Source organism: Saccopteryx bilineata, chromosome 10 (genome assembly GCF_036850765.1).
Source record: "Saccopteryx bilineata isolate mSacBil1 chromosome 10, mSacBil1_pri_phased_curated, whole genome shotgun sequence".
NCBI classification, from domain to species: domain Eukaryota; kingdom Metazoa; phylum Chordata; class Mammalia; order Chiroptera; family Emballonuridae; genus Saccopteryx; species Saccopteryx bilineata.
This window is the reverse complement of record NC_089499.1, coordinates 67,936,308-68,465,097: the sequence shown is the minus strand read 5'-3', so window position 1 is coordinate 68,465,097 and position 528,790 is coordinate 67,936,308. Positions and strand designations below refer to the sequence as shown.

The window sequence follows — 528,790 nt, the reverse complement described above, 5'->3', positions numbered from 1 at the left end:
TTTTAAGTAAAAAGCATGATATGGTAGACCCATAGGAATTCCAGGATATGACTACCCCCTTTAAATTTTTTTTTTAAATTGACCTTTTTTTTTTTTTTTTTTTTTTAATAAATTTTTATTAATGGTAATGGGATGACATTAATAAATCAGGGTACATATATTCAAAGAAAACATGTCTAGGTTATTTTGTCATCAAATTATGTTGCAAACCCCTCGCCCAAAGTCAGATTGTCCTCCGTCACCCTCTATCTAGTTCTCTGTGCCCCTCCCCCTCCCCCTAACTCTCTCCCTCCCTCCCTCCCATGTCCTCCCTCCCCCCCCACCCTTGGTAACCACCACACTCTTGTCCATGTCTCTTAGTCTCATTTTTATGTTCCACCAATGTATGGAATCATGTAGTTCTTGTTTTTTTCTGATTTGCTTATTTCACTCCTTATAATGTTATCAAGATCCCACCATTTTGCTGTAAATGATCTGATGTCATCATTTCTTATGGCTGAGTAGTATTCCATAGTGTATATGTGCCACATCTTCTTTATCCAGTCTTCTATTGAAGGGCTTTTTGGTTGTTTCCATGTCTTGGCCACTGTGAACAGTGCTGCAATGAACATGGGGCTACATGTGTCTTCACGTATCAATGCTTCTGAGGTTTTGGGGTATATACCCAGTAGAGGGATTGCTGGGTCATAAGGTAGTTCTATTTGCAGTTTTTTGAGGAACCACCATACTTTCCTCCATAATGGTTGTACTACTTTACAGTCCCACCAACAGTGAATGAGGGTTCCTTTTTCTCCACAGCCTCTCCAACATTTGCTATTACCCGTCTTGTTGATAATAGCTAATCTAACAGGAGTGAGGTGGTATCTCATTGTAGTTTTGATTTGCATTTCTCTAATAACTAATGAAGCTGAGCATCTTTTCATATATCTGTTGGCCATTTGTATCTCTTCCTGGGAGAAGTGTCTGTTCATGTCCTCTTCCCATTTTTTTATTGGATTGCTTGTTTGTTTGTTGTTGAGTTTTATGAGTTCTTTGTAAATTTTGGATATTAGGCCCTTATCTGAGCTGTCGTTTGAAAATATCAGTTCCCATATAGTTGGCTGTCTGTTTATTTTGATATCAGTTTCTCTTGCTGAGCAAAAACTTTTAATTCTGATGTAGTCCCATTCATTTATCTTTGCCTTCACTTCTCTTGCCATTGGAGTCAAGTTCATAAAATGTTCTTTAAAACCCAGGTCCATGATTTTAGTACCTATGTCTTCTTCTATGTACTTTATTGTTTCAGGTCTTATATTTAGGTCTTTGATCCATTTTGAATTAATTTTAGTACACGGGGACAGGCTGTAGTCGAGTTTCATTCTTTTGCATGTGGCTTTCCAGTTTTCCCAACACCATTTGTTGAAGAGGCTTTCTTTTCTCCATTGTGTGTTGTTGGCCCCTTTATCAAAGATTATTTGACCATATATATGTGGTTTTATTTCTGGGCTTTCTATTCTGTTCCATTGGTCTGAGTGTCTATTTTTTTGCCAATACCATGCTGTTTTCATTATCGTGGCCCTATAATATAGTTTAAAGTCAGGTATTGTAATGCCCCCAGCTTCATTCTTTTTCCTTAGGATTGTTTTGGCTATTCGGGGTTTTTTATAGTTCCATATAAATCTGATGATTTTTTGTTCCATTTCTTTAAAAAATCTCATAGGGATTTTGATGGGAATTGCATTAAATTTGTATATTGCTTTGGGTAATATGGCCATTTTGATTATATTTATTCTTCCTATCCAAGAACAAGGAATATTTTTCCATCTCATTGTATCTTTTTCGATTTCCCTTAACAATGCTTTGTAATTTTCATTATATAGGTCCTTTACGTTCTTTGTTATGTTTATTCCTAGGTATTTTTTTTTTTGTTGTTGCAATCGTGAAGGGGATTATTTTTTTGAGTTCGTTTTCTAATATTTCATTGTTGGCATATAGAAAGGCTATGGACTTTTGTATGTTAATTTTGTATCCTGCGATCTTACTGTATTGGTTTATTGTTTCTAATAATCTTTTTGTGGAGTCCTTCGGGTTTTCGATGTATAGGATCATATCATCAGCAAAAAGTGATAGCTTTACTTCTTCTTTTCCGATATGGATGCCTTTTATTTCTTTGTCTTGTCTGATTGCTCTGGCCAGAACTTCTAGCACCATGTTGAATAAGAGTGGAGAGAGTGGACAACCCTGTCTTGTTCCTGATTTAAGGTAGAAAGTCCTCAGTTTTATGCCGTTTAATATGATGTTGGCTGATGGTTTATCATATATGGCCTTTATCATGTTGAGATATTTTCCTTCTATACCCATTTTGTTGAGAGTCTTAAACATAAAATTGTGTTGTATTTTATCAAAAGCCTTTTCTGCATCTATTGATAAGATCATGTGGTTTTTGTTCTTTGTTTTGTTGATATGGTGTATTACGTTAACCGTTTTGCGTATGTTGAACCATCCTTGAGATTCTGGGATGAATCCCACTTGATCATGATGTATTATTTTTTTAATATGTTGTTGTATTCGGTTTGCCAGTATTTTGTTTAGTATTTTCGCATCTGTATTCATTAGAGATATTGGTCTGTAGTTTTCTTTCTTTGTGCCATCCTTGCCAGGTTTTGGTATGAGGGTTATGTTGGCCTCATAAAATGTGTTTGGAAGTATTGCTTCTTCTTCAATTTTTTGGAATACTTTGAGTAGAATAGGAACCAAGTCTTCTTTGAATGTTTGATAGAATTCACTAGTATAACCGTCTGGGCCTGGACTTTTATTTTTGGGGAGATTTTTAATAGTTTTTTCTATTTCCTCCCTGCTGATTGGTCTGTTTAGGCTTTCTGCTTCTTCATGACTCAGTCTAGGAAGGTTGTATTGTTCTAGGAATTTATCCATTTCTTCTAGATTGTTGTATTTGGTGGCATATAATTTTTCATAGTATTCTACAATAATTCTTTGTATTTCTATGATGTCTGTGGTGATCTCTCCTCTTTCATTTTGGATTTTATTTATTTGAGTCCTGTGTCTTTTTTCCTTGGTGAGTCTTGCCAAGGGTTTGTCAATTTTGTTGATCTTTTCAAAGAACCAGCTCCTTGTTTTATTGATTTTTTCTATAGTTTTTCTGTTCTCTATTTCATTTATTTCTGCTCTGATTTTTATTATCTCCTTTCTTCGGCTGGTTTTGGGTTGTCTTTGTTCTTCTTTTTCTAGTTCCTTAAGGTGTGAAGTTAAGTGGTTTACTTCGGCTCTCTCTTGTTTGTTCATATAGGCCTGAAGTGATATGAACTTTCCTCTTATTACTGCTTTTGCTGCATCCCAGAGATTCTGATATGTCGTATTTTCATTTTCATTTGTCTGTATATATCTTTTGATTTCTGCACTTATTTCTTCTTTGACCCATTCATTTTTTAGAAGTATGTTGTTTAGTTTCCACATTTTTGTGGGTTTTTCCCCCTCTTTTTTGCAGTTGAATTCTAGTTTCAAGGCTTTATGATCAGAAAATATGCTTGGTACAATTTCAATTTTTCTAAATTTGCTGATATTGTCTTTGTGGCCCAACATATGGTCAATTCTTGAGAATGTTCCATGTACACTAGAGAAAAATGTATACTCTGTCGCTTTGGGACGAAGTGTCCTGTAGATGTCTATCATATCCAGGTGTTCTAGTATTTCGTTTAAGGCCACTATATCTTTATTGATTCTCTGTTTGGATGACCGATCTAGAGCCGTCAGCGGTGTATTGAGGTCTCCAAGTATGATTGTATTTTTGTTAGTTTTTGTTTTAAGGTCAATAAGTAGCTGTCTTATATATTTTGGTGCTCCTTGGTTTGGTGCATATATATTAAGGATTGTTATGTCTTCTTGATTCAACTTCCCCTTAATCATTATGAAATGACCATTTTTGTCTCTGAGTACTTTTTCTGTCTTGTAGTCAGCATTATTAGATATGAGTATTGCTACCCCTGCTTTTTTTGGGGTGTTGTTTGCTTGGAGTATTGTTTTCCAGCCTTTCACTTTGAATTTGTTTTTATCCTTGTTGCTTAGATGTGTTTCTTGTAGGCAGCATATAGTTGGATTTTCTTTTTTAATCCATTCTGCTACTCTGTGTCTTTTTATTGGTAAGTTTAATCCATTTACATTTAGTGTAATTATTGACACTTGTGGGTTCCCTACTGCCATTTTATAAATTGCTTTCTGTTAGTTTTGTATCTAGTTTGATTCTTCTCTTTTGTTTTTCTATCATTTGTTTTTGTTTGTTTGTGTTCCATACTTCTTTCCTCTGTTGCTACCTTTTTTAAGTCAAGTGTTTTTGTGGTGGTTTTTTTAAGGGTGGTTACCATTAAGTAATGAAAAGGGTACCTACCATATTCATTGTAGAACCCTATCTTATAAGTATTTCTGCACTTCATCATCCTCTGCTACTGTTAATCTCCATCCTCTCCCCCCTTTTTTTCCTTTGTTGTCACAGTTTAAGTTTGGTTTTATTGTGTTCTTGGTGGAGCTGTTACTTGTGGTGTTGTTTTCTTTTGTTCTTTGAATCTGGTTGGAAAACCCCCCTTAGTATTTCCTGGAGTGGGGGCTTTCTGTTGATAAATTCTCTCATCTTTTCTGTATTTGTGAATGTTTTTATGTCTCCTTCATACTTGAAGGATAGCTTTGATGGGTATAGTATTCTTGGCTGAAAGTTCCTCTCTTTCAGGGCTTTAAATATTGGGGTCCACTCTCTTCTAGCTTGTAGAGTTTCTGCTGAGAAATCTGATGATAATCTAATAGGCCTTCCTTTATATGTTGTACTCTTCTTTTCCCTGGCTGCCTTGAGAATTTTTTCTTTGTCATTGGTTTGTGTCATCTTTATTATGATGTGCCTTGGAGTGGGTTTGTTGGGGTTAAGAAAACTTGGTGTTCTGTTTGCTTCTTGAATTTGAGGCTTTATTTCCTTCCACAGGCTTGGGAAGTTCTCGTCTATTATTTGTTTGAGTATATTCTCCATTCCATTTTCTTTCTCTTCTCCCTCTGATATACCTATTATTCTTATGTTATTCTTTCTGATGGAGTCAGACAATTCCTGTAGGGCTTTCTCATTTTTTATTATTTTTGAGTCTCTTTCTTCTTCTCTCTGTTGTGCCTCAAGTTGTTTGTCTTCTATTTCACTAATCCTATCTTCAATCTGGGCTGTTCTGTTAGCTAAGCTTGTTACCTCGTTTTTCATCTCGTGAATTGAGTTTTTCATTTCTGTTTGATTTGTTTTTATAGTTTCAATTTCCTTGGTAATATATTCTTTGTGTTCATTGAGTTGTTTTCTGATCTCCCTATATTGCCTTTCTGTGTTTTCTTGTATATCTCTGAGTATTTTTAAGATTTCTAGTTTAAATTCTCTGTCATTTAGCTCCAAGGCTTCCAATATGTTAAGTCTTTTCTCCATAGATTTTTCCACATCTATTTGTGTTACCTCTCTTTCTTTTGTATCCATAATATTCGATTTCCTCTTTCTTATCGGCATCTGAGGGTGGTCTTATTGATAGCACTAATTAGAATTAATAAAGAGTAAAAAGAAGAAAAAAAAAAAAAAGGGTAAAACACCCCACAAAAAAAAACAGTAATAATTTATTATTTCCCCCTTTTTTCTCTCTTCTCTTTCCCTCCTCTCCCCTCCTCATGGAAATATCGTGCCTATAATGGAGGGCCTGATTTGGGGTGAAGAGTTCAAGGGGCAAAAAAAGGGAGTAGGGACCTACTAAATGTAAAAAAAAAAAAAAAAAAAGGAAGAAAATCTTAGACAAGCATAAGATGATTTGCTTGTAAGTGATGGTCAACTAAGAGATATAATGAGAGGGATAAGAGGGAATCAGAAAAAAGGACCAAAAAAGAATAATAAAGAAGAAAAAATAAAAATAATAAGTAAAAATCTGTTGTATTAAGTGGAGCGAAGACTAAATACAATGGAGACCTTGGGTTGGGAGGACCCAAAATGCCACAAAAATAAACAAACAAGAGAAAAAAAAAAACAAAAGCATAAAAGAGAAATAAAACCAAAAAAAAGCCTTGAGTCCCAAATTAACTAATTTGTTCGTGATTGAGGATTATATGGGAGGAAAGTAAAATGAGAAAAGAAAAAACGAATAGAAAGGAAAAAATAAGAAAAAGAGAAAAACGAGGGAAGAAATAAAATAGGAGGAGAAAAAAACAAAATAAAGCAAGACAAAAAAAAAACAAAAGAGGAGAGAGTGAGAGTTAAGTGTTTTGGAGTATAACCTTAAAGGAGGGTGAGGATGAAGAAGAAAAATAAAATGCAACACTCATGGGTAGTGTAGTTCAAGAAAGGGGAAGCATAAGATGGGCAGAGAATAGAAGGACCGAGGTGGAGGAAATAAAGGCAAAAAGATAGAAGAAACAAACAACAACAACAACAACAACAACAAAATTAGTGGATCAAGTTGTAAAGTCTGTGGGTTTTTCTTGATTTTGAGAGGTTAACTTCTTCCTTTTTCTTTTCTCTCCCTCTTCCTAGTCGGTGACTCTGTACCCCAGGCTCTGCCCCTGTGTCACTCTTAGGTAGGGATTTGCAGTTGATGGGATTCTATGGCAATGTCATATAATTGGCTTTAGTCTTGCTGGAAGTCAAGGCTTGTTGGCGTTTGCAGGGTCCAACGATGAGAGAGTTTGCTTTCCTGGATTCTCTCTCCTAGTCCCCCCTTTCTGAATTAGCAGCTTGGTGATCCAGCTATAAGGCTGCAACTGCTTCTGCCTGGGGAGTAAGAGGCTCAAAGAGCTGGGAAATCCCCACTCTATCCCCACTCAGTGCAAGGCTTTGGGAAAGGCTCTGAGAGTCAGGGCCTCCAGTGTAATCAGGCGGGGGTGGGAGTCAATTGTTGTCAAGGTGACTGTTCAGCGCCTATCATTTAGTTGGACCTCTCAACCCAGGCTTTCCACACTTTGTAGCCTGTTTTTGCAGGGAAGAAGAGGCACTAGTCTCTGCTTACGACTAGTGTAGTATAGACCTTATTATCTGCCAAGTCCTTCTTGTTAGCGTTTATCCCTGAATATGGAGGCTCTATCAATCAGAAGTTGCCCCCGCCCCTTTAGCGAGAGGCACTAAAAAATATCACGCCTCTTGTCTTAGATCGCTGAACTGAGAGAGATCTTATCAATTAGAACCGAGGGTGCGCAGATTTTATGGGTTAAGCTAATTTCAGTGATTGGGTCGCAGCTGTGTTTCCGAAGGTATTTTAGGCTGCCTGCACGCGCCCCTCCCCCAACGCTTGATTGCTAGCTTGAATGGCTGGGTGAGGTGCCCCGCCCACGGAGAGAATCTCCCAAGCCTCTCCCGCTCGCCCTGCCGCTGGCGGCTGGACCGCACCAGGCGCAGGATAATGGAGACCCCTGGGTGTGCGAGCCAGTAGGGCGCCCTGGGTGCGTGGAATGCCCAAGGCACGCGCGCGAATGGGGCGCTCCGGGCACCGGTGGCCGGCGACCCCCACTCGCAGTGTGCGGGCCGCTGGGAACGTCAGCGGTGCTCAACCGGACCGGGCGCGCGCGCGGCGGCTCGTGGCGGCCGCTCGCGGTGGCGGTTCGCGGGGGCTCGCGGCGGCTCGCGGTCAGCTCGCGGCGGCTTGCGGTTCCCAAGTATATGGGCTGACTCACTGCAGGCGCACTCCCTGGCGGCTTGAATGAGCGTCGCTGCGGTAGCTTCCTCCACACCCTCGTCTCTCAGATTCAAGTGATAACAGTCCTTTTGCTTTCAGTTTGTGTGGAACTCCGGAATGCTCCGAGGATAAATTTTTCTGTTTCTAGTTGATAAATTTGTTGTGATTTAGGGGAGAGCTGTCGGACACGCTTCTCACGGCGCCATTTCCGTGACGTCACCCCTAAATTGACCTTAAAATGTTTGCTGAGTACACTTTAATAATACCTTAACTTTAAAGATTGTAAGCATGACAAAATTCAGTAAATGCTTTTGCTCCATATGCAGGAGCATTTTCAGTTTAGCCAGTTTAGGAAATCCAATAATAGAACAATGCATACAGACAATGAGCTATAACATGCTTAGCAGCCTCTCCTGTTCTGACAGAGGTTACTATAGATCTGGAATATGTATCCACTGTAATGTGGACATACGACTGTTTGCCAAATGAAGGTATATGAGTAACATCCATCTGCCAAAGTTGTCCTGGTAGGGGTCCTTGAGGGTTAACTCCAAATAAGGGGCAGTATAGGACCCCTTGGACAGGATTTCCCAATCTGCCGTGCTGCTTCCTGAGAAAGTTGAAACTATTTACACCGGGCTGCAGGGTTTTGGTGATGAATAGTATGAACCTGACTTGCTCGGTCTGTCATGGTTGCTCCATATAGTTTTCTTTGGGGTAGCTTGCTCAACAAGGGCATTCCTAGGCCCTGGCCGGTTGGCTCAGTGGTAGAGCCTTGGCCTGGTGTGCAGGGTTCCCGGGTTCAATTCCCAGTCAGAGCACACAGAAGAAGCACCCATCTACTTCTCCACCCCTCCCCCTCTCCTTTCTCTCTGTCTCTCTCTTCCCCTCCCACAGCCAAGGCTCCACCAGAGCAAAGCCACCCCAGGCACTAAGGATGGCCCCATGGCCTCTGCCTCAGTCACTAGAATGGCTCTGGTTGCAACAGAGCAACACACCAGATGGGCAGAGCATTCCTCCCTGGTAGGCATGCCAGGTGGATCCCGGTCAGGATCATGCGGGAGTCTGTCTGACTGCCTCCCCATTTCCATCTTCAGAAAAATGCAAAAAATAAATAATTAAAAGAAAAAATACAACAACAACAAAAAAAAGAGAGAAAAGAAAGAAGAAAAAAAAAAGGGCATTCCCTTGTGCTAAAGCTCCAGGGAGCATGGAGTGAGCTTGAGTATGTCCTATGAAACATGGAGCTCTATGTTGACATATAAGTCTTTGAAGAAGGAGGAACTGCTGAAATAGTTCATCAGCATTTGTCCCTAAGACAGCAGTCTTTATAGTGGAAAAACTATAAGTAAATATTTTCTGTCTGTCTATACATTAAAGGGGGAATATAGCAAATGCTGAAAAGCCATGATCTTTGTGCCCCTCCCATCCCCCAAACCCCTCCCTCTCCTCCCCCCACCCTGTAACCCCAGCACTGTTGTCCATGTCTCTGAGTCTCATCTTTATGTCCCACCTATGTATGGAATCATATGGTTCTTAGTTTTTTCTGATTTACTTCTTTCTTTTGCTCAGTATAATGTTATCAAGGCCCATCCATGTTGTTGTAAAAGATCCTATGTAATCATTTCTTATGGCTGAGTAGTATTCCATAGTATATACAATATATACCAAAGCTTTTTAATCCACTCGTCCTCTGATGGACACTTGGGCTGTTTCCAGATCTTTGCTATTGTGAACAATGCTGCCATAAACATGGCGTTGCATTTCTTCTTTTCAAACAGTGCTATGGTGTTCTTGGGGTATATTCCTAACAGTGGTATAGCTGGGTCAAAAGGCAGTTCGATTTTTATTTTCTTGAGGAATCTCCATACTGTTTTCCACAGTGGCTGCACCAGTCCGCATTCCCACCAGCAGTGCAGGAGGGTTCCCTTTTCTCCACATCCTCGCCAGCACTTATTATGTGTTGTTTTATTGATGAGCGCCATTCTGACTGGTGTGAGGTGATATCTCATTGTGGTTTTAATTTGAATTTCTCTAATCATTAGTGATGTTGAACATTTTTCCATATGCCTATTGATCATCTGTGTGTCCTCTTTGGAGAAGTGTCTATTCATTTCTTTTGCCCATTTTTGGATTGGATTGTTTGTTTTCCTGGTATTAATTTTACCAAGTTCTTTATAAATTTTGGTTATTAACCCCTTATCAGACGCAATGTCAAATATATTCTCCCATTGTGTAGTTTGTTTTTTTATTCTGTTCTTATTGTCTTTAGCTGTGCAGAAGCTTTTTAGCTTGATAAAATCCCATTTGTTTATCCTGTCTTTTATTTCACTTGCCTGTGGAGACAAATCAAATATATTGCTGCGAGAGATGTCAGAGAGCTTACTGCCTATGTTTTCTTCTAAGATGCTTATGGTTTCACGGCTTACATTTAAGTCTTTTATCCATTTTGAGTTTATTTTTGTGAGTGGTGTAAGTTGGTGGTCTAGTTTCATTTTTTTGCAGGTAGCTGTCCAATTTTTCCAACACCATTTGTTGAAGAGGCTGTCTTTACTCCATTGTATTTCCTTACCTCCTTTGTCAAGTATCAGTTGTCCATAGAGCTGTGGGTTTATTTCTGGGTTCTCTGTTCTGTTCCATTGATCTATGTGCCTGTTCTTATGCCAGTACCATGCTGTTTTGAGTACAATGGCCTTACAATATGACTTGATATCAGGAAGTGTGATACCTCCTGCTTTATTCTTCCTTTTCAAGATTGCGGAGGCTATTCGTGTTCTCTTTTGGTTCCATATAAATTTTTGGAATATGTGATCTATATCTTTGAAGTAAGTCATTGGTATTTTAATTGGTATTGCATTAAATTTATAAATTGCTTTGGGTAATATAGACATTTTAATGATGTTTATTCTTCCTAACCATGAGCACGGTATATGCCTCCACTTATTCGTATCTTCCCTGATTTCTTTTATCAATGTTTTATAATTTTCTGAGTACAAGTCTTTAATCTCCTTGGTTAGATTTATCCTTAGGTAATTTATTTTTTTGGTTGCAATGGTAAAGGGGTTTGATTCCTTGATTTCTCTTTCTGACAGTTCATTATTAGTGTATAAAAATGTCTCTGATTTCTGACTATTGATTTTATATCCTGCCACCTTGCCGAATTCATTTATCAGGTCTAGTAGTTTTTTTACTGATACTTTAGGGTTTTTATTATACAATATCATATCATCTGCAAATAATGATAGTTTTACTTCTTCTTTTCCAATTTGGATGCCTTTTATTTCTTTTTCTTGTCTGATTGCTGTGGCTAGGACTTCCAGGACTATGTTGAATAAGAGTGGTGAAAGGGGGCACCCCTGCTTTGTTCCTGATCTTAAGGGGATTGCTTTTAATTTTGCCCATTGAGTATGATGTTGGCTGTGAGTTTGTCATAGATGGCCTTTATCATGTTGAGGTATGTTCCCTGTATTTCCACTTTTCTGAGAGTTTTGATCATGAATGGGTGCTGGATTTTATCAAATGCTTTTTCTGCATCTATTGAAATTATCATGTGGTTTTTCTCCTTTCTTTTGTTTATGTGATGAGTCACATTGATTGATTTGCAAATATTGTACCAGCCTTGCCTCCCAAGAATAAATCCCACTTGATCATGGTGTATGATTTTTTTCATATATTGCTGGATCAGGTTTGCTAATATTTTGTTGAGGATTTTTGCATCTAAGTTCATCAGGGATATTGGCCTATAATTTTCTTTTTTTGTGTTGTCTTTGCCTGGTTTTGGAATCAGAATTATGCTCGCCTCATAAAAGGAGTTTGGAAGTCTTCCTTCCTCTTGAATTTTTTGAAATAGCTTGAGAAGGATAGGAGTTAGTTCTTCTTTGAATATTTGGTAGAATTCACTTGTGAAGCCATCAGGCCCAGATCTTTTCTTTTTTGGGAGTTTTTTGATAACTGTTTCAATCTCATTTGTTGTAATTGGTCCGTTTAGGTTTTCTGATTCTTCCAGATTGATTTTTGGAAGATTATATGATTTAAGAAATTTGTCCATTTCATCTAGGTTATCTAGTTTTTTGGCGTACAGTTCTTCATAGTATTTTCTTACAATATTTTGTATTTCTGTTGTGTCAGTTGTTATTTCTCCACTCTCGTTTTTAATTTTATTTATTTGAGTCCTCTCTCTTTTTTTCTTGGTGAGTCTCATTAAAGGTTCATTGATCTTGTTTACCTTTTCAAAGAACCAGCTCCTGGTTTCATTGATCCTCTGTATTGTTTCTTTAGCCTCTATGTTATTTATTTCTGCTCTGATCTTTATTATTTCCTTCCTTCTACTAGCTCTGGACTTTACTTGCTGTTCTTTTTCTAGTTCTTTTAGATGCAGGATTAAGTTGTTTATTTGAGCTTTTTCTAGCTTCTTGAGGTATGCCTGTAATGCTATGAACTTCCCTCTCAGGACTGCTTTTGCTGTGTCCCATAAATTTTGGGTTGATGTATGCTCATTATCGTTTGTTTCTTGGAATTTTTAAATTTCTTCTTTGATCTCAATGTTAACCCATTTTTTATTTAATAACATGCTATTTAGTTTCCAAGTGTTTGAATGTTTTTCAATTTTTCTATTGTGGTTGATTTCTAATTTAATGCCATTGTGATCAGAGAAAGTGCTTGATATGATTTCAATCTTCTTAAATTTGTTAAGACCGCTTTTGTGCCCTAACATGTGGTCTATTCTAGAGAATGTACCATGAGCGCTTGAAAAGAATGTATATTCTGCTGTTTTAGGGTGAAAGGTTCTGAAGATATCTATTAAATCGAGTTGATCTAATATGTCCTTTAAGCCTGCTGTTTCTTTTTAATTTTCTTTCTTGAGGATCTATCTAATGATGTTAATGGGGTATTGAAATCCCCTACTATTATAGTATTGCTGTTTATCTCGCCCTTTAAGTCCATCAAAGTCTGCTTTATATATTTAGGTGCTCCTATATTAGGTGCGTAGATATTTATAATGGTTATATCTTCCTTTGGATTGCTCCCTTTATCATTATGTAGTGACCTTCTTTATCTCTCACTATGGTCTTTGTTTTAAAGTCCATTTTGTCTGATATAAGTATTGCTACCCCAGTTTTTTTTTTCATTTCCATTTGCGTGAAATATTTTTTTCCATACTTTTGTCTTCAGTCTGTGTGCATCTTTTGATTTAAGGTGTGTCTTTTGTAGACAGCATATGTGTGGGTCCTGTTTTCTTATCCACGCAGCTACCCTATGTCTCTTGATCAGATCATTTAATCCATTAACATTTTAGGCTATTACTGATATGTAATTGTTTATTGCCATTTTTTTCTTTAAAACTGTATTCCTCTTTTGCTATATTCTTTTTTTCCTTTGATCTGTTTACAACAGGTCCCTTAGCATTTCTTGCAGCCTTGGTTTGGTTGCAGTGAGTTTCTTGAGGTGTTTTTTTTTTTTTTTTTTTTTTTTTGTCTGTAAAGCTTTTTATTTCTCCTTCAATTTTAAATGATAGCCTTGCTGGATAAAGTAGTCTTGGTTGTAGGTTCTTGGTCTGCATTACTTTGAATATTTCTTGCCATTCCCTTCTGGCCTCAAGTGTTTCTGTTGAGAAGTCAGAAGTTATCCTTATGGGGGCTCCTTTGTAGGTGATAGTCTTTTTTTCTCTAGCAGCTTTTAATATTTTCTCTTTATCATTTAGCTTTGGTATTTTAATTATGATGTGTCTTGGTGTTGGTTTCTTTGGGTTTCTCCTTAATGGAGTTCTCTGTGCTTCCTGAACATGTGAAATGTTTTCCTGCCTTAATTGAGGGAAGTTTTCTGCTATGATATGTTTGAACAAAGTCTCTATCCCTTGTTCTTTCTCTTCTTCTTCAGGAACCCCTATGATGTGGATGTTATTTCTTTTCATGTCACAGAGCTCTCTTAGAGTTTCCTCAGACTTTTTGAGTCTCTCTTTTTTTTTTTTCTGCTCTGCTTCCGTGCCTTTATTTATTGAGTCCTCTAACTCGCTGATTCGATTCTCTGCTTCATCCATCCTGCTTTTAATTCCTTCCATTGTATTCTTTATTTCAGATATTGTATTTGTCATTTCTGACTGATTGTTTTTTATTATTTCAATGTCTTTTTTTATATTTGTTGTCTCTTTATTTAGGTTTTCATAATGGCCATCTATGGTTGTTCTAATATCTTTGAGCATCCTAACAATCGTTATTTTAAACTCTGCATCTGGTAATTTGGTTATATGTGATTCACTTAAGTCCTTTTCTGGGGATTTCTCTTGGTTTATTTGTGTTGTATTTTTGCCTCCGCATTTTCTCTTCACGGAGTGGCTGTGATCACACTGTCGGCTGCACAAGCATTGGTGGTCTTGGCCTTTGCCCCGCCCCCGTGTGTGACATTATGCTCGGTCCTGAGGGCACTGGCGAGCACCTTTGCTCAGCTGCGGGTCTCTGCCTGTTTTCGGGCTTTCGCCCTGCCCTTGCAGGAGGAGCCCACTCAAGGAATGGCTGCTGGCCTTGGCTCTACCACGGGCAGAACTGCGTGCCCAAGTTCAGCTCAGTAGCGTAACTCCGCCTTTTCTGGGATTTTGGCTCCTCCCCCCTGGGAGGAGCCGGCTACCAAGTCAGACCGCAAGCCTGGGTTGCACGGGCGGGGCAAGGCTGTGCTACTGCGCCCTTGCTCAGGGGCTGGTCTCCACCCTATCTGGGGTTCCCGCCCTTCTCCCGCAGGCTGGATTACAGGCTGCCAGCAGCTGAGCTTTACCACTTTTGCACGCCCCCTTCTCCCCCGCCGGGCAAGATTGAGCTCACACCTGAACCCAGTGGTGGCCAGCTGGCTTCTGCCCCTGCCAGCAGAACTGTGCTTTTGTCTCCCGCTGCCGCCCGCCCTGTGGCAAGCCTTCAGCCAAGTGGGTGGGGGCGTTGCAGCTCGGACCCTAAGACTCACTACTGTAGACCCAAAAGCTCCCTCTTTCTATACGACTCTGCTCTGAGTGCTGCTGGGGAGATTGTTTGGCTGCTCTCCTGCTTCCCTTTGCTGGTATTGCTGTTTCCAGGGGAAATATTCACTTCAGCTTTGGGGAGTGACTTGTCCCAGGGGTTAGGGTGGCTATCTCCCAAAATGTTTCTCCCTGTGCCTCCTAGATTACACTCTCTTCCTGTTACTCTGGTCCTCTCCTCTCTCCCCATCCCCAGGAGCCCCAAGTGAGTGGTTGTGAGAGAGATGTTCTGCGTGGACCCTTTAAGAAGGATCCTGGGTCTGAGAAATCAGACTCTTTCTCACAAACAGTATCCTGACTTGTTTCCAGCTAAATACTATCCTTATGCCTCTTCTGGGCTCTGGGGCTCCAGGCTGGGGCTTTGTTCCTGGGGCTCAGGACCCTTCCCCTCTCTGCTAAACTCACTTCCTACCACGCGAGTCTCTCCCAGCTGCCGTTCGCTCCGGGGAGCTAGGCAGCCCTCTCCACGTTTCTGCTTTTCCTACCAGTCTCGGTGTGGCTTCTTCAGTGTTCCTTGGTTGAAGAGTCCTCTTAGTTTAGTCCAAAGTTGGTTTTTCCAGCTGATAGTTCTTAAAATTAGTTTGTAATCCACTTTGGTTCTGGGAGGTAGATGTTGGTACATCCGCCTACTCCAGCGCCATCTTGCTTCTGGATGGGCGTTTTGACAGTGATGAGGAGTTGTATGAATTTTATGATGAATAAAACTTGAGTTCAATAACTTTATGTAATACTTTTTTTTTTCCAAATTTTGGGTACCCAAATTAAGGTGTGTCTTATATATGGGAGCGTCTTATACATGGGGAAATATGCTAAATGTCACCTCTTCCAAGAACTCTTATCTATTCTTTCCTTGTCTGTGGAGGATGCTTCCTCTTTGGCCCTTCAACCACCTGTGTACATTTTTTTTTTTGAGTCAGAGAGGGATAAATAGGGACAGACAGGCAGGAACAGAGAGATAAGAAGCATCAATTATCAGTTTTTTGTTGTGACACCTTAGTTGTTCATTGATTGCTTTCTCATATGTGCTTTGAGCGTGGGCCTTCAGCAGACCGAGGAACCCTTGCTTGAGACAGTGACCTTGGGTCCAAGCCGGTGAGCTTTGCTCAAACCAGATGAGCTTGCGCTCAAGCTGGTGACCTCGGGGTCTCGAACCTGGGTCCTCCACATCCCAGTCCGATGCTCTAGCCACTGTGTCACTGTCCGGTCAGGCCAACTGTGTACTTTTAATCACACTATTATTTTGAGGATGTAAGGCTATCCCTCATTAACGCTATTTCCTTGTGTATTAGTTCTTCCATTTCATGATCTTTTTCTCATCCTCTCATGATGTCTTTTTCTTCATTTGTTCAATGAGAGTGTGTGTGGTGTGTGTGCTCCCCTTTGCCTTTGAGATGAATTGTTAGCCTGTCATAACTGCTGATATTTGCTACCTGCAGCCAGACTATAGTGATTATGAGTAAGGGCTGGGTACGCTGCTGTACAGAACATGCCAATAGCTCGTTCTCCACATTGAAATGATTTCAACAAACATATTTACCCCTTTCTTCACTGTATAAAAAGGAAAAGAGATGACATTCTAACGTATAAAAGTTAACTATTATCTCCTGACCAGGCAGTGGTGCAGTGGATAAAGTGTCAACCTGAGATGCTGAGGACGCAGATTCAAAACCCTGAGGTTGCTAGCTTAAGCATAAGGTCACCGGCTTGAGTGTGGGATCATAGACATGACCCCATGATTGCTGGCTTGAGTCCAAAGGTCACTGGCTTGAGGCCCAAAGTTACTGGTTGAGCCCAAGATCACTTGATCTAGTAGGGGTCACTGGCATGGCTGAAGCCCCCCATTCAAGGCATGTATGAGAAAACAATCAATGAGTAACTAAGGCACCACAACTATGAGTTGATGCTTCTCATATCTCTCCCTTCCTGTCTTTCTGTTTCTCTCCCTTGCAAAAACTAAAAAGAAAAAAAGAAAAAAGGAAAAGGAAAAGTAAAACAAAAGATAACTATTACCTAAACAGTCTAAAGTTTGTTTTTTTGCATTTTTTATAACAGAAGATTTACCAATGTCTCAAGCATTAGAAAGCTTTATAAAGGCAAGGGGTATAACTGTTATTTATGTATTCATGTGGTATAGTGCACGCAAAAAGTTATCTATAAATAGTATTTTGGTTGAATGAATGAATGAGCCTCTCAGGTGGTTGTGGAGAAGAGGAAGATATATATGGTGCTACTCAAATGTATCAAAAGAATAATTTGCGGGGGGAAGAAATGGTGATGAAGTAGGCGAACATTACAACTCCCACCTCCCAGAACCAAAGTGAATTACAACTTAACTTAGCAACAATTATCTTGAAAAACCAACTTTGGACTAAACTAAGAGGAATCTATAACCAAGCATCACCGAAGGAACCACACTGAGCTGGTAGAAAAGGTGGAGACGTGAAAAGGGCTGCCCCACTCCCAGGAGTGAGTGGCGGCCTGGAGAGTCTCTCATGGTGGGGTAGGTTTCTGGGAAAGTTGTGGACCCTAAGTCTTAGGACCAGAGCCCCAGCCTGGAGCCCCAGAGATTAGAAGAGGCGTACAGACAGTAGTCAGCTGAAAGAAGAGTCGGGTTTCTATTTGAGAGAGGGAGACAGAACTCTCAGACCCAGGCTCCATCTTAAAGGACCACACAGAAAACCTTGTTCACAACCACCTATCTGGGGCTCCGGGAGCAGGGAGTGCTGAGATGACTGGAGTTATGAGAGGAGAGTATAGTCTCAAAGGCACAGGGAGAGACTGTGGCAGATAGCCACCCTGACCCTTGTACTGGGTCACTCCCCAAACCTAAAGTGTCCATTCTTCCTGGGAGAACCAAGCCAGCAAAGGGAAGCAATTACTCCACCCACCAGAGGCTCCCATGCTCCAGTCAGTGCAGAGAGACACTTAGAAGCAGGGGGCACATCAGGGACAAGGAATTTGAGTGCTGAGGTCTGGGCTATATGGCCCCCCAACTTGCTGAGTACCCTCTGAATGGCAGTGGTTATGGCTGTGATGCTTGGCCCATGCAGCAGCAGTGGGCAGAGCCCAGAGGTCTCCCGTGTGCCCACAAGGGCAGAACTCTTCAGGGTGAGGCGTCCCCTGTGCTGGTGTAGGGTGGACCCCAGCAGCGTGAGGCATCCCATGCACCTGTGGAAAGTGGAGCCTGGCAAGAGGTTCTGTGTGCCCTTGGGGGGAGGAACCAGGCAGCCAGTGCAAAGAGGATGAGGAGCAGGGCCTGGAGAGGCAGCCCAAGCACCTGAGAAGTGCAAAGTCCAGTGAGGCAAGGAGTCCCCTGTGCCCACAAAGTGGCCCAAGCTGTGGCCCACGAGCCAGCGCTGGTGCCTGAGTGCCTGAGGAGGCAGAGGGGGGCCAGCGGAAAGACCTCACATCAGGAATGGAGAGGCCATGAACATTGGCCAAGAGTTAATAAAAGTCAGCCTGAAGTGCATCTGATAGTTACAACAGCATCAGGGCCCAGCAGAGGCAGACACAAATCCTGGATCACATGTAGCTCTAAGAAGGTTGCTAAGGGCAAGTGAAAAGCAATGACCCCCACTGGTCTGTGCCAGGTTTCAGCTAGGGAGGTCCAGGGCTGGTACATCCAGCGGCCAGATATGAAGAGCATTAGCTCAGGACCTAACAACCACAGCCAGAGTGGCATCTAGTCTATACAGAGACAAAATGGGAAGACAGAGAAGTGCAATTCAAATGAATCAACAAGAGAAATCCCCAGAAAAAGAACTGAATGAAATGAAAATAAACAAGATACAAGATACAAAGTTTAGAATAATGATTGTTACAATGCTCAAGGATCTTAGAGCAACAATAGATGGACAGAATGAGCACCTAAATAAAGAGATAGCTGGCATCAAAAAAGACATTAAAATAAAAAAATAATCAAACAGAAATGACAAACACAATATCAGAAATGAAGACTACACTAGAAGAAATTAAAAGCAGGCTAGATGAAGCAGAGGATTGAATCAGTGATTTAGAGGACAAGATAAGCAAAAGCACGGAAGCAGACCAGCAAAAAGAAAAGAGGATCAAAAGTCTGAGGAAACTCTAAGAGAGCTCTGTGACAACATGAAGAGAAACAACATCCACATAGGGGTTCCTGAGGGAGAAGAGAAAGAACAAGGGATAGAGAACCTGATTAAAGAAATCATAGCTGAAAACTTCCCTAAATTGATGCAGGAAAAAGTCACACAAGTTCAAGAAGCACAGAGAATCCCCTTAAAATGGAACCCAAAGAGACCTACACCAAGACACATCATAATTAAAATTCCAAAGCTAAGAGATAAAGAAAGAATACTAAAAGCTGCAAGAGAAAAGCAGTCAATCACCTAAAAAGGAACCCCCATAAGGATGACATCCGACTTCTCAACAGAAACACTTGAGGCCAAAAGGGAATGGCAAGAATTACTCAAAGTAATACAGAAGAAGAACCTACAACCAAGACTTCTTTATCCAGCAAGGCTATTGTTTAAAATAGTAGGAGAAATAAAAAGCTTCTCTCAGACAAAAAAACCCCACAAGGAATTCATTACAACCAAACCAATGCTGCTAGAAATGTTAAGGGGTCTGTTGTAAACAAAACAAAGAGGGGGCAATCTAGTAAAAGAGGAATGTAGAAATAAAGAATAAAATGGAAATAAACAACTACATATCATTAATAACCTTAAATGTAAATTGATTAAATGCTCCAATCAAAAGATATAGGGTAGCTGCATGGATAAGAAAACAGAACCCATACATATGTTGTCTACAAGAGACTCACCTCAAAACAAAAGATACATATAGACTGAAAGTAAAGGGATGGAATAAAATATTTCATGCAAATGGAAATGAAAAAAAATCTGAGGTAGCAATACTTATATCTGACAAAATAAACTTTAAAATAAAGGCTATTGTAAGGGATAAAGAAAATCACTACATAATGATAAAGGAAGCAATCTAACAGGAAGATATAACCATTATAAATATCTATGCACCTAATATAGGAGAACCTAAATATATAAAGCAGATTTTGATGGACATAAAGGGCGAGATCAACAGCAATACTATATAATGGTAGGGGATTTCAATACCCGCTAACAGCACAGGATAGATCCTCAAGAAAGAAAATTAACAAAAAATCAGCAGACTTAAAGGGCACACTAGATCAACTGGATTTAATAAATATCTTCAGAACATTTCACCCTAAAGCAGCAGACTATACATTCTTTTCAAGTGCTCATGGTATATTCTCTAGGATAGACCACATGTTAGGGCACAAAAGCAGTCTCAATAAATTTAAAAAGATTGAAATCATATCAAGCATCTTATCTGAGCACAATAGCATGAAACTAGAAATTAACTACAATAGAAAAACTAAAAAACACTCAAACACTTGGAAACTAAATAGCATGTTATTAAATAACAAATGGGCTAACGATGAGATCAAGGAAGAAATAAAAAATTTTCTTGAAACAAATGAAAATGAATATACAACAACGCAAAATTTATGAGACACAGCAAAAGCAGTCCTGAGAGGGAAGTTTATAGCACTACAGGCATACCTTAAGAAGCTAGAAAAAGCTCAAATAAACCATTTAACCCTGCATCTAAAAGAACTAGAAAAAGAACAGCAAGTAAAGCCCAGAGGAAGAAGAAAAAAGGGAATAATAAAGATCAGAGTGGAAATAAATGACATAGAGGTTAAAACAACAATACAAAGGATCAATGAAACCAAGAGCTGGTTCTTAGAAAAGGTAAATGAGATTGATAAACCTTTAACCAGACTCACCAAGAAAAAAAGACAGGACTCAAATAAGTAAAACTAGAAATGAGAGTGGAGAAGTAACAACTGACACAGCAGAAATATTAATACAAAGGATTGTAAGAAAATACTATGAAGAACTATACATCAAAAAATTATGAAATGGACAAATTCCTTGAAACATATAATCTTTCAAAAGTCAATCTGGAAGAATCAGAAAACCTAAAAAGACCTATTACAACAAATGAGATAGAAACATTTATCAAAAATCTTCCAACAAACAAAAGCCCTGGGCCAGATGGCTTCACTGGTGAATTCTACCAAATATTCAAAGAAGTAACTCCTATCCTTCTCAAGCTATTTCAAAAAGTTCAAGCAGAAGGAAGACTTTCAAGCTTCTTTCATGAGGCAAGCATAATTCTGATTCCAAAACCAGGCAAAGACAATACAAAGAAAGAAAACTATAGGCCAATTTCCCTGATGAATTTAGATGCTAAAATCCTCAACAAAATATTAGCCAACTAGATCCAGCAATACATGAAAAAATCATACATCATGATCAAGTGGGATTTATTCTGGGGAGACAAGGCTGGTACAATATTTGCAAATCAATCAATGTGATTCATCACATAAACAAAGGAAGGACAAAAACCACATGATAATATCAATAGATGCAGAAAAAGCATTTGATAAAACCCAGCACCCATTCATGATTAAAACTCTCAGCAAATTAGGAATACAGGGAACATACCTCAACCGGATAAAGGCCATCTATGACAAACTCAAAGCCAACATCATACTCAATGTGTGAAAATTAAAGCAATCCCCTTAAGATCTGGAAAAAGGCAGGGGTGCCCCCTTTCACCACTCTTATTCAACATAGTTTGGGAAGTCGTAGCCACAGCAATCTGACAACAAGAAAAAATGCAAGGCATCTAAAATGGAAAAGAAGTAAAACTATCATTATTTACTGATGATATGATACTGTATATAGAAAACCCTAAAGTCTCAGTCAAAAAACTACTGGACCTGATAAATGAATTCAGCAGAGTGGCAGGATATAAAATTAATATTCAGAAATCAGAAGCGTTTTTATAAATTAACAATGAACTGTCTGAAAGAGAAATAAAGGAAACAATCCCCTTCACTATTGCAACAAAAAAAATAAAGTAGGAATAAATTTAACCAAGGAGGTTAAAGACTTGTACTCGGAAAATTAAAAAACATTGATAAAAGAAATCAAGTAAGATACAAACAAGTGAAAGCATATACCATGTTCATGGATAGGAAGAATAAACATCATTAAAATGTCTATATTACCCAAAGCAATTTATAAATTCAATGCAATTTCTATTAATATACCAATGACATACTTCAAAGATATGGAACAAATATTTTAAAAATTAATATGGATCCAAAAAAGAAGAAATAGCCTCAGCAATCTTGAAAAAGAAGAATAAAATGGGTGGTATCACACTTCCTGATATCAAGTTATACTACAAGGCCATTGTACTCAAAACTGCCTGGTACTGGCATGAGAACAGGCATATAGATCAATGGAACAGAACAGAGAACCCAGAAATAAACCCTCACCTTTATGGACAATTGATACTTGACAAAGGAAGTAAGTGCATACAATGGAGTAAAGAAAATTTCTTTTCAAATGGTTTTGGGAAAATTGGACAGCTACCTGCAAAAAATGAAAAATAATACTAGACCACCAACTTACACCATTCACAAAAATAAACTCAAAATGATAAAGACTTAAATGTAAGTTGTGAAACCATAACCATCTTAGAAGAAAACATAAGCAGTAAGCTCTCTGACATCTCTCGCAGCAATATATTTGCTGATTTATCTCCATGGACAAGTGAAATAAAGGACAGGATGAACAAATAGGACTATGTCAAACTATAAAGCTTTTGCACTGCTAAAGACAATATGAACAAAATAAAAAGACAAACCACACAGTGGGAGAACATATTCGACAATACATCTGATAAGGGGTTAATAACCAAAATTTATAAAGAACTTGTAAAACTCAACACCAGGAAGACAAACAACCCAATCAAAAATGGGCAAAAGAAATGAATAGACGCTTCTCCAAAGAGGACATACAGATGGCCAATAGGCATATGAAAAAATGCTCAACATCACTAGTCATTATAGAAATGCAAAATAAAACCACAATGAGATACCACTTCACACCTGTCAGAAAGTGTTCATTAACAAAACAACACATAGTAAGTGCTGGCGAGGGTGTGGAGAAAAGGGAACCCTCCTGCACTGCTGGTGGGAATGCAGACTGGTGCAGCCACTGTGGAAAACAGTATGGAGAGTCCTCAAAAAATCAAAAATGGAACTGCCTTTTGACCCAGCTATCCCACTTTTAGGAATATATCCCAAGAACACCACATCACTGATTCAAAAGGAGAAACGCACCCCCATGTTTATGGCAGCATTGTTTACAATAGCCAAGATGTGGAAACAGCCCAAGTGTCCGTCAGAGGACAAGTGAATTAAAAAGCAATGGTACATATACACAATGGAATACTATGGGGTCATGAAAAAGAAGGAAATCTTACTTTTTGCGACAGCGTGGATGTACCTAGAAACTATTGTGTTAAGTGAAGTAAGCCAGACAGAGAAAGAAAAATATCATATGACCTCACTCACTTGAGGAATCCAATGAACAATGTGAACTGAGGAACGGAATAGAGGCAGAGGTGGGATCAAAAGGACCAGAGGGAATGCGAACAGAGGGAAAGGGGATGATAGGATGGGTTCAGAGAAGGGAAAGAGATTGGTGAAATTATATACACATCCTGGAGGGAAGGGGTGAGGGCGTTGGGGCGAGGGGGGCAAAGGGGATGTTGAGGAGAACACAGAGGAGGGGGATGCATTTGGGGGACATAGAATCTATGTAAACACAATAAATGAAAATAAAAAAGGAATAATTTGATAAATTTTTTGAGATCAATTGAAACATAAAGAAAGCCATAACTCATGTGTCCCCTTCTTGCCCTGATGTTTAGAACCACATCTTCCCATCAGAGTGTCTACTGTGCAGCAGAGCTCCCAGGGTCTGCCTCTTTCTCCATCAGAGCACAGATATCACCACCTTGCAATTGCATGCAGCCTGGAGAGCAACCAGAGTGTCAGTTTACACAGCGAGGTGTTGGAGGTTGTCGGACAACTTTTAAAACAACCTGAACCAAAAATAACCAAGAGTAGTTCAAAACAGCCAACCACACTGAAGTTGATCTTCAAGTTGCAGTTGAAATTCACAATCAATTCACCGTGTGAACTCTTGTTTTAGATAAAACTGTGGTAGTAGAGGCGAGAAAATGCCACAGATGACGAGAAGTGAGACTGAGTCATTGTTCCTCCAGTTTTTAGACACACCAATGTGCAAGATTATTTCAGGCCTTTTAGGTGTCACTGGTTCGAGTTACATTTCTCAGTAAACCATTTCATTGGGCCATGGATAATTTATAGCAATATGGTCTTCCAAATTTCATATTTGAAAGCACATGTTTTCTTCGTGGAGTTCAGAAATTTAACCCATACAGAAAGGAGAAACAACCACAAAACTATCAGGAGAATTAGAACTAGTGACTGATTTGTAGTCACTTTACCACGACCATTTTTTTATTCACAGTGAGGTTGTCTCCCTAATCCTGTAACCAGTATCATTCTTTACATACTTAATGTGTTTCCTCAGTTCTATTTTGAAATTAATGAAAGTATCATATGCTAAATGCTTCAAGTCAATGTTTGCATTGTTGGCTTACATTTTTCACCCTGATCAATCCTACCAGTGCTCACTGTCTTTGTCAAACATTCCTTGACTTAGCTCAGCCAATGTTTGGATGTAATGTGAATGACCATCACTTAAAAAAATACATGTAAGGCCTGACCTGTGGTGGCGCAGTGGATAGAGCATCGACCTGGAAATGCTGAGGTCACCGGTTCGAAACCCTGGGCTTGCCTGGTCAAGGCACATATGGTAGTTGATGCTTCCAGCTCCTCCTCCCTTCTCTCTCTCTCTGTTTCTCTCTCTCCCTCTCTCTCTCCTCTCTAAAAATGAATAAAAAAAAAAGTTAAAAAAAATACATGTAAGTATGATAGAAGCTTATAAAATCAAAAATCGAAAACAAAATATTTTTCTGCCTATCTCCAACTGAAATCCACTGAAATGCAATCTGGGGATTACACAGGGTCAGATGGTGCCTTTAAAATGACAGCCACGCAGGAACTGGAGGAATAAAATCACACATCTCTGAGAAAGACACAAGATATGGGCACATGGGATTTGCACATTTAACAGTGAGTGTAGGCACTAATTTTGGAGGATAAATTATCCTGCTGTAATTTTTACTAAAAAAAATTTAAGGCTCTTTAAAATATCATGGCATATAAAAATTCTATTAACATGATTTTCCTTTTCCCAAAATGTATGTTTCTAGGATGAAGAAAAATAATATCCCAAAATTTCAGAAAAAATAAAAATGAGGTAATCAATAACATATTTTGATTTAAAGTAAATGTATTTTTATATTCACCCTAATAGATTTTTCATCTTTCTTGGCATCAGAACATATTTTGAAAGCTTAAACACTTCTTGAGAGCTTAAATATGTATATATAATATGTTTCTTAATAATTTATTTAAATTAAAATACAGTTTTAATTAGTGCAAAATTAATTCTTGTACATTAGGCAAGATAAGTAAACTGCAATGCTACCCAACTGTTAAGGCATCTGAATAGCTTGCCAAGGCCATGTTAGGCATGACCCAGCAGAAAATTACAATGGCTACCAGTGGCTTAGGCTTCAATTACAGATCAAGGATGATAAGTACATGGTACTTATATTGCTGCTCCCCTAGTCATGTCCATGGCAGAAACTGCTGATTGAAAATGGCATTCTCTCTAAGGCTAGGAGTAACCTCAGAATTTTTCACAGGGCCTCAAAACAGTCAGCTATTATCAATTAGGTCAGGGTCTGTGATGAAGACTATATTTAATCCTTAATTTTTAAAGCAATTTATTGAGCAAGATGTAATCCCCCTTCAATAACAATAATTTGACATTCATCCATGGATAAAAGTCTCTTTGTTAGAGCTTTAGGAATGAAGTAGGAGGTTGTGAACCCCTGTGCAGTCCAAGACTAAGGAGAGCTGTTTGAAAGGTGGCTGACTTGCAGACCATGGTCTCAGCTATAGACTCAGAAATACCTTAATAGTCCTGAGAACTTAGCTATAACTCTCATTTAGTTTCTCTTCTGTCACCAGCCCCATATGCCAAGGGACCCATCTGTCAGATAATAGGCATACGGACATTGATCCCAGCTATGCACCTGAGATAGACCATGAACTGGTTCCATCTTCTCTTGGTTGCAGTCTGGGAGCCTCTGAAGGTAACTACAACAAACTCTGTCAAGCTATAGATTACTGAAGGGCCCTGAAACTGGACTCCATTCCATCCCAGCCACAGATCATGAGCTGGCACAGGGACCCAGTAGGAGACACTTAGATGTATATGTGCCACCAGAGGTTCTAAAATATCCCTATACTTAGCCTTAGAACCCCTATAGCTACAGTCTGCCAGCAGTCAAAATTGGCTCCAAAAGACAAAGAAGGTCACTATATAGTGATAAAGGTATGAATTCATCATAAGGATATAGCAATTATTAATATATTATATATGCAGCCAACATTGGAGCACATAAATATTTAAAGCAAGTATTAAGAGAACTGAAGGAATATTGAACAGCAATACAATAACAGCAGAGGACATCAATGCCCCACTGTCAATATTGGATAGATCATCCAGACAGTAAATTAATAAGGAAATAGCAAACCTGAGTAACAATACAGACCAACCAGACCTAACAAAGACAGAACATTTCATCCAACAGTATCAGAATACACATTCTGATTCCTGGCCAGGGCATGCAGGAGAAGTGCCCATCTGCTTCTCCACCTTTCCCCCTTTCCTCTCTCCTTCTTCTCCTCTCTATCTCTCTCTTCCCCTCCCACAGCCAAGGCTCCATTGGAGCAAAGTTGGCCCAGGCACTGAGGATGGCTCCATGACCTCTGCCTCAGGCACTAGAATGGCTCCAGTTGCAATGGAGCAATGCCCCAAATAGGCAGAGCATCACCCCCTAGTGGGCTTTCCAGGTGGATCCCGGTGGCACCTGCAGGAGTCTGTCTCTCTGCCTCCCTGCTTCTTACTTCAGAAAAATACAAAAAAAAAATACACATTTTTTTCAAACACACATGGAACATTCTCCAGGACAGAATATATATGGTTTCCCAGAGTAAGTCCTAACAAATTCAGTCAGATTGAAATCATATCAAAGATCTCTTCTAACCACAATTGTATAAAATTAGAAATCACTAACAAAGAGAAAACTGAAAAAAATTACCCTACACAAATACATGTAAATTAAAAAACACAATGCTTGAACAACATATGGACAGCTGTCAGAGGGGATAGGGGTTAAGAGACTCAGTGAAAAAAGTGAAGGGATTAAGCAAAGAAAAAACTCATAGACACAGACAACAGTGTGGTGATTACAAGGGGGAAAGGGGGATGAGGGAGTTAGAAAAGGGTAAAAGTGGGGATAAAAGGTGATGGAAGGAGACTTGACTTTGGGTGGTGAACACAGAATAAAATAGACGTATGATGCCTGACCAGGCGGTGGCACAGTGGACAGAGCGTTGGACTGGGAAGCAGGGGACCCAGGTTCAAAACCCCAAGGTTGATGGCTTGAGCAAGATGTCACTCACTCTGCTATAGTCCCCTGGTCAAGGCACATATGAGAAAGCCATCAATGAACAACTAAGGAGCCGCAACAAAGAATTGATGCTTCTTATCTCCCTTCCTGTCTGTCTGTCCCTATCTGTCCCTCTGTCTGACTCTCTCTCTGTCTCTGTCAGAAAAAAAAATTACAGATGATGTACTCTAAAATTGTACACCTGAAACCTATGTAATTTTATTAATCAATGTCACTCCAATAAACTAATAAAATAAAACACCAGGAGTAGCTGAAAAAAAGAAAATATCTTGAGACAAATGACAATGAAAACCAAAGGACATCAAAACTTATGGGATACAGTAAAAGCAATTTTAAGAGGGGAGTTGATAGTGAAAAAGGTCTACATTAAGAAAAAAGGAAGATCTCAAATAAACAAACCAGTTTTATACATCAAGGAATTAGAAAAATAAGAACAAACAAAGCCCAGAGTTAGCAGAAGGAAGAAAATAATAAAGATTAGAGCAGAAAAAAATGAAATAAAGACTAGAAAGACAGCCTGACCACTCGGTAGTGCAGTGGATAGAGTGTCAGCCTGAAACAATGAAGACCCAGGTTTGAAACCCTGAGGTCACTGGCTTGATTGCGGGGTCACCAGCTTGAGGGTGGGATCATAGACATGACACCATGGTCACTAGCTTGAGCCCAAGTGTTGCTGGCTTGATGCCCAAGGTCATTGGTTTAAGCCCAAGGTCACTGGCTTGAGTAAGGGGTCACTGGCTCTGCTGGAGCTCCCCAGTCAAGGCACGTATGAAAAAACAATCAATGAACAACTAAGGTGCTGCAACAAAGAATTTATGCTTCTCATCTCTCTCCCTTCCTGCCTGTCTGTCTCTATCTGTCCCTCTCTCTCACTCATGTGCTTAAAAAAAAAAGATTAGAAAATTAAGAGTTTGGTTTTTTCAAAAGGCAAATAAAATTGACAAATTTTATCCACAAACATTAAAAAAGAGAGAGAATTCAAATAAATAAAATTATAAATATGAATTCAAACCACATTATAAAGTACAGAGGATGAATACATTATAACTGATACCACAGAAATACAACAACTCAAAAGAGACTACTATAAATACTTATTTGCCAACAAATTGGATAACCTAGAAGAAATGAATATGTTCTTAGAAATATACAACCTATTAAGATTGAATCATAAAGAATTAGAAAATCTGAACAAATCAATAACCAGTAAAGAAATTGAGTCAGTAATCAAAAACCTCACAACAAAGAAAAGCCTAGGACCAGATGGTTTCACTGGTGAATTCCATCAAACAGTTAAAGAGAATTAATATAAATCCTTCTCAAACTCTTCTGAAAACCTGAAAAGAAGGAGCTGCTCTCAAATTTATTTCACGAGGCCTGCATATCCCTGAGAGCCAAGCCAGAAAAAGACACAAGAAAACTCCAGACCAATATCCTTAAAGAATAAAAAGGCAAAACTCCTCAAAAATATTAGAACACCCAATTTAGGAGTATGTTAAAAGGGTCATATATCATGATCAAATGGGATTTACCCCTGGGATACCAGGATGGTCCAACATATGCAAATCTTTTTTCTAGTTAAAATTTTTTTTTATTATTATTCATTTTAGAGAGGAGAGAGAGAGAGAGAGAGAGAGAGAGAGAGAGAGAGAGAGAAAAGGGGTAGGACCAGGCAAGCTCAGGGTTTCAAACTGACGACCTCAGTGTTCCAGGTTGACATTTTATCCACTGTGCCACCACAGGTCAGGCAATATGCAAATCAATAGACACATTATAACCACATGAATAGAATGAAAGACAAAAACTATATGATCCTCTCATTAAGTGCAAAAAAAAAAGTATTTGACAAAATCCAACACACTTTTATGATAAAAGCACTAAACAAATTGGGTACATGCCTCAATATAATAAAATCCACATATGAGAAAGTCCATTTAACATACTCAGTGATGAAGAGCTCAAAGTTTTTCCTCCCAAATCAGGAACAAGACAAGGATGCCTACTCTCACCACCCTATTTAACGTAGTGCTGGAAGTTCTAGCCAGAGCAATTAGGCAAGAAAAAGACATAAAAGGCATTTGAATTGGAAAGTAAGAAGTAAAATTGTCTCTGCAGGTGATATAACCTTATACAGTACATAGAAAATTGTTAAGATTCCACACAAAAACTGCTGCAGGATACAAAATCAACATATAGGAATCAGTTGTGTTTCTATATACTAACACTGGAATATCTTTAAAAATATTTAAAAATCCTAATGATAATAGCATCAAAAACAATACAGTTTTTAGAAATAAATTTAACCAAGGAGATGCAAGGTCTGCACACTGAAAACTATAAGACATTGACAAAAAAATTTAAGAAGACACAAATACATGGAAAGAATTTCATGTTGGTAGATAAAAATAATTAATATTGTTAAAATGTCTGTAGTATCCAAAGCCATCTATAGACTTTGTAATCCCTATCAAAATTCCAATGGCATTTTTTTTTTACACCAATAGAAAAAAAAATCCTAAAATTTATATGGAACTGCAAAAGACCTTGAATGGACAAAAAATCATGAGAAAAAGAACAAAACTTTAGACATTATACATCCTGATTTCAAACAATATTACAAATCTATAATAATTAAAACAGTATTATAATAGCATAAAAATAGACACATAGAGTCATGGAACAGAATTGAGGGCCCCCAAATAAACCCAAAGATATACAGTCAACTAATATTTGACAAGGGAGGCAAGAATACTCAATGGCGAAAAGATAGTCTCTTCAATAAATGGTTTTGGCAAACCTGATTATCCATATAACCAAGAATGAAATTGGAGCACTATCTTACACATTCACAAAAATTAACTTGAAATGGATTAGAGACTTCAATGTAAGATCTGAAACTGTAAAACTCCAAGAAGAAAACATAGAGAAGCCTGACCAGACTGAGACGCAGAGGACCCACGTTCGAAACACCGAGGTCGCCAGCTTGAGCGTGGGCTCATTCAGCTAGAGCATGGGCTCACCAGCTTGAGCATACGGTCATGGGCTTGAGTGTGGGATCATAGACATGCCCCCATGGTTGCTGGTTTGAGCCTGTAAGAGGTCACTTGCTCTGCTGTAGCCCCCGGTCAAGGCACATATGAGAAAGCAATCAATGAACAACTAAGGTGCTACAATGAAGAATTGATGCTTCTCATCTCTCTCCCTTCCTGTCTGTCTATCCTTCTGTCTGTCTTTGTCACAAAAAAACAAAACTAAACTAAAAAAACAGAGGAAAAGCTCCTTGACATTGGCCTTGGTAACAATTTTTTTGGATATGACACCAAAAGCACAAGTAACAAACATAAAAAATAAGTAAATGGAATTACATCAAACTAAAAATGTTATGCATAGCAAGAGAAACAACCAACAAAATAAAGAAGCAACCTAAAAAATGCGAGAAAATATTTCCAAGTCTTATATCATATGATAAGTTAATATTTGACTTCCAGACAAGAGGGCAGTATTGGGTAAATGCTGTGCTTGCCTCCTCCCATGATCATATGAAAACTACAACTAAACTACAGAACAACCATTATCGAGAACCACATGAGGTCTAGTCCTACAACTAAGGACAAAAAGAAGAAGCTGCATCCAGATTGGTAGAAAGAGCAGAGACATAGAAGTGCTGGGCTTACACCCATTTTTGGAGGATAAAAATTAGGAGGGATATCTTGGCTGCAGAGGTTCCCCCCCCAAAGAGTGAGGGTTCCAGTGCCAGGAAGAAAAGTTTCCTTAACTTCTGGCTGTATAAATCAGCGCGGATTGTGGTTGAATGAGATGGAGGCTGCTGGAGTCGCAGACATTCCTCTCTAAGGGTCATGCATGGATTTACTCACGGATGAGCCCACTTGCTCTGAGCCCCAATGCTGGTGCATTGTTCCACTTGTTAAAAATATATTGTTGATCAGAATCTAGGGACTCTGAATTTGGAACTATCTTCTTTCTCTTCCAGGGTTTATCTGATTACCTTGCTAGTATTATGGCATAGTAACTTTTGAAACTGCTCCAACATAGACGCTTGGCTAAAGATATCTGCATCCCTTGAGATTCTTGGTAGATCTCCAGCCCAAACCTTGCTCTGTTGAGATTGTGCCAGGTCTCCAGTATATTGCAAGCAAGCTTTTGAAAGATAGATTAAACCATCATTTATGCATCAAATCTATACATAATCATTTGATTATTGAGGAGCTGTGTTAGCTGAAACCAGGATTTTTAACTTATTAAGACATGGATTCCATGAGTCTTTTCCAAATAGGCTTGTAGCCAAAAAGTATTGATTACTTAAGTAACCAAAGAGGATCGTTACAGAGAGACCTAAAATATCTAAAGTGGTCAAATCCCAGGGAGAGGGACCAGTGTGTGTAAGTCATCTCTTCTGTTAGGTATGGTACATGTATATTTCTTATCCACCTCTCAGCAAGAAATCAGCTTCCTCATTCTCATTTGAGTGATGAGAAAAATGAGTTTGTACATATAACCTAAAAAAGCATCAGTTTGTTTATCTATAAAATGGGAGTGATGATACTACCTACTTCGTGGGTATGTTGTAAGGGTTAAATGGGATAACATGTGGAACTTAATTACATTACAAGAGCTTAACTACTGTTTGGTCTTATTATCATTATTTCTACTCATATGACCACAGTGAAAGAAAGTAACCCCAAAGTCTCTTCTTTCTACTCTACCGCATAACCTCCATCTTAATAAACTCATCCTAAAAAAAATCCATTGACATGTTTTAATGACTTACTCTTATATAATTAAAAAACAAATTCCCCAAGCAGTATGTAAAGTCAGGTTAGCCTCGCAATATCTTCTTCTTCTCCATCTGTATGCAGAAACATTATTAGAAGAAATAATTGCTGACAATATAATTAATTTACCTAGCTCCAAGGAGTTGAACTTTGCTAGTTCTAGGCAGGCCACATGATACCGGTATTTTTAAAGAATGAATCTCATATGCTCTCAATCGTTTTCACTGCACTGGGAATAAAAACAAGTATTTGGGATTCAGAATTTTGTCCTGCCAAGGAAATGTTTATGTTGCCCAGGGCTGCAGATCTTCAAAATAACATTTGCAGGACGTGCAACACAGGACACCTAAAGTATTTTCTTCATTTTATTCCAACTCAGGCTTGTAATTTCTTATCCCAAAGCATCTCAGAAAAGGCCAAAAGGAGCTTTTTTTTTTTTTTTGTATTTTTCCGAAGTTAGAAGTGGGGAGGCAGTCAGACTCCCACATGCACCCAACTGGGATCCACCCAGTGTGCCCACCAAGGGGAGATGCTCTGCCCATCTGTGGCATTGCTCCGCTGCAACTGGAGCCATTCTAGCACCTGAGGCAGAGGCCATGGAGCCATCCTCAGTGCCCGGGCCAACTTTGCTCTGATGGAGCCTTGGCTGCGAGAGGGTAAGAGAGAGACAGAGAGGAAGGAGAGGGGGAAGGGTGGAGAAGCAAATAGGTGCTTCTCCTGTGTGCCCTGTCCAGGAATCGAACCCGGGACTTACACATGACAGGCTGAAACTATACCGCTGAGCCAACTGCCAGGGCCCAAAAAGGAGCTTTGGTAAAGCCACATGAAGCTCAGATTGTCCTTTGTCTGTAAGCCTAAAATACTAAACCAGTTTTCTATGTATTTTTGGCCCTTGTTACTCTGTTAAAGCCATTTACTATTCCTAATCTGTGCTCAATACAGAAACAGTAGGCTTAATCCAGCAGATCTATTCCATTTTGAAATTGTGAGCTCTCTTTATTAAATTGTCTGGTCACCTATATGATGGGGCGGGCAGGAGGACTGTCCAATAAAACAAAGAATGTGCATGGGACATGCACATACTAAAAATTATTTATTGTTTTCTCAAGTTCATATTTAATTGAGTATTCTTTACTTTTATTTGGTACATCTGCCAACTCTAAACACAGCAGTGTTTAAATTACATCCTGGGGTAGAAAAATTTTATTTTACACCACTTTGTGAATGGGAAGTATGAACAGAGAGAAAGGACAAGACATAAATTTTAGCCTGACTAGTGTTGGCACAGTGGATAAAGCATAGACCTGGAATGTTGAGGTTGCCAATTCCAAGCCCAAGGTTGCTGGCTTGACCAACGGGACACTGGCTCGGCCCCAGTCAGGGCATGTACAAGAAGGGCATGTACAATCATTGTACAACTAAAGGGAAAGCAACTATAAGTTGATGCTTCTCCTCTCTCTTCTCCCTTAGAAACAATCAATTGCACACAACTAAGTTGATTTTTCTCCATCTCTCCCTCCCTTTCTTCCTCTCTCTCTCTCAAAAAACAAAACAAACAAACACTCCCCCCCAAAAAAAAACCCCCACATATGCTTTGGAAGCATTCCAAAACGGGGAAGATCTCTGAGTCTGTACTTGCGGATGTGGCCCTGGACAGTGTTTCTCAGCAGTTCCTCTCAGCATCCTCTGTCATATCTGTAAAATGAGTGTGTGCAACACCTGCTTCCTCTGGTTGTGAGGACTAGTGTTAGCACAGTGCAGTGCAGTGCCAAGCCCTACTGAGCCTGAGGCAAAAGGAAATATCCGTAATACTCATCCAGTATTTATTTAAGTTTTTGATATTTTGCTCATTGTGGATTTTTTTGCATAAGTATTAATTTTAATTTTTAAAAATAAAAAAACTGCACTAAAATATTATTTGTCAACTGGGTTACCTGGTACCTCCTTGCCTTTTGTAACTGAGTAAATAACTCACTCATTTCACCCTAATTCCAGCCCTGTCATTCAGAATGTTAAATATTATTATTATTTTAATTGGTTAATATTTAATAATAATGTTAAATGTTATTAATAGAAATGATCTTATAGCCCACATTTTTGCAGTGTCACACTAGAAATGACAACAAACATTTATAAGGACTTACTGTGTCCCAGGCATTGTACTAACCTCCTTAAGTGCACAGTTTTATTGAATTTTATAATTCTGTGAGTTTGTTACAATTATTTTTATTTTATAGAAAAGTAACATTTTGGCCCTGGCCGGTTGTCTCAGTGGTAGAGTGTTAGCTCAGCACGTGGAAGGCCTGGGTTCGATTCCCAGTCAGGGCACATAGGAGAAGTGACCATCTGCTTCTCCACCCCTTGCATTCCCCCTTCTCACTCTCCCTTTCTTTCTCTTCCCCTCACACAACCATAGCTCAATTGGTTAGAGTGCATTGTCCCTGGGTGCTGAGGATGGTTCCCTGGAGCCTCTGCCTCAAGCGCTAAAAATAGCTCAGTTGCAAGCATGACCCTAGATGGGCAGAGCATCAGCCCCAGATGGGGTTGCCCTGTGAAACCTGGTTGGGGTACATGCAAGAGTCTGTCTTTCTATCTCCCTTCCTCTCACTTGGAAAAAAATAAAAAAATAAAAGAAAGGAAAGTAATATATATATATTTTTTTTCTTTTTCTGAAGCTGGAAACGGGGAGAGACAGTCAGACAGACTCCCGCATGCGCCCGACTGGGATTCACCTGGCACGCCCACCAGGGGCGACGCTCTGCCCACCAGGGGGCGATGCTCTGCCCATCCTGGGCGTCGCCATGTTGCGACCAGAGCCACTCTAGTGCCTGAGGCAGAGGCCACAGAGCCATCCCCAGCGCCCGGGCCATCTTTGCTCCAATGGAGCCTTGGCTGCGGGAGGGGAAGAGAGAGACAGAGAGGAAAGCGCGGCGGAGGGGTGGAGAAGCAAATGGGCGCTTCTCCTGTGTGCCCTGGCCGGGAATCGAACCCGGGTCCTCCGCACGCTAGGCCGACGCTCTACCGCTGAGCCAACCGGCCAGGGCCAGGAAAGTAATATTTTTAAAAAATTAAACAACTTCCACAAAAAGACACAGACAATAAACCAATATGTTGGGCATTTGAAATTAGTTTTTTTTCCTACAAGGTTTTTGAAACTATACATATAGCACTTGAATTCACTTTCTGCTTGCAATAACCCAAGTCAGCCTCTAGGTGACCTCATTGACCAATTTTGTAAACACTGGACTTCCAGGCCACAGAAAACCACATTTTAGGAAAGAAAGCCTTTGTTATGCATACTCTCCAGAAGACCTCCCACACATTCTGTGCATGCTTACAGACCAAACTGGGCCTGACCTAGAAGGTTCTGGTTTGATGAAAGTCTCCGGATTGAGCAGGGCCAGACACCTGCCTCCCCAATGCCACTACTAGGACAGGCTCAAGCCTGTATTATTGTCCCACGTGCCCCTGGACAGAGGTAAGTAGGGTTGCCAGGTACCCTGTATCTATAGCAGTGGTCCCCAACCCCCGGGCCACGGACCAGTACCGGTTCATGGGCCATTTGGTACCAGTCCGCAGAGAAAGAATAAATAACTTACATTATTTCTGTTTTACTTATATTTAAGTCTGAACGATGTTTTATTTTTTAAAAAATGACCAGATTCCCTCTGTTACATCCATCTAAGACTCACTCTTGATGCTTGTCTCGGTCACATGATACATTTATCTGTCCCACCCTAAAGGCTGGTCCATGGAAATATTTTCTGACATTAAACTGGTCTGTGGCCCAAAAAAGGTTGGGGACCACTGTATAGAACAGGTTCTGTATTACTGTTTTTGTTCAGTGTCCCTTATGGAGTCTTTTCAGGATGTCCTAAATGTCTTGTATTCAGCTTTAAAAGAACATATTTTGAATTTAACATTCAAGCTATTTTACAGATTCAACTGGATGTCCTATATGTTCATTTGTTAAGTCTGGCCACACTACTGGCTGGCCTGCTTACATTCTTAGGCACACAACAAGGCAGAGAGCAGTGTGAGTCAGCAGAGGGCCAGGCCCAGGATGAGGCAGGCTAGGCAGGTAGGGTGTGTGCTCCTTCTACCAAGGCGCTCGCTCTCAGGCCCTGCAAAGGCACCTCCCCCTCAGGGTGCCCATCTTGGAGGAGAGCTCTGGTTGAAAGGTCAAGAATAGGCTTTGACTTGTTGGATGAAACGTTGGTGCAGCCTCTCTCCACAGTGGACCCCAGAGTGGCCAGGTTCATACTTCACAAAGCTTCTGTGTTTGTAATTGTGAATTGCAATCCCAACCTGGGTCCTTTCTAGGTATGTAACTTGGGCAAACTACTTCCCTTCCCTGAGATTTCTTTTAGAATCAATGGTTACAAAGTTCCTGCCAAGGATTATATACTGCTCACAAAAATTAGGGGATATTTCAAAACGAATCTGAAGCTATAAAATATCCCCTATTTTTGGTGAGCAGTATATAATAAAAATATATTTCAAGTGCCCAAGACAATGCCTGAGATACAACCAGGCCTTGGTGAGTTATTACCATAGTGTTGTCATTTCAAAGGCTGAACTAAGGCAGTGCAAAGCTTTAGAACCTCAACTTTCTTACAATTTTTTAAAAAAATTGTATTGATTTTAGAGAGGAAGGAAAACAGAGTGAGAGGAACTTATTTATGTATTTATTGGTTGAGTCTTGTATGGGCCTTGGCCAAGGATCAAACCCAGAGTATCAGGTCGACACTCTAACCAAATGAGCTAACTGGTTAGACAGAACCCCAACGTTCCCGATCTCATTTACTACTGCACATCACTTAGTAATATATTATGAAGTATGTGTTGGGGACTAGAGGTTGTCATGAGCTGTTTATGTACATTATCTTGTTTAACTCACAAACTACTTTTTTGCAATATGTACTGGAGAGGAAACTGAGGCCCAAGGAAGCTGGAAAACTTACCCTAGTTCATATAACCAGCAAAAGATGAGGAGGTTGGGATTGATTCTAAGCCTGGAAGCCTGTCTCCAGGTTGATCTGACTTCCAAGCCCACACATTTAACCTCTGCTTTACAAGAATGGCAGTGTCTGCCCAGACTCCCACTATCAGCTCCCAGAACTGCTTCTTTCATGGTAATTGAAGGGTTCTGGGAATGCCCTTCCAAGTCTTGGCCTGTTGGTATCCCTAAGGAAATCTTCCTCACTCTGGGTTTCCATTCTTTGATAGCCTTTCCTTATGTAGCCATTTTCTTCTGAAACTGGGGAGAGGACATCATAAAGAATACTTTTCTGGGAAAAGTTGTGTTTGCGTTTGGAGGGAGCAGGGGTGGGAGGCCCCCACCTAGTCTAATCACTGATCAGGAGGAGCCTTTGGGAGTGCATTCCTCAAAAGCTTTTGCTCTTGTCCTCCAACCTTTTACAAAGGTAATTCCAGCCTGGTTGGCTGTTAAGTGGCCCCTCGTTAGGTTTATTTCTTTCTAAGCTACGCCCTGTTTGGAGGCATCTGAATTGCACAGACTGAAAATGCAGATGGGAGGCTGCCCTGGCCTGTCCTTGTCCCTGTTATTTTCACCATGCCTGTCTGATTTCCCACTGCCCCTTGGCCCTCCCTCTTCCTTCCTCCCCAGGCTGACCCTTTTGTTTGCTTCTTCCCTTTCCTTTTAATTTTCTTTGCTTTCCATTTAAGAGGTACTTGGAGAGCAATTGCTTTTTGGTTTTTTTACAGAGACAGAGAGAGAGTCAGAGAGAGGGATAGATAAGGACAGACAGATAGGAATGGAGAGAGATGAGAAGCATCAATCATCAGTTTTTCCTTGTGACACCTTAATTGTTCATTGATTGCTTTCTCATATGTGCCTTGACCATGGGGCTACAGCAGACCGAGTAACCCCTTGCTCAAGCCAGCAACCTTGGGTCCCAGCTGGTGAGCTTTGCTCAAACCAGATGAGCCCGTGCTCAAGCTGGTGACCTCGGGGTCTCAAATCTGGGTCCTCCGCGTCCCAGTCTGACGCTCTATCCACTGCGCCACTGCCTGGTCAGGCAGCAATTGCTTTTTATAAAGTCATAATTAATAAAAAGCATAAGATGTGCAGTCAGACATAGGTTTGGATATTAGCTTTACAAGTTACTGCACAGTCATGAAACTGAGGCTGTGGTAACCTTGTGGCCATCTCTCCTACCTCCTTTTCTGAATAAGGACAACTTCTGGTACGCAGCTGTAGGAGGGATGAAATGAGGTGAGGTGCGAGAGCATGTAGGCCCACTGTTGGGGCTACAGTAAGAGCTCCAACTGGCACCTGCCTTTCTTTCTGATTCCCTGTATTTCTTTACTCCTGGCATAATCTGTTCTATTCCCTGATTCCTAAAACTGGCTAAGCTTCTCCTAGCTTTAGGGCAATGGCGAATGCCATAATGTCATTCTCTTAGCTCTGAGAAAGCTTCTCTTCCTTATTATCTGACCAGATCTTCTTCTAATAATGGTCAAGTCCAAGTCCAGGCTGAAGCATTACCATCCCAAAGGACCCCATGTGTCCCACCAACCCAAGGTCTTATCCATGTCCCCTTTCTCCTCTCAACACTATTGGTTTTCATAGGACTAACAGTAATCTTAAATTATTCAAATTGTTCGCTTCTGTTTCTCTGTCGCAGGCTGTCAGCTCCAGGGAAGCATTCTGTCCTCATTGCCTAGAAAGGAGAGTGGTTCACTGACACATGGTGGGTGTCCAAATATCAAACAGACATGTCTTTTTAATCACCTATAATATCTCCCCCACCTTCAGAAAACAATTGTCTCCTTCACTTTCCCCCTCCCCCCTTCCAAACTGAGAAATCTCTGCTTCGAACACTGGGAGGCAGCACTCACAGTCTGCTCTAACAAATCTTTTCTTACATTAGTCACTCCGTGTTTCTCAATGCGGTCACTTTGGGCAGAACAACTATTTGCTGTGGGGTCATCCTATGCCTCGCAGTGCAGTTCTTAAATGCTGGCCGTATTCCAAGTCACTGGGAGATTATGAAACACAGCAACACGTCTCCACGTGTCCCAGAGGGGTTGGTACAGCCCTAGCGGAAATTACAAACCTCTTAAACCTTGGGTATTTCATGAGTGAGTGTCACAAGCACTCAAGAAGAGATAATGATCTAAACTCAGAAGTCAGGTCAGCTTTCACCTACCAGAACATCCTCCTTATCAAGGCTGCTGATATACAAAAGCAAAAAGGGGCCCTGGCCGGTTGGCTCAGCGGTAGAGTGTCGGCCTAGCGTGCGGAGGACCCGGGTTCGATTCCCGGCCAGGGCACACAGGAGAAGCGCCCATTTGCTTCTCCACCCCTCCGCCGCGCTTTCCTCTCAGTCTCTCTCTTCCCCTCCCGCAGCCAAGGCTCCATTGGAGCAAAGATGGCCCGGGCGCTGGGGATGGCTCTGTGGCCTCTGCCTCAGGCGCTAGAGTGGCTCTGGTCGCAATATGGCGACGCCCAGGATGGGCAGAGCATCGCCCCCTGGTGGGCAGAGCGTCGCCCCTGGTGGGCGTGCCGGGTGGATCCCGGTCGGGCACATGCGGGAGTCTGTCTGACTGTCTCTCCCTGTTTCCAGCTTCAGAAAAATGGAAAAAAAAAAAATATTTCCTATTTTCTTTTGCAGGGAAGATAGACTCTTTCAATGACTCATCAAAGGTAGAAGAGGATAAAAATGTTGTAAGGACTTTCTGGCAGTAGGCTCAAATTCTAAGGGGAGATTAATCTCAGATTCACTTTTCAAAGAGAATTGAAGCATGAGGCCCACAGAACGCATACATCCGATCGAGCTGAATTCTGAGAGGACTCCTCAGCGCATTGGAAAAAGAGCTCATAAACTTCATATGATCATACTGCCCTGCGCAATCAGAATGGGATGGATCAACAGATATTTTCAGTGCTACTGATCAATATTTAATTAATTATGGCTGTGACTGTAACAAGTATATTCCAATGTGTGAGACAATTGATTGGTGAGAAAACAATTTAAGAAATGTTCTTGAACCACTGATGAGCTCACATAAGAATAAATAATGTGGCCTCCTGGGCAGCCGTTCAAGACTAGGTAGTATCCTAGATAAGGGTTATCTTGACCTGTGTTTGGACTGAGGCCTTTCTGTCTCTGGTAAGTGGAAGCAAATTAGGTCCATTATCTTTAGTAAGTAATGAGCAAGGAAAGCCAAGCTTAGCATGTATTCACTTAATTTTTCATTAATATGTTTTTTAAAATACTGTTTGTTACCCTTACTGCAGAGAAATTGTTCATGAAGCAAGGTAAAATTTGGAGTTTGAAAAGTCAGAATCTATTTCCACTTTTTCTCCTACTAGCTGTATGACTCTTGGCAAATTACTTGACCTTTCTAGTACTCAGATTCTTTACATGGAAAATGGAGATAATAGCACCATATTCCTCACTGAGCCATTGTGGGGATTAAATGAGCAAATAATTTGTAAAGCACTTTAGCACAGTGGTCTGGCACACACTGAACTATAATTAAACACACGGCAACTCACTGCTCCTGAAGGACATTCTTCTCTTTTTCCAACTTTTGGTTGAAAATTTAAAAACCTGGTTTTTCACCACTGCTAGTTTGAGAAGCATGACACTAGAAAATAATCCAAACTTTCTTCTGTATTGAAGAAAGTCAGTATTCAATTCTGAAAGTTCATAAAGACTAACATTTGAGGAAATTCTTAGTTTGAAGCTTTGTTCCTAAGGCCAAACTAATTATTTAAACAATTCTGGAATCATTATTATGTATAATATAAACTTTTATATATATAAGGAAGAATTCAGAAGAATATTCTCAAATATAGAAAAAAAATTAAACATCAAAGAAGGTGAGGCAATTTTTAAATCCACCTTGTGAAACACAACACAAATCTTTATGAGGTAGGTTGCTATATACTGATACAGTGAGGCCCAAGTTGTATTATGTGAAAAAAGGTGTAAAATTGTACTTGTAATATGATGTTATATTTTAAGCAAAAAGATTATATGCATGGAAAAAACCTGAACTAATATACAACAGATTCATTGTTATATCTGATGTTTGGTTTATAGGGCACATTATGTTTTTATGTTACATATTTGCTTTGTGCACATTTAAAACTTTTACCATATTTTGTAATAAAAAAGGAAATTTACCTGTTGGAAAACTTACTTCTTGTCACTTTTTTTGTTATTATTAAACATGATAAAGTGAGAGGGAGATGTTTATCAAAAAAGATTGGTGTGGGGGGAGTCACACAGCAGGGCCTGCTCTGCTTCCGCTTCTACTGTCTTTCCCATTTGGGAGCCAAGTTCTATTTGTTCTTTAAAAGTACACTAGCAATTCTGAGCACACTATTTCTTGAACAGGGAAAGGTCAATTCCATTTAAGGTCCTTACTCAGAAATATTAAGAGCTCCCTACATTTCATTTCCCACTCTCTCCTCTCCATTGTGCAAGAGAAAAAGATGTTGGGTGAAATATTTTTTTTTTTAAATATTTTTTTGAATTTAAAAGATCCTGTTTGCTGGTCAGCAAAAGTAGGATGAATCATGTGTTACAAAAAAAAAATACAACATTCACAAGATTAGAAAGCCTAAAAATTCACATCAGTGAGTTAATAAACTACTGTATTCTATGAATTCTAAGACAACTTATTGTAAGACAGCATTATTTTAAGCATCACTAAGAAAGAAAAACAATTGCCCATTCTGCTAGAACATGCCATCATTCAAAAGATGCATCCTTATTTTATTTTATTTTTTCCTGAAGTTGGAAACGGGGAGGCAGTCAGACAGACTCCCGCATGTGCCCAACCAGGATCCACCGGCATGCCCACCAGGGGGCAATGCTCTGCCCATCTGGGGCGGTGCTCTGTTGCAACCAAAGCCACTCTAAGCGCCTGAGGCAGAGGCCATAGAGCCATCCTCAGCATCCCGGCCAACTTTGCTCCAATGGAGCCTTGGCTGTGAGAGGGGAAGAGAGAGACAGAGAGGAAGGAGAGGGGGAGGGGTGGAGAAGCAGATGGGCACTTCTCCTGTGTGCCCTGGCCGGGAATCAAACCCGGACTCCTGCACGCCAGGCTGACGCTCTACCACTGAGCCAACTGGCCAGGGCCCATTTTAGAGATGTAAATATAAAAATCTTGCACCCGAAATCAGTAAAATACTGTAATACTATATGTAACTAAGAATCTGTAATCCTGTCCCACATGATTACCACCTTAAACTGTTTTGTATGAGTCCTGAATCTAAATGAAAGAATACATAAACATTTTCAGTAGCACACCTTTTAGTTTATTGACCTGTGTAAAATAAAAATAGGTCTTAAAAAGTCAGAACAGTAAAAGAATATGCAAAAGGGTATTTTTGTTTCTAGAAGGCTATACAAATATGCAAAAAGGAATAAGTTATTTTTTATGTCTTTTTTTGTTCCAAGTTTTTTTCTCCAAACTCCATTTTTAATGATACAAATGACTAAGGACCAGTTTAACAAATCAACTTTATGTATATATTACATGCTTTGGAATATAGATAGAAAATGTTCCAAAAAAATTGTTCAGAAACTTCTCTATTCACAATATGAACAAGAAAACTGTAAAAAAGGGGGAGAGGGAGGGAACACCTTTTACGAGATTTTGAAGCAGAGTAAAGATGACAAAAAAGATCTGGAATATGGAAGTATTTGTTTTAAAAAACTCAACCATAAACCATAGCTAATTAGTTCTTCCATGAAAGGTATGAGGTAGTTTTAGCCTCATAATTAAATCTACTGCAGCTTGGAGTTGTTATAGCTGTTTTTTTTTTTTCCTTAATGACTTATCTTGTTTTTGTCACTTTGGTGACTTAGAACTATCTGTTGGAATTCAGACAATATGCTTACTTTTCTAATGGTCACCAATTTAAGGCACACAATTCATCTAAAATGATGTGGCTTTTCTTTATTTTGCTTTGGGTTCTTTTTTTCAAATTTTTGATTAGAAAACTCTTCATTTCAAATGACAGCCAAATTGGGAATGAACAGCCTGAATAACAGCTCACCATGCCATGGGTATAGAAAAAGAAAGCCCAGTGATACTGTGCCTCAAAAATCCTCCAAGCAGAGTTTGTCAGTTATTCATAGACTGCTTCATTTCCCCAATCTGCTACCATAAAGTTCTATTACAGGATGCTACAGCAATAAGTATTTTTGGAACCCACTTTATGGTGCTTATGAAAACCATCATTCTTTATAAAATCCTAAAAACATTTACAGTCATTCAGAACTTCATGAAAATCCAGCTTCTCTTCAAGTAATTTTCCAATACTGTCTAAATTGTTCATGTCCATGCAGAAAGAGTGTCATTCTTCATCAGCTCGCAAACCCAAACTTTGTGATGGTAAGCAATGACTATGGAGCTCTGGCGTTCCTCCTCTAATCATTCTGAATTGTGCTCTGCAATTTCCTGTCCTTCTTTCTTCTTGGAGATCTTTAAAGCACTTTTCACAGTTTGGAGGTTTGCCTTCAACAACTTTTATTCCATTAAAAAGTGCCTGCTATTGATAAAGGCTGGGTCCTCCATTGGCGATGGCTCAACACGTAGTCTGACCTTTTGCTCTGTTAGGCTCGCTCCAGGACTTTGGAAGAAAGGTTGTTGTGCAGGCAGGTGCTTTGTGTGCTTGGGGCAGTGTGGGATTCACTTCCGGGGCACTGTGAGTCCTTTCTTCTACCTTTGAGGCCTTTAGGTTTCTAAAGCCAACGCCCTCTGGGAAGACAAACACATTTTACAAGGCACAATAGTGGGAGAATGCAGTGATTGGTCAGAGGTCCTACTGAAGTTCAGACTAATGTTCCAGGCTTTGAGTCTTCATGCCAAAAGAGCCTCTGCTCACTACTCTCCAGGCTGCCTTCCAGCCGGTTTCCACCTGGACTGTCCAGTTGACTGGTCTCCGTGTGCTGTCTACTAAAGGAAATCAGTAGAAATTACTACTTGTGGTCATTTTTGTTCCCAGATGACAAAATGATTACACTCAAAGAAGTTAGTAGAAAGCAGTATTAAGAAAATTATCCAAAACTTTGAGTACTGTCTACCAGGCCCATGCAGGAGCAGGAGTATTTAATTCTCTTGAAATATAAACATTTGTATAACTTATATTTACCACTGATTAGGACCCAGATTGTGTTAAATTATAGTTCAGTTGTTTGTTTGTTTTTTGTCTGAAAGAAATAAAAATAACTTCTGTATAGAAAGAGAGATTATGGTTATAGTTGTATTGCCCTGCAGAACATTAACTGATTTTGTATCTAATCTAGTAATCTTACCACAACATTTTCTCTTTCAGTGTATTGAACACAGTCTCTCGAATTTTCTTGGAACTGGTTTTACTGTTCTGTTAGTTCCCTCAATGAGTTAATTTTTTTCTTTTTTTTAGTTAAATCTTTGATATATTCCCATTTTCCATTTATGTTAAGAGTCCTATTTTTAACTTTTTAGAAAGCATTTTTGACAGCTACATTTTAAGTATTCTTTGAATTAAAGGAATATGCCCAATGCTTTCCTCAGGGACAAAGGAATATATAATATATTTAGAGAGAGGCAGAGGTACCTTGAGACATATTTTAGATCCCTAGGCTTTAGGGTCAATTTTAATTGGAAACAGCATCATATATAAAAATCAGGTATCATATTAAAAATCATATATAAAAATCAGCTGGATATTATATCCAAATAAAGCATCTTACTAGACAAACCATTCCAATAAGCAAAGCCTCATTCTTGTAGTAGTGGGTTAGAATAGGTTAGGTAGTTAGTAGATTTCCTTTTATCTTAAATTTCAATGCTTTTTAGCAAAGGTAATAAAAAGCCTTTGGAAGAAGAGCTTTAAAAAGAAATAATTATGAATCTAGGTATTTAGTGTTTTCATCTAATGTAAAAACAAAGCCAGACTTCCATTACGTCACACATCAGTCAGAGCAAGCAGAACTCCTGTTAAACAAGAAGCAACACACAGGTTTGAGGGGCTGTACTTACTACCGCTGGCTACACCTAACAAAAGAGAATTTAAAACTGATCTCATTTCTGGAGACACAACCGTTCTCTGGGACAGAAGCCCTTGGTTTTGCCTAGTGATAAATAAGGTGAGATAAGGAAGAGGGAGGGGAATGGAAAACAGGGAGTGAAAGAAAAAAGTTATTTGAAAACACAATTTGCAGCAGTAGAGCCCAGACTTTGATCATAATCTTTGACCATATAATAGGTAGCAGGAGAGACTTTAACATTTCTAATTTCAGAAAGTTTATGCCACTGACAATTACATCACATCATACTAAGAAAAAAAGTTTCAGTAAAAATTTGTAGCTTTCTGTGATAGTAAGACCTGGATACCCTGGGGGAAAAGATCTTTAATATGCGCTTCATTTATATTGATCTAAATACTGGTCTATTGCTAAGCATTTCAGATCTTTAACTTAAGACCTAAAGTTTTTTATCTTTATCTTGAAACCCAATTTCTCTTATTTTAAAAATCAGTCTTCATCAATGATGACAGGCAATTTTAGGACAAAATTTCTAAAGCTTTATGGATGATTGCTATTATACTTGCCTTGTTAGTAGTAGGTCAAGTTAAATTGATCAAACTATATTATAATTTTAAAAACTCCTAAATAGACATATGAATGAAAATAAGCACTTGCACAACTGTGGCTGGGAGGGTAAACTGACAGATTTTTCTGGAAAGCAAGAGGTTAAAAAAATATACTTTGCAACTTAATCATTTAATTCTACTAATTGGAAATCTTATGGAAATAATCTGGAATTCGAACAAATATTTTATATAAAGATGTTAATAATGGCATTACTTACAATAAACAAAGAAAGAAAATCCAAAAAATATTCAAATTCAAAATATGGGCGAATGTTACATAAAATGTGGTGTATTTATTAGTGGAATATTATATTGGTCACATAAAATAAGGTTTAAAGAGCTTTTAAAAATATGGGACCATGTTAATGGTATAATATTAAGTAAAACATTGGGATGTAGAATTTCATATACAATGAAGGATGTAAAATTATATGTACAATATCATTACGACCATGTTAAAAATGGGTACAAAAAAATTGGCAAAATGTGCCAAAATATTAATAGCTGTCATCTCTAGGAGGTGGAATTATCAAATTATCCCCTCTTATTTATCCCTTTATTATTTTCCACAATGAACTCATGTTACATGCATGTGTGTACACACACACAAAAGGAATTTTTAAGTAGATCTAATTTCCTATAGATTGAGCCCCTTGGACACCAAACACCCCTATCAAGTCACCTTAGGTTGGCTGAAAGAGATGGGCATATTCGCAAAACAAATGTTCTGTAAAAATATTTAGCACTCCTTAAATCCAGTAAGATTAGATTTTAAGGATACTATTAGAACTGTCTTTATTTATACACTGAATGTTTTACGCCATTTCTGAGTGAACAAAAAAGTACAGTAAAAGTTTATAAACATGAAAAACTATCTGCCCATGTATTATACAAAATGATTAGAATTGAAATAAAAAAAATTTAGCACAAATGTTGGACCAAAATCATTTTAGTTCTCTCTTAACTCATTCTCAAGCATTATTTATAGAAATCCAAGCTTTGTCACATCCTCTGAAGTATATTTTCATTAAAATTCTATTTTGAGCACACTCTTTGTTAAGTTGAGACAATTGGACTAGTATTTCAAGCCAAGAAAAACTTCTGCTGAATATATAGAAAAAAAATAAAGCTTTTGAAGGTATCTCCAATTTACTGTTACACTGAGTGTTTTAATGAGAAATTAACCTCTCAAATTCACAAGTATAAAGATCTTTATAATTACAGTCTGTGTAAGTCTCCTATGTCTGAAGCATCTGATTTAAAGGAAGCAAGATTAAATTTTCTAAAAAAACCCCAAAAATGTTCAAGTTCTTGGCACCATGGGTGTCGATTATATTCTGTGAGAGCAAGAAATGATCTAGCTTTCCCTGAGTATTACGAAGGTCAAAAAATATTTAATTCAGAGTTTGCAATCTTTTTAAAAACCACATTTCGACAAACTGTTTTCTTATATCTCTTCTCCAAGTGTTTACAAAGAATTACTTTTTACAACTAGGACAGCTGGCTGTTTCTGTTGGTTCTTGAACATAAGGTCAGACACAAAAAGGCAGCAAATGTTTGAAATCAAGCCCTCCAACTGTCTGTGAGGAATCCTGGGATGAACAGCTTTTTCTGGAGCAGAGATATTTTTCCTGCAAGGCTCCAGAAGTCTAAACAGAAAAAATCAACTATACAGTTTCAAGTACTTCAATTAAAAACAGACTTTCAGATACAGAATTTAATGTACAGAACTCCAAGAGTGGGGTTACATCTGAATGAGCCAGATTAAGGAGTAACAAACTTTCCCTTAAAGGGCCAGATATTTTGGGCTTTGTTGGCCATATGGTCTCTATCATAACTACTCTGCTCTGCCCTCATCGTGCAAGAACAGCCAGAGATAATACGAAACCAACGAGCATGGCTGTTCCCCAATAAATCTTCATTTACAAAAACAGACGGCAACTGATTTTAACCCACAGGCTATAGTTTGCCAGCTCTTGAACTAGATTATTTTACATTCATAAAATAAAATGGGATTCCTGGATTTTTTTTTTTAACCAGAAACAGACTACTAGAATTTCTGAGTACTGCTTCCTCACCTGCTTGGGGAAGGCAAAGGATTATAGATATTGCCATAGCAGCTGGTGTAAGACGGATGTGCCAGGGTCTCATATTCAGAGAGCCCTACTGTTATCTGGGTCCTCCAGTTCCCGGAAGCATTTGTAGAAGACACTAGAAATAGATATGGAAAAGTAGACAAAAATTAGTGGCAATATTTATAATGAAAATTGTTTAGGCCATTTACATGTACATTATAATCAGCTATGTGCAAACTAGAGATTAAGAGCCATGTCTGAAATTGGCCAAGTTGTTATTCCAGTTTGGTTGCTCACTGGCCATGTGACCTTGGGCAAATGGCTTATCCTCTTTAAGCTTCAAGTTCTTCATCTGAAAAGTGGGTATAATAATATAAATATATTCTGTATAGGGATAATATCAGGATTAAATAAGATAATATATGAAAATAGCCCTGTTCCTGGCACAGAGTAATCACTCAATAAATAATAACTATTAATAGTATTAATGGAGATAAGGTTAATTAAAGGACATATAAAAAATAACCCAGAAGACAAGCTAGAAGAAACCCTGATTGTTGAGAGGATCTTTCTCCTTGGGCTGCAGCAGCTGAGATAACTGAGCTTCCTGGAGGTCTCTGAGGAAGCAGTCTGTAAACTGACTTACCGAGGCCTGATTGTTCCTCAGCCAAAGGCAACGTCGGTCACTAGGAGGGCCAAGGAATATTTTTATCCCTTATAAAAAGGTCAAGAAGTAGTGAAAGTAGCCAGTATAGGAAGAATTTCTGTATGAATAGACTTAGTTCTACTGAGAGACTGGACTGGAACAAGACATGGGCATAATTTGGGAGCAAAGCCCAAGGGATGCCTCATCACTGGGCGTTTGTTGTCCTCTCTGTAAAAGCAGTCCTGCTCCATGCCTAGGAAGCACAGGTGACCACACTGCCATGCTGGTCATCCAAGACTCAAATGACCAGCCTTACAGGTCTTTTCAGCTGTCCTCCATGTCTGTTTCTGGCTGCCCACCTCCTGCTCTTCTCTCACACACCCAAGGCTCTTGTGACCCATGTGGGACAAACATTTCAAAACCCAGGATGCCACCATATTTTGACTCAAAGATCTAACACTCACTTTGAGCGTCAAGAACGTCTCACCTAAGTCGGTGGTTAAGATGCAGAGATGGGACTGACTTCCCACTCTACCACTTACTAGCTTTGGGGATCGGGCACTCTCTAAGCCAGACTTGTTCAGCTGCACAATTAGGATAATAACAATGAACATAAGAACGCTCAATGTATAGAACTGCTGCCTACATTAAATGGGATATATCATGCCTATGAAGTGCTGAGTGTGCTGCGTGGCACATGGTCAGATAGAGGCTGTCATTATTACTAATAGTGAGTCATTGAGAGAGTCTTCAAGTGGCTGGAAGGAACTACATAACCCCTGACTAATTTGGCAAATAATCATGAACTAATCACTGTATGAGAATAATGCACGCCTGTTGTAATACAGTTCTATAACTATAAAACATAGACAGAAATGAGGAAAATTCCAAAAGGAATTCTGAGAGTATTGATTTCAAATCTCGTATTTCTTAAAACCTGGTGCCCTTTGGTCTTGTGGGCCAAATCCAGACGATATCAGCAAGACTGACACAGAGTCCAAATCAGGACACATTAACTCCATTTACCCCAGAACTGAGCCAATTGCTAAGAATGTTGATGGCTCTGGGTTGCACCTGCTTCTCCCTGGCCTCACTGTTTAGGGAAGCATTACCCCTGCCCTGTGCCCTGATGACCACCCACATGCATCAGCCCTCCTTGCTTGGCTCTTTCTTTGTAATCCTCTGCTCAGGTTCAGTTTCTGAAAGTTTCTCAAGTGATACCCTGAACTTTAGGAGGTAGAAGGGCATTTTCTAGTTCAGAGCCATAAATAACAAAAAAGAATTACAGGTTCATATGTCAGATGTGGTAAGATGGGAGAGCACTAGTGAAAGTCCAAAGTCCTGCACAAACAGAAGGGAACTCAAACCCAAACAGAAATCTCCATGGAAATGCCTCGTATCAACAAACTTATGAAACTTTTGAAGGTACAGTTTTCACTGACTCTTACACCAGGGTTTGGGTATCTCTGCATGTGTCTCACTGAAGAGTCATGTTTGAAGGAAAGGGCAAGACTCATGCACTCATGTTTCCATGCTGCTCAAGAATTCATTCATTTCTTTAAAGCTTTAACATTGCTTAATTTTCAGATATCCCTCTGGCTGCTGACTAAAGTGTAACCAGGGGTCCCCAAACTTTTTACACAGGGGGCCAGTTCACTGTCCCTCAGACCGTTGGAGGGCTGCTACATACAGTGCTCCTCTCACTGACCACCAATGAAAGAGGTGCCCCTTCTGGAAGTGTGGCGGGGGCCGGATAAATGACCTCAGGGGGCCGCATGCGGCCCGCGGGCCGTAGTTTGGGGACGCCTGGATTGTAAGCACAAGGCCAGGAAGTGTCCCAGCACTGGCCCCCCAGTGTTCTAGATGTGCCTGCTTGTTGCTGATAAATTCAACTGGAGACAGACTCTCTTCTTATCCACCTATTTACCTACTTAAAGTACTTGGCACAGCTGTGGTATGCAGTAAGTCCACCACAAATGTCGGCAGCGTTAGGGGCCACGTCAATGCATGAAGAAAACACTAATCAAAACTATATTTGAGGCCCTGGTCCGTTAGCTCAGTGTCATCCCGAAACGCAGGTTTGATCCCAGTCAGGGCACATAGAGTTATGCCAATGAGTGCACAACTAAGTAGAACAACAAGTGAAACCTTCTCTCTCTCTCAAAACCAATCAATTAAAAAAAAGAAACTATCTTTGAAAATCCCTAAATTGACTGCAGTTGGTCTATATATGATTATTGAATTAAGACATGCAAAGTTCTTTGAACAGTGCCAGGAACAGCGCTTACTTAATAGATGCCAGCCTCTATCACAATTATTAGATGCCATATGCAGATACCAGAGCATTTGAAACAAACTGATCAAACTCCTGGTGGTGAACAAGGAAGGATACATAATTGTTTTCTTGGGAACTGAAGGGTTTAGTCTATCCTCCTAATATATCAAGCCTCAATGACCAGGATACATTTAAGAGCTGTGACTATCGGAGTAAGACCTAGAAAAAATAAGCTATATGGAGCCCTGACGTAAGGCAGCATTCAGAATAGATGCTCAGTAAATGTTTTTGGATTTTATTCTACAACTTGCTTCATCACACCCGTGTGGACCGTGTTCTTTGGAAAGCCGGAGGGAACTATTTTTAAGTAGGCAATTCTGACTGTGGGTCCACTCCATGGCAGCCACTCTCCTGACGCTGGGTCTCCTGATCCTTGAGGGGCTGCCGTTTTGGGGTGAGTGGGGAACAAGGGCTAAGTTAAATCTGGGTGTCAAGTGCCCCCACAGCATTCTTACCTGAAGAGTAGGAGGATGTGCGACTTCCTGGTGAACAGGGTCCCTGCAGCCCGGCAAAGCCCAGGCACCTCTGAGACCCCCTGTCCGAGTCAAAGCTGGTCTGGGGGCTGTGTCCCTGCTCCTTCTGCCCAGAGGCCCGCTGGTACCAGCCGCGCAGGTGCTCCGCCACCAAGGCCTTGTGGATGTTCTTGCTGATGTGCTCAGATGCCGTGACCTTTCTCGGCAGCCGGAGGGTTGCATAGGGGTTCTGAGGCACCCGGTCCACCTCGTCTTCATGGAAGGACCTACTGTAGTCCCTTGGGCGGTCGTATCCGTAGTGGGCCGAGGAGCGGTAGGAAGGATTGACGCTGTACTGTCCCTCCGTGTCATTCTCATAGATGTAGCTGCCATTGTAATAAAGGTCACACTCCGCATATGGCGTGTAGCCAGGGATATAGAGGCTGGAAGAAGGCTGTTCATGGTTCTTTGAGTAGATGCCATTCCTCAGACTATCCCTTTGGACAAGGTTGGGCATGCTTCCCGAATTCGAAGTGGAAACATTCTGTTTCTTGGACCTTCTCCGACCCCTGGCACGGGTGTCCAAGGTGTGAGCACTGTGACAGGCGCCAGCCACGGGAGTCACACAGTAGTACTCGGCACTTGACTGGCTGGTGCAGGAGGACCCGTCATCCAGGACTTCGGTGCTGCTGCTCCTTTGGGATTTGCAGAGGGAGAAGAACGGCCTGTCGTGGTCCATCTCTGACAGCAGGTGCGACTGGGACTCCAGGCTGCCACTGCGCTGGCGGCAGTGTGACGGGGGCCTGGGCCTGAAAGAGGAGAAAAGTAAACTTGTGAAAGAAAGGAGGAAAGGGGGCTGAAATTAGGAGAAAGAATGCCACACTGCAGGATTTAATAGCTACTGACTTGCAGGTGGACTTTGGAAGTTTCCAAAGCTGATCGCACAACAGAACCCACTGGTTCACGCACAGTTCACTGCCGCGGTCATAACGAGAAAAGAACTATGTTCAGTCAACTGTGTAATCCATGTCCTTTCTTGAGAGTCAGGAAGATAAACTGATGATACACAACTTACATCCAAGCCAGGAAAACAAACTAACAAACAAAACCCTAGTCTTTGATGGGTTCTGCCTTCCAACAGGAGCAGAAAATACATGCCCAGAGCCTAGGCTCTGTGGTGCGTCCCTGAGTCAGCCCTGCCGTGTCCTGTTGTGTGAGCTTGGCCAAGATAGTTAAATTCTCTGAACCCCCTTTCTGCCTCTAAAATGTGGACAATAAAACAGTACCTGTTATCTACAATTAGGCTTGTTGTGGGGACTAAATAATATGGTGTATATATAATACAATAGTTAGCACAGCCTCCAGTAAGTACCTCAAAAGGTCACTACTGTCATGATATTTATTGTCACCATTGCATAAGAAATGGTAATGTCTGTTTGGAAATATTAAGGTACTAAGAAATCTATTAATCTACTTGAACAGAAATCTATTCTTTGTTGACATACGTGAAATTGTGAGTAGAAAAAGGAGATCTGGAAACAGGGAGAGACTGCCACCAAAGTCCCTTAAAATGATTACAAAACCCAACAAATAAAACAAAACCTTAAAGCAAAGACAAACAGAGCCAAAGTGACCAGAATGAAGCACTCTTACTCCAAGTGGCTGCTGCTGTAGGCATTTCGGGTGAGAACAGGGGTAGTGGGCATGCTTCGCCCGCCCTGTGGCCGCCGCTCCAGGGTTTTGTAAGGACTGCTGTGTGTTGACAGCATTTCTCTGTGGCAATAAAAATAATTCAAGAAATGGTGAGTCTCCAACATATCTGGCAAATTTGTCATCAGCTGAAGGAAAGGGCGCATAGGGAGAAACTTGGGAAGGTGTCTTGGTAGTATCCAAGACATCCCAGAAAAGTTTCAGGGAAGTCCATGTGGCCTCTCTTGAGTCATAGATATGAAGGAATTTCAAAGTTTTTAAAAAGAGTATACTGAATAAAGTAGATTGAAAGCAACTAGAGAGGCAACAAATCTTTTCTCTGTAAAGAGTCTAATAATATATATTTTTGCTTTGTAGACCAGATGATCTGTCTAAACTACTCAGTTCTGCCCTTGAAGTGTGAAAGTACTATAGACAATAGGTAAGGGAATAGAACTTGACTATGAGGCCTTGGCCAGCTGGCTCAATGGTAGAGCATTGGCCTGGTGTGTGGATGTCCTGGGTTTGATTCCAGTCAGGGCACACAGGAAAAGTGCCCATCTGCTTCTCCACCTCTTCCCTTCTTGCTTCTCTCTCTCTCTCTCTTTCTTCTAATCCTGCAACCATGGCTCGATTGGAGAGAGTTGGCCCCGGGCACTGAGGATGGCTCCATGGCCTCGCCTCAGGCACTAAAAAGAGTTCAGTCGCCAAGCAATAGAGCAACACCCCAGATGGGCAGAGCATTGCCTCCTAGTGGGCTTGCTGGCTGGAGCCCATCAGGGCACATGCAGGAGTCTGTCTCTCAGCCTCCCCTTCTCTCACTGAATAAAAAAATAAATAAAACAATAAATCTCCCCCCCAAAACTTGACTATGAATATTAAATTTTAAATTTCATATAATATTCATATCACAAAATATTATTGCTTTTGATTTCTCCTCTAAATATCTAAAGATATAAAAACCTTTCTTAGCTCACAGGGCATATAAAAAATAAGTGTTAGAGTGAATCTGGCCAGTGGACCATCGTTTGCTTGCCTCTGATCTAGAGAGCAACATCCTTAAATCCTCCGCCCATTTCCCAGCACTGTAAGAATACAACTTGAATTTAACTTTTAAATTAAATGACTTCAACTTTTTACTTATCACAAAAGCATGTCAAGTTCATTGCAAAAAAATTCAAAGATACAGATAAAAAAGAAAATTTAAATGTCCATAACCTGATACCTTAGATATAGCCAGTCAGTACTAAATGTTTTCAGATATTTTTCTTAAGCATATATATTTATAAGCATTTATACTTTTTAAGAACAAAAAATGAGACCTCACTATATATTTTCTTTCAAAACCACTTAAAATTTAAAATTATATCTAATGTTTCATGTTGGTTAATATTTGTTTACAATGGTATTTTAATGACTGTAACATTCCACTCTAAGGATTTACCATAATTTATTTAAACAATACATTTGGGTTGCTTTCAATTTGTCGCTGATATAGACAATGCTGCAATAAGCATCCTGTATTTAATTAGTTCAACAGGAAAATTCCTGGAAGTGAAATTACTGGGTCAAAGAACAAACTCATTTTAAACTATTGGGGATGTGGGCATAATATTCAGAGATAAGAATTCTCAGTTATAATTCTTCCTTTTGCTGAAATATCTTTGTTTTCCTTATATAATAAATACATATGCTAGTTCAGTGCTATCTAACAGGATTTCCTTCAATGATGGAAATTTGCTGTATTTGTGCTACTCTGTGGTATACACACTAGCCACATGGGGGTAGTAAGCACTTGAAATGGCAAGTATAACTGAGGAACTGAATTTTTAATTTTATTTTCTTTTAATTATGTGGGACAGCAGAGCTCTAGATGCTTAGATCTCTACTGTTTAAGGTAACAGTTCTTAAATGCCAGTCCACAAACCGCAGCTGCTACGTGATAAAGGTTTTCAGTGGTCGTTGACAAAATAAAAATATAACTAAGTGTTGGTTTTACTTTCATAAGTAAAAAATTATTTAACCTAAATAATCTTCCTTTACTTTGAGGATAATTTCCATCTTCTCTTAGATGTGGTATAATATATTGGCTAAAATCACATTGTAGGTTTTGGAGTGGGCTAGCTAGGTTCAAATCCTAATTCTGACATTTATTAGTTAATAAACCTAACCAGTTATGCTTTCTGGTCCTGGGTGTACTTGTTTGTAAACGGTAATGACAGTAGTAGCAGTACTATCAAAATTGTTGTGAGGATTAAATTTATTAATATATATTAAAGCAGTTTGAACAGTGTCTGAACAGCGTATAGTGTTTGAACAGCATAGAATAAGTCCTCAATAAATGTTAGCTTCATCTCATTATTGTTATGATGATGGCAGATGTATTTTTGATAATTATGTCACTTTTTTCATGAAATCATGGTGCTTTCTGTTTGAACATTCTGATTAGGCAAAGTAAACAACTGGCAATCCTATTCTAGGTCTTAGTTTAAAAATATAGTATTAATGCAAATTTTGGGAATCACTGGGTGTTATCTTTTTGAAATCTGATGTTACTGCCCTGGCTGGTTGACTCAGTAGTATATCATAGGCCTGGTGTGTTGAATTCCAGAGTTCAATTCCTGGTCAGGGCAAACAGAAGCAGCTACCATCTGCTTCTCCCTGCTCCCCCCCTCCCTTCTCTCTCTTTCTCCCTCTGTCTCTCCCTCTCCTGCAGCCATGGCTTGAGGGTTTTGAGCAAGTTGGCTCTGGAGCGCTAAGGATGGCTCCATGGCCTTGCCTCAGGGGCTAAAAAAAATAGTTTAGTTGCCCAGCAATGGAACAGTGGCCCCAGATTGACAGAGCACTGGCCCAAGACTGAGGGTTGCCACGTGGATCCCAGTTGGGACACATGCAGGAGTTGTCTCTGCTTCCCTGCCTCTCACTTAATAAAAATAAATAAATCTGATGTTATTGCCCTGGTAATATTTACCTGAGAAAATATTTGTATTGTCTATTTTACAGATTATAATTCGTTAAAGTCCCATTTTTACATGAAAGATCAGAAGTCATTCCTGTCACTTGGTTTGGTAAAGTGGTATTTAATGACAATTTCCTGAGAGCATGGGTTATAAACTAAACTTTGGACACTGTGCCCAAATCCAGATTATAATTAACATCTCTGTAATTTAACATAAATCAAATACTTTAAATACAATCAAGTAGCCAAATGGTATTTTATTTTTGAGAGAGAGAGGGGGAGTGAGGAAGAAAGACAGAGATGGAGAGACCGAGATGGAGCATCAACTTGTTGCTCCACTTTAGTTGTGCACCCACTGATTGCTGCTCATACGTGTGTTGACCGGAATTGAGCAGGAAACCTCAAAATTGAGCCAGTGACCCCACAATCGAGTCTGCAACCTTAGCATTCTGCAATGATGCTCTATCTACTGAGTCACCACCAGTCAGGCCAAATATTTTTCAAAATAGCTCCTAACACTTCTACTTGTGTCTGTTTCAGCCTTACTAAACAACCCTTCTGAAAGGATAAACAGAATAACACAAAAATGGGTTGAATATTTGGAGAAAGCTGTGAGGTGTTTGTTCTACTGATGGTGTTAGTTCTCACCTGGACTGCCTGGTATCCACAAACTGTTCATTGATGGATGACTTTCTGAAATGGATTCGCTCAAGACCCAGAGACTTGGGGGGAAGAGTTCTTGGAGAATGAGGTACTGAACTTGGTCGCTGCCCACCAAGAGTGAAGGTGTCATTGGCTATAAGAAGTAAAATGAATGAGTGAATAAATAAGTAGGAAAATAAATAAGTAAATAAATACTATATCAACACCCCAAAAAAGAAATCAGAAGATCTGATGAATCACACGAAATGTATCTCTGGATGTAGGTCACTGTTCTCTACTAGTTCTCTGCAAATTGTTGGATTAGAGTGGGGGCTTTGCCATACTCAGCCAGAGTAACTTCCAAGGACTCCCAATAAAGTATGATTTCTATCTGCTTTGGCGTTGAGTTTGTGAATCCATGCGATGGGCAGAGTGTAAGTGTCACAGTGCTTGACTTGGGATTGGCGTCACAGCTCAGTCTAGGAAAAATTATGAGGTAAGCATGCTTGACTTACATGCTCTCCCAATCTCCTCATTTGGTATCACTTACCCGAAATGTGGGAAGGAAATAAAATAATGTGAGTTTTTGAGACTGGCAGACATGGGGTCTAGTCCCAAATCCCTGAGCTCGTTTAATAAATCTTTTCAGTATCAGTTTTCAAAAAAAAAAAAAAAATCTGGTGAACAAATTATTCTTCCAATGGTGATGTTTTTAGAAGCATATGTGCTGCCAAAGTGAGTATATCATAACTTTTAGGAGATTTATTTTTATATTTTATACACTATACAAAAGAAATACTGAATACTCTTATGGTGCCTGATCTAACTCTGCCATCAATATATGCCACACTGAGCAAAGAAATCACTCAGGTAGAATGAGTGATACTATTGTTTTTTTGCAAGTTATATTACAGAATATCCCCAATGTATAAAAGGCTGAGGAAGTTGAAAGTTCTTAGACCTCTTTGGCTGACCAAAGGACTCATTTTGTCATTGAAAATGACGAAACTGATTTATGCTGAGAGTTTGGACACTTGTTACATCTCCCACTAATATTTGTAATTTTGAAGAGGAATAGCAAGTATGACCAAACCTCAGCTCAAAGGAAGAATTCTGAAATGATGGAGTTTCAAGTACCATAAAACCTGGGAGCAGATGAAGCGGTGTGGGTCAGTGGCTTCCCAAATTGCTTAAATCCCATCAGTTAGAAAGCCACTTCTCTTCTTAAGCATAAAGGATTACAAGGAAATGCCATGTCATTTAATAAGAAATCTATTCCATTATGAAATGTGTTGAATAAACACAGGCCATCACAACACTATGTGTGACACAACACAGCACATCGACACAACGTTGTGTCTATGAAACCAACACAGTGAGTGACATGTAACCCAATTTTTAAAATGTGTATTTCTTCCTAAGAAAGTAATATAAACTCCCAGTTATCCAGAATGCAGTGATAATTATAATCCACACTATAATTTCCTAATTTTATATTGGACTCCAAATATATAAAATGTCATCACTGAGAAAATCAGGGTGAAGGACTCTATTGTTTATGCAGATACACAATTACTTTGATAAAAAGTTAAGAAAAAAAATCTTACAGAGTCTTACAGCTCCTTACTGAGAGACTCATTTATTCATGTTATGGTATTCTGAATCTCAAAGTTATGCAATTTATAAGGTACTGTATTTAATGCTAACCTGTGTAGAAGTTCATTGTAATACCCTTTCTCAAACTTTCTGCATAAACATGAGTTGATTCTACTGTTCCTTAGAGAATAATTTTAGTTAACTAAAAATATTATCTTGGCCCTGGCTGGTTGGCTCAATGGTAGAGCATTGGTCCAGGGTGTGGATGTCCCAGGTTTGATTCCCAGTCAGGGCACATGGGAGAAGTAACCATCTGCTTCTCCACCCCTCCCCCTTTACCCTCTCTCTCTCTTTCTCTCCTCCCTTCCGCAGCCTTGGCCCAATTAATTCCAGTGACTTGATCTCACCAACTGAGGATGGCTATGAAATCCCCCATAGACACTAAAAAATAGCTCAGTTGCCGAGCAGTGGAACAATGCCCCAGATGGGCAGAACATAACCCCATAGGGGCCTTGCCGGGTGGATCCCAGTCTGGGATATGCAAGACTATCTCTCTGCCTCACTTGCTCTCACTTATTTAAAAAAAAAAATCTTACTATTTTAGAATATCTAGTATTTTAACCAAGAAAGGGGAGCTACTTACAATCATCACAGGTAGTAGTGTCGGACAAGGAGCTGCTCTCTGAGGGGATTACATCTTCTGTGAATAACAATGAGTGCCTTTGGTATAATCATACATTTATAGACCTATCATGATTTAATAAAGCAACTAAATAAATCTTAGATAAATGTCATTACAGTACATTAAGAATAATGAATTACTATAAGAATAGATCCATTTACCATTGAAGATGTAAATATCACATATACTGTATAAAAATGACATAGGACTATTTCTTAAAATGGAAATGACTTCAAGGGTGTTTTGTTTTTCAACTAGTTTTCAATCTGGCTTCTACATGGGACAAAAACTTTACCCTACACATTGAGTGTTTACGACCTACAAACTGGAAAGAAAAATCATGCCATTTGTGTCATAAATATTAAGTGTTAAGTAGTATATACTTGAATGCTCATTTGAGAAACTAATGTTAGCATAACTTATTTTTAGATGCCGCCCCTTTTCTATTAGATCAGTGTGGCATTACTAACATTTTGGAATAATTCTTCTTGGGGGGAGCTGTCCTTTTTGCTTTGTAGGATCTCCAGCCTCGACCCAATGGATGCCCACAACACCCTCACCCTCAGTCTTGACAATAAAAAATGTCTCAGACATTGTGAAATGTTCCCAGGAGACCAAAATTGCCCCTGGTTGAGAACCACTGAATTAGACAGACCTGGAATAAAATAATGGTAAATTCCTTAATCTCTCTGATCATTATTTGGCTCAATTTTAAAATGAGATAAGAACAGTACCAAATGAATAATGCTGAGGTGAACATTAAGTGAAATAATAAATGTAAATCCTTGAGCCCAGTTCCTGGCACAGGGCAAATGCTCACTAAACTTTTGCTGTTCTTACTTCTTTTGTTACCTAGACACAATGCGTGGTCAAAAAAACACTGATGGTTGGAAATGTGCACAGTACTCTCACTATTAGTGGTGTCCATCAAGTGTTAAAAAATGTATTTAGAAAAAAAGACATGTCAGATATGTTGCCTGCTTTGGCAAACGATTCCTTACTCAGTGTCAAGATTATAGGCAAATACAACACCTCAGTGTAAGCTTCAAAGCCATTATGAAGGGGCTCTCCTACACTCAGTCTCAAACGTTAATCTTCATCAGAGCCAGGTGGACTACCTCCTAATTGACACACAATAAAGCCCTAAGACAAGGTGCCAGGACAGTCAGCTGTCAGACACCCTTAGAAGAAAATCTACCCCTTGTAAACGCTCAACCACTGGCACCATCTGCTGCCCAAATGTCAGTCATTGTTGAGAACACTTGAAGCCTGCACGATCTGGGGAGGAATGGGCCACAACAAATGGCTACAAAAGTTAAGTGCACAGCTAATCACCGTCTCTATAAGTACAGAATAGAACCACCACCAAGGCCAAATGGATTTTGAATTCAGTCAAAGCCATCTTAAATTCCCCAGCTGTAGCTGACCACACTTGTGTATTGATGTCTGTGCATTCACTTTCTAAAACCCTTATCTCTGCTTTTAAAATCATTTGCCCTAAATTGAAGTATGCTTTAAACCTAGTTACTGTATTTTGTCAAATCTAAGCTATATAATTATTTTATGTCTCAATAAAAAGAGAAAAATTTACTGACAATCCTAACTATAACAGTGTCTAGTATTAGAATCTAATCAATCTCACAGATGTTTAGAGGTGAAAAAAATATCTTGGAATCAAAAAAAATATAATTAGATTTCAACCAATGATCAAGGTGAAAAACCATGTTAATAGATATGTAAGGCCAAATGGACTTGAAATCTAACTAAATGAGATTTTCCAGTTTGCTTTTTTCTGAATATGAAAGTTTTAGACACATAATTGTTGAGAATTTTGAAAATACAGGAGTATTAAGAAAATTAAGTTATTTAAAATTCCACAATTATTAGTGTTTTAAAATATTTCCCAATAAGTCTTTTTGTGGACATATTAATAGAATATTGGGATCATATTGCAGTTATAATTTTGTATCCTATCGTTTTACATTTGCCCATATCTTTAAGTATCATGGCTTCCATAAAAGACAATAATTGCGAAAACTCTTTTCTAGCCACATAAGTTGGAAAGACCCTTAAAAAACTATAGTGTGGCCCTGGTGGGTGGTTCGGTGGACAGAGTATCGTCCCAGCACACCAACCTCGCGGGTGGATCACTCGTCGGCACACATGAGAAGCAATCAGTGCGTGCACAACTAAGTGGAACAACAAACTGGAATGGCAACTTGATGCTTCTCTCTTTCTCTCTCAAATCAACTCAAAAATAAAAATAAAACAGCTTTATGGTTTACTGCATTAAAAACCTTTAGGAAAGCAGTGGGTGGGACCAAGCTGTCTCAATACTCAGTGTAGTCAAATATATTTCTTGCAACAATACCAGTTAAAGGTGAGTTGTCTTATTATGAACCAATATTGTTGTGAAAGCTCTTTCATCCTGAAAACTAAAGCAGTGCAGTAGTATAGCATTATTACAATAGTGAGAATGTCACTGAAGACCAAGTTTACATGCTTGTAAGATTGAAATTCTAAACCATTTTTATCCTAAGAAAGTTACTGTTAATCCTGTTCTTTCCTTTATTTCTTATCAAATGAACTGGTTTGGAAATGTGACATACCATCAAGAATGTTGACTATGTGACTCAAAAAAACTTTACTTGCTACTAACCTGGTAAAATTATTGTCCTGTTCTGGCTGGGTTTCTTTCCCCCTCTAATTCTGTATTCATTTATCGCGTTTTCAATCTCCTGAAGCTTTTTCACTGCATCCGCGTAATCCTGCTTCCGTTTTTTCTTCACGGTTTTACAAAGGTCTGGCTCACTGGCAAGTTTCTTTGCAGCTTCAACCAGCTTTTGCTGTATTAGGAAGTTGCTCTCCAGGTCTCTCAAAGCAGGATCCTGCATTTACACAATGATATAGTCTTATTTCCATGGACACATACAGTCACTCTCACATTCAGAGGAATCAATCAAACTTCTAGTGCATTCTCAAATCATGTGCTCTTTGAGAATAGAATCGTTCTAAGTTTTACTGCATAGGTATTCACAAATACTTATCTAAGAGACAAGACCTCCCTCATCCATCCATTTACATAAACTTCTCTACATCTTTCCTTTTCAAGAAAGAGACTAGCCTTTCATCATTCAGTGGGTTGGGTAAAGATCATATTTTTCAAGAATAGATTCTTAACCCAAGAATCAGAGAGGCAGAAAGTTGTATTCACATGCATAGCTTTAGAGACATAAATTTGAGTTTGAGTCCTCTTTCTGGTGGTTCCTGGCTATATGACCCTGGACATGCTGCTTAATTTTTTAATGATTTTTTTTCATTTGTAAAATGAAGATAGCATCTACCTTACACAAGTGTATGTGCATTTCTTAGTTCAGAACTGGGTATACAGAAAGCACTCAATAAACAGCAAAGCTCATTCTATTATTGATAAAAACTGCTATCATTTTCTAAAGCCAAAATGGCTTTCTTAAGAAACAGGAGTAAGGTCACACTGTCTGATAACATGCAATGAGAAAGTATATTCTATACTGGCTAAACAGGGATCTCCAAACTACGGCCCACGGGCCGCATGCGGCCCCCTGAGGCCATTTATCCGGCTCCCCGTCGCACTTCCAGAAGGGGCACCTCTTTCATTGGTGGTCAGTGAGAGGAGCATAGTTCCCATTGAAATACTGGTCAGTTTGTTTATTTAAATTTACTTGTTCTTTATTTTATATATTGTATTTGTTCCCGTTTTGTTTTTTTATTTTAAAATAAGATATGTGCAGTGTGCATAGGGATTTGTTCGTAGCTTTTTTTATAGTCCGGACCTCCACTGGTCTGAGGGACAGTGAACTGGTCTCCTGTGTAAAAAGTTTGGGGACCCCTGGGCTAACACATCTTTTGACTTTCTTGTAACCGAGTGTTGTACATATGTCATCACTGAATGCTCCTTGCATTGCACTCCCATTTTATAGATGAGGAAACTGAGACCTGAGAATTAAGACTTCAAACAGGGAAAAGTATTTGCCAAAGGCTGCTACTTAGTTTTAGTGGAGAGCCTAATGTCAGAGTTCTTAATTCTTATGTCTTTCAGTTTACAAACATCTGGTGTTTGTCAAATGCTCTCTATGTTTGGAAGAGTAATATAGCGAGAAATAACAATTTTAATTGAACTGTGCATAATACAAAAAATTCAATTTGGTCTGCATTATCACTTTCAACTGGTGAGATAAAAAGCAGAGCAGTGACTCAAAAAACCAAAGGAACAAGTCAACCACACTCAATGGACAGCTTTTCTGTCTCACTGGTATAGAAACACTGAGAGCTGGTGCTCATACCTCTTCACTGGGCAGCAAGTTGTCATCTAACTTGAACGTGGTTCCTACACGCCTTCTGACCTGAGGGGGCTTCTCACCTATGCTCAGCGGGTATTCCTTTGGCATTTGGCCTGTGAGCTCCTGCCGAATGGAACAGAATCAAGAGGGGATGATAGACACTGGCCAGAGCTGTCAAACACAATTTGAAGAGCCCCCTACTGCCAACGCAGAAGACACTCACAGCCTCTCGCAAACAGATCTTCTTCAGCTCCTCGACTTTTTTCAGGAGCTTTTCTTGCAACAGTTTTTCCTTCTTCTTGAGTTCAAGGATTTTCTCTTTCTTTTGCTCCTCACTAACTTCTGAGTCTTGAGAACCTGAGGGAATAGGAAGAAGGGCAGGGAAGGTTTATACAAGGAATGTTTCCTTCCTGTTTAAAGAACAAAGGGTTTTAAGCCAAACCTGCTATTAAATAGTAGTTTCTTTCTTTTCTCCTTGTTTCTGAATATAATAAAAGGAAACTGGAGAACATTTTCTCATGCTTCTGGGCATCAAACATAGCCTGGTAATAAAATGTGCCTTTTGCATTTTGGCCCAGTCATTTTAGAAGCAATAATAAAATGCTTAATGTTTTAGACACACCCCTCCAAAAATTTAATTTTTTGAGCAAGTAAGGAGGTTAGATGATTCTGTTCTTCTAGAAAGCAAGCAAGCAAGGCAAAGGAATGTTCTGTGCCTTTGATTCACAAGCTGGCAACGGGATTTTAATGGGAAAATTCATTTTAGTGAAGTTATGTATATTTAGTGATAAAAGATTCCAGAATTTCTGTACAGACAGGGGTTGGGGCATCAATCACCAGAGAGGGGGAGACGTTCAAAGTTTTTAATTACATATGACTTTATATTAAATGGAGAATTAGACAACTGTCTATATCAAAAACCAAATATTGGGGGGAGGAAGAAGCTGATAGATTTTATGTGGAGAAAATGTCCTTTCTAGGCACTCACTATCTTTGCAGCTAGTGTTACTTCTGTAACCTGGCTATTTACAATTTAATTTTATATTTTTTAAAATAGTTTAAACATTTTATTCAAAACTATTGCATACTGTAATTTTGATATGCTTATTTATTCCTAAGATAATGGGTTGAAAGATGCATTTAAAAGTAGTTTACACCTGACCAGGCAGTGGCACAGTGGATTCAGCATCAGATTAGGATGCACAAGATCCAGGTTCGAAACCCCGAGGTTGCTGGTTTGAGCACAGGCTCATCCAGCTTGAGCAAGGAGTCGCTGGCTTGAGCCCAAGGTCGCTGGCTTGAGCAAGGGGTCACTCGCTCTGCTGTAGCTCCCCCGGTCAAGGCACATATGAGAAAGCAATCAATGAACAAGTAAAGCAATGCTACGAAGAATTGATGCTTCTCATCTCTCTTCCTTCCTGTCTGTCTGTCCCTATCTGCACCTCTCTCTGACTCTGTCAAAAAAAAAAAGTAGTTTACAACAACAAAAAACATGAAATAAACCAAAGACTGCCTCTCTAATCCCAAACTGTTACCTGAAGAGATTAAGCTGCCGTTGCTGGCCATGATGAGCTGACTCTTTGCCTCCAGAGAAACCAGCTTAGTGGTCCTTGGTGTTCCCATATCTGTTAAATCCACTGCGATATCGTTTAAACTTCTGGCTGAAGGAATTTTTGCCTAAAAGGTATACAATATTGTGATGGAATTCACTCAATTAAACCTATCTCAAATTAATAAAATGATTAAGTTACAATAGAATAAAAATGTCAAAAGGACCATTTAGGATTTTTATACCGATACTAAAATGACACCAGAAAAAAAAGCAAGACTTAAGCTTTGTAGTTAAACATATTAATAATGAGGCATGATTCTTTCTTACAGTGTAGTTCAATCATTAACTTTAAAATGTCACTAGTGTGCACATACCTGCGTGCCAAAAAGTTGGCCAAATCTCAGAACTTTTGAATCAGGTTATATAGTGTTCATTTTTTAAATGTATGAAATATTAAAACAGCTGGTAGTAAAGTTAAAAAAAAACTGAAAGAATAAAAACCCACGGGCTTGCCTTTTTTCTGAGAATGCTTATCTTTTGAAAAGAAAGAAAAAGAAATGGGAGTATATTCCTAGAACCTCTTCGAGTCACTTACTTTGCTTTGTTTCCGGTCCAAGTAAAACTGATGCTGACTAATTGCCATTACCCAGATGGACTTGATGAGAGAAGAGTTTGCATACCAGGTTTGCACAAAGAGGCCACTTTGCCCAAAGGTTCTTCTTGACACCGAAATCCTGAAAGATTAAGACAAGCATTCAAATTATTTGCCTCTGGCCCCAGCACAGCACAAAATGTATCCAGTGAGTAGTGTAACAAAGCATCCTTATTGTTTGTACATTGCCACACTCTTATGCTGACAGGGTTCTGATTTTCTCCTTTTATTACACATCCAATCACGCCTGGGTTGTATCTCTTTGTAAAACCAGTGTATTAAAAACCACATACACACTCTCAAAAGCAGATAAGAACTAGTCAAATTAGACACTGTACTAAAAACAGTTAAAGCCATCACAAACAAGAATAAATGTGACCATACTTTATAGACAAAGATGTGTGCGGTCAGCGCCTTTCTCAAGGTGAAAGAGCATCTCAAATCTCGATAGGCTTGTCAGACATTATCAGAGGATGAACATAATAATGTCTGAAAGTAGGTAAGTCCAAACCTGGTCCAGAGTGCTCCTTACGCATAAACCAGATGAAAAGGAGGACAGGGTGACAGCGAGAAGGATGGGGGAGCAGAGGGGGAGGGACCAAAATTCTTTGTAGGAGGAGCCCAAGTCATCTTTTTAAGGACTGTTTTCCCTATCCTTCCGACCTCCAAACACCCATAAATGTATCTGAAGAACCACTGAGGACTGACAGAGAATTCTTCTGAAGAGTTTGGAGAAACTATAGTCCTTATTTTAATTAATGTTGATAACTTGGCAGCTGGCTTATATAGTGATCATTGATTCCAAATTTTAAAATGAGCAAAGGATCTGATTCAGCATTTCTATGAATACATAGAAAAGGCCAGTGAGCACATGAGAGGGTGCACAGCCATCACCAGTCAGGAGGAAAATGTAAATCCAAACCAGAATAAGCCACCACTTCCCACCTCCAGGATGACTGTTAAAGAACAACTCAGCTACAAATAACAAGTGTTAGGGAGGGAGTGGAGAAAATGGACCCATATACATTCGTAGGTGTGAATGGAAAATGGCTGTAGCTGCTTTGGTAACCCTGGAGGCTCCTCCCAAGGTCAAGGAAAGGGTTAGCCATTCACCCAGCAGTCCCACTCCCAGGTATACATCCCGGAGAAATAAATACATGTCCATGTAAAAATTGCACATGAATGTTCATAGCATTATTCATAAAGTCACCAGGACCACACAGAGAACAAACTGTGAGCCTTACCTCCGTGGGTCGTGAACTTCAACAGCAAATTTTTTCTCACGAAAATATAAGTTCTCCAGCTGTTTCCACTGGAATAGCTAGTAAATTTAGAAAACACAAAACCCACACAGCTTTAATTAATGTTGTTTTTCTAAATCTAGAAATCAACTTAATAATCAAATAATCAAGAAGGTGCACTGAGATCAAGCATGAACATGTGATGCAGTCCTTAAACCAACTACAACCTGAAACCATTTTATTACTCCTTCTGACAGTAATCTTCAACAATTCCTTGAACCATAAAACTAGGCAACTGTGGAGAACATGCATACTATTTTTCCTGTGATTCAACTAAATAAAAGAATAAGGAAGAAAATCCTGATAGATTCCAGTAATCGCATACCCACTGATCAAAGATGTTGTCATATTTAAACGGAAAGATATTCACGGGGATGTTTCAGGAAGACCACAGATTAAATTGCAAAGAAAGCAAAGTGAAAGTAAGCCGGAACCCCAAGCAGGAGTGATTCTCTATGACAACAGTTTTCTTGCCTAAGTGTTCCCCTAAGTGGGCCAGAAACCAGGCATTGGAGGCGGGGAGGGGAGGGGCATGGGAGCTGCCCATTAGGTTTTTGAGCTGGCACCTCCAGTCCCTGTAAACAGAGTCTGCTTCTACAGTCCCACTGCTGAGTCTCATGCTGCACTGGGTGTTGCAGTCTGATGGGTGAGACAGACTTAACTAGCAATGTGCTTTTGAAAACCATGTAATTTGTAAAAAGCAGCTCGTTCCCAGAGATCAGTATGCCCAGCTGTATTTTCTGGCCCCTTATGTTATACCTGTGCTAGCCTGAACCTCATCTTGTCTTTTTTTTTTTTTTTACAGAGACAGAGAAAGAGTCAGAGAGAGGGACAGACAGACAGGAATGAGGAGAGATGAGAAGCATCAATCATTAGTTTTTTGTTGCGACACCTTAGTTGTTCATTGATTGCTTTCTCACAGGCGCCTTGACTGTGGGGCTACAAGTAGACCAAGAAACCCCTTACTCAGGCTAGCACCCTTGGGTCCAAGCTGGTGAGCTTTGCTTAAACCAGAGAAGCCCACAATCAAGCTGGTGACCTCGGAGTCTCGAACCTGGATCCTCCGCATCCCAGTCCAACGCTCTATCCACTGCGCCACCACCTGGTCACGCTCATCTTGTCTTTTAACTTGGACTTCATAAAATTCCTCTGCCCAGTCCCTAGTCTTGATTATTAGGGAAATAATAGCATAGTGATTTCATCCCATTATTCAGCTTTGGCTGGGTTTTTAAAATTATGTTCAGAGAATCTTTAAAGAGCGTTTTAATTACATAAATAACTTCTTCACAATGCACTATCAGTAAAATCATTTCCTAAAGTCCAACAACCAAGGTGTTTCACAAACATGTAAACCTCATGTAAAGGAACAGTATGAGTTTAAGGGTCCTGTGCACAGGTAGCCAGGAGACAAATATTTTCAAACTAGACCCACAATCCCTAACAGAGACAAACCAGCCCACACCGAGAACACACTGCAGTCACACCACACTCTCCCAGGATGGAGGAGTCATTCAAGCGTAAGCTACATACCGGTTTCCTAAAATGTCCGTAGACTTGAGGCTTTCATTCCTTTTCATCCAGAGGGTCCAAAAAATGGGGCAAAAATGTGAGGGAAAATCCTAAGGTTCTTTCTACATCCCCTGCCAGACAGCAGCCCTGGTGAGTTCTGAACTGAGTTTCATAAGACACTTAGGTGTAACTCAAGTTTCACAAAGTGAGCCTCCCACAGCCGACAGGACTGACTGACATCAGCAACTCTTATCGGGCGACACCTCCCAGTTCCACTCCTTCTTCCGACCTACTGGTGAGGAGAGCAAAGTTCTCACCAGCAGACTTTCTCAGAAGAGACTAACTTTTTAAAGAGGTGTATGGTGTGGATTCAGACGATATTCCTGGGAAGTCAGTTGCTCTGAACGCAGGTACAGATTTCAGGGAGGTGGCCCTGGGAGCCACTTCTCCCCGCCACTCACCCTGGGCACAACAGGTTCTACAGGAAGAGCCACGGTACAGCGCAGCCGCGTTTTCCTGGGCGCCCATTCCCACACACATAAAAGCCAGGGCTGGACTTGAAACACGATCTCTGAAAGCTACCCCGCCCCCAGCTCTTACAAAGTGAAAGCCCAGCGTTCTGCCTCACTTCAGCCTGTGCCTGCACGGAGAGCAAGCAGGCCTGCAAGCAAAACCCCACTCTGAAGGCAAGGCACTCCTGCGGATTTAAGAATTTGAAATAAGTGGATGGCAACTGGGTTTGCAAAAGAAGTCATGGGAACAAGATTTTACATCTGAAAGGCAAAGCCATTTCCCTTCCTGAAACCTTAAAAAGTTTATGCAAAATGTGATTTCATATATGTGTCTATAATAGTGAATTGAAATGACCCACTTAATTTGGGTCAGGGATGCCCCTAGGGTGGAGATGCACAAGGGGTAAGTGCTACAGAACACTTCATTACCAGCAATATTTTGTTTCTTTTACTAATAAAAAGATGAATATGACAAAATATCAGTAATTGTCAATTTAAGTAATTATGTACATGTCATTTTCTAGGTACTCCTGTATTTTTTAAAAATTTAAAAGAAATGAAAATTTCTCAAATTAAAATAATGTGCTTACATAAAATGAACACAGGTCTATTTTATACAGAGTGTGATGTCCACCTCATCACCTGCTGTGAGGCCTCTATTTGAGACACTTATTATCATTATGGTTCTTATCAATGTTTGGGGTTGCTAGGAGAAGGCTGCTAATTGTAGTGAGAGTAGATCCAGCTGGCAGTTGAAATCAGGCCAGGTTTTCCTTTGAATGTTCTGAAACCATTCTTATATTGTGCATTGTATCAGTTCTATGCTCTTGACTTCAGAAAGGCAGGGTGGAACTGAAAGTGGCCACGGAGCTGAGGTCAAGTGCTTCACTTCCGGAAAGATCACCAGGCAGCACCCCTAGGACAGAGCCCTGCACACAGCAGGCAACTGACTCATTTTCATTCCCTTCCTTTTTGCAGTGTTTTCCTTAAAGGATAAATAAAAACCTTCTCCACACCCCCGTCAAAATCATGCAGAGATTTCAGACCAACGGAAGAAGAGGAAATTGGTCAAAGACACATTGACCAGGATAACCTGATTTGTTGGGGTCTCTACATTAGAGAAACGGTCTATCATATAATAAGGAGTACTCTAAATTACCTAAAATATGAAGAGTTTTAAAGAAACCATTTTGCATTTGAGGAAAGAGTCAAGGTTCAAAGGTAGAAGGAAGCAAATTTTCTATTATTTAAACAACTGGTGTCCATATAGTGTAGAACTATTACCAGGTATGATGTCTTAAAGGTAGGACAAGACCCTTCTATGTATTATTTATGCATATGTGTGTATACACAAACACATTAGTAATTTTCATATTAAAATAAAAAACAGTATTTATCCAAGCCAAAACTACCACTCTTGTAGATTTAAAAGAAGAAATAAGTTCTATTTGCCTTGTCACTAGAGAGTATGAAACTAGACTGTATCCTAAAGTGATCACTACACAAGCATAATAGCAACCATTTATTAGTATTTATTGTTGTTTATGTGACACTCATTAGTAGTTATAAGATGGAAATTGTGCTGTTATTAGAATCTATGGTGGAAATGTTACATGATGAAAATAAAACTATAAAGTAGACCTGCCAGATTTCCTTCTACCCTTCCCTCATCTAGAATGATCAGTTGTGCCCTTCAGCATCAAAAGAAGGAAGTAGATAACAACAGATGAAATAATAGCCTTTTGAGACTGCAACATAAATAAATAGATAAAATAAGCCCTGGCCTGTTGGCTCAGTGGTAGAGCGTCAGCCTGGTGTACAGGAGTCCCGGGTTTGATTCCCAGCCAGGGCACACAGGAGAAGCGCCCACCTGCTTCTCCACCTCTCCCTCTCTCCTTCCTCTCTGTCTCTCTCTTCCCCTCCCGCAGCCAAGGCTCCACTGGAGCAAAGTTGGCCCGGGCGCTGAGGATGGCTCCTTGGCCTCTGCCTCAGGCGCTAGAATGGCTCTGGTTGCAACAGAACAGCGCCCCAGATGGGCAGAGCATTGCCCCCTGGTGGGCATGCCGGGTGGATCCTGGTCGGGCACATGCGGGAGTCTGTCTGACTGCCTCCCCGTTTCCAGCTTCAGAAAAATACAAAAAATAAAAAATAGATAAAATAAAAAAAGCAAAAAAGGAGCATTATGAACAATGACCTTAACAAAGAGATAATAAAAAATCTACAACAGGAAGAGAATATATCCTACAGTCAGTAATCCTTCTGATTAAAAAAGAAAATATCGCCCTGGCCGGTTGGCTCAGCGGTAGAGCATCGGCCTAGCGTGTGGAGGACCCAGGTTTGATTCCCGGCCAGGGCACACAGGAGAAGCGCCCATTTGCTTCTCCCCCCCTCCGCCGCGCTTTCCTCTCTGTCTCTCTCTTCCCCTCCCGCAGCCAAGGCTCCATTGGAGCAAAGATGGCCCGGGTGCTGGGATGGCTCTGTGGCCTCTGCCTCAGGCGCTAGAGTGGCTCTGGTCGCAACATGGCGACGCCCAGGATGGGCAGAGCATCGCCCCCTGGTGGGCAGAGTGTTGCCCCTGGTGGGCGTGCCGGGTGGATCCCGGTCGGGCGCATGCGGGAGTCTGTCTGACTGTCTCTCCCTGTTTCCAGCTTCAGAAAAATGAAAGAAAAAAAAAATTAAAAAATAAAAATAAAAAAAAATAAAAAAGAAAATATCAAAGTTTTAAAAAACTGATGCAAAAAACCAAAGCTGACGAGACCCTATTTTGAAAGTGAACTTATGCAAAATATTGTAATCAGAATAAATTCCCTTTATCCTTTGGTGTAAAGAAAGTTGATGGTTTTAGAATAATTTGCCACACAATATTACATTTTTAATGAAATTCATAGTTTGAATATTTAAGCCATTTTCTTGACAACTAAAATCACTTATTTTGTTAGATCTATTACTATAGAATTAAAGAACCAGAAGAAATCATCTTTCCCCAATTCCCATCCCAAAATTTCAATGGTTCCTAAATACCCGAAACTACTGTCAAACTTTGAGAAAAAAGACTACAAGGAAAAACACAGGGACTTTTAGGAGACAGGGTGACGCATCCTTTAGTAGCTCAGGGAGTCATTTACTCATTCTTCGTGAATCAACAAATATTTCTTGTACACCTTCTGTGTGTGAGGTCCTGTTCTTGTTGGCGAACAATGGCCAGGTCCCCTGCCTTGCAGGGTGTACCTGAACCAATTGGACTAAGTCAGACTGCCTTGGTTTGCATTCTTGTTCCACCACTTGTGCTTTATTTGGCAGGTTGCTTAACTTTCTTGAGTCTCAGGTGCCTCATCTGTAAAGTGGGACCAACAGTGCCTGCCTCAGAATGTTGTTGGAAGGTCTAGTCAGATTATGTTTTTGAGACACTTAGCCCAGTGTTTGGCTCAGAATAAATATTTGGTAAGTGATAAAGTTACTGGTATTTGTTACAAGGACTCTCAGTCCAATCCCTAATTTTATCAAGCTTTTGTGCAGAGGGAGGAGAACCACTTAACAGCTGAAACAGAGTAAGAACTAGCTGTCTGGATCCATATCTGTCTTTCTGCTGATGAGAAACAGCCAAATTAGTCTGTTAACACACCTTACCTCTCAGGCTTCCAATTCTGACAGTTTCAGCCTCTACAAAATCTGCTGTGTTTCTGTTGATTTCATCGGTGGTTTCTGAACACACCCTCTAGGTAGGAAATGCGCCCACTGATCCTGCAACCTGGAGGTCACAGAGGAGGAGGAAAGGGCGGGGCGACTTGCCTGCAGGGAGGTGCGCAGCAGCAAGCTCCCTCCTGTCTTGGGAACGAGCCCCAGCAGGTACAAAAATGCTGAGGAGTGTGCACCTGCCACCGGCTGGGGCCTCCTGTGTTAATGAAAGGCCAAGAAAAAGCCTCGGACAGAAAGGATCAAACTGTCTTTTTATTTTAACAAATTGAAAGTAGACACCACTTAAAGGTAGGGGCAGGAAAGATGTCATCAGAGGCTTTTTCTTTTTAATAACAGCACTTATAGTTTAACTATTTAACTGCAAATTCACCTCAAAATGACTAAATTGTGGCTAGTCACAGCGTAGTGTATGACTGTACATCAATGACTCACATATGGTCATTCCCTACTATAACCTGAAGAAAACAAAATCATGTTATTGATTTATTCTTTTTTTATTAAAAAAAGTTAACCTTGATAAATATACTGTTCACAAAGCAGCTATTTGGTCTGTTTGCCTTCTGTGATATCACAAAAATAGAATTTTGCCAGATTATGGGTTTTTAGAAAGCCAAAGTGACCTACCTCTGTCCACCCAGCCACCCTTCTATCCATCAATGTTTACGTGATTGAGACTGTGTCTTCTCAACAACCCAAAGGGTAGATACTACTTTTAGTCCCATTTTACAGAAGAGAAAACTGAGGCTCAGAGAGGTTTAAGTAAATTGGTCAAAGTCATATACCTAAACAGGGGCAGATCTGGGATTCACAGTGAGGCTCAGCCAAGCTCTGAAAACCCCAGTGCCTCTCCACAGCTCACCACCCTGCCTCTCTCACCTGCGGAAGAGTTCTCTGTGGACGTTTGTTATGTTAACAAAGAGACAGAACAAAGTAGTAACTCACAGTTAGTTGTACCTCCTGGAAAGGAAAAGCAGCAGTTCTGGCATTTACAGAGGAGGATTCTGAGTCCAGGCATTTTACTAGATGGATTTGCACCACTCCCAGCCCCCTCCACGCCCCCGGGACATCTGGAGAGGCCCAGAGACATTTTGGTTATCACACGGGAGGGGAGGGTGCTACCAGCATCTTGTGGGGGAGGCTAGCGCTCAAAACAGAATTAACTGGCTCCAAATGTCAAAAGTGCAGAATTCAGAACCCCTGACTCAGAGGATAATTTTTGGTGATGTAACTATGCTTTGGTCAGTGGAGTATAGTGCTGAGGAAGATAAAATATTTGCTCTAAAAAAATGAAGTTTGGAGTTTTATTTTTCTCAACTAGGCAATGTCTTTAGGAAGAAATGGTTGTTCAGATTGTTCTCTAAAGGCAGATGTTTCCTACCAGACGGACTTCAACAATGGATCAGACCAGAGAGACCCTGCTAACAGTATCAGTTATGCCGAACTCAAGTTTCTTAACATACCCAAATGGCACACAGGTCGTGAAAATTACTTTTTCAGATGTGATGTCATAACATTCCACACATAAAACATCACATCTTAAATGCACAGAGTAAAACATTCTGTGTATTTTTGAAAAAGTTAGATGAAGAAGCTCTGGGTACCAGGAAATGCATAACATAAACACCTGACCATCTGGGGGGTATCATTCCCCAGACCCTCTCTGTGGCTGAATCTCTAACTGTCCGGGGCTGGTCTCCTGACTCGCTGCTTGGCTGTGCAGCGGAGCACCCACTGAGTGCACGGGGTACGAGTCACCAGCCCCTGCATGGCTCTTCTGCACGCAGCAGCTGGCATCCCTTCTCATGATTTGGAACCTAGTCTGGGGTATTAAATATTCTCAACTAAGTCCCTCTTTTTGAATAAAAATCTGTCTTTCCAGATGGATTGTCAGGTACTTGATGACAGAGACTTGGCTTTTTCCTTAAATAAGATAAAGAATCTGAAGTACTAGCACAGGGCCGTTGCAAACAGAATGGGTTCAATAAATTTTTTTGGGGAAAAATAAAATTGGTACATTGCACTGTCTTGCTAGAAATTTCTTCCTGAAGGTTGAATGAATCAAAACAAAAGCAATCTTTAGTCACAAGCACACACTGAAGAAAATATCACCTTTATGCCCCTTCATGGAACAAGTTTTCACAATGCTTTAGGTACTATTTGGGTTTTCTCTGCATTTGGACTAGTCAACCCTATTAAAGAGCTATCTTTCATTTTCTGGATGTGCCAACAATTCAGCCATTTGGTAAGTGCCTAGAAATACAAATTAATGTTAAATAATAGCATTTCTCACCTTCACACATCATCTTCATTCTCTACGGGAAACATGATTACTCTAAGCTCTAGCCTCAGTGGTCTCCTCTCACGGTTACAGGGGCCTACACCCTCCCCTCAGCGTGCACTCTGCTCTCACTAGAACATGAACCCACTCCTCACAAGGCGGGCTCCTTCTCACCTCTCAGGTATCAGCTTAAACGTCACCTTTCTCACAGAGGCCGTCCCTGAACATACGAAATGCTCTCCACCTGATCTCATTATTGTCTTGCCATCTCATTTGTTTCCAAATTTAAAAGTCTTTTCTTGCTTGTGTCTCATTAAGCTCCCCAACACAGCGTGAAGTTGTTACTCTTCAAAGTAAACAACACAGCGTGACAAAAACTACTACCACCTTCAGAATCCACTTTTCTTTCTTCCTTTTAGTAACAGAACACCTTGCGTGAGGGTTTTGCTGTGGCCACCCAGAGATTGCACTCCCCCGCCTCCCTTTCGATTAGAACTGTGACTTTATAAATAATATGGCTGTTGGCCTTGGATTCCTTCCATTTGCCTGCTGGTTGTGAAATGGAAATGGGTACTCACCAATGGCCAACCAATACTCTGAGAGTTCCTTGTCTTAGAAGAGCTGCTTAAAATTCTAACTGTGATGAACTGTAGAAGGGGATGAGAAATACTGAGGCTGTCTGGTGAACTTTCTACAGAGTACAGTGTAAATGGAAAATATCTGCTCAGTGAAGAAACTCACTTGTTCATTGGGTCCTCAGAATGATCTTTCAAGTACATGGTTTAGACAGAATTATTTGAACTTGAGAGTTGAGAAAACAAAGGCCCAGAAAGGTTCAGTGGCAGCTCCAGGTCAGCCACCCAGTACGGCAGACTGTAAGACTGGTTCTTATTTCAAACCAAGCTATAGGATTTGTGTTTTCTTCCCACTGATCCTGCAGAACGTTTTAACAATCAGATTGATTATTGGTGTGGTTGAAGCTTAATTATACACTTTACCAACAGGATGGACCAGTCTCTAGCTGATATTTGGTGATTTACTTTTTTCCCTCCACACCACACTGTGTTTTGTATTGATGGGAAAAGTGCAAACAAATAGTGCACAGTTAACTTCATCTAGCATCTGAGCAGCAAGAGGGACAAATACAAATTCCACATAGATGGGATATAAAGCTGAGAATCAAGGACATAGATGAAAGTGGGGGAAGGATTGGTGGGAAAGGAGTAAAGAGGAACAGATATACAGTGACAGAAAATGATTTCACTTTGGGTGATGGGCACACAATATATTCAACAGTTCAAAAGCTATAGAGATGTTCACCTGAAACCTATGTTCTCTTATTAATCAATGTTACTCTATTAATTTTTCTTTTAGGTAAGAAGAGGGGAGATACTGAGGCAGACTCCTACATGCTCCCCTGCCAGGATCCACCTAGCAATCCCCATCTGGGGCTGATGCTAGAGAACTGAACTATTTTTAGCACCTGAGGCTTAGGCACTTGGACCAGCCGAGCTATCCTCAGAACCCGGAACCACACTTGGACCAATTGAGCCACTGGCTGTGGGAGGGGTAGGGGAGAAGAAGAGGGCAGGGAGGGGAAGAGAACCAGATGGTCACTTCTGTTTGCTCTGACTGGGAGTCAAACCCTGGTCATGCATATGATGGGCCAACACTCTATCCACTGAGCCACCAGCTGGGGCCTGATTAAATTTAATTTCAAAATAAAAAAACCAAAGAAACAAAAACGCAAATAAATTACAAAAAGTTAAAAAAAAAAGGTAGCATTCCAATCGAGATCCATGGTGATGTGGGCATTGTGGAAAACGCAAGGGGAGGTTAGAAATGATCCAGACAGCTCTGCTAAGAGAAACAAGCAAGTCGCTCTGAGTTTAAATCAAATGAACCCGGTACTTTTCTGATAAAAAAACAGAAAGACATTTGTGCTTGTTACTTAATTCATCTGGCTCTAGGCATCTAGGAATTCCAATAGTTTAAAAAAAATCAGTTAACTGAAGGCGGAGAAGCTTTCCTCTACCCTGAACAGCCCTGGGGTGACGACAAGACTTTCTCCGCCTGTTAGGATGCAGAGAGATACTGATCTTGAAAGGCAGTCATCCCACCAGCATCTGTGTATGGCACCTTGACTAGTATGTCATTTTCATTTCTCTCATCTCTGACTGGTTCTGGTCTCCCAGTGAAATAACTTGCCAGAGGGGTACAAATCAGTCATGACATATACTTTAATCAGCCACTGACCCAAGGTAACTTCTTTGTGAAGAACAGACATTTTCCTGGGGGTACTGAATGACAATAAAACCTAGAAAAAATACAAGTCTTCATGTTTTTGTTTTTGTTTTTTTAATTTTTTTTTTTTTTTAATTTTTTCATTTTTCTGAAGCTGGAAACGGGGAGAGACAGTCAGACAGACTCCCGCATGCGCCCGACCGGGATCCACCCGGCACGCCCACCAGGGGCTACGCTCTGCCCACCAGGGGGCGATGCTCTGCCCATCCTGGGCGTCGCCATGTTGCGACCAGAGCCACTCTAGCGCCTGAGGCAGAGGCCACAGAGCCATCCCCAGCGCCCGGGCCATCTCTGCTCCAGTGGAGCCTTGGCTGCGGGAGGGGAAGAGAGAGACAGAGAGGAAAGCGCGGCGGAGGGGTGGAGAAGCAAATGGGCGCTTCTCCTGTGTGCCCTGGCCGGGAATCGAACCCGGGTCCTCCGCACGCTAGGCCGACGCTCTACCGCTGAGCCAACCGGCCAGGGCCATGTTTTCTTTTTAAAGTAAAATTTCATTGTTCTCAACTTCAAATGTTCTATTTTTGAAATTCAGTTGAGTTCTGGTGTGTTTTCACATTGCATAAGAGTTTGCAATGTCATATTTTATGTACGAAGTAAGGATAAAAAAGAAAAATTGCTTACGACATAAAATTTTAATACCCTGAGTTTTTGTGTTTTCTATCTCAGAATTTTAAAATTTTCTCTTAATTTGCACAATGCATTAGGGCATTAAAATTGGGAGAGGCTGAGTAGTTACCAGTCTCTGAAAACAAAAAATCTGAGTTTGGACTAATAGCTGGAACATAAGCGTTATGGGTTTGTAGTGATGTTGGGTCTTTTTCTATCCAAACAGTGATCCAAGACGATTTATTCTACCCTTCTTTATTGTCTCTCTGCCTCACTAACAACTAGCAGTTATCAAGTGATAACTGTATATCAGGCACAGCACTAAATATAATCTCATTTAATTCTTATAGCCACCCTATGCACTTGGTGGCATTACCATTGTGTCTTTAGAGAGATGAAACAACATACCCAAGATGACATAGTAAACAGACATCAGAGACAGGCTTTGGGTTTCTTCCCAAAGTCTTTCCTTCATCATTCTCATACAGGATTAAAAGCAATGTGGTCCTATGACTAGCAAAAGCTTTACAGTCAAATACATAAAGGGCACCTGCTGAATGTTCTGGGAGGTAAGACAAAGCCAGGCCCCAACATTCATAAGCTATAATTGGTAGACATTGAGTCAAAAGGACAGAAGGACTTGGCCTGTGGATCTTCGACCAACCCCTTTGCAAAACAGCCTTTTGGCATCAGCCAGTCTTTCTTATTATTGGCAAATCTTCCTCCTTCTGGCCTGTTTCCAGGTCATATAATTATAACACAGCAGGCATGTGGTTCAAGAGGCTGAGCATGTTCAAGGCTGCCCATTCCAGCCTTTGTTTCATTTGAGTTTGCCAATTTGATCTTCATTGTGCCCAGCCATTGGTAACTTGCTGCATGCACAGGTCCATGGAAACAGAAGTGTGGCCCTCCTTTTATACGTCTGCTCTCACGGCCCTTTAAATGATGCATTTTCTCATTTGTGACAACTGGGCCAGGACAGGGACTTCCTCCAATAAATCCTTAAATTGTTTGGATGTGGAAAAATAAAGATATGGAAGCAAAACCCATTGTTGGATTTAACAGAAGAAGAAAGGAGGAGGCAAACAAGGGTACAGCACAGATATCGGCTTTAGTAACAAGAAGGGGAAGGCAGGGCCATGAGTAACACATGATGGCCCATTTACCGTTTCTTGAGCTGTATAGCATGTCTCGTAAATGAAACAGGAAAACTCTGCAAATCAAAAAAAGGAAGTGGCTTCTGACCTTTGTCTAGACTCTGGAATGAACAAGCACACCTGATTATGATCAGTGTCAAACAATATTTACCAATTTCTACGAAACTGTGAAAGGAAAGAAAGGCCTCTGAGTCATGAGCAATCCAGAGCGAGTGATCGCATTGTTTACTGCACACATTCTGTCACCGGGCTTGGGGAAAAGCCTACTTGTTTTCAGCGGAAGCAAGTACTTTGTGGGAATCTCAGTTTTATCAAGGCACATTAGCTAAGAAATTACTTGTGAGTCAACTTAAGTTATATTTTACAGGCAAAATTCATAAAATTAGCAGGATTCCTGAATGGTATTTCTTAAAGTAAAATTAAGGGGAGAAATAAATTACCAAAAAATGTTAACATAACTTAGGTTACCCTTAAGAAGACATGATAGGCCATACACAACTGGATCTTGTAAAATAGATGAACTAGGGGTTACTTATTTCCATGGTGGGAATTGAGCTCTGGCCCACACTCCTCCAATTGAAAAACACAATAATAGGCATCAAAAGAGAGTTAGTTAAACACCCTACATGTTTTCTCATAATGGAATACAAGGCAGCTTTACAAGGAGAGAAAAGAGACCTGTGTATAAGTGACCCAAAGAAACATGACAGGGTATGGAAGAGTGTACATTGTCAGATTTCTTTTTCTCTGTGAAAGCTTCATATATACACTGATGAGGTCTAACTGAACCATTTCATAGCATTCCTTTGACACTGGTCCTCATGGGGTGACACAAGGGCTGCAGAAGGACTTCCTGCCCTTACTGACATGTTTCTGTAGTGTTTATATTTTCTGGTTTCTATTACAGTGAATATTTATAACTTTTGGTAAAAAATGAAAATACATAACTATGAATAAAAATAATTTTGAAAAATATTTGAAAAAATTATATGGCCTTCATTTCTAATTTGGTCCTGGAAGCAAATTTTCAATTTTCAAATATTCCTTACTTCAATTGATCTTGGTCAAAGGGCTGACAGAGACGGCCTTGTATGATGACATACATGTTCTCGTACTGTTTCTCACTCAGCAGAGCCCATTGTTAAATAATGCTTTAATATTTTTAGTGATAATTTTGGGTAAGCCAACTAATCTGACCTAGGGAGCTGGCTAGACAGTAGAAGGGTACTGTGCTGGCCCCAGCCCACCTTTTGGTGTTTGCATCAATTTCACCACCACAAAATAGGGAGAAAAGGGAAACTTATTCTCTTAGCTCCAAGGAAGATTGTGAGTACTGACTGAAGCTGAAAGGACATTTAGATGAAGAGCCTGTGGTACAATCACAAGAGCTAACTTTGTGAAGAATAGGGCTGCTTTCCTAAAACACATTAATGCAAGGGTCAGACAGACATGATAGAAGTTATTGCATGCCAGGCTCTCGGGCTGTGATAATGCAGGAGCCAGGCCTCGTCTGTTATTATAGGCCATTGTTTCAGTGCTGTGGACTCCTACTGGTGGCCCCAGAGCACAGGGAGGGTGCAAACCTACCCGGCAGCAGGAGTAAACTTTTATGGCCCTATAATACCGACTAGGCTGGGACAGCCAGATGGTTATCTATATAGACCCATTGGTTCTTACGTACGCAAAAAATGTATTATTCGCTTGTATTTGGGTTGAGAGAAACAGCTTTATAATCAAACTCCAAATTGAAAATAATGTAACTTATTAGCTCTGGAAGATTCAAACCCAATAGAGTGTGACCCTTTACTAAACAGCACATAAAACCTTTTCTTTACAAAAAGCAGACATGTTTAGTGTGGAAAATTGTGGAAAAAAGATAAGCAAAAACAGCAAGGGTAATAAAAAGAGAGTACTCATAACCATATTACTATGAAGTAACAACACCAAAAATTTTGGTTATGTCTTTACAATTAATCTGTTTACCGATCCAATGTAAATATGTATCTGTATGTATATGTGTAGATATAAAATTTATAAAAGAGATGGCATTGTCCTGTTCATACTAACTTTGGATAGAAACCTTCTTGTGAACTGTGAACTGTGTTGTGATCAGTGTTAGTCTGTGTGCATACATTTCACTCTTAACCTGAGGCTCCTCTGAATCCATGGCTTGACTAACTAAAAGTGCTTTGCCCATGACTGTTCGCTGTACCTTACAGCAATCTTCCCACCTCTAGAACAGCTCAAGCTTCTCTTAAGTGTCTCAAATGGTTCACACTTACTTTCCGAGGTTTCACTTTATCTTGTAAATCATACTGGCCAATTCCTTTATAGCTGATTCCAAGCCACCAAGGAAGTCCTTGTTTATCCTGGAAGATGGAAAAGCATGAGAACTAAGACCTAATTGTTAAGTCTTCTGGAGGTGAAGTAATGCCAGCTTCATCTTTTAACAAGTATAAGCAAGCCAAAATAGAGCTGCCTTGGTAAACAAAACAGTACTTAGAAACCTAACTTGTTATTAAAATGCTTTCTTCAAATAAAATCTATAAGTCAAAAACAGACTAATACTATCAATATCATCAAAAGAATGAAGCATTAAACAATTTTCATTAAACAGTTGGAGAAGAAATAAAATGTAAGCAATTCAACTAAGAATTAAGCCAAAGTACAAAGCCAATTATCTATTTAAAAGAGAGAGTGAGAGAGAAAGAGAGAGAGAGAAAGAAGAAAAGCTCTTTGTTCTCTTGATTAGTAACCAGCTATAAAGGTCAGGGAAGCTCCCAAAGGATTACAAAGATGCAAAAAGTGGTTCCAAATTCTTATGTTTATAAAACATTCAACAGGAAACATGGGAATACTGAAAATTCTTGGAGAACTGTACATTCAATGACTGGAGTTTGAATAACACTTTTGAGGTACATATAGGGAGGGGAGAATTTATTTTTAGAAATCTTTTTTTTTTTTTTTTTTGTATTTTTCTGAAATTGGAAAAGGGAAGGCAGTCAGACAGACTCCCGCATGCGCCCGACCGGGATCCACCAGGCATGCCCACCAGGGGGCGATGCTCTACCCATCTGGGGCTTCACTCTGTTGCAACCAGAGCCATTCCAGCGCCTGAGGCAGAGGCCACAGAGCCATCCTCAGCGCCCGGGCAAACCTTGCTCCAATGGAGCCCTGGCTGTGGGAGGGGAAGAGAGAGACAGAGAGAAAGGAGAGGGGGAGGGTTGGAGAAGCAGACGGGTGCCTCTCCTGTGCGCCTGGCCGGGAATCAACCCGGGACTCCTGCACGCCAGGCCAACGCTCCACCACTGAGCCAACCGGCCAGGGCCTAGAAATCTATCTTTTAGGTCTTGAAAAGCAAAGGATGTATTGACATGGGGGGAAAAAACTTAGGCTGAAACATATAACCATATGCAAACAAAGAATCAGGAGAAATTAAAGTTGCATTAGTACCTGTTTTTAGTACAGGGTGTTCCCATTATGCAGGCGTTTATTATCCAATTTCCCACCATTTGAATTGCAAACATTTTCAGAATTTGAAGTCACTCAAGATTGAACAATCATAAAACTATTCCTCTTCTAAACAACACTCCTTTCTAAAACTGCTTTATTTCTTATCTCACAACACTTCTTAGTCTCTTCTTGCTTATAAACATCTGAAAAACACTACACAAATACAAAGCATACTGACTGAAAATTGGTGTTGCAAATCCTGTAAAAGTGTAGGGGTTTTATGAAGCTATTGAAATGACAGGAGACTGCATGGTTCTCATACAAGTCACTATCAAATGAATTTCTGATAGCATTAGAAAGATAAACAATTAGAAAAAAGAAAAGTAAGAAGAGCTAATGGAACAGGTGTGCCAAAAGAGAATGATCTGAATATCTTAGAACAGAGGCTCTGGGAAAACAATTGAACATAGCTAGTATTTGGCAAAAATGTGCTCTCTAATTTGCTAAAAATTAACGATATAATTAAGCTTTCATTTTTTAAGAAAAATCAACCCTATTCTCAATGCTCAAATGCCTAGGGATAATTTACACACACATGCATATTGACTTATTGATTTTAGAAAGTGGGTATTGTTCACTAACTCTCACTGAATAACATGGGCCTTATGAGAGTTTTGCTGTGTAAGTAATTACCTTGACTGCATAATAATGGACTCCGTAAGTTGGTAGAGCTTCTACTATTTTCATGTACCTGTGAAAATAAATATATATTATAACCTCTTATTAAAAGAGGGCCCTTCTGGGAAAAGTGATTAAAAAAAACACAACTTGTATTTATTTGCCTCATTATAATCATATCCTCGATTAAAGTAGAAATAAAATAAACCATCCTTGGGAGTAATATAGTTTACTTTATCTAAATGTTAGAAGGTTACTTACAAATTTTCAATTTCAAAAAACTAAAGGAAGTGTTATTTTCTGCATATTAAGATTTCTAAGGCTTAGAAACATATTGTACTATATTATACAAGTATTATGCACCTAATAATGCAAAGCACCAAGAATTAACTTTTAGGTCATTCTCATAACAAGTAAAAAATAAAGCTATTCCATGTATTGATTGTGGTAAACTTAGAAATATTTACTCAACTCCTAAGTCAAACCTCAAACCTCAAAATATACACTTAAGAAAGGTGAAGTTTATTGTATAAAAACCTGATGTTTTTAAAAAAAAATAAAAATATGCCCGTTCCCCTCAAAAATAAAAGTGAAAGCAATGGTACAACCATTTGCTATTTTTAATTCAGCAAGTATTGGCCGCGTACCTCTGAGACTTGATGGAGAGGACGAATTATATGAGACTAACTCTCTGTCTACAAAGGACTGAGGTTCCTGCTTCATACAAGTGGACTTATTCATGATATTTGAAAATTAATTGCTCTGGACTTGTATTCAATAATTTGCTAATTTCTAAAACCAAATAGCCTACCTCTAAATAAATATAAGAGATCAGGTAAATGTGCCAAGGTCATACAGCAATTACACTGCACAGCCAGGATTAGAACAAATTGAGTCGAATTTTCAGCCTGGAGCCTTAACTTCCAAGTAAGATGCTCTCTTATTTGGAGACACAATGGTAATGATCAGGAGGAAATAAAAAGATTGCTTTTAAGCAAGGATACTTCTCATTTTTTTTTTTTTTTGTATTTTTCTGAAGCTGGAAGCGGGGAGAGACAGACTCCCGCATGCGCCCGACCGGGATCCACCTGGCACGTCCACCAGGGGGCGATGCTCTGCCCCTCCGGTGCGTCGCTTTGTCGCTACCAGAGCCACTCCAGCGCCTGGGGCAGAGGCCAAGGAGCCATCCCCAGCGCCCTGGGCCATCTTTGCTCCAATGGAGCCTCGCTGAGGGAGGGGGAGAGAGAGACAGAGAGGAAGGAGAGGGGGAGGGGTGGAGAAGCAGATGGGCGATCTCCTGTGTGCCCTGGCCGGGAATCGAACCCGGGACTCCTGCATGTCAGGCCAACGCTCTACCACTGAGCAAACCGGCCAGGGCTAAGGATACTTCTTAATACACTCAGCCTAAACTGGAATCCTTCAGGGAACCTGTTATTTTTTTCAGAAAACAGGCACAACGAGTTAAACTGTCAAGGATTCAACTTTCAACTTCAGGACTGCTAACCTCCGATTTCTACCTTGAAGATCACAGAAGGTGTGTCACGATAAAAGGAGATTAGTGCAAGAGGTGAGGGTGTCGGGAAGAGCAGTGTCCAAGCTCACTGCAGTTCTCACATGCTTTGAGCTACATTCAGTAGCTAAACAACAACAAAATCTGTTTTAAAACCTGAAAATAAAACCACCAAAAAATCTTCTACAGCCATAAAAGTTATTCTATAACTACTTTAGCAATAATGCAATCTTAGTTTTTATCATTATAAAATTATAAATTTACTTTGCATAATTTTAAGATTTTAATGTAGCTTGTGAACTATTCTTAATAAATGGACAGTAACTCTAATAAGAGTGGAGAATGCACAACTCTATCAGTATAGCCTTTCTAGTAGCTTGAAGAAAAGATTCTATCCACCACCAATGCCTGTGTTCCACCCAGAGCAGGTCACAGACCTGTAAACCAGATACGGTCTCCACAATGGTTTTGTTTGGCTCACATTCTACTAAAATTACTTTGGAACGTTTAAACTGGGATTTAAAAATCAGAAATTCCAGTTTTTCTTAAAAAATATACAATCTGGTAACATTATGCCTAAATGTTGAAGCTGAGTAGCTTTGCACCTACTGGGGGCAAAAGCTCTCAGTTCACCACAGTCCTGCCATTCCCTCACTTGCCTACATTCCTCATTTTGTTACCTGCCTGGCGCTAACAGCATCTGAACTGATGACACCAACGTATGGAACAAGCCAAGACATTTTAAAACTCATGGTAATATATTTCTAATCAGAGAGGACTACATACACACAATCCACACAACAGAATACATTTCAGATGACTTCTGCCAACAGAAGACATTAAAATCATATCTAAGCAAAAAGGAAAGAAAGATACTTACTGAACCACAGCTTGACCCCGAGTTAGACCTTTGATTTTCAGATAATGTTCAATTACTCTGTCCTCACTGTAAAACAAGGATATGAAAAGTATGGCTGTAAGGTCAGTGGATAGAGGGATGTTCACGTGGAGAACTCAGACCCGCCCACTTTGGCTAGGACCGCCCACAATCAAGCCCGCCAAAGGAAGCTTCCCAGGAACCATTTGGAAAGAAGCGATCGTCTGCCAGCCAGTGAAGTTTCACCACGTCATAGTAGCTCCATTTCCCTAGAGGGACCCTTTAAATATCTCCCACGCGGTTTAATCCATGCAACTTCCCTAGCCTCCATCTTTCTTTCCTCGGGGCCAGAGAACCTTGCCGGGCGAGATGTGTGCTCTGTACTCAATAAAGCCGTTTATTATTCCACACTTTGCAGCTCTGGCCTGTTCCTTCCTTCTCGGCGGGGAAAAATACCTTACAATGGCAATACATGATTATATGAGATCCAGACTCATTACAAGATTACTGGATGGCTACTTGAGAAACACGAAGAAGGAAGGCCTTCACAGACCTGTTTGGGAGGACGAAGCTGGCTGACATTAGTTTCTGTAGGACATCGATTCCTGAAGGGTTCTAACCTCAGACATTTGCCTACCTTGTCATGATTTTTAACTTATATTTTATATAATATATCTACATTATATATATTAATATTTTAACAACTTTATTAGAAAAATAAACAATTTATAAGATGAAAAATTAATATTCTTTGTCATAACTGAATGAATTATAATAAATACAAAATAATGTTAGTAAAGAGAGATCAACAAGTGTTAGGTACTAAAGAACAGGTTCCTTAAATTATTCAGAAAGATTTAGAAAGAATTAAAGCTGCTCTGGCCTGACTGGTGGTGGCACAGTGAACTGAGTGTTCATCTGGGATACTTAGGTTCCAGGTTTGAGACCCTGAGGCTGCTGGCTTGAGGACGGGGTCATTTGGCTTAAGTGCAGGTCACCCAGCTTGAGTGCGGGGTTGCTGGCTCGTGCAATGGGTCAGTGTCTCGGCTGGAGCCCCCAGTCAAGGTAATTATGAGAAGCAATCAATGAACAACTAAAGTGATATAACTATGAGTTGATGCTTCTCATCTCCTCCCCACTCTCTCCCTTCCTGTCTCTATCTCCAACTCTCTTGCTCTCTCTGTCTCTCTAAACAAACAAACAACAACACACAAAGAAAAAACCAATAAACAAAAAAACTGCTTCTGGAGTCTGTGTTCAATCTAAAACACTCTATTATCATTACTCTGGGACACACTGCTTTGGGGGAAAACCCTTCGTTATTGTCCTAGGATAAAATGTTGACTTTTGAAAAGGGGATAAATAGGCTGAAATCCAGCCACCTTGGCAGTCAGCTATTATACTCTAATATCAGACAGGTACCTTTATTTTATTTTATTTTTTTATTTTTTATTTTTGTATTTTTTCTGAAGCTGGAAACGGGGAGAGACAGTCAGACAGACTCCCGCATGCGCCCGACCGGGATCCACCTGGCACGCCCACCAGGGGGCGATGCTCTGCCCACCAGGGGGCAATGCTCTGCCCCTCCGGGGCGTCGCTCTGCCGCGACCAGAGCCACTCTAGCGCCTGGGGCAGAGGCCAAGGAGCCATCCCCAGCGCCCGGGCCATCTTTGCTCCAGTGGAGCCTCGGCTGTGGGAGGGGAAGAGAGAGACAGAGAGGAAGGAGAGGGGGAGGGGTGGAGAAGCAGATGGGCGCTTCTCCTGTGTGCCCTGGCCAGGAATCGAACCCGGGACTTCTGCACGCCAGGCCGACGCTCTACCACTGAGCCAACTGGCCAGGGCCAGGTACCTTTTTTTAAAAATAAATTTTTATTAATTTTAATGGGGTGACATCAATAAATCAGGGTACATATGTTCAAAGAAAACATGTCCAGGTTATCTTGTCATTCAATTATGTTGCATACCCATCACCCAAAATCAGATTGTCCTCCATCACCTTCTATCTGGTTTTCTTTGTGCCCCTCCCCTTTCCCCTTCTCCTCTTCATGATTTTTAATTTATATTTTATATAAACATCTGAAAAACAAACCCCCCCATAACCACCACACTCTCATCCATAGACAGGTAACTTTTTAAGTCATATTTCAAGTATAAACTAGAATGGTAAATGTTTTTCTCTCTATCCAGTAATCAATAATAATCGGACTTTTTTTCCCCCTTAAGAAATTATTATTTAACAGTGATTTGTTGAGACACTTCCAGATTCAGGATGCAATGCAGCCTTAGCATTCACTTTTGCTGCTTATTTGGAAAATGTATTCCTGCTTTCATATTAAAAAGCTATTAATGTTGAATATTTATTTTGTAATTAGTTTTTTTGGTGGGAATAAAAATCATCTTCAGGATTCGGAGCCTTAAACCAAGGAAAATATATTTAAGGGAATGAATGTAAGTAACTTACGGGACAAAAAGTACTTTTGTAGAAAAAAATGTTATATGGTAAATGAGTACTATGTATTCATTAAAATACCAACAAATAAAGTAACTCAAAATATACAATGATTTCTGGCCATAGAGGAAACGCTGGTCACTCAGTCATTTCTGGTTCTAGGAGAACCTCTGTTCAAGGAAATCTGTACTTTATTCCACTTACACTGCACTCTGCCCGATAACACACTGATTTCACACACACTGAGCATGATGTTCACTTAAAAGCACACTCTGCAGGCTTTTTATTCACTTCACGAAGGCACACAGACAGCTGTTCTTTACAAATGACTACGATCACGTTGCAAAGATTTACAGAGAACTTGGATAAGATCCTTTCGCTGAAAGGACCACAGTCCTTACAGTTACTCGGACACATTTGATGGGCAATTCACTTACATATTTTTTAATTTCCTGAAACTCATGCAGTTCTCAATGGAGGCCCTGAAAACAGGGTCACCTGTTATGTTGCTCTGGCTTACCAGTAAGCAAGGGACGGATGCTCCTGAAGAGTTTTGGTTGGAAAGGCTGGTAGTGTCTTTAAATCTTTTCTGGCATTCTCATCACTAAAAATAAGAATACAGTAATGTCAGTCACTGTTACCAAAAATATTACCCAATCTAGTAATCAGATAAAATCTGAAAAATAGCTATAGCATATTAGGCTGTTTCAAAATGTTGTCACCACACATAAGACTTTGGTCTCTAATAGAGATAGATTCTAATTTGACAGCCCCCCCCCCCAGTCATTTGATATTTTGAAGTGTAAAAAGACAAAAAGAATTAAAATAATTTGTATTAAACTACCTTAACCCCATTTCTCTTATTTTTCTCATAACTTGGCAACTGTTTCCATTACATATTTCTTGTATGTATCTATATTATTACATAGTTATTATTATAATTTTGCACATTACATATTCTATTTTTATACAGCATTCTTTAATACTTTCTCCACCTTGTAACTTCATAATTATCTTTAGTAGCTACATAACATTCACCATGTTGGAATACTGGTTATCATAATACCACTCACAAGTATCACCAAGTTTTCATAATAGATATTATGGCAATAAAAAGGTTTATATAGACCTATTACTCATCTGTTATTTCTTTATACCTCTAAAATAAAATGGACCAAGTATAGTCCATCTGCAGAAATCACTGGAATAGAAAACTTGAAAACATGTTTCTACTGAAACCCAGGGTAACACTAAAACTGCATCAAGTGAACTAAAATGTACCCCATGTAAGTCAGATGTTATCTAATTATAAAATGGCAAAATTCTGGTTGCCAAAAAATAAGGGTGTGATCTTTATGAAATTTAACAGAAGGGAGAGCAGGTAAAACAACCCAGTCCTAGTTGGTCCTGCATGTATGGAAGATAATTCTCTCTCACTGCCCTGGATACTTAAGGAGGCAGTCCATGAGGAACAGAGATGACCCTCCAGGTCTCTTTGAGCCTAGGATAAGCCCCGCAAAGAGCTACTCAAAATCCTAACAGACTGGTGCTCACGGAGCAGCATATCAGTAACTCTTCCCCTACCCTTCACCTCCCTGTACCTTGAGCACAGCTACTCTTTTTTGAGAAGTTACTAAGAGCCAGGCATGTGCAATGTACTTTGGGGGTGTTACTTATCACAGCTCATGGAAGTCTTGTCACAGCTCTTCCCCTGTGGCAGGTACTATTATTACCCACGCTTTACAGGTACAAGTGTGAGATTTAGAGAGGGTAAGCCACTTGCTCAACATTGCACAGCTGCTATGTGGAGAAGACAGAAGGCAAATCCAGTCTGTTTGGTTTTAAAAGCTAAGGCCATAATTATTATAGTCTATTACCTGAGTCCCTGATAGACTCCAGGGCACGTTCTAGAGCCGACATAAATATTCTCACCTCTTGCAAGGCACAGTTCCTCTAAGCCTCCTCCCTAGTTACAAATGAAAATGCTGAACCCATTATGTAGTTTCAAAACCTGTCACACAGTTTTACATTAGCCTCCCTGGTGTTTGTCCCAATGTGAATCATGACACAGAAAGAGATGAACCCTTAACTGGAGGGCCAAACACTGAACCCAAGGTGAATCTCCTCCCAACGCATTCACTGAAGACTCCTAGTCAACTGGGTTAGGAAGAACAGGGAACCAAGTATGGCCCACAGATAGGTTTTGTCTGGCCCACATTGCGCTGTGCTGTATCAGAAAGTGCTCACTCCTGTCACTTTGCCAGATTTGGTGCAAGTGCTTCTCCATCCCTGTTACTGGGTTCTGGCTTTCAAGTTTCTTGATGATGCCATGAACAACAAAGTGAACCCACTGAGCAAACTGTAAACAGACCTGGTGTCTTTCAGTAAGAACAGACAGTAAGAGTATGTGTTACGTAGCTTGGGGACACTATCATTTGCACCTGTCAACATTTTATTTCAATATCAGGTTTGTGGCCCTTCCTAAAGGTGAACGACCCGACTTTATAAATTGCTACAGCAAATCAAGTCAGTTGGCTTCTGTTCTTACATAAGGAGAAATCTCTCTATTCATTTGAAATCTGAGCACTGTGGCTTAACCACATTGGCAATCTTGGGAAACTGGTTTGGCTTCCTGAAAACCAAAAGATACCACAATCCAATTTATTCATATTAAAGGTCACCTGTCAACTCCCAGTAATGATATTTATTTTTCTTAATAATTTCTTTTATGCTTTGTCCTTCAAATCTCACTTCCTTTGTTTTGAAAGTGAGACAGGGAGACAGAGAGCTGTCCTGCTTGTGCTCTGACCCCGGAGTGGCAACCTCTGCACTCAGGACAAAGCTCCAACCAGCTGAGCTATCCAGCCAGGGCTGATTTTTTTTTTAATTTATTGATTGATTTTTAGAGAGACAGAGAGGAAGGGAGAGGGAGGGGAGAGGAAAGGAAGCATTTGCTGTTCTACTCAGTCAACCACGCAGGTTGCTTCGCTGTGTGCCCTGGCTGGGCATTGAACCTGCAACCTTGTCATTTCAGGATGACACTCTTAAATGACAGGTCTAACCGTTCAGGACCTCATTTCTTTTTTAAAGAAGTTGGCTTGTCAGATTTTTATAAAGGGCAAATACATGTATATGTCATAAAAGGATAGACTAGGAAGGATAGACTAGGGACAACTCTTTTGTTATTAATCATTACCACAAACCACATGTGCGTTATCTTCTGAGTTTCATGTGAACTGCATCAGCCCAGTATTCACTTATTCCTTTCATTATAGTTAGTTTTGTGGCAATCAAGACCCCACTAGAGTACAGGCTATTTATCATAAGTTCATTTATTCATTTAGCAAGTATGTATTCAATGTATGTACTGCACACCTAGATGTGGAAGCAGGTGTCATATAATAGTAACCCACTTTCTCTAATTGCATTGGCCAGAATGACATGTCTATACCTAGTTGCAATTATGAAAGAAAGGGATATTGGATGCTGAGGAAAAGCAGGCTCCATTGCTGCTAGGGAGCCATCATTCCCATCCAGGAAATGTCTGCCATGTGGGAATGTGGACCCACTATTGATTGCATATTTTCAAAAATAAGGCAAAATGCCAGTTTTATGTGAGATATCTGAGTTTTAAAATACTGCCTCAACCAAAAAACAAACCAAAACCCAGTAACAACAGTGAACACTGAACCATTGCTCAGGCCACGTGGAAAGATACCAGCAAACCGCCACCGCCACTTTGCAGTTTCTGACAGGAACTGATGATAAATGGTCGGGAGATGCCTTCTCAACCTCTTAACTTGGTTTCTAGTTTTAGAAAATTTTTAACAGTCCAAAATTATTAGCAGTGCATGAATAAAAGACATATAAGTAATTTTTACAAATGTGGAATCTGGATCATCCAAATTATTACATTCTCAAGAAAGAACACAACTTATTACTATTATTATTTGCATTAGAAAAGGTTCCTATTTTTGCTCCAATCTGGTTATTTGTACTATTGGAAAATAGTCTTTTCTTGTGAATACAAAACAGTACTTTCCTATAAGAACTCATTCAATAACCCATCTCAAACAAGCCACTACTGATACCAAGGCGACTGAGCTGTGGACCTAGTTGTAACACTAAAAGAGGGAGCTCCAGCAGGACCCAAAGGTGTTTGAAACAACTGTCTGATAGCAAATGGGTTGAACCTTCTAAAAAACAGTGCACAAGAGTAGAAATCCAAATGGCCAAGAGACAGAAACGAGTGTTCAGCTTCATAAGTACAAGGAAATGCATATCAAGCCCTTGATTTACTACCATTTTCCACCTAATTACCAAACTTCTAAAAAAATATTTTATTGATTGATTTTAGAGAGAGAGAGAAAGGGGAAGAGGAGCAGGATGCATCAGCTCATAGCCATTGCTTCTCATATGTACCTTGACTTGGCAAGCCCAAGGTTTCAAACCAATAACCTTAGCATTCCAGATTAATGCCTTATCCACTGCGCCACCACAGGTCAGGCCCACCCTTTTATAACTCTGACAATATCTAGTTTTCATTAAAATGGTAGGCAAGAGGAACTCCCATCCATTGCTAGTGGGGAGAGCAACTGATGTGATCATTTTTGGAAATTTGCATACCCCAGGACTCAGGGGTCCTTTCCCAGGTATATCCCTAGAGAAACTTACAGAAAAGAGTAAGGTTTATAGCACATTGTTCAAATAAGACAAAAAATAGGAAATAACCCAAATTTCCCTAAGGGTAGAAACACTAAAATTGCAGTGTACTCACACAATGCATGACTGCAGAGCAGAAGATACACCAGGCGCTAGGGTGTCACACAGCGGGATGAATCGCACAAACATCATGCAAAGAAGGAAGAGCCAAAATATCATGTACATCACAATGACATGTACGTAAAGACCCAAGACAAGCAAAATGGAACTGTAGAGAATCCTATACAGGTGATAAAGTATAAAGCAAAACAAGAAAATATGTACCGTGGAGTCAGAATCTCTGAGGAAAGAGAACTTGACTGTGTGGGGGGCACTGTACACAATGAGGCGGCTGGGGTTTTGGCAACATTCCTCACTGGGTGTGCTTCAGTGGCTGTGTATTTTCTAATTTGTTTCTTAAACCCTCAACACAAGGTTTATGCATTCTTCTGGCTGACACACTTTGCATGGAGAACTGGCTGGCGGGGCAGCGCTGGTGCTGAGGGCAGCCCGTGCAAGAGGCCAGGACACACGAACCAAGAAATGCAATTACTGGGGTGTTAGAAACATGGGCACATTATTCTAATGTTAATCCTGGTCATTTTCAGAGTTTAGGACCAAGTAGGATTACCTGTATGAGTGGGTGGACAGTAGCTGAGTGTTTGCCCTTGGAAGAAAGAACCCTGCCTAAGCCCTAGGGAATTTGCCTGGAGCCTGAAGCCCCATAGATCAGAACTCCCGGGGCAGGAAGGGAGCTGGGCTTCTGAGACTCAGGACCCACCTCAGAGTCCCGAGGGAGGGTCTGAAAGGCTGGGAGGTGAGCAGGCCTGCATGGGGACTCTCTGCTGTTCCCCAGCAGCAAACACACTAAGCCTGTCTGGACATTCTTGACCCTCACTGCAATGGAAGTCTTATTTTAAAGAGGCACTTGACCAGAATTGCCAAGAGGGACTGATTTCTCCCGGTCCCAGCCAGAGGGAATGCCTGCGACCAGAGATTTGCTACATCTCAGTAATCAAACCAGAAATTGCTTTCTTCATCGTGTCAGCAAGAATTCAGATGTCACAATGAAGAATGTGCTTGTGTTTTATCTTATCTGATTAGGCTCACCCTCTCCTTTAGGTATTCCAGATTCTTGGCCTGACAGCCTTCTGGAAGGAAGCGGCCCATGACCCACTTTTGCCACTGCAACAATGTTTCAGGCGTTGATTCCTTTGGCATTCTCAAGCCCCCCTTTATGGCCTGTTGTTTTTCTCTACTGACCTCAAAACCCTGTAGGAATTTGCCAACCTCACTCATTTTTGAGAAAACCACGTGGTTGGCAACACCAAGGCAATCCCTTGTGTGTGCCTGAGCACTTTTTTTCCCCCCCCGAAGCTGGAAACGGGGAGAGACAGTCAGACAGACTCCCGCATGCGCCCGACCGGGATCCACCTGGCACGCCCACCAGGGGCGATGCTCTGCCCACCAGGGTGCGATGCTCTGCCCCTCCGGGGCGTCGCTCTGCCCCCGACCAGAGCCACTCTAGTGCCTGGGGCAGAGGTCAAGGAGCCATCCCCAGCGCCCGGGCCATCTTTGCTCCAATGGAGCCTTGGCTGCGGGAGGGGAAGAGAGAGACAGAGAGGAAGGAGGGGGTGGAGGTGGAGAAGCAAATGGGCGCTTCTCCTATGTGCCCTGGCCGGGAATCGAACCCGGGTCCCCCGCACGCCAGGCCGACGCTCTACCGCTGAGCCAACCGGCCAGGGCCCTGAGCACTTTTGAGGAAGCAACCACCCCAGCAAATGTGGGCACCTAACTGGGAATTTGCTCCCAGTGACAATCAGCCACCTGCCATACTGAGGCTGGAGGGCCAGGGGCTGGGAGCAATTAGGAAACTGTGGGTGCTAGCCTTCCTAGAGCAAGGATATCACTGAGTTCCCTACAAGATGATGTGGAGCGCCCCAGGTTTTTAATTAAGATGGTTTGAAAAAAGGGTCCAAGTTGCAAACTTCCCTTTTCAATGTTAAAGCTCTTTCTTACCTGCACCCCAAAGCAAAAGTGCCTAAAAAAGCATATGTTAAATATGATGACCTAATGCAAGTGTCTGTGGGTACTCTGTGTGGCTCACTGAGAAATGAACTGAGCCATTTAAAATCTAACTTGGACTGCAGTCTTCTCTCGTCCACACATAAGCATAATCCACCATCTATTATTTCATAAAAATACACATGCAAATATAAAAGCGTATATACTGCCTGTTTGAGCACTCAAGAAAAGTCTAACCTGGAGCCTCAATACCATTAGAAATTAAATGTTTGTGTGAAGGGCCGTGCAAGAACTTGAGCGAGCTCTCACACTAGGAGCCCTATTTGATGTGGTGTCCCGCATCAATGACAGACTTCCTCTTTGAGAGTTGCGCTAATTAGAGACATCTTCAGTCTCAGGATGCTGCTTATTCAGACCCTGGTGCTAAGCCACTTCTTGACATACGCATGTGAGAAACCTGTGGTGACCTTCAACGTACTGAGTGACCCTGAAGAGATGGGACAGGGTAATGATCATGACACCAGGGAAAGTGTACTTCATGTCTGTTACCTGGTGTGACAGGTGCCAGCTGACCCATGACAGCATGGAGCTGGCCCCAGTGTTGAGGATGACAGCTTGCTTAAACAATGCCATTCTGAGAAGGATCTTGGTTATCGTGTTTACACACTCATTTCCTCAACGACTCTGCAGCACTGTTCAACACTCAGTGATCAGCAGTTTAAAGTATGTTATCAGTTTACTTAAAGGAGCTTATTCACTGCCTTCAAGTCACTCCTTTTTAATAAAAAAAAATCATATTTCTCTCAATTGTCTGGGACCTTGGCTTTTAATAATGGTTCTTATTTATTATCTCCTTGACTTGATAACTATGGAATTCTCATGGGAAATTTCTCTCTACTAATTCCTGGATAAAGGGATATTAAAGGTAATAAGAATAAGAAAACAGTACAGTTGACTCTGAACAACATGGTTTGAACTGTAGTGTTCACAGATATGTGGATTTTTTCCAATAAACACCTGTGCGGTGTCCATTCTGCCCTTAGGAGTCTGTGGATGCGGAGGGCTGATCATATGCATTGCTCTGAGCCATTTTACACAGGGGACTTGAACAGCCACAGTTTGGGTATCTATGGTGGTGACGGGGTGTCTGGAACCAATCCCCCACAAACACTAAGGGTAGTTAAGTTTTGGGGGAGATGAAAGTTATACTAGAATTTTTGATTGCATGGAGGTGGGGTCAGTGCCCCAAATTCCCATGCTGTTCAAGGGCCAACTGTTCCCACAACCCCCTGGGCAGCAGCATCAGTATTATCTGAGAACTTGTTAGAAATGGAAACTCTGGGGCCTTACCTTTGACTTACAGAACCAGAAGGGCTAAAGGTGGGACCCAGCAATCTGTTTAACAAATGCCTTGAAAACCACCACAGTAGGATAACAGAATATACACATTATAACACACAGGGAGATTTGCAAGAAAGAGATAGTAATCAACCACATCATAGAGGAAAGAAAGTCAAGGAGGCTGAGGACAGCCCAGGAGACTCTTGGAGGCTGACCAGCAAAGATGCAAAGTGAGCACCGTTGCCAATCCCTGAAATAAACGCTTTGAACAACTCGCACTCACTGGGCATTACAAGGTGGCAGAGGATGGTGGGTAACCCTCTCTCTACACGCATATTATGTTTTTATCACCAGCATCCCCATTTCACAGATGTGAACACTGAGAGTTAAGAGTTAAGAACTCACAAAGCAAGAAAGTAGATGTAACTCCAAACCTGTGCTTTATGTAACCACTTTGTCTAACTGCTCCAGGATCCCTAACAGAGGACAGACAATGCGGAAGGAAAGCAAGGCTGTTCTCAGCTGAATTTGGGGCTTCAGCACTTATAACTACAACGGCCCCTGATCAGCTCCACTGAAATGTTTATTTCTGGGTGAGCAACAGGCTATTTTTAAACACTAGATTTATCTGAATTAGCTAAAACTGGATCAAACCACACAAGAGATCAGAACACAGATAACAGAACCACATATGTATTATCATTGTGTTCTTTTTTTGTTTGTTTTTTGTGACAGAGACAGAGAGAGAGACAAAGAAAGGGACAGATAGGAGGAGACTGACAGGAAGGGAAAAAGAGAGGAGAAGCATCAACTCTTCATTGCAGCTCCTTAGTCTTCTTAGTTGTCCATTGACTGCTTTCTCATATGTGCCTTGACCGGGGGGCTGCAGCAGAGCCAGTGACCCCTTGCTCAAGCCAGTTTCCTTGAGCTTCAAGCCAGCGACTCTTGGGCTCAAGCTGGTGAGACTGCACTCAAGCCGATGAGCCCAAGCTCAAGCTGGAGATCTCAGGGTTTTGAACCTGGGTCCTCTGCATCCCAGTCTGATGCTCTAGTCACTATGCCACCGCCTTGTCAGGCATCACAGTGTTTCTTGAACCAAACCAAAATGGCTACACTCTATAGTTGTTCCCTAATAGCAAAGATACCAAATTTAGTTAAATTTTTTTTCTAAAAGAGCCACAAAATCAGACCCCAATCATTTTCAGCACATTTGTAAAACAAGGCATCCAAACTCACCGGTGTGTCACTTCAGGTGAGAAGCCCAACACCCCAAGAAGTATCTTAAACCACGCAGGTATTCCTGATGTACAATTTTTTATACTGACTCAAAAAATTCATAGTAAGATCTCTTTTCTTGATGGGGTGCCTGTTACAAAATTCCAAGGCCTGGAACCAGAGGGGGGACAGGAAACAAGCTGTCACTTTCACTCACAGTGAGCCACCTGTGATGGCAGAAAGCTGGGGCTCAAATCCAGTCCCCATCTGATGCCACCACTGATCATTGCAAGCACCCCAATAGAGAACCTGCTCACAGACTGAGGCAATTCCGTGACAGCCAGGAAAAGTGCCCTCCACACCCTCTGCTCTTCCAAACCAGACACAAACCAGCCTGTTAAGCACGAGTTTGCAACTGGCGGAACCAGACCTGAGGCCATGATGTGTGAGGACTTACCAGAGGCCCTAAAGCTTGAGGGGCAGTGGCTGGTGGCTGGTTCTGGGGACTCCGGGTGTGGGCAGCAGTGGGGAAGAGGAGAAGGTGTGGAGGGAACTGGAAAGCCAGGGTGGGGAAGAGAAAGAGGAGAGGCGAAGAAGGGGAGAGGCCAGAAAGCAGCCAGACCTCGCCCCTCCCCACCCTTTTTAAACTTTCTTGGTCAAACCTCCAGCCAAGTCAGGTGGTAATCACTTACAGTGTGGACAGTGAGACCTGGAATATTACCTATGCCATTCTCTTGCCTTTGCTGAAGCTCAGGGTACCCCACTGCTTCTGAGACAGGGGCACCTCCTTCATCTTCACGAAATGAAGCACCTGCAACTGGGGTTCAGGTGTGAATACACATTGATAGGCTGCTCTGGTCCCAGCTCTCTCAGACCTCTCAGCTGCTTCACAGGACAATTAAAGAAACTCTGGTGGCTTTAAATGGGACTGCCCTTGGCAGATGTGGTGTGGCACACACGTGCTCACCATTTTATTTATAGAGATTCATTTAATCCTATAGCACACCCTGATGTAGGTGCTGTTTCTAATTTAGAGTTAAGAACACTGAGCTTTAGAGAGGTCACCTGGTTGCCCACTGTCCCACTGCAGCTGTGGGCAATCAGGACTTAGATGCAGGCTACTGCAAAGCTTCCAGACTTAAAACAAATCAACAGGCCTACTAACCAGTTGGCCCTAGACCTGTGATTTGCAGTATAAGCAAATGGACATTGAATTGGATTCAGTCCCACATCTCCATGTTAGAAGGAGTTTTGTGGACTTAAGATAAACTAACCTTTTTGAGTCTTGGTTTCCTCTTCATAAAAATAGGGATAGTGACCTGTCTTAGGAAGATGATAATAGACTGCTAAGAAGGCACCTGACTAGCCAGGCCTGTGGTGGTGCAGTGGATAAAGTGTTGACCTGGAATGCTGATGTTGCTCGTTCAAAACCCTGGGTTTGCTCAGTCAGGGCACATACAACAAGCAATCAGTGAACAATTGAAGTGAAGCAGCTATGAGTTGATACTTCTTGCTATCCCCCACTCCTCTCTCTGTAAAATCAATAAATAAAATCTTAAAAAAGAAAGGCACCTGCTTATGTTAAGTAAATGTGTTCTTTCTTTTCTGATTGTACATAAAACCAAAGAGTTTTCCAAACAGTGTGTTCCTACCATGCTCAGACCACACTGGGGGTGGTTTATTACCATAAGAATGCCCAATCTCTAACTAGGTTAGAGATGCCAGTTTAAATATGTATTTAGGACATACTTATACTAAAAAATTATTCAACACTATTTATTCAAGAGACTGTCTTTACTCCGTTGTATGCTCTTACTTCCTTTGTCAAATATCAATTGACTATAAAGGTGTGGGTTTATTTCTGGGTTCTCTATTCTGTTCCATTGATCTGTATGCCTGTTCTTATGCCAGTACCAAGATGTTTTGATTATAATGGCCTTGTAGTATAACCTGGTATCAGGAAGTGTGATACTTCCCACTTTATTCTTCATTTTCAAGATTGCTGAGGCTATTCATGTTCTTTTTTGTTCCATACAAATTTTTGGAATATTTGTTCTATATCTTTGAAGTATGCCATTGCTATTTTAATAGGAATAGCATTGAATTTGTAGATTGCTTTGGGTAATATAGACATTTTAACGCTGTTTATTCTTCCTATCCATGAACATGGTATATGCTTCCACTTGTTTGTATCTTCCTTGACTTCTTTTTTCAATGTTTTATAATTTTCCGAGTACAAGTCTTTTACCTCCTTGGCTAAATTGGCTGTGGAAAAGAAGGAAATCTTACCTTTTGAGACAGCATGGATGGACCTGGAGATTATTATGCAAGTGAAATAAGCCAGGCAGAGAAAGACAAATATCATATGATCTCACTTATATGTGGAATCTAATGAACAAAGTGAACTGAGGAATGGAATAGAGGCAGAAGCGTGGTCACAGGGACCAGAGGGACAGCTATCAGAGGGAAGGGGATAAGGGGATGAGTTCAGAGAAGGTAAAGGGATTAGTGAAACTATATATACATAACACAGAGATACAGATAACAGGACCACAAATCCAAGAGGGGAGGGGGGAGGGCTTAGGGGGAGAGGGGCAAAGGGGCACTTGAATCCATGTAAACACAATGAATTAAAATTAATAAAAAATTATTCAGTGTTGAAATTCAAATTTAAATGGTCACCTTATATTTTTATTTTCTAAATCTGGCAACCCTAAAGGTTGGTAATAAACCACAAAGGAAAAGAACTTTGAAAGCCACTTGCTAAGTCCCAGGTTGTAAGCATTTCGGGATTTGTCCTACACAGTAACTGGAAGTCCAGCCTTGAAATGTGCTCTCCCGACATCATGACCGAGTCGTGGGATCTGCTGGACCCTCCTCATCTCAGCACTCTCCCAGAGATGCAAGAAAGCTGCTTGTGTTCCAGAAACACCGAACACTCTCAGCTAGAATTCTTTTGCCATCACATTTTTGTGTGGGGCCTACCTGGTAACAGAGGACTATTTGATAGGGATCACCTGTCAAACTATTTTTTTTAAGTCTAAAGAATGTTAATAACAATGAAAATGCGATGAGAGATTTTTCTAAACACTAGCCAGCTCCCTGAGATTTTCTACTGAGTCTACTTTGAACTTCCAACTCTTTTAGAAGAAACACAACCCATAAGAATGACTTATGCTGAGAAGCAGGTCAACATAAAATCTGCAAATATTTAAAATACAAATATTTTATAAATTTATGGAGACAAAGTAGAACGGTGGTTTCCAGGAGCTAAAGAGAGCAGGGAATGAGGGAAATGTTCTCTGGGCACGGAGTTCGGTTTTGTGAGACGCAGAGCTCTGCAGACTGGCTGTGAATACATTGTGCACTGCTAAACTGTACACTTGAAAATGGTTCAGGTGGTAAATTTTATGTTATGTATATTTTGCCACAGTTTAAATTTTTCTTCTCATACAAATCTAGAGTTAGAAAAAAAGGGCAATGGAAGAAAAACAATCAAAGTCAAAGAACCCAGTCCTCTCCTGGACATTTCCTGCTAGACAAGTGAGAATTATTTATGGTCAACCTACAGCCCAAAGCTTTATACCTTCTTCCTGCATGTGTGACTCCATGTGTCCTTCCTGAACACACAAAAAGTGAATTAACCACATCAGCCATTTGAACACAGATAAAAAAGGGTGAATACATGTTATGTTGTTCCTCAGCGTTTCTTGAACCATACCAAAGTCATTGAAATGTGTATCAGTGAGGGGATATAGAAGTCATCCCCAATGCCACCCCTTAGCTCAGGTAGACTCTAGATGGTTTGCATGTCATGCTACTTTCTCTTCGTACCAAATGCCAAACATGCAAATGTCTTAGCCAGCCAGTATCTGAAAAGCCCAACCAGACTGAGTTTCATTTTGCTACCAAGTAGCAGTGATAGGCATGATGGCCCAGTTCACTATTGGAGAGGAAAACTGAGACCCGAAATAGGTCAAGAAAGTCACTTCTTGCACAGGATTGATCCTCACTGTGCTGTGAGTAGCTATTTAAAGATTGGAATACTTACAACATACTGGGCACTGAACTAAGCATGCAACATGGGTTACTTTAAATAATCCCCACTACAATTCTTTCCATGAGTAAGATTACCATTTCCATTTTACAGATGGAAAAAATGAGGTGATGAGACTTGTGAAAGTCTACACAACTGCTCAGGGTTGAGTTGGAATTAGAACCCAGTGAGATTCCAGAGTCTGAGCAAGTGTGGAGGATGTTTTATTACTTCCAGAAACAAGCTTAGCAGAATTGCCTGGTATGAGGGTCCAGTAATTCCCCACGTCTAACTGCATCTACATTATCAACCCACTCCAGTAGATACCATTAAACATATTTTGGATTCACTTTTGAGGAATTATCAAGTGGAAAGGCAGAGAGTGGAAATTCACAGGATGTGGGTTCAAAGTTCCACTATGTTGACCATAAACAAAATAACTGACCAGCTTTTCCACCAGCAAAAGGGTTAATTCAGGAAAAAGAAAATATTGCAGTCTGGTATGTGGAGCCATAGTGAGCCACATACACATTGGGAAGTCCCCATACAGAGTGCCATAAAGGCTACTGGAAATCAACTGTAATTGACATCAGTGAAAACTATATCGTAGAGTTACTCGACTCCCGTGGCAAAGAGCTTACCAATGAAGACCTTACAGAACTAGAGCAGCAGATTATAGCATTTAGGAAAGAAAACAGGGACCTAGAAACTCCAGAATTGAAAAGGCTTTCTACAATACCTCATGCTTTTCTTCTCACTGAAGCAGGAATGGCAAAGTTGGAGGAACAAGATCCTGATACAGAGAAGTTCACCAAAGTTTACTGTATAGTTACTGAAGGCCTGAGATGCTACAGGGTCATTTATGATGAAAAAAAGAAAAGCTCCGTACAAACCTTCCTAGATGCCTCCTTCAAGGGACTGACTCCAGCAGCAGAGTCAAACCCTGACTCTAACACCAGTTCCATCCTCTCCAACAAGTCCATCATCTTCTGCATCATCCAAGATTGTTTAAGGTTGTATTTGAAAAGGCTGAACTAATAATATGGTTTCCTATTAGTTATATTCACAGAAAGGTAAACATAAATACTATGTTAAGACAAACATCTAAGTTGCATTTAATAGGTAAGTGTACCTATTCCCACTTACATACAAATTTAACTTATGAAGAAACAAACCTATAGAACCTGTCTCGTGTGAACCCAGGGACTGCCTGTATGTTGGTATACAGGTTTTTTTCTTTTGTTAAAGAATGAACATGTATACTTTTGTTTTTTCTTCACTTCACATATGGTAATCATCTTTCCATGTCAATAAACATTCACCTCCAACACTAGTTTTCCTTAAGTGTTCATTCTGATAGGTAACACCCGATGTGTTAGAGTAACAATCTGGTATCCATCCTACATTCTACGCCCTCATTCCACCCCTTTACAATGAAGAGTGAAATATAATTAAGTATCTGAAAGCCAGGGTCTTTTCTTAAAAATTCATCTCTCTTTCCCCAAGAATTGAAATCAGGGTCTCGAAGAGATATTTGCATACCTTTGCTCGTAGGAGCATTATTCTTTTTTTTTTTTTTTGGTATTTTTCTGAAGCTGGAAACGGAGAGAGACAGTCAGACAGACTCCCGCATGCGCCCGACCAGGATCCACCCGGCACGCCCACCAGGGGCGACGCTCTGCCCCTCCCGGGGCGTCACTCTGCAGCGACCAGAGCCACTCTAGCGCCTGGGGCAGAGGCCAATGTGCCATCCCCAGCGGCCGGGCTATCTTTGCTCCAATGGAGCCTTGGCTGCAGGAGGGGAAGAGAGAGACAGAGAGGAAGGAGGGGGGCGGTGGAGAAGCAAATGGGCGCTTCTCCTATGTGCCCTGGCCGGGAATCGAACCCGGGTCCCCTGCACGCCAGGCTGACGCTCTACCGCTGAGCCAACCGGCCAGGGCTGGAGCATTATTCTTAAAAGCCAAAAAGTGGAAGTAACCAAAGTGTCCATCCATGGATGGATGGATGGATGAATGGATAAACAACATGTGGTATAAGCATACACTGGAATATTATTCAGCTTTAAAATATAGGAAATTCTGATAGTTGGTACAACATGAATTGACCTTGAGGACATTATGCTAAATGAAATTAGCAAACCACAAAAAGACAAGCATTGTATGACTTCACTTTATATTAGGTGCCCAGACTAGGCTAATTCATACAGACAGAAAGTATGATAATGGTTGACAGAAGCACTGAACTATATTTTTTTAAATGACTAAGATGGTAAAAATAAAACACATTTAATTGTAATACTTGGGACTCAGTGGACAGTGGAAGCAAACTCCCACATACTGATATTATTGTCTATCCTGCAAGTTGCTTTATCTCATTCAATCCTCACAACAAACCACTTAAAGAAAAGGGACCTTAGGTTCAGATGGCTTGAAACTGGCTCAAGGTCACCCTCCAGCAGATGAGAGCTGGTCTCAAACTCACTTCTGAGTCCAGAGCCCAGGCCTTTCCCAACGGCTCCCATAGAGGATGTGGGGTAACTGTGGCTCAATAATCAAAGGAAGACCGGACAATGTCTGTCTCCATCACAGCCCAGGCTCGGTCCATTGCCTCGTACACCGTAGGTATTTAATCTTTAAGAATGAACGGGGTTGAGCAGGGAGCCAACGGAGGGTACTCCAAAGGCACTGATGAGTGAGAGCTCATTCCTTGCCTTCTCACTCTTCAGCTATCTCCTCAAGTAACTAATATTAGACTTGGGGCCACTCCACTGATAACACCACTTAGCATGATGGAGTCCACTGCTTGCTGTCCCTTACTGCCTCCTATCAGGGACAGCAAAGACCCATGTAGGCCTCTCTACACAGGTGTAAGTTAAACGGTGACTGAGATAGTGGAGGAGACCCGGGGACTATAAGTCTGGTCTTGTCGACCTGAATTGTCGTGGATATGTCACACCCTAGCTCATCAGCTATAAAATGAGGGTTCGAATATATGACTCAGGACAGCCCTAACATTCTATGTTTAGACAGATGAAAAGGAGCCCAATGTAGGATTCCAAACTTAGGGCTATTCAGAAGAAGCAGGGTCAGAAGGTTTGCCCTGCCTAAGAGTTGATGAAATTAAAATCAAGGGAGTAATGAAGCTGCCAGGGAATCCGAATGGCTTCTTAGATGGCCTATATTTTAAAGGCATCTCAGTATTGAGGAGCTTTCAGCAAATAAGTAAACCACACTTTACAAAGTGAAGTCCCCCAAAAACAGTTTGGCAAGATGCTCACATATAAGGGACAGTTAAACGTGGGAAACACTGTTCCCGGATCTTTGGGGAGTCACAGAGCACATAAGGAGATTAAAAACTAATTGAAAAAACTTGAACTTTTAAATTTTTAATAAGGTACTTCCCATACTTATTTGTTTATGGTTCCCTATTAGTTATTATATTGTTTGCTCTTTCAGCATAACAACTCTGAATATTTGGCCCATCCATGGATAAATATTAAACCATAATGTGGCAGTATAAGTACACTGCTCACAAAACTTAGGGGGTCAGGGAACGTGCACACTCCAGTACTTCTAGCTTTTAATATACTGCATTTTCACCAATGAAATAAAAGTTCATTTTGCATCTCATTTGCATAATTAAACAACTTTCTTTGACTTGTTTGCTTTTCTGATGTTCTTGTTTAATAAAAAAAATCCGGCCCTGGCTGGTTGGCTCAGTGGTAGAGCGTCGGCCTGGAGTGTGGGAGTCCCGGGTTCGATTCCCAGCCAGGGCACACAGGAGAAGCACCCATTTGCTTCTCCACCCCTCCCCCTCTCCTTCCTCTCTGTCTATCTCTTCCCCTCCCGCAGCCAAGGCTCCATTGGAGCAAAGATGGCCCGGGCGCTGGGGATGGCTCTGTGGCCTCTGCCTCAGGCGCTAGAGTGGCTCTGGTTGCAACATGGCGACGCCCAGGATGGGCAGAGCATCGCCCCCTGGTGGGCAGAGCGTCGTCCCATGGTGGGCGTGCCGGGTGGATCCCGGTCGGGCGCATGCGGGAGTCTGTCTGACTGTCTCTCCCTGTTTCCAGCTTCAGAAAAATGCAAAAAAAAAAAAAATCCAATGCTTCTTTTTTAATCATTTCATATTCATTTTGAAATATCCCCTAATTTTTGTGAGCAGTATGTAATGCCACATAAAATTTCTTAGTCTCACTTATAATAGGATACTACTACTGCAACTTCATAAGGTGAAGATGACAGTTAATGAGTTAATGTTTGTAAAACATGTAAAACAGCCTAACACTTAGAAAGTATATACAAATCATTAAAAATAAAATACAAATGCAAAGAATTGATTTACAAAAGAACTTGTCTATATCTTTAAGAGAAAAGTCACTTCTCAACAATTTCCTTTCTTTCTTTTCCTCCTCCCTCCCTTCCTCCCTCCTTTCTTTCCTTTCCTTTGCTTTTTTCCCCCTCCCTCCCTCCCTTCCTTCCTTCCTTTAAAGCAGGGGTCCCCAAACTATGGCCCCCTGAGGCCATTTATCCAGCCCTCACCACATTTCCGGAAGGGGCACCCCTTTCATTGGTGGTCAGTGAGAGGAGCATAGTTCCCATTGAAATACTGGTCAGTTTGTTTATTTAAATTTACTTGTTCTTTATTTTAAATATTGTATTTGTTCCTGTTTTGTTTTTTTACTTTAAAATAAGATATGTGCAGTGTGCATAGGGATTTGTTCATAGTTTTTTTTATAGTCCGGCCTCCAATGGTCTGAGGGACAGTGAACTGGCCCCCTGTGTAAAAAGTTTGGGGACCCCTGCTTTAAAGTGAGAGGATGGGGGGTAGAAAGACAGACTCTCATATGCACCCTGGTTGGGATCCACCGGGCAACCCCCATGTAGGGTAGATGCTTGAACCAACTGAGCTATTTTTTAGCATCTGAGGCAGATGCTGGAATCAATGAGCTGTCCTCAGTGCCTGGGGCTGCTGCTCAAACCAGTGGAGGCACTGGCTTGGGAGGAGAAGGGAGTGAGAAAAGGAGAGGGAGGGGAAGAGAAGCAGATGGTCACTTCTCCTGTGTGCCCTGACCAGAGATTGAACCCTGGACGTCCATATGCCAGGACAATGTTCTATCCACTGAGCAGACTGGCCAGGACTAAGAATTTTTTCACAAAAGCATTTTGCTGATTCATTAACACCTTAGCCTGAAATAAGTCAGAAATGTTCAATTTCTGTCAAGATGGGTTTCTTTTTTCTTCCAGCAAGGAAGGGAATGATTCTTACAAGTTTGTGTTGAAATACAATAATGAAGACTCCTATGCACCAGGAGCATGTGGTTTAGAGCTCTAACCCTGCCACTTTAGCCGTGTGACCTGGACAGCAGGCACCTTATCCACTCACTGCAAAGCTCCAGCTCCCTATCTGTAACATGTAGACACTAACAATGCCTATCATCACAGGTTAGTGTGGAGGTTAAACATATTAATCAGAACAACAACAACAGCACATAATATTTATTGAGCAAAAAGTGAGTTCCAGAGAGGTTAGTTACCCACAGTCATACCGCAAAGGCTGGGCCTGCATTTGAACCCACACAGTCAAATAGTGCTCCTGCCTTCACTACTGCCTCCTCATCTACCCAGCACAGCACTGGCCCCTGCGAGCTGCTACCGTTATTACTGTCACTGATTTTAAAGGCCCTAGAAACGGAACCACATTTTAGAGCTTTAAGTGCTCTAGAGGTGTAAGGACTAGGGAACAAGTTCTTTAACTCCTTGATTTCCCTGCCTTCATTAACTGCCCCCAGGGCGGCCAGAGGAGCTCCTTCCCATGGGCAATAACTGCATTGGCAGCACAGCTGTACCTCCTGAATCAGCCTATCACGCTGAAGCTGGGGGACACATACTGTCAGTTTGACCAGCAATGAACTGTAAATTGCAGTCACTCACTTTTTCTTATAAGCAGAAGTGCCCTGACCTAACCACATAATTACTTGGAATCTTCCACTTTTCAGGATGGTAGGAAAGAAAGAAAGAAAAAAGGAAGGAAGGAAGGAAGGAAGGAAGGAAGGAAGGAAGGAAGGAAGGAAGGAAGGAAGGAAAAAAAAAAGAGAAAAGAAAAGAAAGGAAAAAAAAAAGAAAAGAAGAAAATGCTGGACTTTTACAAGCTCCCCCATGGCTGTGCAGCGATAAAGCCCCCCCGCCCCCCCTCCGGCCCAGTCAGCTTTCGGGAGTGCTCAGTGTCTGTCTGTGTTGTTACCCGAGTAGCTTGTTATCTATGCAGCTTAAGGGCTGACTTGGAAATTCAGGCTGTCAATTATTTAAAGAAAATGCAAGTCCCCACTCCACTATTTTAATTAACTTTCAGAGAGCAGGATTTCCTACTGGTTATGATAATGTTAACTTAAAATACTCTTCAGGAAACATGGCAGGAAACAGAATAAGAACTGGAAGAGTGTCTTTTTAAAGGCATTCTAAGAAGAGGAGATGAGTGGGGCCATGAAGGCAAAATAGTACAGGGTGTGCAGAACAGAGAAGAAAGGCATAAGCAGATCTCAAGGAGTAGAGTATGGAAGGGAAAATGTAGGATGCGGATTAGGCAGAGCCTTGAGTGCCAGGTGAGGGAGTTGGAGGGGGTTGTCTGTGTAATGAGAAACTCAAAGAGATTGCTGGCATCAACAGCAAAGATCAAGTTTATGTCTTAGGGAGCTAACTGGGGTGATGTAGGGAGTGGTGTGCAATAGGACCAGAACTGATCTGGGGACTCACTGGCCATGTGACAAAGTCTCTTCAGGTCTGAAATTGTCACCTATTAATTTGTTAAATGGAGATAATAGCAGTCATAATGAGGACTGAGTGAAATCAGGGATGGACGTTTTAAATAATGTCAGAGAACGAACAATATGCACACTTTCACGGCCAGGTTGTGGGAAGGAAAACCTGAGCAAGCTGGGGTTCCAATAAAAAGGAGAAAAGAAGGGAGCCCACAGATGGAGAAGACCTGGAAGGACCGAAGGACAGTCCCTTGGAGATGACCGAGGGAGAATGGTGCGGCTGTTCCAGGGTAGACAGTGGAAGAAGAGGCGCGCTGGGGGCCGGCCTGCTCGTGGTTCACCTTCGGAAATACTGAACTCCACGTGAGAAGGAGGGAGGTGCTCACAAGGGGAGGATAGACCAGAGCAGCCTTAAAAGCTTAGGTGTTCAATTTGCTTTCATTGAGAAAGCCACACTGCCCCGATACAGCAAAGAATTTGGGGAGATTTTTTTGGTCTATGTTTAAAGTTCAAGATAAACTCAGTGAAGTTCTAAAAGCAGAAAGTTGCAGTCACGGACGTGTGAAAAACAAGTAGGTGGAATTTAGAATTACCCCTGTAGTCCTTGCAAGAAAGCCAAGTTCCCTGAACGGAAGACCCCTCCCCGGGTATCTTGGCACCCTCAGAGCCTAGACTGGTGCTGACACATTTCGGGCATTCAGTAGATACTACTGGATAGAGCTATGAATTTTATATAATTTTAATTTAGCAGTATCAAAGATGAATACACTTCATTTCAGCACTTTGCCTCCTTTAAGGAATTTCCCTTTGCTTGTTCCCACCTGAGAAATATTACTTGAGAAAACAATCACAGATAATCACAATTCCAATTACACTAAGTTGTTTACCACAGAATTATTCACATTAGCAAAAATAAGAGAGACAGAGAGAGAGAGAGAGACTTCATATTTGAAACAACAGGAGAGTGGTAAATCACGTCCATCAACCTGATGGAATATTAAAATGGCAATTTTTGCAACTGTTCTGAGTGCTCTGTAAATTTTAATTCATTTAATCCTTATAGCAATCCTATCGGGAATATACTATTAATATAATTCCTATTTTACAGATGAGGGAACTGAGGCTTGGAGAGTTTAAATAACCTGTTCTAGCATCTTTAACTACCATGCAACATTATATCAGGGTATTTTGCCCGATTTTCTTAAATTAGTTTCATAACAAAACCTTTTTTTTTTTTTTTTTTTTTTTTACAGAGACAGAGAGGGATAGATAGGGACAGACAGTCAGGAACGGAGAGAGATGAGAAGCATCAATCATCAGTTTTTCGTTGCGACACCTTAGTAGTTCATTGATTGCTTTCTCATATGTGCCTTGACCGCGGGCCTTCAGCAGACCAAGTAACCCCTTGCTCGAGCCAGTGACCTTGGGTCCAAGCTGGTGAGCTTTTTGCTCAAACCAGATGAGCCCGCGCTCTAGCTGGCGACCTCGGGGTCTCGAACCTGGGTCCTCTGCATCCTAGTCCGATGCTCTATCCACTGCGCCACCACCTGGTCAGGCTATAACAAAACTTTGAAGATAAAATATATTCTTTTCATTCAGAGGAGGAGACTAGATAGGGTGGGGGTGGTAGCAACCAAAACTTTGCTTCATTATAAAATCAATGACAAAAGGTTACATTTCCTATTCTTTCTCTAATCAGCAATAACTAATGCTTGTAAAACAACTTATAATTTACAAAGTTCTTTCACATCATTCATCTCCTCAAAACCACCCTGCAAAGTTGCTATTTCCTTTAAAAATTTTTTATTACTAATTTTTAGAGAGAGGAAGGGTGAGAGAGACAGAGAGACATTGATTTGTTGTTCCACTTATTCATGCATTCATTGGTTGACTCCTGTATATACCCTGACCGGAGACTGAACCTGCAACTTTGACATGTCAGGGTGGTGCTGTCTAACCAACTGAGCTACCGGGCCAGGGCTGCTATTTTCATTAATCTCAATTTACAGATGAGGAAATCAAGGCCCATAAAGAACAGATGGCTCACTTCAGGTATAATGTTGCTAGTTTCTTGATTCCCAGTCTCATGCCCCTGCTGTTCAGCATGACTTAGACAATTTCAAAACTGCATTCCCCATTTCTTCAGCCTGTGCTCACTCAGGAACCTTCCAGGAAGAAGTGAAGGTAAGGAAAAGGATTGGTGTGGGCTTGGCCAGCCTGACTTGCCAGCCTTGAACACTCAGGGCTAAAATGTCTGGACCAGCATCAGACTGTCCCTTCTAAGCTTTCTTCTGCACAGGCACAGCATCTTCTCTGAGGAAAGTTTGTGGATCAACCTTTCTCTCCTGTTCTTCCCCTGACAAGTTCTTATGGCTTCTGCAGACCCAAATTAGTGCCAAACGTCTCTTAAAAATTTGCCAAGAGACAGGACAGGACGATAATGATGAGGGCAATGATACTATAATAATTAATAGTAACAGCCAAAGTGAATAGCAAGCTTGCTGCCTGCCAGATATTGCACTGGGCAATGTTTACATACATTTAATCCCACAACTGTCCTCTGGGGCAGGTGCCATTTTCCTGGTGAGGAAATGAGGCTCAGAGTATGTCCATCACACGCCGGACTGGGAGGCAATGGGGGAGGAAGGGTTAGCCACCGCAGACTGCAGAGTGAGCTTTGGCCCTGGAGCTGTCATTTGTAAATCAGCTCAGACTCAGTCACCCTCCATGATGGCATTCCTTATACAGCTGATCTTCCAGGGACTAGGGCTCTCCGGGAGACAACAGGGAGGACATTGGGGTTCCTCCAGGGACTAGGGCTCTCCAGGAGAGACAACAGGGAGGACACTGGGGTTCCTCCAGGGACTAGGGCTCTCCGGGAGAGACAACAGGGAGGACACCGGGGTTCCTCCAGGGACTAGGGCTCTCCGGGAGAGACAACAGGGAGGACACCGGGGTTCCTCCAGGGACTAGGGCTCTCCGGGAGAGACAACAGGGAGGACACCGGGGTTCCTCCAGGGACTAGGGCTCTCCGGGAGAGACAACAGGGAGGACACCGGGGTTCCTCCAGGGACTAGGGCTCTCCGGGAGAGACAACAGGGAGGACACCGGGGTTCCTCCAGGGACTAGGGCTCTCCGGGAGAGACAACAGGGAGGACACCGGGGTTCCTCCAGGGACTAGGGCTCTCCGGGAGAGACAACAGGGAGGACACTGGGGTTCCTCCAGGGACTAGGGCTCTCCGGGAGAGACAACAGGGAGGATACTGGAGTTCTTGATCTGAACGACCCGGAGACTAATTTATCCTCATTTTATCTCCTGACATTTTCTTGTCATTAAGAAAATGGTATTTATTGATTTTTGTGATTCCTTCAAACATATTTCCTAACCTGAAACAGTTAAGAAAAATAATATGGCACAAACTGAGCTAACAGGAGGTGTGGTGAGTGGATCGTGGCATGTTAAGTGGACTCCTCATTCTACGAAACCGAATGGGCAGAGAGGGGAGTGCTTGAAGTGAAGTGTTACTCTGGACTGGGAGTTCTCACACTGGGAAAGTATGGTGAAGGAGCACACTATTCAAAGACTTGGCTGGGAATGAGTATTAGCTGCTCTGAAAATAATCTACAGGTATAGTTTACAGGCATTGAACATTCACGTGGCAGAGTCAAGTTTTCCACAGGTCGCTGGCCTGTGAACTGTTCCTAACAAGAGGCTTTGCCACCTTCAACTGTTTCTGCCTCTCCAACAACTATCCCATTAAAAGGACAGAATGGAGCAGGGTGAGGCTACATTCAAATATAAACACTCCTTGATGATGTGACCAGTTACACAGTTAGAGCCAGTAGAGTCTCAGAGGCAACAACACAACTGTTAGGTCAAGTGTATGAAGGGTGAGGCCGCATTAGGGCAGCTGAAGAAAGAGAGTTCCTACTAATCCCTTGATTAAGCAGCTGATAGATTACATCTTTCTTTTTGTGTGTGTGTTTATGGCATAACTCTTCAAAAACAGGATTGTTGTAAGTTTTAAAAAAAATCAGCACAGGCTATCAATGCTTTTTATAGATTTCTTCATTGTGTTAACAAATGACAGAAAATAAAACTTTGAGGGCTTCTGATTACAATTCACTGTCACTCTGCATTCAAAAATTGTAAGAAAGCTTCATTGCTGGATTTATTCACAGAAAGAATAGGTAACTGTTGGAAGAGGGCAGCAATCTCAGTTTCATGCCTTGGGGTCCACTTTCTTTTTCTTTCGATTTTGCATCCATTGTTGTTTAAACTAGCATAAAAAGACTCAGCTCACACTATTATTTTGCATAGTAATATCAGAAAAGAAACCATTTACCTGGTGTAATCTCCTTTGGCTTCCTGGAATAATAAAAAAGAAAAAGACAGATGATCAATCTGTAAATTAAATGAATTTTACTCTTGATCCTTTGCCCCTCTTCAAGTCCCTGAGTTTTGTTTTGTTGTTTTGTTTTGAAGAAGGTACAGGGGGAACACTTTCCCTAAGACCCCGGGGAAGAATGTGGCATGGATAGAAAAGGTTAGTAGCTAAATACATCTTTAAAAGCAGAGATGATCATTTCTCCTTTTATGTTTCTAAAACCACATGATAAATGCTAGTCTGTTGACACAGCACATTTTTTAATCTGGGTGCAGACCTTTTAAACCACAACACAGGTAAATCAACACATGCTATTTGTTTACTCTTTTTAAACCATCATGAAGCATACATGGCTTTTTAGCTACCAGTGCCTTTAACAATTAAAGGTCTCTTTAACTCAACTGCAAGAAAATGTATACAAAATTACTAGATTTAAATGAAAATTAGAGCCATTGTAACAATTGCTGCTTCCTGAATTCAAGTAATTCAGTTCTTCAGAGTCTTTCATTTGCCTTTTAGATAATACAGTCTCACACTGCAGTTCATGCAAACTATATTAAACAGAAAACAGTGGCTCACAATTTTCATCAGCAAACAACCACCTAGATTAAAAATCCATCATCACTGGCCCCCGCAGAAATTTCAGAGTTTCAGGCAGTTCACAAAAACTAGCAAATAAAAAGGAGCAGTTGGTCAGCTCTTACCTGTAAAACCAGCGCTGCTAACTTGAAGACGGTTTCACTGTCTACTTCGATTTGTCCCTGTTGGTGGGAAAGGAAAGCATCCGTGAACTCAGGCGGCTGTAGGTTCTGGCAAATGGCTGTGGAGTTGGGGAAGCTGTCACAGCTTGGCACCTCAGTTTGCAATCAAATGCAGATCATACCATTGCTGAGAAAAGGGAAGGGGTGTGCAGAGATGCCTCCAGGGTTGAGAGGAAGCCACAGTGTGTGTGTTAGTTAATTAGCTGTAGGAATTTGTTTAGAGAGCACTTCTAGAAAGAACATGAATGACTGTAAGGCTGAAAATGCAGACAAATTTCTGAATGAATAATTTTTGCCTCTACAAGTTCATTTTTAAACTAAAGATTTTCTTAGATTAGTTCAGTGTTTTGCTGAGAATTTTTTCCTCTGTCATACCATGCTTTAGTATAAAACAAATATTATTAAAAATATAAATTCACTTCTGTGACAATACATTACTGAATAACTATTTGTACCATTATAGATAAAATGTAAAGCCTTAAAAAGCAGTTATAGCAAAAGCTTCAAAGACTAAAATCCTGTTGCCTTATGTTGAAGTTTGATGAGCTCTAATTTATCATTTTTCCATTATTTTATTTTTTCACCTTTCAACATCTGAAATTAAAATAGGAATCTGGGCCTTGGTTAACAGAAATGCTATTTCAATAGGCTGGTTGGATGCATAAGCGTGTGTGTGTGTATGTGGGGAGGGGGAGTGCTGCTTTCATCAATGATACTCAAATGTACCTCATTTATTTTGTTAAATATGGTGATATATGCAAATACTATCACTGCATTATGTGATATATTGTAACAATTTGTGGTTTAGAAGAATCTACATTAAAAAAAATTCGTGATATTCTAGTTTGTAAGCATAAACACACATAAAAACAGCTCCATGTCAGCCCTGGCCAGGTGGTTCAGTGGATAAAGCATTAATTAACCTGGCATGCTAGAGGTCACAGGTTCGATCCCTGGTCACACAGTCAGGGTACAGTGCACAACTAAGTGGAACAGCGAGTTGATGCTGATCTCTCTGTCTGTCTCTTAAATCAATGAAAACAACACCAAAAATCCACTGCACCCACCCCTTACTCCACTTGCTCAGCTCATTTATAAATTAGTACTTGCACTCTTCTCCTCTCTGTGGATCCATGAAGCCAGGCTGGGGGTGTTCCAGTCACAGGGAGGGCATTGATGGGGAGTGAATAAGTAGTTCAGAGTAACTGCACACTCAGTGGGTTTGCAAGAACAGTTAGCTCAGTGAGGATTAGGTTTCTGAGTATTTTTATGGGGTTCTCAAAAACTAAAGCCATAAATTGAAATAAACATATACCCAGGATGTTATAATGTCAGCAAAGATAACTATCCATGTTTCTCTTACATTACAAAATGAACACAAGTTATCTCTGTTCACTGACATCTAAGTGTCTGTCTGAAACCCAAGGCAGCGGGTCTACTTCAAAGAGCTTGCTTCACAAACTGAGAGGCCCAGAGCCTGGGAATTCCAGGCTCGCCTCAGTCTCTAGAAACAGATGATACAATCAAAGAGAGCCAGGCTGATGGCAGGAATCAATGCCCTTTGGCTTTCAGGCAAGAGACAGTAGTTTCCTAATCTGGTGAAAGATGATGGAACAGTTAACCCAACAGGTGAGGTGGGTGTTGATCAAGGTGAAATTCCTTGCTTTCAAAGTAAAAAAAAAAGTCATGTAGAGCAAGGAGGAGAATTCTAAAACATCTTTGAATTTGAAATTAGTCTTGAAACTCAAAGTTGAAATCAAATTTGTCTTAAAATATTAGACAAGAGAAAAAGTAGATTATTTTGGGTATTAAAAAATTTAAGCTGAATAAATTGTATTGAAAATATTTCCTAACTTCTCTGAAATCCCATGACCCCCTTTGCCTCATTAGAAACTTAGGTGAGCTGTCTGAACAATATTTTAGACACCAACTTTTCAATTTAGTAAATGGAAGCTCAGCAGATAAAAAGACCTCAAACAGATACTTTTCAGGATGCTGCCAAATAATTCTCTACCCTAGAAGACTCATTAAATATTAAAAATGCTGAAATGTGGGGCTGGAGCATGACAGTACCAGGCTCAAACAGCTCCAGAGTGGAAGGCAATCATGCAGCTCACCTGTGCACTTTCTCACCTACGCAAGTGGCCCCAACACAACCTGGTGGAGGAGGCTGGTGCTGGGGCAGCTCGTGGCCCTATCCACATGCAGGGAGAGGGCAGCATAACTGGGCAGAGCCCCACAGTCTTTCATACGCCTCCGCCTCCGCCCCGCCTTCCAGTCAAGCACTGTTTAGAAATCCAAGGCAACATTTTTTGAGTTCTAATACTGAACTAATGTGGAGGTTAATTGACTTTTGTGTGGAAGTCACCAAACCATGGGTCAGCTAGGAACGATACTGTTTGCCTGGTTCTCAGCAATTTCACATAGTGAAATTTAATTAAGACTTATACTGAACTCTAGAATTTCATGTCTGAAGTGTAAAAGTTCTTTATAAACTGCAGTCTGCCCTAGGACAGAACATTTCTTTTACCTACAACCATGGAAACAGAAGTAACCTTATAGGCACTAGGCAAGCTAACACTTGAGAAACGAACCTCCCCAAAGAGAGAGGTAACAGGATCCTTCAGTAGGTTTGCGTGGCTGTCAAGGATAAACAGAGAGGCGGAGAAGTCAGTCAGATGACGTATCTGGCTGCACAGGGGTAATATGAAACAGTATCAGGTCCTGGTGCTGCACCCTCGTGGCTAATTTAACTAGATTATGGATTCAATCATTGGGTCACTGGGTTCAGGCTCCAAACTGAATACCTTAGTTTTTCCTTGGCTTGTTGGATCAGTTGATCAAAACATCATGATAATGAGGTGAACTCTAGGTTTTTGCTTCTCAAGTAGAAAAACAGAATAAAAGAAAGTTTAGATTTTAAGAATGAATTTAGTGAAATTTTGATTGCTGTTATTTTACAGATTATGGCATTCCACAGGGACATGATCCTCAGCACACTACCGAATCCCACAGCAGATGTTTACTGTGGGCTCCCTGCCCAGTGCTTTCCTGACTCTGCCATGCACCAGTTGACTTCAGTGCAAATGTCTCACAGGAATCTTTCAAAGATACGCTTTGGTAACAACTGGAGTCAGGTAAATTTGAACAACGACTCCAAATGCCATCTTCACTCTTGGTGGGACAGTGTGTCATCATCAAACACACATTCATAGTAGAATGGGAAAACTATTTCTTTTTTTCTTTTTTTTTCTGTATTTTTCTGAAGCCGGAAACGGGGAGAGACAGTCAGACAGACTCCCGCATGCGCCCGACCAGGATCCACCCGGCATGCCCACCAGGGGGCGATGCTCTGCCCCTCCGGGGCGTCGCTCTGTTGCGACCAGAGCCACTCTAGTGCCCGGGGCAGAGGCCGAGGAGCCATCCCCAGTGCCCGGGCCATCTCTGCTCCAGTGGAGCCTCGGCTGCGGGAGGGGAAGAGAGAGACAGAGAGGAAGGAGAGGGGGAGGGGTGGAGAAGCAGATGGGCGCTTCTCCTGTGTGCACTGGCTGGGAATCGAACCCGGGACTCCTGCACGCCAGGCCGACGCTCTACCACTGAGCCAACTGGCCAGGGCTGGGAAAACTATTTCTGAACACTCATTCTGTTTTTTCTGTATCAATGTTCTTCATGGAAACTTACTCTGTACTACAGCAATGGGCATTAATAACTTGGTTACAAATATATAGGATTTAGAACTACTTGACAAACTGTTGTGAGACCTTAGTTTGCATCCAAGTCTATTGTTAACTACCGATTTTAAGGTTAAGGCTACAAAAAAGAATTAACTTATAGAACACCAACAAATAAAGGTAGACGAAATGAAAGAGATAAGACAGTTACCACTTGCAACAATCATAGTGCTAACTGATTCAGACAAGAACTTCAATAGATACAAACTACTGGTTCAAAGTTAGATGAGAAAGAGTTATCCACTGTTCTGGAAATTACATAATCTCAAAGGCTCTTGGTTCAGGGAAAATTAATTACAAAGAGGAAAATGGTAACTTCATGGTGAATTTGAAACCTGACAGATACTGTCTTAACCAGGGAATGAAGTATCACCAATAATTGGGTAGACCAGCATCCCGTGCCTTCTGATGGTATGCACGGAGGACACAAGCTCTCTTACATACAGTGCTGCACTGTAGATGTAAATGTGTCACAAACAGAAATGTGGGGGTGGGAGAAGGCCTGGGAGGAGAGCCCTAGTTTGAAGCATTTGCGGATTTCCATGGTGTAAATACCCCTACCTTGATGATTTCAAGCTACCAGTATGACATCACAGAACATGGTGTTGGGAAGAGATGTGAGAATCAGCTCTCAAGCTGGTACTAGCTGGCTCCAGCATAACACTGGGTAGTATCTGGGCCCAAAATATATCACTAAGATCTAATCATGAGGAGCCATGAGATGAACCAAAACTGAGGGGTACTCTATAAAACATCTCTCCCTAATCTTTAAAAATATCCATGAGAGGAATGCCAAAAAAGGCTGAAAACTGTTCCAAAGCAAAGGAAACTAAAGAGCCATAACAAGTAAATGCAGTGTGTGATCTCAGATCAAGAGGAAAAGTTGTTATAAAGGACATTATTGTACAGCTGGATTATATATTAAGCAATAGTATAGATTCCATGTTAACTGTTCTGAATATGATCATTGTTATTTGGTATTTATGTAAGGGATGTTCATGATCCTGACATATTTAGTGAAATATTTAGGGATTAAACAGTGCAACATTCTCAAGTGGTTCATGGAAAGAAATTCTCATTTATTGGGAGGAGAAAGAGAAAAAGAGCAAATGTAGCAAAATGCTAACAAACTGGTAGATTTATTTGACAGACATATTAGCATTGTTGTACTATTCTTGCAAATCTTCTGTGAGTTTGAAATTATTTAAAAATAAAACAGTTTGTTTACAAAAGTAATATTTTTCTAGATTGCGGGATATCTTTATTTCTTGACTACCTAGTACCCCTCCTTTGTTCTGAGCAAAATATCCCATTCTTTTGGAGAACTAATCCTTTATCTACTGTCTCTAGTGAAAGAAAGCTTAATCATTCTTCTGTGGGCAAGTAATGGAAGCTGGTCCAGAGACCTTCCCAAACTAGAACTAGGGAAGAGCCTCACTGGTGATATAGCTCAGTGTATTGAGTGTGGGCCTGGGATGCTGAGGTCCCCAGTTTGAAACCCAGAGGTTGCCAGCTACAGTGTGAGCTTGTCAGCTTGGGTATGGGCACATCAGATTGAGCGCAGGGTCACTGAATTGAGCATGGGATCATCAGTGTGGTCCCAAGGCAACTGGCTTGAAGCCCAAAGGTTGCTGGCTTGAGCAAGGGCTCACTGGCTCAGCTGACACCCCCAGTCAAGGCACGTATGAGAAGCAATCAGTAAACAACTAAAGTGAAGCAAGTACAAATTGATGCTTCTCATCTCTCCTCTCTCTCTCTCTCACTCAAAAATAAATAAATTAATTAAAAAGTAAACAAGCAAACAAATAAATAAAATAAAAAAATGAACTAGGAAAGAAAACTCTCTCTCTCTCTTTCTGGGAACAAAGGTGGGGAAGATGTTAAGCAAAGAGAATCAATGGCCACAGATGGAGAGAAAGGGGCTTTTTGACATTGGTAGTCAATTGTATTCACTGCTAAGCTGGACCAGTCTTCAGAATGTGGTTAAAATTCAAAAGTTGGCAAGAATGATGCCTTAGATCAGTGTTTTTCACTGTCACAAAATTTCTGGTGGACCAGAACCGGTCTGCACGGACCGGTGGTTAAAAGCCAAAGCTTTGGAAGTCACTTAGGTGCTCTCACTTTGATCTAACACCACACTGACAATGCAAAGGGTAGATGTGGAAGGACACAATGAGTCAGTGGATGCAGCTCCCTGGAGCCTGATTCCTTCTGTGGACACATCTGCATGGAGGAGGAATCTGCCGTGCCAGAGAAACCCAGATGTATGAGCTGACTAGCTTTCAGACAGTGGTGCTGGTAGAGGGCACAAGTCAACACTTAATATCTACCTACTGTCTAACAAAGAAGTTCTCACTAAGCCAAGGAAACAGACTTCCCTGTGCTAGTTCCTATTTTCTAGGGTTTATTATGCTCCTTGAAGCCCAGGCCATAACTACCACATCTGTAATTCCCTCCTCCCCGTGTGCAAATTAACCAGTACTTTCTTCTTTTTGTCCAAGTTAGTTGTAAGAGGTAATGTTTATGGAGGATGGGTTCAATAATATATTGCTCATTCATTTTTCTAAATCTATGTTTTGCAACCTTAACACAACTGACATTCTGAGTTAGATTATTCTTTATCGTGGGCCCTCCTGTGCATGGCAGTGGGGTAAGCAGTGTCCCAGGTCTCTACTCACTAGATTCCAGTGACACTTCCCCGAGTGGTGATGGCCAAAAATGGCTCCAGGCATTTCCAAATAGCCCCTGGAGGTCAAAACGCATGCAGTCGATCCCCTAAGTTTTACTCTTAGATAAGCTAGAATCATCAGAAAACTACAAAATTGAACTGCAAGATTTGTTCCAGGCAAAATCACATTTTTGGAACCATGTTTTGGCATTACTCTACTGATTTTGTTGAGAATCATATAAGAAACAACTCTCAGAAACTCATTACTTTAATAACTCTAGGTGTGTTGACCACATAATTTATTCCATCATCTAATGCAGGGCTAGTCAACCTTTTTATACCTACCGCCCACTGTTGTATCTCTGTTAGTAGTAAAATTTTCTAACCGCCCACTGGTTCCACAGTAATGGTGATTTATAAAGTAGGGAAGTAACTTTACTTTATAAAATTTATAAAGCAGAGTTATAGCAAGTTAAAGCATATAATAATAATTACTTACCAAGTACTTTATGTCAGATTTTCGCTAAGTTTGGCAGAATAAATCTTTATAAAACAACTTACTATAGTTAAATCTACCTTTTTATTTATACTTTGATTGCTCCGCTACCGCCCACCATGAAAGCTGGAATCCCCACTAGGGGGCGGTAGGGACCAGGTTGACTACTACGGAATTCAAACGTCTCTCTATGTGGACCCTGGGCGACATTTCTGTTCTTTGGACCAGTGGTGACTGTGTTCTTCCAAGAAGCTGCTTTCTTGGGACCTTCATTAGCACTGTGAGTATGTCAGTTATCATAATTCTTTGCTTTGGCTCTCATCGTAACTTGAATTTCACATTTATGGGCTCAGTGCTTTATATTAACCATGCTGGATGTTTAATACTAACCTTAACCTTGATGATATCTAATCACTTCTACCTTTATTTTCTTACTTACAGATAACTCTGATTTCAGTACTTACTATGTTTTAGTGTATTTTTTCTTCTTTAATGAGGTACATACAATAAAATGCACAAATCTTAGTGTATATAGCTTGATAAATTTTGATATGTGCATACATTCATGTAACCATCATCAGGTAAAGATATCAAACATTCTCTAATTTTTCACCTGAGGGAAATGTATTTTTATAAACCAATCAAATCAATAAAATTATTTTTGCTAATCAGAAAAGTATAGAACAATACTGCAAAATTGTTTGAATCTGCAATTCTTTAATTCCTAACCAAGCTGAGTATTTTCCTTACAATTGCATGTTATTTGCTATTTCACATGTATGAAAAAACCTTTGTTCACTTCCTGTTTGAGGACTTAGACTTAATGTTTGCTACAAATATTAACACTTTTTTTTGTCTAGTGGGAACGAATTGTGTCCTTCAGACTGTTCTTTTCCTGGCCTCCTGCTGGCCTGTGAAGTCTGACTGGCCTAGGGCTATTTCTGCCCTTGGGAGAATTTGTGGGGTCCCCAGCAAATTCTCTTTTCTGAAACTCAGTTCCTCGTGTGCAAAATGGAGAATGGTAATGTTGAATTTACTGAGTTGTTTGGGCATTAAAGGAAGTGCAAATATAAAGAATTTATCACAGAGTCTAGCACTCAGAGGTGCTCGATGCTATTCTTTCCACGCTAACGTTCACCATGCTGCTTCTTACCTCCTTACATGTCTTTAGATCTATGGTTATCGACTTGGCTCTGGAACACCATGAATTTCTGTGTTGTTCTGTAACATTTAATCACTGTTCCATTAGGATATATCTCAATACTTGACAGGATAAATACTTTAATTGTATATAACCTCTGATAGCCTCTTTCACTTATTTTTAAAAGGAATTTTAAAATAATCTTGTAAAGTTTCTAAAAAGCTATAATAATTTGTCTTCCTCTGGGATCATAGTATATTTCTATTGCAATTGCTTTATAGTGATTAAAAAGTTTTATGATATACCACAAAGATCATCATCCAGTGTTAAGGTATCTGGTTATCATATGTAGGATTATTACTTCTAGTATATTTAACTTACATTCAATTTCTTCACCAAAGTCAATAATGCCAATAAGTTTTAGATAATTTATTTCCACTGTGTAGTCATATAGTGGAATTGTCTATCCCCCAATAATATTTTGGTGCAGTTCTCTGCAATGTAAGGTGGTGTAGCTAATTGCGTTGTACAAAGCAGACATTTTACTTAGCACATCAAAACTGGTTTCTCTCACACCCAGGTAGTGGATTGTAAGTTAGTTCTAGTAGATCCTTTTGGCAGGATCTACTAAAGCTTAACACACATATACACTGCAGCCCAGCCAGTCTGCTCTTAGGTATATACCTAACACAATGTTTACAGAAGTCCACTAAACAATGGGCACTGTGGCAGTGCTAGCTGTCACAACCAAATACAACAAGCTACCCAAACATCCATCGATGGGTAAATGAGCAGCAGTGCATTCATACTATGAACCATGTTACTCAGCAATGAAAATAAACAAGCTGGCCACAACTACATGAATCTCAGAAACATAATTTGAACAAAAGAAACCAGATATTAAATAGCATATACTATATGACTGCAGTCATATAAAATACAAATTCAGCTGAAACTAATAAATGCTGTTAAAAGGCATGGTGCTGGGGCTGGGGGGTGATAAAGACTGGAAGAGAATGCGTGAGGGGCTTCTCAGGTGCTGGTAATGTTCTGCTTTATTGATATTGATGCTAGTTACATAATGTGCTCAGTTTTCAATGCTCACGGAGCTGCACTCTTCCACTCCTTGCACTTTTCTGTATGTATGTCCCACTTGGGTAGACAGTTAAGAAACAGACAGAGCTCCTGATCTTCCCTGTAGCCCTATCATCTTGCTTAACGGCAATTCCATCCCTAGTGGCGTAGGTCCAAGACCTCCACCGTACGGAGCTGGGCAGTGAGCAACCTGGGTAATTGTATTTGGTGACTTTATTTGTACCTTTCAGTACATTATACACATTAGTAATTTTCTTTATTGTCTTTTTCCTCACCTACAATTGCCCCTGCCTGGTGGGTAAGATCTTTGAGAGCATGAATTTTTAGCTAGTTTGGCCCTACCTGTCTCTCCAGGACCTAGAACACCACCTGGCACACAGCTAGTGTTCACTCTTTTGAATAACAATTAAGAGAGTAATAAAGTAAAAAGTTGATGGGAGTCTCTTTTTTTTCTTTTAAAGGGAATGCTACTTGTGTTTCTTGATTCACTATGCTGTTGATTTGCCTTGGTTTTCAACTCAGACCAAAGAATCTGGCTTTCTGAACCACGAGGACATAGTCTGGGCTTGCCCAGCCCAGTGATGGGGCCTAAGCGTAGAACCTGGGTCACAAGGAATAGATATACAAACCTAAAATGCTAAACATAGTGAGGTGCTCGATGTCAAAAAGTCTTTTACTTTTATGGCTTCTCTTTCTAACAATGTAAAAGGAAAATACTATCTGTCTCACAACTTCATGAAGTTTGGAGGACAAAAAGAAAAACCAAATAAGAGATGTTTTGACAAAAAGTAAAAAAGCATCACAAGAAAAGCAAACAAGTCCAAGTGTTTTGGTGGGTGTGTACCACAGTTTCACAGGTACGGACAGTGTGACCACAGTATCTGGGCAGACCGCTTCTCAGAAACTTGATCATAATGAAGATAGGAGCAAAGAGAAAGAGAAAGTTTGCAGCATGTGAATTAGTGTTTGGTTGTGGGAGGATAATACAAATAAACATCCAGATATGTAAATGAGAAGAGAAGGAGACTAGGCAGGCCGCACTGCCCGAGGGGAGCGAGGTGCAGTGTGTGCAGTGCATCTTACCTTCAGGTGGGCGGCTGGCATATATTTTTGCTTTGGGATGAAGTTCAAACTAGTTTAAATAGATCCCACTTTCCACTAAAATGGAAGTGGCTGATCCCAAGGCCATCTGGAGCATCTAAATGAATGACAAGATAGAGTACAATACGTACTTTGGATACAAGGGAACCCATGAGTCCATGCTGATATTTGAAAAAGTATAAGGTCTACCGGAAAGTTCTGTCTGTTTTTGGAATAAAACAAAATATAAATTTTTCTTACTGTCAATGAACTTTACTAAACAATATAATTGCCATTATTATTAATGATTTCTTGCCAGTGTGAGGGCAATTTGTATATCCCATTTTTGAAAAATGTTTTATCTTTTGATGCGAAAAATTGAACCAGTGCTTGTTTGATATCTTCTTCATTTTTGAATTTTTTGCCCTTCAAAAAATTTTGTAAGGACAAAAACAAGTGATAGTCGGAGGGTGCTAAGTCTGGGGAATATGGTGGATGCGACAGACATGCTTCTGTAGCATTTCTTCTTTGTTGAAATTCATAAAAATTACAGTGGCGTAAATGAACTTTATCAGTAGCCATGGGTACACTATCGCTTCACACATAAGACTAACGTGAATCAACTTTGTTTTAGTTAATTTGCTACATCAGTATGTATACATTAAGTGATAAAAATAGAGAGGCACACGTGTGCCAAATAAACATGTGCTTATGTGTCGAAACTTGTGATAGAAACGGACAGAACTTTCCAGTAGACCTTATATTTTTTAAAGGTCTAGATGGAAAAGAAGGGAAAATTATTCTTTAAAAATATTCCCTCCCCCATTGATTTGCAAGAGAAAAAGGGAGGAAGATAAGGTAGAGAGAGAAAGAGGGAGAGAGAAGTATCAACTCATTGTTTCACTTAGTTGTTCCATTTCATTGTGCACTCATTGATTTTTTTTTTCAGTGAGGCAGGAACAGAGAGACAGGAACAAGATGCTCCAGTATGTGCCCTGGCTGGGTTATCAAACTGCCAACCTTCACACCAGGATGATGTGCCAACAAACTGAGCTACCCGACCAGGGTTAGTTGTGCACTTGTTGATTGCTTCTCGTATGTGCCCTGACCAGGGATTGAGCCCATGACCTTTGGTGCACCGGGACAATCTGCTGAGTCATACGGTCAGGCCTGGGAAAAGTTTTCTTTACAGATGAATGCTAAGAAATGTTGAAGGTAGTAGAATTAGAGACTCACCATTTATAATCACCACAGTGCTAACTGACTTGACAAGATCCCCACTGGAGGCTAAGACCATTGGGTCAAAGATTTGGGAAGTAGTGTACAGCCTCCAAGGGTCATTTCCAGATGAGTGATAAATCATATTAGGAAAAAGAGAGAAAACTGGCAGATACCACCTTAACCAAAATTTAAAAAAAGGAAAAACCAAAGAAAGACTAGACACCAGTTTCCAATTCTTGAGACTAAAGTGTCATGAAAACTAAATGCAACGTGTGATTCAGGACTGGACCCTGGATCAGAAAAGGAAAAAAAAGCTATAAAGAACATTATTTAGACAATTAGAAAAATTTAACAATAACTATATGTTGAACAATAAATACACATCAGGTACACACAATTTGTGAAATTTGGGAATAATCTCATAAAACTCTAAACTCCATAACAGGCAAAGATCTGTTTAGCTTACCACTGCACACTCAGCAGCTGTTCATTGCTTGCTTCTCATATGTGCACTGATCCAGCAGTGCTCAAGCTGGGCCAGTCACCCCTTGCTCAAGTCAGCTACCTCTGGGTTCATGGCAGTGCCCTTGAACTTCTATCAGAGACCTTCAGGCTCATGCCAGAGACCTTTAGGTTCAAGCCAGTGACCTTGGGATCATGTGACTTTTCTCCTATTTTGATGTCTTAAGGTTACATTTTATTCCTTTTAAGCCCAAGAAGAATGAGATTGTCACATGGTCAATATCAGAAGACTGGCTCCATTAATCCTTTCTATAAACCCCTTCCACCAACATATTCTTAAAGCAAGGCAGTGAATGAATGTTTATGAGACTGCCCTGAAAATTAGAGGTGTGGTGATCTAAAGCCAAATTGGTATGTGATGCAAGAAAGGCAGGGATCCTAACGAGGTCAGGATCTGCTAATGAAGATGGAAGTTCAAGGCACCCACATCTGATAAGTATGCAGGGAGACAATGGGAGAACAGGTTAATAATCATCACTGAACAAATGCTTAGAACCCAGCTCTCAACTTCTGTACTTACCCTTGTGCATTATAAGATTACATACACAGCAAAAAAAAAAATTTTATATACACAGCAGACTTTAATTACAGCACTCTAATTGCCTAAATGCAGGCTGGCACCAACTTACACTTTGAATTTATAGTAGTGGAGTGTTCTGATGGAAAATCAGTCATATATATATTTTTAAAAAGTACAAGGTGCATACAAGACAATCAAGGATGATCAGAGGGAGAACAGGTGAATCAGGAGCCTGAACATTAGGGCCATGATGGTAAAACCGAGCCTTTGAGTAAAGAAGCCCTGCGTGACTAGATATGCAGCAACCCTTTCGTTTTCAGGACGACTGTGCATTCATCTGATCGGGTCTCTCATTTATAATTGCTTTTTCTGATAAGGAATATCACTTTGAAAATTTCACCAACATTCTCATTTTATGCCATAACTGTGGTTATTTATGCTCAAGTCATTTTTACAAATGAGAACATTTTATAACAGGTTTTTAGGAAATTTTAGAATAATACTGTCAACAACAACAACAAAACAAACACTTAAATGCTAATCACCTGTTTCAAGAGGTAAACATATATGAATTCATTGGATTCCCAGGACAAACAGGTGAGCAGGTAATGATATTACTGCGCTCCACCAGGGAGGAGACCCCGCGAGCAGGTAGTGGTACTGCTGCGCTCCACCAGGGAGGAGACCCCGCGAGCAGGTAGTGGTACTGCTGCGCTCCATCAGGGAGAAGACCCTGAGAGCAGGTAATAGTATTGCTGCGCTCCACCAGGGAGGAGACCCCGCGAGCAGGTAGTGGTACTGCTGCGCTCCACCAGGGAGGAGACCCCGCGAGCAGGTAGTGGTACTGCTGCGCTCCACCAGGGAGGAGACCCCGCGAGCAGGTAGTGGTACTGCTGCGCTCCACCAGGGAGGGGACCCCGCGAGCAGGTAGTGGTACTGCTGCGCTCCACCAGGGAGGAGACCCCGCGAGCAGGTAACGGTACTGCTGCGCTCCACCAGGGAGGAGACCCCGCGAGCAGGTAGTGGTACTGCTGCGCTCCACCAGGGAGGAGACCCCGCGAGCAGGTAGTGGTACTGCTGCGCTCCACCAGGGAGGGGACCCCGCGAGCAGGTAGTGGTACTGCTGCGCTCCACCAGGGAGGGGACCCCGCGAGCAGGTAGTGGTACTGCTGCGCTCCACCAGGGAGGGGACCCCGCGAGCAGGTAGTGGTACTGCTGCGCTCCACCAGGGAGGAGACCCCGCGAGCAGGTAACGGTACTGCTGCGCTCCACCAGGGAGGAGACCCCGCGAGCAGGTAGTGGTACTGCTGCGCTCCACCAGGGAGGAGACCCCGCGAGCAGGTAGTGGTACTGCTGCGCTCCACCAGGGAGGAGACCCCGCGAGCAGGTAGTGGTACTGCTGCGCTCCACCAGGGAGGAGACCCTGAGAGCAGGTAACGGTACTGCTGCGCTCCACCAGGGAGGAGACCCCGAGAGCAGGTAACGGTACTGCTGCGCTCCACCAGGGAGGAGACCCCGCGAGCAGGTAACGGTATTGCTGCGCTCCACCAGGGAGGAGACCCCGCGAGCAGGTAGTGGTACTGCTGCGCTCCACCAGGGAGGAGACTTAAGCTTAGGAAAGGAAAGAAGCCCCAGCCTGTAAGTGGTGGAGCCAGGTGGGATCTCCTCTCTGCAGATCCTGCCCCTTCAGGTCACCCATTTAACTGTACTTCGGTCTCACTCTAATAAAATTTAAAATGGTAATTATCTGTGGCCAATTCAACAGGTTTACCTGAAATGAACATCTTAGTCTACTACCTAACGAATTCATATTGTAAAGCATTAAATTAGGCCTACTTAATTATGAAATGGAAGTCTTTTATTCAATTTCTTCTTTCTAAAAAATATAGATATCTCTTTAAACCTCTTCCATACTCTTAAACATGTGTAACAGTGCAGAAGGGCAAATTATATCTGCTTCTAGAATGGGTTAAAAAATTGGTGATAGATGATAAAGTAACAGGTAAACAGATGGATGAACGGATAGGGGAAATAATTGGTATAGGCAAATTTGTTTCGGAAGTTTCTTTGCCATATTCCTTTTAATATACATGATTTGTGTCTTCAAAGACATCAACTAAGGCATTTTTAAAAGCTAGAAATGTACAAAGTGTAATTTCTAAAATAAATTGAGAACATATCTTACAGTACCTTTTCACTAACCCTTAGATTTTAAATTTTGTATGAAATTATCTCCATTTCCATCCAAGCATTTGTCATATTATTTTTATGACATTTTTGAGTCACAGTTCAGCTGTAATGTTATTCTTATAGTCCATTTCTGTGATGATGGTTTACCAAAAGTATCAGAACTGGGTTTAAATGTCTTAAGAGAATTTATATTAAGTGGCACCATTACAAAATACAGGTTTTCTAATTGGATTTTTAGTCACTCATCTGAATGAATTCAACAAATATTTGAGAGACTACTTGTGTTAGGGATACATCAGTAAACAAAGCATTCATTCTGTGTAAATTGACCCTGGCTGGTGCCAACAGCAGGGACTTTTTCTCGTTTTTCCACTCCATGATCATGTCCTTTTACCACCATGAACCTCTGATTTTCAATATGAGGACCTAACTTCTTCCCCTTTTCCATCTCAGGGAAGTAGTAAAGGCATATGCCACTGCATATGGGAAGTCCTTGAGGACTGAAATTGGCATGTGTTATAAGCTATTATTATGAAAACTTTGATTCCCACAAATGCATAAGACAGCATATATTTGAAAGCTCATGGCTTAAGACACATAATTTAGATGTTAGGAAAGCACAGAAGGAAAGCCACATGAACCAGGAAAAGGTGAAGTATTTATTATAAAACTTTCAGTAGCCTTTTAAAGTATGGTATTAGATTTCTTTGTTCCTTCTTGACTAGATTGTCTTCAAACCAACTCTGATGTTTAGTTTAGTGACTTCACTTGGTAAATAGCAATGGCCAGTTATTAGAAGAAGGCATGCTCACTTCACCAAGGACAGAATTTATAGCCTTCACAATTTAATTCCTCATCCTTTGGATTATGTCAGTGTATTGAAATGAACTAGAAAACCGCTGAACTAGAAGATTAAAATACACACATATGCTCACACACATGCGTGTACATACACTGACATATGCAAACACCCTCAAATTCCAAATGCTAAAATTCTGTTAGGTTAGCAGATGTACCAAATATACATAGTTCTTCATAACTTCTCAAATTGTTGGTTATTGAACTAGTTGGAATAATTCTAGGACAAAACACATGAGTGTGATGCTAACAGTAATGGAATGGTTACAGAGGAATATGTTTCAAGTTCTGCTAGGTTAAACTGAGCTGAGACTAATTTCTTTTGCTTAAGGCATTATAAATAAGGATAGTAACAGGAACAGGTCTTCTCATGAATGCACACTTTAAAAAAATCTCTGACAAAAACAGGCAGCTAGAACAGTACTAAATTATGAAAATATCTTTCTAGGTCTTAGAAGAATGTTTCTCACAAGAACAGTCACTCTTTGATTATTCAGGAGCTCATTTACTGACTGTTGGAACAATCCATTTCTCCAAATTTTCTTCCATCCCAGCTTTCCCCATAGGGTAACTCCGGCTCTACCAAGAAGGAAACAGGGATGTCCATGGCATTCCAGGTGGTCAGGCTGAATGTCTGGGCTTGGAGACTATACTGGAAAACTTGGCTAAAATGATGTTTTAAGATTAAGTAGACTCTATATGTACTCACTCTGTCCTTGGGGCAATCAAATTTGATGACATATTTCCCTTATTTTCTTGGAATTCCAAGAAAAGATGTTTCAATCTAAGAGCCAAGAAGTGCGTCTACCTATATATTTGTTGTTGATTTTACAGTGATTCTCCTAAATGTCTCCAAAAGGCATTTACATGAACAAAGCAGCCAAGATGCTGAGTGAGACTCATGTGCTTTAAAATTTAATAATGCGATGCCAAAGTGTATTCCAGTAGGTTCAGCATTCAGCACATTAAATTTCAAGGATACAAGCACCATACAACCTCTGGAAAATGGACTTTAGAAGCAGTATAGTTCTATTGTAGCTCATGACAATAGAATAAGACTGAAATAGTCTAATTTTATGATTGTTATTCAGAACTGATTTTTCATTTGGCTTGATCTTTTCATAAGCCTATTTTGCAAAGTCGATGAATTTGGTTACTAGTGTAAACTACATTTATTTTGATCATTTGACAAATATTTATTTAGGACCTCTAGTGTATTCCAGGCTCTGTGCCAGTGGTAGGGACATAAAGGTGAGTAATAGCTGACCCTGGTCCCAAGGAGTCAGTCCAGTTGTGGAGTGGTAGATACTCAAACAAATAATTCAACACAATGAGAAAAGAGTTAGAGGTGTTTAAAGGCTATTCTGGCGGTTGAAGAACTTGCCTCCCTGTAGGAGATGGTCATGGTGGTTCACACAGGGAGAGAGAGAACTGCTTCAGGACAGGGCATCTGGAGCTGAGCTCTGAAGATGAGTAGAAATTTTCCAGAGGGAAATGAAGGGAGACAGAAAGGCATTCAGCAGAGAACAAGAACATAAAAGTAGGAAGAGCTTCGGCAGAGGTATAACTATGTTAAAAAAAAAAAGGCACACAAGCTGGAGAAAGACTGGTATTAATCAGGGAATGAGAAGTTATGCCAGTATAACCACAGGGTGAGTGTGGGAAGAGGCTGGAGCAGTAAGCCAGGGCTTGTGTGTCCTCTTGAGGGGCTTGATATGTAATGGTAGTAGTAATAACAGCAAAAATATTAACAGTAAAACAGTCTTTGTGGCAGACACTATTCTATATGCCACGCATATATTAACTCATCCACTGAAGTAGGGACTATTATTATCCTCATTTCATAGTCGATAAAACTGAGGCTTAAAAATGTCAGTAACATGCCCAAATTGCCACATGCATGGCCATGCACTTGAACCCAAGATGACTGGCTTCAGGCTAAACTCAATGCATTAAACAGCCTCTTTAGGGAGCCGGGGCAGGCTAAGATGTCAAATGTGGGAGGTACTTAATTTTATTGATTTTATATTCTAGAATTCCTCAGTCTTGCCATCCATTTTAATCATTCACTTGTTCACTTATTTATCCATTCAACAACCTTTTACCTAATATCTAGGTAAACAGCTGGAGATTACAACATAAAGAAAACCTGGTCCCTACACTCAATGTACAAGTTTATATTTAATGAACATGTGAATTTAAAAAAAAATTATTTTAATGAGAGGAGGGGAGGAAGGCAAACTTCCGCATGTGCCCCGACCGGGATCTACCAAGCAAGCCCACTAGGGGGCAATGCTCTGCCCATCTGGGGCCCTTGCTCCATTGCCACCGGAGCCACATTTTAGCGTCTGAGGTGGAGGCCATGGAGCCATCTGCAGTGGCTCGGGCCAACTCACTCTAATTGAGCCATGGCTGCAGGAGGGGAGGAGGAGAGAGAGAGAGAAAGAGAAAGAGAGAGAAGCAAGGGGAGGGGTGGAGCAGATGGCCACTTCTCCTATGTCCCCTGACCTGATCAGGAATCAAACCCTGGACATCCATACGCCAGGCCAATGCTCTACCATTGAGCCAACCGGGCAGAGCAACAGGTGAATTTTTAAAGTATCTCTACACACCTTCCCTATATTGCATGCTGATCTATAATACAAGACCATAGAGAAAGTAGGAAGAAGAGTGGACAAGATTAGGTCATAGTAGCCAAAGTGCATAAAAAGTAAAAACTCTAACAAAGTGCATAAAATGTAAAATGTAGGCAGCAATTGATCACAACCAAGAAAAATATATGCTCAAAAGAAAGGAACAGGTCAAAAGAATATAATTAATGCTCTAGTATTGGGATTACATGTTAATTGTTTTCTTTTCCATTGATTGTAATTTTCTAATTCTCTAAATTCTCTACAATTAACAGTTATTATTTTTACAAACATCAAAAACAATTCTGTCAGCTGTCTTGAACAGTAGACCTTTTGCTTTTCTAGATAAAGCAGTTAGAAACTTTCAGCTTCTATTTAGCTTTGTCCAGTGAAAAAGATGAGAGGTTTTCTAGTAGAGAGAAAGTAATCAACTGTATTTTTATTCTCTTCCCATAGCTTTAAAGAAGTAAAGTTTAATGAATATACTGATTATTTTTGTCTTTATTTTTCTGATTTAAAACTAAATCAAGCTTCTTGTAAAAAAAATATTTAAAAAGTGCCCTGGCCAGTGGCTCAGTGGATATAGTGTCAGTCTGGCATATAGACATCCTGGGTTCGATTCCTGGTCAGGGCACATAGGAGAAGCAACCATCTGCTTCTCTCCCCTTCCAACTCTCCCTTTTCTCCTTTTTCCCCTCCTACAGCCAATGACTTGATTGGTTTGAGCATGGCCCTGGGCACTGAGGATAGCTCACTTGGTTTAAGTGTGGCCCTGGGCACTGAGGATAGCTTGGTTGGTCCTAGTGCATCAGCATCAGACACTAAAAATAGCTCGGTACTTGGGCATTGGGCCCAGATGGGGTTGCCAGGTGGATCCCAATCAGGGTGCATGTGAGAGTCTATCTCACTATCTCCCCTCCTCTCACTTAAAAAAATATTAATATATATATGTATATATATATTAGAAAAACATTTCTTAAAACAAAACAAAACATTTCTTAGAAAAGAATAGCTCCTCCATAAACTTGCTCCCAGAAATAATAAATATTGACATTAAGCTATACATTTTTCTAGTTTTTCCTGAGTACATTTTATATACATAAAAGTAAATTAAGTTAAAAATAATCACCCAATATTTACTGTTCTGTAACTTGATTTTTTTTAGACTTAACAATGTATTGTAGTTTGGATCTGTTTGCATGTCAGTGGAAGAGGGCTATTTTACTATACTGCTCACAAAAATTAGAGGACATTTCAAAACGAATATGAAGCAATAAAATATCCCCTAATTTTTTGAGCAGTATATTTTAAATGGCTGCACAGTGTCCCATTATATGAATTACTTGTAATCTAGTTAGTGCCTGCTGCATTGGGCTTAGGTAGGTTCCGTTTCCCACTCTGAGAATGAGTCAGTATGTGAGCACACCGTGCCTGCTGCTCGGCGAGCCCTCAGTGAGGCCCCTCTGCACGATCTCGACCATCCAGTGCCCTGGAACCCCACTTGCTTCTCCAGTTTCTGCCATCTCATTATTGTAATAATTTTATACACACCTAAAAAGACAATCATCTAAGACATCTTTATATTTCTTTTTTCATATTTCACTAGAATCTTGCAGGGGGTTATTCCTACAGTTGGTGGAGTGTTGAATGAAAAGATACAGTTTTAATTTTAATGGACATTGCCGAATTGCCCTTCAAAGCCATGTGGGCTTTTAGGAGAGCTTTAGAGCAAATGGCATTAAGATTCTAAGTACATTAGGCAATATGCAGTATCAGTCACTCTGAGTGTGGTAGAGTGTGTTCTGAGATGATAGTGACACTCTCACCAAGTCTACTAATGAAAGGGCATGCCTAACAAGGTCTTCTTGGTCAAGAAATGGGGCAAGAGAGAGGATAAAAATATGATTGATAGTCTTGCAGTAAATCTAGTTTTTAATAGAATTGTTAATATTTGGTTCATTTGTACTTCTACATTTGTACATTCAAAGTACCAAGAGATGAGTGCTTATAAGAAAAGAAAAGGGAGTGTAATGAAGCCAGTTAAGGCACTACAAACCCATTTTTTCCTCCGTCTTGATATGGTGTCTCCTGCTCAGCCTGGAGCAGATGAAGTCCCAACTGACTCAGAACCCAGGCAGACATCTCGACTATCTCCTAAAGGGTTTTGTTTACAGAATCAGAATAGACCCAGATTTTATCTTATGGCTAGCACTTACCTAGGGTGACACCCAGGAGACTTACAGTTATAAACCTTTACCATATATACCATAGTATATATTTAGAACACCATTTTCAAAACTGTGGTCAGCAGTCCACTAGTAAGTATTGTTTGAAAAAGAATTTCATATGCAAGGAAATCTGGGAAATAACTGGGTTAAAGAAGATCATGTTTATATGCCTACAACTTTCTGAAGCCTTTACTATGCCAAAGCATGTGGCGGATATCCAAGAAACTGGTCTAAAATTCGAAGTTTCTTAAACTCTTTATGATATGAAACTAGCTTATGATCATGATATAGATTCTTGAGCTGTAGACTTAAAGCAAAGTGTGTATGTGAGTACAAAACCCTAATTCTGCTTGTGAGGTTTCTTACACTTGCAGAGCTAAGAAAATATCCCAAACTGCTCTTTATATTATTATAGAAAGGAGTAACAAGTAACATGAGGAATTCTGAGTGTGCTCAGTGTCTACAAGGTCCTGGCATCTTTCATACATATTGTATATCTTAGAACATCAGACATATTGCCTTTAAATAAACACAATACATACCTATACACATACACACACACAAATGAAAGAACCTTTAGACAGGCCACAAGAAAGTACTGATACTAAACATTATACTACTGATAATGCAGCACTCATCAGAAATCCTGGCTCTTAGGAGAAACACAAAGATTTTTTATTCAATGAATAAATGAAGACAAATACTATTATTTCCAGTGCCAGATTGTCTAGTGATTGCTCCACTACTAATGAACCATTTAACTGGGGCCAAATTATTTTTACCTTATTTATGCTTCCATTTCCTCATTTGTTAAAGTAATAACACATAGAAGCACTGGTTGTTGTGAAGACTCAATAAGTTAGTACGTAAGAACACCAACCCTGCTGCTTGGCAAGCTCTCAGCGAGGTCCAGTGGCCTCCCCTCTCTCCTCTGCACGATCTCTACCATGGGCGCCCCGGAGCCCTATTCGCTTCTCTGTAGTTTCTGCCTTCTCATTATTGTAATCATTTTATACACACCTAAAGAGACAAGGTGGCCAATAATATTTTAATTTCCCAAGCATGTCTTCAGATCACTGATTTAAAAATAAAGAGTGGTAGTGATGAATCTGGACTGACCACTGAAATCACAGAAATGGTCAAGGAAGCCTCCAGAAATAACCGGGACAAAAGTACCGTCTGTTTCATGCATTTAGACTTTTCCAAGCCAGAAAAGGGCTGACCTAGGTGGACCTCAACCCACACGATGAGTGCTTCCACGTTCCTGACTCGGTTTCGTGTTTCCACACCTTCACCACTAGCACAGGTGCTTGTCTTGCGAAGCAAGGTGTGCCCTTTGCATTCTCATCAAGAAAGCCAAACAGGTACAAGAGCCCTCACCTAAACAACAGCTCTGTCCTGGGCAGCACTTGACCCATATGGGCAGTTCCTGACTTTCTGGCAGGTTCTGTTCTAAATGAGTACAAATGCACTTCTGAAATACCCTTTCAGATTTGCTTTGTTCCCAGTCCCAGCCTGTGAAAGTCAATTGGCCCATAACACACAGAGGCACCTTATTAACAACTGCATGCTAAAGGTCAGCATGTACAGTGATGTCTGGAATAAGAGAAAGACTGAGCCATGGATATGCCCCCTTCCTCCACAGGCAGTGGGTAGACGGCCCTCACCCACTGAGAGGTAGTAAGTACAGTGGTTAAACTCATGGACTCTGGCTGATATCACACTGCCTGGGATGAATCTCGCTCCTTCACTTATTAGCTATGTGACCTTGTGTGTGTTATGTTACTCTGTACCTCAGCATTTCCATCTATAAAATGAGGGATAATGATAGAACTGACCTAGTATGTAAGTTACCTAACTTACCTAGTAGGGTTGGAGTGAGAACTAAATGAATGAATATATACAGTAGTAAGCGCCTAGCAAATTATATGCACTCAATACTTATTAGTTGCTATAATCAGCCTGCTCTGTAACAATAGACCCTGAATTCTAAGTACTGAGGACACTGTTGTTTCCCCAGAGCAATGACTAAAAAGAAGCTGAGACAAATGGGAGGTGCTTTTAAGGACCAGGGTCTCCTGATGGTATAACTTGCCAAGGATACTTTCCCCAACTACAAACTCTGTGACATTAAGCAAACTGCTTAACCTTTCTGTGCTTCTGTTCTTTAATTTGTAAAAGGGGTCATAAGTTTCCTTCTTCATGGGCTGTGGTGAGAAATGCATGGAATATATGTGTGTACCTAGCTCAGTGATGGCACCAGGAATGCAGGGAGACACTTTTTTCTTTCCCATTGTCTCAGAGCTGAAAATGAATTTCATACTGTAGGGAAAACAGCTGTGTTAGGCTTGCTCGCTTACACTTTGCATGATTAGCCTGAGAGCATGTGGCTGAGCCACATGTGTATAGCCTATGTAAGGCCAAAGTGTTTCTCTTCGGGCAGACTGCCTCCCGCCACTGTGAGGGGCCGTTTTGCTGTTCGTGCACCTGCTGCCTTGAGAAGTACTTTTCCCTGCCTGTTTGCTCGTCTGCTGTTGCAAGAATCTAATAAACAGGGATGGCCCAACACTTTCTGCCTCTGCAGTTCTACTGTCTGCCCGAATCCAATGTGAACCTGCCTGGCCTCGGTCACCAGCATTATACACACCTTCCCTTTGCTCTCCTGTTCTGAAGGTGAAATGTTTTTTTCTTTTCCAATTGCTAATAAAAGAGGAGGAGAAATAAAAAGGTATTGTCTCTGGACTTTGATTCATATTTCTCAAAGTGAAACTTAATATGCACTAAAACCATCTACACTACTTATCATGCAGATAGAAAAGCCCGTGTTTTCTTAACTGACTTGTGCAGGAGAATTGTGTGAGAACCCTGCTGAAATGACTGACTTTCAGTTCCCTACTCAGTTCTGACTCTGGTGTGGACTGAGGCAAAGAGGCAAGGGTTGGCTCATTAAAAAATGAGCATCTGTAAATCTGATACAAGTAGTCAAAGGTTACACAGCAAGAAACACTGCCCTCACTTCACTTAGAAATGAAGAAAATAGCTCAGGGAAGCAAAGTACCTTTCCTAAGATCACACAGCTGTTATGGCGAAGAGGCAGCCTGACTTCTGAGATCTTTCTTTAGTATAACATTTCCTTTTCAAGATCAAAGCACAGCATGATTTTTAATGTATTTTCTTATATTGCAGGTCATGGTAGACAGAAAACAGACACACCTAATAATTTGAATTACTTTATAAGGACAGGCAAACATTAAACCAAGTTTTTTTTTTGTTTGTTTGTTTTTTCATTTTTCTGAAGCTGGAAATGGGGACAGTCAGACAGACTCCCGCATGCGCCCTACCGGGATCCACCCGGCACGCCCACCAGGGGCTACGCTCTGCCCACCAGGGGGCGATGCTCTGCCCATCCTGGGCGTCGCCATGTTGCGACCAGAGCCACTCTAGCGCCTGAGGAAGTGGCCACAGAGCCATCCCCAGCGCCCGGGCCATCTCTGCTCCAATGGAGCCTTGGCTGCGGGAGGGGAAGAGAGAGACAGAGAGGAAAGCGCGGCAGAGGGGTGGAGAAGCAAATGGGCGCTTCTCCTTTGTGCCCTGGCCGGGAATCGAACCCGGGTCCTCCGCACGCTAGGCCGACGCTCTACCGCTGAGCCAACTGGCCAGGGCTAAACCAAGTTTTGTCATAACTACTGCTGATCACTTCATAAGGTATATAGATGTCCAGCCACTATCTTTTACAACTGAAATTAATATGATGTGGTCTATCAACTATCTTAATAAAAAACATTGTGGTTTCTAATATTTATCCATATTGTATTTTTAATACTGTCTAATATTCCATAGAGTAAATAAACCACAGTTATTTCTTTAAAAAAAAAGAACAGTTAAAAAATCCTCAAAGCATTGCCCATTTCAAACAGCCTCAGCAGTACTGACAGGTAGCAGTCATCCAATAAATAATGCCTGAATGAATCTTCTTATATGTACTTAGCTGCAGCCATGGTAGAATCAAAGATTCATAAAATTGACCACAACTGCTATAGTTTCCAATAGATTACTATTGATCTTTAATTCATATCTGAAAGGATTAGAGAAAAAAACCCAATGGACTTTTGACTTTTTAAAATAATAGATGGGATGTAAAATGTTCTTTTTTCTGGAATCATTGTCAGTCATTCTTTGATAAAAACTGTAATTAAAGTTACTATAGCATTACTAAATGTTATTCAGTAATATCTAAAAAAGAATTATTTAGAATTTTAGATGTTCAGTTTCTCAGTAAATTTAGATGCATTTCATACTCACATCTAGTCAGATTATATCAGGTGAGTTATTTCTGCTTATTGCTTGACTTCTTGGAAAACAAGGGCTGGTCATCAACAACATCCATTCATTAACTGAGCTAGTCAACAAAAATTCATTGAATGACCAATTTGTACCAGAGTGTGTATATGAGTTCATTTTGGAGTAAACAAAAGTGAAAAACTTTTATCCCTTTTTCAGAATATCTGGAATACTCAGATTCAGAAACAAGGCATAATATTTCTTTCAACATTTTTAAGTGTCATCAATGGTTTATTCACTATGGAGTATGGACAACGATATTTACAAAACCACTGAGAACCCAGTGTTTCAAATACTGTACTCATGCGACTGAATTCTGTGAATATTAATCTGTATTTACAGAGCTACTCAGAGCTTCAGAAACTGTACTAAGCCTCATCACAAATCATGTTTTTACTAACCAGGCATCTGAGAAGATACTGTGGCTTTACTGCAAACACCAGCTCTCTCCTCCTGACCGTGCTTCTCCGTTCCAGTGGAAACAGGCACTGGCAGTGGGGAAGCACCTGGCAGGGAGGAAGGCCTGCGTGGAGGTGGTGACTGGAGGGGCTGCATATGCTGCTGGTGGGGACAGTGTCCTTCGCCCGCTGTGGGAGGGAGCACCCTCGCACCCAGATTTAGCAGTGAGCCCAAAAGAGCAGCTACCACCACCAGGGACTGACTTTCACCAGTCAATAATCATCTACACATATTCTACAGGTGAGGTTATGTTCTCAGAATTTATTCCGGGGGCTGTGATTCAGATGACATTCCTTATGAGGAATGTTCTTAAATGATCATGCATCTTAAGAAACTACTTGAAAGCTGCTTCACCAAATAGCTGCCAGATTTTGTTAACTTATCATCTTTTGGGTCCTGTAATGTTTCCTGAAGTGTTTGTTGCTAGCTACTTGCATATTACTTAGATGGAAAATATTCAACTCTAAATTCCCACAACTGAATTAAAAAACTTATCCTAACAATAGTCATAGGCCGGCCCTAGGCAGTTGGCTCAGTGGTAGAGCATTGGCCTTGCATGTGGATGTCCCAGGTTCGATTCCTGGGTCAGGGCACACAGAAGAAGCACCCATCTGCTTCTCCACCACTCCCCCTCTCACCTCTCTCTCTCTCTCTCTTTCTCTCTCTCTCTCTCTCCCCCCCTCCTGCAGCCATGGCTCAATTGGAGCAAGTTGGCCCCAGACACTGAGGATGGCTCCATGGTCTCTGCCTCAGGTGCTAAGAAGAGCTCAGTTGCTGAGCAATGGAGCAATGCCCCAGATGGACAGAGCATCACATCCTAGTGGGTTTGCTGGGTGGATCCCAGTCAGGGCTCATGTGGCAGTATGTCTCTGCCTTTTCTCCTCTCACTGAATAAAAAATATATATATATATATATAAATTAAAAAAAAAAGGACTTCAACCCAAACTTTGTGCCATAGATAAAAATTAACTCAAAATGGACCACAGACCTAAATGTAAAACCAAAAACTCTAAAACTTCTAGAAGAAAACAAAACAAAAAAATCATTGTGACCTTCTTTTAGGCAAGGTTTACTGAGATAAAATATCAAAAGTACAATCCATAAAAAAGAACACTGATAAAATGGGCTTCATCAAAATAAAAGCCTTCTGGTCTTTGAAAGACATGAAGAAAATGAAAAAGAAGTCACAGGCTGAAAGAAAATCTCTGCAATCCACAGAAGCAATGAAGTACTTGTATCCAGAATACACAGACTGTGAGACCTCAATATAAGGAAACAAACAACCCAAAGATATTGAATAAATGATCAAACACAAAGAGGATATACTTGTGGTAAGTTAGCACATGAGAGGTGTCAACATCATATGTCATTAGGGAAATGCAAATGAAAACCACAGTGAGACCCATGAGCACTTACTAGCATGGCTAAATGAGGAAGACTAACCACGCAAAGTGGGTAAAAGGCTGGGAAGGAGCTAGGACTCTCATACACTGCTGGTGGGAATTTAAAACAGCATGACCACTTTAGAGAACAGTTTGAAATTACTCTAAAAAGTTAAACATACATCTACCATATGATCTTGTCATTCTACTCCTAGGTATCTACCCACGAGAAAGGAAAGCATATATATGCTTACAAAGATTTTTGTGTTAATGTTCATAATAGTTTTATTTGTTATAGTCCCCAAACTAGCATAATCTAAATGTCCATCAATAGGTGAATGGATCACTTCACAATATATATGAGTATTAAATCATCACATCATATACCTTAAACTTACACAATGTTATATGTTAGTTATATATCAGTAAAATATATATCTGAAAAATAATGGGAAAATGTACAGGCAAATGGATAAGCAATTTAAGGTATAGCCATGCAATGGAATATTATTCAGCAATGAAAAGGAATGGACCACTGATACTTGTAAAAACATGGGTGAATCTTAAAATAATTATGCTCACTGGAAAAAGACAAAAAGATTACTATATGGGTGCATTTATATAAAACTCTAGAAAATGTACACTCATCTATTGTAAGAAAACAGATCTGTAGTGACTGAATACATTTACTACCTTGATTGTGGTAATCATTGCCTAGGTGTGATTATATAATAAAAAGATTGTATAATTAAATACGTAAAGTCAATTATATCTCAGTAAAGCTGTTTAAAAACACACACACACAAACAAAACTCTGTTCTTGCTGAATCTCACACCAATTAAAGCTGTATGCGTTCAGCGGGTCACCTTTAACATTTTGGGAGCCTAGGGGGCGAGTACAAATGTAGGTACCCTAACCTACAGCCTTTCCCCGTTGGCTCTCCAGGCTAGGCCCCATCCAGCTGCCTGGCCACCCTCAGACTTAGGGCGATGTGTATGGGCAGAAGGGTCCCCCCAGCCTGGAAGCAGGCATGGCGGCTGAAGTCCTGAGCACCAAGACCACAGCCTGAAAGGCAGCGCTCCAGTTGGGGGCCTCTGAAGCAACGACGGTCTGCAAGGATATAAGAACTGAGCGTGTGTAAAACTTACAGCAGTGAGACGCGGCCGCCACATCTCACACACGGGCCGTTCTTCTAGCCATTCGTGTTCACTGAATTTTACAAGAGCAACCTGTCTTTGATGGACTGGATATGCACTGAAACAATTTTTAAAAGGATCCTTCACTGCAGGTCACTGAAACACTCCTTAGAGCCCCTGGCTCTGAGCAGAGGCCTCTAAACAAATTTGGATTTGAATGATGCTCAATTGGACACACACTTTTAAAAACATTTCTGGTCTGACTTTTGGGACGATGTACTCACAATCTAATGGGTGCATCTTTGTGTCTTTCTGTGAGGTGCACTGACTGCGGTTAGGTAGTGGTGACTGTGTGGGCAGGACTCCTCCTTGGCAGGCAACAGGTGACTACCCCACACCTCCACCCCTACCTGGCTCAGAACTTGAGAAGAGCTGCCCCTTGGGGGCTTGAGTGGGGTGGAAAATCAATAGAAAAGATTCTGTCCTTTTTCCACTTGAATATGAACCCACAGGCAACCCCACTTCTCTCTACACCTCCAGTCTGTCTGGAGTCATTCTTGGCAGGTACAAGCGGGCGGTTTACCTTGTGCACACAGGACTTCGCGTTCAGGAAAAACAGCTCCACGGTGGTTTTATCCTTGAGAAATGATATGCTCTCAATGTAAAATCTGAAAAAGTGACAGACGTTTGTTTCTTCAGATTTCTGTACTTCTCTCAGTATAATTTCATTTTCTCTTTTAATTTCCCCCCAACCAGAGAGAGAATTTTGAGAAACCAGGGGATGTTGTGCTTTTTTTCTCTTTTTCAAAGAACTCTGCAGCATGTACATACACAGGAGAATGTGTGCACACACACAGTTGGTTGGTGTGTTGGAAGGTGAGTTAAGATGACTCCACAATGGCATCTAACTACAAACCCTACTTTACCTGTGATGCCCATTTTGACACTAATCTGGGAGCTCATAATACCTCAGACAGCTTCAACACAAGGCCCAGGTGAGCTCTGAGGGTTGATGAGCATTACAGAATGGGGTCTGAGGCCTGCTGGCAGCCCAGAGAGTTTCAGACCGGGTGGTGTGAGGGCCCTGCGCCCACTGCCTCCTCACACACATCAAAGCGGGGAGTTTCAGTGGCATCCCCCCTTCCCTGTCACCCTCCAGCTCTGGGCTTCCCCTGGGCTGGGGGCCAAACTCTCTGTAGTACTTGACGTTGGTCCTTTCTCATGCAAATCGGAGCACTGGGCCCCCCCATTTGTACCCGTTTCCTGGGCTTTTGCTTGGTCAGTCTGTGCAGCCCGAGCTCACAGGGTCTCCTCTTAGAAGAGCTGACAGCCCCTGTGGGAGGGGAGGGGAGTTCTTCACAATCTGTTTTCATAATCCTAACAAGATGAAGCTGCAGGCCTCTGGCTCAAGGGAGGGGGCCGGGTCAAGCTCAGTTTTCTCAGTGTTGGACCCCCGACTGAATAAGCAGGAGGAACATGATGCCCCATACAGCTCAAAGTGTGGGCCCTGAAAGAGAGCGTGCTATCAGGTGGGGGCGAGCCCAGATAAAGGCTGGTGTGGGGCGCTGAGCTTGTCCTCAGCTCTGCAGAGGTCGTGGGCATGCACTCGCCCCCACACTCTTCAAGAGTGACAAAACGTTTAAGAAATAAATAAAACTGAAGAGGCCATGGAAGATTTTTATCACGGAGATGGCAATATCATTTGAAAATTCCACCTCTCATGCTGAACCATCAAGGGAAGTTCCAGAAAAAGAAGAAAGCCTTCATGTTTTCACTCACAAGGGTTTATCTCAGGCTTGATGAACATTGGGTTCCTGAGAAAGGCAAGTTCAGGAGTAAGGCAGAGAGGGAAAGCAGGGTTGGGGAGGAAGAGGCTTTGGAATCGGAAAGATCTGGAATACATAGTCCCACCTTCACTTGTGGCTTTGAGCAAGATACTTAGTTTCTTTGTGTCTTTCCTAAAATGGGTGTCATGGCTGCACGTACTTCACAGGGTTTCAGGAAAAATTAAATAAGATAATAGATGTTAAAAATTTTGTTTAAGCAATAAAATTTAACAATTACTCAATAAAATATTTAACATTTTTTGACAAAAGATCCATTTTCTAGAATTTAATGCTTCAGCTGAGTCTAAGATCTTTAGTTAACAGAGGGGGATAATGATGCCTACCTAGGTGAGTAATTTAAATTAGATAGATATACATAGAATGCCTAGTATAGTACATGGAATATACTCAAAAAATTCTAACTACTTTGCAAAATTTGTGTTATGTTAAAACAATTTAAAGAACGTGACGGGATTTGAACACCATCTGAAGGCTAGGAGTAAACAGGATTCCTGCGACAGAAAGAAATACCTGGTGGACAGAATACCATAGGTAAGGAGCATCTCTTTTGGGTGATAAACATTCACAATTTGGCTTTCACCAAAACAGAAATCTTTATAACCTGGGTACTTGCCCATCAGTTTGGCTCCTGCTGCCCTGGCCGCTGCTGGACAGACTGAGGCTAGTCACCCAACTCAAGAGCGGCTGGCAGTGGCACAGGACGGCCAGCACCTGGCGTGCAGAATCTCGCAGGGGGAGGGGAAGCGGGACAGAGGAGGCAGAGAGAAGCTCTAGCAGCCTTCGTGAGGCTGGGAGGAAGGACGAAAGTCAATGGCAGGAGCTGATGAAGCAGAATTGAGAGCAGGGTCACCATGAGGGTGGACACAAAGCCAGAGGACTGGGATGAGCTGTGTCACTTGGTCCTATGCAGCCTGAAGGACCTTCCAGTTCAGCTAGGTGGTGGCGGTGGTTTCCTGCTCTCTTTGCTTTGGCTTGTATACTTTATCCCTTTCCACTCAGAAACGGAGCAGGTTCGGCAATGAGGTTCACTAGCCAGGACCCAGCTAGTTTTTCCTGAGCTCTCTGATGTGCTGGGCCACACTCAAGTGCCCTTAATGTGCTGCTTTGTTTAATCCTCACAACAACCCCAGGGGGCGATAGCTATCCATACCTCCAATTCACAAGTGCAAAAACTGAGTTTAAGGTGACAGATTTGGAATTTACTTATGAAAAACCTTTCATGCCTGACCAGGCGGTGGCGCAGTGGATAGAGCGTCGGACTGGGATGCAGAGGACCCAGGTTCGAGACCCCGAGGTCGCCAGCTTGAGCGCAGGCTCATCTGGTTTGAGCAAAGCTCACAAGCTTGGACCCAAGGGGTTAAAGCTCAAGCAAGGGGTTACTTGGTCTGCTGAAGGCCCGCGGTCAAGGCACATATGAGAAGGCAATTAATGAACAACTAAGGTGTCACAACGCGCAACGAAAAACTAATAATTGATGCTTCTCATCTCTCCGTTCCTGTCTGTCTGTCCCTGTCTATCCCTCTCTCTGACTCTCTGTCTCTGTAAAAAAAAAAAAATAAAAAAAATAAATAAATAAAAAGAAAGAAAAACCTTTCATATCTCTGGCAGAGAAGGACTGTATTAAAAGCATAATCTCAATCAATTTTCACATAATGAAGTTTACAATAATTCCTTAACATTTAAAATCCAGCCATTCAAATTTTTTTCTTGTCTTCATAACTTTTTAAAAATAATTTATGTTATTAAATAAATAAAGCTGCAGTGGCCTACAGCAGAAGTCACCTATGAAAAGAGCCAGGAGGTTCGCTGGCTGATGAGGAAGAGCAGGACACATTCCTACTCAGCCCTGCCCCCTGACCGAAGTGTGAGCATGTGACCACAACCAGTCAGATCCTCTCACAGGGAACAGCAATAGCATGAAAACGCCCTAAAGATCGAAGAGGTGCGGAGCCTATGGTGTGACCAGCAATATCTTGATGAAACTGTTACTTGGTTTCTGCTTCACAGATTACTGAATTCCAGTCTTTTCTGTTTTCCTTCAATTTTATTAGTTAGCCATACTGGGTTCCTGATTGACAACTAAAGAACCTACTAGAGGCCTTCCTATGTTGTCAGGGACAACACAGAGGACTCTACATGCATCACTTCTTTTAATGTTCGGTACAACCAGGTAGCCAATAATAAACCCATTTTACAAAAGTGAAAACTGAAATATAGAGCATTTCCCCAAAGCCTTGTAGGTGGAAAAGGTAGAGCAATGATTACAACTAAGGCCTATCAAACTTCAAAGTTCATATTCCAAACCAGTAGGATAGAAGGCTTTCCCACAGTAACAAGTTTAATGAAATATTATCTGTAGAAAATGAAGCGGGGCCCAAGGGAGGGATGCAATGAACTCAGCCTACGATTCAAGAGGGAAAAGGCTGCCAAACTGAACTCCACAGGACTAAGTGTCACAGGACACTAAGTATCTATCCCCTGGGACAATTGAGCTGAATCTTAAAGAATGCATGAGTTCACCAGGTAACGCAGGGAGGAAGTGCCTTTCAGGGAAAGGGCATATTAGCCAGACCAATCCTCTTGCTAGCCTTGGAGAAATTAAGAAACCTTATGCAGGTAGCTGGGTGGCTGAGCACCAAATCAACTTGTGCCTTGTCCAACTGTGAACAGATACCTTTGTACTAGAAACTGGGTTTACCTCGTCCTGCAGCCCAGGCCCCTGACTATACCTTAGTTCTAGTAAACAGGTCCCTATCCTGTTTCCCACCACTTTCTGGCATCTTGCCCTGCTGCTTTCTACCTTTCTGCCTCGGCATCTGATTACCTGCTCCCTGAATCCACGTTCCCATCTCTGCCTCAAGGGGACCATTGTAATGACTTCATATTTACAGAGCGTATGAAAAGTATGGGCAGTCTTCTGGGAGAATGGCTCCCAGACACGCCTATTGACACGTACCCTAAACTGAAAACTAAATCTAGGACTTCTTCATCAAATGAGATGGACTATCCCAGACTCATAAAATGAAGCCTTTTGTGTCAGCCCTTTCTTGGCAGCAGGATACTGTTTCCTTTCTGCACGCTGACTATAAATGATTTCACTAAGATTTTGAGACGATGGTGTCCATGGTTAGAATTTAGGCCTCAAAATGAACTCAGGCTTTTTGACTAGGAATAGGATTTGAAGATAAATCTCACTCAGCGTAACAAATATAATTTCTTGAGAAGAGAATTTGCTTGGGGTGGTTTTGTCTCTAGTTTTCATGCTCCTCTCATTAGCATGTTTTTCCTTTTTTGATGGAACAGAAGTGTTCACCTAATCACTCGTCAGTGATAATAGAACGTCACCTCTCAATGACCGGACGGGGACGGCTTGGAGGGGAGGCAGCCCAGCTCTGCAGACGACAACACGTGTGTCACAGAGCAGAACACAGGTTGTTTGGCATAGTCTGTCCGTTAGCAGTCTTTTACATGTAGGTGGCCAATATTTTCACACTTATTTATTTATGGAAGCAGAGAGAGAGAGAGGGAGAAAGAGAGAGAGAGAGAGAGGGAGAGAGAGAGAGAGGGAGAGGGAGAGAGAGACAGGAACACTGAGCTGCTTGCTCCTGTATGTGCCCTGACTGGGGAACTGAACTGGCAACCCTGGTTTCTGGGACGACACTCCAGAGTTATCTGGCCACAGCTTAATTTTTTGATTTTTGAGAGCCACAGAGAGGAAGGAAGGGAGAGAGGAGAGAAGAGAAGCGTTTGTTGTTCCACTCAGTCATGCATTTTTTTTCTTTTTGGTTGCTTCCCGTGTGTGCCTTAACCTGTACCTGGGATCGAACCTGCAACTTTGTTGTTTCAGGATGATGCTATTAACCGACTGAACTAACTGGCCACGGCCTGATATTTTCATCTTGTGGCATTTACTCATCATGGTCAAAATCAACACCATGGATTTGGGGAGATACTAACTGAATCCCTGCTCAACCCCAATGGCCCTGGGGCTGTGGGGCCAGCTGCTCGGCTTCTCAGCGGCTCACCCCTCGCTTGTTCCACGCTTCTCAGCGGCTCACCCCTCGCTTGTTCCACGCTTCTCAGCGGCTCACCCCTCACTGTTCCACGCTTCTCAGCGGCTCAGCCCTCACTGTTCCACGCTTCTCAGCGGCTCAGCCCTCACTGTTCCACGCTTCTCAGCGGCTCAGCCCTCGCTTGTTCCACGCTTCTCAGCGGCTCAGCCCTCGCTTGTTCCACGCTTCTCAGCGGCTCAGCCCTCGCTTGTTCCACGCTTCTCAGCGGCTCACCCCTCACTGTTCCACGCTTCTCAGCGGCTCACCCCTCGCTTGTTCCACGCTTCTCAGCGGCTCACCCCTCCCTTGTTCCACGCTTCTCAGCGGCTCACCCCTCCCTTGTTCCACGCTTCTCAGTGGCTCACCCCTCGCTTGTTCCACGCTTCTCAGCGGCTCACCCCTCACTGTTCCACGCTTCTCAGCGGCTCACCCCTCACTGTTCCACGCTTCTCAGCGGCTCAGCCTTCACTGTTCCACGCTTCTCAGCGGCTCAGCCCTCACTGTTCCACGCTTCTCAGCAGCTCAGCCCTCGCTTGTTCCACGCTTCTCAGCGGCTCACCCCTCACTTGTTCCACACTTTAGAAAGAGGAGGGATATTTTAAATGTGTTTAACACAGTGAGTGCATGTCGCCCAACAACCAATGAGTGGTGGTGATTATTACTCTATTATTATTATTATTCCTCTACTGAGGGATTGTAACAAGGACGTTGACTTAGTTGAGAATTTCTTGGAAATTTTATAAACACAGAATGGAAATTCCAGGTATCTCTCCTAAGCTCTTTCTTTCAAGGAAGAAAATTGCTACAAAAGTACCCATTTTGACACAGAATGGAAAAATACTGTACTATGAGACAAAAGCTCTTCTGACCAGTAATGACTTTTCCTTCCCAATTGAGCATATTTCCTTTGTGTTCCAGGGCCTTTGCCATATCTGAGTGATATCTCAGGCAAGCCGGTGACTTGGCGAGAGTTGCTCAGTTACTGCGCATACTGAACAATGCTGAGTTTGCGACCTGCACCAAGCGAAGGCTAAAGTAAGATGCTTATTCCAGGTTTCATTAAGTCATTGTGGGTAATTTTAGTCACACACTGCAGCGACATGCGAAAATAGATTATGATCAGATCCTAATCAACGCTCTGAGTGGGGAGATCTCTGTTCATTGCTTGTAATGACCCTGCAACGTCATAGCCTTACTTTATAATGCTGCTGAAGACAGCAGTATCGTTTAAGTGTATTTCACTCTCTCCAAGCTATTATGCCGTGCTTGTGGGAGCCCCATAGGCTCCCTTTCACCTCTGGGAGGGGCAGTCCTAGTGATTTCCTGCCAGGAAAACCCTTCCCCACTTCCAAATTTCCCAGCAGAGCCCTGAGGACCAGAGCTGCCCTCTGGAAGCCTGCAGAAACCTGCTCTGCTTCCTTCCCAGCGGCTCTCTCTCTCTGAGTGCTCCAGGGAAGTGCTGGAGGGAAGGGTCTCGCTGTGATTGTCCCAAAGGGAGGGGAGGGAGTCTTCTGCCCCGGGCAACTGTGAAGTCCCAGGGTCACAGGTGAATTCCAAGAGCATGCTGCTTCTCTTCAAAACAGCCTGCTCCCTCCCCTGAGAGGAAAGTAGTGGATGTGCTCTGAGAAGAAGGCAGATAGGGGAAAGAAAGATAAGTAAATTTGGATGGGGAGGAAAGGGCTCGGCTGGTGAATGATGAAGACAAACAATGAGACCCCACTCCCAGCAAATGGGTTAACCCCAAGCCAGACAGTTCCAACACTTCCATATTCAACACCAAATCTCACATCATGCTTGTTTAAGCCACCGGACATGTGGTTGAAGCAGTCTGTGTTATTAACACCCTAAAAATAGTTTGTGTCTATTGAGAGTCTACATTACATGCTGCCACGTATAACCCCCTGACACCCCCTGTACTACCACCAGCCTCAGCTCCCATATACGGTGAGATACAGGCCCATGGGGGGCTGAGAGCTGCACAGCTAGTAAATGGAAGAGCTGGGACTGGCACTCAAGAAGGAGGCTAATGTACTGGTTCTTCTTGGGTGGGTAGGTGCACTTGGCAATGCTGTTAGACATGTTTGTCCTGATTTAGAGGGTGTCGGTGGCATCTTGTGGGTGAGGGCAAGGGGTGCTGCAGACACCCTGCAGCACAGAGTGGCCCCTACAACAAAGTTGTGTGGCCCGAAATGTCAACAGTACTACTGAGAAACCCAGGACTAAAGGCCATGCTGTACGTCAGCAAGAGCGTGGTCTTTCTTCATCCTCCATAATGCTAATTCTTTCCTTCTGCCCTGTTGGCGTTGCCCTGAGAATAGAGTGCTGAGGAGAGGAGCAGACTAAACGGTACCGGAGGCTGGATCAGGGAGCACACTGAGAAACACAGTCCTGTAAGATGCTGGACGCAGGACTGCTCACGAGCTTGGAAGGATTCTCTGTCTCTCTACAACTCTCATATGATTTAGGAATGTTGGATCCTCAAAGATGGAGACGGCTAACCAACTGCCTGGAAGTTCAAGAATGAGTTAGGCCACTTAGGTCCCGGAACACGTGAAGGCACCTGGAGCCGCATCGCCTGAGTGCTGGGACATCACGCATTCGTGGGGGGGTGTTCTGGGAGGGCAAAGCGCTCTGGCTGACCCACACACAACCTGAGGCAGCCTTCGCTGCACCACAGGAGGAGGAAGCAATAGTTTCTTTGGGTCTTTAGTCACATTCCTTCTTAAAGAGATAAGTTTTCCTATCCTCTTCCTCTTGTAAATGACCTACTTTCTGATAGCTTTTAATTAACTCATCACTATCCAGTCACAAATATTTTAACTTTCCTTCCTTTTATCACTTCTCACACTTGCATAAAAAAAACTGCTCCAGTAAAGTGTTTATTGTAGGAAAAACATATATATAGACAAGCAAAAAAAGAAAATAATTTCCACAATCATGCTACCCAGAGCTTGGCCACGGTTAACATGTTTAGCTTTTTTCTATCTGTCTCCATAGGGCAGTGATGCAGCACAGCTTGTTGTGTGGTCTGCTTCGTTTCCCTGGAACACACTGGAAGCATCTTTCCAAATGAATCAGTCTCCTCATTCACCAGAGTCTTTACCTGCTGGGTTGTATTCATATATTTGACTGTCTTTAAAGATTCGGGCCAAATGACAGGTCCGCCAGGGTTTCGTCATGATGCTTCCTCGAGTTAAAACTCTTTCTAAAGGCTGGGCGGTCCAGAACCAGGGCAGGGGGCACTGAAAAACACTCAGGCATCTTCCAAAGATGCTGCGTTTGCAGCTACTTTGACAGAAAGGTAGCAGTTTGCCCTACATTTCCTACTAGAACTTTCACTAATGTGGTGACTTCTGAGGCCCGAGTGTCATAGACAATGCTTAGGGTACCTCTGATGGCCCCTTCAGTCCTATGGCATAGCAAAGGTGGCTTGGAAAGAGTAGAAAGGAAAGAGGGGAGGGGAGGAGAAGACAGATTAGAAAGAAGAAAAAAAGCAAGAAGTATTCAGAAGGATGGCGGGGGGAGGGCGTGAAAGATGCTGAGATCTTGGCTTTGCGTGCAGCTGGGTAGTACCAGCCCGAGCTACCTCCGCTTGTCCTCCCCTGAGGAAACGGGAGCTTTTCCAGCGAGGTCATGCCAAGTCCTCGTTCTACTATTTAGATGCTTACTCACTCACTATCAAGCTTTTCAAATGCTCACATCTGGGCTGCATTACCGAAGAGGCCCATGTGTTTGGGGAAGATAATTTACAGCAGCAGATACCAAGCCCCGCCTGGAGAAGTTCACCAGCAACCTGGGGGAGTTGGACTCCCATAGAAATAGCCTTGGTTAAGTGAATGATGGTGCATAAATAAATTACGCGGTGTCTGTACACACATGTGTCATGTACATATTTTGCAGATATAACTGAGATTTTATAACTGAAGACAACACTTTAATAAAGGGAGAACTAGCTACCCTCACCTTGAATGTTTTCTTTCCTCCATGCAGAAGCAATACGAGTTTCTGAGCTGTTCCCTGCATCCTGGCGATAACAGCCAAGACCGTGTTCTGCCTCTCAAACTATAGGACCCCTGAGCTTAGCTCAGGAATCAATGAGACAATATTTAGCCAGTGCCTGCCCTGGATTAATGCTATATTTCACTAGAGAGGAAACTTCCAGAGAGCAAAACTGTATGGTATTTTCCTTTTCCAGAAATGCTACGATAAAAAAAAAAAGGAAGCGAGGTTTTATTATGTTTGCATTATCATTCTGAGTCTCATGATATCTACTCACTGTTGCCTAAGACCACAGTCACCATCTGCAGCGCAGTGCACCGTGTCCGGGCCGGAAACGTGGCTGGGTCGGGGGACTTGTCATTTGAAAAATTTCCCAGGATGATTCTGATGCACCCCCTCCCTTGGAGAAGCTCTGAAATACAATGTATTTTGCCATCTAATATCTTTTACTATAGTGATCAGTTATTTATTATAAAAGTGGCATAACTTGTTGAACCTATCTTCGCTGTGGGCATTTGGATACTTCCTTCTTCCCTGAGCATCAGCGACTGAGCAGCTGCACAGCGCATGCCCATGTATGAGGCTGGGCCCAGGTCCGAGAATGCACGGGGCTGCTGATGGGAGAGGCAGTGACCCTGCTTTCAAGAGGTCCTCCATATTTCCAGAGGCTCCTACAGTGACCAAATATTCAACCAAATCAAGTATTGTAACCGGTTCTATTCTTCAGGGACTGTCTGCAAGCTAGAGGGTGCTGGTGTCTACTGGGATTAAGTATCCCCAACAGTTCTGTTTTCTTTAAAGAGGAGGCCAGAGGTCCCCTGAAGGCAGTGACTTACTGGGTACGCGGTAACCACATTGGTAGGACTTCCAAGAACTAACTACATTCCACTCGATGACCTGGGTCAGTGCCCTATTGAGCAGCTGCACAGCGCATGCTTGATCATTTTTTAACTAAGTTGGTGTAGCAACAAGTAGTTAATTGGAATAATAGCAGAGACTTTTATGACCTCACTGCACTGTTGGGAAGAATTAAGGGAATAATTAAAAACTTCATAAGAGTGTCAGACACGAAGGAGTTAAGGGAAAGTCACTGCGGAGATGTGGAGCGCCTGGAGCTGACAGGACACTAAGTGCTGAGGGACAGGCAGCAGGCGCCCCGCGTCTCAGGAACCTGCTCTGACCAGACAGAGCGGCTCTCTGGACGATCGCACAGAGGGAAGACAGAGGTTCCTCCTCTGGTATTCTGAGGCCAAAACCAGACCAGATAGTAGCTGTCAGAGAACTAGTACACACGTCTGATTACCAAATACGTGGCACTTGTTAAGTTCTCTAAAGACAGGCCGCTTTTGCTGAGCAGTCCACTCCATGAGGGTCGCATGTGTGGCCGAGAGGCAGCAGGATGGCCGGCAGCCCGACACCCTAGGAGCCTGGACAGAGCAACCACGGAGGCTCGGAAGTAGACCTTTACACACGCAATAACACACTGCCTAGGGAAAATAAAGCGAGTCACCCAACAGCTTCTCAGCCTTCTTTTTCTCTAACAAAGGGGACGAATTGGGGGTAGAGGTAAAGGAAGAAGCTGAGAGGAGAGCAATTTTTACTGTTCACACTATACTTTCATATAGCTTGACATGTTTGCAGTGATAATATAATTCTTTGTTAAAAAACTGATCTATAGAGCTATTTCCCCTACAAGATTAATACAAGATTAGAATTTCTTTTTTCTCTGAAGGCTGCTTAATTGCTAACACACATTTTTTCCTGTCCTTGCTGGCTGGTGTTTGTCCTTCTCCACTTCTATGGACACAGGCGCTCCTGTTACACCCCTTCAGGGCACTGGGCTTTTCCGTGGGGCCCCTGTGCACTTCTCCCTACCAGCTTGCTCCAGGACAATTCTCCATTATGCTACTCCCTCCTGGGGTTTAACAGTGTAATGGCTGCTAGTAAGAAAGACATCCTAAACCAGCTTTCAGAATAGAAAGCAAAAAGAAATTACAGGTTGTCAATACTTTGTAGCTGAGTCACAAGTAGCTACTATCTACAATAAGCATTAACTCATATATAAAAAATCCTTAAAAAAGAGGATGTCTTATTACCATAGTTTTGGATTTCATGGAACACAATGAAGTTAAAGAAAAAAAGTGTAGAAATCAACATGATTTTTTCCAGGTAAGCATAGTATAAAAACCCACAAAAAGAGCCTTGGCCACATGGCTTGATTGTTCGGAGCGTCATCCCCAAGCTCAGAGGTCGCTGGTTTGATCCCCAGCCAGGGCACATACAGGAATAGCTCAATGTTCTTGTCTTTCTCTCCCTTCCTCTCTCGCTAAAAATTAATCAATAATTTTTTTTTAAGCCTACAGAAGGAAAAATAAGAAGCTTCCACTATCATGCCATAAAGCAACACCCAACAAATAAAACAAGCTCAGACTAAAAGAGCATTTTTCAGGTTGGTATAGATTTAGATTTAAGGTAAATCTACTATCTTAGCTTTTTAAAAAATCATATTTAGCTTCAGACCAAGAAAACAAAATTTATCATCAAATTCAGGATAGTGGGGAAAGGAGCTTTCAGCAAAATTGGTAATGTTTTATTTCTTAAGCTAGGTACAGGAACAGGGGTATTCCTATTCGTAACATTGTTTTATCTTAGAGTGTGAGTAACTAATGTGAAAAACTATTTCCATCATGGCTGGTTTTAAGAAATCATTGATTAAATGAATGCATCCATTTCGGGAGGAAACACTGAAGCCCCACATGTGATTATGTGACCTGCCCAAGCAGAGTGCAGGTAGCAGTCAGGGACTCTGCGTCTTTCTCAGCAGTCAGTCCCTCTGTCTGCAAGCAGAACTCAGATTTCTGTACTGTTAAGATCATTCTTCCAGCAAGTATTTATCTACTATTCAAATTAAAGGTGTGAAATCATATAAATGCAATCATTTCCAGTCTCTAAAAAACATTCCTACAGAAAATGTATGTTTGCCATATTTCAAGTATAAAAATCCTAATGTATGTTGAGTCAGGTATTAAGATACCTTACCTATGTTTTTCAGCTTTAAATTGATTACAGGTGCTTTGAGTCATAAAGGAAGGTGATTCTATCCTTCATCCTCAAAGAAAACTGTTCTAACCAGGATCTATCGTGACTGCTCCCCAGACTAAGAAAATTGAGACTGTCTTTCACATAATATTTTAATAGGTTGCTTCTTTCTTAATTCTTGATCTCTGGTCAGCAGAATTGTTTTTTAAAGGGAGGTGGGGATGCTGGGTGTCTGTGAATACATACCTCACAGCAAAGTACAGAATGGTTGGGCCTGGCTTCTTGGGCAAATCATGGTCAAGAACTCGGTGATCTAACTGCAGCCAGTTCTGCTGACCCCTGCACGAGCAAAGCGAAGAACAAGAATTAAATAGAAAATCAGAGAAAGGTTCAGTAATTCACCCTGTTGACAAAGCGGTGGAGAAAGTTACCCTATAGACTGATGGCAGGTATTTAAGTTCTTAAAACTAGTAATGAGAACAATTGAGTAATATCTAACAAAATTATAGAAGTACCTGCCCTGAATTAGCATTTCCACTTCCAGGAATTTATGAAGGTCAACTTGCATTGTGAAAAATGGCCTACATATACTCATTCACTGAAGCATCGTTCATAGAGTGAAAAAAACTCAAAACAATCTCAATATCTAACAGGATGCTGTTTTAAAAAAAGAAATTGAACCTGAGTGATAAAATACAATGCAGCCATATGAAGATCAATGCTATCTTTACAAACTTATTTTGAACAATATCCAAGATACAATGTTAAATGAAAAGGCAAGATGCATAACAGTGCATATAATGTTATCACCATTTTTAAAATTCAAAAATAGATACACTTAGCCTGACCAGGCCGTGGTGCAGAGGATAGAGTGTCAAACTGGGATGCAGAGGACCCAAGTTTGAAACCTTGAGGTTGCCAGCTTGAGTGCGGGCTCATCTGGTTTGAGCAAGGCTCACCAGCTAGAGCCCAAGGGGTCACTCGCTCTACTATAGCCCCCCGGTCAAGGCATATATGAGAAAGCAATCACTGAACAACTAAGGAGCTGCAACGAAATATTGATGCTTCTCATCTCTCTCTCTTCCTGTCTGTCCTTATCTGTCCCTCTTTCTGTCTCTCTCTGTCACGGTAACACACACACAAAAATATATATACACCTATATAGGTCTGCAGGTATGTGTATAAATATATATCAGGTCTACCGGAAAGTTCTGTCCGTTTCTATCACAACAAGTTTCGACACGTAAGCACATGTTTATTTGGCGCATGTGTGCCTCTCTTTTTTATCACTTAATGTATACATACTGGTGTAGCAAATTAACTAAAACAAAGTTGATTCACGTTAGTCTTATGTGTGAAGCCATAGTGTACCCATGGCTACTGATAAAGTTCATTTATGCCACTGTAATTTTTACGAATTTCAACAAGGAAGAAATGCTACAAAAGCATGCAGAAATTTATTGAAAGTGTTTGCTGAAGGTACAGTTTCTGATAGGACATGCAGAAGATGGTTTGAAAAATTCGAAACAGGTGATTTTGACCTTTCTGATAAGCCACATTCTGGGCGACCATCTTTGATCAATGACGATGTTGTTAAGACCATGTTGGAGCAAGATCCTTTTCTGACAACATCGAAGATCTCAGAAAGGCTTAATTCAGCTCAGCAAACCATTTCAGACCATATTCGGAAGATAGGATTGGTGTGTGTAAAGCCAGTAGCCACGACCACCATCACAGCAGCCTGGCCCATGTAGGTTCGCATTGGATTCGGACAGTCGGTAAAGAAACAATGGAGCCAAAAACTTTAATCAATGGGCCATCATCTTTAATCCTACCTTGCACCCTATGGGCAAGTAAAAACACACACTGGGCTCCAAAACCCACTCACATTCAGTGCTCACAAAGCTACTGTCTTATCTGAGTTTCCTAGAATCAAAGGTTTCTAGCTCACCAGACTTTTATTCACCTCTGTTCCCCATCTCCTTCCTTCTCCCTGCACAAACTCTGCACTAACTGGCTTCTCACTCAACACTCCGCCATCTTGGCTGCCTCTCCTGGCTTCCTCCATGTGGCCTTTCTCTGCTGTCCTCTCTGCTCTGCTCTCTAATGATAATCTCAGAAACCAAGAGCGCAAGCTCCCTTCTGCCCCCTCTTTATAGTGTAGATTCATAACCTTTAATCCAATATACAAAATAGGGGAAGTCTCTAATACAAAGTCACTTATCTGGGGCATGATGGGATTGTACCAACCCACATCAAAAAGGGTGGGAAAGGCTTAATTCTAAAACCAAGCCTCAGGCTACAAGGATCCTGCCTGCCCACAGCCCACCTCCAACACACACTAATATCACCTGGGCGACGGCTTCCACGTGGGCAGCGCCATCTTTAACAAAGTGAGCATAATATATTTTATCTGCCCAACAGTGTGGAAATATTCAAGATGGATGTCACATGAATTAAGTCAGAAGAATTTGGATGATCGAGTCGTCATATGCACATCTCTGCTTGCTCGAAACAAAATCGAGCCCTTCTTGAACCGGATGATAACTGGGGATGAAAAGTGGATTACCTACGAAAACATCGTAAGGAAAAGGGCATATTGTGAACCCGGAAAACCTAGCCTTTCCATCTCTAAACCAAATTTGACTCTGAATAAGAGAATGTTGTGTATATGGTGGGACATTCGAGGACCAATACATTATGAGCTTTTAAAACCAAACGAAAGCTCAATTTGGAGAAGTATTGTCAGCAACTGGATAATTTAAAGACAGCAGTCCAAGAGAAGAGGCCGGCGATGTTCAATAGGAAGAACATCATACTGCATCATGATAATGCCAGGCCACGTGCTGCTTTGGGGACTTGTCAAAAAATTGCAGAACTAGGCTGGTGTTGGGCAGATAAAATGTATTATGCTCACTTTGTTAAAGATGGTGCTGCCCACGTGGAGGCCGTTGCCCAGGTGATAATAATGTGTGTCTCTGTGGGCTGTGGGCAGGCAGAATCCTTGTAACCTGGGGGGCTTGGTTTTGGGATTAAGCTTTTCCCACCCTTTTTGATGTGGGGTGGTACAATCCCATCATGTCTCAGATAAGTGACTTTGTATTAGAGACTTCCCTATTTTGTATATTGGATTAAAGTTTATGAATCTACACTATAAAGTGGGGGCAGAACGGGAGCTTGCTCTGTTGGTTCCTGAGATTATCATTAGAGGAGAGAGCAGAGAGGAGAGCAGAGAAAGGCCACGTGGAGGAAGCCAGGAGAGGCAGCCAAGATGGCGGAGTGTTGAGTGAGAAGCCAGTTAGTGCAGAGTTTGTGCAGGGAGAAGGAAGGAGATGGGGAACAGAGGTGAATAAGTCTGGTGAGCTAGAAACCTTTGATTCTAGGAAACTCGGATAAGTCAGTAGCTTTGTGAGCGTTGAATGTGAGTGGGTTTTGAAGCCCAGTGTGTGTTTTTTACTTGCCCGCCAGGTGCAAGCTAGGATTAAAGATAATGACCCACCAGTTCTTGGCTCCGTTGTTTCTTTACCGACTGTCCAAATCCAATGCGAACCTGCATGGGCCAGGCTGCTGTGATGGTAGCCCTGGCTATTGGCTTTACAGCTGGGAAATTCTGTCGCATCCACCATATTCCCCGGACTTAGCACCCTCCGACTATCACTTGTTTTTGTCCTTACAAACTTTTTTGAAGGGCAAAAAATTCAAAAATGAAGAAGATATCAAACAAGCACTGGTTCAATTTTTCGCATCAAAAGATAAAACTTTTTTTTTTTTTCATTTTTCTGAAGCTGGAAACAGGGAGAGACAGACAGACTCCCGCATGCGCCCAACCGAGATCCACCCGGCATGCCCACCATGGGGCGACGCTCTGCCCACCAGGGGGCGATGCTCTGCCCATCCTGGGCGTCGCCATGTTGCGACCAGAGCCACTCTAGCGCCTGGGGCAGAGGCCACAGAGCCATCCCCAGCGCCCGGGCCATCTTTGCTCCAATGGAGCCTTGGCTGCGGGAGGGGAAGAGAGAGACAGAGAGGAAAGCGCGGCAGAGGGGTGGAGAAGCAAATGGGTGCTTCTCCTGTATGCCCTGGCCGGGAATTGAACCTGGGTCCTCCGGACGCTAGGGATAAAACATTTTTCAAAAATGGGATATACAAATTGCCCTCACAAATTTAATACAGTTTATTGACGGTAAGAAAAATTTGTATTTTGTTTTATTCCAAAAATGGACAGAACTTTCCAGTAGACCGTCTATAAATAAAATACCTCTGAGAGGATAAACAAGAAATAACATTACATGCCTTTGAGATAAAAAACCAGGTGACATTAAGTATATTAATCTTTAAATTCTTATTAAATATAAAATCTGAAATGTTTTAGATAGCAGGGGAAAACTTTTGGTTATTTAATGAAATCAGACAGACATATCATAATGTTATACTTTTTTAAAAAAAGTACAAAGTTGAATGCTCTCTGGGTACTGCTTCTGGGTATGTGTGTATTATATATTTATTTATTTATACATACTTACATATATAATTAACTTTTTAATATTTAAGCATACGCAAGGTGAGGTACAAGTAGGTTTACAGTTGTCGTTTGGAAAATATTATAATAATTAAATAATAATACAAAAAGAAACTCTGCTTTTGCATACTCACAACTGCCCACCTGCTCTGCCCTCCTTGCATAGTTGTTTATTTATTCCAGGGCCTCCCACTTTCTGGGTGTAAACCATTCTTCCCGACCTCTGCTCCCCAGGAGGTGGGGGACCAATAACACCCTGGCTCAGGACTGCTTGCAAAACATTTTCAAGGCTATTCTACTAGTTGCTCAGTTTTGGGCTGTAAATGCCCAGAGGGCATAGACTGGTTTTGCTTGTTTACATAAAACAAGAGCACGCTGATAGTGTGGGGTGTTATAGTATAACAAAATCTATAATGGGTCAGAAGATATTTTCCAACCTAGTTTGGTCTTTAAGTAGACAGTTTTTAAAAATCAGAAAATGCTAAGCTGTATTTGTTATAAATAGAAAGGAAAAGTGGACATAACCAATGCTAATATTAATAGTAGTAGCTAATCTTTATTGAGGAACTGCGCTATGCCACCAAGCTGGAACTTTTTATACAGGAATGCTCTATTTAACAGGAACCTTGCAAGGAAAGTGGCAGAGCTGGGATTTGAACCTGGGACTTCATTTATTTATTTTTAAACATTTTCCCATTGATTTGAGGGAGGAAGAGAGAGAGAGAGAGAGAGAGAGAGAGAGAGAGAGAGAAAAGCATCAACTTGCTGTTCCACTTAATTGTATACTCATTGATTGCTTCTTGTACATGCCCTGATGGGGGAGACAACCCATGATCTTGAAATGCCAAGACAACACTACCCACTGAGCCATCTAGCCAGGATGAACCCAGGATTTTCAATACAGGAGAAAATGAGACTATGGGTTGAATTAGCTCTTATAACTTTTGGCTTGGTCTCTGTCACTTACTAGTGGCAACACTGGAAAAAACACTTTTGTTTCTGTACTGAGATTTCTGATAACTGTTTTTAGCTTTCCTTGGAGGAATATTATGAAGATAAATAAGCTGATATAAGTGACAGAAGGGGAGGTTCTTAGAAGTACTGGTGTTGTGTGTTAAAATAACAGAGGACTGAAAGTTCAGAGTTTCCTACACTATATTTTATCAAGTTTAGTATTGCACCGAGTTAGACATATCCCATTTTCAGAGGTGTTTAAACCTGTCTTAAAATACATAAAATATTGTATAGTATCAGATCTCAAAAGTTTTCTTGTAGAAAATGAGACTCATCTTGAATTGCCCTTTTTGCTTTTATATTTTTGTAGTATCATTTAAAAAAGTGTAATGAATATATATGAATTTGCATGGAATGATGTCCAAGAATGAATAAATCAATTCTTGTAACCACAGAGGCATACTCAAAACACTATTCTACATAGATGAAACTTCTGGGCTATATACAGTTCTGGGTAGATATAGAACAAGTTGCTACAGTCAAAAGGCACTGGCTCCAACTGTTATTTTAAATGTTTTTATAAGAAGATACACATGTAAATGTAATATAAAGTAATTTTTAAAGGATAGAAAATAGATTTTTAAAAATCCACCCATAATCTCACCAACAGGATAAAGTTAGTACAAAAAGTGAAAATTACACATGACTCTATCACTGAGACACAAAAGTTTATAATCTGCATTTCTCAAGTTTTTGTATCAGTGAGCGTAACAGAGCTAATCAATAAACTGAAGGCAACTGAATCTACACATTCACTTCTATCAAGCTGTGCACACCAACCTTAAAGAAAGTTTCCTTTTTGGCTAGAATTGTATCAGTTAAAGGCCTATTGGATGGGATGGTGATCAAAAGTCACAATTGTGCTGCAAAACCTATTTGTTGTGTCTTCATAAACAAAGTTTATTCCGAAAATCCTTTCTAAACAGAGGAAGAAAAAACATGAAATGGGTTGAAGGAAATGGGAGCCGCTGCGTCAGGAGGGCGATGACTGCCCTCTAGCGGTAACACACTCATTCTGCACACAGAACACCAGAAGGTACTAACCCGGGTCAATCTCTGGAACTCTACACCTTCCTTCTAATGTGACCATGAATTTGTTTCTGTTGGTCACAGCTTTTATTATGTAATTGAAAAATTCTGGTTTTCCCCCACTTCTCTTGGCCTGTGGAGTAGGGTATAGACATTATCTAGTTTTATTGACGAAATGTCCCCCTCCACTTTGCCTTACTTTATTTAGAGCTGGTCACCAAAGGCCTACGGCTAATGTGGCACCTGGGCTGGAAAATGCAATTGGAATATTCAGCATCCTGGGGGGGACTCTACTCAGTGGGTTCAGAGTCAGGGCAGGAAAGGGGAGCAATGAAAGAAAATACTTTCCAAAAATATTTACCAGACCAAAAACTTAGGCATGTGACCAAGGCATTCCACGGAGACACCGTTAGAGGCAATATTCCAGACATGTTCCCCAAAAAAGTGCAAATGGCCAGTCCCCACTCACTCCCCCAACAGAAAGCCCAGCTCATACTTCTTCTGAAAATAAACACAGCCAGAGCCAGAAGACATCGTCCGAACTGGTCATAATTCAAAAATAGACTCTGCTGTCACTGGCAGGGGAGTGCATGGAAGATGTTTGGAGCCAGGCTTCTTGGAAGAACTAACACTGGCCACTGCCGACAAAGAGATGCTGGGCGGAGAAGCCTGAGTGAGGCAGTCTGCTCTCCAGAGGAGACTTAGACAGACATCGAGGGTGGGAAAGTCATTACAGAGAGTCACTCATAGCATTCGTTTTATTTCTGAAGGAAAGGCCTTCCAGTGTGAACATTTGACATGTGCTGTCTGCTTGTGCTCGCCTGAGCAGAGGACTGTCGCAGGGGTTGCCATGCGGACTGAACCCCCTTTTCTAGTCCACTACGGACTTTGTAGCCTAGGGAACTTGAGACCCCACGGTCCAAACCATGCCATTCTTCTATATAACATCCTTCCATGGTTGGGGGGTGCCTCTCCCATCCACAGGACTCATGATTCGTGGACTCCCCTATGTTCTTGTCTCTCGTATCGGACTTTATGATCATCTCAGTCTCCTTACCATGGGGAAATGTACCATGTTTGTTATCACATCCATGTACTGGCCTACAAAATTCTTCCCTGGAATGCCACCTCCTGTTGTCTCTGAAGCCTACCTGCCCCGCGAGGACCAGTTCCAGTCATCCTGCTATGCGAACCCCACACCAATCCTCCTCCAGCCTCCTTCTGACCTATTGCCACAACTGCTCTATGTATTGTATGCCTGTGCTGTGGGCTGTGCATGCTTACCTGATTTAATAGTACATTATACTAGTGCTCTATCATACGTGCCTTATGTAGTACTGATTATATGGGTAGTATTATTATGCCTATTGTACAGTGAAAACACTTGAGTGTCAGAAATGTTAGTAATTGATCCAAGATCACACAGCTGCCAAGATTCTATAATATCCACCCTGTCTCCCTCCCAATATAATATCTTGTCTGACTTTGCCTCTTACTCTCAATATTCTAGCCACAATGACTTTTTCCCCTTTCTCAAATAAATAAAAAAAATTAAAAAATGATATAATAAAGGAAGAGAAGGAAAGGAAGAAAAGAAAGAAGTCAAGCTCAGTCCCACCTTTTGTCTGGAATGCTTCCCTAGAATTTACAGAACTGGCCCTTGCTTTGTCTTATATATCTCTTCCTAAAACCTTCCTACCTCACCCTGTCTCAGACTGTACCCCAGCCTTTTCTGATTATGGTCTCTTATGTTCTTCCAAGCACTACCATTTCTGGTATTTCCCAATTTATCCATGTGAGCTGCTAAGTTATACCATTGCAACAGAAGCTCCCGGAAAGCTAGACCTAGTCTGTGTTATTCACAGATGACTTCCCAGGACTTGGAACATGTCTGGCATTTAGTGGACCCTCAAGAAATAATTCTTCAATAAAAAGTTACTCTAATATTTATGCTTTTAGCCTCTACTCTAATATCGCTTCTTTAAATGACAGCGTTTATGGCACATATTGTTGTACCATGTAACTTAGCCAGTAAGTATTTATGGTTTTGTCTTCCACTGTCAGCTATTGTGTGTGTGTTAAATATCTGATTCACTACTACTCAGCCATAAGAAATGATGACATGGGATCATTTACAGCAAAATGGTGGGATCTTGATAACATTATACGAAGTGAAATAAGTAAATCAGAAAAAACCAGGAACTGCATTATTCCATACGTAGGTGGGACTTAAAAGTGAAACTAAGAGACATTGATAAGAGTGTGGTGGTTAGGGGGGGCGAGAGGGGAGAGGGAGAGGGAAAGGGGAGGGGGAGGGGCACAAAGAAAACTAGATAGAAGGTGACAGAGGACAATCTGACTTTGGGTGATGGGTATGCAACATAAGTGAACGACAAGATAACCTGGACTTGTTATCTTTGAATATATGTATCCTGATTTATTGATGTCGCCCCACTAAAAATAAAATTATTAAAAAAAAAATAAAATAAAATGCTGAAACTACAAAAAAAAAATCTGATTCACATCAACTAGTCCTAGTTTCCAGCCAGAGCTTGTGGTCAGTGGACATCTACACTTCTTATTTCATCCAGCAGAGGACTGATCATACAGGATCCCAAAGAGTTACTGATGAACAAAATTTTGTGATTCAGAGTGAGGTAGGTGGTTTTGAGTGCACTGTTTCTGCTTTGTGGAACCCTTCTCAGAAAACATTTTGAGTCCAAAATCAAAGTCTCCAGGTTTTCCATGTCTCCTGACAACCAGATGCCTGGTTTCCCCAGGCCAAGTCCGGAGTCTGAGGGCACTTCCTGGCCATGCTAGGCCTGTAGCCCGCCAGGCTGGAAAGATTAAGAAGTCACAGGTGTGAAAAACAAATTAACCCCTTTTGAAGATTATCCTATGCCTGATTAAGCTGAAGAAATGAAGGAACACTTAAATTGGGAGAGTTATGGAAAGAAGGCTGGGTAGTTGGCCAATGTAGTTTGTCTGGAACATTTTCTTGGATTTTATTTTGTGTGTGGCAGAGACAGAGAGAGTCAGAGAGAGGGACAGATAGGGACAGACAGACAGGAAAAGGGAGAGACGAAAAACATCAATTCTTGGTTGTGGATCCTTAGTTGTTCATTGACTGATTTTCCATATGTGCCTTGATTGGGGGGCTACAGCAGAGTAAGTGACCCCTTGCTTGAGCCAGCGACCTTGGGCTCAAGCTGGTGAGCTTTGCTCAAACCAGATGAGACCGCACTCAAGCTGGCGACCTCGGGGTCTTGAACCTGGGTCCTCGGCATCCCAGTCTGACACTCTATCCACTGTACCACCGCCTGATCAGGCTTTTCTTGGATTTTAATATCTGAAGAGATCTTTGGAAATTTTCCCCAGAAAGGGGAAGAATTCTTCTGATAATGTATCAGGCTGCATATAGTATGGGTGAATTGTAATATAGGCAACTTGAACTGTCATAACACACACACACACACACACAGAGAAAAAACTGTTGATAAGTCCAAACACATGGAGTTTTAAATTATCATGAATTTATTGTTATATACCGGCCTCATTTTAGAGATCTGACTTCTGACAAATATATACAATATCCAAGTTAGCATAAAAAATGAAAGTAAAAGAAAATATATGGTAAAGAGGTAACATAAAATGGATGTAAGTGGAAGTTAAAAAGTCTACTCCATATTAAATTATATACATATTTTATTGGTGGGCCATAAATATTCTTTTAAACTTTCTTGCCAACAACACTGAAACATTGTTCAGTTTCAAGATCTGAATGAATGACTAGTGTTTCTCTGACTGATACAGGAGCTCAGTAAGCAAGCACAGAGCATTCCGAGAATAACAAACTCGTTACAACAAAGTTCTAAAACAGGACAATATTTTGAGTTCTTAAAATGGTCAATATTCCCTTTCTTCTTCTTTTGCCAATAGTGCTAGGAGAAAAGTCTTGCATTAAACAGTCTTGAACTGGCCCTGATGGTCGGCTCAGTAGTAGAGCTTGGCCTGGCATGTGGATGCCCCGGGCTTCAATGCTCGGTCAGGGCACACAGGAGAAGTGACCATCTCCTTCTCCACCCCTCCCCCGTCTCTCTTCTCTCGCAGCCATGGCTCAATTGGTTTGAGCTATCCCTAGATGCTGAGGATGGCTCTGTGGAGCCTCTGCCTCAGGTGCTAAAATTAACTCAGTTGCGAGCATGGCCCCAGATGGGCAGACAGGGGTTGCCAGGTGGATCTGGTTGGGGTGCATGTGGGAGTCTGTCTCTCTATCTCCCCTCCTTTCATTTGGAAAAGAAGAAAACAAAACTTTAAGCAGGATATAATCTAACTATTGAAGCATTTCCTCCTTTTTGCTAATTGTGAATGACAGTGAGTAGGTAGTCTAGACAAAAGATAAAGAATTAAAAACTGGACAAACACTTACGTGTTATCTGTAAAAGTGATTCCAAAGTACTCCTTTTCTTTCAGGTTGAAATGTGAAGCCACGAGGTCCAGCAACTCTCTTGATAAAAGTTTTGGCTGTCATATAAAAATCTGATTAGAAACAGTTTGGTTGTTTCTCTCTCTATTGTTATCACCTTCCTCTGCCCCAATAGTTTTCAACAGCTTTTGTTTTTGAGTATCTGCTGCCCCCGTGCTGCCTAGATCAAGCTGTACAGACCATTCTCTAAGAGACTGGGAAGGCGGGAGATGAGAACAGAAGCATCAATGAGACCATCATTTTAATATATTTGCAATTCAGTCCAGCGCCTACTTCTTTCCTCTAAAATAAAACTGGGCTTACTATTGTGTTCGCATTTTGGAAAAACACTAGTTCGTATGTGGTATGGTGCTACTGACCAAGGCAAAGAATATTAAACACCTCTCTGTCTGCATTGTAGGAATAATTTTGCTTGGTGGGGACTAGTTGAAAGGACCAAGATCCAAGGCTTTGAGGATGTCACAGGTAGAGCTAACAACAATAGTGACCACTCATTGTGCTTAATTACATCTCCCATCTCATTTCATCTTTACAATAAGCCTATGAGGTACTGGCTTTTATTTCCATTTTATGGATGAATCAGGTAAGGCCAAGAAATGTTCAACACCTTGCTTGATGTTAGAAAGGGCGGGGATTAAACCCAGTTCTGTTTGATTACAAAGCCTAAATTTTTTACTTCTCTCTAGGTAGTAATTGTACCCTTTGCACAGATGGTCATTACTAGTATTTCTTGAGCACCTAGTTAGAGGAAGGATCTAATCTGTGAGCTTTTCGAAAGCACTGGACTCGGTGGCAAGGAGCACGGTTTAGAATCAGCCAGATGTCTGGAGTGACTGTGGATGCTGGATTTGCAGGGGCTGGGAGAAAAGGAGAGTACTCTGGGGGGGTTGTCTGGACTTTGAGCCAAATAGTTTAGGGTCATTATGATGGTTTGAGGGTTGCACGTTTCTATTTGAGAAGAAAAATAGTCAAAATTAGTGAGAGAGAGAGAGAGAAGAAAAGAAGAGAAAAACAGGCAGAAATCTAGACTAAAATGTCTACTCTGGTGAAACTATTGTTGACTGTGCTATTTTCATTTTAATTGAAGCCTATACATAGTGGGCAAGGGACAAGCCTCAAAAGGGAGAAAAATTTAGGTTCGGTCAAAAGAAAGAATTCTAGTCACAGCATAGGTGTGGCTGTCAACAGGATTTTCTACAGTTTTTAAGACTCTTGGTCCAAAGTGTTGGGTAAATAGAGAAGCCTCAACAATTAATATTATCATCACTCATATAATCCCATATATTTTATAAGGTGATTTCATTCTCATATATAATCTAGCTTGATTTTAACCATAATTTAAGCAAGGAAGATGAGGCAATTGTAATCTCAGTTCACAGTTTTGAGACTAATTATTTAACTTGGACAGTATCATGTAGGACAGCGGTTCCCAACCTGTGGGTCGCGACCCTGGCGCATATTTATTATACAATACATTTTTAAATAAAATATGTATTTCCGATGGCTTTAGGCGACCCCTGTGTTTTGGTCGGTCGACCCCCGCCGGGATCGCGACCCACAGGTTGAGAACCGCTGATGTAGGAGGAAAGTGGCAGAATGCGAATTTCAGCCCAGTCACTCCTTCAGGGAGAGTCATGTCCCCCAACTTACCAACAAGAGGGTCCGGGAAGTAAAATATCTTTCCTGGAGCCACCCAGCTACTGTGTGTCATAGCCAGGACTGAAATTCAAGTGTCTCTGACTATGTCACCAAACTCCCGTTCTATACAGTCCAGGTTTTCTGACCTCAAAGGTACCTCTGCCTCCTCAATCCATCCTGAGTCCCCGACTTTGAGGCACAGATGAGCAGCAGCCTGGGTACAGGCTCTGGAGCTCAGAGGGGTGGGGACTGTCCCTGTGGGCAACTCCTACCTGAACCAGCAGCTCCAGCCTCCGATCGTCCAGCAGGTGCACCTGGCAGTGCCTGCCTTCTGTCATCTGTGGAATAAGACAGCAAGAGTGGCGTCAGGGCTGGGCTGGCAGGAAAACCCCTGACCTCCACTTATCATTTATATCATATGTGATGCGCACAGCCTAAAAATGGCTTCACTTGAGTTCATCAAGAGGCTTGGATATAAACGGATTTATTATATAGCATTAGCTCTTGGATTTTTAAAATTTTAATTTGTGCTCTTTGATTTAAAAGAAGAAAAGAATGACTTCAATTAAAAAAAAGAATAAAAAACAAAGATGACTCAATATATTAAAAAATAATAGCTATACGTGAACACAAGATTTTACTATAAAAAGTAGGTCTCTTTCCCAGAGGAAACTACTATATATCTTTTTGAATCAGCATTTTATTTTTCAAATGAAAATACTTTTATTCATTGGTGTGCTTTACTAAATACAATGCATGCATAATTATAAAAAGAAAAACATAATTCTAAAGTTCAAGTTGAAAGTTTACATTTTTGAAACTTCTGCTCCCTTTCACTACTATAATTAAGGACATTTAATATACATAGTTGAGAACAGTTTGATGTATACATTTCCAATGACATATAACTTTTAACACTTATAATTGCAATACTGAGAAACAGTCTTTGTTAAATATTTAAGCAAAGATCCCCCTTGATTAACTTACGCTTCAAATCATTTGACCTGCTGAAACCAGCACCCTGTCAATTTGAGGAAAACCCTCTCAGATTTTCTTTATATGGCCTTTCAGATATATGCAGGTACATAGCTTTTAAATTTCATATTAAATGTTTTACTTTAATATTATTATATTGGACATATTGTTCTGAAAATGAAGCATATACTTTTAATACTTGTATATGTGTAACCATCCAGGAATTTTATACATATATGACTGTGTGTGTGTGAGTCCGTGTAAGTGGTGTGTATGGTATGTGTGTGTTTCCTCATTTTCAATTCAAGTGGAACTATGCAATTTCTTAGAGAGCTTTCCAATGTCAACACATATAGACCAACCTCATTCTTTCTAAAGGTTCTATGGTATCAAATCACACAGTAATTTAATGAAACTCCTGCTGAGAAACACTCACAGGAGGTTGTTTCCAGTCTTTGTTATTACAAGCAATGTCACAATGAACTTCTGCACATCTAGCTTTGCCCATAGATGTGTGATTGCTGGGTCATTTTTGAAAAACAGGGGCAGTAGTACAACCATTATGGAAGGAAGTATGGTGGTTCCTCAAAAAACTGAAAATAAAACTACCTTATGACCCAGCAATCCCTCTACTGGGTATATACCCCAAAAACTCAGAAACATTGATACGTAAAGACACATGCAGCCCCATGTTTATTGCAGCATTGTTCACAGTGGCCAGGACATGGAAACAACCAAAAAGCCCGTCAATAGATGACTAGATAAAGAAGATGTGGCACATATACTATGGAATACTACTCAGCCATAAGAAATGATGACATTGGATCATTTACAGCAAAATGGTGGGATCTTGATAACATGATACGAAGCTAAATAAGTAAATCAGAAAAAACCAGAAACTGCATTATTCCATACGTAGGTGGGACATAAAAGTGAAAATAAGAGACATTGGTAAGAGTGTGGTGGTTACGGGGGGGAGGGGGGAAAGGGAGAGGGAAAGGGGGAGGGGGAGGGGCACAAAGAAAACTAGATAGAAGGTGACAGAGGACAATCTGACTTTGGGTGATTGGTATGCAACATAATTGAACGACAAGATAACCTGGACTTGTTATCTTTGAATATATGTATCCTGATTTATTGATGTCGCCCCATTAAAAAAATAAAATTATTAAAAAAAAAAAGAAACAGGGGCAATGTTTCGTCTCTTAGCTGTTGTACAAAACTATAAGGTCTGGAAACTCAGACACATATACACCTACTTTGAAAAGAAGCCAGCTCCCATTACTGAGTACCATCCTGTGTCCTTAGTATTGCTCAGGTGCTCATATGTGTCATCACTGAGCACACAGCATAGTTACCCTCTGGGGCTGGTGTTATTGTCTCCAATTTCATACATACATGAGGAAATTGAGGTTCAGAGTGGAATAAGCAACCTATTTTCAATGTGAAAAATACTAATTATTGCACTTACATTTTATTTTAATTAAATGAGAGACAGGGAGGCAGAGAGACAGACTCCCTCATTCACCCCGACAGGGATCCACCCAGAAAGCCCACTACCGGATGATGCACTGCCCATCTGGGGTCACTGCTTTGTTGCTCAGCAACCTAGTTATTTTAGTGCCTAAGGCAAAGCCATGGAGCCATCCTCAGTGCCCCAGCCAACTTGCTCGAATCATTAAAACCATGGCTGCAGGAGGAGAAGAGAGAGAGAGAGACACACACACACACACACACACACACACAGAGAGAGAGAGAGAGAGAGAGAGAGAGAGAGAGAAGGGGATGAGAAGGAGGGGAGAACAGATAGTCACTTCTCCTGTGTGCCCTGACTGGGAATTGAACATGGGACCTCCACATGCCAGGCCGATGCTCTACTGTTGAGCCAACCAGCCAGGACACACTTACATTTTCTTCTTTTTTTTAAACTTTAATTTATTGTATAAACACGGATTTAAGCATCCCACTGAATACATTCTCTCCCCCTCCCCATGTCCTACCTATATACCCTTGGCCCTCCTCCTCTTAACTCCTACCCCGCTTTGCTATGGGACCTGCTATCTGTATTTCTGTGTTATGTATATAAAATTTCATTAATCCTTTCACCTTCTCTGATTCCATCCCCTCATCCCCCTTCCCTCTGACAGGTGTCCCTCTGCTCCCTGTGACCCCGCCTTTGCCTCTATTTCATTCCTCACTTCATTTTGTTCCTTAGATTCCACATATAAGTGAGATCATATGATACTTGTCTTTCTCTGCCTGGCTTATTTCACTTAGCATAATATTCTCCAGGTCCATCCATGCTGTCCAAAAGGTAAGATTTCCTTCTTTTTCATGATTGCGTAGTATTCCACTGTGTATATGTACCACAGCTTTTTAATCCACTCGTCCACTGATGGACACTTGGGCTGTTTCCAGATCTTGGCCACAGTAATCAATGCAGCAATAAACATGGGAGTGCATATCTTCTTTCAAATCAGTGATTTGATGTTCTTAGAATATATTCCTAAAAGTGGGACAGCTGGGTCAAAAGGCAGTTCCATTTTTAATTTTTTGAGGAATCCCCACACTGTTTTTCCACAGTGGTTGCACCAGTCTGCATTCCCACCAGCAGTGCAGGAGGGTTCCCTTTTCTCCATACCCTTGCCAGCACTTATTGTGTGTTGATTTTTTAATGATCGCCATTCTGACAGGTGTGAGGTGGTATCTCAGTGGTTTTAATTTGCGTTTCTCTAGTGATTAGTGCTGTTGAGCATTTTTCATATGCTTATTGGCCATCTGTATGTCCTCTTTGGAGAACTGTCTGTACAGTTCTTTTGCCCGTTTTTTAATTGGATTGTTTACTTTCCTGGTGTTGAGTTTTAGAAGTTCTTTATTAATTTTGGTTATTAACTCGTTATCAGACGTATTGGCGAATATATTCTTCCACTGTGTGGGTTGACTTTTTATTTTGTTAATGGTATCTTTTGCTGTGCAAAAGTTTTTAGTTTCATATAATCCCATTTGTTCATCTTGTCCTTTATTTCACTTGCCCGTGGAGATAAATCAGCAAAACTATTGCTATGAGAGATGTCAGAGAGTTTACAGCCTATGTTCTCTTCCAAGATGTTTATGGTTTCACGACTTACATTTAAGTCTTTTATCCCTTTTGAGTTTACTTTTGTGAATGGTGTAAGTTGGTGGTCTAGTTTCATTTTTTTGCATGTACTTGCCCAATTTTCCCAACATTTATTAAAGAGACTGTCTTTACTAACTTGTATGCTTTTGCCTCCTATATCAAATATCAATTGACCATAAAGGTGTGGGTTTCTTTCTGGGTTCTCTGTTCTGTTCCATTGATCTATATGCCTGTTCTTATGCCAATACCAAGCTGTTCTAAGTACAATGGCCTTGTAATATAACTTGATATTAGGAAGTGTGATACCTCCCACTTTATCCTTCATTTTCAAGATTGCTGAGGCTATTCATGTTCTTTTTTGGTTCCATATAAATTTTTGGAATATTTGCTCTATATCTTTGAAGTATGCCATTGGAATTTTAATAGGAATATATTAAAGCTATAGATTGCTTTGGGTAATATAGACATTTTAATGATGTTTATTCTTCCTATCCATAAACACGATATATGCTTCCACTTGTTTGTATCTTCCTTGATTTCTTTTATCAATGTTTTATAATTTTCCAAGTACAAGTCTTTTAGCTACTTGGTTAAATTTACTCTAGGTACTTTATTGTTTTTGTTGCAGTAGTGAAGGGGATTGTTTTCCTAATTTCTCTTTCAGAGTTTATTGTTGGTGTATAAAAATGCCACTGATTTCTGAATATTAATTTTATATTCTGCCACCTTGTTGAATTCATTTATCAGGTCCAGTAGTTTTTTGACTGAGACTTTAGGGTTTTTCTATATACAGTATTATGTCATCAGGAAATAATGATAGTTTTACTTCTTCTCTTCCATTTTGGATGCCTTTTAATTCTTCTTCTTGTCTGATTGCTGTGGCTAGGACTTCCAGAACTATGTTGAATAAGACTGGTGAAAGGGGGCACCCCTGACTTGTTCCTGATCTTAAAGGGACTGCTTTTAATTTTTGCCCTTTGAGTATGATGTTGGCTGTGGGTTTGTCATAGATGGTCTTTATCATATTGAGGTATGGTCCCTGTATTTCCACTTTCCTGAGAGTTTTGATCATAAATGGGTGCTGGATTTTATCAAATGCTTTTTCTGCATTATTGATATAATTATGTGATTGTTATCCTTCCTTTTGTTTATGTGATGAATCACATTGATTGACTTGCGAATGTTGTACCAGCCTTGCCTCCTCAGAATAAATCCCGCTTGATCATGATGTATGATTTTTTTCATGTATTGCTGGATCCAGTTTGCTAATATTTTGTTGAGAATTTTAGCATCTAAGTTCATCAGGGATATTGACCTATAATTTTTTTTCTTTGTAGTGTCTTTACCTAGTTTTGGAATGAGGATTATGCTCGCCTCATAAAAGGAGCTTGGAAGTCTACCCTCCTCTTCAATTTTTTTAAATAGCTTCAGAAAGACAGGTGTTATTGCTTCTTTGAATATTTGGTAAAGTTCACCTGTGAAGCCATCCAGTACAGGATGTTTGCTGGAAGTTTTTGGATAACTGTTTCAATTTCATTTATTGTAATTGGTCTGTTTATATTTTCTGATTCTCCCAGATTGAGTTTTGGAAGATTATATGTTTCTAGGAATTTATCCATTTCACCTAGATTGTCCAATATTTTGGCATACAGATCTTCATAGTATTTTTTTCTTAAGATATTATTTATTCATCTTAGAGATGAGAGAGAAGTGAGGAGGAGCAGGAAGCATCAATTCCCATATGTGTCTTGACTAGGCAAGCCCAGGTTTTCAAACTGGTGACCTCAGTGTTCCAGGTTGATGCTTTATCCACTGCACCACCACAGGTCAGGCTTCATAGTATTTTCTTACAATCCTTTGTATTTCTGCTGTGTCAGTTGTTATTTCTCCAGTTTCATTTCTAATTTTATTTATTTGAGTCCTCTCCTATTCTTGATGAGTCTCGTTAAAGGTTTGTCAATCTTGTTTACCTTTTCAAAGAACCAGCTCTTGGATTTATTGATCTTCTGTATTGTTTTGTTTCTTTAGCCTCTATGTCATTTATTTCTGCTCTGATCTTTATTATTTCCTTTCTTCTACTACCTCTAGGCTTTACTTGCTGTTCTTTTTCTAGTTCTTTTAGATGCAGTGTTAAGTTGTTTATTTGAGCTGTTTCTTGCTTCTTAAGGTATGCCTGTAATGCTATGAACTTCCCTCTCAGGATTGCTTCTGTTCTGTCCCATAAATTTTGAGTTGTTGTATGTTCAGTTTCATTTGTTTCAAGAAAAGTTTTTATTTTTTTCCTTGATCTTGTTGTTCACTCATTTGTTATTTAATAACATGCTATTTATCCAAATGTTTTAATGTTTTTCAGTTTTTCTATTGTAGTTGATTTCTAGTTTCATGCCATTGTAATCAGAGAAGATGCTTGATATGATTTCAATCTTCTTAAATACTGAGACTTGTTTTGTGTCCTAACATGTGGTTTATCCTAGAGAATGTTCCATGAGCACTTGAAAAGAATGTATATTCTCACAGCTTTAAGGTGAAAGGTCCTGAAGATATCTATTAAATCCAGTTGATCTAGTGTGTCATTTAAGACTGCTCTTTCTTTGTTATCCATTGGTGTTAGTGGGGTATTAACTTCTCCTACTATTATAGTATTGCTGTTGATCTCGCCCTTTATGTCCATCAAAATCTACTTTATATATTTAGGTGCTCCTATATTAGGTGAATAGATATTTAGAATGGTTATATCCCCCTGTTGGATTGCTCCCTTTATTATTATGTAGTGACCTTCTTTATCCCTTACTATAGCCTTTGTTTTAAAGTCTATTTTGTCAGATATAAGTATTCCTATCCCAGCTTTTTTTTTTCATTTTCATTTGCATGAAATACTTTTTTCCATCTCATTACTTTTAGTCTATGTGTCTCTGTTGTTCTGAATTGGGTCTCTTGTAGACAGCATATGTGTGGGTCCTGTTTTCTTATCCACGCAGCTACCCTATGTCTTTTGATTGAAGCATTTAATCCATTTACATTTAAGGTTATTATTGATATGTAGTTGTTTGTTGCCATTTATTCTTTAAATCTACAATCCTTTTTCTAGATTTTCTTTCTGTCCTCTTTTTATGGCAGGCCACTTAACATTTCTTGCAGCATTGGTTTGGATGTAATGAATTCCTTGAGTTTATTTTTGTCTGGAAGCTTTTTATTTTTGCTTCAATTTTAAACAATAGCCTTGCTGGATAAAGAAGTCTTGGTTATAGGTTCTTGCTTTGAATTACTTTGAATATTTCTTGCCATTCCTTTTGGCCTCCTTGGATTTCTCTTTAATAGGACTCTGTATTTCTTGAACTTGTGTGACTTTTTCCTTCATCAATTTAGGGAAGTTTTCAGCTATGATTACTTCAAACAGGTTCTCTATCCTTTATCCATTCTCTTCTCCTTCAGGAATCCCTATGATGCAGATGTTGTTTCTCTTTCTGTTGTCACAGAGCTCTCTTAGAGTTTCCTCAGACTTTTTGATCTTCTTTTCTTTTTGCTGCTCTGCTTCCATGCTTTCATTTATTTTGTCCTCTAAATCACTGATTCGATCCTTTGCTTCATCCAGCCTGCTGTTAATTCCTTCTAGTGCAGTCTTCATTTCTGATATTGTATTTGTCATTTCTGACTGGTTCTTTTTTATGATTTCAATGTCCTTTTTGATGTTTGCTATCTCTTTATTTAGGTGCTCATTGTGTCCTTCCATTTTTGTTCTAAGATCCTTGAGCATTGTAGCAATCATTGTTTTAAACTCTGCATCTGGTATTTTGGTTACTTTCATCTCATTCAGTTCTTTTTCTGGGAATTTTTCTTGTTGATTCATTTGGGTCGCATTTCTTTGTCTACTCATTTTGTCTGTGTATAGGCTCCTTCTTTGGGCATGCTGCTTATGTAGCTAGCTGATTCTAGTTTTGGTGATATCTGCCACCAGCTAGCAGCTGTGTTTTTTCTAGATCTTCTTAGGTTGGCATCAGCTGTTGTTTGTAACCTGCTGTGGGCTACTTGTGTGTAGCTATTACTCTTTTTGCTGTTTGTGTCTTCATTTTCTGTGCCTGGGTAGTGGGGGAAGGGGCAACCTGTGTATAAGGATCAGCTTCCTCCTGCTTAGACCTGACAGCAGCTCCATAAAAGATCCAATCTCCGTAAGATTTGCCTTCATTTTTTACCTGCTCCACCTCTTCTTGCAGCTCTTCCCAGAGTCTTCTGTAGAAACACTGTAGTGTGGGCCCAGACTGATGTCACCCAACCAATCCCTCTACAGGTTGCAAGCTTGTTGGGTTAGGGTAGCTGAGGTTCAGAATACAACATTAGTTATACCCCCTACTTCAGGGGTCTCTTGGGCCATAGCTCAGTACAGGGATTGTGGCTCCTACTCCAGAGCTTAATCCCTCAGCCACAGCTGGATACTCAAATTTTATTTCTCCCTAAGGTGAACTGCAGGTTCAGATCGAGTGGAGCCAACAGTCCCCTGCAGAAATTCTTATACCTGATGAGACCCTGGTCTCAGGGAGGAAGATTGAGACAGTCCTTTCCTGGGTCTGCCTGTGCCCTCAGAAAGTGGCTGTGCCCTCGACCAGATCCAACAATGGCTCACAGGAACCCACACTTTGAATGTCCATGCTCAAAGCCTCTCTCCTTTCCCCCTTTGGAGTCTATCCCAGTAGGGAGGATATCCAGCACCCAGGCCAGCTGACTGTATAGCTCCACCCTATCCAATGCACATAAACTGCTGTGCAGATGTTGGTTGATCACAGAGAGCAGAACTCACCTCGGCTGGGCCAGGTGTGAGGAGCCCTTCATTAGGATACCACTCTAGCAAGGGTTGTTAGGTCCTGAACTAATACTCTCTGAAGCTGGCCACTGGATGTGCCAGTCCTATGCCTCCCTGGAAGAACACTGGCACAGACAGTGGGAGACACTACCTGTGAATGGCCCTCAGCAATCTTCTTGGAGCTACAAGCAATACAGTGTTTGTGGCTGCCTCTGCTGGGCCCAGGTGCACATGGAAATACCAGGCACACTCCTGGGCTGGCTTTTACCCACATGGGGCCTGGGGGAAAGTCCGCTTAAAAGTCCAAGGTTCCCCGAGTTTTGCAGCCTCTGTCTGCTGGGTGCTTGTTGGTCTCTAGAGTCTAGAGCCTGCAGCAATTCAGGCATAAGGAATGGTGGTGGGTGTGGCTCCACCCCTTGGCTCCAGGTGTCAGTCTGTCCAGGGTTTATTCACAGACTTCAGTAGGGTGTGGCCCCAGGAGTTTTGTGGGTGTGGCCTCTGAGATCCAGAGGTGCAGTCTGCCCGCCCACAATTTCAACTGAGTCTCCTGTGATGTAGAAGCACCAGTCATAGACTTGGGAGAGTGTGGGGGTGTAGCTCTGGCCTCAGCACCAGATAACTGAGTCACTGACATGCCCCTTTCTTCCTGGCCTCTCAGAACGAGCCTTTGCCCTGATTGGAGCAGGAGAGCTCCCGAGGGCGGAGAAGTTGCTTTTCCCCAGGCTGATGCCACTTTCAGAGGATGCTCTGCCCAAGAGAGATGGCAACTGCTGTACTAGAGAATGACTCAGCACAGGGGTTAGGGTGTCTGTCCCCCACCCTGTCTCTCCCTGGGCTTCCAACTTTACACTCTCCTCATGCAACTCTAGTCCTCTCAGCCCTCCCCTACAAGAGCCCCGAGTAAGTGGCTGTGAATGAGGTTTTCTGCGTGGGCCCTTTAAGACAGAGTATGAGTCTCAGAAAGCTGTCTCTTTCTTGCAGACAGAAACCCAGCTCTTTTCACCACCAAATTCTGTCTGGGTGCCTTTTCTAGGTTCTGGGGCTCTAGACTGGGGTATCAGGCTTAGAGCTGAGGACCCACATCTCTCAGGGCAACCCACTGCGCCATGAGAGTCCATCTGGGCCACTGCTCGCTCCTGGGAGCGGGGCAGCCCTTTCCGCATCTCCACCCTTCCTACCAGTCTCAGTGTGGCTTCTTCTGGAGCCTTGGTTATAGACTCCTCTTCATTTATTTAATCCAAAGGTGGTTTTTCAAGATGATTGTTCTTAAATAAATTTGTAATCCAATTTGGTCCTGGGAGGTGGCAGTTGGAGTGTCTGCCTACTCAGTCGCCATCTTGGAATCCTACTCTACATTTTGGATTGAGCTCTGCTCTAAAGGTCTAAAGACTAGTTTAGTTGGTCGGACTATGGAGTTGTGGAGAAGTGGCCCACAGGGATGACGAAAGCAGTGCTCAAAGGTTACTGCACTGGCCCCAATCATGTCCTGAACTCCGCAAAGCCAAGGCCAAACATATTCCTTTGGTGGCAAAGGGAAATGGGACAAGTCATGTCTGCTCCGGGCACTAAGCTGTGCACCTCAGTCTATTATCTCAGTAAAGCTCCACAAAATCTTGGCAATATCCTCAGTTTACAGACAAGGAAACTGAGTTTAAGGTAATTTATTCAGTTACTCAGACAAGAAAAAGCCAAATCAAGATTTAAATTAAAGTCATTTTTTTTCTTACTTTACTATGGGAGGAAATAAATAATTGTGTCAGTTCAAATAATTTTATTTTTTTGTAAACTCACAACAGCAAACTTCAAATACATGGCTTATGGAAAGATATAAAAAATAATACAAAAAGATCAACTTATACAGTACAAATCCATTAAAGAATATGTCAAAACTCATAAAATATTTCAAGCTACTCTGTTGCTGCATAATCCAGATAAACTTATTCGCTGATTTTAAAAAGCTGTACGGTTTCTTTTCCACTTTGCTTCGGACCTCCCTCAAACTTTTTAATATTTCTTTTGCCAACACATAATTTTACCTTAGAGAATTAAATTGCAAATTTTTCTGTTGTGTCTGCCCATCTGAGGACAAATACAAACTGTGATGGCCATATTTGTATCACTTGGTCCTGCCACTTTAACCTCAGTTGATCAGACCAGGAATGTACAAGCTGGGCCAATTGGAACCTCAGTCTATGAAATCTGGAATCAAGCCTGAGTAGACAACAGTGTCGCTGCCGTGAAGTGGCCATATCTCCTGTGTATGGAGGAAGAGAAAAGCCATGTGCAGAGAGAATAAGAAGAAAAGTAGCTAATCAGAGGCAAGAGCACTCGTTCAACCTCAGGGTGGGGGGGGGGGGAGCTGGAAGGACTGCTTTTTGTGTTCCTAATGGCTTCCTGTCACTTCTAGTTTCTTCCATTGGTCTGAGTGAATTTTTGTCCTTGGGTTCCATGAAACACCCCTGTATTCCTTCAATGAATCCACTTTTTTTCCTCTCTTAGGTTAACTTGAGTTGAATTCTGCTTCTTGCAACTAAAAGCATCTTCATAAGATACCACCTACCTAAACCAAGGCACTTAGCTACATACATGGTGCTCAGTGCACTGCAAAGTGTCAGGCGGGGGGACAGCCCCACACAGCCCTTCCTGATGGGTTAGGTGAGTAGGTAGAAAAGGGAAAACAAAGAGCTATAAACAGGCATAAAAATCACTTCAGTTCCAGAAAAAAAATGCATTGATTAGAAGTAGTTGGAAATGTAGAATTTATAAATAGAATCTATTTTTTTTAATTGACTGACTAGAGACAGAGAAGAGAGAGGGAGAGAGAGACAGAATCTCACTTGTTCTATAGACCCGTACAATGACTGCTTGCTTTCCATAGGTGTCCTGACTGGAGACAGAACCTGCAACCTTGGCATTTTAGGACAACACTCCAACGGACTAAGCTAACCGACCAGGGCCACCAGAAAGACTCTTGACCACATCTGTGATCTGGGACAGTAGGGGATGGACCTGCCCAAAGCTACCCAGGGAGACCTGGAACTCAAGACTCTGATCTCGAGGCCAGAGCAGGGCTGCTGGGCACAGGTTACTCAGTAATAAATAGTACCATCTTATTCAAATGCACTTTTCAAATTAAAGTAAACAGGTTGACTTTAATTTAAAAAAATACTAAAGCCTGTAACTACAAAAACAAAACAAAACCCCCCCACCTAACTTGCATTTCTTCTTTATTTAAAAATGAGTCCCACTGATGTTTTATCTTCTAGTTTCAACAACAGAAGTTACATTTGTAGTAAGCTATTTATGAATCACAATTATATCCATAAATACACATACACTTTAAAAAATAACAAAAACAGCAACTAATTTTATTGAGCATATCCAATATATTTAATATGTAATAACTCATTTAATGCTATGATGTAAATACCTCTATCCTTTTTATTTTACAGTTAAAGAAACTAAGGCACAGAGAGGCCAAGTAACTTGCTCAAGGTCACACAGCTGTTCAGAGGCAGAGCTGGGATTCCAGCTTTGGCAGACTAGGTCCTGAGCCTGTGTTCACCATTACCTCATTTTTCAATGTAATTATTACCCATGGAAGAAATGAAATATATTGTCTTTCCATTTCACAGTCTACTTGATAATCCTAAAAATTTGCTTTCTTTACAAAAACAAGAATTTTATAAGTCCATTTAGGAGAAGAAAAAGTCAACAAGCATTTCCCATTATGCACTGCTTTCCTCAAGACAGGCGAGTCTGTGGCGCTGGCAGCTCAGGCTGCTCCTCCCGGACAAAACCCACAGCACTGCGTGTACAGAGCTCCTGCCAAAGAAGTGACATTTCTCTCCATAAGAAATTTCTCCTCTGTCTGCATGTGAAAATGGATTCCAAAGAATCACTTTGGAACCCCCCAGAAACCATCAGAACAATTGACCCCAACCCACTTAGTGGCAGCCAAAGCAGCAATGCTTCGTGTCTAAATAACAAACAAACAAAAATGATCTCTTTGCAAAGTTTCACATAACACCCACCCAGCCTTCCCCTCCCTTTGATCCAGGAATGTGGAGGTGGGCTGTGCATGTTGGGTTAATATCCCACCTTGGTCAGTGGCCGCCTGCGTGTGCTACCCAGCTGACAGAACGTGTCCCCAGAGTAAATGATGTGTGTTGGTGAAGAGACTTGTCCATCTGGTCAGTGGTCAAATGAGGAAGGTCAGGAGGGAAGTGGGACTTGGCCCCAGGCCAGACCTCTGGCTTCTTGGAGCGCCCTGATGTGGAGCCCACAGTAAGGTTCAGGTGTGAATTACCCCTGCTCTCAATCCCCACCTCACTACCTGTTCCAGGAGAGGAGAGAGGAGATAACAAGAAGCCTGAAGACAAGTTGACACAGGGCAGTGAGGGACCACGCAGAATGACTGGCTCAGCTTGGAAAGCACCAGGAAATAATAGCGATTAAAAAAAAGACCAGAACCGCAGCCTGCTTTGGTTTTGCTTTAGAAGTTCTCTGGGCACAGAAATATGAAAGTCGCTAAGGAAGCAGCAAGCTTAGCCTCTCACCCCAACCTCATTCCCTTTTGACCTTTTCTGAAAACAGCATGAGAGGGCCTGCCTCCCAGTAATGCCTCCTTAGGACCTCTGCTGGGGCTACTCCTCCACACGCTAATCCACACCACCATCCTCAGCCTGTAGAGTAAAACCAGCTCTCTACCCAGGCTCACGCTTGTATATATTGTAGTTGAGTCCCGTGATGGTCCAGTCTCTGCATGGCCATGTGAGTGATCTCTCTAAAACACAGATCAATCCCTTCCGTCTTTCTCCTTAAAATTGCCAACAGCTTCTCATGTAGCAAACACAGTGGAGAATCTTCATCTGACCGACAAGTCCACCTTACCTGTTCTTCTACCCTCTCTAACATTATTTCCAACCCATCTGCCTTGCCCTGACACACCAGTCACACTGGCCTGCTTTCCCTCTTCAAAACAAAAGCTTGTCCCTACTTCAAGACTTTAATGGCCTGTGCCCTTTCCCCAGTTCAATGCACGATCGGGCGTTTCTGCCTCTTTCAGACCTGAACTCAAATGTCTTCACTTCCAAGAGGCCTTCCCTGTCTTCAAATAAAGTGGAGCCTGAGCACACCATCACTGCTGCTTTTGTTTCTTTTTTTTTTTTTTTTGGATTTTTCTGAAGTTGGAAACGAGGAGGCAGACAGACTCCTGCATGTGCCCGACCAGGATCCATCCGGCATGCCCACCAGGGGGCGATGCTCTGCCCATCTGGGGCGTTGCTCTGTTGCAACCAGAGCCATTCTAGCGCCTGAGGCAGAGGCCATGGAGCCATCCTCAACTCCCAGGCTAACTTTGCTCCAGTGGAGCCTCGGCTGTGGGAGGGGAAGAGAGAGACAGAGAGGAAGGAGAGGGGAAGGGGTGGAGAAGCAAATGGGCACTTCTCCTATGTGCCCTGGCCGGGAATCGAACCCGGGACTACTGCACGCCAGGCTGATGCTCTACCGCTGAGCCAACCAGCCAGGGCTGCTTTTGTTTATTTATGGCTAGTATTTCTCTTCTATCTTTTGGTTTATCCTTCTCTGTCTTTCACCATCAAGATGTAAATTCATGGGGGAGACCTTGGTTAATTTGTTCACACTGTATCCCCAGGGCCTAGAGCAGTGTCTGGCGCCTGGTGAGCATGTGGTAAGTAAATCTCTCCTGAGTGAAGGAAACTTCACTCCTCAGAACCTAGACACAGTGAACAACGAAGTAAACGATGTAAATTCACAGAGCATAATGTTAAATGAGGATGTCCTACAACACCTCCCAAGCCCTGGTTGACAGACTTCCACATGCACACGAGCTCTCCACCTGAGAACGGGTGTGTGCTGTTTGGCCCTCCTCTGAGCTGCACTGGGGGCACCGGGGGGGCAGAGGGCATGGATCTAGGGCACTCTTACTGTGGGATCTATTGAGTGGACAGAGTGTTAGATGTCACCCAAATGATGTCAGCCCCAGCTGAACAGGGCCCTTTTATATCATTGCTGGGTGTTGACTGAATATGAGCTATTGACACTCACACTGAGAGAAAGGCCTGGACTGGCACAAATGTCTCCAAGCGAGTCAGCTGTAATTTTCCCTCAGGTGTCAGGGCCACCTCCCTCCCAGTGCTCACCAGGAGTGCTTTCTCCGTATCGGTCAGTGATTCCCGAGCTTCTGTTAAGCCCCTGCTGTATGCCGCAGAAGTGCCAAGCACTTCACATGCCCAGTGTCTTCCTTCATGCTGCTAACTACCCTGTGAGATGTGACATTTTCCTATTTAGATTTTTTTTTTTGTATTTTTCTGAAGCTGTAAACGGGGAGAGACAGTCAGACAGACTCCCGCATGCGCCCGACCGGGATCCACTCGGCACGCCCACTAGGGGCGATGCTCTGCCCACCAGGGGGCGATGCTCTGCCCCTCTGGGGCGTCGCTCTGCTGCGACCAGAGCCACTCTAGCGCCTGGGGCAGAGGCCAAGGAGCCATCCCCAGCGCCCGGGCCATCTTTGCTCCAATGGAGCCTTGGCTGCGGGAGGGGAAGAGAGAGACAGAGAGGAAGGAGGGGGGGTGGAGAAGCAAATGGGCGCTTCTCCTATGTGCCCTGGCCGGAAATCGAACCCAGGTCCCCCGCACACCAGGCCGACACTCTACCGCTGAGCCAACCGGCCAGGGCCTCCTATTTAGATTTTATACACGGCTAAACTGAACTGCAGAGAGGGCCGCGTGATGACCTGGGGTGGAATCTCATGTCCATTAGTTGTATAAAAGCAGGACTTTGGTATGTCTCTTGCAGGTTCATTGGAAGCAGAAGACGAAAAGGAGAGAGGAAGGAAGGGAGGCAGCAAAAAGAAACAAAGGAAAATGGGCAGGAGTCGGAAGTCATGAAGAAGGGAGAATTCAGTTTACCAAAGAGAAAATTAACTAGCTACCTTAGGAAAAATACTAATGGTAACAAGTCATGGCAGCTGACCGTGTGCCTACCTTTGTCCAGATTCTTAAATCACACAGGCCTTTCAAATTCATTTCTAGCAGCCCCGTGAGGTAGGTGCCAATACTAGTCTCAGGTGTAGATGAGGAAATTGAGGCTGAGTAGTCACACTGACCCACCCCACGAGGTCACAGTCAGGAAGTGGTGGGTTACAACATAAGCGCAGCACCCTGATTGGTGTCCACGCTCTTCAATGCTATGTTGTGTTACTTCTGCTGTAGCTCTCATCTAGACGGGCATTATAAGGAATCACACAGAGTTCAGGATTTCACGTTTGATTGCCAAGTACACAGTAAAGCTGGGTCTGGATTCTACAAACTGCAGCTGCCTGGCTCAGTGGAAGCAAGACTAGAGAGAAGCTAGGCTTCTGCAATGACCATGCTTGGCCATCTCCTGGCCCTGTGCTGAAGAAATGTGAGCACCTCCTAAAAATGGTGTCTATGTGTTTGCTACTGATTTTCTTGCAGCATCAAGATGGAATTCATCCCCACCTGTTGGGGTACTGGCCTTGTCATGCTGATGTGAGCACTTGGGTTACAGAATGATGTTGACCAGGGATGTGGCCACCTGGGCCCGACTCCACAGGACTCTGGGCTTCAGAAGCACTCTAGTTCACAATGCAAGTGACTCGGTGTGGGAGAGCACTGGCTCGTGTGCAGTCCATGGACTCAACCAGCATTGACTGAGCACTTCTAAGTATACGCATGTTCTGAGTACTAATATATTCGCAAATGAGAGCAACAAGGCCACCGTCTCTGGAGCTTGTCCTGGCTTGGGGGTTTCAACTTTGGCACTACTGACATCTGTGGCTGGATAATTCTTCGTTGGGGGAGTCCTGCACAGTGTAGTATGTTTAGCCGCATCCATGGCCTCCATCCGATAGATGCCAGGAACACCCCACCCCACCTGCTGCCTCTTGTGACAACCAGTTATGTCTCCAGACACTACCAAATGTTTCTGGGGGAACAAAACTACTCCTGGTTGAGAACAACTGCTCGAGAGGTAAAAAGAAGAAAATAAACTATTAACAGTTAAATGAGATATTTCAGATAACAGGAATGGCTCTGAAATAGCACAGCAGGCAAGGTAATTAATTTCTTAGCATGACTTACTTCAAAGCTCACTTCCTACCCAACAAACGTGACAGGTGAAGAAACTGATGGAGAACTTATACTGAAACACTGCTCTTGACAAGGGACTCCCAGCAATGGGAGGCATGACTCAGTTTTCCGGACCACAGCACTCAGCTGCAAGCTCTGTCTTACTGGCAAAGATGGAGGACAGCACACAGAAAGGCTGGCAGGGGGCAGCCACAGCCACAGCGCCAGCGTCCACCTGGCAGCAAGTTCGGTGAGCTTTGGCAGACACTCGCCGAAGAGGGCATGCCCATGAAAGACAACCTCTTATCAGATGATAGCCTGATCCCCTAAGCCTGGCAAAAAAACCAGGATTCAAAGGAAGAATGAGAAGAATGGTCAACTTATTAAGCCTGGTGCTGAAAGTCATCAGGAGACACGAGCCTGGTGTCTATGAGGTGTGCACAAGATTTAGAATCAGGAGGCTTGGGTTTATGTCCCAACTCTGCTGGTGAACTCAGTTTCTACCTCTGGGCAATGGGAATTATAAGAATCAATTTCATTCAGCTTTGTTTGTCTTTTATATGAATGAGGATTGAACCTAAAACCTACCCCACAAGTGCAGATGATAATGATCACCAATAATCCACTCTATTTATACTAAGTCTGTGCTCAGCGTCTGACACGCACGATCACCTTTATCCTAGTGCAATGAATACTATTATTAAATAATTTGTAAGCTGTTAACTGCTATTATCATATGTTCATTTTAAGCTGGGTAAATTGTTATTTTTCTCAGGAAAAAAGTTCCTCTGGATTAATAAGAGGTCAAACTGTCATACTCAAACCAAAAATCAATCCACCAGTTAAACCCGAGCAATCCAATAGCTAGGGATTAATTCCGTTTTAACTTCTCAGTGATAAATCAACTGGTTAACTAAAAAAACCTGTTTTCAGCTGCCCATGTGCCCAAACCTGGGGACTCTTGCAAACTCTTACTCCTTATCTGACTGCGACCAGATCTCGGCTTGTGCAAGTCACTGGTTCTCACCAACAGGATGAGGATATGAATGTGTGCCTCCTGCTTCATCTGCGTGCTCTGAGATAGACTCCATCCACTGCAGTTCTCACAGCCCACCTGAAGTTTGCCCTTCATTTCACACTGAAGAGGTGAGACCCCAAGAGGTTGAGAATAACTTGTCTGAGGTTCCTAGCTACTAAGGGCAGAGCCAAGTCCAACAAGGAGTTCACCAAATGACCAGGGGGAAAAGCAGCCCACAGGTCTTCATGGCAGCAGCTGCAGTGAGAAGCAGGGCCCTCTATAAATACTCTGCACTTTTCCAGTTAGAACCTTAGACTAGGCACTGACGAGACACTGTCATACGCTTATTTTCAGAAACACAGGCAGGATATTTCTGCTATTCTTTCCCAGAAACATCATCTTTACTTAAAACCCGCTGTTAGGCTGTATTTTTAGATGTCATGGTACAGTATCAATGAGTCAAAAAAAGGGGCGGGGAGTACAGATACTGTAAACAGGAAAAGTCACAAAGTGTAACCGAGAGAAGCCCTGAGCGCCCTTGGGCTGCGGGGGATGTCCTTCTTGTGTGCCGTTCAGGTTGACCGAAACCAAAGTGCTCCAGGTGCCTTGTACAAAATGGAAGTTTTGGCTTTGGTGATTATGCAAGCAGCAGACACCCTGTGGTCGGGAAACTTTCTGTTTTGCCAACTGTCAGTTTTCTCTTTTTCCGTGAAAAACAGCCTGTAAAAAGGAGCAAAAGTACTGCGATTTTCAAAAACTTAGATGTAAAGACAAGCACAGCTAGAGAGAGGGCTTTTAAAAATACAATGCAGTACTTGTAAGTTACAGATATTCTAGGTACTATTTATTCACTTGGAATTCTGGGCTGAATATAAGCCATCCACAGAGCAAACAAATCAAATATCTTGCCCTGGAAACCTAAAAATGAACACAATTTAATTAAAAAACCTAAACCAACTTCATACTACTATTCTAGCACACACATTGTCAGAGTCTTTGTATTTCGATTTTCATCAACCCTGTTCGGATGTCTCTGACTTACGCTTGTCAAAGTCTCTTTGTTCTTTGTGGTCCACACACAAAGTGGAGGCTGAAATGAGTCCTTCAGGACTTTATAATTAATACAAACAGATTGTATCAGGTCCAGAGCCCTAGCTTGGTTAGTGGCACTATCATACTTGGGGAGGTGATTTAGAAAAAACATTACCAAACTGTGAAAACAGAAAAATAAATCTCACTTTGGACAATATAAAAAAAATTCTTGATCATAATGTCCAGGACTCACTTTCCCATCACAGAAAAAAACATTCCCTCTCAGCCTACACACTTCTAATATTTAATGAAAAAAAATTTTGTCACCCAAAGCACGCTTTATTTTCTAATGAGAATGTCTTTTTTTTTTTTTTTAGGCTAACACATTATTCAAGGATTAAAACATAACTGAAGGGTCAGAGGTCAGGGAGACCAAAGAAATATTAAAAAGGAGAGCCAGAAAAGACTCCTGGGAGAGCACTAGAGAACACAACGAGGGACAAAGAACTCTTCGAGAGAGAATGGCGGCGTGGGGCTGCCCGTGGCAGCCACAACAGCCACTGCCCCATTTTCAAGCTGGTTGTTAAGCACAACCAATTTTAAATATTAAAGTATGTGAACTTACAATGAAACAAGTTGCATAACAAGCAAAGGTGATAAATGCTCCAAACTCATCACTTTCCAGTAATTTTATGACATCTCACCGTTAGCTTTGCTCTTGAAGTGATTTATGTTTATTGAATCTGTATAGTAGCCATAGTGTACTCACCTCCTCCCAGCTCAGTGATGTTAACTAGTAACATGAAATCAGCCACTGTGAGAATATTTATACCACAGAAATCGGCAAATGCTACAAATTGGTGCCCTTTTCCCTGAGAACTGATTGTTCAACACTGAGCAGCACCCCCGCTGGAGAAGTTCAATAGGAGAAGAAGGTCTTGGGGAAAGTGCATGCTTAGAAAGTGCAATGTCAAGATGTTGAGGTCATTGAGAAACCACGTGGCAAAGACAAAAGAAGAGAGGCTGTGAATTCAGACAGACTGTGTTCGAAGTCCAGCACTTAACTTTCCTAGGGTTTATTTTGTACATCTCTAAGATGGGACTAATAATATCTCCCAACAGAATGGCCGTTCTCATCATGCGTGGCATAGAGCTGGGCAAACAGAAGCTGGCATATAAAAGGTGACTGTTACACAGTTTGCCCTTGAACAGTGCCAGGGGTTGGGGCGCCAACTTTCTGTGTAGTCAAAGATTCATGTATAACTACATAATTTATTACTATACTTTAAAGAAGAAGCCCTTAGTGGGCAAGCTCCTCACGGAGGCTCTCCTGACTTGGGGCTGCCCCTCACGCTCAGTCTCGCGTGCCTCTCCTGTTCTTCTGCCACCAGAATGCAAGTTTCATTGACTGCTGCTTTCCTGCCTCCTAAGAAAGTGCCTAGCCCATCATGGGGCTGAAATATGTGTGGAATGAATGACTCTACTCCTCCACTTACAAGTTTTCTACCCATTTTTACTGTTAGAATCTCACTGGAAACTGAGTCACTTCTTGGCCTCTTAATTATCAAATTCCAACCAGCTGTGTGGCTACTGTCTTTCTGGAATCTATCAAACCATTGGAATGCTTTTCACTGCTCAGGGAGTCCACTGCGACCTTGAAGCATCTGGGAAAGCTGTTTCCAGCTTTTTGATTGACAAGCAGAATTGAGCACTGAGTAGCTAAGCCCTGTAGGCAAGTTTCTCCCCACTTCCGTTCCTGTTCTGTTCTCATCTCAGTTCCATCCCGTCTCCATCAGGAGGGATGAGTCTTGTGAGAGAAAACCTCACCCTACACTTGCAGCTGTATCCAGGGAACCAAATATTTACCCCGTGGCCTGCCTCAGAGCTGTTCCTTGGACTTGCTATTCTGCAGTGGCATTCTAAAGAGCTGTGATGGGCTGGGTCACTCAAACAAGCACAGGCACTTCTGGTGACAGTGGCTTGGACGATACATCTTTTAGTCAGGGGGATGATGTGGGGGGGGGGGCTGCCCACTCAACCACTTGGTCAGGGCAGGGCTGGGAGCAGCCCCTCGGAAGTCAGATGGGTAGAATATCTGATGCCAACTCTGCCTCTAACTGGCTGGAGACTTCAGGCAAGCTGCTTACCCTCTCTGGGAATAATTTTGCCCAATGCATTGTAAGCTTTCCATAGGGAGCAGCTATTATTTAAGAAGTGTGAGGGTCAAAAGCATAAGCTCTGGAGTCAGACAGACTTGGGTTTCAACCACAGTTCTTCTCTTTAGTACCTATGTGGCCTTGTGCAGTGTACCTCACTTTTCTTGAGCCTTGCTTCCCTCATCTGAAAATGGGGATAGTAATAGAGCCCCCTCCCAGGGCTGGGAGGGTCACATCAGAGTGCAATTTTAAGTAACATTATTATACTTTCCAATAATAAAAACCAAGCAATTGCTAGAGGCTCCTATAGGGTGGATGTTCTCAAAGGTCACATTCAGGTACTGAGTGGTGGTAAGCAGGTTCCACTCTGCCCCTGAACTCTGTAGAAGAGAATAGCAAATAGCTCTGATCATGAACAAACACACTTAGTGTGAATGTTCTAATTAGCAATAATATCACCTAGCTTGTCTGCAGTGCTTTAAACTTTCCAAGCGCCTTCACCTCTATTTCTTCTTTCAAATTTTATAAGTTTTAATGTACCAGAAGTGTCATATTCCCATTTTAGAGATGAGGCCACTGAGACCCAAAGAAACAATGTGACTTCTCTGTGGTCACACAGCTGGATAGATCCAAGACTCCAGATGTGGAGTTCCTGCTTCCTACTGCCCCAAAGCTCTGGATCCTAACAAAAGTATTCACCAAAAAGGAAAGTTAAAAAAAGCCACCTGTAAAATATAAGCCAGCTCTGCACACAACGCTTCACCTTGTGCTCTTCCTGGTGGGAAGGCCCCATGACTCCGGAATTGTGAAGAGAGACGGCTCTCCTCGCCCAGGGTGCTTGGGCAGTCTGCAGTCTCTATCAGAACAGCCGAACTGCCTCGGAGGCCCCTCCGCCAGGCCCCCAGAGCCTCATATTGCACTGAGGTCAATGAAAAAAAAGAACACTTTAAAGAAATTGGAGAATTTTATAACAGCCCTGGAAATAAAAGTCCTTGTTTTCTTGCCTTGGGAGCAATTATTTTTAACTACTGTCACCTTTTTAGAGTCCTCAGGGATTTAATGCACTGAAATAGGGAAGAGTTTTATCAAAGAGAAGTGAGTTATTTAAACAAGAAATGTGGCTCCCGTGGTGCCAGCAAGGACTAAGGGGGGGGGGAGCTGTGGACCCACAAGAGTCACACAAACCCTGTCACCCCAGATTCCCACAAATCTTGTGCCTAAAATTTGAAACACTTGTAGAATTCTTCCCTTCCTTCCATTAGAATGCCTGTTTGTGTTACAGCCAATGGCAGCTCTGCTTAGTTCTCACCGAAATTCACCCGCGTCTCCATCCTCTGCAAACACGGTAGTAACATTAATGAACATTGCATTGAAAACAAGCAGGACTATTTTTTTTCTATAACTGGATATTATTCTATTTTATAATTTCTTCTTTCTGATTATATAATACCCCATTTCTAGAAAATTATGAACATTGTCTATTTTACTGGCTTCATTTATTGTTTTGTTTTATTTGCTTTCCAATAAATAAATATTTTTTGAGCACCTACACTGTGTCAGGCTCTTGGAGATAAAATAGTGACTGCATGTTTTTGTTTGGTGATAGGGAAATTAGATAACTGAATCTTATGCTACAATAGAAGTGACCAGAAAAATTATTATTATTATTATTTTTGTACATAGATCATGCGATATGTCACTTTAAGTGACCTTCCCACTTTCCCAATCAGGATGGGGCAGAAGCAAGGCTAAGGGATCAGTCTTTTACATTGATTTCCATCAGAACTCTCTGTGATGACAAAAATGTTCTAGAGTGTGTTGGCTGATGAGTATGGCTGACACTCAAGATAATGGAGCTATGACCATGTATGTCAGCTTCAAGGACAGTTTCAAAGGAAGAGAGAAAAACTAGGCTGGCCATCATTTACAGTGGCCAAAACAAGGAAACAGCCAAAGTGTCCCTCGATAGATGATTGGATAAAGAAAATATGGTACATATATACAATGGAATACTACTCAGCCATTAAGAAATGATGACATAGGGATACTTATGACAACATGAATGGACTTTGAGAACATTATACTGAGTGAAATAAGTAAATCAAAAAAAGCTAAAAACTGTGTGATTTCACACATGGGGGATACAAAGCTGAGACTCATGGATACAGGTAAGAGTGCAGTGGTGACCAGCGGGAGGGAGATGTAGCGGAGGAGGGGTTGGGGAAGGGTGGAAAGAGGGACAAATATAAGGTGATGGAAAATAATTTGGCATTAGGTGATGGATATACAGGATAATTGACTAATCAAATGATGGAGTGATGTTTGCCTGAAATCCATGTATACATATTGATCAATGTCACCCTGTTAAAATTAATTTTTTAAAAAAGAAAAAGAAGCTAGGCTGGCTTCACAGCCTCTTTGGTTAGTGGATCTGTGGTCTTGGGCATTTGATTAAGCTTTTCAAGCCTCAGTCTTCTTTGTAAAATGTGGGGGGGATAATATTATCCATATTCCTTCTCACAGATCTCCTTACTTGAAGCCACGGAGGCTTTCTTCCCTCCTTCTTTCCTAGTTGTGACAATCATGGGGGAAAATAAAGTGGTGGGAATGGGATTAACAATTTGAAAAATATTTTAGAAAAATTTCGCTTCTTCCTCCTGCCTGTTAGATGACTCGGGTTGACAAAGTGATCAGTAGGGCGCGGTAAATTGTGACAGCACCATTCCTACTAGGTACCCTCGCTAAATGACCCTAGTTTCATTAGTGGTTAAGCAGGTGGTTGGAAATCTCAACTTGACCACTTTATCAAACGTGTGATTACCCTCAATTCCGGTATTCACAATCATTGCCAAGCTCTACTGTATGTCAGACTTTATAATAGGCTCTGGCCAATATAATAGACTATAGCCAAAGTGCTCCTCTCTTACACAATTGCTAGTAAAGGTAACAGTCACAGACAAGCAAACCAACAAATACACAAGATGACTTTAGATCATGCTAAGCACAAGCAGTCCTAGAACTACAATGGTTTGAATACAATAGTAAATTGACCCAAAATAATCAAGCCAGATCACTCAGTGTTTTCATATCACAGGGACGGGAGGTCCCTGAGAGCATCTTCTTGACCAGTTAGTGTTAGAGATGACTGAATTCAATAGGAAGAATGCTCCCATCTCTTAGACAGCCCAAGCCCTGAACCTCCTGCTTCCCGTCCACTTCAACCTATCTTGCCCGCCCCCTCCCACTGGGGCTCCAGCTACACTGGGCCTATTCTGGTTCCTTCTCTGTACGCTCTACTTCCCACCTCAAAGCAACTTATCAAAACTGATGAATAGTCACTTTCTCTTGGAAGCCATGTGTAGCAGTTGTGAATCAAGACTCTGGAGTCAGATTGCCCAGCTTTCAAATCCTGGTTTTGATATTTTGTTAGCAGGACTGTGGGCAAATGACTGCATTTCTTTGCTTCTCAGTCTTCCCACCTGCATAATGTAAATGATACTGGAGCATTGCTATGAGGTTTAAATGAGTTGATGCACTGCTGAGTGCCTACAATAGCTCTGGGCTCCATAACTGTTATTCTGAGTGTTATATGTTATTTTAGCTCTCTATACGTCTCTTTTGTAGTAAATTTCAAAATTGTAATTAAATAATGATGTACTTTTTATGTAACATCTGCCTCCAGGGACCATATCTGTCCTTGTAACCACTGTACCCCACTGTACCTGAGCTTATAGCATGCACCTTGCAAAAACACCTGCTCAATAAACATCTATTGGCTCTAGTTGGTGGCTTAGTGGATAAAGTGTTGGCCCGGCATATGGGTGTTCTGGGTTCAATTCCCAGTCAGGGCACAAAAAGGAAATGACCACTTGCTTCTTTTCCCTTCCCTCTCCCTCTTTTCTTCCTCCTCCCCCACCCCCCTGCAGCCAGTGGCTCGATTGATTCAAGTGTTGGCCCAGGCATTGAAGATAGCTTGGTTAGTCTGAGCATGCCAGACTCAGGTGCTAAAAATAGCTCAGTTGATTTGAGCATTGGCCATAGACAGGGGTTGCTGGGTAGATCCCAATTGGGGCGCATGCAAGAGTCTGTCTCACTATCTCCCCTCCTCTCACTTAAAAATAAATAAATAAAATAAACATATATTAAATGAAAAAAGGAGTGCATATTCATTTTATAAAAATTGAGAAGGGAACATAGTTTTTCATACAAAATATTTCAAAGTAGTGCTAGTTGATAAGTAGTGTCTTTTCAAGAGAAGGCAAAAAGGATAACGCAAAGATTTGTGGTGCATTTGACCTCAGGACTTACAAAGGGGGATGCTTGCCCCCTTATGTGGGCACTTGGGGCTGTGCATGGTTGCCAGGAACAACCTCCCACTGTTTCAACTCAATATATAATGGTTACTGTAAAATCTCTGCAGAGTTTTGGATGAATCCCTACAGTCAGATGGCTGTTCTAATGGTGAACAGAGTAATTACTTTTAGGTCCTGCTGTAGTGACATTATTCTCAACTCAACACAAGGCCAAGTACCAAGAGAAAACCTGCCTCCTCCATACCCTGGTTGCTACTAAAAGTATGATTCCTGTTTCCAGAGGAGCAGTATAAATGGTTACAGAGGACTTGCTCTTAGAGCCTCAATATCTTCTATGGAGCTCATGTCACAGTTTAGAAATAAGGTTAGGCGCTAAAGTTTCATAAAAACTCATTTCTTGCATATCACACACGCAGGCCAACTAGTTTCTCACCAGTTCTCTGAAAGACAAGCAGTTTATTCTAGTTCTGCAGCTGGAATACACAAACCTCACACAGGTCTATTAATGAGGTGAACAGGGTTTGCAAACCCTCCCTCCCCCTCAGGTACAGGTAAAACATGTTAGTGAGAATCTTTATAGGAAGACTTCCCATAACTTCCATAACTTTGTGTGTGTGTGTGTGTGTGTGTGTGTGTGCGTGAGAGAGAGAGAGAGAGAGAGAGAGACAGAGACAGAGAGAGACAGAGAGGGACAGACAAGAAGGGAGAGAGATGAGAAGAATCAATCCTTTGTTGCAGCACCTTAGTTGTTCATTGATTACTTTCTCATATGTGCCTTGACAGGGGGGCTACAGCAGAACCAATGACCCCTTGCTCAAGCCAGCGACCTTGGGTTCAAACCTACAACCTTGGGCTTCAAGCCAGTGACCATGGGGTCATATTTATGATCCCATTATCAATCCAGTGACCTTGCACTCAAGCTGGTGAGCCCATGCTCAAGCTGGCAACTTTGGGATTTCAAACCTCGGTCCTCTGCGTCCCAGGCCAATGCTTTATCGACTGCACTACTGCCTGGTCAGGCTTCCCATCACTTTTATCAGATATGTCCTTAAAATGGTTTAGAACTAGTTCCTTAAAAAAAGATGAACACTTGACCTCAAGCCCATGATAATATACCACAATCACTTATTTGCGAACTTGTGCCCAGTGAAATCCAGACAAATGTCTGTAGAATCAAGTAGTCTTGTGTGTCCAAAATGACAGAAGGATGATGGATTTTCTGACAATGGCAAGGTGTAGTGATTACCCCAAGTGGGGTATGAATACATGGTTCATATTTATGTTATCACAATCATGAAGAGCCCGGAAAAAATTACTCAGTCATTACTTTGTACACTCAATCCTTGGGTGGTGTCTACATAGTTTCATGACACCATTCATTGTCTTTATTTGCTGAACTGGAGGTAAATGTATAAGAATATTATAGAATAATATTAACATGTCTTCAGTGCCAGAGACTAGCTCTAATCCCCCCAATAATCTCATAAGGTAATTTCAATTATCCACATTAGAGGGCCATGGGAGGTCAGTCAGTTCATAAAGGCAAAGCGGTGTTTACATGCTAAACCTCAAACACCGATTCTCACCATTCCTTCTCTGTTTCCTTCAGACGGAGCCTTTCAAAAAAGACTCCTGAATGCTTTCGGGTGGCTCTCTTTTTTGCAGTTGACACTGTTCGATGTCTACCTAAATATATCTCTGTAGGTCTAACCCTTTGACTTCAAAATCATATTCACTAAATTCCACTACTTAACAGCATTTCATGTCAACAGCATTCACACTCCTCAAGCCTAAGTGGCAAATGAACTGAAAGTTAAACTCGCAAGAGCTCCAGTCACTGGAGAGTTCCGATATGCATTCCGCTACTGGCAGGGTTCCTAAGGGCAGTGGCTGTGTCTCATTTACCCTCGCAAGCCCAAGACTGGCACATTCAAAAGCACCTAGCAAATTCATGTTGACTTTCAAAAAGTGGAATCTAGAGAGCATTGTCAGATTTCAGTACAAGAGTGTATCCATTCCCCACAAGGTCCTGACTTCTTCCGGACAGCATGTCAGGGTCTGGTTCCAGTTAGCGGTTTCAGCCATTTCTCCACCTCTAGCTCTGCCACACTCAGTTCTTACCCACCACATCCTGCATGGCATTATCAGCACCTGGTCATGTAGTCCCAGCCCTGAATTCCTTTCTGTGAAAAAGAAAATATCCGTAGAAAGAAAGAAGAGAGAGATGGAAGGAGGGAGAGAATAAAGGAACAAAGAGAGGAAAAGACGGAGGTGACCAGAGACACAGCTGCAGTTTATCTGGGTGACAGGCCATAGCGACAAGTAATTAGAGTCAGAGCATGTTAAAGCTGAACAAGAGCCTCGGTCTTAGTCTAACCTATTCACCCACAAATGTGGATCCTGAGGCCTGGAAAGGAAAAATGAGCTTCCCAAGGCCATGGAGGGAGGCCTGGGGCCAGTTCTCTCTGCCGCGTGCACTTCCCAGCTAAGCATGGTGCTCCCAGGTAGAGGACAGTTTCTGGCTTAATCCCACTCATGACTTAAAACCTGAATATAAACACATCCATAGAGAGGGCGGTAGAAAGTAAAATCTTGAAAGAATAAGTACAAACTCTGCTGAATTGTTCATTTTAACTTATAAGGACAGAAAAAAAACCAAAAGAGAAAACAAATCAATAAAAAGTAAGAGAGGTGAACCTACTCTTATAGCCCTACCTACAAAGCTTTTGGCTTTCTTTTTAAAGCATCTGAAATAAACAGAGAATGTATCCAATATTTTTCTTTTCTTAGATTGTTTTTATTGGAATAATACAGTTTGCTTAACCTTGCCAGATTACATTAATCTGGCACTCAGTTATCTTTCTAGTTTATAAAAAGTCTTTCATTTGAATGTTTCTGTAGTTTTCCAACTTTAAGCAAGAAGAAGTCTTAGTTGGGGCTTCGATGCAGCTCCTTTCAGGGATTAGCGAAAGTCTCATTCTTGAATTAGGATCTGAGACAGGCCTCTGCTAAGAGCTCACTAATATCTTCAGGTTACTACCACATTTACAAAACAAGAAGAAAGCGTTTCAGTTCATCTTCCCTAGGACTACAGCTTGTTGACTAGCAGCAAAACTGTTGGCTCTTTCATGCACCTACCCTCTGATCACTGCTGTGGCTGGAAGCAGTGCGGAACCTCATTGGGAATGCAGCTCCCACGTTTCTAGTCCAAAACAGAAACACATGCATAGGCCCTAGCCGGTTGGCTCAGTGGTAGAGTGTCGGCCTGGCGTGCAGGAGTCCCGGGTTCGATTCCTGGCCAGTGCACACAGGAGAAGCGCCCATCTGCTTCTCCACCCCTCCCCCTCTCCTTCCTCTCTGTCTCTCTCTTCCCCTCCTGCAGCCAAGGCTCCATTGGAGCAAAGATGGCCCAGGTGCTGGGGATGGCTCTATGGCCTCTGCCCCAGGTGCTAGAATGGTTCTGGGTTGCAACAGAGCAACGCCCCAGGTGGGCAGAGCATCGCCCCCTGGTGGGCATGCTGGGTGGATCCCGGTCGGGCGCATGCAGGAGTCTGTCTGACTACCTCCCCATTTCCAGCTTCGGAAAAATACAAAATAAAAATAAAAATACAAAAAAACCCCAAAAAACACATGCATAAGAAATAACAGGTTGCACAAAACACAGTGAAGCCAGCCACCAGGCAAAGCAATCAGCGGGCTCTAGAAACAGCACAGTGGTGGAGAGCACCGGGTCAGGACTCAAGAGACACGAAGGTTGGATTGTTCCCTGCCCACAATGAGATAGAGATTTTAAGAAAATTCCTTCATTTCTTTGGATTTTAATCTCATCAGCAATAGAATCACGGGATTGGACAAGTTTCTTTTAGCTCAAATGTTCCACAGCATATGGTCAATATGTTTAACAGTTCAACTCAACCAGTGGTATTTCTCTACCACCTCCCCTCCCATACCACATTACCGAGCACTCTCTCCATCACCAGGCACAGGAACTTCTACTCACCTGCACAGTGGTACCCCCTTATCTGCAGTTTCTGGAACATCTGTCACCCATGGTCCAAAATACTCTATGAAGAGTTCTAGGTTTAAACAATTCATTGTTTTAAATTGCACACTGTTCTGCATAGTGTGATGAAATCTCGTGCTGTCTCCCTCCATCTGCCTGGGACATGAATCACCCTTCTCCAGCATCTCAATCCCAGATGTACTCCCGCCTGTTAGTCATTTAGTAGCTGTCTCAGTTATCAGATGGATTTGAGGTATCTCAGTGCTAGTGTTTAAGCCAGCCTTATTTACTGAATAATGCCACGTTTACATGTTTTATTAGAGTATAATTGTGATCATTGTTTTATCTTATTATTAGTTATTGTTGTTAATCTCTACTATATCTGACTTGTAAATTAAACTTTATCAAAGGAACACATGTATAGGAAAACGTATCCATATAGGGATACGTTCTACCTGCAGTTCTAGGTACCCACTGGTGTCTGGGAGCCTATCCGCTGCGGGTGAGAGGCAGTTCCTGCGTCCTCCAGTGAAGAACCAAATAAGTGGTGCACTGAACACACAACTCACTTGGGAGTGGGATTTGGCATGCCTGAGAATACCTTATTTTATCTATTTTCTGCTTCAAGGTATTTATTAAAGGTGGCAGCAGCAAATAGTCAGACATCTTTGCCCTCTACTCAGTAACCAGATTCCTTTACTGAGAAATTCAGAGGATAAAATGCCTAAGGATAACTGTTATCACCTTTCCTGACATTTCCCCTTCCCTTAGCACTAAACGTTTTAAGTTGCATGTGTTACTCCTTTGGCAGATGTTAATTTGAGACGCTATACCGAGGTCTAGTTATCTCCAAGGCAGAGGAGTCTAAGTGGTTACACTCAAAGCAGCATTAACCTGATATAAATAAGTCACTAGGTGTCAATCAGACCTATCAACACAGAAGATTATGATCATAGGGAAGGGGTGATGTGATAGAGCCTGGAACTATTTTAAATCCCCTGCTAAGAGGTATAGCTTCTGATTCCTGAAAGGGTTTCTGTACAAATGGTCTTACTCCTAGGAGCTTCTACGGCCCGAGTCTTAAGAATAGGACCATCTAATAATGCTGTGCTGAGAATCCAGGTCCTGGTGCAGCATTTTGGATCATTTATATTCCTTTCCGTGTCTTCAAATCAGCCAGTACCTTTAGACAGGCCTGATTTAGAGACAACTGATTCAACTCCAAGGCCACACTGCTGTGTTGTGGGTTTTTTTTTACGGCGAGGGGCACTCTCCCAGTCACTATTGTAATATTTCCATGACGTTTCTCTTCTCTCCCAACCCTACCCACTTCCTCCACAGATTTCCTTTTGTACCCAAGAGCTTTGCAGTCTCCTTGTTGAGATAATTTCCTCTGTATTTTACCCAGATTTTCCTCCCCTCCTCCATCTCCAGCCTCTATGTACCAGGGAACCAGAAATGGACAGAGAGCTGGACCTGATGAGTTTACCATAACCACATTACAAGGGAGGAAAAGGAAAAGAGCTTCCCTTTAATTAGGATGTAGGACTTCCTCCGACAAATCATAAAAGTGTTATTAATTAATTGACAGCCATCCCCCCAAATGGTGTTTCTGAGATTTCTACCTTGAGCTGCTGAATAAGATCGCAACCTTCACCGTGAACTAGAATGGGGGATAGAACTCAATTTTCCTGCTTCTTTCTTGAGGCAAAATAGGGATGGACATTAAGAGGTCTTTACAGAAAAGTTACTAATGAAGTCTAGGTCCCCACAGGATCTCTGCTGCTCAGAGCTTGGGACAGCGAAGGCCCTGAGCACCCTGTGAGCTCATTAACAACGCGGGTCTCAACACATTTCGCAGGGTTTACTACAGCATTCCGGCCCTCTCACTCCCCTTTCCACACAGATAAACAGTGCTAGTCTTTAACATTTTTTAAAGCTAAGAAGAACAAAAGGAAAGATAAAGGATAGCAGTGAGGTGAAGGGTGCAGTGAGGGAGAATTATAAACTTCAACAATGATTACCAAAGTGAAACAAGAAATCAGCCTTCAGGACGTTAAGGGAGCAGAGACAAGCCTGAAAAACAATGGCAGGAGAACTTTCCGAGCAGGGGAGCTGAGGACTATCTCCATCTCCGTCTTACCAACTGAAGTGTAGTCAGTTCTTGTTTGCAAAGAGTGCGTCTTTGAAAAAGCGAAAATACACATATTTTTTGGTAGTATCCTTCTCTGAAAGTCGGGATCTGGACTATTAGTTCTTAGTTCACTTCAGTAGAATATTGAAGTCTGCCCAAGATTTTGTTAAAAAATGCCAAGGAGAGCAGCATTATACTGTCTGCACTCAGAAGATAGTAAGAGAAATTGTTCTTACCTCCAAACCATGACCGCGGCTCATGTACAGGACTGGAGAGAGCGTGCAGGACAAAGGACACATGTATTGAGCACTTTGTGTGTGTGTGTTCTCCAAATACAAGCTGGTGGAAATAGGGACCTAAAAACCACCGCCGCCTTCCGCTACCATATAATCACAAGGAAATGACCTTACCATTTGTTGCTTTGATTAGAAACAAAAGCCTTTCAACATGAGTCAGGAGAGCAATGGGGGGAAAACCCAACAACAACCAAACACTCTGCCAGTGCTCTGGCCACCTAAAGGCTCTTTCATTGTATGTTTGAAACACATGATGAAAGGTTTTCTTTTTTCTAAACTCCATTGATAATACTTGATCTGGGTTATATCATTAATCAGCGGTAGGCTATGCCATCTAAGAATCCAAACTGCAGTTTTGGCTCTTTAGTCTCCATATATGCTGAATGAGGTAGGGGAGTTGATAGCATTCCTTAAGCTCCACTCTGCTACGCACAGCCATTACAGGTCAACAGAATTCCGTGGGACAACCTTTGTGACGTGTGGATTTCAGCGAGGCTGCCACAAACAAACATCTTGGCAGCATGACCGTGGTCTCATAAAAGGATTCATTTTGTCATTTGCATTTAACAGAATCATTACTCTTGAAATTACTCAATGAATAGGGGATAAATAAAAATGCATTATACTTTAAGGTGGAGCAGAAATAAAAGTACATGCAATCCTAGAAAAACAGTAAATCCACTTGTTTTTAGAATGCTTCAGTAAGAGCTTGTGACAAGGTACCACATTTCTCTCATTGTAAAAAAAACCCCAAAAAGCTGTCTAGGATTTTGCAAGTGTGTGTTATGGCTGGAAACAGTTCTAGTCAGACAAACATGGCATTTGCATTTTGTAGCTATCTGTCCTTGGGAAAGTTACTTGATTGCTCAGAATTCATTTCCTCCCTAGAAAAATGGGGGTAAAAATCCGTATCTCATGAGAAGTACTGCAGGAATTAAATGAGATAATACATGCAAAATAGTTTGCTTGGCATACAGACATATACCACATGTATTTAAACAAAAGGTAGGGTGCCCTCCCTCAGATGCAACCCCCAAAAACATTATCTCTCAGAAACAGCTTTATCTTTGAGGAAGTAGCTTTATCTTCAAGTCCTTTTAAAACTCTGACTTCCTTGAACTAGGGAGTACTGTCTGGAGAAGACACAGCAGCCTGCTCCAACCTGAATGAGGGCCAAGTGTGGGTGCTTATACAGGTCATGTGATAAATCCAGTAGAAAGGAGGCAAAAAACCCCATTAATACAGATTTAATAACTATTGTGGGAGCTGGATGTGAGAATAAACAAGGTACTTAAACACTATTTTATTTTATTTGTATTTTTCTGAGAAGCAGGGAGGCAGACAGACTCCCACATGCGCCCGGCCGGGATCCACCCGGCATGCCCAAAAGGGGGCGATGCTCTGCCCATCTGGGGCGTTGCTCTGTTGCAACCAGAGCCATTCTAGCACCTGAGGCAGAGGCCACAGGGCCATCCTCAGCGCCCGGGCCAACTCTGCTCCAATGGAGCCTTGGCTGCAGGAGGGGAAGAGACAGACAGAGAGAAAGGAGAAGGGGAAGGGTGGAGAAGCAGATGGGCGCTTCTGCTGTGTGCCCTGGCCAGGAATTGACCCCGGGACTTCCACACACTGGGCTGACGCTATACCACTGAGTCAACCGGCCAGAGCTAAACATTATATTAAAAGGCCATGCAGTAGATGGTTACTCTGGAAGATGGTGTATATACACCTCCAGGATCAATGGAAAAGAAAGAAAAAGTCATGCAATGTGATTCCCAGTGAAATATCCTACATGGAGATTCTTAGGCAGAGACAGATGCTGTGCTTGGGAATGCTCTGAGAATGGCTCTGAGATCAGCTCATCTCCTCCTAAATTTAGTGAGATTTGCCCTAAAGAAAGAAATACCTCTTTCACAAGCCCCCATCCTTCTGTAGTTCTGTCTCTAGAACCAATTCAGTTCAGTTCAAAGGTCCATTGAGCACCACATACCGCATTTCCCATGTATAAGACACACCGTTTTTGAAAAAATTTGGAGTCTAACAACTGGATGTGTCTTATACAGTCTTATTCAGTGGATGTAGAAGTGTGGCATTTCAAATGCTGTAGAAGAAACTGAGGACGAGGCAATATATGAAGACAGTGATTCGTCATCAGACACAGATAAGGACAAGCTAATAGATGGGAGTTTTGACAGTGATGAAAAGTTGTATGAATTTTATGATGAATAAAACTTGAGTTCAATAACTTTATGTAATACATATGTTTTTCTTTAATTTCAGGCCCCAAAATGAAAGCATCTTGTACTTGGGGAAATACTGTATGTGCCAGGCCTTGCAAGAGAAGTCAGAGAGAAATACTATGGTCCTGACCCTCAGAAATGACAGGTTAGACTTGGTGTTTCCCAAGGACAGCAGATGATCATCTATATTTCACCTCACCGTCTACCTGTGGTTGGACTTTTGCATCTTTTCACAAACATGCTGGTTTCTGTTCTTAATCTTTTACCATTCTGTATGTCAGAGCTCCTCTGGTACCTGGTATTTTTTCTTAGGTTTACATTCCTTTCAATAATGATTTGGGGGGTGTTTATTAGGTTCTTGGCCTAATAATAAGTGTACAACCAGTAAGTGTGGTCCCACAGCACCTTATGCTTAGAAATTTCCTCTGCTTGAGGAATGCTCTTTACTGTCTTACAATATTTAATGCTTTTTGAACAAGGAGCCCCACATTCTCACTGTGCCCTGGGCCCTGTAAATTATGTAGTTGACTCTGCTGGGTACTGGGTTAGGTGGTGGGACACAGTGGTAAAACGGAGAGACATCTAGAGAGCAGTGAGCAATAAAAATAAGTTAATTAGGCCCTGGCCGGATGGCTCAGTGGTAGAGCATCAGGTCCCGGGTTCAATTCCCGGCCAGGGCACACAGGAGAAGCGCCCATCTGCTTCTCCACCCCTCCCCCTCTCCTTCCTCTTTGTCTCTCTCTTCCCCTCCTGCAGCGAGGCTCCATTGGAGCAAAGATGGCCTGGGCGCTGGGGATGGCTCCTTGGCCTCTGCCCCGGGTGCTGGAGTGGCTCTGGTCGCAACAGAGCGACGCCCTGGAGGGGCAGAGCATCGCCCCCCTGGTGGGCAGAGCGTCGCCCCGGAGGGGCAGAGCATCGCCCCCTGGTGGGCGTGCCGGGTGGATCCCGGTCGGGCGCATGCGGGAGTCTGTCTGACTGTCTCTCCCAGTTTCCAGCTTCGGAAAAAAAAAAATACAAAAAAAAAAACAAACCAAAAAAAAAAAAGGTAATTAATAAATAAGGTAATTTCAGATGGAGGTAAGACCTATGAAGAAAATAAAACAGTAGGATGTGACAAGGAAGGACAGGAGGCACTGGGTGCGGAGAGTGAGCTTCCAGGCTAGGGCTGGAGGTTCGGAAGGAGCCGGCCCTCTGGATGGCTAGAAGCTGAGTTCAGAATCACATCTGCTTTGTTCTGCTACAAAACATGGCATGTGACAATCTCTCAACTAGTATTTTGAATGAATAGAACTTCTGTTTTAAAAAAAAGAGCACCAAATACAGAAAAGTAATTCATAATCTATTAGAAACTGGGACAGCATCTCTGACTGATAAGGGCTATTTGAAGTTTACTTAAGGTCTCTGAGGATCACGTGTTTTAGCAGTTGGAAGGGGTATACCATATCCAGGAAAAACAGCTGCAATGGAAAAGTACATTACTTACGGTCCCCTCCAGGCAAAGAAAGAGGGAAGTTTCTTGTTCTAGATGCTTTTTTAATCATAAATGGAAAAAAAAGAGGTAAAAAAGAGTCAGAAAAAAAGGCAGGCATTGTTAAGGGGGCTAACTTTCTGTCTGTTTTAACAGGATGAGTGCCATGACTTTTCATTTGGTTTTACCATAAGGCACATGTAGTTTTTCAGGCAATGGACATAAACTTTGTAAAATCTAATCCCTGCTGTATTAAAAAAAAAAATGAACAGAAAAATACGTTTGTAATTCAGAAGCCATCAAGATGGCGTAACATTTATTGAAAAGTGCATAGATTCACGTTTATTTTGTTTTCTGATTTTAAAGCTGCATGCAATAAAATACTAATCAACAGCCCACATTTCTTGAGTGTTGACTTGTACCAGGTACCATGTAATATGCTTTCCACAGATTATCTTCTTTTATTCTGGCAGGTACTAGGTCATTTCATTTTACAAATGAGAAATTGAGACTCAGAGGATCTGGTAACAGAAGTTCCCCCAGTTGGGTGCAGAAGAACAGAATTTGAACCAGGGGCCCACAGTCTTAAACACAGCCTTTCCACTTGCCTGCTGTGTCAACGGAAACGCACCCAGGGGCTAACACTCGGGCATGCTGTCAGACTTCCTTCCTGTATTTCTGCAGACTCTGGGGTTTTGTTTTGTTTTTCCCTTTCTCTCTTCCTTTGCATTCCTTTAAAAACAAAACAAAACTTTTTATGGTGGAAAATTTTAAGCACTCACAAAAAGTGACAAGCTAGTGTAATGAACCCTCTGTCACAAGTTTCAATAGTTATCACTTCCTTGTTAATTTGGTTTCACCAATATGTTCACCCACTCTCTGTCTTTCTGTAAGCACATCCAAGACTTCACATAATTTCATCTGTAAATATTTCAATGTAAAAGGTAAGAACTCTATAAAAACATAATCCCATTTCCAAAAACAGTAATAATGATTTATTACTATTATTAGATATTCAGTAACTATTCAAATTTCCAGTTGTCTTATGAATGTAATTTTTTTTCAAGTTTGAATTGAGATTTTTAAAAAGTCCACATTTTGCAATTTGTTGACATTTCTCTTAGGTTTCTATTAATCTCTATTTATCCACCTCTCTCTCTTTCTCTCCTCTCTCTCATATTGCAATTTATTTCTTGAAGAAACTGCACTGTAAATTCTCTTACCATCTGAGTTTTGCTGATTTTATCTTAATGGTGTCATTCACCGTATTCCGCTGTCTTTTGTATTTCCTGAACGCTGGTAGAGTCTGACAGCTTGACCAAGTTCTGGTTGGATCTTTTGTGGCAAGACTGTTTCATAAGTCACAGCCTGACATCTTTCATTGGGGAAGAGACATCTCTTTTCATGATGTTAGCAGGTGTTGATGCTCAAGAGCTAGATCAGGGGTAGTCAACCTTTTTATACCTACCGCTCACTTTTGTATCTCTGTTAGTAGTAAAAATTTCTAACCACCCACCGGTTACACAGTAATGGTGATTTATAAAGTAGGGAAGTAACTTTACTTTATAAAATTTATAAAGCAGAGTTACAGCAAGTTAAAGCATATAATAATAATTACTTACCAAGTACTTTATGTCGGATTTTTGCTAAGTTTGGCAGAATAAATCTTTATAAAACAACTTACTATAGTTAAATCTATCTTTTTATTTATACTTTGGTTGCTCTGCTACCACTCACCATAAAAGCTGGAACACCCACTAGTGGGCAGGCAGTAGGAACCAGGTTGACTATCACTGAGCTAGATTACTTAATCGATTAAGTGTTTCAATATGACTTTTCAATTCTATCACCCTTTACTTAACAGCTAGATTTTTTTTTTCCATATTTTTCCAAAGTGAGAAAAGTGAGGAGGCAGACAGACTCCCGCATGCGCCTGACCGAGATCCACCCAACATGCCCACCAGGGGGTGATGCTCTGCCCATCTGGGGTGTTGCTCCGCTGCAACCAGAGCCATTTTAGCACCTGAAGTGGAGGCCATAGAGTCATCCTCAGCACCCAGGTCAAATTTGCTCCAATGGAGCCTTGGCTGTGGGATGGGAAGAGAGAGATAGAGAGAAAAGAGAGGGGGAAGGGTGGAGAAGCAGATGGGCACTTCTTTTGTGTGCACTGGCTGGGAATTGAACCCTTGACTTCCACACATCGGGCTGACGCTCTACCACTGAGCTAACTGGCTAAAGCCTAGAATATTTCTATAATGAGAAATTTTCCCTCATTTACTAATGGGTTACCCAGTAATAAAATTCACAGGAAAGGCAGAGAAAATGCTATTCTTTACCTCTATTCGCCAGTTTTCAAAATAATGAGTAGACACCTCTAATGATGGCCAATTTCTTTTTAAGTGTTTATAAACTCAGCCTGACCAGGCGGTGGTGCAGTGAATAGAAAGTCAGGCCTGGGATGCAGAAGACCCAGGTTTGAAACCCTGAAGTCGCTGGCTTGAGTGTGGGCTCATCCGGCTTGAGCCTGGGCTCATCAGCTTGAGTGTGGAGTTGCTGGTTTGAGCGTGGGATCATAGACATGATCTCATGGTTGCTGGCTGAAGCCCAAGGTCACTAGCTTGAGCCCAACATCACTGGCTTGAGCAAGAGGTTACTGGTTCAGCTGGAGCCCCCTGGTTAAGGCACATATAAGAAAGCAACCAATGAACAACAAAGGTGTTGCAACAAGAAATTGATGCTTTTCATCTCTCTTTCTGTCTGTCTCTCGTTAAAAAAAAATTATAAACATTTACATTTAAATATATTACATATTTCAATCCATTAAAGTTATTTTCCTTACTGATGTTCAGATTGTCCCATATTGGCCAATGGCAGCTTCTTCAAGTCAGTATCTGCATCTGTTGACATGACCCTGGAAGTCTCTGATTTTTCCCTATTACCCCAGATGAAAAGATGCTCATCTTATACACTTACTAAACAAGACCTGTGCAGCGTGTTATTGCTTTTTGTTTCATTTTTTAAATATTCAGTTATGATTTATACAGTAAAATATTTTCAGTATTACAATTTGATCAGTTTTGGCAAATATATACCCCTATGTTAACCACATCTCTACCAAGATATAAAATTATTTCCAGAAAGTTACTCTGCCAATCTTCCCCATCCCCCATAAGCCACCGCTGCTCAGATTTCTGTTTCCATTGATTAGTTTTCCCTATTTTAGACCTTCATATAAACTAAATATTCGAGTATGTCTTTTGTGTCTGGCTTCTTTCATTGAGCAAATGTTGGGATTCATTTATGGTGCTGCATATATGTGCAGTTCATTCTTTATATATATTGTTGAGTAGTATTCTATTACATGAATATCCTACAGTTCACTTATTCACATTCTTGTTAATGGAAACCAGGCTATTTCCAGTTTGGGGTATTATACACATATGCTACGAACATTCTTTTACAAGGTCTGTATGTGTGTATGTGTGTATATACATTTTCATTTCTCTTGAAGAAATAAGTAGGAATAGAGCTAATAGATCATAAAGTGGATGTATGTTTAATTTTTTAAGGAACTGCTGACCAGTTTTCCAAAAGGCTACTCCCATAATGTAGGAGAGGTCTTTGCCAACAATTGGTGTTATAGATTTTCTATTATAAGTTAGCTACTTTAGTGACTGTGTAGTATTAGAAGCATCTGAGTTTAAGTGACTTGTTTTTGCATGATTATAATTGTAAATTAATAGTAACAAACAGATACCAGATCCTGTTTCCATACTTTATAAGTATATACTCAGTAATACCTTTGTGATTTGTGATAACTATTATTATTACCTTCATTTTACAGATGAGAAAACTGAAGCACAGAGAGGTTAAGTAACTTACATGAAATCACACAGGGAGGAAGTAACAGATGTAGGATCTGAACAGACTATTTGGCTCCAGAGTCCAGGCTCCTGACTTGTATGCTCTTCTGCCTCTTGCAATGGTTAGAATCCCTTCCCTTAGTCACAGGGATGTAAAGTACAGCGCAGGCAAAGTAGTCAATAATATTGTAATAACTATGTGTGGGGTCAAGGGTGTGCTGGAAATGCGAGGGCGGGAGGGGCTTTGTAAAGTATGTGATTGTCTAACCCATTTGCTGTCTATCTAAAACATACAAAATAATATTGAATGTAAGCTGTAACTGAAAAATAAAAAATTTAAAAGGAGTATCTTCCCTTTCTCTAATGTTTTTCTGAGATGCTGGCAAATATTTCCAGTCAAAACTACTATTGTATTAATAAAAAATAACTGTATTCTTTAATGTAAGGACTTTTTATTTTTAGAATTTCCTTTTACTTCTATCCGGCTCATACTCAACTTAAACATTTTCAGCATATCTCTAGCTCTTTTTCCATTCTTTCCTCTTTTTTAAATATAAGGTTTTAAAATATTTTTCCATTGATTTGAGGGAGAGAGAGAGAGAGAGAAGCACATCAACCCGTTGTTCCACTTAGCTGTGCATTCATGGTTTGTTTCTCGTCTGTGCTCTGACCAGAGATCAAACCTATAACCTCGGTGTGCCAGGGTGACGCTTTACCCTCTGAGTCACTACAACAGGGGAAAGGTTTCTTTAAAAAATTTTTAAAATTCATTTTAGAGAGGAGAAAGGGGGGGGGGAGGAGCAGGAAGCATCAACTCCCCATATGTGCCTTGACCAGGCAAGCCCAGGGTTTCAGACGAGATCGGGCGCGTTCAGGGTGGTATGGCCATAGACAGGATCAGGGTTTCAAACTGGCGACCTCAGCATTGCAGGTCAACGCTTTATCCACTGCGCCACTACAGGTCAGGATACAAAAGTTTCTTATTTTGAGTGTATTTTGGTTACACAAACCTTCTATAAGTTCTGACCTTCAGGTACTGAGCAGATAATATACCAGAATGTTTTTTTGCAGTAACAAACAAAAAGTGAAAATAACTTTGATAATATGGATCTATTATTTCAGTATCTAAAGAGAGGGTAGTTTAAAGGTTGGTGTGGTCCACAGATCAGCAATGCCATCCAAGTTCCGGGTTTTGTTTTTTTTATATATATTTTGCACACAGAATGTTTTTCTCAAGCTAATATTCCCTCGTGGTGACAATATAGTTGTTATTCTTCCAAAAAAGACCCCCTCTCTCTTTTATGTCTCTTTAGAGAGCTTTTGAAGAACTGTATTAGCAAAGCCATACCACACTGGCCAGAGCTGGGTCATATGTTTACTCTAAACCAATGCCTTGCAAGAGGAATAATGGCATCGTGGTTAGCTTTGAGCACAGCCTCACAAACAGCTTTTATGAAGAAAATGGGCAATAGTTACACTGAAATAATAGTCTTTTCAGTGCTCAGGGAACCCTGAGACCCTCCAGGGTCCCCTCCAGCCCTGAGCGGCCGCAGTACCTCTGCCCTGAGGGCACACAGACACTCCCGTTCTGCAGGTCCTCTGGGACATAAATGCTGGGAAGCACTGGCTTAGAGAGAACAATCAGGATATCCCCAAGTCACACGGGGGTGATATCAATCTCTGAACCTCTCAGGATAAAAGAAGGAAAAAAAAATGGCTCTTGGAAGCAGCTTAGAAAATGAACAGGAACAAGAGAACCTATAAGGGAACAAATAGCCAATATCATGTTGTACAACTGCCTTGCCTGCATCCCACCCCCCGCTGCTGCCTTGATAGCTTGACTTCCAAGTGTTTCTTCCTCTAGTTCAGCACTCCGAGGGTAGGAGCATGCAGGGATCAGCTAGCCAGGGTGAGGTTCTGGCTCTGCCTCCAAGTTGAACGGGGGTAGAGAGGAAAGTCTGGGCCCCCAGAGCCATGGCAGAGAGCCTGTACTGGGACCTGCCTTTCGGATATTTGCCTGGTGGGAACTTTTAGAAGGGAGACAGAATGCTAACAGGATGCTGATGGTGAGTGCTGGCTAGCCAAAAGTGACCAAAGTCCTCTTTGAGGGGCTTCCTGTAGCTACTCCAATTGACCTCTGAATCAGGCTGGCCCTGGGAAAGCCTGCATCCAATACAGCAAACCTGCACATCAACTCATCCTCTCACAAATAACGACATTAGTGGGACCAGCAGTTTTGATCATCTTCAAACTAATCAGTTCTGGTGCCTTCCAAAATGAGACAACTGACAGCTCATGATCATTGCGGCTATGAAATTTCATTGAGACAATTTAACTCTGGTTAAATTATATTTAAATGAATACATATGGATTTAGAGAGCCAAATGAGCTTAAAGACTTAAGGTATCACAGATGAGAAAGAAAAAATAAATGGTGCATCATTCTGTTCTTATCCCTATATAAATACATAGAAAATAAACAGATGCCTTGCTGATGACTTTCCTGCTTTAGGGGGTAAATTTAGAGCATTCACAGAAGATGAAATTGTTGAAATTGACTAAATAGTAAATAGACATTCCCCCCCTTATCCATGGAAAATATGGTTCAAGACCCTAGTGGATGCCTGAAACCACAGATAGTACCAAAGCATGCATATATATATATATATATATATATATATATATATATATATATATACATATATATATATATATATAACTAATAAAAACAGAATAAGAAGAACACTATTCTGTAATGAAAGCCATGTGAATGTGGCATTATTAAGTAAAAATGGGTGACTTGAACTCAAGCACTGCTAACCGAGACGTTGCTGAGCACCTGGCCTGGAGACGCTGCACAAAGAAATAATTCATCTCCTAGCTGCAACCAAGACGGATAACGTGGGATTTCATCACATTACTCAGAACCACATGCAATTTAAAACTTAGCAATTGCTTATTTCTGGAATTTTCTATTTAATATTTTTGGACTGCAGTTGATCATGGGTAATGGAAACTGCAGAAGGTGAATGATGGATAAGGGAACCTACTGTAAGAAACCAAACAGCATAATGAATAGAAAAAGAAAGAACTATTCAGGTTGTTTCTGAGTCTTAAGACTTGGGTGAATTGCAGAGGGGCTATCTTTGTGATACTTGGGTTTTAATCAGCAACATTCTGCATAAACTTTTTTTTTAATTTATTTTTTACAGGGACAGAGAGAGTCAGAGAGAGGGATAGATAGGAACAAAGAGAGATAAGCATCAATCATCAGTTTTTCTTTGCGACATCTTAGTTGTTCATTGATTGCTTTCTCATATGTGCCTTGACCGCGGGCCTTCAGTAGATCTAGTAACCCCTTGCTGAAGCCAATGACCTTGGGTCCAAGCTGGTGAGCTTTGCTCAAACTAGATGAGCCCGCACTCAAACTGGCGACCTCGGGGTCTCGAACCTGGGTCCTCCGCATCCCAGTCTGACGCTCTATCCACTGTGCCACCGCCTGGTCAGGCCTGCATAAACTTATTTTAACTATACATGGAAGTTCTATATCACTTTGAGATGACACACATTTTCTAGGAGATTAAAACTTCCTCTCAAGTCTGGCTCTGAAAATTTAGTATGCACAACAATTTACAGTGTGATGAATGCTTCCTTTCACATTCTCAGGTGAAAACAATTCTGGAGCTCCAAGCATTATAGCCTGTAAGAAGTTATGAAAACTGGACAGCTCCACTAACAAGTGAAATAAAATAAAAATAGACATAAAGTGTAACTTTTAGGCTAGTAGAATGCTAGAAATTAAAAGTTGGCTAGAGTACAGAAAGCAGGATTCTTGCTCGTTCTTGGCAGTGTATAGAGTACAACCTCTTTGGAGATCCAAATTCTTTCCAAACGGTATTTATCTTATAGAAATTCTCCCACAAATGTTTTACATATGAGTGTTCAGTGTAACACTGACTTAGTAAAAACTGGAAAAAACTTAAATGTCCATTCATAAGGGCCTAATGAAATTAATTATGGTACATTCATACTGTTGCATATACTAATTATAAAAAATAGAGATACGTCCATATCTAAGACATGTTAGTAAGTAAATGTACTTCAAAATAAAATGTGTAGGATGATTGTCATCTCTGTAATTTTTATATTGATGTAATATGTATATCACTCTATGTTTTGAAAGTATCTGATGAGTATGTACCACTGATAAAGTACTCTCACTTTTAAGCCATGCATAACAATACAACTTATGGACTTGTTATTTTAATGATAAAAATACTTATAGTTCTCAAAAAAGCACAAGTATTATTTTTATTTAACAGTAATCACATCAGTAATAAGCAATGTTCATTATTAATGGACACATTAGATAAACACTTGCAGGAACACTATTACAGGCTGGGTGCTGTGATTCAAGGTGAACTTGGACAGCCTCTGCCTTCCAGAAACACTCAACACAATAGCCTGGATCAAATGTTTTGAATAGGACGTTTTACAAAGTTACAAAACTTACATGTATTCTTGCTATAAAAATTTAATTCAGAATTAGGAAAGTAAAATAAGTAGAAACATCTACCTTCATCAACTTAGATTTCCCCAGAGTAAAAATGATTAATGGTTTGGTATATATATTTCCAACCCTATTCTCCCTTGTACAGGAACACAGTCACACTTTTTACATATCTCTTATCAACTTATCTCTCTATATACATACACACTTATATATTGTTATGTCGTTTGGTTTCGTTTTTACTCACAAACATACCACTGACAATGTTCCCGGACTGTGGCCCGGAGCTGTGCTCACGCTCATTCTTCCTGCCCACTGCAGAACTCCATGGTTGGGAGGTACAGTTCTCCCTTGAAAAATGGGGGGGGGGGTTGGGGCGCTGACTTAACCTCCTCACTCCCACAATGTTAACAGTTCACATATAACTTCTGACTCCCCCAAAACTTAACTACTAATATCTTACTGTTGACCAGTAGGCCTTACTAATAACATAAACAATCGATTAATACATATTTTGCATGTTACATGTATTATATACTGTATTCTTATTTTTGATAAAGTAAGCTAGACAAAAGAAAATCATAAGGAAAAGAAAATATATTTACTGTGTTTATTGAAAAAAATCCATATATAAGTAGACCTGTGCAGTTCAAACCTGTATTATTCAAGGGTCAACTGGTACTAACCTTTAATTAATCATCGTCTAATTCATGTGTCCACTGGTTTGCTATTTCAAATAATGGTGCAACAAACATTCTTGCACAAATACCAATATGTGAGAATGTCCTTTTAAGATGATTTTCTGAGCCTGGCCAGGTGGTGGCACAGTGGGTAGAGCATCGTCAGCCTGGGATGCTGAGGACCCAAGGTTCAAAACCCGGGGGTCATTGGCTTGAGCATAATATCATAGACTTGACCCCATGGTTGCTGGCTTGAGCCCAAAGGTTGCTGGCTTGAGCAAGGGGTCACTGGTTTGGCTGGAGCCCCCCCCCACCTGGTCAAGGCATGTATGAGAAAGCAATTCATGAACAACTAAGGTGCTGCCACTAGGAGTTAATGCTTTTCTTCCTTTTCTCTTCCCGTCTGTCTGTCCCTGTATGTCTCTCTCTCACTGTAAAAAAAAAAAAAAGATTTCCTGAAATGGAAATGTTTAGTCAAATAGATACATTTGACTAATGTTTAGTCAAATATCATACATTTTGACTAGATACAACAAACTGTCTTACAGAAAGGTTGTAACAGTTTACCAAATCAATTATAGTTTTTCTGCTTCAAAATTAATTTCTTCTCTATGGGAGAAAAAGAGAGCATCCCATTTCTAGGATACTTTTTTTTTTTTTGCCTCTTTTAGTAGTAAGAGCTTTTTTTCTTAAACTACAATTTATTAATTTATTGAGTTCTTGTCATGTCTTAGACACTGGTCTAATCACATGTCACTTTCTCATTTAAACCTGACAACAATATTATGAGATACTATGCTGCCATTATATAGATGAGCAAGTTGAGGCTCAAAGAGGTTAAGCACCTAGCCAGTGAGGCACAGGATTATAACTCCCATCCATCTGAACCCAACATTCTCATACATGCATGTGACATTACCTGCATGTTACATTAATATAAACTTTACAGAGATAAAATCATCCTATACATCTGTTTTGAAATATATTTACTTACTAACATGCCTTAGATACTGACTTATTGCATTCTTTTTCATAACTTACATATTCAAAAGATATGTACAAATCACTCAAAGGAAATAAATAAAACTGTTCATCTCTTTATAATATCTAGCAAAACAGAATAATGTCATTAAATAACAGTAAAGACTGAATAAAGCTGTTTTGGGTAAGAAACACACTGTTGTTTCCTGGGCTGTTCCCTCTGTCTTTGTCCTCCAGGTCTCTCCCCCTGTAGCCGGCCACCTGTCCTCCTCCTGGAGCAGGGAGTTGCTGGGGAAGGAGGGTGGCCGAGTGCTGGATTCCGGTGCCTTGCCCTGGGCTCTCCACCCTTCCTGAGGACTCAGCAGCCTGCAGTGTCAGCCCCGAGCTTGTTCCCGGCTCATGGATGCAGGAGCTCGGCTAAGCCAGGAGGTAACCTGGGAGCTTTAGCATGCAACCAGTTCTCTGGTTTTCTATTTTCTTCTTTTTAAATCAAAGGGAACAGATAATGTTATTCACCCAATTTTCATTTGCTGAACTTCATCAAAATTGAGAGCAACTTCCTAAAGGACACAATCTATTATGGAACCTTACCATATTATTGGCATTGACTACTTATTTCAGGGTCATAATATAAATTTAGATGTGATGTTGTTATGGGGAAATAAGCTATGTCTGGTGAATATGTTGTTTGTTCATAAATTTTACTTTCTGGAAAAGTTTCAGATAAAGTCACATATATACACATATATATGTACATATATTTACATATTTTTGGTATATAGGTACATACATAAAATTTATTTATTTATATACTTAAACATTACCTATTTAGCTCAGATAAAAGACACCAAAAGAAAAAAAAAATAATGGGAAAAAAAGAATAGAACATAAATAAATTAGATACTTAAAAATACAACATACAGTATAAAGGTATGGCAAATTTTGCTATATTTGCAACTTAATGTGGTGTATGAACCTGAAAAAAATTAAACTGCTGCAACTCAGTAGTGAATAAAGAGCACTGTTCAAACTCTGGCACTAACATCTCAAAATAACTGTTTTTGAAACTCCAGGTCGAGTTGGCTTCTTTAATAAACTTAGAAATTTATTAGAAGAAAAACACATTTTCAAAAAATAATGTTATTTCCAAAAAAATTTGAGAGCAGAATCTTATGATCTCGGCTGAAACTCTATCTGGCATCAATACCTACAAAGATTAATATATAAAAATTTGAAGGAAGAAAGAATCTCATAAATTTAAATGTAAGTTCAGAGATAGGATTCTTTATACCCAGACAAAACTGTTTCAAACTTAAACATTAGTTTTGTTTAAAAATTGGCATGAGCCTGACCAGGCAGTGGCACAGTAGATAGAGAGTTGGACTGGGACAGGGAGAGCCCACGTTCAAACCTGAGGTCGCCGGCTTGAGCGCAGGGTCACTGGCTTGAGCGTGGGGTCGCAGACATGACCCCATGGTCGCTGGCTTGAGCCCAAGGTCGCTGGCTTGAGCAAGGAGTCGCTTGCTCTGCTGTAGCGCCCCCCCCCCCTCAAGGCACATATGAGAAAGCAATCAATGAACAACTAAGGAGACTAAGGAGCCGCAATTAGGAATTGATACTTCTCTCTCCCTTTCTGTCTGTCTGTCCCTCTGTTTCTGACACACACACACACACATACACACACACACACAAATTGGCATTAGACTACTCATTAAAAGTATGAGCCCTTTTTTTTCAGGAGCTATTTGGGCAATACTTACTGTTACTTTTTATTCTAGAAGTTATGATTCTGTCATTATTTAAGGTTGATAATTAAACACAATAACCAGCTCTTCTAACTCAAAGGGTCAAACTCCCTATAATATTGTCCATGCTTGCAGAATTTTAAAAAGCTTAGATGCAGCCAAAGACTTGGGGAAAGAAAGTTTCTAATTAAACACTAATGAGGTCTAGAAAAATGCTGTGATTTTTTTTTTCTCCCAAGAATCCAGGCGAATCCAAAAGATCCTTCCATCCTTAACTCCAGTGTGTGGGGAAGACCCCTGACAGGGTCTGAAAGAACAGCGACACCCACAGAGTGAATGCCAAAAGAAAAAGCAGAAGGTCTGAAACATCTGCCAGCACTGGTCAGGCAAAACAGGGCATTTTCCAGAGCCTAACCACAGGGCTGGGCACAGGAAACAGCCATCACTTCACAGTTGGAGCTGACAAGAACTGCAGAAATTGCCAACTTCCCCACCCTGGCTGGGCAAATCTGGGACTTGCAGTTGGCTGGCACAAAAGCCAGGGTCCTTGGTAAGCCTGTTTTCATAGGAACTGGAGGAAATAACCTGTTCTGCTCCCTAAAAGGCTGCTTCCCAAACAAAATGGCTATCAGAGAACTCAAATGATGTACTCTCAATCAGCTTACAATGGTTTGGGGATTATTTTCCATTTACAAGAGAGAATAAACACACATACAGATCCATTTCAACATGCATGGCTTCCTTCCTAGGTGAGGTTTCCAAAACTTTCTAGAATTCAAACCTCTCTTTAGAAAGAGCTCCTCTACTGCCGCTTCCTCCTCCTCCAAATTCTCAGCATGCCGCTGCCACTGGAGCCCAGGTCCCCATCGCTCTCAGCTGGACAGGAGAAAAGGCCTTCTTACCACTCTTCCCATTCCCCAACCATTCCCCCGAGTGGCGAGTGAGCTTATCAAAATGTAGAGCTGATTTCTTTGTTCATATACTCAGTAAATACTTATGAAGGGCAAAGTAGGTTCTAAGCACTGAGGATTCTCCGGTGAACAAAGTTCCTACAGAACTTCAGCTAACATTCTGGTCAGGAGACACAATAAACATGTAAACCAGGGGTAGTCAACCTTTTTATGCCTACAACCCACTTTTGTATTTCTGTTAGTAGTAAAATTTTCTAACTGCCCACGGGTTCCACAGTAATGATGATTTATAAAGTAGGGAAGTGACTTTACTTTATAAAATTTATAAAGCAGAGTTACAGCAAGTTAAAGCATATAATAATAATTACTTACCAGTACTTTATGTCAGATTTTCACTAAGTTTGGCAGAATAAATCTTTATAAAACAACTTACTATAGTTAAATCTATATTTTTATTTATACTTTGGTTGCTCTGCTACCGCCCACCATGAAAGCTAGAACGCCCACTAGTGGGGACTAGGGACCAGGTTGACTACCACTGAAAATGAATCCAACATTGGATGGTGACAGGGTTACAGAGAAAAGTGAAGCCCTTTGGGTTGGGTGGACTTTTGGATGGTGAGGCAGAGAAAGTCCAAGGGCAAAAGCCCTGAGGCTGGGATGTGCTTGGACGGTCTGAGGTATGCAAGGAGGCCGGTGTTGCCGGAGAAGAGTTAGAAGCGGGAGAGCAGGAAGAGTGCTGGGAGCTCAGACTGGAGCCTGTTTGCTGGGGGGAAGGGGTGGAGGAAACCTGAACGGGGCATCACTCGGGGACTTGTCCTGTGGAGTAAAGCTAGCTTTTTCTCAGAGCGGGGAAGTCATTGGAAGGTTTTGAACAGGAGAATGACATCATTGGACTTACTTTTAACAAAATCTGGAGGCTGGTATGAGAATAGACTGTAGGGAAAAAACAGCATTAGCCATTTAGTCTCAATGAGTTTATTACGTAATTCCTGCCGTGTTAGGTTTTGGTAGAGATTAGAGACTGGGGGTGTCTCAGGAAGGACTGTTTGAAGGGAAGTATAGGAAAAAAGAGCCTGAATTTTGTAAACTAAGTCCATTCTATATAGTGGCTGAGTGAGTGGTATTTGGATTTAGACAGAACTTTGCTCTTGGACAAGTTAATAGCTCTAAACAATTTCTACCTCTGCCAAACAGGTTTAATAATACTTATTTCATGTCATTGTTAGGAGAATTAAATGAAATGGTAAATATAGAGTGCTTAGCACTATGTCTAACAATAGAAATGTTCATGAAGTAGAAATAACCATAGCTAACACTTTCTAAATGCTTATCATGAGCCAGGACCCTTAGTGAGATCATTTATGCAATCTAATGTCCCCTCAACAACCCTAGGAGGAAGGATTACTGTCGACCCCCTTTCGGACACAAGGAAATGAGACACCAAGCTCGCCACATGTGGGTGTGTGGCTTAACCCCCGGTCAGAGTTGGCACTCATGTCTGCTAGCATGGTAACTTTTGGCTGAGGATGATCAAGTTTGTACAAGGAGTCTACATTTTTACATTTAAAAAACTACTTCTTGATTAATGCTTTTTTAGCCTTTATATGAAACTTAAACTGTAGATCTTATTTAATCTTTTTAGAGGTAAAGAAACAGGCTCAGAGTAATTACATGGCTTGGCTCCAGGTCACACAGTTGGTAAATGATGAAGCTTTGGTTTTAACTCAAGTCCAGCTGACAATAGTCCATTCTATTTCCCTATTTTATCAAGGTCCCTTTCTCTCTTAGATAATAAACACCTAATCACACTTTAATGAGACAAACTAATTCCTGTAAAAATATTTGCTGATGACATTACCCAAGGTAGCATAATACTCGTAATTACTGTGTCTCCTGAGCAGTTGCCAATCTAAGGGTCACGTGGGAGGTGAGTGTGCATGAGGAAGCAATTGGTGGGGCCCCACAGCCTTCATGCATGAGAATCTGGGGCGCTTAGTCCTATGGAATAGGGTTCAGTGTTGAGTGGAAGAAGTTTTAATAGCTTTCTGTTGGAAAGAAAGAATTAAATAACTAAACAATGTTGAGCATCTTTGTTTTCATAAAATAAACCATTAAGTTGTCAGAATCTCCTGATTGATAAAAAACTGTCTCATAAAAACATGTGGGCACAGTGTCTCTAAGTGGTCAGTGGGCCCTTTCCTGGTTGCCACCCTAGACTGTAATTCCTAATCTGGAGTGAAGGAGGAGAAATCCAGGTTTTTGCAGATTTTAGAAACTCGGTTGTTCCTGTGCCTAAGAAATTGGGAACAGTGCATATGAAGATCATTTGCCAGACATTCATTCATACACCCATCCATCCATCCACATATACATCTAACATGTTTTCAGTGTTTTTTTAATGCATTTAATTTTTACAACAATACCAGGAGAATAACTCTTTAAGGTAGATACTCTAAACAAACTGAGTTTCAGAGAACTCACATGGCAACAAAAGCTGAAAGATTTGAACTCAGGCAGTCTGACTTGATACACTTAATTTTTAAGTGCTAAGCTATGTTTGCTGAGTGAATGAATTAGTGAATAAATTACACAGTTCCATCTTTATGTGCTATTTATTTATTTATATATTTTTAAGAGAGAGGAAGGGAGATAGAGAGACAGAACTCCGCATGTGCACTTACTGGGATCCACCCAGCAACCCCATCTATAGCTGATGCTGAAATCAACAGAGCTATCATCAGCACCTGAGGGGATGCCCAAATCAATGAAGCCACTGGTTAAGGGAGGGGAAGACGAAGAAAAGGGAGGGGAGGGAGAGAAGCAGATGGTGGTTACTCCGGTGTGCTCTGAGCTGGAAGTGAACTTAGGACGTCCATATGCTGAGCTGACAATCTATCTACTGAGCCAACCAGCCAGAACCTATTTATCTTTTAATAAATAAACAATCCAGTGGCAAGAGGCTAAGCACTTGAGTGAGCTAGAGCTCTGTTAAGTTCTAGCACCAGGACTCATTAGCTAGTAAGTATATAAAACTACTAACGTGGGATTCGTGGGCTTATCTTGAAGAGTTGTTGAAAGGACAAAGATAAGGCACAACTTCAAATAATTCAAAGATCTAGCATCTGTGCTTGTGAGTACATACCCCAGCGAAGCTCTTGCTCATATGCACAAGGAGACAAATACAAACATTATCACTGGACCATTTCGGGACATTGAATCCATCAACAAGAGATTGATACAGTCATGCAACTGAACACAGGGGTTAAAATTAACTTAAAGGTGAATTCCAAAAGCTAGCTGAGAAGAAAATAATGTAGCAGAATGACACATTCACATAAAATTTTTACAAACACAAAAATATATATTGCTTATACAAAACAGAAACAGAAGATGGATACAGAACAAGCTGATGGTTGCCAAAGGGGCAGGGGTTGGGAGATAAAAATGTATATTATTTATAATAAAAACATACATGGAAAAATTATAAAAAACATATGAGGGGATAAAAAACATCAATTTTATGGTCGATTATCGATAGGGAGAGAGGAGAGGTACAAAGTGGTTTCAACTTATTCTATAAAATTGTGCTAATATATAAAAGTATCTGACGCAAACATAGCACAATATTAAAATGTCTTAAAACTGAGTGTCTTAAAGCTTTAGTTTTACCTACATTATCTTTTATATTTTTTCATATGGAAATAGTACCAAAAAAGGGTTCTGGTTTTTTTTTAAAGGTAATACATGCAAAGTGCCAAGCACAAGGCCCACCACACATTAGCTGCTTAGTAATTAGTAGCATTTAGTTGAATCAAGACAGTGAGACTATAAAAGCACTAGTTAAGGAGAAAATAGTAATTTAATCAACAAGCATTGCCCAAACATAAAATTCAAGAGACTTAAAAATGCTTAGGACATTAGGGGAAGATGGTACTATTTAATTTACTATATTTGCCAGCCTCTTTCATGGTGAAGGTTAATTTCAAGGATGTTAGAATGTGTCTGTTATATACACACATGTATATAATTACATATGGAAGCTTAATTTCTACCTGTTTCCCATGCTGTAAGTCACATAGTTTTGTATATGAAATTTAGAACTACATATCTATTCCCCATTTGAATTACTCACACTTTTCCACAACAACCAAATTGGACATCACAAATATAATGTTCAGAATAAACATAAGCAGGGGATGAGCAAGAGGTTGTTTTATGCCGTAGCTCCAACAAGAAATGATGGAACGAGAAAATAAACACCCATTTGAAAAGGCAGGAGAGGTTATTCTTGACACGGTGTTTTCTAAGCTGTGCAACAAAGGTTCAAAAACACTGTTCAAAGATCCTGACATGAATCTTGTTGATGTTAAATGACATGACCTTTTTGAAATGTATTTTTACCAAGTGGTGGGCTAAACATTAGGATAGTTTTCCTTCCCAGTTTCTGGGCACCTTAGCACAGTGTTTGGGTAAACCTAGAAAAGGTAGAAGACACATTTTCTCAGTAATAAGTGACACACACACACACACACACACACACACACACACACTTTAATTTATTGATTTGAGAGAGAGAAGGAGGGAGAGAAAGACAGGAACATTGGTCTGTTCCTATATGTGTCCTGACCAGGGATTGCACCAGCAACCTCTGTGGCTTTGGAGTGACGCTCTAACCAAACAAGCTATCCTGTCAAGGCTGGTGGACTCATATTTAATTTATCAGCCAAGTTTTTTTTTTGCCCCCCTTTCTGTATGAGTTACTACTGATAGCCGACTCCTTGGCTACCGTCCCTTCAATAGAGTGTAGGCTCCAGTCAGGAGACCGTCCTGATAGCCAGGCCATCTTTTAAAGCTAGATTCTTCTACAAAACATCCTTCCCATCAATGCAACCCTCATTCCCTTGTTCCTTCCCGCTGGCCCTGCCATGCCCAGCTTTGCTCCCAGCACCTGTTGGGCGGGATCTGTAGAGGATGCTGTGATGTGTTATGTCATTGGCCTCACGACTGTTGTGAGCTGACAGCTCTCAGCTCCCTCTGGGATCACCCTCCTGGAGAGAGGCTGCCTCATCTAAGGTCACCCCGCCCTCTCACGGGAAGCCTCTAATCTACCAATGATGGGCCGGATGCAGATGTGGCCCTAACGTTCCAGCTAAGGATAGCACTCAGCTTCAGAAATGCCCAGGAGGTCACTGAAGGCCTTTACTGAGCTGACCAGTGGCCCAGCCCCTCCCTCTGCTCCACTCCCTCTCCCTGTTCCCTCTGTAGACCTTGACCCTCACAGTAAACTCCCTCTTGCTACTCTGCAGTTCAGTCAGCTTCCCAAGGGACCAGACCTGCATCAACATTTGTGCTGTCCCACGGGAAGACTACTTTTCCTGGCCTCTGTGCTTGAGTGCATTACGTGACCCACTCTGACCAATGACTTGTAAAAAGTGACACGGGCCACTTAGAGCACTTAATGGTCAATGCAAAGGCCCAAAGAGCTCTTCACTTTCTATCATGGCAGCTGGCAATGCTCAGGAACATTCTGTGAGCCTGAGTGACAGTGATGAGCAGAACTTCCAGCCAACCTGTCATTGGATAGGTAGTGTCAATCAAAAATACACCTTTATGGTTTTAAGCCACTAGGGTTCCGGGGGCCGTTTGCTGCCATAAAAAAAAACCTCTCCAATCCTGCTTAATAGACCTTCCTCCCTGTAGCAGCCTCCCAACTTCCCTCCCCTTCCCACTCCACTGTGCCACCTTCTCCCAAATCTATCAGCAACAGGTCACTGCCTCAGTGCTGTTCTCAACCAACCTCTCCCCTCCTCCCAAAGCTCTGAAGAGAAACATCAAAATGCTAATCTTAAAATAAAAGATCAATCAAGCCCAGATGTTATTCTCAAACAAAATCTCTCTTCCTGACTCTGTCTCTTTCTCCCCATCAGCCTTAAAAAACTCTTTACAATCCCTCATAGCCATGTCTTCCCACAATTGAAATGCCTTCTGCCTTTCTTCACCAAACTCCACCTTCTCTTTCAAACCTCTGCCAGAGCTTAACTCCTCCAGGAAGCTTCTTTGGTCCTCCCACATTTTGTTTTACCCTTGTCTGATTTAGACCCCTCCACTGTGTACCTAGAGATCCTGGAAAAACACTTCCATAGTTTGAGTTTCTTACCTGTCTCCCCTACTTGGGGAGGGCAAGAAAATGTTTATTTTGACAGTAACGAGGATGTGTTGAACGCTTGATTTTTAGGTATATTTTTAGGTATAGTTTTAGTGGACAAATGAATGAACCAATCTATAACTCCAATCACTATGTTCCGCAAGGAAAGTCCTAGCAATAGTAAATAGAACACTCATCATTTGTTAATTTCCAAGCGACCAAGTTTTTCATGAGAAAATTCTTCCATATTCCTTCAAGTTCGGTTTTTCTATGATTGAATTCTACACCTTTCTTCCTCTAGCATTCTCTAACTAATATGTTGCTTTATTTCTTTCTAGTCCAGGGATTGGCAAGATCTTTCTGTAAAGGAATTGATAATAAAAATTTTCTATTTTGTGGCCAATACAGTCTTTGTCACAACTGCTCAGTTAAGTAGTTGAGTTACAACTACTCAATTCTGCCCATGGCGGAGCCATCTGCCAATGAAACTTTATTTACAAACACAGTAGGAGGTCAGTTTTTTCCCCTGTGGGTCATAGTTTTTCAGCCCCCATCTAGTTTACAGAATTCAGAAGATGGTGGAGAGTGAAGGGAGGGCAAGTAAAGCATACACGGTTTGCAATGTGCACAGGCCACTGGCTGCGCAGTGGGAGACTGCCCCACCCAGGGCTTGGTGTCTCCATTCAGTGTGACGGGATGCAAAGCGCAGGTGTTACCAGTTCATGGATCATCAGAGTCTTACATTTAAGCACATTTTCTCCTTAGTGTAAGTTGTCTGTGTCCTCCCAAATTTTATACATGGGATTAAGGAAAATGTGGGTCTATTATGTGGAACACAAGTCCAAATACCCCAAATCCTCCCTATATGGATTTGAACGCTGCTATGGAAATTCCAGTCTCTTTTATTGAACATCATCACTTGTAAAGATAGGAATCCAGTGTTCAAAAACTAGTCTCACTTATGAAAACAATGTAACACAGTTACCCTTTATCAAGTACCTTCTTTTTTTTTAAGTGAAAGGAGGCAAGATAGCCTCCTGCATGCACCCCAACATGGATCCACCCAGGAACCCCCATCTGGTCTCCGATGCTCAAATCAACCAAGCTATCCTCAGTGCCCTAGGCTGATGCTCAAACCAATGAAGCCACTGGCTGTGAGAAGGGAAGAGAGAGAGAAGGAGGAGGCAGGAGAAGAAGGAGGAGGCAGGAGAAGAAGCAGATGGTCACTTCCCCTGTGTGCCCTGACCAGGTATTGAACCTGGGACATCCACACACTGGGCTGACACTCTATCCACTGAGCCAACCAGCCAAGGCCTAAAGTATGTTCTGTAGGTCTGGTGTCAAGTCCTTTATGTAACCAAGAGTTAACATTTACTGAGCATTTGCTTGTAGCAGACAGGATACTCAGTGTTATATATATTATCTCATGCATTTGTACCCTACCCCACAACACAGGCACTGCAGTTCTCCTCTCTAACCCAAGAGGAAATGGGGCTCAGAGAGGGAAAGCAATTTGTTCAAGGTGAATTTGTTCAAAGTTTTAGTTCATAGCTTCTGGCACGTTCTGCACTGCATGCTACCTCCTCAGGGTCAGCTGTCTGCCTCAGGGGAGCTGACCCAGCCTCTTGTGGTCACTTAAAAATATCTCAGAATCTGTCCAAGTTGCCTCCTACTGGAGGCAATGACTCCATTCAGGCTTTGTATGAAATTCTACCTTTGAGACATTGGGGAAAAATAGAAAACTTAATTCCAAGTTACAAACTGAGGGCTTTGTTAGCACATGTCATCCTTAATAAAAAGCAAAGAGTGTTGTACATATATATTTTTATAAACAACACTCTCCCATACTTTTCCACTTTAATTGCAGGTTAAACCTAATTAATAGCTATAATGCAACTCATCCAGGCAAGATATAAGCAGGATAGATATATGGCTGGCAAACCAACTTTTAGAGATTAGCCCACAGTGAAAGGTGAATATCCCATGTCCGCAACTTCAACCTAGTTCAAAGCTCCACTCACAAAGTAAGCCTTTGTTCAAAGGCATCTCAGTGCAACTTCAGGCTGCTTTTCATTTAGCTGCATTACTACAGAAATGCCTTATAGCTAGTATCTTAATTATTCATGGTAATTGGCAAATTAAGGCACTTGCCTCTCCAGTATGTGGAAAAGGAGGAAGCGTTCAATTCCAAAGAAATTATGCCTTCTCAGTGCTGCCAGCCAGGCAATAATGCTGGTGCCAAATTCCTCATGAATAGGTGGGAGATCTTCTTTCACTTATAGTATAAGAATCAACAAAACATCCCAGGGGATGGCCCCGTATTGCATGTAATAGATATCTCCCACCCCACCTTTGTTTCTCTCTAGAGTGATTGAGGTCTAGATTTCCTTAAAACAAGACTATTCAGATGAGAAGTAAGAAAAATGACACCTTTTTATTATCAAGATGATAAAAAACTGGATTCAGTAAAATATGTAACTCTTTGGTTTCCAGGTCATGTGTCAGAAAGCTGGGAGGTACACTAGAGAACTCTCCCCTCTATAGCTTAGAATTTGTAATTACAGGATAGCATATGGTTTTCCTACTGGTGGGTCCACATCTCCTTAACTCAAATTACTATGGTAAAATACTTACAAATGTATTTGTGTATGAATCTTCGTACTTATCTTGAAAAATAACTAGTTATTTTTTAAAGAGCTCTAGATTTGGGTGAAATAATGCAGGTGCACTGCACCTCAACCCATCATCGACCTTCCTGCACTGTTTGGTGAGACGTGGCCTGGGGGCCAACCTCATTCTCAGCTTCAGAAATGGGTCTGCTCCTCCACAGGCCTAAACTAATCAATGCAGTCAGTGATTCCCAACATTTTTATTCATTACTACCGCCTTAAGGAGGCTGTTTGGATTTTTTTTGCTAGCTAGTCCCTCCACCCCATATTCTAATGCCACAGATATACTATATATGTTTATGTATTGTATGCCTGCACTGTATTTATAAAAACAGCAAGGTTTCTTGCCCTCTCCTACTCCTAGGAAATTATTCTTGTCTTTGGGGACCATATCACTCTCATTGAGAATGTGTTTATCATCATCCTAGTCCCTGAGCCAATCAGTGCATGGTACTGGGGTTGCACAGACCCTTGGTTAACCCATCAGAATGTAAACTACAATTTTTTTGATAGTTCATGAATATGTGGAATTCTCTTTCTATCTGCATGGGCTGATGTGTGTATCTAAGCCCTGACACTGCTTTGGCTATCTGCTATCCTGAGGGAATATATCTGCATGGGCTGATGTGTGTATCTAAGCCCTGACACTGCTGTGGCTATCTGCTATCCTGAGGGAATATATCTGCATGGGCTGATGTGTGTATCTAAGCCCTGACATTGCTGTGGCTATCTGCTATCCTGAGGGAATAAATCAGCTGAGGATAAAGCCAACACACAAATAAGACAGGGCTGAAAGAATCATGGGGAACAAGCATGATGTCCTGATCAAACTATGCCTGAAGTTCATTCTACCACTAGACTTTTTACTTGTGTCAAAAGTTCCTTCTTTTTATTCTGTAGGTGGGTATCCTATTACAATAAGTGAATCTTAACTGATAGAACAGATAATATTTATTAAATGCTTCCTAAACTCTAGGCACTGTACTAAATATATTACATGTTATTTATCTTAGAAATATCTGTGATTAGTACTATTACATTTCCCATTTTCATGCACCTGAAGCACAGTAAGATGAGGTAACTTCCCCATAGTCATACATAGGCAAACAGGGCTCACTCCTATGTCTGTATAACTTGGAGCTGACGGTAATAATCACTTTATTTTACTTACTTTCAGTTCTATAAAATTAAAGTCATGACTTTCTTGCTAGAAATTTCAAAGACATTAGAGAAAATGGTGTTTCATTGCTAACAATGAACTATGTTGCACAATGCAGAAATCTATGGTTCTTCTAAAGTTTTAAAATATTTTGAAAATCTTATTTCTCCCATGACACAGACAACTTTAAACTTAGAGAGATCATTTTCTACTTATGACTCATAAAATGGGCTTCATTATTTTAGATGTTCTTTCTTATCATTATAAGAGGATATTGACCCAGTCACCAGTCACCATCCATTTTATAAAAGCAGAAACCTATAATTTAATGTTAGTCCTTTAAGTTGCTGTTCTGCTTTTAAAAAATGACTGATTAACCTTATAAAGAGACTATGGGATCTCAGGTGTCTGGAACCTTCATTGCTGAACTGGTCACTAACGTAGAAGAGATAATCCCCAGTCCCCTGAATCCTTGGGGACAGAGGCATGGAGGCTGCTTGGTTAGCTACAACACTTGTGTTCTTCTTTTGAAAGTTTTCCAAACATTAAAAAGCAAAATCAATTCAGGGTTACTTGTCTCACAGACTAAACTGAACAATAATTTCCCAAACATAAAAAGCTTGAGAAGCAGACATATCTCTGACTCCCAAAAGCCAGGTAATCTGTGTAATATGGACAGATAGAATATTCCTACAGCTCCGTAATCCTCTCAAAACACCACATGTTGCCCCAGTTCTCAGCCTGGCTTTGGGATTCTTTCAAAATGTAAGACATTGCAGACATGTTATCCAAAGCAGGAGTCATGAAAGCGCAAAGTGAAATGTTCTCCTGTTTTTAACATGGGTGGTACAGATGTCAAGGATGACCCGGGGAAGCTGGCTCTTTAGATGCCCCAGTTTAACTGCAGGTGCTGGTCATTTCATTTTGCTCGACTGATGGAAGACTATGGCTTGTCAGAACCAGGAGCCGGGTCACATATGTGACTCAGCAGGGCAACGTACAAATTATAGTCACACTAGGAATGGGGTCAGGGTAGGAGTAATTTAGGAACTGCAGCAAAGGTATTCCACATCATAAGAAAGAAAACATGATGCTATACTCCTATAGTAAATACCAGGTATAATCTTCTTAAATGCAATGTAGATTTTTTTTAAGCCTCAAAAATATTAACCAAATCCACAAATGACTGTTAAAAAAAAGCACCAGGGAAGCTGTGGGCCCAGAGAGGATGTACGGTCTCCTAGTTGAATAAAGTTGCTGCATTTCTGCCTGCAGGATGGGACCTGGTAGAGCAATCAAGAGGCTGTGTTGTATGACAGGGTGTAAATCCATACGTAGCATTTCCACGGTCAGCCAGGACACCCCTCCCTTCCCCAGCCCAAGATCCTCCTGCAAAGAGTGTGCAATTTTTTGTCCTTCCTTCCCAAAGTCAGTAGACACAGAATCAGCTTTTCCTGGCTCTGCTTTGCACCTTGAGGCTGCCTGACCGAAAAATGAAATAAAATCAAAGGGAGGAATGCAAATCCATTCGTGTCCCTCTGACTAACCTAATGTAAAATCACTGCTCTTGAAATAAAAAAAGGATTCATCTGAATGTCAAGGCTGCTTCCCGGAGACCCTGCACTACAAAGCTGCAGCTTTCTTAGCTGAGTGCCAGCCAGCACACCCTCCCTCTACAACAGAGGTCTGCAAATGCTGGGACTAACTCACTAACTCACAAGTGCCCCCCACCCCATGCCCGATGGGAACAATTAACAGGCTTTATCAGGCAACAGTTACCCATAGCTTCTGAGCATTTGGCCCGCTAGGAGTTTGAAAAGAGAGAGGTGGAGGGAAAGAGAAGAGAATACAATCATACAGGTGGAACCAGCTCACCAGGAGCGCCTGGCATCCTGCATGGGGCCTGGGGCGCCGGGTGCCCTGCCATACCTGGTACACATCCCGCAGCCCGCACCACGTCCGCAGCACCTGGTGGCAAGCCCGCAGCCTCTCCGTGTACCATCTCCGCAGCGTGGACACAGTCAAGTTCCACACGAAGCGGCTCCCGCTGAACAGCAAGTCCTCCACTCCACACATGAACACCGAGGCCATGCCTTCTCCTTCCTCGGAACCCCGTGTGCCCGGCTCCCGCAGCTGCAGCCCAGCAAGCGGACTACGGCGGCCCCAGCACCTGGGCTCCACCGGCTTCTGCTAGCAGCCGGGTCAACCTCCCACTGCACTGGCCTTTCACCGTGCGAGCTGGCCAGGCGCCCGCGGCATGCCCCGGGATTGAGTACCCGCCAATCAACGGCTGCGGCTGGCACACCGAAGCCGAGTGTCCACCCCGCCCGCTGGCTGGCAGCGCCGAGCAAGCAGCGCTAAGCTCCGCCAGGCGAGCCCGCCGCGCTCCTGGGGCGGGGGACGCCCTGGCGGGTGAGGACTCCCCCTGGCGCTCCCCGAGTGCGCTGGTCAGGGCGGGGGTGGGGGGTGAGTGGAGCAACTCTTTGCAGGCAATGGGGACAGCAGCATTTCAACGGACTTGGCTTGCATGTCCTGCACACACACACACACACACACACACGCGCGCGCGCGCGCGCACACACCAGCCTCAATCCTCCAGTATGTTTTGGAGAGAACCTTACTTTTCCCCACAGGGCCTTTGCTTGCCATCTGGCTCTGTTCACGCTGATAAATATCCCTGGGCAACCATATATGCAGGAGAAAAAAAATTAAAAAAAAAAAATCTTTCGTAGCATCCCTTTGGACCCTACTCCTGGGGAACTGCCCTGGGCTGGAGCCAGGAGATGAAGATGCCAGTCGGAGAGCAGCAGTGTGTCCGGGACTACAGAACCTGCCTTTGCTCTTCATTTGAGGGTCTGGGAAGAAACGACGACGAGCCGCCGGTTGCTGCCAGCCAGGTCTGGTGCCTGCACCCAGGCACCATGCTAATTCCAACGCAGTAGTCAGTATGAGAACAAAGAGGGCTCTTGGTCTCTGACAGATAGCATCCAGTTACTATTTACTGGGAAATACAAGCTCACAAGAGGACCCTTGGTTTGATACTGGACAATTCAGACTCTGGGCACGTTTACCAGCAGCTGCCAGCACAAATCTGCACAGGTAGTTTATCCTCGACTTAGAACCAGAGGAAACTTCCACTGCTCACATAGTCACCAAATAATGTGTTTTTGAAGTTCTCCCCCACCTCCCACCCCTAGGAACTGATACTTCCCAAGGCATTTGGGAAGGGGAGCACGATAATTCTGTCCCACACACCACCAATCTCTATTTTCCTGTAATGGATGTGTGGAGATTTCAGTCCCGTAGCCTCCTATGACATTTTTCATAGCAAAGGCAGTGTAGCCAGTTCAGGCTTTTTTTCCCCTGCACCCATCTGTAAGACAAACGTCTGTGTTTCACTGCCAATATCACACCTGGGTTGTTATCGTTGTTATTAAGTGGCAGAAAGGTAAGGCACCACTGCCTTTCTCCTGAAGTAGCTCGGAAGGTTTCAGAACAGATTATCGACAAGTAAATCAGCTTTATTTCAGGTTTCAAATGCACTGTTGTAATCTTAATTCAGGTGAAGCTCAGTCCAAAGGACACAAAAATCTGTTCTCAAAGTGCCTGTTGTTTCCAAAGTGACTGCAATCAAGAAGCTTTTAAATGAGATTTCTTCTTTTACTACTTTTTAATTCTTTTTATTACTAATAAAATTGCCTAGTAGTTTTTTGTAGAACTTGTTAAAAGGACACAAGCTCAGATCCAAGATCTGCGAATCTTTTCACACAATAAATCTGCTCTATTTGCTTATTAGTATTTGCTTCAGAAGATATTCTCCAAGATAATATTAGGTCACAATGTTTATACAGAATCAGAAAATGCTAGGTCTTACTAAATCAAAAGAAAATAAACTAAGGCTAATTTGAAAAAGAATTGTCATAAATCTAATGGAAAACTACTGAACTTCAAAAATGGCCTACTTGTACAAGTGAATGGTGGTGGTATGTTTTTCTTTTCTTCTTCTTTTTTTAATGATGCAGTGCGACTGTGTTCTCAGAAATGTTGAGCAGCCAAGGGAATACCAGGAGAGAACTACAACAAGACAATTACCCCTGCCTCATGACACCATCTTCTCTTTCAGAAGCGATGCTCTGGAAACCCCATGGCTATTATCTCTTCTGTCATAGGTCTAAGGCCAGTGGTCAGTTCCAACTTCAGTCATTTTCATTTGAAGTTTCCAAAGTCAGTGCTATTTTCCAGAAAATAGGATGTGCTATAATATAGATTTTAAGTGTGTTCTTGAACTCGCAGCATCAGCAACATCACCTAGGAACTTGTTAAGAAATGCACATTCTTAGGCTGCTCCCAAATCAGAAACTAGGGCATGAGATCAGGGATCTGACTTCTCACACAGCCTCTGTGGGATTCCTACTTATGCTAGAGTTTGAATACCACTGTTGTAGGGCATGGCATTTAGGAGCTAAGTCTCCTAACAGACACATCTGACTTAAACCTCTGCTCCGTAAGACCCGTGGGACTTTGCATAAGCTCTTTAAAACCACAAAGCCTCAATGTCCTCATCTATAAACTAAGGATGATATCAGAAATCAGTACATGGGATTTTGAAGATAATTAAATAAAATATTTTGTATAAAGTGTTTAGCATAGTGAGTGGCAAAGGGTAAACACCCAAAAGAACAAACTACCACCACCAATGAAATCAGGTATTGTTTCATTATTTTTTATAGTCAGAAAATTGGTATAAGTAAAAGATCTTTAATTTTTTTTCAACTAATCCACATCTGCTTTCCTATCCCTTTCTGTGTGTTGGGTGTTTTTCAGATTTTTTAAACTGAATTTATTAGGGTGACGTTGGTTAATAAATTACATAGGTTTCAGGTGCACAGTTCTACAACACATCATCTGTCTATTGCATTGTGCTCACCACCCAAGTCATCTCCTTACATCATTGTCTACCCCCCACCTCTACCTCTTCCACTCCCCCAATTCTCCTTTCCCTCCTGCAATCCCCATGACTATAAAGTTTTGTTTTGCTTTTTTAGGTGAGAGGAGGCAAGATAGAGAGGCCGACTCCCGCATGCGTCCCAACAGGGATCCTCTCAGCGACCCCATCTGGGGCAAATGCTCAAGTACCAAACTATTTCTAGCACCTGAGGTTGTTGCACTATAAAGGAGCTATCCTCAGTGCCTGGGGGCCATGCTCCAATCAGTCGAGCCACTGGCTATGGAAGGAGTAAAGAAGAGGGGGGGAGAGAGAAGCAGACGGTCGCCTCTCCTGTGTGCCCTCACTGGGACTGAACCAGGACGTCCATATGCCAAGCCAATGCTCTATTCACTGAGCCCCCAGCCAGGGCCAACTATAAGTGTTTTTTTCTTTGCTTAGTTCCTTCATGGTTTTTTCCCAGCTCCCAACCCCATCCCTTCTGACACCTGTCAGTTTGTTCTTATGTTTTTAGGTGTTAAGAGTTGGTGGTGGCCCGACCTGTGGTGGCACAGTGGATAAAGCATCAACCTGGAAATGCTGAAGTCACCGGTTCGAAATCCTGGGCTTGCCTGGTCAAGCACATATGTGAGTTGATGCTTCCAGTTCCTCCCCTCTGTTCCTCTCTCTCTCCTCTCTCTCTCTCTCTCTCTCTCTCTCTCTCTCTCTCTCTCTCTGTCTTCTCTCTCCCTCTCTCTCTCCTCTCTAAAATGAATGAATAAATAAAAAAGTGTTGGTGGTGACTTGTTTGGGGGAGTTCTGCCAGTCTTGTTCAAGTTACCAAAAAACACTGAAGCTCAATCTTCCTCACCACAACCAACCTTTCCTGGGGACTCCAAATAGTATATGCTCAAAGCCAGGTGCAAGTTCTGAAAAGACATCGTCTCCCCACCACTATAAATACACTGATGCTTCTTTTTATCCAAGTGCTTTCTTCTGCAGAAGTAGTCTGAAGCTCTAGGACAAGTGGTATTTTAGAAGGAAGGAAGTTCAAGGTCTTCCACGCAGGGGACTGAGTGGGTGGCAACGGAACTCAGATACGTAGCAGTGGGGAAAAGGGCGACCCAAGTGTGGCATCATTCTTAAAATGGACTAGCTATGTGGGACATACCAGATCCCAGACACACGCCCTTGCAACTGGTCCAAAATTCCTGTGGAAAGGGACTAAATCAAGTTAACTTCAAAACTACTTTATTCTATCTCTTCCTTCTTCTTCTTCTCCTTCTCCTGCTCCTCCTCCTTCTTCTTCCTCCTTCTCCCCCTCCTCTTTCTTCTTCCTCCTCCTCTTCTTCCTCCTCTCCTCCTCCTCCTCTTTCTCCTTCTTCTTCTCCTCCTCCTCCTCTTTCTCCTTCTTCTTCTCCTCCTCTTTCTCCTTCTCCTTCTCCTCCTCTTCCTCCTCCTCCTTCTTCTTCTTTTCTCTCTCTCTCTCTCTTTCTTTTTCTTCCCCTCTCTGTTTCTCTTCTTCTCTCCCTTCAAATTTAAGAAGAGGATTTTCTTCTCTCCAGCATCACTGTTCCTTACAACACACTGTAATTTACTGCAGCTCTCTGGAGGCTCACAGAGCTGCTTCAGGTGACAGACAGCATTACTCATACACCTGGGAGTTCTGCAAAAGAGAAGTTGTCATCATCCAGGAGGCTCTTGTAGGTGCTCCTTTGCGCAATCAGCACGAATGCCAACTCCCATCTCTACAAAGAGATACTCAGCTGGTAATAGTGCAGCTAGCTTCCAGAGGTCCCATCTGTCCATCAGAAAGAAAGAGAGCCCAACTAATGCCTGTGGACATTTTAAAACTATACTTTACACACCTTGGAAACCAGTGTGGCTAAATTTTCATAGACCATGAACGTCTGACATAGAGCTTGAGGGAGATGAAAACAAGTTCTATTCAATGGCTTTCAATCACGGACAAGTTTGCACCCCTTCCAAAGATATTTGCCAATGTCTGGAGATATTTTAGTTGCCACAACTTCAGGGTGCTACCAGCCCCCAGTGGGTAAAGGCTCGAAATCCTACAATGCTCAGGACAGTCTCCATGACAAATAATTATTCTTTCCTAAGTGTCAATAGTGCAAAGATCGAGGAAACCTGGTCTAGTTAAACGCTCCACTCCACTCTTCCTCTCATATCACTTCTGTGGTGAAATGTTCTTCTCTCTTGATATTTTTCTTCCCAAAGGGGAAGACTGGGAAAGAAATGCAACAATCACTCTATAATTGTTTTCATACATTAAATAAAGAGGCACAATAAACTCAAAGCCCTCTGAGAAAGAACTGAAATGCCATTTCCATTACAGTGGTACCTTGAGATACGAACAGACCAACATATGAATAGTTTAAGATATAATTCAGTCCATATTTTTGTTCGAGGTCCGAGCGAAATTTCGAGATATGAGCCGTGATTAGGGAAGCTGCCGCTAGTTGGTGCGTTGGGGCATGGGTCCAGTATTGGCAGTTTGATAGACGAGTTGACTGACTTACAAGCTTGGTTACAGAACGAATTAAATTCGTATCTCAAGGTACCACTGCATTTTCACTTACCTTTTTGAATATTTATCATAAAAATGAGGATAGTAATTTTCATCATCAGCTATTTATATTTTGTTACTTCAACTTCTGGTTTTACTATTTTATTTAAATTAAAGGCTCCTTAGTGGGGGTGAAGCTTTTCTTGGCACACTGAAGAAAGATTCTTCTGTATCGACCAAAGGTGCACTGCAGACACATCCTTGGCCGGTACCGCTATGGATGTCTCTGGTTGCATACTTGATAAAATGCTGCCTTTTTCGGTCTCCTTGTCTCTGTTCGACTACAAGCTCAGGGAGTACTCCCTTCAGGTGAGATGCAGGCAGGGGAAGTTGGCATCAGGGCGACCTGTCCAACAAGACTCTACACACTGGGAAATGTTTAGTGATCTTAGGACCTGCCCACTATAGGCCAGTTGTGCCCCTAATCATTGTGACAGCCACCCCCATTCAGAAACTGGTGGTAGTAGGAACAGAGTCTTATTCATATCTGTTTCTTCAGTGACTGGCACACAGCAGGCAATCGAGAAATGTTTACTGAACTGACAAATAAATGACTCTTTGTCTCAACAATGAATACAGAAAGAAGTTCATCCATTCCCAAAATATACTCGCCCTCATTAAAAAGTTATGCATGGAGTTTTCATACCATGTCAGGCAGGAGCTCAGTGCTTGGGATGCACTGTGAGAAAACAGAGATGAATGGGTCTTAGGGGAGAGCGAGGAAGGCAGACGTTTGGCAAGTGATACAAAGGGGCAGGCACTGCACAAGGCTTCTAATAGAGACCCAAAAGGCAGGAGGTGGGGCACACAATGCCTCCCCATGGGTGTGACAGAGCAGCAGACACACAAATGTCTAGTAAGCAGATGGAAAGATGTTCAACATCATTACAATTATACACCACTTCACACACACAGAATGGCTCTGATAAAAAAACACAGACATAAGTATTGGCAAGGATGTGGAAAAACTGCAACCTGCATATTTAGCTGGTGAAAATGTGAAAATGTGCAGTCACTGTGGAAAAGATTGGTGATTTCTTAAAAGGTTAATCATTGTATCATCATATGACCCAGGAATTCCATTCCTAGGTATATAGCCAAAAGAAGTGTTTTAAAATAACTTGTCCACAAATGTTCATAACATCACTTTTTGTAATAATCAAAAAGTGGGGGAGGTGGCAAGATGGTGATGGAGTAGGCGGACGTACCAACTTTCACCTCCCAGAACCAAAGTGGATTACAACTTAATTTTAAGAACAATTATCTTGAAAAACCAACTTCGGACTAAACTAATGAGGACTCTTTAACCAAGGATCACTGAAGAAGCTACACTGAGACTGGTAGGAAAAGCAGAAATGTGAAGAGGGCTGCCCAGCTCCCGAGAGCGAATGGTAGCCCAGAGGAACTCGCACAGCAGGAAGTGAGTTTAGTGGAGAGGGGAAGGTCCTGGGCCCCAAAAATGAAGCCCCATCCTGCAGCCTCAGAGCACAGAAGAGGTGTATGGACAGTATTTAGCTGCAAAAAAAAGCCAGGATACCATTTGCAAGAAAGAGACAGATTTCTCAGACCCAAGATTCGTCTTAAAGAGACTGCACAAAAAACCTCTTTCACAACCACTCACCCGGGGCTCTGGGGGACAGGGAGAGAGGAGAGGACTGGAGTAGCAGGAAGAGAGTGTAATCTAGGAGGCACAGGGAGAAACACTTTGAGGAACAGCCACCCTAACCCCTGGGCTGAGTCACTCCCCAAGTCAAAAGTGAATATTTTTCCTGGAACCAGCAATACCAGCAAAGGGAAGCAGTACACCAGCCAAACAAGCTCTCCCAAAGCACTCAGAGCAGACTCGCTTAGAAGCAGGGAGACATCAGAAATACAGTATTGAGTGCTAAGGTCTAAGCTGCATCACCCCCACCTATACTGCTGAGTGCTTGCTGGAGGGTGGGCGGCGGCAGGATATGGAAATGCGGTCCTGTTGGCAGAGGCAGAGGCTGAGGGTGGCCATGGCGGCAGAAGTGGCACACGAAAGCAGTCAGACCCATGGCTGCGAGCCGGGCGAGTGAGAGCGGTTCTGCCTGCAGTCCCATCCGCAGGAACAAGGTGAAAGCTGGAGAATCAGCTGAGACCTATGGCTGGCACAGGAGCACACCCCTGCCTGCGGGGTGAGGCGAAGCCTGGGGCTGGCCAAGGCTTGCAGCCTGGGCACGCTAACACAGTTCTGCCTGCGGAGGCAAGACTGAAACAGCAGTGACCACCACAGTGGGACGGCACTGCTGGTGCCCAAATGCTCAAGGTGGAGGCAGAAGCAGAGGGGGTGGCAAGCCTGCAGGCAGACAACACCTAAGGAACACAGAGGCCACACCCATAGGACTCCAGTGGCCACACCCTTCTTATACACAGACAAAATGGGAAGGCAGAGAAATACAGCCTAAATGAATCAAGAGAAATCCCCAGAAAAAGACTTGAATGAGTTGGAAATAACCAAATTACAGGATGCAGAGTTTAAAATAATAATTGTTCAGATGCTCAAAGATCTTAGAGCAACAATGGATGGACATAATGAGCACCTAAATAAAGAGATAGCAAGTATAAAAAAGGACAATGAAATAATAAAAAGGAATCAGTGAGAAATGACAAACACAATATCAGAAATGAAGACTACAATGGAAGGAATTAAAAGCAGGATGGATGAGGCTGAGGGTCAAATCAGCGAGTTAGAGGACAAGATAAATGAAAGCATGGAAGCAGAGCAGCAAAAAGCAAAGAGGTTCAAAAAATCTGATGAAACTCTAAGAGAGCTCTGTGACAACATGAAGAGAAATAATATCCACATCATAGGGATTCCCGAAGGAGAAGAGAAAGAACAAAGGATAGAGAATCTGATTAAAGAAATCATAGCTGAAAACTTCCCTAAATTGATAAAGGAAAAAGTCACACAAGTTCAAGAAGCACAGAGAGTTCCATAATGATGAACTCCAAAAGGCCAACAACAACATATGATAATTAAAATACAAAAATTAAGAGATAAAGAATACTAAAAGCTGTAAGAGAAAAGCAGTCTATTAAATACAGAGGATCCCCCATAAGTATGACATCTGACTTCTCAACATAAATATTAGAGGCCAGAAGGGAATGGCAAGAAATATACAAAGTAATGCAAAACAAGAACCTACAACTAAGACTTCTCTATCCAGTAAGGCTATTATTTAAAATTGAAAGAGAAATAAAAAGCTTCTCAGATAAAAAAAAAAAAAAACTCAAGAAATTTATTACAACCAAACCAATGCTACAGGAAATGTTAAGGGGCCTGCTGTAAACAGAACAAAGGGGGAAATAATCTAATAAAAGAGGAATGTAGATTAAAAAAATAAAATGGCAATAAACAACTACATATCAATAATAACCTTAAATTTAAATGGATTAAATTATCCAACCAAAAGATATAGGGTAGCTGCATGGATAAGAAGACAGGACTGGTACATATGCTGTCTACAAGAGACCCGCCTCAAAACAAAAAATCCACATATACTGAAAGTAAAGGGATGGAAAAAATATTTCATGCAAATGGAAATGAAAAAAAAGCTGGGATAGCAATACTTATACCAGACAAAATAGACTTTAAAACAAAGGCTATAATAAGGGATAAAGAAGGTCACTACATAATGATAAAAGGAGCAATCAAACAGGAAGATATAACCATTCTAAATATCTATGCACCTAATATAGGAGCACCTAAATATCATATATAAAGCAGATTTTGATGGGCATAAAGGGTGAGATCAACAGCAGTACTATAATAGTAAGGGATTTTAATATCCCACTAACATCATGGGACAGATAATCAAGAAAGAAAATTATCAAAGAAACATCAGACATAAAGGACACACCAGATCAACTGGATTTAATAAATATCTTCAGAACCTTTCACTCTAAAGCAGTAGAATATACATCCTTTCAAATGCTCATGGTACATTCTCTAGAATAGACCACATTCTAGGACAAAAAATGAATCTCAACAAATTTAAGAAGACAAATCATATCAAGCATCTTCTTGGATCACAATGGCATGAAACTAGAAATCAAGTACAATAGGAAAACTGAAAAACACTCAAACACTTGGAAACTAAATGGCATGTTATTAAATAACAAATGGGTTAACAAAGAGATCAAGGAAGAAATAAAAAATTTCCTTGAAACAAATAAAAATGAACATACAGCATCTCAAAATTTATGGGACAAAGCAAAAGCAGTCCTGAGAGGAAAGTTCATAGCACTACAGGCATTCCTTAAGAAGCTTGAAAGAGCTCAAATAAACAATTTAACCCTGCATCTAAAAGAACTAGAAAAAGAACAGCAAGTAAAACCCAGAGGAAGTAGAAGGAAGAAACTAATAAAGATCAGAGTGGAAATAAATGACATAGAGGCTAAAGTAACAATACAGAAGATCAATGAAACCAAGAGTTGGTTCTTTGAAAAGGTAAACAAGATTGATGAACCTTTAACCAGACTCGCCAAGAAAAAAAAGAGGACTCAAATAAATAAAATTAGAAATGAAAGTGGAGAAGTAACAACTGACACAGCAGAAATATGTATACAAAGGATTGAAAGAAAATACTATGAAGAAATGTGTGCCATAAAATTAGACAACCTAGGCAAAATGGATAAATTCCTCAAAACATATAATCTTTCAAAAATCAATATAGAAGAATCAGAAAACCTAAACAGACTGATTTCATCAAATGAAATTGAAACAGTTATCAAAAAACTCACAACAAACAAAAGTCCTGGGCCTGATGGCTTCACAGATGAATTTTACCAAATATTCAAAGAAGAACTAACTCTTATCCTTCTCAAGCTATTTCAAAAAATTCAAGAGAAGGGAAGACTTCCAAAAACCTTTCATGAAGCAAGCACAATACTGATTCAAAAACCAGGCAAAAACACTACAAAGAAAAAAAACTATAAACCAATATCCCTGATTAACTTAGATGCTAAAATTCTCAACAAAATATTAGCAAACTGAATCCAGCAATACATGAAAAAAAAATCATATGTCATGATCAGTTGGGATTTATTCTAGGGAGTCAAGGCTGGTACAATAACTGCAAATCAATCAATGTGATTCAACACATAAAAAAAAGAAAGGATAAAAAATCCATAGATGCAGAAAAAGCATTTGATAAAATCCAGCACCCATTCATGATCAAAACTCTCAGCAAAGTGGAGATACAGGGATCATACCTCAACATGATAAAGGCCATCTATGACAAACCCACAGCCAACATCATACTCAATGGGCAAAAACTAAAAGAAATCCCCTTAAGATCAGGAACAAGGCAGGGGTGCCCCCTTTCACCACTCTTATTCAACATAGTTCTGGAAGTCCTAGCCACAGCAATCAGACAACAAGAAGAAATAAAAGGCATCCAAATTAGAAAAGAAGAAGTAAAACTATCATTATTTCCTGATGATATGATACTGTACATAGAAAACCCTAAAGTCTCAGTCAAAAAACTACTGGACCTGATGAATGAATTCAGCAAAGTGGCAGAAATCAGTGGCATTTTTATACACTAATAATGAACTCTCTGAAAGAGAAATTAAGAAAACAGTCTCCTTCACTATGCAACAGAAACAATAATGTACCTAAGAATAAATTTAACCAAAGAAGTTAAAGATTTGTACTCGGAAAATTATAAAACATTGTGAAAGAAAATCAAGGAAGATACAAACAAGTGGAAGCATATACCGTGTTCATGGATAGGAAGAATAAACATCATTAAAATGTCTATATTACCCAAAGCAATCTATAAATTCAATGCAATTCTTATTAAAATACCAATGACATACTTCAAGGATATTGAACAAATTTCCAAAAATTTATATGAAACCAAAAAAGAACATGAATAGCCTCAGCAATCCTGAAAAAGAAAAATAAAGTGGGAGGTATCACACTTCCTAATATCAAGTTATACTACAAGGCCATCCTACTCAAAACAGCCTGGTACTGGCATAAGGACAGGCATACAGATCAACAGAACAGAACAGAGAACCCAGAAAGAAACCCACACCTATATGGACAATTGGTATTTGACAAAGGAGGCAAGAGCATACAATGGAGTAAAGACAGTCTCTTTAACCAATGGTGTTGGGAAAATTGGACAGCTACCTGCAAAAAAATGAAATTTGATCATCAACTTAAACCATTCACAAAAGTAAACTCAAAATGGATAAATGACTTAAAATGTAAGTCATGAAACCATAAACATCTTGGAAGAAAACATAGGCAGTAAACTCTCCGATATCTCTCATAGCAATATTTTTGCTGATTTATCTCTACAGGCAAGTGAAATAAAGAACAGGATGAACAATTGGGACTATATTACACTAAAAAGCTTTTGCACAGCAAAAGACACCATTAACAAAGATGACACAAACCAATGACAAAGAAAAAATTCTCAAGGCAGCCAGGGAAAAGAAGAGTACAACATATAAAGGAAGGCCTATTAGATTATCATCAGATTTCTCAGCAGAAACTCTACAAGCTAGAAGAGAGTGGACCCCAATATTTAAAGCCCTGAAAGAGAGGAACTTTCAGCCAAGAATACTATACCCATCAAAGCTATCCTTCAAGTATGAAGGAGATATAAAAACATTCACAAATACAGAAAAGATGAGAGAATTTATCAACAGAAAGCCCCCACTCCAGGAAATACTAAGGGGGGTTTTCCAACCAGATTCAAAGAACAAAAGAAAACAACACCACAAGTAACAGCTCCACCAAGAACACAATAAAACCAAACTTAAACTGTGACAACAAAGGAAAAAAAGGGGGGAGAGGATGGAGATTAACAGTAGCAAAGGATGATGAAGTGCAGAAATACTTATAAGATAGGGTACTACAATGAATATGGTAGGTACCCTTTTCATTACTTAATGGTAACCACCCTTAAAAAAACCACCACAAAAACACTTGACTTAAAAAAGGTAGCAACAGAGGAAAGAAGTATGGAACACAAACAAACAAAAACAAATGATAGAAAAACAAAAGAGAAGAATCAAACTAGATACAAAACTAACAGAAAGCAATTTATAAAATGGCAGTAGGGAACCCACAAGTGTCAATAATTACACTAAATGTAAATGGATTAAACTTACCAATAAAAAGACACAGAGTAGCAGAATGGATTAAAAAAGAAAATCCAACTATATGCTGCCTACAAGAAACACATCTAAGCAACAAGGATAAAAACAAATTCAAAGTGAAAGGCTGGAAAACAATACTCCAAGCAAACAACACCCAAAAAAAAGCAGGCGTAGCAATACTCATATCTAATAATGCTGACTACAAGACAGAAAAAGTACTCAGAGACAAAAATGGTCATTTCATAATGATTAAGGGGAAGTTGAATCAAGAAGACATAACAATCCTTAATATATATGCACCAAACCAAGGAGCACCAAAATATATAAGACAGCTACTTATTGACCTTAAAACAAAAACTAACAAAAATACAATCATACTTGGAGACCTCAATACACCGCTGACGGCTCTAGATCGGTCATCCAAACAGAGAATCAATAAAGATATAGTGGCCTTAAACGAAATACTAGAACACCTGGATATGATAGACATCTACAGGACACTTCATCCCAAAGCGACAGAGTATACATTTTTCTCTAGTGTACATGGAACATTCTCAAGAATTGACCATATGTTGGGCCACAAAGACAATATCAGCAAATTTAGAAAAATTGAAATTGTACCAAGCATATTTTCTGATCATAAAGCCTTGAAACTAGAATTCAACTGCAAAAAAGAGGGGGAAAAACCCACAAAAATGTGGAAACTAAACAACATACTACTAAAAAATGAATGGGTCAAAGAAGAAATAAGTGCAGAAATCAAAAGATATATACAGACAAATGAAAATGAAAATACGACATATCAGAATCTCTGGGATGCAGCAAAAGCAGTAATAAGAGGAAAGTTCATATCACTTCAGGCCTATATGAACAAACAAGAGAGAGCCGAAGTAAACCACTTAACTTCACACCTTAAGGAACTAGAAAAAGAAGAACAAAGACAACCCAAAACCAGCCGAAGAAAGGAGATAATAAAAATCAGAGCAGAAATAAATGAAATAGAGAACAGAAAAACTATAGAAAAAAATCAATAAAACAAGGAGCTGGTTCTTTGAAAAGATCAACAAAATTGACAAACCCTTGGCAAGACTCACCAAGGAAAAAAGACACAGGACTCAAATAAATAAGATCCAAAATGAAAGAGGAGAGATCACCACAGACATCATAGAAATACAAAGAATTATTGTAGAATACTATGAAAAATTATATGCCACCAAATACAACAATCTAGAAGAAATGGATAAATTCCTAGAACAATACAACCTTCCTAGACTGAGTCATGAAGAAGCAGAAAGCCTAAACAGACCAATCAGCAGGGAGGAAATAGAAAAAACTATTAAAAATCTCCCCAAAAATAAAAGTCCAGGCCCAGACGGTTATACTAGTGAATTCTATCAAACATTCAAAGAAGACTTGGTTCCTATTCTACTCAAAGTCTTCCAAAAAATTGAAGAAGAAGCAATACTTCCAAGCACATTTTATGAGGCCAACATAACCCTCATACCAAAACCTGGCAAGGATGGCACAAAGAAAGAAAACTACAGACCAATATCTCTAATGAATACAGATGCTAAAATACTAAACAAAATACTGGCAAACCGAATACAACAACATATTAAAAAAATAATACATCATGATCAAATGGGATTCATCCCAGAATCTCAAGGATGGTTCAACATATGCAAAACGGTTAACGTAATACACCATATCAACAAAACAAAGAACAAAAACCACATGATCTTATCAATAGATGCAGAAAAGGCTTTTGATAAAATACAACACAATTTTATGTTTAAGACTCTCAACAAAATGGGTATAGAAGGAAAATATCTCAACATGATAAAGGCCATATATGATAAACCATCAGCCAACATCATATTAAACGGCATAAAACTGAGGACTTTCTACCTTAAATCAGGAACAAGACAGGGTTGTCCACTCTCTCCACTCTTATTCAACGTGGTGCTAGAAGTTCTGGCCAGAGCAATCAGACAAGACAAAGAAATAAAAGGCATCCATATCGGAAAAGAAGAAGTAAAGCTATCACTTTTTGCTGATGATATGATCCTATACATTGAAAACCCGAAGGACTCCACAAAGAAGATTATTAGAAACAATAAACCAATACAGTAAGGTCGCAGGATACAAAATTAACATACAAAAGTCCATAGCCTTTCTATATGCCAACAATGAAATATTAGAAAACCAACTCAAAAAAATAATCCCCTTCACGATTGCAACAAAAAAAATAAAATACCTAGGAATAAACATAACAAAGAACGTAAAGGACCTATATAATGAAAATTACAAAGCATTGTTAAGGGAAATCGAAAAAGATACAATGAGATGGAAAAATATTCCTTGTTCTTGGATAGGAAGAATAAATATAATCAAAATGGCCATATTACCCAAAGCAATATACAAATTTAATGCAATTCCCATCAAAATCCCTATGAGATTTTTTAAAGAAATGGAACAAAAAATCATCAGATTTATATGGAACTATAAAAAACCCCGAATAGCCAAAACAATCCTAAGGAAAAAGGATGAAGCTGGGGGCATTACAATACCTGACTTTAAACTATATTATAGGGCCACGATAATCAAAACAGCATGGTATTGGCAAAAAAATAGACACTCAGACCAATGGAACAGAATAGAAAGCCCAGAAATAAAACCACATATATATGGTCAAATAATCTTTGATAAAGGGGCCAACAACACACAATGGAGAAAAGAAAGCCTCTTCAACAAATGGTGTTGGGAAAACTGGAAAGTCACATGCAAAAGAATGAAACTCGACTACAGCCTGTCCCCGTGTACTAAAATTAATTCAAAATGGATCAAAGACCTAAATATAAGACCTGAAACAATAAAGTACATAGAAGAAGACATAGGTACTAAAATCATGGACCTGGGTTTTAAAGAACATTTTATGAACTTGACTCCAATGGCAAGAGAAGTGAAGGCAAAGATAAATGAATGGGACTACATCAGAATTAAAAGTTTTTGCTCAGCAAGAGAAACTGATATCAAAATAAACAGACAGCCAACTATATGGGAACTGATATTTTCAAACGACAGCTCAGATAAGGGCCTAATATCCAAAATTTACAAAGAACTCATAAAACTCAACAACAAACAAACAAACAATCCAATAAAAAAATGGGAAGAGGACATGAACAGACACTTCTCCCAGGAAGAGATACAAATGGCCAACAGATATATGAAAAGATGCTCAGCTTCATTAGTTATTAGAGAAATGCAAATCAAAACTACAATGAGATACCACCTCACTCCTTTTAGATTAGCTATTATCAACAAGACGGGTAATAGCAAATGTTGGAGAGGCTGTGGAGAAAAAGGAACCCTCATTCACTGTTGGTGGGACTGTAAAGTAGTACAACCATTATGGAGGAAAGTATGGTGGTTCCTCAAAAAACTGCAAATAGAACTACCTTATGACCCAGCAATCCCTCTACTGGGTATATACCCCAAAACCTCAGAAACATTGATACGTGAAGACACATGTAGCCCCATGTTCATTGCAGCACTGTTCACAGTGGCCAAGACATGGAAACAACCAAAAAGCCCTTCAATAGAAGACTGGATAAAGAAGATGTGGCACATATACACTATGGAATACTACTCAGCCATAAGAAATGATGACATCAGATCATTTACAGCAAAATGGTGGGATCTTGATAACATTATAAGGAGTGAAATAAGCAAATCAGAAAAAAACAAGAACTACATGATTCCATACATTGGTGGAACATAAAAATGAGACTAAGAGACAAGGACAAGAGTGTGGTGGTTACCAAGGGTGGGGGGGGAGGGAGGACATGGGAGGGAGGGAGGGAGAGAGTTAGGGGGAGGGGGAGGGGCACAGAGAACTAGATAGAGGGTGACGGATGACAATCTGACTTTGGGGGAGGGGTTTGCAACATAATTTGATGACAAAATAACCTAGACATGTTTTCTTTGAATATATGTACCATGATTTATTAATGTCATCCCATTACCATTAATAAAAATTTATTAAAAAAAAAAAAAGACACCATTAACAAAATAAGAAGACAATCCACACAGTGGGAGAATATATTCACCAATACCTCTGATAAGGGGTATAATAACCAAAATTTATAAAGAACTTCTAAAACTCAACACCAGGAAGACAAACAATCCAATCAAAAATGGGCAAGGCCCTGGCAGGTTGGCTCAGCAGTAGAACGTCGGCCTGGTGTGTGGGGGACCTGGGTTTGATTCCCGGCCAGGGCACATGGGGGAAGCGCCCATTTGCTTCTCCACCCCCCCTTCCTCTCTGTCTCTCTCTTCCCCTCCCACAGCAAGGCTCCATTGGAGCAAGGATGGCCCGGGCGCTGGGGATGGCTCCTTGGCCTCTGCCCCAGGCACTGGAGTGGCTCTGGTTGTGGCAGAGCCATGCCCCGGAGGGGCAGAGCATCGCCCCCTGGTGGGCAGAGCATTGCCCCTGGTGGGCGTGCTGGGTGGATCCTGGTCGGGCGCATGCAGGAGTCTGTCTGACTGTCTCTCCCCATTTCCAGCTTCAGAAAAGTACAAAAAAAAATGGGCAAAAGAAATGAATAGACACTTCTCCAAAGAGGACATACAGATGGCCAATAGGCATATGAAAAAAAATGTTCATCACTAATCATTAGAGAAATGCAAATTAAAACCACAATAAGATACCACCTCACACCTGTCAGAATGGCGCTTATTATAATAACAACACATAGTAAGTGCTGGAGAGAGTGCAGAGAAAAGGGAACCCTCCTGCACTGCTGGTGGGAATGCAGACTGGTGCAGCCACTGTGGAAAACAATATGGAGATTCCTCAAAAAATTAAAAATGGAACTGCCCTTTGACCCAGCTTTCCCACTTTTAGGAATATATCCTATGAATACCAAATCACTGATTCAAAAGAAAATATGCACTCTCATGTTTATTACAGCATTGTTTACAATAGCCAAGATCTGGAAATAGCCCTAGGGTCTGTCAGTGGATGAATGGATTAAAAAGCAGTGGTACATATATGCACAACAGAATACTACACAGCCATGAAGAAGAAGGAAATCTTACCTTTTGCGACAACATGGATGGACCTGGAAACTATCATGCTAAGTGAAATAAGCCAGGCAGAGAAAGAAAAATATCATATGACCTCACTCATTTGAGGAATCCAATGAACAATGTGAACTGAGCAACAGAACAGAGGCAGAGGCAGGATCAAAGGGACCAGAGGGAAAGTGGTCAGAGGGAAAGTAGAAGAGAAGATGGGATCAGAGAAGGGGAAGAGATTAATGAAATTATATATACATAACACAGCATTATAGAGAGCAGGACAGCAAATCCTAGAGGGAAGAGGGGAAGGCATTGGGGGGAGGGAGCATGGGGGCCAGAGGGGGAATAAACCGGTGGGGGGAGATATATTCAGTGGGACACTTGAATCTATGTAAACACAAATTAAAATCATAAAAAAGAAGTGGAAACAACTCACATAACTGTAAGCTGGTGAACAGACTAAAAATAGTGGCATTGTCCATACAAGGCAGTGCTATTTAGCAATAAAATGAAATGCAGTATATAGAGAATTAAAATGCATGATCATATAAAAACTTGGACATAAACATTCATAGCAGCTTTATTAATTAGAGTCAAAAAGTGTAAACAACTCAAATGTCACTTGATGAGTGAATACATAACACATGGTATAGCTATATTGTCAAATATTACTTAGCCATTAAAAGGAATGAAGTGCTGACATATGTTACAACATACATGAATCTTGAAAATATTAAGCTCAGTGAAAAAAGCCGGACCAAAAGGACATATTTCCATATAGACAGAAAGTAGATCAGTGGTTGCCAAGGTCTTGGGGGCGGGGGTTGGGATATGGGCAGTGGTGCTAATGGGTGTGGAGTTTCTTTATGAGTTATTTCTTATTTTGTTACTTACACTTTTTTTTAAGTGAGAGGGGAAAAGAACAAATTTTTGTGGTATGGGAATAAATAAAGAAATCGATTAAAAATAACTAAAAAAGGGAATGAAATACTGATACTTGCTAAAGCATGGATGGATCTGAAAAGCACTACGCGAGGTGAAAGCAGCCAGTCACAGAAACCGCACAGTTTATGATTCCATTGACATAACATGTCCAGGTGAGGCACGTCCACAGAGACAGAAAGACAGATGGTGGTTGCTTAGAGCTGGGGAAGTTTGGAGAGGGTAAGGGGGAAACAGGGCAGTGGAAGTGACTGATGGTGGGCACAGAAGTTCTTTTTAAGACAACAAAAACCTTCTCAAGTTGTTAGAGTGATAAATGCACAACTCCGTAAATACTCTGAAAGCCATTGAATTGTATACTTTAAACAAGTGAACTTCATGAAATGTGGATGTATCCCAGTAAAGCTGTTACCAAGATAAGGTTAAAAAACAACAGAACACATCTCAACCTTTCACCTTTGCTAAATATTCTACAAAGAGCATACCATACCTATATTTTTAATAAATGGTGTTCAGATTTCTCTTATTTGGAAAAAATACCTATAATACAAAACAAAGTAAAAATAAAAGCAGGAAAACAGTAGTGCGCATGAACTCCATTGTGAAACTGAATGCATGCATAGAGAAAAAAAAAAACTAGAGGAAAAAGATCAAAGTACTGACCTCTGGGTTGATCTCTGGGCTGGGATCTGGATGATTTACATTAACTTGGGGGAGGGCTTTCATTCTGTATCAGCACATTTTACTTTCTGATTTTGAAATGCACATGTAATCACACAAGAGGTCTTTCAGTGAAGGAAATGTGCGCATCGCTGCCTTCTTGGCTGCCCAGTTCCAGGGCTGCCTCTCAGGTTGTTCAAGTGGTTGACTGAACAAGGGCATTTGGCTGAGGCAGGGGGTGGGGTTATAAGCCAGGCTGGGCTCTGCTGGGCAAGCCAGGCCTGATGGCTCTAAGGAAAGAGTCCTTTTCCTCTCAGCCACAGAATAATGCACTGAGGGCAAGTGGCAGCCTGCCCGCCCCCTCCCCAAAGGCTACCCACCAGGTCTCTCCGGTATAGCCTCCAGATACAGTCTGTTATCCAAACATACCCATCACACTGTTTATAAGAAAGTTTTTTTAAAAAAAGAATGAAGAAGTAGCAGGGAAAACCAATGTAATATAATCAGAACTCAAGTACTTTTAAAAGTCATTCAAGGTAGCATAATAAAATTGGATTTAAAGGAAGGAAAACAGTGTTTGGCACAAATGAGTTAGGGAAGAGCCCTAACTCCAACAACCCTTAGACTGTTTCCCACCTTAGTAGTCCCCAATTTATGTATAATGCTTATGCAGCAAATGAAATTGCTTGTTATCCATTGCCAAATAGGTCCATATTTGGTATTTCATTCACCACACTTTCCACAGAAGAGAAGACACGGTGGTATGCAAGTGTATGGTGCAGCTTTCCCGGTGCAAAGCTTTAGATCTGAATCCACTGAGAAGCCTAAGAAGGAGTGCCTCTATCTATTTTGCTCACACCAGTGTCCTTCCAAACCAGGAAACTGCTCAAACAGAAAACCTCTATTAATTTATATTCCATCTCTACATTCGTTCAATTTGGGCTGACGTTTCAACGTGTTTAGGGTGATGATGGCTCAATCAGTAAGAAATTCAGATTATGAGATCTGAATTACAAGGATTGCTCTGCCACTCCGGCTCACCTTCCAGGTTTTTGTTTATGCTTCTATTCCATGTTTGGCCTCATTACAGAAAGCAATGTTGGTTTTCAGGGCTCTAACGCCCACTCAGGCCCTCCACATTTGTGGCTCCTTTGAGGAGCCTCTGCGCCACCTCGCCGGCAGCTGTCGTCAAGTACCAAAAGCTACAGAATCAATATTAATATTTTAAGCGGCTTGAAGAACATTTTATTAATTTGGGTTAAAGTGTGCAGAGAACTTTTGAGAATAATCTCTGTACTGTGTGATTGGAATAAAACCAGGATGGCCCTTGGCATTGTATTGTAAATGCAAAGGGAAGGAAAACATGGATTCCCTGACATTCCACCACACCTGTGGGGAAAGGGGTGAATGGCTAGCCAGGTACAGGAAGAGAAAAGCCAAAATAAACCTTTTCTTAGAGTAATAAGCTATTTGCGGGCATTTGTCCCCACGGAAACTACCTCTCCTATGTAAATGCATGTGGTTAATACATGTGACTCTGGACAGAGAGATGGCGGATAAACACTAGAAAATATAGGAATGTCTTTTAATATGTAAAGAGACATCTTTCTACCATTGTGTTGACTTATAAATTTTGTTTTCTCCAAAATGATGTATGGCTTGCAAATTGAACATGGTCCTACCATGTTAAAGGACATATGACTATAACCAATAGTGGTAAAAGGCACCTAATTGCAATTTTTGCTTCTGTACTTCCCACTTACAAAACTATAAAAACTAGGTAGAACAAAGGGCCGGGGCACTCTCCCTCAGATTTATGTCAGAGTTGCCACCGCTTGGCCAAGCTAGACAATAAGCTTTGATGTGCAATCGGATTTTGTTCCTGTCTTCAACATGTCAAATCCCTCCAGATTAGGCTTAACACCTTCTGTCCTAAACACTTTTCCACCCCAGGATATCACCCAATGAACTCATGTTTATCTTCCCAGCCTCAGCTTGAATGCTGATCTCTGATCTGGGTGAGTGCCCCTCACAGCAATGTCATCTTTTCGTCTTGAACACTCATCACATTGAAAATTGCCTGTTTAATGCCTTACACCTTGCCTCCAGATCACAGGCTCCATGAGTGCAGGGGCCACTGGTCTTATCAATGTTTTATTTCCAACTGCTTAGGAGGGTGCCTGGCTCATGGTGGGTACTCAATAAACCTGTTAATTGAGTTTAGATTTACATGGAAACGTAAGAGCTACCCATGGCCCTACAAATGGAGAGACTTCACTCATTAAAAAAAGAATAGGTGCAAAGGGAAGGGGGATGAGGGGACGGGATCAGAGAAGGCGAAGGGATTAGTGAAACTATATATACCTAACACAGAGATACAGATAACAGGACAGCAAGTCCTAGGGGAAGGGGGAGAGCGTTACAGGGAGGGTGAAAGAGGGGTATAAAAAGGGACACAGGGGTGGGGGGGAGAGAGTTATCTTCAACGGGACACTTGAATCCATGCAAACACAGTAAATTAAAATTAATAAAAAAGAATAGGTGCAGTTAAAAGAGCGCTTGAAATTTATTGAGAGCCAAAAAACAGAAAAGATTGGAACCTACTCTGAGGACTAGAAGCGTTTTCCAAAGAAGGAGAGGGTAGAAAACTGAGACTGGTATTGGATTGGAGCCAATCTTTGAATAAAAATATAACCACATTGGGATAAAATGGTTGAGACTGGGAAGGCCATCAGATGACTCAGTGTATGCTGTTTCTCTTACAGTTAGGGACACTGTGGGCTACACAAGAAGGTGACTTGTGAGCTCTCTGGAGCTGAACCCCCTTCATTTTAATTTGACCTGATTCAATAGGTCTCCACAGGAGCAGCAGGGATTATCCAAGACATAGTTGTCCTAAATGGCTTAGTTCTCTAAAGCCCCTTCCACAGTGCTCTGGGACATTCAGAAAGCAGTTCTATTTCTATTACTTGGAGATATGCTGGGGGCAGGAGAGACCCGAACTCATTTGCCTGGTGGATTTGCTCTGTTTCTATTTCTAAAACAGAATACTTAAGTCTTTTACTGATTAACTGCAAGAGTGCAGAGGATGTCACCAGTTACTGACATTCTTCATTTTCATTTTGAAGGCCATTTTCCATGCATGCTACTATGCAGTTTCAGAGAGACTAAAGAATTAAAATAAGTAACTTAAGATACATTGCAGAGCAATACAAAAAATGCAAACATTATATTTACATGATAAAGATCAGATTATGTTCAAGCTGAAGAAGAATTTTCAAAAGCCTACGGTCAATGTTGTCTTGTGGAAAGGAGACCATCCAGAGGAATTTCATTTCCTTCCATAACAATGAAACTTATGGAGCAGATTCAGCGATTCCACCCAAGCAAGCGACATGGCAAAGGGGAGGGGACATGCATTATCAGTGGCCAAGGGCATGTCCCAAAGCAATTTTAGCAATCAGAAATTGAATTCATCTATTTTATCTTGAAGATTTACATGGATTTTATATTCTTTCTCATAATATACCTTTGCTTTTCTTTCTAAAAATTCACACCATGTTTTGTGGTTGTTGTTTCTCACAATCTCTTAGGACACCTCCCAATACCCTGATGAGGCGAGTGCATTACCCAGTATAAAAAGCACAAATGGGCCCTGGCCGGTTGGCTCAGCGGTAGAGCATCGGCCTGGCGTGCGGGGGACCCGGGTTCGATTCCTGGCCAGGGCACATAGGAGAAGCGCCCATTTGCTTCTCCACCCCCCCGCCCCCCTCCTTCCTCTCTGTCTCTCTCTTCCCCTCCCGCAGCCGAGGCTCCATTGGAGCAAGGATGGCCCGGGCGCTGGGGATGGCTCCTTGGCCTCTGCCCCAGGCGCTGGAGTGGCTCTGGTCGCGGCAGAGCGAGGCCCAGGAGGGGCAGAGCATCCCCCGTGGTGGGCAGAGCGTCGCCCCTGGTGGGCATGCCGGTGGATCCCGGTCGGTCGGGCGCATGCGGGAGTCTGTCTGACTGTCTCTTCCCCGTTTCCAGCTTCAGAAAAAAAAAAAAAAAAAAAAGCACAAATGTACCTGTAGGGAATACATTCATATAATGTACATAGACTTCAGAAAAGCTTTTAGCTGAGTAAAATAAGAGTTTCTCATGAGTAAATGATTAGATATGGTAGGCTATGTATAGATTCTTCTAGAGTCTCATAGAGATTCCTATCATAGCACATGCCACACTACACTGAATTTCTCATTTCTCACGTTTATTCAACCATTGTGGTCATGGGGCAATTAAGCCACTTATGGTCATTCCACTATCCCCCCCCCACCACATGCTTGGTTTAGGAAAAGGAGTGCTAGTTTTGGTGATTCAGCCCCAAGGGGGAGGAGGCTTCTTGGAAACTTCACCTGGAACTGGTCAAGCCACCTTGCTACCAATTTGAGGATGAAGCCAACACAAAGATTCAATTTATGAAAGACAATTACCAAGAAGGGAAGCTGGAGCCTTGAAGCAGTGTATGGGAGTGGGCTTCCCTCACTCAGGAAGCTCACTTTTTTGAGGTTATGTTTCCTTATTGAGCCATTAACTTGTGCCTTTTCTGTTTCTTTAGGAGATCTTTAACAACACTCTACATTAGACTACAAGTTTTGTCATTGTCAGGATGTGTGATTTATTTGTCTTTGTATCCCAGAGGTGAATATAGTCTCTTACGTATAGTAAGGGCCTAATTCATATATGTGAGAATAAACTGAGTGGATTATCAAACTTAAGATGTACACAGTAGAGTTCTCTATTAACTCTAGGCCTCCTAGACATCTAATATCCAAATGAGCAACCAATTACAGATACTATGACATGAAGGTAGGTGGGGTGTTGGCTTCAAAGCAAGTACTATATTTGACCTCACTATGTTATTAATATTGTACATGCCAAACAGCAATACAAAGACATACAGAACCCATGAGAGGTAAGCATGGACATGGCTGGCTATAGAACAGTTGGAAACAATGCACAGTAATTCTTCTGTTCAAAGGAGGCCCGGCAGTGGCTGAGTTGTGGCACTCGTCATCCAATACAGAGTGCCAGAGGAGCAGCACCAGTGCCCCAGGGACATGCAGTAGCGACTGGCTGTGGAGACTGTCCTGATGACACAGGGGGGTGTCTACAGGGGTGAAACAGAAGGCTGGGTCAGTGGATAGCCAGGGGCCACTGCCGCCATCGAGGCCATACACATGCAGGTTCCCATTAGATTCGGTCAGACGGTAAAGGAACAGCGGAGCCAAAAACTAGTGGGCAATACCTTTATTCTAGCCTCGCACCTGGCCGGTGAGTAAAAACACACTGGGCACCAAAACCCACTCATTCAATGCTCACAAAGCTACTAACACATCCGAGTTTTCCTAGAATCAAAGACCCCACTAGCTCAGTCACCTCTAGTTCCCCATCTCCTTCTCTCTGCATAAACTGGCTTCTCCTTTAGCACCCCGCCATCTTGGCGGCCTCCTCTGCTAAAATGGCCTTCTTCCTCCTCCTCCTTCTTCTTAAAACTTTTTTTTGGTGTGAAACCCCTCCTCCAGCACACATTAGCATAACAATGACCCTTCCCAAGCAGAAAGGTAAATAGCCATTTCACCCGGGCAGCATCATTCATGTGGGCAGCACCATTTTTAACAAAGTAAGCATAAAAATCATATTTTACTAACTTATTTGCCCAAGAGTAAGCCTACCCCATGTCATCCGTGAACTGCTCAGAGTACAGAGGGGCTCTGAGGTGAGCACAGACTCAGGGTCCCCCGTAAGCACACAGGTATTCCTGAGAGAGAAAAGAAGCTACATGTCAGGCACTGACTTAGGGAGTCTCCCACCCATAAACCCATCCTAATATTTGCAACAACTCAGAAGTGTTATCACATCCCCATTTTCAAATGGGCCTAATGGAACAGTTACTCCCATTAAGTATATAATCTATTTAATGTTAAATACAACAGAAAATGATGTAATGTAGCATTCTACCAGAGGTCCTTTCCTAGCAAAGTAAAGGTTCAGTGATAGGGAAATTTCAACAAGCAAGGAGGGGACCATTCCTCATCAGGTAGTGGAGAAGCCAACCCCCTTCCTGCTATTACTGCTCACCCCTGAGACCGTGAAGTATGGAGCACACTGTTCAGATAAGGTCTGGGGTTCTTCACAGAGTGGAGAAACAGGCTGGGCCGGTTTGGAGGTGTAGGACCTTAAATACGCATCTAATGCAGTTAAGCTGGAAAATAAAAGAGGCTTAAGGACATTTTCAGACTTACAAGCTTACATGGAGTCTGTTTATTAACCAGAGTATCACATTGTATCGCAGTTCCACGCACAACTGCCTGTGTGCCTGAGCACACACATACACGCACGCACACACAGGTCTCTGTGATTCTACCTAGAAGCACAGACAAGTCTATTCCTAAAAATGTTTTCTTCTGAGTTCTCTTAAAAGAAGTCAATTAGAAAATCCAGTGCAAATATATACTTTCCTATGAGATTTTTGCCCAATAATAGAATTCTGAAAAAATTTTAATGTATGAGCTTTATTATGTAGAACAGTGGTCAGAAAACTTTTTGGCTGAGAGAGCCATGAACACCACATATTTTAAAATGTAATTCCGTGAGAGCCATACAACAACCTGTGTACATACAATAAAAATTTGGTGTTGTCCGGGTGGGCAGCTGTGATTGGCTCCAGCCATTCACAACCATGAACATGAGCGGTAGGAAATGAATGGATTGTAATACATGAGAATGTTTTATATTTTTAACGTTATTCTTTTTTTTTATTAAAGATTTGTCTGCGAGCCAGATGCAGCCATCAAAAGAGCCACATCTGGCTCGTGAGCCATAGGTTCCTGACCCCTGATGTAGAAGATCATTTTAATATCATTTTCTTAATACTAGGATAAAAAAATGTAGATAACTACAGCTATTCTATGTTGATTTCTTGTTATGAAGCATCCAGTTAGCATTTAACCCTCACCAAAAACTATGAAATAGGTATTATTATTATTGTTACCTCTATTTTACAGATGGTACAATTGAGTGATAGGGAAGTGAAGAGAGTGACAGGTTAGATAATTCAGATCCTGGAGAGAGGCAGATACTGGGGTACCCAAAAGCCCTCAATAAAGGCAGAGCAGTGAGGTTAGCACTTGGTTCTAGGTGGAGTTGGGCACAAAGTAGGTCAAAAAAGACAAAAAGCCAAGTTCGTGTGAACAGCCGGGAATGAGAACACCAACAAGAAGGGCAAGGCATGGGGAAGAAGGCGAGTCTGGGGTCTCAGAACCTCAAACTCCACAGGAACGAGAAGAGTGCAAGAGGTCTGTGACACCTGTGAGTCTCCCAAGAAGGCGGGGCCATGACCATCTTCCTCACAGACACTTCCTTAGGGACTGTCGCACAGGTGGTATGTCCACAGGCACTCACAGAAAGCTTGCTGAAGCAGGCAAGAATGAAAGGGATTAGATACATGGTCCAGCATCCTAGGAAACAGGTGCTGGAGACACAGAGTCTGTAATTTCTTATTGTTGTTTGTTTCCTTGTTTGTTTTTTAATTTTTCAATTATAGTTTTCATTCAGTGTTATTTTGTGTTAGTTTTATATCTACAATATAGTGGTTAAACAATCATATACTTTAAAAAGGGACCCCCCGCTGATACTTCCAGTACCCACCTGACACCACACATAGTTATTACAGTATCATTCACTATATTCCCCATGTTGTACTTTATATCCCCATGACTGTGAGTCTGTTCTCAGTATCTATAAGCCTGTTTTTATTTTGTTTGTTCGTCTGTTTTGTTCTTTAGATTACACATATAAGTAAAATCACATGGTATTTGTCTTTCTCTGACGTACTTATTTCATTTAGCAAAATACCCTCTAGGTCATTCCATGTTGTTGCAAATGGTACAGCTTCATTCCTTTTTTATGGCTGAGTAATATTCCATTGCAAATACGTACCGCAGCTTTGTAATCTACTCATCTATTGATGGGCACTTGAGTTACTTCCATGTCTTGGCTATTTTAAGTAATGCTGCAATGCCCATAGGAGCGCACACATTCTTCTGAATCAGTGTTGTAGTTTCTTTGGATATATACCCAGAAGTGGAATCATTGGGTCATAAGGCAGTTCCATTTTTAATTTTTTGAGAAGAGGCTGTAATGTCTTTATCAAAACTTTGCCTATAAATGACAAAGACATAATTTCAATTTAAACACAACAGGGAGTGTACTGGTTCATTTGGCCAGACTGGGGAACAGGCAGGATCAAACAGACCTTAGGGATGTCAAGAGTTTTCTCTTTTTCTCCTTGCCCTTGCCACTGCTTCCTTTGCATTTCATTCATTTTTTTCAGGTGTGCTATTCCAACAGGGTATAGAACCACAGCCAAAGGCTTCCCTGGGTGCATGTCCCAAGAGCCTACTGATCAGAGGGAAAAAAGCACTGTTCCCCACCAGCTCCAGGATGATAATAAACCGTGGGAAATAACGCTGACTATCACAAGCATTGTGGCCATGGTGGGTAGTGTGTGTGCAGTGACTGACATAGTCAGAGCAGAAGCCATCCAAAGCCCAGAAGCGTGGGGGCCCATGATTGGCAGCCCCCATTCAAACAACGTCAGAAGGGTGGAAAGAACATTTCCCTCAGTGAAGGAAATTCCTGCTCCCAGAAGAAGAGGGGAGATGGTGCTCAGCAGTGGAAACAGCATACGTCCTCTCAAGGGCCCCCACTTTTGAGGCAAGCCAGCAGTGAGCTGACACAGACCAACGACTCGATCACGACACCCTGGCTCTGGTACACCTACAGCTGTGGTCTGACTTACTCCCATACTATAATTTCCAGGCCTTCCTACATTTGCACCAGAAACTGAATAATTCATTGTGACCTGCTTTCTGGTCTGCAGAAAGTCTTCTGGTTCCACGGCAGTCCATCCAATTAAAATGTATATTTAACTTGGTCCCTCTTAGTGAAATAGTACCCCAGGATAGGCACCATACTCACAGGCACAGCCTTGATATTTAAGTGATTCCAATAATTTGCTTTCTCATTTTCAATGATTTGGTTGTATAGCACCTTGGTGTAATACTTATTAAATGCTTCAATTTGTTCCAAAAAGGCATGCCTTGCTTTTTTTGTTTTTCACACAGAGAATATTGATAACACCTTATCAATTTTATTGGGTTCCCATAAATCTAAGAACTTAAGACAATATTAAATATAAAAAAAGCCCTCACCATTGCCATCTGGGAGGGCATGTCTTATTCCCGTTCCATAGATCCAATACAAAAAGACACAAAGTACCCAATGCTAAAACATTTTTCCCAGGGTGTCGTCACATTTTTAAATGTCCCAAGGCATGCTCAACTCACACTGGCTCAACTTTTAAAGTGTCAGTGTCGATAAACAATGGCTTTTGGAAAACCTTGCACTAGATTCCAACCGATACTCCATAGCTTTGCTGTCAAGATGCCAAGTGTGCGAAGTGCAAAGCAGTGTCCCAGCACGTCCAGGCCCTCCCTGCCAGCAGTCCTCACCCCTGCGGGCTCACACGCTTCCCAGACTGTAGGAAGGAGGACATCCCTCTCCAATCAACTGCCCCTTTAAATACACTCTGGTCAGGTTTCCTCTAGAAAACATTTATTTTCTTTCCTGCCTTCTACTTCAGCTTCTGCAGGAAAGAAGAATCGAGAAACTGCTAAGTGATGCTGCCTCCTCCTGTGCAACCTACTATCACCCCTCCTCCTGGGAAGCAGGTTCAGTCAGTTTTGTGACAGCAAATCAGGCCTTTGGCGCAGGTCCCCACAGCTGTCAATAGATAACTGTCTTTAGCCAATGTTGCCTTCTCCCCATTCATGTCAGGTTTTTGAGTAAGTGTTTTGCACCAGCTTTTGAGAACAGTGTTTTCTGGGGGCCTCCTGAAATTTGAATAAACCAGAACACGGGGTTTAGGAAGACATGGTAACACAGATACACCCAACTGCAGCCCCTGGCAACCCGGCCTACATGCTTTTACCTGATAGAAATTCAACAACAGGAGCATGGTTGAAAGAGAATAAGGGCTAGCCATGATGAGAAAGAAAACATGGAGCTGGTGTCAGTGATCTGTGGATAAAGCCACTCGATGAGCATGACACTGAGAGACTCAGGAATGGGCTTCGTGCACCGCAGCACCCTGAGAACTGTGAGCACTGTGGGGACTGATTAGTTTAAGGGCGTGGAGGCCCTTTCCACACCATGTGGTCCCTAATCACAAGCCAACTACTGTGTCTGCCTCTGACGTGGCCACCCAAAAGATGCTCAAGGGTTACCTATCAAATATGATTTTTGACTTATGTGAGTCTCTGGTCTGCTGGTAACCACTGGGCTGGGGATGGAAACCATTTTTCCACTCAACTGCCAACTGACTGACTGGCAGTGGCTGCCCGGGGATTGCGTTGAAGGAGGAATCTGAGGCTCGGGTGGGCGTACAGCTATGATTGCCTAGCCATGCCTTCCAGGGGCTGCAGAATGTCACCCACTTGCTTTCCTTGAGACTGGACTGTGACTTTCCTTTCTGGACACCAGGTATTTGATTTTGTCCCTGCTGTCCAGGCTGTGTGAGGCCTCTATTCCTGGCCATGTGGGGCAGAGAGCTAGGGGTCAGAAAGAGGATGTGTGCAGTTTGGGGACCTAATGGGCTGACAGTAACTCTACCAGGTTTTGTGAGCAAAATGGTTTTAGCTGACTACTCAACTCTGCCGCTAGAGACAGACATACTACATTGGTGAATGGGCATGGCTATATGCCAAGAAGACTTTATTTATCAGAATAGGCCACAGCCTGCTGACCCTGATCAAGATGATGAGAGATACGGGGAGGAGATAAACACAGATGAAATAAGGTGAAATCAGGAGGAAATTTGTGTCTGTAAATGAATTCAGAAGCAAATTTGAAAAGTACCCCTTGAAGTAATGGCAAACCTGTATTTCTGGGACATTAAACATTTCTCTAAATTAACAGTAATGCAAACAGGGAATCCCCCTTGTGAAAGCAAGCTTGAGGAACATGCTAGCTAACAGACAGCAGGGCTGTGATGGAGTGGGCATGGGACATGATACATTTAGAATGGAAAAATGCAGTAAAACAGGAAAATGAAATCAGAAACAAATCCAGGCCTGCTGCACCGGCTGACAGGGTGGGTCTGGGGGGGGGGGGGGCAGTAAGCAAGACCAGCTGTCCTGAGTGGGAGGCCACTAGCATTTGGAGATACTGCATGGGTTTGGCAGAAGGCCAGGGCCACTCTGAAGGCAAGGATGCTCTGAGTGGGGAGAGTTTCAGGCAGGCAGGGGAAGAAGACTAGGGAGCTTGTTTCCACATTCCATCTGAGCATCAAGGCCCAGCATGTGTCCATGCAGACAGGTGGGTAAGTAGCTAGGTCTGAAGCCTGATTCTACCCACCTGGAGTAAAATTCCCAGCTCTGCCCCACCTACCCTATGGCCTTGGAGAAATTACTGAACCCCTCTAAGACTCTGGTTTGTCATCTGTCCAGTAAAGAGAAACCCACCTCCTTCCTGAACTTGTTCATGAGAAACAGATGTGCAGCAGCAGTGCTCAAGGGCAGCCCCTGGCTCACGTGGGTCTTCGTGAGGGGTTTCTATACTCTGCCACCTAGACTGTCTCAGCAGACACTGGCTTCCACTTCAGCACTTCACTGTAAAGCAGAGGCCACAAAAAGATGAAGGAGTAGATTACTAGCCAATTCTGGTTTAATTATTACCTGGAGCTAGGTGCCTGAACTTCTCTCCTTAAATTGGACAGGCAAATCTACCGGGCTGTGGAGTGATTTCAAATAAAAATTCATTAGTAAAAGCCAGTAAAACCAGGCATGACTCTATTTCTCCATTTCCACCACAGAAAAGTAATGACGGCTCAGGAGCAGGGGTAGTAGTGTGCTGTGTATCTGTCTCTATGAGGCACATAATGACCTATAGCAGGGGTCCCCAAACTATGGCCCGCGGGCCACATGCGGCCCCCTGAGGCCATTTATCCGGCCCCCGCCGCACTTCTGGAAGGGCACCTCTTTCATTGGTGGTCAGTGAGAGGAGCATAGTTCCCATTGAAATATTGGTCAGTTTGTTGATTTAAATTTACTTGTTCTTTATTTTAAATATTGTATTTGTTCCCGTTTTGTTTTTTTACTTTGAAATAAGATATGTGCAGTGTGCATAGGAATTTGTTCATAGTTTTTTTTATAGTCCGGCCCTCCAACGGTCTGAGGGACAGTGAACTGGCCCCCTGTGTAAAAAGTTTGGGGACCCCTGACCTATAGCCATGGGATCAGCTAGGAGGTGCAGTGCCCACCAGCACCTCCTTCTTGGGGAGCCCACCAGCATTCTCCTCCTTGGGGTGAAAATCCCTATTTTTAAACTTCATCCACCCCTACTGAGCCCACGTGCTGAACCCAGTCTCCGCTCCAGGGGAACCCTAATTTGCATGAACCAATTAGCACATGAAACATATGCTAGACCACCAGAGGCTCAAGAATATGGCTTAAAACTGTAGGTAAAGTTCCCCTCTCTTCTGGTACATGTCAGGCACAGACATGAGGACTAAATTGCTTGCCACTGTGATGGAAGAAAATGGTACAACAAAGCCCACGCGTGGGGAGTCCAAAGCAGAGAACTCAGAACTGTCAGCCTCTTGATCAAACCACACCTGAAGTTAGAACTCTGGATTTCTCAGCTACATGAGCCAGTATACACTTGTTTAAGTCAGTTCACACTGGGGATTTTGTTTTTCCCGTGGGTTCTCCTACCTCCAGGACCTCCAGACCCCCCAGAAATGCCAGCAGGAACTCCACCCTTTCCGCAAATGGATGAGATTTCCTGAAAATGAATGCCATTTCCTCATCAGGGACAGCCCCTGGCTTGCAGCCCTCAGGCTGTGCTGGGGAAGGACCAGGGATAAAGCTTCACTTCGACAACTCCCCATCTTCCTCTCTGAGCCCATCCTTTGCTACTGACCATTCCTTTGTCCTGACATTCCTTTTGGATTGATTTTTGCCATCAACCAAGTCTGAGCAACTTCCAGTTTCTAAAGCAGGTCTGATTTCAGCTCTGAAATTCTACTTAGTCTGTACATTCTACTGACATTCTTGTGCAAAAGAGGGAATGTGTGAGTGTGTGTGTCTCAGTGCAAGCATGTGAGTGCAGGAGCGTGCATGTGAGTGCACGTGTGTGCGACTGCACGCAGTGTGTGTACAGCTGCTTCTGGAAGAGCATTTCACATAGGGTGGACTGTCAAATGGACAGCCTCTGATGACACAGGAAGTAGGTATGATCCAGGACGGGTCACCAAGAAGGAAAGTAGCATGATAGTTTACCCTGAAGGCACAGTTTTCTATTTTAATAAGAGTAACTAATAAAAGGTTATAGAACACAGAAAAAAGGGAACAATATTTTTTATTGTAATATAACGATTGAAAATCTGTACTTGACTTTTGGCACAAGGGCTGCAAACCCTAGAGCTGGGGTCGGGAACCTATGGTTCTTGAGCCAGATGTGGCTCTTTTGATGGCTGCATCTGGCTCACAGACAAATCTTTAATAAAAAAAATAATAATGTTAAAAATATAAAACATTCTCATTATTACAATCCATTCATTTCCTACCGCTCATGTTCACGGTTGCGGTGGCTGGAGCCAATCACAGCTGTCCTCCGGGACAACACCAAAATTTTATTGGATAATACATAAGGTACATGGGTTGTTGTATGGCTCTCATGGAATTACATTTTAAAATATGTGGCGTTCATGGCTCTATCAGCCAAAAAAGTTCCTGACCCCTGCCCTAGAGGGTCAGCCAGGTGAAATCTGTTAAGTGCTGTGAGCTGTGTTTCCCTGTAGCAAACTGGTGACGGCAGGCTTGATGGGAGAGGGGCACTGCCAGTTAGCCCTGAGCATTGACAAGTGGCAAAGATGACCTAGTGGTGCCAGACTGCCGATTTTATTTTTTTAATTTTTTATTTTTTCTTTATTCATTTTAGAGAGAAGAGGGAGAGAAGGGGGGAAGAGCTGGAAGCATCAACTCCCATATGTGCCTTGACCAGGCAAGCCCAGGGTTTCGAACCGGCAACCTCAGCATTTCCAGGTCGACACTTTATCCACTGCGCCACCACAGGTCAGGCCAGATTGCCGATTTTAAAAGCACATCAGCTTTATACACAAACCACCCCATATATCTCTATGGTGGCTACTAATTCATACGGTATTTAAACTTAAAGTCACTAGTGTGCAACTGTGAGGAAAATGGCTCTGTGTTAGGCTGGCTCATAGGTTTACTGGCTGCAAGCCCTTTGTGCAAATAGTGCAGGATCACGTGACAGCACTATTGTAAGGATGTAAATACTTTCCCTCAGAGGGGATAAGGGAGCTCCTGCCCCACTACTGAGAGGTGTGGTTGGGTTTTTTTCCCCTTGCACTCTCTGTGAAAAACAGGTTTTTCCTTTTCCCTTGGTCCTCTTTTGGCTTGCCTGTCTTGGTGAGCCTCCAATATATTGGAGTGGCCCACCATCCTCCAGCTCCACTGTTTCTTCGCTGCCTGTCCGAACTCAGTGCGAATCTGCATGGCCACAGTGATGGCGACTGGCTTTACAACAACCTATGCTTACATTCTCAGTTGCTTCTCTAGATTTGAGCAGGTTTAACTTAAAACTACTTTAAATTCTCATTGCCCTGAGAGTATTTGCAAATAAGACTCAACTCACAAAAAGTACAATTAGCCATCCCACCTCAGTGTGAAGCGAGATACACTGAAATGATTATAAATGCACCTAATCAACGCCATTCAAACTTAGCATAGAGAGGGAGTAGTCAACGATGCTGGATTTCTTAATTCTATTTTCCATCCCACAGGATATGAATCACACAGGGCAAATCTCTTCGTCAGAAGCATGAGGAACTGTCTCACTGACTTCATAAAAACGTTCGCCTACTGAACAGAGATTTCAGCTTCAAAGCTGACCTTTCATTTCTTTCTCGGTGAACTCTGAAGAAGTCCATCACATAAAGTACCGACTAATTGACAATATTTTGGACAACCATCTAGGCACGTTGTTGGGCAAATGAGTTGTAAAATCTGTATTTTTTGGTTTTGTTCACTTTTCATGTTAAAGATGGTGCTACCTGTCACCCAGGTGATAATATTAATGCCCTTCTTGCTTGAGAAGGGGTGTGGTTATGCTAATGTGTGTTGGGTGAGTGCTTTCACACCAAAAGGTTTTAAAAGGAGGAGCTAGGAGGCCATTTTAGGGCGAGTGGCCACGATCTTGTAGAGAGGAAGAGCTCATGGAGGCCACATGGAGGAGGCTGCAGAAACGGTGGAATGGGGAAGGAGAAGCCGTTCCTGGAGGAGGGGATGGGGAACAGAGGTGAAGAAGACTGATGAGGTCGAAGCCTTTGATTCTAGGAAGACTCAGATGAGTCAGTGGCTTTGTGAGCGCTGAATGAGTGGGTTTTCGAGCCCAGTGTGTGTGTTTTACTCACTTGCCAAGTGCGAGTCTAGAATAAAGAAAAATGGACCACCAGTTTTCTGCTCGTTTCTTTATGATCGATCCGAATCAGACCTGAACCTGCGTTGGCCAGGAGGCTGTGAGGGCGGTTGTGACCACTGGCACTACACAGGTGGTTGTATCACATTGGAAATCCAATTACTGATATTCTAGCTTCAAATCCTAGTTTTATCATACATTTCTTATGTATGAATATTTATTTCCAAGGGCCATGCTTTTGAATAATTATTTCTATCAGATCCCAACAATTTCCTGAGTGATATGTAAATTTGATTGTTTTTAGGCTGAGTTGCAGAAACAAGTAGTTGGGTGCTCAGAAATACAGCAGGAGGAATATCACACATTTGTTTACTTAGAAATCTGACTTCTCTGTAGATGACAATAACAATGGTTAATGTTTATTGAATGCTTACTACATGCCAGCAGTACTCTAAGCCCTTTTCATTATTTTATTTTTTACATTTTTATTATTAATTTTAATGCAGTGACATTGATAAATCAGGGTACATATGTTCAGAGAAAACATCTCCAGCTTATTTTGACATTTGATTATGTTGCATACCCCTCACCCAAAGTCAAATTGTCTTCCCTCACCTTCTATCTGGTTTTCTTTGTGCCCCTCCCTTCCCCCCACCCCCTCTCTCTCCTTCCTCACCCCCCCCCCCCGTTACCATCACATTCTTGCCCTTTTCATTTTTTAACTTATAAGTGCACTCAACAATGCTATGAGGTGGGTACTAGTATCCTTATTTTCCAGATGAGGCAGAAGAGAATTAAGAAAATGACACAAGGTTTTCCAGGCAGTAGGTGGGAGAGCCAGCATTCAAATCTCAGCTGTTCAGGACCTGCACCCATTCCTCACTGCCTCACTGGATTGAAATGCAGATTTAAAAGGTCTTTTGAATAAAAACAACAGATCAACCGAGGATACTTGATGTCCCAGAAAAAGGGCACCTGGAATATAAGAACTTGTCATTCGAGTTAGACCAGGGGTCGGGAAACTTTTTGGCTGAGAGAACCATGAACACCATATATTTTAAAACGTAATTCTGGCCCTGGCCGGTTGGCTCAGTGGTAGAGCGGCCTGGCCGGTTGGCTCAGTGGTAGAGCGGCGGCCTGGCGTGCGGGGGACCCGGGTTCGATTCCCGGCCAGGGCACATAGGAGAAGCGCCCATTTGCTTCTCCACCCCCTCTCCTTCCTCTCTGTCTCTCTCTTCCCCTCCCGCAGCCAAGGCTCCATTGGAGCAAAGATGGCCCAGGCGCTGGGGATGGCTCCTTGGCCTCTGCCCCAGGCGCTAGAGTGGCTCTGATCGCTGCAGAGCGACGCCCCAGAGGGGCAGAGCATCGCCCCCTGGTGGGCAGAGCCTCGCCCCTGGTGGGCGTGCTGGGTGGATCCTGGTTGGGCACATGCGGGAGTCTGTCTGACTGTCTCTCCCCGTTTCCAGCTGCAGAAAAATATAAAACAAAACAAAACAAAACAAAACGTAATTCCATGAGAGCCATACAACCCATGTACGTTAGGCGGTATCCAATAAAAATTTGTTGTTGTCCCGGAGGACAGCTGTGATTGGCTCTAGCCACCTGCAACCATGAACATGAGTGGTAGGAAATGAATGGATTGTAATAAGGAGAATGTTTTATATTTTTAACATTATTTTTTTTATTAAAGATTTGTCTGTGAACTAGATGTAGCCATCAAAAGAGCCACATCTGGCTCGCGAGCCATAGGTTCCGACCCCTGAGTTAGACTATATGGGGGAATGGCCACCTGTCAGAGACTGATTTTACTCCACTGACTACTATATAATTTTTCTTGATGACCTAAAGGTTAGAGAGAACAGAGGGGAGTGAAAGTGGGGGAGAGAAGAGATAAGGGAGAACTGTGGATGACCTGAAGTTAGCTGGGGAAGAAGAGAACCCTTGTTCAAAGTTCTTCTCTGCCAGGGCCAGTGAGAAATCCCTGTGGCTGAAATTCTGTTTAAAGGACAAAATGATTGTAATATAATACAGTGTAAGTTTACTAGGCAGTCACACTTTTCTAACCATGAATTTACTTAAGCTACCTGAGATTCAGAACTAGACAGTCTCTCCAATCATTTCAGTTTTACTGTAGGAAAGGGTCACTTAGTGGCAAAAGTTAAAGGTGGGGCCTGGTGCAGCAGACACCGGGATGAGAGCCGGGGGGAGGACAAAGGGCAGTCACGGGAGACCCGAGAGAGTTTCCAACAACAAGCTCTGCTTTCTTCCCAGATCCTCCACATGTGGTAGCATGGTAGACAGACTGCTCAGAGCTCTCAGAGTAAGAATGATGGGACAGGTGTAGAAGGTCACCAAAGCAAGAATGACAGACCAGGCCTCAGTTGTTTCAGCTCCAGGCCCAGAAAAGCAGCAAAACAAAACAAGGGACTCCATAGCTGACCTCAGGACCAGCTGCATTGATTAAGCATGCCCAGAAAGGACACACCTAAAGAGCTAATGAATATTCTATTGAGATCCGCCCCTGGGACCTCTCCTGAAGTCTCCACACTTAACAGCCCTTAGGATGGGGAACCCAGCATGCTTTCCCTCCCTGGAGCAAGCCAGTGCCTCCCCCTCTCCTCTCCCAGGCACTTTCTCTCTAAGCTCCCCTTCCATTGCCTCAGTAACTTGTTTTCTTTTCTTTTTTTTTTTTTAAATAAATTTTTATTAATGTTAATGGGGTGACATCAATAAATCAGGGTACATATATTCAAAGAAAACATGTCTAGGCTATCTTGTCACCAAACCATGTTGCATACCTATCACCCAGAGCCAGACTGCCCTCCATCACCCTCTATCTAGTTTTCTCTGTGCCCCTCCCCCTCCCCCAACTCTCCCCTTCCCTCCCTCCTGCATCCTCCCTCCCCCCACCCCTGGTAACCACCACACACTTGTCCATGTCTCTTAGTCTCGTTTTTATGTTCCACCAATGTATGGAATCATGTAGTTCTTGTTTTTTTCTGATTTACTTATTTCACTCCGTATAATGTTATCAAGATCCCACCATTTTGCTGTAAATGATCTGATGTCATCATTTCTTATGGCTGAGTAGTATTCCATAGTGTATATGTGCCACATCTTCTCCTTCCATAGAAGACTGGATAAAGAAGAAGTAACTTGTTTTCTATAGCCCATTTCTTCTATCTCTGTGACTTTCTAAACAAACTTTCTCTTACAGTTTGAATCTTGCCTCTGAATCCTTTCCTAGTTGGAACGCAAATACTAAGATTGCTGAGCCCAGGTCCAATCTGACTCATTGCTGCAACACCTGCTGCAGTGCTGGGATTCAACCAGTTCCCACCTGTTTGGCAAAACTGATACCTAATTGTTGAGTAGGGCAAACCGGTTGTTAAAATGGCACTTGTAATCAGGGTTCTCTCTAAGGTGGGTGCAGGGGCAGCCACCCAATGTATAAGTCACAAATTTACCTTCCTTACTCTTTTTTAACATTCCTCTGTGCAACAGTATATTCTAAGCGCCCGTAGTAATATTCATTCTGTTCATAAGTGAAAAAATTGCTAGTGAGGATGCCAATCAAGAAGCAATATGAAAATATCTTAAATAATAGTTTTATTGGTTTTTGTCAGATATTATTTAATATTTCTTCATTAACATTTCAAAACTCTTTCTTATAATCTAGTTTTGGGCACCTCTTTTATTGTTCTTATTTAAGTATTAAATGCATAAAATAATCAACTACCTTTTGGTATTGTGGGTCAAATAGGCTTGTAAATATGATATATATGTTTGCTTGCTTATAGTTTGCATTGGGTGTGGGGGACAGGCTGTAAACAGGCAGGGTCCTTATAGCCTAAGGCAGGGGTCCCCAAACTACAGCCCACAGGCCCCCTGAGGCCATTTATCCAGCCCCCGCCGCACTTCCGGAAGGGGCACCTCTTTCATTGGTGGTCAGTGAGAGGAGCAGAGGATGCATCCACATCCTGTGCTCCTGGAGTACTGTATGTGGTAGTGCCACAAAGCGCGGCGTCGCTCACATACAGTACTACTTCCAGCGACACGGGATGCATGCGTCACAGCTCCAGAAGCATGTCATATCACTTGTTACGGCTAGCAGTGACAAATATGGAACTGGACATTGACCATCTCATTAGCCAAAAGCAGGCCCATAGTTCCTATTGAAATACTAGTCAGTTTGTTGATTTAAATTTACTTGTTCTTTATTTTAAATGTTGTATTTGTTCCTGTTTTGTTTTTTTACTTTAAAATAAGATATGTGCAGTGTGCATAGAGATTTGTTCATAGTTTTTTTTATAGTCCAGCCCTCCAACGGTCTGAGGGACAGTGAACTGGCCCCCTGTGTAAAAAGTTTGGGGACCCCTGGCCTAAGGCTTAGTTTTAAGACTAAGCCTTTCCCACCCTTTTAATCCTAAGATCTTCTCAACACTAAACTTTTCCCCACACCCTTGGCTGTCACATGATGTGGGTGGTGCACTCTTATGAGGAATCCCATTTATGCCTCAGATAAGTGACTTTGTATCAGAGACTTCCTTGTTTGTATATTGGTTTAAAGGTTTTGATGTCTACACTATAAAATGGGGCAGACCAGGGGCTCTCTCGCTTGGTTCCTGAAATTAGCATTGGAAAGGAGAGGCAGCCAAGATGGCGAAGTACTGAAGGAGAAGCCAGTTTGTGCAGAGTTTGTGCAGAGAGAAGGAGATGGGGAACAGAGGTGAATAAGGCTGGTGAGGTACAAACCTTTCATTCTAGGAAACTCGGATAAGGCAGTGGGTTTGAGAGCCCTGAATGGAAGGGAAGTGTTTTCCCACTGTGTGTATTTCTTGTCCGCTGGGTGCGAGCTAGGATTAAAGGTAATGGCCCACCAGTTCTTGGCTCCATTGTTTCATTACCATCTGTATGAATCAAATGTGAAACTGCACGGGCCAGGCAGCTGTGATGGTGACCGCGGCTACTGGCTATACAGGTATGTCATTTTTTTTATACTTAAAATGGTCATTAGGGCAGAGAACCATCTGTTAAATTACTTGAATCCCAACACTGACCTGGTGACATTGTTGTTCTCACAGTGCCGCCAACACCAGGCCAGTAGGGACCTTCACACTGCCCAGGCACTGAGACCTTCCTTGTAGTTCCCTCCAGTGCAGGGGTCTCGGAGTCATCCTGGCTTCCTCGTTGGTTCTGCTACAGTAGTTTACTCATATCTCATGTAGTAATTTCCATGATCTTGGATAAGGGCTTGTGACTACATTTTTGACACCCAGCACAGTGCCTGACATATACTGGGCATGAGTCAGGTTTATTGAATGAATGGATAAAACTATCCAACTAGCCCAACACATAAAACCCATCAATCATATCAATAAAAGTCACAGCTAATATTTCTTGGGCACTAATGAGGTAAACGTTTACATAAACAAAAATTTTACTTAATCTCCCAACTACTATGATGGAGACATTATTTTGATTATCTCTCTTTTACAGTTAAGAAACTGAGGCACAGAGAAGTAAAATGACTTACTTAAAGTCATTTTGATAGAAGAACTCAAGAGACAGAAATTTAGCTTTAGTTATAGTAGCTTTTAGTTATAATCAACAGAATTACTGATTAATGAAAGTAACAGCTTTGTTCCAGGTACTGGATACAGGAATGGGCCTATGTGACTCCATGAGGCTGAAAGAAATCCACCTTTGCACCCAGGCTCCAGAGATCCACAAACAAAACGCGATCTCAGCCCAGTGCTCCAGGGAGGGAAGGCCTGCTGACAAGGACACAGAGAAAGAAGTACTGGTCAGCAGATGAAGAAACGCTAGAAGAATCCCTGGACTGCAGCTTTATCTAATTAACTTCTCCCTAAATTCCAGACCCCTTATAAGTTTAATCCTAACAATGGCTTTAAGAAAGAGACAAATATGTAAGGAGCTTGAAATATCAATGCTTTCCCTCTTCTCTTACAGTAGCTTTAGAGTTTATCTTGATTTCCTCTGATCTCAAAGGAATGTGACGAATTCACCAAGAGAAAACTAATACACTTGGGTTGTGAAGTGTTTATTTCCACATCTGAGGTAGAGAATAGATAATCCCCGACAGCCCAAATAAATAGTCAACTGCACCAGACACCGAGGTAGCAAAGAATGCCAGAAAGAAAATGTGTGCTGTATACATGAGATGGTTTAGAGCCAACACAAGATTTATGTTAGCTAGGAAGTACAATGGGAGACAGATTTGGAGGAACTGCTGACATGGAAAGAGGGAGTTTTAGCAGAACCGGGATAGAAATTCAATTCAAACTGGCCAAAGCAAACATGACTGTGGAGAGTTTACTGGTGCCTGTAACTGAGAAGTCCCCAGTACCTGGCTTTCAGCACTATGCTCCAACTGTCTCCCTCTGTCTCTGGGTTCTCTTTCCTCAGTGTTGATGTCACTCTCACTTCCCAAGGGAGCCAGAGGTGGCCACTAGCAGGTTCAAGCTCACCTGCAGCTAGTTTAGTAGCCCTTGTGGAAGACGGATTCTTTCTCCCAATAATTCCAGTGGGCATCCTTCAGTGATCTTCCTAGTTTCTGCCTGGCCAGACCTGAGCCACATGTCCAACAGAGACACCAGACAAGGCTCAGTCAAAGGACAGTTGAAGTCCTCTATTCAGAAGAAGGGGACTGGATGCTGGGCAGGCGACAGGGCAGAAGACAATGGTGCCAGCCCCTCACCTGGGAAGAGGAGGGAAGAGGCCCTTATAGGTCAAGAATCAAGTGGTAAGTTGAAGTTTCTATACAGAGTACTGTAAAGCCAGTAGCCACGGCCACCATCACAGCCGCCTGGCCCATGCAGGTTTGCATTTGATTCGGACAGACGGTAATGAAACAACGGAGCCAAGAACTGGTGGGTCATTACCTTTAATCCTAGCTTGCACCCGGCGGGCAAGTAAAAACACACACTAGGCCCCAAAACCCACTCATTTAGTGCTCACAAAGCTACTGACTCATCTGAGTTTCCTAGAATCAAAGGTTTCTAGCTCACCAGACTTATTCACCTCTCTTCCCCATCTCCTTCCTTCTCCCTGCACAAACTGCACAAACTGGCTTCTCCTTCAGCACTCCACCATCTTGGCTGCTTCTCCCCTTCACATGGTCTTTCTCTGCTATCCTCTAGCATGGGCTCCTCTGCCCCATTTTATAGTGTAGAAATAAAAACTTTTAATCCAATATACAAACAAAGAAGTCTCTAATATAAAGTCACTTAGGGTGGGAAAGGCTTAGTCTTAAAACTAAGCCTTAGGCTATAACAACCCTGCCTGCTTACAGCCTGTTCCCCACATCCAATTCAAACTATAAGCGAGCAAACATATATATCATATTTACAAACTTATTTGACCAACAGTACACAGAGAAGAACTTGCAAGCTGAGATGCAGGCAGAGACGTTTGAGGCTCAGACTGGAGTCCATAAACAAGATAACCCCAGGGAAGGACTTGAGAAGGAGGGGGGCCTGAGGAAACCAGCAGATACCTGTCCGGTGTGCAGAAGAACATGGCTAAATGAATACTGCATCCTGTCAACCTGGGAGGCAAGAGTTGGGTCACAGATGCCTGGCTTTTTACCTTACGTTCATGGTCAGATGCATTCCTCATCCACAGCCCTACTAAATGGGCACTTTGACGCCTGAGGAAACTCAGGCTCAGGAGGCTGGGAAATCTTCCCTGAGGTCACAGAGGAAAGACTCAAAATTCCTCTATTGAGGAAGGACTCAAAGCCAGGTGAGCGTGTCCCATAGTCTCTGAGCTTTATAAACTTCCTTGTTCTGAATCAGCCTCGACTTGAACAGGAAAAGAGAATAGACAAAGGCCTGATGAACTTTAACTCATACTGTGAAAGACATTTCAAAGCTTTCCTGGTTCATTTAGGAAGTATTTTAGCTCAAGATTTAATTGAACAGGACTTCAGAAGTAAGTCTAAAGGCCTTTGGGGGAAAAAAGGTGGACCCCACAGGGCAGAGGAACTGCAGAAGCAGAGAGACACCAGGCGGATAAGCAGGCAACAATAGATTTCAAATGTGCTGACACTGAGAACATTGGAGATGTCAGAGGTACACAATGAAAGAGGAAGGGAGTGGGAAATGGCCATGGAAAGTTCAGGCCTTTCTCCTTCCCACACCCTCACTGCCCATTGTGCTCTCACTGAGTCAGTTTGATGGGAGGAAAGCAGACCCCACCCACCCAAAGTCCAACCTACCCTGGGCCTAGAAACAGGGAGGATGAGGTTTGTAAGCACAGCGCAGACACACCCAGGTGCTTCATGGGACACACCTCTCCCACCACTCACACACACCCCAAGATTTCAATCAGGGCCTGGAGTAGAGAGAGGATGGGCCAGTAGATTCTCGTGTGAGCCTCAGTATTAATTACTGGATGACTTTGGGTAAGGTACTTCATGTCTCTGGGCTTTAGTTTCACATATGAAAAGTATGGGGTTGAATTGGTTGAGGGTTGTACATTAAAAAAAAACACAACCAAGCAGGTAACGATCATGCAGCAGGGTGAGTATAAAACAGGACAGAGGAGTGGGGACTTGTGAAGCCAGTAGCCACGGCCACCATCACAGCCACCTGGCCCATGCAGGTTTGCATTTGATTCAGACACACGGTAATGAAACAATGAAGCTAAGAACTGGTGGGCCATTAGCTTTAATCCTAGCTTGCACCCAGCGGGCAAGAAATACACACAGTGGGAAACACTTCTCTTTCCATTCAGGGCTTCCAAAGCCACTGACTTATCCAAGTTTCCTAGAATCAAAGTTTTATACCTCATCAGCCTTATTCATGTCTGTTCCCCATCTACTTCTCTCTGCACAAACTCTGCACAAACTGGCTTCTCCTTCAGCACTACGCCATCTTGGTTGCTTCTCCTCTCTTCCACATGCCCTTTCTCTGCTCTCCTTTCTCTGCTCTCTCCTCTAATGCTAATTTCAGGAACCAAGAGAGAGCAAGCTCCTGGTCTGCCCCATTTTATAGTGTAGAAATAAAAACTTTTAATCCAATATACAAAGGAAGTCTCTGACACAAAGTCAGTTAGGGTGGGAAAGGCTTAGTCTTAAAACTAAGCCTTAGGCTATAAGGACCCTGCCTGCTTACAGCCTGTCCCCCAATGCAAACTATAAGTGAGCAAACCTATATATCACATTAACAAACTTATTTAACCAATAGAACTAGAGGTAACATCTTGTCTAGAAAGAGAATTCTTGGAGTCTCGAGCTGTTCCCATTTTCCACAAGAAGCCAAAATGTGAACTTTTGTGTCAAATCTCCTAACTTATCTGCTATTGCTGGCAACAAATCCAAATTCCCATGGGCAAGGCAAACTGATAAGACAGCAGGTGGCTTGCAATCTTGCACCTAGATCTTGTGTCCTGGTCTATAAATGAGCCACTTTATATTTTTTACGGAATATATTTATGGAATAGCATGTTGTATTTCAACTTAATTAACTACAACTAAACAAAAATTAAAACTTCAGTGTTGCCCTCGCCAAATAGCTTGATAGGTTAAGAGCATCATTCCAAGTGCAGAGGTTACCAGTTCAATTCCTGGCCAGGCCACATTCAGGAAAAGCTCAATGTTCCTCTCTCACTGAAATCAATAAGTAAAAATTAAGAAAAAGAAAAACCTTCAGCCTTCAGTTACACTGGCCACATTTCCAATGCTCCACAGCCCAGGTACCGCTGGCCACTGTACCAGACGATGCAGACACGGACCACGCCCAATGTCCCAGACAACCGTCCTGACAGACTTGAGCTCAGTGACCTCTAAGGTAACTTCAGTGATTAAGACTCAAGGGCAAAATGAAATGAGCTTTACTCTCTCAATGATGGGAGACAGAGTTACTAGACCTTCATGGCATAACTCCGACACAGAAGGTGTGCTCATCATTTATTCTTCACTCCAGCTGCACTGAAATTGATATCGAGAGATTTGTTAATAGAAACAGCTGATATTTTCTAATCTGCTTCAACATGCAAAGTACATTCTTGAGTTACTTAAGTCCAAGAATTTGAGATCTAAACTTGTATGAAAGGAGGTGGGAGTGGGGGAGGAGAAGCTCTATTTTATTTTGCCGAGAACGCACTCCCCCCCCCACTCTTGCTGGATGAAGTTACACTTCACACAGAGCTTTGAAGAGTAAGTGACAACGAGCAAGGTTTTCAATCAGGGTTCATTAAACTCTCTATAAAGAACCAGAGAGTAGATATTTCTGGTTTTGTGGTCACACGGTCTCTGTGGCAACTCCCGATCTCTGCCGGAAAGCAGCATCAACAACACGCAGACAGATGGGCATGGCCAGCTGTGTCCAATAAAACTTTACTCGTGGAAACCAACATTTAACTTCCATATAATTTTCAAATGTCATGAAGGAGTCTTCATTTGATTTTTTCCCCCTATTTAAAAAACAAAACCAAACCAAAGCAACCTTTCTTAGCTTGGGACCGTACCAAACAGGCCGTGTGCAGGATCTGGTCCACAGGCAGGAGTTTGCTGACCCTTGACTAAGTCCTGCAAGCTCCCTGCTGGACCGACTGGTGGGCGACGAGCCAGGGTGGGTCAGGCTCTGGCCCATGTATACAAATCACTGGGCACTTCTGATGGAAACACCTGCTAGGCTTCACTACGCTGGTCGGAAACAGAGGTGGGACACACAGGCCCGCTGTATGACTTCCACACGGATAGAGTGATCCTCATTATTCAGATTCTGTACTTGCAAACCTGTCTACCTGCTACAATTTACATGGAACCCCAAGATCAATACTGAGGTGCTTTTGAAGTCATCCTCATTTTCAGACATATGCAGAGGGGCAAAATATTTAAGTCCCTTGGAATTGAGACCCTTGGAATAGGTCTCAGCTGAGGTCAAACAAGGTGACTCTGCCTCTTGTTTCAGTTCTCTTCTGGAAAGAGTGGGCTTTCATTGTCTTATCGAACGTTTTTATCATTGTTGTGCTTTTTGGTGGTGACTTTGCCTTCAAAATGGTCCCCAAGCCTAGTGCTGAAACACTGGTCAGGGTTCCTCAGCATATGAAGACTGTGATGTACCTTACAGAGCATATCTGTATTAGGTAAATTTCATTCAGATATGAGATATCATGCTGTTGGCTGAGGTCAATGTTAAGGGACCCACAATATATAGAAAATAAGGTGCCTTGAAAAAGAAACACACACAAAACAAGCTTATGTATTGATTGCTTGATGAGTGTTGTAACCAGAGATTCACAGGAACCTAACCCTGTATTTCCCCTAGGAGTGATGGTTCAGTGTTCACTGACTCTGTATTCCTGGTAACTTTATAGCACATAACTACTTCAAACAGTTATTTTACTGAGAGTTGATCATATATATTTTTATTGACATTAAAAAGTGGGCTCTGTGACATCCTGTATGTTCCCTCTCCACTACCTTATAAGTTGCATTCAAGTTTTACTGAGGAAGGTTGAAAATATTTTAAGTAAAGTTTGGGGATTATTTCATGATTTCAGATTTCCACAATTCCCTGGTTTTGGCTCTCCAGATAAATGGGCTGTTTCCTGGTATATGACATAGAAAACTATTTTCAGTGAATGCCTTACTTGCAGGTAATTTGCAGGTACACATATTGCTCCAACATGTGAAACACCCCATGCCTAATACCTCTGCAGGACTCTGTTGCAAAATTGGCTGGTGAACATTTTGCCACAACGTAAATATTCAACATAGTTTAGTAGACAATCTGCAAGGAACTAAATATCAATCATAACAAATAACCAAAACCTAATTATTCCATGTGAGTCAACCAGGGTTTACAGGAAACCTGGCACCTTTATCATGCCCTTGGGGGTGATTTTCATTTACAACACTGCATAAAATGCACTGGCTTTGTTCTTTGGAAATACACCAGATGAGGTGGTCCAGCAGGGGAAGTTATTTGGAAAAGGAATAGGATGTTGGAAACTGATATAACTGGGAGCTGATGTTCAGGCAGAGCCAATAAACAAACAAACAAACAAACAGATGTTTCAGATGCATTTAGAAGAATATCTGTGAGGTTGGTTGGCAATGGGGGAAAGTCACATGGGGAACCAGGCCCGGGAACTTTGGCTGGAACTGCCCAAACCCATGTGTGTCAAAAGAAACTTCCCAGAGCCCTTTGAAAAAGAATCACCAAAAAAAAAAAAAAAAAGAAAAAGAATGACCGTCTGTCAGCCAATGAAATTTTGTCATGTCATATCAACTCGTCCACCCTAACAACCCTATAAATTACCCCCACGCGGGTGAATCCGTGCGACTTCTCTGGCCCCCGTCTTGTGGACCAGAGAACATCGTCCGGGAAACGCTCTACTAAATAAAGTTTTTGCTTATCCACACTTGGTGGCTACACCCTTCTTTCTTCCTTGGCGGGGAAAATACCTTATATTTGGTGCTGAAACCTGGGAGGAGTTTGAAGTCTGCAAGGGACCCCTCCTCCCCCCTTCCCTTCCGAGGAAGAACCAGGACCTCCGATCTCCCACCCACTTGGGCACACCGTGTGGTAAGTCCCCTGCCTCCAGCCTTCCCTCAGTTCTCATAATTGCAGCTGCATCAAGGATCTCTTATCCATTCCAAGTGCGTGTGTGCCCATGGAGACGTCCGGTCACATTCACTCTACCTAACTGTCCGGTGGCCAGAGCTTGAGCTGCAGGATGCCAATTCTCATCTCTGATCACTCCAAGGACTGAGGGTGGCCATGGGGGCACAGGAATCTAAACCTGATCCAAAAACACTCCTGTAGTGCCTTATCCAAAATCTCTCCCTCCCTAAAGAAGAAGAAACTGTTCTTCTCCGCTGTGGCCAGGCCACAGAGCCCACTGGATAATTGGACCAGTTAGTCTCCTGAAGGGACTTTTGGTTTTAACATCCTCACCAATTTAACTATCGCCAAAGAACTGGGAACTGGTTGGAAATCCCTTACATTCAGGGCTTCTAGTTATTAGCGCTCCCGTCCTAATCTCTGTGCCACCTGTTCTACGCACAGGCCCTTTTTGGCCAGAGAAACCTCACCTAAAACCTCCATTCCTGATCTTTCCTCCTTCGCTGTCCCCCAACTCTCTCCCCCTCCTGCACGGCTCCCTTCATCCTGTCAGGCTCCTCCCCTCTCTTCCCTGGATCCTGTTTCTCATTTACCTGCAAATACCAGTCCCCCTTTCTCCTCCCCTGCCAGCCAGGAACCCCTCCGTTCTCCGCTGTGTCCTTAAGCCCCTCCCCTGTCAAGCCCTCCTCCGCCGGCCACTGGCTGTTAATGCCAGTTTGCAGGGCTCCTGACCCCATGGCCCAGCCCTGGTCTTCTTGCAGGAAGGCCTGGCCCTGTCCTGCCTCTGGCTCTGGCATTTCCGGTCAGATCTGGGTGCCGGGCCTTCCAGGAGCCCCTCTCCTCTTATTCTCAGCCCCAAACCCCTATCCAAGACCTGATGAACATGGCATTTAAAATTTATAATGGTCGCGGCTAGTAGGAAAAGGCCGAGGCTACTTCCCAGGCCCGCATGCAGCAGAAGGTAACGCTCCAAACCCAGGCTCTTGTGGCAGCCCTGAGGCCGGCAGAGCAACAGGGACAAGGCACAGGAAGTGCCCGACCCAAGTCCGGGTCGCAAAGAGGAACCCCAACAGGAGCTTGCTTTAAATGTGGCAAGGAGGGTCACTGGGCCCGGCAGTGCCCCTGCCTGTGGCCACTGACTAAGCCCTGCCCCGACTGTAAGCAGCCTGGTCACTAATGGAGTGGTTGCCCCTTTTGGGTAACATCCTTTTCCTCAGTGCTTCTATGTGGAGGACAAGCCACCCAAATGGGAGGCCAAGCCAGGCAGGCAGGCCCATCGCTAAAACTCCTAGGCCTCATGCACGAATGACGTGGCCCGGACTAGAAGACCCCCATCACCCTCACCGAGCCCAGGGTAATACTGCAGGTAGCGGGTAAGTCCATCTCATTTCTTGTGGACATGGGGGCTACCTTCTCTGTTTTGCCATCACACTCTGGACCTCTAGTTCCCTCATAGGTCTCGGTTATGGGAGTGGATGGGACTCTTTCTTTTCTCCTTTTATGCCACTCCTGACATGCAGTTTGGACAGGACCCCATATGGTAATACTGACTACTCCTACTGCAGCCAAGCTCCTAGGACAAACACCTTGGTACCATGTCTCTCGCCTCAAGCTTGCCCCCATTCGGAACCACTGGGCCCTACCCATCTCTGGCTCACTAACAGGTTGGGCCCTGCAAACCCTCCTATTGCTCCTGTGTCTCCCACCGAGAACCTGCTGCCAGAGACTGCATCAGCGAAGCTTCTCGAGTCTCGGTCAAACAGATGCTCCTACACCCATATACGCAACTCCCCTCAGAGCCATCACCTTTCGACCTTCCCTCCCCACAGCGCCCCTAACCAGCAGGAAGTAGCCAGATGAATAGCGGTGCCCCTATCTAAAATAAAAGGTTGGAATGTGAGGTCAGTTGGCAATGGGGGAAGGTCACATGGGGAACCAGGCCTGAACTTTGGCTGGAACCACCCACACCCATGCACGCCAAAAGAAACTTCCCAGAAGCCGTTTGAAAAAGAATGACCATCTGTCAGCCAATGAAATTTCGCCATGTCATATCAACTTGACCACCCTAAGGACCCTATAAATTCCCCCATGCGGGAGAATCCGTGTGACTTCTCTGGCCCCTGTCTTGCGTACTAGAGAACATAGTCTGGGAAGCACTCTACTATATAAAGCTTTTGCTTATCCACACTTGGTGGCTACACCCTGCCTTCTTCCTTGGCGGGGAAAATACCTTACAATATCCATATGTCTTAGAGACATACACACACACACTTTTTAAAATAATGACTAACTTATCTTGACCAAATACAATCTTTCTGTGATTTTGATGCAATGAGCAGCATTGATTGAGCTCTTCATCATAACTTTGGCCTCTTCCCCAAGCATTCTAAATATTAGATGACATTATAATACTTACTATATGCCAGATACTATTCTATGCACTTTAAACATATTAACCCATTTAATCCTCAAATAATCTTATGAAGTGGGCACAGTTACTATCACCTTAATTTTATAGATGGTGAAAATGAGACACAGGTCACAAACAACTGGCAGGGCCAGTAAATAAACTCAGGGAGTCTTATTCCTGAGTCCTTTACTCTTACCACTGTTGCTACACTCATCTTCAGTAAAGAACTAGGTAATTGTAGAAGAAATCCAACTCCAACACAAAAGGGATTTTTATAGTAGCTGTTTCCGTTAGCAGCAATATTGAACTCATCTTTCTCTTTGCATCTCTCTCTCTCTTTTCCTTCCCTACCTTTTCCTTTCACCCCCTCCTTCCCTTTCCTTCACTTCTAATGTACATATCATAAAACTTCTCACTTTTGACAAACATATACAAGGGGTTCTCAGGTTATGACAGGTTCAACATACAATGTTTTGAGTTTACAACACTCACTCCCATAAAAACTTTAAAAAACTGAGACTGTTACGGATGCCTTTCAATGCTATAGGCAGATTTTGGAAGAGAAGTCATCAAGTTTCCAGACTAGCCTGGAACAATTCTTTAAGAAGGTACAGAGACCTGCAACAGATCCTGTCCCCTCTACATCAGCTGCTTCCTGAGAGGAAACACCTATAGTACAGGTAGAATCATCTCCAGCGTCTCCTGTATATTCCTTAGGCAATCCTGAGTCACCTGACCCAGTGTCCCCAGCACCTTCTGCAGGTTCTCCAGCCTCTCCAGCTTCCTCCTCTCAATAGATCACTCTCTCCCACCTTGCAATGTCCCTTCCAGTGTGCAAGCCAACCACAGGAATAAAGGTAAGGAATTTTTTAACACTTATTTTTTGTCATTTTTTTCTGTTACTATAGTACAATGTACAATACAGTATATTTATGTCCTTTTCCTTTTTCTGTGGCTTAGTTGTTTTTTTATGTTCTAGATTATCATTTTACAACTGAGCTAGAGACTTAGGCTAGGGTATGTTTTGACTTACACCAAAATTTGAGTTATGTCACTGCTGTAGGAATGGAACTGTGTTGTAACCTGAGGACTCCCTGTATAGTCATTTAACCACCATGACAATTAAGTGTGAAGTTACATCACTCAAAACATTCCTCCATGCCCCTAGGCAGTCAACCCTTGCCCTCACTCCAACCCAGAGAACAAGGGATTAGTCAGGGGTTCAGAACCTCTAAGAGATTCTTGCAGTGAATTCAAGAATATAACTTATATGAGTGTAAAAATGGCATTTAAAAACTTATCTCTAACTTCTAATTAAAATTTAGTATTCCTTCCATTACAAAGATAAGCAGCAAACAGCAGATGGTATCAGTACTTGTCACTTTGTCTCAGTAGAAATCATAGGTCCTCATCACACTACACTGGTTGTATCACACAACATTGTTTCTACTTCTTACTGCTTTGAAATTATGGCCTGGGTATTTACTGCATTAATAAATAAGCACCTTTATTATTTCACAAATTTTAATATCACAAGTATTTTAATAACCACATTTAAATATAATTCAATATAACTTTAACTTAAGAACATTTTTCTGAGACAGGAATCCAATTTCCTGAAGACCCCTTCCTAGGGCATGGTGCTGAGAGAAACCATATTTTGGCCAGGTAAATCACAAGTCATTTATTCCCCCATCATTCCAACCAGCATTTTCCCAAAGCACGAGACACAGAACTGAGGAAGATTCCAGTGCTGCCAAGGCAACGGAGGAATGAAGCACGTCCTTTTCTTACAGCTGCCACGGCTGCTGAATTCAGCAGGGTCAGCGAGGAGCGCTGTGGGACTGCGCCACCTGCCGGCCTCCGGGTCTGCCTGCTCCCCTCCCTGCGCCACCTCGCTGTGGGGACCAGACCGTACACCTGTGGAAAGGAACCTGCCAGTCCTGAGCTCAGAACGGACGCGAGAGACACCCAGGTCACAGAGAAACTCAACATTGACATTCTGCAATTATTTGGATTCACTTGGTTATTGGGACTGTAGTATTAAGACATATGGCTTGTCATTTGATCTGTCATCTCTGAATCAATTCTTTCTTAATTTATTCATGTAATAAACAAATTAAAAGAAAAAGAAGAATAGGAATAGGTTATTTTCATAAGAAATACAAATGGCCAATAAATAGAAAAAGTTCTTGACCTCATGGATAATTAAAAATAAATATGAAAGAGAATATATATTTATTTTTTATCAAATTATCAGAAGCTGAGTTTTTTTGTAAGTCAAACAAGTTGATGTAAGACAGATGTTGACAACCTTAAATTCCAACAAATCATAGTTGAAATAACAGGAACTATTTTGAAAATGAAGGGTGAATTTAAAATCTACTTAGGTACACTGGTTAATTTCTGAAGCTAATTTCAAGAGGCAGGACTAAAGAATGAACATAAGATCCTACAGCAGAATTAAAAAGCAATATAAAAAATCATAGATTCTTTGGGTATTAACTTCACGTTTTGGTGATCAGGACATGGAGTACAACAGCCTATACTTTTACATACTGCTGGTCCTCTGCCTTTACCAACCCTTCGCTCCCATCCCTTTGTCATCCCTGGGACTGGTGACTTAGGCCAGTGGTCAGCAAACTCATTAGTCAACGGAGCCAAATATCAACAGTACACGATTGAAATTTCTTTTGAGAGCCAATTTTTTTAAACTTAAACTATATAGGTATAATAACTACATTGTTATTACCTTAATTTGGGGTACTCCTAAGCTGGCCTTTAATAAAACATCCTCAATCTGACTGAGGTACGTTCACTGAGATACGTTCGCTGAAGTCGACACCTTCCAACTCTCCCATCCACACTCGTTTTGTATACTTGTTTCGTCTATCTCCTTTCGTTTATCCTCTCTATATGTCCAAACCATCTCAACATGCCTCTCTCAATCCTTGACACTACATCTTCTTTCATTTCACAATGCTCCCTAAAATTAACTTAATAAACTTTACTTAAAGTTTTAAGTCTTAAACTATAGGTACACTGAATAAAACTTGATATCATACTTAATAATGATATTATTTATTGATAAAATTAAATTGTAAGGTATCCATAAAATTAAATCATGACAATGACTGACAAACACTAATGTGATAATGGCCTTGCATCTCCTTGGAAAGTTTGGGTAAGCCAGGTTTGTATGTGGTTGTTTTAAATTTTAGGCACTATTCCAGGTTCTCATCAATAGACGACTTCTCAATTTACTCTTGATAAGGTTCATGCTTGAAAATGATTGTTTGCATGAATATGTAGACTCGAATAAGGAAAGAACAGAAAATGCTAGTTTTTTCAGCTGATTATATGTGACAGGAATTCTATTCCAGATGCTAAAAATCAACATGTCTTCCTTCTCCAGGTCTTTCAAAGCAGACCACTTGTGCTGTGAACTAAGTTCACATTTGTTTTTCTCCTATGTTTCTATATCAGCACAAAGACGTTCAAATTTTGAGCTCCACAATTCTTTGTTTTTTAAATCTAGCAATTGCATTTGAAAGTTGCCAATGTCAATATTAAAGGGAGAAAAATTTAATTCTGTTATAGTAGCATTAAGAGGTTTTTAAACAAAGGCTAACATCGCTTTGCTGTTTCTGAATTCCTGAAACCTGTTGAGAAAAGCTTCCCTCATATTTGAAATAGGAAATGTTAATATTAGAATTATTTTGTTGGCGATGTTTCAACAGGCTTGGAAAGTGAATCAAAGTTTCTCTTTCAAAATCTTGAGCAAAAAGAAATAATTTATTTTCAAATGAAATAACTTCTTCTAACATCGAAAAAATTGTTTTTTCTTTTCCCTATAGTTTATGATTAAGCTGATTTAGATAAAATGAAACATCTACCATGAAATAAAATTTTTGGATCCACTGATCGTTCATTAGTTCTGGATAGTGAACACACTTCTCAAGGAGAAATGCTTTAATTTCTGTTAATAAGAAAGCGTAACGTTTCAAAAACGTTTCCTCTTGATAACCAACGTACCTTGTCTCCATTTCAACTAAAAATTCTTTAAATTGGTGACGATTAAGAGCTTTAGCTATAATAGAGTTGATAGACTTAATCACTAATTCCATAACTTTGCAAATTTCTTCTGGAAATGTCTGCGCACAAAGTGCTTCTTGATGAATGATGCAATGGTAAGTAAGTATCTCATGCTTAATTTTTTCTTTCAAAATAGCAACAAACCCGTTTCTTATGCGGGTCATATTTTTCGCTGTCTGTTGAAATTGAGACAATTTTTTTTTTTAAATTTAATAACTTTTTTATTAATGGTAATGGGATGATATTAATAAATCCGGGTACATATATTCAAAGAAAACATGTCTAGGTTATTTTGTCATCAAATTATGTTGCAAACCCCTCGCCCAAAGTCAGATTGTCCTCCGTCACCCTCTATCTAGTTCTCTGTGCCCCTCCCCCTCCCCCTAACTCTCTCCCTCCCTCCCTCCCATGTCCTCCCTCCCCCCCCACCCTTGGTAACCACCACACTCTTGTCCATGTCGAAATTGAGACAATTTTATCGAGTGAAATATGATGTTTTTCAATGCACTCAATTACAGCATTTGCTATATCCTCTCCATGTGTTTAACCTTTGGCAATAATCCTAAAAGTTCTTCTTTAGGACCTGTAGATGAAATGAATCGTACAAAAAGTGAAACTTGTGCTGTATCATTTATGTCACAAGACTCGTCAACTGCTATTGATAAAGCTGAAACCAACTTAAGATCTTCGACTTGCTGGTTGGTTATATTTGAAGACATTTTGACTGTTCTATCTTTCACTGTTTTAGCAGACAATGGTAACTCTTTAATTTTATTTGGAATATCTGCTTTGTTCTTAAAATCCTGAAGTAGCTCTTCAGATGCATTTATAAAAAAAACTTTTTATGTATTCGCAGTCTGTATATGGTTTTCCTCTCTTAGTAATCTCTTGACTAACCACAAAACTTGCAATATTAACATTGTTGGAAGATTGCATCCAGTAATTAAATACAGAACTTGATTTTTCTTGACTCTTCTGAAGTTCCTCAACTGCTTTCTTCCTTGCATCACGGACAGGATATTTAGTACTAAATGACACGTGTTTAGTTGTAAAGTGTCTCTCCAAATTTGATTTCTTGTTATGCACCAATTTTTCCTGACAAATAAGACAGGTCGGAAGGCCATTTAAGTTTTGAATAAATGCGAAAGTCTTGGTCCATTCAACTTTAAATTCATGGTTTTCATCTTCTATTTTCCTTTGCTTCTTCTTTGTAGCCATGTCAGACAGGGCACCTAAAAAAATGTTTCATTTTATAATAATAAAACCAACACAAAATAATTACAATTCTTAAATTGATGACAAAAATACCTGTAGGATTTGTAGCTAGTTGGAAAAATACAGGTAACTTCATGCTTCGAGTAGGTACTTCCGTCACCCGTGTGACCTGTGGACGCGACTAGCACTAACCACTGCACAGTGAGACTGCTGGCTGACTGGCTCCCTCAGCTCCTGCATGAATCGGGTGCACCTCCCCCGCGCTGTGTATCCAGCGGCCCTCCTGCGCTGCATCTCCCGTCACCCGACCAACCGACACTTCTGCATGTGCCTGCGTGCCCACACGTGGTATTTTGTGGAAGAGCCACAACTCAAGGGGCCACAGAGCCACATGTGGCTTGTGAGCCACGGTTTGCTGACCACTGTCTTAGGCCAAAGGGAGGGTGGGAAAGCCTGCTACCTAGCTGCTTTAAAACATTTTCTTTTCTTTTCTCTTGATATATATATATATACACACACACACACACACACACACACACACACACACACATCCCCGTGTGAAATCACATACTACATTTTCCCATGTATAAGACGCTCCCAATTACAAGACACACTCTAATTTTGGGGCCCAAAATTTGAAAAAAAAAAAGTATTGCATAATTTTATTGAACTCAAGTTTTATTCATCATAAAATTCATACAACTCTTCATTACTGTTAAAACTTGTAAAAAAAAAAACACAAACCACTACAACCACTGTATAAGAGCACCCAGTTTTTAGACCCCAAATATTTTGAAAAAGGGTGCGTCTTATATATGGGGAAATATAGTAGTTCTTAGCTTTTTTCTGATTTTCTTATTTCACTAACTATAATGTTCTCAAGGTCCATCCACGTTGTCATAAATGGCAACATGTCATCCTTTCTTTTGGCTGAGTAGTATTCCATTGTACATATGTACCACATCTTCTTTATCCAACCCTCTATCAAAGGACACTTTGGTTTTTTCCAAGTCTTGGCCACTGTAAACAATGCTGCAATGAACATGGGGCTGCATGTGTCTTTACGTACCAATATTTTGGCATTTTAGGGGGGTATATACCCAGTAGAGGGATTGCTGGGTCATATGGTACTTCTATTCTTAATTTTTTGAGGAACCACCATACTTTCTTCCATAATGGTTGTACTACTTTACATTCCCACCAACAGTGAATGAGGGTTCCTTTTTCTCCACAGCCTCTCCAACACTTGCTATTACCTGTCTTGTTGATAATAGCTAATCTAACAGGTGTGAGGTGGTATCTCATTGTAGTTTTAATTTGCATTTCTCTAATAACTAATAAAGATGAGCATCTTTTCATATATCTGTTGCCCATTTGTATGTCTTCTTGGAAGAAGTGTCTCTTCAGGTCCTCTCCCCATTGTATTGGTTGCTTGTTTATTGCTGAGCATTGTGAGTTCTTTTATATTTTGGATATTAACCCTTTATCAGAGCTATTCCTTATAAATAGCATCTCTCATTTTGTTGGCTGCCTTTTTGTTTTGTTGTCAGTTTCTTTTGCTTTCCAGAAGCTCTTTAGTTTGGATGGTACCATTCATTTATTGTTACCCTTATTTCCCTTGCCTTTGGGTCAAATTCATAATATGTTCTCTATGGCCAAGGTCTGTAAGTTTAGTACCTATGTTTTCTTCTATGTAATTTATTGTTTCCGATCTTATATTTAGGTCTTTCATCCATTTTTATGAATTAATTTTTGTGTATGAGGACAAATTGTAGTCAAGTTCCATTCTTTTGCATGTGGCTTTCCAATTTTCCCAGCACCATTTGAAGAGGCTTTCTTTTCTGCATTGTGTGGTTTTGCCTCCTTTGTCAAAGATTATTTGTCCACATATCTGTGGTTTTATTTTTGGGATCTTGGTTATGTTTCATTGGTCTATATATCTGGTTTTCTGACTATACCATGCTGTTTTGATTATCGTGGCTTGGTAGTGTAATTTGAAGTTGAGTAGTGTGTGATACTTCCAGTTTCATTCTTTTTTCTTGATTTCCTTATCTTTTACAGTTTTTCATAACCATATTCTCTCTCCTTGCTGCCTAATTTTTCATCTATAGTATTTCCATGCTTTCTCAGGCATCATTCAATGTGTCAGTGTCATGTCTCCTCATGTCCTCCAGCACATATTTGTCATTTTTGAAGTGTACTGGGCAGAGAGTACATTTAATAAATGTTACTCAAGTGTGGTGTCAAACGAAAGTGGATGGAGTCAGGTTTCATAGGAAACAAATGCTAGGGAACAGCAGCAAAGTTAACTTGTGCTCATTGTGTTTAGATCCCAGGGCCCTGGGCTGAAGAGCCACCCTGTTCTTTGCAACTGGCTCTAGAACTGTTCACACAGCACATCCCATTGCCCATCTCTAATGCAGTTTAAAAACTAAACATGGACTCTGCTGGCCCACCACCTAAGTCTCATCTTGGGAGGGTTTGGAATTCAGGAACATGAACGGCCTTCTTTTGCCCCACCTTTCATGACGGCTTCAGCTGAAGCTAGAGTGTTTTGAAATAGGAATAATGATGGTATCATTTCAGAGCCATAAGAATCAAATGCCTGGTTCCACTCAGTCCTCACAATGATGCACAATAACATTTATTTTGTGAATGATGCACAAGATCGGTATTATTATATCTTTACTTTTCAGAGTTTTGGAGGAGTTAAGTAGTAACACTCAAAAAGAAGGAAATGGTGGAACAAAGAGTTTAACCCCATCTAATTCCAGAGGTCACATTTAATGACTACAAGCCACTGCTCCTTTATTCAATTAATTAGTAAGTTTTTAAAATTTTTATTTAGACAATTCTGAGAAAACTTCTCCAGATAATTTTGACATTTGATTATGTTGTATACCCATCACCCAAAGTCAAATTGTCCTCCGTCATCTTTTATTTGGTTTTCTTTATGCCCCTCCCTTCCCCCTCCCTCTCCTCCCTCTCACCGTAACCACGGAACTCTTATCTATGTCCATGAGTTTCAATTTTTGTGTCCCACCTCTGTATGGAATCATACAGTTCTTAATTTTCTCTGATTTACTTATTTCACTCAGTATAATGTTATCAAGGTCCATCCATGTTGTCGAAAATAATCCTATGTCATCATTTCTTATAGCTGAGTAGCAGTCCATACTATATATGTACTGCATCTTCTTTATCCAGTCATCTAGTGAAAGGCTTTTTGGTTGTGTCCATGTCTTGGCCACCGTGAACAATGCTGTGATGAACATGGGGCTGCATGTGTCTTTACATACCAATATTTTGGCGTTTTGGGGGTATATACCCAGTAGCGGGATTGCTGGGTCATATAGTAGTTCTATTATTAATTTTTTGAGGAACCACCATACTTTCTTCCATAATGGTTGTACTACTTTACATTCCCACCAACAATGAATGAGGGTTCCTTTTTCTCCACAGCCTCTCCAACACTTGTTATTACCTGTCTTGTTGATAATAGCTAATCTAACAGGTGTGAGGTGGTATCTCATTGTAGTTTTGATTTGCATTTCTCTAATATCTCGTGAATATGAACATCTTTTCATATTTCTGTTGGCCATTTGTATTTCATCCTGGGAGAAGTGTCTGTTCATGTCCTCTTTCCATTTTTTTTTGATTGTTTGCTTGTTTGTTGTTGAGTTTTGTGAGTTCTTTGTATATTTTGGATATTAGGCCCTTATCTGAGCTGTTGTTTGAAAATATCATCTCCCATTTAGTTGGCTGTCTGTTTTGTTGTCAGTTTCTTTTGCTGTGTAGAAGCTTCTTAGTCTGATGTAGTCCCATTCATTTATCTTTGCCTTTACTTCCCTTGCCTTTGGAGTCAAAATTCATAAATTGTTCTTTATGGCCAAGGTCCATGAGTTTAGTACCTATGTTTTCTTCTATGTCATTTATTGTTTTGGGTCTTATATTTAGGTCTTTGATCCATTTTGAATTAATTTTGGTACAAGGGGAAAAACTGCAGTTGAGTTTCATTCTTTTGCATGTGGATCTCTAGTTTTCCCAGCACCATTTATTGAAGAGGCTTTCTTTTCTCCATTGTATGTTTTTGGCTCCTTTACAAAAGATGATTTGACTATACATACGTGGCTTTATTTCTGGGCTCTCTATTCTGTTCCATTGGTCTGAGTGTCTATTTTTCTGCCAATACCATGCTGTTTTGATTATCTTCGCTCTATACTTTAATTTGAAGTCTGGTATTGTAATGCCTCCAGCTTCGTTCTTTTTCCTTAGAATTACTTTGGCTATTTGGGATTTTTTAAAAAAATTATTTAGATTTTATTTATTCATTTTTAGAGAGAGAGAAGAGAGACAGAGACAAAGAGAAGAGGGGAGAAGCAGGACGAATCAACTCCCTTATGTGCCTTGACCAGGCTAGCGCGGGGTTTTGAACCAGCAAACTCAGCGTTCCAGGTCAACGCTTTATCCACTGCGCCACCACAGGTCAGGCTATTTGGGATTTTTTATGGTTCCATATAAACCTGATGAGTTTTTGTTCTATTTCTTTAAAAAATGAAATTTGGAATTTTGATGAGAATTGCATTAAATTGGTATATTGCTCTGGGTAATATGGTAATTTTAGCTATAGTTATTCTTCCTATACAAGAACAAGGAATATTTTTCCATTTCGTTGAATCTTCTTCAATTTCCCTTAACAATGCTTTGTAGTTTTCATTATATAGGTCCTTTACATTCTTTGTTATGTTTGTTCCTAGGTATTTTATTTTTTTTTGTTGCAACCATAAAAAGGATTTTTTTTTTTAGTTCATTTTCTGGTTTCATTGTTGGCATATAAGAAGGCAATAGGCTTCTGTATATTAGTTTTGTATCCTGCGACCTTACTGAATTGGTTTATTGTTTCTAATAGTCTTTTTGTGGAGTCTTTGGGGTTTTTGATGTACAGGATCATATTATCTGCAAAAAGTGAAACCTTTACTTCTTTCTCACTATCAATGCCTTTTATTTCTTTCTCTTGTCTGATTACTCTGGCTAGAACTTCCGCACTACATTGAATAAGAGTGGAGAGAGTTGGCAACCTTGTCTTGTTCCTGATTTTAGAGGAAAAGTTGTTTTTTTGCCATTTAATATTATGTTAGCTGATGGTTTGTCATAAATGGTCTTTATTATGTTGAGATATTTTCCTTCTATACCCATTTGTTGAGTGCTTTAAACATAAAGTGATGTTGTATTTTATTGAATGCCTTTTCTGCATCTATTGATAGGATCATATGGTTTTTGTTCTTTGTTTTGTTGATAGGGTGTATTACATTAACTGTTTTATGTATGTTGAACTATCCTTGTGATTTTGGGATGAATCCCACTTCATCATGATGAATTATTTTTTTAATGTGTTGTTGTATTTGATTTGCTAGTATTTTGTTTAGAATTTTAGCATCTGTATTCATTAGAGATATTGGCCTGTAGTTTTCTTTTTTTGTGTTGTCCTTGCCAGGTTTTGGTATGAAGGTTATGTTGGCCTCATAAAATGTGTTTGGAAGTATTGCTTCTTCTTCAATTTTTTGGAAGACTTTGAGTAGAATAGGAAGCAAATCTTCTTTGAATGTTTAACAGAATGCACTAGTATACCTGTCTGGTCCTGGACTTTTATTTTTTGGGAGGTTTTTGATAGTTGTTTCTATTTCTTCCCTGCTTATGGGTCTATTTAGGCTTTCTACTTCTTCGTGACTCAGTCTAAGAAGATTGTATTGTTCTAGGAATTTATCTATTTCTTCTATATTGTTAAAATTGGTGCATATAGTTTCTCATAGTATTCTATGATAATTCTTTGTATATCTATGATATCTGGGTGATTTCTCCTCTTTCATTTGGATTTTGTTCATATGAGTCCTTTCTCTTTTTTTTCCTTGGTGAGTCTTGCCAAGGGTTTATCAATTTTGTTGATCTTTTCAAAGAACCAGCTCCTTGTTTTCTTGATTTTTTCTATAGTTTTTCTGTTCTCTATTTCTTTTATTTCTGCTCTGATTTTATTATTTCCTTTCTTCTGCTGATTTTGGGTTGCCTTTGTTTTTCTTTTTCTAGTTCCTTAAGATTTGATGTTAAGTTGTTTACCTGGGCTCTCTCTTGTTTGTTCATATATACCTGTAGTGATATGAACTTCCCTCATATTACTGCTTTTGCTGCATCTCAGAGATTCTGATAAATCGTATTGTCATTTTCATTTGTTTGTATATATCTTTTGATTTCTGCTTTTATTTCTTCTTTGACCCACTCATTTTTTAGAAGTATGTTGTTTAATTTTCACATTTTTGTGGGTTTGTTTACTTCTTTATTGCAGTTAAATTCTAGTTTCAAAGCTTTATGGTCAGAGAATATGCTTGGTATAATTTCAATCTTTCTGAATTTGTTGATGTTAGTTCTGTGGCCCAAAATATGGTCAATTCTTGAGAATGTTCGATGTACATTGGAGAAAAATGTAAACTCTGGTGTTTGGGGATGAAATGTCCTGTAGATGTCGATCATATTCAATTGTTCTAGTGTTTTGTTTAAGGCTAATGTTTCTTTATGATTTTATGTTTGGATGAATAATCTAGAGCTGTCTGCGGTGTATTGAGGTCTCCAACTATGACTGTATTTTTGTCGGTTTTTATTTTTAGATCAGTTAGTAGATGTCTTATATACTTTGGCGCTTCTTGGTTTTGTGCATATATATTAAGAAGTGTTATGTCTTCTTGATTCAATGCCCCCTTTATCATTATGAAATAACCATCTTTGTCTCTGATTACCTTTACTGTCTTGTAGTCAGCACTGTTAGATATGAATATGGCTACACCTGCTTTTCTTTGGATGTTACTTGTTTGGAGAATTGTTTTCCAACCTTTCACTTTGAACTTGTTTTTATCCTTGTAGCTTAGATGTGTTTCTTGAGGGCAGAATACAGTTGGATTTTCTTTTTTAAAGAGTTTTATTTATTTATTTATTTTTACAGGGACAGAGAGAGAGTCAGAGAGAGGGATAGATAGGAACAGACAGGAACAAAGAGAGATGAGAAGCATCAATTATCAGTTTTTCGTTGCAACACCTTATTTGTTTCTTGATTACTTTCTCATATGTGCCTTGACCACAGGCCTTCAGCAGACTGAGTAATTCCTTGCCCGAGCCAGCGACCTTAGGTCCAAGCTGGTGAGCTTTTTGCTCAAACCAGATCAGCCCGCGCTCAAACTGACATCCATGGGGTCTCGAATCTGGGTCCTTCTGCATCCCAGTCCAACGCTCTATTCACTGCGCCACCGCCTGGTCAGGCTGGATTTTCTTTTTTGATCCACTCTGCTACTCTGTGTTTTTTTATTGGTGAGTTCAATCTATTTACATTTAATGTAATTATTGACACCTGAGGGTTTCCTATTGCCATTTTATATTGCTTTCTGATAACTCTGTATCTTGTTTGGTTTTTCTCTTTTGTTTTTCTGTCATTTGTTTTTGTGTGGTTGTATTCCATACTTCTTTCCTTTGTTTCCTCTTTTATTAAGCCATTTGTTTCTGTAGTGTTTTATTCAGGGATAGTTACCTTTAGATAATAAAAAAGATATATATATATATTTTTTATATATATATATATAAAATATTCATTGTAGTACATTATCTCATGAGTGCTTCTGCACTCCATCCTCCTTTGCTACTGTTAATCTTTGCCCTCTTCCCTTTTTTGTTGTCACAGATTAATCTTGTTTTTATTGTGATCTTGTTGGAGCTTTTACTTGCAATTTTGCTTTGTTTTGTTCTTTGTATCTGGTCCAATAACTCCCTTTAGTATTTCCTAAAGTGGGGGTTTTCTGGTGATAAATTCTCTCATCTTTTCTATATCTGTGAATGTTTTTATTTCCCCTTCATATTTGAAGGATAGCTTTGATGTTTATAGTATTCTTGGCTGGAAGTTCCTCTTTTTCAGTACTTTAAATATTGGGGTCCACTCGCTTCTGGCTTGTTGAGTTTTTGCTAAAAAATCTGATGATAGCCTAATGGGCTTTCCTTTCTATGTTGCATTCTTCTTTCCCCTGGCTGCCTTGAGGATATTTTCTTTGTCATTGGTTTGTGATATTTTCATTGTGGTGTGCCTTAGAGTAGGTCTGTTTGGGTTAAGGTAATTCTGTGTTCTGTTTGCTTCTGGAATTGGAGGCTCTAATTCTTTCCACAGGCTTGGGAAGTTCTCATCGATTATTTGTTTAAATATGTTCTCCATTCTATTTTCTGTCTCTTCTCCTGATATACCCATTAGTCTTATGCTGCTCTTTCTGATGGAGTCAGAGAATTCCTGTAGGGCTTTCTCATTTTGTTTTAATTTGTGAGTCTCTCTCCTCTTCTCTCTGTAGTATCTCTAGTTGACTGTCTTCTCTGTCACAAATTCTCTCCTCTATCTGGCCTGTTCTATTGGCTAATCCTGTTACCTCGTTTTTCAGTTCATGTATTGGAGTTTTTCATCTGTCTGATGCCTTTTTATAGTTTTAATTTCCTTGGTGATGTATTCTTTTTCTTCAATAAATTGTTTTTTGACCTCTCTAAATTGCCTTTCCAGGCTTTCTTGTATTTCCCTTAGTATTTTTAAAACTTCAATTTTTAATTCTCTGTCATTTAACTCTAAGTTTTCCAAGCAACTGAAATTTTTTTCTAGAGACTTTTCATCATCTATCTGTGCTACATTTGTCTTTTGTATCCATGATATTTAATTTCTTTTTCCTTAATGGCATTTGAGAGTGGTATTGTTAATAACACTAATAAGAGATAATTAAAAAGTAAACTATAAATTAAAAAGATACAGTGATAAAATGAAAATTCTATAATTATAAGTGGAACAAAAACTACAGAGAAGGAGCAGAAACTGAGGAAAGATGATAAAAGAGATAAAAATGAAGTAAGAAACACGCAAAATGCCACAAAGAAAAATATAAATCCAAAATATAATAATTTGTTGATAAATGACAACTGAATGAGAGAAAAAGGAAAAGGAGAAAAAAAAGTCAAGGTTTTTGAAATGAAACCATTATGAAAAACAAGAATGAAAAATGTAACAACTATGGATAACGAAGTTCGAAAGAAAAAAAGAAAGAATTAAAAGAAGATAAAATGACCAAAATGGGGAAATAATAAAATAAAATAAAGTTATAAAAATGTTTTTCCTGGTTTTGAGAGGTAGTTTCTTCCTTTTTTTTTTTTTTTTTTGGCAGTTGGAGCTGTACTATAGGTTTTGCCCCTGTGGGGCTCTTGGGCAGAAGTTTGCTTTTGTGTCGCTGTGGAAATGATGTAGGCTGGGCATCAGTCCTGTTGGTAGGCAGGGCTTGTTAGGGCTTGGAGGCTCTGACAATGGGAGACTCAGTTTTCCCAGTGCCTCTCCCTATGTCTCTCCCTCCTAAGCTAGCAGCCTGGAGACTTAGTTGTGAGGTTCACCCTAGTCACTGCTTGCCGAGGAAGAGGCTTTAAAGGCAGCCAGTTCCTTCCTCCAGTACTGCTCAAAGCACAGTTCTGGGTAAGGCTGTGCCAACCAGAATCGCCAGGGAGAGCAGGCAGGGCAGGGAGCCGATTGCAGATCTGACGCCTTTCTAAGGGCCAGTGGACAGGTCTAGCACGTCCCAGCGTGCCGTGGGCTGGGAGTCGACTGCCGATCAAGTTTCTAAGGGCCCCTGGGCAGGCATGTCTAGTATGCCTCAGTGCTCCGGGTCTAATCTCCACAGGCTTCTCCTTTATGTACTGCTTGGTAGCCCACAGCAATACACGTGTGCGCCCAGCTCCCACGAGTTCAGCTGTGCACACAGAGGACTGTATCCACCCGTTTAGGCAAACAGCGCCTGTGATCTCAGTCAGAGCCGGGAATGCAGGCCCATGGAGCCGCCCCACCAGGACAGTCCCTGGCCTAGGGATCCTGGCCATTGCGTACGTCCCATGCTGATGATCGTGGAGCTGGAAATACACCTAGACGCTAGCAGCAGCCCACGCAGATGTCCACCACTGATAATCTTGGGCTAAGCCCTCCAGCTTTTGCACGTGTGCCCACGCCAGTGGTGCCAGGTGGAGCCACCCGCACACCACCCATGATTGCCAAGCCGGGAGTGCACAGAGCTGCTGGCATGGTGCCACCTCCTGCAGGTACCCCACATCAGTAACCTTTGTCGGAGCCTGCTGCCCATGCGTGCCCCTTGCCCGCGATCTCAGGCAGAGCTAGCATGGTCTTTCTTCTGCTTGATCATCCACCCCAGCCCTGATCCATCCCTCTGCCTCCGACCCTCTGCTTCGCTCGGCTTCAGAAGAAAGTGCCCCTTCCTCAGATCAGTGAGGAAAGCGAAATACCCAGTTCTCCGTCTTATTTCCTTCAGAGTGGATTATATATTCAGCCTCCTTTCACCCAATCATATCTTTGTCTGGTGTGTGTATATCTCAGGTCCTCTGAGATTTTTTTTCTGTCTTTAGTTGTTGAATTTGTTGAAATTTCAAGGGGAGATATCAGGAGCACCCCTCATGGCGCCATTTCTCTGACATCACAAATTAATTAGTAAGTTTATATATCAATATAAATTAAATATAATTAAAATAAATATTAAGTTTATTAAAATAAACTTTTAACATTCAAGAAAAATAAAACACCTGTCAAATTGTAGTTTCAAAGCCTACCATACAGGTTTGGCCTTTTAATACTTGACACAGCTTTTGCTAAAGTTCGACAAAGAGCACAGGTTGTTTCTGAACACCCTATGCAGAGGAAACTTCAAAGACACGCTAATTTAAATGGGCACACAGCACGTGATATCAACAGCAATCAGAAGTGAAACAGCCGAATGGGCTGAGTCTGGAGCCTCCAGCACACGCTGGGGTAGAACAACACTCTGCTTCCAAATAGGTGCAGGATCTGGAGAGTGTGTCATAGACAAGGTATGACAGGGCTGGAATGGAATCTTTCATTACTGTGGCACTAAAATACACTTTTTAGATGTGTATGAGAGAGAGAGAGAGAAAAGACAGAGTTAGTTTTGGGGAGAGGATTAGGGAGACAGTCACCACACAGGTTCCAGAGGAGAGTGAAATGTACGTGTATCCCTGGATGAGAGAATTTCCTCACTCACATTAACAGCAATCAATTGGTTATGCTTGTCTGGAGTCAGTGTCAGGAAGGACTGTGAGGCTGATTTGAGTCCTACGGAGGAGCCTGGTGTGCTGATTAATGTCTGCCCTGGCACGGGAGGTGACTTTCATGGGACTGTCACAACTGTTCAGCACCACAGAGCCAACCAGGACTGAGAGGAAAGGTCACAATGCAGACCTGGCAAATGTAAATCAGGAGAGAATTTGAGCTGTGCAAGCACAAGGTACCTGTGGGATTTATCATCAGTTGTCATAAGATAAGTTCTTGGGGGTTGAGATGACAGGAAGAAACAGAAGAAAAAAGCCCAGCACTACAGCTGAGAACTAGTAATTCAGATTGGCCCAGGAGCTTGGCAGATTTGCTGTTTCTTCGGCTCAGCCTCATGGACTTTGGAAATGTGACTATTTATACAGATTCTTATTTTTTATTATTTATTTCATTCATCCTCTGAAGGTTTTAAGCAAAGTCTGCTTGAAAATGTCAGCCATTCTCAGGTGTGCAGAAGGAAAATAAACTTTCAATGTATGTCGGTACTTAAAAGTGTGTGTGGGACTGCTCCCTGGTGGCCAATTTGGAAAATCCCTAGAACTGTGTGAGATTCCCAAGTAAGCCTGGAAGCACCACTGTGGTGTTTCCAAAGAAGTGCTCTGTGGCAAAATAACTCTGGGAATGATGAATGTTTCATTCTCTTCTTTTGTGTGTGTACTGCTTTTCAAAAGTTATTTTCAAAAAAAAAAAAAAAAGGTATTTTCCAGTTTTACTGAGATACATAGTAACTGACATACAGTGATGTATAAGTTTAAGGTACACAGCATAATAATTGGATTTATATATATCATGAAATGATTACTTGCAATGTTTAGTTAACATCCATCATCTCATATAGATACAAAAAAAAGGAAAATCAATATTTTCTCTTTGTGATGAGACCTCTTAGGTTTTACTCTCTTAACAACTTTCATATATATTATACAGCAGTGATAAGTATAGTTATCACATTGTACATTACATCCCTGGTACTTTTTTATATTTTAACTGAAAGTTTGTACCTTTGGATCATCTTGACTGATCTAATTCCCCCTGTACCCCACAAATATGATCTCTATAAGTTTTTCTTTATTCACATATAAGTCAGATTACAGTTGTCTGACTTATTTCATTTAGCACAATACACTCAAGGTCCATCCATGATGTTGCAAATGATAGGATTTCCTCTTTTCTTATGGTTGAGTAGTATTTCACTGTATATCTGTACCATGATGTCTTTATCCATTCACTCATCAAGGGACAGTCAGGTTGTTTCCATGTTTTGGCTATTGTGAATAATGTTGCTATGAACATGGGGGTGAAGATATCTCTTCAACATAGTGTTCTTGTTTCTGTAGATATCTTCCCAGAAATGTGATTGCAGGATAATACATTAGATCTATTTTTCATTTTTTTATTATAATTTTATTTTTTTAATGGGGTGACATCAATAAATCAGGATACATATATTCAAAGATAACATGTCCAGGTTATCTTGTCGTTCAATTATGTTGCATACCCATCACTCAAAGTCAGATTATCCTCTGTCACCTTCTATCTAGTTTACTTTGTGCCCCTCCCCCTCCTCCTTTACTTTTCCCTCTCCCCGCTCCCCGCGTAACCACCACACTCTTATCAATGTCTCTTAGTCTCACTTTTATGTCCCACCTATGTATGGAATTAATGCAGTTCCTGTTTTTTTCTGATTTACTTATTTCACTTCGTATAATGTTATCAAGATCCCACCATTTTGCTGTAAATTATCCCATGTCATCATTTCTTATGGCTGAGTAGTATTCCATACTGTATATGTACCACATCTTCTTTATCCAGTCATCTATTGATGGGATTTTTGGTTGTTTCCATGTCCTGGACACTGTGAACAATGCTGCAATGAACATGGGGCTGCATGTGTCTTTGCGTATCAATGTTTCTGAGTTTTTGGGGTATATACCCAGTAGAGGGATTGCTGGGTCATAAGGTAGTTCTATTTTCAGTTTTTTCAGGAACCATCATACTTTCTTCCATAATGGTTGTACTACTTTACATTCCCACCAACAGTGGATGAGGGTTCCTTTTTCTCCACAGCCTCTCCAACATTTGCTATTACCTGTCTTGTTAATAATAGCTAATCTAACAGGTGTGAGGTGGTATCTCATTGCAGTTTTCATTTGCATTTCTCTAATAGCTAAAGAAGATGAGCATCTTTTCATATATCTGTTGGCCATTTGTATTTCTTCCTGGGAGAAGTGTCTGTTCATGTCCTCTTCCCATTTTTTTATTGGATTGTTTGTTTGTTTGTTGTTGAGTTTTATGAGTTCTTTGTATATTTTGGATATTAGGCCCTTATCTGAGCTGTTGTTTGAAAATATCATTTCCCATTTAGTTGGCTGTCTGTTTATTTTGTTATCAGTTTCTCTTGCTGAGCAAAAACTTCTTAGTCTGATGTAGAATCATTCATTAATTTTTGCCTTCACTTCTCTTGCCTGTGGAGTCAAATTCATAAAATGCTCTTTAAAACCCAGGTCCATGAGTTGAGTACCTATGTCTTCTTCTATGTACTTAATTGTTTCAGGTCTTATGTTTAGATCTTTGATCCATTTTGAATTAATTTTAGTACAGGGGGATAAACTGTAGTCCAGTTTCATTCTTTTGCATGTGGATTTCCAGTTTTCCCAGCACCATTTATTGAAGAGGCTTTCTTTTCTCCATTGTGTGTTCTTGGCCCCTTTATCAAAAATTATTTGACTATATATATGTGGTTTTATTTCTGGACTTTCTATTCTGTTCCATTGGTCTGAGTGTCTACTTTTCTGCCAATACCATGCTGTTTTGATTGTCGTGACCCTATAATATAGTTTGAGGTCAGGTATTGTAATGCCCCCAGCTTCATTCTTTTTCTTTAGGATTGCTTTGGCTATTTGGGGTATTTTATAGTTCCATATAAATCTGATGATTTTTTTGTTCCATTTCTTTAAAAAATGTCATTGAAATTTTGATGGGAATTGCATTAAATTTGTATATTGCTCTGGGTATTATGGCCATTTTGATTATATTTATTCTTCCTAACCAAGAACAAGGAATATTCTTTCATCTCATTATATCTTTTTTGATTTCCCTTAACAATGGTTTATAGTTTTCATTATATAAGTCCTTTACATTCTTTGTTATGTTTATTCCTAAGTATTTTATTTTTATGTTGCAATCGTGAAGGGGATTATTCTTTTGAGTTCATTCTCAAATGTTTCATTGTTGGCATATAGAAAGGCTATTGACTTCTGTATGTTAATTTTGTATCCTGCGACCTTACTGTATTGGCTTATTGTTTCTAGTAGTCTTTTTGTGGATTCTTTGGGGTTTTCGATGTATAGGATCATATCATCTGCAAAAAGTGATACCTTTACTTCTTCTTTTCCGATATGGATGCCTTTTATTTCTTTGTCTTGTCTGATTGCTCTGGCTAGAACCTGTAGTACCACATTAAATAAGAGTGGAGAGACTGGGCAACCCTGTCTTGTTCCTGATTTAAGAGGGAAAGCCTTCAGTTTTGTGCCATTTAATATGATGTTAGCTGATGGTTTATCATATATGGCCTTTATCATGTTGAGATATTTTCCTTCTATACCCATTTTGTTGAGAGTCTTAAACATAACATTGTGTTGGATTTTATCAAAAGCCTTTTCTGCATCTATTGATAAGATCATGTGGTTTTTGTTCTTTGTTTTGTTGATATGGTGTATTACGTTAACCGTTTTACGTATGTTGAATGATCCTTGAGATTCTGGGATGAATCCCACTTGATCATGATGTATTATCTTTTTAATATGTTGTTGTATTCAATTTGCTAGTATTTTGTTTAGTATTTTAGCATCTGTATTCATTAGAGATATTGGTCTGTAGTTTTTTTTTGTGCCATCCTTGCCTGGTTTTGGTATGAGGGTTATGTTGGCCTCATAAAATGTGTTTGGAAGTATTGCTTCTTCTTCAATTTTTTAGAAGACTTTGAGTAGAATAGGAACCAAGTCTTCTTTGAATGTTTGATAAAATTCGCTGGTATAGCCGTCTGGGCCTGGACTTTTATTTTCGGGGAGGTTTTTAATGTTTTTTTTCTATTTCTTCTCTACTAATAGGTCTGTTAAGGCTTTCTGCTTCTTCTTGACTCAGTCTAGGAAGGTTGTATTGTTCTAAGAATTTATCCATTTCTTCTAGGTTGTTGAATTTAGTGGCATAAAATTTTTCATAGTATTCTACTATAATTCTTTGTATATCTACAGTGTGTGTGGTGATTTCTCCTCTTTCATTTTGGATTTTGTTTATATGAGTTCTTTCTCTTTTTTCCTTGGTAAGTCTTGCCAAGGGTTTGTCAATTTTGTTGATCTTTTCAAAGAACCAGCTCCTTGTTTTATTAATTTTTTCTATAGTTTTTCTGTTCTCTATTTCATTTATTTCTGCTCTGATTTTTATTATCTCCTTTCTTCGGCTGGTTTTGGGTTGTCTTTGTTCTTCTTTTTCTAGTTCCTTAAGGTGTGAAGTTAAATGGTTCACTTGGGCTCTCTCTTGTTTGTTCATATATGCCTGAAGTGATATGAACTTCCCTCTTATCACTGCTTTTGCTGCATCCCATAGATTCTGATATGTTGTATTGTCATTTTCATTTGTCATTTCATTTGTCATTTTCTTTTGATCTCTGCGCTTATATCTTCTTTGACCCATTCATTTTTTAAAAGGATGTTGTTTAGTTTCCACATTTTTGTCGGATTTTTTCCCTCTTTTTTGCAGTTAAATTCTAAGTTCAAGGCTTTATGATCAGAAAATATGCTTGGTACAACTTCGATTTTTCTGAATTTGCTGATGTTGTTTTTGTGGCCCAACATATGGTCAATTCTTGAGAATGATCCATGTACACTGGAGAAAAATGTATACTCAGTCACTTTGGGATGAAATGTCCTGTAGATGTCTATCATATCCAGGTGCTCTAGTGTTTTGTTTAAGGCCGCTATATCTTTGTTGATTCTCTGTTAGGATGACTGATCTAGAGCCATCAGCAGTGTATTGAGGTCTCCAAGTATGATTGTATTTTTGTCAGTTTTTGTTTTAAGGTCTATAAGTAGCTGTCTTATATATTTTGGTGCTCCTTGGTTTGGTGCATATATATTAAGAATCGTTATGTCTTCTTGATTCAGTGTCTCCTTAACCATTATGAAATGGCCATTTTTGTCTCTGAGTACTTTTGCTGTCTTGTAGTCAGCATTATCAGATATGAGTATTGCTACGCCTGCTTTTTTTTGGATGTTATTTGCTTGGAGTATTGTGTTCCAGCCTTTCACTTTTAATTTGTTTTTATCCTTGTTACTTAGATGAGTTTCCTGTAGGCAGCATACAGTTGGATTTTCTTTTTTAATCCATTCTGCTACTCTGTGCCTTTTTATTGGTGAGTTTAATCTGTTTACATTTAGTGTAATTATTGACACTTGTGAGTTCCCTATTGCCATTTTATAGATTGCTTTTTGTTAGTTTTGTGTCTTGTTTAATCCTTCTTTTTCATCTTTCTATCTTTTGTTTTTATTTGGTTGTATTCCATACATCTTTCCTCTGTTGCTATCTTTTTTATCTCATGTGCTTCTGTGGTGGTTTTTTCAATGGTGGTTACCTTTAAGTAATGAAAAGGGTTCCTACCCTGTTCATTGTAGTGCACTATTTTGTGAGTACTTTTGCACTCCATTGTCCTTTGCTACTGTTAATCTCCATCCTCTCTTCCCCCTTTCTTTTTGTTGTTGTCACAGTTTAAATTTGGTTTTATTGTGTTCTTCTTGGAGCTTTTACTTGTGGCTTTGTGTTTTGTTTTTTTTGTTCTTTGTATCTGATTGGAGAACCCCCTTTAGTAATTCCTGGAGTGGGGGTTTTCTGATGATAAATTCCCTCATCTTTTCTGTATCTGTGAATGTTTTTATTTCTTCTTCATATTTGAAGGATAGCTTTGATAGGTATAGTATTTGTGGCTGAAAGTTCCTCTCTTTCAGGACTTTAAATATTGGGGTCCACTCTCTTCTAGCTTCTAGAGTTTCTGTTGAGAAATCGAATGATAATCTAATGGGCCTTCCTTTATATGTTGTATTCTTCTTTTCCCTGGCTGCTTTGAGAATTTTTTCTTTGCCGTTGGTTGGTGCCAATTTCATTATGATGTGCCTTGGAGTAGGTTTGTTGGGGTTAAGAAAACTCGGAGTTCTGTTTGCTTCATGAATTTGAGGCTTTAGTTCTTTCCACAGGCTTGGGAAGTTCTCATCTATTATTTGTTTGAGTATGTTCTCCATTCCATTTTTTCTCTCTTCTCCCTCTGATATACCTATTATTCTTATGTTATTCTTTTTGATGGAGTCAGATAATTCCTGCAGGGCTATATCACTTTTTTAAATTTTTGAGTCTCTTTCTTCTTCTCTCTGTTGTGCCTCAAGTTGCTTGTCTTCTATTTCACTAACCCTACCTTCTTTCTGGCCTGTTCTATTAGCTAAGCTTGTTACCTCATTTTTCAGCTCGTGTATTGAGTTTTTCATCTCTGTTTGATTTGTTTTTATAGTTCCAATTTCTTTTGAAATATATTCTTTGTGTTCATTGAATTGTTTTCTGAGCTCCCTAAATTGCCTTTCTGTGTTTTCTTATATATCTCTGAGTATTTTTAGGATTTCTATTTTAAATTCTCTGTCGTTAAGCTCCAAGGTTTCCAATATATTAAATTTTTTCTCCATAGATTTTTCCTCCTCTATCTGTGTTACCTCTCTTTCTTTTGTATCCATGATATTCGATTTTCTCTTCCTTAATGGCATCTGAGGGTGGTTTTGTTGATAGTATTAATGAGATTTAAGAAAGAATAAAAAGTTAAAAAAATAAAAATAAAAAATCGAAGTTTTTAAAAAAATAATTAAAGAAAGAAAAATAAAATAAAAAATTAAAAAAAAAGGAAATTATTCCCCCCCTCCTTTTTTCCTCTCCTCTCCCCTCCCCTCTTTCTTGAGAAAATCTTGTGGTGAACTATGAGTTATACTGTACTAAATAGAACAAACAATGCCTGTACTGGAGGGCCTGAATTGTGGAGAAGTAATAAAGAGGCAAAAAAAAACCCCCAGAAAAAAAGGGAGTATGGACCCACAAAAAGCAAATAAGGAAAAAATTTGGGTCAAGAATAAAATGATTTGCTTTTAGGTGTTGGTTGACTAAGAGGTATGATGAGAGGAATAAGAGGGAAACAGGAAAATGGGGGGACAAATTAAAAAATTACTATTGTATTTAGTGGAAGAAGAACTAGATAAAATGGAGAGCCAGGGATGGGAGCACTGCTAGTGAGTTAAAAAGGTGAAGTAAAAACCCCCCAAAATTCCACAAACAAGTTTGAGTCCCAGATAAGATAATTTGTTCGTTATTGAGGTTTGAATGAGAGGAGATGTAAAGGAGAAAGGAAGAAACTAATATAGAGGGAGAAAAGAAAGAGAGAGACAGAGAGAAAAAGATGGTACCACTAAAAGAAGAAAAAAGAAAAAAGAGGAGAGAGAGAGAGAGTTAAGGGTTTTGGAGTGCAACCCTCATAGAGAGAAAGGAAGAGGAAAGAAAAGATAATGGGAGATGTAACACTTATGGGTAGTGTAGTTCAAGGAGAGGAGAGAGTAAGACCGGCAGAGATTTAAACGACCAAATTGGCGGAGGAAAAAAAAAAAATCAAGAATGAAGATAAGAGAAAGAAACGAACAAATATAATAAAATGGGATAGGTTATAAAGTCTGCAGATTATTCTTGATTTTGAGAGGTTATCTTCTTGCTTTTTCTTTTCTCTCCCTCTTCCTGGTCAGTGACTCTGTACCCCGGGTTCTACCCCTTTGGCATGCTCAGGTAGAGGTTTGCAGTTGATAAGTCTCAATGGCGATGTCATGTATTGTGCTGCAGTATCGTTGGCAGTTGAGGTTCATTAGCATTTATAGGCTCCGACAGTGAGAGAGTCCGTGTTCCTGGAGCCTCTCTCCTAGTCTTTCCTTCCTCAATTAGTAGCCTGGTAATCCAGCTAAGGGGTTGCTGCTGCCTCTGCCTGGATAGTTAGAGGCTCAAAGAGCTGGCCACTCCCCACTCTATTCCCACTCAGCACAGGGCTCTGGGTAAGGCTCAGTCAGTCAGAGCTGCTAGCATAATCAGGCGGGGCTTCTGCCCACTCAAAGACCTCTGGCTCTGCCACTCTGTCCGGTAACACGGGTGGGCACCTACTCCTGGGGCGCTTGGAGGAAACTCTCGCTCACTATCTGCGCGCGCAGACCAGGATATCAGGCTGGAAGTCTCACCCTCTGAGTGAAACCCCCTCCCACACGAAAAATTTGCAGTGTTGGAATTGGCTCTCACTCCCTCCCCGTGCGCGGCTTCCTCAGGGCGCTGGGGCGGCTCAAGATTCTGCTTTTGTCCCACACAAAGGCCCCTGACTCTGCCCCTCTGTGGGATATCACGGCTCCCACTCCTGAGGTGCTGGGAGGAATCTCTTGCCCTCTCTCCGTTCGTGCTGACCAGGATATCAGGCTGGCCGCCTCTCCCTCTGAGTGAAACCCCTCCCACACGGAAAAGTTGCAGCGTTGGAATTGGCTCTCACTCCCTCCCTGTGCGCGGCTCCCTCAGGACACTGGAGTGGCCCAGAGATTCTGCTTTCGGCCCACACGAAGGCCTCTGACTCTGCCTCTCTGTGGGACAACACGGGTGCGCACTGCTGAGGCAGTCAGAGGAATCTCTCGCCCACTATCTGCGCACACCGACCAGGAGATCGGGGAAAATGGCTGCCCCACTTGTCTTTCTTTGTCTGGGTTTGGCTCGAGTCTTAGCTTGTATTGCCCGGGTTGCCACAGGAACAGTTTTTCCTCTGCTTGGATCTCCGTGCCACCGCCTGGTTCGGCTGTTTGTGCCATGGCCTGGATCTATTCACCCCCTTTACCTGCCTCAGTTTCTATATTCTCAGTTCCCAGTGAAAGCCGCCCTGTTAAGGTTAGTGAGGAAGGCAGAGCATTTCTTACTCCCTATTTCCTTCGGGGTTTGATTATTTATTTAGCCAATTTTTCGCTCGACCATACCTTCGGGTGTATTGTGAAACATCTGGAGGCTCCAAGGATAGGTTTTTCTGTTTCTGGTTGAAGATCTTGTTGAGTTTTGGGGGAGATTTATTGGTATCACTTCCTACCGCGCCATTACGCTGACGTCATCCTCTATTTTTCATTTTTTTTTAGGAGTCTAAACTGTTTTCCATAGTGGCTGCACCAGTTTAGACTTCCTCCAACAGTGTACAAAAATTCCTTTTCCCCCATGTAACAGATGTTTTCATTACTTTGATTATGGTGATGGTTTCATGGGTATATACACATTTTAAAACCTAACAAATTGCACACTTTACTATGCGCAGTTTATTATAGGTCAGTTATACTTCAATAAGAGGAGCTATTAAGAAGAGTCCTTACTTGTAACAGTGCAACAATGTACAGGTATATAAAAATGTAAATAATCTTTCATGGGATACTATCAATCAGGTACTCTCCCTGAGGTTACCAATATAAATAGCCTGTATACAGGAGGTCCTCAGTTATGACAGTCTTGACATATGACATTTCGAGTTCATGATGCTTACTCCCATAAAAACTTTAAAAAATTGAGATCTAGTGTTTCAGCTTACATTGTCAGTGTCATACTTATGGATGACATTGGCAAACTAGTTTGGTTGCGCTCAGTGGAAGAATACACTGTACAGTGTACAGTACAGTATATTTATGTCCTTTTCCTTTTTCTGAGGCTTAGTTGTGCTTTTCTGTTCTAGATTATGATGTTACAACTGTGTTAGGATAGGTAAGTGACTTAGGCTAGGGTGTGTTTCGACTTACACTAAAATCTGAGTAACGTCACTGTTGTAGGAACGGAACTGTGTAGCCCAAGGATCCCCTGTACATCATCCCACACTTCCTTTTTACTTATACAAACTTGTGATCACATTATAGGGTTTAATCTTTTTCTAAATTAGTGACCCATTAAAATGGGTCTTTTTCAGCAACTATATTTGAGTTTTAAAAATTTGTAGGTATTCTAATATTGAGTCTCATTTTAATAACCAACATGCTTTAAAATAGCAGTTTACCAAAGAATAGGATGTAAAACTATAAATAGCAGCATCTTGCTTTGCAGAAAATTACTAGATAGAGTCAGTTTTCATCGAGGGAGGGGTAAGATCAAATTCTCTATATTCAGAGCCTCTTTTTCCACAAGACGTAATTTCATCTAAAAAAGTTAAACGATTTTGTGTATTAAACTGTAATTAAAAACACTTCAGGTTAAACATTGCATAGGAATGTCAGACATGAGCAGTTCAACTGCAAACAGACCTTTCAGGATTGTGCTGGTTGCACAAACTAGAAAACTGTACTAACTCCAAAGTTTTAGCACAGGGTAGGTTGACTTAAAAAAAAAACCTTGTATTTAAAAAATTATAAAATATAGGCTTACTGTGAACAATGCAAAAAATACACAAGTAGGTAGGACAAAAATTTCTCCACTCCTACTCTTTTCCTAACTCCATCTTTCAGACATAACCACTGTCAAAATTTGAAGGTATCTTTCTAGACCAGGGGTCCCCAAACTTTTTACACAGGGGGCCAGTTCACTGTCCTTCAGACTGTTGGAGGGCCAATGGTCTAAAAAAAAAACTTTGAACAAATCCCTGTGCACACTGCACATATCTTATTTTAAAGTTAAAAAACAAAACGGGAACAAATACAATATTTAAAATAAGAACAAGTAAATTTAAATCAACAAACTGACCAGTATTTCAATGGGAACTATGCTCTTCTCACTGACCACCAATGAAAGAGGTGCCCCTTCCAGAACTGTGGCTGGGGGCGGATAAATGGCCTTATGGGGCCGCATGTGGCCCGCGGGCCGTAGTTTGGGGACCCCTGTTCTAGACTATACGGTGTGCATACACGTCTTCAGGCTCTTATTTTCATTGTTCATTTGCTTTTTCTTTAAAGTTTTTTTTTGGTGGTAAAGTATATATGACATAAAATCTGCCATTTAACCATTTTTAAAGTACAATCCAGTAGCATTAATAACATCCACAATGTTGTGCAACAATCACCACCATCAACTTCCAAAACTTTCATCACTTGAAAGAGTATCCATTAACCAATAAGTTCCTATTCCTCCCTCATCCCCGCACCTGGTCCTGTCTAATCTACATTCACCTCCATGAATTTGCCTATTCTAGCTATCATAGAGAGTGGAATCATTCAATATATGTCTGTTTGTGTCACTTAGCATAATATTTCAAAGGAATGAAAGTTTGATATGTGTTATAGTAGAACTTTCTTCTTTGAAATGGCTGAATTGTGTTCCATTGTATAGCAAATTTTGCTTATCCATTCATCTGTTGATAAACACTTAAGTTGTACTCATTTGCTTTTAACAAATGTGATCACAATATATAATTTTGGCAGCTTTTTTTCCTATTCATTTAATTCATTTTAGAGGTCTATCCTAACATATTTTTAAAGGCCATATTGTTGTATTAGATGGAACTACTATACTTTATTTATTACTTTTCTATTAATAGACATATACATTATTACTGTATTTTTGCTATTAAAACCATATGAGGGTGAACATACTTGTTCATACATTGTTTTATATTTGTATCAGCTTGTCTGGAAGAGAAACTTCTAAAAGTTCTATTATTTGGTCATTAGGAATGTGCATTTAACCTTTTGATAAATCCTGCCAAGATAGCTTCCAAAAATACTGCCCCTGCTGGCAATCTCACCAATTCTTACTAGGAGTCTTTTTATCCATATCCTTCCCACAAAGAGTATATTGAATTTTTTTTGTCCTCGGCAGTCTGGTGGAGATGAGCTTGGTTGTTTAAAATAGGTGTAAGGGCAGAGGGTGCTCAGGGGTAAAATTTGAAGGTGTCGGAGTCTGGCAAACCAAGGCAGAGAACAGGATTCCAGGACAAACAGGATCGGCAGAGGTTCTTGTTGGTACTGTGATTGGGGCTGATATTCAGCAGACATGCACACAATGTAGTTGTGCTTGATGTTAATATACTGAAAACTCCTCCATACTGGTTGGCAACTAATCATGGCCTGGGCTCCAGTCTCCAAATCCAACCCACATCTCCACCATCCAACAACTGAAAGGTAATGCCTGTTGAAGTTGATTCTTATTTGTATGGACCAGTTGTTAATATTTAGAACCCTGCTCCTGACTACAGGAGTCTATATTTTGAGTGATGCACTGACGCTCTCCTCACTCTATTTCTGAACCTCTACGAGCACTGTAAAGCAATGTCTGTCTTCATTACAACACCTGTGCTCCTGAGGGAAGATACGCCGTCTTTCTCATTCATTCTTTCACTCCCAAAATGTTGCTCAGCACTTCATATACACTGGTCCATAAAGTCATGGTGCACTTTTGACCGGTCACAGGAAAGCAACAAAAGACGACAGAAATGTGAAATCTGCACCAAATAAAAGGAAAACTCTCCCAGTTTCATACCTATTCAGTGCAGTTCAATGTGAGCTCATGCACAGATTTGTTAGGGCTCCTTAGGTAGCTATCCCGTATAGCCTCTATAGACTTGTCACTGACTGATGGCCTACCAGAACGGGGTTTCTCCACCAAACTGCCGGTTTCCTTCAACTGCTTATCCCACCGAGTAATGTTATTCCTATGTGGTGGCGCTTCGTTATAAACGTGCTGATATTCACGTTGCACTCTGGTCACGGATTCAAATTTAGCGAGCCACAGAACACACTGAACTTTCCTCTGTACCATTCACATCTCGACTGGCATGGCCGTGGGCTGCTCTGCTGTATACATGGTGTTACGTCATCATCTGTGCATACACACATGCTGCCACATCACTCTACAGAAACTGGGAGGGTTTTCCTTTTATTTGGTGTAGATTTCACATTTCTATCATCTCTTGTTGCTTTCCTGTGACCGGTCAAAAGTGCACCATGACTTTATGGACACACTGTATACTAGTGGCTGGACCAAGACCCCTGAGTATTACTGTGAAAAGGCAAACAGCATCCCAGGCCAAATGAAGCTTACAGTAAGGAAAGCATGTAAAAAAACAACAACTGAAGAGCCAAATAAGGAAAAGCAATTCACAATAATAATGACTGTTACAAAATAAACACGTTCTGGAGATGAGCTACTGAACGATGAACCTTGGCCCTCACTGCATATCTGGGCATCCTCTCTTATATCCCAAAGTGTCCGACTGACAAGGATGAAAAAACTTTTGAATACTCCTTGTTGCAAGGATATGGAGAGCAGGCTATTCTAGTCACTGTGGATGAGGACATCAGTAGGCACAATTTTCTGGATGATAATATCACAAAGAGGGCTCTTTTTAGTAAAGAATCAGAGAAAGCCCCGCCCGAGATGGAAAGGAGTCCCATGTAAGGCAGAGCGAGCGCCCAGGCTGTACTGGTTGTGTGCACAAAGGCTCCAAGCGAGGAAGAGCTGGTGTGATTTACAGGGTCTGCAAGGAGGTAAGAGTGAGCATGGGGGTCTGGGGGTGAGGTTAGAGAACATGATCAGGGCCAGGCCTTACAGTCTGACATAATCTGATTTGTACCTGATGTCCACAGTAGGTTCTTAGAAACTGCGATATGGGAAATGACGTATAATGAACCAATTTCACCCTAGGCTAACTGATACAAACAAGAGCTAAGTTTTTACAACATATGCCAGACCAGGTGGTGGCGCAGTAGATAGAGCGTTGGACTGGGATGCAGAGGACCCAGGTTCAAAACCCAGAAGTCACTGGCTTGAGCACAGGCTCACCAGCTTGAGAGCAGGGTTACTGACTTGAGCGTGGGATCATAGACATGACCCCATGGTCGCTGGCTTGAGACCAAAGGTGGCTGGCTTGAAACCCAAGGTCACTGGCTTGAGCAAGGAGTCACTTGCTCCCCTGGGCCCCCAGTCAAGGCACATATGAGAAAACAATCAATGAACAACTAAGGAGACGAAGGTGCTGCAATAAAGAATTGATGCTTCTCATCTCCCTTCCTGTCTGTCTGTTCCTATCTGTCCCTCTCTCTGTCTCTCTCTCTCTGTCACACACACAAAAAAAGTTTTTATATTTCTGATCACAAAAATATCACCAAACCTTAATAAATAGCATAAACACTTTGAATATTAAACATTAAGATAAATGTAAGATCTATATACATTTAAGAAAGATGAACGAAACAAGTAAGGAATTCTTTTCCAATCCACTTATTCCAGCTCTGAGTCATGAGTGGCCAGAGCCTGTCCCAGCAGCTCTGAGCACAAGGAGGCCCCACCCTGGGCAGGAGGCCCTCCAGTGCAGGGCCATTCTCATACACTCATGCTCACTCAGACGGGGACAATGGAGACACGCCAACTAACCTAACATACACTGCTTTGTGATTTGGGAGGAAACCGGAGTCCCCGGGGAAAGCCATGCAGACATGGGGAACACGCAAAGTCCACACAGAGCGGCCCCGCCCGAAATCGACTTCGTTTCTTATCAAGGTTATAATGAAGCTATGTTGAAAGAAATGAGATTATTCAAGGATCTGCTGTAATTTTAGAAGATCCTACATATTTAAGTCTATATTCCCCAATACTTCTCAAAGTACCTAAATCATTAAGAGTTTAAAAAATACAGAACCAATCAACCATTAACTTTGCCCAATTGTCCACTGGACTTGAGCTGGACTTGACTTGGACTGTGAATAAAAAGAAAATAATCTTACAAATGTGTATATATGATATTAGGAATATATTATAGGAAATATGTCTATGTGCAGTATAGTAAGTACATTATTTACTTGTTTGTTTGTTTGTTTGTTTTGCTCCTGGGGAAGAAAATCCCTTTATAAAATACAAGTCTATTATCTAAGTTTTATGCATTCAGCGTTTATTGGAGAGCAGGGAACTAAAGGTATTCGCTAATTCCCTTCCTCATTGCTATAACACAAACATCCTAATGGTAGATCCTATTACATCTTATCCTTCCCCACCTGAGAAGTCAATAAACTCTGACCCAGAAACATGATAAACTTTCCCCTTCTGACACATCAAAGTTCAGCATTTACAGAGATGCCCACTTACCTTGAACTTGTAAGTGTTCTCTTGCCTGCCTTTGTTTTCACTGTAATAATCTTCAGATTTTGTTTGCCATGACAGATGTCACCTTCTTTCACACATTCTTTCTTCTGGGTTTCTCAGCAAAGCCCGTAACAGAAGAGCAGCCCCTTCATTCCTGTAGCAGAGGAGAGAACAGAAAGCACAGTCAGCAACACGTCCACTTTATCTCCAATGTGCCTCAGGCTGGCTGTAGCTTAATCACTGTTTTAGGGATTCATCTAATAATAAGTGAGATTTAGAATAGAGCTATCTCAAAATATAGGTGGAATTCAGGCTCTTCTTAACAACTAAAGATCTGCCACTACTTCGGCTTCTTACATATGCATTTCACTGCATACACAGCCAAGACCTCTCTCTCTGCAGGAGGAGACTTGGAAGCACTAAAAATTGTCTATGGTCAGATGTAAAATTGGGGCTGTCAAAGTAGAAGTCAATAAATAATCAGGTCAGAATCGTGGTTCAGAATGAAACTGGGACACGCTCCCGAATCTCATTTTCACCAGGTGTCAGTTTTGGAGGTAATGATGGTCAGGTCAAGAACATGACAAAATTTAGTGTGCTGCTATAGACACTCATTCCTATGCATTTGTGATTCTCCCTGCAAACAGGAAACAGCTTTTCCCCAGGAGCTCTTCTAGGTGAGAGGAGCCCTTCTCCCTGGTCAACTGTGGCCCCCACTGTCTCACACATTCTGGTGTGTAAACACGGGACAAGAGGAGGGGCAGAGCAGCACGGTGCAGGCACTGCTTGACCACGTGGGGAAGGGAACCCTACTGCTGTACCTCCTCCCTCCACCTCCATCCCATCTGGCTCTCAACTCTTCCAAGATGAGGGCATGGGCACAACGTGAGAGAAGGCAGCAGGAAGCAGACAGAACTCCGTAGACGGGGTCACAAACACTGTTGCTCCCCCTCTCCTTCCTGATACCCTGTGACAAACCCACTTTTTCTAACAGAAGCGAGTCAGTCAGGAACTCAGCTGCAATGAAAGAGGGTGTAGGTCAGGAGTTTCTTGTAGGTAATATTTTCAGTATCCTTTTCGGAGGAATATAACTCGAAGCTACTGAGAGGCTTAGTTTATGTTAGGTATTTGAAGTTAAACATTAAAATGTTAACAAAATTAAATTTTAATACTGAAACCTAATGTTAATACAGTGAGGTCAGGGGGAAGGGGAATGGTTTGGGTGGTCCCCAAGCAGAAGGAAGACCTCTCACACCCAGTCGTCCCTTAGTTCCCACGACTTTTGGATAGAACATTGGGCTTAGAAAGAATACAGCACAGGTACGTTGTAGTCCACGCCTCTGCTTTACAGATGAGATAAATGTGGCTCCGAGAGAGAACCTGACTGGCGAAGGGTTCCACATGGAGTCCGGCCCTGGAAGGACTCAGCCCACTTTCCGCTCTATTGACCCATCTTTCCACAACCGACCATCTTGTTCCTAATCTACATCACGTGTAAGAAACTAGTTAAGTCTTTTGCTTTTTTAACTGTGTTAACAAAAGATGACACAGCTGCTGATGTCAGCTCACATCCTGAGGGTAGGAAAGAAAAACAACATAGTCCCCAAATGCCTAGGAAAGCTACCACATACTGAGTGCCCACCATAAGACACAGTGTCGCAGGCCCATCACTTACATAGCTGTGAATGTTTCTAGAAACTCCAAAAGCAATATAGGTATTACTACATCACGAAGAGGAGGGAACTGAGTCAGGGAAATAGGACCCTTTAGCTGATGTTACACACAGCTAGTCAGTCCTCTGGCCCCATGGCCCCATGCACAGCGACTTTCTGCCTAGACAAGCAGCACTAGGACACAAGGAAATAGGCTTCTCTTTGAGAACGCCAGTGCCCAGGAATAGAGACAGGTGCAGGGTATTTGGAAGGAGACTAAAGAAAGGAAGAGAGCTAAGAGCATTATGGGACTCGATTCTACAATGACTCTGGTCTGTCTTAAGATCTTTGACATGTTAAATATACAAACACAGTCAGAGCATATCATATAACTTCACCCATAAAATTCTGTGAAAGGTACCTGTGATATTATATACCTGAGAATGAGCAAAGAAGTTCAAGGTCTCAATGAGCCATGGTCACTCACTGCATTACTTTGCTCAGGCTGCCACAACATGAGACCACGGGCTGAGAGGCTTAAACAACAGCCATTTGTTTCTGACAGTAACGGAGGTGGACAGTTCATGATCAAGGTGCTGGCTGGGTTCATTTCTCTTGAGCTTCTCTCCTGGGCTTGCAGATGGCTGCCCAACTGCTGCCTCTTCTCATGGTCTTCTCTTTTGTGTGCACATTCCTGGTGTCTCTTTTAGATTCCAAATTTCCCCTTTTCTTAGGACACCAGTCAGTTTGGCTCAGGGCCCACACTAACAGCCTCATTTTAACCTGATCACCCTTTCAAAGGTTATTTCAACCCTTATTTCTCTATATAGTCACATTCTGAGATACTTAGAGGTCAGAGCTTCAACATACACCTTTTGGGAGAACAGAATTCAGTCCATAGTGCCCCCTGCATGACTAGTTCTGGAACCGTGGCAATGAAGGTCCCGGCACCAACGAGGTGACCAGCCACCTCTACCACCTCATGTCGTCACCGTCAGTGCCACTCGTGGAGAGTGAAAACCCTCTAATATTTGAATTCAGAAATCCAAGACTCTACTATAGGTTTTAAGAATTTGTTTTTTAAAGGAGGTAAGGACCATAACTAAATAAACTTTTTCACAGTGGTCTAAGTCAGGGGTCAGAAAACTGCCTGTGAGTCAAAAACAAACTAGCCTGCCGCTTGCTCTTTGTAAATACGGTTTTATTGGCCGAGGGTGACTGTCCATTCATTTACAGGTTGTCTACTGTTGCCATGGAGCTACAACTGCACAGTGGACTGGCTGTGACAGAGAAACAGGACCGAAAGTTTACTATCAAGCCCTTCAGAGAGACAGTTTGCCAGCTTCTGATTTAAACTATGTTAACCAGGGTTCTTTTATGGTAGGATTTCTTAGGGTCTTGAAAACATACATTTTCAAACTTCAAGAGGAAGACATATAGTAAAATCGCATCTAACATGGAAAGGAGTTTTTAAAGTCAGCTCAAACTGAAACTGTGTATGGTCAAAATTCACACTGAAATCCCTGAAGGACACGCCATGGAGGGAGCCCACCACCCACGACATCATCAACATGGCCATTTCCCCTCCAGAGTTATAAACAGTAACATTTGCTTAGAAAAATTTTAGGAAACAATTGGCTATATGGGTCACTTGTATAAAAAGATGCATATTTTTTAATAGCAGAATCCCACTGGGCATGGTAAGGTGTTTGAAGCAACTGAGACAAGGCAGAGGCTGGGAGGTTTGAGACGGCATCAGACATTCACTGCTTGAAGTTGCCGAAGTTGAATGCACACCAGATCTGCTTTGCTGCAGTATGCATCATTTCCCAATACATTGAACCTCAGACCCCCTCTCCCACTCCCCACAGAGGTCTCTAATAGGACCTGTGTTCCATGAATAACATTTGAGAAATGATGATATACTAAAAAACATGAGTGTTATGGGCCAATCAAACAGAAGACATATACAGTGCTTTCTAAACACATAAAAGAAGGGAACAAAGGCCCCATGAGATACTTACTATACAATATTTCTACTTCACACCCATTCTATTCCGCTATTATTTTTAAAAAGTGGAAAACTACAGGTGTTGGTGAAAATGTGGAAAAACTGGAACTCGTTGCTGACGGAAATGTCAAAAGCTGAGCCACTGTGAAAAATTTGAGAAGTATCTCAAATATGTAAACATAGAATTACTATCGGGTCCGGCAATTACACTTCTGGTGTATACTGCAAAGAACTGAGAGCAGACTCAATCCAAATTTGTACCCATGGTCACAGCTGCATTATATATTATATTGTTCACACAAACATAAACTTAAGTAAATAAGCCAGTCACAAAAGGACAAATATTGTAGGATTCTATTTTTATGAGGTCCCTAGAGTAGTCACATTCATAGAGAGAAAATACAAGAGGTTATCAGGGCATGAGGGGATCAAAGAATGAGAATGTATCATTTAATGCAGTGGTCCCCAACCTTTTTTGGGCCATGGACCAGTTTAATGTCAGAAAATATTTTCATGGACTGGCCTTTAGGGTGGGACGAATAAATGTATCACATGACCGAGACAAGCATCAAGAGTGAGTCTTAGACAGATGTAACAGAGGGAATCTGGTCATTTTTAAAAAATAAAACATCGTTCAGACTTAAATATAAATAAAATGGAAATAATGTAAGTTATTTATTCTTTCTCTGCGGACTGGTACCAAATGGCTCACGAACCGGTACCAGTCTGTGGCCCAGGGCTTGGGGACTACTGGTTTAATGGATAATTTATCATTTAACGGATAGAGTTTCAGTTTAGGATGATGGAAAAAGATGGTGGTGATGGTTGCACAACACTGTGAGTGTACTTAACGTCTCTGAATTGTATATTTTAAAAAGTAAATTGGCCCTGGCCGGTTGGCTCAGCGGTAGAGCATCGGCCTGGCGTGAGGGGGACCCGGGTTCAATTCCCGGTCAGGGCACATAGGAGAAGTGCCCATTTGCTTCTCCACCCCCCCCTTCCTCTCTGTCTCTCTCTTCCCCTCCCGCAGCCAAGGCTCCATTGGAGCAAAGATGTCCCGGGCGCTGGGGATGGCTCCTTGGCCTCTGCCCCAGGCGCTAGAGTGGCTCTGGTCGCGGCAGAGTGACGCCCGGAGGGGCAGAGCCTCACCCCTGGTGGGCGTGCCAGGTGGATCCCGGTCGGGCGCATGCGGGAGTCTGTCTGACTGTCTCTCCCCATTTCCAGCTTCAGAAAAATACACACACACACAAAAAAGTAAATTGTAAATTTTATGTTATGCATATTTTACTACAATAAAAATCCTCAGGAAAAAAAGTGCAGGACCATAATTGTAGTGCTGGTTGATGAAGAGGACTTAAAGTGTAGACATCAGTTGATAATGTCTCATTCTGCTAAAAAAACTGAGCAGCTGACAGATTCCTGGCTTACTTACATAACTTGGAAGACAGGGGAAGTACTATTCTAGGACAAACTTTCGGGCAATGGAGAAATGAAGCAAAAATGTGGTCACAGCCTTTTGAGTGTTCAAAACAGCACTGGAGGCACTGTGAGGTCCTCGTGGGCACCACCCTGCTTCGTCCTCCCCTCCACTGACCCCACCCACTCTACCTGGGTAGCCCACATGGCGGCGAAATATAGCAATATACAAAAAGTAATGTGACAATGTGTTCATGTGCCCATCACTCAAAATGAACAAATGTTTTCATATTTATCTCTCATCTAGCCTTTACTCTTTTCAGAGATAAAGCCACACAGAATTTAAATCCGCTAAGTTAATGTTACTATCTCCCGTCAAATTATCCCTTCCTCTTCAGAGACAACCCCCATCATGAATTTGGTGGCTATCAAGTTCATGCATGCATGTGTGCATGTATCCAAAACATATCCTATAGTCTTGTAGGTCTTAATTTTATATAAAGTGTATCATGCTGTGTATTACATTGTACTCAACATGGTTTGTGAGATATTTCTTTTTATAAAAACGTGATTGATTTATTTTTAGAGAGGGGAGAGAGAGAAAGAAGGGGAGAAGAGCAGGAAGCATCAACTCCCATAGATGCCTTGACCAGGCAAGCCCAGGCTTTTGAACCAGTGACCCCAGCATCCAGGTTGACACTTTATCCACTGTGCCACCACAGGTCCGGCAAGATATTCCAATTTGCTCCACACAGATCTAGGTCATTAACTATTGTATGGTGCTCTGTCACATGACCACATGACAGTTTAATTGTCTGTTTCTGGACTGATGCCTCTGTGGTGGTGTCCAGTTTGGGGTCAAAACAAAGGATGTTCCAGTGCACACCTTCATGTTCTTCTGTGCCCAGTCTCTGCAGCCAGCTGCATATATGTGTGTGTGTGTGTGCATGCATGTGTGTGTGTGCGTGTGTGTGCATCGTGTGCATTCTCCCAGGAGGTCTCACCTAGGAGGCAGTCCAGCTCACCTAGGAGGTATTTGGAAATGTGTGAGCATTTTTATGAGTTGGGGATGGGGTGAGGCAGAAATGCTAAATGTCCATAGTGCATTCAAGTCCTGAAGGACAAAAACGTGTCTCTTCCAAGTTATCAAAATTCCTTCCTTTGAAGAATACTGCTGATCATTGCCTTCAACAGAATGTCTGTGCTACATGCACTGTGTGTGCATGTCCTAGTCTAACGAGGAGTGACCACCTGCTCTCCAAAGGGCCCGTTTATCTTGTGTCCTTGCCAAACCTCACTGTCACCCTTTTGAATTTCTGCTACTCAGATAGCCATAAAATGTTATCTTGTGATTTTAAACTTGCAGTTCCTGATTTTATTACTGATGTGGAAAACATTTTCATATTGATATTGTTCCTTCATGTGTTCCCATCTGCAAAGTGCTTGTTAATTGCTGCTCATTTTTTTTTCAACAAACAGAGAGAGTCAGAGAGAGGGACAAACAGACAGGAAGGGAGAGAGATGAGAAGCATCAATTCTTTGTTGCGGCTCCTTAGTTGTTCACTGATTGCTTTCTCATATGTGCCTTGATGGGGGCTCCAGAAGAGCGAGTGACCCCTTGCCCAAGGCAATGACTTTGGGCTTCAGGCCAGTGACCTTTGGGCTCAAGCCATGGGGTCATGTCTATAACCCCATGCTCAAGCCAGTGACCCCACACTCAAGCTGGTGAGCCCCCGCTTAAGCCGGCGATCTTGGGGTTTCGAACCTGGGTCCTCCACTGCGCCACTGCCTGGTCAGGCAATGGCTGCTCATTTTTCTACTGGGTAGTTTCCTTATTGACTTCTAGGAGTTCACTAGAGATACTGAAAATGTAGCTTTTGTTAGTTATTTGGGGTTATAAATACATTCTATCGGCTTGTTGCTTGCCCTTTAATTTTATGGTGCTATTTTGTGCAAAGTTACACATTTTGGTATGGTGAAATTCATCAACTTCACATTCTTGAGTGTGATTTTTGTGTCTCTGTTTTATAAAATCTGCTCTATCCTATGAACATAAAGCGATCCTCCATTTTCTCCCTAAAGTTTTAAATTAAAACTTACTCTAAGTTTCTAAGAAATTTTGAGTGCTGAAGTGACTTTCTAACAACCCAAATCTGAAGATATCAACTCATCCCTCCCTGAACATAGCTCTCCTGAGGCTTTCTAGTCTATTTAGAATGAGCTCAGCCTCCTCACTGTGGTATGATTACAGTACATGCCGGCCTTGTCTTCCTGTTGAACTTCGTCTTGCATCTTGTTAGGCTTGAAGCTTTAGCCACACTGGTTTTCCGCACGAACCCCAAACACATCAAGCTAGTTATATCTCAGGACCCTTGTCCTTGTTGCTTCCTTTCTCTGGAGCCTTGTTCCCAGATAAATGCATGTGGCTGGTTTCTTGCCATCATGTCATCTCTGAGGAACTGTCTCTACCCAGCAGAGAATACCCTCCAATCACTCATAATGACATAGCTCCTCTATTCCTTCACTGTACTTGTCAGCATTTGAAATTATCTTGTTTAACTCTTTATTGGTGTTTCCCCATAACCGACCACATGTTCTACAAGATGAGGGACCAACCATCTTGTTCATTCCTGTGCCCTCAGCACCTCAAACAGCTCTTGGCACACATAGGTGTTCCATGAGTATTTGCTCAATAAACAAGTGCATAAATGAATGAACTTGGATCCCTTCAGCCCTCCTGGTTGTTCTTTCTCCCCTCTTAGAGACCTTTCTCATCTCTCAAAGAAATAACTAAACTGCAGCAATACTTACAAAACAATTCAAAACTCACCTATGTTCTGCATATCCAGGTTTCTAAGTTACTTAGAACACTGAAAGCCCCACTCACCCCATTTCTACTCCCAAAAGATAACCATTAACAGTTTCTTTGCAGGGAGGCAGAAACTTTTTATTCATTTATATCTATCTATTGATCTATGTGTCTATCATCCATTGATAAATTAGATAACTTGAATGGTTTAACATAAAAAGTTTTATTCTTATTGACACAGTATTTATTTTTCAATGGATCAGAGTTTGCTAAGAAGGCAGTCTCCCGTCCACCGCTAAAGGTCTGTCCACACTCCTGGGCTGGCCCAGGAGTCTTCATTTTCAACCAGCACCCTAGATGATTCTGAGACAGGCAGTCCAAAAACCATTCCCTCAGAAGTGCTCACCTAGGTGAGAGCCACTTAGTGCCTTCCTCCTTTAAGACCATGCGGCCTCTGTAACACCAGGTGGCAGATGGAGTGAGGAGTACACCCAGTGACAAGCTATGTCACAGACTTTTGCTCAGAAAGGTGTAGCACAGTGTTTCCCAACGTGGGGCCCACGCCCCACAGGGGGGCAATTCGATAGTTAAGGGGGGCAATTTGAAAATGGACTCGACACGACTTTAACTCTTTCGCCCCCGGCCATTTAAATGCAATGCTAGATATCGGTGCCAAATTTAACAAAAAATGCAATTCTTAAATAATTGCGGTAAATAATTATTAAGTATAATTTCGTTTGACGAGACCAAAATATCAACTGGGTGATTGGCGTCGTCAAGTAAACTTCGTCCTGGGTTCACCACGGAGCATGCCGTCTGCCACGGGGAACCCCGGACGTTTTAAAAACTCGCTAAACAAAGCAGTTATTCTCACCTAATCGGCCCATCGCAACTTCTGTAGTGTTTCACATCATTCAGTTGGTGTTAATTTGAAATAAGTGTCAGTCAAAACTGTTGTAAAAGCTCGTTGATTTAATAAATATACATATATATATTGCATAATATTGATATAATTGGTAAGTATTTAATTTTATTTTTATCAATATTAAACTCTTTATTAAGTACTTCTTGCATCGGGGCTAGAAAGCAATAATATTTTATAAATATTATTGGGGCTATAATAGTGCATGCACGACAATTTTAATTTTAGAAGCATAACTTTCCAGAAAATTTTGTCAAGTGGAAAAAATATAGCTACCTTTTGATTTGCGGTGGTAGTATAGTAAATGTGTTATATACATTTAAATAAATATGAATTTTTAGTATACGTTTACTCTATGTCACATTGAATATATTTTAACACATATTTTAATATTAGTTTTTCATTGATCTTATTTTTATTATAGCCCATAGTAAAATGAGTGGTGCAAGCAAGAAAAAAACTCATCAATATTCGGAGGAATATTTAAAATTTGAGTTCATACCCGCTGTTCACGATGAGCAGATTCCTTTTTGTCTTTTAAGCCAGCAATGCTTGACCAACGAATCAATGAAACGAGGTCATCTTGAGGCACATTTGAAGGCGAAACATAGTGCTCATATTAATTCAGATTTGAGTTACTTTAAAACTTTAAAGAAAAATTTTGAAAAAAGAACATTAAAGTCTCTATTTACTGCTCATACTTCAACTAATAATCGTGTTCTTGAGGCTAGTTATCAAATTTCTTTATTCATCGCTAAAACTGGAGAAAATCACACTATAGGAGAGAATTTAATAAAGCCGTCAATGTCAGCATTTCTTAAAACGGTTCTTGAAAAAGATGACAAAGATGTAAAAGCTATGCCACTCAGTAACAATTCTGTTAGGAGAAGAATAGACGAAATGAGTGAGGATATTGAAAAACAACTTATTGAAAAGCTGAAAACAAGAAAATTCTCCTTGCAAATGGATGAATCAACTTTGAGAGACAGTGAGGCCGTATTGATAACTTACGTAAGATATATTGATAAAGGACATTTTGCTGAAGAAATGTTGTTCTGTAAAAGATTAGAAAGCACCACTACCTCCAAAGATATATATAATAAGCTAAAAAACTACTTAGATGTCAATGATATACCAATAAAAAATATAACATCTTGTGCTGCAGATGGTGCTCCCAATATGATGGGCAAGAAAAATGGCTGCTTAAAATTGATGAAAGATGCGAATCCAGAAATGATTCTTGTGCATTGTGTTATTCATAGGGAAAACTTGGTAGCTAAAAACATCTCGCCTGTTCTGAATGAAGTATTACATACAGTAATAAAGTGTGTTAATGCTATTAAAGCTAGTGCCAAATGTGAGCGTCTTTTCAAGCTATTTTGTGAAGAACAAAATGAAGACCATGTGAGACTTTTACTTCATACTGAAGTAAGATGGCTATCTAAAGGAAACTGTTTGAAAAGATTTATGGAACTGTTTGATACTCTTAGTGATTTTTTAAGCGACAAACCTGAAATGAAGTATCTGTTAACAATAGATGGTAAAGCATTTGTGAGTTATTTAGCCGATATCTTTGAAAAACTAAATATATTAAATAAGCAACTTCAAGGAACAAATAAAACTCTTGTCAATGCAAAAGCAAAGATATTTGGTTTCATTACCAATATTGAGTTATGTCAGAAACATATTAACAACAAAAACTTTAAACAGTTTCATTGGCTCCAAAAATGTGAAGTAACTGATACCGCTTTACTTGTTATTGTCAATCATTTGAATATTCTATCGGCTGATTTAAAAGAAAGATTTTCTGATTTAAAACAAATTGATTTCCCAACATGGATGATGCAGCCAATGTTAGTGGATTTGTCTGATACATCAAATATGCAGTATCAAGAAGAACTCACAGAATTGCAAAATGATGAGTCAGTTAAAGCTTTATTTAATATCAAAGGAGCGATGGCATGGCTTTGTGAGGAAACAGAAATCAAATACCCAAATTCAACCAAATGTGCAAGAAAACTATTGCTACCGTTTCCACCTTCATTTTTAGCTGAATGTGGATTTAGTGCTGTAAATGATTTACTGGTAAAAAAAGAAATTGGCTGGATATAACACAACATGGAGACTTGAGACTAAAGCTAACCAAATTGGAACCTAATATAAAATCTCTGTGCAGCAAGCATCAAGCACAAGGATCACACTAAATTAAAATAATAAATTAATATAGAAAAATCTGTATTAAAATTATTTGGAATTTAAATTTCTGTTTTTCATTATATGTTTTGAAATTTTACTTACTGTGTTTTTGTTAACAATTTCATAGTGATTTCTTCCTAGAACCTATCATTTATGTTTATTAAGTGAAAAAATCAATTTTTTAATGTTAAAAATTATGTATGTTACATAGGGGGAGACATAAAAATTTTAGAAAGGTTAAGGTGGGGCATGGCACAAAAAAGGTTGGGAAACACTGGTGTAGCAGGTCCTTGCCTTCACTGAGATGTAAGAATCTGACATGCTTATGGAATCATGTAAACAATTAGGAGAGCTCGGAACTGGTAGAGAGGGAGCCTGGGTCCAGCCCCACACTGCTCCGCGCCTCAGGTGCTTTATGTGCAAAAGGAGAAGATGGACCAGGTGATTCAACAGGCCAGCAGTGGACCAGAATGCATTTAGGTCTTGTCTAAACTGGGGTCTGCTGAAAATGGCTTCAAGAAAGGAGGCTGTGATTGGATCATGACATTTCAGCACCCATTTACTAGCATGTCTGGAGAATCACCGATGGGAGATGATAATGTCTTAACAGCCAGAGTTTTAATCACAAGATATTTATAAATACTATTCCAATCTTTGGAGTAGTTTGGCCACTGCTCTATCAGAAGAAAAAGATGCAGACAGCCCTGGCTGGTTGGCTCAGTGGTAGAGCTTCAGCCTGGCATGCAGGAGCCCCGGGTTCGATTCCCCACCAGGGCACACAGGAGAAGTGCCCATCTGCTTCTCCACCCCTCCCCCTCTCCTTCCTCTCTGTCTCTCTCTTCCCCTCCCACAGCCAGGGTTCCATTGAAGCAAAGATGGCCTCTGCCTCAAGCACTAGAATGGCTCTGGATGCAACAGAGTGGCGCCCCAGAGGGGCAGAGCATCGCCCCCTGGTGGACATGCCGTGTGGATCCCTGTCGGGCACATGCGGGAGTCTGTCTGACTGCCTCCCCATTTCCAGCTTCGGAAAAATGCCAAAAAAAAAAAAAAAAAAAAAAAAGATGCAGACATTCTAACCATCACTCCAGGTCATCTGCTATATAGAAAGAACCCACTTCCTCTAGGTTGCTCAGGCCATCAAACTGTGTGTTCTTTTCCCTCATCACCCCCTTCCCATTCATCAAGCCCTAGCAGCGCTACCTCTAGAACATGTCCTCTCTACTTGTGCACATCTCCTTATATCCAATGCCGTCATCCTAGTCCAAGCCACGGTCATCTTTCCCGAAGACTACTTGAAGAGCCTTCTTACTAATTTCCCCACTGGACCACTGAAACAATCCCTTCTTCACATGGTGGCTGTTTTTATAGATCAGGTAATTTCTCTCCCCTGCTTAAAGCTCATCAGTGTCTTCTGATTTCTGTGGAAGAAAACAGACTCCATCCCCTCTCTACCTCTCAAATCTCAATTTGTGACAGTCTTTCATTATTTTGCAAGTCCATTTTCATTTGCTGTCCACATTGCTTCTGCATCATGTCACATAGCTGGGTCCATCTCATCAGTCCAACTCAACACACATGACCTTCCCTGACTACTCTGCATTTGTATCCTTTTCTATACCCTGTTTAGAGGGCATACTCGTGAAACTGCAGTGTTTATTTGATTGCTGGCCCCTCACCCCCGACTCCCACCACACACACTAGAATGGAAGCTCCACGAGGAGGGTGAGCTTGTCTGTCCTGTTCACTGCTAAATTCTCAGAGACTAGGATAAGGCACATAATAGAAACTCAGTGACTTTTGTCCAATGAAAGTAAGTGTTATTTTAGATTAAATCAGGATGCTATTTTTCAATGTTTTTTTTTTTCCCAATTCAGAGTAAAAACTCAATTTCTTGCTCAGAAGAGAGGTTGTCAATTTTCAGAAGAGACATCTCTCTCTATAAATATTGTTTCTCTTTTCTTCTTTTGGTATTTTTCTTAAGTGAGAAGCGGGGAGGCAGAGAGACAGATTCTCACATGCACTCGACTGGGATCTACCTGGCAAGCCCACTAGGGACGATGCTCTGCCTATCTGGGACATTACTCCATTGCAATTGGAGCCATTTTAGTGCCTGAGGTGAGGCCATGGTGCTATCCTCAGTGCCCTGGCCAACTTGTTCCAGTGGAGACAAGGCTCCAGGAGGGGAAGAGAGGGTTAGAGAGAAGGGAGAGGGGGAAGGGTGGAGAAGCAGTGGTCACTTCTACTGCGTGCCCTGACCGGAAATCAAACCCACACACCACGCTGGCACTTTACCACTGAGCCAACCAGCCAGGGCTCCTGTAAATATCTTTATTGTTACCTCCAAACTAGGTTAGAGTCTCCAGGGTAGAACTTATTGCTCTGAAATCAGAAGAATCTTTGGAGATGTCAAGTGAAATCTAAACCTCACTGACAAGCTGAGATGACTGTGCAGTGTGTCCTGACTTGAAAGAACAATAGTCTTGGCTGTCACTGACAGAGTGAAGGTCTTAGAGTTTGAGTGGGTTGATCAGTGTGTCACATGGACTGAGGCAGGTGAATATTTTTAAAGTGCTAAGGAAATTTATCAGATACACTGTGTTCAAACTAGGTATTCCGTATGGGGGAAGTTCATTTGAGGCCCAGAAAAAAGGATCGACTAACTGAAATCATAAATGGGCTATATCTCCAAGGTAATTTTTCCCTGACTTGCAGTGTGAACAGCCAGTTTTATGCCGAGTATCCTGATTTATCAATTACTTTTTATATATTCAATATTTCTTTTGTTTTTCAGGGCAATTCTAACAGGTTTGCCAAATGTATTTATATACCTCATAATCCTACAATATGTAAATGATGAAACTTGATTTGGAATCAAGTTTCTTATTAGAAAATCAGCTTCTACAGATGCTAATGACCAATAAAAGAGATTGCAAAAGCCATTTCAAAAATCAACTTTATTGAAATATGAGTTAGATGCAATAAAATACCCTGTTCTGTTCATGGGACTTTGACAAATAGATACAGTCCTGTACTTACCACCACAATCCAGATATAAAACAACTGTACCACCTGAAAGTGCCTTCATGTCCCTCAGCACTCAGTCCCTCCCATAACCGCCTACCTCGGGCAGCACGACCTGCTTCCTCCCACTATTAGTGTGCTTTATAGAATTTCATAGAAATTGAATCATACAGTTTGAACTTTTTTGTATCTAGCTCTTTTCACTCAGATTTATATTTTTGAGATACACCCATGTTGTTGCATATATTAGTAGTTTGACTTTTTATTAGTTTGTTTCATTTTATGACTATACCCCAATTTGTTTATTCACTCATCTGCTGATGGATCGTTAAGTTGTTTTCAGTTTGGGGTTATCATGATTGCAGCCACATGACTATACCAGTACAAGTTTTTGTATGAACATATATTTTCATTTCTCTTCTCTATGTACGTTGGAGTCGAATGGCTAGGTCCTATAGTAAAGGTATTTTAAAGTTTGTAAAAAATTGAAAAGGGTTCCGAAGTGGTTTTACCAGTTTATATTCCCACTAGCAGTGCATGAGATTTTGCAGTTGCTCCATGTTCTTATCAACACTTGGTGTTATCAGTCTTTTTTTTTTTTTTGTATTTTTCTGAACCTGGAAATGGGGAGAGACAGTCAGACAGACTCCCGCATGCGTCCGACTGGGATCTACCCGGCACGTCCACCAGGGGCGACACTCTGCCCACGAGGGGGCGATGCTCTGCCCCTCCGGGGCGTCGCTCTGCCGTGACCAGAGCCACTCTAGCGCCTGGGGCAGAGGCCAAGGAGCCATCCCCAGCGCCCGGGACATCTTTGCTCCAATGGAGCCTTGGCTGCGGGAGGGGAAGAGAGAGACAGAGAGGAAGGAGGGGGGGTGGAGAAGCAAATGGGCGCTTCTCCTATGTGCCCTGACCGGGAATTGAACCCAGGTCCCCCGCACACCAGGCCGACGCTCTACCACTGAGCCAACTGGCCAGGGTGGTATTATCAGTCTTTTAATTTTAGCCATTGTAATAGGAATGAGGTGATATATTGTGATTTGAATTTGCATTCCTTTGGTGCTAATAATATTTAGTATCTTTTTCATGGTTATTGCTCATTTGCATAACTTCTGCAAAGAGCAATTTGAGAGGTAAGAGATATAAGTACTTTCATTTCTAATGTGCAAGACCTTGATTTATTTTAGAAACAATCTTGAAAAATGTAACCTGTAAAAAATTTATAAAATAGACTATAAAGATAAAATACTAATTTTTAGAGGCTAGTCTAAAAATAATGAAAATTATTACTGTACAAAATAACTATTGTGGGACAAAATATCCACATTTTATTAGCTTTGTATTCTTTACTATACATTCATCTAATGCTCTAGGAAACTAGGGTCCTTGAATTTGCAGGAAGGGGCTGGGGTTGATTTAACTTGATTTCAGCAAAGAAGGAAAAAGCTTTGCTCTCTTCACTTCCAATTATTCCCTCTTCTCTAGACTTCACTTTATAGACCATGGGCTCAATTATTCACAGTGTCTTTTTATATCTAGTCATAAAACTGTAAGGTGAATCATTACAAAATTAATATTCAACAGGCTTTATATAACTTAGCTTAATGCAGTGCATAACTCGGATTTTATCACCTCCAAGGCCTCTCAAGATCTATAAATGCAACCAACTTAATAAAACACAGGGTATTTTAACTCTAACATTACCTTCACCACCTCAACACCACAAAACCACTAAATTTAGACTGGACAACCCGACAGACATTGATGACAGAAATGGCCTATAATAAAAGATCAAACTCTGCATAAAGATTCCCATGATGACAACCAAGATTGTGTTGTTTTGAGAAACTCGTGATACTGATAAGAAGGAGGTCATTTTGCTTTCAGAGTACTCTTCCAGGAACCACCAGGAATTTCATATCCCCAAAGATTTTCTGACTTTTCTATACACACCCATACTGTTTTCAAACTGTGCTTGGGAATCAGCGGCAGTCGGCTGACTGACTGCACTGTCTATGCACGGTACACAGGGGCTTAAACACACCCACAGTTTGGTGTCCACAGGGGTCCTGGAGCCAATCCTGCCAGATACCAAGGGATTACTAAGATTTTAGGGAGTCAAAATTTATACGCTGATTTTTTATTGTTTAGGGGTTGGTGCCCCTAATCCTGGCATTGTTTAAGTGTCAGCTGTATTTTCTATTTTCCAGAATAAACATGTTTTACTCTCATAAAATAAGTGATATTAAAATTAAAGACAGTATCAGTCTATATAAGTAGCAGCAATGTTTCTACCAGCCTACCACATGGAAGTGAAGAAAAACTTCAGAGGTCTCTCAGGTTTGCCCCTTTCGGCATAGTCACCATGCCTGCACTCAGCAAATGGTAACATGGTCAAGGTAGAGAGGCCAACCCAGTGCCACTTTTTTTTTTATGACAGAGACAGAGAGAGGAACAGATAAGGATAGACAAACAGGAAGAGAGAGAGAGATGAAAAACATCAATTCTTTGTTGCGGCACCTTAGTTGTTCATTGATTGCTTTCTCATATGTGCCTTGACCAGGGGGCTACAGCAGACCGAGTAACCCCTTGCTCGAGCTAGCGACCCTGGGCTCAAGCTGGTGAGCCTTACTCAAACCAGATGAACCCGCATTCAAGCCAGCGACCTCAGTGTTTCAAACCTGGGTCCTCCGCATCCCAGTTTGATGCTCTATCTACTGCGCCACCACCTGGTCTGGCCCCAGTGTCACTTTTATTAAAAAAGTATTAATGCTAGCCCCTCAATCTGGATGCTTTCTCTTTACATTAGAAGAAAATAATCCCCTTAAATTCCTTCCAAGGCATATTTTACCCATTCTATCTAGATTAGAAAATGCACTTCACCTGACCTGTTGTGGCTCTCTGAACCGAGTGTCAACCTATATAAATTCACCAGTTCAAAATCCCGGGCTTGCCTCGTCAAGACATACATGAAAACTACTACTACGAGTTGATGCTTCCTGTCAAGACATACATGAAAACTACTACTACGAGTTGATGCTTCCTGTTCCTTCCTACCCCCTTTTCTCTCTCTTTCTTCTCTCTAAAATCAATCAATAAAAACATTTTTTTTTTAAGAAACGAAAATGTGTTTAGAAAAGGTGTTTTCTGGTTTATAGCCAGACACTTGGTAGTGCCCATACCTCAATCCCATTTTCCTGGTCTGTCTTCGCTGGGCGGGATATTTCTGGCAATGATGCCAGGTTCCACTTTGTGCTTTCACTGTCTCTTTCTCCTTGCCTACCTCTGGGGGGGGGGTAGACCCCTGGGAAACCTTCACAATGAGGGGACGGTGGGTAGAGGCCTCAGCCCCTGGTCTTGGCAGAGAGGAGCACAGTTGCTCACAGAAGACATAGTTCTTTCTCTTCTTCCTTTGCTTACCCCTCTCCCTTGGCCTCTTTTGCTTCCTGGCATTCTACTTACAAATTAGCTTTCTGAACCCAAGGCCTTTTCCAGGTTCTGCTTTGGAGGAACTCATACTAAGAGAGTTCATAATTAAATATCAAACTAATTACAAGAACTAGACCATAGAGCCCCAGAAAATTCTCATAGACGGCATGGAATAGAGTTAATTAGTTGCTGGAAAATATTCTTTCATGTGCATTTATTAGACTTCTATACTGGGCCACAACATGTTGGGTATGTAGTGTGAACTATATAGACACAGTCTATACTTATGGAGCACAGACATTAAACAATGATTATGAAAACAGTACTATGAAAATATAGAAAAATATAGTAAAGGTTAATGCCACTGAGGAAAATAATTTTACCATTACCAATCTGTACTTTTAGCTGAGACCCATATAATAAAAGATTAACAAGAGGGAAAAGAGAGCAGAATTTATAACATGTAGACCTCATGTATACATGGGAGATAACTAGGGAAAAATGAATAACTCAAAGAGGTGGTTAAGAATTCAGGCTTAAATACCATATTAATAGGAAGAGGAGAAACAGTATGCAGGCTTGTCAGGGGAGAGAAAATTTTTAAGAAATATGAATGGGCCTGACCAGGTGGTGGCACAGCAGATAAAGTGTTGACCTGGGACGCTGAGGACCCAGGTTTGAAACCCCAAGGTTGCCGGCCTGAGTGTGGGCTCATCAGCTTGAGCATAGGATCAAACACATGACCCATGGTCGCTGGCTTAAGCCCCAGGTCAATGACTTGAGCAAGGGGTCACAGACTCAGCTGGAGCCCTCTGATTAAGGCACATATGAGAAGCAATCAATGAACACAATGAACAACTAAAGTGCTGCAACTATGAACTATGAGCTGATGCTTGTTGTCTTTCTCCCTTCCTGTCTGTCTGTCTTACTAAAAGAAAGAGAAAGAGAAAAAGAGAAAGTGAGAGAAAGAGAAGGGAAGAGGGAAGGAAAGGGAAAGGAAGGGAAGGGAAGAGGGAAGGGAAGGGAAGAGAAGGGGAGGAGAGAGGAGGGGAGGGAAGAGGGAAGGGAAGGGGAGGGAAGAGGAGGGGAGGAGAGGGGAGGAGAGGGGAGGGGAGGGAAGAGAAAGGGAGGGGAGGGGAGGGGAGGGGAGGGAAGAGGGAAGGGAAGGGGAGGGAAGAGGAGGGGAGGAGATGGGAGGGGAGGGGAGGGAAGGGAAGAGAAGGGGAGGAGAGGGGAGGGGAGCAGATGGGAGGGGAGGGGAGGGAAGAGGGAAGGGAAGGGGAGGGAAGAGGAGGGGAGGAGAGGGGAGGGAAGGGGAGGGGAGGGAAGGGGAGAGGAGGGAAGGGGAGGGGAAAGGAAGGGAAGGGAAGGGAAGGGAAGAGGGAAGGGAAGGGGAAAAAAAGATGAATAGGCCCTAAGATAAATAGATAAAATGTATGATAGTTTGCAATGAAGTTTGTCTGGGTGTGGTGTGGACTGTTAATCCCCAGTTCTGTGATGAGTCAATCTTCCTTGGTTGAGGAAACTCCCTGGGAGGGGATCTATGACAATTGCATCTTTTGGGGGCATCTGTCCTTAAGCAGATAAAGGCAGGTCAGAGGAAGCCTCTCTGAATCAGCTCCCCTTTAAGTACTTCAGCTCAAAATAATCAACTTACCAATGTGGCATATTTGGGGGTGGCATGTCCAAAACTCAGTCATATTTTGGGGTAGCATATTTTTTACTAAACTAGTCTGAGATAATTCAAAATGAGGCTTTTGAGAAGACAACATTTACACCAGGTCTTAAAGTAGGACTTAGAGAAAGAGAAAGGAAGGGCTTTGAGATTTTCTCTTTGTACAAGACTGAGCAAGGAAAGTGGCTATTTGTTGGGCTGCCTAGCCAACAAAGGTTTGAGGATTTCAAAAATATATATGGTCAGAAAACATTCTCCCCTTTCCTCTCGCATGGGTTAAATATTCTAAGAGCTGAACAAGTGCTTGGATACCTTCAGGGCATTAATTACTAAGAAGACCAAAGTTGGTCATTAAGATTATACATGCCTAACAGGCAGTGACGCAGTGGATAGAGCATGGAACTGGGATGCGGAGGACCCAGGTTCAAGACCCTGAGGTCGCCAGCTTGAGCCCAGCTCAACTGGTTTGAGCAGAGTTCTCCAGCTTGAGCCCAAGGTTGCTGGCTCGAGCAAGAGGTTACTCGGTCTGCTGAAGGCCCACGGTCAAGGCACATATGAGAAAGCAATCAATGAACTAAGGTGTCGCAACGAAAAACTGATGACTGATGCTTCTCATCTCTCTGCATTCCTGTCTGTCCCTATCTATCCCTCTCTCTATCTATAAATAAATAAATTTAAAAAAAAGATTATACATGGTCTTGAGAACTCCCCTGCAGTCAGCCAGTGCACCTGGGGAGAGTGTGGCTTGTCTACTAGGTGGCCAAAAGCTTTCTCACTTCATTCAAAGATCCACAGCATTAAGTTCACAAAGATGTCACTTTAAATTGGTTTGAGGAGGGGCTGCCTGCTGATTCCCCCAAAGGGGCCTCAGAAGAATCCAGTTCTGACAAAACTCTGGCACACACATGCTCCCTGAGAATCTAAATCAGCTAAGTTCTTCCCAACCACGTACCCTTTTGCACAATGCTTTATATGCTAAGAAAATGCAATAAATATGCCTTCATGGCTTCCAGGTTTAAGACAGATTGCCTTTTTTCTTAAAGTAATCTTGTCAGGGTTTGACTTCCTATTTTTATTATTCTCACTGCATACTAATACTTCAAACATCTCAGTAAATTACAGTTCTCTAGTTCCTACTTCAGAATCATTTCACTGATTTAATGAGCTTTGTCTAATTACTGCATTTCACATTTCACAGGCGAATGCAGCCGTGTTTGGGCTGAAATAGTTGGTGATAGTTCAAACACTTAGAAAGAAACAAATAAGGATGGCTCATGCAGGACTCCTAACAGCTCACTTTATGCTAGAAGGAATATATATATATATATATATATATATATATATATTCATATATAGTTATCTTCATTCATTAATTAATCCATACATTCATTATGGAGTCATGTATGCACCAGACACCGTGAAAGAACAGGTTAGTTTAAGTAGCTTTCTTACACTGCACCCCCTTCTGAGCGCACAAAGCACAATGGTGAAGGACTATTGAGCTAGACTGTATATTTTTAAGTCCTGGCTTCACCATTTCTTACCCTTAGGCCACCAATTAGCCAATTTGTGTCTCAGTTTCCCCATCTGTAAAATGAGGGTTAAAATAGCAGCTACCTCTACAGACCTGTTGTGAACATTAAATGAACCAGTATATACAATACATGTAAAATACAGCTTGAGCCGTAACAGGCGCTTTATAATTGCTGCCAAATTTTTTGTTACTATTGTGTTTTGTCTGTAACACTCATGGCAATTATGTTGTCTGTCTAGTTAACTGTTTATTTCATTAGTTACCGATTATTTATTGCTTGTTGGTTTGCCTCCTTCATTGGAATATAGGATGCATAAACAGAGACTAACTTCCCTGTGCCTAACACTGTGCTTGGAGGATAGTGAAGCACCTAGTAAATGTTTGCTGAATGGAAGAAACAATGAAAAAATGATTCCCTGTTAAGATGTCTGACCTGTCCCACTCTCAACAAGCCTTTCACTTCAGAGATTTTCGTGGCACCTATCTATCAAATGCCGTTTGTTGGAAATTCCACATGGTTTTCTATTTAGATGGTGCCGTAACAAAGGAAAGGCGTTTCGGCATGCGTGGAAATTAGGATGCCAGATGATGAGCAAATCACTGTATTATTCATCATCAAATGTTGTTGGCCAGGACACTGAGAGTGTCAGCTGAGCTCCACAGTGATCAAGTGAAGAGGCTGATTTTTAACAGAAGCTGGTGTCATCATTAGAAGAGAGGGTAATGTGTTATAAAGACGATGGTTAAAAAGTGAGATGTTTCTCAATATTATCTTGGCTCTGTTTCTTAGACAAGCCACGCTCCCTCTTAGGATCCTTCTGGGTCTCTCGGTTTAATGCTTTTATCAATGAAGGATGCAAAGTGTAATATCAGGAATTACCAAAGCTGGTTGTGCACCATAATCTTTTTTTTTGGGAGGGTGTGTTTCTGAAGTGAGAAGCAGGGAGGCAGAGTCAGACTCCCGCATGCACCCGACTGGGATCCACCCAGCATGCCCACTAGGGGGCGATGCTTTGCCTATCTGGGATGACGTTGCTCCATTGCAACTGGAGCCATTCTAGTGCCTGAGTCCGCGGAGGCCATGGAGCCATCCTCAGCACCCGGGCCAACTTTGCTCCACTGGAGCCTTGGCTGTGGGAGGGGAAGAGAGAGAAACAAGAGGGGAAAAGGGTGGAGAAGCAGATGGATGCTTCTCCTGTGTGTCCTGGCTGGGAATCAAACCCGGGACTTCCACATGCCAGGCCGACGCTGAGCCAACTGGCCAGGGCGCATCAGAATCTTCTCAAGAGCTTTTTAAAAATACAGATTCCAGATTCCTCTAGACCAGCAATCCATAAACTTTTCTACAAAGGTCCAGATAGCAACATTTTAGGCTTTGCAGGCCATATGATTAAACTCTGCGGCAACTGCTCACATTCAATTCTCCCACTGTGTAGTCGCAGCAGCCAGAGGGCATTTGTTCACCAGTGAGCATGGCTGGATCTGGCCAGCTTGCTGGGGGCCCTGGTTTGCTGGCTTCTGCTATAGGCCAGGTGTGGCCTTCCTGGTAAAGACCAATTCTCTGCAGATTTTCAAAAGCTCCTCCTGGTGCTCTGGGGAGGCAGCTCCATTTGGGAGCCTCAGGGTTGGCTGTAAGATTTATATAAGGCTCCTTCCCCTCTTAGCAGCGCTGGGATTCTGCGTGTCTTACTTCACCGGGTGAAGGGGCTACTCTCAGTCAACACTCTATGGTAATCTTAATATTCTATCAACGCATCACATTTGGATATTAGCTTTCTACATCTGAACTTTTCACTTTCTTAAAATTCAATTTTCTACTAGAAGTTGGAATAGTTCTTTTCATTGTGCTTAGACCGAAAGCACTTCTCTGTGTGTGATATCCTGACAGTTCTTTGTGACACTTTCACTGCTCACTTGCAAATTAAGTTTAAATTTATCTCTTTTAGGTACTAATGCGATACATTACAGGTAAGACTCCACTTTAAGGAAAGATAATACATAAACATGAAAATTTTGAAACAGTTTAATTAAAAGACGTTTATAGATTCTGGGATAGAATTTCCTTTGTGTAGAGAATTCCTTCTTTAGTGAAGTGAGATCTGTTGGGTAACAATACACCCTCGTTTTCTAAGGACAGTCCTAGTTTCACCTGCTGCCCCTAATTAAAATAGTGCCCCCTTTCATTCTCAAAAGTGTTCAAATTGCATAATAAATCACAAGGTCGTTCCTCGTGGTGACCTGGGGGAAACAGAATAATTGACCCACTTATTTTTTATTAGATTTTATTTATTGATTTTTAGAGAAGGGAGAGAGAAAGAGAGAGAGAAAGAGAGAGAGAGAGAGAGAGAGAGAAGGAGAGGAACAAGAAGCATCAACTCATAGTAGTTGCTTCTCATATGTGCCTTGACCAGGCAAGCCCAGGGTTTTGAACCAGCAACCTCAGCGTTCCAGATTGACACTTTATCCACTGCACCACCACCGGTCAGGCAGTCCACTTATTTTAAACTGACTAAAAGGTAGGCACTGACTTGAGTTATTATCCCAAAGAATCATTACATTGTGCTGATGGCTGATGTTCTTGGGTTGGGTTTCCCTAAAAGCAGATAGATCCTGAGGCAAGGATTTGAAGACAAGTTGTTTTGGGGGGAATGTTTTTCCCAGGAAGCACAGAGGGTAGAGAGTAGGAGACAGGGAAAGGAAGTAAGCCCATCTGTACATCGTTTACATTGTGGACAACAGCGCCTCAGTCTGGAACCTTGTGAGACACACACTGAATTTCCCCGTGGAGGGGCAGGGAAGCTGCAGTTTCATTCCGCGGTTCCCGACCCTGCTGGTTGAGTCACTCCTAGAGATGTTTACTGCCTTCCTGCATGTCTGGCCTGTCGCATAGCCAGAAGGAGTTCCCTCTCGTGGCTAGAATGGGAATGCCCTCAGATGGGAGGCACAAAGAGCTGTGTATGAGAACTGTCCCAGACAGCCTCCAGAGCAGGCCCAGGGCCACCAAGGGCATCTGCTGCTGGGACACAGAGTCTTAGAGAGGTTAAGTTACTTGCTCAAAGCCTTATAACTGTCAGGTAGGTGATGGAGACGGATGTTGGCCCACGAATTCCAGCTGGGGAGTGTTTACCATTCACCACAACACGTGGTACTTCTGTGTCTGCCTCCAATCAGCTGTGCATCACCCAGTCCCTGAACTGGCCTTGTTTATGGCATGAGAGGCGTTCACATGGCTTCACAGTTCCCCAGCTGTAAAGCAGGTGTGTTGTTCCTGCCACAGCTACCGACAGAGACACCTGTGGTCGTGGGTCCCTCGGCCTCTCAGGGACCTGGCAGCAAGCTCTTCTTCCTCGCCCATCCCTGTACTGAGACATGGTAATGCATGGGGTTCCCTGAAGACCTCTTGTGAGATCTCGTGCCAAAGCCACAGAACCTGCAGGTAAGTTCCTGTATACGGCATGGTTCCTTGTCTTTGCCTTCTCCTTCCCTGCCCTCCACTTTACCCTTACTCGTCATCCTGGGGCTGTACTTCCTAATGAAGTATTAGCATCTAAGCTTTTATTCTATAGTTGAGCATAATTTACCTGCAGTAAGTTTTGACAAATGCATATACCTAGGTAACCCACACCTGTATCCAGATCTGGAACATGTCCATCAGTCCAGAAGGTTTCCTTGAGCCCTTTCCCAGCCCTTTCTCACCCCACACAACCGCTATTCTGATGCTCTCACAATAAAGTCTTGCTGTCCTAGGATGTCATGTAAATGGAATAATAGATTCTGGCACATAAACTTTTCTCTGGGGATCTGATTTTCAAGGAATCTGGGCTATAACTGGGCCTTTAATTGATATGTACTGAATCTCATAATTCTGGTCCATTAAATTATGGTGACAACTTCAGAGTGAACCAAAAGAGCTACAAATATTGGCATTTAAAGTTTATTATTGGAGCTGGCTGGTTGGTTCAATGGATAGAGCATCAACCCAGTATATGGACATCCCAGGTTCAGTTTTCGGTCAGAGCACACAAGAGAAGCAGTCATCCCTTTCTCTCCCCCTTCTCTCCCTCTTCCCTGAAGCCAGTGGCTCAATTGGTTTGAGCATCAGCCCCAGGCCCTAAGGGTAGCTCCGTTGGTCCAAGTATACCAGCCTCAAGTGCTAAAAATAGCTCAGTTGATTTAAGCATTGACCCCAAATAGGGGATGCTGGGTAGATCCTGGGGTTGGGGTGCATGCAGGAGTCTATTTCATTATCTCCCCTCCTCTCACTTAAAAGAAAAAGAAGAATGAAAGAAAGAAAGAAAGAAAGAAAGAAAGGAAGGAAGGAAGGAAGGAAGGAAGGAAGGAAGGAAGGAAGGAAGGAAGGAAGGAAGATGTGATACTGGCATTGTGGAAAATGAGTCCTTGTCTTTTGGAGATAAACACTGAAATATTTATAAAAAGAATGGTATCTGAGATTTGCTTCAAAATAATGAAGGGAGAATGAGGATATTAATACAGCATAGTTGGTCATGAGTTAATAATTTCTGAAGTTGGGTATGTAGGTGATCATCATACTACTTTGTCTCATATATGGATTTTGTAAATGTATGTGTACATGAATAGATGTATTTGTATTTGAATTTTTCTATAATACAAAATTAAAATAAATAGAAAAGCAGAAAACTCTTTCAAAAAATAAAACCTTACATAGAATTCAAGTCTTTAAAAGAAGTTTTTAAGCTGCTGCTTGACTGGACAAAGTGAAAGTTGGGGACCCAGAATATTTCTCATTTGCCTCCATGTCACTCCCCCAACAGGCTTGGATGCAAGGGAAGAACATAAGCTTCTGGAGAGACAGACGTGCATCTGTGCCCCAGTTCCACATCTGACAGGTTATTTAAGTTCTCTGAGCTCAACATGCCCCAGTTCTAGAATGAAGCTTGAGCACTTCAGAACTTAGTAAGACGGCCAATACCTGGGTGGTGTGATTGAACATAAGTCCGCCTGACTCCAAACTCCATGCTTATAACTACTATGCAACACTGTCTTCAATAACGAGGTCTCACTGTTTGTGAGATGACCTTGGAGGTCCACAGCTATTTAAGGCCTGGGCTCAAACAGGATGACTTCATTCGAAAAGGGACCACATGTCCAGCTGAAACCCAACTTCCAGTGTTTCAATTCTAGTTTTATCATTATGTGATCATGGGCAAGTCATTTGACCTCTTAAGCCTCAGCTTTTTCGTGTGTAAAATGGGGTAATAACAGTTTTTGCCTAGGGGATTTATGAGGGATAAATACATGACCTAAGCACAAACTGTTCTTTTGCCCGCCCAGTCTCCTGCTGTCTTCCCTTTCCTGTGACTGTCTTTAGACAAATCAGCCTCTCCTAGTCCACGGTGTGTAAGAGGGACTGAGGCTACTCTCAGCTCAGGGGTGGAATCCGACTGGTCCCACTGAGCACCACAGTCCCTGGTCGTGATGGTTTAGGTATGGGCACTGGATCCATGCACGGTCAGGGGGATCCCAGCATGAGACTCACTGTGCAGTCACTAAAAAGGTGCGTGTTCCTTCCTCTGGGATGTTGAAGACGCAGCCAGGAGCCATCAGGCCACTGCCTGGAGAGCCCACCAGTGTGGGAGACAGCATAACCAAAGCGGCTGATGCCGCCTCTGACAGTTTCAGCCACACAGCTGACAGAGTGCCCGGTAGAGAGCAAATGCTCAATAAATGCTGGCTAACACTATCACTAACATGAAAACAGACCCAATTCTCCCTCTACTTTTTCTTCTGTTGCTTTGTTTAGCTTTAAGTTTTTTTTTCATCCAAATTTCAGATAACTTCAAACAGATGCCAAATCAGAAAGAAAATTGTGATAAACCCCATGAATTCCAACAATTATCAATTCATAGATAGCCTTGTTTAGTTATACCCTACCCACTTCCCCTTTCCCATGTTATTTTGAAGCAAATATCCAATATATACCTTTTCATTCTTATTTTTAGATCCTTTTATGTTTCCTTTTGTAGCAGACATTGCTGGTGGTCTACCAATTACCCATTTCCCGAGTATCCCATGCAATATCATTCATTTCTCACTCCTTCTCTAGGTAGCCAGAGATGCGGACATTACTAAAGCCTCCTGGTGAATTTGTTTAGCCTACGGGTGATGTTGCTGGCCTTGTAAGTAACAGGGTCAGAAATGTAGTTCAATATTGGTCATCGGAACATGAATGGGTTATTATTGGGCGAGCAAAATACTTCTGGGAAATGCTCTGCTTTCCTGAGAGGCAGCCAGAGAACATGGTCTCCTTTTTTCCTACGACTGTTGTCCTATCTGGATGTAACACTCAGAACTGGAGCACACGTGTTTGCTACTGGACTGAAGGTGAAGCGACCAAGGACGGCTGAGGAAGGGGGAAGGAAGCTGAGTCCTTTATGATGATATGGAGTCACAAAACCAAGCAACCTAAAAGCTATGCCATCTCTGGGCTTACTATTCTGAGAGTTAAAAACCTGCTTCATTTGTTCAAGCCTGTGTGTACCAGGTACTTGCCATTGCAGCTGAAAACACCCAACTTAGCCATCAGTACAGAACTATGACCTGTATAGCCTGGGTTTATAAAGGCAAGTGAGGAATCAGATTGAGATGATGTAACAAAGATGCTGTAGGAGAGAGTAGCTTAACTCAGACAGAAGCTGATTTCTCGCTCAAGTGAGAGTTTGCATAAGTGGTCCTGGGCAGGTTAAGGTGGCTCTAAGATCATCAGGACCTAGTTCCTCCTGCCAGGCTCAGCCCATGGCTTCCATCTCCTCATCTCAGCCAGCCGCTCTGACACCTATTAGCATACACACACTTCAGCCAGTAGGAAGAAGACAGAGATGAACCAGATACCCAACATATTTACAATATAACTCAGAGATTAATCACAAACATCACATCCCATTGGCCAGAACTTAGTCACATGGCAACAAACAACTGCATGGAAGGCTGGGAAATGTAGTTATTGTCTCGGGTGGTCAAATGTCCAGTTCTATTTCTACAAGAAAAAGGGGAAAATAAATATTGGGGCACTGGTAGCAGCCTCAGATAGAGAAGAAGCAGGGAAGGTTAATGTGATTTGGTTCAAATTACTCCTTTTAATTAAAATGACTTGTAAACAAGATTAAAAAGAAATGTCCTTAAGCACCCCCATGCCCAATAATTTAACAGAACCTGTTTACTTAGAAATAGGTAAAAATACAAATCCCTTTTATCTCTTGTTTTTAGGTGGAACTCAGAAACACACCAACAATAAGTAATACCATGTTAGTGCAGTTTATTGCATTGTGTTCATAAAATTAATAACTGAATTTTACTGATTTCCTTTAATTACAAATTTCTTTTTCTCAATTAGACTCGACAACTATGGTTTAATTATGTTCTCCTTGATAGTCACCAGAGTCCCATAACAAGCTCCTCTTTCGTGATGCTCTTATTAATCAGAGTAATCCAATTTATGAAAAAATAAAGACAGACAAAATAAGAACAATGATAGACTGACGAGCATAGCAGTGGGCAGCCCTGCTGAATCGCTGTCACACAGGGTTTATGTGCTTAAGATATCAGTGAGACTTTGATTCGGCAGCAGCAGGTTTTAAATGATGCATGAGAAGCCACCAAAGCAAATCCCTTTCTCCATGGTCCCCTTGGGGTCAAATACCATGTTTCAATTATAATTTCACCAAATGACTGTTATGTAGCAAATATTTCAGATGAATAGCGACACAGCATAGCACTCTGAACCAGAGGATTGTTGAAATATACCCCAAGCTGCTCAGCTGCAAAACACATTAAAGTGTCCAAGAAGATGGGAATATTTCTGATCTGTATTCTCCAAAGAGGTTATTTTTGCTGAAAACAAGTTTATTATTTATGGTAGCAAATCAGATTTCTCGGTGCAGCTGAGGAATCTTCTTGCAATTCCATCAGGAGAGCAGTGCAGTACAGTCCATTATGGAAACCATATCAACATTAGTAGGAAAGGCTATTGTTTTGCCAAGATGTATATTTCCTTCTAGAGCATACTTGTGATGAGCTTGCAAGGAAATACTAAATAGTTGGCTTTTCATTGCAAATGGTTTCATTCCTTGGAAAGGATTTTTTATGGAAAGATATTACTTTGCAAATATTACTTTAAATTGCTAATCAAGGTTTAAGAAGATGTCTCTTAGGGGCTTACCATGGGTCCAGTGGGCATGGCATTGATATATTGGGTCTACTGGGAGCAAAGAACTTCCAGAGACTGCAAGCGCACACTGGTAGTGACTGTATTAGCATTTCAAGCCCTGAGTCAGTCTTTAAGAACTGGATTTTTGACTGATTCTCTCCACACACATTATTGTAAAGAAATAAGAGCAATTTGAGACCTAACTTCTATATCAGGGGTGATGCTTACTAACTCCACTCCTTGTAATTCTAAGTAGAGGAAAAAGGACCTTTCCTAGAAAAGATGAAGGTTGGAGGAAAACCTGTAGACCCTCTCTGCAAGAGTAATTTATCTAAAAACAATGGGAAAAATCCAATGATTAATACACAGAGTTTGTTTTCTTCGGCCTTTTCTCCTCCTAAAGTGCATACTTACAGCAAACATGCATTTTCTCCCTGCCCTACCCTTAGCCTTGACAGGGGTGAGGCATGTTGTAATCTTCTATCCAACTTGTGGGTAAGTCAATACCACCCTGTGTAAACTATTTCCAAGTTTGGACGCCAAAGTCCATGTAAAAATGTGAGATACAACGAAGACCACATTGGCTTCAGGTCTACATTGTGGCTTCATCATCAGTAGAACTCATAGTCTGGTCCCCACTCCTCAGTCTGCGCTTGGGAAGACGAGAATAGAATTCTCTCTCGCAAACCCAGCACCTGGTGAAGTTTTCTCAAGTGTCTTGCATTTGACCAGAACTTATCTCTCAGGCCAGGTGTCTTCTCCCCTACAGTCCGCTAAGTACCCGTATTTCTAGTTTTCCAACATCCTATGTTTTTGCATCTGTTGAAAATTCAACTGGTGGTTTATAATCTATCTGCATGGGCATGTATTTTTTAATAATTAGTTTAATATGACTAAGATAATTTCTAAAAATTGGCCACTGCTAAATATGACTGGAAAGTGTGGTAAAAATCAAATTAGCTTTTGGCAAGAAGTGTGAAGGAGAGATTTTACACAACATTTAATCAAGAGGGAGAAAACCTATCAAATTCAATAAGAGAAGGTCTGGATTACTTGTTTCCTCATCTTTCTTAGTCTGGTCTCAGCTCGTGTACCAGAAAGGCCTACTGAGTGCCTCTGACAGAAACCTGCTCTAGTATGATGACAACAGCAACTGTTCAACACAGCAAAAACCAAAGCATTACAACTGAAAGTATGTTCCAATACCATGTAGTTCAACTGCTTTGAACACCAGAATATTGCTGCAGATCCCGTGTGTTTTTTGTTTGTTAATTTTTTTCCCCCACAAGCACTCATGCTAGAGAACAGATAGGGACAGACAGACAGGAAGGGAGAGAGATGAGAAGCATCAACTCATAGTTGCAGCACCTTAGTTGTTCATTGATTGCTTTCTCATACGTGCCTTAATGGGGGGTGGGGGGCTTCAACCAAGCCAGTGACCCCTCGTTCAAGCCAGCAACCTTAGGTTCAATCCAGTGAGCATGGATCATGTCTATGATCCCGTGCTCAAGCTGGTGAACCCGCACTCAAGCCAGATGAGCCCACATTCAAGCCAGCAACCTTGGGGTTTCGAATCTGGGTCTTTAGCATTCCAGGCCGACTCTCTCTCTGTCCATTGCTCCGCTACCTGGGCAGGCCCGGGAGCTTTTCTGTTCATGGATTTAGGCACATTTAGGCACATTAAGCAAATGCTATGTGAGGCACAGTAATAAACCAGATAGTCAGGATTCCTGCCTTCAGAGAGGCTACTATATGGGGGCTAACATGGACTATTTAATAAGCACTTAAACCAGGAAGAAAATGCTGTGAATGAAGAGAGGGAGGCTGATAGGAAAGCCTATATCAAAACAATTCATCTAGTATAGGAACTGAAAGTTTTTCTAGAGGAAGCAGCTTTTAAATTTAGACCAAAAAGATGTGTTTGAAGGAAAAAGAAAATGGCTTGATGTTGGGAGATAAATTTAAGTCACATGATGACTATACAATAGCTAGGGGACCCTGAGCATGTATCTTTTCCTCTTAGAGCCACAGTTCCTGATCTGTAAAGTAAGTGAGGGTTTGAAGAATGTAATCTGTAAGGTTCCTTTGGTCTTTATAGGTCCCATGACCCTGAAGAGATTGCCAATCAGTTCAGTACATCTTTAGTCCATCCTTTCTGACAAAATCCAACTCATACAAATAAGAGAAAATGAAAGATATATCCTTTGGGAGGGTACAGTGCTAAAATTGGGGAAACAAGTGAGCTTTGAAATCAGACCATCATAGGTTGAAATCCTGGTTGTGCCCCTTACTGGCTGGATAACACTGGCAATGTTTCTTAACTTCTCAGAGCCTTGGTGTCCTAATATGTAAAATGGGCAAAGACTGTTACTTACCTCCTAGCTTGGCTGTAAGGACTGGAGTCCGACATGTTATAGGTTAATTCTCCAGTCCATGTCTATTTTGTCTCTCTGCCCATAATAGCACTGGTCACTGAATGAGACTCACTATACAATGATCATTTGTCAATGATAAAAAACAGGCCTTTTTCTGGTTACAGAAGAATACATCCCAACATGAACTACCCTAAGCAAAAAGAAAAATGTAGAGAAGGATATTCTGATATTAAGCAGTAGAAAGATCAGGAAGGAGGCCAGGTCTCAGGAGAATAGAATCAGGGGTCCAAGTGCAGATGAAATCTACCTTTGCATGTCAAGCTCAGTGTTGTGGACTGTTAATGGCAAAAAACCATTATAGATTTGAGGCTTGGCAGGGGGCTAAGTTCTACCCCCTCCATCTCCATATTTGGCTTTGATGCTGAGTGTTTGCACCCACTCCACTTCCTTCCTTGGGTTGCAGGAAGCAATATACATGCCCTTCCTCTGACCCTTTGTTTGTTTCAGATGTTTGTAAATTTCACTAATGTATCCTGTTTTTGCCTTGGGAGAGTTCCTGTCTTAGCCTTTGATGTGCAACTTTGTATCGGGTCCTTGATTTGCATAGGTCTATATAATAAAGCGAACTGGGGCTGTGAGGCACTCAGATACTGCCAGGAAGTTTGAGGAGTCCTCCTGGTCCCATCGGTTTTGTTCTGACAAGTGTGTTTCCTTAATTCTGCACCGTTATTTGAAGCTGCGCTGGTCCGCGGCAAGTGGCGCCTGAACAGAAGACTTGAGTATGAGTACGACGAAACTAAAACTGAAGGAAGGTGACGGAACTCCCCAAAGTGAAGTGAGTACAGTGAGTAAAGAAAGTTTTTGGGGAAAGTGTAGTTGGGAGTAAAAGAATATGGGACAGATAGGGTCAAAAGTAAGAGACCTTTATGTAGGAATGTTTCCGTATGAAGACAAATTGTTGTCTGAAGAGTATCAGGGTGAGCTGGAAACAGAGGTATGTGAATACGAGGATAACTTGGAGTCTGAGGATGACAGGGGGGATGAAAAATCCGTGGCTATGGCTGCCTTAGCCGTGGGGCCTCCACTGCCCTCAGCTTCTTCCTACATTCAACCCTCTGCTCCTCCGTTCCCTTATCAGGCTGATTACCAGGCTCAAAATGTAGGGGAAACAATAAATGATGGCTTTACCCATTTTCCTGTTGTAGAAATACAGGATGATACAGGGAGACTAGTGCGAGAACATAAACCTGTACGTTTTAGAGCTCTGAAAGAGCTTAAACTTGCTTGTGTTCAGTTCAACCCTTTTCACTTGGTTTATTAGATACTATTAGGGCAAAGGTTCTTCCCCCAAATGACTGGAAGGTGATTGCTTGTGCTTTTCTCTCTGGTGGTAAAAAATTATTTGCTATGGAAGTTGGACTTTCATGAAGGGGCTGTTGAGGTAGGAGAAAAATCTCAGCATAGCCTGACCTGTGGTAGCGCAGTGGATAAAGCATCGACCTGGAAATGCTGAGGTCGCTGGTTCGAAACCCTGGGCTTGCCTAGTCAAGGCACATATGGGAGTTGATGCTTCCAGCTCCTCTCTCTCTGTCTCTCTCTGTCTCTCTCTGTCCCTCTCTGTCTCCTCTCTAAAATGAATAAATTAAAAAAAAAATGAAAAAAAAAAAAAAAATCTCAGCATAGTCAACCTGAGCCACCGGTTACAGCAATTATAGAATTTGAGAATGGATAGGAGATTCAGGTATTAGGAAAATTACAGCTTTTTCTGTCATGGGCTGATTTTCTTTAATGTTTTGACTGAGGTCTTCTGAACTATCATTTTGTTTCTTTCTTGTTTTTTGCCTGGAGGTTGAGGCGGGGGACCTGTGTTGGATTTGACTATAGGAATCCCAGCAGCTGCTGAGAGCAAATTTTCTCGGGGAGATTTTATTTAGTCACATCCTTCAGTCTCTGTCAGAAAATGCCCTGACTAATATCAGACAGGCATCCTTCTAATCTGGATGTGCTCTGAAATCCCGGGTTTCTCGCTGGTTGTCTGGTTCATCTAATTCTTGTTTCTGTTTAGTCTTTGTTTAATGTTGCCAAATGTATCTGTTTTTAAGGCCTGAATTAAGGGTTTTTTGCATGCAAAAATTGGAAATGCTGGCTCTAATATTTAGAAAAAATAAAATGTTTTTAGAACTTGTAAGGAGCGCTCATTTAAATTTAAATAGAATAGAATGTAGATCCTTAAGACTTACTGATTTGGTTAGTGCATTGTGAGGTGTGTTCAGAGTTAGGAGCCAAATAGCAACTTAAGTATTAGAAAACTCCTGTAAATCTTCTTTGTCATGCTCTTTTTACTTGAAATATTTTGAATACTGATGTACAGGGCCATTCAGCAGCAGAGAGACTCTGGAACCCTGTAAGGAAAGCCTTTCCTGAAGTGCAATGAGGGACCTGCTCACAGGAATCTGGCAAAGGCCAGACCCTGTTTTCTTATGGGGCCGAGGATATGTGTGTGTTTTTCCTAGGTCTGCTGAAGCTTCTCGGTGGATCCCTGAATGACTGGTGAGACACCATGATTCTATATGAGAGACTCACTTCACAAGAGCAATTGTATAAGGCTTACTATGCTCTCTTCCCTTTTTCAATTATTATTATCTAATTTTTTAATGTTTTAGATCATTTTATTTCCTTTCTGCTTCATTGCTTGAAAAGGCGGCGAAAGGAGGGCCTGTTTTGGGTGTTGCTGAACAGAAATCTCATACGGCCGTCTTGAGATTTTTCGAGAGAGATCTCTGTTTAGTATACATCCTTATTATGTTCTTATTAAGGTAGCTCTACTTAAGACCAAGCAGGCCATAGTTTAATCTCTAAAACCCCGGGTTTTACTCTTGATTTGTGTTATTGTATGTGAAGTCTTTGTTTAAAGTCTAAGTGTCTTTGTTTATAAGGCCTGAATTAAGTCCTTACATGAAAAAAAATAATAATAATTTTGGAAATGCCGGCTCTAGTGTTGAAAACAAAATAAAAATAATTTCATTTCCCTACATAAATATAATTTTGTTTGGAATAAGTAAAGCACGCTCATTTTGGATCCAAAAGACTTGCTGGTTTGGCCAGGCTGCTCCAGGCCGCAAGTGGAAGGCTTGGGGCAGCATAGATTTACATAATAAAAGTGTAAAGATTTTTTTACTATAGGAGAATAATAAAGATCACACTGGGATTTTTCAGTTTTGATATGTACTCCTTAAGGTGCCTGTTAATTAATATTAAGGGGGTGTTTTGATAAGTGTGGGAATGTTGCTTGAAGGTGCATTTACTCTATTTTTGTTAAAAGTTAACAAAGTCAAGGATTTCTTGCAATCTTTGAAATCAAAATATTGTAAAGTGTGCTTAACATTTGCTTGAGGATCAGTTGTAAATAATATAAAAAGAAAGGGGGGGGTCATGTCCTGGAGCCCCTGCAGGTCTACCCTATCATGCTTTTTACATCAAACAGTTTCTTTTGAATGCTGATGTACAAGAGAAGCCAAATTTTTTTGTCCTGCAAACTACTACCCCTTTTTTTATTTTTATTTGATTCCAGCTAATAACACTGTTTTGTTCTTTTCTGAATAGCTCCAGATATATAGGCAGATAGGGACTCTCAAGCCCCTCAGCAAGATCTTCTGAGCATGGCTTTTAAGGTACCAAGAGGCCGAAAAAGCCCAAAGGAGATCAGGTAAAATACTAGCTCTTGGCATACGCCCTCAGAGGCTCCAACGCTCCAACTGGAACTTCATCAGGGTCCTGCTTCAATAGTGGAAAGGATGATCATTTAAGCCAAAGCCTGCCAGGCTTACATGCCTTTGCTGTGAGGAAGAAGGGACACACTGGAAGGTAGGCTTCCCCCTCACTCCTCTAAGGGAGGGTTCAGTCTCTTCCAGCCCTGCTCCAGCCACCTGTGACCTAACCTTGCTCAGAATACTGGGATTTGCCACTGAAGGCTAAAAGGTGCCCAGGGCCATCGGCCCCATTTATGACACTGTGGACGAGCCTAGAGTATTTCTTCCAAGTGGCCGGTAGACCGGTCTCATTTGCACAAGGGCCACTTAACTATGTCTTTGCCTGAATAGTCAGGTTTTTTATTCTTCCCTCGAAGATCTCTGTTGTGGGTATTGATAGTCCTGTTTTCTGCTGCTTTGATTAATATATAGTCTTTCCTTTATTCCTCCTGCCTCAATGCCCCACTCATATTTTAGGCTAGGACCTACTCCTAATTCAGAGCTCCTTTTTTCCTTTTTTGCCAACTTACAGATTTACCTCTGCCACCCAGCTTAGTGTATCCCAAGGTTCTCCTCACCACCCCATGGCTGTAAAGCTCCAGTATAGGTCCCCTGGGTTCATCTTTCCAGTTTGAGGAAAACGGAAGCTCCGTCTTCATGCGTGCTGCAGATGGCTTTTCCAGTCTACCTGGGTCATTACCAGCTAGGAGCAGCGATTATTGGGACTTTGATGCTAACTACAGAGTGTGGAAGTGTGACAGCAATTCCAGTGCCATGAGGACTTCTCCTGAAAGTGGACTTTTCCTGGACTCCTGCTCCTGTGACAATTTTTGATGGACTGAACTGGGGTTGGGTTGCATTTGCAGAGATTTGGAATGGTGTTGGTGCCAACTTGGACTTGGTGAACACTTTAAGGACATTACTCTTTTATAGATTCTTATTGTATTAGCTTAAAGAGTTTGCTTAAAGGCTTTAATCACTGTGATGTATTAGTATACTTGTTTTTGGGTATCTGTTAGCATTGGCTATACTAATTTTGTGTTTGTTCTGTATTTTTTCCGTCTGCCTCCAAATGAGAAAATCAGATGAGTGCAAATCTCAGCACAAAAATTAAAAAGAAAAGGGGGATATGTTGTGGACCGTTAATGGCAAAAAGCCATTATAGATTCGAGGCTTGGCAGGGGGCTAAGTTCTACCCCCTCCATCTCCATATTTGGCTTTGAAGCTGAGTGTTTGCACCCACTCCACTTCCTTCCTTGGGTTGCAGGAAGCAATATACATGCTCTTCCTCTGACCCTTTGTTTGTTTCAGATGTTGGTAGATTTCACTAATGTATCCTGTTTTTGCCTTGGGAGAGTTCCTGTCTTAGCCTTTGATGTGCAACTTTGTATCAGGGTCCTTGATTTGCATAGGTCTATATAATAAAGCGAACTGGGGCTGTGAGGCACTCAGATACTGCCAGGCAGTTTGAGGAGTCCTCCCGGTCCCATCGGTTTTGTTCTGACAAAGTGCATTTCCTTAATTCCGCACCGTTATTTGAAGCTGCGCTGGTCCGTGGCACCTCAGTCTTCTGGCTCACTGACTTTTATACAGAAAGGAAAACTTGTCCACAACAGCTCTCAAGTTCCACCTTTTACAACTTAAGTCCCCAGACAGAGAAAACCTCAACCTTCAAAGTCCCAAGTGCAAGCATCCCAGGGAAGAACCTCAGGTCACCCAAGTCTTGGACAAACAAGTAGTCAACAGAAAAGAGGGAACAGCTTTCCTGCAGCAACCACAAAGCAGGACTTGACTGAGAAATTCCTAAAAGAAGGGGTAGAAAACCCCACAAATGTGGACTCAATTTTAGATAGACTGCTTCCTTACAATGACACCAATGATACAAATAATTGAATAAATGAAAAAAATTCTTTCAAAAGCTGACATTCTCCTTGGGAGGAAAAAGCATCACCTGGACTTCAGAAATCACTGAGTATGCACTCATTTTCTGTGCTCGTGCCAATATTTTCTCAAGAACTTGTGTTCAATGACTAAGTTCAGTTTCCTCAGACTAGTCTGCTTTCTTAGGGGATGTAGGTAAGAGCTTCAGTGAGACGTATTTTAATAATACCCTAAACAAACAATGATGCTGAAAGCCTTTCTGTTCCCTCCCTCAGAAGATCCCAGAACTGGGTGAACTGGATATTAGAGGCCATACCCTGAGACACCTAGAGTGTATCAGATCCTGCACACTTCTCCAAAAAGGACATAAAGGGGGCCAGCAGACATATGAAAAGATGCTCAACATCACTAACCATCAAAGAAATGCAAATTTAAACCACCATGAGATATTACCTCACATCTATCATAATGGTTGTCATAAATTAATCAACAAAGAACAAGTGCTGGTGAGGATGTGGAGAAAAGAGAACCCTCCTACACTATTGGTGGGAATGCAGACTTGTGCAGCCACTGTGGAGAACAGTATGGAAGCTCTTCAAAAAAATAAGTAAATAAAAGTAGAACTTCCTTTTGACCCAGCAATTCCACTTCGTATATTTATCAGACATCAAAAACATTAATTTGAAAATATTTCTGCATCTTTATGCTCTTTTCAGCACTATATACAAAAGCTAAGATATGCAAGCAACCTATGTTCCCATCAATAGTCTAACAGATAAAGAAGAGGCAGTGCATATACCCAATTAAATATTACTCAGTTATAAAACAGAAAACAGTCTTGCCATTTGTGACACCAAGGATCAGCCTAAACTCTCATATGCTAAGTGAAATGACTCAGATGAAGACAAATCTAGACGACTTCACTTATATGGAGATTCTAAAAAATAAAATAAGCAGCCTGACCGGTGGCATGCAGTGCATAGAGCTTTGACCTGGAACACTGAGGTCCCAGGTATGAAACCCTGAGGTCACCGGCTTGAGTGTGGGATCATAGACATGATCCCATGATTGCTGGCTTGAGCCTAAAGGTCACTGGTTTGAAGGCCAAGTTTTCTGGTTTGAGCCCAAGGTCATTGGCTTGAGCAAGGGGACACTGGCTTGGCTGGAGCCCCCTGGTCAGGGCACATATGAGAAAGCAATCAGTGAACAACTAAGGTGCCACAAATACAAGATGATGCTTCTCATCTTTCACCTGTCCCCCCTCTCACTAAAAAAACAAAATAAAACAAAAACAGAAACAGACTTATAAATACAAAGAATAAACTAATGGTTGCCTGATAGGAGGGGTGTTGGAGGGCTGAGTGAAGAAGCTGAAGGGATTAAGAAGTATAAATTGGCAGTTACAAAACAGTCATAGGGGTGTAAAGTACAGCATGGAGAATGCAGTCAATAATACTGTAATTACTACTGTGGTGCCAGGTGGGTACTGACCCTATCTGGAGCTTCACCTCATAAATTACATAAATGTCTAACCACTATACTGCATACCCAAAACTAATATAAAATAATACTGAATGCCAACTGTAATTGAAAAATTAATAATAAAATAAGAGCAACAAAAATGTGGTTAAAGGCCCTGGCCGGTTGGCTCAGCGGTAGAGCGTTGGCCTGGTGTGCAGGGGACCAGGGTTCGATTCCCAGCCAGGGCACATAGGAGAAGCGCCCATTTGCTTCTCCACCCCACTCCTTCCTCTCTGTCTCTCTCTTCCCCTCCCGCAGCCAAGGCTCCATTGGAGCAAAGATGGCCCGGGTGCTGGGGATGGCTCCTTGGCCTCTGCCCCAGGCGCTAGAGTGGCTCTGGTTGTGGCAGAGCATCGCCCCCTGGTGGGCAGAGCGTTGCCCCTGGTGGGCATGCCGGGTGGATCCCGGTCGGGCGCATGCGGGAGTCTGTCTGACTGTCTCTCTCAGTTTCCAGCTTCAGAAAAATAAAAAAATAAAAAAAAAAAAGAAAGAAAAAAAAAATGTGGTTAAAAAAAATCTTGTGGACTAAAGAAAACTTTGCAATCTCCAGTTTGCAACTGCCACCATATAACTAAGCCGTTACAGTCTTAGGCTTGAAACTTCACTTCCTTCTGCAGTAAGCTGGAGAAACGGGATTGATTCTGAGTCCTGCAGGGAAGAAGAGGTTTGTAGAAGGAATAGAGAGGGATGATGTACACATGAAACAAATGGGTACATGGGCCCCAAAGCAGGAAGGCTTGAGTCACATTCAGGAAACACTGAACAATTTAGTAAGAGAGAGAAAAAGAAGAATCAACTCATTCCACTTAACTATGCCACGGATTGCCTCTCATATGTGCCCTGACTGGGTTTTGGCGACTTCGGGTCAGGCTAGGGTACTCAGGGTTGCCCCCTGACCAGGGCTTGAACCAGCAACCAACTAGCAGCCCCAGGACAGAACCAGTGATCTCAGCACTCCAGGACAGCACTTACCCAGCGCGCCACTGGACATGACTGAACAGTGTAGTTTTATTAGAAGAGAAACTTATGTGTAAAGTCAGAGATCAGGCATGGAAAGCAAATGAAGCACCAGATGTATAAGGATATTGAATATGAAGTTATGCTGTTTAGGGCTTACATAGGCAATGGTGATTTGGGGGATGAGGATCATTGATGTAATCAAGGAGGTTTTCCAAAAAAATGTAAGCCAATCTATCTGGAAGAGAAAGAGGGCAGGGAGAAAGCTGCTCAGCAGGAATTGCATTGTGTCGGGGACTCTCGTGGAGGCAGGGGGATGGGAAGCTAGCGGGTAAGACAAGACCCATGGTGATACATAAATCTACAGGACTGATAAATTATTTCCTCTTATAAATGTCAAAGACAAGTCTTTTGTTTGGGGCTTTCAGTATTAGTAGACATCCTAGTGCAACTATCCAATAGGGCTTTTGGAACCTGAGTTTAGAGGACTGTCCAGGGATGCTGACGCAGCTTGGAGTGTTAGCCACATAAGGAAGGTTCAGGGAAAAACTTCTCAAGGGAAAGGCTTTAGAAAGAAGAAGCATGGATCTTGGAGTACAAATGCCCAATGTCTATGCTGTTTACAGCATACTTCAAACACCTTGTTATACTGAGAAATCATTACCCTTGGTTTTGTGTGATTAAGGGGTCTCAAATAGCCATTCTTCATTCACATTATTATATGTATCACCTAATTTAAATATGCCTCTTATGACTATAAATCTCAACCCTTCAAACCAAGTTGTTTTAACAGAAGAAGGTGATGGCAGAAGGGGAGGGCTTCAAAAGAGGCATTTCTCTGTCAATGATGGTTAAGGTGAGCCCTATCAAGGAGTTGCCAAAAGATTCTTCTTAGTTCTGTTAATACCAGAACCTTCATCCGTAAATTCATTTTATAGCCAAAGAAGATGAAGCCTCTTCAGTCCAGAATTCACCTGACAGGTCTCAACTGTTTACCACACAGTCAGAGCTTGCCTCTCTGAAGGCTTCAAGCCACGTTAGAAAGATGCAACCAATTAAAAATGCATCCTCCTGAGAGCCTAGAGATCAACACTCATGGTCACAACCCACTGGTTTTCTACAAAGGGGCCAACATAATTCAATAGGGAAAGAGCAGTCTTTTCTACAGATGCTGCAGGGCCAACTGCATCACTCCATAAATGAAATCTGGACACATACCTCATAACATAAGCAAAAAACGATAACTAAAACAACAACAACAAAGAACTAAAAGTATATCACAGACCTAAACATAAGAGGTAAAACTGTAAAACTCTTAGAAGAAAAAAGCAGTAGTAAATCTTCATGACCTGGGGATTTCAAAGGTAAGACACCAAAAGCACAAGCAAAAATTCAGAAGACTGATAAATAAGACTTCGGTAAAATTAAAAATGTGCCTCAAAAGACACCAAGAAGAATGTGAAAAGAGGCCCTGGCCAGTTAGGTCAGTCGGTTAAGAGTGTCATCATTCCCCGGTCAGGGCACACATGGGAAGCAACAAATGAGTGTATGACAGAGTGGAACAATGAATGCTCCCCCCCCCCCCATCTTCTTCTCTCTGTCTCTCTAAAAATCAGTAAAGACCTGGCCAAACAGCTTGGCTGGAGTGTTGTCCTGGAGTGGCAGAGGTTCTGGTCGATTCCCTGGTCAGGGCACACACAGAAGCAGCTTGATGTTCCTGTCTCTCTCTCTCTGCCTTTCTCAAAAAAGCAAAACAAAACAAAACAAAAAAACAATAAAAAACAAAACAAAACCAAGAATGTGAAAAGATAACTCACTGTCTGGGGAGAAATATTTGCAAATTATATATCTAATAAGGAACCTTCCTTCAGAATATACAAAAAACTCCTAAAATTCCATAATAAAAAGACAAGTAGCCCAATTAAAAAATAGAAAAAACATCTGAGTAAATGTTTCTCTAAAGAATATATATAAATGGCTAATAAGCACATAAAAATGTTCAACATTATTATTAGTCATTAGGTAAATGTAAATCAAAACCACAATAAGATGCTACTTCACACCCACTGGAATGGCTACAATAAAGAAGGTGGACAATAGCAAGTGTTAGCAGGATGTGGAGAAACTATAACCTTACCCATTGCTGGTATAAATGTAAAATACTGCTGCCACTGTGGGAAATATGGTAATTCCTCAAAATGTTAAACATAGAGTTGGCATATGACCCAAAAATTCTATTCCTAGATATCTACCCAAGAGAAATAAAAATATATGTTCATGCAAAAACTTATACACAAATATCTCTAGCAGCATTATTCATTAATAGCCCCAAACTGGAGATAGCCCCATATTCATCAGCTGATGGACGGACAAATACAATGCAGCATATTAATACGGTGAAACATTACTGGCTGGAGATAGCCCCATATTCATCAGCTGATGGACGGACAAATACAATGCAGCATATTAACACGGTGAAACATTACTGGCTGGAGATAGCCCCATATTCATCAGCTGATGGATGGACAAATACAATGCAGCATATTAACACGGTGAAACATTACTGGCTGGAGATAGCCCCATATTCATCAGCTGATGGACGGACAAATACAATGCAGCATATTAATACGGTGAAACATTACTGGCTGGAGATAGCCCCATATTCATCAGCTGATGGACGGACAAATACAATGCAGCATATTAACACGGTGAAACATTACTGGCAATAAAAAGGGATGAAATACCGACAGTGCTGCAACATAGAAGAACCTCAAAAACACTATTCTAGGGCAGCCAGAAAAGACCACATATTGTATGCAAAATGTTCAGAATAGGCAAATCTGTAAAGAGAGAGAGTAGATTAGTGGTTGCCTAGATCTGGAGATCTGGGAATGTGGAAGTAACTGCTAACAGGTACAAGGTTTCTTTGGAGGATGATGAAAACATTATAAAAATCATGGTGGCAGTTGCTCAACTCTGCAGATATAGTAAAAGCCATTGAACTGTACATTTGAAATGTTAACACTTTATGTGGATAAATACTTTTCGTGGGATGATGGTGTATAAATTACATCTCATTAAAGTGATGTAAAAAATCCATCTATACCATGTACTGCATCAAGTGTCAGATGGCACCTGCTGCTCATGACAGCCACTTTCTGAGGCACCAGTCCCTCCCTGTGTCAGGGATGCCCTGATTCTGTTTACCACAAACTGTCTCCTCTTAACTTTCAGATGGACTCACATGTTCCTATCTCAAACATGCCTGGCTTGCTCCCGCCTAGGCACTTGCAATGGCATTTCCTTCTACTGGAAAGCTTTCCCCAGACCTCCGCAGGGCTGTCTCCTTTTCACCATTTGGGTTCAATGCCCAAGAAACAACTGGACTTCCTTAGCTCAGGCAGTCCACAGCCACCACTGACCACTCTCAGCTTTGCTCTGTGGCTGTATCTGTGCCCCGTGGTCCCTGTGTTTATCTCCATACACATGTGTGCTCGTGTGCCTGCCTGCTTAAGGACTGTCTGTCCTCCGCACTGGAGCACACACTCCCCGAGGGCAGGAGCTCTGCCACGCCTGTTCCCACCAAGTGAGGCCAGGGTTCAAAAACTGTTGGCTAATGGACTTTCAGGAATAGGGTGGAAAAAGGAAAAATTTATTCCTCTCCAAAACTCCACTCTTATCCACCCCCACCCACCCCACAAAGCAGAAAGAATTTCTCAACAGGTTTTATGCTGATTTCATGAAAATAGATTCCTCTTCATTGGAAGGTCCAGCACCGTCTTGATGAAAATTATTTCAGTAAAGCTTGAGTCTCAGATCAGTGAGAGGGGAAAGAAAAGCGAAGGACAGAGGCTAGCTCACACTTCCACTGAAAGCAAAATCAAAGTGGCTTACACAATGGATGTCAGGAAGCCCCGCAGTGTGGTCTGTCCCCGTCAGTGTGGCATTCTCCAGTTAGCCATGACACTGACAAAACCGACCATTCGTCACTCCGGAAACAAAGACGACAATGACAAAGGGCTGATCGTGGTTTCTCCTCAAATTTATAGCTGCCTTCGTGCACCTAATGCAAAGCATGTAATCCTCAGATCTTCAAAAAAGAAAGGATGAGGGAGAAGGATGAGGGAGGGGAGGAGGAAGAAAGAAAAGGCAAGAAAAAGAAAAAAGAATAGCTAGAGCTTTTCCCCACCTAACGTTCTTCTGGATAATAAGAGAAAAAAAGGAAAGGAAATGATCCTTATTTGGCATTTAAAGACTTTATGCAAAAGCAACATCTCTCTATTCCCTAAACTATTTATGTCTCTTCTTCAAAAGAAGAACAACAACAACACCAAAAAACATAGCCAAGGTTAAGAAAACAAAGCCATTCAACTAATTCTTGACTCCTTTTTGACCTAAGACAGTGAGTAAAAGCACAGTAAGTAAAAAAATGTCTGAAGTCCTTCATAATGTACCTGTTATGCCACAGAAATCATCATGTTCGAGAAACCTGCTGGTACTCAAGCTTCAAGACGGTTCATAAGAGAGATGAAGTCTGAGTTCAGATACAGGCAAACAACTCAGACCACTGTAACCATGACTGGGCATGCACATTTAAAGACCAGTGTCACATCTGAAAAACCAAATATTTAGTACCATCATTCAGGAAATATTCTCATGTTCCAACAAGAGACCAGAGATTACCAAAGGATCTTGCCCCTAATCCCCCTCCTTCCCCTCGTCCACCCCACCCCCACACATCCCAACAAACTCTGCCAAGAGCAAGTTTAGTAGCAGCTTATCATAGGCTCTAGACTTAGCCCTGCAATTACATCCTGCCCAGGCAGGAAGCTGAACCTGCAATCAACACTCTCTCTGGTTTCTCATTTCTGCATCTTGCCTGTTTGGGGAGGCAGCAGAGCATGTGGAATGACCACATCCTGAAGTGAGAGTTTGCAAGACCTGCCTTAGAATCCTGGTTTGGGCACTTTGCCAGGTGAGCCTGAGCAGCGGGCTGTTTTGTCCCTGGTGAAACAGTATGGAGCATCTAACAACTCCTGGTACCCAGCAACTACTCAGAGAGGTTAGTTCCCCTTACATGAGGTTTCTGAGATTGTCCAGCAGTAGATGAGTTTACAGTGCTCAGAGCACAAATGCAAATGACCAAATACTCTTAGCTCAGCAGTGGTTCACAGCCTGGATCAGAATCAAATTAGACTTGGATTTCTGAGAATCCTTTGGCCAAATCCCTCTTTAAAACCTGAAAATACCTTAATACCCAAGAATTAACATAATGACTCTCATAAGAAAAACTTGTTGTCATACTGGGTTCAGTACATCCCTAACAAGAAGACTATTTATAAAACTTCCCAAAGGAAAATTCTGGTGCTGTTTCTGTGAGAACACAGTGGTGGGCCTGCCCGTTCACCCACCTCCAGCGAGAGCATGGAATTGGGACTAGCATCACTGTTATGGGGGAGGTAATAAAAGGCTCACAGAGCATCGTCTTCCTTGAAAGACTCACCTATTTCATTGGGCTTTTTCCATCCTTGGCCTAGAGTTATGCTGCTGCTGAGTCAGGACTGCTGAAATGTAGGACCCGCCCCTGCAGAGGGTGGTTGGCATTAGGACCATCCCTATGTTGTCGTGGTATTGGGACCATTGCTATGCTGTTGGTTGGAGCAGTGACAAAACCTCTGTTCTAACTGCTCATTATATTTTGGGGGGTTTAAAAGAATCAAGGTAAGAATTAGTCTAGCCATCTCTATTTGGGCAAGATTTTAAAACAATCGGTTCAAATTATAACTCTCTAATATCCTAGCTGGGTGGCCTTGAAGGAATTACTGATTGTCCTGTGCCTCGGTTTCTCTATGAAATGAGTACAACAGCAGTAGTTTCCTGCTAATAAAGAATCAAGTGATGCTGTACATAATGGTCAGACACTGAACGTGATGGCACTTTATGATGGATGTGGTGACAGTATATTGCTCAGCACTCTCTCAAAGGAGGACCAGACAATGCAAATACATTCAAATTACCTGCTATCTCAATAGTAATTTAACGTTAAGGAAATCTTCCCAGCTTGCTCGAATATCAAACACTATTGAACAAATTGATTAAAAAAACAGTATCAAAGACATTATCAATAAAGCCCTTTAACAAAATACAGAAAGATGTCTTTCTATCAAGTTCTATAGTTGACTTCCAACTAGATGCCAAATTCATTTTTAAAAAAAGGTCAAATGACTTGTGGTGGCACAGTGGATAAAGCGTCGACCTGAAATGTTGAGGTCACTGTTCAAAACCCTGGGTTTGCCTGGTCAAGGCACAAACGAGAAGCAACTACTACAGCTGATGCTTCCTGCTCCTTTTTAACTTTCTCTCTCTTTCTCCTCTCTCTAAAATTAATAAATAAAATCTTAGTTTAAAGAAAAAGTCTTATTTTTTTGTTATATAGTGTTACTCTGTTAGATTATATTTTTCTATTCAGTATATATAAAAGTGAGAAATATGTTCAAGAGGAAAAATAAGTGTTAAAGTCTTAGAGTCAGCCATGGGCAGTGGCTCAGTGGATAGAACATGGACCTGGTGTATGGATGTCCCGGGTTCAATCCCCAGTCAGGGAACACAAGAGAGGAACACCTGCTTCTCTCTCCTTCCCTCTCTCCTCCCCTCCCACAGCAAGTAGCTTGAGTGGTCTGAGCACTGGCTCCAGCATTGACTCACACATTAAGAATAACTCGGTTGGTTCAAGTGTCTGCCCCAGAAAAAGGTTGCTGGGTGGATCCCGATCTGGTACATGTGTGAGTCTGTCTCACTATCTCTCCTCTCACTTAAAAATAAACATATAAATAAATAAATAAGTCTTGGAGTTAGTTAAATGCTATTTGATAGAAATTAAATGCAATAAAGACAGTGAGGAAGCAAAACTATTGTTTTTGAACCAGAGTAAAAAAAAATGCTTTCTATTAAGAATCAAAGTTATCGATATGGGAAATCCTGTTTTTGGAGGTTTTTGACTGAAGTTTCACTTAGCCATGAGCAGAACTACACACACACACACACACGCATTTAAAAAGTTCAAAACTCTTCATATCCTAAAAATATATGATTTAAAAATTTAATTTTTTGCCTGACCACTGGTGGCACAGTGGATGGACAGAGCATGTCCCTGAAATGCTAAGGTCCCAGGTTTGAAATGCCAAGGCCACCAGCTAGAGATCAGGCTCACCAGCTTGAGCATGGAGTCATCAACATGAGCCCAAAGGTTGCTGGCTTGAGTCCAAGGTCACTGGCTTGAGCAAGGAGTCACTGCTTAGCTGGAGCCCCCTGGTCAAAGCACATATGAGAAGCAATCAATGAGCAACTAAACTGCTGCAACTATGAGTTGATCCTTCTCACCTCTCTCCCTTCCTGTCTGTCTGTCCCTGTCTGTCTCTCTTTTACTCTCTATCAAAGAAAAAAATTAATTTTTCTTATCTTTGAAAAAATAATCCATAATCTTTTTCCCTTACTTTAAACAACTTCTGCTATTATATACTTCTTAAGGTCTTAGATTTATAGTTCTACAGAACTCTAAGTTTTCTAAATGTCTCTGGAGCAAGTTAGAACATTAAAAGGGGGCAAACCTGGGACAGTCTTGATTCACTAAGTCGTATTATATTATTATGCTCTTGGCTTTTATCGAAGGCTGATAAAAGAAACATCATGGTGACAAAGACAAATGTACAAGGGTACCCACTGCAGCTCTGTCCGTAGTAGAAGAGATCACAGATATTATAAATGTCCCTAGTTAAGTGGATTATGATGCCTCCATACAATAGAATACTACATGGATATTAAGTCAAATGCCACAGCTTTATATGCTTACTGATTTGGAATGACTTCTAATAAAAATTCAGTAAAAGAGCAAAGAATAGAACAATGTATACAGTGTGATCAAACTCAAACCCATACACACCTACTTGTATGTGTATGCTCATACATATACAAATGTAGTTGCACATCTCAGGCCTTAAAATCAAGGGTGTCTCTCAGAGAGAATCTCAGAGGCAAAAGCTTTATAAAGGTAGACATATTTTTCACTGAATACCTTTGTGTACTTTGAGTTTACCATATGTATATCACCTATTTAAAAAATAAAGATTCCACCGAAAAACTATTAGAAACAATAAACAAATATATTAAAGTCACAGGATGTAAAATCAATATACAAAAGTATATTGCTTTCCTATATGCCCAAAGTGAAACATCAGATAATGAATTAAGAAAACAATTTATTTTACAACTGCAACAACAAGAAATAAAATACACAAGAATAAACTTAACAAAGGATGTGAAGAACCTATATACTAAAAACTACAAAGCATTACTGAAATAAATTGAAAAAGAAACAATGAAATGAAAAAATATTCCATGCTCATGGATTGGAAAAATCAACATAGTTAAAATGGCCATATTGCCCAGAGCAACATACAAATTTATTGCAATCCCCATTAAAATCCCAATGTCATTTTTTAAAGAAATAGAACAAAAAATTACTAGGATTGTATGGAAGAAAAAAAACAACCAAATACCCAAAATAATCCTGAGAAAAAGAATGAAGCCAGAGGTATCATACTGCTTCAAATTATATTATAGAGCCATGATAATCAAAACAGCATGGTATTGGCAGAAAAATGGACACCTAGACCAATGGAACAGAATTGAGAGCCCAGAAATAAAACCAAATGTATATGGACAAATAATCTTCAACAAAGAAGCCAAAAACTTACAGTGGAGAAAAGAAAGCCTCTTCAACAAATGGTGCTGGGAAAACTGGAAAGTCACATGCAAAATAAAACTTGACTACACCTTGTCCCCATACACAAAAATTAATTTAAAATAGATAAAAAACCTACATATAAGATCTGAAACAATAAATTATATAGAAGAAAACATAGGTACTGAACTTGTGGACCTTGGTCGTAGAGAACACTATAAATTTGACCCCACAAGCAAGGGAAGTAAAGGCAACAATAAATGAATGGACTATATCAGGGGTCGGGAACCTATGGCTCACAAGCCAGATGTGGCTCTTTTGATGGCTGCACCTGGCTCGCAGACAAATCTTGAATTAAAAAAATAATAATGTTAAAAATATAAAACATTCTCATGTATTATAATCCATTCATTTCCTACCTCTCATGTTCATGGTTGCAGGTGGCTGGAGCCAATCACAGCTGTCCTCCAGGACAACACCAAATTTTTATTGGATAATGCATAACATACACAGGTCGTTGTGAGGTCAGGAAGTAAACTTCCCTCCTTTTAATCAAGTAGTCAGCTAGCTAATTGCAGAAACCCTTTTGACGAAGAAGATGGCTAAAACAAAAAAAGATGAGGAGTATCGTGCTTTTCAGCAGGAATGGACAGAGGAATTTGCCTTCGTGGAGAGAGCAGGTTCTGCAGTGTGTCTAATATGCAATGATAAAATTGCATTGATGAAATGGTCAAATATAAAGTGGCACTTCAACACACGCCATACTATATTTGCGTTGAAATATCCAGCGGGGACAGCAGGAAGAAAGCATGTCAAGAGCTACTCTGCAGAGTGCAAGCTAGTCAGCAGCAGCTCCGTGTTTGGACCCCACAAGGTGACTGAAATTCAGCTAGCTTTGCTGATGCTTTAGCAATTGTGAGAAACGGAAAGCCATTCACAGATGAAGAGTATGCCAAAACATTCATGCTTGATGTTGCCAATGAACTTTTTGATGACTTTTCTGATAAAGACAAGATAATCAAATGAATAAAAGACATGCCTCTGTTGGCAAGAACTGTTCATGATTGTACCATCATGATGGCAAATCAAATTGAGGCAACAAAAGTGAAGGACATAAATGCAGCACCATTCTTTTCTTTTTTCTTTTTTTTTATTAATTTTACTAGGGTGACATCAATAAATCAGGGTACATATGTTCAAAGAAAACATGTCCAGGTTATCTTGTCAATCAATTATGTTGCATACCCATCACCCAAAGTCAGATTGTCCTCCGTCATTTTCTATCTAATTTTCTTTGTGCCCCCCCCCGTAACCACCACACTCTTATCAATGTCTCTTAGTCTCGTTTGTATGTCCCACCTACGTATGGAATAATGCAGTTCTTGTTTTTTTCTGATTTACTTATTTCACTTCGTATAATGTTATCAAGATCCCACCATTTTGTTGTAAATGATCCACTGTCATCATTTCTTATGGCTGAGTAGTATTCCATAGTATATATGTGCCACATCTTCTATTGAAGGGCTTTTTGGTTGTTTCCATGTCTTGGCCACTGTGAACAATGCTGCAATGAACATGGGGCTGCATGTGTCTTTACATATCAATGTTTCTGAGTTTTGGGGTATATACCCAGTAGAGGGATTGCTGGGTCATTCTTTTCTGTCGTTTTGGATGAGTCAACCGACATAAGCCATTTATCCCAGTTCAGCATGATAGCAAGGTATGCTGTCAGTGACACACTAGGTGAGGAAAGTCTTGCTGTTTTGCCTATGAAAGAGACAACAAGAGGAAGGATTTATTCAAGTCTTTGACTGAGTTCACTAAAGAAAAAAATCTACCGATGGATAAACTTATTTCTGTGTGTACTGATGGTGCTCCGTGAATGGTGGAAAAAACAGAGGATTCGTAGCACTTCTTTGTGAACATGAAAAGAGACCCATCCTAAGTTTTCACTGCATCCTACCTCAGGAGTCACTTTGTGCTCAGATGTGTGGTGAGAAGCTTGGTGAGGTGATGTTGCTGGTTATCTTTAAGTTGTCGGGTGGTCAACTTTATTGTTGCCCGAGCTTTAAAAGATCGCCAGTTTAAAACACTGCTGAATGAAGTTGGAATAATTATCCTTGTCTGCTTCTGCACAGCAATGTGCATTGGTTGTCAAGAGGGAAGGTGCTCGGCAGGTGCTCGGCCGTTTCCCAGTTTGAGTGAAATCCGGACTTTTCTTGAAATGAAAACCGTCGAGCATCCTGAGTTAGCTAACACTGAGTGGCTCCTGAAGTTCTACTATCTCGTGGACATGACTGAACATCTGAACCAGCTCAATGTGAAAATGCAAGGCGTTGGAAATACAGTCTTATCCCTTCAATGAGCAGTGTTTGCATTTGAAAACAAGCTGGAACCCTTCGTTACTGACATTGAAACAGGTCGTTTACTACACTTTGAAAAACTGGGAGAGTTTAAAGATGCATGCACAGCAAGTGACCCTGCTCAACATCTTGATCTCCAGCAGCTAGCGGGCTTCACGTCTAATCTCCTGCAGTCATTCAAAGCACGCTTTGGAGAATTTCGTGAGCGCACTTGTTTTTAAGTTCATCACCCATCCACACGAGTGTGTGCAGTGGACAGTGCCGACCTGAGTTATATCCCTGGTGTCTCTGTCAGAGATTTTGAGCTACAAGCTGCTGACCTGAAGGCCTCAGACATGTGGGTGAAGTTCAAGTCACTGAATGAAGATTTGGAAAGACTTGCATGACAGCAAGCAGAGTTGGCGAGCAAACACAAGTGGGGAGAAATGAAAAAACTTCAACCCATGGACCAGCTGATTGTCAAAACTTGGAACACACTTCCTGTCACATACCACACACTGCAGCGTGTGAGTGTTGCTGTACTGACAATGTTTGGCTTTACGTATGCATGTGAGCAGTCTTTCCCACATCTAAAGAACATTAAGACCAACCTACGATCACGTTTAATGGATGAAAGTCTCAACACCTGCATGAAGCTTAACCTCACCACGTATCAACCAGACTACAAAGCCATCAGCAAAACCATGCAGCACCAGAAGTCACATTCATGGTAAGAAGTACTTTATTCATCATTGGTTAGCAACAGCATAACAACGTTATTAAAAAGAATTCAGAGACTTATTGTACTTTAAAAGTGTTGGTCTTAAATAAAATGCACACATTTATTTGTATTTAGTGTTAAACATATTGTATGGCTCTCACGGAATTACATTTTAAAATATGTGGCATTCATGGCTCTCTTAGCCAAAAAGGTTCCCGACCCCTGGACTATATCAAACTAAAAAGCTTCTGCACAGCAAAAGAAACTGAAAACAAAACAAAAAGACAGCCAACTAAATGAGAGATGATATTTCCAAACAACAGCTCTGAAAAGGGTAATATCTAAAAAAATATAAGGAACTCACAAAGCTCAGCAATGAACAAGCAAATAATACAATTAAAAAACGAGGAGAGGACCTGAATACACTTCTCCCAAGAAGACATACAAACGGCCAACAGATATATGAAAAGATGCTCATATTCACTAGCTGTTAAAGTCAAATCAAAACTACAATGAGAGACCACCTCCCACCTATAAGATTGGCTGTTATGAACAAGACAAGTAATAACAAGTATTGAAGAGGCTGAGAAGAAAAAAACCTTCATTCACTGTTGGTGGGAATACAAACTGGTACAACCATTATGGAAGAAAGTATGGTGGTTCTCCCCAAAATTAAGAATAGAACTACCATATGACCCAGCAATCCCTCTACTCGGTATCTACCTAAAAAGCTTGAAAACATTTGTACATAAAGACACATGCAGCCCCATGTTCATCGCAGCATTATTCACAGTGGCCGAGACATTGGATAAAGAAGATGTAGTACATATATACTATGGAATACTACTCAGTCATGAGAAATGATGACATGTTGCCATTTATGACAACATGGATGAACCTTGAGAACATTTGCTAAATGAAATAATCACAAAAAGCTAAGAACTATGTGATTTTGCATATAGGTGGGACATAAAACTGAGACTTATGGATATAGCTAAAAGTGAAGTGGTTACCAAGGGGACAAAGTAGGGGGGAGGGGAGTAAAGAGGGACAAATATATATATATGGTGACAGAAAATGATTTGACTTTGGCTGATGGGCACGCAACACAATCCACAGTTCAAATATTACAGAAATGTACCTAAAATCTACGTACTCTTGTTGGTCAATGTCACCCTTTTAAATTTAATTTTCTAAATAAAAAAAAATTAAACCAAAAAAACAAGGCTGCTATGAAGTTCATTCTGGCTGTGTATGTCACAGAAATCAGCTCTTTAAAATGCTATTAAGTGTCCCACAAAAAAGCATTTATGTTCTGCTCATCTGGGGGTATCACAAGGTCCTCTCTCCTGTGTCAGAGTCTCTGAGAAGGTCTGCAATCAAGAATTTTTTGTAAATTAATTCAACTCCAAATTTATCAAATTTCTTGACCACAGAACCTCCCACCTTCTTTGAGTGGCATCGCCTCTGAGCAGCACACCTGGAAAAGCAGACACTGCAGCATTTATGTTTAAAAGGCTTTGGCTCCCATTGAATGTACCATTTAACTGAGAGGTAAGAATTCTTCATTTAATTATAATTGTTTTACACTGTGCCTCACCTTTCTCATCCTTGGAAGGGGTACACAGCACCTACTTTGGCGGTGGTTGTGAGGTTGAAACTGGATATCCTATTTTGAAAATACTCCTTATTGTGACACACAGAAGTCCAACACCTATTAGTCCTGGCCATCCTTTCTTCTCTTCTAGGCCGATATAAATACATGGTGTTGTTCCCAAAGGGCAGTAGAGTAGAAATCAATGCCAATGCATCAGCACCCCCGAGGACAACTCTGGGGAGCGTTGGGGGTGTGGTTCACGGTCCTCATACAAAGAGCAGAGTATTTTATTTTATTTTATTATTTTATTTATTTATTTATTTAATTTTTTCCAAAGTTAGAAGTAGAGAGGCAGTCAGACAGATTCCCACATGTGCCTAACCAGGATCCACCTGGCATGCCCACCAGGGGGCAATGCTCTGCCCATCTGGGTGTTGTTCCATTGCAACCGTAGCCATTCTAGTGCCTGAGGCAGAGGCCATGGAGCCATCCTCAGTGCCCAGGCTAACTTTGCTTCAATGGAGCCTTGGCTGCAGGAGGAGGAGGAGGAGGAGAGAGAGAGAGAGAGAGAGAGCGTGCACGCGAGAGAGAGAGAGAGAGAGAGAGAGAGAGAGAGAGAGAGAAAGGAGAGGGGGAGGGGGAGAGAAGCAGATGTGCTCTTCTTCTGTGTGCCCTGGCCGGCAATCAAACCTGGGACTTCCTCATGCCAGGCTGATGCTCTACCGCTGAGCCAGCTGGCCAGGGCCAAGAGTAGAGTGTTATAATCACCTTTGCTGCTATGACCAGAGAGGTGAGTGGAGAACAAGTCTTGGGGGTACAAGTGTGGGCACGAGACGATGTCCTGCTCACTGTCCTTTACTGAATGTTGTGCAGGCTGGAAGGGCTGAGCATGGCTGTCCTGAGACGACACCCATATCTGTGCTCACAGTTGCTGCACAGATCATCCTGCTTGTCAATGTCACCCAGCTCGGCACCCACTGCGGCTGAGGCTGACGTCTACCCACCAGCTGCCTTCCCTGCAGGACCCCTTCACAAAATAAAGAAAAAGTGCAGATTTTACCCAGGAAGCCAGCCCAACAGTTTAACAGCTATGTTGCATTAAAAATCACAGCATGTAGAAAACAAATTTCACTTATCTTCAAATTTTTATAGTAAGGGAAAAGTCAGTTTATGTATGACATTTTAAATAAGATTATGAACCTAATGTGCTATGAAACCACGGGTCAAAATTCCACTGACATAAGAAATTTTTTTGTGGGTACTTTTTTTACAACACTTTCAAGAGGGCTGGTAGGCTGGAAACAGACAAAAGGACTAAGTGAGACAATTTAAAAAGAGATGTGCCACATCCAACTCTGTTGATTGTCATTAACGCCAGACTACAGGGGGTCTAGTTGAAAATGATGAAGATTGATACAAGTGAATACAATCTGTTCCAGTTAGAAATACTACCTTCCACCCATCTCTGTCCCAAAATAGGATAGAATCCATGACCGGGGCGTGAGGCAAGGTGTCTTTAGATTAGAAACTGCAAATATCTCTCATTGTCACAGGAAGCACAAAAGAAAAGTCTTGTGTACAGGCCAGAGAGCAGTGACACTTCAGGTGACAAAAGGAGAAACTAGCGTGCTCGAGTGAGAGATGAAGACTGGATTAGATAAATTTGATATATAAATGTCTAGAAAGTATGTGTACAATCTTTAACCCAGCATCTTTGTGTCTAGGAATGCATTCCCCATTAAAAAAAATAAAATTATTTAAAAAAAAAAAGATATGTGCAAAGATTAATCTGTAAGTTTATTCATCACGGACACAAGCCAAATAAATACCCATCACTGATGAATGGATGAACAAAATGTGGTATATCCATCCCAGGGGGACTGGCTAAACCGGTGTCCTGACCGTGCTGTCACATGGTGAGCGTAAAAGCATTACTAAGTGAAAGAAGCCAGTTCCAAAATAGGACATAGTTTATGAGCCCATTTATACATGTTGTCCCAATACACTGTTCATGGAGACAGAAAGTAGATTGATCAATGGCCCCACACTGCCCCAGGGAACACCTGGACCCTCGTACAGCCCACCCACTGCACGTTCCCTCATTTACCTTCTCACCTGTGCTGGTTTATGGGTGTGATGGTTATTTTTAAAGATTACTACAAATCAGTAAAAAGAGAAAAGGAAGAGGAGGGGAATGTGTGTGTGTGTGCGTGTGTGTGTAGAAAGAAAATGGAGACTAGGACCTGGGTGAAGGCCAGTGATCCCTTCTTTGTCCCCTCCTCCCCTCATATGCTCCTGGGTCTCAGTCTGCCCCTCGGGCTCCACACTCCTCCGCCTCCTCCCTCTCTCTCCTCTGCAGACAGGCAGGAGATGATGGGGGTGGCGGGGGGAGGGTGGAATCCTTCCCTGCTCCTGGGCTTCTTCTCCAGCCCTTTTTATGGTTCCCAATCTTTACCTGACTCAGTTGTGCTTTTGGTCACCTTTAGGCCTTAGGTGGGAGCAGCGAGCCCAACTGCTAGCCTCCTGAGGGCTCCCCAGCCCTGTGTTCCCTTCACCTCACCCAAACCTCTGAAGTGTTTCCTTGTTATTTCTCTTCCTTTGGACCATCAGGGGTGGGTCTCCTGCCAGGGTCCTGACTGACACTCTCCTCTATGCCCAAGTAAGACACTTGACAAGTTTCAGTGTCAAAGTCCAGACTTCCATCTGCAGTAAGAACACATCCTAGGAACCCTCTGTGCAGCTTTAACCAAGAAATGGTCACTGTCAAGCACCGCTAAAGTTATAAAATCTATTTTCATAAACCCTGACGTGGACTCTGCCAGAAACACATGTAATTTCGACCACTTGCCTGGCCTGAGTCTCTTGTCCAAAGCCAACTCTGGAGCAGCTTGGGGACAGCTTGCCCCACCCTGCTCTCAATCCAAACCACAGGGGTGACCCAGTTCCACAGCAGGACTGAGCTCTGGGGCCTGTCCTGGGAGCCAAAGGGGCCAGGCTGTCATCTTCCAGCCTCTGGGGACTATCAGACGCCCTTGACCGCAGTTCAGATTCCCTTCTAAAGAACCCCATCTGTCATCACATGAAGGCAGGCACGTGCACAAAGTCCTTCCGCTCCAGAAAGTGGACTGCAGACAAAGGTCAGCAGTGAGAAAGCCTGTCAGGCTGAGATTGTTGGCTTCTCGTCCCCTTTAGCCCTGAGGAAGCAGACACGAAGCCTGGCACACACAGCCCATGCCTCACAGCAGTTACTCACCTCATCAGGAGGCTTGGAGCAGACATCCAGGCAGGCAACCTGAACTCAAATGTAAATATCAGTCTCGTCCCACTTCCTGCACAGAGAATTATAACACTTCAAAAAAAAAAAAAAAAAAGAATTCCTCACCAGAAAGGCAATTAGATACTTCCCTTTAAAAAGAGACTGCTGGAGTGTGAGGGAGATCTGGGTCGACTCCTCAATAGAGCTTTAAGATTTAATTGTTTTAGTCAAAACCTTAGAAGTTGCTCTTGTTTTTTCTGTTTTTACTTGATTTCCCACCTCTAGTCCACCAGCAAACACTGTCAGCATCTGTCCCACAGCTACCTCACATTCATCTGCATCTCTGTATGTCTGTCCATTCCTGTGACTGTGGTCTGCCCACCTCTCTTCTCCACTGACTTTCTTCTTACACTCAGTGTCCCTACCTTGTCAATTTTCCACAAAGGCACTGGAAAGATCTTTTAACATCTTACTCAGGTCATAGGACTTCCCTCCCTAAACCCTCCAATGGCTTCCCAGTATACTTAGGATAAAATCTAAGCTCTTTACTGTGACCTGGAACAGCCTCTTGATCCCCAATATACTCCTCATGCCAGCGTTCATGACAGTCCAGCCATATGACTTTCTTTTTCCTGTTGTAAAATCTGTCACGCTTGTTCCTGCCTCAGGACCTTTGCAAGTGTTGTTCCCCTGCCTAAAATGCTTTTTGCCTTCAGAATTCCCTCTCAGGAACCCTATCTCAGCTCAAATATTTTCCCTTTACAAAGGAATTCTTTAACCAAGCATTTTTTAAAATTTAAGATCATCACATTCTACCCCTTGTCTTGTTTTTTTTTGTTTTTTTTTTTTTGCATTTTTCTGAAGCTGGAAACAGGGAGAGACAGTCAGACAGACTCCCGCATGCGCCCGACCGGAATCCACCCGGCACGCCCACCAGGGGGCGACGCTCTGCCCACCAGGGGGCGATGCTCTGCCCATCCTGGGCGTCGCCATGTTGCGACCCTCCTGGGCGGCGCCATGTTGCGACCAGAGCCACTCTAGCGCCTGGGGCAGAGGCCACAGAGCCATCCCCAGCGCCCGGGCCATCTTTGCTCCAATGGAGCCTTGGCTGCGGGAGGGGAAGAGAGAGACAGAGAGGAAGGCGCGGCGGAGGGGTGGAGAAGCAAATGGGCGCTTCTCCTATGTGCCCTGGCCGGGAATCGAACCCGGGTCCTCCGCACGCTAGGCCGACGCTCTACTGCTGAGCCAACCGGCCAGGGCCCCTTGTCTTGTTTTATTCTTCATGGAATTAAATAAAATTATGTGTTTCTGGGGTTTTTATTTGTTTGTTTGTTTTGCTTAGTTATCTTCCCAAATATAGCATAAACTCCATGAGGACAAATAATTTATTAGATGATATTATTTTCCTTGGAAATAGTCCTGCATACAGTAATACTCAATAAATATTTGCTGAAGGAACAAGTCATAGCTTTGAACAATAATGAATACCTCTGAGTCCATAAGCAAGTTCATATTTATAAGCCTCAATTTTCTTTTATAAAAGATAGTAACAAGTGCCCACTCAGAATTTATTCTTATAACTCTTGTAAGAGTTATACATTTTATATTATAGAGCTGTTTATATGTGTATAGCCAAGCCATAACTCTACTATAGTCTAGGAAATAATAAACACTGAGCACTGCTGAAGTCATAAAAGTTTCTCTTTAGTAAGTTGCAAAGATAATTCCTTGAAGAGCATGCCATGATGGGACATCCCTCACCCTTGATAAACAGCTGACAGTAAAGAACACCAAGACTTATTTCACTTAGCATGGTGTTCAAGGTTCATCCACATTGTCACAAATGACAGTATGCCATCTCTTCTTACCGCTGAGTAGGGCTCCATTGTATATACATGCACCGCATCTGCTCTACCCAATCCCCTATCAAAGGGCACTCCAGATGTTTTCATGTTTCGGCCACTGTGTGTAATGCTGCAATGAACATTTATCTTTGCAGACACATCTCCCAAGAAGACAAAGAAGGAGCCAACAGACAGATGAAAAAATAATCAATTTCACTAGCTATTAAAGAAATACAAATCCAAACTACAATGAGACACCATCTCACACCTGTTAGAATGGCTATTATAAACAAGACAGGTAATAACAAATGTTGGAGAGGTTGGGGAGAAAAAGGAACCCATATTCGCTGTTGGTAGAAATGTAAACTGGTATAGCCACCATGGGAAACAGTATGGAGGTTCCTAAAATAGTAAGAACAGTGTTACCATGTGACCCAGCAACCTGTTTTCCATAATATCTACCCCAAAAATTGGATATTGGATATTCATTTACTCCCAAAGATTATATCTATTTGAACTTCAAGTTCTTTTTCTTTCTTTTTTTTTTCTGAAGCTGGAAATGGGGAGAGACAGTCAGACAGACTCCCGCATGCGCCCGACCGGGATCCACCTGGCATGCCCACCAGGGATGACGCTCTGCCCACCAGGGGGCGATGCTCTGCCCCTCTGGGGCATTGCTCTGCCGTGACCAGAGCCACTCTAGCGCCTGGGGCAGAGGCCAAGAAGCCATCCCCAGCGCCCGGGCCATCCTTGCTCCAATGGAGCCTTGGCTGCGGGAGGGGAAGAGAGAGACAGAGAGGAAGGAGGGGGGGTGGAGAAACAAATGGGCGCTTCTCCTATGTGCCCTGGCCGGGAATCGAACCTGGGTCCCCCGCATGCCAGGCCGACGCTCTACCGCTGAGCCAACCGGCCAGGGCCAAACTTCAAGTTTTTTGATAAGGACTCAATCTCTTTAACCAAGTTGAAAAATACTTTTTGAATAAATTATTTGCCCTGGCTGGTTGGCTCAGTGGTAGAACGTCAGCCCAGCGTGTGGATGTCCCAGGTTCAATTCCCAGTGAGGGCACACAGGAGAAGTGACTATCTGCTTCTCCTCTCTCTGCCTCCCCCTTCTTTCCTTTCTCTCTTCCTCTCCCACAGATACGGCTTGGTTGATTTGAGCACGTTGGCCCCAGGCACTGAGCATGGCTTCATGGAGCCTCCACCTCAGGTGTTAAAAATAGCTCAGTTGTGAGTATGGCTCCAGATGGGCAGAGTATTGGCCCCAGATGGGGGTCTCTGGGTGGATCCCAGTCAGGGCACAGGCAGGAGTCTATCTCCCCTCCTCTCACTTAAATTAAATAATTAATTTTTTAAAAAAATTTAAAATAATTTTAAATTAATTTTTAAATGTTCAGGTGGCTTTTGTCTAAAATGTGCCAGACACTGTGCTAAGATACAGGGGTCCCAAGCAGAACCCACAGTCCTTCCCCTCACAGATTGTGGAGTAGGTGCTAAGGGAAGAGCTGAAAGAATACAGAGCCCAAATGGATACTCGTTCCTGTGCAATCATCAGCCTGGGGCTCAGAGGGTGGGTGTGACAGCCACAGCAAGGCACCACTCGCATCTCTTACTGCTGGAAGCAGAGCTCATTGACAGTCCCACTGCCGCTCAGCTCCACAGCTGAGCACAGAGAGGCCCATTCTGGGGAAGACCAGATTCCTTTAGTGGAGCTATATAGAGTCCGAGACTCTTCCTAACCACTTCCCCTTCCTTTCCCTTTACCTTGCACAGGGTCCAGACATGCAACACGGTTTAAAGGCTCTCCCTGTCTACTCCTACTTCTCCCACTCCTGGCCTACAAACTGCATAAGCATTTCCTCTAACAAATCCCCTGCGCTTCTAATCTCTTTTTGGCAGAGGACCCGAATACAACATAGAAGAGAGGAACGTCACCTAGTTCGATGGATCAGTGCTAACTGAGCAGAGATGATGAGTACAAGTAGAAGGCAATGAGGCCAAGAAAAAAAGAAATCGTTCCAGATACGTATTAGTGTGGGCAAAGCTCCAGTCACGGGTGGAGTGTAGCCAGTTAGAAAAAAAGAGAGAAAAAAGGACAGCTTTAGGTAAGCTGCCTACAATAGTAAGGAGGGGGAGCGAGGGAGAAGGAGAGAGAGGCAGTCTAGAGGTAGGCAAGGACCAAAGAGAAAAATAAAACATCCATTCTTATTCGCTATAGTGAAGCACTCTAAGGTCCTGAGTTAAAAGAAAATACACTACATAGCTCCTACCTAATTTTCCATAAGAATTTATTTATTTATTTATTTAAGGCTATAATAAGGAAGGCCAAAAAAGAAGAAAGTCAACACTGCATAATTCTTTGGGTCAATGTAGCACTTTTGGTAAAGTTTAAGTATTAATATGGCACAGACTAAGCAGCTTAGACAAATAAACATCAAAACACAATAGTGTAATAGAGATAAATATGTATTTTTCTTTTACAAAATGGTCCAAATAAAGTAGATAGTCTAGGGCAGGTAGAGAGTTCTAATCTGTAGGACCACACAGTGATCGATAATGGTGGGTTGGCTCTGTCATCTTTCACACGTGGCTTCAAACATGGCTGCTCTATATGTTGCCATTTTCCCGATTCTCCACCAGTGAGAATGGAAGAACAAGGGAAGAGGGCCTCCTATCAGCATAAATGTAGATGAACAAATACAGCCGCTTGCAAGGCTAGATAAAGTAGTCTTTAGTTGGGCACTTAACATGCCCAGATAAAATATGGAGCAGTATTCTATTATTAAAAAGACAAAAGACAAATGGGTCAAAAAAGAAATCACATGGGAAATATTTAAAATACTGTGAGACATTTGAAAACATAAACAGGAGATGACGTCAGAGTAATGGCGGGGTAGGAAGCGATACCGATAAATCTCCCCCAAACCTCAACAAGATCTTCAACCAGAAACAGAAAAACCTATCCTTGGAGCCTCCAGATGTTTCGCAATACACCCAAAGGTATGATTGAGCGAAAAATTGGCTAAATATATAACCAAACCCCGAAGGAAATAGGGAGTAAGAAATGCTCCGCCTTCCTCACTAACCTAAACATGGTGGTTTTCACTGGAAACTGAGCATATAGAAACTAAGGCGGGCAAAGGGGGTGAATAGATCCAGGCCACGGCACAAACGGCCGAACCAGGCTGTGGCACGGAGATCCAAGCCGAGGAAAAACTGTTCCTGTGACAACCTGGGCAATACAGCTAACACTCGCCCCAAACCCAGACAAAGAAAGACAAGCGGGGCAGCCATTTTACCTGATCTCCTGGTCGGCGCGCGCAGACCCCGGGAGGGTGCGCCCGTGTTACTCCACAGAGAGGCAGAGTCAGAGGCCTTTGTGTGGGCCGAAAGCCTCGGGGCCACCCCAGCACCCTGGGAGAGCCGCACACGGGGAGGGAGCGAGAGCTAATTCCAACACTGGAACTTTTCAGTGCGGGTGGGAGGTTTCACTCCGAGGGCAAGACTCCGGCCTCACATCCTGGTCTGTGCCCACGGAGAGTGGGCAGGAGACTCCTCCCAGCAACTCAGAAGTGGGAGCCTGTGTTGTCCCATGGAGGGGCAGAGTTGGGGGCCTTTGTGTGGGCCGAGGGCGGAGTCTCAGGCCACCCCAGGGCCTTGAAAAAGTCTCACACGGGGACGGAGCGAGAGCCAAGTTCCAACTGGAACTTTTCAGTGCGGACGGGGGGTTTCACTCAGAGGGCAAGACTTCCAGTCTAACATCCTGGTCTGCACGCGCAGATAGTGAACGAGCGTTTCCTCCAAGCGCCCCGGGAGTGGGTGCACGCCCGTGTTACCGGACAGAGTGGCAGAGCCAGAAGTCTTTGAGTGGGCGGAAGCCCCGGCTGATTATGCTAGCAGCTCTGACTGACTGAGACTTACCCAGAGCCCTGTGCTGAGTGGGAATAGAGTGGGGAGTTGCCAGCTCTTTGAGCCTCTTACTATCCAGGCAGAGGCAGCAGCAACCACATAGCTGGATTATCAGGCTACTAATTGAGGAAGGAAAGACTAGGAGAGAGGCTCCAGGAACACGGACTCTCTCACAGTCGGAGCCTATAAATGCTAATGAGCCCCGACTGCCAACGAGACTGAAGCACAAAACATGACATCGCCATAGAGACTTATCAACTGCAAACCTCTACCTGAGCGTGCCAAAGGGGCAGAACCCGGGGTGGAGAGTCACTGACCTGGAAGAGTGAGAGAAAAGAAAAAGCAAGAAGATAACCTCTCAAAATCAAGAATAATCCGCAGACTTTATAACCTATCCATTTTATTATATTTGTTCGTTTGTTTCTCTTATCTTCATTCTTGATTTTTTTTTTTCCTTCTCCAATTTGGTCGTTTAACTCTCTACTGGTCTTACTCTCTCCTCTCCTTGAACTACACTACCCATAAGTGTTACATCTCCCATTATCTTTTCTTTCCTCTTCCTTTCTCTCTATGAGGGTTGCACTCCAAAACCCTTAACTCTCTCTCTCTCCTCTTTTTTCTTTTTTTTTCTTTTAGTGGTTCCCTCTTTTTTTTCTCTCTCTCTCTTTCTTTTCTCCCTATATATTAGTTTCTTCCTTTCTCCTTTACGTCTCCTCTCATTCAAACCTCAATAACGAACAAATTATTTTATCTGGGACTCAAACTTATGTTTGTGGCATTTTGGGGGGTTTTTACTTCACCTTTCTAACTCACTAGCAATGCTCCCATCCCTGGCTCTCCATTTTATCGAGCTCTTGTTTCACTAAATAAAATAGTAATTTTTTAATTTGTCCCCCCATTTTCCTGTTTCCCTCTTACTCTTCTCATCATAACTCTTAGTCAACCAACACCTAAACGCAAATCATTTTATTCTTGATCCAAATTTTTTCATTATTTGCTTTTTGTGGGTCCATACCCCCCCTTTTTTATTTTTTTATTTTATTATATTTTATTTATTTTTTTTCTTGCCCCTTTATTACTTTTCCCCAATTCAGGCTCTCCATTACAGGCATTGTTTGTTCTGTTAAATACAATATAATTCACAGTTCACCACAAGATTTTCTCAAGAAAGAGGGGAGAGGAGAGGAGAGGAAAAAAGGAGGGGGGAAATAATTTCCTTTTATTTATTTTTTTTTTATTTTATTTTTCTTTATTTCATTATTAATTTTTTTAAAAAAAACACAACTTTTTTCGATTTTTTATTTTTTTAACTTTTTATTTTTTATTAAATCTCATTAATACTATCAACAAAACCACCCTCAGATGCCATTAAGGAAGAGAAAATCGAATATCATGGATACAAAAGAAAGAGAGGTAACACAGAGAGATGAGGAAAAATCTATGGAGAAAAAATTTAATATATTGGAAACCTTGGAGTTAAATGACAGAGAATTCAAGATAGAAATCCTAAAAATACTCAGAGATATACAAAAAAACACAGAAAGGCAATTTAGGGAGCTCAGAAAACAACTCAATGAACACAAAGAATATATGTCCAAGGAACTTGAAACTATAAAAACAAATCAAACAGAGATGAAAAACTCAATTCATGAGCTGAAAAACGAGGTAACAAGCTTGGCTAATAGAACACGCCAGATAGAAGAGAGGATTAGTGAAATAGAAGACAAGCAACTTGAGGCACAACAGAGAGAGGAAAAAAGAGACTCAAAAATTAAAAAAATGAGATAGTCCTACAAGAATTATCCGACTCCATCAAAAAGAATAACATAAGAATAATAGGTATATCAGAGGGAGAAGAGAGAGAAAATGGAATGGAGAACATACTCAAACAAATAATAGATGAGAACTTCCCAAGCCTGTGGAAAGAACTAAAGCCTCAAATTCATGAAGCAAACAGAACTCTGAGTTTTCTTAACCCCAACAAACTTACTCCAAGGCACACCATAATGAAATTGGCACCAACCAACGGCAAAGAAAAAATTCTCAAGGCAGCCAGGGAAAAGAAGAATACAACATATAAAGGAAGGCCCATTAGATTATCATCAGATTTCTCAGCAGAAACTCTACAAGCAAGAAGAGAGTGGACCCCAATATTTAAAGTCCTGAAAGAGAGGAACTTTCAGCCACGAATACTATATCCATCAAAGCTATCCTTCAAATATGAGGGAGAAATAAAAACATTCACAGATACAGAAAATATGAGGGAATTTATCATCAGAAAACCCCCACTCCAGGAATTACTAAAAAGGGTTCTCCAATCAGATACAAAGAACAAAAAAAAAATAAAGCCACAAGTAAAAGCTCCAAGAAGAACACAATAAAACCAAATTTAAACTGTGACAACAACAAAAAGAAAGGGGGGAGAGGATGGAGATTAACAGTAGCAAAGGACGATGGAGTACAAAAGTACTCACAAAATAGTGCGCTACAATGAACAGGGTAGGAACCCTTTTCATTACTTAAAGGTAACCACCATTGAAAAAACCACCACAGAAGCACATGAGATAAAAAAGATAGCAACAGTGGAAAGATGTATGGAATACAACCAAATGAAAACAAAAGATAGAAAAACGAAAGAGAAGGATCAAACAAGACACAAAACTAACAGAAAGCAAGATATAAAATGGCAATAGGGAACTCACAAGTGTCAATAATTACACTAAATGTAAACGGATTAAACTCACCAATAAAAAGGCACAGAGTAGCAGAATGGATTAAAAAAGAAAATCCAACTGTATGCTGCCTACAGGAAACTCATCTAAGTAACAAGGATAAAAACAAATTCAAAGTGAAAGGCTGGAAAACAATACTCCAAGCAAATAACATGCAAAAAAAAAGCAGGCGTAGCAATACTCATATCTGATAATGCTGACTACAAGACAGGAAAAGTACTCAGAGACAAAAATGGCCATTTCATAATGGCTAATGGGACACTGAATCAAGAAGACATAACAATTCTTAATATATATGCACCAAACCAAGGAGCACCAAAATATATAAGACAGCTACTTATTGACCTTAAAACAAAAACTGAAAAAAATACAATCATACTTGGAGACCTCAATACACCGCTGATGGCTCTAGATCGGTCATCCAAACAGAGAATCAACAAAGATATAGTGGCCTTAAATAAAACACTAGAGCACCTGGATATGATAGACATCTACAGGACATTTCATCCCAAAGTGACTGAGTACACATTTTTCTCCAGTGTACATGGATCGTTCTCAAGAATTGACCATATGTTGGGCCACAAAAACAACATCAGCAAATTCAGAAAAATCGAAGTTGTACCAAGCATATTTTCTGATCATAAAACCTTGAAACTATAATTCAACTGCAAAAAGGAGGAAAAAAATCCGACAAAAATGTGGAAACTAAACAACATCCTTTTAAAAAATGAATGGGTCGGCCTGACCTGTGGTGGCGCAGTGGATAGAGCGTCGACCTGGAAATGCTGAGGTCGCCGGTTCAAAACCCTGGGCTTGCCTGGTCAAGGCACATATGGGAGTTGATGCTTCCAGCTCCTCCCCCCTGTCTCTCTCTCTCTCTCTCTCTCTCTCCTCTCTAAAATGAATAAATAAAATAAAAATTAAAAAAAAATTTAAAAAAAAATAAAAAATAAAAAATGAATGGGTCAAAGAAGAAATAAGTGCAGAGATCAAAAGATATATACAGACTAATGAAAATGACAATACGACATATCAGAATCTATGGGATGCAACAAAAGCAGTGATAAGAGGGAAGTTCATATCACTTCAGGCCTATATGAACAAACAAGAGAGAGCCCAAGTGAACCACTTAACTTCACACCTTAAGGAACTAGAAAAAGAAGAACAAAGACAACCCAAAACCAGCCGAAGAAAGGAGATAATAAAAATCAGAGCAGAAATAAATGAAATAGAGAACAGTAAAACTATAGAAAAAATTAATAGAACAAAGAGCTGGTTCTTTGAAAAGATCAATAAAATTGACAAACCCTTGACAAGACTTACCAAGGAAAAAAGAGAAAGAACTCATATAAACAAAATCCAAAATGAAAGAGGAGAAATCACCACAGACACCCTAGATATACAAAGAATTATTGTAGAATACTATGAAAAACTTTATACCACTAAATTCAACAATCTAGAAGAAATGGATAAATTCCTAGAACAATACAACCTTCCTAGACTGAGTCAAGAAGAAGCAGAAAGCCTAAACAGACCTATTAGTAGAGAAGAAATAGAAAAAACCATTAAAAACCTCCCCAAAAATAAAAGTCCAGGCCCTGACGGCTATACCAGCGAATTTTATCAAACATTCAAAGAAGACTTGGTTCCTATTCTACTCAAAGTCTTCCAAAAAATTGAAGAAGAAGCAATACTTCCAAACACATTTTATGAGGCCAACATAACCCTCATACCAAAACCAGGCAAGGATGGCACAAAAAAAGAAAACTACAGACCAATATCTCTAGTGAATACAGATGCTAAAATACTAAACAAAATACTAGCAAATCGAATACAACAACATATTAAAAATATAATACATCATGATCAAGTGGGATTCACCCCAGAATCTAAAGGATGGTTCAACATACGTAAAACGGTTAACGTAATACACCATACCAACAAAACAAAGAACAAAAACCACATGATCTTATCAATAGACGCAGAAAAGGCTTTTGATAAAATACAACACAATTTTATGTTTAAGACTCTCAACAAAATGAGTATAGAAGGAAAATATCTCAACATGATAAAGGCCATATATGATAAACCATCAGCTAACATCATATTAAATGGCACTAAACTGAAGGCTTTCCCCCTTAAATCAGGAACAAGACAGGGTTGTCCAGTCTCTCCACTCTTATTTAATGTGGTACTAGAGGTTCTAGCCAGAGCAATCAGACAAGACAAAGAAATAAAAGGCATCCATATCGGAAAAGAAGAAGTAAAGTCATCACTTTTTGCAGATGATATGATCCTATACATCGAAAACCCCAAAGAATCCACAAAAAGACTACTAGAAACAATAAGTCAATACAGTAAGGTCGCAGGATACAAAATTAACATACAGAAGTCAATAGCCTTTCTATATGCCAACAATGAAACAACTGAGAACGAACTCAAAAGAATAATCCCTTTCACAATTGGAACAAAAAAAATAAAATACTTAGGAATAAACATAACAAAGAATGTAAAGGACTTAAATAATGAAAACTATAAACCATTGTTAAGAGAAATCGAGAAAGATATAATGAGATGGAAGAATATTCCTTGTTCTTGGTTAGGAAGAATAAATATAATCAAGATGGTTATATTACCCAAGGCAATATACAAATTTAATGCAATTCCCATCAAAATTCCAATGACATTTTTTAAAGAAATAGAGCAAAAAATCATCAGATTTATATGGAACTATAAAAAACCCCGAATAGCCAAAGCAATCCTAAAGAAAAAGAATGAAGCTGGGGGCATTACAATACCTGACTTCAAACTCTATTATAGGGCCACGACAATCAAAACAGCATGGTATTGGCAGAAAAATAGACACTCAGACCAATGGAACAAAATAGAAAGTCCAGAAATAAAACCACATATATATAGTCAAATAATTTTTGATAAAGGGGCCAAGAACATACAATGGAGAAAAGAAAGCCTCTTCAATAAATGGTGCTGGGAAAACTGGAAAGCCACATGCAAAAGAATGAAACTGGACTACAGTTTGTCCTCCTGTACTAAAATTAACTCAAAATGGATCAAAGATCTAAACATAAGACCTGAAACAATTAAGTACATAGAAGAAGACATAGGTACTCAACTCATGGACCTGGGTTTTAAAGAGCATTTTATGAATTTGACTCCACTGGCAAGGGAAGTGAAGGCAAAAATTAATGAATGATTCTACATCAGACTAAGAAGTTTTTGCTCAGCAAGAGAAACTGATAACAAAATAAACAGAAAGCCAACTAAATGGGAAATGATATTTTCAAACAACAGCTCAGATAAGGGCCTAATATCCAAAATATACAAAGAACTCATAAAACTCAACAGCAAACAAACAAACAATCCAATAAAAAAATGGAAAGAGGATATGAACAGACACTTCTCCCAGGCGGAAGTACAAATGGCCAACAGATATATGAAAAGATGCTCATCTTCTTTAATTATTAGAGAAATGCAAATCAAAACTGCTATGAGATACCACCTCACACCTATTAGCTATTATTAACAAGACAGGTAATAGCAAATGTTGGAGAGGCTGTGGAGAAAAAGGAACCCTCATCCACTGTTGGTGGGAATGTAAAGTAGTACAACCATTATGGAATAAAGTATGGTGGTTCCTCAAAAAACTGAAAATAGAACTACCTTATGACCCAGCAATCCCTCTACTGGGTATATACCCCAAAAACTCAGAAACATTGATACATAAAGACATATGCAGCCCCATGTTCATTGCAGCATTGTTCACAGTGGCCAGGACATGGAAACAACCAAAAAGCCCATCAATAGATGACTGGATAAAGAAGATGTGGCACATATACACTATGGAATACTACTCAGCCATAAGAAATGATGACATCGGAACATTTACAGCAAAATGGTGGGATCTTGATAACATTATACGAAGTGAAATAAGTAAATCAGAAAAAACCAGAAACTGCATTATTCCATACGTAGGTGGGACATAAAAGTGAAACTAAGAGACATTGATAAGAGTGTGGTGGTTATGGGGGGAGGGGGGAAAGGGATAGGGAAAGGGGGAGGGGGAGGTGCACAAAGAGAACTAGATAGAAGGTGACAGAGGACAATCTGACTTTGGGTGATGGGTATGCAACATAATTGAAAGACAAGATAACCTGGACTTGTTGATCTTTGAATATATGTAACCTGATTTATTGATGTCACCCCATTAAAAAAATAAAATTAAAATTAAAAAAAAAAGAAAACATAAACACAACATACCAAAACTTATGGTATATAGTAGAAGCAGAAAAGAAGGTTATAGTTGTAAACACTTTTCTTAAAAACAGAAGGAAGATTTCTAATCAACAAGCTAAGTTCACAACCCAAGAAAGAGAAAAAGAATAACAAAGTAAACCCATAGCCAACAGAAGGAAGGAAATAATAAAGATTAGAGCAGAGATAACTAAATTGGAAAACAACTGAAAATATTAATGAAACTAAGAGTTGGTTTTTGAAAGATCAACAAAATTGACAAACCTCTAACTACATTTAATAAAGGATCAGAGTAAAATAACTAACATCAGCAATGAAAGAAAAAAACACCAAAACTGATGTCACAGAAATAAAAAAGATGATGAGACAACTATGAACAACTGTATGCCAACAAATTGGATAATCTAGAAGAAATGAATGAATTTGAAGAAACATGCAACCTACGGAGGCTGAATTATGAAGCAATAGACAATCAGAAGAGACCAATAACTAGTAAGGACATTGAGTCAATCATCAAAAACCTCCCAACAAAGAAAAGCCCAGAAATAGATGGCTTCACTGGAGACAATTCTGCCAAATATTTAAACAACAATTAATAACAATCCTCCCTCAAACTCTTCCCAGAAAATTAAAGAGGAAGGAACACTTCCAAACTCCTTCTATGAGGCCACCATTACCCTGATACCAAAGCCAGACTAAAATACTACAAGAAAAGAAAACTGTGGACTAATATTCCTGATGAATATTAATGCAAAAACCTCCACAAAATACTGGCAAACCAAATCCAACAGCACATTAAAAGTATTATCCCACCAAGACCAAGTAGGACTTATTCCTAGAATGCAACAATGGTTCAACATGTGAAATCAATAAATATAATACATCCCATTAAGACAGTGAAGGAAAAAAACCACTTGATAATCTCAATCAATGCAAAAAAAACAACTGACAAGATCCAACAGCCTTTCATAATAAAAATGCTCAACAAACTATAAATAGAAGGAAACTGCTTCAACATAAAAAAGCTATAAATGAAAAGCTCACAGCTAACATCATACACAATGGTGAAAGATAAAGCATTTCCTCTAAGATTAGGAACAAAACAGGATGCCCGTTATTGCCAACTTTAGTTAACATAGTATTAGAAGTAATTAGGCAAAAAGAAAGAAAGGAATATGCCTGACCAGGCGGTGGCGCAATGAATAGAGCGTTGAACTGGTATGCAGAGGACCCAGGTTCTAGACCCCAAGGTCGCCAGCTTGAGCGCGGGCTCATCTGGCTTGGGCAAAGCTCACCAGCTTGGATCCAAGGTTGCTGGCTCAAGCAAGGGGTTACTTGGTCTGCTGAAGGCCCACAGTCAAGGCACATATGAGAAAGCAATCAATGAACAACTAAGGTGTCGCAACAAAAAACTAATGATTGATGCTTCTCATCTCTCTCCGTTCCTGTCTGTCTGTCCCTATCTATCCCTCTCTCTGACTCTATCTCTGTCTCTGTAAAAAAAAAAAAAAAAAAAAAAAAAAAAAGGAAGGAAGGAAGGAAGGAGGGAGGGAGGAAGGGAGGGAAATTCAAATTGGAAAGGAAGAAATAAAATGATCTCTGTTCATAGATAATATCTTGCTTGTAGAAAACCTAAAGATCACACACTCAAACACACACACAGAACTTTTAGAATAAATAAATGTAGCAAAGTTGCAGGATACAAAATAAACACAAATACTAACAAACAATCCAAAAGGGAAATTTAAAAAAACAACTACATTTACAATGGCATAAATAAATTTCCAATATTTAGGAATAAACTTAACCTAGGAGGTGAAGGACTTACACATTCAAAACTACAAAACATTGCAGGAAGAAGTTAAAATACATTAATGGAAAGACATCCTGGGCTCATGGATAGAAAGACTTAATGTTCTTAGGATGTCAATATTACCTAAAGCAACTTACAGATCCAACACTATCTCTATCAAAATCCGAACAGAATATTTTGCAGAAATGAAAAGAAAAATCCTAAAATTTATATGAAATCTAAAGGGAACTTGAATAACTACAATAATTTTGAAACAGAAGAACAAAGTTGGAGAATGCTCACTTACTGACAGACATATTACAAAGCTACAGCAAACAAACCGTTGTGGTACTGGCATAAAGACAGACACAGAGACCAATAAAATAGAAAAGAGCACAAAAATAACCTTGCATGTATGGTCAAATGATTTTTAACAAGGGTGCCAAGACCACTCAATGGGGAAAGAATCATCTTTTCAAAAAACAGTTCCTTTTGGTCCTGGCCAGTTTGCTCAGTGGTACAGCATCAGCCCAGTGTATGGATGTCCCGGGTTTGATTCCTGGTCAGGCCACAAAAAAAAGCAACTATCTGCTTCTCCACCCCTCCCCATTCCCTTCCCTATCCCCTTTCCTCCTCCCTCAGCCATGGCTCGATTGGTTCAAGCTCATCAGCCCCACACACTGAGGATTCCTGGAGCCTCTACCTCAGGTGCTAAAAATAGCCCAGTTGCAAGCATTAGCCCCAGACAAGGTTGGGGGGGTGGCCAGGTGGATCCAGGTCAGAGCACACACGGAGGTCTATCTCCCCTCCTCTCACTTGGAAAAGAAGGAAAAAAAATAAATGAAACTGTATACAAAGTGGAGAAAAATGTTTGCATTGTGTACTCCCCTTATTATGATAAAGTGTCTATTGAACAGCATGAACATTTCCTGACAAACTGTCAATTTTTAAACACCCTTTATCTTTCATCATTTCCACAGCTTTTCTCTGAGATCTAAAAAGGATCAAGATTGTTCTCCAGTGTTTTTCCAAGTGTAACTGAGCTGGAAGCTGAAAAATACAAAGAGAACCACTCATCATGTGAACTGTTTAAAGCAGTGGAATCACTGCAGAAATGATATCTTACTCTTAATTTGTTTGAATCAAACTTTAACCTCTAGTAACTGGACACCCCGTTCTTTTAGGCAGGGAAAGTACAGCTGGATGGAGAACATGGAGGTATATAAAATAGCACACTTGTTTTTTTTTCTCTTAAAGATACAAATTGAATTAATTTAACACAGTTGGAGCAAATTACCATTATATGTCCTCGATTTAAGGACCCAATGGAATAGGACTCTATGTTTCCAGTCTCAGGCCACATGGTTTTCATTACTTAATTAGGATCCTACATTTCAACTTGCTCATTTAAATAGATGCAATCAGTTTACTTGTGAGGGCCTCAAGTATTTTCAAATCTTTCCTGATCTGTCAAAGGAGCTACACTATCCTAACGTCTTTAGATTTGTCTAGGTACTGAACAGGTTACCTGATATGACAAGTTACACCAAATATTATTTCTACTGCACACCAAATTATTTTACTGAAACTTTCCCCCAACACACGAGTGATAAAGAAGTCCTTTCCATGCACGTGAGTCTTTTTCCTTTTAAAGTTAAAACGAGAACAGTGTGGCCTGACTAGAGAGTGGCGCAGTGGATAGAGCGTCGGACTGGGAGGTGGAGGACCCAGGTTCAAGACCCCAAAGTCGCCAGCTTGAGCGCGGGCTCATCTAGTTTGAGCAAAGCTCACCAGCTTGGACCCAAGGTCGCTGGCTCAAGCAAGGGGTTACTCGGTCTGCTGAAGGCCCACGGTCAAGGCACATATGAGAAAGCAATCAATGAACAACTAAGGTGTCGCAACAAAAAACTAATGATTGATGCTTCTCATCTCTCTCCGTTCCTGTCTGTCTGTCCCTCTCTCTGACTCTCTCTCTGTCTCTGTAAAAAAAAAAAAAAAAAAAAAAAGAGAGAGAGAACAGTGTAACTGGTGTGGATTAGGTGCAGGATGCACACTTCAGGTTGTTCACAGCATAAAGGTGTAGGTAGGGTGGAAGGAATCTCAAGTGTCACCACCCACTTGACAAGCCTAGAGAGCCAGTTAACACAGCTTTAGCGAATCTACTGCGGAGATGGGAAAAGAACTCAGCATTCCCACTTCTTTACCAGCAGCCAGTCTAGCCCTCTCCCCAACTCCTCCTCCATCTGGCAGGTCCAGCAAGAGCGTTCCACGTGGATGAACCAGGACCAGAGCTGGCTCAGTGATCTGCACCTGTATAAGCCTCCCACTCAGGTCACAGACGATCCCCTGCTCTTTGCAATGACTGAATTGATGGGATGGGCTCAGGCAGGTGCAACAAGGAAAGCCATAAGGCAATCCTCAGGCAGCATCCATGGTGGGTCCCCTACTGCTGCTGTCGGCTGTCGTCAGCCCAGCTGGAAGAGGATGCTGGTGTCCCAGAAAGACCTTTTGAAGCAGGAAGGGCTGTGACAGAGTCCATGCTGTGACAGGCATAATTATTTCCAATAACTGTCTGTCTAGGCAGCCTGGTGATTTCCAAAGGAAAGAGCCCCTTCGTTGCAACCAGACACTCAGTGCATATTTGGGGGGTGTGCAAGGGACAATTTTGAACTTATTTCTTATGTAAGGTCACAATGCCAATGTTGGGAAAACAGCTGTGTTAGGCTTGCTCCCTTGCACTTTGCATGCTTAATGCATGAGCATGTGGAAAAGCCATGTGTGTACAGCCTCTATAAGGCTACGGGTGCTTTCCCTGGCTGGATCGCTTGCCCACCACTGCTAGGGGTGGTCTTGCTGTTTGCTCACCCTCCACCACGAGAAGAAGTTTTCCCCTGCCTGTTTGCTCACTAGCTGTTGGGAAAATCTAATAAATAGGAATGGCCCAACACTTTCCAGCTCTGCCGTTCCTCTACTGTCTGCCTGAATCCAGTGTGAAACTGCCTGGCCTCAGCCACCAGCGTTACAACCAACAACTCCAGTCTCTTAATTTATTTGGCAAGGCAGAAAGGAATACCATCAACGCAGGATCTGTTTTAGGGGCAAATCCCCATTTGAAACAAGATGGGCCACGAGAACCTCCTGTGAGCCATGCTCTGTGAACAGAGAGCTGAAGCACTCAGGCTGTGAATGGCAGGGATGGCAGCACAGAGCACGGTTCAGTCGAGTTTGAATTCTGGTCTGTTGCCTACTAGCACTGTGATTTTCTTTCTTTTTTTTTTTTTGTATTTTTCTGAAGCTGGAAACGGGGAGGCAGTCAGACAGACTCCCGCATGCGCCCGACCGGGATCTACCCGGCATGCCCACCAGGGGGCGATGCTCTGCCCACCAGGGGGCGATGCTCTGCCCCTCCGGGGCGTCGCTTTGCCGCGACCAGAGCCACTCTAGCGCCTCAGGCAGAGGCCAAGGAGCCATCCCCAGCGCCCAGGCCATCTTTTGCTCCAATGGAGCTTTGGCTGTGGGAGGGGAAGAGAGAGACAGAAAGGAAGGAGAGGGGTAGGGGTGGAGAGGCAGATGGGCACCTCTTCTGTGTGCCCTGGCCGGGAATCGAACCCAGGACTTCCGCACGCCAGGCCGACACTCTACCACTGAGCCAACTGGCCAGGGCCAAGCACTGTGACTTTGAACAAGTCTCACAGACTCTCCAAGCCTCAGTTTCCAACTTGGTAATGTGGGATATTGTGAGTCATTGTGAAAGTGTCTGGTACTTACAGAGACTTTAGTAAATGAAGACTATTATTTCCAGATGATAGGGCCTGTCCTTTGAAGAGGGAGGTCATTTTAACCAATTGCCATAGACTGCTTCTCTGTGTTGATCAGATTGTTGTTGAAATTTCCACTTTGTACAAGCAGACATTCTTTGGAATCTTCCTTGTCACTTGTCCCCTTCCTTCTGCTCAGCAAACCTACATTGGAACTTTCCACTTGCTGCTACAAATCTTTCAGTCGGCAGTGAAACCCCATCCTGCCTGCCCCCTGGGCCACCCACAGCAGTAGCTCTGGGGCAGACCACCACACGTGTCCCTCACCTGCCTTTGGGGTCACACCTTCTCTGCCTCGGGGAGTTCACAGCCATGTCCATTCACTGCTCTTCTTCCAACTAGATGAAGCTTCCAGGGCATGGGGATTGCCTCACACTCTCTTCACATTCTCCTCAGTACCAGGCACATGTCCAAGAATCTTCCAGGTTCTCTGATCCCTTGTCTGGTTAAGTGTGGTTCACAGCCCAGCATACCCAACAGCTTGTTAACAATGCAGTCTCAGGCTTTGCCCCAGACCTGCTGAATCAGAGTAGGATTCTCCAGGTGATGTGAGTGCGCAAAGTTGGAGAAACACTTCAGTCCTTCACCTCTTCCCTTTACAGATTTACCCATATTCAATACCACCCACAATGTTTACCAAATACATATATTTTAAATAATTTTACATTGGCACAATGTCTTGCTTAGCTTCATTCTAAGCAATAATATCCAGTCTGTTAATAGTTCATATAGCAAGGCAGAAACAAATATGTTATTTAATAAGAGCATTTATTCTTATACCCATTAAAATAAACAAATACCCATAACATGAAAAAGACTATCCATCTATCATCTAAAATCAACTCACATACAACCAGGAGCTCCCCTATCTCAGTTTAATAAACACAGCTCTAGGCCTTTTGTAGCTGAATTGGAAGATGACTCCCTAACTCCTTAGCCAGTCTTCCTGGTCGGGCCTGCTCTACCCTTCATGCTGGCTCTGTGGGTGCCTGTGCATGTGGTCATGGTTGGCAGTGAGCGGGCTCTGGCCCTGCACCATCCCTTCATTAATTGCTGAGTCATATCCACTCTGTGAGGCTGATATTTTGGGGTAGCTGATCTCAAGGCTCCCTGTTAGGAAAATAGCTGTATTAGGCTTGCTAGCTTGTTCTTTGCATGGTTAGAGCCCCATGTGTGTATAGCCTATGTAAGGCTACGGGTGCTTGTCCTCAGGGTGGATGGCAGACTATGGATCACCTGCCCGCCACTGTGAGGGGCCGTTTTTTGCTGTTAGTTAGCCTGCTGCCATGAGAAGAGGTTTTCCCCTGCCGGTTTGCTCTTCCACCATTGCGAGACTCTACTAAACGGGAATGGCCCAACACTCTCTGGCACTACAGTTTTTCTACTGTCTGCCTGAATCCAATGTGGACCTGCCTGGCCTTGCCCCTGATTGGCAAACTGTGGCTCATGAGCCACATGCAGCTCTTTGCCCCCTTGAGTGTGGTGTCGGGAGCCGATCAACGACTGCTGGCTGGCAAGGCCACAGCAGGAGAAGACCCACAACTGCTGGCTGACAAGTTCACAGCAGGAGAAGACCCACAACTGCTGGCTGACAAGGTCACAGCAGAAGAAGATCAAAAACTGCTGATTGACAAAGTCACAGCAGAGAAGACCAATGGCTGCAGGGTGACAAAGTCACTGCAGTGAAGACCAATGGCTGTGGGGTGACAAAGTCACCACAAAGGAAAGGCACAACGATACTCCCCCCTTTGACTTTTTGAATTAATCTGGCCTTATATCCCCCCTTTTCTGGGTGTGTGCTATTATTTGTAGCACAGGGATAATAGTACCGTGCTTTCCCTGTAGATTTGTAGTAATTTCTTTGGAAATGAGACAGAAGGTGTAAGTTCCACAGAAAAGCCTGTAAGCCCCTTGAACTGGGCTCATAAACATAAGAGGCTGGCCATGATATCCCTCATAAAGGGTTAAGTTTGTAGGAGAATTTCTTCTTATTAATCATGTTAGAAACAATAAAGTTAGAACTTAACTAGTGTATGAATATAGTAAATGAATAAAGTTTAACTAGACATTAGAATCTTAGGTAAAGTGTAGTGGAGTGGCCTGTTGCGTGGCCTTGGATAGGAGTGCAGCCGGCAAGTAAAGAATGTTTTGTTAAAAGACTTGTTTTGTCACTGAAGGCAGTTGCTGGGCTTTTCTCAGTAAAACATTCTCATGAGATTTTTGTATTTTCCAAGGATAAGGAGAGGAATGTGGTGGGATTCATAGCAGCAATAGCAACTAATATTATGTTGCTGCTAGCTATCTTGCAGATGCGCTCTATGTATCTTTGGGCGAAAGTTACTCTTGATACTATGTCAGTTTCTTATAGCAGGCCTTTTGTAGTCCCGTGGGAAAAGAATTAGGACACTGCATGAACTCAAGGCCATTTGCCTGAGCAAGCGGTGGTCCTTTTGCTAGCCCTTGATGATTTCGTCTGCTAACTCTTTCTGCGCCCTCGACTCACAACAACAGTAAAATAGAGTTATTAATTAGTACTAATCTTTTAGAATTTTGTACCAATATCGTTATTACTATTTAAGTTATTGTATAACTGTACTTTGTATAACTTACCACCTGACTTGTAGTTTATAGATATGAATTAACTGTTATCTGGAAATATGTAACCACAGTGAAATTAGAACAATGATGTATTCAAAATACCATGTGATTGTAACTTAGTGTGTGTGTATAAAAAAGGAGCTGTACTAGCGTTTAGGAGGAGATGCCTGGCAGTAAATGCTAACCAGAGAATAAAGAATTCGGCTCTCTCACTCGATTCTCGCCGACGCCGTCTCTTCCTGTGGGACCCCTGGATCCCCCCCGGGGCTGGACCCCGGCAGTGTGGCTCTTCCACAAAATACCACATGCAGGCGCTACCTAGATAAGGAATGTACCTACCTATATAGTTTAAGTTTAAAAAATTTGGCTCTCAAAAGAAATTTCAATTGTTGTACTGTTGACACTTGGCTCTGTTGACTGATGAGTTTGCCGACCACTGGCTTGACCACCGGCATTACATCTGGTATAATCAGCAGGATTTGGATTAGACTGGTATGGAGCTGCCAAAACCCTTGAAGGGTGAGACAGAGGAGTGGTCCTTCTTCTCCATCATATGGTTCCTGTGGCTGTCCTGTTGGGGGCCATGGGCTGAGTGTTTTTACATCCCTGTGAGAAGAAACCAAAAGCTCTGTGCAAAAGGCCACCTGAGTTTGAGAACTCCAGGATGAGCTCAGACTAAGTGCCAACAGCAGCAAGAACTGCAACAGTTTCTGGAAAAAGAGGCTAACTGTTTTTCAGAGCTTCAGTTTGAAATGCAGGCTGAACACCAATGGCACCTGGAATTGGAGTAGTTGCTTGAGAAGGAATTGCAGTTTCAGGAGCTCCAGTTTTCCCTAGAAGCAGAACGTTGGCAGAGTCAGATGTTAAAGAAACAACAGCAGGTTCAAGAGCTCAAGTTCTAGCTTTAGGCCAAGAGCCGGCAGCCTTCGGCAGGTGCTGAAGACAGAGCTGCATTTGTGCTAGTGGAGTGGCTCTGAGTCAGTGGTTTTAGTTGTTTCCGACTCTTCTGAGGAGGAGGAGCTTCAGGGTGAAACTGCCATCAGCAGACTCAAGAGCTCTGCTGATGGTCACTCAGAAAGTAAAAACCCAGCAGCCAAGAGTGTCTCAGGGCTGGCACAACTCCCTCTGCAGGTAGTGGAGCTCTCTGTGGTCCAGCTAAACAACCAGACTGAGCTGATGGAGTTAGGGGCAAAATTCAGGCAGAAACCCACCAAGGTCCTGGCAGCCTGGTGGCTGTGGTTGTGGTACATCAGAATGGATGGCATCATGCTCTCCGAACAGAGATGGAGAAACTGGCCACCATTACCACACACTCCTGCCTAAGACAGAAACTTCAGAACTGCCATGACAATACAAGAAACCATACCCCATTACAGCGGTCAGCAAACTCATTGTCAGAGCCAAATATCAACGGTACAATGATTGAAATTTCTTTTGAGAGCCAAATTTTTTAAACTTAAACTATATAGGTAGGTACATTCCTTATCGAGGTAGCGCCTGCACGTGGTATTTTGTGGAAGAGCCACACTCAAGGGGGCAAAGAGCTGCATGTGGCTCACGAGCTGCAGTTTGCCGACCAGGGCCCTATTAGAATGGGTGATGGCTGCCATTAGTATGGTTGGCAGAATGCTGGAGACTTGCCAGGGGTACTGAATCAGTGGCAGTTGTATACAGACCTGCAGCAGGTCCTCCGGGAACTAGGTATGAGGAATGTTGCTTTCTATCTGAGGTCCCATGGGCCAGATGAAGAGGTATTTACAGTAGGGATGAGGGGCCTTATTCTTTGTAGTCCCCACCAGCCCTTTTTGGGCCACTATTGGCTATCTTGAGCCCCTATGTGGGGCAGCCCATCAACACAGTTACATAGATGGTGGCAGACTTGGGGGAGCTGGAGGAAGCATGGGACTGTAAAGCTGTGTGGGCTACAGCCTGCAATGCCTCAACTAACAAGACACATGGGCTGATAAAGGTTATCTAAACATAGGTGTGGGTCGATCTGATTGTGGCTGGGCCAGATAGAAAATGGATGGCACATCTAACTAAATCCTGTTAGAGCTTTGGTGGCAACTTACGCCAAAACAGAAGTTCCAGTCACTGAAAAAGCAGGGAAAGCCAGCGGCCCCGGCACTGCCAAGAAAATGACTGGTATTCCGGTTGCATGGTTGTAGGATTATATGATGGAGACAGCTGGGGGAGAGGAAGATCCTTAAGACCCATTGTCCCAGTTTGAACAGGGGGAAGGCTGAGGGACCCACCTAACAGAGATGGGCGGGGTCAGTGCTGGAGGCCCCTTATGAAATTGGAAATCCACTGGTCCCCTTCTAATGTGTAGCAGATGTTGTCAATAGAAGATAAAGAGTGCTTTTTTTGTAGCAGCGGCAGTAAGAGAAATGTCAACGCGGCACAGGCCTTGAATGTGTTTGACCCTGCCAGGCCCTGTGAGCTCTTGAGGGGTTTGGATGGGGCTTGTGGCAATGGACAGAGCACTTACGGCAAGGTCCTGAGGTGCGGCTAGTTATCTGTAATGGACTTCTACTTTGGGTGATTTGCACAGACAGCTGGGCTGACTATCATGGACTCATAACTGAGTGGTGTCATGGATTCTTAGACTGTGACCAGAAAGAGGCACTGGCTCCCTTGCTGGATAGACATGCCACTTGTATTACAAGAGACCCTGATGGGGAGAGGCGCCACCTGTGGAGGCCCTCCTGCACCAGGAAGCTGCTCTCACCCAGTTGCAGAGATGCACCACGGACACTTTCCTCAATGGACATGGCCCTGGGCTATACAGGCCCTCCCACCTACCATGGGGTAGAGGGCTGGAGATGGGCCTCCAGTTAACTCCCTGGGCAGAGTGCTCAGGGAGACACTGTGAAGGGCACCTTTGTAATTATTGTCATTTTTGGTGTAGCTTGTGCCTTTGTAATTCAGTTGCTGTAGTCTGTACTGTTTCAGTTTCTGTAATGTACCTCATTCTTCACACAGGGACCATCATGGAAGATACCTGCCGTGTAGATTGTGAGGTGATCAACCCTGAAGGGGTGGACTGTGGGAAAACAGCTGTGTTAGGCTTGCTTGCTTGCACTTTGCATGATCAGTGCGTGAGCATGTGGCAGAGCCATGTGTGTGTGTGTGTTGTGTGTGTGTGTATGTGTCTGTGTGTGTGTGTGTATATATATATATATTATATATATATATATATATATATATATATATAGTCTTTGTAAGTCTCCAGGTGCGTGCCCTCAGGGCAGATGGTGGATTGTGGATTGCTTGCCCACCACTATGAGGGGCCATTTTTTGCTGTTTGTTTGCTGCTATGAGAAGAGGTTTTCCCTGCTGGTTTGCTTGTCTACTGTTGTGAGAATCTAATAAACAGGAATGGCCCCATGCTTTCTGGCTCTGCAGTTCCTCTATCTGCTCGAATCCAGTGTGGACCTGCGTGGCCTTGGCCACCAGCATTACACTCCCTTACAAGTCAAACAATATAATAAATGAGAGCAGAGGTTCTGAAGTCAGAATGACTGGGGATTAAAATTAAGGCTACATTCCTTGCTAATTTCATTAAGCCTCCATATTCCTCACCTGTTAAATGGGAATAATAACAATAAATGGACATCACAGAATTTGTAAGGAAAAAATATTAAAACTGAAAATTTACTAAAAGTGAAATCTGGCACATTCTCAGTGTTCAATAAATAATATAGTGGTTAACATTTTTTCCTAACCTGCACTAATAATAAGAGCTAACATTTATGGAGTATTTCACACAGAACAGGCATCTGTCCTTTTATCCTCACAATAACCCAATAAGGTAGGAGGCACACAAAAAAAGGTGAAGCCACTTGCTCTAAGACACACATTTATTAAGTGATGCCACTAGACTGGCAAACTGGCCATCAGGAATTTCATCCTCTAGTTACGGTAAGAACTTCTTTATTTTTTTAATGCTTTAAAAACATTTAAGTATAACATACATAAAAAGGTGAATAAAACGTAGATACAACTCCATAATCATTTGCAAGGGAAAAAGCATGTACCCATCAATCTGTTGCCCCAAAGGCAACTAATACTTCCCTTCCCTCCTCTTCAAATGTAACCACTGTTCCAGCTTTCTCAATCTCTGCACTATATACATTTTGGGCTGGGTAATTCTTTGCTATGGGGCCATCCTGTGCATTGCAGGTTGCTGACCGGAATCTCTGGTCTCTGTCCACTAGTTGCCAGCAGTACCCTCCCATGACCACTTCTCTGGACAGTCACAGGTGTCTCCTAGGGGCAGCATCACCCTGGTTGAGAAACACTGCACCATGTTTTTTGGTAATCCCTTCCTTGCATTCCTTTATAGGTTTACTACATTAGCATACATCCCTTAAACACTATCATTTAATCTTGCCTGCTAAAAGGAGTTTTTTATAATTTAACCTAGTATAAAGAACCCTAATCAAGGCCCCTAAAACAGCCTATATAGGTGAGGTGGCCACATAGTTTATTATCCAAACGAGGCACAGACATGGACCAGAATTGACCCGGATAAGCCAGAATGGTTACACACCTGTAGGGCACTTCTGCTGTGAGTATCATCCCCACAGTTGCACACAGTTAGGGTCCCCTCTCCCACTTGGTAACTGTATATGGATGACAGGGAACAATCGAAAGCAGCACAACTGCAAAGTCAAAGTAGTAGAGACCTAAATAAATATCTCAGGCTGAGGACTAGCAGAGCAGAGCACTCACTGGCCTATAGCTTTAAGGAGGTACGTTCTTCAAATAATGTACTCCGCAACACCCTTAACTATGTTCATCATGTTAGCACAGCAAATTGATTAAAATAAATGCTTTCCAAGATCTGCACATAAAGGGCACATAATCTGCCCTTTAAGAGGTTGGATCTTTAGAGGACTTCAATCAATATATCTGGACTTTCCCCCTTACTATCACTGAGAAGTACAGCAACCACTATCAATGTGGTCTGCTCTGCATTTTGATTTCCTAAACCCTGACATTGACCGTGTGAAAAGTGACAGCTAAGGCTTTCCTTACCAACGTGAAGAGTCAGCTTGTTCACCCACTGGCCTCAGTATAATTCTGTTCACCCTCCATTGTTTGGGGCATCAAAGAGAACACAAATCAGACTACACCGAGTTAGGCACTTGTACACAGCAGTGAACATTCATTCGATCCTGCAGTGAACATTCATTCGAACACCCACTCCTCCCTTTTCCAGCAATGTATCCACTGGAAGTCCAGTCATCTGGTGTCCACAGAACACATGGTCTAGATGGGACTCCAGCCCTGGGACTAAGGGTTTTCTTCCCCCCAAGCCAATTGGGCCAATCAAAATGGATTTTGAGACTTTTTGTTCAAGAACTGGGGAAGCAGAGTTTTTTTCTCTCCTGTTGGACTTGAATCTGGAATTGTGTAAAGCAGCAACCACTATAGTCATCTGGCCCCCCAACAAGGAACAAGGAACCCAACACGCAGAAGATGAAAGAGGAAGGCGGAGCTGAAGACAGATGAAAGAGATCAGATCCTGCAGTCCTTGTTCAGCCCTGAGCAAGATGCTGACGGGGCCACGTTCTCCTGTGTACCTTTAGTGACCTGTATATATGAAAAATATCTTAATTCCATTTAATTAGGTGTTCATAATCTATTCCAAAATAGACCATGTGACAGTAGCTTTGAAACTTTTTTGACATCACCTCACAGTAAAAATTACATTTTGACTGCAACTCAGATATATAACTGACTCAGGTTTCATGAAACTACAGAATCCTACTAACATAGTAATGCTGATATTTTCTCTCGTTATACTTTTTTTTAAGTGCTTTTAAATAAAAGTGGTTGCAGTCCACAAAATTGATTTCATAACCTTCATTTTGGAAAACACTGCTTTATAGGATTAGGTTGAAAATTTATTTCACCAGGAAGAGTAAGATAAGAATGACAAAAAAAAAAAAAAAAAAAGAAAGAAAAAAAGGAAATGACATCATAATTTTAGTCAATCAGGTTATTGAGGAAAATAGAAGGTTTGGTCTTTAAATCAAGTATCCAGCAAAAGAATATTGCTATCTTTCTTTTTCTCTCTGCCCACGTCACATGTTTACCAGAAGAGGAGAAAAACATCTTAATGACCAAGAAATAAATAATTAAAAAAAAGATAAGTGCCTTCTGAAACAAAATAAGAACCATGTCTAAAAAGAGAGAGATGAGAAATACAGTATAAGTAAGGAAAGAGGCACCTAAGTCTTGCTGGTGAGTTGAGTTACACGATTTATTCACCTATGGGCTAAAGAGAGTAATTTCAGTGAATCTCAGCACAGTTGAGTATGTACAAATAGATAAGATCAGACCGCTTCATGATAAGATCAGACCGCTGGGGCAGACCTAGAGAGAAAGGGAGGGCAGAGAGAGAGGGAGATCACTTGCAGTATAAGCCTCAAGCCTGCCCTATGTATGTAATGTAAGATAACTACACAGAGTTCCTGAAATGCTAGACAATTACTGCAGACTGGATAAGATAGGGTATTTTTAACTGTTTCCTCTGGATCTTATTTGTATTGTCAGTTAGCCAAAACTCCCTTTTTTATTTGCTCAGAAACATTGCAGAGTCTTGATTAAATCTGTGAATCAAATAGTGAACGAGGGTTCTCAGGCTTATTGGAAAAAGAGGCCAGGGAGAGTAAACAATACTGAGAAAACTTTGGCTGCTTTTATACTCCAGAGAGGCTGTGAAGTTAACTCCTCCCATCCTTTTCTAGATTGTGAAATTCAATGGAAGTTGTCTGCCTCTTTGAGAGCCTCATAAACTTGTCTGCCACTAAGATGGAAATTTATTAATTTCAAAACAGAGTGAACTTTGGGACAATGAGTTGCACACTCAGGAGAAGTGACTTCTGTGAACTTCCCAAGTGATCATGAAAATCAAACCTCACTATAATAGTATTTTAGGTATATTTCTTTATTCCCATCATCATAGTGTTCAAATATATTCCACCTGCATTAATTAAATTTAAGCAAACAAAGGTATTTGATTAATACTTGCCAATGTCATAAAGAAGTGATAAACTCTCCTGTTCCAGAAGTCCTGGGAATTGCCTAAATTTTTTAGCTCTTTTAAGAAATGGAAACTCTGTTCCACAGCAGGGACTGCACCTCCACTGGGGAGGGGGGGAGTGTGTGTGTGAGAGAGAGAGTGCATGTGCATTCATTTGTGTATGCATGCACTGCTTTTTATTACAGAAGTTTCAGACATACAAAAAGGAAGAGAGAATCACAGAAACATCAAAATATCTATCACTCAGTTTGTGACCTTAAATTTAGAGATCAAAATATATGCTGAGTGCTTACCTCAGGGTAGTCACTCTTTTAAACATCATCGCATTTACTATCATGAAAAACATATGAGGTGGTTTTGTTCTTGTCATTACTGTAATTATCATTTCCTTCCTCCAGGTTAATGTCACATCAGCACACATCTTTTCGAGGCACTGCTATAGTTAAGATTCTGGCATCTGGAATAAGACCTCATGCAAACTCCAGATTGCCAGTATGACCTACAAGTGTGGCTCCAGGGCTCAGTTTACCACTCCATGGTAAACTCCTAGGTAGCCCCCGGGATGCCTCCTGGGGTGCCACACACACAGTGAACATCTACCATTCTCTAGTCTGTGTGAGGGATAGAAGTGTAGCCTGATGGGGTTAAGTCAGGCAAAGCTCCGTTTCTTCCCCTTCAGACGTTTGAGTTGGACGTCTGACAGGTCCATTCTCTTTGGGACAGGAAACAAACATGTCAGTGATTGCGCTAAAATCGTGTACACATCCTCCGAGTCGGTGGTAAACTTCTGAGGCAAACACCAGTTAACCCCGAAGGATCACCCAGCTTTCCGGAAAGACCACTGCTGTCAACTCTTGAATCTTCCGTCCCAAAGGGGCCACCTTCCAGACGCAGCCGTCTGCTCCTAGCAAACAGACCAAGTCGGTTCTCAAAGTTCAGAGAAGCTGGTTTCGGTATGTTTACAAGCCCTAGCAGATTGCAGGAATGTTCAGGATAATGATTACCCCACCCAGGAGCGCCCGGTCCAACCCTCTCACAGCTGGGGAAAAGCGGCTACACAAAGGAGAGCAAGCGAGACTTTCTCCCGCGGTGCTTTCTCGGCCCCGGGAGGGGTTAATACAAGCTCTCACCAGACCCCTTTGGGGAGCATGACCGGGCACTGCTCCCTAGTATCGTTCAGACCACAGGACATTCAATGCAAAGGAAGAATTTATAATCTAGTCCAAATCGAACGGCATTTCTCAAAATACCACCTTTGTTTTGCCCTCCCCAGACGAAACTGAAAAGTGAAATATTCAAGAAAAAAGAGAGTGTATTCACACGCACGCACGCAGCCTGCCTATCGTAGGAGCGGCTAGGATCAGACACACCCATACAAAAAGGCAGCCGAATCAAACCCCGTGTCTTCTGCTAGCGCACGGGATTTCCCTCCACTCTGTTCTCTGCGTTTTGAAAGTATCTCTGAGCAACCAGATCTGGGACTCATCAGCATTTCTCCCCACCTCCCACGAACGCGCGGCCACCAAAGCACATGGTCCCTGGTGGCGCGTTTGCAAACCATCAGCGCCAACGCCTGGAAACCCCCAAACTTCCTGTCTCCACACCACCAAAGGGCCCAAACCGCCGCGCCAGCGCTCGGGGGACCCCAGTGGACGCGCACACAGCCCCCCAGTCGCGGGGCGGGGTTTTATGCTCGCCGCAGCTGGGACCGCACCTCCACTGGGGGTCTCGAAACCTGCGCACTGCTCCGGGAGCGCACCGGGAGCGCGGGCTGTAGCTGGTCTCACTGTCGCGCCCCGCAGCGCAGCCCCGGTACCGGGGCAGTCGCCCACCTACCTGCTCGCTGCCTCCTGCCTCCGGCGCGCGGGGGCGGTCCACCGCTACTTTATTGTCTGGGCTCCCCGCGCCTGACCGGGACTCGGCTTTGCGCCAGCTCTGCGTCCTTCCCCGGAGGCTGCCGCCCTCCTCCTCTCCGCTTGGGCTCCTGCTCGGCACGCGAGCCGCGCAGCCCCACTCCCCGGCTGGCTGGGCAGCCGGCGCCCGCCGCATCCCCCAGCCCGGGAGGCTTGTCGCCCCCGCCGCCGCTGGCCGCACGTCCTCGCTGTGATCCACACTAAACAGCTGTGCCCCGGGCCGCCCTCCTCACGTCCTTCCGTCCTTCCGTCCTGCCCGCCTCCTCTCTCCGGCAGCCCCGGCTGTGTGCTCCTCTCTCCCCAGCTGCCCCCGCCCGCCGCCTCTCCGCTGATGCGCTGTTCCGGTCCAGTCATTGTATAGGGAGGGGAGGAGTGGGGGGAGCGGGAGGGAGGGAGGGGCGCCCTCAGCCCCCACGGTGCGGCTGCGGGCTGCGTGCGCTTTCCCGACAGAGAAAAGGCGCTGGTGCCAGGGGGCGCGGAGAGGCTGGCGCTGCCGGGGGAAGAGGGAGGGGACGGAGCCAAGCCCGTGCCTCTGTTCTCCTTCACTCGGAAAAGCGCAGGGTGGGACTTGATTCGCCTCTCAGGCTTCAAGCATCCCAGGACCCGACTGCTCATACAAAGAGAGAAGGAGGCACCTAGACAGGATGGGTGGGAGTGGGTTCCTGCAGACCTGGTGCCTCTGCACCAGAAAGAAAGAAAGAAATGGAGGGAAAGAAGAAGGGAGGGTGATAAGAGAGAAGAAAAGAAAAGAGTAAGGGAGAGACGGAAAGTGGCAAAGAGAAGAAAGAGAAGAAGAGAAAGGAAAGAGCCAACCCCATGCCAGGCACTTATCCTCCAGAACAGTTCTGTGATTCAGAAGTGTTTTCTTGTGCTTTGTTTACATGTAGGAACTGGGGTGACATTAGGTTAACCCCAAATAGCTAGTAAGTGACAAGAGAGGGATTCCAACTTATTTATTTACTTATTTATTCAATTACAGTTGTCATTCAGTATTATTATGCATTAGTTTTAGATGTACAACATAGTGGTTAGAAAATCATGTACTTTATTGTGGTCCTCCCCCAAGCTTTCTATTGTAGTACCCACCTGGCCCCATTCATAGTTATCACAATATTATTGACTGTATTCCCTATGTTGTAACCTCCATCTCTGACTATTTTGTAACTACCAATTTGTACTGCTTAATCGCTTCACCTTTTTCAGCCAGCCTCCCAATCTCCCTCTCTGACAACTGTCAGTCTGTTCTCTATGAGTCTGTTTCTACTTTGTTTATTTTGTTCTTTAGATTCCACATATAAGTTAAATTAGATGGTATTTACCCTTCTTTGTCTGACTTATTTCAGTTTGTTCCGTCCATGCTGTCGCAAAGGTAAGATTTCCTTCTTTTTTATAGCCAAGTAGTATTCCATTGTGTGTGTATCACACTTTTTTGTCCACATGTACCAGTGGGCACTTGGATTGCTTCCATATCATAGCTTTAGTGAGTATCATCTCATTTGCTTCTCCTGGGAGAAAGGGGATGGACTGGAAGCCAATAAGGCCAAGTCTCTGTCTTGTTCATCTCCTGCCATGTAGCAATGGCTCACTCAATGTCAGCTGAATTCATTGATACCTGTTTTGCAAGGAGGAATGTGAGGCCCAGAGAGGTAAATTGATGCTCCCAAAATATGAAACTAAAGAGTGGTCATGCCTATCTTTAAACTCAGGGCTGACAATTCCCTGATCACTGCACAATACTGTCTATTCAACATGAAGAGCAGCATAAGGACCCCAGGCAAGAGTTAAGTGCAAAGTGGAATGGCTGGCTCAGCCCTCAGAAGTGCCCGTAATTTCTTTGGAAAGAAAGTCAGTGCCTGTGGCGTGGTCACTAGAAAGCAATGCAGGGAGTGTAGGGCAAAGCCAAGCAATGCACTGGGAATAAGTAGCACAAGCTGGACGTCTAAGGAGTGATCAGCATATGTTTTTTTTGAGGGGGAATCTAGACTTGGCTATATGTGACAATGCAATGTAAGATTGATATACCTCAGCATAGTTCAGAAGACTTTTCCAGAAGATGTGGAATGTTTACTGGATTATCTTGGAGCAAAAGAGCTCTGGTTTGACAATGGTAGCCCCAGGGCTGTTCTATAGGTTTAAAGCCCAGCTTTTAAATTATTCAACATTAAATAGAGACAATAATGTCAACTTTAAAGGGTAAGAACTGAAATAGTTATTACATAGCATTTGGACTAGTGCCTGACCCATGGTAAATACTTAATAAACATCAGCTATTATTGTTAAGGGGGGGGGGCTTTTTCCCCCAGCTTCAGTCTTCTGATAAATAAATATTTATAAAATACCAAAAACAACTAAGTAAAAACACAACACAATAGAATAAAGGCAACAGTTTTCTTAATTCTTACCCTAGTACAGAATCATCAACGCTGACTGCATATTAGAGGGGAGGGTTTTGTTTTTGTTTTTAATACTGGAAACAATTCCTACTAGCAGATGAAATGTCTGCTAACAGCTCCACAGGTGAAATTAATATACAGACAGGCCCGATACATTGGTGTACACAGGAATGACTTGCAGAGCTGGAAAAAGCCACAGATCCTGGACCTCAGCTCTACCACGCGCTCAGACCACAAATCTGTGTTGTCAATAAGCTAAACTTGAGGAACACTGCTTTGCCCTTCCCTCTACCCTCCTTGTTGCCTACCTACCTCCCACACTGACCCAGGGATTATTTTTCACCCTAAATTGCTAAACTCTTGTGATGAATGCAGTACTGTGAGTGTGTTCCTATTTCATTTCATGCACATTTACTAATCACCAGTTTTATACAGATCACAACTATTGGGGTCTAAAGATGAATAATACATTTCATGCTAGCAGGGAGTTTACAATATGGAAGAAAAGATTAGAACATGAATAGCTATAATAATAAGGTTAAGATGTTTTGAGCTCTTACAAATGTACAAGGCCTTAGTACTTTACTTGTAGACAAGGTGGAAAGTGATTAACAAGAGAGGTTCAAAAATCACATCCAGAGGAGAGAAACCAGAAATGGCTTCAGGAAGGAGGCAGTATTTCCAAGCTGCTTTTATGAAAGAACTCACTCCAGTTTCTGGAGAGCATGGTCAGGATTCAGGACAGAATAGGCACACTACAGGGAAGCCCTGAGACTGTAAGTCTGAGAACTCAACTAGAGAACTTCCCAGAAATGGTTAAGTAACACAATGAGTGAACTAAACAGCAATGAGCCAATGGAGAGTGGTGGGGACTGTGACAAATTGGAGAATAGATTATCCTCTTTGTCAGAAGGCATCCACTGTCATTCCTAGCACACTGTTGGCTTGTGGAAATGTTGGTCTAATTGACCAGATGTTTTGATTTTTCAAAAGATTTTGGAAATCTGGGTTTTGGTATAAAAATCTCCCAAAGGTTAAAAAAGCTCGGTAACCAACTAAAATTTTAAAAAATATTCTGTACACAAAATGAAACATGCCTGCAGGCCAAACCAAGCGGTGGATTGCCCATTTACAATCTGTGTTACAGGTTTGTATAGAAACACCACATCCAGAGAAAAACAACTAGCAATTCCTGCCATTGTTGGATGACTGGTAAGTACTTAGTGCTGGGCTGGGCACTCTGCAAAAATACTGCAATGAACAAAATAAAAGAAAGGGGCCTTGCCTTTCATAATGTCATAATGAAATGAGACAGATAAAATGTAAACAAAATCACAGCAACAAGCAGAAGAGGAAACTATTCTACCCTGACATGTAGAATTTCTGGGTGAGAAATGAGGGCCACATCAACTTCTCTGTCTGGAATAGAATGTTGGAGACTGAGTCTTTGGGTGCAAAATTGTGCAAGAAACACCCTGGACTCCCACATTCAAGCCCTTTGTCTCAGTTCTGTGCAGAACGAAGGAGTGTGTTTTGATGTGTTTCTCTTGAGATTCAGTATCTCAATAAGAACACGCTTTATACATATATTATTTCCAAATTAAAACAGATTTATTTATGTCTGTACTTATTTGTTTGTACTAAAGGTAGATATATGCTTATTGGACAAGTTTTTGACAATATAAAAATATATAAATAGAAATTGAAATTACCTACAAGTCCACCACCCTCAGTGAACACTTTTAACCTGTATACTCTGAGACTTTAAAAAATGTACACTGATCCCATCCAACTCTCTATTATTCACCCCCAACCCAATGTAGTTCTTTCCTTGGGGAAATGCCACTAAGAAAAGTACGTTTCCCTGACTCCTTTGCAACTGAGTGTGGCAGAACCAACTTTGGCCTGTAATACCCTGGCATTCTTTTGGAAGTGTTCTGTCTTAATAGACACACGCTCCTGTCTATTAAGCACTTGATATGTAGAGTCTCATTTAATTTGTAACCTTATGAAGTACACAATGTTGTTCTCTGCGTTTTACACATGAGAAAACTGAGGCCCAGAGGGTGAAATGACTTTCTTAGGTTACACAGTAGTCATTTAGGAGCTGATCAGAGGGTTCTGCTGTCCCTGTCTTCCTGATTGCTTCGACCCCTCTTCTCAGTCTACTTACTTACGACACAGACATGGGACTGGAGCAGCCATACTGTGACCATGGAATCACCACATAAGTGAGAGCCAAACAGGGACAACTGAGTGGCAGAGCAGACACACAGGGCCCTGGATTTTGATAATATGGAGTTGCAGTGCTAGCTGGGAATGCATTTTTCTGGACTTCTTTTTAAACGAGTGCATGCTTGGTGACTGGTTTCTGTTACATGCAACCGAACACAATTCTTAAGCACTTCACCAATTACTGCCAAAAAAAAATGTACAAACACACAAATTATCTTGTATACTGATGTAGCATAATTTACACAATTGTTTGTTGATACATTAGTGTACAATTGGACTTCTTTGATTATTTTTGTACAGTTGTAAAACCAAAGTTAAAAGGAGGTCACACTGGCCCTGGCCGGGTGGCTCAGCGGTGGAGCGTCGGCCTGGCGTGCGGGGGACCTGGGTTCGATTCCCGGCCAGGGCACATAGGAGAAGCGCCCATTTGCTTCTCCACCCTCACCTCCTTCCTCTCTGTCTCTCTCTTCCCCTCCCGCAGCCAGGGCTCCATTGGAGCAAAGATGGCCCAGGCGCTGGGGATGGCTCCTTGGCCTCTGCCCCAGGTGCTGGAGTGGCTCTGGTCGCGGCAGAGCGACGCCCCGGAGGGGCAGAGCATCGCCCCCTGGTGGGCAGAGCGGCGCCCCTGGTGGGTGTGCCGGGTGGATCCCGGTCGGACGCATGCGGGAGTCTGTCTGACTGTCTCTCCCCGTTTCCAGCTTCAGAAAAATACAAAAGGAGGTCACACTGTCCTTGCAGCACTCTGGGGCTTGTAGCTTCAGAGTATTTTTGCTTTCCAAAGATATCCTGCTGAAAACCCAGATTTGGAATAAGAACGTATGTACTATTTGCACATTTTGTAGCTAAAGGCTTGTGAGTGGGCAAATGTCCATTATTTTGTATTGAGAACACACGCTCCTGTCTATTAAGCACTTGATATGTAGAGTCTCATTTAATTTATAACCTTATGAAGTACACAATGTTGTTCTCTGCGTTTTACATATGAGAAAACTGAGGCCCAGAGGGTGAAATGACTTTCTTAGGTTACACAGTAGTCATTTAGGAGCTGATCGGAGGGTTCTAACCCTGGAACTGGAGGTCTTGCCCACAACACCAGGAGACCCAGCCTCTCTTGATACTTTTGTTGTTGATGTCATGGCTTAGGTAGATCATATTGCTCTCTGGGTTCTGGAATTAACACTCAAATCACAATAATATTAGGCAAATCAAAAACCACTTTGTAGCTACTCTTACTCTAGGTCAATCATACTTCCTTCTATAGTACTCATTACATGCCCTCACTCTCCATGGAACCCCAGAGCCTTTCACCTACATTGAGGTGAAATTAAAGTCCTCCTCTCACTAACACAACCAAGGCTGTTGTGCTTTTACCAGCAAATGTAGGACAACAGTGTCAAATCATTATCTGCAATCCTTGAGTATGTCACATTATATAAATAAACATGCATAAGTGCTTTGTTATAAGTATGCTAATTATCATACTCCAAAATTAAAATATAGGAAAGCAAATAATAAATACATTTAAACAAAGGCTGATATTAGCTTAAATCACAGGAAACTGCCTTTTGTGTTTAAAAGTCAAATGTCGGCAGTTTCATAGGGGTCAACACCATAGGAAGCTGTTACTGATGATGAGCTGTGGACATGAACTTGTGTTGGTGGGCGAACTGTGGGTGCACCTGCTTCCACATTACAGAAGTAATAAAACTTCCCAATAATGCGTGCATAACTGTCTTTCGAGGGTACTTCCTATATGTGAAAGTGCTTTTTTTTTTAAATTTTATTTTTTTAATGGGGCGACATCAATAAATCAGGATACATATATTCAAAGATAACAAGTCCAGGTTATCTTGTCGTTCAATTATGTTGCATACTCATCACCCAAAGTCAGATTGTCCTCTGTCACCTTCTATCTAGTTTTCTTTGTGCCCCTCCCCCTCCCCCTTTCCCTCTCCCTTTTCCCCTCCCCCCCCAACCACAACACTCTTATCAATGTCTCTTAGTTTCACTTTTATGTCCCACCTACGTATGGAATAATGCAGTTCCTGTTTTTTTCTGATTTACTTATTTCGCTTCGTATCATGTTATCAAGATCCCACCATTTTGCTGTAAATGTTCTGATGTCATCATTTCTTATGGCCAAGTAGTATTCCATAGTGTATACGTGGCACATCTTCTTTATCCAGTCATCTATTGACGGGCTTTTTGGTTGTTTCATGTCCTGGCCACTGTGAACAATGCTGCAATGAACATGGGGCTGCATGTGTCTTTACGTATCAATGTTTCTGAGTTTTTGGGGTATATACCCAGTAGAGGGATTGCTGGGTCATAAGGTAGTTCTATTTTCAGTTTTTTGAGGAACCACCATACTTTATTCCATAATGGTTGTACTACTTTACATTCCCACCAACAGTGGATGAGGGTTCCTTTTCCTCCACAGCCTCTCCAACATTTGCTATTACCTGACTTGTTAATAATAGCTAGTCTAACAGGTGTGAGGTGGTATCTCATTGCAGTTTTGATTTGCATTTCTCTAATAATTAAAGAAGATGAGCATCTTTTCATATATCTGTTGACCATTTGTACTTCCGCCTGGGAGAAGTGTCTGTTCATATCCTCTTCCCATTTTTTTATTGAATTGTTTGCTTGTTTGTTGTTGAGTTTTATGAGATTTTTTTATATTTTGGATATTAGGCCCTTATCTGAGCTGTTGTTTGAAAATATCATTTCCCATTTAGTTGGCTTTCTGTTTATTTTGTTATCAGTTTCTCTTGCTGAGCAAAAACTTCTTAGTCTGATGTAGTCCCATTCATTAATTTTTGCCTTCAGTTCTCTTGCCTGTGGAGTCAAATTCATAAAATGCTCTTTAAAACCCAGGTCCATGAGTTGAGTACCTATGTCTTCTTCTATGTACTTAATTGTTTCAGGTCTTATGTTTAGATCTTTGATCAATTTTGAGTTAATTTTAGTACAGGGGGACAAATTGTAGTCCAGTTTCATTCTTTTGCATCTGGCTTTCCAGTTTTCCCAGCACCATTTATTGAAGAGGCTTTCTTTTCTCCATTGTGTGTTCTTGGCCCCTTTATCAAAAATTATTTGACTATATATCTGTGGTTTTATTTCTGGATTTCTATACTGTTCCATTGGTCTGAGTGCCTATTTTTCTGCCAATACCATGCTGTTTTGATTGTCGTGGCCGTATAATATAGTTTGAAGTCAGGTATTGTAATGCCCCCAGCTTCATTCTTTTTCTTTAGGATTGCTTTGGCTATTTGAGGTTTTTTATAGTTCCATATAAATCTGATGATTTTTTGCTCTATTTCTTTAAAAAATGTCATTGCAATTTTGATGGGAATTGCATTAAATTTGTATACTGCTTTGGGTAATATAGCCATCTTGATTATATTTATTCTTCCTAACCAAGAACAAGGTATATTCTTCCATCTCATTATATCTTTTTCGATTTCCCTTAACAATGGTTTATAGTTTTCATTATATAAGTCCTTTACATTCTTTGTTATGTTTATTCCTAAGTATTTTTTTGTTGTTGTTGCAATCGTGAAGGGGATTATTCTTTTGAGTTCGTTCTCAGTTGTTTCATTGTTGGCATATAGAAAGGCTATTGACTTCTGTATGTTAATTTTGTATCCTGCGACCTTTATTGTTTCTAGTAGTCTTTTTGTGGATTCTTTGGGGATTTCGATGTATAGGATCATATCATCTGCAAAAAGTGATACCTTTACTTCTTCTTTTCTGATATGGATGGCTTTTATTTCTTTGTCTTGTCTGATTGCTCTGGCTAGAACCGCTAGTACCACATTAAAAAAAAGTGGAGAGAGTGGACAACCCTGTCTTGTTCCTGATTTAAGAGTGAAAGCCTTCAGTTTAGTGCCATTTAATATGATGTTAGCTGATGGTTTATCATATATGGCCTTTATCATGTTGAGATATTTTCCTTCTATTCCCATTTTGTTGAGAGTCTTAAACATAAAATTGTGTTGTATTTTATCAAAAGCCTTTTCTGCGTCTATTGATAAGATCATGTGGTTTTTGTTCTTTGTTTTGTTGATATGGTGTATTACGTTAACCGTTTTATGTATGTTGAACCATCCTTGAGATTCTAGGGTGAATCCCACTTGATCATGATGTATTATTTTTTTAATATGTTGTTGTATTCGATTTGCTAGTATTTTGTTTAGTATTTTAGCATCTGTATTCATTAGAGATATTGGTCTGTAGTTTTCTTTTTTTGTGCCATCCTTGCCTGGTTTTGGTATGAGGGTTATGTTGGCCTCATAAAATGTGTTTGGAAGTATTGCTTCTTCTTCAATTTTTTGGAAGACTTTGAGTAGAATAGGAACCAAGTCTTCTTTGAATGTTTGATAAAATTCGCTGGTATAGCCGTCAGGGCCTGGACTTTTATTTTTGGGGAGGTTTTTAATGGTTTTTTCTATTTCTTCTCTACTAATAGGTCTGTTTAGGCTTTCTGCTTCTTCTTGACTCAGTCTAGGAAGGTTGTATTGTTCTAGGAATTTATCCATTTCTTCTAGGTTGTTGAATTTAGTGGCATAAATTTTTTCATAGTATTCTACAATAATTCTTTGTATATCTACGGTGTCTGTGGTGATTTCTCCTCTTTCATTTTGGATTTTGTTTATATGAGTTCTTTCTCTTTTTTCCTTGGTAAGTCTTGCCAAGGGTTTGTCAATTTTGTTGATCTTTTCAAAGAACCAGCTCCTTGTTCTATTAATTTTTCCTATAGTTTTTCTGTTCTCTAATTCATTTATTTCTGCTCTGATTTTTATTATCTTCTTTCTTCGGCTGGTTTTGGGTTGTCTTTGTTCTTCTTTTTCTAGTTTCTTAAGGTGTGAAGTTAAGTGGTTCACTTGGGCTCTCTCTTGTTTGTTCATATAGGCCTGAAGTGATATGAACTTCCCTCTTATCACTGCTTTTGCTGCATCCCATAGATTCTGATATGTCGTATTGTCATTTTCATTAGTCTGTATATAGCTTTTGATCTCTGCACTTATTTCTTCTTTGACCCATTCATTTTTTAAAAGTATGTTGTTTAGTTTCCAAATGTTTGTGGGATTTTTTCCCTTTTTTTTGCAGTTGAATTCTAGTTTCAATGCTTTATGATCAGAAAATATGCTTGGTAAAACTTCAATTTTTCTGAATTTGCTGATGTTGCTTTTGTGGCCCAACATATGGTCAATTCTTGAGAACGATCCATGTACACTGGAGAAAAATGTATACTCAGTCACTTTGGGATGAAATGTCTTGTAGATGTCTATCATATCCAGGTGCTCTAGTGTTTTGTTTAAGGCCACTATGTATTTGTTGATTCTCTGTTTGGATGACCGATCTAGAGCCATCAGCGGTGTATTGAGGTCTCCAAGTATGATTGTATTTTTGTCAGTTTTTGTTTTAAGGTGAATAAGTAGCTGTCTTATATATTTTGGTGCTCCTTGTTTTGGTGCATATATATTAAGAATTGTTATGTCTTCTTGATTCAGTGTCCCCTTAGCCATTATGAAATGGCCATTTTTGTCTCTGAGTACTTTTCCTGTCTTGTAGTCAGCATTATCCGATATGAGTATTGCTACGCCTGCTTTTTTTTTGTATGTTATTTGCTTGGAGTATTGTTTTCCAGCCTTTCACTTTGAATTTGTTTTTATCCTTGTTACTTAGATGAGTTTCCTGTAGGCAGCATACAGTTGGATTTTCTTTTTTAATCCATTCTGCTACTCTGTGCCTTTTTATTGGTGAGTTTAATCCGTTTACATTTAGTGTAATTATTGACACTTGTGAGTTCCCTATTGCCATTTTATATCTTGCTTTCTGTTAGTTTTGTGTCTTGTTTGATCCTTCTCTTTCGTTTTTCTATCTTTTGTTTTTATTTGGTTGTATTCCATACATCTTTCCTCTGTTGCTATCTTCTTTTTCTCATGTGCATCTGTGGTGTTTTTTTCAATGGTGGTTACCTTTAAGTAATGAAAAGGGTTCCTACCCTGTTCATTGTAGCGAACTATTTTGTGAGTGCTTTTGCACTTCATTGTCCTTTGCTACTGTTAATCTCCATCTTCTCCCCCCCCCTTTTTTTTGGTGTTGTCACAGTTTATATTTGGTTTTATTGTGTTCTTCTTGGAGCTTTTACTTGTGGCTTTGTTTTTTTTTTTTTGTTGTTCTTTGTATCTGATTGAAGAACCCCCTTTAGTAATTCCTGGAGTGGGGTTTTTCTGATGATAAATTCCCTCATATTTTCTGTATCTGTGAATGTTTTTATTTCTCCTTCATATTTGAAGGATAGCTTTGATGGGTATAGTATTCGTGGCTGAAAGTTCCTGTGTTTCAGGACTTTAAATGTTGGGGTCCACTCTCTTCTAGCTTGTAGAGTTTCTGCTGAGAAATCTGATGATTATCTAATGGGCCTTCTTTTATATGTTGTATTCTTCTTTTCCCTGGCTGCCTTGAGAATTTTTTCTTTTCCGTTGGTTTGTGCCAATTTCATTATTATGTGCCTTGGAGTAGGTTTGTTGGGGTTAAGAAAACTCAGAGTTCTGTTTGCTTCTTGAACTTGAGGCTTTAGTTCTTTCCACAGGCTTGGGAAGTTCTCATCTATTATTTGTTTGAGTATGTTCTCCATTCCATTTTCTCTCTCTTCTCCCTCTGATATACCTATTATTCTTATGTTATTCTTTTTGATGGAGTCTGATAATTCTTGTAGGGCTAATATCTCATTTTTTAAAATTTTTGAGTCTTTCTTCTTCTCTCTGTTGTGCCTCAAGTTGCTTGTCTTTTATTTTACTAATCCTCTCTTCTATCTGACCTGTTCTATTAGGTAAGCTTGTTACTTTGTTTTTCAACTCATGAATTGAGTTTTTCATCTCCGTTTGATTTGTTTTTATAATTTCAATTTCCTTGGACATATATTCTTTGTGTTCATTGAGTTGTTTACTGAGCTCCCTAAATTGCCTTTCTGTGTTTTCTTGTATATCTCTGAGTATTTTTAGGATTTCTATCTTGAATTCTCTGTCATTTAGCTCCAAGGTTTCCAATATATTAAATTTTTTCTTCATAGATTTTTCCTCACCTAGCTGTGTTACCTCTCTTTCTTTTGTATCCATGATATTCAATTTTCTCTTCCTTAATGGCATCTGAGGGTGGTTTTGTTGATAGTATTAATGAGATTTAATAAAGAATAAAAAGTTAAAAAAATAAAAAATCAAAAAGACTTGGTTTTTTTTAAAAAAATTAATAATGAAATAAAGAAAAATAAAATAAAATAAAAAATTTTTAAAAAAGGAAATTATTCCCCCCTCTTTTTTTCCTCTCCTCTCCTCTCCCCTCTTTCTTGAGAAAATCTTCTGGTGAACTGTGAATTATAACAAACAATGCCTGTAATGGAGGGCCTGAATTGGGGAAAGTAATAAAGGGGCAAAAAAAAAAAAAAGAAAGAAAAAGAAAAAAAAAGAAAGAAAGAAAAAAGAAGGGGGTATGGACCCATAAAAAGCAAATAATGAAAAAATTTGGGTCAAGAATAAAATGATTTGCTTTTAGGTGTTGGTTGACTAAGATTTATGATGAGAGGGATAAGAGGGAAACAGAAAAATGGGGGTCAAATTAAAAAATTACTATTGTATTTAGTGGAACAAGAATTAGATAAAATGAAGAGCCAGGGATGGAGCACTGCTAGTGAGTTAAAAAGGTGAGGTAAAAAACCCCCAAAATACCACAAACATAAGTTTGAGTCCCAGATAAGATAATTTGTTTGTTATTGAGGTTTGAATGAGAGGAGATGTAAAGGAGAAAGGAAGAAACTAATATAGAGGGAGAAAAGAAAGAGAGAGAGAGAAAAAAAGAGGGAACCACTAAAAGAAGAAAAAAGAAAAAGGAGAGAGAGAGAGAGAGAGTTAAGGGTTTTGAAGTGCAACCCTCATAGAGAGAAAGGAAGAGGAAAAAAAAGATAATGGGAGATGTAACACTTATGGGTAGTGTAGTTCAAGGAGAGGAGAGAGTAAGATTGGCAGAGAGTTAATCGGCCACGTTGGAGGAGGAAAAAAAAATATCAAGAATGAAGATAAGAGAAACAAATATAATAAAATGGGATAGGTTATAAAGTCTGCAGATTATTCTTGATTTTGAGAGGTTATCTTCTTTCTTTTTCTTTTCTCTCCCTCTTCCTGGTCGGTGACTCTGTACCCCGGGTTCTGCCCCTTTGGCACGCTCAGGTAGAGGTTTGCAGTTGATAAGTCTCTATGGCAATGTCATGTATTGTGCTTTAGTCTCGTTGGCAGTCGAGGCTCATTAGCATTTATAGGCTCCGACAGTGAGAGAGTCTGTGTTCCTGGAGCCTTTCTCCTAGTCTTTCCTTCCTCAATTAGTAGCCTGATAATCCAGCTATGGGGTTGTTGCTTCCTCTGCCTGGATAGTAAGAGGCTCAAAGAGCTGGCCACTCCCCACTCTATTCCCACTCAGCACAGGGCTCTGGGTAAGGCTCAGTCAGTCAGAGCTGCTAGCATAATCAGGCAGGGTTTCCACCCACTCAAAGACCTCTGGCTCTGCCACTCTGTCCGGTAACACAGGTGGGCACCCACTTCCAGGGTGCTTGGAGGAAACTCTCGCTCACTATCTGCACACGCAGACCAGGATATCAGGCCAGCAGTCTCACGCTCTGAGTGAAACCCCCAACCGCATGGAAAAGTTTCAGCGTTGGAATTGGCTCTAGCTCCATCCCTGGGCGTGGCTTTTTCAAAGTGCTGGGGCAGCCCGAGATTCCGCTTTTTGGCCCACACAAAGGCCCCTGACTCTGCCCCTCTGTGGGATAATACGAGCTTCCACTCCTGAGGTGCTGGGAGGAATATCTTGCCCTCTCTTTGTGCGTGCAGACCAGGATATCAGGCCGGCCGCGTTTCCCTCTGAGTGAAACCCCCACCAGCACGGAAAAGTTCCACCGTTGGAATTAGTTCTCGCTCCCTCCTGTGCGCGGCTTTCCCAGGGCACTGGGGCTGCCCAGAGATTCCGCTTTCAGCCCACACAAAGGCCTCTGACTCTGCCTCTCTGTGGGACAACACGGGCACCCACTCCCTGGGTTTTGGAAGGAATCTCTCGCCCACTATCTGTGCGCGCCGACCAGGGGATTGGGGAAGATGGCTGCCCCTCTTATCTTTCTTTGTCTGGGTTTGGCGCGAGTATTAGCTTGTATTGCCCGGGTTGCCACAGGAACAGTTTTTCCTCGGCTCGGATCTCCATGCCACAGCCTGGTTCGGCCGTTTGTGCTGCGGCCTGGATCTATTCACCCCCTTTGCCCACCTCAGTTTCTATATTCACAGATCCCAGAGAAAGCCGCCCTGTTTAGGTTAGTGAGGAAGGCGGAGCATTTCTTACTCCCTATTTCCTTCGGGGTTTGGTTATATATTTAGTCAATTTTTTGCTCGACCATACCTTCGGGTGTATTGTGAAACATCTGGAGGCTCCAAGGATAGGTTTTTCTGTTTCTGGTTGAAGATCTTCTTGAGTTTTGGGGGAGATTTATCAGTATCGCTTCCTACCCCACCATTACTCTGACATCATCCGCCCGAAAGTGCTTTTTAATATTGTCCTTTTGGCATGTCACTGGCTAAAACATCTTGGAGAGAGACCAGGAGTGCAGTCTGGCTCCTTGGTGAATAGTGTGACTGCTGATGTCCTGTGGAATCTTCAGTGTTCAGAGAATATTGTCTTTCCCTCCATGGGAAAGAAAAGACATATTTTTAATTATTTTGTAGTCATTTCCTAATTACAAATATCTTGATCCTATTAGAGAAGATAACTTGGAAATGACCTTGGAAAAGACTTTTACGAGAGAGTAGCAAACTTGGAAATTTTCATATAAATGTCTGAATTCATACATGGGTGTACCTTAGTATTTTGGAGAAAAGATTCAAAATTCAGGCTCTACATTTTATGTTGTTCCATTATTTCTAAAAGGTTTTAAATAATATTCTAGATAGGCTAATTTTATTTAAAAAACAATAATTAAAGCTAATTTTATAAAAAAACACAATAATTAAGACTTCCTTTTAATATTTCTAGGATTATTTCATAAAAATGTATAATTTCATGATTTCTTTTAAAAAGTAATGAAAATGCCCTGGCCAGTTGCTCAGTGGATAGAGCATCAGCCTGGCATACAGACATCCCAGGTTCAATCCCTGGTCAGGGCACACATGAGAAGTGACCATCTGTTCTCTTCCCCTCCCTCTACTTCTTCTCTCTCTCTTCCTCTCCCGCAGCCAGTGGCTCAGTTAGTTTGAACATAGGCCCCAGGCATTGAGGATAGGTCAGCTGGTTTGAGTACAGGCCTCAGGCACTGAATATAGCTCAGTTGGTCCAAGCATCAGCACCAGACAGGGGATGCTGGGTAGATCCCAGTCAGGGCACATGTGGGAATCTGTCTATCTCTCTTCCTCTCATTTAAAACAAGAGAGAAAGAAAGAAATGAATGAAACAAGGAAACAAAAGTTCCATAGCTGAACATAGTTCTCCCCATTCCAGAAATAAATAGAAGGGCTCTTGCAGTTCACAGGTGGCCTTGACTCATTTTCCCTTAAGTCTGTTTCAGTTCAGGGAACTTCTTGACTTGCTACAAGCCCTTTTTATCAAAAGATAATCAAACTTAAAGGAATTTAGAGAATTTCTGGTCCAGGGGTTACAAATTCAAGCCTTTGAGTGGCCAGACAAGAACATGAATGAGTGCAATGGGTCAAGTGTCTGACAATAAGGATTAGTGGAGATTCTGGGAAATTGGAGAGTATGTGGCCTGTCTATAGGGGCCCTCCCTACTCAGTAAAAATCCATTGTTGAAAAATAGTGTTGCTGAGGTTTGCTTAGCAAGAGAAGTCAAAATTCTGATCTTTACTAAAATCTTTTGATTATTGAATGTTGACAATGAATTTGAAACCATTTAAAAAACTTAGCCAAACAAAACATATATGCTTGATTCATATGATATGAATCAAAGGTCCCCAGTTTGCAACTGCTGATCCACTCTGTTCCCTTCATTTTGCTAATCAGGATACTGAGGCTCCGAGAGGGAAGGTGACTTCCCAAGTATATGCTGTTCAATAGTGCAATAGGAAGTGGAATGCTGGCCACTTTTACTCTAGCCCAGGGCTTTTCCAATACAAACATCTGCTTCTATTTTCTTGCTAGGATTTAAATGATGTTTCTGATTACATGATTTCAAATGTTGCTTATTGTTTAAAAAAATAATGATGATATTCACTGGCTTTGGAATACACAATTTGCAATAAATGGCTTTTCAGTCGCATGATCACACTACCAAAATTGGTTCTAACATTCATAAGACCAGTATAATTTTGCTCCCATTCATGTACTAAGAAAACTTTCTACATTGCTATTCCTCCACACTTTCCTTTCCTTCATCCCTTTACTAATCTGGCTAAGTACAGAGAAAAACTGAAATAAAAGGAGCCATGTTGACTTCTCTACTACAAACAAGAACCAAGTGGGCAGGAAAAGAAAAATATGCTTGTGAATCACAGACTGTAAAATTTTCAGGGAAGTTTGCCTGTTTTGCCAAAGTAAATATAATGCACAGTACACTTATAAGGGTCCCAGTACATTTCTGAGAAGAAGTGGAGGTTATTTTTCTGAGTTTTAGTCACCTAAGACCTACATTATATATCTGAGCTTTTTTATTCTCCAGAATTTCTTTTTAAAAAATACAGAATAAGGGCGCTGGCCAGGTGGGTCAGTGAATGAAAGCATCATTCCTGCTTGCCAGAGGCAGTGGGGTTGACCCCCCCAGTCAGGCAAAGACAGGAAGCAATCAGTGAGTACACAACCAAAATGGAACAGCTAAGTAAAACAACGAGTTGATGCTTCTTTCTCTCTCTCCATTCCTCTTTCTCTCCCTCAAATCAATGGGAAAAAATATATATATATTTTAAATACAGAATAAGCCCTGGCTGGGTAGCTCAGTTTGTTAGAGACACCCAGTACACCAGGGTTGCAGGTTTAATCCCCAGTCAGGGCACATACAAAAATCAACCAATGAATGCATGGATGAGTGGAACAGCAAATCGATGTTTCTCTCTCCCCCTTCCTTTCTCTTTCTAAAAACGATCAATAAAAAAATACAGATTATTTCAGAAATGTAATACAACGAACACCCTCACACTTGCAAGGCGAATTGGACATTTTTTTTTTTTTGTATTTTTCTGAAGCTGGAAACAGGGAGAGACAGTCAGACAGACTCCCGCATGCGCCCGACCGGGATCCACCCGGCACGCCCACCAGGGGCGCCCACTCCTGGCTCACCTCAAGTGCTAAAAATATCTTGGTTGCTGAGCAACAGAGCAGTGGCTCCAGATGGGCAGTGCATCCCCTGGTAGGGGGCTTGCCAGGTTAATCCCAGTAGGGGCACATGCAGAGTCTGTCTCTCTGCCTCCCCATCTCTCACTTAATTTTTTTAAAAATGTCTTTCTCTAAGCAGATACAACCAAAGAAAGCTTTTCTAGACTATGAAGGCGCCGCTCTGCCCACCAGGGGGCGATGCTCTGCCCCTCTGGGGCGTCGCTCTGCCATGACCAGAGCCACTCTAGCGCCTGGGGCAGAGGCCAAGGAGCCATCCCCAGCGCCCGGGCCATCTTTGCTCCAACGGAGCCTTGACTGCGAGAGGGGAAGAGAGAGACAGAGAGGAAGGAGAGGGGGGGTGGAGAAGCAAATGGGCGCTTCTCCTATGTGCCCTGGCCGGGAATCGAACCCGGGTCCCCTGCACGCCAGGCCAACGCTCTACCGCTGAGCCAACCGGCCAGGGCCTCGAATTGGACATTTTAACGTTTGCTCATTGTTCTTATTTTAATCAAAAGAAATAAACTTTTACAGAAAAGTTGAAGTTACTTTTGCCTATTATTCCCAATCTTGTTTTTATCTCCAATGCCCAGAAGCAACTACTATCATGAATTTTGTGTGAATCCTCTCAAACTTTTATATAGATACAGGTATCTATGAATATTGTTAGTACTATTTTATCTGTGGTTTTAAATTTACATACATAATATCACACCACATGTAAGATACTATAACCTGTGTGTTTCATTTAATATTTTTTAATTGATCCAAGTTGGTGGCTATGGTTCTAGTTCACTTTTTAACACCTACATGACAGTCTGCATTTCATTGTTCATTTCGGTGTATGACTACCTAGGCCAGTTTTAATATTTGAATTAGCTTATTTTATAATATTTAAAATAAGAACTAATTTTCCTGAAAAGAATAACAAGCAGAATTGAATCTATCTTTGCTATGTTATCCAAAGGATGAAGAGGAATAGAGAGCATTACAGTTTTTTTCTTGATCCAGAACTCTAAACCTCTCTGGTAAATCAGTAGGCAATTCTTTTGCCCTATTGTATAAAAGTTTATTGTGAGTGGTATTTTTAAAGACAGCATCCATAGCTCTTGTGAGATCCTCAAAGTTATCTGTGCCCTCGAAGGATGAGGAAGTATATTTTTAAATGTTCCCTCCTTACTGTGGGAAGTAATTGTTGGCCTTCTTCAGTTCCCTCTCTCACCACCATTTTTCAAAGAAATTTCTATTTTTCATTGTTGCTTATAATTAAATGAAATTGTTCAGTTAAGTATTGAGACTACGCTAAATGCCTGTAGCCAGGACAAGACTAAGTCAGGAAAAGCCCCCATCCCCGCTCACCCCTCACTCCAGCTGCCTCTGAGCTGAAGGCACTGCCAAGGCTCAGCGCAGAGCTTCCCAGATGAGGCTCTTGACACTCCAGGCAGACCGCTCTGTGCTGTGGGAGCCGTCGGTGCACTGTGGGGGTTGGCAGCATCCCTGGCCTCTCTACCCACTGGGTGCTTGCTAGTGGACCCCTCCTCACAGGCTGTCATTATCAGAGTGTCTCCAGACATATCCAAGTGACTCTTGGAGGGCAAGCTCTCCCAGGTAAATAACGCTGGTTTAATGTAATGAGCAGTGCCAAAGGGAAATGTGGATTTGGGTTCTTGCTTTAATAAGCAACCTGTGCAAAACTGAGGCATGAGTTTATGCAGTGCAAGAAGCAGCCATTAGAATACTCACAAAAGGCTGTTTTTGTCTTGGCACTGTTGCAAATTATTTTATGACCTTGGAGAAGTCATTCAACTTTTCTGAGCCTTAGTTTCTTCCTTAAACAGGATGGTTGGATACTTCTAGCTCTGAAAATCAACAGTATCCTCAACATCTGAATCCTTAGGGAATTATCTGGACAACGTGGGAGACTAATATTTGGCAACAGATGCTATTTGGAGAAAAAAACTAAACACAGAGAACGTGTTCTGCTCAGAGCTGGATTTAACAGCAGGTGCACTGAGTGCGCACCCTGGGCCCCGACTTCGGAAGGGCCCCACAAAACCCCAACTTTGCACTTTTTAAATTTTTTTGTGTGACAGAGACAGAAAGAGTCAGAGAGAGGGACAGATAGGGACAGACAGACAAGAAGGAAGAGAGGTGAGAAGCATTAATTCTTCGTTGTGGCTACTTAGTTGTTCATTGATTGCTTTCTCATATGTGCCTTGACCGTGGGGCTACAGCAGACTGAGTGACCCCTTGCTCAAGCCAGCGACCTTGGGCTCAAGCTGGTGAGCTTTGCTAAAACCAGATGAGTCTGTGCTCAAGCTGGCGACCTTGGGGTCTCAAACCTGGGTCCTCCGCATCCCAGTCCGACACTCTATCACTGCGCCACCGCCTGGTCAGGCCCAACTTTACACGTTTTTCTAATGACACCAAGTTTGGTTTCATATGTGCAATTTTAACATTAATAGTACATAATATTTTTTATTTATTCAAAAATATGGTTAACATGTATTTTTATTTTCCTTGTCTCTCTCTCTTTTTTTAAGGGGCCCAATAATTTCTTCTGTGCCCGGGGTTGCAACTGACCTTAATCAGCCTCTGGCTCTGCTAAATACTGTATGTCATGGAAAGCAACCTTTTCACTAGAAAACATAGCCTTTGGATTCGTTTGCCACATTACTTCTTTTTTAATGATCTTGTCAAATGCCTTCTTCATTATAAAACAATCTTCTAGTAAACCTGGTCCCTACTGCCCACTAGTGGGCATTCCAGCTTTCATGGTGGGTGGTAGCAGAGTAACCAAAGTATAAATAAAAAGATAGATTTAACTATAATAAGTTGTTTATGAAGATTTATTCTGCCAAACTTAGCGAAAATCCGACATAAAGTACTTGTTAAGTAATTGTTATTATATGCTTTAACTTGCTGTAACTCATCTTCATAAATTTTATGAAGTAAAGTTACTTCCCTACTTTATAAATCACCATTACTGTGGAACCAGCACGTGGTTAGAAAATTTTACTACTAACAGAGATACAAAAGTAGATGGTAGGTATAAAAAGGTTGATTACCCCTTTTCTAGACTCTTAACAGCAATTATAGGCTGTTTATCTCTCTTGTAAATTTTATCTTCAGGAAAGTGGGCCAGATTTATAGCCAATGACCTGTTAAGACTTCTTTTGGTGCTGGCCGGTTAGCTCAGTGGCAAAGCGTCAGCCAGGCATGTGGAAATCCCAGATTTGATGCCTGGTCAGGGCACACAGGAGAAATGACTATCTGCTTCTCCCCTTTCTTCCACTTTCTCTTTCTCTCTCTCTCTGTTTTCATCTCCCACAACCATGGCTTGAACGCTTCGAGCAAGTTGGCCCTGTGCACTGAGAACAGCTCCCTGGCTCACTTCAAGTGCTAAAAATATCTTGGTTGCTGAGCAACAGAGCAGTGGCTCCAGATGGGCAGTGCATCCCCTGGTAGGGGGCTTGCCAGGTTAATCCCAGTAGGGGCACATGCAGAGTCTGTCTCTCTGCCTCCCCATCTCTCACTTAATTTTTTTTTAATGTCTTTCTCTGAGCAGATACAACCAAAGAAAGCTTTTCTAGACTATGTAAACAATATGACCTTGGATGAATTGTCCTGAAAAATACAGTAATGCTAGTTCCACTTAACAACATAGCTTTGATTCCTATTGTGCCAATGGTGATACACACAAGTCCATTTGCACCTAAGTGGACCTCAGAAATAAGGCAAGTGCTGAGCCATTTAACAACCCTGGCTTTCAGCTTTGTAGGGTTCCAGATGGATGGAAAGAAACTTGGCACTGGACATCCTCAAACTCTCTGGTATGGTACTATGTGCGTGCTGTTATTCCTCACTAAAACTCAGGTATTGGGTTGGCTGGCTCCTTCTCATAATTCATGGCCTAGCAAAAAGGTCACTTCTTCAGAGTATTTCCCCACCCATTCTAGATAAAGTAGTCCCTATACTTTTATCTCGTTTGTTCACTTATTTAGTAACTGTTTTGCCTTACGATAGAGAAGCTCCATAAGCATAGGACTTACTTTGACTTATTTATTGCTGTATTGCCAGGATCTAGAACAGAACTGGCATATAGAAAGCTTTTGACAAGTACTTTTTTTTCAACCACGGCTTTTGGTGTAATGTTTAAGATCTCTTGGCCCCGGCTGGTTGGCTCAGCGGATGAAGTGTTGGACCGGTGTGCGCACATCCCAGGCTCAATCCCCAGTCAGGGCACACATGAGAAGTGAACATCTGGTTCTCTTCCCCTCCCTCTACCCCTTCTTTCTCTTCCCCTCTCACAGCCAGTGGCTTGATTGGTTTGAGCGTCGACCTGGGCACTGAGGATAGCTCAGTTGGTTTGAATATAGGGCTCAGGCACTGAGATTAGCTACGTTGATTCAAGCATTGGCCCCAGATGGAGGGTGACCAGGCAGATCCCAGTTGGGGCACATGTGTGGGTCTGTTTCTCTATCTCCCTTCCTCTCACTTAAAGAAATAACTAAAGAAAGAGGAAGGAAGGAAGGAAGGAAGGAAGGAAGGAAGGAAGGAAGGAAGGAAGGAAGAAAGGAAGGAAGGAAAAGAAAGAGAGAGAAAGAAAGAAAGAAAGAAAGAAAGAAAGAAAGAAAGAAAGAGAGGAAAGAAAGAAAGAATTGGATTTAAAACAAAAAAAAATTTAGTATAATCCTCACTGCTTCTAAAGGTCTCCACAAAGGTCTCCTCATCAACTTTAGGGATTCAGAAAATTTAAAACGCACTCCTTCTTTATAACTGCAGTAATTTGAAGAGACCATTAGTAAAAAGATTAAAAAAGAACATTTATTTATTTATTAATCCTTTCAAGTTTCCAAGGGCTCAAAACAGATGTTTATGACCTGCTTTTTTAAGGCAGTAAAGAGAAGCTGACCCAAAGAACTAAGGAAAAGTCTGTTTAATCAGTGTTTAGCCATGATCTACTGAGTAACCAGATAGTCTTTTAATTATTCAGGACAAATCATGACACACATCTAGAAACAATCTTCTTCACTATGTGAACCTTTTTTCTAAAGAAGGACGCTGTGCAAAAATGCTCTGTGCTGTTCTTGAGTAGACCTCAACCATTCACGTTGGTGCTAATTCGTGAAGAGGATTCTACTTATAATCTCCTGAATCTTGAGTGCATCTTTTATTCTTTACAATTATACTTACAGGAACAGAATAATAGTGTTCTTTGACCTTTATTCTCCCACTGCCGAACCTCAAACCTATAGCTTTAATTTCCCTGGAATATACTTTCTATGATTAGTGGTCCCTGACTCCCAAAGACAGCTTAGTCCCCAGGGAACATTTGACCATGTCTGGAAATATGTTGGTTGTCACAACTAGCCAGGGTGGGGATGGGAGGTGTGCTCTTGGTATCTAATGGATAGAAGCCAGGGATTCTGCTAAATATGCTACAATGCACAAAAGAAGAGCCCCTTCAACAAAAAATTATGCAGCTCAAAACATCACTAGTGCTGAGGCCAAGAAACCACGAGCTATGATTTTTATCACTAGCATTATGGAATCAAATGTGTATGTGCCCGACAACAGTTTTTAGTAGAGAATTTTAAAACAAGTTACCTTTAACTTTTTCATCTTTCCAGCAGGTTAAAATATTAATGGGGAGATCAATGATTTCCTCAGTTAAGACTCCCAGCATCAAGACTCCATCGCTGATCTTTCCAAATAACTCCTCTATTTTGGTCCCTGGGTAAACCGTGTAGTTAATAGCTTGTGAACGTGCTATCGGAAGAGTCATCCACAGAAATCCGGAGTTGGCCCCTTTTCAAGGACTTCATAGAGAGGCTATTGATTTTCTAGAGTTCTTCATTTTTTTCATGGGCTACACACTGTTGTGGTAAATTTTTATTCTAAAAATGCCAAAATAAGTAAGTGCTGGCTCAAATAGAATCAGTGAGGGTCCACTATATTTAGAACTGCACTGTCCCCAAAGATTTGGGCTAAGGGGACTGAAGCACAAGTCAGCCTTCTTGGTGTTACTTGGTCATGACGTTCTATCTACAGGATGTGTTTGATACATGCTCACCTGCCAGTTTTTCTTAAGAATGGGTTATCCCAGAAACAGCCCCTAAGCCAGGAATCAGGTTCTGCAGTGAGACACAGCTGAGAAGTGGGGTAAGGAGGGCAGGAAAGGGAAGAAGGCTGGGTAAGGGTGAGATCTCAGGTCCAGTCCAACCTCAGCATGATCCTGCAGGGAGCTCTGAAGCAGAAACTGTACTGCCCACCTGATCCCACCTGGAAGAGAAGAAGCTGGGGATTTATACTCTCACACCTGTCAATCATTGGCTTCTCTGGTGAAGGGCAGAAACTCTCAGACCCTTTGGATCTCCATCCAAGGCAGGGGCTGCAGCTCCCAAATGCAGTCGAGCAACAGGTGCTGGTGAGAAGAGATGTGAAGGGATCGGTGACTTCCATCACATCACAGTCTTGATGTGCGGCAGCACATGCAGTGGATGGAATCTGAAACGTTCATACATTGTCAATCATTCATTCTGTTGATACTTCTTGAGTTTCTGCTGTGTGTCACGAACTGTACAGTGAGTTGGCAATGAATGGTGCCCAGAAGTGGGTATGATGACAGGAAACGGTGTGTAGTGGGGGACCCCAGTTGGCCCAGGGGAAGTGGTTCTGGAGGAGGCAAAATTGAGCTTGAAACCTGAGGGGCCAGAAGAAGTTAGGCTGGGGGAAATGTCGAGTTCAGGGTTGGGCAACAGGATCCTGAAGGTTTTCCTAGCCTCGGGGATGAAATTGATGACACCTTGGGAACTGAAAACTGTGGAAGAATACGAAGCAAAACAGAGTATGTGTTAGAATGAGGAGTCCTTCGCAAACACTGGTAGACTCTTTCCTCCCTGAAGCTGGAGACAGCACTGCAGGACTTCTCGGAATAGCAACTTTTGAGGAGGAATTTGCACTTTGTCCAACCTGGGTACCAGTGAGGACCAGGATGCTCTTGAGAGCTGTTGGCTTAGCGGGTTGGGATCAGCTGGGGCACCATGGATTTCATTATCAGTGTAGAATATTGTCAAAGGTGAGATGTCTTAGAGGGGCAGAAATAAGAACAAATGTAGGCAAACCCCCAAACCACTACTCTCCACTTGGCAAATGAACAGTGTTTGTGGGCGCCCAGCCCTGCAGCAGGTCACGAAGGCCCTCTGCTAACGCTGCATCAACCCCCATCTCTGGGTCCAACGCGAGGGGCTGCAGTGGCTATGGGCGGCTAAAGACACAGAGTGTTTGGGGACAGTGGCTTTTTCAAGTCGAATAGAGGCACTTCGCCATTGTAAAAACTGGTAGTTCCCCTTGGGTGTGGATCAGCTGAACATTATATAAACGAAGGGGGTGGATATAAGACTTTAAAAATCCACATAGTCAATTCTAATGCCTGCCTTGGGTAAAAACACAGTAGGGGGAACATTTTTACATCTCTTTACTAAAAAAATTTATAATATAGTGTAACAATAGTGTTACATATCTAATTTCATGGAAATGTACCAGTAGTGTTACAGATTTAATATTAGTGTGGCAGAGAGAAAACTAGGGAGTGCTAGGGATGGTGGCACACTGGAGGAGGGGATCTCACCTACTGGGAGCCACTGCAACTCAGCTGAAGCCAATGCCAACCAGTGCAGATGCAGGCCCGGCATTGCCAGAATATCTGATTTTTCAAGGGAAACCAGAAACTACAAAGTTTAAGAGATACCTTCTGATTTTTAAGTGTTGGAAGCCAATTAGGTTTTATTTCAGCCCTGGCCAGTTGACTCAGTGGTAGAGTGTTGGCCCAGCATGTGGATGTCGCAGGTTCAATTCCCAGTCAGGGCACACAGGAGAAGCAGCCATCTGCTTTTCCACGCCCCCCTTCTCCTCCTGCAGCCATGGCTAGATGGGTTTTAGTGCACTGGCTTTGGGCACTGAGGATAGCTCCAAGGAGCCTCCACCTCAGGCGCAAAAAAATAGCTCAGTTGTGAGCACGGCCCCAAAAGGGCAGAGTTCAGACCCCAAACGGGGGTTGCCAGGTGGATCCCGGTTGAGGTGCATGCAGGAGTCTGTCTTTCTATCATCCCTCCTCTCACTTGGAAAAAGAAGAAAAAAATAAAAGAATTAAAATTTTTTTCAACACTGTGTACACAAAACAAAATCTCCAAAGGCCCAGATCCAGGCTGCATTCTTCTTCTCTTCACCACTGTCCTCCTTCAAGCCTAGAGACCCCAGTGTCTGATGGGCCAGAATGGCCAGTTCCCTGCAGCCGAGACAACTCATTGTTTCTTGCAATGGTGGTCATAGCTGACACAGGTGCCAGGGAACATTTTAGATATGTTATTTGAGTGACGGAGATGATTAAATTCCCTCATGTTGACATCCTTGAGAGGGATATGGTCAGGGTTGGTGACCATATCCAACTTTACACTTGACCTTAAGACAAGGATGGTTAATCATGGTCACTTCACAAAGCTGGGAAATCCACCATTGAAGTTCTTGAGGATGGTAACAAAATACCCAAGTGACCTATAAATGGCCATTGCAGCTTTCTACCTACCTTGATTTATCAACTTTCTCCACTAGACATTTCACTTGCATATGAGCCATTTCTACACTGTGTGGAGACAACATTTTCTTTCAAAGTCAGCATTCAAAGAAACAAGAGCTATAAACAGTGAAATCCCACCATACATGTGCCCAACATACTCACATTCAACAGGTTGACCTTGGCTTTCTTCCCTCAGAAGTCTACCCTTCAGACTAGACTTTGGTCTCTACTGCTTAGGAAAAGAGAAGCCACAGCCAAAATGCAAAAGAGGCAAAAAGAACTTAATTCTAGGTTAGAATTTTCTGGGAGTCTGAGTTCTGTTGCTTTAATAACAATTAATGGATCTCCAAGGGAAATTTTGAATATGTGTGATTATTGAAGCTTATTTCCTAATTTTAAAAGCTGAGCTTTTTATATGATGAAACTTCTTTTACAGCTGAGAGGAGGGGAGATAAAAACAGACTTCCACATGTGCCCTGACCATGATCTACCTGGCAACCCCCATTTGGGGCCGATGCTCTGCCCATCTGGGGCCGTACTCACAACCATGCTATTTTTAGCACTTGAGGCAGAGGCTCCAGAGAGCCATCCTCAGTGTCCAGGCCAATGTTCTCAAGCCAATCAAGCCATGGCTGCAGGAAAAGAGAGAGAGAGTGTGACAGAGAGAAGGGGTAGGAGGAAGAGTGGAGAAGCAGATGGTTGCCTCTCCTGTGTGCCTTGACCAGGAATTGAACCTGGGACTTCCACACACTGGGCTGACACTCTACCACTGAGACAACTGGCCAAGACAAGATGAAATTTCTTAACAATTATCATCATACTAATAACTATAGTAATAATTGTCATCTTTTATTATTTTCTATGTGCCAAGCAGTGAGCTCAGTGCATTACAATGCAAATCTTATATACTTTAGCTTAATCTTCCCGCCAACTCTATAGTTCCAAACACTACAATTATTCCTCTTTTATAAATGAAGAAACAGCTGTCCATATGCATATACTATCATTAGGCTTATGTCACATGACTATAAGTGACAGAGTCAAAATTCAAACTCATCTATCTGCCTTAAAAGCATACAATTTTTAAAGGGAATATTAATAGTTATCCCATTATCAATGATGGTAAGGGTTTATTATTTGTTTAATAACAATAATAATTATAATAAGCTCTTATTAAGAGTGATATTCCTGCCTGACCAGGCGGTGGCGCAGTGGATAGAGCATTGGACTGGGATGTGAAAGGACCCAGGTTCGAGAGCTTGAGGTCACCAGCCTGAGCACGGGCTCAACTGGCTTGAGCAAAAAACTCACCAGCTTGGACCCAAGGTCACTGGCTCAAGCAAGGAGTTACTCAGTCTGCTGAAGGCCCATGGTCAAGGCACATATGAGAAAGCAGTCAATGAACAACTAAGGTGTTGCAACAAAAAACTGATGATTGATGCTTCTCATCTCTCTCCATTCCTGTCTGTCTGTTCTTATCTATCCCTCTCTCTGACTCTCTCTCTCTCTGTTTCTGAAAAAAAAAGTGATGTTTCTGGCAGGGAACTAGGTGATAAAGTACAATCTTGCCACCTTGGAATCTTCAAGCTAGTTGAAAAAATAGAGATGTGAATAAATGATTCAAGAACAAGAAGAGATTAAGAAAGTGGCAATGGAGCAGGCAGACGTTACAACTCCCACCTTCCAGAACCAAAGTGGATTACAATTTAACTTAGGAACAATCATCTTGAGAAACCAACTTTGGACTAAACTAAGAGGAATCTATAACCAAGCAACACCGAAGGAGCCACACTGAGCAGGTAGGAAAGGCAGAGACGCAAAAAGGGTTGCCCCGCTCCCAGGCATGAGAGGTAGCCAAGAGGGTTTCCTCACAGTGGGGTGAGTTTCCCAAAAAGTTGTGGGCCCTCAGCCACAGGACCAGAACCCCAGTCTGGAGTCCCAGAGACTACTGCCGATGTATGGACAGTAGTGAGCTGAAAGAACTGCCAGGTTACTGTTTGCAAGAGGGAGACAGAACTCTCAGACCCAGACTCCATCTTAAAGGGACTGTGCAGAAAACCTCATTCACAGCCACATACCAGGGGGCTCTAGGAGTAAGGAGCACCAAGAGGACTGGAGTTGAGAGAGGAGAGTGTAATCTCAGAGGGACAGGGAGAGACTGTGGGAGACAGCCACCCTAACCCCTGTGCTGACTCACTCCCAAAATCTAAAGTGGCTATTTTTCCCAGAAGAAGCAGCACCAGCCAAGAGAAGCAATTACCCCACCCATCAGAGGCTCTCATACTCCAGTCAGCACAAAGAGTCGCCTAGGGCGATGCTCTGACCATCTTGGGGCGTCGCTCTGCCACAATCAGGGCCATTCTAGCACCTGAGGCAGAGGCCACAGAGCCATCCTCAGCGCCCGGGCAAACTTTGCTCCAAAGGAGCCTTGGCTGCGGGAAGGGAAGAGAGAGACAGAGAGGAAGGAGAGGGGGAGGGGTGGAGAAGCAGATGGGCTCTTCTCCTGTGTGCCCTGGCCAGGAATCAAACCCGGGACTTCCGCATGCCAGGCCGATGCTCTACTACTGAGCCAACCGGCCAGGGCCTAGAATGATATATTAAGGAAAGGCTCCTCACACCTGAGGAGTGAAGGCATAGAAAACATTGTTACAAACAGCAAAAAGAGTAGTAGCAGCAGACAAGTAGCTCACAGCAGATTACAAACTGCTGAAACCATCCCAAGGAGATTTACAAATAACATAACTGAACAGACAACACAAACCCTATACTCAGCTAGCTACACAAACAACACATTTAAAGGAGCAGTCTATACAGAGACAAAATAAGAAGACAGAGAAGTGGAATTCAAATGAATCAACAACAGAAATCAGAGAAAAAGAATGGAATGAAATGGAAATAACTAAGATACCAGATGTAGTTTAGAATAATGATTGTTAGGATGCTCAAGGATCTTAGAGCAACAATAGATGGACAAAATGAGCACCTAAACAAAGAGATAGATGGCATCAAAAATGATATTGAAATCATAAAAAAGAATAAGACAGAAATGAAAAACACAATATGAGAAATGAATACTACACTAGAAGGAATCAAAAGCAGGCTGGATGAAGCAGAGGATCAAATCAGCAATTTAGAGGACAAGATAAACAAAAGCATGGAAGCAGAACAGCAAAAAGAAAAGAGGATCAAAAACTCTGGGGAAACTCTAAGAAAGCTCTGTAACAACATTAAGAGAAACAACATCTGCATGCTGTTCCTGAAGGAGAAGAGAATGAACAAGGGATAGAGAATCTGTTTGGAAAAATATTATAGCTGGAAACTTCCCTAAATTGATGCAGAAAAAATCACACAAGTTCAAGAAGCACCAAGAATCCCATTAAAAAGGAACCCAAAGAGACCTATACCAAGACACATCATAATTAAAATTCCAAAGCTAAGTGATAAAGAAAGAATACTAAAAGCTGCAAGAGAAAAGCAGTCAATCACCTACAAAGGAGCCCCATAAAGATGACATCCGACTTCTCAACAGAAACACTTGAGGCCAGAAGGAAATGGCAAGAAATATTCAAAGTAATGCAGAACAAGAGCCTACAATGAAGACCTCTTTATCCAGCAAGGCTATCGTTTAAAATAAAAAAAGAAATAAAAAGCTTCCCAGACAAAAAAAAAACAACTCAAGGAAATTATTACAACCAAACCAATGCTGCAAGAAATGTTAAGGGGTCTATTGTAAACAGAACAAAAGGGCAAAATATCTAGTAAAAGAAGAACGTAGATATAAAGACTAAAATGGTAATAAATAATTGCCTATCAATAATAACTTTAAATGTAAATGGATTAAATGCTTCAATCAAATGACATAGGGTAGCAGCATGGATAAGAAAACAGGACCTATATCTATGCTGTCCATAAGAGACCCACATCAAAACAAAAGATACACATAGACTGAAAGTAAAAAGATGGAAAAACAGTATTTCACACAAACGTATATGAAAAAAGCTGGGGTAGCAATACTTATACCTGACAAAATAGACTTTAAAACAAAGGCTATAGTAAGAGATAAAGAAGGTCACTACATAAAGATAAAAGGAGCAATTCAACAGGAAGATATAACCATTATAGATACCTATGCACCTAATATAGGAGCACCTAAATATATAAAGCAGATATTGATGGACATAAAGTGTGAGATCAAGAGAAATACTGTAATAGTAGGGGATTTTAATACCCCACTAACAGCATGGGATAGATCCTCAAGAAAGAATATTAACAAAGAAACAGCAAACTTAAAGGACACACTAGATCAACTGGATTTAATAGATACCTTCAGAACCTTTCACTCTAAAGCAGCAGAACATATTATACATTCTTTTCAAGTGCTCATGGTATATTCTTTAGGATAGACCACATGTTAGGACACAAAACGAGTCTCAATATTTTTCAGAAGATTGAAATTATATCAAGCATCTTCTTGGATTGTAATGGCATGAAACTAGATATCAACAACAATAAAAAAACTGAAAAACACTCAAACACTTGGAGACTAAATACTATGTTATTAAATAAAAAATGGGTTAACAATGAGATCAAGGAAGAAATCTTATATTTCCTTGAAACAAATGAAAATTAACATACAACAACTCAAAATCTATGAGACATAGCAAAAGCCATTCTGAGAGGGAAGTTCATAGCATTACAGGCATAGCTTAAGAAGCTAGAAGCTCAAATAAACAATTTAACCCTACACCTAAAAGAAATAGAAAGTTCAAGAACAGCAAGCGAAGCCAAGAGGCAATAGAAGGAAGAAAATAATTAAGATCAAAGCAGAAATAAATGACATAGAGGCTAAGAAAACAATACCGAGAATCAAAGAAACCAAGATTTGGTTCTTTGAAAAGGTAAACAAGATTGATGAACTATTAACCAGACTCACCAAGAGAAAAAAAAAGAGGACTCAAATAAACAAAATTAGAAATGAGAGTGGAGAAGTAACAACTGACACAGCAGAAATACAAAGGATTATAAGAAAATACTGTGAAGAACTGTATGCCAAAAGATTAGACGTCGATGAAATAGACAAATTCCTTTAAACAAATCATCTTTCAAAAATCAATATAGAAGAATCAGAAAACCTAAACAGACTGATTACAACAAATAAAATTGAACGAGTTATCAAAAAACTCCCAACAAACAAAAGCCCTGGACCAGATGGCTTCACAGGCGAATTCTACCAAATATTCAAAGAAGAACTAACTCCTATCCTTCTCAAGCTATTTCAAAAAATTCAAGAGGAGGGAAGACTTCCAAACTCCTTTCATGAGGGGAGCATAATCCTGAGTTTAAAACTAGGCAAAGACAATACAAAAAAAGAAAACTCTAGGCCAATATCCATGATGAATTTAGATGCTAAAATTCTCAACAAAATATTAGCAAACTGGATCCAGCAATACATGAAAAAAATCATACATCATGATCAAGTGGGATTTATTTTAGGGAGGCAAGGCTGGTACAATATTCTCAAATCAATCAATGTGATTCATCATATAAACAAAAGGAAGGAGAAAAATCACATTATTATATCAATAGATGCGGAAAAAGCATTTGATAAAATCCAGCACCCATTCATGATTACAACTCTCAGAAAAGTGGGCATACAAGGAACATACCTCAACATGATAAAGGTCATCTATGACAAACCCACAGCCAACATCATATTCAATGGGCAAAAATTAAAAGCAATCCCCTTAAGATCAGGAACAAGGCAGGAGTGCCACCTTTCACCAGTCTTATTCAACATAGTCCTGGAAGTCCTAGCCACAGCTATCAGACAAGAAGAAGAAATAAAAGGTATACAAACTGGAAAAGAAGAGGTAAAACTATCATTATTTGCAGATGATATGATATTGTATATAGAAAACCCTAAAGTCTCAATCAAAAAACTACTGGACTTGATAATGAATTCAGCAAGGCAGCAGGATATAAAGTTAATATTCAGAAATCAGAGGCATTTTTATACACCAACAATAAACTTTCTGAAAGAGAAATAAAAAAACAACAACAATCCCCTCACTATTGCAACAATAAAAAAGTAAAGTACCTAGGAGTAAATATAATCAAGGAGGTTAAAGACTTGTACTCAGAAAATTATAAAACTTTGATAAAAGAAATCAAGGAGGATACAAACAAGTAAAAGCACCATGTTCATGCATAGGAAGAATAAACATCATTAAAATGTCCATATTACCCAAAGCAATTTATAAATTCAATGCAATTCCTATTAAAATTCCAATGACATACTTCAAAGATATAGAACAAATATTCCAAAGCTTTATATGGGACCAGAAAAGAACACAAATAATGTCAGTAATCTTGAAAAACAAGAATAAACTGGGAGGTATCACAGTTCCTGAAATCAAGTTATACTACAAGGCCATCGTACTCAAAACAGCTTGGTTCTGGCATAAGAACAGGCATATAGATCAATGGAACAGAACTGAGAACCCAGAAATAAACCCACACTTTTATGGACAACTGATATTTGACAAAGGAGGTAAGAGCATACCTTGGAGTAAAGACAGCATCTTTAACAAATGATGTTGGGAAAATTGGACAGCTACTTGCAAAAAAATGAAACTAGACCACCAACTTACACCATTCACAAAAATAAACTCAAAATGAATAAAACACTTAAATGTAAGTTTTGAAACTATAAGCATCTTAGAAGAAAGCTCTCAGTCATCTTTTGCAGCAATATATTTGCTGATTTATCTCCATGGGCAAGTGAAATAAAAGACAGGATGAACAATGGGACTATATGAAACTATAAAGCCTTTGCACAACTAAAGACAATATGAACAAAATAAAAAGACAAACCACACAATGGGAGAACATAATTGACAATACATCTGATAAAGGGTTAATAACCAAAATTTATAAAGAACTTATAAAATTCAACACCAGGAAGATCAACAATCCAATCAAAAAATGGGCAAAAGAAATGAATAGACACTTCTCCAAAGAGGACATACAGATGGCCAATAGGCAGATGAAAAATGTTCATCACTAATCATTAGAGAAATGCAAATTAAAACCACAATGAGATATCACCTCACACCTGTCAGCATGATGCTCATTAACAAAACAGCATATAATAAGTGCTGGCAAGGGTGTGGAGAAAAGGGAACCCTCCTACACTGCTGATGGGAATGCAGACTGGTGCAGCCACTGTGGAAAACAGTATGGAGATTCCTCAAAAAATTAAAAATGAAACTGCCTTTTGGCCCAGCTATCCCACTTTTAGGAATATATCCTAAGAATAGCAAAACACTGATTCAAAAGAAGATATGCACTCCCATGTTTATTGCGGCATTGTTTACAATAGCCAAGATCTGGAAACAGCCCAAGTGTCCGTCAGTGGACAAATGGATTTAAAAGCAGTGGTACATATACACAGTGGAATACTACATGGCCAAGAAAATGAAGGAAATCTTACTTTTTGTGACAGCATGGATGGACCTGTAGACTTAATAATCTAAGTGAAATAAGCCAGGCAAAGAAAGAAAAATATCATATGACCTCACTTATTTGAGGAATCCAATGAACAATTTGAACTGAGGAACAGAATAGAGACAGAGGTGGGATCAAAGTGATCAGAGGGAAAGGGGATGATAGGATGAGATCAGAGAAGGGAAAGAGATTAATGAAATTATATATACATAATACAGCATTAGAGAGAGCAGAAGAGCAAATCTTGGAGGGAAGGGGGAAGCGCGTTGGGGAAGGGGGTAAAGGGGATGTTTAGGGTAACACGGGCGTTAAAGGATATATTCAGTGGGACACTTGAATGTATGTGAACACAATAAATTTAAATAACTTTTTTCTTTTTTTTTTACAGAGACAGAGAGACAGTCAGAGAGAGGGATAGATAGGGACAGATAGGAATGGAGAGAGATGAGAAGCATCAATCATCAGTTTTTCATTGCAACACCTTAGTTGTTCTTTGATTGTGTTCTCATATGTGCCTTGACCGTGGGCCTTCAACAGACCGAGTAACCCCTTGTTCGAGCCAGCGACCTTGGGTCCAAGCTGGTGAGCTTTGCTCAAACCAGATGAGCCCGCGCTCAAGCTGGTGACTTTGGGGTCTCGAACCTAGGTCCTCAGCATCCCAATCCGATGCTCAATCCACTGCGCCACCGCCTGGTCAGGCAAATTTAAATCAATTTTTAAAAAAAGAACAAGAGAGCTAAAATAGTAGTCTCCCCAGAATAATACATTTTTAAGTTTTTTTTCTATGTGTACTGTCATCAATTCCAATCCTCAGCTGTTATACCAAATGGAAACTCCCCAAATTTCTGGGTAAAAAAATCTTTACTTGCAACTTATAATTCTGAGCAAGCCAGGTAGCATCTCCTCACCCTTTTTAATTAGTTTTCCCAAGCTTTTTGGTAATTGTGGAATGTGCAACTTTTAATATCTAATTATTCTGACATCATCCACAGGGATTCCCTCCTGGGGTGCAATTTCCTAACACTCTCAGAGTTCAGTTTATACTTTGGTTACTGAGAAGGCTGCCAGGCATTAGGCAATAGACCACTAAGAGATTACAATACAGTGGTTCTTTCTCCCTAAGTCTGGCTAATAGCTCAACATGATGGAAGAGTTTTGCAAGGAGTGTATTGTCAAAGCCACTGCAAAATCATGAAGCCAAGCAGAAGAACCCTCTTATACATTTCAGGCTTTGGGGCTCAGATGTCATTAGGCTAAGACAAGGAGACTGACCTTTGGGTGCAAAACAGATAAGAGTTACCAAAAATAAGTTTAAGCACAGATAATTATTCTAGCTGATGAATTTGTTGAGATGATTTTTTCCCTTGAATTTTACAAATACACTGAGTATTGCAAAGAACAATGACATTATACTATCTTTAGAGAACATTGTTTCCTAAATGGTGATACCTCCAGAGGGATTGTTAGAGTTTCTGATCTGCTGTAAAATTGCCTTCATAAAGATCTGAGAGCAGGACAATAAATCCTAGAAGGTGGGCATCTTTCTGGATATCTCATGACAGTTAGCGCTCCACAGAATTATCCTGTTAAATTTCCATGCCCTTTATTAACATTTATGATAATAGCCATAACATATGTATCTACGCTGCTCCAAGTATGAAATAATAAGTTTTATATCCATTATATCTAATCCCAAAGTGAGGCAATATTGTCAGAACTCAATCTGCGTTGTGGTTTCTTTTAAAATATATGTTCTTAACAAGAATAATATCATCCACAAGGAGGTGAAAATTGATTTGGAGGGAAACTTAACTCTCTCTATAGGTCATATTTTGTTTACCCATTGATGGACATTTGGATATCTCTTCAAGATAGTGATTACATTTCTTCAGAGAGACCCAGATAAGCGATTGCTGGATCACATGGTTGTTCCATTTTAAATTTTTTGAAGAACATCTTTACTGTTTTCCATAAAGGCTACACCAATTCGTAGTCTCATCAATTGTACACAAGAATTCCCTTTTCCCCACATTCTTGCCGAAACAGTTGTTATCTTGTGCCTTTTTTTGACAATAGTCATTCTAAGGGGTGTGAGGTGCTATCTCGTTGGGATTTGGACTGGCATTTCCATGATGATTACTGACATTGAACACCTTTTCCTGTACCTGTTGGTTTTTGTATGTCTTTATGCATTTGAATATTAACCCCTATCGGATATATAATTTGCAAATATTTTTCCCATTTAGTAGGTTGCCTTTTCATTTTGTTGATGGCTTTCTTTGCTGTGGAGAAGGAAGCTTTTTCATTGGATGTGGTCCCATTTATTCATTTTTGCTATTGTTGCTTGTGTTTTTGGTGTATCATATACCAAAATCTCTGTTGCCAAGCCCAGTGTCAAGGAGACTTTTGCTTATTTTTTTTCTTCTAGAAATTTTTGTTTTAGTCTTTAAGTCTTTTGAGTTAATTTTTGTGAGGGTGTAAGATAAGGGGACTAGTTTCATTCTTTTTTGTGTGGACATCCAGTTTTTCCAATATCATATATTAAAGAAACAATCTTTTCCTCTTAAGTACTCTTAAGTTCCCTTGTCAAATACTAACTGAATTTGTATGTATCAGTTTATATCTAGGATCTTGATTCTATTCCACTGGTCTATGTGTCTGTTTTTTTTCTTTTTCTGCCAGTATCATGCTGTTTCGATTTATACTATAGCTTTGTATTATAGTTTGAAAACAGGAAATGGGATACCTTTAGTTTTGTTCTCCTTTCTCAAGGCTGCTTTAGTTATAAAAATTCCACTGGAATTTTGATAGGAGTTGCATAGACCCTGTCGATAGCTTTGGATAGTATGGACATTTTAACAATATTAATTCTTCTAAACCAGTAGGAAACTTCTTCTTTTGTGTATAATGCCCAGGGCCACATACAATACATAAGCAGATATTCACTGTGTCTGTATTATTACATTTTTGTGGGGGCTGATAATTAAAAAAAAGGTTGAGAAACACCATTTTAAGAGAAAGCTAAGTCATAGTTTGTAGCTGGATTTTTCGGGGGAGAGGATAAATTTTATTGTTTTTACATTTTAACGTGACAAAAATATTTTTATCATTACCCAGTACATCTTGACTCAAAACTTTCTATTTACCTTATTTTATGTATTTTTGTATTTTAGATTATTTTATGCTTCGAAATTTAAAAAGACTATTCTTTCCTTGACTTTACAGGCCTCCACAATGGGTTGGACCCATGGTAGCACACGTGGAGGGGCTGGCTCCTCCCGCCCCGGGACCCGTACTCTTGATGTGCTCCTGCTGTGTAATTTTCACAACAGCCAAGGAAGGAAGACATCATCATTCTCCTTTTACAGATAAGGCAACGCATGTTTTGAAAGGTTAAGTCATTCATTTCCCCATGGTCTTATAGCTGGTTTGTGCTGGGATGGATTAAAACCCAAATCTGGAAGGGTCCAATGCTTATGCATATTTGATTCCTACCCCAGAATTCTCAAAATGGTAATAAATGAGCCAGATACAGCCTACTGACATGTTTTATTTGGCTAATGTAGTATACTTAAAATATTTTATTGTTTTTAACATTTAAAAATGAAGATATCTTTACATGAAAATGTCCGAATTTTCAATTTTTTGTTAAAGGATTGGAGGCTGTGGCATATATCTTATTGGATGCACACTCCAGTGTGCCTAAGTCCAGCTTCCCTTTTATCTTACACACGATCCCTTCATCCAAAGGCCCTGTAGACATCTGACTCTGTGACCCCTGATATGTGGGGTGTCTGACTGCTTTGGCTCCCAGTGTGTTCTAACATCCTATTTGGTTCTTTCTGTACCTTTCCTTTTCACTCATCCATGCAATAATTTTAAAGAGTGATTTATGAGTCCAGCTTAATTTTTTCTTATTTTCTAGACCTCTCTAGCAGACTAACTTGTTTTCAGTGAAAACGAAACCAATTTTTCTTCTTCCAATAGCTATGTTATATTTTCAACTAAAAATGCTTTTCATTCATTGCTTATTTCCTTAGGGTCTTCATTCTGAAATTCATATGCTAGTAAGCCTTAAAACTTTCAGTCTTTTCCACCGGGCAGTTTTGAGTTACCTTGCCAGAGCACATCAATTGTACTTAACAGTTCAGAGTTTTGATTAGTGCTTATGTGAGGACTTTTCTTCCCTCTGACTTCTTATAGGTTAAAGTGAGCCAATGGATCTATAAAAAGCTCTTTCCTTCTTGGAGTCTTTCCTTACAGGCACCCTTATTTTAGCTTCTGGTACGTGGTAGCTGATGTGCTCGAAAAAGAAGTGGTTTGCATGCCAATTAAAAATGAAACTCAAGAACCTGACCAAGGAGAGGAAGGAAACACTCAGTAAGTATAATTGGGTGGGGTGGTCTGGTCTGTCAACAACTCCATCTCTATGAGAGCGTGAGAATCCAAGAAACAAATGCAAAGCAAAGATAGCAGCAGGCAAGAGGAGGCATTTCCATCCTGGAGACGAATGTCTGTGTTCTCACAGGGCAGTCTTACGCTCTTGCGTTTGTTACTGTGCTATGCACTTTTTATCGACAACATCGGGCTCTCCAACAGTGATCTAATAAACTGAAGAAAATGCAAACACTACCAGAAAACAAGTGTTTGCATTTCGATACATCTGACATCACTCTTTCTTTTGGGCAGTTGCTTTAAACATTTTATTTGTGTGTAAATATAATTTTAAAATATAAAACAGAGTAAAGAATTTAACATTTTGTCCCAATTTATTATAAATGTATTATGTTCATTATAGGGTCCTCTCCCTTATGCACGTGTTTATTTGTTCATTTATTTATAATTCATTCATTCATTCTACAAACATTGAGTGAGTTTTTTATCTTCATCTGTGGAGCTTGTAAAAATACAGATGCCAGGCCCCAGGCTTAGAGATTCTGACTCATTTGGTGTGCAGTGGGATCCAGCCACTGGTCATTCTGTGAAGGTCCCCAGGTGCTGTTACTGGTTAAGAACCAGTGTTCAAAGGGAGCATCTGTCATAGAGATTTTTTCAAGAGAAGTGATTATTTGAAGCATTATCATGAAGGAACTTTTAGATTAAGGGAGGATGCACCTTGGGTAAATAATAATAATGTGACCCTGGCCGGTTGGCTCAGCGGTAGAGCGTCGGCCTGGTGTGCGGGGGACCCGGGTTCGATTCCCCGCCAGGGCACATAGGAGAAGCACCCATTTGCTTCTCCACCCCTCCCCCTCTCCTTCCTCTCTGTCTCTCTCTTCCCCTCCCGCAGCCAAGGCTCCATTGGAGCAAGGATGGTCCGGGCGCTGGGGATGGCTCCTTGGCCTCTGCCCCAGGCGCTAGAGTGGCTCTGGTCACTGCAGAGCAACGCCCCGGAGGGGCAGAGCATTGCCTCCTGGTGGGCATGCCGGGTGGATCCCGGTTGGGCGCATGAGGGAGTCTGTCTGACTGTCTCTCCCCGTTTCCAGCTTCAGAAAAAATACAATAATAATAATAATAATAATAATAATGTGCCTTGCAAACTAATATTAATGATGGTTAACATTTACTGAATGCCATAAGTATTGGGCTAGGCTGCTAGGTAATTCATATCTGAGGACACTGTAATTAAATTCTACAGTAACTCTGTAAGGTAGATACTATTATCTTTGTTTTGCATTGAGGAAATGATATTTGGAGAGCATGCTTATTAAGCTCACACAACTAGAAGTGGTTTAGCTGTTGGGATTTGAAGTCTATATATTTGATTCCAAAGTTATGATCTTTCTACTCTATGAACTCGTTCAGATCTTTTGTTTCAACATAACCTAATTCATAAAAAAACCTGATTTTTTTTCAGTACATTTTCAAACCCATGACCTTATTCAATAATGCCAACTGCACAGAGAGCAGAAGCATGGTGGAGCAGAGGGAGTCCGGATCTGAGAAGGGGAGTGACATTCAACCCATGCAGTCAGTTTTGCCTAGGGCTTGCACTGCAAATCCTAGGCTTTCCCCACTGTGCCACCGTGCCCCCTCAAGTCTTTTTCGCTTTCTGATTTTGTAGGTTTATGGAGTAATAATTGCTTTGGCTCTTTGGGCAACAGAATTGGGAACATGCCTTTTTGCCACAGATAGGATCAAAGGTAGACTCCTATACTAGGTTAAGCCAATCAAACTCATAATCTTTCTCACCAACCTACCCTTCAGGTATTTAGAATTTAGACTTGAAAAACCTGGGTCAGTTGCCTGTAGGTGTTGAATGGTTGTATACACCCCAGTAATGAATAAAATCATATTAAGATGGTTTCTTAGGAATCAGATAAACTGAGAATGGATCAAACCTGTGTCCCCTGAAAGAGAGAGAAACAACGAGAGTAGTTCTCTTGGCTCCTGCTGAATTTCTAGAGGTATTGTAGTTCATTCTCCATTTTGATGCTTGACTTTAATTTGTGCCCTTGCATCTTATGAGTGACCTTTGATTTGATACAATAATCAACTACTCTTCATTTGACCGAACTGAATGTTTCCCCTCTTCAAACTCAAGAACGCTTGACTTAGTTAATGATCATATTTTGGAAGATATAAAATTTATAATTTGGGGCTACCTTAGAGTGAATAACATTACTTTTCCAAGTATCTCTAGCTTGGCCAATCAATCTGAATTATTTTCATTGGAAATGGCAGAAACAGAAATCAAACCAGTTTAAAGAAAAAAGGAAACTTTCTTTGGCTGTTGTAATTGAAATGCCTAACTTTTGCTTCTGTCACGTTAGAATTCGTGGACCTGAGAACGTCATCAGGAAAGTGCCTCTCTCCCTCCCTTGACTCCATTTTCCTCTCTGAAAGCTTTGTTCTCAGGGCTACAGGTGGTGGATAGTCACTCGAGGGTCCCTGCATGCCCTTGTTGGCTTGGAATCCCAGGGACAAGAGAGTGGCTCTTTCCTCTCAGTGCTAGGAAAACAACCAAGCCTAATTCTCATGGACTCACACTGGATCAGCAGTCCCTCCCTGAACCAATCACAGTACAGCCAGAGATGAGGACCTTCAATGGCCAGGAGCTGGGCATTTTCCCATCAGAGTTGTGAATGTCATGTGTCTCTCCTCAATTACATGAATGGAAGAAGGGAAGGTTTCAGATTTATTTCAGAGGGGATTCTGGGCAAACAAAAGAAAGACTGTTCATAAACTCACTTACTTACTAATATTCCAACCTCTTTTCTTTGTACTTTGCTTCCTTATCTTAATATGTTTTTTTCAACTTAATTCATGTTTGCATTTTTTTACTTCTATTGTTTCCTTGTTCTCCCCAGGACTTTACTGCTGGGAGTACACAGATTTGTTATTAGCCTTCCTGCTTATGGCACCTGCTTCTTTTATTTTAAAATAGTTTTTAAATTTATGCTTTGGGAAACTCATATTATCTTTGTATGAGTTAGCTGTTACATCTACTGGGACAATAATTTTAACGTTAATCTAAATATAATGGTTCAAGCTGTTGACCCATTGACTAATACACTTTGTGGTGTTTTTTGAATGTCTTTTTACAAATGAAACTAAATCTTATGGCTCTGTAAACATCAAGATCAACAAGTAGCTTTAGGAATCTAAGGAGAAATTATGGGGAAAATTTTTATCCAATGTTTCCTTGAAAAAAAGCAAATTTTTTCTCTATGGAATATTCTATAACTTTACCAATCATCCCAATTGCCAAATTCAAAGGACATTTGTTTGGTCCTGAACACTCTGCAAGTCTTCGCTGCTTGGAAATACACAGCTCACAAAATTAGGGGATATTTTATAGCTATCTTTTTTTTTCTCTCTCTCTCTCTTTACATATATATTTATTTTGTATTTTTCTGAAGTGAGAAGCAGGGAGGCAGAGAGACAGACTCCTACATGTGCTGGACCAGGATTCACCCAGCATGCCTACTAAGGGTCAATGCTCTGCTCATCTGGGAAGTTGCTCTGTTATAACTGAAGTCATTCTAGCACCTGAAACCAAGGCAATGGAGCCATCCTCAGTGCCCAGGCCAACTTTGCTCCAATGGAGCCTTGGCTGTGGGAGGGGAAGAGAGAGACAGAGAGAAAGGAGAAGGGGAAGAGTGGAGAAGCAGATGGGTGCTTCTCCTGTGTGCCCTGGCTGGGAATCGAACCCAGGACTTCCATACGCCAGGCTGACACTCTACCATTGAGCTAACTGGCCAGGGCTGATAGCTTTATATTAATTTTGAAATATCCCCTAATTTTTGTGAGCAGTATACTTGTTGATTCATGTTTACTTTCTTGCTGTTATTTGCTTCTTTTGCTTCTGTGAAAGCATGGACCCATTCTCCTTCTACTTTCTTTCTACTCATTCTTTTCTCCTTTCTGATTTCCTCATCCTTTCCCAAATTCTGCCCATGGCTCTCTGACTTCCTTACTTTACTAAAGTCCTTAATCCACATGCATATTTCCAGCGCTCCTATTTGCTGATGCCTCTCAGACTAGCACTCAGCCTGACCTGTTTTAAGAGCAGTTCAGGTTTGTTACCAGAACAGGTCGGGATTCTTGTTGTTTGTTGCCCTTTTTGCCAATTTCACAAGACTGCGGCGAGTAGGTATTAGAGGGTCTTTAATTCAAATTGCAGCAACTTGAAAAGGCAGAGGACTCCTGTCCAAAAGAATGCCTTAGCAGTCTCGGCTTACTGGCCAGTTTATATATCCCTTGGGAAGTTAATAACTCATTATAGAGCATACAGTTAGTCACAGAGCAGTGTGCGGGAGGTGGGAGTCTGGTTTGCAGGGATGCCTCCCTGGAACTTACATCTGACACTGGCACAGGTCTGTCTGGTGTCCTTGATGTTGCTCTAGAATGACTGGGGTCTAGCACCTCTGGGAACTTTCTTCAAGAGAACTGCTTGTATTTCTTGGGCAACAAAATAAAGGTTAAGGTTTGTGAACTATGCTTCTAGTTATCTACAGTGTCTTAACCCCTTACAGGAAATTCTATGACTGAGCTCTTACAAGAAATTATTGTAATTTAACCCTTACATAATCTCCTATTCATTACAACTAAAAAGCTACTACTACTGAAGCTAAATTTCTAACTTTTGGGTTCCCCTATCAGATTTATACATGCAGCAGCTGGTGAACTCCATGCCCATGTCCCCAGGGAATTCCAGGAAAAAACATCAAAAATTGAACTGAAGGTATTTTCAGAGATCCACTTCTCTCTGCGTTCTCCCTGTTACTTCCTTAATGAAGACATGTCTCACCTGTCACCTGCATGCCTCCCAGCATGCTCCCCTGGCTCACTCACAGTGTCTCCTTCCTGGGTTCCTATCACCTAGCATACAGTCTAGTCCAGGAAACTTTATCTTCAAGGCCAGTTAGTAAATATTTAAGGCTTTTTAGGCCCAGGTAAAATTGAGGATGTTATGTAGGTATTTATAGAGATATTCTTTAAGTTGTTAAGATGGTAAAAACTGTTTTTAACTTGTGGCTTGTACAAAAACCACTAATAGGCCAGATTTGGCCAGCAAGCCATGGTTTAGTCTATTTTTTCTTTGATCTAATCTGTTCTCATAGAGTGTATAGGTTCTGATTAATCTGGCCCCTCATCCCTTCTATTATCATTTCTCCCCACTCTGCACACAGCAAAGTGGCATGACTGGTAAGGTCATGCTGCTTCCTGCCTCTCTGCTCTGCTTCTGCTGCTCCCTCTGCCTGGCATTTCCTCTCTCCCCACTCTGCACACAGCAAAGTGGTGTGACTGGTAGGGTCACGCTGATTCCTGCCTCTGCTCTGCTTCTGCTGTTCCCTCTGCCTGGCATTTCCTCTCTCCCCACTCTGTACCAGACCAAATCCATTGCACTTGCTCTTACACAGCTCAAGGCACTTTTCCTTTAGGAAGAATCCGCACACTCTTCCTAATTTCTTGGCTAAATTAGAAGTGTTTTGCTGAGCTCCCACAATTCTGTGCCTGTGTTCATCTTCACTCTCATCACATGGTAGCATAACTATTTGTTTTTATCTCTGTAACAAGTACTAGACTGTTAGTTCCTTGATGAGGAGAACTCGATCCTATTCATCCTATATCTTCAAGAGTTTAACACAAGGTTTGGCACAAAACACACGTTCAACAAATGCCTGTAGGCACTTCTGGCCTTGTCTGTTCTTCTCTAGCAGAGGAAGAATATTATGTCATAAATAAGTTCTTTGAAACACTTCTATCACAGCCTAGCCACCTACAGTTTCAATGACCTATTTCTAGCCCAGGGAGATTTATTCAAGTTTAACAGTTTGAAAATCATTTAGGGATGGCTAGTTCCTTAGGGTGGTGCATGGCCCTAGTAACACCAAGGCAAGGGATTGAATAGCTATTTAGTTGAGACCATTTTACCCCATCTCGAGTGACCACAGGATATATCTCCAACCCAGCTGACTCTTTTTCAGATTCCTACCATTTGTCACAGAAACTGTAGACTACAGACACAAAAATTTATCATCCAGGGTTAGGGAACACTGTCCAAAGCACATGCCTCTGACTAAAAAATAGAACATGCTCTTTGTAGAAAATGAACAGCATAGAAAAAGAATACTTAATATGTAGAATAGTATAGAAAAAAAGATGAACAGAGAGAAGTAGGCAAAATGGTTCAACCATAAAGCTACCAACAAGAGTCAAACACTGTTAAATGTGGACACTGATCTTTTCTGTAATTTCTGTCATTGCTATAATTCTGTTCATGTCACTTAGTTTCCTGATTTGTTTCTCTAATTAACATTTTATCCAGAGCATTCTCCCACACCTCTAAAATTTCTTGTGAATATCATTTTTAATTGTTGCTTAAGAGCCCATCATATGGCTGTAATGAGGTTTATGTCATCATTGTTCACTTGTTGGAAATACCCATGGCATCTAAACCGAAAGAATGTAACACAGAGTCTCCCTTTGTTCTAACCCTCCAGTTCAGGTTCAGATGTGAGTCAAAATAATTTATTTTTCTACCTAAATAAACAAAAGGTAACCAGCATGTAGAACTGGCGTTAGAGCTGGAACAAACGAGAAGATAATTTTCTTCCTCCATTGTTCTGCACATGAGAGGAGGGGAGGTTTTTGGAGGCCACCACCAGGACAAGAATTCCACTGCAAACAATCCAGAGCTCTTTCCAGGAAACGTGGTTCAGGTTCATGCTGGCTTGAAGAGATGGCATTAGTCTTTCTTTTTCAGGGTATCAGTGCCAAGTGCGTGTGTTTACACCTCTAATTGCAGAAGGTGATCCCCTAAGGTTCAATGTCATCTTCTATACAATTTTCTCTCTGTGAGCTGACCTCTCCCATTGTCCACCATAAAAATTACTTTCTGCATAAAAAGGTGAAAAATAAACATGCCCAAAACATAGATTATATTTTTGTTCCATTCATTTATGGAAGCCTCCATTAAAATTAGCTCATGGATTTGGTCCTATTTTACTAGTGAATGAAACTTGGACATGCATTCTATGATCTTTGCCACAAAGAATCTTCAAAAAGAGAATAGTATGAATGAGAAATAAAGTCTTAGTTAAAAGAAAATGTTCACCTGGGTTGGGCATTCATGAACAAAAATACAAGATTGTAGAATTCACATTCTATTTGAGAATTGTAAACATGGAAAAATAAAAAATAGCAGGCCCATATATTACTTGCCAACATAATGTTCATATTCATTTGTCTTGGTCATCAGGTTTTTCTGAGTGGGACCATGACCATATGCTTCCATTTCTAGAAACACAGCCATTCTCAATCAATATGTTAGTGGGGGTAAAAGATGGCTTCACAGAGTATTTCTTCCATCCTTCACTTGGAAAAGAAAATTGGTATCAGTACGCCTACCCCTCAAGATGTTTTCCAAACGCTAAACTCCTCTGTCTTTTATCAAACTCTTACCTCTCTCATTTGTCAATGTCTTTTCACTTTCACAAATACTTCTACTAAATTTAACATTAAAGTGAAATCCTTTGTCTTACCTGCTGACTCTCCATGATAATTCTTTGAATATGCATTATTCACCCCTCAGTGAAGAGGATTTTGACATTTCAAGTTCAAAAACCTTACTTTCCTCTAATGTAATTTCCTTATAAAGTGGCCAGAAAAAGGATGAAAAGTGAATTCTTCAAGAATCAATCTAGGCTAAAGCCAAGCCAACTGTCTTAATTTATCGAGCATTTACTGTATGCCACTCATTGTCTAACTTCTTCACTTCCATGATCTTACTTGAATCTTTATGAAAACCCTACAGTTAATGGTATTAGTATTGCTTTCTTTTATATATGAAGATTGAAGTTCAGAGAGGTTAAAACACTTGCCCAAGCTTCCATAGGTAGTGCATGGCACACCCAGGTTCAAATCCAGATATCATTTTATATCAGAGCCCTGTTTTTAACTACCAAGTACAGTCACGTGCCACTTAATGAAGGGAACATGTTCTGAGAAACACATCTTTAAGAGATTTCTGAATTGTACAAACATCATAGCATGCACTTACACAAACCTAGAAGGTATGCTTACATCTTGGCTACATGGTATAGCCTATTGCTCCTAGATTACAAGCCTCGTATCATGTGATTCCACAAAACAACCTGAGATTAAATCAAGTACAAAGAAAATGATGCAAAGGAGTAGCAGTGAGCATGAGATGTACATGGCTGCCTCCAGTGTATCCAGGCATATTGTTTTTCAGCATTTTCTTTAATGAGTAGAAAGAGTACACTATAAAATAATAAAAGTATAGCAGAATAATGCAAAAACCAGCAACAGTCATTTATTAACATCCTCAAGTAATATTACTGTACATAATTGTATGCACTATATTTTTATATGATTGGAAGTGTGGTAGGTTTGTTTATGCCAGCATCACCACAAGCATGTGAGTAAGGTGTTGCTCTACCACATCAGAATGGGTAGGTCACTATGAAGACTTATGAGGGTTATAATGTTATTAGGTGCTGGGAGTTTTCAGATGCACTATAATCTTATGAGACCATCATTATATATGCTGTCAGTCATTGACTGATATGTCTTTATGCACCATATGGCTGTAAGGTACCTTTTTGGTAAAGCAGGATGAAGAATCTAAGGTAAAAAATTGAGACAAAAAGAAACTGAAGCTATTACTTGAGGAGAGTGCAAGGAGCTCACCTCACTTTGGGCAGAAAGAGAAGTTTCAGAATTCTGATGGCAAAGGAAATCAACACACCTTGTTCTTATTTAAAGCCTTACTGTACGGAGAATCTAGTTATAATTCAAAGTAGGAAAACTATATCCCGAACCTTGTGCACCCATCATCCAGCTTCAACAATGACCATCTTAAGGCCAGTCTTGTTTTATCTACATTTCCATTTACTTCTCCCCTTCCATAATTTTGAAATGTATTTATCATATCACTTGTTTATAGTGCAACTAATGAAACTGAGGTTTAAAGAGGTTAAATAACTTCAGATACAGTTAAGGTACTCAAGTCTTTTCTTTTTCTCTTTTTTTAATTTTTAAAATGCCTTTAACGTCTAGGTTATTAGTAGACAACTGGTCAATCCTTTTCATTTACCTTCATTCAAAGAAACGTTGATTATCTATGATAAGGTAAGCACTGAAAAATGATAAGTAATGAACTGACGTAGAATGTCCCTGTTTTAATGGAGCTTACATTCTTGGGATAGAGAGAAGGAACCAGACAAAAACCAACTGAACAAGTACCTAAAGGAAAAAATTTTAGATAATGGGAAAAAGTTCAGAAAGCAACGGAAGAGAAGACTGAGTAAAGATTAGAAACTGGAGTGGTAAAGGAAGACCTTTCTAAGGAGGCAGCAGTTTAGCTAAGCCTTGAAAAAAGAGACGTCATCCATGAGACAATCTTAGAGCAGGGAATTTTGGACAAAGGGTGTATGAAACAAGTACAGATATTCTAAGGTGAAAATAAACTAGAATATTTGAGAAAAAAAGACATCCAAGTGGCTCAAATGGAGTATTAAAAATATTTTTTTTAAAAAGGTAAAATTATGATTTTCATATAGATATAAAATAAACTTTTGCTAAAGGATTTTATTTAATTTATTAATCAATGATGAAAACTGGAAGAAGTTATTAATGTTTTAAAGAAGTCGCAACAGCACAAATTTACATGGAGTAAAAGAATATTGCAATTATTGTGCAAAGAGAGGCAAAACTAGCTTCTGCTAACAGTGTCTACAAGAGACCCACTTCAGAACAATACATACACATAGACAAAAAGTGAAGGGATGGAAAAAGATATTTCACACAACTGGAAATGAAAGGAAAAACTGGGGTGGCAATACTTATCTCTGACAAAATAGACGTTAAAACAAAGGCTATAATAAGGGATCAAGAAGGTCACTACATAATGATAAAGGGAGCAATCCAACAGGAGTATATAACCATTGTAAATATCTTTGCAACTAATATAGGAGCACCTAAATATATAAAGCAGATTTTGATGGACATAAAGGGCGAGATCAACAGCAATACTATAATAGTAGGGGATTTTAATACCACACTAACATCAATGGATAGATCCTACAGACAGAAAATTAACAAAGAAACAGTAGCCTTAAATGACACACTAACAGAATTTAATAGATATCGTCAGAACCTTGCACCCTAAAGCAGCAGAAAGACATTCTTTCAAGTGCTCATGGTTCATTCTCTAGGTTAGACCACATGTTAGGACATAATACAAGTCTCAATAAATTTCAGGAGATTGAAATTATATTAAGCATCTACTCCGATCACAATGGCATGAAACTAGAAATCAACTGCAATAGAAAAAATAAAAAGCATTCAAACACTTGTTTGCTAAATAGCATATTATTAAATAACAAATGGGTTAACAATGAGATCAAGGAAGAATAAAAAATTTTCTTGAAACAAATGAAAATGAACATAAAATAACTTAAGATTTATGGGGTATAGCAAAAGCAGTCCTTAGAGGGAAGTTCATAGCATTACAGGCATATCTTAAGAAGCAAGAATAAGCTCAAATAAACAACTTAACCTTGCATCTTAAAGCACTAGAAAAAGAACAACAAATAAAGCCCAGAGGAAGTAGAAGGAAGAAAATAATAAGATCAGAGTGGAAATAAATGACATAGAGGCTAAAAAAACAATAGAGAAGATTAATGAAAGGAAGAACTGCTTCTTTGAAAAGGTAAACAAGATTGATGAACCTTTAACCAAACTCATGAACAAAAAAAGAGGACTCAAATATATAAAATTAGAAATAAAAGTGGAGTAGTAACCACAGAAATACAAAGGAATGTAGGAAAATACTATGAAAATCTATATGCCAAAAAATTGGACAACTTAGGTGAAATGGATAAATTCTTAGAAACATACAATCTACTAAGACTCAATCTGGAAGAATCAGAAAAACTAAACAAACCTATTACAACAAATGAAATTGAAATAGCTCTCAAAAAACTCAGCAAACGGAAGTCCTGGACTAGATGGCTTCACAGTTGAATTTTACAATATATTCAAAGAAGATCTAACAACTATCCTTCTCAAGCTATTTCAAAAAATTAAAGAAGAAGAAAGACTTCCAAGCTCCTTTTATGAGGCAAGCATAATCCTCATTCCAAAACCAGGTAAAGACACTACAAAGAAAGAAAACTATAGGCCAATATCCCTAATAAACTTAGATGCTAAAATTCTCAACAAAATATTAGCAAACTGAATCCAGCAATACATGAAAAAAATCATACATCATGATCAAGTGGTATTTATTCTGGGAAGGCAAGGCTGATACAATATTTATAAATCAATCAATGTGATTCAACACATAAACAAAAGGAAGGATAAAAATCACATGATAATATCAACAGATGCAGAAAAAGTATTTGATAAAATCTATCACCCATTTATGATCAAAACTCTGAGCAATGTGGGGATACAAGGAACATACCTCAACATGATAAAGGACATCTATGACAAACCCACAACCAACATCATACTCAATGGACAAAAATTAAAAGCAATCCCCTAAAGATCAGGAATAAGACAATAGTGCCCCATTTCATCACTCTTATTCAATATAGTCTTGGAAGTCTTAGCCACAGCAATCAGACAAGAAGAAGAAATAAAAGACATTCAAATTGGGAAAGAAGTAAAACTATCATTATTTGGTGATGACATGATACTGTACATAGAATACCCTAAAGTCTCAGTCAGAAAACTACTAGACCTGATAAATGAATTTGGAAATGTGGCAAAATATAAAATTAATATTCAGAAATCAGAGGCATTTTTATATACCAACAATAAACTTTCTGAAAGAGAAATTAAGGAAACAATCCCCTGCACTATTGCAACAAAAATAAATAAAGTACCTAGGTGTAAATTTAAGCATGGAGGTAAAAGACTTGTATTTGGAAAATTATAAAACATTGAAAAATGAAATCAAGGAAGACACAAACAAGTGGAAGCATATACCGTGTTCATGGATAGAAAGAATAAACATCATTAAAATGTCTATATTACCCAAAAACAATCTATAAATTCAATGCAATTCCTATTAAAATACCAATGGAATACTTCAAAGATATAGAACAGATATTCCAAAAATTTATATGGAACAAGAAAAGAACACGAATAACCTTAGCAATCTTGAAAATGAAGAATAAAGTGGGAAGTATCACACTTCCTGATATCAAGTTATACTACAAGGCCATTGTACTCAAAACAGCTTGGTACTGACATAAGAACAGGCACACAGATCAATGGAACAGAACAGAGAACGCAGAAATAAACCCATGCTTTTATGGTCTATTGATATTTGACGAAGGAAGTAAGAGCATACAATGGAGTAAAGATATTCTCCTTAATAAATGGTGTTTGGAAAATTGGACAGGTACATGCAAAAAAATGAAACTAGTTCACCAACTTACACCATTCACAAAAGTAAACTCAAAATGGATTAAACACTTAAATGTAAGTCGTAAAACCATAACCATCTTGGAAGAAGACATAAAAGACATAAACAGTACTCTTCGATATCTCTTGTAGAAATATTTTACTGATTTATCTTCATGGGCAAGTGAAATAAAGGACAGGATGAATGAATGGGACTATATCAAACTAAAAAGTTTTTGCACAGCATAGGACACTATGAACAAAATAAAATGACAAGCCACACAATGGGAGAACATATTCACCAATACATCTAATAAGGGGTTAATAACCAAAATTTATAAAGAACTTCTAAAACTCAACACCAGGAAGATAAACAATTCAATTAAAAAATGGAGAAAAGAATTGAATGGACACTTCTCCAAAGAGGAAATACAATTGTCCAATAGGCATAGAAAAAAAATGCTCAACGTCACTAATCATCAGAAAAATGCAAATTAAAACCACAATGAGATATCACCTCATACCTGTCAGAATGGCGCTCATTAACAAAACAACACACAATAAGGGCTGGTGAGGGTGTGGTTAAAAGGGAACCCTCCTGCACTGCTGGTGAGAATGCAGACTTATGCAGCCACTGTAGAAAACAGTATGGAGATTCCTCAAAAAATAAAAAATGGAACTGCCTTTTGACCCAGCAATTCTACTTTTAGGAATATATCCTAAGAATAGCAAAACACTGATTCAAAAGAAGATATGCATTCCCATGTTTATGGCAGCATTGTTTACAATAGCCAAGATCTGGAAACAGCCCAAGTGTCAGTCAGTGGATGAGTGGATTAAAAAGCAGTGGTACATATACACAATGGAATACTATGCAACTGTGAAAATGAAGGAAATCTTACCTTTTGGACAGCATGGATGGACCTGGAGACTATTATGCTAAGTGAAATAAGCCAGGCAGAGAAAGAAAAATATCATATGATCTCACTTATATGTGGAATCTAATGAACAATGTGAGCTGAGGAATGGAATAGAGGCAGAGGTAGGGTCACAGGGACCAGAGGGACAGCTGTCAGAGGAAGGAAGATGAGGGGATAGGATCAGAGAAGATGAAGGGATTAGTGAAACTATATATACATAACACAGAGATATAGATAACAGGACAGCAAATCCTAGAGGGAAGGGGGAAGGGAGCTAGGGGGAGGAGGTAAAGTGGGTATAAAAAGGGACACAGGGGTGGGGGGTGAGGGAGTTATATTCAATGGGACACTTGAATCCAGATAAACACAATAAATTAAAAATTAATAAAAAAATATGGTTAACATGTATTTCTACTTTCCCTGTCTCTTTTTTAAAGGGGTCCAATATTTTCTTCTGTACCCAGGACCTCAATTGACCTTAATCCACCTCTGGCTGGAGGCATCAATTTTTCAATGGGAATGTAACAGAAGCTAAACAACACTGTGACCTGAAACTGCTCCCTGTACCATGTGAGACTGTGGTTGGTGATCATTCTCATTCCTTTTGAACTGCTAGCCTGAAATTTTTCTCACAGCCAAAATAATGGTGAACTGAGCTCTGCAGAGAAAATGGGACAAGAAGGAATGTACCTAAAAGAGAAAAGGAGTTGAGGCTACCGTCCACAGGGGTTCATTGGTAGAGTGGAAACCCATCCAGCACCCTTCTCTATCATGACATGGCCTTGTGACTCAGGCAGCAGGAGTCCGATCCTGGGACTCTTGGTTGGGGGCTACCTGAGGGGACTTATTCCATGAGAATTATCATGACCTTGTTTGACAGATGTGAAGAATCAAGTCTTCAAAGGTGAAAAGACCTGTTGGGGTGGTGTTGTCAGTGTAAATTGGAGCCTGTGGACTTTGAAAAGAGCTCTTCTCACTGTACCATATAGCTGTCTCTATGGTGTCAATTAGTTCAAAACAACATTGGGCTCAATTCTATATCAGTGCTATCCAAAAGCATTTTCTGCAATAATGGAAGTGTTCTGTAACTGTGCTGTTGAAATTAGCTACTAGTGACATGTGGCAATGGACCACTTGGAATGTGTTAGTGGGATTCGCTGAAGCTGGCATGCAGAATAGTCTGGTCATCGTTCCTGGCTGAGCAGATCTGTCTTTATTTTGGGGCCATCCAGAGATGCAGTGAGCCACTCAATATCCTTCAATAGACTCAATCTCTGCTTCAAGTAAGTAGAGATATTTCTCATGTCTACAACTAAGGACTTTAACTGATAATAGCAAAAAAAAAAAAAAAAAAAAAAAAAACAACAAAAACAAAAACAAAAAAACCTGCCAGGAACATTAACCAAGAGGAAAGGTGTATTTGTCAGTCAGGTTGGCTAGGTTTAGCTGCAGTAACAAACAATCCAAAATCTCAGTGACTTATGCCATCAAAGTCTATTTCTCATGCTACATGCCATGGCTGTCTTGGATCAGCTGCTTTCTTTCATGTTTGTCTTACTCTAAAATTCAGGGTCTTAGAACAACTGGTGTCATGTGAGAGACAAAGGAGAAAGTGAATTATGAGTTGGATCTTGAAGTGCCTTCCTGGAAGTGATCTTCTTAGCAATGATTCATTGGCATAAGCAAGTCATTTGACTACTCTTGGGTTCAACAGGGCTGGGATATATAAACCTCCCCAGGAAGGTATATAGGCTATTTCAAACAGTAATACATTCTACACCTACAAATATCTAACATTTATTCTGTGCTTAATTTACAAAAGCCAATTACCTTAGTACTTTAGATACATCCTCTTAATTAAATTTTACAGTGAGTGGTTTTGTTAGCCTCCACATTTACAGGTGAGACAATGAAGGCTTAGCAAGATGGAGTGTGTTGGTCTGGTCTGGGTCATGCAGTTCATAAGTAGTGGAGGCAGGATTGGGGCGCAGTCCTCTTCAACTACAAATACCATGCATATTTCCTTTTAAATTACTGCACGCTTTTCATGTAAAAAGAATATGTTTGAGAGAGGTGGAGAAAATACACTAGATTTCTAAAGACAAACTTTTCTTCAAGTCTGCAGTTTAATACTCTTGTAGCTGAACAGCTCTGTATTCCTAAGACTTCCTCAAAATAATGAAATCCAAGTCACTTCTCTCCAATATTTCTGCTGCAAAATGTTTTAGTGTTCTAGTTTAACTGTAAAAATGATTTAAAAAAAATTTTTTTTAGTGGGGGGGGAGGCAGAGAGAGACTCCTGCATGCACCCTGACAGGATACACCTGTCAAGCCCATCAGGGGGCGATGCTCTGCCTATCTGGAGCCCTTGCTCTGTTGCAACTGGAGCCATTTTTTAGTGCCTGAGGTGGAGGCCATGGAGTCCTCCTCAGCACCGGGGCCAATTTGCTCCAATCAAGCCTTGGCTACAGGAAGGGAGGAGAAGAGAGAGAGAAAGAGGGGGGAGGGGTGGAGAAGCAAATGGGTACCTCTCCTGTGTGCCCTGGCCAGGAATCAAACCTGGAACTTCCACACGCTGGGCTGACACTCTACTACTAAGCTAACCAGCCAGGGCCTCAAAACGATGTTTTGCAATGATAAAATTCTTCAACTAATTTTAAAAAATGCATTCTTTTTTTAAAATTAAATTTAATGCACTGACATTGATAAATCAGGGTACATATGTTGAGAGAAAATATCTCTAGATTATTTTGACTTTTGATTGTGCTGTATACCCCTCCCACAAAGTTAAATTGTCTTTTGTCACCTTCTATCTGGTTTTCTTTGTGCCCCTCCCCTCCCCTAACCCCTCTCTCCTTCTTCACCCCATCCCCCCTCCCCCAACCCCCCGCCCCTGTTGCCATCACATTCTTGTTCATGTCTCTGAGTCTCATTTTTATGTCCCTTCTATGTATGGATTCATCTTAGGTTTTTTTCTGATTTACTTATTTCACTCCATATAATGTTGTCAAGGTCCATCCATGTTATTGTAAATGATCCGATGTCATCATTTCTTATGGCTGAGTAGTATTCCATATTATATATGTACCAAAGCTTTTTAATCCACGCGTCCTCTGACGGACACTTGGGCTGTTTCCAGATCTTCGCTATTGTGAACAATGCTGCCACAAACATGCGGGTGCATTTCTCCTTTTCGAGCAGTTCTATGGTGTCCTTGGGGTATATTCCTAAAAGTGGGATAGCTGGGTCAAAAGGCAGTTCGATTTTCAGTTTTTTGAGGAATCTCCATACTGTTTTCCACAGTGGCTGCACCAGTCTGCATTCCCACCAGCAGTGCAGGAGGGTTCCCTTTTCTCCACATCCTCGCCAGCACTTAATCTGTGTTGTTTTGTTGGTAAGCGCCATTCTGACTGGTGTGAGGTGATATCTCATTGTGGTTTTAATTTGCATTTCTCTAATGATTAGTGATGTTGAGCATTTTTTCATATGCCAATTGGCCATCTGTATGTCCTCTTTGGAGAAGTGTCTATTCATCTCTTTTGTCCATTTTTGGATTGGGTTGTTTGTCTTCCTGGTGTTGAGTTTTACAAGTTCTTTATAAATTTTGGTTATTAACCCCTTATCAGACGTGTTGTCAAATATGTTCTCCCATTGTGTAGTTTGTCTTTTTATTCTGTTCTGTTCTTGTTGTCTTTAGCTGTGCAAAAGATTTTTAGTTTGATATAGTCCCATTTGTTTATCCTGTCTTTTATTTCACTTCCCCGTGGAGATAAATCAGCAAATATATTGCTCCGAGAGATGTCCAAGAGCTTACTGCCTATGTTTTCTTCTAAGATGCTTATGGTTTCACGGCCTACATTCAAGTCTTTTATCCATTTTGAGTTTATTTTTGTGAGTGGTGTAAGCTGGTGATCTAGTTTCATTTTTTTGCAGGTATCTGTCCAATTTTCCCAACACCATTTGTTAAACAGGCTGTCTTTACTCCATTGTATTTCCTTACCTCCTTTGTCAAATATCAGTTGTCCATAGAACTGTGGGTTTATTTCTGGGTTCTCTGTTCTGTTCCATTGATCTATATGCCTGTCCTTATGCCAGTACCAGGCTGTTTTGAGTACAATGGCCTTGTAGTATAACTTGATATCAGGAAGTGTGATACCTCCCACTTTATTCTTCTTTTTTAAGATTGCTGAGGCTATTCGTGTTCTCTTTTGGTTCCATATAAATTTCTGGAATATGTGTTCTATATCTTTGAAGTATGTCATTGGTATTTTAATTGGTATTGCATTGAATTTATAGATTGCTTTGGGTAATATAGACATTTTAATGATGTTTATTCTTCCTAACCATGGGCACGGTATATGCTTCTACTTGTTTGTATCTTCCTTGATTTCTTTTATCAATGCTTTGTAATTTTCCAAGTACAAGTCTTTAGTCTCCTTGGTTAAGTTTACTCCTAGGTACTTTATTTTTTTGGTTGTAATTGTTAAGGGGATTGTTTCCTTAATTTCTCTTTCTGACTGTTCATTGTTGGTGTATAAAAATGCTTCTGATTTCTGAGTATTGATTTTATATCCTGCCACTTTGCTGAATTTATTTATCAGGTCCAGTAGTTTTTTGACTGAGACTTTAGGGTTTTCTATATACAATATCATATCATCTGCAATTAATGATAGTTTTACTTCTTCTTTTCCAACTTGAATGCCTTTTATTTCTTCTTCTTATCTGATTGCTGTGGCTAGGACTTCCAGGACTATGTTAAATAAGAGTGGTGAAAGGGGGCACCCCTGCCTTGTTCCTGATCTTAAGGGTATTGCTTTTAATTTTTTCCCATTGAGTATGATGTTGGCTGTGGGTTTCTCATAGATGGCTTTTATCATGTTGAAGTATGTTCCCTGTATTTCCACTTTGCTGAGAGTTTTGATCATGAATGGGTGCTGGATTTTATCAAATGCTTTTTCTGCATCTATTGAAATTATCATATGGTTTTTCTCCTTCTTTTTGTTTATGTGATGAATCACATTGATTGATTTACGAATATTGTACCAGCCTTGCCTCCCCAGAATAAATCCCACTTGATCATGGTGTATGATTTTTTCCATATATTGTTGGATCCGGTTTGCTAATATTTTGTTGAGGATTTTAGCATCTATATTCATCAGAGATATTGGCCTATAATTTTCTTTCTTTGTGTTGTCTTTGCCTGGTTTTGTGATCAGAATTATGCTCGCCTCATAAAAGGAGCTTGAAAGTCTTCCTTCCTCTTGAATTTTTTGAAATAGTTTGAGAAGGATAGGAGTTAGTTCTTCTTTGACTATTTGGTAGAATTCCGTTGTGAAGCCATCGGGCCCCGGACTTTTCTTTGTTGGGAGTTTTTTGATAACTGTTTCAATCTCATTTGTTGTAATCGGTCTGTTCAGATTTCTGATTCTTCCAGATTGATTTTTGGAAGATTGTATGTTTCAAGGAATTTGTCCATTTCATCTAGGTTGCCTAGTTTTTTGGCATACAGTTCTTCATAGTATTTTCTTACAATATTTTGTATTTCTGTTATGTCAGTTGTTATTTCTCCTCTCTCATTTCTAATTTTATTTATTTGAGTCTTCTCTCTCTTTTTCTTGGTGAGTCAACTTAAAGGTTCATCAATCTTGTTTACCTTTTCAAGGAACCAGCTCCTAGTTTCATTGATCCTCTGTATTGTTTCTTTAGCCTCTATGCCATTTATTTCTGCTCTGATCTTTATTATTTCCTTCCTTCTACTACATTTGGGCTTTACTTGCTGTTCTTTTTCTAATTCTTTTAGATGCAGGGTTAAGTTGTTTATTTGAGCTTTTTCTAGTTTCTGAAAGTGTGCCTGTAGTGCTATGAACTTCCCTCTCAGCACTGCTTTCGCTGTGTCCCATAAATTTTGAGTTGTATGCTCACTGTCATTCATTTCTAGGAATTTTTTTATTTCTTCTTTGATCTCATTCTTAATCCATTCATTATTTAACAACCTGCTATTTAGTTTCCATGTGTTTGAGAATTTTTGAGCTTTTCTGTTGTGATTCATTTCTAGTTTCATGTTGTTGTGATAGGAGAAAGTGCTTGATACGATTTCAGTCTTCTTAAATTTGTTGAGAGCACTTTTGTGCCCTAACATGTGGTCTATCCTAGAGAATGTACCATGAGCACTTGAAAAGAATGTATATTCTGCTGCTTTAGGGTGAAAGGTTCTGAAGATATCTATTAAATCGAGTTGATTTAGTGTTTCCAATAAGTCAGCTGTTTCTTTGTTAACTTTCTTTCTTGAGGATCTATCTAGTGATGTTAGTGGGGTATTGAAATCCCCTACTATTATAGTATTGCTGTTGATCTCACCCTTTAAATCCATCAAAGTCTGCTTTATATATTTAGGTGCTCCTATATTAGGTGCATAGATATTTATAATAGTTATATCTTCCTGTTGGATTACTCCCTTTATCATTATGTAGTGGCCTTCTTTATCTCTTACTATATCCTTTGTTTTAAAGTCCAATTTGTTTGATATAAGTATTGCTACCCCAGCTTTTTTTTCATTTCCGTTTGCATGAAACGTTTTTTTCCATCCTTTTATCTTCAATCTATGTGTGTCTTTTGTTCTAAGGTGTGTCTCTTGTAGACAACATATGTAGGTCCTGTTTTCTTATCCACGCAGCTACCGTATGTCTTTTGATTGGATCATTTAATCCATTTACATTTAAGGTTATTATTGATATGTAGTTGTTTATTGCCATTTTCTTCTTTAAAGGTGTATTCCTTTTTTTTTTTTTCTCTATTCTTTTCCCACTTTGATCTATTTACACCAGGCCCCTTAATATTTCCTGCAGCATTGGTTTGGTTGTAATGAATTCCTTGAGTTGTTTTTTGTCTAGGAAGCTTTTTATTTCTCCTTCGATTTTAAACGATAGCCTTGCTGGATAAAGTAGTCTTGGTTGTAGGTTCTTGTTCTGCATTAGTTTGAATATTTCTTGCCATTCCCTTCTGGCCTCAAGTGTTTCTGTTGAGAAGTCAGATGTCATCCTTATGGGGGCTCCTTTGTAGGTGATAACTTTTTTTTCTCTTGCAGCTTTTAATATTTTCTCTTTATCGCTTAGCTTTGGTATTTTAATTATGATGTGTCTTGATGTAGGTTTCTTTGGGTTTCTCTTTAATGGAGTCCTCTGTGCTTCTTGGATTTGTAAGAGTTTCTCTTGCATTAATTTAGGGAAGTTTCATCTATGATATGATTGAACAAAGTGTCTATCCCTTGTTCTTTTTCTTCTTCTTCAGGGACCCCTATGATGTGGATGTTATTTCTCTTCATGTTGTCACAGAGCTCTCTAAGAGTTTCCTCTGACTTTTTGAGTCTTTTTTCTCTTTTCTTCTCTGCTTTCATGCCTTCATTCCAGTTGTCCTCTAACTCGCTGATTCGATCCTCTGCTCTATCTATCCTGTTTTTAATTTCTTCCATTGTGGTCTTTATTTCTGATATTGTATTTGTCGTCTCCAACTAATTATTTTTTATACTTGCTATTTCTTTATTTAGGTTTTCAAACTGCCCCTCCATTGTTGTTCTAAGATCCCTCAGCATCCTTACAATCATTATTTTGAACTCCGCATCTGGAAGTTTGATTATTTTCATATCACTCAGTTCATCTCTCGAAAGTGTCTCTTGTGGTTTCATTTGGATTGCACTCCTTTGTCTTCTCATCTTCTTTTTTTTGTTTTATTTGTAGAGTTGGTTGAGTGTAGGCTTGGTGTTGTCTGCCTCCAGTTTTCAGTTGTGTTATTTCTAGGTCTTCTTGGGTTGGTATCAGCTATTATTTGTAATCCACTTTCGGATTTGGGCAGCTTTGAAGTCTTGATTTGTTTGTTTTCTTAACAGGTGATAGTCTTGTTAACTGATCTCAGCAGAGGGCTTCCTTGAAACTGTAACCAGGAATGCTGTGGGTATAACCTGAGATGCTGAAGGTCTCTTCCACCAGCTAATCTCACTGGGGGCAGGGTTTTTTTCTCAGCTTCAGTGGGGGAGGTGTATCTCAGATCTCCATGGAGACCTGAGTTACTGCCCCTCCTCCCCACTTCTTGTTTTCAGCTGTGTCTTGTTGCGCTGATTGGAGCTGGATAGATGTCCGGAGATCTCTGATCCGGAAGCACTTCAGCTCTGTTTTGTGAAAGGTTCAGTCCCTCCCCCAGCTACGGCCACCTCCAGCACGAATGAGTCAGCTTTTTTATTTCATTTCTTGCATACCTTAGCCCCTCACAGTCTGTTCCTCTCCCTGTCCTTTCCACTTGGGAGATAAGCTGGTCTTTTCAACCCACCTTGCTCCCTGGTCGCCAGGTAAGTAAGTGGCTGTGAGCAGTAGTTTCTGCTCTTTTTCCTCTGTGAAATCCTCTCTGGGCTCTCAGCCTCCCCCTCCCCCCCTTCCATTCCTGTAAGCAGAGGAGATTCAGGCACTCCTTACCAGGGTTATTGTGGCTTCCTCTTTGCTCCTTGGTTTTTGAGAGCTGTTCTTGCAGTTCAGTGTTGGTTTTTCATGCTGATTTTTCCTAAATTGATTTGTATTCCTGTTTGGTGTTGAGAGCTGGGCGTCTGTGCGTCCGCCTACTCCGCTGCCATCTTGGAGCTCAAATGCATTCTTCTCTAATATATTTTTTATATTTTGGTGTAATATAACAAATAGAAACCTTTACTCTCCTCCCCTGATTTAATTGCTTCTTCCAGAAGAATCGCCAAAACAATGGGATGTGTTATGCTTCCAGACATAATTTTATCTATTTATTTATTTTATTATTATTATTATTTTTTATATAGTGAGAGGAGGGAAGGTAGAGACAGATTCCTGCATTTGTCCAGACTGGGATCCACCCAGCAAACCCCCTAGAGGTGATGCTCTGCCCATCTGAGGCTTTGCTTCATTGCTCAGCAACTGAGCTCTTCTTAGTGCCTGAGGTAGAGGCTATGAAACCATCCTCAGTGCCTGGGGCCAACTCACTCCAAGGGAGCCGTGGATGCAGAATGGGAAGAGAGAGACAGAGAGAAGGGAAAGCGAGACAAGGAGGGGTGAAGAAGCAGATGGAAGTTTCTCTTGTGTGCCCTGACTGTGAATCAAACCTGGGACATCCATATGCCAAACCAACACTCTAACCCTGAGCCAACTAGCCAGGGCTATTTGATCCATTTATAAACATATGTACTATAAAGTTTTTAATTTATACAAATGGGACTATATATGCCTATTGCTCTGTCCTTTGTTTCTTTTTATAACATCATGGGTAGCTTCCATTGTATATATTGAACTTCTTCCTTCTTTTTAACAGTCCACTTTTTTTTTTTACAGAGACAGAGAGAGTCAGAGAGAGGGATAGACAGGGACAGACAGGAACGGAGAGATGAGAAGCATCAATCATTAGTTTTTTGTTGCACATTGCGACTTCTTAGTTGTTCATTGATTGCTTTCTCATATGTGCCTTGACCGCGGGCCTTCAGCAGACTGAGTAACCCCTTGCTGGAGCCAGCGACCTGGGTCCAAGCTGGTGAGCTTTTTGCTCAAGCCAGATGAGCCTACGCTCAAGCTGGCGACCTCGAGGTCTCGAACCTGGGTCTTCCACATCCCAGTCCAACGCTCTATCCACTGCGCCACCACCTGGTCAGGCCGTCCACTTTATTTTTTAAAGCAGAATTCAAACTGTAGTAATAAGAGATCATATTCTTTTCCACTGCAACTAACTCCTTGCTGACCAAACATGAATACAGGCTCATAAGAAGAATGCTGCTTCTGAACTTCTTTAAAAGAAGTAGTGGTCTGTTTCCCCTCCTGGTGCAACTGGTGGACATCATTTTTCTCCTGAATATATTTCATGACCAAGAGTGCTTCATTTCCTTCTGCCTGGAGCTACTCTTCAGTGTGAAGGGAGCTTTTTTATTCTACCAATTGTTCTAGTCCAAGAAAAGAGGGGTCTCAGAAGGATGGACCAATGTGTTTACATGTAAATTCAAAATAACCATCTGTGCAACAACCTTTGTCCATAAGATTGTTCTATAAGGAATGGATAATTTGATACAAGGAGTGGCCTTCCTGCTACCCAGTTTTGTGTACATAGGAGCCTGTAATGAGCAGATTAGCATTAAATGCACTAATCTGTGCAAAGCTCTTCTCAATAAAGCTTTATTTAGTTGGCTTGAAGGCAGCCAACATACTTAATATTGTGCATACAGCAATGTATAAATAACTGGAGGAATGAAAATTACAAGTCAACAGAAAATAAATGGTCAGTTCATGTCAGAGCCCACGGGGTCCTCCACAATGTCACTTGAGTGAGAGCTAATTAATTTTCCTGGGCACCAGCACAGAAGCTTTTAGCCTTTATGTGCAAGAGACCTTTAAAAACAATGTGCATTCTGAGCATTTGATTTTAAAGGTCCCATGGCATGTGGCCTCAGTGCACTTGCCTAAACTGAAATGTTCTGTTCAAGAATGGAGAGAGATATGGGGAGGGGTCACAAACTAAGCTCCTAGAAAGCCTCTAGGGTTCTGTCTCCAGAGACCAATCAGCTGAAGCTTCCTGTCATGGTTCCAGAGTGTATTCACACAACTAATTAAGAGTAGCCTGGGATAATTAACATCTGTGCAACCAGACAGTTTTGCCTCGGGACCATTAAGAAGCAAATCAAGAACTGAATGGTGTACAACAGGCTGAATATGCTTCGGAATAAACATCCACCTTTTGTCCCTTTAGCAGACAGTTCTGAGGTGCATTTTACAAGACTCCTTGAAGGTTTTGGGAGACTCTACAGTGGTCCCATGGAGCAGTGGCTTTATACTGTCTGTCCCCCCTTCTTTGCATCACTCCCCATCTGTTTCTCACTCTTGCACCCTGGGGTCAATTCCCACATGAGCCACTTGTGAGCATGTGCGTGTGTGCGTGCGCGCGCGTGCACACACACACACACACACACACACACACACACACTGAATGACATGACTTGGAAGCACAGACAATGCTTGGGATAAGGCAAGGGGGCTGCTTAAAGGGTGGAAAAGGTGCCTAATTCATGTGATGAGAGCTGCAATTAAGTTATAATAGGTCAAAATGGAATGAATTCAGGCTAAGAGATCTGCTGTGATATAAATCCTATACTAATCAAACTAAATTAATTAAGATGATTTATGTTTCAACACATAAATAAACTTAATTTTAAGTCATTCCTATTTTATCTCCTCTGTTTTAAAATTAACCATATTTTTCTGTTTATGTGAAAATGTACATATATAAAATATAAAACCAATATATTTTAATTAAGTAAGGTCCGAAGAATGCGGGAAACAGAAGCCTCCTCTGAGGTTCCCATCAGAAAGTAGGCCCCTACAAACAAGAGAGTCAGAGAGACTCATTGTACATTATGAACCTTTTTTTAAAAAATAATTTTTTAACTACAGCTAACATACAATTTTTTAACATACAGCTAACACTATGTTGTTCAGGTACACAACATAGTGATTAGATATTTATCTACCTTATTAAATGATCACCCTGATAAGTCTAGTACTTATCTGGCATCATAAATAGGAATTAAGAGGGACCAGGTGGCTATTAGTCAAATTATGCAGCATTGATTTAGTAAAGACTGCCATGGAACATTCTTCATACATTTACTATATAAATGCTTAATTCGATTTTTTTTCCAGCTCCTCCCACATTTGCTTTGTCTTCATTTCTCCAATTCTTGGTAAGAAATTAGGTAACTCGTTATTCATGGGTCAGGAGGAATTCAATGTGTATAAATAATAGTCATTTACTGTCATGATACAATGACCTGTTTTCTATTTATAGCCTTGGCCCTAAAAACATTAATTGCAACATAATTTCCCTGTAAAAAAGATGAATTTAGGAGCTGTTTGTCTATCAGAAGCCAGCCTGCCTCATTTGGAAGCAATTGAGTATGCCAGTGAATTGCATTGTTTCTTTCTTTTGGAATGATACAAATTCAAAATTATGATATCCATGCCTGATCTTTGACAAAGAAAATGATTTCAAGAGTTAACACTAAATTTTTTATTTCAAAGAAGAATTTCTTTTGGTCACTATATATTGGTTTGGCTCTGTAATGTTTCTGAAAAAGAAAAAAGTATATATACACATACATATATTTTTCACAGTGTGTCTTTTTAAATTATATGATTCCTATACTGATACCCTTCTGCCAGTGATACAACTGATGACATGCTTTGTATTTGAAGTCTGATAAAACAATTTGCTTCTTTGTTCTATTAGAAGCTATAGTATCAATTTTGTCTGGCCAACATTTTTGTTCAAATCTTCTACTGTCAACTTAGCTAAAGAAAGGTTTTTGTTTGTTGTTTGTTTTTTGAGAGAAGCAGGGAAAGAGAGACAGGAACATTGAGCTGTTCCTGTATGTGCCTTGCTAAGGATCAAACAAGTAACCTCTGTGCTCCTGGACAATGCTCCAACTAACTGAGCTATCTAGCCAGGGTTTAATTTTTATTGATGTTTTTAGAGAGACAGAGAGAGGAAGGGAGAGAGAGGGTAGGGGGAAGGGAAAGATTTGCTATTCTGCTTAATTGTGCATTTTTGGTTGCTTCCTGTCTGAGCCCTGAATGGGGATCAAACCTGCAACCTTGTTGTTTTGAGGCAACGCTCTTAACTGACTGAGCTAACCATCTAGGGCTGGAAGACATTTATTTTCAATGGATTGCTCTTTGTCTGAATTAGGCCAAATTTTTCATTTCTGTGATTTTTTTAGAGATCCAAGAGCAGTCTTATTTTTAAAAATAATAACATGCTCTTTGAAGAAAGAGCTTTGCAAAGTGGCATTCACTAATTTAGTTATTTGTTTGCAAAATATGCATTAAACATGTGTCAGGGGAAGTGCTAGCAGAGTTGAGAGGATGAAGAACAAATTGGACATGGTGGCCAGCCTTACGAGTTTACAGCCGGTTGTGGGAGATAGACAAGAACCAAGCGCACATACAGATAACGGTTAGTGCTACATATAAATGTAAAGGACAATGAAAGAGGATAACTGGGGTCACACTTCAGTGGGGGTGTTCAGAGAAGGCCTAAGAGGAAATGAGACTTAAGCTGAAGGCTGGAAGGTGAGAGGAAGCCCCCCGGAAGGAGAGGCAGGGGAAGAGCAATGCAAGTCAGAGGAACAGGTGTGTAAAGGCCTGAGCAGGAGGGCAGACACACGGAACGCAGTGTGTGAGCAGAGGTGATACGCCTGCATGTGCTGAGGCAGTGAGAAGAGTGTGCGAGGTTGGAAAGTGGGGAAAGGCTACTACTGGCTTCTCTGCAGTCTGCAAACAGATGTTGATTTCAATCCTGACTATTTTGCAATCTGGAATTCCCACAGGATTTTTGGTTACAGTGACTCAGCATATCAAATGTGTCTTTAAAAGGCCACCAAAGCTTGATGTGTGGTGGCGCAGTGGGTGGAGCAAAGGTCTGGAACACTGAGGTCGATGATTCGAAACCCTGGGCTTGCCCGGTCAAGGCACTTATGGAAGTTGATGCTTCCTGCTCCTCCCCCCTTTTTTCTCCCCTCTCTAAAAATGAATAAATAAAAAAATAATAAAAGGCCATTAGAAGAGGGTTATCCTGTGAAGAACAAAGGAGGTCCTCAGTTTCAATGTTGAGACAGAGTTGCTATACAAATGCTGCATATTATTACCATCATTTTAAGTTATCTAAGAGAAGAACTGAAGAAAGTGATTTTATATCCAAGTCGGGAAGATCATGGTGGGGAGGAATAAAGGTTCTGACACCAGTTCAAACCCTAGGGTTACCAATTCAGGTCCGAATATTTTTCATCTTGAGGAAGTGGCCAGAAGAGTATTTTAATACTGACATTGTTTAAGATTGTTAAAGCATGGTCCTAACAAAAAGTAAATAGATTTCTTATTGATGTTATTATAATTTTTAAATTCTCTATAGAAAATGTATCCTCTTATTGCCTATAACTAGGCTAAATGTCCCCATATTCATACCTCTCTGTTTTGAGGCACTGATCTTTTCAAATATTTTTATGTCAGCCTTGAGAATAGTTTAAAATTTAGAGCCTGAGGAGAAGTTCAAGAACAGCCTCTTATTTTCCAAAATTCACAAATTCTGGAATTCTGCAGGAGAAAAATTAAATGGAAAGAAAATTATGAATTCTTACTAAAATCTAATAGAACACCCCTTCCACTTTTCATGAGATGGTAATGAGGTGATGTCTGATTTATGTAAAACATTAATACAAACTATTAGTGCTAAATAGAAGGTATCACTGCTAACACTTTGAGCATTTGGAATCAAATGATATAGCTTAGAGCAATGGTTCTCCAAGTATTTGGTCTCAAGACCCCTTTATGCTATAATATTGAAAACTCCAAATGGCTGCTTTCGAAAATTCTAGGAAAAATGGGAACACAGAAGCACATATTTCATTAACCATCATAGAAATGACATTATCAGAAGTCATGGGCCCTGGTTGGGTGGTTAAGTGGATAGCACATTGTCCCAGCACACAGATCCTACATTTGATCCCTGGTCAGGCCACGTACCAGAAGAAACCAATGAGTGCACAACTACATAAAACAACTAAGTGGAACAACGACTTGATGCTTCCCTTTTCTCTCTTTCTTACCCCACCTCCCCCTTCCTCTCTCACACACATCAATGGAAAATTTAAAAAATATAAAAATAAAAGAAGTCACAAAGCCTCCTAAAACACCACTGTACTTTCTATAAGAGAGGGGAAAGACAAATAATGTCTTATAGTATTATAATAAAAATAGTTTTGACTTTTAAGATTCCTAGAAAGAGTCATGGAGGACCCTCCCCACATGGGTTCCCAGACTACATTTTGAGAAATAGTGGCAAAGAGGTTGGCAGGATGGGCTTTAGCCAACTTAGTTCACCTGGCAGCTGCACCATGAGTTGAAATTCTGTCTCTGAGAATTGTTCTCTTCAGCTGTAAAATGAATAATTCCCTCAGAAGCTTATGGTGAGGGAAATATGGTGAATTATAGACTGTATCAGCTAGAAATTTTGGGTTACAAACAACAGGAAATTCAACCTAACTTAACTTAAGAAAATGGGCAGATCTAATGTAATCTTAAAAAGTCCAGAAGAAGGAGATTCCAAGATGGCAACAGAGTAGGCGGATGTTCCAACTGCCACCTCCCAGGACCAAATTGGATTGCAACTTAATTTAAGAACAATCATCTTGAAAAACCAACTTTAGACTAAACAAAGAGGAGTCTATAATCAAGGATCAACGAAGCAGCCACACCGAGACTAGTAGGAAGGGCAGAGACACGGAAAGCGCTGCCCTGCTCTCAGGAGCGAGCGGTGGCTGGGGGTCTAAAGGGACTCTCACTGTGTGTGTGTGTGGGGGGGGGTCACCATGAGAGGTGTGAGTGCTCAGCCCCAGGCCCAGAGCCCCAGCCTGGAGTCCCAGAGCCTGTAAAAGGTGCTCACACTGCACTTGGAGGTGAAAAGAGATGGGTTTCTGTCTTTGAGAAAGAGACAGAGCTCTCAGAGACGCAGGCTCTTTCTTCAAGGGCCCGCACAGAAAATCTCATTCATAGCAACTTACCCAGGGCTCAAATGGATGGACAGCTGAGAGGACTGGAGTTGTGTGAGAAAGTGTAAAGTGGAGGTCCAGGGAGAGACACTGTGGGGGACAGACACTGGAACTCCTGTGCTGAGACGTTCTCTAGTACTACAGTTGCCATCTTTCTTGGGTGCAGTGTCCCCTCTGTGTGGCATCAGCCTGGGGAAAAGCAACTGCTCCACTCTCGGGAGTCTCTCAGCCCCAGTCATGGCGACAGGGTCATTCTGAGAGGCCAGGAAGCAGTGGGCACGTCAATGATTTAGTTTTCTGGTGTTGGGACCAGCATTTTCCCCCACACGCTCCCAACTCTAAGATCGGTGCTTCCACCTTACTGGAGACAGAGTAGAAACTGTCCAAACTGCAGGAAAACCTCACCTCTGGGTCTCAGAGGCCACACTCTTCAGACTCCTGGGGCTATAACCCACTGAGGTCTGTGAAAAAAGTCTGGACACACTGACACCTGGGGCTGAGGGGCAGAATCTACACCCACCACTCTTCCTAATCCTTGAATTTCTGCAGACGCTACACTCTAGCTGAGGTATTTTCAGCGGCTGAGACCAATAAGCAGTCAACAGACAGAGGATGCAGGAGGTAGGACTCAGGGAAACTTGACCTTGTAAGTGGACCTTCCCCCAGGCCCAGTGTTGGTAAAAGTCAGCCTAAGAATGCAGCTTGGTATTTCCATGTACACCTGGGCCTTGCAGAGGTAACCACAAACTCTGGATTGCTTATAGCACCAAGAAGCTTGCTGAAGGCCAGTCATGGGCAGTGTCTCCCACTGGTTGGCACTTGGTTTCTACCAGGAAGGCCCAGGGCTGGCATATCCAATGGTCAGCTGCAGAAAGCATTGGTTCAGGACCTAACAACCCTTGCTAGAGTGGTATCCTGAGGAAAAGCTCCTCACACCTGGCCCAGTTGAGGTGAGTTCCACTTTCTGTGATCAGCACCGGCACAGCAGCTCATGTGCATTGGATAGAGTGGAGCTTCACAGTCAGCCAGCCTGGGCACTGGATAGTCTGTCCTGCTAGGCTAGATTATACAGGGGGAAGGGAGAAAGGCTTGAAGCATGGACATTTAAAGTGTGGGTCCCTGTGAGTCTATTGTTGGATCTAGTTAAGGGGCTTAGCTACCTTCAGAGGGGCATAGTCAGCCCCAGGGGAGGAACTCATAGACTTGCTCCCTGAGACCAGATTCTCACCAGCTGAAAGAAGTTCAGCAGAGGGTACTACTCTTGGCCACACTCAATCTGCATAGCTGAAAACTTCCCTAAATTGATGGAAGAAAAGTCACGCAAGTTCAAGAAGCACAAAATGTCCCATTAAAGAGGAGCCCAAGAAGGCCTACACCAAGACAAATCATAATTAAAGTGCCAAAGTTAAAAGATAAAAAAAGAATCCAAAAAATGGCAAGAGAAAAGCAGTTAATTACCTACTGAGTAGCCCCCATAAGGATGACATCCGACTTCTCAACAGAAACACTTGAGGCCTGAAGAATTTGGAAAGAAATATTCAAAGTGATGCATAACAAGAACCTACAACCAAGACTTCTTTATCCAGCAGGCTATCATTTAAAATTGAAGGAGAACTAATAAGCTTCCCAGAAAAAAAATAAAAATAACTCAAGGAATTCATTACAACCAAACCAGTACTGCAAGAAATGTTAAGGGGCCTGCTGTAAAAAGAGCAAAGGAAAAAAAGTTTAGAGAAAAAGGAGTGTAGATTTAAAGAAAAAAATTATAATAAATAAATACATATCAATAATAACCTTAAATGTAAATGGATTAAATGCTCCAATCAAAAGACATAGAGTAGCTGCATGCATAAGAAAACAGGACCCATACATATGGTGTCTACAAGAGACTCACCCCAGAACAAAGATACACATAGGCAGAAAGTGAAGGGATGGGGAAAAAAAGTATGTCCGGCAAATAGAAATGAAAAAAAAAAAGAAAAAAGAAAACTGGAATAGTAATCCTTATATCTGACAAAACAGACTTTAATGTATAGTAAGGGATAGAGAAGGTCAATACATAATGATAAAAGGAGCAATCCAACAAGAGGATATAACCATTATAAATATTTATTTGCCTAATATAGGAACACCTACATATATAAAGCAGATTTTGATGGATATAAATGGCTAGATCAACAGCAATACTATAATAGAAGGAAATTTTAATACCACACTGACATCAATGGATAGATCCTTAAAAAAATGCTAAAATTTTCAACAAAATATTAGCAAACCATATCCAGAAAAAAATAATATATCATAATCAAGTGGAATTTATTTTGCGGAGGCAAGGCTGATACAATATTTGCAAACAATATTGCAACTAATGTGATTCATCACATAAGCAAAAGAAGGATAAAAATCACATGATAATATCAAAAGATGCAGAAAAAGTATTTGATAAAATCCAGACCCATTTATGATAAAAACTCTCAGCAACGTGGGAATACAGGGAACATACCTCAATATAATAAAGGCCATCTATGACAAACCCACAGCCAACACCATACTCAATGGGCAAATATTAAAAGCAACCCCATTAAGATCACAAAAAAGGCAGGGGTGCCCCCTTTCACCACTTTTATTCAACATAGTCCTGGAAGTCTTAACCACAGCAATCAAACAACAAGAAGAAATAAAAGACATCCAAATTGGATGACATAATAGTATGCATAGAAAACCCTAAAGTCTCAGTCAAAAAACAACTGAACCTGATAAATGAATTCAGCAAGGTGACAGGATACAAAATTAATATTCAGAAATCAGAGGCATTTTTATACACCAACAATAAACATTCTGAAAGAGAAATTAAGAACACAATCTTTTTCTCTATCGCAACAACAAAAGTCCTAGGAGTAAATTTAATATAGGAGGTAAAAGTATTGTACTCAGAAAATTATAAGACCTTGGAAAAAGAAAACAAGGAAGATACAAACAAGTGAAAGCATATATTATGGATAGGAAGAATAAACATCATTAAAATGTCTATACTACTCAAAGCAATCTATAGCTTCAATTCAATTCCTATGAAAATACCAATGGCATACTTCAAAGATATAGAACAAATAATCGAAAGTTTTATATAGAACCAAAAAAGAACACGAATAGCCTCAGCAATCTTGAAAAAGAAGAATAAAGTGGGAAGTATCACACTTTCTGAGATCAAGTTATACTACAAGGTCATTGTAATTAAAAAAAAAAAAAAAGCTTGGTACTGGCATAAGAATAGGCATACAGATCAATGGAACAGAACAGAGAATCCAGAAATAAACCCATGCCTTTATGGTCTATTGATATTTGACAAAGGAGCTAAGAGCATACAATGGAGTAAAGACAGTCTCTTTCATAAATCGTGTTGAGAAAATTAGACAGGTACATGCAAAAAAATGAAACTAGACCACCAACTTACACCATTCACAAAAATAAACTCAAAATGGATGAAAGACTTAAATGTAAGTTGTAAAACCATAAATATCTCAGAAGAAAACATAGGTAGTAAACTCCAATATCTCTTGTACCAATATTTTTGCTAATTTATCTCCACAGGCAAGTGAAATAAAGGACAGGATGAACGAATGGGACTATATCAAACTAAAAAGCTTTTGCACAGCAAAGGACACCATGAACAAAATAAAATGATAACCCACACAATGGGAGAACATATTCACCAATACGTCTGATAAGGGGTTAATAACCAAAATTTATAAAGAACTTATAAAACTCAACACCAGGAAGGTAAACAATCCAATTAAAAATGGGCAAAAGAACTGAATGGACACTTCTCCAAAGAGGAAATACAAATGGCCAATAGACATATAAAAAAATGCTCAACGTCACTAATCATCAGAGAAATGCAAATTAAAACCACAATGAGATTCCACCTCACACCTGTTAGAATAGCGCTCATTAACAAATCAACACACAATAAGTGCTGGCGAGGGTGTGGAGAAAAGGTAACCCTCCTGCACTGCTGGTGGGAATGCAGACTTTTGCAGCCACTGTGGAAAACAGTATGGAGTTTCCTTTAAAAATTAAAAATGGAACTGCCTTTTGACCCAGCTATCCTGCTTATAGCAATATATCTGAAGAATACCAAATCACTGATTCAGAAGATAAGCACTCCCATGTTTATTGCAGCATTGTTTACAATAGCCAAAATCTGGAAACAGCTCAAGTGTTCGTCAGTGGATGAGTGGATTCAAAAGCAGTGGTCCGTATATACAATGGAATACTACGCAGCTGTGAAAAAGAAGGAAATCTTACCTTTTGTGATGGCATGGATGAACCTGGAGATTATTATGCTAAGTGAAATAAGTCAGGCAGAGTAAGAAAAATGTCATGATCTCACTTATATGTGGAATGAACAAAGTGAACTGAGGAATGGAATAGAGGCAGAGGCAGAGGCAGAGACACAGGGACGGAGGGACAGCAGTCAGAGGGAAGGGGGATAAGGGGATGAGATCAGAAAAAGTGAAGGGATTAGTGACATTATATATAGAAAATACATAGATACAGATAATAGGACAGGAACTCCCAGAGGGAAGGGGGGATGGAATTAAGGGCAGGGGGACAAAAGTGGGTAATGGAGGACAAGGTGGTAGGGATGAGGGAGTTATATTGAGTGGGGCACTTGATCCATGTTAACTCAATAAATTAAAATTAATTAAAAATTTTAAATATGTTCAGAAGAGTGTTGGCTTCACATACTGTTTGATCCAGAATTGGTGGGTGCAGCTTTGTGTTTTAGCCCTCCTGCATGTCTTAGCTTGAAGGCAAGAATGACTCACCTCATGCTACAATGGCTGCAGAAGTTCTAGGCCACACATCAGACATAATGGGAACCCATCCTCAGAAGGGTGATGTCAGTTCCACCTCCCTAAACCTCATAGCTGCAAAAATAAAGAGTTGATTTCCCAAAGGCAATTGGATGCACATGGTGGTAGAATGAGAGATAGAAGTTGGGAGAGAAGAACTAAATGACCACAACAGTATGTAAAGTCTCGCATATAGTAGCTATTAAGAAATATCAAGGCCCTGGCCGGTTGGCTCGGCGGTAGAGCGTCGGTCTGGCATTCAGGGGTCCCGGGTTCGATTCTCAGCCAGGGCACACAGGAGAAGCGCCCATCTGCTTCTCTACCCCTCCCCTTCTCCTTCCTCTCTGTCTTTCTCTTCCCCTCCCACAGCCGAGGCTCCACTGGAGCAAAGATGGCCCGGGTGCTGGGGATGGCTCCTCGGCCTCTGCCCCAGGCGCTAGAGTGGCTCTGGTCGCAACAGAGCGACGCCCTGGAGGGGCAGAGCATCGCCCCCTGGTGGGCAGAGCATCGCCCCCAGGTGGGCGTGCCGGGTGGATCCTGGTCGGGCGCATACGGGAGTCTGTCTGTCTCTCCCCGTTCTGGCTTCAGAAAAATACAGGAAAAAAAAAAAGAAATATCAATATTGTTCTAACTTTAAATTAAGAAATCCTTTCAGGGGCTTCCCTCAAGAGCCATCACACTGGTGAACAGCACGAAATGTCTCTCACCATATAATTGTGCATGTGACTGGTGGGGGTGACACTTGACTCAGTCAGGCTAGGAGGAAAGCCTGCCTCCTGCAGACTGTCAATTTCAATAAATATCATTTCATGCCTTGAGAAATTTCTGTAGTCTAATAGTGCTGAAATGGCCAAAGAGAATGTCTTTGAAGGGGAATGAAAACGGTACTAAAGAACAAATAGCCTGTCGGGGGAAAGTATGAGTTGGGAGGCTTTTGTAAACCAGGCTGCAATGCTGACAGGTGTTGCAGGTGGGAATGCTAGCGCCCAGTTCCATAAATAAGCTGTGGCCCCAGAATGGCCTGGGAGCCTGAGTCAGAGGAAGCGGTTTATTTTCCATCAGGATTGCTCTCAGATAAAAATTCTTTACATGATTGTTTTTCTATAAAATGGCATTCATTTTGGTGCAAAGATTCAAAAACTTGAAAAGAACATTATAGAAGGAAAATAGCATTATTTTGAACATGTTGACTGGCTCAGTGTGTGATAGAGTAGGATTTTGAGATATCAAAGTACCTGGATATCTGCATGAGTTAGAACAACCTCAGAGAGATCAGAGTTGATATGATGTCTATAAATATCATTATTTATTTATCAACATGTATAAAGAAGAGGATAAAGCTTTTTATCTACTCCATTTTTATTTTCAAATTTTTATTTTAGGATTTTATGGTAGCAACCCTCAATATTTTCTTCTTGCCAGCTGTTTTATTTATAGTCTAGCCCATTTTATTTCACTTCTTAAAAGATGTGAGGGCCTAAAGGAAGAAAATATATCGGATCTTAGAGACTCAAGAGCAGGCCCAACTGAAATACTGTGGTCTTCCTTTCTAACGGCTCCATCATCCTTTATAATAAGAGAACGCTGCCAAGAACTGTTAAAATGAGTAATCTAAAAAGAATTAATTCAGCCACGCTTTGTAAAGTTATAACTTTGTTGGACAGATTTTGTTAGCTATTGTATCCTCAGTATAGAAACTTGGAAAATATAGCAAAGTATATTTAAAATAAAAGTGTATTTAAATAAGAACTACTCATAATTTTACAAGGTAGGTAATTTTACTATATACTTAAATATAGTTGTGTCTTAACTTGTTCATTTAAGATTATAATGTGAACATCTTTCCATGTCAACAGAAAACTTCAAAATATTGACAATTTAATTTATTGTTATTTAAAAGAAAAAATAATAACATATTGTTTCCTGTATAAACTCTATTTCAGAGTAACCAAATAGTCATAATCAATATGTGAATGCTGCATGAGAAGGTGGAGGAGTTGTGCAAAAAAGACAAAAAAAAAAAAAGGAAAAAACTCATAGGCACAGATAGCAGTGTGGTGATGGGCTGGGTGGGGGGTTGAGGGGGGAGGAGGGTATAGTGTAAACACACATGCAGTGTACATATGATGTGTTGTAGAGTTGTGCACCTGAAATCTGTATAATTTAGTGAACCAGTGTCACCCCAAAAATTCAATTAAAATATGTGAAAGTTGCTGTTTATAGAAGCCTAGTTTAAAATGTGGAAAAGATGACATAACTTAAAAAATTATCATTATAATGATATATTAAATAATTGATTAAGTCAAGGACCATAGGTAGATAAGCTAATTGATGAAAGCTTGGAAGAACTAGGCTTCCTGAATTTACGGGTTACACTTAGCCTATTAAGAATGGAACAACCAGACCTTAGGTGTCCAGATGTGAAGCAATATGAAGGGCACAGCACCGGTCATAAAATATTCTTGTTTTTGAAAGGAAATCTACACCCACTAGACTGGCTAAAAAAAAAGACTCACCCATACAAAGTGTTGCTAAAGATGGAGAGAAACTACTACTCTCATACCTTGCTGGCGAGAATGCAAATATTTTGCAAAATGGTTTGACATTTTTTAATAAAGTGAAATGTGCAATTACAGTTCAGTCCAGCATTTTCATTCTTAAGTGTTTACCTAAAAGAAATGAAATATGTTTCCACACAACGATCTGTTCAAAAATCTTTTTTATTTTTTATTTTTTATTTTATTTTTTTAATTTAGTGAGAGGAGGGGAAGCAGAGACAGATTCCTGCATGTGCCCTGACTGGGATCCACTGGCAAACCCATCTGGGGTGTTACTACATTGCAATTGGAACCATTTTAGAGCCTGAGGTGGAGGCAATGGATCCAACTCGCTCCAATCGAGCCATGGCTACAGGAGGGGAGAGGGGAGAGATAGTAGTGAGAGGCAGGGAGGGGAAGAAGCAGATGGTTGCTTCTCCTGTGTGCCCTGACTGGGAATCAAACCAGAGACATCCACACGCCAGGCAGATGCTCTACCACTGAGCAAACTGGCCAGGGGCTGTTCAAAAATCTTTATAACAGCTTTTTTTAAAAATTTTTGTAATGACCCCAAACTGCAAACAACCCAAATGTTTATTAACAGATTAATGAATAAACAATTATTGGCATATTCATACAATGGGATGTTACTTGGCAATTAAAAGAAAAGACTGCCGGTATACATGATAACAAGGGTGAATCTCAAAAACATTTAGTTAAAGAAGCCAAATATAAAAAAAAGGATATGCTATGTGATGTCATTAAGAGAAAATTTCAAATTTCTAAAATATTCGCAACAATTAGTAGAGCCATCAGCGGTGTTTGTGAGTCCCCATCTCGGTGTAACCACATCATCACTGAGAATTACCAGTTTCTAATTTCTGTTAATTTGATGGGTAAAAATGACTTCTCCTTGCTTTAATGTGCATTTCTTTCTTTTCTAGTATAAATTAGTCTTTTTCATTTTCATGGGTATTTTTTGACATTGTTTTTTTTTTCTTGGAAATTATTGCTTACCTATTTTCTTTTTATTTTTGAGAGAGAGAAAAAGTGTGAGAGAAAAACAGGAAGGGAGAGAGATCAAAAGCATCAACTTGTAGTTGCAACACTTTTAGTTGTTCATTGATTGCTTCTCATATATGTCTTGATGGGGAGACTCTAGTCAAGCCAGTGACCCTTTGCTCAAGGCAGCGACCTTGGATTCAAGCCAGAGACCCTTGGGCTCTAGCCAGTGACCAGGGGATCATGTCCACGATTCCACGTTCAAGCTGCGACCCCATCCTCAAGCTAGTGAGCCCATGCTCAAGTTGGCTACCTCAAGGTGTTGAATCTCAGCATCCCAGGTCTACACTCTATCCATGCAACATCACCAGTCAAGGCTCTTTTCAGTTATTTATTATAATCATGTTGTTTTATGAGTTCTTTTATATTAAGGATATACACATTTTTTAATATTTCTGATAAGACAGGTTTTTCTCTATTTGCTTAATTTTATGTTTTGAAAAACACAAACACAGTCTTCTCTGTTAACAGCCATATATTTTTGTAAAATTTTTAATTTATTTTGTTTAGATGGATTCAAGTGCACCATTCAATATGACTCCTTCATCCCCATCACCATGTCCCTTTTTATACCCCCTTTGCCCCCTCCTCCTAACTCCCTCCCCACTTCCCTCTGGGATTTACTGGCCTGTCATCCAGTGGTCCCCAACCCCCAAGCTGTGGACCGGTAGTGGTCCGTGGGCCATTTGGTACCGGTCCGCAGAGAAAGAATAAATAACTTACATTATTTCCATTTTATTTATATTTAAGTCTGAATGATGTTTTATTTTTTTAAATGACCAGATTCCCTCTGTTACATCCATCTAAGACTCTTGCCGCTTGTCTCGTAAGTTCGACAATTATATTTAAAAATATCACGGTTTTTACGCCAGTCGCATAATTTTATTTTGTGCATTTATCTTTCCCACCCTAAAGGCCGGTCTGTGAAAATATTTTCTGACATTAAACAGGTCTGTGGCCCAAAAAAAGGTTGGGGACCACTGCTGTTATCTATATCTCTGTGTTATGTATATATAGTTTCACTAATTCTCTTTACCTTTTCTGATCCTATCCCCTCATTCTCCTTCCTCTAACAGCTGTCCCTCTGTCCCTGTGACCCCACCTTGCCTCTATTTTATTCATCATTTCACTTTGTTCATTAGATTCCACATATATGTGAGATCATTAACATTTTTCTTTCTGGGCCTGGCTTATTTCACTTAGCATAATAATCTCCAGGTCCATCCATGCTGTCATAAAAGGTAAGATTTCCTTCTTTATCACAGCTGTGTAGTATTCCACTGTGTATATGTATCACTGCTTTTGAATCCACTGGTCCACTGACGGACACTTGAGCTGTTTCTAGATCTCACTATTGTAAACTATGCTGCAATAAACATTGGGGTGCATACCTTCTTTTGAAACAGTGATTTAGTATTCTTAGGATATATTCCTAAAAGTGGAATAGCTGGGTCAAAAGGCAGTTCCATTTTTAATTTTTTGAGGAATCTCCATACTGTTTTCCACAGTGGCTGCACCAGTCTGCATTCTCACCAGCAGTGCAGGAGGGTTCCTTTTTCTCCACATCCTCGCCAGCACTTATTATGTGTTGATTTGTTAATGAGCGCCATTCTGACAGGTGTGAGGTGATATATCATTGTGGTTTTAATTTGCATTTCTCTGATGATTAGTGACGTTGAGCATTTTTTTATATGTCTATTGGCCATTTGTATTTCCTTTGGAGAAGTGTCCTTTCAGTTCTTTTGCCTATTTTTAAATTGGATTGTTTACCTTCCTGGTGTTGAGTTTTATAAGTTCTTTATAAATTTTGGTTATTAACCCCTTATCAGACGTATTGGTGAATATGTTCTCCCATTGTGTGGGTTATCATTTTATTTTGTTCATGGTGTCCTTTGCTATGCAAAAGCTTTTTAGTTTGATATAGTCCCATTCGTTCATCCTGTCCTTTATTTCACTTGCCCGTGGAGATAAATCAGCAAAAATATTGGTACGAAAGATATTGGAGAGTTTACTGCCTATGTTTTCTTGCAAGATATTTATGATTTCACAACTTACATTTAAGTCTTTCATCCATTTTGAGTTTATTTTTGTGAATGGTGTAAGTTGGTGGTCTAGTTTCATTTTTTTGCATGTACCTGTCTAATTTTCTCAACACCATTTATGAAAGAGATTGTCTTTACTCCACTGTATGCTCTTACCTCCTTTGTAAAATAGCAATAGACCATAAAGGCGTGGGCTTATTTCTGGGTTCTCTGTTCTGTTCCATTGATCTGTATGCCTGTTCTTATGCCAGGACCAGGCTGTTTTGAGTACAATGGCCTTGTTGTATAACTTGATAATAGGAAGTGTGATACTTCTCACTTTATTCTTCATTTTTAAGATTGCTGAGGCTACTTGTGTTCTTTTTTGGTTTCATATAAAATTTTCAATTCTTTGTTCTATATCTTTGAAGTATGACATTGGAATTTTAATAGGAATTGCATTGAAGCTATAGATTGCTTTGGGTAATATAGACATTTTAATGATGTTTATTCTTCTTATCCATTAACACCATATATGCTTCCACTTATTTGTATCTTCCTTGATTTCTTTTTCCAATGTCTTCTAATTTTCCAAGTAGAAGTCCTTTACCTCCTTGGTTAGACTTACTCCTAGGTACTTTATTTATTTATTTTTTTGTTGCAATAGTTCAGGGGATTATTTCCTTAAATTCTCTTTCAGACAGTTTATTGTTGATGTATAAAAATGCCATTGATTTCTGAATATTAATTTTATATTCTGTCACCTTGCCAAATTCATTTTTCATGTCTAGTAGTTTTTGACTGAGACTTTAGCGTGTTCTATGTACAGTATCATGTCATCAGCAAATAATGATAGTTTTACTTCTTCTTTTCCATTTTGGATGCCTTTTATTTTTTCTTCTTGTCTGATTGCTGTGGCTAGGACTTCCAGAACTATCGAAAAAGAGTGGTGAAAGGGGGAACAGCTGCCTTTTCTGTGATTTTAAGGGGATTGCTTTTAATTTTTGTCCATTGAGTATGATGTTGGCTGTGGGTTTGTCATAGATGTCCTTTATCATGTTGAGATGTGTTCTTTGTATCCCCACTTTGCTGAGAGTTTTGATCATAAATGGGTGCTGGATTTTATCAAATGTTTTTTCTGCATCTCTTGATATTATCATGTTATTTTTCTCCTTCCTTTTGTTTATGTGATTAATCTCATTGATTGATTTGCAAATATAGTAACAGCCTTGCTTCCCCAGAATAAATCTCACTTAATCATGATATATGGATTTTTTCATGTATTGCTGGAGTCAGTTTGCTAATATTTTGTTGAGAATTTTAGCATATAAGTTCATCAAGGATATTGGCCTATACTTTTCTTCCTTTGTAGTGTCTTTATCTGGTTTTGGAATGAGGATTATGCTTGCCTCATAAAAGAAGGTTGGAAGTCTTCCCTCCTTTTGAATTTTTTGAAACAGCTTGAGAAAGGTAGGTGTTAGTTCTTCATTGAATATTTGGTAAAGTTCACCTGTGAAGCCTTCTGGTGCAGGACTTTTGTTTGCTGGGAGTTTTTTGATAACTGTTTCAATTTCATTTGATGAAATTGGTCTGTTTAGGTTTTCTGATTCTTCCAGATTCAGTTTTGGAAGATTATATGTTTCTAAGAATTTATCCATTTCACCTAGGTTGTCCAATTTTTAAGGTTATTATTGATATGTATTTATTTATTGCCATTTTTTTCTTCAAATCTACAATCCTCTTTCTCTAAAATTTTTTTTGCTCTTTTTACAGCAGGCCTCTTAATATTTTTTGTAGTACTGGTTTGGTTGTAATGAATTCCTTGAGGGTTGTGTGTGTGTGTGTGTGTGTGTGTGTGTTTTGTTTTGTTTGTCTTGGAAGATTTTATTTCTCTTTCCATTTTAAATGATAATCTTGCTGGATAAAGAAGTCCTGGTTATATAGGTCCTTGCTTTGCCTCACTTTGAATATTTCTTACCAAATTCTTCTGGCCTGAAGTGTTTCTGTTGAAATGTCAGAAGTTATCCTTATGGGGGCTCCTATGTAGGTAATTAACTGCTTTTCTCTTGCAGCTTTTAGTATTCTTTCTTTGTCTCTTCATTTTGACACTTTAATTATATGTGCCTTGCTCTAGGCCTCCTTGGGTTCTTCTTTAATGGAACTCTCTGTGCTTCTTGAACTTGTGTGACTTTTTCCTTCATCAATTTAGGGACATTTTCAGCTATGATTTCTTCAAACAGGTTCTCTATTCCTTGTTCATTCTCTTGTCCTTCAGGAACTCCTATGATGAGGATGTTGTTTCTCTTCAGTCACAGATCTCTCTTAGAGTTTCCTCAGACTTTTTTATCTTATTTTTTATTAATTTTAATGCAGTGACATTGATAAATCAGAGTACATATGTTCAGAGAATACATCTCCAGATTATTTTGACCTTTGATTATGCTGTGTACCCCTCACTCAAAGTAAAATCGTCCTTCGTCACCTTCTATCTGGTTTTCTTTGTGCCCCTACCCTACCCTCCCCCTACCCCTCCCTCTCCTTCCTCGCCCCCTCCCCACCCCTCCACCCCACTCCCTGTTACCATCACGTTCTTGTCCATGTCTCTGAGTCTCATTTTTATGCCCCATTTATGCATGGCTTCATAAAGTTCTTAGTTTTTTCTGATTTACTTATTTCACTCCGTATAATGTTATCAAGGTCCATCCATGTTATTGTAAGTGAGCCGATGTCATCATTTCTTATGGCTGAGTAGTATTCCATAGTATATATGTACCAAAGCTTTCTAATCCACTCATCCTCTGATGGACACTTGGGCTGTTTCCAGATCTTTGCTATTGTGAACAATGCTGCTATAAACATGGGGATACATTTCTCCTTCTGGAACCATTCTCTGGTGTCCTTGGGGTATATTCCTAAAAGTGGAATGGCTGGGTCAAAAGGCAGTTCGATTTTCAATTTTTTGAAGAATCTCCATACTGTTTTCCACAGAGGCTGCTTTTTGAGCCTCTTTTCCTTTTGCTCCACTGCTTCTGTGCTTTTGTTTATCTTGTCCTTGAAATCACTGATTTGATCCTTTGCTTCATCTAGCCTTCTATTAATTCCTTCTAGTGCAGTCTTCATTTCTTGTATTGTATTTGTCATTTCTGACTGGTTCTTTTTTATGATTTCAATGTCCTTTTTGATGCTTGCTATCTCTTTATTTAGGTGCTCATTATGTCCATCCATTGTTGCTCTAAGATCCTTGAGCATCCAAACATCATTGTTTTAAACTCTGCATCTGGTATTTTGGTTACTTCCATCTCATTCAGTTCTTTTTCTGAGGATTTCTCTTATTGATTCATTTGGGTACATTTGTATGTCTGTCCATTTTGTCTTTGTAGTAGGTAGCACTGTCTGACTTTGAAATTTTTGTTTGGTCTTTATGAAGAAGATGGGCTTGGTGGTACTGTCCTCCAGGCCACTTGTTTTCCTTGTCTTAGAAATGCTTCTTGAGGGTACTATTTTTTCCTCTTGTTGCATGTGAGTATTAGAGGCAGTTGATCTTTTCATAGGTATGTTTATCCCTTCTGGCTGGCTGGCTGTGTTAACCTTGATTATGTATAATACACACTGTGCAATGTCTGTCCTGTTGGGCATATTTATTCTCCACAGTGTCTGGTGTCTGCTACACTCCACCTCTGGGTGTGCTGTTTGTGTAGGTAATTGGGTCTAGGCTGGGTGCTGTGTGTCACCCACTACCAGCAGTGTTGGCTCTAGTTCTTCTTAGTTGGTGTCAGCTGTTGTTTGTAACCCACTGTGGGCTACCTCTGTAGCTACTGCATTTTTTGCTGCTTGTGTCTGGGTACTGTGGAAGGGGCCAAACTTTTTATAAGGCTCAGCTTCCTCCTGCCTAGAGATTTTAACAGCTCTGTAAAAGACCCAGGCTCTGTATGATTTGTCTCCACTTGTCAGCTTCTCCTCCTCCTCTTGAAACTGCCTGGTCTTTTCACAGAGTCTTCTGTAGTAAGACTGTCATGTGGGCTCTGATTAGCCTCACCCAATGAATGCCTCTACAGGTTGCACACCTGGTGGGTTAGGGCAGCTGAGGTTTTGAAAACAAGTCTGTGGGACCCCTACTTCAAGAATCTCTTGGTCAGGAGCTCAGTACAGGAAATGTGGCCCCTACTCCAAAGCTTGATCCCTCAGCCACTGCTGGATACTCAAATTTTATTTCTCCCCAATAAGGTGAACTGTAGGTTCAGACTGAATGTGGCTGACAGTCCTCTCTGTAGAAGTTCTTTCAGCTGTTGAGACCCTGGTCTCAGGGTGGAGGACTGAGAGAGTCCTTTCCTGGGGCTGACTGTGCCCCTTCTGAAGGTGGCTAAGCCCCTCGACCAGATCCAACAATAGACTCACAAAGATCCAAACTTTAAATGTCCATGCTCCAAGCCTCTCTCCCTTCCCCCTGTGGAATCTAGCCAGCAGGACAGAATATCCAGTGCCCAGGCTCCTATCTGTGAAGCTCCACCCTATCCAATGTACATGAGCCGCTGTGCCTGTGTGGTTACAGAGAGTGGAACTTTCCTCAGCTGGGCCCAGTGTGAGGAGCTTTTTCTTCGGATACCACTCTAACAAGGGTTGTTAGGTCTTGAACCAATGCTTTCTGCAGCTGGCCCCTGGATGTGCCAGCCTTGGGACTCCCAAGCAGGAACCCAGGACAGACCAGTGGGAGACACTGCCCATGACTGGCCCACAGGTACATTTTTTCAGCTACAAGCAATTCAGAGTTTGTGGCTGCCTCTGCTGTGTCCAGGTGCACATGGATATACCAGCTGCATACCTATGCTGGTTTTTACCTACTCTGTGCCTAGAAGAAAGTCTGCTCAAAGGGCCATGGTTCCATGAGTTTCTCCTCTTTCAGTCTGTCTGCTGGCTGCTTGTTGGGTTTAGCAGCTGAAAGAACATCTGCTAGAGTCTAGAGCCTGAGGAAATTCAGAGATTAGGAAAGGTGGTGGGTGTGGCTCCACCCTCTGCCCCAGGTTTCAATCTGTCCAGACCTTTTTCACAGACCACAGTAGGATTTGGACTTAGAAGTCCAGTGGCTGTGGCCTCTGAGACCCAGAGGTGTGTTCTGACAGTTTCAGCAGAGTCTCTTGTGAGATGGAAGCATCAGTCATAGACTCGGGAGAGTGTGGGAGGAAGCTCCTGTCTCAATACCAGAAAACTGAGTCACTGACACTCCCTCTGCTTCCTAGCCTCTCAGAATGACCCTGTCCCCATGACTGGGGCAGGATAGACCCCCAATTGCAAAGCTATTGCTTTTCCCCAGGCTGATGCCACTCAGAGAGGATTGCTTCACCCAAGAAAAATGGTGACTGCATTACTGAAGAATAACTCAGCATAGAGGTTTTGTTGCTATCTCCACAGTGTCTCTCCCTGGACCACCAACTTACACTCTCCTCCCGCAACTCCAGTCCTCTCAGCTCTGCCCCGCCAGGGTCCTGAGTAAGTGGCTGTGAATGAGGTTTTCTGTGTGGTCCCTTTAAAATGGAGTCTACATCCGAGAGGTGTGTCTCTTTCTCATGGACAGAAACCTGGCTCTTTTCACAATTAAATACTGTCTGGGAACCTCTTCTAGGCTCTGGGGCCTTAGGCTGGGGCTACAGTCCTGGGGCTGAGGGCCCACACCTTTCAGGGCAACTCACCCCACCGTGAGAGTCCCTCCAGACTGGCTCCAGGGAACAAGGCAGCCCTTTCCGCATCTCTGCCCTTCCTACCAGTCTTGGTGTGGCTTCTTCTGTGATCCTTTGTTATGAATTCCTCTTAGTTTAGTCCAAAGTTGGTTTTTCAAAATGGTTGGTTTTAAATTAAGTTGTAATCCAATTTTGTCCTGGGATGTTGCAGTTGGAATGTCCTCCTACTCCGTTGCCATCTTTTTTCCTCTTTTTTCCTCTTTTTTGCTTTTTAAATTCTTATTCTATGCTCATTTCTCTCCTCCAGCAGAGATAATAAAAACATTTGCTTAAATTTTCTTGCAAATTTTTGTAATTTAATTTTGTGTAAAAATTTACATTTATCTGAATTACTTTGGTATTTGGTGTCAGATATGAACCTTGTTTCTTTTTTTGTATATAGGCAATTTGCAACATGTTGTTTGTTTTTTTGACAGAGACAGAGAGAGTCAGAGAGAGGGATAGACAGGGACAGACAGACAGGAATGGAGAGAGATGAGAAGCATCAATCATTAGTTTTTCATTGCGACACCTTAGCTGTTCATTGATGGCTTTCTCATATGTGCCTTAACTATGGGCCTTCAGCAGACTGAGTAACCCCTTGCTCGAACCAGCGACCTTGAGTCCAAACTGGTGAGCTTTGCTCAAACCAGATGAGCCTGTGCTCAAGCTGGCAACCTCGGGTCCTTGAACCTGGGTCCTCCGCCTCCCAGTCCGACACTCTATCCACTGCGCCACTGCCTGGTCAAGTGCAACATACTTTTTATAATTCATTCTTCTGTATCATTTATTATATGTCCATCATTTTCATATGTCCATCATATATTATGAACTTATAGTATATAGTAGGATCTACTATGGACTAGTTACTATATTGAGTTATGTGTCTATTATTATGTGAGTACTACATGGTTTAACCACACTTGTTACTATATATTTTCATATTTAGTATGGCTTGTATACTTCTACCACTTATTTTTGAGAATTTTTTTAGTTTTTATCATCAGTTTCACCTCTAAGCACTTATTGATTATGTTCTGTTTGCCAGGTACTATGCCAATAAATGGAGATAGAAATTTGAAAAGATAGATAAGCCTGAATTTCCATGTATAAATGCATAAGTGCTATCATGGCACTAATTAACTAAAAGAACCAACACTTAGTTCTTTCCATGTGTCAGGCACTATTTAAAAGTTCTACATATACTAACATATTTGAGCCACAAAAAATCTTATGAAGCAGATAATATCTTGTTTCTTATTTATTTATGGTGAAAATTGGGCACAGAGAATAACTTTCCCAAGACTGTAAAGTTAGTAATAACAGAGCTTAGATCCAGAACTGGACAGTTCTAGAAGTTCTAGAAATTGGAAACTTCTTCATTGTTGACTGGAATATAAAATGGTGCAACCACTGTGAAATATGTTTGATACATCCTCAAAAAGTGAAACATAGAATTACCACAGGATTGACCAATTTCAGTTCTAAGTGCACTCCCAATGGTCTTGAAAATAGGCACTCAAGCAAATATTATATGAAAATATACATAACAGCACCATTCACAATTGCCAAAAAGTGAAAGCAATGCCAAAATCCATCAACTATGAATGCATAAACAAAACGTGGTATATCCATATGTTGAAATAATTTCAACCATAAAATGGATTGAAGTACTTGTAGCTAAATAACACAAAAGCATGTTTGGCAGCCAGCCACAGCAAAAGTCACAATTGTGATAGATGCTGATGCAAAAGGAAAGAGGCTTTTTTTCAGGTGCTGCAAATTGGCAGAATGGTGGACTTCAATATCAAAGGTCACCTTGTTTTCCTGCTCAAGCCCATGGTTCTTTTTTTTTTTAATTTTATTTTTTTAATGGGGCAACATCAATGAATCAGGATACATTTATTCAAAGATAACAAGTCCAGGTTATCTTGTCTTTCAATTATGTTGCATACCCATCACCCAAAGTCAGATTGTCCTCTGTCACCTTCTATCTAGTTTTCTTTGTGCCCCTCCCCCTCCCCCTTTCCCTCTCCCTTTCCCCCTCTCCCCATAACCACCACACTCTTATCAATGTCTCTTAGTTTCACTTTTATGTCCCACCTACGTATGGAATAATGCAGTTCCTGGTTTTTTCTGATTTACTTATTTCGCTTCGTATCATGTTATCAAGATCCCACCATTTTGCTGTAAATGTTCTGATGTCATCATTTCTTATGGCTGAGTAGTATTCCATAGTGTATATGTGCCACATCTTCTTTATCCAGTCATCTATTGACGGGCCTTTTGGTTGTTTCCATGTCCTGGCCACTGTGAACAATGCTGCAATAAACATGGGGCTGCATGAGTCTTTACGTATCAATGTTTCTGAGTTTTGGGGGTATATACCCAGTAGAGGGATTGCTGGGTCATAAGGTAGTTCTATTTTCAGTTTTTTGAGGTACCACCATACTTTCTTCCATAATGGTTGTACTACTTTACATTCCCACCAACAGTGGATGAGGGTTCCTTTTTCTCCACAGCCTCCCCAACATTTGCTATTACCTGTCTTGTTAATAATAGCTAATCTAACAGGTGTGAGGTGGTATCTCATTGCCGCTTTGATTTGCATTTCTCTAATAGCTAAAGAAGATGAGCATCTTTTCATATATCTGTTGGCCATTTGTATTTCTTCCTGGGAGAAGTGTCTGTTCATATCCTCTTCCCATTTTTTTATTGGATTGTTTGTTTGTTTGTTGCTGAGTTTTATGAGTTCTTTGTATATTTTGGATATTAGGCCCTTATCTGAGCTGTTGTTTGAAAATATCATTTCCCATTTAGTTGGCTTTCTGTTTATTTTGTTATCAGTTTCTCTTGCTGAGCAAAAACTTCTTAGTCTGATGTAGTCCCATTTATTTATTTTTGCCTTCACTTCTCTTGCCATTGGAGTCAAATTCATAAAATGCTCTTTAAAACCCAGGTCCATGAGTTTAGTACCAATGTCTTCTTGTATGTACTTTATTGTTTCAGGTCTTATGTTTAGATCTTTGATCCATTTTGAGTTAATTTTAGTACAGGGGGACAAACCGTAGTCCAGTTTCATTCTTTTGCATGTGGCTTTTCAGTTTTTCCAGCACCATTTATTGAAGAGGCTTCTTTTCTCCATTGTATGTTCTTGGCCCCTTTATCAAAAATTATTTGACTATATATATGTGGTTTTATTTCTGGACTTTCTATTCTGTTCCATTGGTCTGAGTGTCTTTTTTTCTGCCAATACCATGCTGTTTTGATTGTCGTGGCCCTAATAATATAGTTTGAAGTCAGGTATTGTAATGCCCCCAGCTTCATTCTTTTTCTTTAGGATTGCTTTGGCTATTCGGGGGTTTTTATAGTTCCATATAAATCTGATGATTTTTTGCTCTATTTCTTTAAAAAAATGTCATTGGAATTTTGATGAAAATTGCATTAAATTTGTATATTGCTTTGGGTAATATGGCCATCTTGATTATATTTATTCTTCCTAACCAAGAACAAAGAATATTCTTCCATCTCATTATATCTTTTTTGATTTCTCTTAACAATGGTTTATAGTTTTCATTATATAAGTCCTTTACATTCTTTGTTATGTTTATTCCTAAGTATTTTATTTTTTTTGTTGCAATTGTGAAGGGGATTATTCTTTTGAGTTTGTTCTCAGTTGTTTCATTGTTGGCATATAGAAAGGCTATTGACTTCTGTATGTTAATTTTGTATCCTGTGACCTTACTGTATTAGCTTATTGTTTCTAGTAGTCTTTTTGTGGATTCTTTGGGGTTTTCGATGTATAGGATCACATCATCTGCAAAAAGTGATACCTTTACTTCTTCTTTTTCGATATGGATGCCTTTTATTTCTTTGTCTTGTCTGATTGCTCTGGCTAGAACCACATTAAATAAGAGTGGAGAGACTGGACAACCCTGTCTTGTTCCTGATTTAAGGGGGAAAGCCTTCAGTTTAGTGCCATTTAATATGATGTTAGCTGATGGTTTATCATATATGGCCTTTATCATGTTGAGATATTTTCCTTCTATACCCATTTTGTTGAGAGTCTTAAACATAACATTGTGTTGGATTTTATCAAAAGCCTTTTCTGCGTCTATTGATAAGATCATGTGGTTTTTGTTCTTTGTTTTGTTGATATGGTGTATTACGTTAACCGTTTTACGTATGTTGAATGATCCTTGAGATTCTGGGATGAATCCCACTTGATCATGATGTATTATCTTTTTAATATGTTGTTGTATTCAATTTGCTAGTATTTTGTTTAGTATTTTAGCATCTGTATTCATTAGAGATATTGGTCTGTAGGTTTTTTTTTGTGCCATCCTTGCCTGGTTTTGGTATGAGGGTTATGTTGGCCTCATAAAATGTGTTTGGAAGTATTGCTTCTTCTTCAATTTTTTGGAAGACTTTGAGTAGAATAGGAACCAAGTCTTCTTTGAATGTTTGATAAAATTCGCTGGTATAGCCGTCAGGGCCTGGACTTTTATTTTTGGGGAGGTTTTTAATGGTTTTTTCTATTTTTTCTCTACTGATAGGTCTGTTTAGGCTTTCTGCTTCTTCTTGACTCAGTCTAGGAAGGTTTTATTGTTCTAGGAATTTATCCATTTCTTCTAGGTTGTTGAATTTAGTGGCATAAAGTTTTTCATAGTATTCTACAATAATTCTTTGTATATCTATGGTGTCCGTGGTGATTTCTCCTCTTTCATTTTGGATTTTGTTTATATGAGTTCTTTCTCTTTTTTCTTTGGTAAGTCTTTCCAAGGGTTTGTCAATTTTGTTGATCTTTTCAAAGAAAGTAGCAATACTCATATCTGATAATGCTGACTACAAGACAACAAAAGTACTCAGAGACAAAAATGGCCATTTCATAATGGCTAAGGGGACACTGAATCAAGAAGACATAACAATTCTTAATATATATGCACCAAACCAAGGAACACCAAAATATATAAGACAGCTACTTATTGACCTTAAAACAAAAACTGACAAAAATACAATCATACTTGGAGACCTCAATACACTGCTGACGGCTCTAGATCGGTCATCCAAACAGAGAGTCAACAAAGATATATTGGCCTTAAACAAAACACTAGAGCACCTGGATATGATAGACATCTACAGGACATTTCATCCCAAAGTGACTGAGTATACATTTTTCTCCAGTGTACATGGATCATTCTCAAGAATTGACCATATGTTGGGCCACAAAAACAACATCAGCAAATTCAGAAAAATTGAAGTTGCACTAAGCATATTTTCTGATCATAAAGCCTTAAAACTAGAATTCAACTGCAAAAAAGAGGGAAAAAATCCCACAAAAATGTGGAAACTAAACAACATACTTTTAAAAAATGAATGGGTCAAAGAAGAAATAAGTGCAGAGATCAAAAGATATATACAGACTAATGAAAATGACAATACAACATATCAGAATCTATGGGATACAGCAAAAGCAGTGGTAAGAGGGAAGTTCATATCACTTCAGGCCTATATGAACAAACAAGAGAGAGCCCAAGTGAACAACTTAACTTCGCACCTTAAGGTACTAGAAAAAGAAGAACAAAGACAACCCAAAACCAGCCGAAGAAAGGAGATAATAAAAATCAGAGCAGAAATAAATGAAATAGAGAACAGTAAAACTATAGAAAAAATTAATAGAACAAAGAGCTGGTTCTTTGAAAAGCCCATGGTTCTTATGCAGATAAGGAGTGGATATCTTTCTTTCTATCTAATTATCTTGCTAGCTTTCTGTGCGGTTGAGCCCTGTCCATCCATTCATCTTTGCAGTTCTCCTTGCAGTTGGTATAAGAACCTGCCTCTGCACCATCTTTGAGAATGAAGGAGTCTCAGTGGCATCCCTGACTATCTATGGTAACCTACTTATATATGCAACAACACAGGTGGATATGGAAAGCATGCCAAGTGAAAGAAGCCATTGTCACCATATTAGTTTCACTTCCTTTTTTTGTCCATGAATTTTCACAAACTGTTCTACCTGCCTGGATTGCTTCTTCCTCTGTCTCTCTACATTCTCTCTCTTTCTTTGCCCCCTTGAACACACACGTGTGTGTTGTGCTGGCTTGTACCAGCTCATGAAAGCCAATTGTGCAATTCTTTTTGTAATACTATACGCAGTGATGTCAGGTCGGCAGCTTTTAAAACTGACTGTGGATATTGGCAAACACTACAAATAATAGATCTTTTACTTAGAAAACTAGTTATTAGACATTTATCAGCATACCACTAACTGGATCTAATCTAACAGTGCAACATACATAATGCACCCATTTTCAAAGCTCAGTTATCACAACTTCCACAGAATGTTTTAGCATCTTGCTGTATTTGTGCAAAGAGAAAGAAATTACCATGGAGTTTTTCTTCTAGGCATGACTGGCTCATGTAACTTCCAGGATGCCTGCTATGTAGGTCTTTATTGTTTTATTACTGAACAAGTAGAAAGAAAAATCATTAATAGCAAGTTGGGTTGGCAACTTGTTCATTGCTTCCAGAATTCATGGACACATGCAGTTGTGGCCAGCTCTGTTTCAAACCTTTGCAAACCCAGGGGTGTGCTGATGTGACTGTGAGCTATCTCTGGATTCAGTATTTTAATGTGGATTAATTTTTGTGTGTAAGGAAGCAGATTCTTTCCTTGGGGCTGCTCAGATTCTGCCCTGCAGCCCCATCAAAGCAGCAAGTACACTTCAGGGAGAAGAGTCACTTCACTTACCAGGAGAAGGTTGAAATTACTCTTACAATTGAGAAGGTTTGTGAGCATCACAACATTTCCCAAGATTGCTCTTTTGGCCAGTCACTGCAGTTGGGTTATCGAAGAAAATTTTGGAATGTGAAGAAATTGTTCAATATGTATTAAATTTAAAAGTACGTAAGATTTTTTGTTTGTTTTTTTTGTTTTTGCATTTCCAATCCATGGAAAAATACACATAAACTTTTCTGGTTGTGTTCTGATCTCTGTATGTTTTAGTATTAAAAGCTGTTTTCTTTTTCCTCCTTGTTTTTTGTATTATTCAGCATATGTATTAGTTTCTAACCAGTGTGAGAGCATTATGAATTAAAATACACAGACACTTTCTTTAGCAGCCGCCTTCACTCCACATAAAACCAGAAGGGTGGTCATCAGTGTGGCCTATTTATTTCTGTATTTAGAAGTGAAGCACATACTCAAGTGTGGTCCAATCACAGAGCCATACCCTCTTAAACTCCGTGATTCCTCTGGGGTACATAGTGAGCACTGGAACGCACCAATGGAAGTCCTTCCATGTGACTTGACAAACTAATGTTGGGAGAGTGAAAGTATGCCTCTCTTACTTGCATTATGAGCTATAGGGAAACAAATTTGAACTGCCAGAGTTTTCTTCCCTTATTTGTGGAAGGAATCTTTCTGGAAATGAAGCCAAAATACCAAGAGAAGAGAAATGATATTTGAACCGTGGCAGTATTCAGCAACGTTGTTTGAGCTCCTGGACCCATAGGTTCCTGAGGAAACACCCATCACTGTACTTACAGTTACGTGAGCCAATAAACTTAATTTTGGCTTTGCTAACTTCAAACAGGATTCTGTTATTAGTAATTGGAACGACTTTTACTAAAAACAAAAGACAAAGACTTTGTGTTATGGCCAAATATTAAACTGGGTGAACTGTTAGGCTATTTATTCCACACAATCTGCAACAAAAATATGGTCACTTAAATTGACCCTTGATTTTTACATCAGTGTATAGAAGCAGCCCTTTATCATCAAATTCTGTATCCAATATGCAACAGATCAGTTATTAAGCATAAACTTCCCTAACTAGTAAGTGCTGGAGATATATACAACTGGATGAAAAGGTTTTCGTCTTCCTGGAGCTTATAATTAAATGGGTTAAGGGTAAAAGAAGAAAGATGAAAATGAGTAGACAGAGGGAGAGGGAGAGAGAGAGAGAGAAAGAGAGAAGAGAGACAGAGCCTTTATAGTATAGAAGCCTACAGATTTGTGTGCTAATTGTCCTTTTGAAATGAGTTTGGAAAAGCACTTTTTTCTATGCCTTTTGTTCTTGTCTCCACAATATAAAGTGAAGGAATGCCGTTGTTTTCGAAGTGTAGTATAAGGACCGCTAGGTTCCCCATAATCCTTTCAAGGGATTTATGAAATCAAAGCTATTTTCATAGTAATTTAAAAAATATTTGCCCTTTACTGTATTCTCATTCGCTCAAAAATGTGATCACAAAAATGTGATGACATCATCACTCTAACAGATAATGGATTACATGCTTGTATGTTCTTATGTTGTCTATAGGTTTAAGGTATATGTCTTTTCCAAAGATAAACTTGGTTTGTTCTCAATACTTTTACTGTGCTCTGACTAGCTATCATAATCTCATCAACATGTGACAAATTATTTAGAAATCCCTAAAATTTCCCATAAACACAGACACAACTAGAATTGAATATATTTGTTTGTCTAGTTGCAATAAATAAATTTCTCCAAAACTCAACCTAAAATTTTCACCTCAATTATTTTAGAATTTATAATATTTTCTTCTAAAATGAGAGAAAATACATTTTTATTACATTTAAAAATTGATAATTGGCCTTTAAAAAGGAGGTTAGAAGACTTGTTTTCTGAATGCATGACCATACTGTGTGTTTGCAGACACAGAAAAGGATGAGACTGGCGCATCAGAGAAGGGAGGGAGCATTGCAAAGAAGCTGAGCAGAGTGTAAATTAGGAAGCAAAATATATGCAAGTCATTCGATGGACATCTGTAAGTTCCCTTACTGTGGTCTGTACAACAGAACAGTGTTGAATCAGATTTGGTGCCAGTGAAGACATCTCTTTTAGACCAACCATTAAAAGTTTAAAGAGGAAGCGATTGAATATTTGAACCAGGATGTGATGAGCTCTTTCAAAGATGAATAATTTTTTTTGCTACATGTTTTCAAACTAAAAATAAAACAGTAATTGAAACATTTTATAGGCAGTGGTGGGATTCAGCCGGTTCACACAGGTTTGGCAGAACTGACACCTAATTTTTTGTTGAGTTCAGCAAACTGGTTGTTAAAATGGCACTTGTAATCAGGGTTTTCTCTAAGGTGAGTGCCAGGGCAGCCACCCAATGTGGAAATCACAAATTAACATTCCTTACTTTTTTTTAATGCTCATCTGCACAACAGTCTATTCTAAGTGCCTGTAGTAATGTTCATTCTGTCCATAGGTAAAAAATTTTTGACAGAACTATGCTTGTAATATTTATTTATTAATTTCATAAAACTCATTATACCTTTGATGAAATACTACATTTTCATTTCCTCGTGTTTGTTACTTCATAACATAACATAATCTAGTTCTGTGTAATTCTTTTATTGCTCTTATTTAAGTATTAAATAAATGAAACAATAAACTACCCTTTGTTATATCATTTTTTTATACTTAAAAGGGTCATTAGGGCAGAGAATGGGTTGTTAAATTATTTGAATCTTACCACTCTTACAGGTTAAGTATTTCATCATTTGAAACAGCAAACACAACAGATGATAAGCTAATAAATTCCGCAACTTTGACGTTGCTAAATGCCCAATGCATGAAAAGTCATCAAAGCAAGCAGCAGAGCCATTTTCCAATGATTCAGGAACTCACTGGATTAAAATTTCCACTGCAAACATAAAGAGTGCATCAATGTCTGGCACATGGAAGGATGTAAAGATGAGCTGGGTGGCTGCTTTGCTTGCATTTCTCTGTTACCAGCCTCAACTCTTTATCACATAATATCTTTCTGACTGCTCAACAACAAATTGAAAAAGATGTTAAGCTGTTCACATTTTTCAAAAAAGACTTTATTTATTCATTTTAGAGAGAGAGAGAGAAGGGGGGAAGAGCAGGAAGCATCAACTCCGTATGTGCCTTGACTGGGCAAGCCCAGGGTTTCGAACCAGTGACCTCAACGTTCCAGGTCAACGTTTTATCCACTGCAGCACCACAGGTCAGGCAAGCTGTTCACATTTTGAATAATATTTTGAATTTCATGGATTAGTCTTGAAACAATGTTTTGACATTTGCACATCTGGTGCAATGAGAATGAAGGGCCAAATTGCTGGAGCTCCGCGTGTCAGGTAAGTGGCACCAGACATCTAGCAATCATTAGATGCTTACTGCTGTGCACTTACAGGGACAAATAGCAATAATGGAAAAATAAAAATAATAAATATCAGCTTCACTTGACTTTCCTTGATGAAGCAAATTGTTAATTTTATTAAACACCAACCTTCAGTATTCTATGAGCTCTATTTTGAAGTACTAAGGTTGTCTTGAGGAAAAGTTCTTGTGAGATTGTTTGAGTTAAACCCTGAGCTAGCTGCTGTTTTCATGGTGCAGACTCTGAAAAACTACTGACAGACTGTGCTTATTCAGAGTAGGATATTTGGCTGCCATTGTGAGAGACTGTTACTTCAAAGAAAACAACCGACAGAGTTTGTTGCCAGTGATAAAATTCAGTTTCAAGTGAAAATGAGAAGTCTGGAAAATTTTATAAGCACCATGTGAGCTTAACACCATGAGGGCTCACACCGTGGGGTTTTTCTAATGAGCTTCATGGTAACATTTACATATGTGATTATTCGGTATTTTAATGAAAGGTGCAATATTTGGAAGATCTTCATAACTCAGTGGCCTGATACTTTCTAATTGGTGGGTCCAGGATGTTTTAAAATCACACATTGCTAAAGAGTATTAGGGGGATAAATGGTGATGGACAAAGACTTGACTTGGGAGGGGCAGTGAACACACAGTATGCTGTACAGAGATGTGCTGTAGAATTGAGTACCTGAAACTTGTATGATTATGTTAACCAGTGTCACCCCAATACATACAATCTGAAAGGGAAAAGAAAAGAATAGCACTTGATTGCATAGACAAAAACAGTAAAAGTTAGAACAATGAATTTTAATGAAAGAGAATACAAAAATTCATTGATAGGGTTTCAGATTCCACACTGAAACTAATCTCTAGGTGACATCAGAGAAATGGCGCCGTAAGGAGCGATACCAATAAATCACCCCAAAATTTCAACAAGATCTACAACCAGAGACAGAAAAATTTATCCTTGGAGCCTCCATAAATCCCACACTGAACGCAAAGGTATGATCGAGCGAAAAATTGACTAAATATATAATCAACCCCAAGGGAAAATATGGAGAAAGGAACAATCTGCCTTTTTCACTAACCTAAATAAGGGCTGCTTTCACTTGGAACTGAGAGAATGGGAACTAAGGCGGGCAAAGGGTGTGAATAGAACCAGGCTGTGGCCACAAACGTCCGAGCCAGGCTGTGGCATGGACATCCTAGCCGAGGAAAAACTGTGCTTGTGGCAACCCAGTCAACACAAGCTAATGCTCGGGCAAATCCAGACAAAGAAAGGCATTTGGAACAGCCATCCGCCCCGATCTCCTGGTCGGCACACGCAGATAGTGGATGAGAGATTCCTCCTAGAGCCCCGGGAGCGGCCGCCTGTGTTACCCATGTTACCAGACAGAGGGGCAGGGTCAGAGGCCTTTGCATGGGCTGTAATCAGAGTCTCGGTGCTGCCCCTGTACTCTGAAGAGTGATGGGAAAAGGAGTGCGTGGGAGCGAAATGTCTTATGCTGGAACTTCTCCGGGCGGGCGGGGTGCCTCACCCCGGGGCGAGAGGCAGTGGGCCGATATCCTGGTCGGCGAGCGCAGATAGTGGGCGAGAGATTCCCCTGGGAGTGGGCGCCCATGTTCCCAGACAGAGGGGCAGAGTCAGAGGCCTTTGCATGGGCTGAGACCAGAGTCTCAGTGTCACCCCTGCACCCTGAAGAGTGGCACATGAAAGCAAGATTCCCTACACTCAAACTTCTCCAGGTAGGTGGGGCACCTCACCCAGCCATACAAGCTAACAGACCCATGAAGGATTAGCTTAACCCACAGTCTGCTCACCTCCCAACTGACCTACGTAACCCTAACTGACAAGATCTCTCTCAGGTCAGTGATCTAAGACAAGAGGGGTGATATTTTTTTAGTGCCTCTTGTTATGCTATGCACATAGGGGTGGGAGCTACCTCTGATTGGCAGAGCTTTCATACTCAGGGCTATATGTTAAGAAGAGGGATTTGGCAGCTTATAAGTCCTCCTGCTTTGCAAACAGCGACTAGGACATCTTCTACCCAGCCAAAACAGGTTACAAAGTGCCAAAAGCCTGGGAAAGTGGTCCCACAGAGTGCTGAGGCATTCAAGACACACCTAGAGGCACATAGAAAGGCACCTTGAAAACAATTGGCTCCTAGCCCCACCTGATGCTAGCGGCTCTGATTGATTGAGCCTTACCCAGAGCCCTGCGTTGAGTGGGGATTTGCCAGCTCTTTGAGCCTCTTACTCTCCAGGCAGAGGCAGCAACAACCTCATAGCTGGATCATCAGGTTGCTAATTCAGGAAGGAGAGACTAGGAGAGAGGCTCCGGGAAAATGGACTCTCTCATTGTCGGAGGCTGCAAATGCTTATGAGCCTCGACTGCCAAAGAGACTGAAGCCTAATATATGACATCGCCATAGAGACTTATCAACTGCAAACCTCTACCTAAGCATACCACAGGGGCAGAACCTGGGGTACAAAGTCACAGATCAGGAAGAGGGAGAGAAAAGAAAAAGCAAGAAAATAACCTCTCAAAATCAAGAATAATCCACAGAATTTATAACATCCCATTTTATTATATTTGTTCGGTTGTTTCTCTTATCTTCTTGTCTTGATTATTTTCTTCTTCCAATTTGGTCATTTAATTCTCTGCCAGTTTTACTCTTTCCTCTCCTTCAACTACACTATCCATAAGTGTTACATCTCCCATTATCTTTCCTTTCTTCTTCCTTTCTCTCTATGAGAACCCTCCAAAACCCTTAACTCTTTCTCACTCTCTTTTTTGTTTTGTTTTTTCTTCCTTTTGTGTTTTCCTCTTTCTGTTTTTCTCCCTCTATACTAGTTTCTTCTTTTCTCCTTTACTTTTCCTCTCATTCAATCCTCAATCAGGAACAAATTTTTTTATTTGGGACTCAAATTTTTCTTTGTGGTGCTTTGGGTGTTTTGTTTTGTTTTTTAATTTTTTTTGTTGGTTTTTTTTTTGTATTTTTCTGAAGCTGGAAACAGGGAGAGACAGTCAGACAGACTCCCGCATGCGCCCAACCGGGATCCACCCAGCACGCCCACCAGGGGCGACGCTCTGCCCACCAGGGGGCGATGCTCTGCCCCTCCGGGGTGTTGCTCTGCCACGACCAGAGCCACTCCAGCACCTGAGGCAGAGGCCAAGGAGCCATCCCCAGCGCCTGGGCCATCCCGGCTCCAATGGAGCCTCGGCCGCGGGAGAGGAAGAGAGAGACAGAGAGGAAGGAGGGGGGGGTGGAGAAGCAAATGGGCACCTCTCCCATGTGCCCTGGCCGAAAATTGAACCCGGGTCCCCTGCACGCCAGGCCGACGCTCCACGGCTGAGCCAACCGGCCAGGGCCGCTTTGGGTGTTTTTTACTTTGCTTTTTTAACTCATTAGCAGTGCTCCCAACCCTGACTCTCCATTTTATCTAGTTTTTGCTCCACTAAATACAATAGTAATTTTTTATTTTTTAAAATTTTTTCCCCCTTTTTCCTGTTTCCCTCTTATTCCTCTCATTATATCTCTTAGTCCAGTGTTTTTCAACCAGTGTGTCGTAGCACACTAGTGTGCCATGAGACATGGTCAAGTGTGAGTATAAATACATTTAGAAACTATATTATTAACTATATGTATAATATGTACTATGTTAGAGTGTCATTTTGTGTCATTTTGGTAGGAGGTGTGCTCAAGGATTTTGTAAATGTAAAAAATGTGCCACAGCTCAAAAAAGGTTGAAAATCACTGTCTTAGTAAACCATCACTTAAAAGAAAATCATTTTATTCTTGACCCAAATTTTCTCCTTTTTTGAATTTGTGGGTCCATACAGATTTTCTTTTTTGCCCCTTTATCACTTCTCCCCAACTCAGGCCCTCCATTATAGGTAGTTTTTGTTCTATTTAGCAGAATATAATTCACAGTTCACCACAATTTTTTCTCAAGAAAGAGGGGAGAGGAGAGGAGAGGGAAAAAAAAGGGAAATAATAATTTTTTAAACTTTTTACTCTTTATTAATTCTCATTAGTACTATTGACAAAACTATCCTCAGATGCCATTAAGGAAAAGGAAATGGAATATCATGGATACAAAAGACAGAGAGGTAGCACATAGATGAGGAAAAATCTATGGAGAAAACATTTAATATATTGGAAACCTTGGAGCTAAACGACAGAGAAATTAAAATGGAAATCCTAAAAATACTCAGTGATATACAAGAAAACACAGAAAGGCAATTTAGGGAGCTCAGAAAACAACTCAATGAACACAAAGAATATATCACCAAGAAAATTGAAACTATAAAAACAAATCAAACAGAGATGAAACACTCAACTCATGAGCTGAAAAATGAGGTAACAAGCTTAGCTAATAGAACAGGTCAGATAGAAGGTAGGATTAGTGACAGAGAAGACAAGCAACTTGAGGCACAACAGAGAGAAGAAGAGAGAGAGACTCAAAAATTTAAAAAAATGAGAGAGCCCTTCAGGAATTCTCTGACTCCATCAAAAGAATAACATAAGAATAATAGGTATATCAGAGGGAGAAGAGAGAGAAAATGGGATGGAGAACATTTTCAAACAAATACTAGATGAGAAATTCCCAAGCCTGTGGAAAGAACTAAAGCCTCAAATTCAAGAAGCAAACAGAACTCCGAGTTTTCTTAACCCCAACAAACCAACTCCAAAGCATATCATAATGAAATTGGCACAAACCAATGACAAAGAAAAAATTCTCAAGGCACCCAGGGAAAAGAAGAATACAACATATAAAGGAAGGACTATTAGATTATCATCGGATTTCTCAACAAAAACTCTACAAGCTAGAAGAGAGTGGACCCCAATATTTAAAGTCCTGAAAGACAGGAACTTTTCAGCCAAGAATTCTATACCCATACCCATCAAAGCTATCCTTCAAATACGAATGAGAAATAAAAACATTCACAGATACAGAAAAGATATAAGGGAATTTATCATCAGGAAACCTCCACTCCAGGAATTACTAAAGGGGGTTTTCCAACCAGATACAAAGAACAAAACAAAACAAAACCACAAGTAAAAGCTCCACCAAGAACACAATAAAACCAAATTTAAACTGTGACAACAACAACAACAAAAAAAACCAGTAGCAAATGACGATGGAGTGCAGAAGTACTCACAAGATAGTGTAGTACAATGAACAGGGTAGGAACCTTTTTCATTACTTAATGATAATCACCCTTGAAAAAACCACCACAGAAGCATATGACTTAAAAAAGATAGCAACAGAAGAATGAAGTATGGAATACAACCAAACAAAAACAAAGGATAGAAAAACAAAAGAGAAGAATCAAACAAGACATGAAACTAACAGAAAGCAATGTATAAAATGGCAATAAGGAACTCACAAGTGTCAATAATTATACTAAATGTAAATGGATTAAACTCACCAATAAAAAGGCACAGAGGATGACATCAGAGTAATGGCAGGGTAGGAAGCGATACTGATAAATCTCCCCCAAAAAACAACAAGATCTTCAACCAGAAACAGAAAAACCTATCCTTGGAGCCTCCAGATGTTTTGCAATACACCTGAAGGTATGGTCGAGTGAAAAATTGGCTAAATATATAACCAAACCCTGAAGGAAATAGGGAGTAAGAAATGCTCCGTCTTCCTCACTAACCTAAACAGGGCGGCTTTCTCTGGGATCCATGAATATAGAAACTGAGGCAGTCAAAGGGGGTGAATAGATCCAGGCCACGGCACAAACGGCCGAACCAGGCTGTGGCACGAAGATCCAAGCCGAGGAAAAACTGATCCTGTGGCAACCCAGGCAATACAAGCTAACACTCGCGCCAAAACCAAACAAAGAAAGACAAACTGGGCAGCCATTTTACCCGATCTCCTGGTTGGCGTGCGCATATAGTGGGCGAGAGATTTCTTCCTAAGCCCCGGGAGTGGTTGACCGTGTTACCCCACAGAGAGGCAGAGTCAGAGGCCTTTGTTTGGGCTGAGGGCAGAATCTCTGGGCAGCCCCAGCGCCCTGGGAGGGCCGCGCACGGGAGGGAGCGAGAACTAATTCCAACGGTGGAACTTTTCCGTGCTGGTAGGGGATTCACTCAGAGGGAAACGCGGCCAGCTTCATATCCTGGTTTGTGCATGCAGATAGTGAGTGAGAGATTCCTCCGAGTTCTTTGGTGGTGCGCGCCCATGTTGTCGCACGGAGGGGCAGAGTCAGGGGCCTTTGTGTGGGCTTGGGCGGAATCTTGGGCTGCCCCAGCGCCTTGCAAGGGCCGCACACGGGGACGGAGCGAGAGCCAATTCCAACGCAGGAACTTTTCCATGAAGTTGGGGGTTTCACTCAGAGCGTGAGACTGCTGGCCGGATATCCTGGTCTGTGCGCGCAGATAGTGAGTGAGAGTTTCCTCCAAGTGCCCCGGAAGTGGGCGCCCGCCTGTGTTACCAGACAGAGTGACAGAGCCAGAGGTCTTTGAGTGGGCGGAAAGCCCGCCTGATTATGCTAGCAGCTCTGACTGACTGAGCCTTACCCAGAGCCCTGTGCTGAGTGGAAATAGAGTGGGGAGTTGCCAACCCTTTGAGCCTCTTACTATCCAGGCAAGGCAGCAGCAACCACATAGCTGGATTATCAAGCTACTAATTGAGGAAGGAAAGACTAGGAGAAAGGCTCCAGGAACACGGACTCTCTCACTGTCGGAGCCTATAAATGCTAATGAGCCTCGACTGCCAATGAGACTAAAGCACAATACATGACATCGCCATAGAGACTTATCAACTGCAAACCTCTACCTGAGCGTGCCAAAGGGGCAGAACCCGGGGTACAGAGTCACCGATCAGGAAGAGGAAGAGAAAAGAAAAAGCAAGAAGATAACCTCTCAAAATCAAGAATAATCTGCAGACTTTATAACCTATCCCATTTTATTATATTTGTTCATTTCTTTCTCTTATCTTCATTCTTGATATTTATTTTCCTCCTCCAATTTGGCCGATTAACTCTCTGCCGGTCTTACTCTCTCCTCTACTTGAATTACACTACCCATAAGTGTTACATCTCCCATTATCTTTTCTCTCCTCTTCCTTTCTCTCTATGAGGGTTGCACTTCAAAACCCTTAAATCTCTCTATCTCTCTTTCTCTCTCTCTCCTCTTTTTTTTCTTCTTTCAGTGGTTCCCTCTTTTTTTCTCTCTCTCTCTCTTTCTTTTCTCCCTCTATATTTGTTTCTTCTTTCTCCTTTACATCTCCTCTCATTCAAGCCTCAACAACAAACAAATTATCTTATCTGGGACTCAAACTTATATTTCTGGCATTTTGGGGGGTTGTTACTTCACCTTTTTAACTCACTAGCAGTGCTCCCATACTTGGCTCTCCATTTTATCTAGTTCTTGTTCCACTAAATACAATAGTAATTTTTTAATTTGTCCCCCCATTTTTCTGTTTTCCTCTTATTCCTCTCATAATAACTCTTAGTCAACCAACACCTAAAAGCAAATCATTTTGTTCTTGACCCAAATTTTTTCCTTATTTGCTTTTTGTGGGTCCATACCCCCTTTTTTTCTTTTTTCATTTTTTTCTTCTTTTTTTTGCCCCTTTATTACTTTTCCCCAATTCAGGCCCTCTATTACAGGCATTGTTTGTTATAATTCACAGTTCACCACAAGATTTTCTCAAGAAAGAGGGGAGAGGAGAGAAGAAGAAAAAAAGAAGGGGGGAATAATTTCCTTTTTAAAAAATTTTTATTTTATTTTGCATTATTTCATTATTAATTTTTTTAAAAAAAACAACTCTTTTTGATTTTTTATTTTTTTAACTCTTTATTCTTTATTAAATCTCATTAATACTATCAACAAAACCACCCTCAGATGCCATTAAGGAAGAGAAAATCGAATATCATGGATACAAAAGAAAGAAAGGTAACACAGCTAGAAGAGAAAAAATTTATGGAGAAAAAATTTAATATATTGGAAACCTTGGAGCTAAATGACAGAGAATTCAAGATAGAAATCCTAAAAATCCTCTGATATATACAAGAAAACACAGAAAGGCAATTTAGGGAGCTCAGAAAACAACTCAATGAACACAAAGAATATATGTCCAAGGAAATTGAAACTATAAAAACAAATCAAACAGAGATGAAAAACTCAATTCACGAGCTGAAAAACGAAGTAACAAGCTTAGCTAATAGAACAGGTCAGATAGAAGAGAGGATTAGTGAAATAGAAGACAAGCAACTTGAGGCACAACAGAGAGACAAAGAAAGAGACTCAAAAATTTTAAAAAATGAGATATTAGCCCGACAAGAATTATCAGACACCATCAAAAAGAATAATATAAGAATAATAGGTATATCAGAGGGAGAAGAGAGAGAAAATGGAATGGAGAACATACTCAAACAAATAATAGATGAGAACTTCCCAAGCCTGTGGAAAGAACTAAAGCCTCAAGTTCAAGAAGCAAACAGAACTCTGAGTTTTCTTAACCCCAACAAACCTACTCCAAGGCATATTATAATAAAATTGACACAAACCAACAGCAAAGAAAAAATTCTCAAGGCAGCCAGGGAAAAGAAGAATACAACATATAAAGGAAGGCCCATTAGATTATCATCAGATTTCTCAGCAGAAACTCTACAAGCTAGAAGAGAGTGGACCCCAATATTTAAAGTCCTGAAAGAGGAACTTTCAGCCACGAACACTATACCCACCAAAGCTATCCTTCAAATATGAAGGAGAAATAAAAACATTCACAGATACAGAAAAGATAAGGGAATTTATCATCAGAAAACCGCCACTCCAGGAATTACTAAAGGGAGTTCTCCAATCAGATACAAAGAACAAAAAAAAAAACAGAACCACAAGTAAAAGCGCCAAGAAGAACACAATAAAACCAAATTTAAACTGTGACAACAACAAAAAGAAAGGGGGGGAGAAGATGGAGATTAACAGTAGCAAAGGACGATGGAGTGCAAAAGTACTCACAGAATAGTTCGCTACAATGAACAAGGTAGGGACCCTTTTCATTACTCAAAGGTAACCACCATTGAAAAAACCACCACAGAAGCACATGAGATAAAAAAGATAGCAACAGAGGAAAGATGTATGGAATACAACCAAATAAAAACAAAAGATAGAAAATCGAAAGAGAAGGATCAAACAAGACACAAACCTAACAGAAAGCAAGATATAAAATGGCAATAGGGAACTCACAAGTGTCAATAATTACACTAAATGTGAATGGATTAAACTCACCAATAAAAAGGCACAGAGTAGCAGAATGGATTAAAAAAGAAAATCCAACTGTATGGTGCCTACAGAAAACTCATCTAAGTAACAAGGATATAAACAAATTCAAAGTGAAAGGCTGTAAAACAATACTCCAAGAAAATAACAACCAAAAAAAAGCAGGTGTAGCAATACTCATATCGGACAATGCTGACTACAAGACAGGAAAAGTACTCAGAGACAAAAATGGCCATTTCATAATGGCTAAGGGGACACTGAATCAAGAAGACATAACAATTCTTAATATATATGCACCAAACCAAGGAGCACCAAAATATATAAGACAGCTACTTATTGACCTTAAAACAAGAAGTGACAAAAATACAATCATATTTGGAGACCTCAATACACCGCTGACGGCTCTAGTTCGGTCATCGAAACAGAGAATCAACAAAGACATAGTGGCCTTAAACAAAACACTAGAGCACCTGGATATGATAGACATCTACAGGACATTTCATCCCAAAGTGACTGAGTATACATTTTTCTCCAGTGTACATGGATCATTCTCAAGAATTGACCATATGTTGGGCCACAAAAACATCAGCAAATTCAGAAAAATCAAAGTTGTACCAAGCATATTTTCTGATCATAAAGCATTGAAACTAGAATTCAACTGCAAAAAAGAGGAGAAAAATCCCACAAGAATGTGGAAACTAAACAACATACTTTTAAAAAATGAATGGGTCAAAGAAGAAATAAGTGAAGAGATCAAAAGATATATACGGACTAATGAAAATGACAATACGACATATCAGAATCTATGGGATGCAGCAAAAACAGTGATAAGAGGGAAGTTCATATCACTTCAGGCCTATATGAACAAACAAGAGAGAGCCCAAGTGAACAACTTGACTTCACACCTTAAGGAACTAGAAAAAGAAGAACAAAGACAACCCAAAACCAGCCGAAGAAAGGAGATAATAAAAATCAGAGCAGAAATAAATGAAATAGAGAAGAGAAAAACTATAGGAAAAATTAATAGAACAAGGAGATGGTTCTTTGAAAAGATCAACAAAATTGACAAACCCTTGGCAAGACTTACCAAGGAAAAAAGAGAAAGAACTCATATAAACAAAATCCAAAATGAAAGAGGAGAAATCACCACAGACACGGTAGATATACAAAGAATTATTGTAGAATACTATGAAAAACTTTATGCCACTAAATTCAACAACCTAGAAGAAATGGATAAATTCCTAGAACAATACAACCTTCCTAGACTGAGTCAAGAAGAAGCAAAAAGCCTAAACAGACCTATTAGTAGAGAAGAAATAGAAAACACGATTAAAAACCTCCCCAAAAATAAAAGTCCAGGCCCTGACGGCTATACCAGCGAATTTTATCAAACATTCAAAGAAGACTTGGTTCCTATTCTACTCAAAGTCTTCCAAAAATTTGAAGAAGAAGCAATACTTCCAAACACATTTTATGAGGCCAAAATAACCCTCATACCAAAACCAGGCAAGGATGGCACAAAAAAAGAAAACTACAGACCAATATCTCTAATGAATACAGATGCTAAAATACTAAACAAAATACTAGGAAATCGAATACAATAGCATATTAAACATATAATACATCATGATCAAGTGGGATTCACCCCAGAATCTAAAGGATGGTTCAACATAAGTAAAACGGTTAACGTAATACACCATACCAACACAACAAAGAACAAAAACCACATGATCTTATCAATAGATGCAGAAAAGGCTTTCAATAAAATACAACACAATTTTATGTTTAAGACTCTCAACAAAATGGGTATAGAAGGAAAATATCTCAACATGATAAAGGCCATATATGATAAACCATCAGCTAACATCATATTAAATGGCACTAAACTGAAGGCTTTCCCCCTTAAATCAGGAACAAGACAGGGTTGTCCAGTCTCTCCACTCTTATTTAATGTGGTACTAGAGGTTCTAGCCAGAGCAATCAGACAAGACAAAGAAATAAAAGGCATCCATATCAAAAAAGAAGAAGTAAAGGTATCACTTTTTGCAGATGATATGATCCTATACATTGAAAACCCCAAAGAATCCACAAAAAGACTACTAGAAACAATAAGCCAATACAGTAAGGTCGCAGGATACAAAATTAACATACAGAAGTCAATAGCCTTTCTATATGCCAAAAATGAAATAATTGAGAACGAACTCAAAAGAATAATCCCCTTCACGATTGTAACAAAAAAATAAAATACTTAGGAATAAACATAACAAAGAATGTAAAGGACTTATATAATGAAAACTATAAACCATTGTTAAGGGAAATTGAAAAAGATATAATGAAATTGAAGAATATACCTTGTTCTTGGCTAGGAAGAATAAATATAATCAAGATGGCTATATTACCCAAAGTAATATACAAATTTAATGCAATTTCCATCAAACTTCCAATGACATTTTTTAAAGAAATAGAGCAAAAAATCATCAGATTTATATGGAACTATAAAAAACCTCAAATAGCCAAAGCAATCCTAAAGAAAAAGAATGAAGCTGGTGGCATAACAATCCCTGACTTCAAACTATATTATAGGGCCACGACAATCAAAACAGCATGGTATTAGCAGAAAAATAGACACTCAGACCAATGGAACAGAATAGAAAGTCCAGAAATAAAACCACATATATATAGTCAAATAATTTTTGATAAAGAGACCAACAACACACAATGGAGAAAAGAAAGCCTCTTCAATAAATGGTGCTGAGAAAACTGGAAAGCCACATGCAAAAGAATGAAACTGGATTACGGTTTGTTCCCCTGTACTAAAATTAACTCAAAAAGGATTAAAGACCTAAACATAAGACCTGAAACAATAAAGTGCATAGAAGAAGACATAGGTTCTACACTCATGGACCCTAGTTTTAAAGAGCATTTTATGAATTTGACTCTAAAGGCAAGAGAAGTGAAGGCAAAAATTAATGAATGGGACTACATCAGACTAAGAAGTTTTTGTTCAGCAAGAGAAAATGACAACAAAATAAACAGAAAGCCAATTAAATGGGAAATGATATTTTCAAACAACAGCTCAGATAAGGGCCTAATATCCAAAATATACAAAGAACTCATAAAACTCAGCAACAAACAAACAAACAATCCAATAAAAAAATGGGAAGAGGATATGAACAGACACTTCTCCCAGGAAGAAATACAAATGGCCAACAGATATATGAAAAGATGCTCATCTTCTTTAGCTATTAGAGAAATGCAAATCAAAGCGGCAATGAGATACCACCTCACACCTGTTAGATTAGCTATTATTAACAAGACAGGTAATAGCAAATGTTGGAGAGGCTGTGGAGAAAAAGGAACCCTCATTCACTGTTGGTGGGAATGTAAAGTAGTACAACCATTATGGAAGAAAGTATGTTGGTTCCTCAAAAAACTGAAAATAGAACTACCTTATGACCCAGCAATCCCTCTACTGGGTATATACCCCCAAAACTCAGAAACATTGATATGTAAAGACTCATGCAGCCCCATGTTTATTGCAGCATTGTTCACAATGGCCAGGACATGGAAACAACCAAAAGGCCCATCAATAGATGACTGGATAAAGAAGATGTGGCACATATACACTATGGAATACTACTCAGCCATAAGAAATGATGACATCAGAACATTTAAAGCAAAATGGTGGGATCTTGATAACATGATACGAAGCGAAATAAGTAAATCAGAAAAAACCAGGAACTGCATTATTCCATACGTAGGTGGGACATAAAAGTGAAACTAAGAGACATTGATAAGAGTGTGGTGGTTACGGTGGGGTGGGGGGAATGGGAGTGGGAAAGGGGAGGGGGAGGGGCACAAAGAATACAAGATAGAAGGTGACAGAGGAAAATCTGACTTTGGGCGATGGGTATGCAACATAATTGAACAACAAGATAACCTGGACTTGTTATCTTTGAATATCTGTATCCTGATATTGATGTCACCTCATTAAAAAAATGAAATTATTATTAAAAAAAAGGCACAGAGTAGCAGAATGGATTAAAAAAGAAAATCCAACTGTATGCTGCCTACAAGAAACTCATCTAAGCAACAAGGATAAAAACAAATTCAAAGTAAAAGGCTTGAAAACAATACTCCAAGCAAATAACATCCAAAAAAATCAGGCGTAACAATACTCATATCTGATAATGCTGACTACAAGACAACAAAAGTACTCAGAGACAAAAATGGTCATTTCATAATGATTAAGGGAACACTGAATCAAGAAGACATAACAATTCTTAATATATTTGCACCAAACCAAGGAGCATCATAATATATAAGACAGCTACTTATTGAACTTAAAACAAAAACTGACAAAAATACAATCGAACTTGAAGACCTCAATACATCGCTGATGGCTCTAGATTGGTCATCCAAACAGAGAATCAATAGAGATATATTGGCCTTAAACAAAACACTAGAGCACCTGGATATGATAGACATCTACAGGACATTTCATCCCAAAGTGAGAGAGTTTGATACATTTTTCTCTAGTGTACATGGATCATTCTCAAGAATTGACCATATGTTGGGCCACAAAAATAACATCAGCAAATTCAAAAAAATCAAGATTTTACCAAGCATATTTTCTGTTCATAAAGCCTTGAAACTAGAATTCAACTGCAAAAAAGAGGAAAAAAATCCCACAAAAATGTGGAAACTAAACAACATACTTTTAAAAAATGAATGTGTCAAAGAAGAAATAAGTGCAGAGATCAAAAGATATGTACATACAAATGAAAATAACAATACAACATATCAGAATCTATGGGATGCAGCAAAAACAGTATTAAGAGGGAAGTTCATATCACTTCAGGCCTATATGAACAAACAAAAGAGAGCCCAAGTGAACCACTTAACTTCGCATCTTAAGGAACTAGAAAAAGAAGAACAAAGACAACCCAAAACCAGCAGAAGAAAGGAGATAATCAAAATCAGAGCCGATATAAATGAAATAGAGAAGAGAAAAACTATAGAAAAAATTAATAGAACAAGGAGCTGGTTCTTTGAAAAAGTTAACAAAATTGAGAAAACCTTGGCAAGACTTACCAAGGAAAAAGAGAAAGGACTCATATAAACAAAATCCAAAATGAAAGAAGAAAAATCACCATGGATATCATAGATATACAAAGAATTAATTGTAGAATACTATGAAAAGATATATGCCACTCAATTCAACAATCTAGAAGAAATGGATAAATTCCTAGAATAATACAATCTTCCTAAACTGAGTCATGAAGAAGCAGAAAGCTGAAACAGACCAAAGTCCAGGTCCAGACGGTTATACTAGTGAATTCTATCAAACATTCAAAGAAGACTTGATTTCTATTCTACTCAAAGTCTTCCAAAAAATTGAAGAAGAGGCAATACTTCTAAACACATTTTATGAGGCCAACATAACCCTCATACTGAAACCAGGCAAGGACAGCACAAAAAAAGAAAACTATAGACCAATATCTCTAATGAATACAAATGCTAAAATACTAAACAAAATACTAGCAAATTGAATACAACAACATATTAAACAAATAATACATCATGATCAGGTGGGATTCTTCCCAGAATCTCAAGAATGCTTCAACATATGTAAAAAGGTTAACGTAATACACTATATCAACAAAACAAAGAACAAAAACCACATGATCTTATCAATAGATGCAGAAAAGGCATTCGATAAAATACAACACAATTTTATGTTTAAGACTCTCAACAAAATGGGTACAGAAGGAAAATATCTCAACATGATAAAGGCCATATATGATAAACCATCAGCCAACATCATATTAAATGGCACAAAACTGATGGCTTTCCCCCTTAAACAAGGAACAAGACAGGGTTGTCCACTCTCTCCATTCTCTCTCTCTCTTTTTTTTTTTTTTTTTTTTGTATTTTTCCGAAGATGGAAACGGGGAGGCACTCAGACAGACTCCCACATGCGCCCGACCGAATCCACCCAGCATGCCCACCAGGGGGCGATGCTCTGCCCATCTTGGGGTGTAGCTCTGCTGCAATCAGAGCCATTCTAGTGCCTGAGTCATTCTTATTTAATATGGTGCTAGAGGTTCTAGCCAGAGCAACCAGACAAGACAAAGAAATAAAAGGTATCTATATCGGAAAAGAAGAAGTATAGGTATTGCTTTTTGAAGGTGATATGATTCTATACATCGAAAACCACAAAGAATCTACAAAAAGACTACTGGAAACAATAAGCCAATACAGTAAGGTCGCAGGATACAAAACTAACATACAAAAGTCCATAGCCTTTCTATATGCCAACACTGAAACATTTGAGAATGAACTCAAAAAAATAATCCCCTTCACGAGTGCAACAAAAAAAATAAAATACCTAGGAATAAACATAACAAAGAATGTAAAGGGCCTATATAATGATAACTATAAAGCATTGTTAAGGGAAATTGAAAAAGATACAATGAGATGGAAGAATATTCCTTGTTCTTGGATAGAAAGAATAAATATAATCAAAATGGCCATATTACTCAAAGCAATATACAAATTTAATGCAATTCCCATCAAAATTCCAATGACATTTTTTAATGAAATGGAACAAAAAGTCGTCAGATTTACGTGGAACTTTAAAAAACCACGAATAGCCAAAGCAATCCTAAAAAAAAAGGAACGAAGCTGGGGGCATTACAATACCTGACTTCAAACTATATTATAGGGCCACAACAATCAAAACAGCATGGTATTGGCAGAAAAATAGACACTCAGACCAATGGAACAGAATAGAAAGTCCAGAAATAAAACCACATATATATGGTCAAATAATTTTTGATAAAGGGGCTAACAACACATAATGGAGAAAAGAAAGCCTCTTCAATAAATGGTGCTGGGAAAACTGGAAAGCTACATGCAACAGAATGAAACTCGACTACAGTTTGTCCCCTTGTACTAAAATTAATTCAAAATAGATTAAATACCTAAATATAAGACCTGAAACAATAAAGTGCATAGAAGAAGACATAGGTTCTAAACTCATGGACCTGGGTTTAAAGAGCATTTTATGAATTTGACTCTAAAGGCAAGGGAAGTGAAGGCAAAAATAAATAAATGGAACTACATCAGACTAAGAAGTTTTTGCTCAGCAAGAGAAAATGACAACAAAATAAACAGACAGTCAACTAAATGGAAGATGATATTTTCAAACAACAGCTCAGATAAGGGCCTAATATCCAAAATATATAAAGAACTCATAAAACTCAACAATAAACAAACAAACAATCCAATAAAAAAATGGGAAGAGGACATGAACAGACACTTCTTCCAGGAAGAAATAAAAATGGCCAACAGATATATGAAAAGATGCTCATTTTCATTAGTTATTAGAGAAATGCAAATCAAAACTGCAATGAGATACCACCTCACACCTGTTCGGTTAGCTGTTATTAACAAGACAGGTAATAGCAAATGTTGGAGAGGCTGTGGAGAAAAAGGAACCCTCATTCACTGTTGATGGGAATGTAAAGTAGTACAACCATTATGGAAGAAAGTATGTTGGTTCCTCAAAAAAGTGAAAATAGAACTACCTTATGACCCAGCAATCCCTCTACTAGGTATATACCCCCAAAACTCAGAGACATTGATACGTGAAGACAAATGTAGCCCCATGTTTATTGCAGCATTGTTCACAGTGGCCAAGACATGGAAACAACCAAAAAGCCCTTCAATAGAAGACTGGATAAATCAAGATGTGGCACATATACACTATGGAATACTACTCAGCCATAAGAAATGATGACATCAGATAGTTTACAACAAAATGGTGGGATCTTGATAACATTATACGACGTGAATTAAGTAAATCAGAAAAAATCAAGAACTGCATTATTCCATACGTAGGTGGGACATAAAAACGAGACTAAGAGACATTGATAAGAGTGTGGTGGTTACTGGGGGGGGGGGGAGGTTAATGGGAAGGGGGAGGAGCACAAAGAAAACTAGATAGCTGGTGACGGAGGACAATCTGACTTTGAGTGATGGGTATGCAACATAATTGATTGACAAGATAACCTGGACATGTTTTCTTTGAACATATGTACCCTGATTTATTGATGTCACCCCAGTAAAATTAATTTTTAAAAAAAGTGGCAGGCTTGATTGTATAAAATAAAAAAGATAAATTGATGTTGAAAAAAATAAATTAATTAATCTCTAAAACACTACTTATCTCTAAAAAAATCTCTAAAATATATACTAATCTTTAAAACACTGCCCATGGAGATGGGGAGTGAGAACAAGCCCAGTAGCCAGTCTTCATGCTCTTGTGCAATATGAGGGTGAGTGCTTTCTACATTGTAACTAATATTTTGGATTCTCATTCACTGATTTAGCAAAGAAAAGATAGCTCACATTTGACTGTTTCAATCCTGACTGGCCAAGCTAATTATGTTGGGAGGCATGCTTGCTCCCTACGGTCTGCATGGTCTGTCCTGAGATAATCTTTATCTCCCCAGTGATGATTGTTACATGACACCCAACAGTCTTGAAGAAACTTATTACAACATTGTGAACAAACACAATAAAATGCTTCTAGAATATTCTCAGTTAAGCCAGCTGTGTTTATCTATGCAGTACTATTTAGCAATCTCAGGGACAGGAACATAAACAAGCAGTAAGAGAGATACCAATTCATTGTAATAATAAATCACCTTGACTCTTGAGTTGTATTTTCTGTTAAAATTTCCTCAGTGATCTTTGTGTCCAGGAGGCCACATGCTTAGAGGAAAAATTGTAGCCAAGCAAGCATGGATTCAAATTCTAGTTTCCCATTAACAGTTAGCAGTGTGCCCTTAGAAAGATTTTTAGCGTAGTGACTCATATATAAAGTTGTGATAATTATACTTACCTCATAGAGTTATTGTATATAGAGGTTAACTTAATGCTAGATGTCAGGGGTGGGCACCATGCAGGTACCTGGTAGGTGTCAGGGGTGGGCACCATGCAGGTACCTGGTAGGTGTCAGGGGTGGGCACCATGCAGGTACCTGGTAGGTGTCAGGGGTGGGCACCATGCAGGTACCTGGTAGGTGTCAGGGGTGGGCACCATGCAGGTACCTGGTAGGTGTAAGGAATAGGCACCATGCAGGTACTTGGTACATGTTTTTCCTCCTTCCTCTCAGATCTATTTCATTTTATAAAACTTCAAGTTTTTGTTGGCTTACCATCTGGTTAAATTTTTTTTTTAATTCCTTTAGTTCCTTCCTAACTAAAGGGTGCTTGTTATTATTATTACTATTATTATTACTTTTACAAGTGCAAGGTAAAACAATGAAGTGCATGTTTAAGAGTTTTACTCTGTGATCTTTCACATGACAATTGCTTTGCCTCTCTTTGTTCTTAAGGAGACAAACACTCAAGCATAGCTATTTATCTTCACCTTTGCTGCCAGTGAGGTCACCTACTCTGTGCACAGACTAAAAAGTACAATGACTTGTCATTTCTTTTATGTCTTAGCAAGCTCATCCATCTGTGGCCACCGATGTCAGCTGTTGCTTGCAGGTCCTGGATGGGCAGAGCGGCAGTGAGTGGTCACAGAGCCCACAGAGGATGGACACCATTCATTCTTTTGTTCTGGTTTTGGGCAGCGCCATGACCAGTGACTTTGGCCACAGCAGCATGTGGAGATGAGCCATGGTCTCATCACGGGGATGAGCACAAGCCAGCAGACTTCAGCCCTGATTGGCTTGTCTCATATGCGGAACCAAAGAGTTACTTTAACAAGGACACTAGAGATGTCTGCCCAGCGTGGACACAGACAGTTCTATCTGCTCCTTAGTCTAGCAACAGAACATTCCTCCCCATGCTCCCAAATAGGCAGTGATCCAAATGCCTCAGCACTCAGAGGCACTGATTGTAGCTGTATGTGGCCGAGGCTCCTCTGGGGCCCACGTGGGGGAAGTAATCTCTACACAGAAGCTTGAGGATGGCCCAATGTAACAAATGGCAATTCTTCAGTCTCCCTCAGTGGGTATGAGGGGAAATTTTCCTGGGACCTCTGTGCAAATTGAAAAACAACCTAAAAATCCCTTAAACTGTCTAACGGTCCAAGGGTCTCCAAACTTTTTACACAGGGAACCAGTTCACTGTCCTTCTGACCATTGGAGGGCCACCACATACAGTACTCCTCTCACTGACCACCAATGAAAGAGGTGCCCCTTCCGGAAGTGCAGCTGCGGGGGGGGGGGGGGGGCAGAAAAATGGCCTCAGGGCCGCATGCGGCCCGTGGGCCTTAGTTTGGGGATGCCTGGAACCAGTTGCACATGTTTCATCAAAAAGAACTCTTAAGTTATCCAATTAAATTGTTCATATTTTGTGAAAAGAATTCTCGGGGAGAAATTACCTGTAAGTGGCCTTTCTGCATTTCCCACAAGTGAACTGGAAAGTGAAGTATTTAATTTATAGTTTCTCACCATAGTAATGACTTAGTAATAACTTTACTTTTGTTTTTTAAGTGCTGCATTTGGCTTCCAGAAGATATGTTTATGACAGCTCTAGGCCAGCCACACCAGGTAATGTCAAGTGTGCAGACTTGGAAGCCAGGAAGGCAGTGGTTAGAGCCCAAGTTCAGCTACTCTCTTTGTATTGTAACTTTAGGAAGCCAATCAGTCTCTCAGAGATTCTGTTTTTCAGAGCTTCTATTTCCTCGTTTATAAAATGAAACAATTGTCTAGTGACTTATTTTGTGTATCCAGGGTCCTTTCCTTTGCCTCTCTTACCTCCTCTCCCCATTTTTCATAAGATTCAGCAAGCATTAACCCACAACATGCTGGAAAATTACCCACTCTTGGCCAAAGTCTCCATCTTCCTGGCCACGATTGTTAGTTCAGGAATGTGAACCCGGCTAGGTCAATGAGGGACCACCAAGGGACTTTTCAGCCAAATTCACTGGGGAGAGGTCCTCTCCTCCCCTGGAACTGCAAGTAAGATAAATAGTTCATCTGCACGTGCTCGGATTAGCCATGGACATCCCACAGCCCAGAGACCTTGCAGGCCTAGACGCACCAGGACGGTTGGTTGCCCGAACTGCAAGCTGTAGGGATGACTCATACCTGGAGTTGTTACAAGGACTTCATGGGCGAAGCGCTCTCCATAACCGGTCCAACACACAGAGAAGACCGTTGGGAGATGGAGAAACAGTGCACCCCAGATCCCAGTTAGGCTCCACATCCAACTTTGCCATAACTCAGACTTGTTCAGTATTCTTGACTAGTTTACTTCTCAGTTAGACTTTTTTTTAAAACAGCCTATATGGTCACTCTGTCACGTGCAATCAAGAATCCTTTTTATCATAGTAGTAAACTGTTCTCAAGATTTACCCTGATTTATGTAAATCACCTCACAAGAGAGAGGGAGAGGCTCCATGATCATCGTCACAGCTCTGGTCAATGGCACAAGGGGCCCATGGCCTCTACTGCATAACTCTTGTGACCTCCCACTCTGAAGTTTAGCCAGTGCATGTTAACACTCATGATTCTTGGGAGACTGAACTCATTATGTCTCCCTCCCTTTCATCACCACGAGAGGGACATGCCTGAGACCCACAGAGCAGAGCCAATCAGCCAGTGACCAGCTGAACCCTACAGACTTGCGAGCTAAAATTTGCCTTAGAGTTTGAGGCAATTTATGTAGCACTACCATAGCCATAGACATCTCACAAAGGGACAGTTATAGAGTGCTGTCTATGTTCTGGGAGTTTTCATGTGTTATATAATTTAATCTTCAAAACAAGTTCCTGAGATATTATTAATTCTACTTTAAGGAAAAGAAAACTGAGGCGCCGTGAAGTTAAGACACCTGCTGGTATGCAGGAGTACTAGGACTCAAAAGTATAGGCAGTGACTCAGAGAGCTTTCAGCCACCATGCATAATCTTGGTCGTTACTACTCTGCTCATCATATGTACCCTTTACATCAGGGGTCTCAAACTCGCGGCCCACGGGCCGCATGTGGCCCGCTGAACAATTTTGTGCGGCCTGCAGACTAATCCATGAAGTTCAAAATATTTTGGATAAAATTAAGTAAGCCTAGGGGCCTACTTGTATTTTTCATTTCTCTAGCATCCTAGCTAAATATTAGCTTAGTTAACAGCAGTTGTGATGCGAACTACAGTTTCCGGTCGTTTTGTGACACTGAGTAAACTGCATGTACGATTGTGCTTGTTGTACTGATTTTTTTTTGTTTTCAACTGCAGTGAGAAAAGTGTTGTGTAACAGTTGCCTTTTGTAGACCTAGTGCAGCCCGCCGAACGGCTGTGATCTTGCTCTGCGGCCCACATGCTGAGTTGAGTTTGAGACCCCTGCTTTACATCAATATTTCAGACTGCAGGCCTTGTTTCACTAGTGTGTCATAAAATTAAATGATTATCAATAGGTCATAAGCAACACTATAAAAACAGAAGAGAATAGAAAATACCGAAGTAGTGTTTTATAAAACATAGGCTTGTTTTATCCATATACATTTATATCTACATTTGTAAGTTCTGAGCTGTTTTGTAAAATGAGAATCATAGTAAAAAGGCTTGAATGTATTCCTGTTATTATTTCTAAATGTTATTCATTAGTAAATATTGTTTCTGCCACGTTGGCTTTTATCCCACTATCCGCTCACCACTGCCTCTTCCTCCAGTCATTAAGGAAGACAGAGGTGGTAGTGTTCTTATAGCCCCTCTAGCACTGTCATATTTCTGATATCACCATCTGAGCTTGCTCTTTCTCCTGGGGGGGGGGGCAAAACCCTGTCACTGTGTAAGCCCAGGTGATTTCTTTGTTCTGAATGGAAATTCTGCAACAGGCCCGGTCGAATCCACAACTGTAAACAGGCAGAGTATCTCTACCTCCAAAAGACCGGGTAATGGCTGAGGACATGGACTTTTAAATTGAATTGATGATTTTAGGTCACTCCTTCAAAAGGCCTCTGGTGGCTTAAATGTGTTAATCAGTCTGGAAGCTCTGTAACTATAATTTATGAGTCATTCACACTCTGTGGGGTTATTAAAATCAATGTTGTAATTGACAGGTAGTGAAGGGCTATTTTGGGCACACAGTTTTATCCATTTCTTCTGTTAAATAGTGCAGACCCAGCAGAAAGATAGGAAGAGATGTGAAAGGTATAAAATTACAACACAAATAATTCTTCACAATCTTGGTGCCTGCTACTCCCTGGACCCAAAAGGAGATGCCAGCATTTTTTGCCTCGTGTAACCATGAATACTCTCATGCAGTTGGGCCTGTCTGACAACTACATTTTGGAGTTCCGTTTACGCCAGTAGAATGAGTCTATGGTTGAAAATGTTGAACACTGTGAGAATGGTGTCTGCATGGGACACCTCCATGTGGAAAGGAATCAGGGAGCTAAATGAAAACAAGCCGACTATTCCCTATGGGAAGTTGTTTTGACATTTACAGTAAGAGTTCTCTAGGGAAGTGCTGAATTTGGTGATGGACAGGGCAGTAGCTGATGGAAGGCACTTCAGTTTTGATTCTCCTGCTCTCCCATGTGCAATGGCACTGCCTTGCAGTACGACACACATCTCGGGCTTCTCAGCTCCAATGGGAAGATGCTGGCAGGACCCGTCTGCTCTTTGTTCCCCAGAGCCATCCAGCCTGAGCTCACCTAGCTAGAGTGGCTGCTCTCTGGGCTCCCACGAAGAGCCACTCAGTGTTTCCTGGCTGCTTTCTGTGTGCGGAATACATTCTATGCAGGCCTCTAAATAGTGTGAAGTCAAATCCTCTTGAAAAAATCCTCTAAGCTTGTCACAAGCGAATGTGTTATTCTCCCCATCCTCAAGGCCACCAGTCAGCTTTCCCCCTGGCCCTGAACAGATGGCTGTCTCTGTGGTGACACCAGAGGCAGCAGCTGGCATGCAACGAGAGCCGTGCTGTTTGAGAAGGTCATCATTTTTGAGGTCAGAATCAGGAAAGAAGGGTCTACTCTAAGAGGAGTCCAGGGAATGTGTAAGCAACTAAAGGACACAGCTTGTGTGTCACCTCAGGTGTATCGTGGAGTGCGAATCCACTCAGTAAACCGCTTGTCTTTTTTTTTTTTTTTTTTTTAAGTCCGGTAGAGCTGTGAGACTTCACCAGCATAGAAATTTTGGCAGCCTACTGAAAGGGAATTAGAAGCCCCCACATGGCACTAAAGAAGTCATACATGGTTACAATACTGACACTACTGCAGCACCTCATCTTACAGAATCAGCGTGCTGTCTGCCTCATCATCCCTTCATGCTACATTGCGGTTTGCACTGTCCCGTTGTCGGCTCTAACTATGCTCTCCCATGCTGAAGAAACACATTTTTACTCAAGTCTTTATTTACCCCAGGCTTCATTGTAAGCTATATCCAGTGGTGTACTGGTAATTGACTCTTTGAGGGAGAAATGAAACTCTCATTGTAGTGTTTGTGTAGTATAAACACTCCGCCAAGACTGACTTCAAGCTAGCAAAACGAAGTCACTGAGCATGAACCTGGACAGAGGCTGACGTGATCATGTTCTCTAGCTGGCTCCGGCAGCCACTGGCTGCTGTCTCATCTGGCCCTGCAGGCTGTTGTTCCTTCCTCTGCACAACACCATAGGACCTGCCTGGCTCGGCGATCATTTCCAGAACAGCATGTAATATCATTCTAGATGTTGGACACAATGTCACAGTACACCTGTCACAGTTTTCAGCACACAAGTGTACATGATACACAGGTAGAGAGTCATGGCTGTGGGTAGTTGCCTGGGACTAGAACCATTTGCTTTCCAGGCAATCTAAAATTTGCTTTGGATCAAGCCAGAAGACCAGACACCTGGCTACTTGCTGTTACTAACAGCTCTTCTCCATATGCCCATGGAAATGTATCATGGGAGAGTGCTCAGAAGCAACAGCCGCATGAAACATGGCTGCGTGTGTTTTATAGAGGTTGTTTGGGTGGTGGCTGTGGGCATCCGTAGCATGCTCTTCTGGAGATCCCTCAGGAAATGCTCATCAGTTTTCTCTCTCTCTTTTTATAAAAATTATTATTAAGTGCAGGGTGGCAAGGCAGAGACAGACTCCTGCATGCACCCTGAATGTGATCCACCGATGCTCTGGGGCTGCTGCTCCGTTGCTCTGCAAACAAGCTATTTTAGTGCCTGAGGTGGAGGCCATGGAACCATCCTCAGCACCTGGGGCTAACTTGCTCCAACTGAACCATGGTTGCAGGAAGGAAAGAGAGAGAGAGAGTGAGAGAGAGATGGAGGAGGGGCAGGGGTGGAAAATCAGATGGTTGCTTCTCCTGTGTGTCCTGATCAGGAATTGAACCCGGGACATCCACACACCAGGCAGGCTGACACTATACCACTGAGCCAACCAGCCAGGGCCCCATTAGCACCATCTTAAACTGAAATTTCATTGTGTTTATAACAAATTACCTTGGACACTTCAGGGGTGACCCCAAAACCCACAAAGTTCTACTGGCTAGTGTTTAACTTTAAATATTATTTATGTCTAGATCACAGTGGCAGTTGTTTTGTCTTGGTTCAAATTTGTGAGACTCCATCAGCATCTGTTAACACTGCATGTCCATCCTCTGGTACCAGACACTGCATTACTCTAAAAATATACTTCCTTTCCCACTGGGCTTTTTGAGTAGTCTGAAAACTGACTTAATTACATGCTTCTATTTTTGTGTGTCATCAGCAATGGAAAACTGAGTATGATTATAGTTTTATTGATACCAGGGAGGCTTGGGTTTGTTTTTCCTACACAAATCATAGAATAACTTTTGTTAAACATAAGTTGCATTTGTTGCTCTTCCACACTTAAAATTCATTAGGAGCACCTCTGAATGAAGCCCAGACTTCACACAAGCATGACTTACAAAGTCAGTACGGTCTTCGTTTCCTCTCCCAACATTCCTCGCCCTTCCAAACTCCGTGTTCCTGTCAACCAAACGTTAGTGGTGCTCAGTCCTGCATGATCTCTATGCCAGGCATGCCTGTCCCTGTCCCGCCCTCCTGCTGGCTGCAGACACTTGAATGTTGTGCTCAAACATCACTTTCTCAGTAGGCCCTTCCCCGACTCCCTGCGCCACACTTCAGCATGCCTTCCTCTTCCGTCCCTGCGGTATACGTCTGCACCTCGTGGAGGCTATTGCAGAGTGTCGCCCTTTATCAGGCTGTGAACCCAGACAAGCAATGCTTTCATTTACCTTTGTCATTCCAGGACCTAGCATGGTGTTTGGAACACATGGTTCGTAAATTTTGAATAAGTAAATAAATGAATGTCAGACAGAGGCACAATCTTAGAAATTAGTGGTATAGGTGTTTTTGACCAGGTGTTCCCAGATAAACTGCAAGTTTCAATGATTTTTCACTAAAACAAATGCTAAATTGTAATTGAACCTCTGTGCAGGCTTTTGTCCACACATTTTACTGAGTCCAGAACATCCCTCCTATTCCCAAAGGAATTCATGACATAGTAGTAGAGTTAAAAATTACTCATATAATTCAATCTCTGCAGGAAACCAAGGTCTACCTTTTTTCTATTTCATGACCAAACTAAAATCAAAGCCAAGGGAATAGGCTGGGCATGCGTGTCCCTGAATAAGCCTGGCATGCGTGTCCTGAAAAGTGAAGTCAGCAGGATTTTCTCTTCTCATTCTTTTTTTTTTTTTTTTTGTATTTTTCCGAAGCTAGAAACGGGGAGAGACAGTCAGACAGACTCACGCATGCGCCCAACCGGGATCCACCCGGCACGCCCACCAGGGGTGACGCTCTGCCTACCAGGGGGCGATGCTCTGCCCCTCCGGGCGTCGCTCTGCCGCGACTAGAGCCACTCTAGCGCCTGGGGCAGAGGCAAAGGAGCCATCCTCAGCGCCCGGGCCATCTTTGCTCCAATGAAGCCTTGGCTGCGGGAGGGGAAGAGAGAGACAGAGAGGAAGGAGGGGGGGTGGAGAAGCAAATGGGCGCTTCTCCTATGTGCCCTGGCCGGGAATCGAACCCGAGTCCCCCGCATGCCAGGCCAACGCTCTACCACTGAGCCAACCGGCCAGGGCCTCTCTTCTCATTCTTAAGAGTAGGAATGTTCAGAACAGTGCTTGGAAGGATTTAAACTTAAGTGACCTGCAATGCAAGCCCAGGGTTTAGTTCATTCACTCTTTTGTGCATTGTGACATTATCAACTGACAGAGGCTATGGACGGTGACAGTGGGGTGGGTTCTTCCCCCTTCCTATTGAGTCATGAGTCCAGAGAGCCAGGGCAAGTGACATTATTTTGTTGATTCCCTGTTATTTGAAATCTAGCTAAATTACAGTGCCATGCCGGTGCTGTTTGTCTGTTTTTCCCTCTCTCTTTCTTTCTGGCTTCATAAATTTCCCATTTCAACTGAGTTATGTGCCATTGTCTTTCATAATCTGGTGTTTGTGCATTGTCATTGGCAAAAGTTATATGTGCCTCCATCCTGCTACCCCAGGGATTTCTGCAACTCCATAATGCTGGAGGTAATCTATAAATGTGGTCTCTAAAAGCATCTCTGGGCCTGACTCTTTGAATGAAAGGTAGAGTGGAACGGAAGAAATCTGTTGGCACCATCATCATTATCTAAATGGATGCAAATGATGCAGATTGAAAACACTCTTCCTTACCAGAAATGACAACAGCCGACAGGGCTGCTCTGTGCATTTTAATCATAATGGTGCAACAGGACCAAATTATTAAGTGGGAGTATGAACACTTTGAGTAGTTGGTCCCCACGTTCATTTTTTCCATCTTGATGAATGTTAGCAGTTGCAAGGCTTCCTAAACACGTGTGCATTCTCAACTTGGGAGAATATTTGGCCACATGGCCTGAGTTCAAATGAGCTGAGTTCCATGGGCTTTTTTTCTTAGTTCAAGTAAAATGTAACTTATTTACGCAATACATATTAGCTAACTTCTATTGCAGTGGTCCCAACCTTTTTTGGGCCACGGACTGGTTTAATGTCAGAAAATATTTTCATGGACCAGCCTTAAGGACGGATAAATGCAAAAAATAAAATTATGTGACTGGCATAAAAACTGTGGTATTTTTAAATATAATTGTCAAACTTACGTTATTTATTGGGCTAAGTTAAAGGAGGAACGAGAATGTCCTCATTATTCAGGCTGTATTTAAATTTGTTATTCTGACAATGTTTCATGACTGACATCAATATGTAATATGATAGGTTCAGGCTCGCTACCAATTATGAACCTACGACAATAAAAATAAACATGAATCCACTGTGCAACTTTATTAGAAGCGTTCTCTTAACATCGCACCAACAACAGAACATGAGTAACATCCTCTCTGCCTCCAAACACTTTCCAGTCGCTATGGTAACATTTAAACATGCCTTAAAAATAAGATACAACACAAAAACAAATATAAAGTGCATGAAAAATACAACTCACCATTGTTATGAATATTGTAAGTTAAGGGTTATTTATTATAATGTTTATATAGAATGAGAGATAGTAGCCTATCTCTCAACAACCATAACTCTAAATCAGTGGGAGCCCTGAGCTTGTTTCTCTGCAACGAGACGGTCCCATCTAGGGGTAATGGGAGACAATGACACCTGAAGTGTGTTGCTTATGTCCAGTCTATTCCGTAATTTTATTTTGGTTGCTGTCACTGCAGAAAATCCCGCTTCACACAAATAGGATGTCGGAAATGGCAACAGGGTTTTTAGTGCTTTTGTGGTGATCTCGGGGTATTCTGCCATGACTTTAATCCCGAACATCGGCTGAGTTGTAGTCTCAAACATATTTTTAAGGCCGCCGTCATTTGCAATCTCCAGTAGTTGATCCTCTTCTTACATAGACACGCTGGATTCACCTGGTTTGTTGACAAATGGATCGTGGATCCATTCCTTGGCAATTTGTGGGTCTTTTGTGGTTGGGAAGTAGGGTTCAAACTCTTTTAAAAGCAAATACAGGTGATCGTGCACCAGCTGGGACAATGAAGGCTTGGGCTCAGTCTCTTCCAAAATTCCCGCGAATGTTTGAAACATGTCAAATATACCCCTGTTCATGCGTCGTCCCCACAAATCCAGTTTGGCTTTAAATGCAGCTACTTTATCTGCCAACTTGAAGATAGTTGTCATTTTCCCCTGAAGTGACCAATTGAGTTCATTGAGGAGGTTAAATATGTCGCACAAGTGAGTTTTGCAACCCATTCGTCATCACTGAAATGTGCTGCTAGCGGTGACTTTTTTCCTGAGAGAAATCTCTGCAGCAGCTCTCGTAATTCACACACTCTGGCCAGGGACCTCCCTCGGGATAACCATCTTATTTCTGTGTGTAAGAGAAGGTGTCTGTGCTCCGCGTTCATTTCCTCACAAAGCTGCTCGAACAGGCGTGGGTGAAGGGCGTGTGTTTTGATGTGGTTAATAACTTTAACAACATTATTCAATATGCTGTTAGGTTCCGGTGGTATATTTCGGCTAGCCAGCATTTCCCTGTGAATGACACAATGCGTAGACTCGCATTCAGGTGCAACCTTCTTAATCTGAGTATTTATTTATTTATTTATTTATTTTCATTTTTCTGAAGCTGGAAACAGGGAGAGACAGTCAGACAGACTCCCACATGTGCCCGACTGGGATCCACCTGGCACGCCCACCAGGGGCAGGGGCGACGCTCTGCCCACCAGGGGGCGATGCTCTGCCCATCCTGGGCGTTGCCATGTTGCGACCAGAGCCACTCTAGCGCCTGAGGCACAGGCCACAGAGCCATCCCCAGCGCCCGGGCCATCTTTGCTCCAATGGAGCCTTGGCTGCGGGAGGGGAAGAGAGAGACAGAGAGGAAAGCACTGTGGAGGGGTGGAGAAGCAAATGGGCGCTTCTCCTGTGTGCCCTGACCGGGAATCGAACCCGGGTCCTCCGCACACTAGGCCGACGCTCTACTGCTGAGCCAACTGGCCAGGGCAATCCGAGTAGTTAAACCAGACATCCTTCCAGTCATGGCAGCAGCTCCATCTGTGCATATGCTGACACAAAAAGACCATTTCAGTTTTCCTGATATATAGTCATCCAGCGATTTAAATAGTTCTGCGGCCGTGGTTTTGGTTGGCAATGATAGTGCACATAACATATCCTCATGCACATCCTCTTGATAAAGATAATGCACATAAATAAGTAGCATTGCCTTGTTGTCAATATCTGTAGATTCGTCAACCTGAAGAGCGTACCACGGTGATTTATTAATCCTTTCCAACAATTGTGATTCAATGTCCTCTGCTATTTCCTCAATGCACCGTGTAACGGTCATAGCCGAAAGAGGCATCTGTGCTATCTTTTTTAACCGCAGCCTCGCCTAGAAGTTCACGACAAATGTCTTTAGTGGCTTTAGAAGGATCAATTCTTCACCAATGGTGAATGACTTCTTAGCCTTAGCAATACAATTAGCCACCAAGAATGATGCTCTCAGTGCACTCGCATTTATTGATGTAGTGGCCACCAGTAATTGTTTCTGTCCTTCTTGTTCATGCTTTTTTCTTTCGAAATACTCAGAAGGCCTTTTAAAGTAGGGTGCTTTTAAAGTAGGGTGCTTGATCTCCAAGTGGCGAAACAGTTTTGAAGGTTTCATTGCCTCATTACTTAGCTGGTCGCCACATATTATGCAGAGTGGCCTTGGTGCGTGAAACCACCAGTTGCGATAAATCCATACTTCAGGTAGGACTCCTGGTATTGTCTGTTAAATGAAGCCTTTTTTTTCTTCGAGGTCTTAGGTTATTTTCCTGTATCTTCACTGGCCCTTTTCCACTTCGCAAAAAAACTTTCGATGGAATTTTGTTTTTCACTCATTTTGCTAGTTTATGGGTTTAATTTTAGTGGCAATGTATCACATGACCAAGACAAGTGTCAGGAGTGAGTCTTAGATGTAACAGAGGAAATCTGGTCATATTTTAAAAATAAAACATCATTCACATTTAAATATAAATAAAACGGAAATAATGTAAGTTATTAATTCTTTCTCTGCGGACTGGTACCAAATGGCCCACGGACCAGTACTGGTCTGCGGCCTGGGGGTTGGGGACCACTGTTCTATTGAGCAGAAACTACAGTATTTCAGGCACCGTGCTATACTCTCAGTCTCTGTCCCTAAACCATGACACCCAGCTGAAAGTTGTATCTGTGTTTGAATACCTCCACCAATGGGGATTTACTCTTGTGCTGTAATTGTCAGGTTTAAATAACTAAAAGTTTTGCATATCACATAACTAAGGTGAAAACAATGTAAAACAGAGTAATGTATATCTAGTATATCAATCTATAATTGATTCTAATTATAAACATGTGTTTATTGGGCTAGACATGGGAGTGAATAAGATAGGTGAGATCCCTGGAGTTTACATTATTTTCTCAAATTTTTATTACAAAAAATTTCAAACATACTGAATAGTAGAAAAAATAGTATAACAAACACCTGTGGACCATTAAGCATTTCAACCTCTAAGAACAGTATTTTTAATTTTATATTTATTCCCCCCCACACACATTTCCTTACCTCTGCTGCAGTATTCTAAAATAAATTCCTGATGTCATATCATTTCTGTTATGATGTCTTTTTTCATATAAGCACAATGTCATTATTTATACCTAAAAACATTTAATAATGCTGTGTGTGTGTGTGTGTGTGTGTGTGTGACAAAGAGAGACAGAGAGAGGGACAGACAGGCAGGAAGGGAAAGAGATGAGAAGCATCAATTCTTTGTTGTGGCACCTTAGTTGTTCATTGATTGCTTTCCATATGTGCCTTGACCGGGGGCTACAGCAGAGAGTGACCCCTTGCTGAAGCCAGCAACCTTCGGCTCAAGCTGGTGAGCCTTGCTCAAACCAGATGAGCCTGCGCTCAAGCTGACGACCTCGGGGATTCGAATCTGGGTCCTCTGCGTCCCAGTCCGATGCTCTATCCACTGCACCACCGCCTGGTCAGACAATAATGTTTTCATAATATCATCTAATTTTGTGTCTGTTTTTTCCTTCAAATTTTTTTTATGTTATAAATTTCTTTTTATAGCTGATTTGGAGTTGTACATTCTAATGGTACATGTTCTTGGAAAATAAACACAGCTGAATCTTGATATTTTATTACCATCTATAGATAAACCCACATGGAAGAGTACTGATTCTTTAAAATGTATAAATTTAAATAAAATTACTAGTAATTCTTTTTTTTTTCTATAAGTGAGAGGAGGAGAGATAGACAGAATGACAGAATTCCACATGTGCCCTGAATGGGATCCACCCAGTGACTGCCATCTGGGGCCATGCTTGCAACTGAGCTGTTTTTAGCACCTGAGGCAGAGGTTTCATGGAGCCATCCTCAGCACCCAGGTCAGTGCTCTTGAACCAATCAAGCCATGGCTGTGGGAGGGAAAGTGAAAAAGAGAGAGGGGAGGGGGTGGAGAGAGGGGTGGAGAAGCAGATGGTCACTTCTGTGTTTCCTGACCGGGAATCGAACCCAGGACATCCACACATGGGGCTGACACTCTACCATTGACTGCACTGGCCAGGGCTTGATTTTGTATTTTTGTACATACCTTTTAGTCTTTGCATGTGACAACATCATGTTAATGTCAAAATTTTATATGTGGCTTTACTAGCCAGCAACACAAAGACTGTTTAGCTACGTGAAAGGTATGGATTAGGATTTTTCTTTTTCATTGATGTCAATTAAAATATTTTTTATTTTATTTATATTCCTTCAAACAAACTATTTTAAGTGAAAAGGGAAGTTATTGAGTCATGTACTACAAAAGCCCAAGGCTAGTCTGTCGGGAGGCGTGGGTTGCTCAGGGCTTAAACAAAGTGACCAGGATTTAATTAATGCCTCTCCATCTCTCAGCTTGGTTTAACTGTCCTCTGTGTGTCACTTTCTCAGGTACACGAGATGGCAAGATGGTGACAGCAATTCTAAATGCAGGTAAAAAGAAAAAAATTCCCCAGTATTCCCATAAAACTCTTAGGATTCACTCTGCAGCCAAGCTTGGCTGACACGCCCACACTTGATCATTTGTCCATTGCTTCTGTTTGAGACCTGGGTTATAAATTCGGTCCCAGTCTGAAATTGAGGGGGAACCGAATCCCTCAGAGAAAAATCAGAGTAAGTAAAAGCTATCAACAAATCTGAAATAAATAAACCCCAGAAATCTGTGTGTGTCCCCAGAGCAGTGACTTCAGCCTCCAGTGGTACAGACCTGGGTATATATCTAAGAGGTGGTCTCACAGAGTGGTAGGGACCCCCACTCTAAAATCAGAGTTATTGGGCCACTCCCTTACTTGCTGGGCAATGACTTCACCATTCTAATGTTTATTTTCTTCAGCTGTGAAACTGCAGTGAAGACAGCATATTCCTCTAATTTGACGTGAGTCCCAATGAGTATGAGGTACACCACCAATATTCACTAGAAGGCAGAGGAGACTGCAGCCGTTTCCAACCCTGAGGGAGAGCACTGAATAAGCTACACTTAGTAAAATATATGACAGCGTTTTATAAGCATAGAAACCATTAATAACTATCTTATCAGTGTTAAAATTTCATTTTTAATAATAATGTTTTCATTACCCTCAAAGTCAAGGAGACGATTCTTTAATAAAAAATAAATGTGAGGAGGATAGAGATGGGAGAAACCACAGTGCTGGGAAAACAGCTGTGGTTGGTTTGCTCGCTTGCACTTTGCATGACTAGTGCGTGAGCCCCTGGCAGGGCCATGTGTGTATACTCTATGTAAGGCTGCCGGTGCTTCTCTCAGGGAGGTTTTCCTGACCCCTGCTCCCCACTGCTAGAAGCAGTTTTCCCTGCTTGTGTGCTCATCCGCCGTTGGGAGACTCTAATAAACGGAACGGCCCAACACTTTCCAGCTCCGCAGTTCCTCTACCATCTGCCCAAATCCAGTGTGAACCTGCCTGGCCTCAGCCACCAGCATTACACATAGATTTTTTTAAAACTTAGACTTATCAACCAAACTTAATATGTTGATCCTGATTCATATTAAAAAATACATTGCTGTAAAGGGCTCAGTGGAAATTTTAACATTGATAAGATAGTTAATAATATTAAGGACTTATTATTGATTTGATTATTGTGTATTATATCTTTATCGTTTAGAGAGATATACTGTAACATTTATTAAGTGGTGTGATATAGTGTGTGGGACTTACTTTAAGATTATAACAAATTAAAATAACGTGGAAGTGGGGTAATGAGAACATGGTCATTCATTACACTATTCTGCCAACTTGTATTTATTTAAATTCTTCACTGTACAAAGTTAAAAAGAAAAAATACAGTGGTGCCAAGTCAAGGCTAAGAGGACCTCAAGCACCCAACTCCTCCGGGCCTTAATCTGTCTGCAGGACAGTAATCCTTAATCTTAAACTCCAGCACCTTAATCGGAGTACAATGTGACCAGTGCAAGAGGCCAGCTGGGCCATGAGAAGAACTTTCAACTGGAGCAAGGCATATGTGTGCTGTAACTTCTATCTTTTTGAGTAACAAATGTGTTCCTTCATGCACTGTTTCTTCACTTGTAAAATGAGAGAATTATGCTGAATCAGTGGTTTATCAAACTTAAAATTTTTTTTTAATAATCGAAAACATTTATTTTTTAAATGAACTCTTTTACAGAAGTTTGATATCTGCATGATTTAAAAAGGACAATTAAAAGACAGCAGTGACCTCTCCCCACCTGAGAGGTATGCAGGGGTCAGGGGCAGGCACCCCTCCCAAGTCTGTGAGCCCCTGGTAACTCAGGAGAAAAGCTCCTAGGCTGCATGGTGGTGATGACAGTAGAAATAATTTTTGGAGTGTGTACTGTTACCAGGCTTGGTCAGGCACACCATATGCATATTAATATCATCTGCTCTTCCTAATAACATTACAAGGTAGATGTGATTTTCATGCTACGGTTATACCTGATCAAACTGAGGCCCAGACAGAGTCCGTGCCCAATATTACGCAGCTAGCAATGCGGCCGAGCGCTGGACTCCAGCTCTACCCACTGACTCGCAAAGGACCTCCGCTCCCGTTCCCCCACCACCTGCCCAGCCTCCAGTGGCTTACATTTTCACTTTCTCTCAATTATGTACTAGGTTGTTTGTTCCATGAAAACGAAGTGGCATGGTGTTTTACAATATATTGTCAACTCTATGCCCAATTAAAAAAATAGATGAGAAAGACTTTCTTTCCCAGTGTGCTGGGAACTCCTACCCCTGCCACTGGAGGCTTTCTGGGGCCCTGCTAAGCAAGGCTATGGAACTGAGATTTCTTCCTCCTCTTTTCAGCGGTCATCACTCTGACGAGGATTAGGAGAGTAATTAAATGAACTCCAGCAGCTGTCTGCTAGACACTACGAGACACCAACATCTCTCGTGAATGTTTCTAAGTATGTGCAAGAAGTCACTTTATGCCAGTGTCATTCCATTATTTCCCAGACATCTTTGTTACTGGGTGGCACTGCAGAAAAACTGAATTAACTTCAGAACAAAATGTCTTCATGTATATTGGCGTCTTTTAAAAATGTGTCTTGCCGGCCCTGGCCGGTTGGCTCAGCGGTAGAGCGTCGGCCTGGCGTGCGGGGGACCCGGGTTCGATTCCCGGCCAGGGCACATAGGAGAAGCGTCCATTTGCTTCTCCATCCCCCCCCCTCCTTCCTCTCTGTCTCTCTCTTCCCCTCCCGCAGCCAAGGCTCCATTGGAGCAAGGATGGCCCGGGCGCTGGGGATGGCTCCTTGGCCTCTGCCCCAGGCGCTGGAGTGGCTCTGGTCTCAGCAGAGCAACACCCCGGAGGGGCAGAGCATCGGCCCCTGGTGGGCAGAGCGTCGTCCCTGGTGGGCGTGCTGGGTGGAACCCGGTCGGGCGCATGCGGGAGTCTGACTGTCTCTCCCCGTTTCCAGCTTCAGAAAAATACAAAAAAAAAAAAAAAAATGTGTCTTGCCAACTTAATGATGCTCTCTTGGAATAAACTGGTGGCTCATTTGTTTAAAGGCATGTGCCTCTTTTCCCGGGGTGCCAAGAACTGCCCATTATTGCCTAGTCTCCTTTCATTCTAGATGTTTTTACAGATGTGGCCACCCACATCTGGGCAGGCTTTTCAGTTACTCAGAATTTTTAAACTGATGTCTCAAAATAACCCCATTTTTCTCCCAGCAAGTTCCCAATCAAAAGAGGAAGCACAGGTGCATGTGGTCTTTTGTCCCTGGTTCCTTAGAGACTCCTCCCTCCATAGCAAAGTATTTTTATTTTCCTTGTATATAATCTCCTGGGAACTAATTAGATATTCACGTTAACTACCTATCTTCATCATTTGTTTTTAACTAGATACATTTGTACAGGAGTCTTCTGAGTTCAACTGTCATCCATCTCTCTGCTTTAAAACTCACTCCATTTTTGTGATGTTACCTATTTAATATTCCTTCCCCTTAGGCTTCAAGCTGCAGAAGATGAGCTCTGGTCCAGCTCTATCCAGAGCCACAGCGATGTTTTCTTCTTAGGCCTTTGATAAACATATGTTCTCTTCTGAGTCAGTAAAGAGGTAAAAACACAGGCTGAAAACTGCTCAGGGGTTTTCTTATTTATATCTTTTAGATTTTTGGTTAGTTACACACAGAGAATTCTTAGTATGGGCAACTGATATTCAAAAGTACCAAGTAAAAAGCACTGTTTATTACTTCTGTGCATTGAATCTCCCCTTTCTGGGAACTATGTTAAATTTTTAAACAAAACTGGGGGGAAATCAACATATGCAGTAGAATTTTAAAGCATCAGCACTATTTTTTTTATCACATTACACAAGTCCACGTGTGTTTACTGAGAACCTTATGTATGTGGCACTGTGTCAGCCACCCTGTGGGAGTGAGCTAGGAGGGAGGGAAGGCAGTTTCTATCTGCGAGGAGTTGATAATGTTGCTATGGAACTCTAAGAGCTCGTGTTTGTATAGAGTACCTAGGGAGACTTTATGCCATTAGGTTGTGGAAGTTGGCCCTCGATGTCAGCCTGGGCCAGTGAGTCCCAGACATTGTGTGTTTGGAATACCCATGAAATTTCCCATATTTGGGGACTGACACGAGGTTGTAAAAGTAAAAACATTAAGGACACACATGCATGTTATTCATTACAATCATGATTTTATAAAAGTAAGGACAGTTTAGTATTAAAAATAAAGGGATGAAGTGTAATGTTTTCAATGAATTAAATTTTAACCTAATGGAAAGTTCAAGTGTTCTTTTTTTCTTTCTCAATTTACAGAAAAGTGATGAAAATTCCATGGCAATCCCACCTGGAAACCACTGCTGCGCCTTCACGAGGGCTCACTGTGCAAACCGCTTACTCGTGTTTTGTCTCAGGAGACAGAGCGTGGCTGGCCCCAGGCACGTTCATCTGCAAACACACTCAGGGGATTTCTGTCTGCTCAAGGCTGGCTTCAGAGCACACACAGAGCCACTGGCCTCTGTCTTCTGGGAAGTGCGGACACATGAGGACACTCTTACGGAAGGAGGTGCTGTCACCTGCCCGTTAGCACTGTAGGAAGTGTGTTGGCTGCAGAAGGGAAATAGTGTGAATTGCAGGAAAGTATAAATCCTGGTAATGCCCTAGGGTGGGGCCATTGAGTTGCAGGCTTCCCCATACATGACACAGACTTCACTGGTTTTTATGAGCTGGGGAGGAGCCAGAAAGAGGCAGTGAGACCCCAAATGTTACCCAGTTTATAAGCCAATTCCACATTTTACTCCAGTGTTCTTTGGTCTGGCAAAGACACTGAGCTACATGGGTAAATTCTGGTGCGGTGCAGCCCATGGTGGGAGCTCAGAATGACAGAAGGCTTTCTGTGAGTTTGGTAGGCTTTTTGGAAGGTTCCAGATCAACACATATACTGCACTTCAAGGTCAATGTTTCCCCAGGTAGCATATGCAGAGTCTAAATCAGGAAACAGGGTCATTCTTCCCACATGATTTTCTATTGCTGAACAGGAATTGAGAGGAGGTGCCAGAAGCAAGGGCCTGTGGATGTGGTGAGAGGGCACCTCAGCTCCAGAATAGCCGGCACCACCAGGAGAAGACAGGTCCCAGCGTCACTGTGAGTGTTGTAGTCGCCACACTAAACAGAGTAGAAAGAAATGGTGAGATTCATGAGTAGTACAGTAATAATATATGATGCTGTTACTTAACTCAAATGGTGTGACAATTTAATAATTTTAACAGTATATTATTTAACCTAATATATTTTAAATAAATTATCATTTCATCATATAATCAACATAAAAGCTCTCAATGTGATATTTTACAATATTGTTTTGTACCAAGTCTTTGAAAACCAGTGTATTCAACACAGCACACCTCACTTCGGGCTGTTCCCCTTTCAAGTGCTTGGTAGCCATGCGTGGCTCTCGGCTCTCACATTGCACTGTGCAAGTCTAGAGGCTAAAAGCAACTTACTGTTATCTTTATTTCAAAAGAGTTTAATTTTTCCTTAATGTCAAAGGAAAAAGATGGTCAAAATAGAACATTTTAAAATCAGTTACAGTCCTGACCAGATAGCTCAGTTGGGTAGAGCATCATCCCAAAGCACAGAGGTGGCCGGCTGGATCCCTGGTCAGGGCTCATACAAGACTCACCCAGTGAATGCATAAGTAAGTGGAACAACAAACTGGTGTTCCTCGCCCCCCCCCCATGTCTGCATACATGCTTATTGTCTGACTCTGCTCCTAGAACGCAGCACCCAAAGAAGGACTTCGGCTAATTTACTTCTGTACCCTCAATTCCTAGCACAAAACCTGGAATATTTGTTAAATAAAATAGTGTCCTTTTTATTGCAAAGCACAATTCCTGAAATATTACTTAAAACAGACAGAGTAGTGTGGGGGAAAAGCGGTAATAGTAAAATGTCTTTGCAAGGTTAGATGAAACGGGTTCTAACCAGAACTGGAAGACACTGAAGTCCAAATTCCTTCCTCCTGACCTTTATGATTCTTCTGCCTACAGGGAAGGGAGATGTACAGCAAACTGATTGTGGTTTATGTCTGGCCCATGTTAATAATAAATTGAATTGAAATTATAGCAAAATCTAATGATATTGTTATTAGAAAGTCACGAGGCAAAAAAAAAAGAATGAAAAAGGAAATGGTGGAACACTCTCAGTAAATGAATATTTTTTAATTTTTTTATTTTTATTTTAGTGAGAGGAGGGGAGGCAGAGAAAGACTCCTGCATGCTCCTCAACTGGGATCCACCCAGCAAGCCCACTAGGGGGTGATGCTCTGCCCATCTGGGGCCCTTGCTCCATTGCAACCAGAGCCATTTTTTAGCACCTGAAGTGGAGGCCATGGAGCCATCCTCAGAGCCATGGCTGCTGCAGGAGAGGAGGAGAAGAGAGAGAGGGAGGGAAGTAAGAGGAGGAGGGGTGGAGAAGCAGATGGGCGCTTCTCCTGTGTGCCCTGGCCGGGAATCAAACCCAGGACATCCACATGACAGGCTAACACTCTACAACTGAGCCAATTGGCCAGGGCCAGTAAATGGTATTTTTAAGAAATCATTCCCACTGATGCAAATTCATTTGCAGGGTGGGGCAAGAGTAGGTTTATAGTTGTGAGTATGTGAAAGTTTATTTTTGTATTATTATTTATTAACTATTGTATTATTCTCATACAAATTGTAAACCTGCTTTGGTCTTACTCGGTATATTACTGTAAATTAATTTACCAATTGTGTTGTTTCTTTATTGAAAAAGTGAACCCATTATTTGAATATTTAGAGAAAAAATTCAAAATAATTATTTTTCTAAAGAATCGAACTAACTGGTTTCTACTGCAGTGTGCAATTGTAAGATGTTAACATTGCTTATATTTTGGTATACATTTCTCAACACTTGAAAACAACTTTTGGCAAAATGTGGGTGTGGCGGGGCGAAAAATATCAAAACTTATCTGATACTGCCATCTGCCGGTCAATTTCCAAAAAATGCAATCTTGGGTTTATTTCTCAAGAATGTAATTCAGAGTTCCCAATTTCTCTGAAATTCATGTAAAACTTTTAATCCAAAAATGTAGTTATGTTTTAATATTAATTTAGTATAAACCAAATTTTAATCTATCAAAAACAATTGAATGATAGTTTCCCTATAATGCTGAAGGAAAGTCAGTATCAGATTGTTTTTCAAAAATCCCATTTTAAAAAAAGGTCATTATTGTTTAAGCATTTTCTGGGGCTGAATCAACATATTAAAGAGCCCAAGCCCTAGCCTCTGCAGTTTAGCAGATTTGGGCTAAATTAATTTAATTTAATTTTCTTGATCAAATGTTCATCACAGTGCTTCTTCATTTCAAATGGAGCTAATGAAAACTGACACATCTAAAATTAAAAACTTGACCTTTCTCAGCCTGACCCAGGCCATTGGTAATTGTAGTCCTTAGCGTGCCCTGTTCTGCTCCACTGCAGACCTGGTAATCAGCAGCCCAGCACTTTGCCATGAAGCTGGTCAACAGCAGAGGGAGCTGGCTTTCCCTGGATAGGTCCACATGGACACTGCAGAGCCAGGCCTGCAGGATGGCCAAGCAGATGGCCGCCCCTGGGGGATGTGCCCCAGCCGGATGGGCTCCTGCTTTGAGAGCTTCCCTCAGTCAGAGGCAAGTGCACTTTCACAAGGTTAATGGAGGTTTATTGACACTTGTGATGATCTTTCTTAGAGTTAGTATTCTGCCGTCTTGACACCAGCATGCTGTTTAATTTAATCTAAATGTGCTTGGGTTTGAATTGATGGGCACTTCCCAGGGAATGCATCGCGTTACCTTTGAAGCAGGCTCTGGAGTTAGACAGATATGAATGCTAACATGCCTAGCTCCTTCATCTTAGCTGCTAGTTCCTGCTTCTGGTGGATCTCTGAGTCTGAGTTCCCTACTCAGGACTGATTATTTTCCAGTTCACATGTAACTTCACATTTGGATTTATGAGATTTCATGAACAGCCCCTAAAAGCGTATGTGCGGTGTGTTGTGAATTATGGGTTATACGTATTTTTGTTCCCCAAGTGTCCCTAAACTATCGTGAGATTTCCAGAGTGGCGCAGAACTTCTCTCTATACCTAAGAGTTAAGACTGTCCCATGACTCTGCCTTCAAATGAGACGTTTAACAAGGTTGTTGTGGGGATGGATGAGGGCCAGTAAAAATCACAGATGGAGCGCCTGGCACCTGTTCATGTTGTTTTGGATGGGCAGATTAGAGTAGGGATCAAAGCTATATATTACTAAACGTGAAAGCCAGAGTTAATGTTGCCTGGGAAAATGGACTTACTTTGAACCATTTAATGACTGGCCATTCTCTTCATCTGGCCACAGAGTGCTCTTGTAATTGTCCTGATGACGATGTGATTGCCATCGTCATAACGGGTCCTGCTGTGACTGAAGACGGTGAGCTGTAGCCTTCGATGAGGTTATTTTGTTTGTTTGTTTGTTTGTTTTTAACCAGCAATCCTAGATTATCAAGCAAAGAAAGAGCTTCTGTGCTTCTGGGTCAAAATAGGGGCTTCTGAATTATGGTTTATAAAGTTTATTTTTCATTTTGTGATTGAGAAAATCAAATAATGCTGAGGTAGATGCTTAATACACATTAGTTCCCATCCACTATTTTATCTAGGCAAAGATAAATGAAAGGAATTCAGCCCCCACTGGAAGAAGAGGTGTTACTTAATGGCCAGTTACCCAAAGTTCTAGTTCATGACTCAGTGATAGCAGAATGACAGAGTGGAAAGGCTTGACTAAAGACTTGATTTCAAATTTCGCCTCTTGGGATGATTTTGGGGTACAACTTAATGAAATTAACACAATGCCTAGGACTCCAACACTTCATTCAAAAAAGGGAAATAAAAAAATTAATCTCTGAATTTTTTTTTCCTTTTGTGACAGAGACAGACAGAAGGACAGATAGAGACAGATGGACAGGAAGGGAGAGAGATGAGACTCATCTTTATTGCAACACCTTAGTTGTTCATTGATTGCTTTCTCATATGTGCCTTGACCGGAAGGGGGGCTCAGCAGACTGAGTGACCCCTTGCTCAAGCCAGCGACCTTGGGCTCAAGCTGGTGAGCTTTGCTCAAACCAGATGAGCCCATGCTCAAGCCAGCGACCTTGGGGTTTCGAACCTGGGTCCTCCGTGTCCCAGCCCAATGCTCTATTCACTGCGCCACCACCTGGTCAGGCTGAATTTAATTTTAAAAGAAATTAATAGAAATAACATTAGTCTTCTACCTTATATTATTTTCATAGAGTAGGATGATATAATTACTGACAACTTACCTTGAAATACTACTTTATTTTTCTAGAGTAAAGTAGATAGCACTTTTATGATATTCCAGAATAGCAAAAGTTAAATAGTTGAGATGATTTCTCATTAAATGATTATTTAAGTTCTGAGTTACTAAGAAGCATTGACAGACCCAGTGCTCACAAGAGTCACTCAGTAGATGGTACCTAGGTATGTGAAGTAAAGAAGAGTCCTGCCCTCCCAGCACCTGTGTTCTTGTGGGAGGAGATAGAGGTGTATAAATTACCTGCCTCAATGTCTGTATGAGAGTTATGGACCATTTATCAACAGCTACAGATTCCAGGGACATCAGCGCTTCACCCTTTGGGTTTCGGTGCTTGGACACTGGCAGAGGGGCTTCCACAGAGCTGGAGACCGGCCTGCAGTAGGGAGGAGAGACTGGGAGCTTGCGGAATAATGCTGCAAGCACAGGTAGTCTGAGCTCACAGAGCCCACTGCAGCAGCGACTGGAGGCCGAGGAGGGCCCGGGACAGCCGAGGGGATGG

At 41.1% G+C, this 528,790-nt stretch overlaps 1 protein-coding gene across 7 annotated transcripts; it reads right to left on the bottom strand.

Moving 5' to 3' along the window:
- Positions 1 to 42,498: 42,498 nt before the first annotated feature.
- Positions 42,499 to 394,135, bottom strand: FRMD4B (FERM domain containing 4B). 7 transcript variants are annotated; one of them, XM_066244557.1, is made up of 24 exons: positions 393,813 to 394,135; positions 307,969 to 308,119; positions 166,409 to 166,474; positions 164,442 to 164,536; positions 153,697 to 153,789; positions 141,097 to 141,181; positions 112,757 to 112,813; positions 112,011 to 112,033; positions 88,113 to 88,196; positions 85,147 to 85,212; positions 82,772 to 82,829; positions 80,908 to 80,994; positions 66,510 to 66,586; positions 65,209 to 65,347; positions 64,597 to 64,738; positions 63,285 to 63,418; positions 63,065 to 63,184; positions 61,402 to 61,630; positions 58,704 to 58,760; positions 56,471 to 56,618; positions 52,828 to 52,947; positions 51,178 to 51,983; positions 47,745 to 47,877; positions 42,499 to 43,985 (listed from the first exon to the last, which is right to left on the bottom strand). In XM_066244557.1, the coding sequence occupies exons 3-24, from the start codon at positions 166,472 to 166,474 to the stop codon at positions 43,862 to 43,864; spliced, it is 2,943 nt and encodes a 980-aa protein (XP_066100654.1). In that variant the 5' UTR covers positions 307,969 to 308,119; positions 393,813 to 394,135; the 3' UTR covers positions 42,499 to 43,861. The 7 variants fall into 7 exon arrangements, with proteins under 7 accessions (XP_066100654.1, XP_066100655.1, XP_066100651.1 ...); XM_066244558.1 differs by lacking the exons at positions 307,969 to 308,119; positions 393,813 to 394,135 and adding an exon at positions 251,919 to 251,936; XM_066244554.1 differs by lacking the exons at positions 307,969 to 308,119; positions 393,813 to 394,135 and adding an exon at positions 226,393 to 226,779 and having other exon boundaries at positions 42,499 to 43,787.
- Positions 394,136 to 528,790: the final 134,655 nt, after the last annotated feature.

What these genes read in the sequence shown, in the direction of transcription:
- FRMD4B (XM_066244551.1), bottom strand. Translation starts at nt 226,554, where the DNA reads ATGGCCTCGGTGTTCATGTGTGGAGTGGAGGACTTGCTGTTCAGCGGG. An exon ending in ACTTGCTGCCCAGTGAAGAG is followed by an intron (nt 61,631 to 63,064) that starts GTATGAGCACCA and finishes GTGTAAATGCAG; the next exon opens with GATCCTGCTTTGAGAGACCT. An exon ending in CACTACTACCTGTGATGATT is followed by an intron (nt 56,619 to 58,703) that starts GTAAGTAGCTCC and finishes TACTTCTTATAG; the next exon opens with CCAATGACACCTTCACTCTT.